Source organism: Geotrypetes seraphini, chromosome 7, assembly GCF_902459505.1.
Source record: "Geotrypetes seraphini chromosome 7, aGeoSer1.1, whole genome shotgun sequence".
NCBI lineage: Eukaryota > Metazoa > Chordata > Amphibia > Gymnophiona > Dermophiidae > Geotrypetes > Geotrypetes seraphini.
Genome location: NC_047090.1, coordinates 54,753,930 through 55,330,645, shown reverse-complemented (window position 1 = coordinate 55,330,645; position 576,716 = coordinate 54,753,930). Strand labels below are relative to the sequence as shown.

At 43.8% G+C, this 576,716-nt stretch overlaps 2 protein-coding genes across 5 annotated transcripts; one reads left to right on the top strand and one right to left on the bottom strand.

Moving 5' to 3' along the window:
* Positions 1-71,199: 71,199 nt before the first annotated feature.
* Positions 71,200-263,387, bottom strand: ATXN10 (ataxin 10). Of its 2 annotated transcripts, none has more exons than XM_033952744.1 (11): positions 263,273-263,387; positions 259,620-259,805; positions 231,686-231,765; positions 224,266-224,362; positions 212,900-213,064; positions 176,069-176,149; positions 165,686-165,851; positions 164,654-164,762; positions 143,554-143,723; positions 123,904-123,967; positions 71,200-72,616 (listed from the first exon to the last, which is right to left on the bottom strand). In XM_033952744.1, exons 2-11 carry the CDS (start codon positions 259,622-259,624, stop codon positions 72,438-72,440), a joined length of 1,116 nt encoding a protein of 371 aa, XP_033808635.1. In that variant the 5' UTR covers positions 259,625-259,805; positions 263,273-263,387; the 3' UTR covers positions 71,200-72,437. The 2 variants fall into 2 exon arrangements, with proteins under 2 accessions (XP_033808635.1, XP_033808634.1); XM_033952743.1 differs by lacking the exon at positions 263,273-263,387 and adding an exon at positions 262,659-263,184.
* Positions 263,388-281,716: 18,329 nt separating this feature from the next.
* BICD1 (BICD cargo adaptor 1) lies at positions 281,717-561,568 on the top strand. Of its 3 annotated transcripts, XM_033950662.1 has the most exons (10): positions 281,717-281,858; positions 282,478-283,011; positions 321,962-322,174; positions 334,322-334,474; positions 338,236-338,673; positions 394,064-395,158; positions 412,379-412,530; positions 439,257-439,464; positions 534,894-534,969; positions 560,985-561,568. In XM_033950662.1, exons 2-9 carry the CDS (start codon positions 282,799-282,801, stop codon positions 534,939-534,941), a joined length of 2,520 nt encoding a protein of 839 aa, XP_033806553.1. In that variant the 5' UTR covers positions 281,717-281,858; positions 282,478-282,798; the 3' UTR covers positions 534,942-534,969; positions 560,985-561,568. The 3 variants fall into 3 exon arrangements, with proteins under 3 accessions (XP_033806553.1, XP_033806552.1, XP_033806554.1); XM_033950661.1 differs by lacking the exons at positions 534,894-534,969; positions 560,985-561,568 and adding an exon at positions 509,979-511,670; XM_033950663.1 differs by lacking the exons at positions 534,894-534,969; positions 560,985-561,568 and adding an exon at positions 470,561-470,685.
* Positions 561,569-576,716: the final 15,148 nt, after the last annotated feature.

Genomic DNA, 576,716 nt, shown 5'->3' with positions numbered 1-576,716 from the left:
CTTTGGGAAGTTCTGGTGGCTCTACTGACTAACCTTTTCAATTCTTCTGTAGAGTCAGGAGTGGTACCGGAGGACTGGAGAAGGATGGCTGTGGTCCCTTTATACAAAAGTGGAAGTAAGGAAGAAGTAGGGAATTACAGGCCAGTAAGTCTGAATTCTGTGATAAGCAAATTAATGGAAACGCTTCTAAAACAGAGAATGAAGTTTCTGGAATCATGTGGATTACAAGACCAGAAGCAACATGGATTCACTAGAGGTAGGCTTGTCAGACAAATCTGATCAATTTCTTTGACTGGGTGACCAGAGAATTGGATATAAGTGTACTAGATGTGATGTATTTAGATTTTAGCAAAGCCTTTGACGGTACCTTCCTCTGAACAGACTCCATCCTTTTTATATCTTTTTGAAGATGCAGTCTCCAGAATTGTACACAATATTCTAAATGAGATCTCACCAGAGTCTTATACAGGGACATCAATAACTCCTTTTTTCTACTGGCCATACCTCTTCCTATGCACCCTAGCTTTCGCCATCACCTTTTAAACCTGTTTGACCACCTTAAGATCATCACACCCAAGTCCCGCTCTTCTGTCGTGCACATGAGTTCTTCACCCCCCTAAACCAGGGGTGTCAAAGTCACTCCTCAAAAGCCGCAATCCAGTCGGGTTTTCAGGATTTCACCAATGAATATGCATGAGATATATTAGCATACAATGAAAGCAGTGGATGCAAATAGATCTCATGCATATTCATTGGGGAAATCCTGAAAACCCAACTGGATTGCGGCCCTCGAGGAGGGACTTTGACACCCCTGCCCTAAACTGTACTGTTCCTTCAGGTTTTTGCAGCCCAAATGCATGACCTTGCATTTCTTAGCATTAACTGCCAAATTTCAGACCATTCTTTAAGCTTCGCTGGGTCTTTCTTCATGTTATTCACACTATCTGGGGTGTCTACTCTATTTCAGATTTTGGTATCATCAGCTTGGATGGGTCTGTGACGGTGCTTGGGTGGGTATGGAGTGGAGCTTGGGTAGGGTATGGGTGGAGCTTTTGGGCCCCCCAAAACAAAAAAGTGTTATGCTTGTGTCATTTGTTTCTGAGGCTGATAAAATTAGGGTGCTGAGGAATTAAGGGCCCTATTACTAACCCACAGTAAATTCCAGTTACCCTGGCTTAATACAGGACTATGCCCCATGGTAGTTGCAAATTTAATACAACTACTGGGGGGCTTTCCCAGTATTTTCTATTGCAGGTTGCGTGGTACCTGCTCCCATGTAATGCAGAAGCACTAGGCACCTCCTATTTAGGAGACAGAGTGGACCTGCTTTAACTTTGCATTACTCAGTGCTTGGTAAGCACAGCATAATAATTCCCAAATGCCCTCCACACCCACTCTCTGCACTAGCAGTTAGCATGCGGTAAACCATGCATTAAATTTTTAATGAAGTTTAGTGAGTCTTTATTTGGTTCAAACATCTTTGAAGTTTTGTGGCCAAGTGATTTATGCATATCTTGAGGTCTCCAAGACCACCCAAGTTCATAGGAGAGCTTTTCTACAAGTGAAACTTAATGTTTCTGCAACTGGGGGCAACATTTTTTTCTTCACTTTCCCTTTAAAGTCCTAAGAGTTCTTTTACTAAGCTGTGCTACTAGGTTACCATTGAAGAAAAGCTCTTCTGAGTAGTCTTGGAAACATCAAGACATGCGCAGATCACTTGCCCATAAAACTTCACAAATTTGTTGGTAAAATAAAGGGCCTTTTTATTAAACTGAAAAACAGAGCACTGATGACATAAAAGTGTGAGTACCTACATGTTAGGTTCTATATACTGTGGAACCTTGGTTTACGAGCATAATTCGTTCCAGAAGCTTGCTCGTAAACTAAATTACTCGTATATCAAAGCGAATTTCCCCATAGGAAGTAAGGAAAACTCGCTTGATTGGTTCCACCTCCCCTCTCCCCCGGCCACTGGCGCTGCTCCACCCCACCACATTCCCAAAAGACCCCCCTACCCCCGAGGCCACTGGTGCGCTTCCACATCCCCCCCGTGAACTGGCATTGCCCCCCCTTGCGAGCCGGCATCCCCCGCCCGCCCAAACTGAAGACTTACCCCCAGTCTGGCACCAGCACGCAGAACCAACCCACAGGAGGTGCCGGTGCCCAAAGATCGTACTGCTTGCCGGTCTGGGCCATCAGCATCTGTGCATGCTCAAGGCCTTCTGGCTCTCGTTCTCTCCGAGAATCTCAGAGAGAGGCGGGAGCCAGAAGGTCTTGAGCATACACAGATGTTCAAGGCCCAGTCCAGCAAGCAGTACGATCTTTGTGCACCGGCACTGGCACCTCCTGCGGGTTGGTGCTGCGTGCTGGTGCCAGACTGGGGGTAAGCCTTCAGTTTGGGTGGGCGGGGGATGCCAGTTTCCACAGGGGGGGGCGAGCGTTCGAAAGGGGGGCAATGCCAGTTCATGGGGGGGCGGCATTGGCGGGCGGGGCGATGCCAGTTCATGGGCGGGGGGACTCGCAAATCGAGTCAATGCTCGGTTTGAAAGTCACGATTTATGAAAATGTTTTGCTTGTCTTGCAAAACACTCGCAAACCATGGTACTCGCAAACCAAGGTTTGACTGTATTATATTTGTGATGGTTCTATATATTGTAGTGTGGCCGTCCCTTAGGGCAAGGCAGGAACCGGCACACCACTACTAGCTTGCCCTGGCGTGCTTCCCCAAGAGGGAGGAAGTACTTGTGGTGGAGAGCTTACCTTGTGGATAAAAGTCAGAATGGCCCCACACAGGTAAGTAGTCAAAGTAATGAAAACAAATTTATTAATCATCCAAACTTGGCAAAAAGAATCCCAAAAATATCAGCAATCCTTAGTGAAACAAAACAATAATGCAGTCCTCACCAGCCTGGTCTGGTAAACTTCTAAGCGCTCAGCTTATGTCCCAGGTAAGTCCTATCAAACACTGGCCTCAACAGAATAAAGCACAAGTCCAGTCACAGATAGTCTGTGGGCCAAACACAAAACTATATCTTTGAACGCTGTGGTTCTTCTCTCCTTTGCAGGGATTAAGGAGCAGAAGGTTGGTGAATTTACCAAGATAATACCTCGCCAAAGCAAAGTACAAAATAAACCCTCAAAAACCCACCACATAGATGTCGGGCAAATCCTGCCCCCAACCTTCAGGGTTTTTATAACTCCAGGAAGGACATTACTAGTGCTGCCTAACTGCAGCTAAGCTTCTACTTGCAGCGGCCATTTTGGATCAAAAAAACAACTTTCAAACCAAAAAATAAATTGTTAGCACCTTTCCTTCCTCAGCAACACAGTCCATTCACTTTCTCAGCTACTAAAACATTTCTGCAGCTGAATAATTCTCCCAGCAGTAAGACAGCCCAAAACCCAAAAATCAAGAAAAAAAACCCTTTTCAAAGCAAACACACAGTTCATTCAGCTTACTTCCATCTCCTCTGGAAGAGTAAGCTCTGGAAGAGCATTCCAGTCCATATCTTCTGGTTTCTGGTTCCTCTGGGTTTCTTCCTCTGCCTCTGGGCTTAGCATTTCAACATCTGCTGGTTCCTGAGAAGGTGGAGGCTCCTTCAACATGGGAGCTTCCCTGGGCTGCCACTTCCTCTGAGACAGCCAGCTCTCTAAATGTTGAAGAGCTGTAGTGCCACACCCAGCCCTGCACGGGAAGGGTTTTCTGCAGCTCAGGCTGCCTTCCAACCTGTTTGGTCAGCAATTTCAAGCAGGGAGTTCTTAAAGGGACCAAACCTGTTTTCTCAGGGCTATGTTCTAAGTTCTGCCTGAACTCAGCCTGAGCTTTATAATCCTTTTCCTAACTGTAGGGACATAATGGTTAGCCCTAACTCGTTTCACAGGGTGGTTTCTAGGGTTCCTGATTGGCACAAGACCGGAACGGGAGTCGGGCTTGTGACAATATTATATATGTGATGGTTCTATATATTATATTTAATTGATAGGTAACCATCAGGTTCTGATTCTATAACACAAGTGTTCTCAATCCAGTCCTCAGAGTGGACTCAGCCAGGTTTTCAAGATACCCATATTGAATATGTATGAGCAGTATTTGCATACAATGGAGGCAGTGCATACACATTTATCTTAGGCATATTCATTGTGGATATCCTGAAATCCTGGCTTGCTATATGTGTCAAGGTCTGTGTAGAGAACCCTGGCTATAATGGAGCATAGATGTCATGGTTCCATTATAGAATAAGCTCCTACTGTGCAGCCTTTATTGAGGCACTACAAGATAAGTTTCAAATTTTATTAAAATTTCTGTTTAAATTCTTTATTGATTTTCAAACTTTGACAGTGAAATATAATTAATTTAAACATAAATACAACACAGAACGCACTTTAAATATACCATTAATACATAAAATAATCATTTTCTTCCCTTCCTCCTTTCCATAACTAATACAAGAAAATGTACTAATTTAATTCCAATATTTATATAAGTAAATTTAGGAAACCAGAATATATATCCCTCCTCTCACCTACCCCCCTGGATGTGTAAGGAAAACCAATAAAAGGAAAGATGCATGACCTTTATTGTGACTCAATAAATGCTGTCATCGGACTCCACACCATACTAAAAGTATTACTATAACCCAAACACTCCACATTCATTCATTCATACTTATAGATAGAACATAGGTTTGCCCACCAAAAAAGCGTAATTCAATCGATCATAACATTTCCAGTTATGTGTAACCACTTGTATTGCTACTCCCGACATTATTAAGAAAAGGCGACTCTTATTACAATCCAAAGATGGTTTAATGTGTAATAGAGTACCGCAAATAACAGCTTCATATGTCAATGGTAGCAATGATCCAAGCACATCATTAATTTGTCCCCAAATCGACTTCTAAAAATTAAGTATCAAAGGACAATAGAATAACAGATGATCCAAAGTCCCTATATCAGAATGACAATGCCAGCATCTATTTGAATTAGAACTGTTTACCGTATTCAAATGAACTGGGGTCCAAAAAATCCTATGCAATAAGAAAAACCACGTTTGTCTCATCGATGCTGATGCTGTACATGTCAACCTCCAAGTCCAAATACGTGGCCATAGAGAAGCAGAAATATACTGCTTAATCTCAATGCTCCAAGGCCCTGATTCTCCAAAGTGTGTCCCGATTTTAGGCAGCTGTAGGCGTCCTACAGCTGTCTAATCAGCCAATCGGGATGCACATTTTTTAAAAAAATGCTCCCCAGGCAGGCCGCCTATATTGAAGGCGCCTCCGGGAGCCTAGGGAGACCCGCAAGACGCCTAAGCTCGCCTAAGGGCCTTAGGCAAACCTAGGCGGCCCTACGCATCTCCCTAGTAGAGGAAGAGACGCTTACAATGTAGGCCAACAAAATGCTGGTCTACATTGTAAGTAGATGCGGCTGCTATACTTATTGCGGTAAGGGATCTCTCTGCCGCAATAAGTATAGCGGGCCACGGCCGCCTGTCCGATCGCTGGCAGGAGGGTGCCCAAACCCTCCTGCCAGAAGATGCCCTCCCCCCCGACAATACCAATCGCTGGCAGGAGGGTGCCCAATCCCTCCTGCCCGAAGACGCACCCCCCCGCGCTAACAGCCCCCAAGCCTCCCTCCCCACCAAACTAACCTTTTCTTTTGGCCAGATGGGTCTTGCCCGTCCAGCCGGCAGGCCCGCCTCGTCGAAATGAGGCGGGCCCGCCCCTTCCCGGCCCATCCCGCTGAAGCCTAAGGCCTGATTGGCCCAGGCTCTAGAAGCCTGGACCAATCAGGCCTTAGACATAGCAGGTCCGCCCATCCCCACTTAATCTAAGGCCTGATTGGCCCAGGCTCTAGGCGCCTGGGCCAATCAAGCCTTAGACTTCGGCGGGATGGGCCGGGAAGGGGCAGGCCCACCTCATTTCGACGAGGTGGGCCTGCAGGCTGGACGGGCAAGACCCGTCTGGCCAAAAGAAAAGGTTAGTTTGGTGGGGTGGAGGTTTGGGGGCTGTTAGCGCGGGGTGGAGGGTGCGTCTTCGGGAAGGAGGGATTGGGCACTCTCCTGCCAGCGATCGATATTGTCGGGGGGGGCATCTTCTGGCAGGAGGGTTTGGGCACCCTCCTGCCAGATTGGTAGTGTCGGGGTGGGAGGGAGATCGGTAATGGCGGGGGGGGGGGGGTCGGTAGTGTCAGGGGGGCAGTCGGTAGTGTCGGGGGAAGCATCTATCAGCATGAGGTTTTGGGCACCCTCCTGCCTGCAATCGGACAGGGGGCCGCGGCCCGCTATACTTATAGTGGCAGAGAGATCCCTTGCCGCGATAAGTGTAGCGGGCCGAGTCTAATCTAACCCGATTCTCTAACCAGCGTCTGTAACATGGACACCGGTTACAGAATCGGGGTTTAGTGTAGGCCCGATTCTGAATAGGACACCTCTCCCGGGCGTCCTATACAGAATCAGGGCCCAAATGTCTCTATGACTATTTTTTGGTTTCTTATTCAGAAATTCAGAAATTAATTTATACCACTGAGGGGCCTGATGCCCTAATAAATCTGTCTGGTAGCATAGGATCTGCAAGCTACAATAAATTTTCAAATTTTGCCATTCAAGGAACCCACTCTGAATGGCCTGCTTCAATTGCAACCACCTATAATTTTGAGACTTTAAAATACCAAATGAATGTTGCAGTCGTGTAGAATCCAGCAGTTTCCCATTAGATATAACATCATCTACGGTTCAAATATCTGCCTGCATCCAATTCTTCCAGGAGATTCTAGCTCCGCCTATTTGAATCTTGGAGTTTAACCATAAGGACTGAAAAGTAGATTTTATTATAGGAACATCTGTTAATTTATCAATAAATTTCAATGTTTTCCATGTATCCAAAAGAATACAATTGTCCTTAGCATATCTAGGTAATTTGATATTTAACACGTGAGAAAGTTGCATTGGGAACATAATTTTCCATTCTAGATGTAACCAATCTGGGAGATGTTCCATAAGCTCTGGGAGGATCCAATACATTCCCTGACGCATTATATAGGCTTGATGGTACCTATAAAAATTAGGAAAATTTACCCCACCCTCATTAATCATTTTTTGTAAAGATACTAGAACAATTCATGCCTTTTTACTCAGCCAAATAAATTTAGTTACAATACTATTTAATTTCTTATAAAAAGACCCCTTAAAATAAACTGGTAACATTCCCATTTGGTAAACTACAAGCAAAATCATCATCTTAACTGTTTGGACTCTCCCCCATCAACACAAATGTAAGGGGTTCCATTGCTCACCCATTTCTGTGACCTTCTGCAATAAGGATCTTTCATTTACCTTCATCGTCTCTTCCAACGTTTTTTTAATCAAAATGCCTAAATATTTTATACCTTCCTCTTTCCAAAGAAAAGGGAATGTATCAAGTAATCCTTTTGGACAGTGAACGTTTAGCGGAAGGACCTCTGATTTACTCCAATTTATTTTGTAACCAGAGAATTTACCAAATCTATCTATCAAATCCAGTAAATGTGGAATGGTAGATTCAGGATTCCTCAAATGAAGCAATATGTCATCTGCATAAGCAGAGACCTTGTTTTCCCAACCTGCATAAAGAATACCCTGTATCGCCTCCGCTTGTTGAATTTCCAATAATAGAGGTTCCAATACAATATCAAAAAGCAAAGGAGATAATGGACATCCTTGTCTAACTCCCCTCTCCAAATAAAAACGTTCTGAAAAAGTATTATTAATATAATCTGGTAGAAGGGGAGCTGTACAAGGTTTGAATCATTTGTATAAATCCAGAACCAATGCCAAACCAATCCATTGCTTGATACATGAAGGTCCATTCCACACGATCAAAGGCCTTCTCCGTATCCAAAGACACAGAGAAGGCTGGATCTTCCATGGTTTATGTTAAATTTAACATGTGGAAAGCCAGCCTGGTGTTATTTGAAGAATGTCTATGAGCAACAAACCCCGTTTGGTTCATACCAATAATAAAAGGGAGAGCCTTGGCCAAGCACAATGCCAATAACTTGGCCAGCAATTTACCATCTACATTAATCAATGATATAGGCCTGTAATTCGAAACCAACATAGGATCTTTATTTGGCTTTGGTAAAATAATAGTTAAAGATTCTGCTATAGTACCCATAATATAACCTTTATTCAGTTGAGCCTGATATAAATTTAATAGATGAGGTAATAGGGTAACTTGAAATGATTTATAAAACTCTACAGTGAAACCATCACCACCTGGAGTGGATCCAACTCTAAGGGACTTCAACGCTGCTTGTATTTCTTTCAATGAAATGGGCGCCTCCAGATTACCTTTGATATGATCGGGAATTTATGGTCCCATAATAGAACTTAAAAACTCTGAATAAGGCGCGGAAGAATACAAAGCTTTATAAAAACTCAAAAATTATTTTAAAATATCTCCAATTTGAGAATGAGTTTTACCCTTCTCATCTTTAATAGCTACAATCTTTACTTTTCTCTTTTTAGTTTAAGATAATTTGCCAGTACTCTTCCTGCCTTATTTGAGTTTCCATAATAGAGAGCTTGTTTAGAAAATAAATTTTTCCTAGCCATTTGAGAAGAAATCTCATTGTATTTAAATTTAGCTTTTAAGAGGGCCTGCAAAGTATATTGTTCCCATTTTGAAGCCAATTGTAACTCTAAATCTTTAATATTTTGTTCCAAATCAGTAAATTCCTTTTTAAGTTTTTTCCTAATATGCACAGAATATGAGATTATTTGCCCCCTCGTGGTAGCTTTAAAAGCATCCCACAATGTCTCTAGTGAGATTTCCTCCAAGGCATTAATTTGAAAATATTCATTCATTTTTAATTGACATTCTTCAAGAAAATTTGTATCCGCAAGCAATGTATTATTAAATCTCCACACAGGTCTATTAGAATTTTTATCAGCAAACTTAAATTCAGTCCAGACTCCACCATGATCTGACAAAATGATTGGATCAATGATGGCTTTTGTTACCTGTTGTACTAATTTATCTGATGCAAAAACATAATCTATGCACGAAAATGATTTGTGAACCTGGGAACAAAAAGAAAATTCACGATCATTAAAATGGAGAATCCACCATATATCCTTAAGTGCACAGGATTGTACCAAATTATCTAACCCTAATGATTTTATTATTCTACTAGGCTTCTTGTCCAATAATGGATCCATCACAGTGTTAAAATCCCCCTCTACACTTACATTAGAAGCAGCAAGTGATAGTATCAACTGTTGAAGAGTCTTAAAAAATTCAGCTTGATGTGAATTAGGGGCATTAACATTAAAAAGCACCATCGTGTTTTCCCCCAAGCTCATGTCTACATGGACCCATCTACCTAAGGGATCTGCAGAAATCAATTTAAATGTAGCTAAATATTTACTACTAACTAAAATAGCCACCCCAGCCTTTTTACCTACAGCAAGGGCAAACAAACATTTACTAATCCACCCACCCTCCAGTTTCTTTGATTCCATAGCATTTAAATGTGTCTCTTGAATATAGTAAATAGCATTTTGTTATTTATAAAAATTATGTGTTTTCTTCCTCTTAATTGGGTGGTTGAGGCCATTGACATTTAATGAGAATATTTTTAAAGACATCCTAGATAATTCACATTAACATACAAATCAGTACCTTCCCTACCATAATATGCCCCATAAATAAATTTCCATACACATCCAGAACCTTAACCCACCCACTATGCTCCCAAACCCGTATCCCTACCCCTCCCACTCCCCTCCTACCCTCACAAAGACAAATTGATATGGTGAACTTGGTTCGAGACAACAGACAAACAACCCACCCTTCCCCCTCTCATGCCCTATATAAACTTAATACATATAAAACATATTATCTATCCCATACGGAAATCTATTTATTAGAAAACCCAATTCCAATTCCTTTTTCCCAAATAAATTTAAATCCTATTTTATAATTTATCGTTTATCAATATTACAGTATTAATAAATTGTCCCTACTACTAAAAGATCATTTTATCATGTTAAAGGAAATGCATTCCATTCAAATAATAAATAAAGCTTATATTCATTTATATTAATCTTCTATATTCAATATTAATATCAAATTCCTGTAATAAATACTCTTAGAATATTTATAACCTCACGTGTTCAAAAATTCAATGAAGACAATTAATATATATTTAGAGAAAGAAAGAACTAAATGAACATTAAATAGTTTCAATACCTGATTTACAATCCAGAATAAATCATTAATAAATGTTTCCTCCCAAAAATTTTCCCCTTAATTTAGATATCCCAAACCCTATAAGTATCATAAACTCCTGAATCTGTTAGATTAATTGATAGAAATAAACATGAACTAGCATTAATATAACCTCATTTCTAACAAAATGCAAAGCATACATAACAATGTAAGAAACTAAACATTGAATGAAAATACTATAAAGTATAATATACATATGGAAATTGATATAAACTTAATAATAGTAACACAAAAAAAGACCCCAAAACCTCAATTTATGCATTTCCTTTATACCCATACTTTAAAAGAAATAAAACAGTATCTTATTTATCATAAAAAAACAATTACATAAATAATATAAAATCAACAGAAACTATTCTATCCTTTAAAACTTCCCCCTACTCCAGCATATAACTAGATATCTCAATAATTCATAAATATCTTACTATCTTCCTATTTAAGTGTATTAAAATATTTTATAATATATATAAGTTAGTAATCCATAAAACATTATGGTCAAAAAGAAATTCATTTCACAAATAGCTACAGACTACTGCCATAGAAACATCAAAATCCCGAATTAGTCAGCCTACATATTTCCTCCAATTAAACCACCTCAAACCTTCTAACGCATATTCTTTCCCGCTGACTTCACCAATCCATACAGAACCTTTGTCCATTTCAAACGGCATCTCCTGCTGCTGTCCAACTCCATACTGCCTTTCTGTACTCCCAACCACTGAACTCCCTTTCACATAAATAAGCCCACGCCGCCATTCAGTAACCATGCCGTAAGTTCCCCTCTCTTCCTGGTCCCGGCAGCACATTACCTCCAAATCTGTCTGTGCTGTCTGTCCACCAATCAAACAGTGAATTCAGTTCCCAATAACATCAAACACCTCCGATAGTCACCTGCAGACGCCGAATGTAGAACAGACTGTATAAAACAGCTGACAACTCTTTCCGCAGAGAGGATCACTTCCAGCGTCGGCATTTTAATGAAGGTTATTTCTCCCAGCAACCACATCTCACTGTCACACTGTCCCATGATGTAATCTCTTCATTCAATAAATCTTTCTATTTCTCCTCTCCATGTCAGATCCATGAAGAAAAAAAATCAATCCATTCTTCTCCCAGCAAAGGAATTAAACTGCCACCTGAACTTGTAAATCCTGTCATTACCAGCTATCCTTCCAATGAAACTTATGTTGATGAAAATGAGAAATCTTTATAATATTAAAAAACCATTAATCCCAACTGTCAATGACACTCAAAATTAACTCTTTGTATTCCAAAACATGAACTAAGTCATTTTATTCAATTATTTTTCAATAAAATCCTCCAAATTAACAGGATCTTGGTATTGTTGCGTTTTATTCATAAAAGTAATTTTCATTACAGCAAGGTATATTAACCCATATCTCACTCCTAGCTCCCTTAGCTTCAGCCTCAATTGTAAAAACTGCTTCCTCAGCATGGCTGTTTGCTTGGCAAAATCGGGAAGAAATGTCAGACGAGAATCCTTCCATTGTACCTGGTTCTGTTGTTTTGCTGCAGATAAAATTTCTAATACCTGTTGAACATAAGAACATAAGAAGTTGCCTCCACTGGGTCAGATCAGAGGTCCATCCTGCCCAGCGGTCCGCTCCCGCGGCGGCCCATCAGGTCCGCGACCTGTGAAGTGGTTACTGACCACTTCCATAACCTACCTCAAGTTCTATCTGTACCCCTCTATCCCCTTATCCTCCAGGAACCTATCCAAACCTTCCTTGAACCCCTGTACAGAGTTCTGGCTTATCACCTCCTCCGGAAGCTTGTTCCATGTGTCCACCACCCTCTGGGTAAAAAAGAACTTCCTAGCATTTGTTATAAACCTGTCCCCTTTCAATTTCTCTGAGTGACCCCTAGTGCTTGTGGCTCCCCACAGTTTGAAGAATCTGTTCTTATTCACTTTCTCTATGCCCTTTAGGATTTTGAAGGTTTCTATCATGTCCCCTCTAAGTCTCCTCTTCTCCAGAGAGAACAGCCCCAGCGTTTTTAACCTGTCAGCGTAAGAGAAATTTTCCATACCTTTTATCAGTTTAGTCGCCCTCCTCTGCACTCCCTCGAGTACCGCCATGTCCTTTCTGAGGTACGGCGACCAGTATTGAACACAGTACTCCAGGTAGATAGAACATAGGTTTGCCCACCAAAAAAGCGTAATTCAATCGATCATAACATTTCCAGTTATGTGTAACCACTTGTATTGCTTGTACACTTGTATTGCTGTATCGCACCATTGCGCGATACAGCGGCATGATGACTTCCTTCGTCCTGGTTGTGATACCCTTTTTGATGATGCCCAGCATTCTGTTTGCTTTCTTTGAGGCTGTCGCACATTGCGCCGATGATTTCAGTGATGTGTCAACCATCACCCCCAGATCCCTTTCAAGGTTACTCACCCCTAGCAGTGTTCCCCCCATTTTGTAGCTGAACATCGGGTTCTTTTTCCCTACATGCATGACTTTGCATTTCTCTACGTTAAAACTCATTTGCCACTTATTTGCCCAGTCTTTCAGTCTCGTTAGGTCCCTTTGCAGGTTTTCACAGTCTTCCGTGTTCTTAACCCTGCTGCAGAGTTTAGTGTCATCAGCAAATTTGATAACCTCACATTTTGTCCCCGTCTCCAGATCGTCAATAAATATATTGAACAATAGAGGTCCTAGCACCAACCCCTGTGGAACTCCGCTCGTAAAACCATAGCACTTTTATGATTACCGGTCTTGGGCTTGACTGAGAGGCTTTGAAAAGAAGGCGGTGAGCCCTTTCAATTTCAAATGGGTGCTTGAACTGTAGTGAAAGCACCTCCGGGATTAATTTAGTTAAAAAATCAATCATATTTCCCCCTTCCAAACCCTCCGATAAACCAAGAATTATAATATTATTTCTTTGGTTCCTATTTTCTTGATCCTCAATTGTCTGCATTAGCCTGTTTATTTTGCCTTGATCCATTTTACACTGTAGAATTGTATCTTCAGCTCCTGACAAACAGTTTTTCATCTGATCCATCCATCCATCCATGCATTGCAGACAGCCATTTGGTCTTTTAATTCTGCCAATTCCTCTTTTACTCCACTAATCTGCGCTGTTGTCCCTTTTATTAGCTCTTTAATTGTGTTCAAATCTTCACACACTTGTTCAATCAGTTCATTCGAATCTCTAGGCAGTGAAACTTTAGACGGTGTAAGAATATCATGTTTCACTCATTTAGCTGAGCCTGCAGCTTCTGAATGATTCTGCTTACTTGAAGACATGTTCAATCAGGTAAGATCAGTAATCCACAAGTTCTTTCCAAAAAAGCCCTAACAGAAATAATAATTTTAAATCAATCTAGACAAAGAAAATAGGCATAGAGAGCGAGAGCAACTGAATTAGTCGTCCATTATCCAATGAGCCAAGCTCCGCCCCCCCCCCCCAAGTTTTATTAAAATTTGTTATACTGCCTATAGTAACTTCTAGGTGGTGTACAATAATAAAATTATTTTAAAAAAAAGAGAACAAATATTAACACTTACAGATCGGACAGATACACATAACAGTGCAAGGCCAGCCGAAGGGAGACTGTAGGAGCTGTGCCTAGTCCTGAGCACATGGTGGAAGAGTCCTGAGCACATGGAAGAACAGTGAGCGGAGAGTGTGCTAGCGGGAAGAAGCAGAGAAAGGAGCAGAGAAGGCGGTGCTAGCAGGGGAAGAGGCGAGAGCTAACTCCGCCCACCCCTGACGTCACCAGCCAAACTCCCCCCATAAAAGGGGACGAGCCAACAGCAGAGAGTCCACAGTGCAAGGCCAGCCGAAGGGAGACTGTAGGAGCTGTGCCTAGTCCTGAGCACATGGTGGAAGAGTCCTGAGCACATGGCAGAACAGTGAGCGGAAAGTGTGCTAGCAGGAAGAAGCAGAGAGAGGAGCAGAGAAGACGGTGCTAGCAGGGGAAGAGGCGAGAGCTAACTCCGCCCACCCCTGATGTCACCAGCCAAACTCCCCCCATAAAAGGGGACGAGCCAACGGACGAGCGCCTTTGCGAAGAGCCTTGAGAAGGGCCTTGTACAAGGCCTAATCTAAACTTTTCATTCTCATATACAACCAAACACACTCACAAACTCTCTAGTATCTCTATCTTCCTCTTTCTCCTTGCATACTCTCTGACATCTCAACCTTTCTCTATACAGAAATAAATCTCTCTAACTTGCATACTCTCTGACATCTAAACCTTTCTCTTTACAGAAATAAATCCCTCTAACTTGGAAATGGCAGGGAGGACACGGAGTACCAAAGCTACTATCAAGATCGACACTCCAGCATCTGGAGAGACCCAGGGGATGGTCAAGGTCTGTACACAAAAGGCAGAGGGCGACATGGATCAGAGGGCAGAGGTCTCAGTGCAGACCGAGACCTTCCCCCCCCTCCCAAAGTGCACTACAGTCTCTACGCAGACAGAGGAGCTAGGAAACTTAGGCGAGGATATCTTGCAGGAACTACTGAGCCTCAGGGAGGAGGTAAAGCGCCTGAGGAGCATCAGGGATGACGAGGCCTTCATCGACGATGCCATCCTGGAACTGTCACACATCACAGAGAGAACCCACGACAGGTCCACCCTCGACATGCCCAAACCTACAGCACTAAACACAATGATTGGAGTAAAGGAGATGATTGGAAATGCTGGCCCCTGGCAACTAGTAACATCCTCTACGGGCAAGCGAAGTAAACCCACCTCATTCTCACTCTCTTCTTCTTCTTTTTCTCTTCAACAGGATAGCCGTTCATCAATACCACAGCTAACTCTCAGAAATAGATTTCAGATCTTACAGGATGGAACCACCGAGGAAATAGCAGAAGGGACTCATGAGGATACCCAGCTCACAACGTCAAATCCAGAGCACGGAGACCGGCCCCCTCAGAAGGAACGAAGAGTGGTAGTCATTGGTGACTCCATGCTAAGGGGCACCAAGGGACCAATTTGCAGGCCTAATTTGCAGTCAAGAGAGGTCTGCTGTCTCCCTGGAGCCAGGATCCAGGATATTACCACTAGCCTAGACAAAATTCTAAAACCTAATGATCATTTTCCCATGTTTCTCATCCATGTAGGCACAAACGACACTGCTAGGAATGCCACAGAGAACATCCCCAGAGATTTTGGAGCGCTGGGAAAGAAGTTGAAACAGATAGGAGCACAGGTGGTCTTTTCATCAATTCTTCCAGTAAGAAACAAAGGCAGAGCTAGAGAAGAGCGTATTCAACGGACTAACGAATGGCTCCGAGAATGGTGCATAGAAATGAACTTTGGATTCCTAAACCACGGCGAGACGCTCCAGGGACTACAAGGACCAGACGGACTCCACCTAACCAGAAGAGGTAATAGAAACATAGAAACATAGAAATAGACGGCAGATAAGGGCCCACGGCCCATCTAGTCTGCCCACCTTAATGTCCCTCCCCTACCTTTGCCCTGTGAATAGATCCCATGTGCCGATCCCATTTGGCCTTAAAATCAGGCACGCTGCTGGCCTCAATCACCTGTAGTGGAAGACTATTCCAGCGATCAACCACTCTTTCAGTGAAAAAGAATTTCCTGGTGTCACCTCGTAGTTTCCCGCCCCTGATTTTCAACGGATGCCCTCTTGTTGTCGTGGGACCCTTGAAAAAGAAGATATCTTCCTCCGCCTCGATGCGGCCCGTAAGATACTTGAACATCTCGATCATGTCCCCCCTCTCTCTGCGCTCCTCGAGCGAGTATAGCTGTAATTTGTCAAGCCGTTTTTCGTATGGTAGATCCTTGAGTCCCGAGACCATCCGGGTGGCCATTCTTTGCACCGACTCCAGTCTCAGCACATCCTTGCGATAATGCGGCCTCCAGAATTGCACACAGTATTCCAGGTGGGGCCTCACCATGGATCTATACAATGGCATAATGACTTCATCCTTACGACTGACGAAACCCCTTCGTATGCAGCCCATGATTTGTCTTGCCTTGGATGAAGCCTGCTCCACTTGATTGGCAGACTTCATGTCCTCACTGACGATTACCTCCAAGTCTCGTTCTGCTACCGTTTTTGCTAGGATCTCGCCATTAAGGGTATAAGACTTGCATGGATTCTGGCTGCCCAGGTGCATAACTTTGCATTTTTTGGCATTGAAGTTGAGTTGCCATGTCCTAGACCATCGCTCCAGTAGGAGTAGGTCGTGCATCATGTTGTCGGGCACTGAATCTTCGTCTGTTGTGCATTTGCCCACTACATTACTCAGTTTGGCGTCATCGGCGAATAATGTTATTTTACCTCGAAGCCCTTCTGCCAAGTCTCTTATAAAGATGTTGAATAGGATTGGGCCCAAGACTGAGCCCTGTGGTACTCCACAGGTAGAAACGTATTTGGACATCGATTGGCCCGCCTACTCCATAGGGCTTTAAACTAGGTAAGTTGGGGGAGGGTACATACTTATATCCTAGAGCAGTAAGAAACCACCCTGAGGAGGCAAGTCGCACTCACACTACCAAGTCTAAGGTAAGTACCAATGATATCCACAATAATTCAGGGAGAAATATCACTGATAATTTAGGAGCCACACTAGCTCGTAAAGGAATCTCTTCACAGATATGGAGGGCTATGTATGTTAATGCACACAGCTTGGGCAATAAAATTCTAGCATTAGAGACTGCGATAACAAACGCCGATCTTGACGTGATAGCGATATCCGAAACCTGGTTCACGGAATCGCATGGGTGGGATATGGGTGGGATATACCAGGGTACAACCTACTTCGTTGCGACCGAGAGGGTAAATTGGGAGGAGGAGTAGCGCTATACACTAAGGAAAGCATCAAAACCACCAGAATCACAGATGTTAGATATACCAGGGAATCCCTCTGGGTGAACCTGGCCAGAGGGAATGAAAAATGCCTATACCTTGGGGTGATATATAGACCTCCCAGGCAACAGGAGGACAAAGACATGGAATTAATCGAGGACATAGAGAACATCACACTGCGCGGGGACACAGTAATGCTAGGAGACTTCAACATGCCAGATGCAGATTGGAACACACTCTCCGCGACTACGGGTAGCAGCAAAAGAATATTAACCTCCATAAAGGGTGCACGTCTCAAGCAATTGGTATTGGAGCCCACCAGGGACCAGGCGTTACTAGACCTAGTTCTCACCAACGGAGATAGCGTCACGGAAGTCTCAGTAGGAGACACACTGGCCTCCAGCGACCATAATATGGTATGGCTCAACATCAAGAAAGGTTTCCCTAAGACAAACACAGCAACAAGGGTTCTCAACTTTAGAGGCACAGACTTCAACCACATGGGAGATTTTGTCCATCAAGAGCTACATAAAAAAGCAATATCTGACAATGTGGAGGATATGTGGTCGTCTCTGAAGTCCATCCTACACGAAGCAACAGACCGATACATAAAGACAGTAAGTAAACGCAGGAGAAACAAAAGACCCCAATGGTTCAGTAAAGAAATTTCAGACCTAGTTAAACAGAAAAAAGACGCATTTATCACCTACAAACATTTAGGCAGAGATGGGGCGAAAGAGGACTATCTAGACAGATCTAAAGCTGTCAAAACAGCAGTCAGAGAAGCCAAACTCCGAATGGAGGAAGAGCTAGCACGGAAAATTAAGAAAGGGGATAAATCTTTCTTCAGCTATATTAGTGACAGGAAAAGAAACAAAGATGGGATAGTACGTCTGAAGCAATCGGACGGTAACTTTGCGGAATCAGATTCTGAGAAGGCAGAACTACTAAACAAATACTTCTGTTCAGTGTTCACCCGCGAAGCGCCGGGAGCTGGTCCACAGCTGCAGACGGGAGATAACCAGAAAGACCCGTTTCAAGATTTTGAATTTACGCCCAGTAGCGTCTATGACGAACTATCAAGACTCAAGGTAAACAAAGCCATGGGACCGGATAACCTACACCCCAGAATGCTCAGGGAGTTAAGGGAAGTCCTGGCAGAACCATTATCTGTTCTTTTCAATCTTTCCCTAAGCACAGGAACGGTCCCCTTGGACTGGAAAACCGCCAACGTAATCCCACTCCACAAAAAGGGCTGCAGGACAGAGACAGCAAACTACAGACCAGTGAGTCTCACGTCTATAGTGTGTAAACTCATGGAAACACTGATCAAACAGAATCTTGACACAATCCTAGATGAAGAAAAACTGCGTGATCCACACCAAGACGGGTTCACCTAGGGCAGATCCTGCCAATCTAATCTGATTAGCTTTTTTGACTGGGTTACTAGACAACTGGATGCCGGAGAGTCACTGGATGTGGTATATTTGGACTTCAGTAAAGCATTTGATAGCGTCCCTCATCGAAGATTACTGAACAAGCTGAAATCGATAGGATTAGGAGACACTCTAACTACATGGGTTGGGGATTGGCTGAGCGGTAGACTTCAGAAGGTGGTGGTGAACGGTACCCCATCCGAAGCATCGGACGTGATCAGTGGAGTGCCGCAGGGCTCGGTCCTGGGCCCGATTCTATTTAACTTATTCATAAGAGATATGACGCAAGGACTTAGAGGAAGGGTATCACTGTTCGCCGACGACGCCAAACTTTGCAACATAGTAGGCAAAAGCTTATTACCTGATAATATGACACACGACCTACTGTTGCTGGAACAATGGTCAACTACTTGGCAGCTAGGCTTCAATGCTAAAAAATGCAAGATAATGCATCTGGGTAAGAGAAACCCGCGTAGAACTTATGTACTAAATGGTGAGACCTTGGTTAGGACCACGGCGGAACGCGACCTAGGGGTGATCATTAGTGAGGACATGAAGGTTGCCAATCAAGTGGAGAAGGCTTCCTCCAGGGCAAGACAAATGATGGGGTGTATCCGCAGAGGTTTCGTCAGCAGGAGACCTGAAGTTATGATGCCGTTGTACAGAGCCATGGTGAGGCCTCACTTGGAGTACTGTGTTCAATTTTGGAGACCACACTACCGAAAGGACGTGCTGAGGATCGAGTCGGTTCAGCGAACGGCCACCAGGATGGTCTTGGGGCTCAAGGATCTCACGTATGAAGAAAGATTTAAAAAATTGCGGCTGTACTCGCTTGAGGAAAGAAGAGAACGGGGAGATATGATTGAAACATATAAGTACATCACGGGACACATCGAGTCAGAAGATGATATCTTCTGGCTCATGGGACCCTCGACCACCAGAGGGCATCCGCTGAAAATCAGGGGAGGGAAGTTTCATGGCGACTCCAGGAAGTACTTCTTCACCGAAAGAGTAGTGGATCATTGGAACAGACTCCCACTCCAGGTGATAAAGGCCAGCAGCGTGACGGATTTTAAGAGAAAATGGGATACTCACGTGGGATCTTTAAGGGAGTAAATTCAGGGGAGGGGATACTTGGAATGGGCAGACTTGGTGGGCTATAGCCCTTTTCTGCTGCTTTTTTCTATGTTTCTATGTTTCTAACATTATTTAATTACTTTTGATTACAAGGGGTTTGAGGGTAGAACTACAATTTTGTATAGGAAAGAAAAACATTTAAGGTTAAGTCATTAGGGAAGGGAAGAATTCAGTTTGTGCAGGAATCTAGTTTCTGTTATAGAATACTGGTATACCCATTATTTGCATACTTATCATATTGACACCCATACTTAGGCCACCTATAGAGCACGTATAAGGGTGAGCACCCAAATGCAGCAGGGAGGCAAATAACTTACATCAATCTGTCCACTCATGCTAAGCTCCTGTATACACCCATATTGGCATTTTCATGCATATATGCACACATACCTACATATATATCATTACCACTCTTTCCAAGTTTAACATAAAATTTAATCACAGACCTCTGGTGTACTCTCAGACACATCTTTCTCATCTGCTATGACAAAACGTGGAACGTATGAAGTTCTTTCTCTCGCTGTGACCCAACAATGAAGACTATGGCAGTCCAAATGCAGGTTCAGAAACATTGATGTATGAGCTTCCCCAAAACCAGCACAGCATTGCCACATCTTAAAAAGAAAAACAGAGGCAATCTCATTACTTTTCAATCAGCCTTTATACAACCACCAGAACTGGTGTTAGATATGAAGTTCAGGACCCCAAAACCACAAGCTGTGTCTTCAGTTTCAAGCAGGATTGGGCTTTCTTTGGGCAGGAAGTCAAGAGCAATTGCCCTGGTTGCTCCCTTTCTAACACCATGCTTGATGACCACTATCTTTATATTTTACATAGCACAGAGGAAAATTAATCTCTCTTTATTTCTCTGGTGTTGTGCTACATGCAAAATTTAGCTTCTTGGGGGCTTTAGTTTAATTTCTATTTACATATTTCAACTGTGCTCCTATTTTTAGTTTGTGGTCAGTTATTCTGTTTTTGGTATATGTATGCGAGGGGATCTGATCGAGACTTTCAAAATACTGAAAGGATTCGACAAAATGGAGCAGGGAAAGCAGTTATTTACAATGTCCAGTGTGTCACGGACAAGAGGACATAGACTGAAGCTGAGGTGGGACAGGTCCAGGACGAATATCAGGAAGTTCTGTTTCACGTAGCAAGTGGTGGACACCTGGAATGCTCTCCCAGAGGAAGTAATTGCAGAATCCACCGTTCTAGGATTTAAGGGTAAACTAGATGCGCATCTCCTTAAGAGTGACATAGAGTGATACGGGTAAGGGTAAATTAGATGCACATCTCCCTTGAGAAACATACAGTGATATGGGGACTAAAACTATGCCAGGGTACACCTGGCGGGGCCTCCGCGTGTGCAGATCACCGGACTTGATGGACCCAGGGTTTGATCCGAGATGGCAATTCTTATGTTCTTATTATGTGTGTATGACCAATACCAGGTTTTCTTTTAGCATGAAATTTTCTATTTAGCAATCTGTAGTAATTTGGCTTGTTCAATTTTCACCAGTAGATGTACTAAAAATCTATGGCCTATTGAAATATTTAGGACACCGCTGGCTTCTGGTGACATCAACTGGCTAAATGGCTGGTTAGAGCTTGAGTTCCGACCCGAACTAATAGAAAAACCCCTTCCAATAGCTATTATTTCACTTTTTACAGGTATACTGTTTGCCGAATGCTCAATTCCTATTGCGAGCAAATATGCCAACGAAAAAGGAGATTGCTGACCCTAAACTCCAGAACCATGGAGCGGAGAAAAGTGCCCTGCATCACGTGGAAGAGGCCTCAATGATGGCTGCCTGAGATTCAGACGAGAGTGATTCTGAGACTGATTCGATGCAGGACATGTTGCATGGCTCTCCTAATTCGGCAACATCAGCTTCAATTATTAAAGCAGATATACAACAGTGGTTTGCCAAAATTTAGAAGTTAGTGGCGGGAGTTAAGGGGAAAATCAAGAATGCCTTGTGCGAGATCAAACAAAATCTGGCAGATTTTTTTTACTGTGTGGAGAAGACTAAGCAGAAGATTGGGGACCAAGGAGGACATGGTGCAAGATTTGCAAACCCTAATCACTGACATACAGATCTTTTGGATTGCATGAAAAGGGTTGAAGATCTAGAGAATAGATCTCAACAAAGAATATTCGAATTCGGGGTATCCCTGATAACGAAGAACATAAGGATGTGGAGCAGGTGGTGAAAGCAATTTATAAACAAACAATCGAACAGTGGAGATGTCCAGAAAACCACAGGTGTGCTGGCCTGTTCCAAAAAAACTGCTTTATTCATTCAGTGACTCAACAGGTACGTGTTTCAGCTCAAACTGCCTACATCAGGAGTCTTTTGATTAATGCATCCTATTTTGCAGAGTGACAATTAGAACTTATCAACACGTCAACATGTCAGACTTTATATAATGAGAATATGTCAAGATATCCAGCACTCATGAAAACTCAAGAATCAGCGTTCTCCATGGTAAATCAATTTACCATGGAAAATGCTAGTTCTTGAGTTTTCATATGAGCGCTGGATGTCTTTAGAAGTGGTCTGACTACCGTGGATTTCTAACTCTGTGGAATCACGCCCGATAGTAAGGATTCATATATTAATGTCAGGATGCATTCTAGGAAGACTTCTTTGACTGATAGAAGAATGGAAGAGGGGCATGGGTCTAGGATGGAGGTTGTGGAGTTTAGAGAATCTACTATAGTTTTTAAGTTATCATAGACCACTACTTTGAAGTGATCACGAGTTTCTGGTCTATGTGCTGTGTTGGGCTCTAGGGTCTTGGCCTCTGAGTCTAGGGCTGCACGTATGTTATATATTTTCTCATGGAAGAAAGTGGAGAGGGTTTCATTGTCCAATTTTGTTTGTGGGGACTGATTATTCACTTGTGAGGGAGGGAACAGGTTTTTATGTTAGTGTGAAGATGGCCTTTGATCTGTTTGGGTTCTTCGAAAGTAGTTTGGAGAAATGGGCCTTTTTAGACTCGTGTTGCTAGTTTGTAGTTTGTAATCTGTTATAAGGGAAACACCCTCCAGGGTTTCAAGACAAAGTTGGACAAGTTCCTGCTAAACTGAAATGTACGCAGGTGAAGCTGGACTCATTTAGAGCACTGGTCTTTGACCTGAGGGCCACTGCGTGAGCGGACTGCTGGGCAGGATGGACCACTGGTTTGAGCCAGCAGCGGCAATTCTTATGTTCTTCAAGGGAGAGCATGGTCAAGGCATGGTGTTGATGGAAGCTCCAGTAGTTGGGAAATAAGAACAATGTTGGGCAGATTTTTACACTCTGTGCTCCATAGATGGCAAGGACAGATCAATGAGGAGACAGCTTGTGGATGGCAAGGGGTTATTATAGGGTGCTTCCATTTAAGCTGTACCCTGGCTCTCTTAAAAACTTGTTTGTACACAGGCCAATTTCTGACTTATAATTAAGTTCTTTAACACTTTAAGAACATAAGAACATAAGCAGTGCCTCCGCCGGGTCAGACCATAGGTCCATCCTGCCCGGCAGTCCGCTCCCGCGGCGGCCCAAACAGGTCACGACCTGTCAGAATCACCAGAAGGGGCTCCCTTGCCACCTTGGTTTCTCATTGAAGTCCTATCTTCCCATCGAAGTCCTAACCCTCCGGTCTTGCACATGCACGACCTGGTTGGGTTTCTATACTTATTACCTGGTTAGCTTTCTATACTTGTGTTACATCCCAGCTCCTCCCTCAGTATCCCACGATCCCTTTATCCCTCAGGAATCCATCCAATCCCTGTTTGAATCCCTGTACCGTACTCTGCCTAAGATACGTGCAAGTTGAATGTTACAAATGTGTGGAATTTGTAATTTCCGGTAGTAAGAATATTCTGGATACTATCATGTTGCACAAACATGACATCCAAATGATTCAATTGTTGTTTTCTTATTTAGTAGCAATTTATGCCAGATAAAGCAATAGAAACTGGGCGATTTGTTCCTTTCACAGGTCTGTTCTTATGTTTATAAAATCCTCTCTTGTGGGCTGTTTCTGCAGGGCCATAGTAAGCACTAGTCTTTCAAAAGATAGCACAAACAACTTGTTTCTGGCCTGAGGTCCCAGAGTTAAAATTCTGTTTTTCAAAATGCAGCACAATTAGTTACAATTTCAGCAGAGTTCCAAGATAAACTTGGCATACCTGAGTTGAGCTTCTACACTTCTGTGGTACAGGCATAAGGTGAAGGGCTTCTCTTTTCTCCTTTGGGCAACTCTGACTAATCTGTGCTGAGGGTTTTAACCATGCCTTGACCATGCTCTCCCTGTTCTGCTTCTGTTGAGTTAACTCTTTCCTGCACTGCAGCCTGCCTTTTAAGGTGGTTCTGTGATTATGAGGGAATGTTGTTAAGGGGGAGCAGTAACTTCCTATAGACTCCCTCACATTGGAGATTATGTCTAGATCAGGCATCTCAAAGTCCCTCCTTGAGGGCCGTAATCCAGTCGGGTTTTCAGGATTTCCCCAATGAATATGCATGAGATCTATTTGCATGCACTGCTTTCAATGCATATTCATTGGGGAAATCCTGAAAACCCGACTGGATTGCGACCTTAAGGAGGGACTTTGAGATCCCTGATGATGGATCTGGGTGGGCTGGAGTAGGATTTTGATGGAAGCTCCAGTAGTTGGGAAATAACAATGCTGGAAGGAGAAGAGTCTTGTCTCAAAATTGAATAGCAACACAAAGAAAGGAGACAAGCAAGATGTCAAAAGCCAACCAAACAGTTACTTTATTATTGTGCAGAGTCTTAAAAACAAAAGGTCCCAACTAGGATCCCTATTACAGCATCCATGGATACCTTTCTCAGGGGACTAATAATAAACAAAATAGAAGAAAATGTGAGAATAAATAGGATAAAATTGAATGTCAACAAAAACATAAAAATAACTAAACATATAAACATTTTGAAACACATGAAGAAATGTAACCAAATGAATGCATCTTAAACATATCAAGGCCATACAAAAATGAATAAATATATCATGAAAATTTCAAGAGCATCTAAAAAAATACATCAAAGAAATATATGAAACCATGTGATAAAAATGGACTGAACACCATAATTAATTTAGAAAAAGTGTCCATCAAAAAAGAAGTCTAATAATTATAAGCCTAAGCAACAAGAACCATAAGAACCCTATAAATAAAACAAAGGAGATAAATGTATACAATAAATATTAATATAAATACATAAACATTTTAAACCATCGAAACAAAATGTTTAAAAAACAGATATTGTATTTTTTGCTCCATAAGACACACTTTTTTCCCCCAAAAAAGTGGGTGGAAAAAAGGGTGTGTCCTATGGAGCAAATACCCAACTCCCTGTTACCTTATTTAGACCGCTGCCCGCTCCTCTACTGCTGCTATTGGTCGCTCGCTGCCGCCACAAATAGAGGAAGGGAAAGGCCAGGCGAGTGCAGCGATTGCACACTGCTGGCCCAGAAGCCTTACCTCTGATATCAGAATTGATGTCAAGGGTAAGGCTTCTGGGCCAGCAGTGTGCAATCGCTGCACCCACCTGGCCTTTCCCAGCAATTCGTTCCATTCGTCCCTCACTCTTGGGCTACCGCGAGGCCATGGCTTGCGGTGCCGCGCTGAATTCGACCCACTGCTGAGTTAGGAGTTCCTCCCTGCCACTGCTGCTTCATCGACATGTTCTCACAGTGGCAGCATTGAGAGGTAATTAAATCCAGCGGGCAGGCAGGCTTGGGGGGGGGGTTGGAAGAGGACAGAGGCTGGAAGGCAGTGAGGGGGATATAGGAAGGAGGGAGGGAGGAAGGGGCAATTGTTGGGCCCGAGGAAGGCAAGAAAGAAATCACCAGACAACAAAGGTAGGAAAAATGATTTTATTTTCAATTTAGTGATCAGAATGTGTCCGTTTTGAGAATTTATATCTGCTGTCTATATTTTGCACTATATTTGTTTATTTTTCTATAGTTGTTACTGAGGTGACATTGTATATTTTAAAAAGTCATCTGCCTTGACATCTGCGCCCTGTCTCTGCCTGCCCTGTGCTCTGTCCCTGCCCACCCTGTGCCCTGTCCCGGCCTACCATTATACCACTAGAGGGGGGACAGGGTACAGAGCCTGGCAGGGAGGGGGGACAGGGTGCAGAGCCGGGCAAGGAGTGTAGGGTTGGTTGCAGAGCCTGGTAGGGAGAATTTGGTTCAGAATGTTTTTTTTCTTGTTTTCCTCCTCTAAATCTAGGGTGTTTTCCTCCTCTAAATCTTATGGAGCAAAAAATATGGGTAATTATAGCAATGTAAGAATGAGTGCTTCATAAAAGAACTATGTAGCATGATAAATAGAAGCATATGAGAGCCAAACAAACTAGAGCTATAAAGGTGAATACAGTATGAAATGAGACGTAAAACTAGCATACATTATAAATAGTACAGAATACATAGCAAAGAAAGCAAGGTAAACAAAGCAATGAACTACAATCTTTAGAGATATATAGTTTGAAAGAGTGTCGGGCCAGAACAAACAATGCCAATGTATGTAAAGGAGGGTACCAAAGACTTGCGGTAAAAGGTTATTGTAAAATAACAAATAGGATTAAACGGACATGCTAATCCAGACTAAGCAAAGAATTGATAAAGCCCATACATAGAAGGAGCAACGTATATGCACTATAAGGCTGGGGTAATCATTCATATGAAATACATGGAGACGGTCAGAACACAGGCAGACTAAATTAAAGCGAAAAGGTAAAACATTAAAAAAAAAAATTACAATGCTGGGCATATTTTTATAGTCTGTGCTCCAAAGATGACAAGGACAGAGCAATAAAAAGGGGACAACTTGTGGGTGGTAGGGGGTGCTCCCATTTAAGCTGTACCCTGGCTCTCTTAAACACTTGTATGTACCAAGGCCAATTCTGACTTATAATTCAGTTAACACTGTCCTAAGATACGTACAAGTTGAATGTTACAAATGTATGGAATTTATAACTTCCGGTAGTAAGAATATTTTGGATACTATCATGTTGCACAAACATGACATCCAAATGATTCAATTATTTTTTATTGAGTAGCAATTCATGCCAGCTAACCATATCAATGGCAATCTCTTATACAGTGCTGTATATTTAATAATAAATATTAAAACATTGACATAAATTTAGGAGGAACTTTCAAGCTTAGAAGTAGCCTATCAGAGAAGCATGGTCCAAATCCCACTGCTGTTCCTCGTGATCTTATAAAATCATTTAACCTTCCATTACTTCAGCTACAAACATAAAAGGCAATTCTATAACTTGATGCAAGTATAGTTGTGCCTTGCATGCTTAAATGCACTATCTTAAGTTAGTGTGTAAATACTATAGTAATTGCAAGGGGGCGTATTCTTGGATGGTATATGGGCATGTCTCCAACTTATGCTCACACCTTATACAAAACTATCTGATCTCCTTACTTCCATTGCTTTCAGTGGAAGGAAGAAAAACCCAGATGCCTCAATCCATCTTCCTTTTTCTAGAGCCTGCCTTCTACTACCAGCAGCCCATTATGAAACCTTTACAATTCAACCACACTAACAATTTTACCTTCCTCATATAGGCTGGACCCAGGAGTGGCTTACTTTGCATATCATATGCTTGACTGCATACCAGTGTAGCTCGGATCCATCTCATCTAGCTGAAGTTGCATTATGCTACACTTGCATGCTGCTTTCCTGGACTGTGCAATGATTCTAGATTTGAGTGTCTAGGAAGAAATGGCATTACCCTGATGCCAACCATGCTGGGGAGCCTGCTGGCTCTTCTTCCCCAGACTCTTCCATCTTGGCCTCTTCCCCTTTGCGTCTGGCTCCATCCTCTTCAGGGGGTGCTTGCTCTGCTGCTTCAGCTAGACAAGAAGGAAACAGGATACAGTCAAGCTACATACCTATAAATTACAATACTGGTGCTAGCATCTTTTCATACATATAATTTTAATGTAAAACAGCACAACATTGCCATACTACAAAAAACAAAAAACAAAACCCCAAACAGTGAGGTTATCAACTGATATAAACAGCAGTATTTGATTCAATGTCACATTTATTAGACCATACTTAAGATTTTAACCCCTGAGTTTTGGGACAATGAAAACAGCACTTTAAGCCATTGAGCCAGCACTGCTTTCTTTCAGGTGACTGCATATCATAGTAACATAGTAGATGACGGCAGATAAAGACCCGAATGGTCCATCCAGTCTGCCCAACCTAATTCAATTAAAAAATTTTTTTAATTTTTTCTTCTTAGCTATTTCTGGGCAAGAATCCAAAGCTTTACCCGGTACTGTGCTTGGGTTCCAACTGCCGAAATCTCTGTTAAGACTTACTCCAGCACATCTACACCCTCCTAGCCATTGAAGCCCTCTCTGTTACAAATCTTGGTATCATCTGCAAAAAGGCATGCTTTTCTTTCTAACCCTTCAGCAATATCACTCACAAACATATTGAACAGGATCGGCCCTAGCACCGAACTCTGAGGGACTCCACTATTCACCTTTCCTTCCTCCAAGCGACTTCCATTAACCACCACCCTCTGGTGTCTGTCCGACAGCCAGTTTCTAACCCAGTTCACCACTTTGGGTCCTAACTTCAGCCCTTCAAGTTTGTTCAACAGCCTTCTATGAGGAACCGTATCAAAGGCTTTGCTGAAATCTAAGTAAATTACATCAAGCATATGTCCTCGATCCAGCTCTCTGGTCACCCAATCAAAAAATTCAATCAGGTTCGTTTGGCACGATTTACCTTTTGTAAAGCAATGTTGCCTCGGATCCTGTAACCCATTAGATTCAAGGAAGTACACTATCCTTTCTTTCAGCAACGCTTCTATTATTTTTCCAACAACCGAAGTGAGGCTCACCGGCCTGTAGTTTCCTGCTTCATCCCTGTGACCACTTTTGTGAATAGGGGCCACATCCGCTCTCCTCCAATCCCCAGGAACCACTCCTGTCTCCAGAGATTTGTTGAACAAGTCTTTAATAGGACTCGCCAGAACCTCTCTGAGCTCCCTTAGTATTCTGGGATGGATCCCGTCTGGTCCCATCGCTTTGTCCACCTTCAGTTTTTCAAGTTGCTTATAAACATTCTCCTCTGTGAACAGCACAGAATCTACTCCATTTTCTCATGTAACTTTGCCAGACAATCTCGGTCCTTCTCCAGGATTTTCTTCTGTGAACACAGAACAGAAGTATTTGTTTAGCACATTTGCTTTTTCCTCATCACTCTCCACATATCGGTTCCCAGCATCTTTTAGTTTAGCTATTCCATTTCATCTTCCTCCTTTCACTAATATATCTGAAAAAATTTTTGTCTCCCTTTTTTACATTTTTTGCCATTTGTTCTTCCGCCTGTGCTTTTGCCAGACGTATCTCTCTCTTGGCTTCTTTCAGTTTCACTCTGTAGTCCTTTCTGCTCTCCTCTTCTTGTTTTTTTTTATATGTCACGAACGCCAACTCTTTTGCCTTTATTTTCTCCGCCACTAGCTTGGAGAACCATATCGGCTTCCTTTTTCTCTTGTTTTTATTTTTTTTCTTCACATAAAGGTTCGTAGCCATTTTTATCGCTCCTTTCAGCTTAGACCACTGTCTAAGTTTCCAATAGTGCTAGTCAGGCCTCAGGGTTCCCCACAAGAGGTCCACCCAAACCAGCATATGATCTGACCAGGATAATAGCCTTAATATTTAGGACTTCCATAAAACTGCACAACTTCTACCTCTCATATTTCAACCTCTTAGCCCCCTCTCCCGTGGAGTCCATACTAGGGTCCAGCATTAAATTGAAGTCTCCACCCACTATAAGTTGACCAATCTTAACTTCCAAAATTTTAGGAAGGAGTAGTTCCTCAAAGAAATGACTCTGTTTGAAATTAGGACCATGGCTAGGCAGGTCCAAGATGGCTGCGGCAGCTTGCTGTTGAGAAAGATGCTGCTAAATCTTTTCTCTATTAGCGAGAATTTCCTATAGTTATGCCAAAAAGGAGGGGTAAGAGTGTCGGTAGTGCCTCCTGACGCTCAGTAGTACCTTCAATCGGCACTATCGATGAAATTATGTGGCGTCTGCAACGTGAATCAGTTTTGCCAGGGCTTCACCCGGTAGAGACGCCGGCGGGGAGTGATGCCATGGTTGATCTCCCAGGGCTTGATGCAACTTTGAGCCCCGACATCAGAGCACTACCCCCGCAGCCTCAGAGAACAAGCTCTCTGCCTGAGCTCGACATGTCCAAGGCGGCAGTGTTAGAGCAGCGGGAGGCCGGTGAGGGGTTGTTAATGGACTCCAAGGGGATTCTGCTAACCCCTGAGAGATTGCCTGAGGAAGGGACATCAACGGAAGCGGACCAAGGCAGACAAGAGGTACGGCTGGAAACTGAGAAAGTTTCTTTGGCATTTGATACTTTTTCAACAACTTTGGATGCCTTGTGGGATCGTGTTGTTAACTTGGGAAAATCGATTGAACATCAAGTTAATGAATTAGGGGAGAAGTTGAAAGTACAGGCAAAAGAACTTTCTACTTTAAAACAAGATACTTTAACAATTAAAAATGATTTACAAAAAATTTCTACGGAGGTGACTTCAGTTAAGAAAATTCAGGAAGCATTGGTAACAGATAATATTTTCCTAAGGAAGAAATTAGAAGTACTGGAAAATCAAAGTAGAGCTAATAATTTACGTATATTAAATTTCCCAAAGATTCCTATTGTTACTCCATTAGAAATGTTAAGAGGTACTTTAAAGAGATTTTAAATGTACCGGAGCAATCTATACCTCCTTTTGTTCGGGTCTATTATCTTCCGAAGAAAAAAAGATCAACAACAACTTGAAAGTGAAAATCAACAAGAGACCCCGCTAGATGTTTCAAATCCATTGGAAGCATCTTTTACCTTGATAAAGAATGGATTTTAAGGATGTTTTTTTCAGAACAGATCTAAGGAGTTTTCGGGACACAAAATCCAAATGTTTCCAGACGTCTCCAGGGAGACACAAAAAGGAGACAACAGTTTTTGATTTTGAGGCCAGCAGTAACTGAGAAAGTAGGTGTTTTCCACCTAAGATTTCCTTGCAAGTGTGTAATTAAACATCAGTCTTTAAAGTACGATTTCCTGGAACCATCTCAGTTATCCAGTTTTCTATCTCTTAAACGCTTTGGGAGAGAAGAGCAATAACAGCATATCTGAATGAGTAAGAATCCCACTCAACAGTAAACTGCAGATTACTTGATAGGCTTATTATTTCCTGTTGTTTGTTTTATCACTCTGATTTAAAGAAATGCAAAGAAATGCAGAGTAATGCATTTGGGGATTAATAATCAGAAGGAACCGTATATGCTGGGAGGTGAGAAGCTGATATGCACGGATGGGGAGAGGGACCTTGGGGTGATAGTGTCCGAAGATCTAAAGGCAAAAAAACAGTGTGACAAGGTGGTGGCTGCTGCCAGAAGGATGCTGGGCTGTATAAAGAGAGGCATAGCCAGTAGAAGGAAGAAGGTGTTGATGCCCCTGTTCAGGTCATTGGTAAGGCCCCACTTGGAGTATTGTGTTCAGTTTTGGACACCATATCTGGCGAAGGATGTATGAAGACTTGAAGCGGTCCAGAGGAGGGCGACAAAAATGATAGGAGGCTTGTACCAGAAGACATATGAGGAGAGACTGGAAGCCCTGAATATTGTGACAAACCCAGTACCAGCACTAGTTCTGTCCCTAATAGGATCCGGTGCAGAAGAGCTGACCAGATTGATTCTGGCAGTCAACTTGAGGCTGACCTCCCTTGCCCCTATGATCAGAGCAGTAGTGATCTGGAGCAGAGGCGGGCAGACTGGCAACAGCAGCCTCCAGTCTATAATGTAGCTAGAAAAGCCACAGAGAAACTGGCTGCACCTAGAAAACCCAGGCAGGGAAAGGCTGCCTTAGAACCAAAGCCCATCCCCCACTACAGGCTGAAGGGGATTGGCTCTGGAGCTGAGACAGGAAGGAGGAGGAGGAGTGAGTGACCAGGGTGAGTCACTCCCACAGCCCAAGGCAGGTGAGGAGCCGTGGAGCCAAGCAGCAGAGACAACAGTCCCAGATTGGCCCATGCAGAAGGTGGAAGAAATCCTCTCCACCTCAAACTTCCAGATTCCGGATTGTGTGGAAAGCATGGAGGTACAAGTTGCTGGTCTTATGTTAGAGAGCCAGACAGAATGTATGGACATTGAATGAGGGAAGGAGTAACTGGGAAACAATTAGTGTTTTGTGTTTTTTTTTTCTCTCTTTTTCTTGTGCTTTCCTTCTGTGCAAGACAAGCCTGAAGAATGTGCTATGTGTTTGGGCTTTATAATGATTTTTGGTTTAAGGATTATACTTACCTGAATTCTAACTATTGGATTTACTTAAAGCCAAGTTTGAGAACAAGAAACTAAAGGTGGAATATTTAAGTTTATGTTTGAACTTTGGAAATCCTGCTGTGGCTCCCGTTCCTGAGAAGCTAATTAGCTTATCTCTCTCAGCTGTTTGTTTTTGCCTTCACGAGGTAGCTGAAGAAAAGCTGAGCTGTTTGCAAAGCTGTGCTGTAGCTATATTGCCAAAGGAGGTATTCAATATTGTTTATAGCAAGGGTTGGTTCTAAACTTTACATGACTGCTGAAATCTTCTGTTGCATGCCTCTAACAATTAGTGCTGGGAGAAAATTTGAATTGTGTGTGAACACCAGTATAAAGCAATTCTGAATCAGAGTACAAGATCTCAGGAAAAACCAACTACATGAGATTGCTGTTTTGTTATATCTTTATTTTTGCAAATGACTTTATTTTGGAATGAAAATGCAAAAGTGATTTTGTTTTATGTTGCACCTTTTTGACCACTGGGTCAGAATAAACATCCTATTCTTACTTGAAGAACTTGGTTTGACTGGTGGTATTTTTAAACCCTTACTTACCTTGTCTCTCCCAGGCCTAGGCAGTTGCCTAGGGCCAACTGAAAAGTCCTGAAGGTACCCCTGGTTAGAGGGGACACGCCAGAATCCCGGAGTTTGTCACACGATAGCTCTGTGCTGAGGAATGTTTGTGACAATATGTATACCCTAGAGGAAATATGGGGAGATATGATTCAGACGTTCAAATACTTGAAGGGCATTAACGTATAACAAAATCTTTTCCAGAGAAAGGAAAATGGTAAAACCAGAGGACATAATTTGAAGTTGAGGGGTGGTAGATTCAAGAGCAATGTTAGGAAATTCTACTTTACGGTGGATGCCTGGAATGCGCTCCCGAGAGAGGTGATGGAGAGGAAAACGGTGACTGAGTTCAAAGACATGTGGGATGAACACAGAGGATCTAGAATCAGAAAATAATATTAAATATTGAACTAAGGCCAATACTGGGCAGACTTGCACGGTCTGTGTCTGTATATGGCCGTTTGGGGGAGGATGGGATGGAGAGGGCTTCAATGGCTGAGAGGGTTTAGATGGGCTGGAGTAGGCTTTAACATAGATTTCGGCAGTTGGCACAGTACCGGATAGAGCTTTGGATTCTTGCCCAGAAATAGCTAAGAAGAAAAAATTAAAAAATTTAAATTGAATCAGGTTGGGCAGTCTGGATTGGCCACTCGAGTCTTTATCTGCCGTCATCTACTATGTTACTTAATGATAGTCTTCGCAGTGATTCCCTTATCATTTGCAAAATTGAAGCCTCTATTCTCGATTTCTTGGAGCACAATACTGTAGCTGAATATTCTCCCTCTACCATATGAGAGTCTTACAACAGTCCGAGGAGATCTTCTCTATTGCATCTCATAAAAAGAGGAGTAAAGAAGCTGAGAAACGGACTTTAAGGAAAGAATTGGCGAGTCAAGTAGCTTTACATAAGAGGGGTTTTGGTAGTGAGAGGGTCCATCTTAGGATTCAGGAGCTAAGATCAGCCTTGGGTAAATTAAATTTCGTTTGGAGAGACTTCGCCTCAAATTTTTTGAGTCAGGAAATAGAGTAGAGAAATTATTATTGCACCAACTGAAAATTCAGCAAACCCAATCTAATATGTCTATTAGAGATAAACAGGGTATATTGCTTTCAGATGATGAGCAAATTCAGTTGAGGTTTGGGGAATTTTATCAAGAACTTTATACTTCTGACATGCCTGTCACTTCTTGGTTCATTGGAACTTTTCTAGGTTTGGTAATAGCAGGGTTTTTTCTATTTTTGGAAAGCGTAAGGATTCTGATATTTCTTAGATATCTGTGATTTTCAGTTTTTTTCCTCTAGCTCAGCAAAAAAAGCACCATTTCTTTCTTTACCCTTTATATGCCTGTGTTTCTACCTGAGTGGATCAATTTCTCACCATTACCTCTGTAGATTAAAGTGAAAGTGAGTTTAGTTACTGTTCTGCTTTTCGGCCTATGGCTAATATAGAGGAGGTAGAACAGACACTTTGGCCCTGATTCTGCAAAGTGTGGGTGTAGTTTGGACATCCTCGCTAGACACACTTTATAGAATCGCGCTTAAGAACACTGAGCGGTGCTCAACGTTAGTTGGATGTCCACCGTTTTAGACATCCTTTACAGAATCGGGGGTTTTTTAGGCAGGAGTTAGACGTCCAACTAATGCCTTAATATTATAATTCTGACATTATTAGAATGGTGAATTTATGCCATTTTCATTATAATATGTTGGCACCATACAGGGCTTGGTTCTTGGGTCTATCTTGTTCAATATTTTTATAAATGACCTGGAAGAGGAAACAACATGCAATATAATCAAGTTTGCAGATGATACAAAATTATGTCGGGCGGTTGGCACTCTAAGAGACTGCGAGAATCTGCAGAAGGATCTCAACCAGCTGGAGGCGTGGGCGAAAAAGTGGCAGATGAATTTTAACTTAGACAAATGCGTTCTTCCGATCAAAATTTACTAATTGTGCCCTCTTTGAAAATCATTGGAACGAGAAGAGCAGATATGTTTACTGTTGCAGGCCCACAATTCCCTTCCCCAGTGGAATTCCCTTCCCCAGTATATTAGATTAGAACGTGACATTTCAGCATTTAAAAAAGCTTTTAAAAACTTACTTGTTTAGGGATGCTTTTGATCTCTAAAATTCTAAATTTTTCAATTCTGTTTTAATTGATATTTACGAAGTGTGCTTTGAATAATTTTTACCCTACCTTTTGTACTTCCCTTTTTTTCTATACCCTTATTGTAACTCTACCCCCTTTCCTATCTCTCATGTTAGTCATTATTGGATTTTACTGTTATTATGCTAAAGTTTTTTTATTATATTATGTACATCGCCTAGAAATTTGAAATAGGCGATTCATCAAAAGTGAAATAAACTTGAAACTTGAAACTTGATGCATTTGGGAAAGAAAAACAAAGAACATGAATATAGGATGTGTGGGGTGACTTTAACCAAATGCGAACAAGAAAAGGATCTGGGGGTAGTGATTGATAGAACCCTTAAACCTTCAGCTCAATGTGCAGTGGCGGTGAAAAAAGCAAACAGGATGTTGGGTATGATTAAGAAGGGGATCACGAGTAGATTGGAAGAAGTTATAATAACACTTTATAGAGCTATGGTTAGACCACACTTAGAATACTGTGTCCAACACTGGTCTCCATACCTTAAGAAGGATATAACTCTGCTGGAGAGGGTGCAGAGGCGAGCCACGAAACTAGTCAAAGGTATGGAGAATTTGAGCTACAGAGAACGCCTCAAGAAACTGGGACTGTTCACCCTCGAGAAGAGAAGACTGCGAGGAGATATGATAGAGACTTTTAAAATATTAAAAGGATTTGACAAAATAGATCAGGAACCCTCATTACTAACATTTTCAGATGTGACACGGACAAGAGGTCATAGCCTGAAACTGAGCGGCTGCAGGTTCAGGACTAACATCGGAAAGTTCTGTTTCGTACAACGAGTGGTGGGCACTTGGAATGCTCTCCCGGAAAAGGTTGTGATGGAGACTACTGTTCTGGGTTTCAAACGCAAGTTGGATGCATACCTTCTTGCTAATCATATTGAGGGTTACGGGAAAACTGGGTCTCCATAAAGGAGTACCTAAATGGGCCTCCGCATGTGCGGATCGCCGGACTAGATGGACCTAGGTCTGATCCGGAGAAGGCATTTCTTATGTTCTTATTTATTTTCTGTCACAGATACTGAGTTGGATTTGAACTAGGAACATCAGTATAGAAGGCTGTAATTTTAACCAGTGTGCTACAGAGCAAGCTAACAAGCTGCATAGCAATTGTAAAACTAGGTCTTATAGGCATTGTAAAGAAGTATACTTTTGAGCATAGTTTGGGCTTTAGATAGACGTTAGTTGATAGACGTAAGTTCTGTGGACGGAACTTAAGCGGACTTTGGACATTCCCAATGCGATCTTCTAAATAGGGTTCAGAGATTTTATTTTTGTTTTATTTAGCTTAAAATATATTTAATAAACCACCACATAAACAGGACACTGATTCATTTAAATTTTATGATTTTACATTGGACTAGGAACACTGCCAAGTAAAAATTAAGTGGGTAACGTTCCCTAACCTCTTGTTTCATTACCTATCCCTTTTTATTTGTTTTTGAATTGTATGTAGGCCACTTTTTTTTCGCCTCCCTTTCTCAAACGTATAATTTTATTATATTTAATACTAATTGTCCTGGTTTTTTAAAAATTATTTTTTTAACTAAATGTAAATTGCATTGGATTTGGATTTTGCGATTAAATCAAATATTTTAAATAAACTTGAAACTTGACACATGAATGCCAAACCTACTAGTTTTCTGGCCAAACAGCAATGTTATTTGCTAATTAGAGCACATGAAAAACCACAGTTTTAGGTTTCTTGCTCAAAAACAACCCTTTTTTTCTCACTAACAGTACTCCAATGAAGTCATTCTTCAAAGGATGCAGCTACATAACATAGATATAGAGATTGCACAGAGAACTTCATTTGCTAAAGGGTAAAAACTGAAAAAACTGATACAGACCTTAGTATGGCTTCTACTTCATTGCAAATGGGGGTGTGCAACTGCACAATGCTGACCTCATTGTGAGATCATCAAGGTGCACCTGTAAGGTAGGATGCCACAATTAAAATATGCGCTGGGTGAGTTCTTTTGGATTTAAACCCATGACCTCTTGAAGATGAGCATAGGGCTTATACCCATTGAGTCACAGCAGCTTCCAGGCAGGTGTCTCTTGACTGCCCTGTGATACCATAGCTTAGTGATATGCTAAGGTATCATTTGCTTAGCTATGATATGCAGTGCTGGCTCAATGGCTTAAAGTGCTGTTTTCATTGTCCCAAAAGTCAGGGGTTTGAATCTTAAGTATGGTCTAATAAATGTGACATTGAATCAGATACTGCTGTTTATATCAATTGATAACCTCACCGTTTTGTGTTTTGTTTTTTTTTTGTAGTATGGCAATGTTGTGCTGTTTTACATTAAAATTATTACATTACATTAGTGATTTTTATTCCTCTTGTACCTTGCGGTTCAAAGCGGATTACATAAGAAGAGAGCTGGACATTTCCAGGAGGGTACATGACATTGGAGAATACAGATTGAGGGTATAGACTTAATAACAGAATGAGTGTGTAGACATAATAACATTGGAAGATAAATCAGGTTACATTAAATTACATAGCAAATAGTCTGTTTCCATACGTTGGTAGGTAATCGGTTTCGGTAGGATGAATTGGGTTCCAGGTATTTTTTTTTCTTTTTTGGTCGATTGAGGGTATGGTGCCAGGGAGTGTGCAGAACCTGGTTGGTGTAAGTGGAAGAGGAGAGGGAGATTAGGAAGATTGTAGTGGTATAGAACTGTAGTGATTTTATTTCTAGGGGAAGAGGAGAGGGAGATTAGGTAGATTGTATATACTTTTTGAAAAGCAGCGTTTTGATTTCTTTACGGAATGCTTTGAAGTCAGATGTTGAGGTTAACAATCTGGTGATGGAGGGTTCGAGTTTTGCTGCATGCGTTGCTATGAGGTTGTCATAAAGCTTTTTACGATGAGTGCCATTGAGTGGTGGGTATGAGAATGGTGTCAGTGTTCTTCTTATTCTGGGTGGAAGGTTACGGTTTAGGCGATCGTTTAGATAGGCAGGTGCAGTACCGTTGAATACTTTGAAGATTAGACAGTATAGTTTGAATTGAATTTTGGCTCTAATCGGTAGCCAATGTGAGTCTAGGTAGGTGTTGGTGATGTGGTCATATTTTCTGAGGGAGTAGATTAGTCTGAGAGCTGTGTTCTGAACGGTCTGTAGTTTTTTGATCATGTTTGTAGGGCATGGTAGATATAGGATATTGCAGTAGTCCACAAGATCTAGTACCAGGGATTGTACAATGATCCTGTAGTGTTCTTTGTCAAAGAATTTCCTTATTTTTCTTAAGTTGCGCATTGTGAAGAATGCTTTTTGGGTAGTTTTGTTGATTTGAGTCTGCATAGTGCAGCATCTGTCTATCAGCACTTCGAGGATTTTGAGGGAGGTTTGGATTGGGTATTTGATTGCTTTAATTTCCAGGTCTGTTATGGATGGGTTTTTGTCCGTTTCAAGCATTAAGAATTTGGTTTTGTCCGAGTTTAGTTTTAATTTGTGGTTTGTCATCCATTTTTCTACTTCGTCCAGTATTGTTTCCAGGTGTCCTGTTGAGGTGTGGTCTTGGGTTTCGAAGGGGAGGAGAATAGTTATGTCATCTGCGTAGCTGAATGATGTTACATTTAGGTTGTCTAGAGTGGTACCAAGGGAGGAGATGTAGAGATTGAATAGAATGGGTGAAAGTGGAGATCCCTGCGGGACTCCGCATGGATTTGACCATGGGTTAGATTTCGTATCGTTTATCTTAACTCTGTACGTTCTTGTTTTAAGGAATCCTTGGAACCAGTTGTAAACCACCCTTGAGATCCCTATTGCATCAAGTATCTGGAGTAGTATGGTATGATCAACTAGATCGAAGGCGGCGGAAAGATCTAGTTGGATAATTAGGATCCTGTGTCCTTTACTGAGGTATTGTCGGACTATGTTCAGTAGTGTTGCTAGTAGTGTTTCCGTGCTGTGGTAAGATCTAAATCCTGATTGAGATGAGTGAAATATATTGTGGTCAGCTAGGTAGTTTGTGAGGTATTGAGCCACAAGTCCTTCAATCAGCTTGACATATAATGGGATCGAAGCGATAGGTCTATAGTTGGTAGGTGTGTCTACAGGACCTTTTTGGTCTTTCAGTATGGGTGTGATTATGATCTCTCCAAGATCTTGTGGGAATTGGCCTTCTATGAGAGTGCTTTATATGTATGAAAAGATGCTAGCACCAGTATTGTATTTTATAGGTATGTAGCTTGACTGTATCCTGTTTCCTTCTTGTCTAGCTGAAGCAGCAGAGCAAGCACCCCCTGAAGAGGATGGAGTCGGACGCAAAGGGGAAGAGGCCAAGATGGAAGAGTCTGGGGAGAAAGAGCCAGTAGGCTCCCCAGCATGGTTGGCATCAGGGTAATGCCATTTCTTCCTAGACACTCAAATCTAGAATCATTGCACAGTCCAGGAAAGCAGCATGCAAGTGTAGCATAATGCAACTGCAGCTAGATGAGATGGATCCGAGCTACACTGGTATGCAGTCAAGCATATGATATGCAAAGTAAGCCACTCCTGGGTCCAGCCTATATGAGGAAGGTAAAATTGTTAGTGTGGTTGAATTGTAAAGGTTTCATAATGGGCTGCTGGTAGTAGAAGGCAGGCTCTAGAAAAAGGAAGATGGATTGAGGCATCTGGGTTTTTCTTCCTTCCACTGAAAGCAATGGAAGTAAGGAGATCAGATAGTTTTGTATAAGGTGTGAGCATAAGTTGGAGACATGCCCATATACCATCCAAGAATACGCCCCCTTGCAATTACTATAGTATTTACACACTAACTTAAGATAGTGCATTTAAGCATGCAAGGCACAACTATACTTGCATCAAGTTATAGAATTGCCTTTTATGTTTGTAGCTGAAGTAATGGAAGGTTAAATGATTTTATAAGATCACGAGGAACAGCAGTGGGATTTGGACCATGCTTCTCTGATAGGCTACTTCTAAGCTTGAAAGTTCCTCCTAAATTTATGTCAATGTTTTAATATTTATTATTAAGTATACAGCACTGTATAAGAGATTGCCATTGATATGGTTAGCTGGCATGAATTGCTACTCAATAAAAAATAATTGAATCATTTGGATGTCATGTTTGTGCAACATGATAGTATCCAAAATATTCTTACTACCGGAAGTTATAAATTCCATACATTTGTAACATTCAACTTGTACGTATCTTAGGACAGTGTTAACTGAATTATAAGTCAGAATTGGCCTTGGTACATACAAGTGTTTAAGAGAGCCAGGGTACAGCTTAAATGGGAGCACCCCCTACCACCCACAAGTTGTCCCCTTTTTATTGCTCTGTCCTTGTCATCTTTGGAGCACAGACTATAAAAATATGCCCAGCATTGTAATTTTTTTTTTTAATGTTTTACCTTTTCACTTTAATTTAGTCTGCCTGTGTTCTGACCGTCTCCATGTATTTCATATGAATGATTACCCCAGCCTTATAGTGCATATACGTTGCTCCTTCTATGTATGGGCTTTATCAATTCTTTGCTTAGTCTGGATTAGCATGTCCGTTTAATCCTATTTGTTATTTTACAATAACCTTTTATCGCAAGTCTTTGGTACCCTCCTTTACATACATTGGCATTGTTTGTTCTGGCCCGACACTCTTTCAAACTATATATCTCTAAAGATTGTAGTTCATTGCTTTGTTTACCTTGCTTTCTTTGCTATGTATTCTGTACTATTTATAACGTATGCTAGTTTTACATCTCATTTCATACTGTATTCACCTTTATAGCTCTAGTTTGTTTGGCTCTCATATGCTTCTATTTATCATGCTACATAGTTCTTTTATGAAGCACTCATTCTTACATTGCTATAATTACCCATATTTTTTGCTCCATAAGATTTAGAGGAGGAAAACACCCTAGATTTAGAGGAGGAAAACAAGAAAAAAAACATTCTGAACCAAATTCTCCCTACCAGGCTCTGCAACCAACCCTACACTCCTTGCCTGGCTCTGCACCCTGTCCCCCCTCCCTGCCAGGCTCTGTACCCTGTCCCCCCTCTAGTGGTATAATGGTAGGCCGGGACAGGGCACAGGGTGGGCAGGGACAGAGCACAGGGCAGGCAATTTAGTGATCAGAATGTGTCAGTTTTGAGAATTTATATCTGCTGTCTATATTTTGCACTATATTTGTTTATTTTTCTATAGTTGTTACTGAGGTGACATTGTATATTTTAAAAAGTCATCTGCCTTGACATCTTTGAAAATGGTCCAATTTGTAATGCGAAACTCCAAGGAGTACTAAAATTAAGAAATATTAAAGATTTATGACAGACAATATTATAAAATATGCTTTTCATGTAATATGGGGTTTTAATATTTTAACTTTCCTAATTGTAAAGATTCTTAATGAGTCAGTTTTATTATCTTGGCAGCAAGACATAACCCTCTGAGACGTTGCAGGAGGACTACTAGTGACTTCATTCAGATTGGGCACACCCAATCAGTTCTTCAAAGGGCAATGGCTATCCCTCCCCAGCAAGATGAATCACCATCTTTCTGCTAAGAGGACAGAAGGTAGTGTGTGCTTATTTTGTTTTGTTTGTTTTAAGAAAGAAAAGAGAATTTTCACTTAAGGAAGTTAACTTTGCTTTGGTGCTTTCAAGACTACAAACAGTACAATCAATGGAGTTCGATTTACCCTCATGGCACCCCTCTGCACGAAGGGAAGAGTGGGGAAGAGCGTAGTAAACCCAGAGAAAGATAATAAAATATATGAATAACATCCAGAAGGTATTCTAGGACATTTGTTTTATTCTAAATTAAATTACTTCTATAGTCAAGTCACAAGGTCATACCAATTATTGATCAAATCAGAAAGTATGCACATATTTCAAACTTTGTATTGGCAATATTTGTATACTTAAAAAAATCTAGAGGTTGGAATGATCACTGCTCCAGTGTCAGCTAATTTGCACAAATGACTGAGGAGGCAATCATGCGACCCCCCCTTAGGGGTTTAAACCCATCTCAAAAAATTTAAATATGGTTTAAAATAATTTTTAGCTTGGCCTCTTAATCAGTTCTTCCTGGATGTCCAATTTTGTAAAATCTATGCATGCAAATGCTGGCGTTTACACATATAGATTGTAGGTTATAAAACTGGCACTTAGGTATTCAAAACCCTGAATGATGCCACTCCATCTTTTTTCTTTGGAACATAGTCCTTTGTAAAATTGTCCATGTAGTAAACTTGGAATAGGGTAGAATGGGGTTAAATAGGTAATTTCACTCTCTTATTTCATTACTTTTCTTATTTAACAAAGACAATTTACTGTATAGTTTAACATTTAAATAGCTAAGGTTTGATAAAACCAGTTAGCAGTTTAAATCATCATAGCAGTTTAAAAAGTCTCTGTTTAGAGTTTGATTCCCAATCCCCTTTTCCTAAACACCCAAGCCTTCATCTTTGTTTTATATGGTTTTTAAGTCAATTAGGGGATCAAATGTTTAATTAGGACACCTCAGTGAACTAGTACATAGCTTTTGGCAACACAGACATAACTAGCAAGCTTGCCTTAGTAACCTCAGTTAGCAGAGCACCAATAGTAAGATGGCAGTCAATTTCAGTGGCTCAGTATGTAGTGGGAGTAGGAATGTTGTTTGGTGGTTTACAGTTGCAGAGCATGACCAGGGGGCATTTTCAGCCAGAGAGTGGTTCGGTATTTATGGAGGAAGCTTAGCCTTCACAAAGCCGGTGCCATGTCGTGCAAGGATTTGAATGCTAGAATCAGGTCCTTGAAGACACAATGTTTAGCTATGGGCAGCCAGTGACCCGATGCTAGAGCCTGGGAGACAGGGTTGTGGGCATGGGGTTTTTTAGAAGCCTTATCACTGCATTTTAAACACACTGAAGACAATGTACTTCTTTTCCATGAGACCGTTGATTAGCGCATTGCAGTAATCCATGCGGGAGAGTACTAAGGCATAGAGTAGTTGGGCAAAGTCAGACTCTGAAAAGTAGTTCCTTATTTTTTGGAGTTGTTGTAGGTAGTAATATGAGGAAGATACCACCTGGGAGATATGGTTGGAAAGCGACAGGTTGCCGTCAAGGTGTATTCCTAGGCTGCACACTTAGTCTTTCGCAGTTATAGTAGTCAAGTTCCAGCATTCTTTGGGGATCCAAAGGAGTTCCGTCTTGGAGGCATTTAGTTGTAGTTTGTTGACGGACATCCAGTTTTTGATTTCCGAGAGCAGTTTAGGAGTTTTGCAATCTGGGCGTCATGGGCTTCTCCTAGCGGTAGTTATAGTTGGATGTCATCCGTGAAGGAGTGAATCTGTATTTGATATTTGCGGGCTATGTCTAAGACAGGTCTAACTTAGAGATTGAATATTAGGGGGGATAGTAGAGCCTGCTGCAGAACACCATATTTGATCAGTTTTGGTTTTGATAGCACGTCATTGAGCAGAATGCTATGAGGTCTGTTATTCAGAAAAAAGGTGAACTATTGTAGCGCATTGTCTCAGATTCCAATTTCAGAGAGCTGTTCAATGAGATGAGGTTGGTCAATAGTGTTGAACGCTGCGCTGAGATCCAGCAGCACCAGAAGGACATCATTTCTCTTATCCATGAGTTTCCAGCAGTCGTCAGTTTCAGTACTGTAGAATTTGCTTAATCCAGATTGGAAGGCTGATAGGGCTCCTTGTTTGTCGATAAAGGAGTGCATTTGGTTTAATACTGTTTTTCCCAGGATCTTAGAGATGAAGGGTAGGTTAGAGACAGGTCTAAGTTGCCGGGCACGTTAGGGTTGAGTGTGGATTTCTTCAGGATCGGTCTGATGATAGCCGACTTCCAGTTTGTGGGCACTATGCCTGTTTTTAGAGAGGTGTTGATGAGATGAAAGATGGAGTCTACAAAGGCGTCTTTCACTGTCACCAAGAGGTGAGGCAGACCAGGTTGGAGCCAGAGGGGCAAATAGCATCTAGTATCTTAGCAATGTCATCATGTGAGATAGTTTTAAAGTGTGTTAGGTTCCTAGTTGTAGTTTTAATTACAATGCTCCCCCGCGAATTCGCGGTCTGTGGTTCACAGTCCCGGTCATTCACAGTATTTTCTGACCACGAAGGGGAGGAATGAAAGGACAGCCGGAGCGCCGGCAAGTGAAGGAAATCACTCGCGGTATGCTCCGACCACCTCTTCCTGTACTAAATTTGGGCCTCACCAATCAGGAGCTGCGTGCCAAAGCAATCCTGGATTGTTCTTTATTCAAAAATATCCTCTCCTCTCATCCAAGATTAATACTGTAATAAGGAAACACTGGCATGTAGCTAAAATGGCACTATATAAATTTCCTGAGATGCCACTGTTTTCTTATAAATGCACTAAACATATTGGCAAAATGGTGAAAAATGATAATCATGCCATGACTACCACCAGAGGCACACACAATGTATGTGGAAGGTGTCAGTGGTGTATGTTCAGTATGTCAGGTGATTGCTGGAGACACCTGAACACAGGAAGGAATTATTTCACCTATATTTCTACACATGTGACTCTACATATGTAATCTATCTTATACAGTGCCCCTGTGACAAAATATATGTGGGGCAAACTATTTGCTCTATAAAAGTTTGCCTAAATGAACACAAATCAAGGGTGCGGACAGACCGAGATACGGCTCCGTTAGTGAAACACTGGCAACTGATGGGCCATAAATGGTCGGACATTAGATGGAGGATTATTGATTCAGTAATAATTGGGTTGGAGGGTGGCAATGTTCAAAAAGCCTTAACAATCAAGGAGCAAAAATGGATATTTAGACTGAAGTCACTCGAGCCAGAGGGACTCAATGAGGAAAAAGAGTGACTATAATTTGAATCACTCTAGGAAAATGTGTTAAACCCTCTTAACAACGGGTAAACTGAATAACAGAATATAGCTTTGGCTGTTTCTGTTGCTTGGAAACGAAAGGATCAGCTGGTTCAATACGTGTTCTTTTGTTATTGGAGTGAAAAAGGTTCAACGGGTCACACTGAACGTAAGAACGTGGTGAGCCCAGCTGAGTTAAAAACAAGCTGATTTCAAACCACAGCCATGTTTGCAACTGATGACTGCTCCCTCAATTGGTAAGAGATGAAATTTCCAACTTTTTCCAACTCTATACAAGATGAGCTGCTTTTATTATAATGTGGGTCTGCTTCCCCTATGCTTGAGATATTGGGTGTTTATATCTATTAAATGATAAGATAGCTTTTACCCCCTCTGGGACCGTCTGAATCTTTAGCGTTTTGATTTTTTTGCATTTTTATGTAGTAGCATATGGATGATAAGAGACTTTGAAATAATGAAAATTTGCAATTTATATCATGTTTTTTCAGTTCCCCTCGACCCTGAAGAAAATTTCTGTTTGAAACATGCATGTCGGGAGAGGTGGCATTGATGAAATTTAGACACAAATGTAGCCGGTGACATCACGGAAATCAACGATAAACTCTCAAAAATTACTCGATGGCTACAGGACAATAAGCTAGCACTTAAAACTGAAATTATACTTTTTCCTTGTAGAGAGGTGCTAGAACTAGGAACCGATATTATTATGAATAAAACAATCCTTAAAGCAGTTACAAAAGTGAAAATTCTGGGAATTATGTTAGATCAAAAATTGAACTACCATGAACAAATTAACACACTAGTAAGAGCCTGTTTTTATAGGCTAAGAATGATTAGATCACTATCAGCTTTTCTCGATGAATCAGCGCTAAATATTTTAATACATTCACTAGTAATATCAAAAATTGATTATTGCAATGCCCTATATAAAGGAGCCTCTTTAAAAGAAATACGTAGAATCCAGATCATTCAAAATACCGCAATAAAAATAATTATGAAAAAGAAAAAATTTGATCACGTAACACCACTTTTAAAGGAAAAACACTAGCTACCAGTAATCCATAGAATCACTTATAAGATAGCTCTTCTTATAAAATACTCATAAATAAAGCCCCGGCATTTCTAGAAAGATGTTTAATACCATACACCCCATTAAAATCTTTAAGATCAGAAGGCAAAGCCCTATTAACAGTTCCTTCTTTAAAAGTTATATACTCTAGGAGAGACATGATTTTTTTCTGTTTCGGCCCCCCAAATCTGGAACTTACTTCCACTTAATTTAAGAGAAGAAAAACTATTGAACAAATTTAAAAGTCTCCTAAAGAGCTGGCTTTTTAAAGACACCTTTTAATAGATTAGTCTCACTATATTTTAGGGTAGGATGAGGTTACTGAAATATGTGGGTATGTGTCTCCCATCCCATGTGTACTAAACCTATACCCGATTTTATTTCTTGTTTTATTTTTTTAATATTGTAATTTAAGTTGCCCTTTTCCCTAATGTTTTAATGTCAATTAGCAGTATATGTGATATATGTGGATTTTATTATTTTATCTGATGTAAATCGCATTGAAATGAGATTTTGCGATCTAATCAAATAATTTATTATTATTAAACTTGAAACTTGTCATTATTAAGACAATGAATTGAAAGAAAATGTAAATGAAATTAACAATGAACTATTGAAGCTAAGAGCTGGTTTTAAAACACATTAGAAATAATAAAAAAGTGGACCAATGAAGACTTTTTGCAGCTAGTATCAAATTAATGTCTAGCTACATTCCGAAGGTCCATACAAAAATATAAAAACATACATAAAGAAGTAATCTCTTATCTGAACATGAGTGGGCATCACATAGCTTTACATTAAGAATTGACATAATAAGATTTCTGGAACAACAGTTAGTGCTAGTTATATGTGGTGAAATTGTTAAGCACTACGTTTTGGCATTATTACCTTGCTGTAATCCAACAAAACACACATTTCTCAATACTCAGTACTAGTTTATGGTCAGCTAACCATTGGGCAATTACTATGAGTAATTACTATGAGTAATTACTTTTAGGGGATTCAAATCTAAATGAATTTGATCAGTTTTAGCAACCAATAAAATATCGTCAGCATAACAGTATACTCTAAAACCCATCTCCTGAATCAAAGAAATAAGCGGCGCTAAAAGGATATTAAAAAATATAGGAGATAGAGCAGATCCTTGGGGAACTCCACAAGATAGCTGATATTTTTTAGAAGTAGATGTTTTTCCTTTTCCTGAATATGTCCTATTATGTAAAAAAAATTCAGACCAATTCAAAACAGTGGATGACAACCCTATTGATTTCAACCTTTTTACCATTAAATCATGGTCCACAAGATCAAAATCAGCAGCCAAATCCAATGAGATAGCAAAGGGATAATATCCATTATCTAACATTTCCAATGTTTCACTAAGGAAACAACAGACTAAAGTTTCAGTACTATGTCCTGCACAAAATCCCGCTTGCCTTGGATGAAGCACATTTGTTTCTTATATAAATTCTACAAGTTGATGCAAAACAAATTGCTCCATTATTTTACCAGGGAGACATAAGTTTGAGATTGGTTGAAATTTTTTTTAGATTTGTTGGCTCTAATTTTATTAGTTATAAAAGAATGTTTCCAACTCTGGATAGATCCCTGTATCCAAACTTTTGTTAATCATAATCAATATAAGTAATAGAAGCCCATGTCTGTCCATTTTCACCCATGAAAGTGGTATTGGTTCATGAAGTTTACATGTCTTTTTAATTTTCAAAGTGAGTTTAGAAATAGCTGTTAATGAACAGCTAGCTATTAAATGATCCGAATCTAGAACCTAGTGTATTAGAAATCTCCTCCACTCCCAAGTTTTGGCTATTTTAAGAGTGGTGGAGTCAGTGATTATCTCAAATCCATAATTTTCTTTTCAAAAAATCCATGTCTCTGTTGTGGCCCACCAAGAAGTGAGGCACTCTACTGCGCCTAGTGTGATGACGTCAATCAGGCTTGGGTTGAGGTTGGACTTAATGATGGCAGCTTGGTACCCTGGTGGGCAAAGAATACCCAAGGTGGCTCCATCATTGTTTTTGAGCCAGGTTTCAGAAATTAGGAAGAAGTCCCAGTTATTGTCTGTTTGAAGGTCATTTAGTATAGATTCTTTGTTGTTTACAGACCTTGCATTTGCCAGTGCTATTTTGAGGTTATTGGGTGTGGGTGAGGTGGTGGTGGTGGGGATAGGACTAAGGTATCGGGGTTTGTGTAGTAAGGATTTCCTATGGGTAAGGTGACAGAGGTCACCATTAGAGAATGACATGGGGAAAAAAGTTGTCCCCATCACCGCCCCATACCTGCGACCACTGACCCTGCCCCATTCTCGTGACCGCTGTCCTTGCCCCATCCCTGCAACCACTGTCCCCAAAGCATCCATACAAGCCTCAGTACTGAAATATTTAGTGTATTCCTTCCTTATAAATCAAAGTTCAGGCTGCTGAACTAGAGAAGGAGATGTTCAGCTGGCAGGGCTTTGTTTATACATTTTTATAAACACAACTAATATACTACTTTATCCTAAAGAAAAAAGAAAATTTTTTTTCTACCGTTGTTGTCTGGTTTCTACTTTCCTCATTCAATTCCTTCCATCCACTGTCTGCCTTCTCTCTGCATCTTCCATTTGCTCTGTTACTGTGCTTCTCCCTAACATCTCTCCCTCCACCCCCCAATTGGTCTGGCACCCATCTTCTTCCCCCCACTCCCCCCATAGTCTGGCATCTCTGTCTTCTCTTCCAGCCTCTTCTCCCCACTCTCTGTTCCCCATTTCCTCTCAGCATCCTCTCCCCACTCTCTCTTCCCTATTTCACTTCAGTGGCTCTTCCCCATTTCCCTTCAGCAGCTCTTCCCACTTTCTCTTCAGTGGCTCTTCCCCTCTCTCTCTCCCCCATTTCCCTACAGCATCTGTTCCTCTCCATCCCCCTTCAGCGTCTGTTCCTCTTCACTACCACCCTTCCCTCTCTCCACCCCTTCAGTGTCTGTTCCTCTCCATCCCCCTTCAGCGTCTGTTCCTTTCCACCACCCTTCAGCACCCCTTGCGGTCTGACCATCTCCCTCCCCCTTACCTTCATGGCACGTTTTACTTTACAGTGTAATTTGTTCAAGCCGTCGGAGCATGCCTGAAGTCGCGTATGTCTGTGGGTGGAAGCTTCTCCTCTGATGCAACTTCCAGTAATTTATATGAGATAGAACACAGATTGTGGTATTGGTATTATGAGGTAGTGTAATTTTGAATGACTGTGGTGGCTAGGTTGCAAGATACAGCTTTTGTAGGATTTGGTTGGGTAACAGGTAGAGTGTGTTGGGGATGATTGGCGGGAGGGTCTATATATGTAATGTGAGCCTAGAGGTGGAGTGTGCAGGGAGACTATAGAAACTATCTCAAAAAGGTTCCTAGTAGTTAGTATTTCCTTTGTCAAAGAAATATTTCTCAAAAGTAATCAGAATTTATACAGTTCACAGAATAATCTGCTACCTACTTTGTAGAAGTTAGTCCCAAAAAAGAGGAGCTAGAGGGAAAGAGGGTTCAAGCAGAAGAGGCTGTGACTGCAGTTAAAGAGAAGCCCAGGAGCAAATAGCAGGGGGGGACGAGCACAAGGTGGGGAGGCTCCGGGGGACTAGGACAGAATGGGAGGAAAAGGGGCTAGGCAGGGATAGGTGGAGGGGAGAGGCAGCGAGAGGTTTGAAAAGTGGACTCTCCCAGCGCAGTCATTCTTTTGCGGCACGCCTGAGAGAAAACTCCTGCCCACCAATACCCAAACTTGAGGTAGGAGGGTAGTCGCAGTTGGCAGGGATAGTGCTTAAGAAAATGGGGGGAACCCAACACAAGCGGGGAGGGGGAACAGTTGGGTGGGGAATGGGATTTGCCACTCTAAAGTGAGGGCTCCTACTCCCTCATGGATGAGACCCCTCTTGGACGGAGAGGCAAGCAGAGAATGGACCATCACTACCCCCAATTGCTTGGACAGCGATCGGGGGAGGGGACAGCCAACAGAGCCCGGGACGCTTGGACAGTGGCTCGGGCCAAGTGGGAGTAGAGCATTTGCTTGAACGGCGGTGCCTACTTATATGCAGTGCTGATGGACCCTCCCCAGCTTGGACCCCACTTGGTAGGATGGTAGACCCCTCCCCCGAGGGTGAGGTTAATAGAAGTTAGAATGAGTTGAAGTACAGTATTTGACAAGTTATTGTTATTTCAATATGTTATTTATAAACATAAATGTTGATTATGATTGTTATTGCGTTGTAACCATGCTGCGGCCATAAATAAAAAACTTCCTTAGTGGAAATGTAACCATGGTGTCTGACTCTGACTGGGGGGGAGAGGGTAGACAGAGCCCCCCCCCCCAGTGAGGCCTCCCCAATCTTGTGGCTAGATGCAGCTACTTTGTCCATTTTGTGCTACAGTGAGAATCAACCTATAATAATGCTTTCAATTTCACAGCACCATTCCTAAGGAATTTATAATTTACCTCTACCCCTTTGCTCAGAACGCTTAGGATACTTAAATTGTTACTGGTTCTCCTAGAGGATCCCAGTCTGCATAAACTCAATGAATGTGTAATCTCATAACTATCAGACTGGATTCTGAATTCCTTAAATAAATCTTCAATACAAAACTCAAAACAAAATTAATGAACTTACAATTCACTTGCTTTTAAGGAATCTTGCTTTCTGCAAACAGTCCAACACCACCAACACATCCCAGGGATTGGGGTAGCTAGGAGTTTATTCAACACTTCTTGAAGATAATGTTGTACTTCAGAATTTAGTACTACTAAACTATACTCAAAGACTAGCAGCTCCAAAGATAATACTAAGGGGAGAACAATATTTTTCCTATGGCCATGTGGCTGCCTAAATTAGAACCTCCCCCTTGAGCTCAGGTAGAACAGGATAGCAAACAGAAAGGAGCTGGGTGGGGGCAATGAATACTGGGAGCTTGCCTTAAAGATACCGACATTATTTATATTCTTCAATATAAGCAACCTGCTCCCAGGAATATAGAGGCGCATACACTTCCTGCCCAATATCTGTAGATATCATTATTACTTCTCAAGCCTATTAATACCACAAAGTCCTTTCAAAGTCCATGAATAACTGGAGCTTGAAGGCTTGATGGCTTCTGGCTTGTCTTGATATCTTTGACATACAGATGACTCCTCTTTTGCAGTCTTGCAGTAGCTGAAACAAGATCCTGACAACAACACAAACAAACAACATAAAACAGAGAAAAAAAGAGTCTCTGGAGTGAACAATGGTCCACCATGTTCTCATCTTGTTTCTCTTCTAGGTATGTAGATCACTGGGTCAGTGATGGCTCTGTTGAAGAAGTGTGTTGTCTTCTGTAGGTGTCTGGTGTCCAGATTACATTATATTACATTAGGGATTTCTATTCCGTCATTACCTTGCGGTTCAAGGCAGCTTACAAAAGATTTATAAATGGGGGTTACAATGGGAGAACAATTGGTTTATTAGAGTAGTGAAGAGTAGATCTTTTGACATTTCTCGGGTTGTTAAGATTAAGGCAGCTTACAAAAGATTTATAAAAGGGGGTTACAATGGTAGCAAAATTGTCATTACTAGGGTAGTAAAGAGTAGATCCTTTGTCAATTTTTGCGTTGTTAAGAGTAAGTGAAGTTAGGGTTGTTTCAGGAATTTCTTGAAAAGTATTGTTTTTATTTCTTTTTTGAATGTCTTGTAATCTGGGGTGGTCATCAGAAGGTTGGAGATCTGGTTGTCTAGCCTTGCGGCTTGAGTGGCTAGGAGGCCGTCGTGTAGTTTAGATCGTTTTATTTCTTTGATCGGAGGTATGAATGGGGAATGCGTTTTTCTGTGTCTGGTTGTGGGTGCTTGGATGAGGCGGTTGTTCAGGTAGGATGGACTGTCTCCGTTTAAGGTTTTAAATAACATGCAGTAGAATTTAAATTGTATTCTTTCTTGGATTGGTAGCCAATGTGAGTTGATGTAAGCTTCTGTGATATGGTCATGTTTTCTTAATGAGTAGATGAGTCTCAGAGCTGTATTTTGGATTGTTTATAGTTGTTTAGTCATAGTAGCAGGGCATGGAAGGAAGAGGATGTTGCAGTAGTCCAGCAGTCCTAGGATTAGGGATTGTACTATAAGTTGGAATTGTGTTCTTTCAAAGAATTTCCGGACTAGTCTCAGGTTTCTCATGATTGCGAAGGATTTTTGTATTGTTTTATTTATTTGCGGTTGCATGGTACAGCATCTGTCTATGGTCATTCCTAATAGTTTTATGGTGGTTTGGATGGGGTAGTTAATTGAGTTTAGTTCTAAGTTGGTTATGGTTTGAACTTTGTCATTTTTGAGGAGGATGAATTTGGTTTTGTCTGGGTTGAGTTTAAGTTTGTGATCTTTCATCCAGGTTGTATCTGTTTCTAGTGTTCTATGTAGTATATTTGTGGCCTTTGGCTGATCGTATGGTATGAGAATGGTGATGTCATCCACGTAACTATAGGTGGTTATGCCTAGATTGTCCAGATGTGTTCCGAGGGAGGCGGTGTATAGGTTAAAGAGGATAGGGGATAGTGGGGATCCCTGTGGTACTCCGCAGGGGTTTGACCAAGGTTCTGATTTTTCTTTGTTTGATTTTACACTGTAGGTTCTGGATTTTAGGAAGCCTTCAAACCAAGAGTATACTTTGTCTGAGATACCTATTGCATCCAAGATTTGCAGGAGGATATTATGGTCAACTAGGTCGAATGCTGCAGTCAGGTCCAGTTGTATGAGAAGCATTTTTTCCCTGTGCTGAGGTGTTGTCTGATTGTGTCCATGAGGGAACCTAGTAGTGTCTCTGTGCTGAAGTTGGTTCTGAATCCAGATTGCATGGGGTGGAGTAGGTTATGGTCATCCAGATAATTGGTGAGGAGTTTGGCTACTAGGCCTTCTATAAGTTTGACGTATAGCTGTATTGAGGCAATAAGTCTGAAGTTGGATGGTTGGTCTGGTGGTTGTTTTGGGTCTTTTTGGATTGGGGTGATGATTTTGCTGAGGACAGTAGGGAAAATGCCGTCCATGAGCGTGGTTTGAATCCATTGTAGAAGTAGAGTACGGAATTTTACACTGGAGATAGTAAGGAGATATGAAGAGCAGTGGTTGAGGTCACAGAAGGCGTGGCTGTATTTCTTGTAGAGCGTGTAGAGGTGGTGCCAAGTTGTTCTTGGTGATCTGAAGCTCTGCCCCACAGATGGTAAGACTGGCCATCTCTAGATGAATTTGTGTCAGCATCAGGGTCTACGTGAGCGCAAAGAGTTCTCTGTTGCTGAAGGCATATAATCAGGTTTTAAGAGGAAATCAGTGGTTTCCATTAAACAGGACGCTGGCAGACCTTGGGTTGCACAATCTGCTAGATTCTAATACATAATGTCAATGCTCTGGTTGTGTTGACTATCTCATAAACTTAATTCTGTTGCTGATGTACACATAAAAGCTCCTGGTTTGGCTGTAAATATAGCCCAGGATGAATTTGCTGTCAGTATTGATGGCATCTACTTGAATGTCAAGTTCTTTGAGTATCATTTTTGCTATGTCTACTGTTGCACTGCTCCACACAATGCCAAGTGTGGAATGGTATGATTGGGTTGAGGTGAAACTTGGTTTTTGCCAAAAATGAATCATACTTGGGAGACTCCATCTACATCTGTAGTTTTCAAGTACGCTTCTGCTGCTATGGCTTTTACAGAAGCGTCTGAGAAGATGTAGATTTCTCTGTGACATGTAGTACTAAGTGCTGTTTTATTACTTGGGATCTAGCTGGATACTTGAGACGGGTTGGCCACTGTTGGAAAAAAGATACTGGGCTTAATGGACCTTCAGTCTGTCCCAGTATGGCTATTCTTATGTTCTTATGATGTAAGTGCATGGGAGATGCAGTCATTCAAGAATCTTTAGAGAATCTTTCCATTTCTCCCATTCTTGTCGCATTTCTGGTGGCAATGGAATATCCCACTCATTAATTATTTGGGTAAGCTTTCTTAGTACAGATCTCCCTTGAACAGTTACTGGAGCCACAAACCCCAGTGGATCAGACTATTGTCTGTAGATAAGACACCTCTGCGTGTGTAGGATTTTTCTTGAATGGACACTTGAAAAGGGAAAAACCTCGGCAGCGTTTTTGTTTTTGTTCTTTTTTGTATTGCAGGAGCAGAGAGGCAGAGGGGAAGGCAGGAGGAAACAGCCAGAGCAGGCTGTTAGACCGGGTCGCGGCGAGAGTTAGCTCCGCCCACCCCCACCCGCGTCAGAGGTTACATCGGGCCTGGGCTCCCCCTATAAGAAGAAGGGAGCCAGGGCACGAGGTAAACCTCGGCAGCGTTTTTGTTTTTGTTCTTTTTTGTATTGCAGGAGCAGAGAGGCAGAGGGGAAGGCAGGAGGAAACAGCCAGAGCAGGCTGTTAGACTGGGGTTGCGGCGAGAGTTAGCTCCGCCCACCCCCACCCGCGTCAGAGGTTACATCGGGCCCGGGCTCCCCCTATAAGAAGAAGGGAGCCAGGGCACGAGGTAAACCTCGGCAGCGTTTTTGTTTTTGTTCTTTTTTGTATTGCAGGAGCAGAGAGGCAGAGGGGAAGGCAGGAGGAAACAGCCAGAGCAGGCTGTTAGACCGGGGTCGCGGCGAGAGTTAGCTCCGCCCACCCCCACCCGCGTCAGAGGTTACATCGGGCCCGGGCTCCCCCCATAAGAAGAAGGGAGCCAGGGCACGAGGTAAACCTCGGCAGCGTTTTTGTTTTTGTTCTTTTTTGTATTGCAGGAGCAGAGAGGCAGAGGGGAAGGCAGGAGGAAACAGCCAGAGCAGGCTGTTAGACCGGGGTCGCGGCGAGAGTTAGCTCCGCCCACCCCCACCCGCATCAGAGGTTACATCGGGCCCGGGCTCCCCCTATAAGAAGAAGGGAGCCAGGGCACGAGGTAAACCTCGGCAGCGTTTTTGTTTTTGTTCTTTTTTGTATTGCAGGAGCAGAGAGGCAGAGGGGAAGGCAGGAGGAAACAGCCAGAGCAGGCTGTTAGACCGGGGTCGCGGCGAGAGTTAGCTCCGCCCACCCCCACCCGCGTCAGAGGTTACATCGGGCCCGGGCTCCCCCTATAAGAAGAAGGGAGCCAGGGCACGAGGTAAACCTCGGCAGCATTTTTGTTTTTGTTCTTTTCTGTATTGCAGGAGCAGAGAGGCAGAGGGGAAGGCAGGAGGAAACAGCCAGAGCAGGCTGTTAGACCGGGGTCGCGGCGAGAGTTAGCTCCGCCCACCCCCACCCGCGTCAGAGGTTACATCGGGCCCGGGCTCCCCCTATAAGAAGAAGGGAGCCAACAGCGCCCAGCCGTTCGGCGCACGGCGCCTTTGCGAAGGAGCCTTGAGAAGGAGCCCAGACAGCAGCAGCAGCAAAAATCTTTTTTCTCTCTCATTACTCTCTTCTCTCTCTACCCTTTCAGCTAGCTGCACGCCGGACACCACTCATACACACCGAGGAACCAAAGGAGCAGGGAAAAAGAAATGGAGGCTGCAGGAACCCAGCGCAGCTACCCAGTGTACTGCATCGAGTGTCATATGTATGACTACCTCCCCTCCGGGAGGCAGGCGTACATATGCGGTCGATGTCAGGAACTGGATAGCCTGAGGAAGGAGATCGGGAGACTGCAGACCAGGGTCCAGGAGCTGGAAGGACTGTGCACCTTAGAGGAACCATGCTGGACAACGGAGGATACCACCGGAGAGAGTCACGTCACGGAGCAAGTAAGAGAGCTCGAGAAATTCATCGAGGAGGCCTCCAGGATGTTGGCGGCTCAGGACAAACAGCACATCGGAATGGAACCAACAATTGGACAGAATCCACCAGACGCCATGAGAGTAGGACCTTGCGGAGGAGCTGGACAGACAGAGGAGATAGTGACCCAACCGAACCCAGAGGAAATTCTAACAGATCGCGACACGGACCTGAGACCAGAGAGACAGGGGAAGTCTGCAATTGTAGTGGGAGACTCAATCCTGAGAGAAGTGGACAGTCACATAGCAGGAGGGAGAGAGGACCGACTAGTGACATGTCTCCCGGGGGCGAGAACGAAGGACGTCATTGACAGAATAGAGAGAATCCTGGACGGAGCTGAAACAGAGGAGACAGCGGTGATAATCCACGTTGGAACCAACGACATCAGCAGGAGGAGCTACAACAGGACTACACTAACTGAGCAGTTCAGGATCCTGGGGAGGAAACTAAAGCTGAGGACAAGGAGGATAGCCTTCTCGGAGATCCTGCCAGTACCGAGGGCAGATGCTAAGAGACAGACCGAGCTGCAAACAGTAAACGGTTGGCTGAGGAGATGGTGCGAAGAGGAGGGTTTCCACTTTGTACGGAACTGGACAACTTTTTGGGGGAAGAACAAGCTCTACAGGAGGGACGGACTGCACCTGAGCACGGCTGGGACGAGGTTGCTGGCACGCAACGTCCAGAGCAGCATAGACTTGGCTTTAAACTGAGGAGAAGGGGAAAGCCGACAGTCGACCTGACCTCGACACATCGGACCAAAGTATCAAACAAGGATACTGAACCAGAAATTTGTAAAAGAGGGCTCGGGACTGAGAGGGAACTTTTGGGAAAAGGACACAAGGACGCAATGCAGGGAGCCAATGCACAAACGAACCTAGCAAGCAGAATTAAGAGAGAGCAACAGGAGCCAGAGGGTCATCCAAACATGGGGGGGCAGGCTGAGGACAACATAGACACACCGCAGGATGGGGATGAACACAACAAAGCTACGGGGCTGGCAACCCATGAGGAGGTTGGCAGGGGCGCCAAACCACGAGGAAAACCAGCGGAAAAGGCAAACAACCAGGACTTAAATTGCCTATACACTAATGCTAGGAGCCTAAGAGCCAAAATGGGAGAACTAGAAGTCATAGCCAGTACAAAGGACCTGGACATAATAGGAGTCACAGAAACGTGGTGGACTGACGACAACAAATGGGATGTGGCCATACCAGGGTACAAACTCTACAGGAGGGACAGGACACACAAGAAGGGTGGAGGAATAGCGCTTTATATAAAGGACTCCATACCTTCAACCAGGATAGAAACAACAGTAAGGGCGGACGACTTGGAATCACTATGGATTAAGCTACCTGGAGGAGCTGGAGCAGACATAAAATTGGGCCTGTACTATCGCCCACCTGGACAAACGGAAGCACTCGACCAGGACCTGGAGGCTGAGCTGAGGCAGATATGCAAAAGCGGAAGCGTGATGGTGATGGGAGACTTCAACTACCCTGGGATAGACTGGAGTATTGGACACTCAAACTGCATAAGGGAGACCAAATTCCTGGAAACCACGAGGGACTGTTTCATGGAACAGCTGGTCACGGAACCAACACGGGGGGATGCAACTCTCGACCTAATCCTCAATGGGCTAGGGGGACCTGCAAAGGAGGTGGCGGTGCTAGAACCCCTAGGAAATAGCGATCACAACATGATCCAGTGCAAGCTGGAAATTGGACCATCAAAGGTGAAAAGATCTTCTTTCTTACTATGAATTCCTCCACTCTGATCCAGACAAACAATTCAACTTCACTGAGGCCACTATAGTAGTCATTCCCAAACCTGACAGAGACCCTACCTTGGTTAAAAACTTTCGCCCCATTTCTCTTCTTAATTTAGACTACAAGATCATGGCAAAACTTATTGCACTGAGACTCAACAATGTGATCCCCTCTCTTATTCACAAAGATCAAACGGGGTTTATTAAACAAAGGTTTATAGGAGACAATATACGCCTCTTTCATCATATTAATGCCCATGCTAAAACACTCTCAGATCCCGTAATCGGCTTGGCCATAGATGCCGAAAAGGCCTTTGACCGAGTTGAATGGCCTTTTTTATTCCAAATTTTAAAGTGGTACAACTTTGGCCCGTTCTATACAGATTGGATTAAAACTTTATATCATCAACCTACAGCTCGCATTTTAATTAATAATTCTCTCTCCAACAAATTCTCCCTACATAGAGGCACTCGCCAGGGCTGCCCTCTGTCGCCGCTGCTATTTAACTTAGCGTTGGAACCTCTCCTCTCTGCTATCCGACAATGCCCAACAATAACAGGAATTGAAACCACTTATTGTCATATCAAATTAGCAGCATACGCTGATGATGTCCTTCTCTTTATCCGAGATCCTGTTGCTTCCCTTCCCTCACTCGTTAATATTGTCTCTCATTACTCCAAGCTTTCTGGATACTCAGTTAACTGGGAAAAATCAGAAATTTTCCCTCTTAATGACCTCATTTACCCCTCAGATCTCGCCCAATTTCCCTTCACGTGGTCACACGGAGCTGTAAAATACTTGGGAGTGTTAATACATAAAGATCCGATTCAAACTCAAGATCTAAACATATCTAAAATTAAAAGTTTAGTTCTTAACACCCTGTCTCGTTGGTCTCCACTCTTCCTTTCATGGTGGGGCAGAATAGCTTCCATCAAAATGACCCTTACTCCTCAGATAAACTATACCCTCTCAATGCTTCCCTCCTTATGCAAGAAGAAATTTTTTCATTGGTTGAATAAGAAAATATCTGACTTTGTGTGGAATAACAAAAAACCTCGTATTGCTCTCGACAAGCTGAAAGCCTCTAAAATTAATGGAGGTTTGAATGTACCAGATTTTCATTTTTATTATATCGCATCATTGGCCAAATATGGAGCCTATTGGATTATTAACCCTAGTACCCAAGACTCACCAACCTGGTTTGACCTGGAACGGTTTTTATGTGCACCATTACATGTTTCATGCTTGTTGACGGTGCCAGTGCCCAAACTTTTGAGAAAATATTCCTTATTGAGTGCAACGCAGCATGCCCTTCATATACTAGACGCAATCGCAGAGATTTCAATTAAAGACAGTCCACTCTTGTCCATTTGGAATAACCCCAAAATCCAAATCAATAGTAAATCTCTTTCATGGAAAAGGTGGCAGCGGGCTGGTTTGTGGTCTCTCCATCAGATAACCACTCTCACTTCGTTTGTTCCCTTTGTCACAATTTGCTCTACTTACTCATTGTCTCCTTCTGCCTACTCACAGTGGCTTTCTCTTACTAAGACGTTATCTTCTATGTCTATACGCTTTGATTATATGACATCCATTCACACTTTGTATCACTGGTCCACATTGGCTATATCAAAAGGTAAAGCGATATCTCTCTTTTATAGTATTCTAAGAGATCACTCTTTCACATTTTCCTCTCATTCCATGAAACATTGGGAATCTATGCTGACAACCTCACTTATTGATGTTGACTGGGAACTCTTCTGGTCCTCGACAAACCGACCTCTATTATCATCCAGAGTCTCACAATCAATGTTCTTCATTATGTGGAATGCGGTATGGACACCCTTTCGGATGTGGAAAGCTAACCTAAAACAAGACTCTATATGTTGGAATTGTATGAAAGAAGCTGGGACTCTTGATCACATGCTTTTCCACTGTGCTAAAGTTCGTTCCTTTTGGACGTGCATTTGGGACACCATAAAGTCTATTACCAATTGTTCAGAAGAAATTTCCTTTGACATTATAATTCTCCGATCTCAACACCCTTGTTTTACACAGTCTAACTGTCCTCCTAAACTCATTGATGCAATGTTTGTGACTGCCCTTATGCACATCTTGAAAAATTGGAAGTCCTCTTCATTACTAAACTATACCTTTTGGTGGAATTCTTTGAGCATGTATCATAAATTTGAATCATATGCTTATGAAAAGAAAAATATAATTCGACTTTCCAAAAGTTTGATACAATGTAAATCACCCTGGAAATTCCTAGACTCATATGTTCAATCTATTTCATAGACACTCCTCTCTTCTTCTTCCTCTTCCTCTTCTTTTTCTTTACCTTCATCTTTTTCCTCATTTTATTCTTTTTCTTTCTTCCTTCAATTTCTCTTTCCTCTTATCTTTTCTTTTATTATTTTTTCATGAACAGTCCTAGTACTTTAGATCTTTTAAAACGATTCAATTCTACATTGTACAATGTAACTGAATATTTGTTATACTAAATGTTTTGTTTTATTTTTTGATACCCTGTACTTGAACTGTTTCTTATATTTTTTCAAAAAACTCAATAAAAAATATTGAACTGGAAAGGTGAAAAGATCCACAGCGACAGCACTCAACTTCAAAAAAGGGAATTATGATGGCATGAGGAAACTGGTGGGAAAGAAACTCAATGGTAGCGAAAGGAAGATGGAGTCTGTAGAAAAAGCCTGGTCCCTACTCAAGGGCACGGTGCAAGAGGCACAGAACCTGTACATCCCCAGATTCAGGAAGGGGTGCAAAAAAAACCGAACAAAAAACCCAGCGTGGATAACAACTGCAGTGAAAAAGGCGATAAGTGACAAGAAAGCATCGTTCAAAAAATGGAAAAAGGACCAAACAAAGGACAACCAAAAGGAACACAAAGAACACCAAAGGAAGTGTCACCGTGTGGTTAAAAAAGCTAAAAGGGAATATGAGGAGAGACTGGCGGGGGAAGCAACAAACTTCAAATCGTTCTTCAGATATGTGAAGGGGAAGCAACCGGCAAGGGAAGAAGTGGGGCCATTGGATGATGGAGACAAAAAAGGAGTGGTAAAAGAGGAAAAAGAGATAGCAGACAGGTTAAATAAGTTCTTCATGTCAGTCTTCACGAGGGAGGATACATCCAATATTCTGGAACCGGAGGACATCGTAAATGGGGATCGGGATGAAAAGCTGGTCCAGCTAGAGGTAAGCCAAGAGGATGTCCTCAGGCAGATAGACAGACTAAAGAGCGACAAATCGCCAGGTCCGGACGGCATTCACCCAAGGGTACTCAAGGAACTAAGGAACGTAATAGCAGAGCCACTTCGCCAAATATGTAACCTATCCTTAAAAACTGGAGAGATCCCGGAGGATTGGAAAATTGCAAATGTCACACCCATCTTCAAGAAGGGTTCAAGGGGGGACCCAGGGAACTACAGGCCGGTGAGCTTGACCTCGGTCCCGGGAAAAATGATGGAAGCACTGATTAAGGACAGTATCTGTGAACACATAAAAAACAATGGACAGCTAAAGTCGAGCCAGCACGGCTTCTGCAAGGGTAGGTCATGCCTCACAAACTTATTGTACTTCTTTGAGGGGGTAAACAGACAGGTGGATAAAGGGGAATCCATTGACATCATTTACCTTGACTTTCAAAAAGCCTTTGACAAGGTACCCCACGAAAGACTGCTTAAAAAGCTGTGGAGACACGGGGTGCAAGGGGAGGTCCACCGATGGATCAAAAACTGGCTGGCAGACAGGAAACAGAGGGTTGGAGTGAAGGGCCATTACTCAGACTGGCATGGGGTCACGAGCGGAGTTCCGCAGGGGTCGGTGCTGGGACCGATCCTGTTCAATATATTTATTAATGACCTGGAGGCGGGAACAAATTGCGAAGTTATTAAATTTGCGGATGACACCAAACTCTACCGCAGGGTTGAAACCATGGAAGACTGCGAAGATCTGCAAAGGGACCTAACGACGCTAGAAAAATGGGCCAAAAAATGGCAAATGAACTTTAATGTAGGGAAATGCAAGGTCATGCATGTAGGGAAAAAGAACCCGATGTTCAGCTACAAAATGGGAGGATCACTGCTAGGGGTAAGTAACCTTGAAAGAGACCTGGGAGTGATGGTGGACACGTCTTTAAAGGCGTCGGCACAGTGCGCCACAGCCTCAAGAAAAGCAAACAGAATGTTGGGTATCATTAAGAAGGGTATCACGACCAGGACAAAGGAGGTCATCCTGCCACTGCAATGGTGCGACCACATCTGGAGTACTGTGTCCAATGTTGGTCGCCGTACCTCAAAAAGGACATGGCGGTACTTGAGGGAGTCCAGAGAAGAGCAACTAAACTGATAAGAGGTATGGAAAACCTCTCATATACTGACAGACTGAAAAAGCTGGGGCTGTTCTCCCTGGAAAAGCGGAGACTTAGAGGAGACATGATAGAAACCTTCAAGATCCTGAAGGGTATAGAAAAAGTAGACAGGGACAGATTTTTCAGATTACGGGGAACCACAAGTACAAGGGGGCACTCGGAAAAATTAAAAGGAGACAGGTTTAAAACAAATGCCAGAAAGTTCTTTTTCACCCAGAGGGTGGTGGACACATGGAACGCGCTTCCGGAGGCTGTGATAGGCCGGAGCACGTTACAAGGCTTCAAAGAAGGTTTGGATAGGTTCCTAGAGGATAAAGGAATTGAAGGGTACAGATAAGAGTAGCGGTAGGTTATAGGGATAGTCTGGGACCATTGCTCAGGCAATGGGCCTGGTGGGCCGCCACGGGAGCGGACCGCTGGGCGAGATGGACCTCTGGTCTGCCTCAGCGGAGGCAACTTCTTATGTTCTTATGTTCTTTAGATACCAATGTAGATGAAGACTTCTCTAAAGCAGTAGAGTGTCTACTCTTAGATCTAGATCTTTTAAATCATAAAAACATAAAATTTGCCATACTGGGGCAGACCAAAGGTCCATCAAGCCCAGTATCCTGTTTCCAACAGTGGCCAACCCAGGTCCCAAGTACCTAGCTAGCGCCCCCCCCCCCCCCCTTTTACTAAACAATAGTGGTTATTAGCACAGGAAGCCATGCTGAATGCTCCGCACTGCTCCCGATGCTCATAGAGTTCCTATGAGCATTGGGAGAAGCACAGAGCATTCAGCGCAGCTCCCTGCGCTAATAACTGCTATCACAATTTAGTAAAAGGGGAGGTAGATCCCAAGTACTAAAACAGATTTTATGCTGCTTACTCTAGGAATAAGCAGTGGATTTTCCTAAGCCATCTCAATAATGGCCTAAGGACTTTTTTAGGAAATTATCCATACCTTTTTTAAAACCCTGCTAAGCCAACTGATTTCACCACATTCTCCAGCAATGAATTGCAGTTTAATTACACATTGTGTGAAGAAATATTTTCTCTAATTTGTTTTAAATCTACTACTTAGTAGATTCATTGCATACCCCCTAGTCCTAGTATTTTTAGAAAGTGAACATGTGATTCATATCTACTCTTTCCACTCCACTCAGTATTGTTTAGACCTCTATCATATCACCCGAGATGTTCTCCAAGCTGAAGAGCCCTACCCGCTTTAGCCTTTCCTCAAAGAGAAGGCGTCCTATCCCTTTTATCATTTTTGTTCTCCTCGGTACCTTTTCTAATTCTAGTTTGTTTGGATTTTTTTTTTAAGATAATGGCTACCAGAATTGCACATAATGAGACGACTTCAGGGATGGCCCTGAGCTCTAGAGAAACTATGCAGACTGGCCAACAGGTACCCAAAAGGGATCAGCCTGTCAGCTACAGACTAGAGCAGGGATTTCAAAGTTCCTCCTTGAGGGCCGCAATCCAGTCGGGTTTTCAGGATTTCCCCAATGAATATGCATTGAAAGCAGTGCATGCAAATAGACCTCATGCATATTCATTGGGGAAATCCTGAAAACCCGACTGGATTGCAGCCCTCAAGGAGGGACTTTGAGACCCCTGGACTAGAGTCTATGAATATTCAGGCAGGTAGAGCTTCAAAATCGCTCCAAGCCGTGAACTACCCAAAAAGGGAATGGAATTACATTGAATTAAAAATAAGAAAACCATGCATGCAGAAGGAAAAAAAAAACTGTAGAGGGCGCTAAACTGTTGTGTAGTCCAGAGGCAGAGTGAAAAATCCAGAGTGGATTGCTCCTGCCGTCACGCGGCTGAAGGGAAATAACACTGCTGTCTAGAATGTCTCACTTATTGTACTGGAACAGATTTTATACTACTTATCCCCACAGGTTGTAGCAGGTATGCAGCTGGCATGATGTTCCAGTCTATGCAAAAAGAATGATTATGAAGGAGTGGGATCATTCCAGTGCAGTGTTCCAAAGACACACATTGTAAAAGCTGATAAATTATTTAAAAAAAAGTCTACAAACTTCAAAATGGAGGATTAAAAACTCCCCAATAATGGCACACCTTACAATCCAAATTTAATTGTTTTATTAATATACTAGTGTTTAAGCCCGTTACAATAACGGGTGCTAGAGTAGATGTCTTTATGTCTGTTTTTTGTTTTTTATTTCTCTCTCTCTCTCCCTGGACGCTGTCTGCCTGTCATTCTGTGTCTGTGTCTCTCCCTGGTCCCCTGTCTGTGTCTTTCTTTCTATGTCTCCCTGGCCCCCATGCTTGCCAAAGCAGCCTCCTTTCCCTCTCCCCCTGTTGTGCAATGCCTGCCTGCTTCTTGACCCCCTTCTGTTCCCCCCCCCCCCATGATTGCTGTCTGCCCCCAGAACAAACATCCCCCCAAAGAAGCTCCCTTTCCCTCCCCCCCAGCCCCCAGTTGTGCCATGCCTGCCTGCTCTGTGGCCCCCTTATGTCCCCCCCCCCATGATTGCTTTCTGCCCCCAGAACAACCATCCCCCCAAAGCATCCCCCTTTCTCTCTCTCCCAGTTGTGCAATACCTGCCTGCTCCGTGGCCCCCTTCTGTTCTCCCCCATAATTGCTGTCTGCCCACAGCACAACTCTGCTCCCAAAGCAGCCCCCTATCCCCCTGTTGTGCAATGGCTGCCTGCTCCATGGCCCCCTTCTATTCCTCCCCCCCATGATTGCTTTCTGCCCCCATAACAACCATCCCCCCAAATCAGCCCCCTTTGCCTCTCCCCCTGTTGTGCAATGCCTGCCTGCTTCATGGCCCCCCTTCTGTTCCTCCCCCCTCCCTGATTGCTGTCTGCCCCCAGCATACCCCTCCCCCCAAAGCAGCCCCCTTTTGCTCTCCCTCTGGCCCCATTGTGCCATGCCTGCCTGCTCCGTGGCCCTCTTCTGTTCCCCCCATGATTGCTGTCGGCCCCCAGCACAACTATCCCCCCAAAGCAGCCTCCTTTGCCTCTCCCCCTGTTGTGCAATGGCTGCCTGCCTGCTTCGTGCACTCAGCACAACCCTCCCACCAAAACAGCTCCCTTTTCTGGCTGCTCCAGGGCCCTTCTTTTTTGGCTTCCCCTCCCGTTCTTACCTTCCTCCATGCATCCATGTTTCCAGCCGCCGCTGCCGCTCCTGTTCCTGTTCAAAGCGGCCTGCTTAGGTTCATGGGCGGCTGTATTGAATCTTGCAGGCCGCTCTCCATATGATAGCATGTTCCTTCTGACGCGATCGCGTCAGAGGGAACGTGCTTCATGTGGAGAGAGGCCTGCGAGGTTCGCTACAGCCAGCTGTGAACCTCATCAGGCCGCTTCAAACAGGAGCGGCAGCGGTTGGTGCGGGAAGGGGGAGTCGTCGACTTGTTCCCTACTGCTGCGGCGCGAAAGTTGCAGAGCTCCTCGGTGGGGGCGCTGATTGACCGCGATCCCTCTCCTCCCAGACCCCCCCTCCCCCGGAGGAATGGAGATCGGCGGTGTCTTCTATCCACTGCTGAGTTACCGAAGAGCAGGGAGTCCAGCAATGATGTAGGTAGGAGCTGGGGACTCGCGCATGCGCACTCCTGCTTGGCCGCGGACCTACAGCACATGGAACAGGGATTACAGATCACAAAAGTTGGAGTGCGCATGCGCGGCTTACCGTTTTATTATATTAGATATGGAAATCAAAGCTGATATTTTGCTATGTCTAGAGTGAAATCCAAATTGTTTTGAATGCAGAACATGAGTTATATTCATGAGATCAACTAGTTGAGAGAATAAAGTCTATAATTAAGAACCAAATCCTCACCTTTTTCCACTGATCTGGGACATAGTACTCAATGAAACTGGAAATGGTCATGAACAGGATATATGGCTAATGTTCTGCTTGAATGTTCATAATCATGCTAACTCTAATTTTTACCATTGTCATTTAAGACATGGCATATTGCATATGATGATTTCCATTTTCCAAGATTTCACCTGAAAGCTATTTTTGTTTATTGTGAAAAACTGTTGAGAAAGTAAACAAGTACATAATAGAGACTCAGAATTAAGGAGACATCCATGGAGAAAATCAGTACATCTTTGAAAATTTGGAGCAGCTACGCTTATATTAGGGGTGGGTTATGCTTTTTTTTGTAAATCTTTATTCATTTTTATAGGTACAATAAGTGTGATAATACATAAACACATTTGCACATTGAGAATATCACTTAATATTCAGCAATAATACCAATCATAAAATCTTATCTCCCTCCCTTCCCACCCCTTCATAATAAGTAATTAAATTACTTTATGTAAGATGTTAAACTTAAAATTCCCCCCCTCCCTGAAAAATGAACTTTAAGAATTAAGGGAAAAGTAACAACTAATCATTACAAAATTTTGTTAATGGCTCCCACACATCTTGAAATTTCCTAATATGTCCTCGCTGTGTTGCTATTACTCTTTCCATGACATAATGAATTCCACCAAAAATTATAATCTAGTCTACTTCAGTTCTTCCAGTTATAAGTAATTTGTTGAATGGCAACCACCATCATTATGATTAATAGCTTGTTATTATTTGATATCTGACTCTACTTCATACCAAATAATACAGTATCATATGACAATGCCACTGGATTTTCTAATAAACAATTAATTTGGTCCCAAATTGATTTTCAAAAAGTTATAATAAATGGACAATAGAATAATATATGATCTAAAGTCTCTGCTTCGAGATGACAGTACCATTTATTAGACTTTGAGCTATCCAATTTTTGTAACCTAACAGGGGTCCATAATGCTCTAACAGAAAAAAAAACATGTTTGCCTCATAGATGCTGACATTGTACATCTCATCCTCCAAGTCCAAATTTGTGGCCATTGAGATACAGATATTTGATGCTTGATCTCAATGCTCCAACTGTCTCTCAGACCAGTATTTGGTTTCTTTTTAATAAATCCAGTCAGCAATTTATACCACTGGGCAGCCTGGTGACCCAGAAAGTCCGCCTGAAAGCATAAGAACTCCATACTATATTGATTATTAAGGTTTTTCCACTCAGGGAACCCTGCCTGAATGGCTTGCTTCAGTTGCAACCATCTAAAACTTTCTGATTTATTGAGGCCATATTTATGTTGCAACCATGAAAACTCAAGCAGTTTACCATTAGAGATAACATCATCCAATAAACATATTCCTGCTATCATCCAATGCTTCCAGACGAGCTTTTCTCCACCAATTTGAATCTTGGAGTGAACTCCATATAGATTGATTTGTAGATTTGTGAACTGGAGTAGTTGTTAAATTACTTACATATCGCAATGTTTTCCATGTATCAACTAATATTCTGTTATCTTTACAGTACGCATTTTGATACTGAAAACATGGCATAGATGTACAGGACAAAAAATATACAGGTTCCACATGCAATTGACTTGATATTAAACAAGAGGGAAAGACCTCAGAAGCCTGCACCATATAGAATAATAAATTCCAACAATGGTTTCTCAGCAGGACAGGTTCTCTATCATTGGTCTCGAAACCCTCTCATATGACCGATTAACAAAAAACTTTTCAATGGTGTATTCAACACATTTACGTTTTAATCGGTAATAATTGAAAATGTAATGCACTTATCTGAATTAGCTGGCTGTCGGACAGACGCTAGAGGGTGGTGGTTAATGGAAGTCGCTCGGAGGAAGAAAAGGTGAGTAGTGGAGTCTCTCAAGGATCGGTGCTGGGGCCGATCCTGTTCAATATGCTTGTGAGTGACATTGCTGAAGGGTTAGAAGGAAAAGCTTGCCTTTTTACGGATGATACCAAGATTTGTAACAGAGTAGACACTGAGGAGGGAGTGGAAAACATGAAAAAGAATCTACAAAGGTTAGACGAATAGTCTAAAATCTAGCAACTAAAATTCAATGCAAAGAAATGCAGAGTAATGCATTTGGGGATTAATAATTGGAAGGCAGCGTATATGCTGGGAGGGGAGAGGCTGATATGCACGTATGGGGAGAGGGACCTTGGGTTGATAGTGTCCAAAGATGTAAAGGTGAAAAAGCAGTGCAACAAGGCAGTGGCTGCTGCCAGAAGGATGCTGGGCTGTATAAAGAGAGGTGTAACCAGTAGAACGAAGGTGTTGATGTCCCTTGTACAGGTTGTTGGTGAGGCCCCATTTGTTCAGTTTTGGAGACTATATCTGGCGAAGGACACAAAAGGGCTTAAAGCGGTCCAGAGGAGGGTGACGAAAATGATAGGTTTGCGACAAAAGACGTATGAGGAGAGACTGGAAGCCCTGAATATGTATACCTTAGAGTACTGGTCTCAAACTCAAAACCTTTGCAGGGCCACATTTTGGATTTGTAGGTACTTGGAGGGCCTCAGAAAAAATAATATCTTATTAAAGAAATGACAATTTTGCATGAGGTAAAACTCTTTATAGTTATAAATCTTTCCTTTTGGCTAAGTCTTAATAATAATATTGTAATTTATAGGTAGAGACAAATGATCAAGAAACTGTTTTATTTTACTTTTGTGATTATAATAAACATACCAAGGGCCACAAAATAGTACCTGGTGGGCCACATGTGACTCCCAGGCCACGAGTTTGAGACCACTGCCTTAGAGGAAAGGAGGGACAGGGGAGATATGATTCAGATGTTCAAATACTTGAAAGGTATTAATGTAGAACAAAATCTTTTCCAGAGAAAGGAAAATGATAAAACCAGAGGACATAATTTGAGGTTGAGGGATGGGAGACTCAAGAGCAATGTAAGGAAATTCTTCTTTATGGAGAGGGTGGTGGATGCCTGGAATGCACTCTTGAGAAAGGTGGTGAAGAGGAAAACGGTGATGGAGTTCAAAAAACCGTGGGATGAACACAAAAGGATCTAGAATCAAAAAATAATAGTAAATATTGAAGAACTAAGGCCAGTACTGGGCAGACTTGCACGGTCTGTGTCTATATATGGCTGTTTGGGGGAGGATGGACTGGGGAGGGCTTCAATGGCTGGGAGGGTGCACATGGACTGGAGTGAGCTTTGACAGAGACTTCAGTAGTTGGAACCTAAGAAAAGTACCAGGCAGAGCTTTCTTGCCCAGAAATAGCTAAGTAGAAGAAAGAACCCCATCCCCCCCCAACAAATTTTTAGATTAAATCAGGTCGGGCAGTCTAGATGGACCATTTGGGTCTTTATCTGATGTCATCTACTATGTTACTATTCAGGAGACTCCCCTGCTCCGTAGAGCTTACAATCTATCTCCCAAAGGTAAAATTATAGCCAGTCTTTTTTTTTTTAATGTCACTATTCTTTAATTCATTTTCAAAGTACAGACAAAATACAGTGGTGCCTCGCATAACGGACGCCTCGCACAGCGAACGCTGCGCACAACGAACTTTATGTCTTGATTCGTACAACGAACTTCGTTTCACACAACGAAGTCGCCCGAGCTGCATCCTTCCGCGCAGGCACTGCGCTTAACTGCCCTCTCTCCGCCTGGCTCCCTCTTGCCCCCCCCGACTCCCCGACACGATCGGGGCAAGAGGGAGCCCAAGCCCTCTTGCCCCCCCGACTCCCCGACACGATCGGGGCAAGAGGGAGCCCAAGCCCTCTTGCCCCCCCGACTCCCCGACACGATCGGGGCAAGAGGGAGCTCAAGCCCTCTTGCCCCCCCGACTCCCCGACACGATCGGGGCAAGAGGGAGCTCAAGCCCTCTTGCCCCCCCGACTCCCCGACACGATCGGGGCAAGAGGGAGCCCAAGCCCTCTTGCCCCCCCGACTCCCCGACACGATCGGGGCAAGAGGGAGCTCAAGCCCTCTTGCCCCCCCGACTCCCCGACACGATCGGGGCAAGAGGGAGCCCAAGCCCTCTTGCCCCCCCGACTCCCCGACACGATCGGGCCAGGAGGGAGCCCAAGTCCTCCTGGCCACGGCGACCCCCTAACCCCACCCTGCACTACATTACGGGCAGGAGGGATCCCAGGCCCTCCTGCCCTCGACGCAAACCCCCCTCCCCCCAACGACCGCCCCCCCCAAGAACCTCCGACCGCCCCCCAGCCGACCCGCGACCCCCCTGGCCGACCCCCACGACACCCCCAACCCCCTTCCCCGTACCTTTCTGTAGTTGGCCGGACAGACAGGAGCCAAACCCGCCTGTCCGGCAGGCAGCCAACGACGGAATGAGGCCGGATTGGCCCATCCGTCCCAAAGCTCCGCCTACTGGTGGGGCCTAAGGCGCCTGGGCCAATCAGAATAGGCCCGGGAGCCTTAGGTCCCTCCTGGGGGCGGGGCCTGAGGCACATGGGCCCAACCCGACCATGTGCCTCAGGCCCTGCCCCCAGGAGGGACCTAAGGCTCCCGGGCCTATTCTGATTGGCCCAGGCGCCTTAGGCCCCACCAGTAGGCGGAGCTTTGGGACGGATGGGCCAATCCGGCCTCATTCCGTCGTTGGCTGCCTGCCGGACAGGCGGGTTTGGCTCCCGTCTGTCCGGCCAACTACAGAAAGGTACGGGGAAGGGGGTTGGGGGTGTCGTGGGGGTCGGCCAGGGGGGTCGCGGGTCGGCTGGGGGGGCGGTCGGAGGTTCTTGGGGGGGGCGGTCGTTGGGGGGAGGGGGGGTTTGCGTCGAGGGCAGGAGGGCCTGGGATCCCTCCTGCCCGTAATGTAGTGCAGGGTGGGGTTAGGGGGTCGCCGTGGCCAGGAGGACTTGGGCTCCCTCCTGGCCCGATATTGTCGGGGAGTTGGGGAATCGGCGGGGCAAGAGGGCTTGGGCTCCCTCTTGCCACGATCGTGTCGGGGAGTCGGGGGGGCAAGAGGGCTTGGGCTCCCTCTTGCCCCGATCGTGTCGGGGAGTCGGGGGGGCAAGAGGGCTTGGGCTCCCTCTTGCCCCGATCGTGTCGGGGAGTCGGGGGGGCAAGAGGGCTTGGGCTCCCTCTTGCCCCGATCGTGTCGGGTAGTCGGGGGGCAAGAGGGCTTGGGCTCCCTCTTGCCCCGATCGTGTCGGGGAGTCGGGGGGCAAGAGGGCTTGGGCTCCCTCTTGCCCCGATCGTGTCGGGGAGTCGGGGGGCAAGAGGGCTTGGGCTCCCTCTTGCCCCGATCGTGTCGGGGAGTCGGGGGGGCAAGAGGGCTTGAGCTCCCTCTTGCCCCGATCGTGTCGGGGAGTCGGGGGGGCAAGAGGGCTTGAGCTCCCTCTTGCCCCGATCGTGTCGGGGGTGCCAGGGACCACACGGAGTCACCCACCGTACCACCCGATTCGGGTAAGCGCAGGTATCGGTGGGTGGCTTATTTGCGGGGGGGTGCCTTATTTTACATTTTTTTCTAAAAAGGGGGGGCTGTCTTATTTGATGGCCCTGCCTTATCATCGGGGAAACACGGTAGAAAAAAAAAAAAAATGAACAGTTAAGTCCCAGTTTTTGCCGCTGAGACTCTGCCCTCTCTCACTGTAAAATTAGACTCTACTTAGTCTGTCTTTAAATTTAAAAAATGTGTGTTGTTTTAAAAAACAATTATGTTTTTAGATGTATCTAAATAAAAATAATAACCAAAAATTTATCTTTTTTTATGTCATCTTAGCATATTTTATGCTGCAGAACGAATTATTTTTTTTTACATGTATTCTTATGGGAAAACGCGTTTCACATAACGAACGTTTCGCATAACAAACTTGCTCCTGGAACCAATTAAGTTCGTTGTGTGAGGCACCACTGTACAACCAGATAAGATAGATAAATACAAAATTGGATTATAAACAAACATTCCTTAACATTTGAATTTAAATATAATCAAGCCAATGATTTTCCTTTAAATTTACTTTAACAAATTTTCAGCACCATTCATTACTAAAGCATGGTAGTGTAGCAAACATTTTATATGAAAGGCACTGCATATATTTTATAGGGCATTCTCAGGGAAGAAAGGTTCTCAATGTTCACCAGATATTTCAGCCATTCTGCTCCCATTCACATTTCTAAAACAAAAACCCCCCAAAAAGTTGAGCAGGAAGGGTTAATTGTATAGGTTCTCTCCCACCCATTCTCATTCATTGCAGCATTCCACATTAAAAGGATTCAATAACAACATAGGATGGTATCTGAAATGAAGAGGTAGAGTCTTCTATTCTTCTCGCTCTCAAATTAATTAACTGGAATTGAGATTTGTCAATGTTTTAAAAAGGCAGAGGGGTGAAAAGAAACTGATGGAATTAATCACAGTGAGAAACTGCCTCTTCCTGGCAAAGTTCTCAAAAAACATAAAAAAAAATAAAAAGGTGGCTGACTTGCTGTGCAAATGTGTAAAGAAAATATCAATAAACACTGAAATCTAGTTTGTATCAATACATAAAAACAAGCTCAGAGAGGAGCTAACAATATTTCTCACTGTCAAGTTAAATTTTAGAGAAACCACTGGTAGATAAACATATGGTAAAAAAAATATACTATTTCCAGTTTTTAAACAATGATGAATGAAGTAGATGAATTATAGGGCGTGAGAGGACAATACCACTGTACATAATTTAAAGAAAAAAAGGTGCAACTCTTATGACTGAAGCTACATTTTTTATAACATATCATGCACCAAAAAGGAACACTATTAGCAATGTTTTGACACATTTAAAACACTTACATAGTTCTCTTTTCATGCATTTTATGTTCAATTGCTTTAGCTCTTATAGATGAGACAAAACTATTATGAACAGTTGTTTCAGTATTTTCTTACATCAGATGAGTTAAACCAAAGAAAATAGGTAAACATAGGTAAATGACCCTTCAGACTAGAAATGCCATTAAATTGTTCATATTAAAAGTCCTGTTCACTGAAGACCACTTCCCATTGCTAAAATTATTTCTTGAGAGATTTTAAGAGTAGTTTCCCATCACGTTCTTCAACCTGCAAACCCATACTCTTTAGGACTGAATAATCTGCAAGGCCCTGACGCTCCATCTTTGCTATGACTTCTTGGTTCTTTTCATTTTGCTTGGTGAGGTTCCGAATAGCATACACTGCCCACTGATTCAGAACTGTACAGACAGGTTAAGGAATGCCAACGCTTACTATGGCATAACACATAAAGTAAAGCTATAAGAAAAATGTCAAGATTAATATACATTTCTAAAAATAAAATATAGTGGAAAAATTAATTCTCTTTTTTTTTAGGGAGAATATTGTATTATTCTATCTCAGAGATTCTCAACCCTGTCCTTGGGACACAGCTAGCCAGTCTGGTTTTTAGGATATCCGCAATGAATATGCATGAGTTAGATTTGCATGAACAGCTTTCATTATAAGCAAATAAAGGTCATTCATAGTTATTGTGGTTATCTTGAAAACCAGACTGGCTAGCTATGACTGGGTTGAGAACCTTTATTGCAGACGACACCAAACTATTTAGTCGAGCTCGGACTAAAGAGGACTGCGAAGAATTGCAAAGAGATTTGAACAAACTAGGAGAATGGGCGACGAGATGGCAGATGAAGTTCAATGTTGAGAAATGCAAAGTATTACATGTGGGAACTAGAAATCCGAGGTACAACTATACGATGGGAGGGATGTTAGTGAAAGAGAGTACCCAAGAAAGGGACTTGGGGGTAATGGTAGACATGACAATGAAGCCAACGGCACAGTGCGCAGCGGCCGCTAAGAGAGCGAATAGAATGCTAGGTATAATCAAGAAGGGTATTACTACCAGAACGAAACAAGTTATTCTGCCGTTGTATCGGGCGATGGTGCGCCCGCATCTGGAGTACTGCGTCCAATATTGGTCGCCGTACCTTAAGAAAGACATGGCATTACTAGAGAGGGTTCAGAGGAGGGCGACACGTCTGATAAAAAGGATGGAAAATCTTTCATACGCTGAAAGATTGGAGAAACTGGGACTCTTTTCCCTGGAGAAGAGGAGACTTAGAGGGGATATGATAGAGACTTACAAGATCTTGAAGGGCATAGAGAGAGTATAGAGGGACAGATTCTTCAAACTTTCGAAAAATAAAAGAACAAGAGGGCATTCAGAGAAGTTGAAAGGGGACAGATTCAAAACAAATGCTAGGAAGTTCTTCTTTACTCAACGTGTGGTAGACACCTGGAATGCACTTCCAGAGGACGTAATAGGGCAGAGTACGGTATTGGGGTTTAAGAAAGGATTGGACAATTTCCTACTAGAAAAGGGGATAGAAGGGTATAGATAGAAGAGTACTATGCAGGTCCTGGACCTGTTGGGCTGCCGCGTGAGCGGACTGCTGGGCGCGATGGACCTCGGGTCTGACCCAGCGGAGGCAATGCTTATGTTCTTATGTTCTTATATTCTAGCTTGTTAGAACAGTAGTCTGAGAAGCAGGGAAGCCCAGTTCAAATCTCACTGCACTGAGCAATTCATTTAACTCTCCACTGACTCAGCTACAAACAGACTGTGAGCCCTCTATGGACAGATACCTTGTACCTGAATTCATGAGTAACTCATCTTGAACTACAACTGAGAAAGATGTGAAACAAAATCCAAATACATTCTCATGGGATCAAGTGAAGAAATTTCATTACTTGAAATCAAGTTAGTTACTACTGCAAAGAAAGCAATGCATTTTTAAATGTCTTTCCCAGCAGCACCTGTAAAAAGCTCATAACTCTAGTCAGTTTATTGCTACAGACATGCATCTGAAAATCAAGTTTTTCTAAATGTTTAAGTTTTCAAAACTTTTTAAAACCATACTGCAAGAGTGTGAATGTTTTGGAGGGAGGGAGTTAAACAATAGGAAAAGATTATAGCACTTGCAATACTCTGAAAAGGAAATAGAAAATGTGAGATGGGGCCCACCTAGATTTAGTGCATGTGCTTACCATAGCTTAAAAGGGTTTACTGGAATTTAATAAAAATATTTAAACATAAAAGGGTTTACTGTGTGATGCACACAAGCATCCTACAATAAGATCCCAATCTGTGCATGCAAACCGCGTGCAACAAAATGTTTTTACAGTATTTTGTTTGTAGAGGGTACTTGTCTGGGGGTGGAGAGTAGGTGTTTCTGTGCTAATCAATTAGTGTATCTACATTATGCATGCTAACCAATTAGCACAGATTAGTGCATGAGCCCTTACCACCTAAAACATACATAGGTTTTAAATGCTTTCCTACTTCTTTTTGTAAGTGGCAACATTAATGCATGGCCATTAATTGAAATAATGGACAATTGGCCATTTTATTTCTGCAGTGCACACGAAGGACTCACGTAAGTGCATGCTAAGACACTTTTACAATAACTTAATAAAAGATCCCCATGGTTTAGAACACTGTTCTTCAACCACCGGTCCGTGGATCAGTGCCGGTCCACAGAAATTTCCTGCCGGTCCACAGGGCCACCATGTGCATCAGGCCGAAAACAGTGTTCTTCAATCACCGGTCCACAGTGTGATCGATGCAGCGTTATCTTTGAGCCAGCTTCCTCTTCCTCACTGATGCAGCGCACAAAGCCACGGGCAATGGCTCCTATGCACGTCCTGTGCCTGAACCAGAAGCCTTCTCTCTGACGTTGCAACATCGGAGGGAAGGCTTCCAGATGAGGCACGGGACGCACTGCATCAGTGAGGAAGAGGGAGCCGTCCTGAAGATAACACCGGGGTGGCATAAAATGGGCAAGCGGGAGCAGGCCAGAAGGTAAGGCATAGCATGGAGATGGGCGGGGTCTGGCCTACAACTTAGCTCAATGTTCTTCAACTGCTGGTCCACGGACCGATGCCGGTCCACAAAATAATTATTTTATTTCTGCCAGTCCATAGCTGTAAAAAGGTTGAAGAATACTGGTTTAGAACATTTAGATAGAATTCATTGTATTATATTGGTTATTTCTTGCTGGTGTATATTTACCTTTTATATTTTAGATTTTATAGTGTTTTATGTACTATTGTTAATGTGTGCTGATCCATCACAGAAGATAAGATGCTTTTGTTACTATCTTGTTGGTTATTACTATACTGCATTGCACAGAGCTTAATTTCATTTATAGAGGAGGGTTTTTAGGTCAGTGAGGTGAGTTACCCTTTATGCCTTTAGCCATTTTTCAGGGTTGTAAGGGTTGATTTCTGAGGCTTTTTCCTCCAAGTTTTTTGAAAGAGCATGTGCTGGCAGTGTATGCTGTGCATTTAATGTTTAACACTCATCATTAAATAGTTTGTGTCTTAGTACCCAGCATGTCTTGAGGTGGATGAGTTGTGAATAGAGAGCTGAACGGGGACGACGGGAATCCCGTGGGGAGCCTCCGAGGGTCGCGGGGTTCCTGCGGGGTTGGATGCGAGGCTCGTCATCTCCCTACCTGCCCTGCCGCAGCACACACACAGCCGATCGGAACGGAAGTCTTCCCGATGTCAGCGCTGATGTCGGAGGGAGGGAGGGCTTTGCTTAAGACAGAGGGGGGAGAAGGACGCTGAAAGCACGTGGGGAAGACAAAGGGATGGAGAAGGATGCTGAAAGGGCATGGGGAAGACGGGGGGGGGGAGAAGGATGCTGAAAGGACATGGGGAAGACGAAGGGGGAGAAGAATACTGAAAGGACATGGAGAAGACGTAGGGGGAGAAGGACGCTGAAAGGACATGGGGAAGACAGAGGGGGGAGAAGGACACTGAGAGCACATGGGGAAGACAGAGGGGGGAGAAGGACGCTTACAGGACATGGGGAAGATGGGGGGAGAAGGATGCTGAAAGGAAATGGGGAAAAGAGAGTGAGGAGAAGATGCTGGCAGGGAAGAAGACAGAGATGCCAGACTATGGGGGGAGCGGAGGGAAGAAGATGGGTGCCAGACCAATTTGGAAGGGGGGAGAAAGGGAGAGGCACAGTAACAGAGCAAATGGAAGACTCAGAGAGAAGAGAGATAGTGGATGGAAGGAATTGAATGAGAACATGAGGAAAGCAGAAACCAGGCAACAAAGGTAGGAAAAAAATTCTATTTCTTTTTTTTTTTTCTTTTTGCTTTAGGATAAAGTAGTATATTAGTTGTGTTGATAAAAATTTATAAACATTAGAGGCTCTGGTAGAAACCCGTTTACAAAGTATGTATTCTTCCCAATTAATATTTCCAAATTAATAAAGTCTTTTTGCTTATTTGTAAATGGGTTTCTACCAGAGCCTTTAATTCAGTAGCATAATTAAATGAAATAACTATTTCTGTAGTTTATAGTTTACTAATGCAATATGCCCCCTCTTCCATTGTACTTTTACTCATTCATGAAAGTCAATACAAAACAAAGCCCTGCCATACCTATAAGGCACAAACATTTATTTGTGGTTTTAAATCTCCACCTACTTGAAAAATATATGCAGATAGATCAGCGGATCTTGCCAACTATCGCAGAAGAGATGAAATTAGAGCCTAGAATTCCTTGAGTACCCTGTTGGAGATTTTAACAGTTTAAATAGAAATAATGGTTTGTTTATATAGTACATCAAGACTAGGGAGGTGATGGTGCTATTCAAGATGATATTGCCAAGTTTCCACAGAACTGCCATATTCTGCCATTTAAAAACTGCTAATTCCAGTCAAGGGCTCACACTGTCTCATATGGTCATACGAAATTTGCACGGCATATATTATTCAATGTGGCTGCTATCTGGTCATTATAGTGTTACTCAAATCAAAGTGACTATCAAAAAGAATGGCTCATTTTTACCAAACATAAAATATGTACGCTAGCAAATTACCCAAACCCGTAATTTGTATGAGCTTCTGCTATTACCCTATTCATGAATATACATGAGTCTTGTTAGTATGCTATGTAACTCTGGGACCTCTGGGTAACTGTGCATAGACCAAGAAAGACTTAAGTATCACAAGAGATTAAAGTGAATCCTGGCTTATAGTCGCATTACCCTCTTGTTCCCTCTTTTGAGAGAGAAAATGAGAGAGAAAGAAAATTAAACATGTTCTAAAGTCTCTAATCCTTCCAACACTTTAAGCACATTTATTGTAAACTCAGCTTTAGAAAAAGAGCTTCAAAAGTTTCCATGGATACTAAAATAGGAGCATGAGCCTGTCTGTAGTAAAATGACACAAAAGGAAAAATGCAGTGATCGCGACAGATCTGATTTGATAAGGTTGTCTAGACTCTTAGAATAGTAAGTTTTAAAGTGTCAAATCAATTAATGCTATACAATGAACTGAAGATTCCAATGTCATACCCAGGAAAAACTGAAAGAATGGATCCCTGTTCTGCTCTCATTATACTTTATGTAGTACAAGTCTATCTTTTAAACCCAGCCACAATATACACATTTTATTTGCACGTGATTGCATATTAGCCACAAAGGAAGTTTTCCTTGAAATCATGAAAAGCAGTGTTTTGAATTCATATACAGTAAGTATTCATATAAGTATATATTGCCCAGCTATCTAAAGCTAGATAATTCCAATAGCTAAGTACAATTAGAAAGATATGTTATTACTAAAGCTGGTTTTCTTCTCTAAGAAAGTATAGGAACAAGCACTATTTGGAAATAAAGTTTCAACAGTGGAGAAAAAAAAAATCTCTTCCACTACTACAGCAATAATCCACAGCAAAGTAAATACAAATAGACCAAGTGAAAAATCAATTGTGTTAAATTAGCCACCAAAATTCAGTTTAACACAAAATCATTTTATATTAATCTTCACAAAGTTCTCATAACTTACAGTAGAAAATGCACACAAGATTGCCAACTGCTAGATACTGTACCTGAATGATTTATAGACAAACAAATGTCATTACACACTCTACACATGTAATATTCACTTTCCTTTAAAAGGGTGTACAATTTGCACATAGTGCAAACTCTTTCTTGAGGGATACATATGCGCAAACATTCATACAAAGTGCCATCTCAGGAAAGAGTGCATCCTATGTTAAAATAATGTGCACTATGGCCCTGATTCTCCAAAGTGCCGTCCCGATTTTAGGCAGCTGTAGGCGTCCTACAGCTGTCTAATCAGCCAATTGGGATGCACGTTTAAAAAAAAAAAAAAAATGCTCCCCAGGCAGGCCTGAAGGCACCTCCAGGAGCCTTGGGAGATCCGCAAGATGCCTAAGCTTGCCTAAGGGCCTTAGGCGAACCTAGGCGTCCCTACGCGTCTCCCTAGTAGAGGAGAAGCTTAAAATGTAGGCCAGCAAAATGCTGGTCTACATTGTAAGTAGACGCGGCCGCTATACTTATCGCGGCAAGGGATCTCTCTGCCGCTATAAGTACAGCGGGCCACGGCCTGTCCGATTGCTGGCAGGAGGGTGCCCAATCCCTCCTGCCCGAAGACGCACCCCCTCGACACTACCGACGCCCCCCCCGACATTACCAATCTCCCCCCCCCCCCCCGACAATATCGATCGCTGGCAGGAGGGTGCCCAATCCCTCCTGCCCGAAGACGCACCCCTCCCCCCCCCGGTGCTAACAACCCCCAAACCTCCACTCCACCAAACCTGTTCTTACGGCCAGATGGGTCTTGCACGTCCAGCAGGCAGGCACGCCTCGTCGAAATGAGGCGGGCCCGCCCCTTCCCGACCCATCCCGCCGAAGCCTATGGCCTGATTGGCCCAGGCTCTAGAAGCCTGGACCAATCAGGCCTTAGGCATAGCGGGTCCGCCCATCCCCACTAAGTCTAAGGTCTGATTGGCCAATACTATACTTGTGCTCCTTATTTTTTCTGCCCAAGTGCATCACTTTGCATTTTTCCACATTAAACTTCATCTTCTTATATACTGTTAAATGGCCATGTGACATCATTTCTCAGGCTCACCACCATTGGTCAAAAGCATTTCCATTCTACTGCACAGGGCATTCTTGCAGTTTGATATAATACAATTAAGTTTAAATAACAGCGTTTCTTGTTTAACTAATTTTAAAACCTTAAGGGGCTCATAACTGAAACAGAAATATGCCTAAAAACCCGCCCAAATCGGCACTTGGACAACCTAAAAGACAGGTCGTCCAAATGCCAATCGGTTTTTAGATATATCCAGAGACTTTTTAGGCCTATGAATCCTGCTGTGCGCCCAAAGCTGAAAGGGATGTTTTTGAAGAAGTGGTTAATGCGGGATGTGGGCTGACCTAGATTTAGTCATACTGCAGGGATAATTAATCAAAAATTTTACAAGGCTGCCTGGACGGAACTTATACATTGTGACTTAGGCGATCTAAAAACAGGTCTAAGTGCCCAGAAGGTATCTAAAGTGACCAGATAACCACTGCAGACACAAAGTACAGACCACTACAAACTCCCCCAATGATCACTGCGCCCCCCCATAAAAATCATAATAAAAACGTACATACCTGCTTCCAGCACCTAGCATAGGAAAGCCTAGTAGAGCTGTACAGAGGTAGCTTAAGTAGTCGGGGGGAGGTGGCTAGTGAACCATAGAGAGGAGGACCCAGCCCATAAGCCACTCTAACCACTGCAATCATGGTGGAAAATGCGAGTCCACCAAAAAAAAGCCAAAACTGTACTCTACTGCCATATAGGTGGCACCTGCAGCCATAAAGGCTATTGGGGTTGTAGACAGGTGGGTATAATAGGTTTTGGGGGCTCACCAGGACCTGCAAGGGCGTTGCAGAGAGACGTTTATGTGTAAACTTTTTGTGAAGTTTACAGCAGTGCCCTTTAAGGTGCCCCACTACTCTGTTGCCATGTCTGGGTGGCCAATCCATTACTTTGCTAGCCCCTCCCACATGCAAAAGGACTTGTTCTAGGCGTTTGGGACTTGGACGATTTATTGCATGAGAATGTAGTATAAAGATAAACGATAAGAGGAGACGCAATCCTGGACTTGGTCATAAATGGCATAACTGGAAGGACAGCGGATGTAGAAGTTACGGCCCCGCTGGGGACAAGTGATCACAATATGATCAATTTTACCATTGGCATCGGAAAGGAGAAACCAATCAAGACTCAAGCTACAACCTTTAACTTCAAAAAAGGGAATTATGACAGCATGAGAACTATGGTTAGTAAACGGCTCAAAAGGGGGAAAGCCGGAATCAAGTTGATCAAGCATGGTCCCTACTGAAAAACACTATCACAGAAGCACAGAATCCAAAGGAAGGCGAAACAAGAACAAGGGAGAACCAGCTTGGCTATCTAAAGAGGTGAAGGATGCGGTGAGGGAAAAGAGGAACTCGTTTAAAAAATGGAAAAGGGAAAAAACAACGGAGGCCTGGAACTGTCACAGAATCGACCAGAAAAAGTGTCATAAAGCGGTAAGAGAAGCCAAAAAGGTCTATGAGGAAAAGATAGCACAAGAAGCCGAAAACTTCAAGCCCTTTTTTAGATATATGAAAGGGAAGAAACCAGCAAGAGAGGCAGTGGGCCCTCTCGATGACCAAGGAAGAAAAGGGTGCATTAAGGAGGACAAACAGATTGCTGATAGGTTAAATTCATTCTTTGCCTCTGTCTTCACCAATGAGGACACTACAACAATGCCAGAAACAGGGAGGGTATTCAACGGAGACATAGAGGAAAATCTCGCCACAGTAAATGTGGATTTGGACAAGATATACTATCAGATTGACAAACTAAAATGTGATAAATCCCCTGGACCGGATGGAATCCACCCGAGAGTAATAAAGGAGCTTAAGGTTGAAATTGAAGAACTATTACAAACCTTAGCTAACATGTCAATTAGAACCGGGCAAATACCAGATGACTGGAAGATAGCGAATGTCATCCCAATCTTCAAAAAAGGATCAAGAAGAGAACCGGGTAACTACAGACCTGTGAGTCTTACGTCGGTTCCTGGGAAGATGGTTGAATCAATAATTAAAGATAGCATTGTGCAGCACCTGGAAAATCAGGACCTAATGGGAGCTAGTCAACACGGCTTCAGGAAGGGGAAATCATGTTTGACGAATTTACTTCAATTTTTTGAGCAGGTGAACAAACAAATTGATAGCGGAGACCCGGTGGACATAATTTACTTGGACTTCCAGAAAGCGTTCGACAAGGCTTATTACATTACATTACAGATTTCTATTCCACCATTACCTTTCGGTTCAAAGCGGATTACAAAAAGAGTTATGGAAGAAGGGTTACAACGTTAGATCAGAGAAGGTTTCCAAGAGAGGGAAAAGTAGGATCTGGGGTTAGGGAGGGGATGGTAAGAGGGGGGTTAAGCTTTATCATGGTATTAAGCTTTATTAAGGGATTTCTTGAAGAGTATAGTTTTTATTTCCTTTCTGAACATCTTGTAGTCTGGAGTTGTCAATAGGTTGGAGACTTGGTTGTCTATCTTCGCTGCCTGAGTGGCCAGTAGTCCGTTGTATAGTTTTTTCCGTTTTACTTCTTTGATTGGGGGGTAAGTGAATGGGGTGTGTGTTTTTCTACTAAGTCATGGAATACAAGGAGACGTACTCAGATGGATCGGCAAGTGGCTAGAAAACAGAATGCAGAGGGTAAGCGTAAATGGGAAATTCTCGGACTGGGCTACGGTAACTAGCGGCGTACCCCGGGGCTCGGTTCTTGGGCCCATCTTGTTCAATATTTTTATAAATGACCTGGAAGAAGATACAACGAGCAATATAATCAAGTTTGCAGATGACACAAAACTATGTCGGGCAGTTGGCTCTCAAAGGGACTGCGAGGATCTCCAGAAGGATCTGAACCAGCTGGAGCAATGGGCAGAAAAGTGGCAGATGAATTTTAACATAGACAAATGCAAGGTGATGCATCAGGATAGGAAAAATAAGGAACATGAATATAAAATGTTAGGTGTAGCCTTGGCCAAATGCGAGCAAGAAAGGGACTTGGGGGTACTGATAGACAGGACCCTGAAGCCATCGGCTCAATGCGCGGTGGCGGCAAAGAAAGCAAATAGGATGTTGGGCATGATAAAGAAGGGGATCACAAGTAGATCGGAGGACGTCATAATGCCGCTTTATAGAGCAATGGTCAGACCACACTGGAATACTGTGTCCAACACTGGTCTCCATACCTTAAGAAAGATATAGCCCTGCTGGAGAAGGTGCAGAGGTGAGCCATGAAACTAGTCAAAGGTATGGAAAAATTGAGCTACAAAGAACGCCTCGGAAAACTAGGACTGTTCACCCTTGAAAAGAGGAGACTGCGAGGGGATATGATAGAGACTTTTAAAATATTAAAAGGATTTGACAAAATAGACCAAGAAACATCATTGTTCACTTTTTCAGATGTGACACGGACAAGAGGTCATAGACTGAAACTGAGGGGCAGCAGGTCCAGGACAAATGTCAGAAAGTTCTGTTTCGCACAGAGAGTGGTGGACGCTTGGAATGCTCTCCCGGAGGAGGTTGTGGCGGAGATTACCGTTCTGGGATTCAAGCGCAAGTTGGATGTACACTTTCTTGCAAATCACATCGAGGGATACAGGAAATCAGGGTTCGAACAGGAAGCACCTAGCTTGGCCTCTGCGTGTGCGGGTCGCCGGACTAGATGGACCAAGGGTCTGATCCAGTGAAGGCGTTTCTTATGTTCTTATGTTAGTAGTCTGGCGAACAAACGGATAGACATAGACAATTTTTGAAAACAATAAAACTGGGGTCGTATTTTTCGAGAATGGACTTTGGACTCTGCCAACTTTGGGTGACTAGCGCCCTAGACCCAAAATGGACTTAGACGTTTGTTTTGATTATGCCCCTCTAAATGTATGATGTTACAATAATAACCCTATAAAATATAACATCAAACTTAATCCTGCATTTTTTCCAGTTGTGTCCTAGTACAGCATACAGGGCACATAGGACCCCTTTTGCAAGTCATACCTGTGTAATAATAATAAAACAGGCCTTCTGTCAAACTTCTTATGTACACCCTTTTAAATTCTATGAACAGGAAAACATATTTTTTATAACACTGTTTAAATGTTGCACATATTTCCAATTTATACATACATGCATGCATTCTTTCTGGGCCTAGACATACATACTTCATACAACACAATCTTAGCAAATAAGGAAAGGACTGGTTGCTATAACATCTAGTGTGTGTCCTATCTCATGAATAAGGTCTGATAATTTTAGATCAAGTTGGCTGGCTTCAAGGAACTTTTTAAATTTGGAGACATTAATATTGTCATGAGATTCTAGTAGTATGTTTATATCACCTAAAACAATGAATCTTGTGTATTAGCACATTAAGATTCAATATAATTTCTTGCAGTTCTGTTGTCACTTGACTGAGTTCTAGGATGACGATAAACCAAGAGAATGCCATTGCTAGAGCATACATTGGATTTATCTTCTAATTTGCATGTCATCTATTCAAAATCAGGAAAAGCTGAAGTGTCTTACGGTGATTTTAGGAAAAAAAAATGTATATCCTGGCAGACAGAGGTGGGATAGTTCTAAACAGGTCTAGTCATTGGTGGTAATCAGCATACTTAAAAATAGTTTGTTGGCTACTGATCTGGTGTTGATGTAAGCGCAATGCACAGGCTTTGTTGTACTTTGTTTTTCATGATAAGTAATGTAGATGTAATATCTTAGGTTAGAATCTAACACAGGGATGTCTAGGTTGCTTTTGTTTATAGATTGGTTGGTGGTGATGGTAGGGATGGAGTTGTGGATTAACACAGAGTAGTTCATCATATGCAGAATTGCTTGCTGGGAGGGTGTACGTGAACCAAAACTGTGATATGTAGGGTACCATGTGAGAAAAGATTTGTTAATGACTTGGGTGGTTTTAATGTCAGCTAACCTTAATAATATGTAAAGTTACTCCTGGCAGAATTCTGTGCAACTGCGCAGCACAGAATTTGTGCAGACTTCCCCATCCACGCACAATTCTGAGAAGGAAACCAGGTCAGAAAGGGGGGCGAGATGGAAGAGATGCTTGACCATAGAGCAGTGGTAGGCAAACTCATTAGTCGAAAGAGCCAAAGATCAGCAGTACAACGATTTAGATTTCTTTTGAGAGCCAAATTTCTTTTCAAGAACCATGTTTTTAGGAGTTGGGTTAAACTAACTACTAACATTAAATAAAACCAGATATCATAATAATAATAATCTTATTTATTGACAAAAAAAATCCTTTTTCTACCTTTTGTCGTTTCTGCTTTAATCATCTTGTCTTCACTCACTTCTTTCTAGCCAGCATCTGTCCTCTCTCTGTCTTCCATGCAGCATCAGCCCCTTCCATGTCTACCCTCTCTCTCTGCCCTTGCCCCTGCCCTCTCCCCGTTCCATATGGCATCTTCCTTCTTTCTATAAACTCCTTCCATAAACTATTTTGTGCCCCTTTTCTCCTTTGTACATGATTCATTTCAGCTCTGCCACCTCTCCATTTTTCTCTGTCACCACCCCCTCCCCTATGCTCTGGCATCTCTCACCTTTCCTTCCCACCTCACAGTCTGGCATTTGTCTCCCTCCCTTCCCTGATTCCCTGGCATCTCTCTCCTTTCCTTTCATCTCTCCCTCCCCATCCATGCTCTGATATCATCTCCTTCCTTTTCCCTTGGTCTGGCATACCTTCCTCCTTCCCTCCATGTCTCGGCATATCTCCCTCCCTCTCTTCCCCCATGCCCTGGCATCTCTTCCTCCCTCCATTTCTTCCATCCATGTCATGGCGTCTCTTACCTCCATGCCCTGGCATCTCTTCCTCCGTCCCTCCCTTCCCTCCATGACCTGACATCTCTTCCTCCCTCCCTCTTTTCCCTCCATGACCTGGCATCTCTTCCTCCCTTCCTTCCCTCCAAGCCCTGGCATCTCCTTTCATTCCTTCCTTTCCCTCCAGTTGGGTGCAGCAATTCTCCCCCCCCCCCACTCTGCTCCCTTTCCTCCTTCTGTCACCCAGTCCCCAGTAAGCAGTGCAGCCCCTAAGCGAGTGCTCCAAGGCCTGGCGTCATGAACTTCTTCAGGCAGCTGCAGCAACATTAACAATTTTCTGCTGTTGCCGGCTTCCAGCCTTCTTCTCTGTTGGGTCCTGCCTTCATGGAAACAGGAAATAGGCAGGACTCGGCAGAGAGGAAGGCCCGAAGCCAGCAACAGCAGCTAATTGTAAATGTTGTTGCTGCCTGAAGAAGTTAAAGATGCCAGGCCTTGGAACACCCAGGGCAGACCGCTTCTCTCCCTGTAGTCAGGGCCCCACTGAAAAGAAACATTTAGCTCTCCCTCCCATGCGAACCCTGCCAACCCACTGCACTCCCTCCAGCACTCGTCGGCAGCCGCAGCACTCTAAACAGGCTGCTTTGCATTTCGTGGCCTTCTATAAATGATTCCCTCTGCCGCATCACTGATGATGTCTTCAGTGACAAAGCAAAGGGAATCACCAGAAGGCTGCAAACTGCGAAGCAGCCTGTTTAGAGTGCTGCGGCTGCTGACGAGTGATGGAGGGAGGTTTGTTGGTCTTCTCGCGGTAGGAGGGTCGACGGGGAGGGCCTGGGACAATGATGCTGGGGGGCGTGGCCCAGGATGATGATGCTGGGGGGGGGGGGATGACTGTTGCAAATCCAGCAAGGATGAGGGAGATGCCCAAACGGCCCTAAAGCACCGCTTTGGGGTTTGGGGAGGTGGGGGACCTTAACCTCACCCTCAGAAACTCTCAGAAATGGGTTTTAAAGACCACCTACAAAGCTGCCAGCTCTGTACACTGCAGCTGAATGGAGGAAAAGGAGTTTCTGCCTCAGAACTACTGCAAAATGACCAGACTTGAAGATCTTCGGACTGCCAGTTGGATGGACTCTGACTGTACCCTCCACCCATGGAACTTCTTCACATGACTGGGGGCAGGAAACGCAGCCTGCACCCTGAAACCTATAGGGACTTTTACACAAGACACATAATGCCTGCGCTAATGGTCAGAGAGCAAACAAGCTCCTAGGGGAATGGACCATTTCTGCAGATCTGCCCTCTCTCACTCTGATGGCCTCCCCATGGCATCTCCCTACCATTATGCTCCTGACCCGACAACACACACCTTTTGCCTCCCCTGTGGGGGTCTGGCCTCTGACCGACCTTTCTCGCTTTGTGGAGCCGGTATCTTTTACTATGGGTCCTCCCAAAGCAGCAGTGGTGATCAGCAAAGGCAGTGCAGTAAACAGGCTGCTTATGGCCAGTCCAGCCAGGGCCTTTCCTCTGCCGTATCGGAAGTGACATGGCGGGGCCAACTGCAAGCAGCCTGTTTACAATACTTCTTCTGGCTGACCGCCACTGCTGCTTTGGGAGTGCCCGCGGGTAAGAGAAACAGGCTCCACAAGGGGAGGGGGTCCGATTGGAGGCCAGATCCGCATGGGGAAAGGGAAGGAGGATGTCAGGTCAGGAACAGGACCAGGAGTGCGGGAAACAATAAATCTGTGCAAAATTTTGTGCGGGTGACTACTGCACAAATTCTGCACTGTACAGTAGCACAGAATTCCAGCAGGAGCAGTGTGTATACCACTCATCCCCCAAAAGCCCCCTTGCATTTACACACCAAAGCAGTTGTATATGTAAATGATAGAATATCCCAAGTTTGTGACTAGCACTTATGCGCTTAACTGTAATAGTCTGATGGTAAATGGTAACAACTTACATGTACAATTACATGTACAATTTTAAGTGACTTATTATCCGAGAATGGTAGAATGGTGAAGCAAGATTATTATAGATCTGTATGAGATAGATTCTAAAAACAGATCATTTTTTAAAGGCATCAAGGTTTACTATGCCTCTATAACTTTACAACACCTGTATGTAAAAGCATGTAACCTATAGTATCCAAATAAATCTAGTCATTATTTCTAGCATCCAGTTATAAAGAAATTTGGAAAAATAACTATGATGAACAGAGTACCAATCATATACTTTGGGATGTAGCTCAAGTTCATTTTTTAGTTCCACATGAAAGTTATTTAGTGGTCTCATTCTAGTCCCAAGTCAATACAGCCACATTACAAAATACCACACATAATTTGGTAAACCTGGCAACCTCCTTTCAGAATAAGCCTAAGATTTAGTTGCATGTAAACAGAATAATGTGCAACTTTACTAAAAATGTTCCTTTCAGGTTCAAAGTGGACATTTTTAAAACTTGTGGGAATGTTCTGGCTGTGCTACAAATGGAAAAAATATTGTATAAAAAAAGGCATTAAATACAAACTTTACAGCCTGTTAACCCACTTTAAGGGATCATATTGACTCAGTGATTTTGAGTCTTTTTCATAACTTCTGTAGAATTCCAAGACATGGCCATTACTTTTAAACAATAGTATGTCTTGGCTGTGACTCTCAAAGACATTTATAAATATTTTGTAAACCTAAAAATGTTAATAAAATATTACAATAATCAGTATAAAAACAAAACAACCCCCCTCCACACACACACACACAGTATACATTTCAAAGCTGATCAAGGAAGCAGTGAAAAACTTTGTTCAAGATCATTTAAAAAGTGATTATTTTTTTTTTTTTTTAATATTCAGTACTTGTCAGCACAGGTCAAAAAATTTGAAAATGCCTTGAGTCATGATTTGCATGGGTAGTCATGATTTTCACCTTCTTCCTCTCAACGCATGGACTAAGGACCACAAAAAAAGTACAAATTAATATGTATACTCTAAGACTATATATGCACATTTTATAACATATGTACATACATCACAAATCTAACTCCATTTCTGTATTCTGGGAAAATGGGAATATGTAAGTAGGCCTCTGTCAAATTCATTGAGGCTAGGAATTTCCCCATTGCCATCAAGGCTAGCACCAAACATAGGGTCTCCATTCAGAATCTGCGCACCTGTAGTGCTGTACTGACAGGACCTCCAATGGTCCGAGTATTTCTTGGGCACGATAAAGTACATTGAATATCTTCCCAAGCCCGATTCTGCTTCTGGTACTGACTCCATGGCCGGGAGCTCCAGAAGTTGTTTTACTGTCGCTTTGATTTTGTTGTCTTCTGCCTTCCTGCTGGAGAATGTACAAGGAAGTCCAGAAGAGGGCAAAAAATTATAGCTTGTAGCTCTCTTGATGTCCAGCAACCATTTGTCTGAACAGATCCTTGCCCAGGTCTCCTTGTACTCTGAAAGTCTTCCTCCTATTTGGGTAAACAGGCTCTTGGCTGCCATTATTGGGACTTCTTGGTAATCGTTGCCTGAGGTCATCTGGAGTCCTCGAATCTCTGCCTAGATCTCTGAGCAGAGGAGCCCATTGCTGCATGGCAAGACCACCTGTAGCCATGAAATGAACCATGATTTGACCTCATTGGAGCACATGGTCTACTGTCCGACAATGGCTTAGGACTGCAATTTGATCAAAGCAAAAAAGAGGAACACTGTGTAGTCACTCCAAAATAACTACCAAAAATTAAACACAGTAATACTGATATCAATATGCACAATAGGGAGAAAAGACCTCAACTTCCCCTTTGTCAAAAAAACAGAGTTTTTGCAATGACAATCTGATGGAGTTAGGGTTCTGACACCAGTATATGAAAAAATATTATACTTATTTTTATAATAATTCTGTTGCCCTATTTATGTATATTTCAAAAAAACTTCATTGAAAAGTTTATATCCAAATCACAGTGATCTTGCTGTCTTAAATGGCTGAATATAAAAAAAAGCCACAATGCTATCAATAGGCTAAGAAGTTGTAAATGAATCAAAATAACAGCCAAGGAATGGAAGAACACTTATCTTAAATGGCCTGACGGAGGCCTGGCCATTTCGCTTAGAGCTTCTTCAGGGGATGTGTCCTCCACCTCAACCGAAGTGGGTAATATTGTCAGCAAGTCACATGAAAATATTCAACAGCCAATGGCTGTATCACTGTGATCGGGAAATTGTGCACCACTCTAGCCCGTGCAGTCGCTCCACATCTGATCCGAGGTTGCGCGATTTAGGCTTCTCATCCAGCCAGACTATTTCACAGTATCTCTGGAGGTTTCTTCCCTGAGCCCTTTCTCACTCTAGGGCTTCTCTCCCACAAGAGAATAAAGGTGTTGGCTAAGTGTACTCATTGGAAGGAAAGGAAGGGAATCTTGAAGCATTGGGCCTCGCACGCGTTGAAGAAGGATAAGATGATGTTGATAAAAGAGTGCCTTTTATGTTGATGTTCCATTTTGTGACACATTTTACTCTGCAATATACATTGCGTTTGCAATAAGACTCCTGAGGCAGGCCATCTGGGAAGAAACACGTGCGTGTCGAGTCACTGTATAAATAAAGCAAAGTGTTTTAATAATCAAGCACACCTGGACATCTCCACTGTTTGTCTGTTATTGACCTGTGGAGGCGACTCTCCTGGTTTCATTTGCTGCGACTCCAAAACATAAATCCACAGATAAGTCTAGTTTCTTAGCCAAACAAAAGATAATAAGTAGAACACCCCATGGCATCATTCTTTGTGCAGTTGTAAGCATGTACCAATCTGCTTACATGTTGACTCTACTGTTGATTCTGCTTTGGGTCCAAAGTATCTAACATGTTTAACAAAATTCTATTGAATCTTTCTGGTTATGTATCTCCATATGGGTGGTATGGTATAGTATGTGACTTTTTGATGCCACAGACTTTGCACATTTCTCTGATTAATCGACTTCCAAAATCTCTACCTTAGTCAGAGTGGATTCTGTTGGGAAATCCATGGTATACAAAATATTTCTCCCTTAACACCTTTGCAACTGTATCTGCTCATTGATTTTTAGTAGAGTAGGCTTGGGCATATCAGGTAAAATGATCAGTGACTACCAAAACTTTATAAATGTTTCGGTTGTCATTTTCTAGACACAGGAAATGGATGCACACTAGGTCTAGAGGACCATTGCTAGTAATGTATGTTAAAGGTGCAGCTCGAATAGGCAATGTCTTTCTCAAAATATACTTCACACGTCTTAACATGCTGTTCAACGTCAGCAGATAATCTGGTCCAGAAGAATCTGACCTTGATCAGCTCAGTGGTACAATCCACACCCATATGGCCTGTTTCATCATGTAAACTTCTTAATACAGAACCACAAAATTTCTGTGGCAGCACCATCTGTTTTTAGGGGCAGCCAGTGGCACCTTGGGTAGTTTGATATAACAAATCATCTGACAATAACCAGACTGTCCAATTCACTAAGTAGAAAAGGTACTTCTGGTGATTTGACTTCATAGACTCAATAGGTTTGCAGTACTTCTTTGCTTTCCACACTGGCTCTAAACCTGGATCATTTCTCTGGGCCTTCTGCAGGTCAGATTTACTTAAGGAAGGTAAACCATCTTCACTTAGGCTGGTGACATTGTTAGAAGCCACAGGAAGGATGGTGGCAGACACTCCCAGTGAAGTAACTGCTTCATCCTCACTAGTAGGCTGGCATAAGAATTTGACCCCAATCTTCTGGTACTTCCAACCATGGGTCAGAAGAATTACTGTTGTACATTCTCCTTGATAGTGCATCAGCATCAATGTTTATTTTTCCTGGTGGTACAGTAAAACCTTGGCTTCGAGCATAATTGGTTCCAGAAACATGCTTGTAATCCAAAACACTCGTATATCAAAGTGAATTTCCCCATAAGAAATAATGGAAACTCAGATGATTCATTCCACAACCCAAAAACTTTAATACAACATACAGGACTTTACTTATATTGCAAGACCTCGCTCATTTAGAACAGTAACTACACACGTGTATACTGTATGTACTTGTCAAGACCTCGCTCGTTTCGAACAGCCACTACACTCCTGCAGCAGAGACAGAAGAATCATCGGCTCAGTTGTGATAACGTGATGTGCATATATTGTACATACTCGTATTGCAAGATCTCACTTGTTTATCAAGTTAAAATTTAATAAAATGTTTTGCTTTCAATCCTCACTTGTTTATCAAGTTAAAATTTAATAAAATGTTTTGCTCGCAATCCAAGATTTTACTGCATTTCAAACTGAAATAATATGTAGCTAGTGCAGCATGTCACCTGTGATCAGTAGCATTTAGCTTAGCCGTAGTTAGCACATTTGTAAGTGGATTGCTGTTGGTGCACATGTGAATCTGGCACAATATAGATAGTCGTGGAATTTGCCTACTACAGCTAACTTCAATGCCAGGAATTTCAGCTGGTGAACTGGATACTTCTTTTCAGGTTTAGATAATTTTCAGCTGACAGAAAGCAACAGGCCACATACCCTCTGGATACTCCTGGCACAATACTGCACCTAACTCTTCTTGGCTAGCATTTATATGCAGAATGTAGGGCAGTTGACTGCCAGTGAAAGCCAATACTGGTTTCCCTTCTATTTTCACAGAGACTACTGGTGTGGTAGTGTAGCAGTCTGAAATGTGGGTCCCCAGGTGCTCCTTCACTGGGTCCCTCTGAAGTTTCCCTGTGGTTTAGTGGGCTTAGTTTCATGGGGGCTCTACATTGCCCTATATGGCCTGTGTAGTTGCTGTTTTGTCACTAGTTTCCAGTGAGAAGTAGGCCTAACCCTTTCCTTAAGGTTGGGATAGTGTGTACAGTAAATCCTGCACCCATGGGGATTAGTAGATGCCAGATAATTGTAGTTTCTGGTTACTTCAGAGTTACTGTACAAATATTTTTGTCTCTCTTCCCACTTTACTCTATCATCCCCCCACCCCCCACATCTACTTGTAGGTCCAGCATCTGTTCGTCCCTTCTTTCTGGGTCACTTCTCTCCCATTTTTTCTCCCCCAACTTATGGGTCCAGCATCCATCCAACTCCCCTCCCCTGCTGGACTCTCCCCCCACACTTCTGGTCCACCTCCCCCCCCCCCATCTGCCCTCTCTCCTTCAACACAGGTCTGGCCACCTGGAACCCCCTGCTACTCACGCCAGCCCCGGCAGGGTCTTTCTTCTGTTATGCTGGAAGTGACGCATCAGAGGACAGTTGGCTCAGGACTGCTGATGGCCCATCACTTCCCAGAGTTGCGGCGGGGGTTAATTAAATGGAGGTGGCGGGGGCGGAAGAGGACCATGGGGGAGGAGAAATCGACAATGAGTCAGCTTAGGGGCAGGCAGGCTTCGACACGAGTCGGCTTCGGGGGAGGGAGAAACGGGGTGGGACAAAGGCTGGAAGGCAGTGAGGGGGAGGGGGCATGAACTTGGGACACAAAAGGAAGGGAGGAAGCATTAATAGGACAAAAGGGAGGGGGCATTAATAGGAAAAACAGTGCCCACTTCCTCCCTTCCTTGTATAAAATGGCCACATTTACTAACTTGGGGCTTAGGAAGGAAGGAGGGAGGAAAGAAGGGGGCACTAACTTGGGACATAGGAGGAGGGAGGGAATAGAAAGGGAGAATTGTTGGGCCTGAGTGTATGAGTGAGAGGGAAAGAGATGGTGCACATGGGAAGAGGAATATTGTGCATAGAGAGGAATGAGGTAGAGATGCATGGGGAACAGAAGGATGAGAGGGAGAAATGTTGGATATGGTGGTGAAAAGGGAACAGAGGGATAGATTGAAGAGGATGCAAGGGGGAAGAATGTTGGGCATGGTGATGGAGGGAGAGATGTGGCATGGTGTTGGAGAAGGGTGATAGAAGGAGAAATTGGCATGAGGCTGGTGGACAGTGGTGAAAAATGCTGCACATGATCAGGGGGATGAGAGAGGAAGAAAAGTTGGACTCCTGGAGGGACAGAGAGAGATGTTGGTTGGGGAATGGAATGAGGTCTAGAGGAGAGGAAGCATGCAGGAGAAAGAAAGAAAAGGAAACATTGGATGCATAGTCAGAAGGAAGTGCAACCAGAGACTCATGAAATAAGGTAGGTAAAATGATTTTATTTTCAATTTAGTGATCAAAATGTGTCAGTTTTGAGAATTTATATCTGCTGTTTATATTTTGCACTATGTTTGTCTATTTTTCTATAGTTATTACTGAGGTGACAATGCATATTTTAAAGTCATCTGTCTTAACATCTTTGAAACCCCCCCAAATATAAATGATAATTAACATTTTCTGTGCATACAGTGTGCTTTGTGCTTTTTTTAAATAAATCTTTATTGATTTCTAAGACCAACAAAAGTGCAGAACCGTGTTTATACAATAATCATCAGATTAAACACTTATATTCATAATCAATAACAATGCATAAAGAATAAACCCTCTGTCCCTTCCAATACATTTTCATCAAGGAATAAAACAAAGCAATGATATAACCACCACCCCACCCTCCCCCAATGTGAGTGAAAATAAACAAAAAGAGATAAAAGGCAACTATAATGAAGTAATAAAAGACATCAATGGGCCCCAAACCAATTTAAATGAATTACTATGCCCCAACATATCTGCGTTCTGTAACATAGGCATAAATTCGCACACCAAAAAGGAAAATTGAGGCGATCATAATTTTTCCAATTACGAGTAACCATTTGCATGGCAATCACGGTCATAATCAGGAAAAGTCGGCCTTTATAACGGTCTAATGGGGGCTTAAGATGCAATAACGTCCCACATATGACAACCTCATATGTCAATGGAACTGATGACTCCAAAATGATATTAATTTGTCCCCAAATTGACCTCCAAAAATTAAGTATCAAGGGATAATAGAACAACATATGATCCAGAGTACCTATGTCAAGAAGACAGTGCCAGCATCTATTAGACTTAGAACTATTTAACTTCTGTAAACGAACTGGAGTTTTTTAATTTTGTGGTTACCATTATGCATTAATAAGATTATATTGTGTGTATATTTTTTTGTTCTTTGAGCCTAAGCAACTGATAGAATTTGTTGAGTCAAAGGAAAAGTTGGCAACCATGTCAGATGATATTTGACCTTCCATACAGCTGTAGGTTAGGTAGTCCATTGCCGTTGCTCTAATTGTAAGTTTATTTTCTCTCCAAGTTTTGACGTTTTATTTCTTTTCTTGATCTTTTATGATTATGTTGTGGGCTAAATAAGAGTTTAATATTTTCCTTTGTATGTTATTGTATATATATTTTCTTGATCTGTATCAAGTGGTGACATGCTTGTAAGAAAAATTTAAAATATAAATTTTAAATTTTTTTTTTTAAATTATGTATATATGAAAAATGGATGGAAGAAATTGCATTACAATTAGTATTATTATTATGGGGTAGAGTCTGGGGAGGAATTTGGGCAGGTCTGGGATGGAGTTTGGGCGGGGGTACTCGGTTGGTATTTGTTAGGCTTAGGAGGTACTTGGCTTGAAAAGGTTGAGAAACACTAACACTTAAACCCCCCATTGCCTCAGATACATTAAATAGATTGTGAGCCCACCGGGACAGACAAGGAAAATGCTTCAGTACCTGAATAAACTCATATAAACCGTTCTGAGCTCTCCTGGGAGAATGGTATAGAAAATTAAATAAATAAATAAATAATTTAGGCCACCATGTAGTCTTCTATGCTGGATTTCTCAAAGAAAAATTACAAATTACTAATAGCTCTGCAAGTTTATTTTTCAATTCTATCAGCACTCTGAGATATATACCATCCAGTCCAGGTGATTTGCTACTGTTCAATTGGTCAAATTTACACATTACATCATCCAGTGTTACAGAGATTTGTATGATTTTCTCTGATTCATCAGAATTAAATACTATTTCTGGCACTGGTAACTCTCCCACATCTTCCTTAGTGAAGACTGAAGCAAAGAATTCATTTAATTTCTCCACTATGGTCTTGTCTTCCCTGAGAGCCCCTTTTATCCCTCAGTCATCTAGCGGTCCAACCAATTCTCTTCCCAGCTTCTTCCTTTTAATATACCTAAAAAGGTTTTTACTGTGTGATTTTGCTTCCAGCGCAACCTTAATTCAAGGGCTCTTCACCTTCTGTATTAGCACCTTGCATATGACTTGACATTCCTTGTGCTGTTTACAATTATTTTCAGTTGGATTTTTTTTTAAAAATTATTTTATTTATGCATTTTCAAATAATTTCACAAGAATCCACTTGTTACAGCAAATCAGAGTATATAGAAAAAAGAAAAAGATCCCAAAACTAAGAAGAAATTTAAACAAATAATCTACCTTAAAATAAGTAACATATAGAAAATTTTTAGTTTTACTTTCAAACATTTTTTAAACTCTTAAATAGTCCTCAATAATAGGGGAGACACAATAAGGAAAAAAACAGGGAGGTTTTAAAGGCAATTAGTATTTACCAAATAGGCTTAACGTATATAAACTGACCATAAATTTTTAACTACCCTACAGCATTTTCTTAGTGTCCAGAAAGCTGCGAAGCTGCTCAGGGGCAAAAAAGACATATTTAATCCCAGTATATTTTATTAAACATTTACAGGGATAACTAAGCAGGAAACAACTTCCTCCGGTCTTGATTGGACTTGTGACGTCAGGGAAAATCCAAATTCTCTGACCTATAAAACAAACTTTGATTATGCCAGAAGAATATTCTCATTATTGCATTAAGATCTTGTTCAAAGACAAAGGATATTATCATTGTACCCCGATATTCTATTTCTTCTTGGGAGTTTTCCAGTATAGTTGTTAAATCTTGTAAATCAATAGGTTGTGATCTCTCAGGCTGATTATCAGATAAAGGAATCTCAACTTTCTTTGGAAGATGATAAATCCTATTAATAGGAATTAAATCCATAGGAAATTTTAGATTTTCAATCAGGTATTTTTTGAACACCTCAATAGGCGTTAAAAGTAGGAGATTTAGGAAAATTCAGTACTCTAAGATTAAGTCTTCTGTTATAGTTCTCCAACTGTTCAATTTTCTTCTGAAGAAAAAGCTTATCTTTAACAAAAGTTCCCGAAAGACTCTGAATTGATGCAATTTCAGTTGGATTCTTCTTCCACTTTCTGAAAGAGTCTTTTAGCTCTAATAGCTTCCTTCACTTCACTCGCTAACACACTGGCTGCCATTTGGTCTTTTTTCCTTCTTTTTTAATACATGGAATATATCTAGTCTGGACTTCCTGGATGGTATTTTTAAATAACATCCATGCCTGGTGTATATTTTTGACTTTTGTACCTGCACCTGTAAGTTTCTGTTTTACCATTCTACCATTCTCCTCATGTTATCCTAGTCTCCTTTTTAAAGTTAAATGCTGTTGTTTTAGATTGCCTGTGTAAACTTATTTCAGGGATTATATCAAATCTAATTATGTTATGATCATTCTTATCAAGTAGCCCAAGTACCATTACCTCCATTACCAATTCATGTGCTCCACTAAGAACTAGATCTAGAATTGATTCAAACTAGAGCTAGTATGCAGAGAAAACAGAAGAGGTGGAGATCTAGCAATCATTGTAAAAAACAACCTCAACATTAAAGTCCTTACCAAGCACTCCAACCCTCACCTAGACCTTCTAGCATGCCAACTCTCTGATAACACTCTCACAGGAACTCTGAACTGCCTTCTATGCTATGTCACACCAGGAAAATGTAATACCTCTAAACAAGAACTTGAAGAATTTATCTTCCAGAATTCCCTCTTGTCCACACACAACCTGATCCTAGGAGACATTAATCTCCACTTAGAAGATAATACCTCCAACCAGGTAGTGGATATTCTTACATTCCTCAACACCCTATCATACCAAATACTCAATCCCGAACCCACGCATGAAAAGGTCCATCAACTAGATATTGCCGCTTACACATCTCCCAACCTGAACACACAAAATATCCATATCACCAACGGCTCATGGCATCCTACCTTATGGTCTGACCACTACAAGTACACCTTCACCATCAACTGGGAGCATAATAGCATCAAACCTACCCCACACAAATCAAGCTTCAAGTCCAGACAGAAAATCGAACCTAATACATTCTGGGACACAGTAGATCCAGCAATAGACTTAAACAACCCCAAAGAATTCATAAACACCTGGCGTTCCACAAGTGAATCCACTTTGAACAAACTAGCACCACTAAAAACAAAAAACAAAGTATGCAGACCATCAGACAAATGGTTTGACGCCGAACTCCTACACCTAAAAAGGCAATGCAGACAATTAGAAAGGACATGGAAAAAACAGAAACAAGACCACAATAAAACAGAATGGAGATCCCAAATCAAACAATACAAAATCAAACTGAAGGATAAACGCAAAGACTACTACTCCAAACTCATTGGCACCGAAAAACCGGACACCAAAAAACTTTTCAGCATTGTAAAAAACCTCACTGATACCAAACCCTTCCTCGCCACCTAAGGAACCCAGACACCAACAGCTTCTCAACTAGCGGACCACTTCAAAAATAAAATCACCACAATCAGATCCACATTCAACAACTCTCAAAACATCATAGAAGAGATACTAATAAATCCCACAATAGACGAAGCCATCTCAGCAGATAGGACCTGGAACAACTTCCCAACGACACAATGGTCAGACCTTGACCGGCTGTACAAAAAATACAGCAAATCTTCTTGTGATCTGAACAACTGTCCTCCCTATCTACTAGCCACAGCGTCCACTAAATTCATAGCATGTCTCATGATATGGCTGCAAACCACCCTCAGGGAAGGTCAGTTCCCTCAGTATCTTGGCGAAATCATAATCACTCCCATACTAAAAGATCCCAAAGGCCCTATAGACAACCCAACAAACTATAGACCAATCGCTTCTATCCCACTATATGTCAAACTCATAGAGGGTATAGTAGCACAATATCTCACCAATTACCTAGAAGACCACCACATTCTGCATCCAACTCAATCTGGTTTCAGAGCTAACCACAGCACAGAAACACTACTGGTATCTTTACTAGATATAGCCAGACAGCACCTCAGCAAAGGAAACAAGTTACTAGTCATCCAATTCGATCTTTCAGCAGCATTCGACTTAGTTGACCATCCAATACTACTCCAGATACTAGATGCCATAGGAATATCAGGTAAAGTCCACAACTGGTTCCAAGGATTCCTTAAAACAAGATCATACAGAGTTAAGACAAAAGATCTTCTATCCGACCCCTGGACAAACCCATGTGGAGTACCACAAGGATCCCCTCTTTCGCCCATACTTTTCAACCTCTTCATAGCTTCCTTAGGCACTGCCCTAGATGCCCTAAATATAACATCTTTCAGCTACGCGGATGACATAACCATCCTCCTCTCCTTCGACATCCAAGACCCCATCTCCAACAGACGCCTGAAAACAACACTGGAAACTGTAGAAAAATGGATGAAGAACCATAAGCTGAAACTGAATGCAGAGAAAACCAAATTCCTACTACTAGAAAATGAACAAAAACCATCCCTAACAGAACTGGAAGTAAACGCAACCAAATATCCAATACAGAGCACTCTCAAAATTCTAGGAATACAATTAGACAGATGCTGCACAATGCAAACACAAATCCACAAAATCGTACAAAAAGCATTCTTCACCATGCGAAACCTAAGAAAAATAAGAAAATTCCTTACCAAAGAACACTACAAGCTCATTGTACAATCCCTCATACTTAGTACCTTAGATTACTGCAACCTTGCCCAAACAACATGATAAAACAACTACAGACTGTTCAAAATACTGCCATCAGACTCATCTACTCACTTAGCAAATTTGACCACATCACTCCCGCCTATGTAGACGCGCACTGGCTTCCGATAAAAGCAAGAACTCAGTTCAAATTCTATTGTCTACTATTTAAAGTAACCCATGGCACTGCCCCCAGCTACCTAAACAACCGCCTACACCGCTATCACTCACCCAGATCAAGGAGAACTCAGAACCTATTCACCTTACCCCCTCATAATGGTACCCGACGTAAGAAACTTTACGACAGCCTCCTGGCGACACAGGCAGCGAAAATTGACCCCACCATCACCAAACTGATGATCAAAACAACAGACATCAAAGTGTTTCGAAAAGAAATCAAAACAGTTCTATTCAAAAAACACGTCCTTACTTACTAATCTCCTCCCACTCGTACATGCTTTCTCCCCTGTGAATAACACACCAGTCAATTCCTCGAATCATACCAACCAAAAAATATCCAGACCGCTAAATAAACATCTACCACATGTATCCAATAAACTTATCCCTTCAATGTTAAGTTATCCTCCTCAGCTACCCGAATATATTGTTATTCTCCACTGTTTCCTGTAAGTACTTGAATCTTTACTATGTAATACTATGTTTCCTGTAAGTACTTGAATCTTTACTATGTAATTCCATCGGATAAATACAGATATCCTCTAATTTGTAACTATCAACTGTATCATGTAATGTACATGAATCTTTGTTATACAATTCTCTGGGTAATGTCCAGATATCTTCTAATTTGTAATCCGCTTAGAACCGCAAGGCACAAGCGGAATAGAAATCACTAATGTAATGTAATGTAATGTAATTCACCAGTTTGTTAGCCTCCCTAATTTCTGACAACATCGCAGCATGTCCATTTATCCTGGTCAGACGGACGGTAGTACACTCCTATCACTATCCTTTTCCCCCTTACACATGGAATTTCTACCCATAGGGATTCCAAGGTGTGTTTCTGCTCCTGTACAATTTTCAGACTATCTGATTCAAGGCCCTCCTTATCATATAACACTACACTTCCACCGATTCGATCCACCCTATCACTACAATATAATTTGTACCCTGGTATGACAGTGTCCCATTGGTTATCTTCATTCCACCAGGTTTCAGAGATGCCTATTACATCTATCTTTTCATTTAGTGCAATGTATTCTAACTCTCCCATCTTGTTTCTTAGGCCTCCAGCATTTGTATACAGACACTTCAAACAATGTTTGTCATATCTATTTACAATTTGCTCAGCAGTTGGCATAGATAATTTACAATCTTTAAAATCAGCCTACTCTGTATTTAAGGAAACCTGGTCTACTATGACCTGGATTGCAATCTCACTGTCAGGATGCTCTGTCTTCCCTTTTGTGATGATATCTTTTAAAGATACCTTGTCATGAACCATGCTCTTTTGAGTGACTGACAACCTCCCCCCAGTTTCAAGTTTAAAAGCTGCTCTCCTTTTTAAATGCTGGCGCCAGCAGCCTGGTTCCACCCTGCTAGAAGGACCCGCAAAGGAAGTGGTGGTAATAGCACCATTAGGGAACAGTGATCACAACATGATCCAGTACAAATTAAACATGGGAACATCAAAGGTGAAAAGAACCAAAACGACAGCACTCAACTTCAGAAAGGGAAACTATAAGGACATGAGGAAAATGGTAGGAAAAAAGCTCAACAGCAACTCAGGGAAGGTGAATACCGTAAAGGAAGCCTGGACACTGCTTAAAGGCACAGTGCTCGAGGCACAAGACCTGTGCGTCCCAAGGTTTAGGAAAGGGTGCAAAAAAAATCGAACTAGAAACCCAGCATGGATAACATCTGCAGTTAAAAAGGCGATAAGTGACAAGAAATCATCCTTCAAGAAATGGAAAAAGGATCCAACAAAAGAAAACCAGGAAGAGCACAAAAGACACCAGAAAGAATGTCATCGAGAGGTCAGGAAGGCAAAGAGAGAATATGAGGAAAGACTGGCAGGAGAAGCAAGAAACTTCAAACCCTTCTTCAGGTATGTGAAAGGGAAACAACCAGCCAGAGAGGAAGTGGGACCACTGGACGACGGAGACAGGAAAGGAGCGATAAAGGAGGAAAAAGAGATAGCTGAAAGGTTAAACAAATTCTTCTCGTCAGTCTTCACCAGAGAGGACACATCCAATATCCCAGAACCCGAGGTGATTATAAACGGAGAACATGACGAAAGGCTGGTACAACTAGAGGTAAGCAAAGAGGATGTCCTCAGACAGATAGACAGACTAAAGAGCGACAAATCACCAGGCCCGGACGGCATCCACCCAAGGGTACTAAAAGAACTGAGAAACGAAATAGCAGAGACACTTCGCCAAATATGTAACCTCTCCCTAAAAACTGGGGAGATCCCAGAGGACTGGAAAATAGCAAATGTCACGCCCATCTTTAAGAAGGGATCAAGGGGTGACCCGGGAAACTACAGGCCTGTGAGCTTGACCTCGGTTCCTGGAAAGATGCTGGAAGCAATGGTAAAGGACACAATCTGCGAACACATAGAAAACAATGGACAACTGAAGGCGAGCCAGCATGGCTTCTGCAAGGGAAGGTCATGCCTCACGAACTTGCTGTACTTCTTTGAGGGAATAAACAGTCAGATGGATAAGGGTGAATCCATAGACATCATTTACCTTGACTTCCAAAAAGCCTTCGACAAGGTACCACATGAACGGCTACTTAAAAAACTGTGGACCCACGGGGTGCAAGGGGATATCTACCGATGGATCAAACACTGGCTAGCGGGCAGGAAACAGAAGGTTGGAGTCAAGGGCCAATACTCAGATTGGCAATGGGTCACGAGCGGAGTTCCGCAGGGGTCGGTGCTGGGACCTCTACTATTCAATATATTTATTAACGATCTGGAAACGGGGACAAAATGTGAGGTTATCAAATTTGCTGATGACACCAAACTCTGCAGCAGGGTTAGAAACACGGAAGACTGTGAAGACCTACAAAAGGACCTAACGAGACTGGAAGACTGGGCAAAAAAGTGGCAAATGAGTTTTAACGTGGAGAAATGCAAGGTCATGCATGTAGGGAAAAAGAACCCGATGTTCAACTACAAAATGGGGGGAACACTGCTAGGGGTGAGTAACCTGGAAAGGGACTTGGGGGTGATGGTCGACTCATCACTGAAACCATCGGTGCAATGTGCGACAGCCTCAAAGAAAGCAAACAGAATGCTGGGCATCATCAAAAAGGGTATCACAACCCGGACGAAGGAAGTCATCATGCCGCTGTATCGCGCAATGGTGCGCCCGCACCTGGAGTACTGTGTTCAATACTGGTCGCCGTACCTCAAGAAGGACATGGCGGTACTCGAGGGAGTGCAGAGGAGGGCGACTAAGCTGATAAAAGGTATGGAAAATTTTCCATACGCTGACAGGTTAAAAATGCTGGGGCTGTTCTCCCTGGAGAAGAGGAGACTTAGAGGGGACATGATAGAAACCTTCAAAATCCTTAAGGGCATAGAGAGAGTAAATAAGGACAGATTCTTCAAACTGAGGGGAGCCACAAGCACTAGGGGTCACTCAGAGAAATTGAAAGGGGACAGGTTTAGAACAAATGCTAGAAAGTTCTTTTTTACGTAGAGGGTGGTGGACACATGGAACGCGCTTCCGGAGGAAGTGATAGGCCAGAACTCTGTACAGGGGTTCAAGAAGGGTTTGGATAGGTTCCTGGAGGATAAAGGGAAAGAGGGGTACAGATAGAACTTGAGGTAGGTTATAAAAGTGGTCAGAAACCACTTCACAGGTCGCAGACCGGATGGGCCGCCGCGGGAGCGGACCGCTGGGCGAGATGGACCTCGGTCTGACCCAGTGGAGGCAACTTCTTATGTTCTTATGGTTAAGATGAAGCTCATCTTTGCAGAATAGGCTCTCTCTCAGTATGTCGCCCAGTTCCTAACAAATCTAAAACCCTCCCCCCTGCACCATCGCCTCATCTACGCATTGAGACACTGGAGCTCTGCCTGTCTTTCGGGTCTTGCGCATGAAACAGGGAGCACTTCTGAAAATGCTGCCCTGGAGGTTCTGGATTTTAACTTCCAACCTAAGAGCCTAAATTTGGCTTCCAGAACCTCTCTACCGCTTTTGGTAGTGGGAGGAGTCCACACAGTGTGCTTTATAGCCTCCCTGTTGCTTTGACATCAGAGGCCTGTTTGCTGAATTTTTGCACTTAGACAGATTCAGTGAACACAGAGATATTTAGGGAACACAGGAATCCCCTTCCTCACTGCACTTTCACCACTTGATACAGATCAAGAAAATATATATACAATAACATACAAAGGAAAATATTAAAAACTCTTATTTAGCCCACAACATAATCATAAAAGATCAAGAAAAGAAATAAAACATGCAAACTTGGAGAGAAAATAAATTTACAATTAGAGCAACGGCAATGGACTACCTAACCTACAGCTATATGGAAAGTCAAATATCATCTGTCAATCCCACCCCTCTTCTCACATCTGTCTGTCACATCTACATGCTACTATCTACAGTACATAATTAAAACAGTGCATTTTCTGAAAGCAATACACCTAAGAACATAAGAAGTTGCCTCCGCTGAGGCAGACCATAGGTCCATCCTGCCCAGCGGTCCGCTCCCGCGGCGGCCCATCAGGCCCATTGCCTGAGTAGTGGTCTATACCTATCTATACCCTTCAATCCCTTTTTCTTCTAGGAATCTATCCAAACCTTCTTTGAAACCATTTAATGTTTTCTTGTCTACAACAGCCTCTGGAAGCGCGTTCCATGTATCCACCACCCTCTGAGTGAAAAAGAACTTCCTAGCGTTTGTTCTAAACCTGTCCCCTTTCAATTTCTCTGAGTGCCCCCTTGTACTTGTGGTGCCCCACAATTTGAAAAATCTGTCCCTGTCTACTTTTTCTATGCCCTTCAGGATCTTGAAGGTTTCTATCATGTCTCCTCTAAGTCTCCGCTTTTCCAGGGAGAAAAGTCCCAACTGCTTCAATCTGTCGGTATATGGGAGATTTTCCATTCCCTTTATCAGTTTAGTTGCTCTTCTCTGTACTCCCTCAAGTACTGCCATGTCCTTCTTGAGGTACGGCGACCAGTACTGGACACAGTACTCCAGATGCGGCCGCACCATTGCACGATACAGCGGCATGATGACTTCCTTCGTCCTGGTCGTAATACCCTTCTTAATGATACCCAACATTCTGTTTGCTTTCTTTGAGGCTGTGGCGCACTGCGCCGATGCCTTCAGTGTTGCGTCTAACATCACTCCCAGGTCTCTCTCCAGGTTGCTGACCCCTAGTGGTGTTCCCCCCATTTTGTATGTGAACATCGGGTTCTTTTTTCCCACGTGCATGACCTACATGTTCATGCCAATTTACATTTATAAAATTCAAATTTATACATGTAAATAGTGCCAAAAGCTTCTAAAATTAATTCCAAAATATTTAATATGAGATAATCCTAGCATGGTTCTACTTGCTACTATTTTTGTTTGGAACAAAACTAACTTATGCAAGTTTAACTTTCTTTAACCTTCTGCTACCACCAAACTGCCTAAGTACATGAAAAACTCAGCTATATAGTCTTTCCTTTAAAAATAATAGCACTCCTATTTTTGCTTTCTACTGGCTTCTGTTCAGCAGTGAGGCTTTTTCATAGTATGTGGCCTGTTTTAGGCTGCTCTCTGTAGATCTGAAAGAGAGGTCTGTCAAATCTCCAAACAGCCCTTCCTGGCATCTCTAAAAAACAAACTGCCATTGTTGTAGACCATAGTAACTTGATTTCTACTAGTTTTAGCCAGGAGTTTCATGAACCACAATTATACTGACTGCTGCCATGAAGTCAGAAATATTTTGAATCTACCTCTTAAACAACTTTCAGAGGAACTATAATACTGGAGGTTGAAAAAAAATCTGAAAATTAGCTCTTTGATTTATACTTTCTATATTTTTACCCATTATCTAAACTAAGAGCTTCATACTTGAACACACACCAACCACTGGAAAAAAGGAGGCCGAGATAACCACAGGCTTCCCTTGAGCAGATGTTGCGAATTCATGTTCTTTGCAAACAGCCTGTTGCATAGTTATCATAGGAACAGAGAACACGATGACAGATAAAGACCAAATGACCCATCCAGTCTGCCCATCCTCAGCATCCACTATCTCCAACAAAAAGAGATTATGTCCTTACCTTGATAATATCTTTTCCAGTAGATAGGTGAGGCATTCTAGACAAGTAGGTTATCTTCCAATGGCCGCATGCCAGATGCAGAAAGAATCCACTCCAGATGTTTTCTGTGACTTTCCTCTACTTTACACAATGGCTTGAAACGCTGCTCAGGACAGCGCCCACTCGTCCCAAATCCAAGGTCTGTCTGATGATGAAGTCTGCCTGAACATTGTCGACTCTCACCAAAAGGGCCTGGAGATGATGCTCCGCCAGAGCAGGCGGGCTTCCAGAGCCAGAGAAGCACTCTTGGTCACTCCCTGATGATTGACATATGCCACCACTGTCGCACTGTCAGAGAATACTTGGATCTCTTGGTCTTCCAGAGTCGTCTGCAATTTCACCAGAGCCAAGTAAATGGCCTACAGTTGACTGACCATTTCCTTTGAGAGGGCGTTCAACACCCCTAAATGGGACGATAGTTGCAATGGGCTTCTCAGCCACAGAGACTGGCATCTGTCATCACAACCACCCAAAACATATTCCGCAGTGGCATGCCCCTGGATTGCGAAGGAGCCACCAATTCATGCTGGCCCAGGCCTCCAGAGTCCAAGGAAAGCTGCCTGCAACACTTCCGTCTGCTGAGCCCAGCAAGAGAGCAATGCATACTGCAGAGGATGCATATGCTCAAGGGATCACATCTATGGGGGCCACCATGGACCCCAGAACCTGGATACAGTCCCACACAGATGGAGCTGCTTTGTCCAGAAGAGAAGAAATCTGAGAGCATGGCTTCTGTCTGCATGCCTCTGGAAGATAAACCCAGCCAGCTGCCATGTTGAACAAGATCCCCAGATATTGCAGGGACCGCGACAGGGTCAAATTGCTTTTCCTGTAATTCACCATCCAACCCAGGCCTTCCAGGACCTGAACCACCTGATCCCACTGTGCACTGACCCTTGGCCAATGAGGGAGCTCTGATCAGCCAATCATCCAAGTACGGGTGCACAAGCAACTCCATCTTCCTCGAGTGAGCAGCCACGACCACAATCACCTTGAAGAAGGTACAAGGTGCCGTAGCCGGGCCAAAAGGCAGAGCTGAAAACGTAATGATTTTCCAGAACATGAAACTGGAACAATTTCTGGTTTCCCTGATAAATGAGAATATGCCTCTGTGAGATCCAGAGAGGTAAGGAACTCTCCCAGGGCCACCGCCACTACGACAGACCTCCCTATCTCCATATGAAAGTGCCAAACTTTGAGCGCTGCATTGACGTGTGTAAGATCCAGGATTGGTCTTCAATCGTCTGAGCCTTTCTTTGGTATGATAAAGTATATGGGTGTATCTGCCCGAGCCCAAGTCTTTGGACAGTATCTGTTCTATGGCCTGAAAATCCAATAATCTTTGTACAATGGCCTGCACCTTGACTGCCTTGTCCGGGCACCCCGCTGGAGAGTCTACAAACCAATCTGTCAGAGGCTGGGCAAATTCCAGCTTGTAGATAGACTGAATAACATCCAAAACCTACTGGTTGGATGAGATGCGCACCCAAGCCTGCAGGAACGCTGAGAGTCTGCCCCCGATATGTAGAGAAACCTCCCTCAGACTGGCATCATTGCGCCTTTTGGCAGAGGGAGCTGAATGAGAGGCTGGTTATGCCTGGAGCCTGAGAACCTCTGCCTGTAGCTCTTGGAAAATCTTTGAGATGTGGAGCTTGAATGAGGTGGGGGGGGGGGGGAGGAAAAATGCCTGAAGCCACAAAAATTAGACCATCCCAAAACTCTACAGGTTCTGGGTCTGGCATCAGGCAGGGTCTTAGGGCGACAGTCCACCACAGAATTCATGAGATCATCCAAGCCCTTGCTAAATAACAATTGCCCCTTAAAAAGAAGCCTAGCAAGAGTAGCCTTGGAGATGGAATACGGCAAGCAGAAATGGAATACACAGACACCTTACCCAGGACCTGCATAAAGTCATACAGGACGTCAGCAACATAATCTACTCCAGCCAAAAGAAGCTGAGAAAGAGGCTCCACAGCCTCACTTTCCAGAGTATGCAGCCTGAACAAGCGAGTGTGACAAAGGACACTTCCAAAGCAGCTTTGACTCCCAAAGCCATTGCCTCAAAATGTCTTTAGAGAACCACATCCACATGGTGGTACTGCATGTCCTTAAGCACACCACCCTCACTGGAAAGGAAGGTGCAGAGTCACCTGCGCAACCAAAGAATCCACTTTAGACTGACCAAGAAGCTACTGCCAATCTTGCTCCATAGTGTACAAATGGGACATAGCCCTCGCCACCTTGAGAGTGCCTTCCTGAGAATCCCATTGCTCCAAGATCAGAATGCTCATATCAGGATGCCAGGGAAAAGCAGAAGATTGAGCTTATACTCCATAAAGGAGAGAGGAGGAGGTAGAAGGAGCCGGCTGAGTGACTAAATTCAACTACTGCAGAGACTCCGAAATGAGATCAAGCAAAGCAGCAGTCAAACTCAGAACCATGGGATCATCCCCAGTTTCTAAAGCCAGAGAAGGATCTGAAGATCCGGAATACAGTCCCAAGTTCCCCACCATGGGGACAGCGTCTTTGGAAAACAAGGGGTTCACAAGCTCATCATCATCATAAGCATCACCCAGATCACAGTCAGTGAACTGAGGAACAGCAGCAGACTGAGAAGAGGATGTGACTAAAGAGGCAAAACTGCTGAGAGACAAGTCTGAGGCGGAGCAGGACTGGGCAGGGGAAGCATGGCTATTCTGAAATGTATTCCACAAATGTTTCATAAATTCTGCAAATGCCTCTGGTCCCTGGGGTATAGAGTCACCCCGTGATGACTTCACCTTGTGCCTCTTGGGCTGCAGCCTTGTAAATGGAACTTGCAGGTGTGCCGAGCCCTGAAAATAAGGAAGGCTGTCCCAAAGGACTAGCCAAGTATTTTAACATTTGCTTAAAATAGATTTTGTGCTGCTGTCTCTCCTGGATGCGCCATGTGGTGCAAGGACGCTCCTGAGGTGCTAAATTTGCACAATCCTGGCAAGAATTCACAGTAGGAGAGCCCAAAGACCCCATCCCAACAAGTTGTGAGGCACCATTTTCAGATTTGGGAGAGCAGGAATATTTTGAAAAAAGATAGTTAAAAAGCCAAGATGGCCACCACTATGAAAGTCACATCAAAATTGCAAATTTTTTTTCACACTTAGTAAAGTTCAAAAATGGTGATTTGGGGATTCTTAAGGTAAGGGAACACAGGGGGAAATGCAGAAACCAGCAAAACTTTAAAATTCAGACCCCCCCCCAAATCACCTCACAGGCTGTGACAGTCTTACTCAATATGTCCTGTGCTGGAAATGTGCTGCAGCCTACCTCAGGTTTCTTACAGTAGCTGGATTAGAAGAAATCACTGCCTCATGCTGGAAATGCCTCCTCAACTCAAATCTATGGGCTGTCAGTCAGACACGGTGCCTGACCGTACCTCCACCCCTGAAGACCGACGGATGTGCTAAGGGATGGGTGGAGGCAAAAATGCAGTTGACATCCTGCAAGATACCACTGAGCCTCCAAAGGACGCCTAACAAGCCTGCACTTGAACCCCTGCTAAACAGGACGTGAAGAAAAAGCAGGGATGGCCCTGAGCTCCAAAGAAACAAATGCAGGCTGGCTAATAGGTACCACCAGTATCGGCTTGTCAGCTAAAATGGATGAATGCAGGAAGCATGAGTGTGTTGCTCTAAGGGGGAATTCCTTGAAAAAGTCCTCACAGGCGAAACATAGTTCTATGTCGGAGTGCCTGCCCCCACCCGCGTAGACGAAGATGAGTATTTCATTACTTTAAAAATCTAATTAACGCTATAAGATATTAATAATATTTACTAGTGTTTAAGCCCGTTACATTAATGGGTGCTAGAGTAGATGTCTGTATGTCTAGATTTTTTTTCTTTGTCTCTCTCTCTCTTCTTGGACGCTGTCTGTCTGTCATTCTTTCTGTCTGTGTCTCTCTCTGGCCCCCTGTCTGTCTGTCTTTCTTTCTGTGTCTGTCTCTCTTGCCCCCTGCCTGTGGCCCCCTTCCTATGTCCATAGTGTCCCATCCTATATCCTTAGTGCCCCCAGTTCCACCTTTCTATGTCCTTAGTGTCCCATCCTATGTCCTTAGTGCCACCTTCCTATGTCCTTAGTGCCCTCAGTGCCTCCTATGTCCTTAGTGCCCCTTCCCATGTCCTTAGTGCCTCCTTCCCATGTCCTTAGTATCCCTTCCTATGTCCTTAGTGGCCCCAGTGTCTCCTTCCCATGTCCTTATTGCCCCCAGTGCCTCCGTCCTGTGTCCTTAGTGTCCCTGTCCTGTGTCCTTAGTGCCCTCAGTGCCTATGTCTTTAGTACCCTCAGTGTCCCTTCCTATGTCCTTAGCGCGCCCCAGTGCCTCCTTCCTATGTCCCCCTCACTGCCTTCCAGACTTTGTCTCACCCCCACCCTCCGAAGCCAGCCTACCTCCCTCCCATCCCCCTTTGCAGTATAACCCTTGAGAAGCATGTTTCCATCTTCCCCCCCACTACCACCACCGTGCAGCCGACCCAACTGACCCTCCCATTGCGAGTCGACCAATGGGCCTCCCGGCTCTGGCAGCGTCCGCAGCGCTCTGGGCGCGCTGCTTCGCAGCCTTCTACTGCCCTAATTTCCTCTGCCGTGTCTTTGATGAAATCGGGGCGGTGAAGGGCCGCGAGGCAGCGTGTTTGTAGTGCTGCGGACGCTGCTGGAGGCTGGTTTGTGGTCGTCTTGCGGTGGGAGGGTCGTGTGGGTCAATGGAGGTTCGGGTGCGAGGGGGGGGGGCACGAAGACGAACTGGCTTACTGGAAAATGCGGCCGGGATCGCGAGCAATGCCGATGTTCTTTTGTCGACCGTTACAATTGGGGCCTCTGAAGCCATGACTCTCTTAGTTCTTTGTCGAGGTATTTTTAAAATTTAAAGCTGCCGCGGCGGCTCCTCTCACAATCCCCGCCTGCGTCGGAAGCCTTCTTCGACGCAGGTGCGGCTCGTGAGAGGAGCCGTGGCGGCGGCATTGAACTTAAAAATAACTTCGGCCAGAACATTACCTTGGGGTCCATTGAACTTAAAAATAACTTTTGTGAGAACATTACCTTGGGGTCTGCGAGTATAATGCTGTTTTTCCTCCCAAGTTAATAGAACCCTTAGCGTGCATGCGCACTCCTGCCTGCCACGGACATATGGATCACGGAACACAGAGATAGGAGTGCGCATGCGCGCTTAGCATTTTATTATAGTAGATTTAGGTCCAATGACGATTTGGGTGCTGCTACTCTGTATGTTTTAAAAATTTGGATTCATACAGAAGGTACCGCTGAGGTCTATAAGATTCTACCTATGAATTTCTATTTACAAGTTTGTATCTATAAGACTCTGTTGTACCGAGTTTGAATAGTTTGTCTTTAGATTTTCATAAATATCGAGCTGGTTTAAATTTCTTCTTTATGCAGGCAAAGCTGAAGAATTGCTCCAAGCACAAAGAAATCCTGAAAAAGGGATGATAACACGGAAGAAAAAAGAAAAAAAAGAGAGAGAGCAGAACAAACATTCCTTCAGGCACGGGTGCAGAAGGGAAAAACTGCAGGTGGTGCTAGAGCTTCCAGTGAAGTAGAGGAAAGTCACAGAAAAAATCTGGAGTGGATTCCTTCTGCATAAGCAGCCAGCCAGATTGGGCCGGCGTGGGAGCCCTGCTCCGCCCCCCCGATCCAGCCGGAGGACATCTTACATTAAAAACGACCCAGCGCCAACGGCGCACCGCCGTTCGGCGTGCCGACGAAGGCACACGACAAAGGCGCCTGCGCCTTAGTGAGCGCCTTCGTGGAGCACCTGCGGACCTTGGAACTAGGAACACCTACGCCCCAAATACCACTCCACAGGACCTCCTGCCGACTTCCAACATAAGGTAAGGAGCGTGAGTTCCCCGCTCCTCCCCCTCCTCCCAACACGAAAAAACCAGCCACTCCCGATCCAGCCGGGACTCAAAGGGAGAACCATTCCTTCTATCTAACACTCCGAACCAGACATCAAAAATGAAGCTCTCCCTGCATACACACACTCTAGCCACCCTTTTGATAATCCTTCTCATTTCTAGTTGGAAAGCAGCAGCAAACAACTTATCCACCACAACCACATCCTCCAGTACAACCAACTTCCAACTTCCAAACAGAAGAATACTCACATCAAGAAACTCGAACCACCACGCCAGCACTCAACACCCCATCACTGTTACCTGGAGAAGAAGATCAACACTTCCGAAAACAAAATCTCATCCATCTCCCACAACACTCATATACCCGGAAACAACTCACATTCCCCAGACTGACACGACCTCCCTTACATGTGCCTATGTTAACATCAGAGCACTAGGACCCAAAACAGAAAACATAAAAAATTGGATAAAAACAGAAAAACTTGACTGCCTATTCCTCACTGAAACCTGGTTAACCTCAGACACAGACCCTAGAATAAAAGAAGTATGCCCGCCGGGATACAAAATAACAGTAACCTGCAGAGAAAAAAAAAAGAGGAGGAGGACTAGCAATAATATTCAAGAACTCCCTAACTCTAAACATACTGGAAAAAACATCCACTCCGCAAATGGACTTCCTAGCGTGTCATCTCACAAACCCAACACTAAAAAACTCACTAAACTGCTTACTCTGCTACATAACACCTGGAAACTGGACCACAGTAAGACCTGAATTTGAAAACTTCATCTACCAAAACTCATTAACAGCAGAATATAACCTCATCCTAGGAGACCTAAACCTGCACCTAGAAGACACAACCTCCACACCAGCAAATAACTGTCTATCCTTCCTCAATGCCTTATCCTTCCAGATCCTAAACCCACAAACCACCCATGAAAAAGGTCATCAACTGGACATTGCTGCATTCATGACTCACCAACCATCCAATCCAGCAATCCAAACTCCTAACGGAACATGGTCCCCATCCCTATGGTCAGACCACTACACATACAATTTCAACATCAACTGGACCAAGACCAAACACACACCTCAATCTAAAAAAACCACATATACCACACGCAAACATATCGACCCAACCATTTTTTGGTCAAATGTAGACGAAACTATCCAAGACTGCGACCCAAAAAACTTCATCTCCCACTGGAAAAATGTGTCCACCAACATCCTTGATGATCTGGCCCCCCTACAAACCAAAACCAGAACCAACAGGAAATCAGACCAATGGTTTGATAATGAATTGCTCCAACTCAAAAGACAGTGTAGAAGATTAGAAAGAAAATGGAGAAAAAAGAACCAAGATCAAACAAAAACCGACTGGAAAAAAAATCAACAAACAATACAAAAATCTACTAAGGGATAAGAGGAAAAGCTACTATACTAATCTCATAGGCACGGAAACCCAAGATTCCAAAAAAATATTCCAAATCCTGAAAGAATTAACAGACACCAAACCATACACAACCACCACGAAGTCCACTGTTCCCTCTAAGCTGAGCAGGAGTCCTCCACCCACAGTCTCACCAATAGAGGGTGCTGTTTCACTGACACATTTTTCAATTGTGAGGGACAGGCAAGTTCTGCAGGACTCCAGGGAACATACCTGTCCTTAGCGACTGAAAATATTCCACCCCCTAGTGGTAGCAATGCAGCTGGAGGACACCTGCTCAGCTTAGAGGGAACAGTGCCACGAACACCCCTCCACCATCACCCACCCTCTTAGCAGAACACTTCAAAAACAAAATTACAAATACCAGAGCCACTCTCATCATTAACCCATCCCATCAAAACACAATCACAATCCACCATTCAGGAAAAGAGGCAACCGCAGCAGACAGAATTTGGACTCAATTCCCCAACATACAATGGTCAGAATTCAACAAACTCTACAAAAAATACAGTCACGCCTCCTGTGACCTCAACCATTGCCCCTCATATCTCCTTACCACCTCTAGTGTAAAATTCCGCACCATAATTCTACAATGGATTCAATTCACGCTCACAGAAGGCACATTCCCTGCTGACCTCAGCGAAATCATCATCACCCCAATCCAAAAAGACCCAAAAGCACCACAAAACCACCCATCTAACTTTAGACCTATAGCCTCAATTCCGCTATATGTCAAAATTATAGAAGGCCTAGTAGCCAAACTCCTCACCAATTACATAGATGACCACAACCTACTCCACCCCATGCAATCAGGATTCAGAACAAACTTCAGTACAGAGACACTATTAGGCTCCCTTATGGATACCGTCAGACAACATCTTAGTACAGGGAAAAAAATGCTTCTCATACAACTGGACCTAACTGCGGCATTCGACTTAGTGGACCACAACATCCTTCTACAGATCTTAGACGCAATAGGCATCTCAGACAAAGTATACTCTTGGTTTGAAGGATTCCTAAAACTCAGAACCTACAGTGTAAAATCAAACAAAGAAAAGTCAGAATCCTGGTCAAACCCCTGCGGCGTACCACAAGGATCTCCACTATCCCCTACCCTCTTCAATCTCTACACAGCTTCTCTAGGAACGCATCTGGACAATCTAGGCATAACCACCTATAGCTATGCTGATGACATCACCATCCTCATCCCATACGATCATTCTAAACCTACCATGACAGACAAACTTCACCAAACACTTGAAACAGTCACAACCTGGATGAAAAATCACAAACTTAAACTCAACCAAGACAAAACCAAATTCATCCTTCTCGAAAATGACAAGGTCCAAACCACAACCAACCTAGATATAAACGCAATCAAATATCCCATCCAAACCACCATAAAACTACTTGGCATGACCATAGACAGATGCTGCACTATGCAACCGCAAATAAATAAAACAATTCAGAAATCTTTCGCAATCATGAGAAATCTGAGACAAGTCCGAAAATTCTTTGAAATAACACAATTCCAACTTATAGTACAATCCCTAATACTAGGTATATTGGACTACTGCAACATCCTCTTCCTTCCGTGCCCTGTAACGACGATTAGACAACTCCAAACAATCCAAAATACAGCTTTGAGACTCATCTACTCATTGAGAAAACATGACCACATTACTGAAGCCTTCATCAACTCACATTGGCTTCCAATCCAAGAAAGAATCCAATTCAAATTCTACTGCATATTATTTAAAACCCTACACGGAGACAGCCCATCATACTTGAACAATCGCCTCATCCAAGCACCCACTACCAGACACAGAAAAACGCACTCCCCATTCATACCCCCCCCAATCAAGGAAGTAAAAAGAACAAAACTACACGACGGCCTCCTAGCCACTCGAGCCGCAAGGCTGGACAACCAGATCTCCAACCTTCTGATGACCACTCCAGACTATAGGACGTTCAGAAAAGAAATAAAAACCATACTTTTCAAGAAATTCCTGAAGCAGCAATAACATCACGACCTCTTAGTAACTCTAAAACTGACACTTGATCTACCCATTACCGCACTAATAATAACAAAAGAACCTCCACTATGACCACCTATTAATTCTTTTACAAACCACCTCACCCTCAACAACCCGTTAAATGTTTATAAGATCTACAACTTACCTCTCTTGCTAATCATTGTAACTCTGTTTTTTTTTAAATTAACCTTTTGTAATCCGCCTTGAACCGCAAGGTAATGGCGGAATAGAAATCCCTAATGTAATGTAATGTAATGTAATAAGGCACACAGCCATTGGGAGATAACCCACTTTTCTGGAATGTCTCACCTATTGCACTGGAAAAAGCATTAGCAGCATTGTTCCTGGGTTAAGAACAAGAATTAAAAACTATAACAAAAAGTTTCCAACAACTGCCATCTCTCTAGACACGATAGCTCTGCTACGTTAATTATTTTTTATTTTTTATTATTTATTTATAAATTTCAAATTAACAAATCAAGATAAATCTTGTACAGAAAGTGATTACATCAAAAGAACAAATAAAACCTCATAAATTTACATAGAAATCAAGTTTTTGTATAATCTCTCAAGTCCACAATTATGATCCATGATGTAAATTAAACGGAATTAAACATAGAACTATTATTAAAGATAAGTGGTACGTGGTTAACTGAAATTCAGGCGCCTTATATCTTGAAGCCCTCATTCTTTCCCCTTTTCCAGGCGGGACAAGGAGAGAAGGGCCGTCAACTGGTTTGGTTCAAAGAAAACATATTTCTGAGAATTATATTGAACTATGCACTTGCAAGGATGACGAAGATAGAAGGTTCCCCCAAGAGCCAAAACTCCAGGATTTAATAGTAGAAACTCCTTTCTACGTCTTTGTGTATCTCTTTCCAAATCTGGGAACATCTGTATCTTAAGATCAAGAAACTTTTTTTCCTTATTTTTGAAGAATAGTCTCAAAAGCCAATTCTTATCTAGCGTAATAGCCAGGGTCACAATCAATGTAGCAGGTATTGCAATTTCTTTATCAGATAGTTCAAGTAAAGCAGAGACATCAATTGGTCCCTGAGTTTTTTCTTGAAGATCCTGATTTTTATTAGGCAAATAATAAACCTGGGTGAAAGGAGGTAATGAATCTTCCGGTACTTCCAATATCTCCAGCAAATACCTTTTTAACATTTCTCTTGGAGTCACTGTTGAAATTCGTGGAAAGTTAATCAATCTTAAATTATTATTCCTAGAGAAATTTTCAAATGTCTCTATCTTCCTTCTTAAACTTATGTTGTCCTTAATTAAAGTGTCCTGAAGCAGCTTGGAAGATTTAAGTTGATCTTTAATACACTGGATATCTAGTTTCGATTTTCCCAAATCTTGTTTTATCTGCAGAACTTCTCTCTCTTGAATTTTTATCTTCCCCTCTATTTGAAGATGATTACTATTTACTGTTCTAGTCAAATTGGCAATCAAATCCCACAAAGCCTCCAGTGTGACTTCTTGGGGCTTTACAAGATTTAAAGTTTGCAAGTTTAATAGTGGTAAATTAGGCTCACCATCTACAGGAACCTCTCCTCTCCGTTCCTCCTGTATCGGGGTTAACCCCAGCGTTGTCACATCCTCATACACACTCAGGCTCCGCTGCAATCCATGTGAGCCTGAGTCGATGTTCATCTCGCCGTTCCCTGCAGCCTCTGGGAGGGAGCTCACGCCGACTTCCGGCTGTCTCCCCACTCCCGGGGAACTGGCGGCTCGAGGGTTGGGAGGAGGGATTCTCACGTCGGGGCTCAACGAGATCTCATGAGCCCGAAGAGACGCCTCGAGTCCGTTGCTAGGAAGCGTCTCAGCCGGGGGCGACACCGACGCTCCAATGACGCCCTGCATCCGTCGCAGCAAATCTTCAATATTGCCAGAGGAGGCTAATCCGGGACGCTGCGAGGCCGAAGAAGCTCCCTTTCCCCTCCTTTTTGGCATGGCAAAAGTTCCACAGCGCTAAAACGCCCAAAGAAAAACTTCTCAAAGGTAAAGATTTGCGGGCGGTTGCTCAGTGCTCCACCACCGCGGCCATCTTGGATCAGTCCCATCGCGGCCATTCTGCTACGTTAATTATATTAATAATTGATTTACCTTTATATGGGGCATGCTTTACGTGACCATTTATTTTTTTCCTCAAAATGGGACAGGACCCCCAAATCCATTCCTTCCCCCCCCCCCCCGGTCCTTCCCGGATCCTCTGGATCCCATTAAATATAGTGCAAAATATAGACAGCAAATATAAAATTCTCAAAAGTGACACATTATGATCACTAAATTACCTCTATCTGGTGATTTCATGACTCTCTGGTTGCACTTCCTTCTGATTGTGCATCCTCTCTTTCATTTCTTTTTTGTCTCCCTGCCCCCCCAAAGCCACCCTGCCTCCCTGACGCAGCCTGCTTCCCCTGCTCCCCAACAAGCCAAGCCACCCTGCTTCCCCAACGCACCCTAGCCAAGCCACCCTGCTTCCCCTGCCCCTGACAAGCCAAGCCACCCTTCTTCCCCTGCCCCCACACACCCTGCTTCTCTGACCCAGCAACATCAAGGCGCGTGCAGCGACTGCACTGCACAAGCGCCAGGCCTACAAGTCTTCTCTCTGCGCCCCCCCTCCCCCAACGTCAATTCTGATGTCGGAGAGGAAGTTCCAGGCCAGCCAATCGCTGCCTGGCTGGCCCGAAACTTCCTCTCCGTCATCAGAATTGACAACGGGAAGAAGGCTTCTGGGTGGCAAGCAGCAACGGCGGCGGACCAGGGGGTGGTGGTGGTTTGAATCGGCACAGGAGGGAGGCTGGTAAGCAATGGCAGACCGGGAAGGGGTTGAATTGGGCGCTGGTGGGAGGCTAGCTTTGGTGCGGCAGGGAGGGAGGGGAAGCGATCACCTGTCCCATTGTCCCTGCACACAGCTTAGGGACGCTGTCCATGAAAACGGGATATTTTGGCGTCCCAAAACTGTGTGTGGGGACAATGGGACAGGGGATCAAAAAACGAGATAGCCCCATTCAAAACAGGACATATGGTCACCTTAGGCATGCTTGCTGTTGAAAAGTATTGCCTATCTGGCTAAAAGGTTTTTGTAAAAAGGTGTGTTATAAAAAGCGAATACATGGCAACAGCACTGCACACATTTTATATTTAATACAACATACTAGAACTATACCATATATATTAAGCTGCTTCCTTGTATTACTGCAGATGTGCTCATGAAATATGATTTGAATGGAAAAAAATGATTCCAGAATGTTGGTGAGCCTAGCAGGATGTATCTGAGTTGGGCTCCTATCCCCCAGGCCTCAACTGCACTTAATACTGCAAATTAATCTTTTGGATCTTAACAACTGGGGACAAGTGATCACAATATGATCAATTTTAACATTGGCATCGGAAAGGGGAAACCAATCAAGACCCTAGCAAAAAACCTTTAACTTTAAAAAAGGAAATTATGACAGCATGAGAACCATGGTTAGTAAACAGCTCAAGAAGGGGAAAGACAAAATCCATACGGTTGATCAAGCATGGTCCTTACTGAAAAACACCATCACAGAAGCACAGAACCTTTACATACCGCAGATATCCAAAGGAAGGCGAAAAAAGAACAAAGGAGAACCAGCTTGGCTATCTAAAGAGGTGAAGGATGCGGTGAGGGAAAAGAGGAACTCGTTTAAAAAATGGAAACGGGAAAAAACAACGGAGGCCTGGAACTGTCACAAAATCGACCAGAAAAAGTGTCATAAAGCAGTAAGAGACGCCAAAAAGGTCTATGAGGAAAAGATAGCACAAGAAGCCGAAAACTTCAAGCCCTTTTTTAGATATATAAAAGGGAAGAAACCAGCAAGAGAGGCAGTAGGCCCTCTCAACGACCAAGGAAGAAAAGGGTGCATTAAAGAAGACAAATAGATTGCGGACAGGCTAAATTCATTCTTTGCCTCTGTCTTCACCAATGAGGACACTACAACAATGCCAGAAACAGAGAGGGTTTTCAACGGAGACATAGAGGAAAGCCTCGCCACAGTAAATGTGGATTTGGACAAAATATACTATCAGATTGACAAACTAAAAAGTGACAAATCCCCTGGACCAGATGGAATTCACCCGAGAGTATTGAAGGAACTTAAGGTTGAAATTGGAGAATTACTACAAACCTTAGCTAACGTCAATTAGAACCGGGCAAATAACGGATGACTGGAAGATAGCGAATGTCATCCCAATCTTCAAAAAAGGATCAAGAGGAGAACCTGGTAACTACAGACCTGCGAGTTTTACGTCGGTTCCTGGGAAGATGGTTGAAGCACTAATTAAAGATAGCATTGTGCAACACCTGGAAAATCACGGCCTAATGAGAGCTAGTCAACACGGCTTCAGGAAGGGGAAGTCATGTTTGACGAATTTACTTCAAGTTTTTGGGCAGGTGAACAAACAAATTGATAGCGAAGACCCGGTGGATATAATATACTTGGACTTCCAGAAAGCGTTCGACAAGGTCCCGCACGCAAGGCTTATGAGGAAACTACTAAGTCATGGAATAGAAGGAGACGTACTCAGATGGATCGACAAATGGCTAGAGAACAGAATGCAGAGGGTAAGCATAAATGGGAAATTCTCGGACTGGGAGAAGTTGACTAGCGGCGTGCCCCAGGGCACAGTTCTTGGTCCCATCTTTTCCAATATTTTTATAAATGACCTGGAAGAAGAAACGACAAGCAATATAATCAAGTTTGCAGACGACACAAAACTATGTCGGACAGTTGGCTCTCAAAGGGACTGCGAGGAACTTCAGAAGGATCTGAACCAGCTGGAGAAGTGGGCAGAAAAGTGGCAGATGAAATTTAACATAGACAAATGCAAGGTGATGCATCTGGGTAGGAAAACAAGGAACACTAATATAGAATATTGGGTGTTACATTGGGCAAATGTGAACAAGAAAGGGACTTGGGGGTACTGATAGACAGGACCCTGAAGCCTTCGGCTCAATGTGCGGCGGCGGCAAAGAAAGCAAACAGGATGTTGGGCATGATAAAGAAGGGGATCACGAGTAGATCAGAGAACGTCATAATGCCGCTTTACAGAGCAATGGTCAGACCACACTTGGAATACTGTGTCCAACACTGGTCTCCATACCTTAAGAAAGATATAGCTCTGCTGGAGAAGGTGCAGAGGCGAGCCACGAAACTAGTCAAAGGTATGGATAATTTGAGCTACAAAGAATGCCTCGGAAAACTAGGACTGTTCACCCTTGAAAAGAGAAAACTGCGAGGGGATATGATAGAGACTTTTAAAATATTAAAAGGGTTTGACAAAATAGACCAGGAGACAGCATTACTCACTTTTTCAGAAGTGACACGGACAAGGGGTCATAGACTGATACTGAGGGGCAGCAGGTCCAGGACAAATGTCAGGAAGTTCTATTTCACACAGAGAGTGGTGGACGCTTGGAATGCGGTCCCGGAGAAGGTTGTGACGAAGACTACCATTCTGGGTTTCAAGCGCAAGTTGGATGCACATCTTCTTGCAAATCACATCGAGGGATACGGGAAATCAGGGTCTCCAACATGGAGCACCTAGCTTGGCCTCCGCGTGTGCGGGTCGCCGGACTAGATGGACCTAGGGTCTGATCCGGTGAAGGCGCTTCTTATGTTCTTATTAATGAGCTCAAAGTACCTTATGAGGGGAAAAAATAGTGAGAAAACTCAATCACAGACTGGTCAATTTTCAGAATTTTCAGTGCAAGAAGTAACAGCAGCAGTTGTTCAGGCCTGTGGTGAAAGCTTTGGAGCCAATATTTACCCAGCTGTCTGACCAAATAACAGGAGTGGAGTCTCTCCTATCAGAAATTACCCGCCGCACTGGTGAGCTGGAGGTCCGTGTGGCAGAAGTAGAGGATATAACAACGACTACTTCAGGGTCAATAGTAAACCTGCAGGAGCAGCTTCGTTTGCAAGAAGCTAGACTTGAAGACTAGAAAATCGCTCCTGCAGGCAGTGGCGTACCTAGCATATGTGACACCCGGGGCCCATCATTTCTTGACACCACCCCTCCATCTATATGAAAAATATGATTTTTAGTAACAATCTACATAGCGCACAAAAAGAGTGTACCTAAGAAAAGGCAGCATCTTAAACACTTAAACAATAAAATTTTAAAAACACAAAGCACATTATACGCAGAGAAAATGTTAATTATCATTTATATAAAGCAACAGAACAAAAGGAAGAGGGGTCCAACCTTGTCTGCAGTGAAAAAAGCAACCAGGAACAAACAAACCAAAACTGCAGATATGTACAACGATGTAGGCAAAATTTATTGTGACAACCAAAGTATATTAAAACCTTTTTATCAAACAAGGGACCCTTGCTTGGTAAAAAGGTTTTAATATACTTTGGTTGTCACAATAAATTTTGCCTACATCGTTGTACATATCTGCAATTATCATTTATATTCCACGGGTTTTCAAAGAGGTCAAGGCAGATGGCTTTATGCAATGTCACCTCAGTAACAACTATACAAAAATAGACAAATATACCCTCCCTTTTTATTAAACCGCGATAGCATTTTTTAGCGCAGGGAGCTGCGCTGAATGCCCCACGCTGCTCTCGACGCTCCCTGCGCTAAAAACTGCTATTGCAGTTTAGTAAAAGGGGCCCATAGTGCAAAATATAGACAGCATATATAAATTCTCAAAACGGACACATTTTGATCACTAAATTGAAAATAAAATCATTTTTCCTACCTTTGTTTGGTAATTTCATCAGTCTCTAGTTGCACTTTATTCTTCTGACTGTGCATCCAATATTTCTTCCCTTCTTTCAGCCTCCTGTATGCTTCCTCTCCTCCAGACTTCATTCCTTCCCCCAACTTTTTCTTTGTTTCATCCTGTCCCCTTCTTTCTTTCTCTCTCCATGCCCCCTTTCTTTCTCTATGTCTGTCTCTCTCTCTCTCTTTCCCCATGCCCCATTTTTTTCTTTCTTTCACCCTGCCCCCTTTCTTTCTTTCTTTCTGGATCCCTGTCCCCCCCCCTTGCTTTCTTTCTGGCTTCCTGGCTCCCCCCCCCCTTTCTTTCTTTCTCCCTTCCCTCCCCCATGCCACCGCCGCTACCACAACCATGCTGCCACCACTGCCGGGGAAAGGCTGCCACTGGCCATCGGAAACAGGCCGGCGCTGAATTCGCCCTCCTTCTTTTCCCGCCAGCCAACCAACTCTGGCTGCCTGACGTCAATTCTAACGTCGGAGAGGACGTTCCGGGCCAGCCAGGCAGCGATTGGCTGGCCCAGAACGTCCTCTCCGACGTCAGAATTGACGTCGGACGGCTAGAGTTGCTCGGCTCGGGGAAGAGAAGCAACAGGGAGGGAGAATTTGGCTCCGGCTTCTTTCTGATGACGGTAATGGCAGCCTTTCCCCAGCGGCAGCCTATTCCCCGGTAAGTTGCCAGCTGTACACCCCCTCGGACCTTGCATCCGGGGCGGACCCCCTCCCCTTGGTACGCTACTGCCTGCAGGTACAATATTTGATTTGTTGGTCTCCCTGAAACTATATTAGATTCTCATCTAATGTCTCAACTTGAAAACTGGCTGCATAAAGAATTATCGCTTCCCCCTAGCATTGGCTCTATCTGGCTTGAAAGAGTATATCGTCTGGGACGCAAGCTTGAAAAACGATAAAGATCTCAGGTGGTAATCGCGAAAGTTCCTAATTATGCACACAAAGTAGCCCTATTTCAAAAATATCGACAACACCAAGATTTACTTACATTTGAGGGGAATCGGATCCGTTTATTTCAGGATTACTCCTCTTCTCTGTCTGACAAGCGCTGGCAGTTTTCATTGATTTGTGCAGATCTAGTACAGTGTAAGATGCGCTTCAAGCTGGTGTACCCTGGATGGCGGGCTTTGAAACTGCCTCAACTGCTGGGGAATTTTTGAGACCTCTGCCTTCAACCCACAAAACTATGGGTCCTTAAAGCTACAAGTCCACTATGAGGGCCAAGGTCAATTCTTCTAGACATCACGTCAGGCGCAGGATTTTTTTAATACTCTGGGGCCTACGATGACTTCGCCTTGAACTTTGATCTATTTCTAGGTGCTGTGCTTGTCATGTGTTGCATTTGAGCAAGCAAACATTGAACTTGGGGATTCTCATTTTCTCCCTTGGAAATCCAGTACCTTTTGATTACTATTGTTATTGATGAGCCTTATTGGTTTGCTCTTTGGTTACGATGCTCTTTTGGGGGAACGGAGACACTTTGGTGACTGTTAGAGTTTGGTTAGCTCACGAAGAAGTATAGGGGAGGAGGGATGGGAGAGTAGACCTTATGGTTTTTGGGGAGGGGTTTGGGGTGGATTTGTGGGAGGCGGTTGGGGGGGAAGTTGGAGGTGGGGGAGGGAAAGGGGGGAATTGGTTGTTGCAGTGGAAGGGCTTGGATTGGTTGTATGTCTATGTGTGGAGGAGGGGTGTGTGTGTGTTGCATGAGTTGGGGGGGGGCTGGGGTGTCCTACTTGCCTTAGTTTTCTGTGAGCTTGGCTTGAAACTAGGTAGAATGGTTGATGTCCCTTAAGATTTTTTCTTGTAATGTGGGGGGTGTCTGTCTTTTTTTCTTTGTCTCTCTCTCTTTGGCCACTGTTTGTCTGTCTTTCTATCTGTCTCTCTGGCCCCTTGTCTGGCTGTAATTCTTTCTGTCTGTGTCTCTCCCTGGCCCCTTGTCTGTCTGTCTCTCTCCCTGGCCCCCTGCCTATCTCTCTCTGGCTCCCCGAGCAAACCAAGATTGCTGCCTGCCCCCGGCACACCCCTCCCCCCAAAGCAGCCCCTTTTCCCTCTCCCCTTCACTTCTTTCTATCTGTTTCTCTGTCTCTCACCCTGGCCCCCTGCCTATCTCTCTCTGGCCCCCCGAGCAAACCAAGATTGCTGCCTGCCCCCTGCACATCCCTCCCCCCAAAGCAGCCCCTTTTCCCTCTCCCCCTCCACTTCCCTGTAAAACAGTAGCAGCCGGACGCCTCGCAGCACTCGCACCCTGTCCGCTTCGTCCAGGCCGAAGGACACCCTCCTGCCGTTGCTCTCACCGCCGCTCAAACCGCTGCACACAACGCAAATTGAACACGGCCATGGAGTCACACATCACGCTGTCAGGGATCACGGTGTTGTAAGTGTGCATGCGTGCTTAGGGTTTTATTAAAGAGGATACTGTAACAATTAAAGGGGGAAAATACATTAAGTGCCATATTCTGGGATACCTTCTTATAGATAAAAAAACCCAAAAACAAACATGTCAAAGCATTTCAAAATCAGACCATAAACAGGATACATGGATTGTTGTCATCAATACTGCAGTTGTCCAGGATTAATGGTATACCATCTAAATGGAAAACCTGAAACACATAAGCAAGATGTGGCTATTTATTTTACAAACATTTTTTCAGTGGTGCAGTTTCAGTTTTTATATATGCATTGGATATTTAGAGGGGAATTCATCAAGCAGCATTAGAGATTTAACTCACGGTAAAGCAAAGATGTAGCAGGTGTTCTCCAAAGACAGCAGATATATATTTTCACATGTGTGTGACATTATCCACGCAATCCAGTACAGACATAGGATCCAAACATCAAAAATAACATAACACTCCACATTATTCAAAGCAAAAAGCTACATGGGGATAGGATCTCTGAGGACAAGCAGTTATAATATTCTCACATGTTAAGACTTCCAAGCTGCCAGGATCAGGACTCCAGAAGAGGTTTAACATTGAATATACATAAGCCTGGTGAAACTCAAAAGAGTTGGAGGGAAACTTGATGCTGAGGAAATAAACAATTTTTGCAGAACTGCTTGCTCTAAACAGTAGTGTGAGGTATGAATTGAGGTCCAAGTGGCCGCTTTGCAAATGCCTTCAATAAAAGTAGAGCAGATATGGGCTTCTAAAGGTGCCTCTTAGTCTGTATATTATGAGCTGTAACACAGCCCTGTAGTATCAGCCCAGGCTGAGTATATGCAAAGGAGATGCAGTCCATTAGCCAAGTGGAAATGGTTTTGTTGCTCACAGGAATTCCAAGTCTGTTAGGGTTGACACCCACAAAGAGCTGGGAGTAAGTTCTATGAGGTTTGGTCCAATCCAAATAGTATGCTAGAGCGTGTTTGCAGTCCAAAGTGCAGAGGGCTGTTTCACCTGGATGAGAATGTAGTTTTGGGAAGACAGGCAGAACTTTTGAAACGACTTTTCAAAGAAATTTTGGATGAGTCAGAATAGAAGATTAGGTTTATACCGTCAATAATCTTCTTTCTGTTAGTCCCTGGAGGATTCCATATGCTAGGGGGCTCATTTTAAAAAAGTCAAAAAACCGGCCTAAGTCGGTACTTGGACGATCAAAAAGACAGGTCCGTCCAAGTACCAATAATCAAAACTGGTTTTACACATATCTAAAACCAGTTTAGGCCTTTTCACTGTGAAAAGGGGTGTTTTTGGAGGAGGGGATAGGGCGGGAGGTGGGCGGGATGTGGGCCAACCTAGACTTAGTCATCTGGCAGCCATAATCAAAAACGTTTGACAGGTTGTCAGACGGAACTTATACGTTTTTACTTAGACCAAGTCAAAAAAGGTATAACTTCCGAATCGGGCTGCTGAGTTGATCGTGGCTGCCGTGATCAGCTCAGCAGCACAGGCAACCCTTCCCCCTGCACACGTAATGATTGTGGCAGGAGAGATGCCCAATCTCTCCTGCTGCCACCCCCCGAACCCCCTGTTTGATCGCGCTCTTCACCGGTAGGAGAAATGTCCAATTGCTCGTGCTGGACACCCCCCTCAGAACCTCTGCCGGACACCCCCCCAGAACCCCTGCTTTAGGCACTTAGGTTGGCCATGTGCCTAAGTTGCAAAAATGGCCATTCAAATCCATCAAGCAATCGAGGACTTGGATGGCGGCCTAAAACCTTGAGGTGCAGCAGTTAGAACAAAAAGGTGATCAGACAGCCTTGAACTTATTAGTCCTCTCCAAATAATGGAGCAAAACCCTCCAGATATCAAATGTGTTTAAGATCTGATCTTTGCACTCTGAACCTGTTGGATGAAATACAGGCAACCTAACCTCCTGGTTGACATGGAAAGCCGAGACCACTTTCGGAAAGAAGGAAGGTAAAGTACGGAGGAAAACACCCGTGTCTGAAATATGGAGAAAGGGTTCCCTGCACGAAAAAGCTTGAAGCTCCAAAATAAGCTGTGCCGAGACAATGGTGACCAGAAAGACAATCTTAATCATTAGGTCCAGAAGAGAAGCATTCTTCAGTGGTTCAAAAGGGAGCTCTCCAATGCCCTGCAAAACGATGTTAAGATTCCACGAAGGGAAAGAAAGACGCAAGGGAGGACGCAGTCAAAGCACCCCCTTCATAAACCTGGTCACATCTGAACGAGCAGTAAGCGAACTAGTGCCTTTGCGTGCTCGAAGACACGAAAGGCCTGTAACCTGAACTTTCAGGGAGGCCACTGCCAACCCTTTGTCTAAACCCTCCTGAAGGAAAGCCAGGACTATGGAAATGGGAGCCTTCTCAGACTCCACCTGATCCATAGCACACCACTGTTGGAAAGCCTTCCAAGCTTTGGCATAAGAAACCATAGTAGAGGGTTTCTTCCAGTGCAAAAATAGTTGAGATAATTACCTCCAAATAACCACGCTTCATCAAAGCTGAGCGCTGAAGAGCCATGCCATAAGACCAAAGCGCCACGGGTTCTCCAAAGACACTGGTCCCTAACTGACAAGATATCGATGAAGAGGGAGCTGAAGATATATGAGATCTGCATGCAATGGGAAGCAAGGTCAATATGGAGCCACTACAATCACCATAAGAACATAAGAACTGCCATCTGCGGATCAGACCTTCGGTCCATCAAGTCCGGCGATCCGCACACGCGGAGGCCCTGCCAGGTGTACACCTGGCATAATTTATAGTCCACCATATCTTTATATGCCTCTCTTAAGGAGATATGCATCTAGTTTGCTCTTGAAGCCTAGGACGGTCGATTCCGCAATAATCTCCTCTGGGAGGGCATTCCAGGTGTCAACCACTCTCTGAGTGAAGCAGAACTTCCTGACATTAGTCCTGAACCTGTCCCCCCCTTAGCTTCATTACATGTCCTCTAGTCCGTGTCAAATTGGACAATGTAAATAATCTTCTCTGCTCTATTTTGTCAATTCCTTTCAGTATTTTGAAGGTCTCGATCATATCCCCACGCAGTCTCCTTTTCTCAAGGGGGAACAATCCTAGTGTTATAAGTCTATCCTCGTATTCCAGTTTCTCCATACCCTTCACCAGTTTTGTTGCTCGTCTCTGCACCCTCTCCAGTAGTTTTATATCCTTCTTTAGGTAGGGAGACCAATGTTGGACGCAGTATTCCAAGTGTGGTCTGACCATTGCCCTATAAAGCAGCATTATAACTTTCTCCGATCTACTCGAGATTCCTTTCTTTATCATGCCCAACATTCTATTTGCCTTCTTTGCCGCTGCCGCGCATTGTGCCGACGGCTTCAGGGTCCTATCTATCAGTACACCCAGGTCCTTTTCTTGTTCACTCTTCCCCAGAGTTGCACCTGACATTGTATACTCGTATTCCTTATTCTTATTGCCTAAATGCATTACCTTGCATTTCTCCACATTGAACTTCATCTGCCATTTCTCCGCCCATGTTTCTAACCGACACAAGTCGCTCTGGAGTTCCTCTCTATCCTCCTGCGATCTGATTGCCCGGCATAGTTTTGTATCGTCTGCAAACTTGATGATCTCACTGGATGTTCCTTCCTCCAGGTCATTGATATAAATATTAAAAAGGATCGGCCCAAGTACCGAGCCCTGGGGTACACCACTAGTCACTTTCTCCCAGTCGGAGAACTTCCCATTTATGCCCACTCTCTGCTTTCGGTTTTCCAGCCATTTGCCTATCCATCTTTGTATATCTCCCTCTATGCCATGGCTTTGTAGTTTCCTGAGAAGTCTTTCGTGTGGAACTTTGTCGAACGCTTTCTGGAAGTCCAAGTATATTATGTCCACCGGCTTCCCACTATCAATTTGCTCGTTCACGGTCTCAAAAAATTGGAGTAAATTCGTCAAACATGATTTCCCTTTCCTGAATCCATGTTGACTGGGTTTCATTAAGTCGTGTGCGTCCAAGTGCCGGACTATGCTATCCTTGATCAGTGCTTCAATCATCTTGCCAGGGACAGACGTAAGACTCACAGGCCTATAGTTGCCCGGTTCCCCTCTCGATCCTTTTTTGAAAATTGGCGTGACGTTCGCTATCCTCCAGTCGTCCGGTATCTGTCCAGTTCCGATTGTCAGGTTTGCAAGTTTTTGCAATAACTCTCCGATTTCAACCTTCAATTCCTTTAAGACTCTCGGGTGAATTCCATCCGGTCCAGGGGATTTGTCACTTTTAAGTTTGTCGATCTGATAGTATATCTGGTCTAAGTCCACTTCAACTGTGGTGAGGCTGTCTTCTATTTCTCCTGCAAACACTTTCTCCGCTTCAGGTATTGTTGAGGTGTCCTCCTTCGTAAAGACGGACGCAAAGAATGAATTTAGTTTGTCTGCGATTTGTTTATCTTCCTTGATGTACCCTTTTCTTCCCTGGTCGTCCAGGGGTCCCACTGCCTCTTTTGCAGGTTTTTTCCCTTTCACGTATCTAAAGAAGGGTTTGAAGTTTTTGGCCTCCTGGGCTATTTTTTCATCATATTCCTGTTTGGCATCCCTCACCGCCTTGTGACATTTCTTCTGATCATCTTTATGTTTGTTCCAGGCTTCGGTTGTCTTTATGCATTTCCATTTTTTGAAAGAGTCCTTCTTTTCTTTTATGGCTTCCTTCACCTGTATGGTAAGCCATGCCGGTTCTCTTTTGCTCTTTGTTCTCCGATCTTTGGAAATCCTCGGAATGTAGAGATCTTGTGCTTCGGTAATAGTATTTTTCAGTAGGGACCATGCCTGATCTACCGTTTCAAGTTTGTCCACCATCTTCTCGAGTCGTTTTTCTACCATGGCTCTCATGCAATCGTATTTACCCTTTTTAAAGTTTAAGGTGGTGGTTAAGGTTTTGGCATGTTTCCCTTTCCCGATGTCAAGTTTAAAGTTGATTACATTGTGATCACTCGTTCCCAGTGGAACCATGACTTCCACTTCTGTTATCGGTCCCGTGAGGCCATTTAGGACCAAGTCCAAGATGGCGTTGCCTCTTGTCGGCTCTTTTACCATTTGTTCCAGGAAGCAATCCCCTAGCACCTCCAGGAACTTGGCCTCCTTGCCGCAGTTGGAGGTTGCTAGTTTCCAGTCTATCCCTGGGAAATTGAAGTCTCCCAATATAATTACATTGCCTGTCTTACATTCTTGTTTGATTTCCTCCATCATTTCTGAGTCAGTTTCCTCCGCCTGTCCTGGGGGACGATAGTAAAGGCCAATTTTCGTATCTGCGCCATATTGACCAGGAATTTTGATCCAGAGTGACTCAAGCTTCTCTTTCATTTCTGTTGTAACCATTTCAACAGAATCTATTCCCTCCTTAACATATAGAGCAATACCTCCACCTTTCTGCCCTACTCGATCTCTTCTATACAGTTTGTATCCCTGTAGTACTGTGTCCCATTTGTTTTCTTCATTCCACCATGTTTCTGTTATGCCAATGATATCCAATATGTCATGTCTTGCTATTGTCTCTAGTTCCCCCATTTTGTTACCCAGACTTCTAGCATTCGTATATATACATCTAAGTTCCCTTCGTGTTACCTTTTTGGACCTTCTACTCTTGGCTGTCCCTGTAGTTTCAATTACGGTATCATTTACTGCTCCTGTGTTATCACCCTTGTTTGCTGTGTGGTCGTCCCCTCCTGTGTCTGAGTTGTCCCTTCCTGCTTTTTCTCCCTTATTGGCTGTGAGGTCGTCTTCTCTTGTGTAGGAGTAGTAGTCCTTGGCTTCTTCGTCGGGGCATCCTGCTATCCGTGCCATCGATCGGTGGTCGACTGTCGGCTTTCCCCTATCTTTCAGTTTAAAGCCTTCTCGATTGCCTTCTTCATGTTGCCTGCCAAAACTCTTGCTCCTTCCTTGTTGAGGTGTAGTCCATCCCTTCTGTAGTACTTGCTTTTTCCCCAGAACGCCGTCCAGTTGCGCACGAAGTCGAAGCCTTCTTCTTCGCACCATCGTCTCATCCAGGCGTTGATTGCTTGCAATTCCCCTTGTCTCTTTCCATCCGCTCTTGGTACTGGGAGGATCTCAGAGAAGGCCACCTTCACCTCCCTGATCTTCAGTTGTCTTCCGAGTGAGCGGAGCTGGCCCTTCAGCTCTTCCCTGTCATACTTCTGCCCGCTCACATCATTTGTTCCCACGTGGATAAGCACAGCGGTGTCCTCTCCACCTGCGCCATCTATGATCCTGGAGATCCTGTTGGTCACATCCTTCACTCTTGCTCCAGGCAGACAGGTGACGACTCTGTCCTCTCTTCCTCCTGCGGTGTGGCTGTCCACATGTCGTATAATGGAGTCGCCTACGATGATCCCCATCTTCTTTATTCGGGAGTTCCTTGGGGGGCGTAGGTCCACGTCCTTGGAGTAGGGCTAGTCTTCTTCCTCCAATGATACTCTTGAAATTGTTTCCTGTTCTTTGGGTGGGGCGATGTCTTCCTGTGCTTTCACTATTCCTCCTGGTGTGCGGTTGTCTCCTACCTCGTCTTCGGTTTCTTCTGTGTTTGCATGGGTGTCTTCTCTCCTCACATGGGTTTCCTGAGTACAGTTTTCCAGCCCTGGGATCTCTACGTGGTACTGATGAGCTTCCTCTATGAACATTTCTAGTTCCTTGACCTCGTCGTTTGGGCTGTACTCCACTAGAATCTTCTCCTGTGCTCGGATTCTGTCTTCGAGTTCCATCACTGTTCCTTCCAATAGTCTTACCTGACATTTCAAGCTATCCATCTCCATGCATCGATTGCAAATGTATACCTGGATCCCCGAAGGGAGGTAGTCATACATATTGCAGCTGATACAGAAGACCGGAAAGCTCACCTTCTGACTTCCTTGGGCTTCCATTTCTTGCTTCCCTCGTGTGTGCTTGTGTCCCTTGCCTGCTGCTTCCTTATGTTGCTTGCCTTGCTGTCTCTTTTGTGTGTGCTGTCTCCGCTCTACCTCACCTTGATTATATGTGTGGGTTTGTTCCCTTGGCGTCTGTCTCTTCCTTACCTTCTGTGTTTGTCGCTTCCTTACCGTTCAGTCCTCCTCGGTGTTCTTGATAGTAGATAATCGTCCCTTGCAAGGCCCTTCGCAAAGGCGCTCTCGCTAAGGCGAGCGCCTTTACCGCGCGCCGAACGGCTGGGCGCCGTTGGCTCCTCCCCTTTTAAGGGGGAGCTTCGGATCGGTGCCTGGCTGACGTCAGAGGGGTGGGCGGAGCTAGCTCTCGCCTCTGCCCCTCACTCTCGCCTGCCCTGCTTCTCCGATTCCTTCCTTCTTCCTCCCTTTCTCCTCTCTCAGCTCCTCTTCGCCTGCCTCCCGACTTGCTCCTGCCTGCCCTGTTCACTGGGCTCTGATGTTATCACGCCATTGGCTCCTCCCCTTTTAAGGGGGAGCTTCGGATCGGTGCCTGGCTGACGTCAGAGGGGTGGGCGGAGCTAGCTCTCACCTCTGCCCCTCACTCTCGCCTGCCCTGCTTCTCCGATTCTTTCCTTCTTCCTCCTTTTCTCCTCTCTCAGCTCCTCTTCGCCTGCCTCCCAACTTGCTCCTGCCTGCCCTGTTCACTGGGCTCTGATGTTATCGCGCCATTGGCTCCTCCCCTTTTAAGGGGGAGCTTCGGATCGGTGCCTGGCTGACGTCAGAGGGGTGGGCGGAGCTAGCTGGCCAGGATGCGTCACTATCTGGTGAATGACCTGACCAACCAGAGGCCACGGAGGGAACACATACAGGAGCTTGCGAACTGGCCAGGGCTGCACCAAAGAGTCCAGCCCTAGGCTTCCACACTATGTTCTTTGACTGAAAAAGCACCTGGCCTTCGAGTTCTCTGCTGAAGCCATTAAGTACAGCTGAACAATCAAGACTAAATGCCTTCTGCGAGATGGACCATTACACAGTAACATAGTAAATGATGGCAGATAAAGACCTGAACAGTCCATCTAGTCTGCCCATAAGTTATGCCTATTAAAAAATATATGATTAGATTAACTTGTCTCTTCTTTGATATTTCTGGGCTGGAGACTGTAAAGTCTGGTATTGTCCTAGGTTCCAAATGCTGAAGTTGCTGTCAAAGCTCACTCCAGCTTATCCAACCATCCCTTTGTTTGCAGGATATCTACCGTAAAAGTCTGGCCAGTAACATCCTCATGTTCCATGTTAGTGGAGTTCAGCCCAACCTATACCGAATCACCATATATGGGACACAAACCGTACAAGTCTGTCCAATACCGGCCTTAGTTCTTTAACTTATATCCTTTATTTTCTAATTAAAGATCCTCTATTTTTATCCCATGCCTTTCTGAATTCCATCACTGTTTTCCTCTCTACCACATCCCTCGGGAGGGCATTCCAGGCATCTACCATCCTCTCCGTGAAGAAGAATTTCCTAACATTGCTCCTAAGTCTTCCTCCCTGTAACCTCAAATTATGCCCTCTAGTTTACCATCATGCCCAGTATCCTGTTTCTAATAGTGGCCAACCCAGGTGCCAAGTACCTAACTTTCATGAATCTGGAAACCAAGGGATTAAGAAAAAGTTACTTCTTATCTAATGGCAATGAACTCAAACCATGTTAGTCTTTAGGCCTGAATTAGAGAGATGAAAAAGAAAGTCCAGAATGGAAGGTAGTGGACAAGTATCGGGCTCCAGAGAATGGAGTCCACACCAGACGAATCAAATTAATTTAAAATGGTAACACTTTTGCGGGGAGGTTTTTCTGGATGCTTCAATGATAGCCAAAACTGGAGCAGAAAGTGTACCATATTTTTTGCTCCATAAGACACATCTGACCATAAGACGCACCCTAGATTTAGAGGAGGAAAACAAGAAAAAAATCATTCTGAATCAAATTCTCCTTGCCAGGCTCTGCACCCAATCCCACACTCCTTGCCAGGCTCTGCACCCTGTCCCCCCTCTGGTGGTCTAGTGGTAAGCCGAGAGAGGTACAGGGCATGTAGGCCTAGTCGCTGGCATGCAGGTAGGGACAGGGCACAGGGCAGGCCTAGTGGCAGACAGGCAGCGTCAGAGTGGCGCAAAAGGCAGGCACAAGCTTTTCATGCGCCTGCCTTGTCCCATGCCACTCTGTGAATGGCTGCTCCAGAATTGTGATAATCCAATAAAACAAAGTCACCTTATCTTCCAATTTTTTGTTTACTGCATTAATCATTGAACAGCCCGCCACCTGGTTTAGTTGCCAGTTTTCCCAACTTCATGCCTGCTTTGGCAGGCTGCTACTGTTTCGCCTCTATCCCAGGACTGTAAATACACCCAGTTGCAATGTCCCATCCCCAACCCAGCTAATGAACCTCCTCTGCCCCCCAATCGGCTATTCAGACTGATTTAGCAGTGCCCAACTCCCCTGTTCCGTGACTCTTTAGTTACCTGCTGTACACCAGGCAGTCCATGTGCTTGATTTCATGGTTAGAGCAGTACCTGTGATAGTCCACCCAGACATCCTTAATGGCGTTGACGGCCAGGATGAAGAGCATGGGGGCCAGCACCAGCTCGGGCTTGAAGGTGTTCACAGAGGGCACAAAATTGAGGAGGGCGATGAAGACGAAGTAGATATTAGCGAGCCGTGAAACTACTCAAAGAGGTTTTGGGGCAAGAAGGACAGTGCCGTGTATTTGGTGGTTTTGATCTTATTGCTGGCAGTGGGCACAGTGCCTTCGGCTGGCAGAGGCAGCAGTCGCGATCGCACCATCCTCGTCTTGCTGTCCTTGCTCTTCACCTTCTTCTCATCCCCTCCCTTCCCCCCCCCCCCCCCCGGTTCTCCTCTCAGCTCCCACATCATTCTTTCTTTTTGCAGTTCGCAATGGTTGCAAAAAAAAATAAAAAATCCAAAGTAACAGTATTGCTCAAATAGTGGCACTTCAAAGCCAGCTTCCTCTGGAAACCGTTCTTTTGCAAAAGATGTTGCCAAAAAAGTTCAAAAGAAAATGAAACAGAGGAGGTGAAGCTGAAACAGAGGAGCAGAAAGTTTCTGCTCTTAAAGGCTAGCGACTCTGGCCATGCTCCTGCACCTCAGTCTCAAAGATGGAAGAAACTTGTCATGATAACTTTTTCTGAAGCAATCAGGCAAGCACAGCAGAACAATTGTGTTGAGAGAAGAAAAAGGGGACAATTAAGACAGCAGGAAGTCTAGCTCAGTAAAGTAAATAGTAAGCATTAAAAAAATAAACTTTTTCTCTCGTTTCCTGAAAGGCTCTGGCTACAGCTGGAGATAGAAACCGAGTCGTACGTCACTCTTGCAAGCCCAGATCCACCGTGCATCGACCCTCAGCCATCAAGAGAGCTCTAACTAGCCAGTCAACCAAGACAGGGTGTACTTGCAGACCCATGGTACATAAGTAAGCCACTACGACTACCATCACCTTGGCGAAGGCATGAGGAATTGGCTTTTTTCAAGTTTTATTTGAAATTTGATATACCACTTTAAAAAATGTCTAAACCAGGGGTGCCCACACTTTATGGGCTTGCGAGCTACTTTTATAATGACTAAGTCAAAATGATCTACCAACAATAAAATTAAAAAAACCCACAAAGCACACTGAAAGGCAGAGAAAATGTTAATTATTCATATTCTGGGTTTTTTCAAAGAGGTCACGGCAGATGACTATGCAATGTCACCTCAGTAACAAAATACAAAAATAGACAAATACACCCCCTCCCTTTTTACTAAACCACAATAGTAGGTTTTAGCACAGGGAGTTACGCTGAATGCCTCATGCTGCTCTCAATGCTCATAGGCTCCCTGCGCTAAAAAACGCTATTGCGGTTTAGTAAAAGGGAGCCATAGTGCAAAATATAGACAGCAGATATAAATTCTCAAAACCGATACATTTTGATCACTAAATTGAAAATAAAATCATTTTTCCTACCTTTGCTGTTTGGTGATTTCATGAGTCTCTGGTTGCACTTTCTTCTTCTGACTGTGCATCCAATCTTTCTTCCTTTCTTTCAGCCTCCTGTATGTTTCCTCTCCTCCAGACCTCATTCTCTCCCCCAACTTTTTCTTTCTGTCTCCCTGTTCCCCCTTCTTTCTATCTCCCTGTCTGCCCCCTTTTTTTCTTTCTCCGTGCCCTCCCCCAAGCCACTCGGTTTGCTGCCACCGCCATTGGGGAACAGCCCCCAAGCCACCGCCGTCCCAAGCTTTCCCTGCAGAAGTGTCGCGCTGACCAGTATTCTGCTCCCTGACGTCAATTCTGACGTAGGAGAGGAAGTTCCGGGCCAACAAGGCATTTCTCCTCATTCCATCCAGCCCGAGCCCCATCTCTCCTTGATCCAGCATTTCCCTCTGTGTCTGTCAGAATTACCATTCCACCTATTTTCCAGCATCACCCTTCTTTGTGTCCATTTCACCTATATCCCTATCTCACCACTTTTTCAGAATCTTCGTTTATCTCTGTTCTTGTATTTACCCCATGTTCACCATTTGCCCTTTCAATGTCTTTATCTCCCCCCCCCCACACTTTTTCAGCATTACTTCTATGTCACTATTTCACCTCCTCTTCATGTCCCCTCTGTATCTCTATCCTTATTCAGTAGGTCCTGCTTACTCTTTCTCTTCTTTGTGTCACTATCTCCATTTTCATCTTTCCCCCCTTTTCCTTTGTTACTGCACCCTGTAGCCAGAATCTTTCCACCCTCCCTCCACTCCGGCCCAGCCCAGTATGAAATATTTCCTTTTGTTTCCCTTCCCTCTCTCTTTCTCTCTCTCTTCTGCTCCCTCAACCACGAGTCCTGCATCTGGCCCTCTCCCTTCTATCTGCACCTGGCAAAACCCCCCTGCTCCGCGGCTCTCTTAAGCAACTCGTCAGCAGCGGTGATCAAGACAAACTGCCGACATCGAGGCCTTCCCTCTACGAGTCCCGCCTTTGTGGAAAAAGGAAGTTGAAACAAGCGGGACTCGCAGAGGGTAGGCCCCGACGTCAGAAGCTTGTGTCGATCGCTGCTGCTGAGTTGCCGCAGAGAGCCGCGGAGCAGGGGATGTGGCCGGAAGCAGGTAGAAGGGAGAGGGCTGCTGGAAGAGGTAGAAGTTCCGGAGTATGACACCGACCCGGGCCAAGATGATTTCTTTTTCAGGCTGTTGCTGCTGCCGCCACCACACCCCCCCCCCCCCCGAAATGACAAAAACAGCCTAATGGCCGGCGTCGGCGTCTTTGACGTCGGGGAGAGGAAGGCTGATAGGCCCGGTAGATCGGGACGGCAACACGAGTCATCACAGAGTCCGGGATGGGCTCTGCGATCAACTCACGTTGCCTTCCTGAGCTACCGGTCGATCGCGATCGACGCGTTGGGCACCCCTGGTCTAAACGGTTCACAGAATCATAGTCATTAAAATCAAGAGGAAGATATTAAACAATTAGTCCAAAGGGCAGAGCCAAAAACTGGCAATATTTTTGCAAGACATGAGACCGCAAGTAACTGCGGTGGGCTGGAAAGATGAGAATGGGCAAGCATGCTCCCATGAACCCAGAGAGGCAAAGGACTCTCCCGGGGCCACCACTGCTATAAGAGATTGCACTGTTTCCATGCGAGTGCGCGGAATCTTGAGAGCCTCACGTACTTGCTGCAGCTCCAGAATAGGCCTCCAGCCATCGGAGTCATTCAGTGGCACGATAAAGCATATGGAGTATCTGCTGGAACCCAACAGATCAGGCGGCACCTGCTCTAGAACTTGAATATCCAGCAAGCGCTGTCCAGTGGCCTGCATTTGGAGCATCTTGTCTGGGTGCCCTCGGGAGATTCCATGAACCAATGAGTCAGAGGACAGGCAAATTCCAATTGCAGGCTGACCAAATAAAGACCAGAACCCACAGGTCAGATACAAACACAAGCTGGCAGGAATGCTGTGTAATCAAAGAATACACTCCAGTCTGATCCAGAACCTTCAGGCACTTCAGTGCCAGAGGGTACCAGCTAGATGTGGTCTTTGCTAACAAAAGAACACCTTCCAGATAGTCATATTGCACTGACATTAAATTGGGAAAAAACAGTGTTAACCCAATTACACTACTTCATCAATGAACAAGGTGCCCTATCCTACTTCCAGTTGGGATTCAGGAAATTTCACAAGACTGAAACTATCCTTCTCAATATCATTGATGACTGCTGGAAACTCATGGACAAGGGTAATGATGTCCTTCTGGAGCTGCTGGATTTCAGCGCGGCCTTCGACACTATTGACCACCCCCTCCTCATTGAGTGAATCTCTGAAATTGGAATCCAAGACACTGCACTTTGATGGCTCTCCTCTTTCCTGAATAGCAGATCCCAAAGCATTTTGCTCAATGATGTGCTATCGAAAATGATCAAATATGGTGTTCTGCAGGGGGCTCTGCTATGCCCCCTATTATTCAATCTCTATGTTAGATCTGTCTTAAGACATAGCTCGCAAATACCAAATACAGATTTACTCCTTTGCAGATGACATCCAACTGTACTTACTGCTAAGAGAAGCTCGTGATGCTCAGATTGTGAAAACACCTAACCTGCCTCTCAGAAATCAAAAACTGGATGTCTGTCAACAAATTACAACTAAATGCCTCCAAGATGGAACTCCTTTAGATCTGCAAAGAACACTGATTCTTGCATGTCCCTCGCTGCGCAGGGACTAGACTACTCTAAATGCAAAAGACCAAGTGCGCAGCCTATGAATACTCCTTGGTTGCAACCTGTCACTTTCTGACTATATCTCGTAGGTGGTATCTTCCTCATTTTACTACTTGCGACAACTTCCTTTTCTATTCTTGATTGGAGTTCTTTTCTTAACTGATATGAAATATATATTGTAAATCGCTCGGATCCTTTGTTGGCTGGTATGCAGTATATAAAGTTTTTAATAAACATACTTTTCAGAGTCTGACTTTGCCCAATTACTCTATGCTTTAGTACACTCCAGCATGGATTACTGCAATGCACAATTCAATGGTCTCATGGCAAAGAATGTACAATGTCTCCAGCATATTCAAAACGCAATGATCAGGCTTCTAAAAAACCTCAGTGTCTGCAACCCTGTCTCCCAGGTTCTAGCATCGGCTCATTGGCTACCCGTAGCCAAACGTTGTGTCTTCAAGGGCCTGATGTTAGCGTTCAAATCCTTGCATGACATGGTACCAGCCTATGTGATGGCTAAGCTTCTATCTTATGTGCCGAACCGGACCCTCTGCTTCTGGGATAAAATACTTTTCAAAATGCCCCCCCAGTCGTGCCCTTAATGACTGCAAACTGCCAACTTACGGTCCTACTCCCACTTCGTACCGAGCCACTGGAATCAACTGCCCCTGCAGATCATATCACTTGAAGGATGACTCAGCTTTGTAAAAGAAATAAAAACATTATATACCGCTTCACCTAAACCCCTGCCTTGACCGATGGACTACAAAGAAATGTATATTGTCACCAACTGGCTCAGGACAATGGGCCCTGAGCGGCTGGGACACGGGAGTTGTGCTCTTGTGAGCCGCGGTGAGCTGCACAAGGAAAATAATAGCGGAAGAAAAATACTGCCACACCAGGTAAGGGTAGTTACTTAAATCAAACTCAGGATTTATTCTTGCACTGGTAGTAAACATAAACCTTGTCAGGATATTTCTGCGATTAGCAAATAGTCCCAAAACAGTAAAAAGAAAAAAAAAAACACAAAACAGCAAACTGTCCAAAAAGTGGAAATGTCCCAGTTCAAGTCTTTTTCTAAGATTCAGGCTATTGGCTTCAGCCCCTACTCATTTCCCAGCAATGAAAAACAAAATATTCAAAATACAAACAGTCTTTGAATTGACTACCACAGCACTAGTCAGAGCTACGGCTATGACTTACCCAGCTGCTAGAATACTGGGCAGGTAGTGCGCTTCACGTGGTGATAAACTGCCAAACAGGCCCACTATCCCACCACAAAACACGTGAGGCGAACCCCCACTACCTGGGCTGGATACAGTCCTTTTTCTAATGAAAGAGAAACCAAAAAAAAACCACCTTCACAAGAGTCTTTTAAATCTTCTGGAGCTCTTGGTTTCTAAAGCTCCTACAAGGCATAACATACCCTTGGAAGTCCTTCATACAATAAGGTCACAGCTACTCACTTTTATTCCCCGAGCAGCTTGCCTTCCATGAAGCAAACTTTCCATTGGCAGAATCTCACTCACTGGAGCAGCAGATGAATCCGGGTCAATTTCCATGGCCTGAGGTTCTTCATTCTCCTTCAAAGCAGATTCTTCTCCGGCTTCCATCAGCTCCATAGATTCCAGTGGAGAACTGCCATCTATATCTCCCAGCCCTGAGCTCTGCTGCTTGTCCTGTGCCTCTCCTCCTTTTAACTGACTTCCCAGGAGCTTTCCTCTCTGGGCAACTAGTTTGCAGCCCTACCCCCAACCCTCAGGTGGGAAGTATTTCCTATCAGCAGCCCTGGGCCTGAGAGGGGGATGGGCGCTCTGCACTCGTGCTCTCTGACTCCCTCTAGAGAGCAAGGGAGAAATAGCATCAGGAGAATCAAGAAAAGGTTTATCTGTAACACTGGGGGGAAGGGTTGGCCTTTAAACTGGGCTCTGCACTAGGGACACACCTAGCAGGCATAGGCTGCGTACCACAATATTGGTATCAGAACCAGTATGTGTCATATAAAGAAAACTTGTATTGTAAAATCTTGCACTTTAACTATGGCAAATCTAACATGTAAACTATCTGTGTGGCAAACTAGGATAAAATTTGTACTGAAAACCTTGCACTGTAAGAATAACTATGGCAAACTGTAACCAGTAAACTGTATATTACGTATTTATATTACTATCAGACACCTAGTATTTGTCAAGTAAGGATAAAAACTTGTAGCATAAACTTGTACTGAAATTATGTATGTTTAACCTGTAACCCATTCTGAGCTCTTTGGGGACAGCGGGATAGAAAATGAAATAAATAAATCAGGGTGACAGGGAAAAGTACAAGAGTGCACCAGAAAGCAAGGATGAAGAAAAGGATAGAGCTGGCAGAATGTAATTCCTGCAAAGACTCAGAAATAAGATTCGGCAAAACCGCAGACTGAAACAAGTGTAGAACTGTGGGATCATCCCCAGGTCCTAGAGTCCCTGAAGAATCAAGTATACAGTCCCTGGTCCCTTGTCCTTGGAAGCGCTGCACCTTGAAAGAAGGGATCAGTAAGATGGACATCAGCATAAAGACCAGGATCAGGCAGATCAGAAACAACGGCCGACTGAGACAAGGACAAGCCAAAAGAAGCAACGATACTAGGAGATGCAACGGATGTAGAGCAGGACTCCACAGGGAAAGAACGCCTGCTGTGAAAAATTGTATGTTTGGTTTTTTTTACAACTGTTCCAGAAACTCTGAGAAAGTTTCTGGCTCCTTGAGCGCATAGTCATCCTCTGATGACTGAACCATGCGTATCAGAGGCTTCAGATGGACTGCAGATGTGCGCATGTAACCATAAGCCGTGCAGAGTCTCAAAAATATAGAAGACTACCCTACCAGGCTAGCCGAGCATTTTGTCACCTGCTTGAACAGGGAGAGGCTAAGCTTTGTGCTGCTACCCTTCTTGGCTGTGCAACGCAGTACATGGCACATGAATGCTCCTGAAGCACCTAATTTGTGCAATCCTAAGAACATAAGAATAGCCTTACTGGGTCAGACTAATAATCCATCAAGCCCAGTAGCTCGTTCTTACGGTGGTCAATCCAAGTCCCTAGTACCTGGCAAAACCCAAGGAGTAGCAACATTCCATGCTCCTGATCCAGGGCAAGCAGTAGCTTCCCCCATATCTTTCTTAATAACCAACTATGGACTTTTCCTCCAGAAAATTGTCCAAACCTTTCTTAAAACCAGCTATGCATTCTGCTCTTACCACAACCTCTGGCAATGCATTCCGGAGCTTAACTATTCTCTAAGTGACAAAATATTTCATCCTATTGGTTTTTAAAAGTATTTCCCTGTAACTTCATCGAGTGTCCCCTAGTCTTTGTAATCCTGGCAAGAATTCACATTAGGAGAGCCTAATGACTCCACCCCAATAAGATTTGATACAAAAATTGCAGTTTTGGAGAAGCAGGGAGCTTTTGAAAAAAAGGTCGCTAAAAATCTAAGATGCTTGCTATTGTGAAAATCATGCCAAAATCATGATATTTTCCATACTTAGGAAAGTAAAAAAAACTGTGATTTTAGGATTTTTGAGGTGGAGAGAAACAGTGGGACATGCAGAAACCTTGAAAACCCCATTTTTCAGACCGCCCCAATCCATCTCACAGGCTCAGCCTGCCTCAGCTCTCTTACAGTAGCTGAATTAGAAAATCACTGCCTCATGCTAGAAATGGTTCTGCAAAGCTGATCTTCAGGCTGCCAGTCAACCCCATCCATGTCTGACTGCACCTCCACTCCTACAGACTGACAGAAAATGTAGCCGGCACCCTGCAGAGACACCGCCAAGCCTCCTAAGAGCGCCTAAAAGCCTGTGCTCAACCCCTGCTTAACAGTAGGTGAGATCACAACAGGGACGGACCTGAGTTTCACAGAAACTAAGCAGGCTGGCTAACAGGTACCCACCGGGCTTAGCCTGTCAGCTAAAGACAGAAGTCTGTGTGTTCTCCATGCAGGCAAAGTGAAAGAAATGCACCGAGGACAGAATCCCGAAGAAAAAAAGAACTAAAACACTTAATAAAATAATAAAATGTGGAGAGCAGAAAGAACACACTCCTATAGGCACGCATGCAGAAGGAACAAAATGTAGGTGGAGCTAAGGAGCTCAGTGAAGTACAGAAAAGGCATACAGAAAAATCCGAACTGGATTCCTTCTGCAGATGGCACGCGACAATGGAAACACTACCCACTGGTCTAGAACAGTGTTTTTCAACCTTTTTACACCCGTGGATCGGCAGAAATAAAATAATTATTTTGTGGACCGGCAAACTACTAGGACTAAAATTTAAAACCCCATTTCCGCCCCATCTCCATGAGCTCGGTCCCTGCAAATCATCTGATCCCATCCGCACAAGCCTCAGTTATAATTTTACATTGAATGTATTTTATTAAAGTATAAAAAGAAACAATATTCTGTACAATTGTCATTTTATAAATACAAATAATACAGGGCAAGGATCAACAAAACCCCTGTCTCCTCTCCCTTTCACATATATCCCCTCTACTATCAAGAAAACTGAACAAGCCAAATTATTACAGAATGCTACACAGAAATATCATGCTAACAGAATACTGCAGTCACACATGACAGGAATAGTGTTAGGGGAATGCAACTAGGGCAACTGCCCCCTGGTCAGAGAGCACCCTAAGCCAGCTGGAAGCTAAAGAAGCACTGCCTGGGCTTTGCAGTCCCCAGTTATGTCTAACACCAGCTCTAGCAGGATATATATTTCAAATCTGATATATTCTAATAGAAATAAAATTATTTTTTCTACCTTTTGTCGTCTCTGGTTTCTGTTTTCATCTTCTTTTCACTCTCTTCCCTCCAGCGTCTGCCCTCTCTGTCTCTTCAATCCAGCATCTGCCCCTTCCATCCACTGTCTGCCCTCTCCCCCTTCCAAATGGTATCTGTCTTCTTTCTATGCCCCTCTCCCCTTTCCATTCAGCCTGTGCCCCCTCTCTCCTTTTTACATGATTCATTCCAGCTTCACTGCTCTCTTCATTTTTATCTCTCCTACACCAGATCTAGCATCGTTGTCCCTCTCTGCTTATTTCTCTGCTGACTCCTTCCCATCATCAATTTCTCTACTTTCTCATGCCTGTCTCTCCCCTTCCCCTCCTCTAATCTCCCTACCAGCTGTTTCCTTCCTTTTTTCCTTCTCCCTTCCCTCCTCCTCCTGTCCAGCAGTAACTCTCTTCCCTTCCTCCCCTCCCAGCAGCATCTCTCCTTCCCTCCAGATCCAGTAGCAGCTGTCCCTTTTCTTCCTTTGTCCAGAAGCTTCCCAGACTCCTTTCCCTCCTCCCCTCCCAGCAGCATCTCTCCTTATCCTTCCCTCCAGGTCCAGTAGCAGCTGTCCCTTTTTTCCCCTTGTCCAGCAGTTTCCTAGATTCCTTTCCCTCCTCCCCTCCCAGCAGCATCTCTCCTTCTCCCTCTCTCCAGGTCCAGTAGCAGCTGTCCCTTTTTTCCCATTGCCCAGCAGCTTCCAAGCTTCCTTTCCCTCCTCCCCTCAAAGCAGCATCTGGCCTTCTCCCTCTCCAGGTCCAATAGCAGCTGTCCCTTTTTCCCCTTGCCCAGCAGCTTCCCAGCCTCCAACAGTAGCTTTCTCCCCTCCCAGCAGCTCTCCTTACTTGCCAGCGCAGTGATTCAGGAAGGCAGCCTCGGGTCCTTTGTTGGGTCACGTCGCTTCTGAGGAAGTTGCATCGTCAGAGGCGGCCGCGACTCATCAAAAGCCCCAAGGCTGCCTTCCTGAATCACTGCGCTGGTAAGAAGGGGGGGCTGCAGAGAGGGGAGAAAGCCACTGTCGGAGGCGCCCCATGATCTCTCCAGCCCAGCTGAAAATAACTCGTCGATCTTGCCGGCCCTGCGCAGACTGGCAGAAATTTCCTGCGGACCGGCACCAGTCTGCAGACCAGCGGTTGAAGAACAGTGGTCTAGAATGTCTCACCTATTGTACTGGAAACAGTGATGCTAAATGCCAATGGGAGGGAGAGAACACACAGGGAGTAGTTATGGGGATTTGCAAATACTGACTTTGCAGTCTGCCGGCAAGCATGATTATTAAGAAAAGCATGGGGTTTTCTGTCTGCAAGCTGCAAAGCACTGCTTTAGACATTAAAAAGCAAATCATACCTTTTCTTGGTTATCCTTATGTTCATAACACAAATTTGCAATCAAACGAATGAGATGAGCCTTAAACCCCACAGCTGGATGCGACACCTCTTCCATTTTAGATACAGAGTGAGAAGCTGTGAAGACATTCTTATTCTGCTTCCCAGCAAAGTGAGCTAGCTGCAAGATATCTAAATAAAAAGGAAAATATACTCAAATCAGAGAAATGCATTCCACTTTTACATTTATCACACACACAAAAATAACAGAAATTATTTGTCAATAAAAAGTTGAAAAATGCTTAAAGAAAATCAAATAAGACAATTTTTTTCACAGAGGTATTTGCAAAATGTTTCCATTTATAAAAAAAAGTGGGGAAAGCATGCAGAGTATGGGTCATATTGTTTTTTCCAATCATTTTGCATGCATCTGGATGCCTGTATGTGTTAGGGTGTATCAATTTTAGGTGCAGTTTTTTATTTTTTTCAAATTGTACAAACTACTAGTGACCAAAGAATGTAGTTTTGCATGCTGAATCTAAAGTTGTCTTCAGAAATTGCTTAAAGTGAGTTTTACCCACATCAAATCACAGTTCAAATATATAGAAACTAGTCTTTAAGCCCATTATATTAACGGGTGCTAGAATAGATGTGTTTGTCAGTCTTTCTTTCTGTCTCTCTCCTTGGCCGCTTTCTGTCTGTCTCTCTCTCTCCTTGGCCCATGTCTGTCTTTTTTTCTTTGTCTCTCTCTCTTTGGCCGCTGGCTATCTGTCTGTCTGTCTTTCTGTCTGTCTGTCTCTCTGGCCCCCTGTCTGTCTGTAATTCTTTCTGTCTGTGTCTCTCCCTGGCCCCCTGTCTGTCTGTCATTCTTTCTGTCTGTGTCTCTCCCTGGCCCCCTGTCTGTCTGTCATTCTTTCTGTCTGTGTCTCTCCCTGGCCCCCTGTCTGTCTGTCATTCTTTCTGTCTGTGTCTCTCCCTGGCCCCCAGTCTGTCTGTCTGTCATTCTTTCTGTCTGTGTCTCTCCCTGGCCCCCAGTCTGTCTGTCTGTCTTTCTTTCTTGCTCCTTGGCCTCTGTCTGTCTGTCTCTCTGACCCCTGAACAAACCAAGATTGCTGCCTACCCCCCAGAACACCCCTCCCCCAAAGCAGCCCCTTTTCCCTCTGCCCTCCACTTTTTTCTCTATCTCTCTCTGGCTCCCCGAGCAAACCAAGATTGCTGCCTGCTCCCCAGCACACCCCTCCCCCCAAAGGAGCTCCTTTTCCCTCTCCCCCTCTATTTCTTTCTATCTGTCTCTCTCTCTGGCCCCCTGCCTATCTCTCTCTGGCCTCCCCCGAGCATACCAAGATTGCTGCCTGCCCTCCAGCACACCCCTCCCTCGAAAAGAGCTCCTTTTCCCTCTCCCCCTCCACTTCCCTGTGCAGCAGTAGCAGCTGGACGCCTCGCAGCACCTCGAAGGACACCCTCCTGCTGCTCTCACTGCCGCAAGCCACTGCACACCGCACATGCTGCTGCGCGCCACAAATCGAACATGGCCACAGAGTCACAAATCATGCTATCAAGAATCACAGCGTTGTAAGTGTGCATGCGCGCTAAGGGCTTTATTATAGAGGATTAAGATATATTTATTTGAACATACAAATTGTAGAAACTACGGGCTCCTTTTATCAAGGTGCGCTACGGGGGTTAGCGCGTCGGACATTTCATCACGCACTAACCCCTGCGGCAAGCCAAAATACTAACGCCTTGTCAATGGAGGCGTTAGCGGCTAGCGCGGCAGGTGGTTTAACGCGCGGTATTCCACGCGTTAAACCCCTACCGCACCTTGATAAAAGGAGCCCTACATCTTTAGCCACTTTAGCCACTTATGTCATTTATGCAGTTAATTTAAAGTTAACAAAATCCAGCAGAGGCAATATCTTTTTACTTTTGTTTCAGTTCAACCTTGCAGGACAGAGTTTTCTGTTAGGACAGAGTTACTAATCTAATCTTCTCTATTGTCTAATCTTTTACAGACAGGCAGCCCCCACGCGGCACAACTTGAACATGACGGGGAGGACGAGAAACACCAAGACAACTATCAAACCCAGCATTCCAGCCACCGAGAGGACTCAGGAGGTGGTTACGACCAGCGCGCTGCAGGACGAGGACCCAAGACGGTGGACAGAGGCCTCTGTGCAGACCGAGGCCATCCCCCAGCAGTACACTTCAGTCTCCACTCAGGTCTTGCAGGAGGAGACTACCGACGTGGAGCAAGACCAGGAACAACATATATCTGCTTCTCTGGGGACAATGGATCGACACACCCAAAAAAAGCGTAGAGTCATAACCATTGGGGACTCCATGTTGAGGGGCACCGAGGGACCAATATGCAGACCGGATATGCAGTCGAGGGAAGTCTGCTGCCTTCCTGGAGCCAGAATACGAGATGTGACCACCTGTCTTGATAGACTTCTCAAGCCCCAGGACCACTTCCCCATGCTGCTCATCCACTTCGGAACGAATGACACTGCCAAGAACACCCTGGAGGACATAGCCAGAGACTTCGGAGCTCTGAGAAAGAGGCTGAAGCAGACAGGAGCACAGGTAGTATTCTCTTCAATTCTTCCTGTTAGGGGCAGAGGAAGGGACAGGGACGAACGTATCCTGAAGACGAATGAGTGGCTACAACGATGGTGCCGGGAGATGAACTTCGGATTCCTGAATCACGGAGAGACACTACAGGGACTACAGGGACCAGACGGACTCCACTTGACTAACAGAGGTAAGAACGTCTTCGGACACCGACTAGCCCACCGAAAGGCTTTAAACTAGGTAAGTCGGGGGTGGGTACCCACTTTTACACCAGAGCAGTAAGTAACAATCCTGATGTGGCGAACCAAAACTCCGCTTCTAAGTCTAAGGTAAGTACCCTTACTGCAAAAGAATTGCTAGGAGTCACTTTAACTCAAATGGGTGGCTCTCTGCATGAGCTTAGTAAACAAAAAGAGTGGAGAGCTATGTATGTTAACGCACACAGCCTAGGGAATAAATTTCTAGAACTGGAAACAGAAATAGTTAATGCAGACCTAGACGTAGTAGCAATTTCAGAGACATGGTTCACAGACTCTCATGGGTGGGATATAACTATACCAGGATACAACCTGCTTCGCCAAGACAGAGAGGGTAAGTTAGGAGGAGGGGTAGCACTTTACATCAAAGAAAACATCAAGACAACCAGAATCACGGATATCAAGTATACTGGGGAATCCATCTGGGTAAACCTGGCCAGAGGCGGAGAAAAATGCCTGTATCTTGGTGTGGTGTACAGACCTCCAAGACAATCGGAGCACAAGGACATTGAATTAATTGAAGACATTGAGAATATCACCTTACGGGGAGACGTTGTTCTGTTAGGAGACTTTAACATGCCTGATGTAGATTGGAACACACTCTCAGCGACTACTTGTGATAGCAGGAGGATATTAACGTCCATGAAGGGAGTACGGCTCAAACAATTGGTATTAGAACCCACTAGGGCCCAGGCCATCCTGGACCTGGTACTTACGAATGGGGAAAGTGTCTCAGAGATCTCGGTGGGAGAACCGCTAGCCACCAGTGACCATAACATGGTATGGTTCAACCTTAGGAAAGGCTTCCCTAGATCACAAACAAAAACAAGGGTACTCAATTTCCGGGGTACTGACTTCACACGCATGGGAGACTTCGTCCATCAGACGCTTCAGGTTCAAGAAGTAACGGATAACGTGGAGGTTATGTGGTCAACCTTGAAATCGACCCTTCATGAGGCAACTATCCGCTACATAAAATCAGTAACTAAACAACAAAGAAAAAAGAAACCCCAATGGTTCACTGATGAGGTCTCGTACCTCGTCAAGGATAAGAAAAGAGCGTTTCTCTTGTACAAACGCACGGGGGAAAAAGAAGCAAACATTGAATACAGAACAAAGTCTGCAGCGGTCAAAACAGCAGTCAGGGAGGCCAAACTTCGAATGGAAGAAACTCTAGCGAAGAACATTAAAAAAGGGGACAAATCCTTCTTCAGGTACATTAGCGACAGGAAAAAGAACGCAGACGGGATAGTACGCCTTAGAACGCCAGATGGGAATTATGTGGAAACAGATTCTGAAAAAGCCAAACTACTGAACGATTACTTCTGCTCAGTCTTTACCTGCGAGGCACCAGGGCACGGGCCACGGCTGGAAGCAAAAGAAAGCAAGGAAGACCCATTTCTGAATTTTGAGTTTACACCAGCTGATGTTTACAGAGAACTTTCAAGACTCAAGGTGAACAAAGCCATGGGACCGGACAATTTGCACCCAAGAGTGCTCAGAGAGCTGTGCGATGTTCTGGCAGAACCGTTAGCCATGCTCTTCAATCTCTCCCTAAGTACGGGGAGAGTCCCCCTGGACTGGAAAACAGCCAACGTCGTTCCTCTGCACAAAAAGGGTTGCAGAGCAGAGGCTGCAAATTATAGACCAGTGATCAATAGTGTGTAAACTCATGGAAACTCTACTTAAAGGTAAATTAGACACGATAATGGATGAAGAGAATCTAAGGGATCCCTGTCAACATGGATTCACCAGAGGCAGGTCATGCCAATCCAATCTTATAAGCTTCTTCGACTGGGTGACAGGAAAGCTAGACTCGGGAGAGTCTCTGGACATAGTGTACTTGGATTTCAGTAAAGCTTTCGACAGTGTCCCACACCGTAGACTATTAAACAAGATGAAATCGCTGGGTTTGGGTGAGAAACTAACTGCATGGGTCAGTAATTGGCTGAGTGGAAGACTTCAGAGGGTGGTGGTCAACGGCACCCTCTCTGAGACATCGGAGGTGACTAGCGGAGTGCCGCAGGGCTCAGTCCTGGGACCATCCCTTTTCAACATATTCATAGGGGACTTGACCCGGGGGCTTCAGGGTAAAGTAGCACTGTTCGCCGACGATGCCAAACTGTGTAACATAGTAAGTGAAAGCAACCTCCAGGATAGTATGACACAAGATCTGATCACGTTGGAAAACTGGTCCTCGACGTGGCAGCTAGGCTTCAACGCAAAAAATGTAAGGTCATGCATCTCGGCAGCGGAAATCCATGCAGAACATACTCCTTGAATGGAGAAACACTAGCTAGGACTTCAGAGGAACGGGACTTGGGGGTAATCATCAGTGCAGACATGAAGGCTGCCAAACAAGTAGAGAAGGCCTCATCAAAGGCAAGGCAAATGATGGGATGTATCAATAGAAGCTTCGTCAGCCGTAAACCTGAAGTCATAATGCCACTCTACAGAACCATGGTGAGACCTCATCTAGAATACTGTGTGCAATTCTGGAGGCCACACTACCGGAAAGATGTGCTTCGAGCTGAGTCGGTCCAGCGGATGGCCACTAGGATGGTCGCGGGGCTCAAAGGTCTCTCATACGAAGAAAGACTGGGCAAACTGCAGCTCTATACCCTAGAGGAGCGCAGGGAAAGGGGTGACATGATTGAGACATTTAAGTACGTCACGGGTCGTGTCGAGGTGGAAAACGATATATTCTTTCCCAGGGGACCCTCGGTCACAAGAGGGCACCCGCTCAAACTTAGAGGAGGGAAATTTAGTGGTGACACCAGGAAGTATTTCTTCACAGAAAGGGTGGTAGATCACTGGAACAGACTTCCGGTGCAGGTGATAAAGGCCACCAGCGTGCTCGACTTTAAGATTAAATGGGACATCCACGTGGGATCCCTACGAGGGTCGAGTTAAGGAACTAGGTCATTAGCATTCAGACTTAATGGGGTGGGTCAATAGAGTGGGCAGACTTGATGGGCTGTAGCCCTTTTCTGCCGTCATCTTTCTATGTTTCTATGACAGATGGAGAGGACATGCCGGACGGAGACATTTTCCAGGAATTAAGGAACCTAAGGGAGGAGGTAAAACGCTTGAGGAGCATCCGTGAGGACGAGACCTTCATAGACGGAGTCATCCAGGAGCTATCCCTCATCACCGAGCAGACACAGGACATATCTACCCTAGAAACGCCTGAACCTTCAGCTGCAAAACCAACATTTGGGGTACAGGAAATGGCTGTGGACACCGATTCCTGGCAGCTGGTCACCTCCTCCACAGGTAAACGCAGGCGACCCCTCCCCATTTTCTCAAATTCTTCACCTTCTTCTCTTTCTCACCAACAGGGCAGCTTTACAACAACTCCTCATCTCACCCTGAAGAACAGATTCCAAATCCTACAGGAAGAGACTGCCGACGAGGAGGAGAATGAGGTCCAACCCACGGCTCCAGCCCCAGGGACAGCTGATCGACTCCCTCCACTGAGGCGAAGGGTAGTGGTCATTGGGGATTCCATGCTGAGGGGCACCGAGGGACCAATCTGCAGACCAGACATGCAGTCAAGGGAAGTTTGCTGCCTACCTGGAGCCAGAATCCGTGATGTCACCGCCTGTCTAGATAGACTCCTCAAGCCCCAGGACCACTTCCCTATGCTTCTCATCCACATCGGAACAAACGACACTGCCAAGAACACCTCGGAGAACATACTTAGGGACTTTGGAGACCTGGGTGAGAAGCTGAAGTGTGCCGGAGCTCAGGTGGTCTTCTCCTCGATCCTCCCAGTCAGAGGCAAGGGGAGATCCAGGGATAAGCGTATCCAGAGGACCAACGAGTGGCTACGCAGCTGGTGCAGGGAGATGAACTTCGGATTCCTAAACCACGGAGAGTCACTTCAGGGACTTCAGGGATCAGACGGACTCCATCTAACCAGCAGAGGTAAGAACGTCTTCGGACACCGATTGGCTCGACTGCTAAGCAGGGCTTTAAACTAGGTAAGTTAGGGGAGGGTACCAGTATAGTAAGTAACTATCCAGAGGAGGGGAGACACTACTCCAATTCCACACCCAAGGTATGTAGTCACCTTGCAAACAATTCTTTAGGTACCACATTAGTTCAGTTGGGAAACTCCCCTCGGGAGCCTAGCAAACACAGGGCATGGAAGGCTATGTATGTTAATGCACACAGTCTAGGCAACAAAATTCTGGAATTAGAGACTGAAATAATGTCTGCTGACCTGGATGTGGTAGCAATTTCTGAGACTTGGTTCACGGACTCTCATGGGTGGGATATGGCTATACCGGGTTACAACTTGCTTCGTCAAGAGAGAGAGGGAAAGGTAGGGGGAGGGGTAGCACTATACACCAGAGAAGGCATCAAACTTACGAGAATCACAGATGTCAAGTACACCGGGGAATCCCTCTGGGTTAACCTAGCCAGAGGCAACGAAAAATCCCTATACCTTGGTGTAATATACAGACCTCCAAGACAGCTGGAAGACAAAGACACAGAACTAATCAAGGACATTGAGAATATCACTTTACGGGGGGATACGGTACTACTAGGGGACTTCAATATGCCCGATGAAGACTGGAACACACTTTCAGCATCTACCAGCGGAAGTAAAAGGCTATTGTCCTCCATAAGGGGAGCACAACTCAAACAATTGGTGTTGGAGCCTACCAGGGCCCAGGCGATACTAGATCTGGTACTCACCAACGGAGGAAGTGTCTCGGAGGTATCAGTGGGCGACAAGCTAGCCTCCAGCGACCACAACATGATATGGTTCGACCTCAAGAAAGGGTTCAATAGATCTAACACGACAACAAAAGTTCTCAGCTTTCGAGGTACTGACTTTAAAGGCATGGGAGATTTTGTCCATCAAGCACTGCGTCACAAAGCAGTGACCAACGATGTGGAGGCTATGTGGTCAACCTTGAAATCAACCCTACACGCAGCAACAGACCGTTACATAAAATCCGTGAGTAAACGGCGAAGAAAAAACAGACCTCAATGGTTCACCTCAGAGATATCTGACCTCGTTAAAGACAAGAAACGAGCATTCATTCACTACAAATGCACGAAGGGTAAAGAGGCTAAAAAGCACAGTTACTTACCGTAACAGGTGTTATCCAGGGACAGCAGGCATATATTCTCACATGTGGGTGACGTCATCTACGGAGCCCCGGCGCGGACAGCTTTTCAAGCAAACTTGATTGAAGTTTCAAGTTTGCACACTGCACCACGCATGTGCGTGCCTTCTCGCCCACTAGAGGGCGCATCCCACCTCGTGGTCCTCAGTTCCATAACTAGCAAGGAAGCCATCCCCGGGGAGGCGGGCGGGTTGTGAGAATATATGCCTGCTGTCCCTGGATAACACCTGTTACGGTAAGTAACTGTGCTTTATCCCAGGACAAGCAGGCATGATATTCTCACATGTGGGTGACCTCCAAGCTAACCAAAAAAGGGCAGGTGGGAGGATGGCAATTTAGGAAAACAGATTTTGCAAAACTGACTGGCCAAACCGGCCGTCACTCCTGGATAAAGTGTCCAGACAGTAATGAGAGGTGAATGTATGAACCGAAGACCAAGTGGCAGCCTTACATATGTCCTCCATCGGAGTGGATCGGAGGAAAGCTATCGAAGCTGCCATCGCTCGGACCTTGTGCCCCGTGACTCGACCCGGGGGAGGAAGGCCAGCCTGAGCGTAGCAAAAGGAAATGCAAGCGGCCAACCAGTTAGACAGAGTGCGCTTGGAAACTGGATGCCCTAATCGATTGGGATCGAAGGACAAAAACAATTGAGGAACCTTCCGATGAGGCCTGGTGCGTTGAAGATAAAATGCCAACGCCCTCTTACAGTCAAGCGTGTGAAGCGCCGTCTCGCCAGGATGGGAGTGGGGCTTCGGGAAGAACACAGGAAGGACAATGGACTGATTGAGGTGGAAGTCAGAAACAACTTTAGGTAAAAACTTAGGGTGGGTGCGGAGAACCACCTTGTCGTGATGAAAGACAGTGAAAGGGGGGTCCGCAACCAAGGCTTGCAACTCCCCGATCCGCCTGGCGGAGGTGAGGGCAATTAGAAACACCGCCTTCCAAGTCAGAAATTTCAAGAGGGACTTGTTGAGTGGCTCAAACGGGGGTTTCATCAGTTGAGCCAGAACCACATTCAAATTCCACACGACAGACGGAGGCTTAAGAGGGGGACAAACCCTGAGTAACCCTTTCATGAAGCGTGTCACCAAGGGATGGAGTGACAGAGGGCGTCCCTCCAGAGGTTGGTGGAAAGCAGAAATCGCACTGAGATGAACCCGCACCGAAGAGGTTTTCAAGCCGGAGCGCGACAAATGAAACAAATATTCTAAAACCGAGGATACCGGAACTGATACCGGATCCAGGTGAAAAGACGAGCACCAGGTGGAAAACCTGGTCCATTTCTGCGCATAGCAAAGCCTCGTCGAGATCTTGCGGGAGGCTTCCAACACCTCCTTCACCGATTGAGACAGGTCCGGAGGAGTCAGGGAACAAGAAACCAGGCTGTCAGGTGCAATGACTGCAGATTGGGATGTAACATGGATCCTTGACTCTGAGACAGCAGAGAAGGAGAGACAGGCAGGGGAAGAGGCTCTCTGGCACTGAGCTGGAGCAGCAGGGAGAACCAGTGCTGACGCGGCCACCGAGGTGCTATGAGAATCATCGTGGCCGTGGACGATTTTAGGTGTACCAACGTTCGCATGATCAGAGGGAACGGAGGGAATGCATACAGGAACCTCCCTTCCCAGTCGAGTAGGAAGGCATCCGCTTCCAGACGGTCCTGCGAGTACATCCGAGAACAATATAGTGGTAGTTTGTGTGTCTCCGGAGAGGCGAACAGATCCACCTGTGGCGTTCCCCAGCGAGCGAAGACTTCGCGTAGAACTGCTGAGTGTAGAGTCCACTCGTGCGGTTGCAGAAGTCGACTCAGTTTGTCCGCCAGGCAATTCCGTTCTCCTTGGATGTAGACTGCCCGGAGGAAGATGTTCCGGGAGGCCGCCCACTCCCCGAGGCGAAGAGCTTCGGAGCAGAGGGGCCATGACCCTGTTCCTCCCTGCTTGTTCACATAATACATTGCCACCTGATTGTCCGTGCGGACGAGGACCACCTGGTCCTGCAATATGTGAACGAAGGCTCGAAGTGCTAGGAAGATGGCTCGCAGTTCTAGCACGTTGATATGACACTGACGGTCTTCTGACGACCACAGGCCCTGCGTGCGAAGACCGTCGAGATGGGCTCCCCACGCGTACTCCGAGGAGTCCGTGGTCAGGACCTTGCGAAAAGGCGGAGTGCGAAACAATAGCCCCATGGACAGATTTGAAGAGTCTGTCCACCAACGCAGCGATTTCCGCAAGGGCGGAGTTACCGAAATGAGGCGAGACACCGGGTCGCACTCCTGGCGCCACTGGGACGCGAGGGTCCACTGAGGGATCCTCAGGTGTAGCCTCGCAAACGGCGTGACATGTACCGTCGAGGCCATATGGCCCAGCAGCATCATCATGCGCTTGGCCGACACCCTCGATAGTTGGGAGACCTGGCGGCTCATCCGTACCAAGGTTTCCACCCGCTGGGTCGGCAGGTAGGAGCGTAGGCGCACCGTGTCCAGCACCGCACCTATGAATTGAAGAGACTGCGACGGTCTCAACTGAGACTTTGGAAAGTTTATCTCGAACCCGAGAGTTTGCAGGAAGGCAATAGACTGTCGGGTCGCTGAGATAACCCCCTCCCTGGTCGGGGCTTTGATGAGCCAATCGTCCAGGTAAGGGAACACATGGAGTCCACGTGACCTGAGGGCTGCTGCCACCACCACCATGCACTTCGTGAAAACTCGTGGGGACGCGGCCAGGCCGAAGGGCAGTACCCTGTACTGGAGGTGGAGGTCCCCCACCTGGAATCGTAAGAATCTTCGACAGGCGGGGTGCACCGGAACATGGGTGTATGCTTCCTTCAGGTCGAGGGAGCACATCCAGTCCCCTTCCCCCAAGAGGGGGTACAAAACCGGGAGAGATAGCATTCGAAACTTCTCCCGGGCCAGGAATTTGTTGAGCTTCCTGAGGTCCAGTATGGGGCGCAGGTCCCCGGTCTTTTTTGGGACCAAAAAGTAGCGGGAGTAAAACCCCGTACCCCACTGGTCCTTGGGGACCGGCTCGACCGCCCGAAGCTTCAAGAGGGCTTTGGCTTCGGTTATAAGGGTCGGTAGCTGCGAACGGTTGCAGGGGACTAAACTTGGGGGACTGTCCGGCGGCGAGGACACAAAGTTGAGCGAGTAGCCCTCGGAGACGATCCGGAGCACCCAAGCGTCTGAGGTAATCCCGGTCCATGCCTCCCGGAAGAACCGAAGACGGCCCCCGATAGGAAGGGGTTCCTGAGAAAGTGCGGAGGGGAACCCGCCCCGTCCGCTCATCCCGTCAAAAGGAAGGCGCTGGCTTAGAAGGGCCCTGCGCCGGGGCTTGGGGTTGTCCCCCTCTGCCTCGCTGAGACGGACGTCTCGGAGGCGGTCTCGAGAAAGCCGGGGTCGACTTCTGAGGGTATCGGCGCGGCGGAGGCCGAAAGGGTTTCTGCGGCGGGGGCCTAGGTTTGGGGCGGACCAGGGATGCTAGAGAGCGCTCCTGTTCCGACAAGCGCTTGGTCGCCGCATCCAATGACTCGTCGAATAACTCGGACCCCACACAAGGCAAGTCTGCCAGGCGTTCCTGCAGGTTTGGGTCCATGTCGAGGGTGCGAAGCCAGGCCAAGCGGCGCATGGCCACCGCGAGGGCCGACACCCTCGAAACCAGCTCAAAGGCGTCGTACACTGCATGGAATAGGTACAACCGCAATTGAGACAGGTTGGACATAAACTTGTCGAATCCTGCTCTTTGGGAGTCCGGTAACGAGTTTCGATATTGAGGAAGGTCCTTCACCATACCACGCAAAAAGGAGGAAAAGGTGAAGGCGTAGTTTAGAACCCTGGTGGCCATCAGGGAATTTGAATAGAGGCGGCGGCCAAACTTGTCCAGGGTCCGCCCCTCCCTGCCTGGTGGAACCGCCGCAGAAACCCGTGAGGGCTGTGATTTTTTAAGAGCAGACTCCACCAGAAGAGACTGGTGTGAGAGCTGCGCCTTATCGAACCCTTTAGGGGGAATCGTCCTATACTTCGATTCCATTTTTGAAGGCACAGACGTGACTGTAAGAGGGTTTGACAAGTTCTTCAGCCAGGTTTGCAGAAGGACACTGTTGAGAGGGAGTCTAGGCACCTCCCTAGGAAGAATGGGGAGGTCCTGTTCCTCCAAAAAATCTTTGGAATACCGAGAGCCTACCATCAGGTCAATCCCCAGGGCTTGGGCCATGTCCTGAACGAAGGATGAAAATGAGGACGGCCTAGCCTGGGGAGAGGGGGTTCTCGACCGCCCCACCGAGGAGAGGGGGGAGGCCTCATGGGAATAATGAGGATCCCTAACCGATCCCGAATCCCAGGATCCCCTCTCGAGGGCCCTCGAGGGGGAAGGGGAAGTTGTCCTCCTCGCAGAACCCTTGGGTGAGGACCCCGGGGTTCGTGGGACACTCTCCCGTTTCCTCGGCGAGGCGGCCCGGGAAGACTTCCCATGGGGTGAGCGGAGGAGCCTCGGGTTGTCGAGGCGCAACTCCGACACCTGCAACGCCTCGCCCCCGAACGACAAGGAACGGTCGCGCCGAGGCGAGCCTCGGGGCCGCTTAGACTTCCTCGATCGACGCCCCGTCCGAGGTCGCGTCGAGGGCGAGGCGTGTCTGGAAGACCCGGAGGAAGAGGAGGAAAGACGGCGCACTCTGCGCAACTTTTCTTTGGGCCTTATACTCCGCTCAGGGGGTTCCCCCGAGGTCGAGGTCCGGGGCGGGGCCGAGACCGAGGTGAACGGGGTCCCAGTACCCGAGACCGAGGTCGCCGAGGCCGGGGCTCCCGAGGGAGCCGAGGCCGGGGCCTCCGAGACCGAAGGCGTCCAGGCCGAGGTCGAGGCCGCCGGAACCGCAGCACGCTGCAACACTTCCAGGGCTCCCGACAGCTCCGATGAGATCATAGCTCGGAGGAGATCCTGGAAGGCCGGAATCCCCACGAAGGTGGGGAGTTCCGAGTCCGGGGCACACTCCCTGGAGGGCGACCTCGGTCTCGAGTATTCCCTCGGGGTGTGCGGAGTCGAGGTCCGATGCGGGGCCGGGGTCGACCCACCCGCCTTGGCCTGACTCGAGGATGGCTTCTTTGCTGAAGGGGATGGAACAGAGGACTTACCCGAAGCTTGCTTCACTGACGACGCCTTCGAGGAAGAGGGCCGAGGCGAGGCCGAGGCCCCCGAGGACGCCGAGGCCGAGGTCAAGGCCGGGGCCGAAGCCGAGGCCGACGTCGAGGCCTTAGGCGGCGCGTCGACGGCGAACAATTCGGCCATTCTTGCCTTACGGCGACGGAGGGCCCTGTTTTGGAAGGTAGCACAGCGATCACACGAGTCTGTCGGATGTTCGGGCCCAAGACAGACAATGCACCACCGGTGAGGGTCAGTGATGGAAAGCAACCTCTCACACCGGCTGCACTTTTTGAATCCCGTAACAGGACGGGACATCCACGAAGAAAAAGAAGAAGAAGAAGGCCGGGAACGTACCGACGTCCCGCGGCCACGGCTTCCGGGAGCCCCCGGAACCCGACGAAAAACGAAAGACTTTTTTTTTTTTTTTTTTTTTGAAAAGAAACGAAAGGAAAAGAGTACCGCGAACTAATTCGAAGGGAAAAAACAAACTAAACGCGGCAGCTAGAAGGCAAAAACACTGGAGCTCAGATCCACAGGGCTTTCTTGCTCCGCGGAAAAATTTGAACTGAGGACCACGAGGTGGGATGCGCCCTCTAGTGGGCGAGAAGGCACGCACATGCGTGGTGCAGTGTGCAAACTTGAAACTTCAATCAAGTTTGCTTGAAAAGCTGTCCGCGCCGGGGCTCCGTAGATGACGTCACCCACATGTGAGAATATCATGCCTGCTTGTCCTGGGATAATAAAATATATGACTAAGTCGTCAGCGGTCAAACTGGCAGTCAAAGAAGCCAAGCTCCGAATAGAAGAAAACTTAGCGAATAACATTAAAAAGGGGGACAAATCTTTCTTCAGGTATATTAGTGATAGAAAAAGAAACACAGATGGAATAGTACGCCTCAGAAAACCTGACGGAAATTATGCAGAATCGAACACAGATAAAGCCGAACTACTAAATAAGTACTTCTGCTCAGTCTTCACCTGCGAGGCGCCAGGGTCAGGTCCAAAGTTAAAGGTGAAGCATAACTCGGGAGACCCATTTCAGAACCACGAGTTTACACCCAGTGACGTATACGACGAACTATCGAAACCCAAGGTGAACAAAGCCATGGGACCGGACAATCTGCACCCAAGGGTGCTCAGAGAGTTGTGTGATGTCCTGGCGGAACCGTTAGCCGTACTCTTCAATCTCTCTCTCAGTACGGGAAAAGTCCCATTGGACTGGAAAACAGCTAACGTCGTTCCTCTGCACAAAAAGGGTTGCAAGGCAGAAGCTGCAAATTACAGACCGGTGAGTCTCACTTCAATTGTGAGTAAGCTCATGGAAACACTAGTCAAACACAAACTATACACGATCCTTGATGAGGAAAACTTACGCAACCCCCACCAACACGGTTTCACCAAGGGTAGGTCATGCCAATCCAATCTTATCAGCTTCTTTGACTGGGTAACTAGGAGGCTGGACCTGGGAGAGTCCCTAGACGTCGTGTACTTGGACTTCAGCAAAGCTTTTGACAGCGTCCCCCACCGTAGATTACTGAGCAAGATGAAATCAATGGGATTAGGTGATACACTAACTGCATGGGTCAGCGACTGGCTAAGCGGGAGACTTCAGAGGGTGTTGGTTAACGGTACCCTCTCTGAAACGTCGAGGGTGACTAGTGGAGTGCCACAGGGATCAGTCTTGGGCCCGATCCTTTTCAACATATTTATAGGAGACATGACTCAGGGGCTTCAAGGTAAAATAGCATTATTCGCTGACGATGCCAAATTATGTAACTGTGAGTGACACCGCAAGTAAAAATGATTTGTCCGACAGCATGAGGCAGGACCTGCTTTTACTGGAACATTGGTCCACAACCTGGCAGCTGGGCTTTAATGCGAAAAAATGCAAGGTCATGCACATTGGTAACAATAATCCGTGTAAGACATACACACTGAATGGTGAAACCTTGTCCAGGACTACAGCAGAGCGGGATTTGGGGGTAATCATTAGTGGAGACATGAAATCAGCCAATCAAGTGGAGAAGGCTTCATCTAAGGCTAGACAAATGCTGGGATGTATCCGTAGAGGCTTTGTTAGCCGGAAGCCAGAGGTCATTATGCCGTTGTACAGAAGCATGGTGAGACCTCATCTGGAGTACTGTGTGCAATTCTGGAGGCTGCACTACTGTAAGGATGTGCTGAGAGTTGAGTCGGTTCAGCGAATGGCCACCAGGATGATCCTGATGAAGACAGGCTGCACAAGTTGCGGCTATACTCTCTCGAGGAACGTAGGGAGAGAGGAGATATGATAGAGACGTTTAAGTACATCACTGGTCGAATAGAGGTGGAAGATGACATTTTCCTTCTAAAAGGACCCTCGTCCACAAGGGGACATCCGTTGAAAATCAGGGGGGGGAAATTTCATGGGGATACCAGGAAGTACTTCTTCACTGAAAGAGTGGTGGACCATTGGAACGAGCTTCGGGAGCAGGTGATCATGGCCAGCAGCATACAAGATTTTAAGAATAAATGGGATGCCCACGTCGTATCCCTACGAGGGTAGCACAGAGGAGGGCAGCTTGGGGACGGGTGATAGAGTGTAGATTAGGGGAGGGTTGCAGTCCAATATTCAAATCGATTATCCTATCACAAATATATCGTATTCAACATGTTCCCATTTTAGTCTGCCTAGTCTTCATGAATTAGAATCTATACTTAAATCTATTAATGCAAAGAGTTCGGTAGTAGACGCAATTCCTCCATTCTTTCTAAAAAAATATTTTGAACACTTTGGTCCGTTTATATTAAAATTAATAACTGAAAGTTTAACACAAAGCACTATGCCCAAATGCTGGAAAGCCTCTGTTATTCGTCCTATTATAAAAGACCATAAGATCAGTTCGGAAAAAATCTCAAACTATAGGCCAATAGCTAATCTTCCTTTTATGGCTAAACTGACGGAAAAGATTGTTTTCAACCAAATTTCCGAATTTGCTGAAAAAACAAACGTGCTTCATCCGAACCAAACAGGATTCCGGCCACACCATAGTACTGAGCATTCATTAATAGGAATGACCTCCTCAATACACTATTACTTAGATCATCACCAATCGGTCTTATTAATATCCATCGATCTTTCTGCGGCTTTCGACACCATAGACCACCATCTTTTATTAGACAGACTACCATCTTTTATTAGACAGACTTTCTTCAATCGGTATTACTGATCAAGTATTGTCTTGGTTCAAATCTTATTTTACCGAGCGTACTTCTACAGTTCTATTTAATAATTCAAATTCTAAAAGTTCTTTAACCTCCCATGGTATTCCCCAAGGTTCTATTCTGTCCCCCTTGCTCTTCAATATTTTTCTTGCACCACTGATGACCGTTTGTCAATCTATAGGTTTTCACGTATTTGCATATGCTGATGATATTCAACTTTTGCACCCGTTAGATCCTAGCAACCCTTTGGATATCACAGCTATTAATAATAAACTAGAACAAATCCATTATTGGTTAGACACAAATAGGTTAGCTCTTAATATTGAAAAAACAAAAACGGTGCTTTTTCCCTGGAAAGAAAATCCTAAACTTATCACTTCTATTAATATAAAAAATATTCCTTTGCAATTAGTTGATTCAATTAAAATTCTAGGAGTCATATTTGATAGTAAACTCACTTTTCATGAACATATAGGTAGTATCGTAAAATCATCATTCTATAGACTCCGTCAAATTCGCTCTCTGTCACAATATCTTTGTACCAAATCTCTAAATATCCTGATCCACTCTTTAGTAATCTCTAGAATCGATTACTGCAATGCCCTCTATAAAGGAATTGCACAGAATGAAATAAGACGACTTCAAATAATACAAAATACTTCAATTAAATTAATAACAAGGACAAAAAAATTTGATCACGTAACACCACTCCTCAAGAAAGCTCATTGGCTGCCAGTGTCCCATAGAATAACATATAAACTAAGCCTACTCACTTTTAAAGCAATGTTTTTTAAAACACCTGCATTTATTTTTAATACACTAATTCCCTACTCTATAAATAGAACATTACGATCCAACGAACAGCATTTATTAACAATTCCATCTCTTAAAATCATTAACACTAGAAGACAATTTATCTTCTCAGTTACTGCTCCACAAATTTGGAATTCTCTGCCAATATATTTAAGGAAAGAAAATGATATTGAGAAATTTAAAATTAACTTAAAAACATTTCTTTTTAAAGATGCATTTGATTAACAAGATCTTCCCTTGAATTTAATAATGCTGCTTTCGACAATTCTTTGAACTCCCATCCTTATGTTTTTCCCTACCTACTTTTCTATTATAAATTGTATTTCATTTCCCCTTTTTCCCCTCGTTCATGTTTGTTTTTATTTAATGGTTATATATTAATTAATGTTTTATTGTTAATTTTAAAAATGTAATTTTATCTTATAGTTGTAATTTAAATATTTTCTTTTATGTATGTACATCGCTTTGAAGCAAGATTAAGCGATTAATCAAAAATTTTAATAAACTTGAAACTTGAAACTTGAGTGGGCAGACTTGATGGGCTATGGCCCTTTTCTGCCGTCATTTTCTATGTTTCTATGTAATATAAGGTTCGTTTCTCTATTATCGCATACATAACCTCAATTGTCAATTTATTTTTTTTGAGACAGATATTTTGCATGTGTAATACACGCAAAATATCTGTGCCATTAAAAAAAAAAAAATAAATGAACCCCCCCTCCCCCAGCAGAAGCCCTGACAGCAGTGACAGGAGGCTGCTTCTCCTGTCAGGGATCTGCATCAACTCAATCGCTGAGTTTGCATGCAAATATGTTGCACCTCCATGCAAATCATTTGAATGCAAACTTGATAGTGAATCAATCACTGTTTGAAAATTGGCCAGAGAATCGGACAATAGCGATTGAGTCGTTATCTTTAGTGAATCTGGGCCATAGAAATGTGGAGTATCCCACCAGGACGTCCATTAGCTGTAAAAAGCAGCATGGTTATTATTATACCCATAAATGCTCACCAAAATAAATGTAGTGGTGTATGGACTACATTTTAAAAATACTGTAATGTACATGCCTTCTGGGTACGTGCCTTGTGCGGATCTTGCACAAGTGAACAAGTTCTGCGGGAAAAGTCCATAAACATCTGCATCCCCAACACTATATGTCATGCCTGTTTGTCCAAGTTAGACTGTTGCTCTTCCAAGCAGGGACCATCTATAAATGTCAAAATGTATGGCATTTCGTACGCCTTTCAGTGCTATATAAGTGATAAGTAATAGTAGTAGCCAAGTAGGCTTGGGAGAGTGATAGTTTGTCCTAGGAAATTAACTATGAACTACTGCCCTCCTCAGGAACTGGTAGAAATCCAAATTCCAAACCTTTTGAGATTTTGCAAGGTACTTAATAAGCCAGAACAGCCATGGTCAGAGACAGAAGACAAGGCTCGATAGACTTTAGTCTGATCCTGCATAACCTATATTTTTATGTTCTTACTTAACACACATATCTACAGTATCTCAACCTTAACAGTTGTAGAATTCAGCATATACTTGATTGATCCAACCCCTATACAATTTCTTGTGTTTTAACTAAATGCATTTCTTGTAGGAGAAGCAAGTGAGCAACACAAGAAAGAAAAGTCAAATTCCCCACGACGAAGTAAAAAAACAAAACCCAAAAACCCACAAAGGAGTGGTGATGACAAGATGCTTCCACTTGGATATGAAAGGTTTTAGAATTTATTTGTCAAACTCAACCAGTCTCATATAAATCCACTTGATACTGTTCCATATAGGTTCACATGACTTTACCCGGCCAGTGTTTCAACACCAAAACAGGTATCTTCATCAAATGTCTTAGACACCGAGTCAGCAACCATCTCACTTGACAGTCTCTCTCTCATTCTCTTCCTTACTACTACTATTAATTATTTATATAGCGCTACCAGATGTACACAGCGCTGCACACAATCACAAAGAAGACAGTCCCTGTTCCATCGTCTGGCCGGCTCACTCCTCCTCACTGCTGCAGTATGCACAAAGTCGCGGGTGGCGGCCGCGGTGGCTCCTACGCACATCCCGTGACTGAACAAGAAGCCTTCTCTGACGTCGCAACATCAGAGGGAATGCTTTGGGATGAGGTACAGGACGCGCAAAGAACTACCGCTTGCAGCTTTCTGCACACTGCAGCAGAGATGAGGAGGGAGCCAGCCAGACGATAACACCTGGGACGGCAGTTAAAACGGCGCATCGCACCGCGGGCTGCATAAAACAGCCAGGTGAGAACCGGGCAGAAGGTAAGACACCCGCCTGAGGGAGGCACCTAGTTGAGGCACAGCATGGAGGGAGGGAAACAACAAAGGTAGGGGGAATGACTTTATTTTCAATTTAGTGATTGAATTGTGTCAATTTTGTGGATTTATATCTGCTGTTTATATTTTGCACTGTTCAGGAAGAAATGCATTTCTTTCTATTTTTCTGGGGTTGTATTGCATGCAGAATCTTGAATCTTAGGGTTTCCGTTGTATATATTAGTACTGTTAGGGCTCCTTTTACAAAGGTACGCTAGCATTTTTAGCGCCCGCACAAGATTAGCGCACGCTAGCCAAAAAACTATCGCCTGCTTAAGAGGAGGCGGTAGCGGCTAGCGTGCGCTAAAACTGCTAGCACACCTTTGTAAAAGGAGCCCTTAGGTTTTGGTCCTATATATGAGAAGCATACAGTGTACTTTGTGTAGTTTGTGTGGTTAACCATTATGTATTGTTAATAAGATTATATTGTGTGTGTATATATGAAAAGTGAATGGAAAAAATGGTGTTACAATTAGTACTATTATGGGGTGGGGTCTGGGCGGAGATTGGACGGGATCTGGCCCGTGACTTAGCCTGTGTTTTGGATTTTGGCCCCTTAAAGTTTGACACACCTGCCTTAGGAAGTCAGATACCAAGCATCAAAAGCCAGACCAGCATTAGTTCCACTTTACACTCCCAGAGGTTCTCCGCAGATACCAAAATATCAGACTTCTAAGCAGGGAAGCCTCTTCTCAGAAAAAGTATGCAAACACAATAAGTAAAGTAAGACGCGTCACTATGACATTTTAACCAGGCTATCTTATGTAAAACTGAAAGATTTTATGTTATGTCCTGCTAGCTCCATTTATTTATTTCAAAAATCCTTCGTACTGCCCATACCCCACAGCCAAACAATGCAATGAAGGCAGTTTACAAATAATCAAGATTCATCATCAAAATATCAATCCAATGAATTTAAAATTTAATGGGTAACGTACTACCTATTTAGGAAGCAGACCGGAACATAGTGATCAATCCAGCTCCAAAGATAAATTAACCCTAATAATCACTTATGTGGTTAAAGCACAGAATGCTGCTGCCGAAGCTATTTTTCAGCTGTTTATCACGGTCATCTGCCTCAAGCAATATTCCTAATACTCAACGGCAGGTATTGTTAATGCCAGTTGTGAACATCAGTAAAGAGAGGCAGCCAGTCAGAAACTGAATACTAGAACCCATGACTTGCTTCAACAACCTGTTACAACCAGTGAGGAGGGTAGTAATGGCCCCACAACTATGGAACATTCAGCCTCAGTATCTAAGAGAGGAAAGCGATCTGAAACATTTTAAAGGCATTCTGAAGAGCTTCCTTTTTAAAGACGCTTTTAATTTATAATCATATTTAATGATTACCATTTTTTTTCCAGCTATAATCCTCTTTTTTATATTTTTACCTTACCTGCTGTTTTTACCATTTATGTTTTCTTTAATACATACAATTGTAGTTCTGCCCTTTCTTCCCTCATGTATCTGTTAGTTTGTATGATAGTATGACAAATTTATGTAATCTTTTATAAATAATTTAATCTGTACACTTTTGTTCTTTTATTTGTAAATCGCTTAGCAAATTAAATTAAGCGATTCAATAAGTTAAAAATAAACTTGAAACTTGATACACACAAAATGCTACACAAAACCTTATTATGCATATTACTTACCAATGACCGTCTCAAGCAACAATGGGCAATTTTGAAGCCATTCAAGGTGTTTAGCATTACATGTCATTTCACAAAGGACATCAAGAAGTCGTATCACAATCAAGGATTCCTACAAGAAAATATATACCATATATTGCATGTAGAACATTCAGTATTTACCTAAAACCTGAAGAATATTTTGACACACAAATGGTATGAAGTAGAAAAATAGTTTTTTAACAGCTGAAGTAAGATATTCATTTACTGCAGGACCAGTGCTTCCATTATACAAACTATGCAATTGCCTAGAGCAGTGATTCCCAACCCTGTCCTGGAGGAACACCAGGCCAATCGGGTTTTCAGGCTAGCCCTAATGAATATGCATGAGAGAGATTTGCATATGATGGAAGTGATAGGCATGCAAATTTGCTTCATGCATATTCATTAGGGCTAGCCTGAAAACCCAATTGTCCTGGTGTTCCTCCAGGACAGGGTTGGGAACCACTGGCCTAGAGCACCTAAATCTGGTAAGTGGGGTAGTAAAGGAGAAATTAGGTTCTTATCTGCTAATTTTCTCTCTTTTAGACTCTCCAGACCGGTACAGCTTCATTGAATAGCTCATCATGACCAGCAGGTGGTGCCTCACCTAACGCTAACGCAGATGTAAAATCGGCACTTATCTGATTTCTTAAGGGGATGATATCTTCCACTTCAATCCAATGCAGCTCTATGGCAGGATGCTGATTTCCCCTTCACTCTTGTTCTCTTAACAAACTCCAATGTGTTTCCATATCAAATTTTGATACTCCCCTACTTAGACCCAAATTTGGCCAATTAGAGGCTTCCTCGGGAGGAGTAAAATTCCACACTATAGCGATACCGATGCCAAGCGTGCTGGGCTATTCCTTATTTCCGCTGAAACCAGAGTTTTCCATTTGGTTTGGTTCAGCAGAAATAAGGAATAGCCCAGCACGCCTGGCATCGGTATCGCTATAGTGTGGATGGACACTCACTCCAATCGCTGCATTCCAATAGATTAGACTGCATTCTTACCTCATCATCAGTACTGGTGCCAGAGGCTAATTTAAGCACATCTTTACATGTCTCCTTGAAACAGGATGCAAGAAACTCTACCAGCTTCAACGGGATTAATGTTTCCTCACTGTTAACTGGGTCTCTCTCACTTATTTTGGCCAGGATAACATCCAATAAAGTAATCCTGAATTAAAAATGCAATAATTAATAAATAACAGATATAAATATATATCAATAACCCCCCCCTTTTTTTTTACAAAACCTTAGCACAGTTTGTAGCGCCGGCCATGGCAGTAACAGCTCCGATGCTCATAGGAATTCTATGAGCAGCAGAGCTGTTACCGTTGCGACTGACCCTAAAAAGGCTAGTGTAGTTTTGTAAAAGGGGAGGTAAAACAAGAAATAATTTTTTTCCCTCAAAAATGCAAAACTTAATATACCTTTATATACTCGAATATAAATCAACCTGAATATAAACCAAGGTAACCTTTTTTCCCCCAAAAAAGGAGGAAAAAAGGTTGACTCGAATTTAAACTGGGGTAGGAGGGTGTTTTAATATTCAAGTGCAGTTACTTGCCTTGTCCTGCCAGGCTCTGCACCCTGTTGCTCCTCTCTCGCTGCTCTGCATCCAGCCCCCTCACTCACTCCCTCCCCAGCCCTGCCAGTCTCTGCATCCAGCTCCCCTCCTTCCCTGCCAGGTTCTGTACCCTTTCCCCCCTCTCTTCCAATGCCTGCATGCCTCCACCAGGCCTGCTGTGAAACCTAATGGTCCAATAGTGGCTGGGACAGGAGGGATCCCTCCCACCTCCTGTCCCAGCCGATTCTAATTATTTTAATCGCCCTCCCGCCTCCCCCATATACCTTAAGTATCCCTGGTGGTCCAGTAGTGAACTGCGGCAGGAGTGACCTTCCTTTGCGCTTGCCCGTGCAGAACTGCTAGCTAATTGGTGACTGCGAGAACTCATAACAGCTAATCAGCTAGCAGCTCTGCATGGGCAGGAGTGAAGGAAGGTCGCTCCTGCCCATGCAAAGCCACTAGCTGATTGGCTTCCGTGCGTTCTCGCAGTCCCAGGTCTCATGGCAGGTCCTGCAGAGGCCTGCAAACAGGTTCAGGAGGGGGCAGGTCAGTGCTGACCCGAATATAAACTGAGACCCCCATTTTAGGGCTTTTTTTGGCCGAAAAATCTTAGTTTATATTCGAGTATATTCGGAACTCTTCTCACTCTCTTGGAATAATACAGAAACAGAAAAATATGTAAATTAGTCAGATGAGTTATCCTCACAGATATGAAATGTGAAAAAGCTACAGATAAATTGATCCCTACACAATGTAAGCTCTACAAAAAAAAAAAGCTAGGAGTATATGGAATAATGTACCTTTCTAGGAAAGATGGGGCTTTAGTTGTTAATATTTTGAATGTTAATGCATAATTCTATTTTAAAGGAGATTCTATGGGCAATTGGTAGCCAAGGCCAAGGCTGCAGTTTTAATCCCTAAGGCTAGAGCATCAAACTGCCTCCTGAGGACCATATCCACTCCGTTGATCCTTTAAAACTATGCCTCCCTTACTTGGTGGACAAGTGAATTTGGTCACCTGGGCTACCAGGGAATCCACCTTTGGCATAGTAAACATTTGCTGGAATTTCTTCAGGGGTCTCCTAGGGCTCTATGACTAGGATCCTCATGCCGGGTACCATGGAAAAGAAGTGGGTTGAGCCCAGAGTCTGCTCAGAAGAGAACACTGAGCAGACAGAGTTTGCAGAGGGTCTATCTTCAGTTCTTGAAGACTCTAATGATCTCAAGCAATGCAGAGAAAAGAGTCAGCAATAGGAGGGTCTATGGTCGATATTGCCTCCTTGTCCTCCATATGAGAGTCTGCCTCTCCCACCAGGAAACTCACTTTGAGACAACAAAGGGATTAAATCTGACCCATCATCCTCCAAGTCTCTGTCTGAGGGGCCATCAGAGTCCAGAATAGCCTCCGCTCTCAGAAAAGAAGTGCTTGAGTGTCTAGAGGGATCTGCAAACTGATTTGCTTGCCTGTGGACCTAATAGGTGGAGTTTTGCCTTGTATATAAGCCTGCCAGAGGAGATTAATGAACTCCAGGGTAAAGGCCAGAGAAGATAACATAGTAACATAATAGATGACAGCAGATAAAGACCCGAATGGTCCATCCAGTCTGCCCAACCTGATTCAATCTAAAAATTTGTTGGGGTTTTTTTTTTTTTTCTTCTTCTTAGCAATTTCTTGAGACCCGTCAGAGACGCCTGCTCCAAATGCTCATATGGGGGGAAGAGAAAGAGAGCGAAGAACCATATTAAGGTTCCAGGTCGGACAGGGAAGACGCAGTGGCGTACCAAGGGAGGGGAAGCGGAGGGGATGGTCCACCCTGAGTGCAGCCTTAGGGGGGGTGCACAGCCGGCCAGGTCCGGAAAATTCTACTGGGCCGATCAGTCTGCCTCTCCCCGACGTCAATTCTGCCATCGGAGAGGAAGTTTGGGCCAGCCAATCGCTGCCTAGCTGGGCGGAACTTCCTCTCTGACGGCAGAATTGATGTCAGGGAGAGGAATGCTGGTCGGCCCGACGCAGGGAAGGAGAGCTTGGGGCAGCAGCGGCTTTGCAGCATGTTACCCAATGGCGGTGACTTGGGGGGCTGTTCCCCGATGGCAGCGGCAATGGCTTAGGGGAGGGCAGGGAGAATGAAAGAAAGGGGGCAGGCAAGGAGACAGAAGGAAAGAAGGGAAACAGAGAAAAAGAAAGGGGGCATGAAGAGAGAAAAAAGAAAGGGAGGCAGGGAGAAAGAAAGGGCAGGGAGAGAGGAAGAAAAAGTTGGGGGAGGGAATGAGGTCTGGAGGAGAGGAAGCATACAGGCTGAAAGAAGGGAAGAAAGATTGGATGCACAGTCAAAAGAAAGTGCAACCAGAGACTCATGAAATCACCAGACAACAAGGTAGAAAAAATGATTTTATTTTAAATTTAATGATCAAAATGTGTCTGAATTTATATCTGCTGTCTATATTTTGCACTATGGCCTCCCTTTTACTAAACCATAATAGCGGTTTGAGCGTTGAGAGCAGCCCTGGGCATTCAGCACAGCTCCCTGCGCTAAAAACTGCTATTGTGCTTTAGTAAAAAAGGGAGGGGGGTATTTGTCTATTTTTGTATGGTTGTTACTGAGGTGACAATGCATAGAGTCATCTGCCTTGACCTCTTTGAAAAAACCCCAGAATAGGAATGATAATTAACATTTTCTCAGCGTACAGTGTGCTTTGTGTTTTTTTTTTTAATTTTATTGTTGATAGATCATTTTGACTTGGTCATTTTAAAAGTAGCTCGCAAGCCCAAACAGTGTGGGCACCCCTGAGCTAGAGCATTGAAGCTGCGTGTTTCTGCCGTACAGGTCATCTCTGACGCAATCGGAAGTTGCATCAGAGACGACCTTTACGGCAGCCATATGCAACTACAATGCTCCGGCTGCTGTAAGAAAGCAGTTTAGACATCACCGGCCACAGGGCAGGGAGGTTCGTCGGACCGGGCATGTTGTCTGGGTCTGGGGGGGGGACAAAGCGCCACGAAGGTAAGGGGCAGGGAGGGAGAAAGGGAGAAAAGGTGGGGTGGAGAGGAAAACAAGGTAAAACAGAGGGGGGAGAAGGACGCTGAAAGCACATGGGGAAGACAGAGGGGGGAGAAGGACGCTGAAAGTACATGGGGAAGACAGAGTGGGAAGAAGATGCTGAATGGAAATGAGGAACAGAGAGTGGGGAGAAGATGATGCAGGAAAATGGGGAAGAGAGAGTGGGGGGAAGACGCTGAAGGGAATTGGGGAAGAGAGAGTTGGGAGAAGACGCTGGCAGGGAAGAAGGCAGAGATTCCAGACTATGGGAGGAGCGGAGGGAAGAAGATGGGTGCCAGACCAATTTGGAAGGAGTGAGAAAGGGAGAGGCACAGTAACAGAGCAAATGGAAGATGCAGAGAGAAGAGAGACAGTGGATGGAAGGAACAGAGTAACAAGAAGATGAGGAAAGCAGGAAAGCAGAAACCAGAGAAGACAAAGGTTGAACAAAAATTTTCTATTTATTTATTGCTTTAGGAGACATGCGTCACTGTTTCTGTGGTGTTGCATTATATGCAGAGTCCAGCTTCTTGCTGGTTCAATTTAACCTTTGTCTATGTATTTCTATTTTATCTCCCCTTTTACAAAACTGTGGAGCATTTTTTAGAGCCTGCTGTGATGGTAGCAGCTCTGATGCTCAGAATTCTATGAGCACCAGAGCTGTTACCACCGTGGCTAAAATCCACACTACAGTTTTGTAAAAGGGGGAGGAGTTAGTTTGTGATGACATATTCCATACTAGGCGAAGGTGTTTTTTGTGTTCTGTGTGTTCGAAAGACATGGTTTTCTGTTAGGATTGATCTTTACTAGTCTGGCTTGTTTAGTTTTACAATGGGTGTATTGATGTTGTACTGCTCACTGCAGTATGTAAGATGCTGCCTTTTCCTAGGTACTCATGTGTGACATGTGGCTCGTTACTAAAAATCATGTTTTTCATACAGATGGGGGGTGCCAAAAAATGATGTCACATATGCTAGGTATGCACTGGGAAGACGCAAGAGAGGCCTCAAGAACTAACTCAACAGTAACGTGCCCTGCAGAAAACGAACCACATTCAGTTGAACTGCCAAGGAGCCCCTCAGGGAAGGAGGGCCCATAAACGAAAGACCGCAATCTGAACCTGGAGCGAAGCCACTGCAAGACCCTTCTTCAGGCCATCCTGAAGAAACTCCAGGACCCGAGGAATCGATTGAAGAGAAGGGTCCACCTATCTCCAAGCGCACCAAGCCTGCTAACACCTCCAAGCCTTCGCATAGGCCGCTACTGCGGACTTCCATTTACTGTGAAGCAACGTGGCAATCACCGCAAAAAAATAGGCCCAGCCAGTCAAGGCCGCGCACTCAAGAGCCATGCCGTAAGACCATAGCAGTCCAGATCCTTCATCACAATCATACCCTGTGTGAGGAGGCAAGAATGACAAGGTAACTGGAGCCCCTGATCCTGCTGGAGCCAAACCAGGTCGGCATACCACGACCACCTCAGCCAATTTGGAGCCACCAAAATCACCAAATATCTGCAAGAATGTGAACGTCAGAATGATCATGAAAAGAGACAAATTGTGGCCTCTGGTCACTCATGAGGGAACATTCAGCTGTGGCCGGCTGTTCTAACTGCAGCTTCAATTCCTGCAGAGATTCAGAGATTAAATCCGTATGAAGCACGGACTTGAAGAATCTGCACACTGTGGGTTCCTCCCCCAAATCACAGGCTCCACACGGGTCCAGATTCTGCAGATCCATCAGATTCACCACATCCATGGCTGCCGCAGTGCTGCCCGGCGAAAGCAGAGGAATGGAAAGAGTGTCTGGTGGGCATAGCTGACTTACTCCCTGGTACCCCTGTAGGAAGGCAAGAAAAAAGACCCTAGTCCCTTGGAGCAGGGATCCCTTTGACCAGTACAGAGGCCGGTGGATGGGAGACAGGCAGAAATATTTTAACTAAGTATACCTGATAAAGCATATTCACATATTCCGGGAGAAAACCATCCTCCATGGCGGAAGCCAATTTCTGCGCCTCAGATTTGGAATGCTTTGAAGATTTTTCAGATTTTTTGCTGGATCCGTGCTTGTGTTTCGCCAAAATGTCACCAAAACATTCACCAGGGCCCCCTGACGCTAATTTCATGGGATTTGGGGCAGAAGGCACTTGAACCTCCCCAGAGGTCGAAGGCACTGCATCTTGGCAAATCTAAACCCCCTCGCGGGCCACAGCATATGTAAAACATGACTATGTATCCGACAGCAGTCACACACTCTCAGTCACAGAGTCAGCAATAATATATGGTGCAGTTTTATAATAATTTTTATCAGAGGTCCTTGGGGATATCAGATTGCCTTACAAACAACATAGTTTGAAAGGGTTATTTCCTCATATTACTCCGTGGTACGGAGGTACCACGGAGTAATATGAGGAAATAATTAACCCCTTCAAACTATGTTGTTTGTAAGGCAATCTGATATCCCCAAGGACCTCTGATAAAAATTATTATAAAACTGCACCATATATTATTGCTGACAAACAACATAGTTTGAAAGGGTTATTTCCTCATATTACTCCGTGGTACCTCCTCCTCGAGGAGGTACCACGGGGTAATATGAGGAATTAACCCTTTCAAACTATGTTGTTTGTAAGGCAATCTGATATCCCCAAGGACCTCTGATAAAAATTATTATAAAACTGCACCATATATTATTGCTGACTCTGTGACTGAGAGTGTGTGACTGCTGTTTGAGTAATCACGGATAGGAAGATTGTTACAGATGTGTATCCGAAAGCCATCCACCACAAATGAGGCATGAATCCATTCAATCCTGCCCTGGGGAGGCCATCTACGATGTTTTCTTGCAAAAACAAAGCTCAGAAATATGAAAAATATACTTTAATTGAAATTGGGAAAATTCCAAGATGGCCACCATGGGTGACGATTTTGAAGAAAAAGAGCCCTGGAATATTTCAGGAACCCTCAGAAAATGGTGATTTGGGGATTTTAGAGATGGGGAAGGGTAGGGCATGCAGGAAAATCACCCCAAAACCCCTTTTCAAGACCCCCCAAAATCGCTGATTTAGGCTGTGTCAGCCTCTTACTAACTGTGACATGTGCTGAATGAAACTGCAAGCAGAGCTGTAATACCTCACCAGGAGATTATGTGCCTCAGGGAACTTGGAAAAGTGGATTTCAAGTCTTCGGACTGCCCTACCAGCCTAACCACCACATCCTGAGACCTCCACCACCAGTGCCCACATCAGGCAAACACCTGGCAGAGGAACGCAGTCTGGCTCCGATCATGGTTGCGCCTCCACAGAATCGCTTAGCCTATGCTTACATAACTAGTGGACAAACCTAGGCTGCAGAGCATGAAACCCCCTAGAAGCAGACATTCTCCAACAGTCTGCGATCTCCTGCAGTCAAGGATATCCCCGCAGGGAACCTTCGCAGCATGAGGGCAAAAACAACAACCGAAAATTACTGAAAGGTACTGAAATATAATGAAATGAAACACTAGCAGAAAAGATAAACTCCTACAGCCTGGCTTGTAGGAAGAAGACTGCTGTGGACAGGAGCATGCTCAGTGATGAGGTGTAAGAGGGAGGGGGTAAGTGTCTAAAGTTTTGAGGCTTCCTATAGATACCTGGCAGGAGGAGGAAATGACCTTCTGGTCTCGGAATAAAGTGGGATTGTATAAGAATTGTATTTAAGGCTAGGATTGGACTATTTTCTGCTGTTTTTGATTCTACTATGCATGCCTATCACTCATCTCAGTTTTTTTAGATCAAATAATCAAAGATTGATGGTGGCTCTTTCTAAACTGTTAATATGCTTGGAGCAATATAGTAAGTCGATTTTTTATAAGTCCACAACTTTGGAACACATTACTTCAGAAAGAACTTAAGACCCTGCTTTTTTCAACAGGCTTTTGCAGTGTACTGAATATGTAAGTGACATTGGGCCTGATGGGGCAGATGCATATTTTTGTGGATCTACTTTGAGATTCTTTTTATATTATGTGTACGTTTTGTATTGTATTGCTTGTTTGAATTTTTAATTATATATGTACAGACTTGAGCCACGTAGACCTTTGTGATGGCACGGTATTAAAGTTCTTAAATAAATCAAATATTCAAGACCATCAACACCCTTATTGTAATTCCTAAGAATCATGATGGCAAAAAAAAAAAAAAAATGAATGCATCACAGATACAGCTGTAAAATGAAGTAGGGCGTGATGCTCTCATGAAATCAATGCAGAAGTATGATAATTTGCTATAACATTTTATTTTGTAATTAATATTTCTCCATTGAGTAAAGGCACCAACTTGTATTCTGCAACCCTAGATAAATCATTGCCAGTTGTGGATGAGCTGTAATGTTGGTGTCAGGTCAAAACCGCGGAAGACAAAGACGCGCGCCGACAACTGAGCGCAGCGTGGAGGCGCGCGCCGAAGAAAATAACTGTTTTTAGGGGCTCCGACAGGGAGGTGTGGGGGGGAACCCCCTCACTTTACTTTATACAGATCGCGCCACATTGTGGGGGCGTTGTGGGGGGTTGTAACCCCCCACATTTTATTGAAAACTTCACTTTTTCCCTAAAAACAGGGAAAAAGTTAAGTTTACAGTATAATGAGGGGGGTTACAACCAGTGTTCCCTCTAAGCGGGCGGGTGTTGTGAGCAAACTTTTTTCACTGTGAGCTAAAAATATCGGGCGCCAGCAAGTTATGAGCCAAATAAATATGTTGCTTTCTACCACAGAACTTCCTTACGTTTGTATGGAATCTATCCCCTTTCAACTTTAGAGAGTGCCCTCTCGTTCTCCCTGCCTTAGCTACTAAGTCTATTCCCTTCAGTACCTTGAATGTTTCTATCATGTCCCCTCTCAATCTCCTCTGCTCAAGGGAGAAGAGGCCCAGTTTCTCTAATCTTTCGCTGTACGGCAACTCCTCCAGCCCCTTAACCATTTTAGTTGCTCTTCTCTGGATCCTTTCGAGTAGTACCGTGTCCTTCTTAAAGTACCAGTGCTGGACGCAGTACTCCAGGTGAGGGCGTACCATGGCCCGGTACAGCAGCATGATAACCTTCTCTGTCTCTTCAGTCCAGCATCTGCCCCTTCCATTCACTGTCTGTCTTTCCCTGCCATCTCTCCTCCTGCCCCCCCCCACCCCCCAATTTGGTCTAGCATCCATCATCTTCCTTCTGTTCCCCTCATGGTCTGGCATCTCTATCCTTCCCTCCCCCCTGTGGTTTTTAGCATATCTCTCTTCTCATTTCCTCCACTCAGATCTGATCATTCTCTGCTCTCTCTTCCCTTTTCTTCTCTGGTCTTCCTTCTCTATTTTCTGCCTCCATCTAAATTAAATTCTTTCTTACTATTTAGTCCCGTTTCCCTCTTTTCACTGTGTCTACACACAGCTTGTCACCCCTTTCCCTCACCCCTCCATTATCTTACTATTTTCTTCCCCCTTTATTTATCTCCTCCTTCCATCCAGTATGTGTTCTTTCCCCACTTCCATTCAGCATCTGCTCTCCCTTCTCAACTGACATCCATCTGCCTTCTGCTCTCTCTCCCTTCTTCTCACTTCCATCATCTGTCCCCTTCTCTCTCTCTCTCATCTCCTCCATTCCATCATCTGCCCCTTCTCTCTCTCTCTCTCTCTCCCCCCCCCCCAACTTCCATCATCTGCCCCCCTTCCCCTCACCTTTGTGGGTCACTTTCTTTCCCCTGAGGGTGGCTCATGTCACAGGGGAAGCTTTGGCCGAGCAGAACCGCTTGATTGACAGTGGAACTTACTTGATTGATGTCGATGCTGGGGCCCGTTGCCGTTTGAAGGAAAAAAAAAAAGGTGGAAAAAAGGAACCTGTAAAGGCGAGAGGAAGGGAAACCTCCAGGACAGCTGCTTTTTGCCCTCCTTCAGCGGCCCAAGAGTTCAGACCAGCAGCGGCAGCTCTGTATGCTTTTAACTTCGGCACAGAGCTGCCCCTAATCAATAGTTTAGCGCGGTTTCATGAGGCAGCCTCGGGGCCTTTGATAGCCGGCCCGCTTCGATGATGCGATGTGGGCCGGCCTAGCAAAGGCCCCAAGGCTGCCTTATGAAACCGCGCTAAACTATTGATTAGGGGCAGCTCTGTGCCGAAGTTAAAAGCATACACAGCTGCCGCTGCTGGTCTGGAGGTGCGGAGACAAGGCAGGAGGCAAACGCGGTGGAAGGCAGGAGTCCCGGCGAAGGCAGGAGTCCCGGCACAGCGACTGCAACAGGAAGTTGCAAGTCAGCTGACGCCGGCCTTTCGTTGCGGCGGGGACCGAATCCTTCGCGGACCGGCAAGATTTTGTTTGCTGACCGGCGGTTGAAGAACTGTGCTCTACACTGTGTGCGCTGTGACGAGAAACATGTGCGCTGCGAGGTAATATTTTGTGCGCCAGCGCACCCCAGCGCAGCTTAGCGGGAACACTGGTTACAACCCCCCAAACCACCCACAATGCCGCCGCGATCTGTATTAAGTAAAGTGGGGGGGGCTCCCCAACAAAACCCCCCGTCGGAGCCCCTAAAAACTGTCATTTTCTTCGGCGTGCACCTCTGTCTTGTGCTCAGTTGTCGGCGTGCACCTTTGTCTTCCGCGGTTTTGTTTATGAACCGTAATGTTAACCAACCAATTTAAAAGTATTATAGACATAAAAACATGTATTCACAGATTTTGTGTCAACTACTAAACCACACAGTTTTTCAGTTATATGAACAGGATAATCTAAAAGGAATTCTAAATACTAAAGAGCCATACTGGCTTTCGAGATTACCTTTCTTGATTGCTCAGTTTGGCATAAATGTCTTCCACCAACTCTGGGCACTTGAGGAAATGATCGGTTATAGTTAGGAAGCTGAAAAAAAATTATTATATATAAGAAACACATATATATGTTACTGTGCACTTAATATGGTCTTACTTTACCTCCCACCACTACTGTACATTAATATAAATTGATTCATGCAGTAAAAAGGTTAAACAACCCAATTGCCAATTTATCCTTTACCAATATATAAATCATCTGCTTCAATGACATACAGTATCAATTTTTGCTGAATTTTAACTAAATTCCTGAACCACACAAATTATCTAATTAGTCCAAGTCCATTTTTCATCTTATAGAAAAATTTACAATGACTTGTAGCACCTTTTCCCCTATACCATAGACTAATTCCTGGGCAAGATTTATTGCACACCTTTTAATTTCAGAGCTATGATAAGATTAATATTTCAGTCAGCAGTGAAAATTTCATTTAAATCTCTAAAGACTTAATTGCTTGTAAGACTGTATCATCAGCTTAGAAAACAGGATTCAGCAAACCACAATTGCAAAATAATGGCATTAGTTGTATGTTGCTTTAATACTCTACCACCACCACAAAATGTCTTGTGAATTAGAAAAGGGAAGGAAAAGAAAATTTAATCATTACATTAAACAGCCTAAATTAATGTATTTTCACCTCCAGAAACATGAGCATCTTGAATAATAGGAATATCTATCTATTTTATTTGGATTTGATTCATACCTTTTTCAGTTGTAGTTCAAGGTAAGTTACATTGGAATGCAGTAACTTCTTACACAGAAAAATATACTAAAAGTATGCATGTACTAAAATGAGAAGTAATGCCAGCTCCTTCTCAACTTTTAGGTCCACCGATGACCTGGATATTACTGTACATACTCAAATATAAACCAAGATTTTGGGATCAAAAAATGGTATAAAATGGTGATCTCAATTTATATTCAAGTCTCTGAGTCTTTCTTGCTTGATGCCTTTCTCTCAATCCCCTCAAAGGTTACATCCCAACCCTGATAACCTCCCCCCGGTACTGGTCTTTTGAAGCTGACACCAATGCTGCCGGGCATCTCACTCAGCTGTCATCAGCCCTGCTGCCTTCAGCACTGGTCCCCACTAAAACGGATGGCAATAATGAAGACGCAGAACTTTCCGTCTTGTTTTGCTGCCCCCCTCTGGTCGCTTCCTATTTTCTCAATACCAGCAGAGCCTATAATGACATTATTGCAGTCCAGTTTAGTGGGACTGGGGTCGAAGGCAGGGATGATGGCACTTGAGTGCTGGAAGAAACAAAGAGTAAAAGGATGTGAATCGGTCAGCTAGCCAAGGGAGAAATCAGAGATGCTGGGTTGTGAGGAAAAGGAAAAATAGGATATGCTTGATATGGAAAGTGAAGAGAGGAAGGGGGATGGTAGAGACAGGGAAGATTGGATCAGCTTGGGGAAGACAATTTCTGGAACTGGGTGAGAGTGGGAAGAATAGGGACACAAATACAGATGCTAGACCGAGCAGGGAGCAGGATGACATGGAAATGTTAAACACAAGAGGGTTGAGTATGAAGACAGAAGGGATATGCTGGACATGGTAGAGGAGTGAAGGGAGACAAGCAGAAGATGATGTATGGAGGGGGACATATGCTGAGTAAGGGATGGAATGAAAAGAGATATGCCTGCTTGGGGTTAGAGGGGAGATGGTGATCATGGAGGGAGTAGGGTAATAGAAAGGAGATGCTGGATTAAGATGGGGAAAAGAGGGGAGGTACTAGAATGGGATAGGAGAGGATGGTGGGCTAGTTAGGAAGGGGGGATAAAGGAATTGCTAGATCAGATGAAAAAAGGGACATGGATGCAGGACTTGGGAGTGTAGGGTAAAGGAAAAATCCAGGCAAGAGGTAAGTAGGGAGATGCTGGACATAGTGTGGTGGCAGTAAGAAAGGAGGTTCTGAACATTGGAGGAATAAGCAGATGGAGGAGATGCTGACACAGAAGGAGGGAGCAAGGAAAACAGAGGGATGTTGCATATGAGACAGGAGTAAAGTGATGGGGAGAGATCTTGGATGGATATGGAGAGAGAGTTGAGGTGTTAGAGGAAAGAGATGAGAGGATATGCTAGTCAGAAGAGTGAAAATAGAGGGGGAAGAGAAAGAGAAGATGCTGGAAGGAGGAAAATTAGGAAGAGTTAGCAAAAAAACTAGAGAATAATAGGATGAGGGAGATGGAAAGCTATAAGTAAAAGGAGATAGAGATGCAGAAAATTAAATGGAGGAAAACCAAAAAGAAAAGGTTAAAGCCAGAGATGGATTTAGGAGAAAAAGTAAAAGAGACAGGAAGGGAGAGAAGTGGCGGACTGGAAACACTGGAAAGAAAATTAAGAAAAAAGATAGAAGAAATCAGAAACTGGGATAAACATGAATAAAATGGCCAGGAAAACAGGTAAAAAAATTATTTTTAATTTCATGAACAAAAAATGCAGTTTTACAGTAAATTTACACCATTATCTTTTTATTTTCTAAAGTGTAGAGTGGTGTGTCTATTTCTCTTTCCCTAGTGGTGCATTGCATGCAGAGTATGGCTTCTTGAGGTTTACGTTTAATTTTTGTCTAAATATTTTAAGTTTGTAGTTGTGTTTTCTTATGTAGGGTTCTTGTTGTGAATATGTTAGCTTTGGGATATATGCATCACAGTTCCAGGGAGGGATGCACTTGCAGCCCCATTTTTCACAGATGGGCTGCTATACCACCATTACTTTGGTGAAAGTGTGGGGAGCTGTCACCAGGCCAAAGGGCAGAGCTGATAACTGGTAATGCAGCTTCAGGACATGAAACCTTTAGATCTATTGAAAAAACAACAACATAGTAACACAGTAGATGACAGCAGATAAAGACCCGAATGCTCCATCCAGTCTGATCAATCTGATAAATCTAAAAACCTACTTGCATATTTCCCAGGCCTCAGGAAGTTCTTAAGAGGTCAAGAATTCCTCCGGCATCACCGCCGCTATGAAAGAATAAACCATCTCCATGCGAAAACACAGGACCCTGAGCACTGCAGTTATGTAAGGTCCAGAATGGGTCTCCAATCATCAGAACCTTTCTGTGGCACAATGAAGAATATGGGCCGAATGTCTAACAACCTTCTCATGGTGGCTTGTACTTGGGTCACTTTTCCAGACACCTTACAGGAGAGTCCACATATCAATCTGTTAGAAGCCTAGCCGCTCTGGATGATTTCCAGAACCCAGCAGTCCGAAGTAATTTAAATCCAGGCCTGTACCTGAGAGGAACCACCCCCAACCAGGCATCATTGCGACTTCTTGGCAGAGGGTGCAGCATGGGGTGTTGAAATCTGGTTGTATCCGGATACAGAATACCTCTGCCTATAATTCTGGGAGAAACTAAGAAGCAGAGCTAGAATACTGCCGTAACCACTGGAGCCACAAAAACTAGAGTTCCCTGAGCCTCTAAAGGCTTTGAGTCTGCTGTCAACCAGGGTCTTGTCCAGACCCTTTTCTAATAACCAATGACCCTTTAAAGGGAGTCTGCTGAGATTAGCTTTGGAAATGGAGTCCCCAGCCCATTGTCTGGTCCAGAGTAGAGAATGACACGGTGGCGGTTTACCCGCGGCCACCGCATTTTAGCCGCGGGTCACCCGCCGAAAACGGGGAAGAAAACTAGCAGTCGCTGCGGCGACGGGGACAAGGCCATTCACCGCCCGCGGGGCGGTGAATGGTCTTGTCCCCCGCAGTGAGGCATGAAGGATCGCGCGGTCCCCGCAGCTCACACCCGCCCGCCCAATCGATTCCAGTGTCCAGCCAGCTCTCTCCCCTCTCCTCACCCCAGTCCGCAGATCCTCCTCCTCGGCGACCTGCACGCTACCAGAGAGCCGCGCACACCCGCCGCTGCTCAGCCTCGATCTTCTGCTCTGACGCAACCGGAAACAGGAAGTTGCAGCAGAGCAGAAGATCGAACACTGAGCAGCCGCGCGTGTGCGGCTCCCTGGGAAAGCGCGCAGGTTGCCGAAAAAGAAAACCCACAAACCAAGGTGAGGAGAAGGGAGAGAGCCGGCCAAACACCAGGATCGACCGGGCAGGCAGGTAGTGGCCGCGGGGACCGTGCGATCGCTAGTGTTCCCGGCTCAAATTGGAAGGAGGGAGTGAAAGGAAAAAGGCTTATATGGATGCAGCGGGGACGGTGACGGGGCGGTGAATGGGATGGCAGTGGCGGTGACGGGGCGGTGAAAGGGATGGCGGTGACGGTGACGGGGCGGTGAAGGGATCGGCGGTGACGGGGCGGTGCAGAGGATGGTGGGCCGGTGACGGGGCGGTGACGGGGACAGATTTTTTCCCCGTGTCATTCTCTAGTCCAGAGCATTCTGTGGGCAGAGATCAAATAAACTGAATCTGTACTCATGGCATGAATGCTATGGAGAGCAGCTGCCACATAATCAAGTTCAGATAAGAGGAGCTGAGATACGGGCTCTTCGCCCTCACACTCCAGAATTCATAGCCTGGAAAGATAGGCACGTGTCACAAAGGATGCTGCCGAGGTTGCTTTGACTCCCACAGTCAATGCTTCAAAAAGCACTTGCGAACTACATCCACTTGGCAATCCTGCATATCCTTGAGCACCACACCATCCTCACTCAGAAGAGATGTGCGCTGAGTAACCAGTGCAACCAAGGAATCCACCTGAGGCTGCGTACACAGCTGCTGGAATTCCTATGCCATAGGATACAACCAAGACATGGCACTCACTACCTTGAAAGACTCCTCTGGAGAATCCCACAACTCCATGACTAAGACATTAAAGTCAGAATGCCAGGGAAATGTAGAAGACTGAAGCCTCATTCCACTCATAAGGGAGGAGGAAGTAGAGGGGACCAGCTGGGAGTCCAAAATTTAGCTATTGGAGGAACTCTGAAATGAGATCCAGTAGAGCCGAGGGTTTGAATAAGTGCTGAACCATGGTTATCCCCAGAATCCAGAGCCACCTCATGATCCCAAGCACCAGATTGTGGCCCTGCATACTCCGACAGGGAGGGCGCATCTTGAGACAGTAAGGGAACAGTGAGAGCCCGTCTTCTGTACCCCCTTCAGATAGATCTCCCAAGCCCTGGTCAGAAGTAGATGACAAGGCAAAAGCACCCTGGGAGGCCGTACCCCATGTACGGTGTCAGAAGCGCCCACTAGCCTTCACTTTGTTAGGATGGCTTTCGTGAAAAGCTTTACACATCAGATTGAGGACTTCAGGGGAAAAGGCTGTACCAGGCAGCATGGAGTCACTGGCAGATGACTTTAATTTGCATCTCTCGGGCTCAGTGGCATCCACGCCATTCCATGTAGAATAGCCACTGTTTTGGGGTCAAAAAAAGAAAAAAGACCCGAACCATTGGGCTAGCCACCCATTCCTTGGCCCAAGAGTGCAAAAGGGGAGGCTAAGCCGGATGCTACCACCCCTCCTTCCCATGTGGTACACACATAACATAAGAACATAAGAACATAAGAAGCGCCATCTCCGGATCAGACCTTCGGTCCATCAAGTCCGGCGATCCGCACACGCGGAGGCCCTGCCAGGTATACACCTGGTTTATTTTATAGCCAACCATACTTTATATGCCTCTCTCAAGGAGATATGCATCTAGTTTGCTTTTGAAGCCTAGGACTGTCGATTCTGCAATAATCTCCCCTGGGAGAGTATTCCAGATGCCAACCACTCTCTGTGTGAAGCAGAACTTTCTGACATTAGTCCTGAACTTGTCCCCCCTTAGCTTCATTTCATGTCCTCTTGTCCGTGTCAAATTGGACAATGTAAATAATCTTCTCTGCTCTATTTTGTCGATTCCTTTCAGTATTTTGAAGGTTTCGATCATATCCCCACGCAGTCTCCTTTTCTCAAGGGAGAACAATCCCAGTGTTTTAAGTCGATCCTCATATACCAGTTTCTCCATACCCTTCACTAGTTTGGTTGCTCGTCTCTGCACCCTCTCCAGCAGTTTTATATCCTTCTTTAGATAGGGAGACCAATGTTGGACACAGTATTCCAAGTGGGGTCTGACCATTGCCCTATAAAGCGGCATTATAACTTTCTCCGATCTACTCGAGATTCCTTTCTTTATCATACCCAACATTCTATTTGCCTTCTTTGCCGCTGCCGCGCATTGTGCTGACGGCTTCAGGGTCCTATCTATCAGTACACCCAGATCCCTTTCTTGTACACTTTTTCCCAGACTTGCACCTGACATTCTGTACTCGTATTCCTTATTCTTACTGCCTAAATGCATTACCTTGCATTTCTCCACGTTGAACTTCATCTGCCATTTCTCCGCCCATTTTTCTAACCGACACAAATCGCTCTGGAGTTCCTCACTATCCTCCTGCGATCTGATTGCCCGGCAGAGTTTTGTGTCATCTGCAAACTTGATGATCTCACTGGATGTTCCGTTTTCCAAGTCATTGATATAAATATTAAAAAGGATCGGTCCAAGTACTGAGCCCTGGGGTACACCACTAGTCACTATCTCCCAGTCGGAGAACTTCCCATTTATGCCCACTCTCTGCTTCCTGTTATCCAGCCATTTGCCTATCCATCTTTGTATATCTCCCTCTATGCCATGGCTTTGTAATTTCCTGAGAAGTCTTTCGTGTGGAACTTTGTCGAACGCTTTCTGGAAGTCCAAGTATATTATGTCCACCGGCTTTCCACTATCAATTTGCTCGTTCACGGTCTCAAAGAATTGGAGTAAATTCGTCAAACACGATTTCCCTTTCCTGAATCCATGTTGACTGGGTTTCATCAAGTCGTGTGTGTCCAAGTGCTGAACTATGCTATCCTTGATCAGTGATTCAATCATCTTGCCTGGGACAGACGTAAGACTCACAGGTCTATAATTGCCCGGTTCTCCTCTCGATCCTTTTTTGAAAATTGGCGTGACGTTCGCTTTCTTCCAGTCGTCTGGTATCTGACCAGTTCTGATTGACAGGTTTGCAAGTTTTTGCAATAACTCTCCGATTTCAACCTTCAATTCCTTCAAGACTCTCGGGTGAATTTCATCCGGTCCAGGGGATTTGTCACTTTTAAGTTTGTCGATCTGGTAGTATATCTGATCTAAGTTCACTTCAACTGTGGTGAGGCTGTCCTCTATTTCTCCTGTAAACAGTTTCTCCGCTTCAGGTATTGTTGAGGTGTCCTCCTTCGTAAAGACGGACGCAAAGAAGGAATTTAGTTTGTCTGCGATTTGTTTATCTTCCTTGATGTACCCTTTTCTTCCCTGGTCATCCAGGGGTCCCACTGTCTCTCTTGCAGGTTTTTTCCCTTTCACGTATCTAAAGAAGGGCTTGAAGTTTTTGGCCTCCTGGGCTATTTTTTCCTCATAATCCTGTTTGGCATCCCTCACCGCCTTGTGACATTTCTTCTGATCATCTTTATGTTTGTTCCAGGCTTCGGTTGTCTTTATGCATTTCCATTTTTTGAAAGAGTCCTTCTTTTCTTTTATGGCTTCCTTCACCTGTATGGTAAGCCATGCCGGTTTTCCTTTGCCTTTAGTTCTCCGATCTTTAGAAATCCTCGGAATGTAGAGATCTTGCGCTTCTGCAATAGTATTTTTCAATAGGCACCATGCCTGATCTACTGTTTCAAGTTTGTCCACCATCTTCTCGAGTCGTTTTGTTACCATGGCTCTCATGCAATCGTATTTACCCTTTTTAAAGTTTAAGGTGGTGGTTAAGGTTTTGGCATGTTTCCCTTTCCCGATGTCCAGTTTAAAGTTGATTACATTGTGATCACTCGTTCCCAGTGGAGCCATGACTTCTACTTCTGTTATCGGTCCCGTGAGACCATTTAGGACCAAGTCCAAGGTGGCGTCGCCTCTTGTCGGCTCTTTTACCATTTGCTCCAGGAAGCAATCCCCTAGCACCTCCAGGAACTTGGCCTCCTTGCCGCAGTTGGAGGCTCCTAGTTTCCAGTCTATTCCTGGGAGATTGAAGTCTCCCAATATAACTACATTGCCTGTCTTGCATACTTGTTTGATTTCCTCCATCATTTCTGAGTCAGTGTCTTCCGCCTGTCCTGGGGGACGATAGTAAAGGCCAATTTTTGTATCTGCGCCATTTTGACCTGGTATTTTGATCCAGAGGGACTCCAGCTTCTCTTTCCTGTCTGTACTCCTTCTGTACACAATATGCACATTCCTGGCATTAATTAGGGGTAAAAGAGCCATAGGACTCACCAGGAATGTGCAAATTGTGCACAGGAGGAATGTGCTTGCGCCATGTGTGTGCCACACGGGAAGGAGGGGTGGTAGCATCCGTCTTAGCCTCCCCCTTTGCACTCTCAGGCCAAGGAATGGTTTTGAGGCAAAATGAGAAGTTTTGGAGCTGCAGGAAACGTTTGGAAAAAAAGATTGCTAAAATCCAAGATTGCTGCCAGCAGGATTTTGCCATCAAAAAACGCTAAAATATGGTAGAATAAAATGTACATAAACTAGTAAATTTAGGATTTTAGGGATGGGGGAATAAGTACAAATCACCAAATCTTGAATTTCATATACACACATACCCCAACACACCTCAGAGGGAGGGTTACATTAAAAATCCAGAGTGGATTCCTTCTGCAAAGGCTTGCAGCCATGGGGAGATTGCCTGCTTGTCCAGAATGACACACCTATTACACTAGAAACTGAGGTTGTGTGGAGGAAGGCTTAAGAGTAATGTTAGGAAATCCTTTTACATGGAGAGGGTAGTGCAAGATGAGTTGAATCAGGGTTGATTGTTAGATACTGGTTTTTAAGTTGTTTGGTTTGTTATTGGTGGATTAAGTAAGATTTGAAAATGAGGAGGCTTTTTGGTCTATATGTTTTTTATTAGTAGGTTTTGGGGAAGGGAATTCCTAATACAGTGTTTTTTTAATGCATGGTCAGTTTGCAATAAGGCATTATTAGTTTGAGATTTAATTGCAGATTCTCAAATAGGCTTTACATTTATAGTTGAGACATGGATTACAGATCAAAATTCCCCAATAGTGCTAGAAATTTGTCCTTTAGGTTACAAAATGAATCATAGTCCAAGACAAGATAAGAAGGGTGGAGGTTTGGCTTTAATCTATAAAGAATTTTATTCAGTTACATTACTAGAGACAATAATGGAATCACAATTAGAAATAATGATTTGTCGACTTGGCAATATAAACTTCTCCAGCAATTTGGGTCTAATTCTGATCTACAGGCCACCAGGCACTTGGTCAACTGTTTCTCAGAAATTATACGATTTAACATATTATTCTACAATTTTTAATAATTTGACTTTATTGGGAGATTTAAATTTGCATTTAGAGAAAATAGATGAGATGAGCTCATTAAAAGCTATACAGTTTTTAGAGTCTTTAAATTTTAGAATGGGACCTATTTCATTTAGCCCTAATTAAGGGTTATGCTTTAGATTTTGTGGGATATAAGTCTAATGAAAAGGGAAATCCATTGATAGACCAAAAGTGTTGGGAGCAAATGGCATGAACAGACCATTATTAGACTTCTTCCTAAAAGCACCTAAATTGCTGAAAAATAAAATCAGTTTGAAAATAAAATGTTGGGTCATGAGAAAATTGACAAAAAAGATGGCCGCGGCGTTTGTTCAGAGCGTTATATACAGCCCTCCCCCCACGTCATCAAAGGTATCCTAGCAACCATATCAACACAACGAATCATACATTCAAAACATCGAGCGCACTCTAAATCTGAGGGAACTGCGCTGGATGTTTCAGTTACAAACTATGGCCCCATCTGGGCTTAATGAAGCCTCGGATTGGATGCCTCTTAGTTCTTCTGTTTTGAATGTATGATTCGTTGTGTTGATATGGTTGCTAGGATACCTTTGATGACGTGGGGGGAGAGCTGTATATAACGCTCTGAACAAACGCCGCGGCCATCTTTTTTGATAGCCAGCGGCAGTAAGACTATGGTTTAGGAAAACCCTTATCTCTTGGTGAGTGAAGTATTATATATACTCGTTTGATTGGGTGATTTTGTATGTAGTTATGAAAAGAGAGTAGAATAATTTATTGTGTGTGTGTTGCTTTTCAATTCCCCCGACCTTGAAAAAGAGTTCCGAAATGCGTCGGGAAGGGGAACCGATAAGGATTTAAGATAAGTGATGCACCTTTAAATCCATATTTAATTACAAATAAGCTACATATAAGTTATAAATTTTTGATAAAGTTATTTATATAAGAAAAAGAGAAATAATCAAAAAATATAAATTTAACATTTTCCAATTGTGGGGAATAATGAAGAATCCCAACACCGCTGACTCGTATTGAGGAAGTGGAATCAGAATTCCCTTTGGATTGTGGAGTATGTTCTGAGCGGAAACTGTCTGTTCAGGTTAAATTTTGACAGTTATAAATGAGTCAAATTATTTTGTTAGAGAGCATTGGCCACATAATATACACCTGCTAGAGTAAAGACTCGTCCTGTTCCAGTGTAAGCCCACACAACCTGGAAAGACAAGATTGTGCAAAAAAAGAGGCCACTGCATCCACTTTGATTTCCAAGGCCAGCGCGTCTATCTTTTAAGGACCACATCCACTCTGCGATCCTATATAGCCTTTAATACCACATCTCACTCTCTTGGCAGAGAAGTGCATTTAGTTACCTGCACTACTATGGAATCCACCTTAGGATAAGTGAACATCTGCTGAAACATCTGTGCCAAGGATACAGCTTAGCCCCTATCTTGGCTATCTTTAATGAGTCTTAGCCACTGTCTTGGCTATCTTTAATGAGTTTTCAGGAGCAGCCCAATGCTCTGTGAGTAAAAAGCACAGTTACTTACCATAACAGGTGCTATCTGGGGACAGCAGGCAGATTTCTCACATGTGGGTGACATCATCCATGGAACCCGGTACAGACAGTGGTAAAAGTGTACTTGCACTTTAAGTTTTCAGAAACTTTTCAACTGAATGTGCGAGTGCCTTCCTGCCCAATGCCAGCTCACAATACCTCAGTTCTACAAACAAACTAAGAAGCCAACCAGGGGTGGTGGGAGGGATGTGAGAATATCTGCCTGCTGTCCCAGTATAACACCTCTTACAGCAAGTAACTGTGCTTTATCCTAGGACAAGGAAGTAGCATATTCTCACATGTGGGACTCCCTAGATTTCTGTAATGGGATGGAGGGAGAGCTGTCCATTAAGAAGAAAATAAATTCTGAAATACTGCTTGGCTAAAACGACCATCTTGTCTGGAATAGGATTCTAGACAGTAGTGAGATGTAAATGTGTGAATTCATGACCAAGTAGCTGCTTTGCAAGTTTCAACAATGGGAGTGGAACGTAAGAAAGCTGCCACAACTCGGACCTTGTGTGCTATAACACGTCCCTTGAGCTGCAGCCTAGCCTGAGCATAGTAGAAGGAAATACAGGCTGCTAGCCATATGGAAATAGTTCTCTTGGTTACAGGCAGGCCCAATCTGTTAGGATCAAAAGATGAACAGATGAGGTGAAGTCCTGTGTGGCTTAGTCCTTTGTATGTAGTAAGCCAAGGCACGCTTACAGTCCAATTCATGAAGAGCTGTTTCCCAGGATGAGAAAGGCTTTGGGGGGGACAAGACAAAGAAGGCCCCTGGAAAGATTTGGTGGATCCATCCACCACTGAAGGGCTTGACGAAGTGGTGAGGTGACTGGGAGCCTTCGAGTTAAGGGATCGAAAGCTTGAGACCATTAAGATGCTAGGGTCCACTGAGCTGATCTGAGATAAAGTCATGCAAAGGGAGTAATATGAAATGTAGATGCCATATGAAATATGAGTCGCATCATATGTCTTGCTGAAATGGTTACTAGAGTAGAGACCTGATTGCAAAGATGAAGTAAGGTGTCTTGTCTTTGTTCAGGCAGAAATGCCCGTGGATGAGTGGTGTTGAGTAGGGCTCCCATGAATTGCAGTAGTTGAGAGGGGTGAAGCTGCAACTTGGGGAAACTGACTTTGAACCCTAGAAGATGCAGAAAGGTTATCGTCAACTATGTTGTCAAGTGGATGGCTTGAGGCGATGTAGCTTTTATCAGCCAATTGTCCAGATGTGGAAACACCTGAAACCCTTGAGTACGCAGGGTTGCTACCACGACCACTAGGCACTTGGTGTATACTCTTGGAGAAGAAGCTAGGCCGAATGGCAGAACTTTGTACTGAACATGTCATTGAGCTATTCGAAAACATAGAAACTTTCTGTGATCAGAATGAAGTCTAGATAACACAGCTAATCGTTTTGTTCTAGAAGTGGGTATAGGGTCCCTAAAGATATAATGTGAGACTTTTCTTTGACTAGATATTTGTTTAAGGCTTGGAGGTCGAGAACTGGATGAAGACCTAAACTAAACTAAACCTTAGGTTTATATACCGCGCCATCTCCTGTCTTCTTTGGAATTAGGAAGTATCTGAAGTAGAACCCCTGATTTTTCTGAGAAGGGGGAATTACTTCTATAGCAGGGGTCTCAAAGTCCCTCGTTGAGGGCCGCAATCCAGTCGGGTTTTCAGGATTTCCCCAATGAATATGCATGAGATCTATGTGCATGCACTGCTTTCAATGCATATTCATTGGGGAAATCCTGAAAACCCGACTGGATTGCGGCCCTCAAGAAGGGACTTTGAGATCCCTGTTCTATAGCATTTAGTTGAAGCAGAGCTTTGATTTCCTGAAGAAGAAGGGACATCTGTTGAGATGTGAAAGAGGACTTTGGGAGGGTGGTTTGGGGGAATGGTTAAAAAAATGGAGAGAATAACCCTCCCTTGATTATTTTGAGGATCTAGGAATCCATAGTGATAAGAGTCCAGCATTGATGATACAATTGAATTCAACCTCTGATGGGTTGGGGAAGAGGAAGAGGCTGAGGAGGAGAAATTTTAGCCATGCTCTCCAGAAGCACATCAAAAAGAGTGAGCTGGCTTTTGAGAAGCCGAAGACTTGGGCTTCTGAGATCTCTGTTGCTTTTGTTTCTTCTATGGTGAAGGCTTAGAGGAAGAGGATGTTGTAGCATATCGCTTCTAATAGGAATAAGAAGTAGATTTCTGGGGAGGCTTAGATTGTTGAGTCTTAGAGCACCTTTTACTAAGGTGTACTAGTGGTTTTAGCGCACGCTACACGCTAATGCCTCCATAGAGCTGGCGTTAGTATTTTCCATGTAGCGCGCACTAAAAATACTAGCGTACCTTAGTAAAAGGAGCCCTTAGTTTTTGATCTTGTTAAAGAGTCCCAATTCTGCTCATGCTGAGTAAGTTTTTGAGTAGTAGCTTCTATTCTAATCACCAAAGAGTTCCTCACTGAGACAAGGAATGTTGCTAAACGAGCTTGAAGATTTATATCCATATAAGAAACTCACAGCCAGGCTAGATATCTCATAGCAACAGACATGGCGAATGCTCTGGATGACATTTCAAAAGCATCAAATGCCCTTCTTGCCATGTATTTTCATGCCTGAAGGAGACTATGAGTAGACTGTTGAAAATCGGTCAAGCAGTCAGAAGGAATATGTTGCTCAAAATCAGCCAACTTCTTGATGAGATGTTTTAGATAAAGACATATAGAAGTTATAATTTAAAACTCAGTTGGTCAACTTAGAGTTCTGGTAAAGATAGAAACATAGAAACAGAAACATAGAAGATGACGACAGAAAAGGGCTACAGCCCATCAAGTCTGCCCACTCTGATTACCCACCCCCCTGTCTATGCCCTAATGACCCAATTTCCTTACCTTGACCCTCGTGGGGATCCCACATGGGTATCCCATTTATTCTTAAAGTCTGGCACGCTGTCTGCCTCGATCACCTGCACTGGAAGCTTGTTCCAATGATCAACCACTCTCTCTGTGAAGAAATACTTTCTGGTGTCGCCATGTCACCAAGATGACAACCAAATTTATTCATAGTACACCCCTCATGCTCTGGAGGCTCTTTAAGGGTCGATTCCACAAGCAACGATTGATATGGTAGTTGTGGTTTGTCAAAGCCAGGACAAGATATTATTCTATAGAGGGAATCAATCTTTTTTGGAGCTATAGTGACTGAAAGAGGAATTTCTCAGTTTTTAAATATCGCTTCCTTGAATAGATTGTGTAAAAACAACTTAAGAAGATTTTTTGGAGGTTCATAAAAGTCTAATGCATCCAGGAGTTATGCTCTGGGTTCAGTGTTAGCCTCAAATTTGACAGGTAGAGCTTTCCCTAGCAGTCTAATATGCTTAGTATAGGAGAGTCCTTCAGGAGAACGTCTTATAGAAGGAGGAGGAGATGGTTATGAAGGAATACCGTATGATTCAGGAGAAGACAACGTAGGCTCACATTCAGATTCAGAATGGTGACGGAAAAGGTCAGAATCAACTTCTTGAACTCCAGGTGATTCTCTATATGATGAAAATTTTGGAGAAAACCAGTGAGAACATCAAGAAGAACTGCCTCGATGATGTCAGTACTGCTCCAATGAAGATGGCATCGGTCCTCTTCATAGAAACCTCGATGCTCAACACTGAAACATCGACGATCTACATTAAAGCGTTGACATGTATCACATGCTTCCAGATCCAAAAGATCCTCGTGTCATTCATCCTCATCATCTTCATCGGAGCGGTATCAACGTCATCGAGGCAGTTCTTTGACATTCTCACTCAAGAGACTCGATGCAGTAAAGACCTGCAATGCTTGCTGGGATAAGGTTGGTTTCTTAGCAGACTTGTTTGATGCAGAAATGACATCTGACAATGTCGATGTTGGTACCACAGGATGGGATTTATCACCAGAGTCCATACTTGAGCCAAACAGCTTCTCCTACTGGATGCGATGAGTACAGCTGTCCACTCAGTACTCAGGACCCAAACACTGCAAACAACAACTATGCAGGTCAGTGATCGAGATAGGGTGCTGGCACTGACAGCACTTCTTGAAACCGCTTGAAGGTTTCAATGTGGACGGGAAAATCTCGGCAGCAAGGTTAAACTCAATGATTTCAATGAGGAGGAAAAAACCCCGCCAAGGACGAAAAGAGAGGGACAAAAGGCCCAACTGAGGCCCAACAAAAAAGAAGAATAGCTGAAATGCTCAAAAGGAAAAAACATTGTTGATAAGGCAATACACAATGAAGAGTCCAGAAATATAGTACTTCTTTGCTCTGCGGAAAATGAAGAACTGAGGAACCATGAGCTGACGTTGGGCAGGAAGGACTCGTGCATGCGTGGTACAGGCAGTTGCAAAATTCCTAAAAACTTAAAGTGCAAGTACACTTTTACCACTGTCCATACCGAGCTCCGTTGATGATTCCAGCCACATGTGAGAATATGCTGCCTGCTTGTCCTAGAATAACTTCATTTCAGGATGCCAGGGAAAAGAAAAGGATTGAGCACTCACTCTGCTGAGGATAGAGCATGGAGTGCACAGAGCCTGCTTGGAGTCCAGCTGTAACTTCCATAGGGAGTCAGTAAGAAGCTCCACAAGAGCTGAGATCAAAAAGGACTCCAACATATTTGCTCCTGCTTGTGACCCAGTTTCTCCCAGCAGAGAGAGCTCACTCAGCGACAGCATAGGCATACAGATAGATCCTTTGTCCTCCGAGTCCTTGCCCGAAAGGTCCACTGGATCCTGACTAGTCTCTGATACTGAGACATACAGGAACATCCTGGAAGCCCAAGCCCCTTCACACACCTCCAGGTTCCCTCATGGGAATCCCAGCCATCCAAACAAGCTCTCCATATCAGATTGACAAATTCAGGAGAGAATGCTATAATAGGCAGTACTGAGTCCCCTCTAGGTCTTATGTCTCTTGGGCTCCGTGGCTTCCATGCTCCTACTTTTAGGTTCCAGAGCCTTGGAAGGGCTTTTCTCCCAGCAGACAGGCCCTCCTATGTCTCCTTGGCCTTTAGATACCCAAGGGGAGGCTAAGCACAACATTCCCACCCCCTTCACCCACTGTGTAGCACAAGGATGCTCTTCTGGCCTCCATCCAGCACAAATTTTGCATAAGTTAGGTGTAAAAGAGGCTGGGGACTCCTTCCCTACCAATTTTGAGGCAAAACTAGGTAATTTGAAGGTTCTGGAGCAAACAAAAAAAAAAAAAGTTGTGAAATTCAAGATGGCCACCACGGCAGCGTTTTGATACCAAAAAACAGCCCTAAAATGGCTTATAAGAAAATTAAAAACACAGAAAATAGGATTTTAAATGTGGGGGACCCTGTAAGAAGTGGCAGAAACCTGAAAAACAGGATTTACAGACACACCCCCTCCCCAATTTTGCCCATAGGCTGCAACAGTCTTACTGTGATCTGTGCTGTGTATGTACTGCAGTCTGCTTCAGCTCTCTATAAAAGTAGCTGGATCTAGAAAAGAATCAATGTCTCACTGGAACTGTCCTCCAACGCTGAAATCTTCAGGTTGCCAGTCGGACAGAAGTCTGCTGATCCTTGACCCCCACAGAAAGGGTGGAGGCAAAACACAGTTGGCACTCTGAAGAGCTCCGCTGAGCTCCTTGCAGTTGCCTAACAGCCTGCGCTCAAGTCCCTGCGATCCAGTAGGCGAACAAAGCTTCCAGGGGTCTAGACTTCGAGCTTCTGCAGGCTGGCCAAAATGTACCACAGAGCACCTGTCAGCTGCAGATCTCAAATCTGCTTCTTCTGCATGCAGGCAGAGCTTACCCCTCAACCTAGGGAGCTCTGGAACACTGAAAACCGCAAAAAAATGCACAAAACAAGGAAAATAAGAAAAATAGAGCAGATCAGAAAGACTCCTTCAAGCTTGGGTGCTTAAGGAAAAACTGAAGGGGGCAGCAAAACCCTCTGGTGAAGGTGAAGGAATTGAAAACCTGGAGTGGATTCCTTTTCTATGGCTCATGAACATGGAGAGAATACCCTGTGTACTACCACTACTATTTACTAGTTATAAAGTGCTACTAGACTCACACTGTATAACAAACATGCAAGAGATGGTCCCTGCTCAAAAGAGCTTACAGTCTATTTAAAATGGACATATAGGACAAAGGCTTATACATACTACATAGGTGAGGAAATATAAGGGACAAGATGTAAGGGAGTAAAGAGGGAATGGCAACAGATATGAGTGATTTACAAGTTGGGAGGGTAGGGCATAAACACAGTTTCAAAAATGTGGGTTTTCAGTCTGGATTTGAATATCATGAGAAATGAGGCCCAACGCACAGTGTCAGGCAGGATGTTCCAGGTATAAGGCACAGCAAGGCAGAAGGGATGGAATTGGGAGTTGGCAGTAGAGGAGAAGGGCTTCAACAAGAGAGACTTACCTGACAAACGGAGCTTCTGGAGTGAAGTATAAGGAGAGACAAGGGAGGAGAGATACTGAGCAGCTGCAGAATGAATACACTTGTAGGTCAATAAAATGAGTTTGAACTGTATGTGGAGATGGACAGGGACCCAGTGAAGTGATTTCAGGAGTGGGATAGCTAAGAAGAAAAAAATTAAATTTAAATTGAATCAGGTTGGATTGGATGGATTGGATGAATCAGGTTGGGCAGATTGGATGGACCATTCGGGTCTTTATCTGCCGTCATCTACTATGTTACTATGAGGCACAAAATCTATATATACCGCATATCAACAAGGGATCCAAGAAGAAAAAGAACAAAGAACCGGCATGGCTCACTGTAGCGGTGAAGGAAGCGATCAGAGACAAGAAAACTTTGTTTAAGGAATGGAAAAGGTCAAAAACAGAAGAAAACTGGAAAAATCATAAACAACATCAAAACAGGTGCCATAAGGCAGTAAGAGGGTCCAAAAGAGACTACGAGGAAAAAATAGCCAAGGAGGCAAAAAACTTCAAGTTGTTCTTTTGATATATTAAAGGGAAACGACCCACGAAGGAAGTGGTGTGGTCGTGGGATGACCATGGAATAAAGGGAGTGCTAAAGGAGGACAAAGTCATTGCCAGCACTGGTTGCCATAGATGAAGAAGGACATGGCACTACTCGAAAGGGTCCAGAGAACAGCGACTAAAATGGTTAAGGGGCTGGAGGAGTTGCCATACAGTGTGAGATTAGAGAAACTGGACCTCTTCTCCCTTGAAAAGAAGAGACAGATGGGGACATGATCGAAACATTCAAGATAATGAAGGGAATAGACTAAGTAGATAAAGACCGGTTGTTCACCCTCTCCAAGGTAGAGAGAATGAGAGGGCACTCTCTAAAGTTAAAAGGGGATAGATTCTGTACAAACGTAAGGAAGTTCTTCTTCACCCAGAGAGTGGTAGAAAACTGGAAAGCACTTCTGGAGTCTGTTATAGAGGAAAACACCCTCCAGGGATTCAAGACAGTTAGACAAGTTCCTGCTGAACCAGAACGTACGCAGGTGAGGCTAGACTCATTTAGAGCACTGGTCTTTGACCTGGGGGCCGCCGCGTGAGCAGACTGCTGGGCACGATGGACCACTGGTCTGACCCAGCAGCGGCAATTCTTATGTTCATATGAGGCACGCAGCAGAATTCTGAACAGACTGAAGAGGAGAGAAATGGCTTAACAGAAGACCTCTGAGAAGCATACAGTAGCACTCCAGGTGAAAGGTGACAAAAGCGTGCATGAGGGTTTTGGCAGAAAGAAGAGGTCAGATTTTCGCAGTGTTGTAGAATAAAATATCAAGTTTCAAGTTTATTAATTCTTTTGATTAATCGCTTAATCATAGTTCTAAGCGATGAACAAATTAATTAAAATACATTTAAGGGGAACATTACAAAACAATACAATACAAACTTCAGACAATACAATTGGTTAAAAATTAATTCATCAAATTCATAACATAAGGGGTAATGAAATACAATTTAATATAGGAAAGTAGAACAAAAAAAGGAAAGGTACATAAGGGAACAAAAAAATAAAAGCATATTAATAAAATAAAATCAATGATCTGGGTATTAAAAAAATTAAATATCAAAAGCATCTTTAAAAAGGAAAGTTTTTAAATTACTTTTGAATTTTCCCAGGTCCTACTCCCTTCGTAAGTAAATTGGAAGGGCGTTCCAGGTCTGTGGCGCGGTCACTGAAAAAATAAATTGGCGTCTTGTATTTATGATCTTAAGTGAAGGGATAGTTAATAAGTTTTGTTCATTTGATCTTAAAGTTCTCACAGGATTATATGGTATTAGGCACTTATATATGAATGCTGGTGTTTTATTGAGAAGGGATTTGAAGGTAAGCAAACAGAGTTTATATGTTATCCTGTGGATAACCGGAAGCCAGTGTGCATCTTTTAAAAGGGGTGTAACATGGTCAAACTTTCGAGAATTGGTATTGCACTAGAAATTTATTTATTTACCATCTGCTCTATCCACAGACTCAATAGTTCTGTACTTTAAAGGAAGTGTGCTGCAGTGGGGAGTCCTGAGTATTCATGCAATGTTGACAGTGTGTGCATGTATTGCACCCCTACCCATTTGCTGATAGACAACACTGCTGACTACGCACATAAAGTTATATAGGTATCTTTCAGTTGATATTCTATTTTTCTTAATCTGGTACACAGAAATTGCCTGACGGAACTTCAAGAGCATTGAGTACTGCCATGAGGAATACAATATACTGATTCATATCCAACCCAGATTTGAACTACCGGTAGTAATCTAGTTAATCTATTTAATAGTCCCTGTGCTAATCTTCTGAGCCACCCAGGCCTACACTGATTAAGTGCATATCAAACATAGCATATTAAAACATTTTTATACTATTGTTACTAGTAACAAAGCATAGAGAAATATATGTAAAATGTATACTAGGTACATGCCAAGATAACTCATTTAACTTCTGTTTTAAGTTTAACTTTTTACTACAGTGTAAATTCTGACTTCAGAGATGATATGTATACTTTACCCAAGATTATAACTAGTAATTAACCTGGAAAACAGAACTCTACTCTAATCTCACCCTCCAATGTAATAACATTAAATTATTTTAAAAGATAGTTAATCCCTCTTTTCAACACTTTGTATTAATATTTTCACTTCAAAGGTTAGTTCAGTCAACACCATGCTGCTCCAAATCATCTCTCAGTTTGTAACACAGAATATAACATTTAATAAAGCAAAATTTGTCAGCATTTCTTTTCCCTCTTTTTACAGCATGTACCTAATGCATACTGTTCCTGCTGACATGACATATCATCAGACTTTGATGGAAGGTTAAGTTCACAGCTAATTAGATGGCACATTATAAAGGCTGATTCAATCAAAAGATCCAAAAATTGGAGAAACCCATTGCAAAAGAATTCCACTGTGCCAGTTCATAAGCTTTGCTGAGAAAGTTTATAGAAGCTGTACAAACAAATATCATGCTTTCTAAAAATAATTCAAACATTCATCCTTCAAAATAAGTATATTATGGAGTAATATTTAGAAACTCTAGATGCCATTTATACATGCACAAAGGCAGATTTAAATCTACAAAAATATAAAAATAACTACTTCCACCGCTATATAAAAACAGTAAGTAAACGGCAGAGAAACAATAAACCTCAGTGGTTCTCTGCAGAGATCTTGGACCTTGTAAAAAAGAAGAAAAGAGCATTTATCTCCTGCAAACAATCAGGAAAACAAGAGACTAAGGAGGACTATCTGGCCAAGTCTAAAGCTGTCAAAACAGCAGTCAGAGAGGCCAAACTCTGTATGGAAGAGAATCTGGCAAAGAACATTAAAAAGGGGGATAAATCCTTCTTCAGGTATATTAGTGACAGAAAAAGAGACACAGATGGGATAGTATGCCTTAGGAAACCAGACGGGAATTATGTAGAATCGGATCCCAATAAAACCGAACTACTAAATGAATACCCTCAGTCTTTATCTGCGAGGCGCCGGGGTCCAGTCCACAGTTGCAGTCAAGGGAAAGCTCGGAAGACCTGTTTCGAAATTTCGAGTTTACGCCCAGCAGCGTCTACTGTGAACTATCTAGACTCAAAGTGAACAAAGCCATGGGACCAGACAATCTACACCCCAGGGTGCTTAGGGAGTTGAGTGATGTCCTGGCGGAACCGTTATCCGCACTCTTCAATCTTTCCCTAAGTACAGGAAGAGTTCCGTTGGACTGGAAAACAGCCAACGTCATTCCACTCCACAAAAAGGGATTCAGGACGGAGGCTGCGAATTATAGACCGGTGAGTCTCACCTCGATAGTGAGTAAACTTATGGAAACACTAATCAAACACAAGTTAGATACGAACCTGAACGAGGAGAATCTACGAGATCCCCATCAACATGGATTTACAAAGGGAAGGTCCTGCCAATCCAATCTAATCAGCTTCTTTGACTGGGTAACAAGAAAGCTGGATATGGGGGGAGTCCCTGGACGTTGTGTACTTGGACTTCAATAAAGCTTTTGATAGCGTCCCACACCGCAGGTTATTGAGCAAGATGAGTTCGATGGGATTAGGTGAAACATTAACTGCATGGGTTAAAGACTGGCTAAGAGGTAGACTTCAGAGGGTGGTGGTGAATGGTACCCTCTCCAAAACGTCGGAGGTGATCAGTGGAGTGAGGCAGGGCTCGGTCTTGGGCCTGATCCTATTTAACATCTTCGTAATCAACTTGGCTCAGGGGCTTCAAGGTAAAATTACATTATTCGCCGATGACGCCAAACTATGCAACATAGGGCAATAGCACAGTGCCAGACAGTATGACGCAGGACCTACTCTTACTGGAACATTGGTCCATGACTTGGCAACTAAGTTTCAATGCCAAAAAGTGTAAGGTCATGCACCTTGGCAGCAGAAATCCATGCAGATCTTACACCCTAAATGGTGAGACCTTAGCAAGGACTACAGTAGAACGAGACTTGGGGGTAATCATTAGTGAAGACATGAAGACAGCCAATCAAGTGGAGAAAGCTTCATCCAAGGCTAGACAAATGATGGGTTGTATCCGTAGAAGTTTCGTCAGCCGAAAGCTGGAAGTCATAATGCCATTGTACAGATCCATAGTGAGACCTCATCTGGAATATTGTGTACAATCCTGGAGGCCACATTACCAAAAAGATGTGCTGAGAGTTGAGTCGGTTCAGCGAATGGCCACAAGGATGGTCTCGAGACTCAAGGATCTCCCGTATGAGGAACGGCTGGGTAAGTTGCAGCTCGAGGAGCGCAGACAGAGGGGAGACATGATTGAGACATTCAAATATGTCACGGGCCATATCGAGGTGGAACAAGATATCTTTTTTCTTAAAGGACCCATGGCAACATGAGAGGGCATCCGTTGAAAATCAGGGGTGGGAAACTTCATGGCGACACCTTAAGGTTTAGATTAGATTAGATTAGGAAGTATTTCTTCACCGAAAGGGTGGTTGATCATTGGAATGATCTTCCACTGCAGGTAATCGAGGCCAGCAGTGTACCAGATTTTATGAAAAAATGGGATAAGCACTTGCTCTCCAAGGGCAACCACCAGCCCTGTACCAGGGCAGATATACAGATTGCTCCCCAACCGGAAAGACTCGCATCTGTGGAGAGAATCACCCAGACCAAATTCCAAAGTGGAATGCCCTTGGACAGAGTCAGAGAACTCAGCCACCACTGCATGCTGCTGCACACCGCCGCCGTCGGGGAAGTGGAACATGCCATGAGTCCTGTTGTGGGTTCCATCAGGACAATAATGACTCTTAAAGGGGATGCAGACAAGTCCTGGCCCATGGCACCATGAGCCCCAGATCCCGGAGATATTGCCGGGCCATCGGAGCTGCAATGGCAAACATGATTCAAATGGTATGTTGAAAATTTCTCTCTCCGGGATAGGGGAAGAAACACCTTGTTCTGAACCATGTGGAACTAGACCCCCAGATACTACAGATCACCCATCCTAGGCATTGCAAGAATTGTGCCACTTTTTGCCATGCCCGTGTCCCTTCCACCAAGGAGGGAGCTCTGATGCCAGTCTTCTAGATAGATTTGATATCATAGCCTATTTCTGACCTCAGGTCTGTAATTATCATCCCTGAATCTTATAGTAAAGTCTTCTAGATAGGGCTGGACCAGGATACCCTGAAAGTGCAGGCGAGCTGATACTACTACCATTAACTTGGAAAAGGTCCTAAGCACCGTTGCCAGGCTGAACAGAAGAGCAGCAAACTGAAAGGGGTGACCTAAAACATAGATCCGTAGAAATCTCCTGTGACCCATAAAGATGGGAACAAGAAGATATGCCTTCTTGAGAACCAAGAAGGCCAGGAACTCCCCCGGCGCCATTGCCGCAAAGACTCTGTTCTGAAATGTGGTATCTTCAGTGCCGCAATGACCATCTTGAGGTCTAGAATTGGTCTCCAACCGTCGGATCCTTTCTTTGGAACAATGAAGAATATGGAGTATCTCCCCCGAGCTCAAGTCGTCCTTTGGAATGGGCTCGATGGTCAAAAGATCCAGCAGCCAGTGAACCGTGGACTGCACTCTGAGTGCCTTTTCAGAACGTCCCTCAGGAGAGTCCAGAAAGAAATCTGACAGAGGTCGGCAAAATTCCAACTTGAGGCCATCGCGTAGGACCTCCAGGACCCATCGGTCCGAGGGAACTGTCTCCCACTCTGCCAGACAGCTCGAGAGGTGCCCTCCAAGCGTGGTAGACAGGCTAGAACTGCTTCTTCGTAGAAGCAGGTGGATATCTGTTTGAGGACTGCTGACTGAAAGGGCCTCCAAAACGTGGCTCTGAAGAATTGAATCTTTGATCCGTGGCCAGAGGATCGTTGTATTGACATGGGTGCCGGAAAAGATGAAAATGAGGACGCCCTGAATTCCTAGAACCACTGCAGGTTCAATTTCCGAGGGACTCTGAGATGAGATCCTCAAGATGATTAGGCTTGAAGAATCTGCGAACGGAGGAACCGTCCGCTAGATCTCAGAAGCCACACACAGCTAAGTTAGCCACATCAGTGGAAACCCCCAAGGCACCCTGAAAAGTAGAGGGATGGAAAGAGATACCAACTCAATAGCAGGCATCATCAGTCTCTGTTCCAAGGTCCCTGTCTAAGAACACAGGGACAGACTAGCGTCTGGCGGTGGAAAAAGAGTAGGTTGCGTTGGCTTCTGAGGGGGACTCACAAGCATGGATTTTTTTTTTCAACCAAGCATGCCTGATACATCATATCCACAAATTCCAGGGGGGGGGGAATATCCCCCTGGCAACGGCCACTCCGTGCACCACAGATTTGGAGTGCTTAAAAGATTTATGAGACTTTCCTACAGAATTGCGCTTGCGTTTCACCAAAACACCGCCATCACCCTTCAGAGGGTCTCCAGGTGCGATTTTTGTGTCGAATGCAGCAGTAAATCCAAGAAGGACCTCTTAAGAGGTGGAAGGCATCATATCTGTGCACACCTCACCCCCTTGGGGGCTGCACAGCATATGGAACACGGCTGCAAATCGGACAGCCATCGACCGCAAACAAGGCATGAATCCATGCCATCATGTCCTGAGGCAATCTGAGAAGTTTGAAGCAAAAACGAAGCTTCTAAGTATAAAAAATATATTTTTTAAAAGTTTAGAAAAAAAATCCAAGATGGCTACCGCAGGTGCCAATTTTGCCTTAAAATAGCTCAGGAAAAACACAGGGAACCCTAGAAAATGGCAATTTTGCAATTTTAGAGGGGGGGGTAGAACATGCAGGGAAACCACCCAGAAAACCCTTTTCAGGACTCCCCAAAATCGCTACAGCTACTCACTGTGCTGTGTGCTGTAAGGGAGAAATGGCAGGCAAGATGAACATAGCATGCATGGAGAGCTCTAACCTCAGGAAGCTGGAAAACTGGTTTTCAAGTCTGCCTCACCTGCCTGGTCACTCTAGTCAGTGACTTCCGAGACCTCCGGATTACACAGAGAAGGTACGCAGTCCGGCCCCAATCCCGGGCATGCTTCCATGGAACTGTGCAGTCTGTGCGCCACCCACTAGCGGACGAACCCTGGGTGAGCTAGGACCCCGGAGTCCCGATCTGACATGCAGGCTGTCCGGGGGGCTTACTGCAGTGGCAGGTAACCCGCCCCCCAGAGGTAGACTTTACTCCAAAGTCTGTGATCTCCCACCGAAAGGATGTTCCCGCCGGGTATTTCCACAGCACAAGGGCAAACCCACAAAAAGTATTAAAATACACTAAATTTCAAGAACTGAAACACGAGCAGAAGAGAAGAGCTCCTACAGCTTGGTTTGTAGGAAAAAACAAAACTGGGATCCAGAGAGCATGCCCCAGGAGATAAGCACAGTGGGAGGGGCTCAATTCTATTGACTGAAGTTTCCTACAGCCCCTGGCAATAGGGGATAACTACTTCCCCACCAGGACCCAGCATAAAGGGAGATTGTACAAGAATTGTCAGCTTTTTTAATGGGACAGATGGTACATTTTAAATTGCGCAGAACATCTATCCCATTAAAAAAAAAAAAAAGCAGAAGCTCTGACAGTAGTGTCAGGAGGCTGCTTCTCCTGTCACTTCTGTCAGGGCTTTGCACATGTCTCAATCGCTCACTGAGTGATTGAGTCGATGGGTTTGCATGCAAACTTGATAGTGAATCAATCGCTGTTTGAAAATCAGCTAACAGCGATTGAGTCGCTATCTTTAGTGAATCTAGCCCAGGGGTAGGCAACTCCGGTCCTTGAGGGCCAGAATTCAGGATTTCCCCAATGAATATGCATTGAAAGCAGTGCATGAAAATAGATCTCATGCATATTCATTGGGGAAATCCTGAAAACCTGATTGGATTCTGGCCCTCGAGGAGCGCCCATATCTAATCTAGCCCAAAGTCATCCTTTATATAACTACTAAAAGGTTGATAAGGACACAAAAAAATTAGGTTTCCATCTCTTTCCTGGTCTCTCATATTTTGCAAGAAAAATATTACTACAATAAGAAGGCACCTGCTGTTAGAGGGAAAACTAAAATTAGCCACCAAACTTGTACATGTAAATAATGTTGGAAACCAACTTGAGCTAAAATTTAAAAAGATGACCTGGAATACAAAGTAAAGTTACTCGGCAGGACACATTACCATAATTGGGTGATGTCACAGGAGAGCCCTGATGTGGATGGTACCTAGCATTCTATACTTCTATAGAAGGCTTTGGCAGCCCTGACCACACATGCACATGTGCCTTCCTATCTGTCACAGTCATGCAGCAGTTGAGTTCAAAAAGTTTACAAAATATAACTGTTCAAGGAGGTGCTACAGGTGAGTAGTATTGTTTTCTCTGAGGACAAGCAGGACATGAATATTACCAGATAGGAATTCCCAGCCAACAGGCTCATTGAAAACAATGATCAAAAGGGACATGAAACAGGAAAGACCAACCAGAAACCAGTTAAAATGAACTGTAATTAAAACCCTATTGTATAGTGCAGCCTGGAAGAAAACAGAACGGGCCTAGTATAGCGGCATTGGATTCAAGACTCCAAATTTGTTCTGCAGAACTCTTAACCAGTGTTCTTCAACCACTGGTCTGTAAACTGATGCCAGTCTGCAGAAATTTCCTGCCGGTCCACAGGACCAGCACGTGCATCGGGCCCAAGACAGTGTTCTTCAGCCGCCGGTCCGTGGGGCGATTGATGCAGCGTTATCTTCAGGCTGGCTCCCTCATCCTCACTGCTGCAGTGCACAAACCCATGGGCAGCGGCTCCTACATGCGTCCTACGCCTGAACCGGAAGCCTTCTCTCCGACATCGAAACATCGGAGGGAAGGCTTCCAGATGAGGTGTGGGACGCGCGAGGAGCCGCTGTCCGCGGCTTTGTGCACTGCAGTAGTGAGGAAGAGGGAGCCGGCTTGAAGATAACACTGGGAGCGGCATAAAACGGCCAGGAGTGAGCAGGCCAGAAGGTAAAGCACATCATGGAGGGAGGGAGACAAAGGTAGTGGGAATGATTTTATTTTTAAATTTAGTGATTTAATTATGTCAATTTTGAGAATTTACATCTGTTGTCTGTATTTTGCACTGTTCAGGAAGAAATGCATTTGTTTCTTTTTCTCTAGGGTTGTCTAGAGTCTTACATCTTAGGGTTTGTTTGTATATATATTAATACTTTTAGTTTTTGGTCCCATATCTGTTTTCTGGTAGGAATGAATGTTGAGAAGCAGTATTTTGCAGTATTTTCCCGAGACAAAACAACAGTTCATGCAATGGCAGCACTCAGGTTCTCCAAGGCCAAGGACATTCAAGACCCAAACGTCAGCAAGAAAGGTCATAGCCAAAGCGGAAGGTGTTGTAATGACTGACTGTCTTCCAAGAGGCCAAACAGTTAGTGCAGAATACTATTGTCATTTGCTGTGCTGCTTCAAGGAAGCATTGAAAGAAAAAAAAGGAGGGAAGCTGTGAAAAGGAGTTCTCTTTTTTGCAAGACAATGCACCTGCTCACAAGGGTTCATAGACAACAGCGCGAAAGACAAAAGCGCGCGCCGACAATTGAGCACAGTGCAGAGGCGTGCACTGCACAAAATTACAGTTTTTAGGGGCTCCGATGGGGGGTTTTGTTGGGGAACCCCCCCCAGTTTACTTAATAGACATCACGCCGGCATTATGGGGGGTTTGGGGGGTTGTAACCCTCCACATTTTACTGTAAACTGAACTTTTTCCCTAAAAACAGGGAAAAAGTTAAGTTTTCAGTAAAATATGGGGGGTTACAACCCCCCACATCCCCCACAACGCCCCCACAACACGGCGCGATGTCTATTAAGTAAAGTGGGGGGGTTCCCCTCCCATGCCCCCCCATCGGAGCCCTAAAAACAGTAATTTAGAGCGCGCGCGCCTCCGCGCTGCGCTCAATTGTCTGGGCGCGCCTTTGTTGCGGCGCGCTTTTGACTGGACACCGCTCACAAGGCTGGCAAAACGATGGATGTTTTGATGCAGTTGGGGTTTTAGCGCATAGATCATCCATCTTATTCATCAGATCTTGCTCCATCTAAATATTTTCTGTTTCCAAACCTTAAAAAGAATTTAAAAGGACAACCATTTTTGAGCAATTCAGAGGTAATTGCAGCAGTGGAGAAGAATTTCAGTGACCAGACATCAGAAAGGTTACAGAAATTTCAGACACAATATGCAGAGTGTGTTGAACTTAGGGGTGAATATGTGGAATAACTTGTAAGTTTCATGGCTCCGTGGCATTCCCTTCTTGGATGGGCTGAGAACTTTTCAGCACCACCTCGTACAATGCCCAGATTTATCAAGATTGCAGGGCTGTAGATTAGGTAGATAAATCCTTCAACTCTGTCTCCTCAGTTTCTGGTACCCACGACTCCGACTCCGAACTTCACACTAGTAGAAATACAACTATGCACTGGGCTGTATTCTTACATTAGAGAAGTTAATACATTGTTAGCGGGAAACGAGTAAACATTTTTTTTTGCATAGCTTGGTCCCTTTTTAAGGACACAGTCACCGAGGCGCAAAATCTATATATACCACGAATCAACAAGAGATCCAAGAGGAAAAAGAACAAAGAACCGGCGTGGCTCACTGTAGAGGTAAAGGAAGCGATCAGAGACAAGAAAACTAGAGAGCGGGAGCTGACAAAACTTGGTTTCTAGAAATTAGCGCTGGGGTGCGTCAGAAGTGTAAACACAGCCATTTGGCAAATTAAAAATTATGCATTATGTATCGTTAGATGTTAAGCAGTGAAGAGATACCTGGCAATTCATGGAATTAGGGTCGGAAAGGAGATCAAAATCGTAAATAAAATAGAGGTAAATTCAGTTGTCTTTCCTTAAATTTCTTCAGTATAAAAGAGTAGTTTTTTTTAAATTTTGAAATTAATCTTGAATGTTGTAATTGTTTATAACAAAATAAGTAAAATATGTGTTTAAATTATAATAAAGAATTCAATATAAGAAAAGAAACTGAAAGGAGCCTTAGAAATATGATGGGTGAATTAGAAGCCATGGCACAAAAAGATAAATTGACATCATAGGCATCATGGAAACATGATGGACTGAGGAAAACGTCTGGGACACAGTGCTACCAGGATACAAACTATACCGCAGAGACAGAGTGGCTCAAAAAGGTGGGGGCGTTGCCATATACATCAAAGAGGAAATTGACTCTAATGGAGAGAACACGCCATAACTGACGGATAAGTTAGAGTCTCTATGGGTCAAAATTCCAGGAACAAATGGCCTGGAAACGAAGATCGTCATACTATCGACCCCCAGGGCAGTCCAAAGAAATTGACAGAGAAATAACAGACAAGATTAAACACAACTGCAAGGGAGGCAACACAGTTATCATGGGTGACTTCAATTATCCAGGAATAGACTGGAACCTAGGCACCTCCGGCTGCATTACAGAGACCAAGTTCTTGGATGCTGTAGGCGATTGCTTCCAGGAACAACTTGTCAAGGAAAATGCTAGAGGAAATGCAATTCTGGACTTAATTCTAAATGGCCTGCGAGGACCGGCACAAGATGTAGAAGTAGAAGGGTCGCTGGGAAGCAGCGAACATAATATGATCCGCTTTGATCTGGACGCAGGGGAGAAACATCGGTCCAAAACGACAGCCACGGCATTGAACTTCCGAAAAGGGAATTACGAAGGGATGAGACTCTTAGTAGGGAAGAAGATTAAGAAGAGGATAAGAACTGTAAAAACGCTAGAACAAGCTTGGTCCCTTTTTAAGGACACAGTCACCGAGGCGCAAAATCTATATATACTGCAAATCAACAAGGGATCCAAGAGGAAAAAGAACAAAGAACCGGCGTGGCTCACTGTAGAGGTAAAGGAAGCGATCAGAGACAAGAAAACTTCATTTAAGGAATGGAAAAGGTCAAAAATGGACGAAAACTGGAACAAGCACAAACATCAATGCAGGTGCCATAAAGCGGTAAAAGGGGCCAAAAGAGACTATGAGGAAAAAATAGCTAAGGAGGCGAAGAACTTCAAGCCGTTCTTTCGATATATTAAGGGGAAATGACCTGCGAAGGAAGCGGTGGGACCGCTGGATGACCATGGAATAAAGGGAGCGCTAAAAGAGGACAAAGCAATTGCCGACAAACTGAACACATTTTTTGCGTCTGTATTTACCGAAGAAGATGTACACAGCATACCGGAACCCATCAGGCTATATGCTGGAAATGAAGACGGAAAGCTGATAGGATTGACAGTCAGTCTAGAGGAGGTGTGTAGGCAGATTGATAGGCTTAAGAGCGATAAATCCCCGAGACCGGATGGCATCCATCCGAGGGTCATCAAGGAACTGAAATGGACCATAGCAGAACTGCTTCAACTAATAGCCAATCTGTTGATCAAATTGGGAAGATTGCAGAAGACTGGAAGATGGTGAATGTTACACCAATCTTCAAGAATGGTTCAAGAGGAGATCCAGGAAACTACAGACCTGCAAGTCTGACCTTGGTACTGGGAAAGATGGTAGAGTCACTGATAAAGGACAGAATCATTGATCACCTTGACGGACACGGGCTGATGAGGACCAGTCAGCACAGTTTTAGCAAAGGCAGATCATGTTAGACGAATTTGCTTCTTTGAGGGAGTAAACAGACATATAGACAAGGGCGATCCGGTCGACATTGTATATCTGGATTTTCAGAAGGCGTTCGACAGGGTTCCGCATGATCGACTACTTCGGAAAATTGTGAGCCATGGAATCAAGAGTGAAATACTCACGTGGATTAAAAACTGGCTGAAGCATAGGAAACAGAGAGTGGGGGTAAATGGACAATACTCTGATTGGAAGAGCATCACCAGTGGGGTGACGCAGGGCTCGTTGCTTGGACCCATGCTCTTTAACATCTTTATAAATGATCTGGACATAGGTACGACGAGCGAGGTAATTAAATTTGCAGACGATATGAAGTTATTCAGAGAAGTGAAGACGCAGGGGTATTGCGAAGATCTGCAACGTGACATAATCAGGCTCGAGGAATGGGCATCGACATGGCAGATGAGGTTCAACATGGATAAATGTAAAGTGATGCATGTCGGTAACAAAAATCCCATGCATGAATACAAGATATTTGGGGCGGTACTTGGAGAGACCTCCCAGGAAAAGGACTTGGGAGTTCTGATCGACAAGTCGATGAAGCCGTCCACTCAATGTGCGTCGGCAGCAAAAAGGGCAAACAGAATGCTAGGAATGATAAAGAAGGGGATCACGAACAGATCAGAGAAGGTTATCATGCCGCTGTACTGGGCCATGGTGCGCCCTCACCTGGAGTACTGCATCCAGCACTGGTCGCCGTACATGAAGAAGAACACAGTACTACTCGAAAGGGTCCAGAGAAGAGCGACTAAGATGGTTAAGGGGTTGGAGGAGCTGCCGTACAGCAAAAGATTAGAGAAACTGGGCCTCTTCTTCCTCGAACAGAGGAGATTGAAAGGGGACATGATCGAAACATTCAAGGTACTGAAGGGGATAGACTTAGTAGATAAGGAAAGGTTGTTCACCCTCTCCAAGGTAGGGAGAACAAGAGGGCACTTTCTAAAGTTGAAAGGGGATAGATTCCGTACAAACGTAAGGAAGTTACATAAGATACATAAGCAATGCCTCTGCCGGGTCAGACCTGAGGTCCATCGTGCCCAGCAGTCCGCTCACGCGGCGGCCCAACAGGTCCAGGACCTGCATAATAATCCTCTATCTATACCCCTCTATCCCCTTTTCCAACAGGAAATTGTCCAATCCTTTCTTAAACCCCAGTACCGTACTCTGCCCTATTACATCCTCTGGAAGCGCATTCCAAGTCTCCACCACCTGCTGAGTAAAGAAAAACTTCCTAGCATTTGTTTTGAATCTATCCCCTTCCAATTTTTCCGAATGCCCTCTTGTTCTTTTATGTTTTGAAAGTTTGAAGAATCTGTCTCTCTCCACTCTCTCTATGCCCTTCATGATCTTGTAGGTCTCTATAATGTCTCCTCTGAGTCTCCGCTTTTCCAGGGAGAAGAGCTCCAGCTTCTCCAGTCTTTCTGTGTATGAAAGGTTTTTCATGCCCTTAATCATTCGTGTCGCTCTCCTCTGGACCCTCTCAAGTATTGCCATATCCTTCTTAAGGTGCGGTGACCAATACTGAACACAGTACTCCAGGTGCGGGCGCACCATTGCCCGATACAACGGCAGGATGACTTCTTTTTTTCTGGTCGTAATACCATTTTTAATAATACCCAACATTCTGTTTGCCTTCTTCGCGGCTGCTGCGCATTGCGCCGTTGACTTCATTGTTGTATCCACCAGTACACCCAAATCTCTTTCAAGGTTACTTCCCTCTAATACTAATCCCCCCATTTGGTAGCTGAACATCAGGTTCTTTCTCCCTATATGCATGACCTTGCATTTCCCTACATTGAATTTCATCTGCCATTTATTCGCCCACTCCTCCAGTTTGCTTAGGTCCCTTTGTAGGTCCTCACACTCTTCCGTAGTTCTGACCCTTCTACAGAGTTTAGTGTCATCCGCAAATTTTATAACTTCACATTTCGTCCCCGTTTCCAGGTCATTAATAAATACATTGAACAGCAGCGGTCCAAGTACAGACCCCTGCGGAACTCTGCTCGTGACTTTCCTCCAGCCCGAGTAGTGACCCTTCACTCCAACCCTCTGTCTCCTGCCTGCCAACCAGTGTTTGACCCATCTGTGTACGTCCCCTTCCACCCCGTGGTTCCACAGCTTCCTAAGTAACCGCTCATGGGGTACCTTGTCAAAGGCCTTTTGGAAGTCAAGGTAAATGATGTCTACAGGTTCCCCTTTGTCCAACTGGCTGTTTACCCCCTCAAAGAAGTGCAGTAAGTTTGTTTGGCACGATCTTCCCTTGCAGAAGCCATGTTGGCTCGCTTTCATCAGCCCATTTTTTTCAATGTGCTCACAGATGCTGTCCTTTATCAGTGCTTCTACCATCTTGCCTGGAACCGATGTCAAACTTACCGGCCTATAGTTTCCCGGGTCTCCTCTTGACCCCTTTTTAAAGATAGGTGTAACATTTGCTATCTTCCAGTCCTCCGGAATCTCTCCAGTTTTCAAGGATAGGTTGCAAACTCGTTGGAGTATTCCCGCTATCTCATTTCTTAGTTCTTTTAGTACCCTAGGGTGGATTTCGTCTGGGCCTTCTTCACCCAGAGAGTGGTAGAAAGCTGGAACACTCTTCCGGAGGGTGTTATAGAGGAAAATACCCTTCAGGGATTCAAGACAAAGTTAGACAAGTTTCTGCTGGACAAAAATGGGTGCTGGTAGGGTAGTCTCGGTTAGAGTGCTGGTCCGCATGAGCGGACTTCTGAACATGATGGACCACTGGTCTGACCCAGCAGCGGCAATTCTTATGTTCTTATGTTCTATTCAAAAATAAGCAATGGTTAAGAAATTACAGCTATTTTATGCAAAATGTAATTGCCCGTGCAACATTTTAAAAAATTTGCCCACTTTTCAGTGTAGATCAGCAAAAAAATGCCTGCAAACAATGTGTTAATTATGACTATTGTTTGTGAAATGGGACATTTGAATTTGCTGTATTTTTTTTAATTATAATTTAAATTTATCAGGAGTCAGAGTCGGTACATTTTTTATTGACTCCGACTCCAGGTACCCAAAATTGTCTCTGACTCCTCGACTCCGACTCCACAGCCCTGTAAGATTGACGTTAAATCCAAAGTCTAAGGGATTACTACTGAACAAGCAGAGGAAGACGTACTCGAACAATCATTTCTGTTTAAATGGACTTCCTCTCATCTGGGGATGCAAATAACTAGAGATTTACAAAAGGTATACTCTCAAAATTATGATCTGATATGTTATATTCACTCTGATTTATTTAGAAGGCAGAACTTATGGTTGCCCTGGTGGGCCAGAGTGGCAGCACTTAAAATGAATGTTTTACCATGTTTGTTATTTTTATTTCAACCTTTTCCTATTTCGGTACCAAGGAATGTTATCGTGGCTTTATAGCGGGATTTTCATAGAGTCGAGAAGGAAAATTCCCATGTTTGGTAACTGTGGCAGGGAGTTGAGTGGGGTGGGGGTGTCCCCACTTTGTTGTGGTATTACTAGGCAGCTCAAATTAAGCAATTGTTAAATTGGGAGTTTATCCCCCTTAAGGCAGGGGTTCTGCATGAGCAAACATATTCCCCTATAATACTACTTTGTTACTGTTATGGCTATCACATACAAACAAGCATAAAGCAAATGTACTTTCTAACTCATATATGTGACCCATTTATTGAGTGTATGGGAAAAGATGAAAAACAAGTATGGTAGATCATCCAGAGTTTCCTCTATGTCCTCCTTTAGGTTTGAGCCAAACTTTCAGGTGGATAGAGAGGGAGGGGTCTTTTTACAATGGGAGCAGCTGGGGTTAATAAAATTTTGTCAGTTCTTGGATGTTGGAGAAATGATCCCTTTTGAAGAGCTACAAGAACTTTACCATCTTCTACCCCTATCATCTTCCCTTATTTACAAGTGAAGCATTTCATCTCCAGTCAGGCTTGGCTCAGGGAGGATCCTGATGATTCAGAGCATTTTGAAAATCTTATGTCTGGCCCTGGGAAAGTTAAAAGGCCCCTTTTCTATTCTATATTGGTTTCTTAGTAAAAGGTAATTTAGAAAATATAATTTTATGTCTTCCTGGGAAACTGATGTGGGGACTGAATTAACTTGCAATGAATGGAAAAGGGTGTTCCATGACATACAAAAATCCTATTTGTGTATTAAAGAAAATGCATATAAGGTTCTTTCATGCTGGTATTATACTCCACAAATAATTAAAACTATCTCCGCTATTGTAGTCACTGATGGATGTTGGAGATGTTTGCAAGAGAAAGTTTCATACTATCACATTTGATGGCCTTGTGAAAAAAATCCAAGCATTTTGGTCTACAATTGAACATCATATAGGAGTGGGTCTGGTTTCCTCATTTCCCTTGAACAAAGTTTGTCTTCTTGGTTTGTACAATAAAAGAGGCTGCATATGTCAAGTGCATCTTAAATGTGTCTGGCTGCTGCCAAGTGTGCCACAGCAGCCAAGTGGAAACATTCCAGCAGGTCTACATTTTAGGATTGGATTAATAGACTATAGCTTCTTGAATAACTTGAAAAGTTAACTGATAAATATCATGATAATTATAATTCCACACAGGAAATATGGATTCAACTTGACTTGATCTTACAGGTTGGCCACAGTGGGAATGTATGTTAATATCAGATTGAATGGGGGTTAGTTTAATACCTACTGTGAAATAGGTTATTGTTTTGCAATCTATACTCTGGTAATGTTATAGGATGGGAGGGTTATAGGTGGGTATGGGGTGAGCATGGGGGGCATTTCTTCAGCTCTTTGTTGATATTTTGCTTGTCCCTGTATTGTTTTTGGTGTTATAGAGAAATGTAAAATTTACTGATTAAAAAAAAAATATACAGAGTTGAGAAAAAGACCTTAGCCCCATTGTTCCTTTTCAAATCAATGTACAAAGAAAGTTTGGCCCACTCCTCAATGCAGAATTATTTCAGCTGTGAGATGTTTGAGGGATTTCTTGCATGTACAGCCCATTTCAAATCACCCTACAGCATCTCAATGGGATTAAGATCATCTGTGCTCTTAACTCTGTTTCCAAGGTCTCCTTATGCATTTGCTGTTTCTTTCCTCTCCTTCACCTCTTGCACTACGTCCATTTTTTACACAGATTTTCATATTAAGTTTTCTTCCATCTCAAATCTTTCTTTCCAACTTTCCCTTCATCCATGTGGCCCATCTTGTCCCCTTCCCTCCATTCATGTGTCACCATCTCATTCTTCGCCCCTCCATCCATGTGCTCCCGTTCCTCTTCTCTCTGCCCCTCCCATTCAGCATCTCTCCCTTCTTCATCCCCCCCTCAATGTTCTCCCTACCTGGTTTCAAAGCCCACCTCACCCAAAAAACTACAAATAGGTTGCTGGCACGGGAATGATTCTCTTGCGCTGCTAGTAGTTTTCTCTGCACAGTTCCTTTGCTGCAATCCCACCCAAGCAGACTGCTTCACAGGTGGGTGGACCGCAGCAAAAGTAACGTACAGAGGAGGCACCGGCAGCGCTGGAAAATCAAAGAACAGTGGTTTAGGCACTCCTATCCTCCACTACCCGCTCCCCCCTGTCCCAGACCCAACATCGCACTTACAATCCCGATGCTCTGGAAGCCAATGGCAACATTTTGTGCTGAGCTAAAGGGCCTTGAGCATCCTTGAGAATCCTTTCAGCTCTGCACAGAGTGCCAGCATGGGCTTCCAGAGCATCAGGACTGTAAGTGTGATGATGTCGGTCTGGAGCAGGGGGGAGCAGGTAGTAGAGAATAGGAGCATGGTTCGTCGGGGAGGGGGAGGGGGTGAGAGAAAACAATGTCAGTCATTGGGGGGATAACAGTGCTGGTCATTGGAGGGTAGGGAAGATAGCAATGCCGGTCATCGGGAGGGGTGGAAAATAGCAGCATTGGTCATCGGGTGGGGAGGGGAGGAAAATAGCACCATTCATCAAAAGGAGGCTAAATATAAACTGAGACCCCCATATTTGCGCTATTTTTATGGCCCAGAAATCTTGGTTTATATTTGAGTACATACAGTACTGGATGTATTTTTGGAGGACCCAAAAACAGATAGGCAGGCAATCTGCAAAATCTGTAAGATCCAGTCCAAAAACAAAACCAGAAGACCAGCATAAAAATATACTGTATATATAAATAAATTGTTTTATTACAACGAACACTGACAATTCTCAATTGTCCAACATGGCCATGTTTCGTACCCTCTGGGGCTGCATCAGGGACTGAGTCAAAAATAAGTCAGTGACAATCTAACTGTAAACACAACACACTGTTCAAGTCAGTAGCTGTTCAAGTTCAGTTAGCTATGAATACAAAGATACCTACAGCCACTCCGACTCTGGCAGTTTCCTGTAGGTACTGACAACACTTTGAGCAACAGGCAAATTCTTGACTTGCTGTAGTTCTATCACTTTCTCAACATCAAGGCAGGTAAAGAACAACATAGCTCCATAGGTAATCACTTTTCCATCCAAATGATTTAGACAAGTCCTTCAAAAATATAAAAACATAAAACAGCACAATTATACTGTAAACTTGCATGCATCTGAGAAATAAATGGTCTGATAATTAAACTAAGGGCCCCTTTTACAAAGCCATAGTAGCGATTCCTGCACAGCAAATGTGATGCAGCACCTTCAATTCCTATGGGATGCATAGCATTTGCCACACCAGGATTCCCTACCATGGCTTTGTGAAAAGGGCCTCAAGTTAAACATTCAACAGTGGCTAGTAAATTTACTATAGATCCTGCATGTAAATGTTTTTGGTTTTTTTAATTTTACAGAATAGTGTCTGGCCAAAAATATAACTGAATGGTCCAATGCTATCTGTAGGAGGTAATTGCGGAATCCATCATTCTAGGATTTAAGGGTAAGTTAGATGTACATCTCCTTATGAGTGGCATGAAGTGACATGGGTAGGGGTAGGCTAGATGCACTTCTCTTTACGAGAAGCTTGGAGCGATATGGGGACCAAAACTATGCCAGGGTACACCTGGCGGGGCCTCCGCGTGTGCGGATTGCCGGACTTGATGGACCTAGGGTCTGTTCCAGAGATGGCGCTTCTTATGTTCTTAATATGAAGCACGGTTTAGGACAAAGTGAAAGTAAGCTTTAAAATTATACACATAATAATATTTAGCCTCTATTTAGTTACCTTATCTTACCTGTTAAGCACTAGCTGAATACTAATCCCAAAGAATTTGAAAAATAATTAATTCTAATTTAATTTTGGCATTTTTAGTTTGCTTAACCCTCATGGAGCTCAAGGATGATTACAAAAGCTAAAAAAAAATACAGTCAGTACACAAATGAGAAAAACAAACCACAGAAAACAAGTTAATTGCAACAGAACAAATTTATAAATGATATCAGATAAGCTTTCAAAAGCAAATAAAGGAAAATATCAACATCAAAAGTCAAACAGTGGGAAACCAGGCAGATGAACAATAATTCCCAATCAGATAGATCTTTATTATGAAATTGTTTTCAAATTTGGACCCAACACAGACCATTTTGATGAAAATGCCTTCCTCAGGAATCCATATAACACTAAAGCAATATTGTGCTATTTGCCTACTTTGTTCTGTCATAGTAACATAGTAATGACAGCAGATAAAGACCCGAATGGTTCATTCAGTCTGCCCAAACTTACCCTCTCTTTAAATTACTGATTTAATTTAAATTTTCTTCTTCTTACAGTATCTATTTCTGGGCCAGAACCCAAAGCTCTGCCCAGTACTGTGTTTAGGTTCCATCCACTGAATTCTCAATCAAAGCTCTCTCCAGCCCATCTAAACCATCTAGAACCTCTCTTTGTTGCTTCAGTATCCTGGGATGCTACTACAACCATCACCTTGGCCAATCCAAATAGAAGTGCTGCTCCAGAATGTGTAACCTCAAGAACTTCCTGTGATCTGGAAAAGCACAGTTACTTACCATAACAGGGACAGAAGGCAGATATTCTCACATTTGGGTAACGTCATCAATGGAGCTCCAGTACGGACAGCTTTAAAAGTGCATCGCCACTAAGTTTTTAGAAATTTCGCGACTGCCCACACCGCGTATGCACAAGTACCTTCCTGCCCGAGGTAGGCTTGCAGTACCTCAGTTCCATAAGCAAGCTAAGAAGCCAATCAGGGGAGGTGGGTGGGTTGTGAGAATATCTGCCTGCTGTCCCTGGATAACACCTATTATGGTAAGTAATTGTGCTTTACCCCAGGATAAGCAAGCAGCATATTCTCACATGTGGGACTCCCTAGCTTAATAAAATGGGATGGAGGGAGTGATGGCCATTAAGAAAATAAATTTTGTAATACTACTTGGCTGAAGTGACCATCCTGTCTGGAAAAAGATTCCAGATAGTAGTGAGATGTGAATGTATGAACTGAGGACCAAGTAGCAGCTTTACAGATCTCATCAATAGGAGTGGAATGTAAAAAAGTCACCGAGGCTGCCATAGCTCGAACTTTGTGTGCTGTAACATGATCCTTCAGTTGCAGCCCAGCCTGAGCATAACAGAAAGCGATACAAACTGCCAACCATGTAGAAATAGTTCTGTTAGATAAAGGTTGTCCCAACTTGTTGGGATCAAAGGAGATGAACAGTTGAGGAGATGTCCTATGTGGCTGAGTTCGCTGTAAGTAATAAGCCAAGGCTCGTTTACAGTCCAAAGTGTGAAGAGCCGCTTCTCCAGGATGAGAATGAGGCTTGGGAAAGAACACTGGAAGCACAATTTATTAAATGAGATGAAATTCAGTGACTACTTTTGGAAGGAACTTTAAATGGATGTGATGCACTACTTTGTCATGGTGGAACACTGTAAAAGGCTGGTCTGCCACCAGCACTTGAAACTCACTCACTCAACGAGCAGAAGTAAGGGAGATGAGAAAGACCACTTTCCAAGTGAGATATTTGAGATTAGCCGAAGACATTGGTTCAAAAGGAGGCTTCATAAATCTAGAGAGAGCCATATACCTTCTTTAAAATTGATTAATACATTGCGCTCCAACAATTTTGCCGTCACTGCCCCTACTCTCTGGAATTCGCTGTCCAACCATTTGTGCAATGAGTCCGATTTAAAACAATTTAAAGCAAAACTAAAAACATTCTTGTTCCAGGACGCTTTTGGATAACAACTGTCCTCTTAAGGACAAATTAGATCAAATTGTTACTTTTTACTCTAACCTATTGTACTTTCCCTTTATGTTGCACTCTTCTTTAATGATTGTAGTTCTTCCCCACTTTCCTATTGTTTGAAGTAAGTCCACACGTCTTATCATTGCTTTATTATGACACTTGGATTTTATCCAGTATCCCCTGTTTTAATTTTTTTATGTAATTTTATATTGTACACTGCTTAGAAAACTGATTAAGCGTTTTAAATTTTTTTTTAATAAACTTGAAACTATTAAGATCCCAAACCACTGGAGGGGGTTTAATAGGTGGTTTGACATTGAAAAGTCTTTTCATGAATCTGGATTCAAGAGGGTGAGCAGTCAGAGGTTTATCATTGACTGGTCCATGAAAAGCACTGATACTGCTGAGATGGACTTTAATTAAGTACACTCCTCCCTCCTTATTCGCGGTTTCGGCACCTGCGGTTTCGACTATTCACGGTTTTCAGCGTTCTGGCTCCCCCTCCCCCCAAATTACGTCATCCATGGCCAATTTATACAACTGCCACTAACACCTATTTTTTTCTGTATAAGTAAATCAAGTAAAGGGGTGCAAAGAGGGCAGGGAATAACCTTGCATACCTACCATTGCAAAGGGATGGGCTAAAGCCTGGCCAAGTGCAACAGCGGCTCATCTCCGCCAGAACCATCGCACACCAGGCAGCCACCGCCGCAACCCCCCTTGAGCTCCTGTTGCCATGGCCTGGACTGCAGCGCCGCCCAGCCATTGGCCGAGACCGTCACGTGAGCACCGCTGGAATTTGGGTCCATGGCTTTGAGAAGAGGAGACGGGCCAGGCGCGAGGGGACACGGACATAAGAGCGGTGGCTTGGTGAGGTGGGAGAGGTTGGAGTGACGTGACAGTGGGGCGGTGGATTTTTCTCTCTCCCCCTGCTCTGTAGACAGGGCCAGGGTTAAAGGAGAGACCCAGGCAGGTGGGGGGAGGAGGCGAATAACTTTCTCATATGTTATTCACGGTTTTATGATATTCTTGAGGGTTTTTAAAAGAAAACCGCGAACATATGAGAAAGTTATTTGCGTTTTTTCCGTATTCGCAGCTATGTTGCGCCCGTAACCACCGTGAATACAGAAGGAGGAATGTAGTTTTAAGACTTGAGTTTGATAAATGTAGAAGATAATCCAATACTAAAGATATAGATGATGATGAAGAGTACATCACACAGAAAACCATGTCTACTTCTTTTGGTAGCACTGCTGTGTAGACAGTTTTCTGGATGCTTCTAAAATAAGCCGGACAGGATCAGAAAGGTAGCAAGCTATCAGGTGCAAAGACTGAAGACGGGGGTATAAAAGAGATCCTTGATGCTGCGTGAGAAGAGATGGAAAGATCTGCAGGGGCACTGGCTCTTTGATATTGAGCTGAAGTAGTAGGGAGAACCATGGTCATCTGGGCCACCAAGGAGCTATGAGGATAGTGGTGGCCGATTCTTGATTGAGCTTGATGAGTGTCTTGAGAATGAGAGGAATTGGTGGAAACGCATAGAGGAACTTGTGAATCCAATCTATGAGAAAAGCATCTGCTTCCAGAAGCTGGGGAGAGTACCGACCAGAGCAAAATTGGGGCAGCTTGTTATTGTGGGGGGATACAAATAGGTCTATCTGAGGAGTCTCCCAGCAAGAGAATATCTGGTGCAAGACTGCAGAGTTGAGCATCCACTCGTGCAGCCAGAGAAATATGCTGAGTTGTCAGCAAGAGAATTCTTTTCCCCTTGAATATAGACTGCTTTGAGGAATATGTTGTGAGCAATCATCCAGTGCCAAATCCTCTGGGCTTCCTGAATCTGATCCTCCTTGCTTGTTTATGAAATACATTGCCACCTGATTGTCCGTGCAAATTAGGAGGATGTGATTTGCTACAATGTGTTGAAAAGTCTTGAGAGCATTGCAAATGGTCCCGATTTCCAACAAATTGATGTGGAATTGCTGTCCTGGACTGACCAGTGACCCTGTGTACAAAAAACATCCAGATGAGCTCCCCAAGCATACTTGGACAAGTCTGTGGTCAGAACTTTCTGATGTGGAGGGCTTTGGAATAAAAGTCCTCTGGAGAGATCATCCATCACTGCAGAGATTGACAAAGTGAAGATGTGATTGTAATCTATTGTGAGAGAGGATTGAGAGCTTGAGACCATTGAGATGCTAGAGACCACTGGGGTGTCCTGAGATGCCTGGCCAATATGGATGGAAGGCAAGAAACCTGTGTGCAAAATTGAATCAAATTGTCTTGCCTTTGCTGAGGAAGAAACGCCCTGAGTAGAATGGTATCGAGGAGGGTTTCTATGAATTGCAGAATTTGAGAGAGATGAAGTTGAGATTTGAGAAAATTGACTTCAAATCCCAACTGCTGAAGCAAGAGAATTGTGGACTGTGTAGCTGCAAGCACCCCTTGAGGAGTGGCATCCTTTATGAGCCAATCATCAAGATAAGGAAAAACCTGAAGACCTTGAGCCTGCAGAGCTGCAGCCACTACCACTAAACACTTGGTGAATACTCTGGGTGAGGATGCGAGGCCAAAGGGCAGAACCTTGTATTGAAAATGCTGATGGGCCACTTGAAATCTGAGGAATTTCCTGAGAGCCGGATGAATAGGGATATGCGTAAAACCTTCTTTTACATCCAGAGAGCATAGCCAATTGTTCTGATTCAAGACTGGAGATAAAGTTGCCAAGGACAACATGTAAAACATTTCCTTTTCTAAGAACTTGTTCAGGTCTCTGAGATCCAAAATTGGATGCAGACCTCCGGTCTTCTTCAGGATAAGAAAATACAGAGAGTAAAACTCCCAGTTCCTTTGAGCAGGAGGGACGTTTCTACTGTATTTGGAATAGATTCTATTTCTAGAAGCAGAAGGGACGTCTGCTGAGGGTTGAAAGAAGACTCTCTTGGAGGGTGGTCTGGAGGTATAGTGATGAAATGAAGAGAGTAACCCTCTTGAATGACCTTTAGAACCCAGAGGTCTGATCAACTGCCAACGTTGATGGTAAAGTTGGAGCCAACCTCCGAATGGCTGAGGAAGAGGCAGAGAAAGGGAAACATCAGCTATGTTCTCCATGAGTCTGTCAAAAAGACTGTGCTGGCTTTTGAGGAGCTGCTGGTTGAGTCTTCTGGGGTTGCTGTGTTTTTGGATTTTTTTTGCTGAGCTGGACAAGAGACCACAGGTTTGGCAGAATAATGCTTTTGCTATAATGAGGGTTTAAATGACTGAGAAGTCGAAAGAGGTTTAGACTTGGTTTTAACCAAAGCATTCCAATTCTTTTCATGGTCAGAGAGTTTTTATTTGGCTATTTCAATGGAATTGTATATAAACAAGACAATAAAAAGAGAGAACAATATACTAAAGAATAGGGGTACAAAAAGTTTTTTGTTATATCTTAATCAGTGTAATAGTAATATACAGTTTACTATGGCTCATAATCTGAATGTCATTAGTTTCTTGGATGTCCTACTGAGTTATGCTGAGGGCCAATTTAAAACTTCTATTTTCCGTAAACAAACAGACACTAATACTGTTCTTCACTATCGCAGTTACCATCCCAAAGCCTTGCGTAACAGTATTCCTACGGGTCAAATGCTTAGGTTGAAACATTTATGTTCCTCTAAGGATGATTTTAAGATCTAGTGTGGCAACATGGCCCAGAGATTTCAACAACGTGGCTATCCTACATCTGTTATCAAACAAGCCGCTAAAGTGCTATGAATGCTGAACGCCAATGGCTCTTATTTCCTAGGGCTGATGATGATGATACCCCTGATTGTAGAATGACTTGCGTTCTGCCTTTCTCTCCTCTGTCCATTCAGCTACAAAGTGTCATTGGTCAGCATTGGCATTTGTTGGGCTTTCACCCTGAATTTAAAGAACGTCCCAGATTTGCCTTTAAGCGTGGCAAAAATTTGGGGCAACGTTTGAAACATCGTACAAATGCCATAACAACCAATGGCACCTTGGGGCAAACCCCTTGTGGCCAGTGCAGATACTGTCAATATTCTTTGAATACCGATAAAGTGCTTATTCCTAACTCACATAAATATTTCTTTTTGCATCATCATACTGACTGTAACTCTATTCAGGTCGTTTATAGCATTTTCTGTCCGTGCCATAAAGTTTATATTGGCCAGACTAAGAGAGCGGTTAAGTCCTGTATTGCCGAACATTTGAGTTGTATCAGAACTGGTAAGACTGATGCCCCGCTGGTAGATCATTGGGCTTAGCATAATCATCTATTATCTGATCTTCGTTTCTGTGTTCTTAAACAATTTACTTCATTATCGGGTGGTGATATCGCCCACCTGCTTACATACCATGAGCAGAGATTAATTTTTGCTTGGCAGACGGTGATGCCTAACGGCCTGAACAGGGAAATAGAGTGGTTGATTCCATACTGAAGAATACTTAGTAGCATCAGCTGAGTTTGGTTTGGTTTTGACTATTTAATCTCATTCTCTGCCCTCTGTCATCATGACATTTGTGTGGCCACGGTGAATCTTGTGATTGATGAGCCGTGCTTTGACTTCCTGCCTGGTAGGTTTGCCTTTTGTTTGTTTTCTTGCTATGCTTATGTTACCTTTAGCCTTTCAGGCACGCTGATATGTTTATATATTCTTTTGGTTTTAGCGATATTTCTTCCTTTTGAGAAAGAAAACTTGAAACACAGCCTGTGTTAAGGAGGAAGAAGTTAAGAAGAACGATTGTAAATTGTACTCTACTGACTGTTGGATTTCATGATTGTGTGGACATTTGGTTCTTCGTCAAGCATTGATTTCCTTTATATTTATCTGATCTACATTTGATTTCACTTTCTGTGATCTGCTCTTTTGAATCTCTTTTTGCACTAATGATTGTCATCGTGATTTTTTTAACTGTTGCAGCTGCTTTCACGTTCGATTTTCACTTGAGAGATTGCCTACACCAGCACTATTCTCTGGATTTTTTCTTGAATTGTTTTCAGTTTTTTTGAATGGAATTTCTTCTTTTTTGTTCACGTATTTTTGAGCCATATATGCTCTTTCTGTGAGATTATTTACACTATTATTGTCATTTTTTGGATTATCTTTTGGACTATCTTTATTATGTACTTTTTTGAGTGGAATTTCTTTGGATTTTGTTTCCCATGATCATGAAGTTATTCTCTTTGTTGTTTGTCTTGTCTTATATGTTTATATGTTGATGGTCATTGACTACTGGTTGATGGCTATTGATTTTACACAACTCTAAATCATTATATTATACTATAAGATTGTGATATGAATAAAAATTTTGACAACTGTTATTAAATTTACTTTGTTATTTCTGTTTCTTGCTTATTATTAACGTTTGCTATATCTATATTTTAATGCGATTGATTGTGAAGTTATTCTCTTTGTTGTTTGTCTTGTCTTATATGTTTATATGTTGATGGTCATTGACTACTGGTTGATGGCTATTGATTTTACACAACTCTAAATCATTATATTATAGTATAAGATTGTGATATGAATAAAAATTTTGACAACTGTTATTAAATTTACTTTGTTATTTCTGTTTAAGAACATAAGAACATAAGAAATGCCTCTACTGGGTCAGACCTGAGGTCCATCGTGCCCAGAAGTCCGCTCACGCGGTGGCCCAACAGGTCCAGGACCTGTGCAGTAATCCTCTATCTATACCCCTCTATTCCCTTTTCCAGCAGAAAGTTGTCCAATTCCCTCTTGAACCCCAGTACCGTACTCTGCCCTATCACGCCCTCTGGAAGCGCATTCCAGGTGTCCACCACACGCTGGGTAAAGAAGAACTTCCTAGCATTCGTTCTGAATCTGTCCCCTTTCAACTTTTCTGAATGCCCTCTTGTTCTTTTATTTTTTGAAAGTGTGAAGAATCTGTCCCTCTCTACTCTCTCTATGCCCTTCATGATCTTGTAAGTCTCTATCATATCCCCTCTAAGTCTTCTCTTCTCCAGGGAAAAAAGTCCCAGTTTTTCCAATCTCTCAGCGTATGAAAGGTTTTCCATCCCTTTTATCAGACGTGTCGCTCTCCTCTGAACCCTCTCGAGTATCGCCATATCCTTCTTAAGGTACGGCGACCAATATTGGACGCAGTACTCCAGATGCGGACGCACCATCGCTCGATACAATGGCAAGATAACTTCTTTCGTTCTGGTTGTAATACCCTTTTTGATGATGCCTAGCATTCTATTTGCCTTCTTAGCAGCCGCTGCGCACTGTGCTGACGGCTTCATTGTCAAGTCCACCATCACCCCCAGGTCCCTTTCTTGGGTACTCTCATTTAAAAACATCCCTCCCATCGTATAGTTGTACCTCGGGTTTCTGTTTCCCACATGTAATACTTTACATTTCTCAACATTGAACTTCATCTGCCATCTTGTTGCCCATTCCCCTAGTTTGTTCAAGTCCCTTTGCAGTTTTTCACAGTCTTCTTTAGTCCGAGCTCTACTAAATAGTTTAGTGTCATCTGCAAATTTTATTATCTCACACTTCGTCCCTGTTTCCAGATCATTTATGAATACATTAAATAGCAGCGGCCCTAGTACTGAGCCCTGCGGGACCCCACTCGTGACCTTCCTCCAGTCCGAGTAGTGGCCCTTCACTCCCACCCTCTGTCTCCTACCCGCCAACCAGCTTCTGATCCATCTTGCTTATTATTAACGTTTGCTATATCTATATTTTAATGCGATTGATTGTGAGGGGTCTTCAGCTTGTTACTTCAATGGAATTACCAAAAAGCTCTTCCCCCAAGCAGGGAATATTAGCTAATCTGTCTTGAAGATTAATATCGCACATGGTTCTGAGTCTCAGATATGGACATCTCATTGACACTGACATGGCTTGGAGAGAGTCAGTAATAATCTCAAAAAAAGCTGTGGGCTTAAACAACCTGCGCACAGTTGGGTCCTTTCAGACCCAGGGCTGCTACCTGGTTGGGACCTGGTGCGATGCAGAATCTCCTAGTACTGAGGACCCAAACTGGGATAGGAAAGACAGATACAGAATCCACTTCATCCCAGTCCTCTTCTGACTGTACCCTCTTATCTTGTGTATGGCTATGTTATGGGGGAACTGTGTTCTTAAGAGAGTGGGGGGGGGGGGGGCGGATTCCTGGCCCTACCACCATCTCAACCCCTAAGGAGGAGGCACTGCGACCACTGTAATTTAAGTATGCTTTGTATATCATACTTATAAATTTTGGAGCAAAAGCCATACTAGGACACTAAGGGTCCTTGCAGGCGCTCCTGTGTTCCACTCTGGGATTTAATGGCAGATGCCCTTTACTGGGGACACATTTTCACCACTTTTCAGCTCCAGCCAGGATTTTTGACATGGAACTCGAGTCATCTAGGACCCCATATCACCAGAAGGAGTATAGGAAGTTAAGCCAGTGGCTCCCCCTCTCCCCCCTAATGTGGCACTTGGGATACGGATGGTCCTTGGTCGGCCAGCCAGATAGCGCAAATCTGGCATGAATCCTGGGTATCCTGGCCTGAGGAATCGATTTAGACCGATTTTGAGCCAAACTGAGGTGTTTTGAGGTAGATAGAAAGAAACTTTTATTCCAAAACTGGGTAATCCAAGATGACCACCGCATCAGCAATTGCAGCACCACAAATGACCTGTGAGAGCTAAATAAGGGGTCAAAAAATTTGGGGAATAGAATTTTAGAGGTGGGGGCCCCAGAAACCTTCAAAAACTACTTTTACAGACCCCCACCACATCGATTTCTCTTATAGGCTATTATAGCCTCCACTCATTGTACCATGCAAGTGCTGGAAGCTGCTTAGGTTAAAACCGTCTCAGACAAGCCTAGAAACCTGGATAGCTTGCTTCTTCAGACTGCTCCTCAGTCCTATTGGCTGGACTGAGATCTCAAACTTCCACCAGAACTCATGCACGAAGTCAGGGGAAGGAAACGTAGTCAGCATCCGATCCTGGTGAAAAACTACAACAGAGCTACTTAGCCTATGCTCAAGCTCTCTGCGGACAAAACCTGGAGCGAGCCTTGCTCCGAAGAGAATGGCCCTGAGCTCTCAAACTGTAGTGCAGGCTGGCCAAGCAGGCAGCCTCTTGATTACAGACTATTGCCCTCAGAGTTCGTGTTATCTTGCAGCACCAAAATGCCTCACGATCAGATTTTTAAAAAACTGAAATTAAAAGAAAAAGAAAAATAAATATGAGCAGAACAGACAGGCTCCTACCATCTCATATATAGAGAGTAAAACTGGGGCATTACAGGGCAGCCCAGAGTGATGGTAGGAGGATCAGAAAATGTAAACAAGGCTCTCTATACCAGATATCATAGTCAGAGGTACACAACCCACAGGTTCAAGAATGGTGTGCCTATCGCACTAGAAATGAGTCTTGACTAAAAGTATTTTTTTTTCACCTAGATTATCCCTCATACTTTTCAAGAAAGAACTGTGGTGCTAGAAGAATTGGAAATATTATCTAGAAATCAGTAACAAACCACAAGAAGTTAATGTTAAGAAAGATGCATGTAGATGCTTACAAGAAAAAATCTGGAAAAGTACACTTCCAAATCCTATTCCGGGAATCTCTGTTTCCTGCAGCCATATTGCCAAGATACTGAAGGCCACAACGAAAAGCTGAAAACATTAGGAAAACAAAAATATTAAGCATCGTTTTAAAACACACACTTCAAATTTAATAAGTTTGATGTCTGATTTGTGTCCTACCAACAGAGCACTTATTATAAAAAGGAAGATAAGTATTAACAACAATAAGTTTTATCAAGACAAAAGAAAGAGGTAACTGATGACTGTGGATGAGTCCAGAATTATATTTATTGCCAATTAAAACATACTTTTGAAGATTAGCACTATTTCTTTATGTAATAGCTCTTGTGCAAGCAAAACTCTGTATATTGAAAATGTGAAACGGATGTCACTTCCAGGGGTGTGAAAGTGACATCCGTTTCACAACCCCACTATATATTGAAGTGTTATTGCCATTATCAGTAGGGTGCTCATTTTCAAATCAGATGGATGTCTTAAAGTGCCTAAAAAAAAAAGTCCAGCTGCTATAAACATCCAAATCCTGATTTTGGAAAATCAGAATTTGGATTCACACTGCAGTTTGTCCCAAAAGCAAGGGGGTGTTTTGGGTGGGACTAGGAGGGTCCAAAAGTAGGACATCCAACAAGGATTTTTGAATACAGAGAAATGTCCATGTCTAAAATGAAGGACTTTTTTTTATCTAGACCTATTTCAGTCTTATCCAAGTTACAAAACGTTTCTCTGATTAGGCAGCTAACCACTGGAGGGATTAAGACATGACCTTTCATGAATCCTCCAGTGGCTGCTGTCCCCCTATCCCCTGAAACTGAAAAGGAAAATCAGGCTCAGCTGCAGGTATTGCAGCCATTCAGAAAAAGGCAGCAAAAGAGGTCAGAGCAGTACCCTAGTGATTAGTGCAGTGAACCAAGGGACCCAGGTTCAAGTCTCACTTCAGCTCTTTTTTTGTTTGTTCGTTTATAATTCTGACCCTATCAGAAACAGAAAGATACCTACTGTACCCCAAATATATAAAAGACATCTTCAAGTCTGAAAGCTATTCAGGAGCAGTAGGTATTTTTCAGGTCTAGGAAGGATCACATTTATTACTACTACTTATTTCTAGTATTATCTTAACCTATGTCCCTTGGTTTACAATCCCCTGCACTAATCACTAGGCTACTTCGCTGCTCTGCAGGGACATCTGTGTGGCCCTATTTTTGAAAAATGATGCCAGAAAGATGTTCATATCCCTTGTTTTTTGTCATTTAAAAGTTGGATGTTTCACCTTGGAAAATGGTTGTTCATTTTGGACGTTTCAGTATAAAAATGTACAGTATATCTCACTGCCATAATCAAACAGGAAATCTAGACTGTTTCCTGTTTGATTATGATTGTTAGATAGACCAGTGTTCTTCAACCACCGGTCCGGTCCACAGAAATTTCCTACCGGTCCATAGGGCCAGCACGTGCAATAGGCCCAAAACAGTGTTCTTCAACCACCGGTCCACGGTGCGATCAATGCGGCGTTATCTTCAAGCCAGCTCCCTCTTCCTGATTTGGTGCATAAAGCCACGGGCAATGGCTCCTACGGGCGTCCTGCACCTGAACCGGAAGCCTTCTCTCTGACGTCGCAACGTCAGAGGGAAGGCTTCCAGATTAGGCACGGAACGTGCAAGGTGCAATTAGTACTATTATAGGGGTGGGGTCTGGGGTGGAGATTGGGTAGAGATGGGCGGGGTCTGGCCCAAGACTTAGCCTCGTGTTCTTCAACCGCAGGTCCACGGACCAATGCCGGTCCACAGAATAATTCTTTTATTTCTGCCGGTCCATAGGTGTAAAAAGGTTGAAAAACACTAAGATAGACCCTTTATTTGGATGTTATGAGCAGGACTTTTCTTCATGACTCTCCATATCTCTCAAATACCAATCAGCCTAATTTTTTGTCTTATACTTCTGCTTGTAGTCATTTGTATGCTTTTTTCACTAGTAACATAGTAAATGGTGGCAGATACAGACCAGAATGGTCCTTCCATTCTTCCCTGTAATCACATACATTACAATGTCATGATTAAATTAAAATTACAGAATGACACGGTGACAAAATTCATCACCGTTCCCGTCCCCGCAGATAACCGCGGGAAATAATTCCATGTCATTTTCTAGTGTCTATTTCAACCTCGGTCCTTCTACACCAGCATTCTTCAAAGCAAAGCTTGCAGGTCAGTGGTTGTGCCCAATTATACTCTGATTATTTCCTCTCTCCTTAAAGAATGACATGAAGATGGTTTCCCGTGGTTATCCACGGGGACGAGAACGGTGATGAATTTTGTCACCATGTCATTCTCTAATTAAAATGTATTTTTCTTTATTATTTCTGGACCATAGACCTTAGAAGTCTACCCAGTACAGTCCTTAGGTTCCAACTACTGGAGTTGACACTGAAGCTCACTCCAGCCTATCCAAACATAAGAACATAAGCGCACGCGGCGGCCCAACAGGTCCAGGACCTGTACAGTAATCCTCTATCTATACCCCTCTATCCCCTTTTCCAGCAGGAAGTTTCCAATCCTTTCTTAAACCCTAGTACCGTGCTCTGCCCTATTACGTCCTCTGGAAGCACATTCCAGGTGTCCACCACACGTTGGGTAAAGAAGAACTTCCTGGCATTTGTTTTGAATCTGTCCCCTTTCAACTTTTCCGAATGCCCTCTTGTTCTTTTATTCTTTGAAAGTTTGAAGAATCGGTCCTTCTCTACTCTCTCTATGGCCTTCATGATCTTGTAAGTTTCTGTCTAAGTCTCCTCTTCTCCAGGAAAAAGAGACCCAGTTTCTCCAATCTCTCAGCGTATGAAAGGTTTTCCATCCCTTTTATCAGACGCGTCGCTCTCCTCTGAACCCTTTTGAGTAATGCCATATCCTTCTTAAGGTACGGCGACCAATATTGGATGCAGTACTCCAGATGCGGACGCACCATCGCCTGATACAATGGCAGGATAACTTCTTTCGTTCTGGTTGTAATACCCTTCTTGATTATGCCTAGCATTCTATTTGTCTTCTTAGCGGCCGCTGCGCACTGTGCCGTCAGCTTCATTGTCATGTCCACCATTACCCCCAAGTCCCTTTCTTGGGTCTCTCATTCAATAATATCCAGATGCACACAACCTGAGTTAAAGAAGGGTTGAACACAACAGGCTGGCTCCATAGATCCACCAGAGTTTCTCTGTGAAGCAGCAGTCCGGCTCTGCAGGACTGCATTCTTTCTTCCGACAGATGACCACCAGAAGGGGTATCAAGGTACTGAAGCCACTGAACCAAACGAACTTTAAGCAAAAACAAAAAAAAAAAAATAGAAGCAGAGCAACTGCAAAAGACTTCTGCACGGATTGCTTGCAGAAATTTTAACTGGATATGTTTGCTAGCTCTCAGGCTTGTGCAGCAGCACTGGGGGTAATGCTGCAATGTATGTAATGAGACTTTATTTTATAAGCACAGGCATATATAACCTGTGCAAAGCTAGGAAATTTAATACTACTACTACTACTACTATTAATTATTTCTATAGTGCTACAAGATGCACGCAGCGCTGCACAGAGTCACAAAGAGAAAGAAAATAGTCCCTGCTTGAAAGAGCTTACAATCTAAACAGGCAAGACAGACAAACAGGATGTCATGGATACAGTTAAGGGGAACGGTTAATCAGCAGGTTAGGTTGGAGGGCAGAAGAGTAGGGTTAAGGATTGAAAGCTATATCAAAAAGGTGGGTTTTCAGTCTGCTTTTAAACAAGGGAAGGGAAGGGGCTTGACGGACAAACTTGGGTAATTTATTCCAGGCATACGGGGCAGCTAGATGAAAGGAACGAAGTCTGGAATTGGCAGTGGAGGAGAAGGGTAATGCTAATAGATGAATGTTTGTAGATTTTAACAAACTATAATAAATTGGCATTAGTCAAAGATGAGATTTTCAGATTCCGCTTACAAGGTACAGCCTTACTAAAAAGGTTTCATTTAACCAACCCTTCCGCCCTATTATTAAGTTTTTCCTTTGTGGCTGAAAGTTCAATAAACTTGTGGTCATACAAAACCAACTTGCTTCTTCAGAACTATGAATCATCCACAAAAATATTCATGAAAATGTAGTTTTCTTGGAAAACTTTGTCTAGACTATGAAGTTCAGTGCATATACTGGCCCACCCTTTCTGTTGCATGTGTGCTTCATTGTAATATACCGTATTTTTCGCTCCATAAGACGCACTTTTTTCCCCCAAAAAAGTGGGTGGAAAAATGGGTGCATCTTATGGAGCAAATACACTTTTTTAAATACCCCCCACCGGTACCTTTTTTAAAATGCTGCTTCTTTGTGCTCAACCCCGCTCCTTCTTCAGCCAAGATCCACAGAGCCCCGCCTCTTTGATCATTCTGTTGGGTCAGAGCAGCACCGGCCAAGGTAGGTCCCTAGTACCTGGCAGCATCTGATAGCCCCGCCGTAGCCAATTACAATGCGCTTCGGGATAGTGCAGCTGGCCCCATCCCCACTAGACATTTATGTTCCTTATTTGGGGTCGCTCTCTTCTCTAAGCCCCATGGCACGCACCTCCCCCTGCCTTTCCACTGGAGCAGAGCTCCACCCCTACTGCGGGTTAAGGTTGCTCCTAGAGCCTGGCCTCTTCCCGCAAGCTCCCGCTCTCCGTTGCCGACTCGTTGCTCCTCCGCCGGCTCCATGGTGTACAGTCAAGGCGGAGGGAAGAATATCTGCTATGACGGTGAGTGACAGGGATGCCGCGCCCTCCAGACTCTGCAGCAGTAAGGGAGATGGGCTGCTCCACTGGGCCCAGTGAGAGTAGGGGGAGTGTCATGGCGTTCATAGCGCTTGAGAGGAAAGGGAGGGGGAGGAGAGGAGGTCTGAGGCCCTGAAGCACTGGGACTGTCTTCTTTATGGAGGGAAGCCAGAGAGGAAAGGGAGAGAAGAGAGGAGGGGAGGTCTGAGGCCCTGAAGGCCCTTTTTTATGGAGGGAAGCCAGCAGCAAGTAACAAAGGCTGCAAAATGCCCTTCGCTCTCTCTTGATACTCAGCTCCACAGCCACAAACACTGCCTTGATGCATGCTCCTGCATCACCCACATGTCCCTAAAGCATCCTCAGACCACCAGACACACCCATGTGCAGAGGGGGAAAAAACCAAGAAAAAAAAATTTCTGAACCAAATTTTTTTTTCTTGGTTTTTCCTCTACACATGGGTGCGTCTTATGGTCAGGTGCGTCTTATGGAGCGAAAAATACGGTATTTAATAAGAACAGAAGGAAGATGCAAAATGTGGCAGTATTAGTGACACACTGAAAAATATAGGACTGCATAAGACAAAATATTTGTCAACAAACTTTTATGTGTAAAATGAGAATAAAGATACAACTTCCTATCTACAACTGGAAAACACCTTGATGGACTACAAGAAGGAACTGAAAAATAAATGAAACCAATAAAAAGGTAAGAAAGAATGGAATGCATTTTGGAGGTAATAACAGAAAACCTATATAAAGAAGTCCAAAAATTTACCCATTTTAAGTTCTAAAGACTCTTTAAAACCATAGGGATCCAACACTAATCACCAATATAATCCACATCAGTCATATCAAAAAATATCAGATATCATTGTACATTGTCAAACTGGCCAGCATCTATGTTATGGACCATCATATATGTATCCAAGGTGTAAACTCAACTTTGATTCAGATCCTCTCACTTTCAACACACACAAACACACACCATTCAGGTTTCCACATGAATTTTAACAATTACATTCATTAGAAATTGCATTATGATACATTATTGCAATTCCTAGGTATGTTATATGATATTACATCATGTCTGTCATTTTCTTTTATTTACTAATCATTTCTTATTTTTTAAATTGTTTTTAAAAGATACATTCATATCTTTGATGAATATATACATAAACATAAGACCATACTGGGTATCTTGACTCCATGATTTATTTATAGTCTTCATCTGTTGTTTTCTAGATCCTCTATTCATCTACCATGAGCTTTAAAGACCACATTCTTCAGATAGCACTTATGTTGTTGAGAATAACATTCAATTTAAACAATTCTTATGTTGTAAAATAATCATTTTTCTATTACACTCCTCTCTCCATATTCACGGGGGTTAGGGGTAAAGCCAGCCCGTGAATATGGAAACTTCGCAAATAACTTTTTGGGCCGACTCTGACCCACCCCACCTCCCTCCTGTGTCCCAGACCTCCCAAGACCTTACCTGGTGATCTAGCAGTGACGCGGGGCAGGAGCATTCTTCCTAAGCTCCTGCCCCATGCAGAACCGTCCTCAAAAATGGCTGCCGTGAATTTCCGTTGTAGTCTCGTGAGACCACGGGAACTCATGGTAGCCATTTTTGATGATGGCTCTGCACAGGGCAGGAGCATAGGAAGACTGCACCTGCCCCACGTCACCGCTAGATCACCAGGTAAGGTCTGGGGAGGTCCGAGCAACCTTTAAAACATCTGGCGGAGGAAAAAAATTGCGAATAACCGAATTCAAATTTGGAGGGAGAAGTATAGAAATCTAGCCAAATAGCTGAATACCATTCTAGCAGTAGAAAACACAAAGGTCCAGATTCTATAAACGGTGCTTAAGCACGCTAAATTGTAGGCACCACTCAGTACAGTTGTCAATTAACCGCTCAGTGCCGCTTATAGAATCCTGCCGAGCTGTGCTTAGGCATCACTAGGCATCATAGAGGTAGGCACCAGTAGGTGCTACCAGCACCTAACACAGACACCTAGTGAGGCCTAAGTCAACCATGCCTAATTTTCAGGTAAGCATAGTTAGGCGTTGGAAAGTGCCTCCACTTTGGCGTCACTAGGTGTCCTGGGAATTCAGTACCCAACCTTTAATTGGTTATTTTAATTTTTTTAATGGCTGAAAACTGACAATGACAGTACCACGTTCATTAAGTCAATTAAAAAAAAGTTGAGCGTGGATTATGAAATTGGGCGCCTAGCAGTGCTTAATGCAGAATCAGGACCAAAATAACTTGATTTCTATCAACTTAGAAAGTACAGAGTTTCAAAAAATCTATTTTTACTTGGTACTTTTTATGAATTTAAGTATTTCACATTTTTTTATTTGTTCATAATATGCTGCTTCCTAAAAGTAAATATAAATGATTATATTTTTTCCCTACTGTTGCTTTCTCAAGATCTCATTTGTTTCAGGAGGTATCACTTTAAACATGAACACATATGCAAATAAAATAAATCATATTTCCAAGAGAGACTGTCAATTATCAGTCTCGCAATGGCCTAAAGGCACACCTTTAAAACATTCAGCGTACATGTAACTTTAGATTGGTATGACATGAAGATTAAGCATCCAGAATATAAAGATTTCGTAGTTGCTTACCTGCCAAAGAGGACTGCTGATCATTTATTCCATGAAGAATCCAGATTACACAAACAGAGACCTCGATTAGACCCAGGTTCCTGTCACAAAGAATATTCTGGTTATCAGATTTTTAAGAATGACAATGTATTACCACAGAAATCACCATAAAATTTTGAGATCTATTATGAAAGCTGCCAACTAAAACAATGACATAGTAATAGCTTGAACATGCTATATAAATCACGTAATATACCATCTCATATCTCCTGGGAAGCTATCCTTAATTTATATACACATATTGGCCTTCTCCAAGTTTTGTTGTTGTTTATATTCAAATTTAAAACCCTAAATATAAATATGTACCTTTCCACATGTGCGTAACAAATCATAGGGTTGTCCAGAAAAACCTAAAGTTGGAAAAAACATGTGAATTGAAGCTTTTCCCATGAATTTGATTGTGCTTGATCAGAAACAGTTTTTTTATTTTTTAAAGCCCATCCTGGGGTCACTCAAAGTCACTAATTACATAAAGCTCCATTTTTCTTAAAATTTGCTATTATTTTTGTTTAATGGAGCAAATTCTTGGTATTATACCTATAGCTTTTATGTTTTCACACTTAGCAATGATACATTGATCAAAAGACATTTTATGCAATAAATCTCACAATATTTTATTAAATGAACCTTCAATATCTGCACTTTTACTGTGGAAAATATCAGAAATTTAACATACTTCGTTAATAGCTAAACACATACACTTTGGTGTAGTCATCTACCAATGGCGCTCCAAACACTCAAGCATTCAATGTCTTCTTGAGATAGTCAGGATAAAAAACCTACGATGCTGTCCAACTCCTTGCAACAAGGCCTCACGCTGCACACATTATTTCATCTAAGTCCCATGACTGTTGAAGACTGTACACATTAAGAGGTAAATTCTATATATGTCACCTAAAAAAAAATTGGTGCCAAAAAAGGTTGGCTTAGCACAATTCTATAAACCACCTCCAGAGTTAGGCACAGTTTATAGAACCATGCGTAGCACCTGTCCGGACGACTAATATTTAGATACAGACATTTAAGCCAATGAAAAACCAGGCCTCAAATGCCTGCACCTAAGTTGTGCATGTATATTCTTTTAACAGTGATCCTAATTTTTACTAATACCCATGATCACCCATGCTTCTCACCTGGCAATGCCCCCTTTTGAGATCCACACACTAGAATTTATGTGCACAACTTTATAGAATACGCTTAGAAAGTTATGCATATAAATTCTAATTAGTGCTAATAGTGATTTGCTCGTTAAGCAATTACATTGCACAAGCAAATCAGAAAAGTACATAGATTTGTGTGCACAACTTTGGCCACAGAATACAGAATCCAGGATAAGCAGATAATTTAACAGACATACTGCACAATTAGTTACCATAAAGCACAGTTACTTACCGTAACAGGTGTTATCCAGGGACAGCAGGCAGATATTCTTGACTGATGGGTGACGGCACCGACGGAGCCCCGGTACGGACACTTTTAGAGTGATTGCACTCTAAGAACTTGGAAAGTTCTAGAGGCCGCATCGCGCATGCGTGAGTGCCTTCCCGCCCGACACAGGCGCGTGGTCCCCAGTTATGATAAGCCAGCTAAGAAGCCAACCCGGGGAGGTGGGTGGGACGCAAGAATATCTGCCTGCTGTCCCTGGATAACACCTGTTACGGTAAGTAACTGTGCTTTATCCCAGGACAAGCAGGCAGCATATTCTTGACTGATGGGTGACCTCCAAGCTAACAAAAAGAGGGATGGAGGGAAGGTTGGCCATTAGGAAAACAAATTTTGCAAAACAGATTGGCCGAAGTGTCCATCTCGTCTGGAGAATGCATCCAGACAATAATGAGATGTAAAAGTATAAACTGAGAACCAAGTGGCAGCTTTGCAGATTTCCTCAATAGGAGTGGAACGGAGGAAAGCTACAGATGCTGCCATAGCTCGGACCCTATGGGCCGTGACAGAACCTTCCAGTGTCAGTCCGGTCTGAGCATAACAGAATGAAATGCACGCTGCCAGCCAATTAGACAACGTACGTTTAGAAACAGGATGTCCCAATTTATTCAGATCACAGGACAGAAAGAGTTGGGGAGATGATCTGTGGGGCTTAGTACGGTCTAAATAGTAAGCCAGAGCCCGCTTACAGTCCAAAGTATGCAGAGCCTGTTCTCCAGAATGCGAGTGAGGTTTCAGAAAGAAGACAGGCAGAACAATGGATTGGTTGAGATGGAATTCAGAGACAACCTTAGGGAGAAACTTTGGATGTGTACGCAGAACCACCTTGTCATGATGGAAGACTGTAAAAGGTGGATCCGCAACTAGTGCATGTAGCTCACTGACCCTCCTGGCAGAGGTGAGAGCAATAAGGAAAAGTACCTTCCAAGTGAGAAACTTGAAAGAAGCGGTAGCCAAGGGTTCAAATGGAGGCTTCATTAAGGTGGAAAGAACCACATTGAGATCCCAGATAACAGGAGGGGCTTTAAGAGGTGGTTTCACATTAAAAAGACCTCGCATGAACCTGGACACCAAGGGATGAGCTGAGAGGAGTTTTCCATGGACTGGCTCATGAAAAGCCACAATAGCACTAAGGTGGACTCTGATAGAGGTAGACTTGAGACCAGAGTCAGATAAAGAAAGAAGATAATCCAACAAGGTCTCCACTGAAAGGGAAGTGGGATCATGATGATGGAGAAGACACCAGGAAGAAAAACGTGTCCACTTCTGATGGTAACAGTGCAGAGTGGCCGGTTTCCTGGAGGCATCCAGAATTGAACGAACAGGCTGGGACAAAAGAGTATCATGAGAAGTCAGGCCGAGAGAAACCAAGCTGTCAGGTGCAGAGACTGGAGGTTGGGATGTAGAAGGGTCTCCTGATGCTGTGTAAGCAGAGAAGGAAACAGTGGAAGAAGAAAAGGTTCTCTGGAACTGAGTTGAAGTAGAAGGGAGAACCAATGTTGCCTGGGCCACCTCGGAGCAATCAGAATCATGGTGGCTCGTTCCCTCTTGAGCTTGAACAAGGTTCTTAACATGAGAGGCAGAGGAGGGAAAGCGTACAGGAACCGATTGGACCAATCGAGGAGAAATGCATCTGCTGCCAGACGGTGAGGAGAGTAGAGTCTGGAGCAGAATAGGGGCAGCTGGTGATTGAGAGGAGCTGCAAAAAGGTCTATCTGAGGAGTGCCCCACTGAGCGAAGATGGACTGCAAAGTGAAAGGATCGAGTGTCCACTCGTGAGGCTGGAAAACTCTGCTGAGCTTGTCCGCCAAGGAATTCTGTTCTCCCTGAATGTAGATAGCTTTCAGGAATAGATGGTGATCTGTGGCCCAAGCCCAAATCTTCTGGGCTTCCTGGCACAAGCTGCGAGAGCCCGTCCCTCCCTGCTTGTTGATGTAGTACATTGCAACTTGATTGTCTGTGCATAGCAGGAGGACTTGAGGAAAGAGAAGATGTTGGAAGGCCTTGAGGGCATAAAACATCGCTCTGAGTTCGAGGAAATTGATGTGATGTTTCATCTCCTGGGCCGTCCAAAGTCCTTGAGTTTGGAACTCGTTCAAATGAGCTCCCCAGGCATAAGGGGAGGCGTCGGTGGTGATGACAAGTTGATGAGGAGGTAGATGGAACAGAAGACCTCTGGATAGATTTGAGGATGTCAACCACCATTGTAGAGACTGACGAAGAGATGATGTTACAGATATGTGACGTGAGCAAGGATCCATTGCTTGGGACCACTGGGTAGCTAGGGTCCATTGAGGAGTGCGCAGGTGCAGACGAGCAAGTGGTGTGACATGGACTGTGGAGGCCATGTGACCCAAGAGTATCATCATTTGCTTGGCAGAGATGGAACGTTGTGGAAGCACCTGCTGACATAGAGATTGAAGCGTTTGAAGACGGTTGGATGGCAGAAACGCTCTCATGAGGACTGTGTCTAAGACTGCTCCAATGAATTGAAGTCTCTGCGTGGGGATGAGATGAGATTTGGGTAGATTGATCTCGAACCCCAGCAAACGTAGAAATAGGATGGTCTGGTTGGTGGCCTGAAGAACTGTTTGAGATGAATTGGCCTTTATCAACCAATCGTCCAGGTAAGGAAACACCTGAAGGTAGTGGGAACGTAGAAAAGCAGCCACCACAATCAGACATTTGGTGAACACTCTCGGCGAGGAGGCTAGACCGAAGGGTAGCACCTTGTACTGGTAATGACAATGATTGATCATGAAGCGTAGGTACTGTCTGGAGGCCAGATTGATTGGTATGTGAGTGTATGCTTCTTTGAGATCGAGGGAACATAGCCAGTCGCCTTGATTGAGAAGAGGGTAAAGAGTGGCTAAAGAGAGCATCCTGAACTTCTCTTTGACTAAGCATTTGTTGAGATCGCGAAGATCTAGGATAGGTCTGAGATCTCCTGTTTTTTTGGGGACTAGGAAATAACGGGAGTAGAAACCCTGCCCCTTTTGCTCCGGAGGAACTTCCTCTATGGCGTTCAGAAGGAGGAGGGATTGAACTTCCTGAAGGAGGAGGGAAGACTGGGGAGTGTGCAAAGCAGACTCTTTTGGTAGACTTGTGCCTGGGAGGGTTTGAAAGTTGAGAGAGTAGCCGTGGTGGATGATGTTGAGGACCCATTGGTCCGAAGTGATAACTTCCCACCGGCTGAGGAACAAAGAAAGACGATCTCCTATGGGTTGAGGCAGGAGTGGTGAAGGTTGGATGCTGGCTATGCCCTGGAGAATCAAGTCAAAAGGGCTGAGTCGGTTTTTGTTGCGGAGGCTGCTTGACAGGTTGCTGCTGCTGCTGTCTAGGTGTTTGCCTCTGCTGCTGACGCTGACGCCTAGGTTGTTGAGGGGCAGACTGTAAGGGACGAGCCACATAACGGCGTTGGTAAGCCGATTGCTGTCTGAAAGGACGTGCTGGTGGAGGCTTCTTCTTGGTTTTAAGGAGAGTATCCCATCGTGTTTCATGAGCGGAGAGCTTTTGGGTAGTTGAGTCCATGGATTCTCCAAACAGCTCATCCCCTAAACATGGTGCATTAGCTAACCGGTCTTGATGGTTAACATCAAGTTCGGATACCCTCAACCAGGCTAAGCGGCGCATGGCCACAAACATAGCCGTTGCTCTAGAGGTAAGTTCAAAGGTATCGTATATAGATCTTACCATAAATTTTCTGAGCTGAAAAAGAGAAGAAGAGCATTGGTGAAAAGCCAAACGTTTCCTCTCAGGCAGGTACTGCTCAAAGGAAGCCATGGTGGTAAGGAGATGCTTTAAATAAAAAGAGAAATGAAAAGCATAGTTGCCAGATCGATTAGCAAGCATCGCATTCTGATAGAGACGCTTGCCAAATTTGTCCATGGCTTTGCCTTCTCTGCCAGGTGGGACAGAAGCATACACACTAGCTCCTGAGGACTTTTAAAGTATGGATTCCACCAGGAGAGACTCATGTGGGAGATGGGGTTTATCGAATCCTGGAATGGGGATAACCTTATACATAAGAACATAAGAAGTTGCCTCCACTGGGTCAGACCAGAGGTCCCTCATGCCCAGCGGTCCGCTCCCGCAGCGGCCCATCAGGTCCACGTCCTGTGACGTGGTTTCTGACTACTCCTGTAACCTACCTCCCCCTCTATCTGTACCCCTCAATCCCTTTTTCTTTTAGGAACCTATCTAGACCCTCCTTGAACCCCTGTAGCGTCCTCTGGCTTATCACAGCCTCCGGGAGCGCGTTCCACGTGTCTACCACCCTCTGAGTGAAAAAGAACTTCCTAGCATTTGTTCTAAACCTGTCCTTTTTCAATTTCTCCGAGTGCCCCCTTGTACTTGTGGCTCCCCAAAGCCTGAAGAATTTGTCCCTGTCTACCCTCTCTATGCCCTTCATGATTTTGAAGGTTTCTATCATGTCTCCTCAAAGTCTCCGCTTCTCCAGGGAGAACAGCCCCAGCATTTCCAATCTGTCAACGTATGAGAAGTTTTCCATACCTTTTATCAGTTTTGTCGCTCTTCTCTGGACTCCCTCAAGTACCACCATGTCTTTTTTGAGGTACGGTGACCAGTACTGGACACAGTACTCCAGATGCGGGCGCACCATTGCCCGATACAGCGGCAAAATGACTTCCTTCGTCCTGGTCGTGATACCCTTTTTGATGATACCCAACATTCTGTTCGCTTTCTTTGAGGCTGTCGCACACTGTGCTGATGCTTTCAATGTTGCGTCCACCATCACCCCCAGGTCTCTTTCAAGGTTGCTCACCCCCAGCAATGATCCCCCCATTTTATAGTTGAACATCAGGTTCTTTTTCCCTACATGCATGACTTTGCATTTCTCAGTGTTAAAACTCATTTGCCATTTTCTCGCCCAGTCTTCCAGTCTCGTTAAGTCCCTTTGCAGGTCTTCACAATCTTCCTTGGTTCTAACCCTGCTGTAGAGTTTGGTGTCGTCCGCAAATTTAATAACCTCACAGTTCGTCCCTGTCTCCAAGTCGTTAATAAATATATTGAACAGGAGCGGTCCCAGAACCGATCCCTGTGGGACTCCACTCGTGACCCTTTGCCATTCTGAGTAATGGCCCTTTACTCCAACCCTTTGTTTCCTGCTTGCCAGCCAGTGTTTGATCCATCGGTGGATATCCTCTTACATCCCGTGGTTCCACAGTTTCTTTAGCAGCCGTTCGTGGGGTACCTTGTCGAAGGCTTTTTGGAAGTCCAGGTAAATGATGTCTATGGATTCCCCTTTATCCATCTGGCTGTTTATTCCCTCAAAGAAGTACAGCAAGTTCGTGAGGCATAGTGAGCACCTTGAAATTAACTCCTCTCCCCCTTTCACAAAATCACAAAAGCAGGGAATCCAATTTGCGGGGAGCTCCCGGGACAGTGAGAGGAGTCTCTAAATTTTTGTAAAATGTCTCCCTCAAGATGTCATGAAGAGGGAGTTTTAGAAATTCCTTTGGAGGCTGGTCAAAATCAAGAGCATCTAGAAAGGCTTTAGACTTCTTAGACTCAGCCTCCAAAGGAATGGACAGAGATTCACACATGTCTTTTAAAAAGGAAGAAAAAGACGTGGAATCATGTTTGGAGGAAGGGTCAGGAACAGTGTTCCCTCTAAGCGGGCGGGTGTTGTGAGCAAACTTTTTTCACTGTGAGCTAAAAATATCGGGCGCCAGCAAATTATGAGCCAAATAAATATGTTGTCAAACTTGCTGATACATGAGGACGAGGTATTCAAAGGAATTTTAGGCCTACACGCTAAATTAAATAACGTTAAATAATATTTTTAAGAACACAAAACAACGCATTAATTCTTGAAAGTACAAAATTCTTTATTTTTTTTTATTTTTTTTTTTTTTTTTTACCAGAAAAACTCAAATTTATTTTAAAACAGTCTACAGAAATTGTAGGGATGAAATGATATCTTAATAAATGTTTTACAACAAATGTAGTTATGTCTGTTACATCCATATGTGTAAAATGTAAATTAAAAACAGTCCAGAAGACAATACGTTTGATGCTTTCAATTTCTAGACAATCTATCAATTCCAGCTTCTACACAAAAGTATAAATACATTAAAACAAAATATTGAAAACCAAATGTGTCCGTTTCATTGATTTTAGCATGTTCTGGAAGTTCTTCATAGGCTTTTAGGCTCCAAAATTCTTTATTAAGATTGTTCTCTTCTGCCTTTTTCTGATTTCCAAAAATTGTAAACACTGTCTATGTTTACATTATTTCCTGTGTCTAAATAAAGTTTGATTCTAATTAGGCATTCCAAATGTTCTACTCTTAACTTATTACGAGTCTTTGTCTTTATAGCATTCATCAAGCTAAATCCTCTCTCACAATCGGCACTTGAAGCCTGAAAGGTGCAACACACGTCTAATAGAGCATTTAGTCCACTGAACTGTTTATGCTGCTGAGCAAAATTGTACATTTCCTGAAGCGTATGTATAGCTCCTGCTTTTACTTTTTCAGCAATAATATATTTGAACTCCGAATATTCTGAAATAAGCTGCCTTTTGAAACAATGTTCATCATCTTTGTTCATTAACAGAAAATAACGGTTAGATAATCGTGAAAATTGTTCGTTTCCAAATGTAAATTCCTCTAAGTTGGACGGATTTGAGATACAGTCTTTGTCGAAAACACGCCAGTCCTCTAATTCATTGTCAGGAAATCTTTTGTCCATATGATCACAAGTTTGTGTAATAAATGTAAGAATATGATCTGTTTTAATTACAGAATTACAAGATGAAATGAGAGTTTCAACATTTTCATTGAAATGTGGTTTTTTTCCCAGATATTGAGATCTGAGTTTCCTTAATTTGGCTTTAGTGAACTGGAATGCATCCAAAGGTGCCAAACAACTCTTCTGAAGAAGCTTACACAGTGATCCAAGCTCCTCAAGAACATCGCAGAGAATAAATAGCGCAACTTTAAATTCCAGATTACTCAATTTAGTCAGGCAGTATTTGTGCACGGGATCATTGTCTTCTTCCACCTGTTCTTGACAATATTCTAACAGGATGTCATAATTTCTAACCACTGCACTTACAGCAAAGTGCCGAGACAGCCACCTAACATCATGTATAGCTTTAAATGAAATGACATCTGAGTCTGCAGCATTAGCAATATCCTCCAGTTTGGCTTTTCGTACGCTCGATCTACTGAAAATCGTATACACGGTGCGTATTAGAGTTTCGATCTCTTTCATGAATGGGATCGTTTTCCATGCATCATCTATGCCTAGATCTTCGCGGTGAGCTACACAGTGTTGCTCTAGAAGATGAGGAACTGATTGACGTAACTTTGCAGCTACACCATTATGCTTCCCAAGCATGACTGATGCTCCATCGGACGTGAACATGACCATACGACTGAAATCTAAATCGTTCTCACTATAAAACTGCTTTATAGCATCAACTATAGCTGTGCTGTCACAAGCAGTTAGATGTTTGATGCCAGCAAAAAGTGTCTCATGAATGTTGCTGCCACTTCTTCTAAATTTAATGTATATTATGAGCATTTTCGAAACAGAAATATCAGTACTTTCATCAATTATTAGGGTATGAAAAGGAGACCTCAGGATTTCTGTAAATGTTTCCCGTTTAACAATGGCATTTATGCAGTCAAGGAACTCGAAAGCATAGTTTTTGCTTCTCCAGCTATCAGGTATTTTTACGTATTTAGCCATGTGATTGTTAAATTCCTGGACGGATAGCATGGACATATTCAACTTTACCGCTAGCAATATATTATCAATTAAAATGTTAACTTCCTCTGGACTTGATTTATATCTCTGTGCGTATTCGATTCTGTTGTTCCGACTATCGGGAGTTTCTTTCAATAAATTCATTAGAAAACCTCGGCTTTGATTGTGAATCTTTTGAACCGCTTCTAAATGAGAATTATGATTCAGATGACGCTTTAAATAATCAATTTTCCAATCAGACCAAGTCTTCCCTGTGCTCCATTCTCCGTTAACACCTGCTTTTCGGCATAGGGAGCAAATTAATGCGTTGTCCGTGTCGCTATATTCGAATATTTCTTTCATCGCCACTGTTTTCCGTCCACTCGCGTGCGGCAACGTGGTGTCAACCAAAAACTCGGTCAGCCATTCCTTCTTAAATTGGTTGCGCTTTTTCTTTGTGCTGCTACCAAACTCTTCATTCTCTTTACGCTTCGACATTTTCGAATGGATGTAAAAATTATTTGACTGAATCTATGGAAGATCACAAAAGAAAGTTTATGCACACGCTTCAAACGATCTAAACTTGAAAAGAACTTGCTTCATGCATGTATAGATAAACAATGGCTCTCGTGCGGCCTCAGTTTTGTAGCACCCCCACCCCGACGTCCGATTCCTCCCCCAGCCTCCCCTTACCTTTGCGACGCGTGTAATATAAAGCTGTTTGAGGATGCGGTTAAAATGAACAATTTCTCTTACACAAGGAGGTTTCCAGATCTCACCCAATGACTATATCCCCAAACTCTCAACATGCTTCATTTCTTGCAGCTGGCTCCTTTGTTTTAACACTAACAAGTCCCGCCCTCCCATGTTTGGTCCTTCTCTCTCTCTGTTTTCATCTGATTTTTACGAAGTCAATATTTAAACACTGCAGTTGGCGTTTGTTGTTGCATCTCCCAGACACCCAAGAACCGGCACAATGTCTTTCGACCCTGGGGCGCTCTCAGTCCCACACCAACAGGGCCAATGAGAACCTCCAGGGCCAAAGAACAAACCCTCTCCCCCAGGGTCATCCAGACCCCACAAAAGAACCATCCATGATCAGGGACATAGCACAGAATGTCTTCCCCTTTGGGTCTTCCCTGCAAATGCCCCTGGAGTGGTGACCTCCCGGGCAAGCCACAGCCCAACTCCACAACCGCTACCTCCCCCCACAGATATAACAAGCTCCGCCGGGGGCGAAGGCACGCCGCGACCAGGGCACGCGGCGACCAGGGCGGGCCGCACCCCCCCCCCCAATTGGAAAGCGGACGGAGGGACGGAGCGAGAGGGGCGGGACGAGGCAGCCAGGGCCGCAGAACACCACCGGGGCCGAACCGGCCGCCGCAGCGCAGAAACCGGGGCAGCCCGCGGCCGCCCCACCCGACAACGGAGACCATCCAAATCCCTCCCCACCACCAGCAGGAGGGCGGCGGCGGAGCTCTGGAGGCAGACACGCCGAATCGGCAACGGAGGAGGACGAAACTCCCGCCAACCCCCCCCCCCCCCCTGCAGCTGCAGATTTTGTTTTTGCAGTCCTAAGTTTATCTGGGATATTTATCCAGATAGTGGGACCTCGCGGCCCACCTCCAAACCCTTACCTCCAGCGGACACCGGCACCGGTTGAGGTTTGAATGTTGGCAGCGTGGTGGTGTGTGCGCTGTGACGAGAAACTTGTGCGCTGCGATGTATTATTTTGTGCGTCAACGCACGTCAACGCAGCTTAGCGGGAACACTGGTCAGGAATATCAGGCTCATCCTCCCCCGAAGAACACTCACCTTCTGAAAGAAAAGGCTCTTTGGAATCACCCCACAGATCAGGGTCTCGAATATGGGAACTACGGTCCCGAGACTCAGGGGTGGATGGTTCCAGGTGTCGGGACTTGCGTACCGACTTACCTGACCTCATCGAAGCGGTACCGGGAGATGTTACCGGTTGCATCGGAGCCGAGGTCTGTACCGACTGGTGTTGAGTTGTCGGCTCCGGTGCAAGGATTGGCATCGACACCGATGAGGCCGAGTGTAGCGGTACCGAAAGAGAGGAAGTAGATAATATAGGTCATTCCACTCTCGGTACCGGCGGCTCAGTCGAGACCAGCACCGGAAGGTTCGGTGTCAGGATAGCTGGAAGGAGTTGTTGAAGCTGCTCCTTAAGCTGTACCTGTAAGATGGCCGCAATGCGATCATCAAGGGAGGGCACCGGTACCGCCTTTTTCTTTTGCGGTACCTGCGGTGCCGCTCTACACCCCGGAGATGAGGAGCCCGATGTCGAGGGATTCACCTCAATAGGGGCGGAGCGCTTCCGCTGGCGCCTCACAGTCGGCAGGACTGGACTCGCTGCAATGGAGACCGGAGGGCGTTCCAGCGGGGAAGGCTTCTTAGCCGGCTTACCTGAGTGCTGCGACGCCGGCGCGGTGTCGCGCGACGTCGACGAGGAGGGTGCCGACTGGGTAGGAGCCGATGCCGGTGCCGATGTCGCGGGGTCGGACATCTCTGTACCAAAAAGTAAGCGCTGTTGTATCTGGCGATTTTTCAATGTTCTTTTTTTCAGTGTGGCACAGCGGGTGCAGGTGGAAGCCTGATGCTCCGGACCCAGGCACTGTAAGCACCAGTTGTGTGGGTCCGTAAGGGAGATAGGCCGTGCACATTGCTGGTACTTCTTGAACCCTGGCTGAGGGGGCATGAACGGAAAGACGGCTTCTGCCAAATCGAAGGCCGAGACCTCGATGGTGGCAGTAGGCCCCGCCGGGGCTGACCGAAAAACAAAAAATAACTCGATGAAGAGTAATTTTTTTTATTTTTTTTTTTTAACAACAGAAAAGAAAAGAATAAAAGGGCAAAAAGACCCGAAAAAGTATTCGCGAGCGGGAAGGCGTAAGAAAAAATTTTCAACAGCCGTTGAAACTGCGACTTCTTAGCTCCGCGGAAACTAAGAAACTGGGGACCGCGCGCCTGTGTCGGGCGGGAAGGCACTCGCGCATGCGCGGTGCGGCCTCTAGAACTTTCCAAGTTCTTAGAGTGCAATCACTCTAAAAGTGTCCGTACCGGGGCTCCGTCGGTGCCGTCACCCATCAGTCAAGAATATGCTGCCTGCTTGTCCTGGGATAACAGGTGTTATCCGGGGACAGCAGGCAGATATTCTCACATGTGGGTGATATCATCCACGGAGGCCAGTACGGATTAGTGCTGCCCAATTAAGGAAAAAAAATTTCAATTTGATTCAGCCTATTGAATCAATTTTTCGATTCAATTCAATTTTCCTGCCCAAGTGGGTGTTTTTTTCAAACATCCTGGTGGGTTTATTTTATAGCCTCTTCATCCCCTTTGCCCTCTCCTACCCACACTGGCGCTGTGGTATAAACAAAAATAAATAAACAAAAAAGACTTTTCCTCTCTCTTTTAAATCCTAGCTCATGTTTGCGGTCTAACACCACCTCTGGCAGGATACACATTTCAAATCTGACATATTGTAATCACAAAATAGAAAATAAAATTATTTTTTCTACCTTTTGTTGTCTGGTCATTATTCAAATTATTTTGGTCCCAGACTCTGGTTGTCTTCTGATAACTCGCTTGCCAGGGTCTCCTGCCCATTTGTCGTTTTCTTCTTTTTCCGTGCTAACTATCCATCATCCATCCTCCCCTTCCGTTTCCCTTCCCTCCCCCGGAGGTTTGGCATCTTTCCTTTTTTTCATCCATCCATAGATCCACCTTTTCTCAACTACCCTTTCATCCTTCATCTCTCCCTTCCAGGGTCCATCTTCTCTCCCTTTCTTTTTCCAACTACCCTCCTATCCAGTATCTCTATCCCCCTCCACACCACCCCTTGTTTCCAACTTTTCTCCCTTTCTGTTCCTTCCCTCCCTAAATCCCATTTTCCACCATCTCTCTCCCTTTCCTCTGTTTTTAGACCCATTATTTCTTCCTCCAAAGTCCGGCATATGCACATCTCTTTGAACCCCCTTCCCTCCAACCGTCCCTCTGTGTACTGAAGGCCTGCTTCATTCTCCCTGAAGGCCTGCACCCCATCCCTGAAGGCCTGCACTACCCCCCTGAAGGCCTGTTACCACTGAAGGCTTGTCCCCCACCCCGAAGGCCTGCACCACCCCCCCCCTGAAGGCCTGCGTGTTGCCCCCTGACCTCCCGCATATCCATTTACCTAATGACAGCAGAGGAGCAGCCTGCAGAGAGGATTGCCGGTACTTTAGCGATCCTTGGAGGTTGCCATAGGCCCCTGGAGCTGTCTCCCTCTGCCACGGTCTCGCCCCTCCTCTGACGTCAGAGGCAGGATCGCGGCAGAGGGAAGACAGCTCCTAAGGCCTATGGTAACCTGCAAGGATCGCTAAAGTACCAGCGAGCCTCTCTGCAGGCTGCTCCGCTGCTGGCATTAGGTAAATGGATGCGCGGAAGGCCAAGGGGGACACCGCAGCACTTCCCGACTGTCCCTCCCACCTCGCCCTCTAAAGCAGGAGCGGCACTGGCCGGCCAGCAAGAGACAACGCTGCCGATCCTGCCTTAGAGGGCGAGGGGGGCAGGTCAGTCATCGAATTGAGAGGCTGATTTTTTTGTTTTTAAATCGATTTGAAATCGATACACCACAAGTGAATCGGTGAATCGATTTAAATCGTGAGTCGAGCAGCACTAGTACAGATAGTGCTAAAGTGTACTGTCATTTTAAGCTTTTAGCAAAGCTTCAAGACTGCATACACTGCACTCACGTGAGTGCCTTCCCACCTGACATTGGCTCGCGGTTCCTCAGTTCAATAATCAAGCTAAGAAGCCAAGAAGACAACCAGGGGAGGTGGGAGGGATGTGAGAATATCTGCCTGCTGTCCCTGGAATACACCTGTTATGGTAAGTAACTGTGCTTTATCCTAGGACAAGCAGGCAGCATATTCTGATATGAGACTCCCTAGCTTAACTGAAAAGGGAAGCAGGGAGAGTTGGTCTTCAAGAAGAAAATTAATTCTGTAGCACTGCTTGACCAAACCAGTCATCTCATCTGGAATAGCGATATGTAAACGTGTGAATTGAGGTCCAAGTAGTTGCTATGCAAATATCTTCAATGGAAGTAGACCACAAAAAAGCTACCGATGCTGCCATTGCTCAGACTTTGTGTGCTGTAACACGTCCCTCAAGCGGCAGCCCAATCTGAACATAGCAAAAGGAGATTCAGGCCACCAACCAAGTAGAGATAGTCCATTTAGAAACAGGAACTCCCAATATGTTAGGATCAAAAGAAATGAACAGTTGAGGTGAAGTTCTGTGTGACTTAGTGAATTCTAAATAGTAAGCCAAGGCACGTTTACAATCCTGTGTGTGAAGAGCCATTTCACAAGCATGAAAATGAAGCTTTGAGAAGAAAACAGGTAGAACGATGGATTGATTAAGGTAAAATTCCACTACTACTTTTGGAAGACATTTAGGATGAGTCTTAAGGACCACCTTGTCATGGTGAAAAACAGCTGAAGTGACACAGATCAAGAAGACTACTTTCCAAGTAAGATATTTAAGGTGAGTAGTTGCAAGTGACACAGATCAAGAAGACTACTTTCCAAGTAAGATATTTAAGGTGAGTAGTTGCAAGAGGTTCAAATGGAGGCTTCATCAGGATAGTGAGGACTACATTGAGATCCTAGACAACTGGAGGCAGTTTGAGTGGAGTTTCTGAATTCATGAGTCCTTTCATAAACCTGGATTCTAGTGGATGAGTAGCTAGAGGTTTATTATTGAAAAGGACATGAAAGGCACTTATAGCACTGAGGTGAACTCTGACAGAAGTGGTTTTAAGCCCAGAGTTAGAAAGGTGGAGAAGGTAGTCCAACACTGAAGGAATGGAGGATGTTGCAGGATCTAATTGATGAAGATTACACCATGTGGAAAAGCATATCCACTTAAAGCAGTAGCATTGTTGAGTAGAAGGTTTCCTGGAAGCAGCAATAATAGCTTCAACTGGCACAGAGAGATCAAAATCCGTCAAGGTCAGGTGGAGAGGTACCAAGCTGTGAGATGTAGAGACTGCAAGTTGGGATGTAGAAGAGAACCATGACTCTAGAGTTAGCAGAGATGGAAAGATCTGCAGTGGAATGGGATCCTTGATGCTCAGCTGAAGCAAAAGGGAGCTATGAGTATATGGTGGCTGGTTCCCATTGATTTTGAACAATGTCTTCATAAGAAGAGGGTTTGGTGAAAACGCATACAAGAACTTGTGGGACCAATCAAGAAGAAAGTCATCTGCCTTCAGGTGATGTGGGTAGAACTGTTTGGAGCAGAATTGAGGCAACTTGTGATTGTTGGGAGATGCAAACAGGTCTATCTGAGGAGTCCCCTAAATCGAGTAGAAATCGAGATGTGACGCAAGACCTTGAAATTAAGAATCTGCTCATGTGGTCAAAGAAATCTGCTGTCAACCACAGCATTCTGCTTTCCTTAGACATATATTGCTTTGCAGAAAATATTGCGAGAGATTTCCCATTTCCAAATGCGAAGGGCTTCCTGACACAGAAAAGAGCCCGTACCTCCCTATTTGTTGATGTAGTACATTGCTACTGATTGTCCATTCTGACAAGGAGGACTTGATTGAGAAGTTGATCCTGAAAAGTTTTGAGAGCGTTGTATATTACTCAAAGCTCCAGGAGGCTGATGTGTAGTGGGCCAGACTCCTTGAGTTTGCAGACCGTTAAGGTGAGCTCCCCACGCATACACGAAAGCGTCTGTTGTGAGCACTCATTGGTTTGGAGTACATGAAACAGCAAACCCCTGGATAGATTTGCTAGCTGTAACCACCACCGGAGAGATTGACGTAGGGGTGAGGAGACCCTGATCTGCTTAAATAGTGTATCTGTGGCTTGAGACCATTGGAATAAAAGACTCTATTAAGCTGGACTGAGATGGAGACGAGCGAAAGGGGTCACATAAGAACATAAGAATTGCCACTGCTGGGTCAGACCAGTGGTCCATCGTGTCCAGCAGTCCGTCCCGCGGTGGCCCCCAGGTCAAAGACCAGTGCCCTAACTGAGACCAGCCCTACCTGCGTATGTTCTAGTTCCGCAGGAACTTGTCTTTGTCTTGAATCCCTGGAGGGTGGATGCCATGTGACCCATGAGACACATCATGAATCTGGTTGAAATTTTCTGAAGAGTTAGCACATGGAGGCAAATTTGAAGCAATGTGTCTTGTCTCTGCTGGGGCAAGAATGCTCATAAGAGAGAATGGTTTCGAGTTCAGCTCCTATAAACTCCAATACCTGCATTGGTTGAAGATGAGACTTCTGGTAATTGACTTTGAATCCTAGTAACTCTAGGTTTATGGTCGCTTGTGTGGCTAATTGGACTGCTTGAGGCGATGCAACTTTGATTAGCCAATCATCCAGGTAAGGAAACACTTGAAATCCATGTGTCCAAAGAGTTGCCACTACTATGACTAGGCATTTTGTGAACACTCTGGGAGAAGATAGCTCGAAGGTAAGCACTTTGTATTGAAGATTATGATGTACAACATGAAAGCAAAAGTACTTTCTGTGAACTGGATGTATGGGGGATGTGTGTATAGGCCTTTTGAGGTCTAGAGAGCACAGCCAGTAATTTCTTTCTAAAAGAGGATACAGATTTGCTAGAGACAGCATGCAAAACTTCTCTTTGACCAAATATTTGTTGAGAGCTTGGCGGTTGAGAATAAGACGAAGACCTCTTCCAATTAAACAGAAAACCTCCTCACATTCCTCAAAACCCTTTCCTACAGAATCCTGGACCCACAAACCACACATGAAAAGGGCCACGAACTCGACATAGCTGCCTTCATGTCCCAAACACCCACCACACAAAAAATACACACCACAAACAGAACATGATCTCGCACCTTCTGGTCAGATCACTACAGGTACACCTTCAAAATAACTGGAAACAGGGCAAAACCAAACAAAATAACCAAAGCTTAACATACGAAACACACAAAAAGTTCGACCCACTTAAATTCTGGAACAAAGTAGACACCATGATCCAAGATGGCAACCCCAAGGATTTCCTAAACCACTGGTGCACTCTAAGCACATCCATCCTTGAAGACACGACACAACCGCAAATAAAAAACAGAATCTGCAGATGCTCAGACAAATGGTTTGACAACGAATTACTACAACTCAAACGACAATGCAGACATCTTGAAAGAGAATGGAGAAAAGACAATCAAGAACACACAAAAACAACCTGGAGAATACTGAACAAACAATACAAGCAAAAGCTAAAAGAAAATCATACTACGCCAGTCAAAAAGGCACAGAAATCCAAGACAACAAAAAACTTTTCAAACTACTAAAGGAACTCACAGACACCAAACCCTACCTAGCCACCAAAAATGCCCCTCCCCACACAGCAAACCAACTGGCTGAATTCTTCAGAAACAAAAACTCAACAGCCAGAAACACTTTCACCGGGACCCCAAGCTATCTCGATGAAATCTCCCTACCATCCATAGAAAAAGAGGCCTACGCAGAAGACAGAAACTGGGCAGACTTCCCAAACTTACAATGGCCCGACCTAGAAAGACTCTACAACAAATACAATCATGCAGCCTGCAACCTCAACCACTGCCCCCCATATCTGTTAAAAGCAGCCAGCACTAAATTCCGCACCTACTTCATGCAGTGGATCAGTTACATGCTCACAGAGGGCCAATTTCCACAAGACCTATCCGAAATCATTATAACTCCTATCCAGAAAGACCCAAAGGGAGCTACAGATTAGCCATCCAACAGACCCAAAGGGAGCTACAGATTAGCCATCCAATTACAGACTCAGTGTTCTCCCTAGCGACTTTTAGCCGGGCACTCCGCCCGGCTAATTTAAGTGAGCGCCTGGCTGTGAATTTGAGGAACGGCACTTGTTAAATAGTGAAACCGCAACTACCCTTCAAAATCTAGTTGACGAGAGTACAGCGGTTCTCATTACAGGAGCTCACAAATCTCTCCGCATTTTTGGGCTACTTTTTGGCCGGTTCTGGACCGCCTATTGCTGAGGGTTTTTTTTCATTGGTTCAGCTGCAGCACAACAGGCCAATCATAAATGACCTTAGAACTCTGAGGTCGTTTGCAATTGATCCATTGTGCCCTAGCTGAGCCAATGAAAATTCTGGAGCCGCAGCAAGAGCTTCAACTTTGAGAAAGAGCCATGCCGCCAGGAAGAGCGCAAACACTAGCGAGTCCGCCATGGCCAAAGAGGAGAGCAAAAAACCTTTGGACAAACCTGTGCCGACTGGAAGCAGTTCATTTACAACCCGCGGAGTGGAGAGGTCCTAGGGCGGACGGCAAACAGCTGGGGTAGGAGCCTGGAGAGTGAGGGAGGAGGTTTGGAGGTGAACCGATGGGTTATTTATTTATTTATTTTACCAGTAGCTTTCATCAGTGTGAGAGGTGTGCGCGCGCTGCCGCTGACTGTACTGTCTATGTTCCCTTCCCTGAGCGGTGACAGCCTTCGTGTAATGAGAGAATGTACTCCCACCAGTTTTGTTAAAAAAAAAAAAAAAGCCGAAATTTACAGCATAGGGAAGCTAAAAAGAAAGTTGTAAGGGAGGGGGAGAGGCAGATGAGCTGAAGACGGAATGCAGGCCTCCTAAGACAGACTGATGAGCCGCTGACTTCTAAGTCCGATCCTACTTTTATTTAATTCTGTTCATCCCCCGCCTCCTTTTTATTATTTTGTATGTAGAGGGGTCGAATGGAAGGTCAAATTGGGGAAGGTAATTGAGGAAGAGCTATGGTAGTGAAACTGTCAGCCACCCCCTTTATTTGATCCTGCAGGACAGCCTCAGCGGTTCGGTGGGTTTTGTAAAGTTCTCTAGAGTTGAACCTGCTGATCCATGTAAGTTATCCTCTCACTGTGCAGATAACCTCTTTTCGCCTACCCCATGAGCTCCTCTTTTTTGGGTGTATATGTGTGTGTGTGGGGGGGGGAGTTATGTTTTGCTTTGATTGGAAGTATACTATACTTTATTCTTTTCCCAAATGGGGGATGCTGTGTGTATACCCCAAGTCTTTTTGAATTGCATAAAAACAAAAGAATAGCTTGTTTGGGATATGTGCAGTATATAAATAAACAGTTTGTATTTGGCAACCCTGACTCAAATCGAAAAGAAGTTGGACACTACAGCGCACGAGTTAAGAGCTCAGAGGAGCGTCTGTTGCTCAGTATAGGATGATTTTGTGGTACGGTTGATTATATCTCTGCGCTCGGGGATTTTTAAAAAGAAGAATGTGAGCGAGTTTAGGGGGGGTTATGGTTGATATTACAGGGAAAAGGGCGTATGAATTTGTCAGTAACTTTAAAAAAATTTTCAGAGATGCTGGATCTGGACATGGGGTGGAGGAGAGGAGGAGGAGACAGAGATATAGAAAAGGACCTTGAGGAGGGGTGGGAAAGTAGACTTAAACCAAAAGGGAGGGGGAAGACAGGGCAAATGCTGGACTAGAGGGTTATTGAGGGAGAGAAAGAGACTGAAGAGAAGGGAAACACCATGGACTGAGGAGAGAGTTATGCATATGCCAGGTCCTGGGGAGGTGGTAAACAGTGAGAATGAGAGATATAGAAAGACCTGAAAGAAAGGTGGGAGGACTCGAAATGTTAGCAGAAGGAAGATAGAGGGAGAAACCTGAAACAAAGGGAAGGCAGAAGAGAGGGGGGGCAGATGCTGAACTTGGGGGTGTATAGAGGGAAGAGAGAAAGAGACTGCAGAGAGGTGGAAAGATTCTGGACCAATGAGGGAGGGAGGGAGGAAGGAAGGAAGGAGAGAGAGAGAGGCAGAGAAATACCTGGAAGAAAGGAGAACAAATGCTGGACATGGGGGGGTGTTTGTAAGCAACAGAGAGACAGAGGCCTGGACCAAAGGGGCAGACTGGATGGGACATTTGGTCTTTATCTGCCATCATCTTTCTATGACATGAGGCAGATGCTGGACTATGGAAGGTGCAGACAGAAGAGACAGGGGGGGTAGACCCTGAGGAAGAACAGAGAGATGCAAGATCATAACAGAGGAGGGAGAGAAAGGGAGACATGTTGTCAAAAGGAGTGGAGGAGAGAGGAAGGAAAGTTGGACTCATGGAGGGACAGAGAGAGATGTTGGTTGGGGATGGGAATGAGGTCCAGGGGAGAGGAAGAGTGCAGAAAGAAAGAAATATTAGATGCACAGTCAGAAGGAAGTGCAACCAGAGACTTGTGAAATCACCAGATAACAAAGGTAAGAAAAATGATTTTATTTTCAATTTAGTGATCAAAATGTGTCAGTTTTGAGAATTATAATCTGCTATCTATATTTTGCACTATAGTTGTTACTGAGGTGACATTGAATATTTTAGTCATCTGCCTTGACCTCTTTGAAAAATAAAACAAATATAAATTATCATTTTCTCTGCATACATTGTGCATTGTGGTTACCATTGTGAATTAATAAGATTATATTGTGTGTACATGAAAAATGAATGGAAGAAATTGCATTACAATTAGTACTATTATAAATGGGGGAGGGGTAAGGGGCAGAGCTTGGGCTGGGGTACTTGGTTGTTTTTTGTTAGACTTGGGGGTACTTGACTTGAAAAAATTGAGAAACACTGGTCTAGGTGACTATGGAGTTCAAGCAGTAAGGGCACAGTAGTGATTCTCCCATGGCAAATGCACCATAGTCCATTCAATTCCTTTGGGCTTCAGTGCATTTGCTGTGGCAGAATTACTATTGCAGCTTTGTAAAGGAGCCCTAAGACAGGAACTACTGTCTCTGTGCTATGTCTTAAACAAAAACCAGATTGCCGGGGGTGCAAAACATTAACTGATTCAACATGAGTTTGAAGTTGGTTGAATACCACTCTCTCAAGTACAGTAGTTTTGTAAGAAATGGAAGGTTCGATACTGGCCAGTAGTTATTCAGAATAAGAGGATCTGCATTATTTTTTTTACAAGGTTGGCTTAAATGCTACTGGAAGTGTCAACCCTTAAAAAAGGGAGTCATATTGAGCATTGGAAAATAATAATAATAATAATTACTAAAACTAGTGCACATTTAATTTTTCCCACCACCAAATTTCCCCATCCCGCCCCACCTGGCAACTTTTTCATACCACCCAGATGGAAAAAATTTCTGGAGAGAACACTGCAGACCTTTAGCCTCCATACCCCTATACGTCAAGCTAATGGAAGGCCTCGTAGCAAAACTTCTCACTGAATACTTAGAAAACCACAACATACTCCACCCTTCACAATCAGGCTTCAGAGGCAACTACAGCACAGAAACACTACTAGTCTCCCACCTAGACACAGCCAAACAACAACTAAGTAAAGGCAAAAAAATGCTACTCATACAACTCGATCTCACAGCGGCATTTGACCTAGTAGATCACAACATCCTACTACTGGAGGCAATAGAAATCACAGGCGATGTCTACAATTGGTTTGAAGGATTCCTCCGCTCAAGAAAATAGAGAGTTAAAGCAAACAAGGAACAGTCAGAATCCTGGAACAACCCCTACGGAGTCCCCCAAGGCTCCCTACTATCTCCAACACTCTTCAACCTTTACATAGCCACACTTGGCACACGCTTAGACGAAATAGGCATAACTTCATACAGCTATGCAGATGACATCACCATCCTCCTGCCTTTTGACCAAACCAACACCAACACAACGAACTATACACTGCACTAGAAACAGTGTCAAAATGGATGAGACCCCAAAAATTAAAGCTGACTCAAGACAAAAACCAAATTCTTACTTCTAGAAAAAAACAAAACCTCAACCATAACAAGACTCCATCACATACCCCATGCAACCCAACCTAAAACTGCTGGGAATAATGATAGACAAAGGCTGCACCATGCAACATCAAATCATCATTCGCAACCATGCGCAATCTAAGGCAAATCTGAAAATACTTCAACAACGAACAATTCAAACTCTTGGTACAAGCGCTAATCCTAGGACTCCTGGACTACTGTAACATCCTATACCTGTCATACCTAACCCACATGCTAAAACAATTACAAACAGTCCAAAATACAGCTCTTAGACTGATTTACTCACTGAAAAAAATATGACCACATTACTACTGCTTCCAAGATTCACACTGGCTCCCAGTACAAGCACGCATACAATACAAATTCTACTGCACCCTATTCAAAGCCCTTTATGGAAACGGACCAAGCTATCTGAGCAACCGCCTAATCAGGAAAAACACATCCAGATCAAGGAGAACTCATGCACACTTTACTCACCCCCCAATCAAAGGTATACAAAGCAAAAAAATATTCAACGGACTATTAGCCACTAGAGCAGTGAAACTAGACCGTCACCTTTCCAACCTGCTGACTATGGTGCCCAACTACAAAACATTCAGGAAAGAACTTAAAACTTTTCTATTTGTCAAATGATCTAACTAAACCTAATTGACCCTCTGCAGATCCTGACGCATACAACATCTATTAACCATGTATTCTCCCTGGAAATGCCCAGGACAACTCTTGTTGTAAACTGCCTAGAACTGAAAGGTATTGGCGGGATAGAATCCACCAATGTAATGAAATGTAATTTTACTTGGGATTAGGAAGTACTTTGAGTAGAACCCCTGGTTTTTCTGACAAAGGGGAACTGGCTCTATTGCACTAAGTTGCAGAAGAGCTTCAATTTCCTGAAGAAGAGAAGTCTGTTGAGAATTGAAAGAAGACTCTCTTGGAGGGTTGTTTGAAAGGATTTGAGTATAACACAAGGAATAACCCTCTTGTATGACTTTTAGGATCCAAGCCTCTGTTGTAACAAGAATCCAACATTGATGGTACAAGAAAAGATGATCCCTGATAGGTTGTGGAGGGGGCAAAATGGGATGAATTGTGGCTATGCTCTCTATAAAGCTGTCAAAACAACTGAATTGAATTTTGTGGAGCAGATGTCTGAGCAATCTCCCCTCAGCCTTCTCTTTTCTAAGATGAAGAGCTCTAACCTTTTTAGTCTTTTCTTATATAAAAGGAGTTCCATTCCCTTTATCATCTTGGTCACTCTTCTTTGAACCTTTTCTAGTGCCACTATATATTTCTTGAGATAAGAAGAATACAATTGAACGCACCATGGAGCGATACAGGGACATTATAACATTCGTAGTCTTGTTAACCATCCCTTTTTAAATAATTCCTACCATCCTGATTGCTCTTTTTGGCCGCCACACATTGGACGGAAGGATTCATCGTATTGTCTAAGATGACACCCAGATCCTTTTCTTAGACACTAAGCCCCAAGGTGGTTCCTAGCATCCAGTAACTGTGATTCGGGTTATTCTTCCCAATGTGCATCACTTTGCATTTGTCCACATTAAATTTCATCTACCACTTGGACACCCAGTCTTCCAATTTCCTAAGGTCTGCCTGAAATTTTTCATAATTCGCATGCGTTTTAACCACTTTGAACAGTTTAATGTCATCTGCAAATTTAATCACCTCACTTGTCATTCCAATTTCCAGATCATTTATAAATAAGTTAAATAGCACCAGTCCCATTACAGATCCCTGTGGCATTCAACTGTTTACTCTCCTCCATTAAAAAAATGATTATTTAACCTACCCTCTATTTTCTGTCCAATAACCAATTCCTAATCCACAACTGGACTTTGCCACCTATCCCATGACTCTTTAATTTTCTCAGGAGCCTCTCATGAGGAACTTTGTCAAAAGCTTTCTGAAAATCTAGATACACTACTCCAACCAGCTCCACATGTTTATTCACACCTTCAAAGAAGTCAAGCAAGATCTCCCTCAGCTGAACCCATCCTGTCAGACTCATTAAATCATGTTTGTCTATGTGTTCCACAATTTTATTTTTTATTTATTGTTTCCACCATTTTTCCCGGCACTGAAGTCAGGTTTACCTGTCTGTAATTTCCCAGATCTCCCCAGGAATCCTTTTTCAAAATTGGCATAACATTGGCCACCTTCCAATCTTCAGGTACTACAGACGATTTCGGCGATAGGTAACAGATCACTAACAGGAGGTCAGCAAGTTCACATTTGAGTTCTTTTAGTACTCTGGGATGTATACCATCCGGTCCAGGCGATTTATCACCTTTTATTTTGTCGATGTGGCTTAGTACATCTTCCAGATTCAGAGAGATTTCTTTCAGTTCCTCCGCACCATCACCCTTGAAAACAATTTCCGGTTCAGGTAGATAGATCTCTTACATCACGGTTGTCCAAACTTTTGGCTTCCCTGGGCCACATTGGCCGAAAAAAAAATGTTTCTGGGGCCACACAAACGTGCAAACACTGCAGCAAGACAGAGGAGGGAGGCGGCAAGATGGTAAACACCCGGGGACAGCAGAGAAAAAACACTGCATCGCCCTCGACCGGGGCCACACAAAATACTTCACGGGGCTGCATGCTGCCCTTGGGCCGCAGGTTGGACACCCCTGTCTTACATCTTTTTCAATAAAGACCAAAGCAAAAAATTCATTCAGTCTCTCTGCTATACCCTGTTTCCCCGATGGTAAGACACTGTCTTATTTTTTTTGGAAGGCCAAAATATGCTCTAGGGCTTATTTTCGGGGGGATGCCTTATTTACCCATAAAGAAGACTACAGTACACAGTTATTGTTGAAAAAAAACAGAATTTTATTACCTGTATTGGATGTTCTGGCCGTGAACAAACTCCTGCAGTCTCCGTTAGGGAGGGATGAGGGAAGCTGCCTGTGTTTCCTTGCGCGGAGTCACGTGCGCGCGCTGCAGTCCTGTCACTTCCTCCTCTTCACTTCATGACGAGGCGCGGCACGCAGCCATGGAGGCAAATACGATAGACGGAGGGACCACACGGAGTCACCCACCGTACCACCCGATTCGGGTAAGCGCAGGTATCGGTGGGTGGCTTATTTGCGGGGGGGGTGCCTTATTTTACATTTTTTTCTAAAAAGGGGGGGCTGTCTTATTTGATGGCCCTGCCTTATCATCGGGGAAACACGGTAGCCTTATCCTCCCTGAGAACCCCTTTTGCTCCTTGATCATCCAATGGTCCCACGGATTCCCTCACAGATTTTCAGCTTCTGATGTACCTAAAAAAAATTGTTATGAGTTTTTGCCTCTTTTGCACAATTCTCTTCATATTCTTTCTTTGCTTGCATCTGTTCTTAGTTTGTGTCTATTTTTATTTTCTTCATTCGAATCCTTTTTCCATTCTTTAAACTTTAAAGGATGTTTTTTTGGCTCCAATAGCCTCTTTCACTTTATCTTTTAACCATGCAGGCTCTCTTTTCCTCTTATTTCCACCTTGCAGCTTATCAAAGCCTAGGCACAACTGTATGCTGTACAAGGAGTCAATTTTCCTAGGAGCTATGGGAAGCAGGGAATGACTGAAGGACCAGTTCCAGATGCTAGGAAGGAAGCTGAAGACCAGAACGCTGAGGATAGCATTCTCAGAGATCCTGCCGGTACCCAGGGCTGATGAGAAGAGGCAGATAGAGCTGCAAGCAGTCAACGCGTGGATGAGGCGCTGGTGTGAGGAAGAAGGATTCTACTTCATGCGCAAATGGACGACGTTCTTGGGGAAGAGCAAGCTATACAGGAAGGATGGACTCCACCTCAGCAGAGATGGAATGAGGCTACTTGCAAGCAACATCAAGCAAGAAATTGAGAAGTTTTTAAACTAGGAAGAAGGGGAAAGCCGACAGTCAACCAAGAGTTGATGGTTCGGGAAACGGTATACCCAGAGAAAGATTGCGGGGAAGACTCACTGGATCATAGGCAAGGCAGAAATCCTGACGGATCGAAAGGGACACAAGAGAGGAGGAAAAGCAAGAAAGTAACAGGCTGCAAACTCAAGTGTATGTACATGAACGCAAGAAGCCTAAGGAATAAGATGGGAGAATTGGAAGCTATGGCACAAAAAGATAACCTTGACATCATCAGCATCACGGAAACATGGTGGAACAAGGAAAATGTCTGGACACTGTGCTACCGGAATACAAGCTATACTGTAGACACAGAGTGGGTCAAAAGGTGGGGGTATTGCCCTATACGTCAAAGAGGGAATTGAGTCTACCGGAGAGAACATGCCGGAAATGAAAAATAAGGTAGAGTCTCTATGGGCCAAAATTCCAGGAACAAATGGAACGGAAACAAAGATCGGCATCTACTACCTACCCCCAGGGCAGTCTGAAGAAATGGATGGAGAAATGATAGACGAGATTAAACGCAACTGCAAGGGAGGCAACGCAGTTATCATGGGCGACTTCAATTATCCGGGGATAGACTGGAACCTAGGCACCTCCGGCTGTGGTAGGTAGACCAAGTCTGACCCAGTATGTTCTTACATAGGTACCACTAGGTACAATTATGTAAATGGCACCCAACCATGAATTACATGCAGTTGGCACCATTTTTGTAAGCGCCACCCAATGTAGCCACCATTTACAGAATTCAGGCTCGAGTGTTCCACGTGCTACTCAGTTGGTGAGAGGTCCTATGTGTGTATTCAATGCAAAGAGCTCCTAGCACTCAAAGAATGGGCCTGATCTCTTAAGGTTAGAGGACTTGGAGAAGCTGAGGGAGACAGAGAGGTACATAGAGACCAACAGAGACATTATAGAGAAGTCCCACCTCCAGTCTGGCAGCCCCAGTGCTGCCTTGGAAAAGGAATGTCTTCTTATAGGAGAGCATCTCCCTGATGAACTAGGAAATGAACCTGTAGCCAGGACCTGCCCATCAGGAGATGCAATATCCTCTTGCATTAGGGATGTGTCTCCAGGGGCTTCAGCTCAGGAGGGAAGGGTTTGGATGACTGTTGTAGTTGGAGATTCCATTAGACACGTTGATACTAGGTGATTGGTGGATGTGAGGATCACTTCATCACTTGTCAGCCTGGTGCGAAGGTGGCAGACCTCATGCATCACCTAGGTAAGATTTTAGACAGTGTAATGTAATGTAATGTAATTTATTTCTTATATACCGCTACATCCGTTAGGTTCTAAGCGGTTTGTAGAAAATATACATTAAGATTATAAATGAGAAGTAAGAAGGTACAGTGCTGTGGAGGAGCCCAATGTCTTGGTACATGTAGGTATCAATGAAATAAGGAAATGTGGAAGAGAGGTTCAGGAAGCCAAATTTAGGCTCTTAGGTATATGGTTCAAATACCTCTTATTGACCTACAAGTGCACTCACTCTGCAGATCCTCAGTCTCTCTCCCTATACTCCTCCCCGGGAATTCCAATCATCGGGTAAGCCTCTCTTCACTGTATCCTTATCCTCTACTGCCAACTTCAGACTTCATCCCTTCTGTCTTGCTGCACCGTATGCCTGGAACAGACTACCTGAATCAATGTGTCAAGCTCCGTCTCTGGCAGTGTTCAAATCTAGACTATAATCCCACTTTTTCATGGATACTTTTAACTCCTAATTCTGACCCATTTGTAAAAGTACTCATGTCTATTTTGTCACTTCTTCTGTAATTCCCTACCCCAGTTGTCCTGTTTGTCTGATTAAATTGTAAGCTTTTTCAAGCAGAGATTGTCCCATACATGGTTAATGCAATGTACAGCGTTGTGTGGGTCTGGCAGCGCTAGAGAAATAAGTACTGTAGTAGCAGCAGCATTTGGCAACATCAAATTTTTTCACATACCCTTTATATACTGGCATCTATTTCTTGACAGTGTTTCCTTTTGTGTCATATATACACCAATAATAAATATGCTTACCTCATGATACACTGGTTCTTGCTACAATTCACACATGCATTCCGTTGACATCTGAAACATTCAGCAGTCAACTGCAGCCATGCATCCAGAAGTTTGCAAGAACTCTTGCTGGCCAGCTCAATTTCATGGATAGCTTTTGAGAGGAATTGTAAGAGACACTGAAATATATTTTCTTCTGCCACTTCTCTGAAATATTAAAATATATACATCAAGGATTACAACAGAACTCTGAATTCAGAGACAGCACTATGAAAGGCACAAAAGAACATGCCAGTTTTGGGTTAGATTTCAATTTACCAAGGCACTTAAATCTTCAATACAGTATTTCTAACTTTCTGAGAAACTAACTAGTCAACAAATAATAAGCAACTGTTTATAAGTTAAAACAGTGTTCGTTATGTCCCTCAATATTATCCAGTAACAGTCAGCGGCACCACCAGGGACTCAATACTTTCATAGTCCATGGCTTTAAGTGTCATTTCTTCATTGGACCCATTTAAACTTTACTTTTTACTTTATTAATTTTATAATTTATTTTAAATTATTCAACTATAATTAAGATATAGACGTACTTAGCTTAGTGGTCAGAAAACAGGGATATTAGGCCAACATGTTTCACCTATTATGGTTTTCTCAAGGCAATTTTTTTTTTTTTTTGCCGGTTGGTTGAGTACTTCTGGTTAACCGAGATTCTACTGTATACATAAATCTGTTAACTAAAACATGTTCTTTCCCTAAAGTAACAAGCAGCAATGAAAGTTATTGAAATTACTCCATCATGTCACATCCCCAATTCCCTTTTCAGTCCTTAAATTACAAAACCATAACCTCTCTGCAGTTCAGGATGATAAAACTTCCCAAAACAAGGGTGGACAGGATTTCTCCAATTAATATGCATAAACAGAATACACAAACAAGAGCTGTACCACACACTGCCTTTTATGCTTATAAATAGTTAATCACTTATTATAATTACATAGCACCATCAGAACCTTTAAAACATATCATTATTTCATACAATACATACAAATAATCATGCTCCCAAAAAGTGAAACCCTCCCTATCTACCCCACACATTCAATAAGTTAAAATCCATGAAAAGTTCATCCCTTCAATAAAACACTGTTTTCAGTGCACAATCTTCTTATCTGTATCAGTTCTCAATTGTTTATCTTCTAACTCGGTTGTTCACTGGATTTGCCTCCACATTCATTCAGTCAAACTTGATCATTGGAAACGTTTTAGCTCGACACAATAAATATGCATGAGATTTATTTACACAGTGGAAACAATGCATACAAAGATTTATTTACACAGTGGAAACAATGCATACAAAGATTTATTTACACAGTGGAAACAATGCATACAAAAAAGAGATTATGTACTTACCCTGGTAAGCTCTTTTCCAGTAGATAGGTGAGACATTCTAACCTAGACAGTAGGGTTATTTCCCTTTAACCGCATGGCTGCAGAAGAAATCCACCCAGATTTTTCATTCTGCCTCTGGATAACTTCACTGAACAGTTTAGCACCCTCTACAGCAGGGCTGCCCAAGTCCGGTCCTCGAGATCTACTGGCAGGCCAGGTTTTCAGGATATCCACAATGAATATGCATGAGAGAGATTTGCATACCAAGAAGGCAGTGCAGGCAAATCTTTCTCATGCATATTCATTGTGGATATCCTGAAAACCTGGCCTGCCAGTAGATCTCACGGACCGGACTTGGGCAGCCCTGCTCTACAGTTAGTACCCAAGCAGAGCAAGACATCCAATCCACGTGAAAAAGAGGCACCTGTAGGAAGAGGCTTAAACAATGGTTCTGCTCAAACGTAAGTAAATAGTACCGTTAACTGCCAACACAGGCTTCAATGAAGCTCAGAACTACTCCCCAATAAATTGAAATACGTATATACAAATTCTTCCCAGACCACAAGGGCAAACAAACATCCAAGAATCAGCTTGGAGAAGTATAAACAGAATGAAAACTGTAAGCAGGCGCAGTAAAGACAGGGCAGGGAGTCTAGAATGTCTCACCTATCTACTGGAAAAGAGCTTACCAGGGTAAGTAGATAATCTTTCTCCAGTGCAATAGATGAGACATCCAAGATGGCTCCAGCACCATATTTGCATTATTTTCTACCTTTCACAAAGTCTAAAACTGGCAATTTTAGGATTTTTTTTAGGAGGAAGACTAGAGGGAATAGTCAGACACCTCCAAAACCCCATGTTTTAGACCTCTCCCGCACCTCCAATGTTTCTCACAGGCTGTCAGCCTGGTTTATTTACTCACTGTGACCTGAGAAGTGCTGCAAGCCTGCTTCCAGCTCTCACAAAACAGCCAGATAATACAAATAACTGCCACAAAGCTGGGAATGCTTCACCAAGTTGATCTTTGGGCTGCCAACCAACTCCCTTGTCTGACCACACCTCCACCCCTATAGACCACTGAATGCGCACCAGGACAGGTGAAGGTGTGAGACACTGCTGAGCCTCCTAAGGGTGCCCAACAGCCTGCGCTCAACCCCTACTTAACAGAAGGTGAGACCACTTCAGGGATGACTCTGCGCTCCAGAGAAAACTATGGAGGCTGGCTAACAGATACTCAGTAGGATCAGCCTGTCAGCTAGGCTAAAATCTGTGAATGTATAAGCAGGAGCTTCAAAATCACTCCAAGCACTGAACTATCCTAAAAAGGAACAGAATTACATTCAAAAATAAGAAAATGGGGAGAGAAGAACACACACAATTTGCAACCATGTTTGCAAAAGGAAAAACACTAGAGGGCACTAAACTTCAATTAAGTAGTCCAGAGGCAGAATGAAAAATCCTAAGTGGTTTCTTTCTGCAGCTACGTCTAGAATGTCTCACCTATTGCACTGGAATATTCATTGGGGAAATCCTAAAAACCCGAGTTGTGGCCTTCCCCGGTTCCAAAACAATCGGAGTTTAAAGTTCAAAAGGGGCCACCTTCATCCCAGAGATAACATTCCTTTAGCTTCTCCCCTCTCCGGGAAGTTGAAGTTGGACCTAGACCCGTACCTGTACAGCTGCTTCCGGAACAAACTGGTTATACTCTGCACTATCTGCAGTAACTCTGGGTCAGGTTCTCCACTTTGCTGCCGACTTTTAACATAACATTCCAGCTTCTGAGCAAACACATCCAAGCCCTCGCTGGGGCTGGCCATCTTCTTACTATAGTGACAAGTCCTTCTTCCGCATTGCAACTCAGGGAAAAAAAACACAAACGGGGCGGAGACCACATGAAAACACTCTGCTATTGGCTTAAGGAACAAGAGGTATGAGTTAGTGAGCTGCTATTGGCTAAAACGAAGTGGGATTTCACAAAGCTCTAGTTAAAATTCGGACTAGAGCACGTGACACTGTTTAGGGTTGGATTCATAGCCGGTGAAAACATGGAGCGTGTGTGCGTGGAGCGCTAACCAGGGCAGGACTCAGGCACTTGGTATACCGTGCCATCCCCTGGCGCTATCACTAAAGCGCGGAGGGGGGTGGGGGGAGGATTGTGATAAGCGACTGTGCGATGCAAGAAAGTGACAGCTCTCTTTATACACGTCTCATTTACAGATATACAGCGGCTGATGTATTCGTCTGCTTGCTTGAACAACTCTCTTTATCCAAACTGTGTTGCTGACCTGGAACTTCTGAACTTTTCTTCATGTTTCCATTTCTCCAGGATCTAGGGGTAGACCACCTTAACAATGGAATGCTGGCTGCGGTCTTTCAGTAGGAAATCCCCAAGCTCTTTAACCCTTCTCTGTAAAGTCCCGCCCCCTATGATGCAGTACTTTTCTTCTGTGGGTGGGATTGGCAGAGAAGGCCCAATGATGTCAGCAAAAGAGGAGGGGAATTTCTGCAGAATGACAGAAGGGCAGTCAAAACTGTTGTTACAAGTGGCAGAGCTAAAGGGTAAGAAGATATTGGAAGCTGCTGCAGGGAATGATTGTGGGGGACTGAAAGGCATAAATACAATCAATATGTTCCAGAACGGAGCAAAATAAATAGTAGATGAAGTGAAGGGGTGGGTTCGGGAGGGAGGGGGACAGTGGCAGGAAACATCCATATCCTGTACTCCTTCCCCATCAAAAGCACTGGATCTGTCAGTATCCAACAGGATCTCCCAGGATCCTGCAATTCTGATCCCAAGAAGGGCTATATACATCTGGATTCTGCATTTTTCACAACCTATAAGTAAGGAAACATCCATTCCCAGCACTCCTCCCTCATCAAAGCATAGCATCTGCCAGGATCTTGCAGAATCTGCCACAAAATTAAACTACACAAAGCACACTGTATGTTTCTCAACATTCATTCCTACCAGAACACCTGGCCTTGGTCATACATGCAGATAACCCCTATGCAAACACAAGACCACAAACAAAATCCTAAGATGCAAGACTCTGCATGCAGTACAACCTCCAGAGAAATAGAAACAAATGCATTTCTTCCTGAACAGTGCAAAATATAGACAGCAGATGTAATTTCTCAAAACGGACACAATTCAATCACTAAATTGAAAATAAAATCATTTCCCCTACCTTTGTTGCCTGGTGATTTTGGTTTTCAAACAATCCCAGTCTCTTGCTGTACTTCCTTCTGTCTATGCTCTTAACTGTATCCAGGGCCACCTTATCCATTTGATGTTTTTCTCTCCTTCACTTTCTTCCATACATCCATCTTTAGCATTCACTTTTAACATTCAATTTTATTCCATTTTTCTGCTTTCTTCTCAAAATCTACTTTTCCATGCCTTCCCTTCTATCCATGTGTACTATCTCCTCCATCTTTCTTCTCCCCTATTCCCATCTATCCATAAGGAGCATTTCTTCTTATCTCTTCCCTGTCGCACCCATTGCTGTGCACCATCTCCTCCCTCTGTCTCCCCTTCCCCTCCATCCCTATCACCATCTCATCCCTCTCCCATGGCCAGACATCTCTGTCTTCCCCCTTCCCCCCCCCCCTTATATGGTCTGGCATCTTTATCCTCTCCTTCCCATAGCCTGGAATCTCTCTCCTCTCCCATGGTCTGGCATCTCTCTCTCCTTCCCACCCTCTTCCTGAGGTCTAACATCTCTCTCCTCTTCTTTCTGCAGTCTGGCATCTCTCTCTCCCCTCCTTCCCTTCCATTCTGTATTCTGACATCTTTCTCTCTCTCCTTCCCATTCCAGTGCTCTGACATCTCTCCCTTCTTTGGGTCATCTGTTCTCCCTCCCAGTGTAACATTTCTCCCTTCCTCCTCCCCACCATTATCATGTCCAACAATTCTCCCTCTTTCTTCCTTTCCCCATATACATCATCTCTCTTTCCCTCTCACGCCACACACCTATGTCCAACAATTCTCCGTTCCTTTTCCCTCCCCCATCGGCAGCATTTCTTTCTCTCCCTTCCCATTACTCCACCTGTGCAGCATCTCTCTTTTTCTACCCCCCCCCCCCAGCTCGTGCATTTGTCCTTCCCAACCCTCTCCCAGTAAGTGCAGTATCTGACTTTCCCAACCCTCTGAGCATCTGTCCTCCCTGCCTTCCCAACTCCCTACCCCCTGCTCAGCCTCTCCCTGCCAAACTCTGCACCCAGCCCCCTTCCCTCCCTCTCCATCAGGCACTGCACTCAGCCCCCATCCCTCCTCCCTGTCAGGTTCTGCACCCAGCCCCCCTCCCTCCCACCTGGCAGGTTCTGCACCCAGCCCCCCTCCCTCCCTCCCCCTGTCAGACTCTGCACCCAGCCCCCTTCTCTTCCCCATCAGACTGCACCCAGGCCCTCCCTGTCAGACTGCACCCAGCCGCCACCCCGTCAGACTCTTCACCCAGCAACCCACTCCCGTCAGACTCTGCAGCCAGCCCCCTTCTCTTCCCCATCAGACTGCACCCAGGCCCTCCCTGTCAGACTGCACCCAGCCGCCCCCCCCCCCCCGTCAGACTCTTCACCCAGCAACCCACCCCCGTCAGACTCTGCAGCCAGCCTTCCCCTGTCAGGCTCTGCACCCAGCCTCCTTCCCTCCCTCCCTCCCTTGCTTGCTCTGCATCCTGCCCCTTCCTCCTACCTCCTCTGGCCTTGTGGTCCAGATGCGCAGCGGGCAGGAGCGAACTTTCCGCACTCCTACCCGGTCGCAGCATCTAAAGGGGGAAAACTCAGCTGAGATCACCAAGAAATTATGGACTCCCGTCAATGGCACATGGGTGCTCTGGCCCAGGGGATCGCCTCCAAGGAGGCTGCCTGAGACCCCAGAACCCGCATAAAGAGTATACGCCTAAGCCTCCATTCGTAGACTGGAAAAGGGGCCAGCATCTCGGAAACTAAGGGGGGCTACAGAATATTGCAGACCCTAGAATCTGTTGCTGTCGACTTGCCGGGAGTCCAGAAACCAAGCCGGAGGCAGGGAAAGAAGGGTCTGATGAAAGTCGAGTATGCTCCTGATAAAACGGTAGAAGGCAGCCTGCGAGTGAGGAAACCATGCCCGCTCCAGGTGACATCAGTGCTTTCCTCTTTTTTTTGTGAGGCGTAGCCAATGCACAGGAAGCTGAGAACACATGGAATTGGAACCGTGATAACATGGTCGTAGCACTGAGAATGACTCTAGAAGAAAAACCTGAGGATCCCTGATGACACCTGCAGGAGGAATGAAGAGAACTTCGATCCCCTCCCAATGTTCAGTGAAACTGGTGCACATGGAACAACATAGGGCAGCATTTACAACCCTCGAGTAGAGGCCAGCGAGCCCCATATCAGCAAGAACCCAGCCCTTGAAAATTGGCCGCTGAAAGTGATCCATGAGGCACCATCCAAAGGCAGTCCAAAGAGTTCGGCTCTCAGACTTTGCACCAGCAGAATATGTACTAAGAACCCAAAAGAGATCATAAAGGGTACCTGGCATAACGGTAACACCAACCAGCACCAGCAGAGGATAGGCATGCATCTCCACAGAGGATGCATTGCGCAGGCCGGAATGACAGGCATTCACCATAAAGGAAGTGGCCACCACCACTTGGCTACCTGAGGATGCTAGAAAATAAAATTTTGTATCATGACAGCCTCCTGCAATCCTGAGAATCCTGAACTTCACTCCCCCATCACAAGGGAGGGCTGCGCGCTGGAAAACCAGCGCCATGGCAGAATCCACTTCAGGCTGTTCAAATCTGCCAAAAAGCAGGATTCAGGTGATAAAGCTTAGACATAGCTTTAGCAGATCGGAAAAACCCGTCCAGAGATCACATTGTTCTGAAACCAAACCCAGGAGCTGTGGACGCAATGAAAAAGGCACAGGAGAATGGTCCAGGACAGAAGCCTGGAAGGTGGACAATTCAAATGGAGTTCTATCAAAATATTAGCTATAAAGAGGCAGACAGAAGTCTGCTAAAAATGTGAAGAAGGATCAGCACCTTCAAATCGCTCAGAGCAGCCGAGGAGACCAATCTCAGCAAAGGAAGCAGCCAGATCCAACTTAAATACAGTGGCAGAAGACAGAAGAAACATAAAATCTGCATGGCAACTACTGCAATTGAGGTCTGGCATGGCCAGACAAAAGAACTACCGAACAGGAAGCTTCGCCACAGAATCCACATACCCCAAAAAAACCCGCTGTATCCACCTGCTGCATCCAACGAACAGAGTCTGAGGATATGCCGTTCCAAGGAGCCGAATAAAATCTGGTGAAAAGGCCCACTCCGCAACCATGGCAGGGATCTGTTGAGATACATGCTTTGCGGCAGAAGAATCCCCAGATTCGGAACGCAGGTGTACTGCGCACAACACAAGGTAGATTATGGTCACAACACAAGGTAGATTAAGGGAGAATGCACACTGAAATTCTGTTAGAAGGGGAAGACCCTCCACCACAAAAACAATACCCAGTACCTTATCAGGCTGTAGAGCTAGGGTTACCATATTTTTATCTGGAGAAACCCAGACACCTGACCCCACCCCGTTCCGCTCCTAGCCATGCCCCATTCTGCCTCCAGCCTCGCTCCCCGCAAAGCCTCTTCTATGTTTTATAACCTCTGGGCTACTTCTGGAGGGTCTCCGAGCATGCGCAGATGAGTGTGACATAATCCGCGCATGCTCAGAGGCCCTCCAGACGTGGCCGGGACTACCGGGTTTTAGAAAGTCCATCCAGGCACCTAGACATGCCTCTAAAAAGAGGCACTCCAGCCCTGGGCCAAAGAGACAAGGTTTGTGTGGGGCTGGGTTTGGGAGGCGGAATGGGGCCATGCGTCATCTTTTACCAGATGGAAAATTTGGTAACCCTAGTCTAAGAGAAAACCTTACATTTGGGGTTTAATTTAGAAATCATTTCAGAGTAAGAGGCTACCACCAGTGCCACAAATTTAGAAACTTGACTTAAGGCTCAAAAGTAAATAGTGAGTCTGAAGAAGCCCCCTGGTTTGGCAACTGGCTAGACTGGAGAGTTGCATGTTGAAGAGAGAGATCTAATCAAACCCCTCATCTCCAGGGCCTGAACAATCTTAGTTTGATGCACTCCAGCACCGGCGCCAATCTCACCAGCTTTTCAAACCCCAGACAAAGTGCCAGGTTTTGAAAAGCCATCCGGACTTGTCCAGGTTACCAGTCGCCTGTATTTCCCCAATCTTAGACATACCTAATGGTTTTGGAGTTTGCCCCTGGCCCCTAAATGCCAGTACAAGACAGCTTTTCCAGTGGCTAAATAAACTATGTGTATGGAATGTCTTGCCTCAGGGCTATAAAGATTCACCAGTTATTTTTCATAAATATATAAATGTCCTGGCACATTTATCCTGCAGAGAAAATGTGATACAATATGTTGATGACATTTTAATTCAGTCTGAGAATGAGTCTGCACACTGGACACATGTAAGAGACATTTAAACAGCTTTTAGAAGCTGGTCTTAAGGTTAATTCTGTCAAAGCTTAGCTGTGTAAATTAGAGAATGACACGGTGACAAAATTAATCACCGCGGATAACCACGGGAAATAATCCCATGTCATTTTCTAGTGTCTATTTCAAGCTCAGTCCTTTTACACCAGCATTCTTCAAAGCAAAGCTTGTGGGTCAATGGTTGTGGCCATTCATACTCTGATTCTTCCCTCTTTCCTTAAAGAATGACATGAAGATGGTTTCCCGCGGTTATCCACGGGGACGGGACGGTGATGAATTTTGTCACCGAGTCATTTTCTAGTGTAAATCACAGGTCTGCTTTCTAGGAGTTACCATTGGTCAGAATGTAGATTCTCAGAGGACAGAGCTGATACAGACCTTAACATTCCCTATAGATTAGAAATCACTGCAATCATTTCTAGGGCTCACATGGTTTTTCCATAAATTTATGCACGACTATGCTGAGGTAGCAGCCCCACTCTAGTCACTGCTGAAAAGTAAAGATTATGTTTGGGAGGAAGAACATACAGATGCTGACACCAAGCTGAAGCACATTTTAACCTTGGCTCCTGTCCTTGCCAACCCAGAACACACACAATTTTTTTCTTTTATCCTGTTGTTGGGGAAAATAGTGTAGGTTCAGCATTAACACAGCGTCTTGGAGAGTTGATTGTCCAATTACTTTTGTTTCCAGAGTTCTCACTTCTCCTGAACTAAAAATGGGCACGAGCTGCCTATTCGGCCATGCAGAAGTTTACATACATCATTGGTGCTCAAATCACATGCATATGTAGCCACCATATCCCACTTACATTCATTGTGGAGGATAAGTTAGCATGCAGCAAGATTAGGACTGAGAGAATAGCCCAGTGGACCCTGATGTTGCAGGCACAAAATGTATTGCTGAAACAGCCTAACATACAGGTTGCAGGAATCCTACTGGAGGGGCAACTTCATGGGTGTCAGTACTCCCCCCCAGTGCCCTTAATCACATAATTTTTAAAGAGCTAGTGAAGGAGTCTGGGACTGGTTTTCCTGAGTGTTGAACTAAGTTTTCTCTTTAATAAAATGCTGAATTAAGTTTAGCTGCAGACCTAACTTATCTCATGTTCTAGCCTGCCTGCACTGGGTGTTTTAGCTTGGGCATTTTAGCTTCTTATGGTTATCTCAGCATACACGATATTGTATTCCGCCCTCCTGGACATGTAACAGAAAGACTGCAGGGCTTAGATAAGTGACCTGCTAGTGTGAGCTTAGGACCAATGATTGTTAAGAAAAGTAACACGTGACAATTTTTTTCTAGAATTCAGTTGTATAGCCAGAAAAATGAATAAATATCTCTGTAACTTCCTGGTTTTGGGACTTCTGAAGCTGCCAACTTGGTACTCGGGAGTCGCATATATGCTAAATAGACCCTGTTGCTTTCTTCAAGCCTCTGATTATTGTGTCTGAGTGACCTTTTGCTAGTATTGGAAAAAGTAGCCCTTTTTCTTTCTACAGTATATACTGATGGCAATAGCCAGTATAAAGGAGGCAAGTAACTAGCAGGTTTTGCAATTGTACAACTAGGACCAAATAACCAAGTGATTCTGAAGAGACAGTATTCCTATGGTTCTTTATCAGCACAGTATTGTGAGCTGGCAGCTTTTGTAGCCTGTCTACAGCAATACCAAGAATCAGACCCAGAAATACTGATCATTTTAGATTCTGATTATGTTTTTAGAAGTGCCATTGCATTGCTGTCTTGGTGATTAGCTGTGTTAGGTGGTATCGACTCCTAGCAACTTCATGAATTACAGATCTAAAAAGAAATCAGCTTGTGCTAGTCCAATAAGGTCCTCCAGCATCATCCCCATAGTTGTTTTCAATGTGTCCAGCCATCTGATTGCAGGTTGCCTTCTTTGCCTAGTTCCTTCGATCTTCCCAAACATGATGTCCTTTTCCAATGATCTTTCTCGTCTGACAATGTGACCAAATAAGACAATTGTAACATCATCATTTGGACTTTGAGTGTTATAGCTGATTTGATCTCTTCCAGAATTGATTTGTTAGTTCTTCTAGCAATCCATGGCACGCATAAAATTCTTCTCCAGCACCAAAGCTCAAATGAGTCAGTCGTAGTGTCCAGCTTTCGCATCCATAATTGACCACCGAGAAAATGAGTGTGTGGACAAGTCTGATCTTTGTTTTTGGAGTGTTATTTCCTTGCCTTTGAATACTTTATTGAGAGTCTTTATTGAAAAGCAACCAAGTGCAGAGTATTTCTTCCCTGTTAGTTGTTTGTTTACGAAAGAACCCAGGAGATTGAAATCCTTTACAACTTCTATTCTAACGTCTTCAAGTTCAAAATCTTCAGCATTTTCCATGTTCATGATCTTCATTTTGTTTATGTTCAGTTCTAATCCCATGTTATGACTTTTGCCCTTGACTTTTCTCAGTAGATACAACATGTCTTCTTTGCTGCTGATAATAAGTGTTGTATCATCTGAATAGCGCAGGTTGTTTATATTTCAGACACCAACTTTGAAACCAGCACTCTCTTCTTCCAAATTTGCTTTCCTGAAGTTGGCTTGCTTTATTTATTTAATTATTTTCCTATCCTGTTGTCCCTAAAATGCTCAGAATGGGCTACAGGTTCAACATACATAATTTCAGTACAAGTTTTAATCCTAACTTGACACATACTAGGGGTCTAATATCAATATACATAGAGGAGCATAATCAAAACAAATGTCTAAGTCCATTTTGGGCCTAGGGTGCTAGTCGCCCAAAGATGGCAGCATGTAAAGTCCATTCTCGAGAAATATGTCCCCAAAATTTTTTTTTCAAAAATCGTCTACTTCTTCGTCCAGCCGTTTGATCATCTAGAACGCTAGTACATTTATCTTTATACTACATTCTCGTCCAAAAAATTGTCCAAGTCTGAAACACCTAGAACAAGACCTTTTGGACATGGGAAGGGCTAGCAAAATGATAGACTGGCCACTCAGAAATGGCAAGAGTAGTGATGTACCTTACAGGGCACTGCTATGAACTTCACAAAAAGGGTGCCACATATACATTTCACCACAACTCCCTTGCAGGTCATGGTGAGCCTCCCAAATCACCCCCAAAACCTCCTATGCCTACCTGTCTACATCCCCAATAGCCCTTATGGCTACAGGTGTCACTTATATGGCAGTAGAGTAGGGTTTTGGGGGAGGAGGTTGGTGGACTCACATTTTCCGTTATGAATGTACTGGTTAGAGTGACTTATGGGCCTGGGTCCTCCAGACTAAGCCCACCTCTGTGCAGCTCTACTAGGCTTTCCTATTGAGGAGTAGTGGCTCGTGGCCAGTAGGGGGTGATGTCTATGGGACAGTAATGGAATGGACGTCAGGACAGGATAGTGCAGTATTTTGTAGAGTTTTTCTACAAAAGAGCCTGTTTTTCGTATGATTCTGGGTAACTCTAGTCAGATACAAGCATATGTGTTAGTTAAGGCCACACCCAATAGAAGCATATGAAAAATTGGTGAATAAAAATCTGAATATGGATGTAGCCAGGGCCAGAAAAAGCATAATAATATTCTTTTAATGTACTTTGCTATTAGGCTAGATCATAAAGGAAATCAGGATATACCTGACCTCCATCTTGAGATAGTGACTCCATTTTGTTCTCTGTCTTTCTGTATCTTCTGCTTGGTTTTTACTCCATTTTGTGTTCAGCCTTTGTTCAGGTTTCCCGCTTCTAGCCTCATGGTTCTAATTAATACCAGATGTGCCTTAGGCTGGTTAGGAAGAGCATATTAGATTATGTATCCCAACCTGAGATACATATAATATGTGAAACTGTGAATGAAATACATACATAGTATGAATGAAATTATGAATGTATGGATATGGGGCCCCTGAATGTGTGGTATGGATGGATAAAAGAATTTGTACTTAAAGTGAACTGTTTTATAAAAAGAACACTAAGGAAAAATCCTGAGCACAACATCTGGAAATAATTAGTCAGAGACTGCTGTTCTAGTCTCCAGCATAGGAAAGCTTCTGTGTGAGTATCAGTGAAATTTGAAGCTGTTAGGTTTCAGGGAGAGGGGGAAACAGCCCCTCCTTCTTCTTCTCCTTTATCTCTAGGGCTGACAGGGAAGACTGAGAATATTTCAGCACCTTTTAACAAATGCAGGATTCTCTTAATATACCTTTTTTGAAAAGAATATTGGATATGTAATAAAATGTTAATGTATATTCAGAAATGAATGTAAACAAAACAAATATGATTTCTGAAACTTTTAAACATGTAGAGGAATTTTCTTTGTCTAACTTTGAAGACCACCTTTGTTAGTTTTGATTGGCCCACACGGCCAATGATGTCATACTGAACTAAAGGTATATAATGGAGAGCTTCGAAGTATCGAGTTGAGTTCGTTATCAGAAGGCCAGCATTTTGGCAACTATAACGACCTCCTGCTAACGCAACTAGCTTTTGAGATCCATAATGAAAAAATACAAGCAATAAAATTATATTTTGGTGAAACTTGCATTTGTGTCATTTTCCATATTTTTGTTATTTTGCACACCTTGAGTGAAAGCTAGCAGCTTAATTGGCAACTGCAGCTTTATGAGTGCGCTGGCGTCTAATGCCCATGCTCACTATGCCAGGTGCTGATGTTCTGGAGGCAGGTATTTATGTTTTTATTCCGATTTTTATGGCAGTGTGGTGGGTTCAGTGATCACTGAGGGAGTATGGAGGGGTCTGTACTTTGTGTCTGCAGTGGTTATCTGGTCACTTTGGATATCTTCTGGGCATTTAGACCTGTTTTTAGATTGCCTAAGTCACAACGTATAAGTTCCGTCCAGGCAGCCTCGTCAAACTTTCGATTATCCCTACAGTGCGACTAAGTCTAGGTCAGCCCACATTGCCCTAACCACGCCTTCAAAAATGCCCCTTTCAGCTCTGGGCACAAAGCAGGATTCAGAGGCCTAAAAAGTCTCTGGATACATCTAAAAACCCGTTTTGATTGTTGGCACTTGGACGATTTGTCTTTTAGGTCGTCTAAGTACCGATTTGGGTGGGTTTTTAGATGTATTTCTGTTTCGATTATGAGCTCCATAATATACAGTTTACCAGTTACAATTTGCTATAGTTAACTTTACAGTGCAAGGTTTTCAGTACAAATTTTATCCTAATTTGACAAACTGACAGTTTACAGATTAGATTTGCCATAGTGCAAGATTTTACAATACAAGTTTTCCTTATGTGACACATACAGGTTTTGATACCAATATACATTTCTTTATAGTTTATAGGTTAAGGGCAGGGGAGTTAGGTAAAGAAGTATATTTTTATTGCTTTTCTAAAGTTGAGGAGTCCTTCAAGGGATCTGATCTGCAGGGGAAGTTGATTCCAGTGGCTCAGTATGAAGTGGGAGTAGAACAGTCTTTTGACAGTTTGCAGTTGAAGAGCACAAACATGGGATGTTTTGAGGCGTATTTCATCCTGTGAGTGGAGGGACCGGTTCGGCACATATGGAGGAAGTTTAGCCATCACGTAGCCCAGTGCCATGTTATGCCAGTATTTAAACACTAGCATCACGCCCTTGAAGACACACTGTTTGGCTATGGGCAACCTGTGAGTCGACGCTAGAGCCTGGTAGACAGGGTCACGGGCATGGAGGTTTTATAGAAGCCTAATTGCTGCATTTTGAACACACTGGAGATTTTGTACATTCTTCGCCGTGAGACCGTTGAATAGCGCATTGCAGTAATCCATGCGGGAGACTACTAAGGCATAGAGTAGTTGGGTGAAGTCAGAATCTGAAAAGTAGTTCCTTATTTTTTTGAGTTGTCGCAGGTAGTAATATGAGGAAGATACCACCTGAGAGATATGGTTGGAAAGTGACAGGTTGCAGTCATGGAGTATTACTAGGCTGCACACTTGGTCTTTTGCAGTTATAGCAGTTGAGTCCCAGTGCAGCAAGTGACGGGTGCAATTGCAATGTTCTTTGTGGATCCAAAGGAGTTCCATCTTGGAGGTGTTTAGTTGTAATTTGATGGCGGGCATCCATTTTTTTTTTTTTTTTTTTTTCTGAGAGGCAGTTTAGGAGTTCCACAATCTGGGTGTCACGAGCTTCTCCTAGCAGTGGGTACAGTCGGATATCATCCATAAAGGAGTGAATCTGTATTTGATATTTGTGGGCTATGTCTACGACAGGTCTAACTTAGAGGTTGATAGCAGTGCTCTCTGCGGAACACTGTATTTGATCAGTTTCGATTTGATAGCGCGACCTTGAGCAGAATGCTTTGGGATCTATTATTCAGGAAAGAGGAGAACTGTAAAGGTTGAACAAGTAAGATGACAAGATGAATCCTTGCCTGACACCACATTTTATTGGAAACCAGTGTTGCCATATTTTCTCACTGCAGTTTCTTGATTTTCGTAGAGGATCTTTATCAGCTGAGTTAAGTGTTTGAGTATTCCCATTTGTGCTAGAGTTCTCCATAGTTTGTTGTGATCCACACAGTCAAAAGCTTTGCTGTAGTTTCTGAAGCAAAGGTATAAGAGCTTTTGGTATTCTTTGCTCTTCTCCAATATCCATCTAACATTGGTAATAATGTCTCTTGTTTATTCAGTTTTTTTTTATACCATTCTTCCAGGGGAGCGCAGAACAGTTTACATGAATTTATTCAGGTACTGAAGCATTTTTTCTTGTCTGTTCCGGTGGGCTCGCAATCTATCTAATGTACCTGGGCAATTGGGGGATTAAGTGACTTGCCCAAGGTTCCTTGACCTTTTCTGAAACTATCCTGAACTTCGGGTAGTTCTTGTTCAACTTATGATTGTAGCCTTCGTTGTACTATTTTCAGAAATATTTTGCTGGTGTGTGAAATTAATGCAATCGTTCTGTAGTTGTTACAGTTATTGGCATCACCTTTCCTCAGTTTAGATATGAAAAGTAATCTTCTCCAATTGGTTGTCTGTTTTTTTCCTTCCAAATCTGTTGACACAGTCAAGTGAGGGTCATGAAAGCACCTTCTGAGATTTTTATTAATTCAGTTGGCATACCGTCAATACAAGGTGACTTGTTTTTCAATAAAGCTTTAATTAAGAATATAAGAACATAAGCATTGCCTCTTCCGGGTCAGACCAGGGGGTCCATCGTGCCCAGCAGTCCGCTCCCGCGGCGGCCCCCCAGGTCCATGACCTGTAAGTGATCCTTTACCTAAATCGTGTATTCCCTATTCATTTAGTGTCCTATATAGTTACCCTCTATCTGTATCCTTCAATCCCCTTCACCTTCAGGAAGTCATCCAATCCCTTTTTGAAACCCATATTGTACTCTGTCCTATCACCTCTTCTGGGATCGCATTCCAGGTATCCACCACCCTCTGAGTGAAGAAGAACTTCCTAGCATTCATTTTGAAACTGTCTCCTTTCGATTTTTCTGAATGCCCTCTTGTTTTTGTTGTTCCCGCTAGTCTGAAGAATCTGTCCCTGTCCCTCTCCACCTTCTCTATTCCTTTCATGATCTTATAAGTCTCTATCATGTCCCCTCTAAGTCTCCGCTTTTCCAGGGTATAGAGCCCCAGCTTCTCCAGCCTTTCAGCATACGAAAGGTTTTCCATGCCCTTTATCGTCCTAGTTGCTCTTCTCTGGACCCTCTCGAGTATCGCCATATCCTTCTTAAGGTACGGCAACCAGTATTGGACGCAGTACTCCAGATGCGGGCGTACCATCGCTCGATACAGTGGTAGGATAACTTCCTTTGTTCTGGTAGTGACACCCTTTTTGATAATGCCCAACATTCTGTTCACTTTCTTTGAGGCAGCTGCATAATGCGCCGCCGGCTTCATTGTTTTATCCACCAATACCCCCAAGTCTTTTTCTAGGTTGCCTTCCCCCAGTACCCTCCCTCCCATCGTATAGCTGTACATCGGGCTTCCTTTCCCTATATGCAAGACTTTACATTTCTCTACATTGAAGTTCATCTGCCATCTTTCTGCCCACTCGCTCAGTTTGTTCAGGTCTCTTTGTAGATCTTTGCATTCCTCAACAGTTCTGACCCTACTGGAGAGTTTTGTGTCATCCGCAAATTTTATAACTTCGCACTTCATCCCTGTTTCCAGATCATTTATGAATATATTGAACAGCAGCGGTCCCAACACTGACCCCTGTGGGACACCACTTGTGATCCCTTTCCAGTCAGAGTAGTGTCCCTTTACTCCTACCCTCTGTTTCCTGTCCGCCAGCCAATTCCTGATCCATCTGTTCACGTCCCCTACCATCCCGCGGCTCCACAGTTTTCTTAGTAGGAGCTCATGAGGTACCTTGTCGAAGGCTTTTTGGAAATCCAGATATACGATGTCTATGGGGTCACCCTTGTCCAATTGTTCGCTTATCTCCTCAAAGAAATGAAGTAGGTTCGTTTGTTATGATCTTCCTTTGCAGAAACCATGCTGGCTTGTTCTCATCAGATTATTTTTTTCTAAATGCTCATGATACTTTCCTTGATTAATGATTCGGCCATCTTCCCCGGAACTGAGGTTAAGCTCACCGGTCTGTAGTTCCCTGGGTCGCATCTCGATCCTTTTTTGAAGATAGGTGTAACATTTGCTATCCTCCAGTCCTCCGGGATTACCCCTGTTCTCAAGGATAGGTTACAAATCTGCCTTAGTAACTCCGCTGTTTCATCCCTGAGCTCTTTCAGTATTCTCAGGTGGATTCTGTCTGGGCCCGGAGATTTGTCAGTTTTTAATCTATCCTTGAGTACGTCTTCGAGGCTTACCTCCATGCATGATAATTTTCCCTCTTGTTCCCCCATGAAGATATTTTCCAGTTCCGGCACGTTGGATGTGTCTTCTCTTGTAAAGACCGACGAGAAGAACATGTTTAGTCTGTCAGCCACCTCTTTTTCCTCCTACACCACTCCCTTCCTGTCTCCCTCATCCAGAGGTCCCACCTCCTCCCTCGCCAGCTGCTTTCCTATGACATCTTCTTTTAAAATATCTGGTTCTTCTTCAACATCAGTTTCCAGTTCAATGTCATCCTCATTGCCTTTTTTAAATAAATTTTCCATATATTCTTTCCATCTCTTTTTAATGCTTTCTGGATCATTTAATATCTTTCCATTGGCATCTTTAAGCTCCCCAATCAAGGCTGGAATTTCTGCCGCAATCTCTTAACTTCCTGATACACTAATCTGTTTTTTGCCATTTACATGTTCCGATTCCATTTTCAGACAAATATTCTTTAGATACCGTTCTTTGTCTTACCGAACTTGACATTGAAACACTCAGTTCATTTATGATACTTTTTCTCTACCACCAAAAAGTTTTGCTTGTCCTTGTTCTGCTACTTTTTGATTTGTTCCGAAATCCAAAGTGATTTCTTGGTTTACTTTCTTTTCTGGAGTGTTTTTTTAGCTTCATCACTAATTATGGTTTTGATGTCATTCCATAAACCTTTGGGCTCTCTATCTCCTGTATTAACATGGAAACATAATGGAAGATAAAAGTCAAATGGCACATCCAGTCTGCTGATCCGCAGTGATCATTATCTCTTCCTCTCTCTCTAAGAGATCCCACATGCCTATCCCAGGCTTTCTTGAATTCTGACACAGTCTCCGTCTCCACCACCTCTTCCAGGAGACTGTTCCACGTATCTACTACCCTTTCTGTAAAAAAGTACTTCCTTAGATTACTCCTGAGCCTATCACCTCTTTACTTCATCCTATACTCTCATTCCAGAGCTTCCTGTTGTCTTGTTTTATCCAATAGTCTGATAGACTATTTTCAATGTTATATTTTGGGAGTTTTTAGTGATCTTTTTCTTGTGAAGCTTTACTTTGATCTTGCATGTCAAAAGCTCATGGCCACTTCCACAATCAGCTCCTGGCTTAGTCCTTCCAGTTAGAACTGAACATGTCCATCTCTTTCCTGTACAGTTGTAGACAATTTAATTTCGATACATACCATTTGGAGAGGTCCATATGTACTGGCAATGTTTGTGGTATTGGAAATGCGTATTCATGATTGACAGTTTGTTTTGTAAAACTGTACTAAGTTATCACCAGCTTAATTTCTTTCTCCTATGCTGTGCTTTCCAACTATTGCATCTTCAGGTGTACTTCCTTCTTTTGCACTGAAGTTCTCCATGATGATCAGTAGATCTTGTTTCTGCATTTGATCTATTTCAATTTGAAGTTGTTCGTAGAACAAATTCTACATCCTCATCTTCCGCATCTTGAATCAAAGTGACATTGATTGACTTTCCCTGTAAATGGATTGACATGACTATCACTGATAATATTGTACTTTAGTACTGTCTTTGAAAGCTTATTGTTGAGGATGAATGCCAAGCCATTTTTCCTGTATGTTTCATGACCAGAGTAGCAGATCCAATGCTTGTTTGATTGAAAATGGCCCTTTCCTGTTCATTTGAGTTCACTGATCCCTAGCAAATCAATTTTGTTGTTTTCCATTTGATCTTTCCAAATTTCCAATTTTCCTTGATTCATGCTTTTAAAGTTCCATGTTCCTATGTTGAGAATATCTTTACAACTTCTGATCTCCTTGTTCTGTCCAGTGAAGCTGGCAGCTTTGATTTGTCAGCATCACAAACACTGGGCATACTCTGGGTGACAATCAGCTCTTCCCTAGTAGCATGATGAATGCCTTCCGACCTAGGAGACCATCTTCCAGCATTATACTTAGATTCATGTCTCATCATCATCAAGTTGTCTTGGCAGAATACAGAAGTAGATTGTCAGGCCTTCTGCACAGTATAAATTCAATGTTATTGCCGTTGTTGCATCAAGCACAATCCTCCGCCTCCAACTTTGCCCATCTGCTGCTGCCTAGATGGTGCATCATTAGTCTGACATTTTCACTGAAACCTGTTCGCCATGGGAAGCCCTGCTGGTAGTGAAACTACCAACAGCATAGCTTTCAGCTTCTCGATGTGCGCAAGCCCCAGTGCCACAAGCCCATGTACCATGACTGGAGTCAACACTATCCGAGATATAACACACCTCCTGTCACCACACAATTTTTCATGGTTATTCTACTCAAGATAATAATAATCTGAATTTATAATCTGATTATACCTCATAGTTCAGAGTGATTAACAATATATAAAAAGAAGCTGGTCATATCTAGGAATTACAACATCAAACATATATTATGTAAAAGCTTGTCATAGAGAAAACTGTTCCTTAAATAAATACTTCTTAAACAAATAAGTTTGAATATGTCAACGAAAAAGATGCTATAAAGTTGAAGACCTAAGCATAATTGAAATTTCTCTTCCTACTTTACCAGCAGCTCCATGACATTATCTTTCAATTGTAGGTGATAAGAGGGGTTCAGCGACCCCACATATCACCTTTCACCTCCAGAGAAGACAGCAAGAGGGGCTCCTGGACCCCACATATCACCTCTCAATCCCATAGAAGACAGCCAGAGGGGCATCTCCATGACATCATTTGTCAATGGGAGGTGGTAAGATGGGCTTGGTGACCCCATATATCACCTATCTTCCCCAGAGAAGACAGCAAAAGGGGCTCGGTGACCCCCACATATCATCTCTAACCCCCTGAGAAGCCAGCAGGAGGGGCATCTCCATGATATCATCTATCAATGGGAGGTGATAAGAGGGGCTTGGCGACCCATATATCACCTATCTTCCCCAGAGAAGACAGCAAGAGGGGGTTGGTGACCCCACATCACTTCTTACCTTCAGAGAAGACAGCAAGAGAGGCAGCCCCATGACATAATTTCTCAATTGGAAATAAGAGGAGCTTGGCAACCCCACATATCACCTCTCAGCCCCAGAGACGACAGCAAGAGGGGCTCAGAAACCCCACATAGCACCTCTAACTCCCAGAGAAGCTAGAGGTTTTTAGCACAGGCCGGCAAGGTTAGTGCTCTGATGCTCATAGGAATTCCATGAGCATCATACTATTTAGTGCACAGGTGTCGAAGTCGGTCCTCGAGGGCCGCAATCCAGTCGGGTTTTCAGAATTTCCCCAATGAATATGCATTGAAAGCAGTGCATGCACATAGATCTCATGCATATTCATTGGGGAAATCTTGAAAACCCGACTGGATTGCGGCCCTCGAGGACCGACTTCGACACCCCTGATTTAGTGTATCAGCTCATGCTAAAAACCTCTAGCGCCGCTTGACAAAAGGGACCCTAAGTTAGGCATTCCAAATTATATCTGTGTAGTCTCCTTGCTAGGTTACCAGATTTTAGTTAAATAAAATCTGGACCCATAGCCCCGCCCCCAGGCATGCTCAGTTCCGCTCCATTACATCCACATCACACCCCAGCCCTGCCCTCTCAACCTGTTCTCGTCGGTTGGGAGGACATCTGGGTTTGAAAAGCCATCTGGATACCTGAACATGCCCTCTAAAAAGAGGACATGTCCGAGTAAATCTGGATGTCTGGTAACCCTACTCCTTGCCATATAATGTATAAGGACAGATATTGTCAGATCAGTGTTCTTCAACCTATTGACACCTATGGACCGGCAGAAATAAAATAATTATTATGTGGACTGGCACCGGTCCTTGGACCGGCAGTTAAAGAACACTGGGCTAAGTTGTACCCATCTCCACCCAATCTCAACCCCAGACCTCGCCCCCCCAATAGTACTAATTGTAACACCATTTTTTCCATTCATTTTTCATATATACATACACACAATATAATCATATTAACAACACATAATGGTTAACCACAAAATTAAAATACACAAAGCATACTGTATGCTTTTCAACATTCATTCCTACCAGAAAACAGATAACCCCATGCAAATGCAAGACCAAAAACTAAAAGTACTAATATTTACAAACAAACCCTAAGATGCAAGACTCTGCAAGCAATACAACTCCAGAGGAAAAGAAACAAATGCATTTCTTCCTGAACAGACAAATCAATCACTAAATTAAAAAAATAAAATAAAAGTATTCCCCCTACCGTTGTTGGCTCTCTCCCTCCATGCTGTGCCTTGCCTTCTGGCCTGCCTCCCCCCCCCCCCCCGGGTTATCTTCAGGCCGGCTGCTTAAGTGCTGCAGTGCACAAAGCTGTGGGCAGCATCTCCTCGGGCACATCCCATGCCTCATCTGACGTTGTGACGTCAGAGAGAAGGCTTCCGGTTCAGGCACAGGACGCACGTTGGAGCCTTTTCCCGTGGCTTTGTGCACTGCAGCACTCAGGAAGCCAGCCCGAAGACGCCGCGTTGATTGCACTGTGGACTGGCGGCTGAAGAGCACTGTCTTGGCAGAAAATTTCTGCGGACCGACACCGGTCCACGGACTGGCAGTTGAAGAACACCGACTTAGATAATACATTAGACATCTAAGTGGTGCTTCTTCTGGAATGTAAAATTTCTTAAAAGATTTTTTAAACCACTTAATCAGACAATTTATATGTTCAAAATGATCCATTCAAGTTGTCCAGATTTTTTTAAAAGTACTTTACAGTCTGCTTCACTGCCAACCACTACTTTGGGTGGCTAATAATGCATTATGTAATAAAACAGAGAAACTGAAGCCTCTAAAAACTTAGAAAATTGGGAGTTTGGGCCCTTCACTAACGTCACTTGCATTTCTTCCCTCCTCTAATGTTTGGCCTATTTCTACTGGCAGTAATATGGTAACAAACACGATAATCCATAAAGTTCAGTTGTAAACGGTGGAAGCTTGTCGGTAGAGGGTGGTGTAATTGGGGAATTTTCATTCTAATGATTTAGCGCCATCAATTTTATTCTAGTAGAATAAGTAGATGAAAGAAACCTGAAGTACCATTTGGCGAAAAGAGGGCCGAAGGCCACTGTATAAAAAGGAAGTTTAAATGGCTCTTTGAAAAGTTGCTAAAACCATATTCTGGATGATCTTTGATTTATTATCTTAGGGCTACACCTTCTCCCTGTTGTTGTAAATATTCTATAAATGTTTAGTTTCGGTTATTTTATCGTTTGTGTTTCTGTTTTTCTGGCAGACTGCATCATTTCACAGGCTGCAGCAGGGGGAGCAGGTGGAAGGTTTAGTCTGCGGTGACGCTGCCCTGGAGAGATGGCGAATCCTTCACTATGAATAAGCAGAAAAAAAAAATCCTTCCCAGAGCTGTGCACTTTTGCAGACTGGCCCTGAAGAAGAAGAAAGAGGATAATGATATAAAGGCTGCGTTAGCTATGAGCTACTTTCATTCTCGATCCTAGTTATTTTCTGTTATTTCATGGTAGCTGCTGGCAGGGTGAGAATCCAGAGAAGCTGCCCCCATTCATCCAGCCCTCATACCCTCCATCAATCCGACTGAGCTATGGCTGAGAAAGAAATCTCGCCGAATGTGGACCACTATAAGGCTGAGATTGAGAGACTGACAAAGGAGCTCGCTGAAACAACCCATGAAAAGATTCAGGCGGCCGAATATGGGTTGGTGGTGCTGGAGGAAAAGCTGACACTAAAACAGCAGTATGATGAACTGGAGGCGGAATACGACGCCCTGAGACAGGAGTTAGAACAGCTGAAAGAGGTGAGCCTGTTTATACTATTCACAATGAAGGATAGATGCCTCGGTGATCCCTGCCTGCTGTATCTTGCTTTATTTGGTGTCATTTAGTCATGTAAGTACATGGAAGCTAAATGATCTGCAGTAAATTAATCTGTCATGTATGAATTATTAGCATGTACATTCTAGATTCCTATCCTTGTTCAAAAGATTAACAATGCATGCGTTTATTTCTAAATACTATTTTTTCAAGATTTGAAAGGCGAAGTTTATTTTTAGCGGGTACTGCTGATTGTTAACTGGGGCTCATTTATTTGAATTGCCTCATGCTGATAACACTGGGAAAGTAAAATAAACGTCAAATTCTGCAAAATAGATCATGTTATCCTAGTGCATATGATAATGTCTCTGCTTATAATTGAATATCACTTAATGATGTTTCATTATTATTATTTTTTTTTAAAATCATGTTTATTAAGGAAAAATTGTTTCAATATTTAAAAGGCAATTCTATAACTGGGTGCCTGAAGTTAGGCGCCATGTGTGGAGGTATATTAATTAAAGAATACTAGCACAAATATTGTAATTAAGTTCTAGCAGAGTGCTCAGCAATATTCTATAACTATTTACAGAAATAGTTTAGCATGTAATTGAAAGAGAGGATAAATATAGGTGGAACATGGGAGCTTAGCTATGTCTCCAACTTACATGTGTAACTTATAGATTACCATCAGTTGCAGGTCAAGGTTGCCTCTCTAAGTGTGCCTATTTATGCCTGCTATTGTCATCAGAAGTGGGCATGCCTAAATGTAGGTACAACAATGCCAACTTTTTGTACAATCCCACTTTATTCCGGGACCAGCGGGTTATTTCCCTCTACCCGCCAGGAGTTTGTAAGAAGCCTCAGAATTTCATAGACTTAAACCCCACCCCCTTTTACCTCATCACTGTGCCAGTAACCCACCTTCTCAGACTTCCTTCTTATAAGCCAGGCTGTAGGAGTCTGTCTTTCCTCCATGGCTGATGATAGGGCGTCTGTTGAGACGGATAGCGGCCCACAAAGGTCAGATGATTCTAGTTGGACACCCTATTGGCCACGGCGGCTATGGTATGCCAATTTGGTTCGGCTTCAGCTCTTGACTACCTTGTCATGCTCACCTTCTCTCACAGTGTCTTATTGTGATGCAGGATCTGGACCGCTTTGGTCTTATGACATGGCTCTTGAGGGCGCAGCCTTACCTAGCTGGGGCTATACTTCAGCTGTGACTGCCACGTTGCTTCACAGCAGTGGCGTACTAAGGGCGGGGTGGGAGGGGGGTGGACCGGTAGCCGCAGTCATTGTGGGACCTTGCCGCAACTCCCTGCGCCTGCCAGCCCACACCCTCCAATGTCACTCCACCGTCATCGCGGGACCTTGCTGGTTTAGAAGGAGAGAGGAGTATAGAAGGGTGGAGGAGGGAGGGAAAGGGGGTCAGGGTGGTATGGAAGGGTGGTGGAGGAAGAGAAAGGGGGTCAGGGTGGTATGGAAGGGTGGTGGAAGGAGAGAAAGGGGGCAGATTCTGATGAAATTAGTGTGCAGGGAAAGGGGAGAGAGACATAAGGGGGAAGGATACTAGAAGGAATTGGATTGGAGGAAAAGAAAAGGGACAGATGCTGATGGAATTGGTGTGCGGGGAAAGATACTGGAGGAAATTGGGTTGGAGGGAAAGAAAGGGGGCAGGTGCTCATGGAATTGGTGTGCAGAGAAAGGGGAGAGAGACATAAGGGGGAAGGATATTGGATGGAATTGGGTTGGAGGGAAAGAAAGGGGGCAGATGCTCATGGAATCAGTGTGCAGGGAAAGGATAGTAGATAGAATTGGGTTGGAGGGAAAGAAAGGGGGGCAGATGCTGATGGAAGTGGGGGAAAGGGAGAGGAGAGAGTGAAATGCCAGACCATGGGGGTGTGGGAGAGGGAAGGGGAGGAGAGGAGAGATGCCAGACCATTGGAGGAGGGAAGGGAAGAAGATGGATGCCAGACCAATGGGGGTGAAGGGCAAAATGGAAGGGGGAGGCATAAAGTTTCTGGAAGGGGAATAGAAGGAGAGAAGATGCCATATAGAAGGGACAGAGAGAGGGTAGACAGTGGATGAAAGGAAGAGAATGACAAGAAGATGAGGAAAGCAAAAACCAGAAAAGACAAGGTAGAAAAAAATTATATTTATTTATTTTTTGCTTCAGGGGAGATGCATTGCTATTTCTGTGGTGTTGCATTGTATGCAGAGTCCAGCTTCTTGGTGGTTCAATTTAACCTTTGTCTACGTATTTATATTTTATCCCCCCTTTTACAAAACTGTAGAGCGTTTTTTATCGCCAGCTGTGGTGGTAACAGCTCTGATGCTGAGAATTCTAGGAGTGTCTGAGCTGTTACCACCATGGCTAAAAACCACACTACATTTTTGTGCAAAGGGGAGGGGTTAGATTGTGATTAGATATTCCATACTAGCCGAAGGTGTTGTCTGTGTTCTGTGTGTTTGAAAGACATGGTTTTCTGTTAGGATTGATCTGTACTAGTCTGGCTTGTTTAGTTTTACAATGGGTGTATTGATGTTGTACTGCTCACTGCAGTATGTAAGATGCTGCCTTTTCCTAGGTACACTCTTGTGTGATGTGTGGATTGTTACTAAAAATCATGTTTTTCATACAGACGAGGAGGGGGGGGGGATCAAAAAATGATGGGCCCCAAGTGTCACATAGGCTAGGTATGCCACTACTTCACAGCAAAAGGAAGTCCACAGTGGCGGCCTATCAGAAGGCTTGGAGATGTTACCAGGCCTGGTGTGCTCTGATAAAGGTGGATCCGTATCTCCCTTCAATTCCTTGGGTCCTGGAGTTTCTGCAGGATGGTCTGAAGAAGAGTGTAGCGGTAACTTTGCTCCGTGTACAGATAGTCGGTTGTTCATGTATGGGCCCTCCTTCTTTTAGGGGCTCATTGGCAGCTCATCCCGGATATAGCTCATTTTCTGCAGGGTGCTCTATGGCTTTGACTTTCGTTGTGCCTTCTCTGTTCGACCTGGAATTTTAATCTGGTTCTTCGTTATCTGGTTCGTCCACAGTATGAGCTTCTGGAGCAGGCATCTCTGATGAATCTCATGATCAAGATCAGGGGTGCCCACACTTTATGGGCTTGCGAGCTACTTTTAAAATGACCAAGTCAAAATGATCTACCAACAATAAAATTAAAAAAACAACACAAAGCACACTGTACGCAGAGAAAATGTTTATTATCATTTATATTCTGCGGGTTTTCAAAGAGGTCAAAGCAGATGACTTTATGCAATGTCACCTCAGGAACAACTATACAAAAATAGACAAATATACCCCCTCCCTTTTTACTAAACCGCGATAGCGGTTTTTAGCGCAGGGAGCTGCGCTGAATGCCCTGCACTGCCCTTGATGTTCACAGGCTCCCTGCGCTAAAAAACACTATTGCGGTTTAGTAAAAGGGGGCCAAAGTGCAAAATATAGACAGCAGATGTAAATTTTCAAAACGGACATATTTTGATCACTAAATTGAAAATAAAATCATTTTTCGTACCTTTGTTGTCTGGTGATTTCATGAGTCTCTGGTTGCACTTTATTCTTCTGACTGTGCATCCAATATTTTTTCCCTTCTTTCAGCCTGCTATATGCTTCCAACCTCATTCCCTTAGCCAACTTTTTCTTCCTTTCTCCCTGCCCCCTCCTCTTTCTTTCTTTCTTTCTGTCTTCCTGCCCCCTTTCTTTCTGTCATTCTTTCTCTCCATGCCCCCTTTCTTTCTGTCTTCCTGTCCCCCTCTTTCTTTCTTTCTTTCTGTCTCCCTGCCCCTCTTTCTTTCTGACTGTCTTTCTCTCTCCATGCCCTTTCTTTCTATCTTTCTGTCCCACCTTTCTTTCTTTCTTTTTTCCTTCTTTCTTTCTGTCTCCCTGCTCCCCCTTCTTTCTGTCTCCCTGCCTGATCCCAAGCCACTGCTGCCGCCTTCAGGGAACAGGTCTCAAAACCACTGCCACCCCAAGCTCTCCCTGCTTCCCCACACAGAAGCGTCGGATCCTCTCCCTGACGTCATTTCTGAAGTCAGAGAGGAAGTTCCGGGCCAGCCAGCAATTGGCTGGCCCAGAACTTCCTCTCCAAAGTCAGAATTGACGTCGGGTGGGGAAGTTGTTCGGCTCGGCACCTCTGAGTCGGGAAGCAAGTAGAACACGAAGGCAACGCGATCGACCCTGATCAAGATGGTATTTCTGGTGACTATTACCACAGCCTGAACGGTCTCGGAACTCCAGGCTCTTTCCTGCAGGGATCCCTTTCTGCATATTATGGTGTGATGATGCGTAGTTTTCCTTCCTTTCTTCTGAAAGTGGTTTCCACCTTTCATGTGAATAAGGAAGTGCAGCTTCCTGCTTTTGCTTCCTCTGGTCCGAGGGAGCAGGACTGGGTGTTACGGTCCTTGGATGTGCACAGACTTTTTTTGTGGTATCTGGAAGTCACTAATGCATTTCGCCTCACTGAGCACCTGTTTGTTCTGGTGAGTCCTACCTGCAAAGATAGGCGGGCTTCTAAGGCTATCATTTAGGATTCGCATGGCTATTTCCGCGGCTTACGTGGCAACTGAAAAGAAGCCCCCCCCTCTCGTGGTGCGGGCTCATTGAACCAGAGGTGTTTCGTCCCCTTGGCTGTTTCTCTGGATGAGGTTTGCAGGGCTGTTACCTGGTTCTCCTTAGATACATTAATCAAGTTCTACAGTGTCGATATGGCGGTCAAGCAGGATGCTTCTTTTGGTGCCTCTGTTTTGGCAGCGGGCTCATCAATCCCACCCTGTATTTTCAGGACTGCTCAGTTATGTCCCACTGGTCCCAGAATAAAGTGGGATTGTTCAAGAATGAAAGATTAGTTTCTTATCTTTGCTAATCTTCTTTCTTGTAAATTCACACTTTATTCCGGGAACCTGCTCTATGCTTTGCTGATTCACCGATTATCAGCCTTTCCAAGTACTTGGAAGCTGGATTTCTATTTTCTGACTAGCCTTTATAAGTGTGTCATCAGAATGGGTTTAACACTTAGTTTAGGGGGGGTCCCTGGTTCAGGCGCCCCTTTCTGACAGTGTAGGCTGTGTTTCCCTTTTAGCACTGTTTTGTTTCCTAACCTGTTCTCTTGTTGCTGTTTTGCATTTGTTGGTATAAGCAGAATTGATTTACTTGTTAGGGAGTTCTCCCTGTTCCCCTCTCTCGTTGTCTTCTACAGATGGTTCCTGGCTGCTTTTATACTGACTGAGAAGCTGGGTTACAGGCACAGTGATGAGGTATGAGGGGGAGTCTCTGAAATTCTGAGGCTTCCTACAAAGTCCTGGCGGGTAGAGGGAAATAATCCATTGGTCCCGGAATAAAGTGTGGCTTTACAAGAAAGAAGATTAGCAAAGGTAAGAACCTAATTTTTCATTATGCTAGTATAGAAATGGCATTCAGGCCTGAATTCTCAACCCAGTGCCAGTCTTTATAGGCACTGTTGGACACCCAATCTCTGTTAAAAATTATGTTTTTGACTGAGTTTTAAGGCATCTACAGGCACCTAAAAATTCGGCACCAGAATCGCTCCTACATAGGTGCTTTAAGTCGCCGAATGCTCCTGTGGGCATGGCTAATGCCAGTTGTGTTAGGTGGTCTAAAGTGCCTACGGAGCTGTAATTCACATCATAGACAGATGCTGGAAATGTAGGCCAGGAAAACCCTGGCCTAAATTTCTGGTGCCTATCTTTGCTGGAGGTGCGATTCTGTACTTGACAGCATCACATGATTGACATGCGATCGGCAACCGCTTTTAATGCGGCTTCTGACAACAGCACTGGTTCTAGAATCCGGGCCTTAGTGTGCAGTATTGAGGTGCTTAGATTGTGGTACCTAGTTATGGAATTACCCCCTTAGTTCTCCATGAATATCAAGCTAATATGAATTAACATGCATGGTTTTGCAATGCATCAGTACATAAGAACATAAGAAAGTGGGTTAGACTAATGGTCCATCAAGCCCAGTAGCCTGTCCTCAGGATGGCCAATCCAGGTCACCAGTACCTGGCAAAAACCCAAAGAGTAGCAACATTCCATGCTACCGATTCAGGGCAAGCAGTGGCTGCCCCCATGTCTTTCTCAATAACAGATTATGGACTTTTCCTTCAGGAAATTGCCAAACCTTTCTTAAAACCAGCTACACTATTCACTCTTACCACAACCTCTGACAATGTGTTTCAGAGCTTAACTGTTCTCTGAGTGAAAAAATATTTCCTCCTATTGGTTTTAAAAGTATTTATTTCCCTGTAATGTCACTGAGCGTCCCCTAGTCCTTGTAATTTTTGATGGAGTGAAAAATCAATCCACTTATACCTGTTATACTTCACTCAGGATTTTGTAGATTTCAATAATATCTCCCCTCAGCTGTCTCCTTTTTAGTCTTTCCATCTTGGTCGCTCGTCTATGAATGTTTTCTAGTGCCACTATATCTTTCTTGAGATAGGGAGACCAGAATTGAACGCAATACTCTAGGTGAGGCCACACCATGGAGCGATATAGAGGCATTATAACATTCTTACTCTTGTTAACCATCCCTTTTTAAAATGACGCCTAGCTCTTGTTTTCTTTTTTGGCCACCGCCACACATTGGGCGGAAGGTTTTATTGTATTGTCTACAATGACACCCAGATCTTTTTCTTGGGTGCTAACTCCCAAGGTGGACCCTAGCATCCGGTAATTGTGATCTGGTTTATTCCTACCAATGTGCATCACTTTGCATTTGTCCACATTAAATTTCATCTGCTACTTGGACACCCAGTCTTCCAATTTCATAAGGTCTGCCTGCAATTTTTCACAATCTGCATGCGTTTTAACAACTTTGAACAGTTTAATGTCATCTGCAAATTTAATCACCGCACTCGTCGTTCTAATTTCCAGATTATTTATAAATAAGTTAAATAGCACCAGTCCCAGTACAGATCGTTGCAGCACTCCACTGTTTACTCTCCTCAACTGAGAAAAATGGCTATTTAACCCTACCCTCTGTTTTCTATCCGATAACCAATTCTGAACTTTGCCACCTATCCCATGATTCTTTAATTTGCTCAGGAGCCTCTCAAGAGGAACTTTGCCAAAAGCTTTTTGAAAATCAGGATACACTACATCAACTGCCTCACCTTTATCCACATGTTTATTCACACCTTTCAAAGAAGTCAAGCAAATTGGTGAGGCAAGATCTCCCTTGGCGGAACCCATCCTTACTCTGTCCCATTAAATCATGTTGTTTATGTGTTCCACAATTTTACTTTTTATAACCATTTTGCCCGGCACTGAAGTCAGACTTACTGGTTTGTAATTTCCAGGCCTCTCCTGGAATCCTTTTAAAAAAAATTGGTGTAACTTTGGCCACACTCCAATCTTCAGATACTAAGGATGATTTTTAGTGACAAATTATAGATCACTAACAGCAGGTCAGCAATTTCATGTTTGAGTTCTTTTAGTACCCTGGGATGTATACTATCCGGTCCAGGTGATTTATCACTTTTTAACTTGTTGATTTGACTTAGTACATCTTCCAGATTCACCGAGATTTATTTCAGTTCCTCCGCATCATCACCCTTGAAAACCATTTTCGGTTTAGGTAGATCTTTTATATCTTCTTCCGAAAAGACCGAAGCAAAGAATTCATTCAGTATCTCTGCTATGGCCTTATCCTCCCTGAGTACCCCTTTTTCTCCTTGATCATCTAACGGTCTCACAGATTCCCTCACAGGTTTTCTGTTTCTGATGTACCTAAAAAAATTATGAGGTTTTTTGCCTCTTTGGCGAACAACACAACGCTCCCAAAAGAAGTCATTCCGATACTCGCTCAAGAAAACTCAATCGTAACACCACCAGAAGAGCAGAAAGGTAAGGAGACAACTTATGCTCATCCCCTTTCAAGTCCTAATCTCAAAACTAAAACCTACCTCAGGATCAACACTGCCAATCCTCCCCCACATTTGCACTCAGACTCATCTTGAAGAAGACCGACCCCCACATACAATCAAAAATGACACTCTATACAACTAAACTCCTGCTCTCCCTCCTACTACTCTTCCTGCTCCTAATAAATTGGAAAACATCTCCCCCATCCCAATTCTATCAGAGTCCAACAGACACTTCCAACCTTCAAGAAAACCCCAACCATCCAGAAATCTGATAGACTGTTCAACGATCACCTATAAAAGCATTCCACCCAGTTGGGGAAAAAGACCACCCCCCAAGCCAAGAACAATATCCCACACCCATCCACAACCAAGAAACCTCCTCCATCCAATATACACCCAAAATCCCAATACAACCTACACCTCAATAGCCTGTGCATATATGAACATAAGATCGATAAGCCCAAAGGCAGACCTAATAAAGGACTGGATAATTAAAGAACAACTAGGCTGCCTATTCCTAGCTGAACCTGGTTAACATCTGACTCAGATCCTTGCATAACAGAATTCTGCCCTAAGGGATATAAAGTAGAGCTAGTCTGCGGGGAAAAAAAGCGAGGGGGAGGATTAGCAATTCTAGCTAAAAACAATCTCAACATAAAAGTCCTAGACAAACACACTACACCCGATCTAGATCAAGTTCAAGTTCACGTTTATTTGATAAATCGCCTATATGAGACATTCTAAGCGATGTACAATTAAAAACAAATTATGGGGAGACTAACAATTTTAATAGTAAAAAGCTAAAAACAAAAAATGTTAACAACTTATAAAAAAACAAAAAACAAATTAAAAAAGAACACATAACTCATTAACAGCAAATATAAAGCAAAAATAACCAGAAATTTAGTGATTTCTCTGTACATATTGATTAATGACAAACATGACAAAGAGGAAAGGAGGGAAAAGTTACAAATAATTCTCATAATAGGAGTGAAAAACATGTAATAGGAAATAACAGAAGGAGGGGGAAAAGAAGAGAGGAAAAAAAAATATCAGGGGACTGACTAATTAGTCAGTAAAGGCGTCAATGAATAAAAAAGTCTTTAATAGTTTTTTAAAGGAGATAAGGTCTTTGTCTTTTCTAATAAAAAGAGGCAGAGTGTTCCAGAGTTGGGGAGCTAAAACAGAGAACATATCATTTCTCCTTGTTCCCACAGTTTTTAGAGAGGGGACCGATAATAATTCTTGATGAGAAGATCGAAGGGGTCGAGTTGAATGATATGGAGTAATCTTTCTAGATATGAATTGAGGCGTGTTGAATAACAATACCTTGAAGACTAAAAGAGCTATTTTGAAAGTTATTCGGTGGTTAATAGGTAGCCAGTGTGATTTGATGAATAGGGGTGTTACGTGGTCGTATTTTTTTGCTTTATGTATAAGTTTTATGGCAGTATTTTGGATCTACTAGCCTGCCAACTATCTGGCGATACAATCAAAGACACCATAACCTGTATTCTCTGCTATATGGCACCAGGAAAATGGAGCGCTACAAAATATACACTTGAAGACTTCATCTTCCAGAACTCACTAACATCAACCTATAACCTGCTACTAGGAGACATCAATCTCCACCTTGAAGACCATACCTTCACTCAAACTGAAAGCCTTCTCGCCTACCTCAAAACACTATCCTACCAAATACTCAACCCCCAACCCACACACGAAAAAGGTCACCAACTAGATATTGCAGCATTCATGACACAACAACCTCACACACCTGAAATACACATCTCAAACGGATCCTGGAACCCCTCTCTCTGGTCAGATCATTATAAATACACCTTCAATATCAACTGGGCTCAATGCAATTACAAACACAAACCCCACAAATCCCCCATCAAAACCCACCCCAAAATTGAACCAACCACATTCTGGGATAAAGCAGATCCCGAAATCGAATTCATAGACCCCAAAGAATTCATACCGCAATGGCAAACATTAAGCGAAACAATCCTAAATGAGCTAGCTCCAATAAAATCAAAACACAAAATCTACAGACAATCAGACAAATGGTTGGATGCCGAACTTCTCCAACTCAAAAGGCACTGCAGACAATCAGACAAATGGTTCGATGCCGAACTTCTCCAACTCAAAAGGCACTGCAGACAAATGGAAAGAAACTGGAAAAAAAAGAACCAACATCAATCCAAAATAGCATGGAGAAGTCTTATCAAACAATACAAGACCAAGCTCAAGGAAAAAAAGAAAAGATTACTACTCCAAGCTGGTAGGCACGGAGTCTATAGACTCAAAAAAACTTTTCAACCTAGTAAAAAAACCTCACCGACACCAAACCTTACCTAGCAGCTCAAGGAAAGCACCCACCAACAGCCACCCAACTCGCAGACCACTTCAAAAACAAGATCACAACAATCAGGACTATCTTCAATAACACACGACCCCCACCTAGTCGAGATAACAACAAATCCCCCAGTAGGAGAAGCCATTGCAGCAGACAGGATCTGGACCGAAATCCCTGCAGTAAACTAGACAGATATGAATCGACTCTACAAAAAATACAGTCAAGCCTCATGCGACCTGAACCACTGCCCCTCATATCTGATAACTAACGCCACCCCCAAATTTAGGGCCAGCCTCATGCAATGGATCCAAATTACTCTCACTGAAGGTCAATTCCCGCAGCACCTAGGAGAAATCATAATCACTCCAATTGTGAAGGATCACAAAGGCCTAATAGATAACCCCGCTAACTATAGACCCATCGCCTCAATACCAATATATGTCAAAATTATAGAAGGATTTGTTGCCCAATACCTCACAAATTACCTGGAAGACCACAATCTTCTCCACCCCTCTCAATCGGGGTTCAGAAACACTGATCAAACAGAAACTTGATACAATCCTGGATGAGGAAGATCTACGTGATCCACATCAACACGGATTTACCAAGGGCAGGTCCTGCCAATCAAATCTGATTAGCTTCTTCGACTGGGTAACAAGGCAACTAGATGCCGGGGAGTCCCTAGACTTAGTGTATTTGGACTTCAGCAAAGCCTTTGATAGCGTCCCACACCACAGATTGTTGAACAAGCTGAAATCGCTGGGATTAGGGGAAACACTAACTGCATGGGTTAAGGATTGGCTGAACGGTAGACTTCAGAGGGTGATAGTAAATGGTATCCCATCCAAAACATCAGATGTGACCAGCGGAGTGCCACAAGGCTCGGTCTTGGGCCCAATCCTATTCAACATATTCATAAGTGATATGACCCAAGTTGCTTAGAGGAAAAATATCATTGTTTGCCAACGACGCCAAACTGTGCAACATAGTAGGTAAAAGCACTTTGCCTGACAGTATGATGCAGGACCTACTACTATTGGAACAATGGTCATCGACTTGGCAGCTCAACTTCAATGCTAAAAAATGTAAAGTGATGCACTTGGGTAAAAGAAATCTGTGTAGAACTTATACGCTAAATGGTGAGACCTTAGCTAGGACCACGGCAGAACGGGATTTAGGAGTAATCATTAGTGATGACATGAAAACTGCCAATCAAGTGGAAAAGGCTTCCTTCAAGGCAAGGCAAATGATGGGTTGTATCTGTAGAGGTTTTGTCAGTAGGAAGTCAGAAGTCATAATGCCACTGTACAGATCCATGGTGAGACCTCATTTGGAATATTGTGTTCAATTCTGGAGACCACATTACCGGAAAGATGTGCTGAGAATTGAATTGGTACAGCGGATGGCCACCAGGATGGTCTCGGGGCTCAAGGATCTCCCGTATGAAGTAAGGCTGAATAAATTGCAGCTGTACTCGCTTGAGGAACGAAGAGAGAGAGAGGGGACATGATTGAGACATTTAAATATATCACGGGCCGTATCGAGGTGGAAGAGGATATCTTCCGTCTTATAGGACCCTCATCCACCAGAGGACATCCGCTGAAAATCAGGGGAGGGAAATTTCATGGTGACTCCAGAAAGTATTTCTTCACCGAAAGGGTGGTCGATCATCGGAACGAACTCCCACTGCAGGTGATTGAGGCAAACAGCGTGGCAGATTTTAAAAATAAATGGGATATTCACGTGGGATCTCTAATGATGTAAAGGAGGGGGTGGGTCGGCAAAATCTGGGCGAAGGGTCACTGGAGTGGGCAGACTTGATGGGCTGTGGCCCTTTTCTGCCGTCATTTTTCTATGTTTCTATGTTTCTATCCAACCACAGCACGGAGACCCTACTAGTAACCCTACTAGACACAGCCTGACAGCACCACAGCAAAGGCAGAAGGATGTGATAATTCAACTTGATCTATCCGCAGCATTCGATCTGGTTGACCACACCATCCTACTACAGACACTAGAAGCCATAGGAATTTCAGGCAGGGTATATAACTGGTTCCAAGGATTCCTTAAAACCAGATCTTATAGAGTTAAATCAAACAATCTTAAATCAGATCCATGGTCCAACCCCTGCGGGATACCTCAAGGATCACCACTCTCACCTACTCTCTTCAACCTCTTTTTATCCTCTCTGGGTTCCACCCTAGACAACCTAAATGTAACCTCTTTCAGCTACTCTGATGATATCACCATACTTCTACCCTTCGATTCTCCTGACCCCACTTCTACAGAAAAATTGGAAAAAATCCTACAAGCAGTGGAAAAATGGATGAGAGACCACAAACTGAAACTGAACACGGACAAAACAAAATTTCTACTCCTCGAAAAGGATAAGAACCCCTCCACTACAGAACTAGAAATTAACTCCACCAAATACCATATACAACCCACCCTTAAACTCCTGGGAGTAACAATAGACAGATGCTGCACAATGCAAGCCCATATCAACAAGACTAACCAGAGAGCATTTCTAGCCATGCGCAATTTACGTAAAATCAGAAAATTCTTCGACAAAGAGCAATATAGGCTCGTAGTCCAATCCTTAGTACTAGGTCTACTGGACTACTGCAACATCTTCTACCTGCCTTGCCCTGCAACAATGATAAAACAATTACAGACAATCCAAAACACTGCACTCAGACTGATCTACTTGCTAAGAAAATTTGACCACGTCACCACTGCCTACCTAGACTCACACTGGTTACCAATACAAGCGCAAATCCAATTCAAATTATACTGTCTATTATTCAAAGCAATAAATAGCTCAGCCCCCAATTACCTAAACAACCGCCTGAACCAAAATCTCGCCGCTAGACAAAGAAGATCTAAGACTCCATTTACCTACCCCCCACTCAAAGGCACCCAGCATAAGAAGATGTTTGACAGTCTGCTAGCGACGCAAGCAGCGAAATTGGACCATGCCATCTCCAACCTGCTGATGACAACAAGCGATTTCAAATCTTTTCGCAAAGAAATCAAAACCCATCTATTCAAAAAATTTATACAGATGTCATAACTCCAACCTGGATTCCCCTCAGTGTGACTCCCCCATCCTCCCTTCTTCACCAGTTACCCTTCCCCTCAAAGCCCAAGCTTGTCAACTGCTTCCCTAACTGCATATATACTGAAACTGCACTATATCCTATCTGTACAGCATCCCAAATTGTATATCCACTGGAATAGCCCAATCCTCCTTGCCGTATCCCATTCCCTAAACTATACTACACCATTCTTCTTGTAACTCCTCTGGAAATGTTCTTCTTCTTGTAACTCTTCTGGAAAAGTCCAGAAGTCTCTTTGTAATCATCCTGGAAATGTCCAAATGTCTCTTTTGTAATCCGCCCAGAACTGCAAGGTTGAGGCGGAATAGAAATCAGTAATGTAATGTAATGTAAGTTTGTTTTCATATTCTTTCTTAGCTGTCTTATTAATGCTTTGCATCTAACTTGCCAGTGCTTGTGTCTCTTCTTATTTTTTTCATTTGGATCCTTTTTCCATTCTTTAAAAGATGTTTTTTTGGCTCTACTAGCCTCTTTCACTTCACCTTTTAGCCATGTCAGCTCTCATGTCCTCTTCTTTTCACCTTTGTTAATACGTGGAATGCATCTGCTCTGAGCTTCCACACTGGTATGTTTAAATAACATCTATGCATGGTTTACAGTCCTAACCTTTGCAACTGATCCTTATAGCTTCTTTTTAACCATTTTCCTCATTTTATCATAGTCACCCTTTCAAAGATTAAATGCCTCTACAGTAGATTTCTTTTGTGATGTCACTCCAAGTATCAGCTCAAATTTGATCACGTTATGATCAGTGTTTCCCAGTGAATATAACACAATTAACTCCTTTACTATGCCTTGCATTCCACTAAGGACCAAATCTAAAATAGCTCCCCCTCTTGTCGGTTCCTGGACCAGTTACTCCAAGAAGCAGTCATTTATGATATGTCTAGGAATTTTACCTCCCTTTCACTCTGATGTAACATTTAACTAGTAATCAGTCAATGTTGGGGTAATTTAAATCATACTATGTTAGACGAAAAGTACAATACAAAAACCACAAAAAAATATTGAAAATTTATATTTACAGGTTTATTTCATACTTGATATACTATCTATCAATGGTTACCGAGACGGTTTCCAATTTTAAAATTTAAATTTAATAAAAGGGGGCATTTCATAGTTAAAACATCGAGGATAAAACAGACAGAGACATATGGCAACAAAAGGGTCCATTGTTAAGGAGAAGTAAAGTACATCAAGATAAAATAAATTAAAAGGGAGGTAAGAGGGGGTGGAGTGAACAATAGGGTGGGGATATCGCTTCGTAAAAATGGTTCTTATTTATTACTCTGTTAGATCACGTGTACTGAAGGCATATTCCTTTTTTCTCAAATTTGGAAGGCATCCCTAAATAGAAAGGTCTTTGGTTTGCATTTGAATTTGTCAATGGATTCTTCTAGTCTGATATCCGATGGTAGGGCATTCCATAGAGAAGGGGCTGTGACAGAGAATATAGTATTGCGTGTGTAGAATAGTTCTCTTATGGATGAGATATTAAGTAAATTTTGATTACTGGATCATAAGGCTCGTGATGAAGCAAAAGGAATGAGGAGTTTGTGAAGAAAGACTGGAGAATGTTTGTTTAATCTTAAAAACAAGCAGAAGAATTTTGTATGTTGTTCTATGTGATATGGGGAGCCAGTGTGCTTCGTGGAGTAAAGGGGTGACACAGTCATATTTCCTTGCCCTATATATGAGTTTGATAGCCGTTTTTTGAATGAGCTGAAGTCTACAGGTTTCCTTTTGTGTGATGCCTGTAGGGGTGTTTCCTTATTCACACCTGAAGGTTAGGCCTCTCTGACGTCATGAAGGTTGAACCAATATCTGCAAGAAATCATTCTAGCCTGAACCATGCAAGAAGAGAGAGAAGAAATCATCTTTGCTGTTCTGCCTGATGCATTCTGGGTATGTACCAGAACTGTATTCTAGTCAAGGATATCCAGCTATGTCTACATGCTCAGCCTGTGTGAATCTTGGGGGAGGCATTGCTCCTGTGTTGTTCTTATCTAACGAAGGCGCCTCTGTTACACAGCCTGTGCGAGACTCTATACAGAAAGGCTATTCATTCAAGTTCTGTTTCTGGATTGGTCCTGAGAGGTCATCTGACGAGAACCAAGTAGAAGGTGCCTAATTATTGATTAATAATAATAATAATAATTTTATTTCTTATATACCGCTATACCCTAAGTTCGAAGCGGTTTAGTCTATGTTAGGGTGTGAATGAACTTGCATCTTATCATAGGTTTCTCTGCACATCTTCTATAATAATTAAGACTTGAAAAGTTACCTCTTGTGACTCTCTGCCTGAGAGAGAGAAACCGGACTTTTATACAGATCTGAATTCCATCACATAAAGGAAACCTTTGCTCTCAACCTAATTTACAGCTGTTCAGTGACTAACGGATGCTTGTTCCTGTACCAAGAGAATTCATATCTGCCGTGCTGAGTAGAAGTCGATTCCCCTTCTCCCTGAAAACAGGCATCATACCTGAGGATTGGAAGATAGCTAATATCACACCCATCTTTAAAAAAGGATTGAAAGGTGACCCAGGGAACTACAGACCGGTGAGTTTGACTTAAGTTCCGGGGAAGATGGCAGAAGTGCTGATAAAAGACAGCATCGATGAGCATCTAGAAAGGAATAAATTGTTGAAAACAAGCCAACATGGCTTCTGCAAGGGAAGATCGTGCCTAACGAACTTATTGCACTTCTTCGAAGGAATAAACAAACAAATGGACAAAGGGGACCCCATAGACATCATATACTTAGATTTCCAAAAAGCCTTTGACAAGTTACCTCATGAACGCCTACTATGGAAACTGAAGAACCATGGGGTGGAAGGAGATGTACATAGATGGATCAAAAATTGGTTGGCGGGTAGGAAGCAAAGGGTAGGAGTGAAGGGCCACTACTCGGACTGGAGGAGGGTCACGAGTGGTGTTCCGCAGGGGTCGGTACTCGGACCGCTGCTGTTCAATGTATTTATAAATGATATAGAAACAGGGCCGAAGTTCGAAATAATAAAATTTGTGGATGACACCAAACTATTTAGTGGAGTTAGGACTAAAGAGGACTGTGAAGATTTACAAAGGGACCTGAACAAACTAGGGGAGTGGGCGACAAGATGGCAGATGAAATTTAATGGGGAGAAATGTAAAGTCTTGCATGTAGGAAACAGAAACTCGAAGTACAGCTATACGATGGGAGGGCTGGAAATGGGTGAAAGTACCCAAGAAAAGGACTTGGGGGTATTTAGTGGACAACACAATGAAGCTGTCGGCATAGTGCGCAGCAGCCACTAAGAAGGCGAATAGAATGCTAGGTATAATCAAGAAAGGTATTACAACCAGAACGAAAGAAGTTATCCTGCCGCTGTATCGGGTGATGATGCGCCCGCATCTGGAGTACTACGTCCAGTATTGGTCACCGTACCTTAAGAAGGATATGGCGATACTCGAGAGGGTTCAGAAAAGAGCGACGCGATTGATAAAATGGATGGAAAACCTTTCATATGCTGAAAGGTTAGAGAAACTGGGGCTCTTTTCTCTGGAAAAGCAGAGACTTAGAGGGGACATGATAGAAACTTACAAGATCATGAAGGGCATAGAGAAAGTGGAGAGGGACAGATTCTTCAAACTTTTGAAAACTACAAGAACGAGAGGGCACTCAGAAAAATTAAGAGGAGACAGATTCAGAACCAATGCTAGGAAGTTCTTCTTCACCCAAAGGGTGGTGGACACCTGGAATGCGCTTCCAGAGGGAGTGATAGGACAAAGTACGGTATTGGGGTTCAAGAAGGGATTAGATAATTTCCTGAAAGAAAAAGGGATAGAAGGGTATAGATAGAGGGTTACTATACAGGTCCTGGACTTGTTGGGCCACCGCGTGAGCGGACTGCTGGGCGTGATGGACCTCTGGTCTGACCCAGCAGAGGCACTTCTTATGTTCTTATGTCCCTGATTCTGTGCGAAGGCCTAATTGGATGGTGAGAAAAGGAAATTTATCTATCTTATCAGCTGGGGTTAGGTAGAAGAATTCTATTGTGGTACAGGACAAAGAAGTGAAGTTCCTGGGGTGATAAACTGTAATAGATTGCTGCTAATTAGGAATTATTATTATAAGGAATTATTAGTGTGTAAGAATTAGTATATTCACTCATTTACTTAGGGATTATTGTGTAATAATTATGTAAAAAATATAAATAAACTAATTATGTAATAAACTATGTAATAAATTATGTAATAAACTAATTAATGTAAATAATATAAATAATAAACTAATTATTTGTTCACAATGTCTCTGAATACATTATATATACATTATATTTCTAATATATATATAATGTATTCAGAGTATTCTGAATACATTATATATACATTATATTTCTAATATATATATAATGTATTCAGAGACATTGTGAACAAATAATTAGTTTATTATTTACTGCTGACTTGTGAATTATATTTTTATATTTCTAATAAAATACTTCATATAGCCTTGGTCTCTATTCTTAGTATAAACTGGCAAGATAACGAACCTTGGGTAAGGAGTTTATGGTTTGCCCTAGAAAACTAAGAAATACGTATCTTGTTTATATAACTGATTAGTCATCTATAAATCTACCTACATGCCATGATATAGAACATAAGCAGTGCCTCTGCTGGGTCAGATCTGAGGTCCATCGTGCCCAGTAGTCCGCTCACACGGCGGCCCAACATGTCCAGGACCTGTGCAGTAATCCTCTATCTATACCCCTCTATCTGCTTTACCAGCAGGAAATTGTCCAATCCTTTCTTGAACCCCAGTACCGTACTTTGCCCTATTACGCTCTCTGGAAGCGCATTCCAGGTGTCCATCACACGTTGGGTAAAGAAGAACTTCCTAGCATTCGTTTTTATCTGTCCCCTTTCAACTTTTCTGAATGCCCTCTTGTTCTTTTATTATTCGAAAGTTTGAAGAATCTGTCCCTGTCTACTCTCTCTATGCCCTTCATGATCTTATAAGTCTCTATCATATCCCCTCTAAGTCTCCTCTTCTCCAGGGAAAAGAGACCCAGTTTCTCCAATCTCTCAGCGTATGAAAGGTTTTCCATCCTCTTTATCAGACTCGTCGCTCTCCTCTGAACCCTCTCGAGTAGCGCCATGTCCTTCTTAAGGTACGGCGACCAATATTGGACGCAGTACTCCAGATGCGGACACACCTTCGCCCGATACAATGGCAGGAAAACTTATTTCATTCTGGTTGCAATACCCTTCTTGATTATGCCTAGCATTCTGTTTGCCTTCGTAGCGGCCGCTTCGCACTGTGCCGTCATAAGACTTGCAGTACTCGATGTGGGAAATGACCAGTCAGTGAATTAGAATTTGAATTGAGGATGAGCCTAGAAGTGATGTAATTGAGTGAATTAATCTGTTTATAGCAGCATCATTGAGTTATTGCACTAATTTGATCATGATAATTGAGGTCTTTGTCCAGGATGACCCCTAAGAGTTTGATTTTAGTATCAGTCTGAATTGGGCTGAAGTCTACGCATATAGGTTCTTTCAGATTTTCTTTGTCAGAGGCTAGGAATAAGATACCCCTTATTTTTGTTAAATTTAGAGGTAGTTTATTGTGAATCAGCCAATAATTAATTTTGTCGAGTTTTGTGTTTCCTGGATATCATCTGCGTTTGTTGGATTAATGGGTGGAGTAATTAGATGTAGTCAGCATATGCATAGACGGTAAATCTAATTGATTGTGCCAGAGTTAGTAGGGGGATTAAAAATGTTAAATAACAGGGGGGAAAGAATAGAACCCTGTGGGATTCTTAATGTTTGTGGGATGGGAGTGGAAGTTGAATAATTGAAATTGACTATGAAGATAGTCAATCAGAGAAGTAAGAGGAGAACCAGTTTAGTATAGAACCTGTGATTCCGTTACTTTGAAGATGGTTAAGGAGAAGAGTGTGATCAATCGTGCCAAACGCTGCTGTAAGGTGAAGGGATATTACCAGGGCAGACTTACAGTGGTCACGAAAATAGAGGATAGTGATGGTGAGGCCAATTAGAGATAGTTCTATGGAGTGGTTAGCATGAAAGCCTGTTTGATTAGGATGGAAGGCGTTGGTTTTCTCTAGAAAGTCAGAAAGTTTTTTTCTGTGAGTTTGGCAATGAATAGAAGATAAGGAGATAAGACCCCTCAGGAGAAACATTGTGCTAACGGGACCAGGCCAAGCATATAAATGAACTATGAACTGTGCAGAGCATGCAAGTATTCTCTGCAAAAATAACACTTCTACAGAAGGACTTCACCTTTGCCCTAGAAGCTGACAATTATCTGCTGATGCTGACATTTAATATTTATTCTATTAAGGGAATTTCCATGAAGTACATGGATCACAAGATAAAGCCACAATTTCCCACAATATGAAAATTGAGCCAAACCCATCGTCAACCAATAAATCTAATTGAACCAAACTTGCAATCACGGTAGTTGTTGCACTGATCTTCTGGTAGATGTATGCTTTTTAATTTGGGAAATAGTAAGGCAGATTTCCATGTTTTTGGTATTTGTATTTATTTATTTATATCCCGCCTTTCCCAAGGCGGGTCATAATAAAGTACATACACAAACATAATCATATACATTACAACAAATAGAACATCAATAAAACATAATAATGATAATGTAAAGCCTCCTAAAATTACAAAGAGGCTACTAGCGCCTCACATCAAAAAACTATAGATCAAGATCCATATTTCATCTTACAGAAGAGGTGTTTATTCAACATTTTCTTAAAACTACTCAAACTTGTTTGCTGTCGTAAATATCCCGGAAGCTTAGTCCACTCCCAAGGACCCACACATGAAAACAAGTATGGTACTTGTTGAGAGGCTTTTGTTTATCATTTCAAGAAGGAATGGTCTGAGTATAGTAAAGTGTTTTTTAAGAGCAGAGGGGGGTATTGTCTCAATGGGATTAGTTGAAGCATTCATAATCTGTATGATTTTGTGACTGTCATCTAGTATTGGTAGTCAGAATTCAGAGAGTGAGCTGAAGGAGAGGTGACATTCTTGGTTGAGACATTCATCGGGTCCAGGTGAAGGGGGCTTCCAAAGTTGGCTTGAACGGTTTTGATTTTATTGTCGAAATAGATAGCTAGGTCTGATGTTGACAATCTAGAAGTTGGTTTATTTTTTGCAGATGGTGAAAGAGAGTGAATGTTAGCTTAGAGAGCAGAGGAGTTATGGGCATTGGTTATATCTTTTGAATAGTAATTTTTCTTAACGGTTTGTATCGTTAGTTTGTAGTGAGTGGCTTGTTCTTTATATTGGAGAAGATTTGAAGTGTTGAATGATGTTGTCGTCATTTATGCCGTTTGCTTGACACTTTGATAAGAATTCACACTGTTACATCTAAATCAAAATGTCAACTTGAAAATTAGCATCCACAATACAAAAATCCTTAAATCAACAATAACATTTGTAGAGAAAAAAAGACTTCCATTAAAGCTTCATGGGTCTTACAAAAAAATTCCACAAATCACTGGTACTTGCACTTGATGCAAAAAACATATAAGGTAATGAAGAAAATCCATCACAGTCTATACATTCTGAAATGTAAAGTCTCAGTTGGCCTCCATAACAACCACCCACATTATGGTGTGACTGTAAACAGCACTGTATTTATTGCAAAGAGTACTTAACTGTGCTCCTAGGGTCCAGCGTTGTCTTCCTCATTCGCTGAACTCCCTGGTCACGCTACCTCTAATGTGCAGATACCCAATAGGGAATCCCCGTTTCACCGGTCAAGGCTGCGTAAGGGGAATGAAACAGATAAACAGTGCTACCTCATGCTCTTGCACACTGGAACTCCAAACAGCGTTTCAAAAAAAATGGCACTAGGAAACACAGACGCCGAGGCAGGATTTTTCTTGATGTCACTGACTCCACCCCTACTTGTGTCCTAAGCTAATTGGGAACATGTCCAATTATCCTTACACCAGGCCCTACTAATAGAATGCCATCGTTCCCCTGCTCGCCGGCCCTGAGTTTCGGCCCGCCTCCTCCCCACAGCCAGCCGGGAGAGGAGACTTTTTCTTCAAGCCACTGCAGGGAAAGCAGCCATTGTTCCCCTGCTCGCCGGTCCCGAGTTTCGGCCCACCTCCTCCCCACAGCCAGCCGGGAGAGGAGACTTTTCGTCATAATCGGCAGCGTCGGGGCTCTCTCCAGCAGCGAAGCATGAGAGCACAGCCCTGCCCCTCCCCCCGAACCAGCAGGGAATCGCCACTTAAGATCCACAGCGCTTCGATTACCCAACATATCCGTACCGATACTGGCTGGTAATCGGCAGCATCGGGGCCCTCTCCAGCAGCAATGCGTGGGAGCACACCTCTCTGCAAAACGGCTGAACCCTGCAAATCTATCTCCTAACTTGGAGGACTTGCCTCCCAACCCTGGATGCTCTTTCCACGGACCCACTGACAAAATTGATAAGTATTTGCATGTTCCTCTATTCTGCATGTCTATCCAGCTGACTGAAAATCTAATAAGTACTTGCATAATCAGGTAACCTTGCATGCTTAGCCTACCATACCGACTCCTGCACCGAAGAGGTGAGCGTGCGAGCCCCGCTCCGCCCCTCCCCTGAGACAGGGAAAACATAATCACCAGCAGCTGACTCTCCGACCCACACACTACCCTCAAGTGAGCAATACTACAGTTCCAATTCAATAAGAACGAGTGGTAAGGAACCTCCCTCACACAAACGAACCAACCCAAGAACAAAAGGTAAAGAACCACCTCTCATACAAACGCCACCTACATAATAGCAATGGCAACCAGCACAGCTAGGCTCATACTGGTCCTTTTACCGCTCTCCCTGCTCCTAACAAACTGGAAAATAGCAGGTTACCACATATCTCCAATCCCAACGGTGACAGCAGCTTACAGACAAATCCAACCATCCAAGAAACCTCTCTCCCCCAGAAATCTGATATCCTGCCCATCTTCTACCCACGAAAGCATCTCCCCCATCTGGGGAAATAGGCCACCTCCAAAGCCCAAGACAACAATTCACCGTGTAGATGCCTTGAATGGAGCAGGACATGTCCACCTGGCACTGCCTGGAGACATGTCCTGCTCCATTCAAGGCATCACATGGTCTCTTTCATTCTGTCTTTTAATAGCATGCATCCTTACCATATGAAAAGTAACATCCCTTTTGCACAGTTTTTGCGCTACCAACAGATATGTGGTTCGAAAGAGATGTACTTGGAGAAATCTGCTGCCCCGTTCCTCAAACGCTTTAAAATCATGTGTTTGAGGCTTGTGCGGTTAAGGCAGAGCTTACAGGAATGGGACAGTGACAGTGACAAAACTCATGGGGATGGGACAGGGAAATTGAGTTCTGCGGGGATGGGGAGGGGGACAAATTTGTCCCCGTGTCATTCTTTAGTTACATCCATAGTCACCAGATAGGTTACATCACCAATGAACTCCTTTGTGATAATAGTTGTAAGAAATGGGTGAAGAATTTGCAGAACCCACTTGGACATCCTCTAGTTTCAGCTAGGGATTCAATGTTGGAGAAGGTCTGCAAATATGTTGATTATCATCTTCAGGAATGCCTCAAGTCTGTGAAATCCTTACTGAGAGACACCACCCATTTATTTATATTCCTTCCTTTCACACATGTCATTTCTATCCATATTGATTCCACACTGCTATCTATGTCATGCAGAATGGTTATTTTATTTGATTCAATTCCCTCTTTAACATATAGCGCAACCCCCCTCTCCAATTCAATCTATTCTATCCTTGCAATATAATTTGTACCCAGGTAACACAGTGTCCCATTGATTGTCCTCCTTCCACCAGATCTCTGAGATGCCTATTATATCTACCTCATCATTCAGTGCTATATTCTCTAACTCTCCCATTTTATTTTTTAGGCTTCTAGCATTTGTATACAGACACTTCAAATTGTATTTTTTCCTTGTAATTACAGACTGCTGTGAGGACAGGGAAAATTTTAGTCCTATACTCTGCCTTTCTCTTAAACACTACTGGCTTTCTTTTACCATTATTGAAACATCTCTACTGGGACTCCCTAAATATCATGTTTCAGTAGTATCCTTCAAGGATACCTCATACCGAACCATCCGCTCCTGGACGACTGTAGGCTTTCCCCCACATCTCAGTTTAAAAGCTGCTCTATCTCCTTTTTAAACGTTAGCGCCAGCAGCCTGGTTCCATCCCGGTTAAGGTGGAGTCCATCCTTTCAGAACAAGCTCCCCTCTTTTCCTGAAGGTTGCTCAGTTCCTAACAAATCTAAATCCCTCATCCCTGCACCATCATCTCAACCACCCTTTGAGACTTTGGAGCTCTGCCTTCCTCTTGGGTCCTGTGTGCGGAACTGGGAGCATTTCGGAAACTGCCACCCTGGAGGATCTGGATTTCAACTTTCTACCTAAGAGCCTAAATTTAGCTTCCAGAACCTTCCATCCACATTTTCCAAGGTCATTGGTACCTACATGTACCAAGACAGCTGGTTCCGCCCTAGCACAATCTAAAACCCTATCTAAGTCAGTGTTCTTCAACCACTGGTCCATAGAGATTTCCTGCTGATCCACAGGGCCGGCACATGCATCAGGCCCAAAACAGTGTTCTTCAACCGCTGGTCCACGGTGCGATCGATTCGGCATTATCTTCAAACCAGCTCCCTCTTCCTTAGCCCAGTGTTCTTCAACCACCGGTCCACAGACCGATGCCGGTCCACAGAATAATTATTTTATTTCTGCCGGTCCAAAGCTGTAAAAAGGTTGAAAAACACAAATCTAAGTGATGTGTGAGGTCTGTCACCATCGCACCAGACAGGCAAGTGACTAGGCGATACTCACGCCCACCATCCACCCAGCTATCTACATGCCTAATGATCAATAGACATTGTGGCGGTCTGACCAATTAAATGCCTGCACGTACAGGTAGACGATTTTTGATAAAAGATATTTTAGATGTACCTTTCAGGAATAGACATTCCTTAGCAAAGCAGCAGATGAATCCAGAGACAAGTGGGATAGCTCACATCGACCAGCAGGTGGAGATAGAGAAACTGATTAACAGTTGGTCTTATAGACTGGTGTTCCTCCTGCTCATTCAGTTTTGCTCTATCTCCCAGCAGGGGTTGGAGCTATCTCTCTGGCTCCTGGATTCTGGCTGTGCCGGGTGCATTGGTGTTCAGTTCTGTTCCTCTGTTGAGACTCGCTCTCTTCAGTAGGACAGGGGTGCCTGGCTGAGCGGTGCCGGCTTTGGGAGCTACACCTGGGCCCTCCCAGGTCCCTACTCCACCCTCCCCTCCGGTTGATTGAGGGGTTTCCTAGGACTCTGTGGTGTTTTCTTCATTCCAGTTTGAAAAAAAAAAAAAAACATCCTGCCTGGGCTGAGCTGTGCCTTTTTTTCAGTCAGCTTTCAGGACAATTCCCAGCCATTACCTTCCTTCCTAGGGGCGGTCTGAGTGTGTGCTGGTGAGTAAGACTTATGCTTTCTGTGGTTGCAATTTGTTCGTTCCCGAGTGCCGGTTTGGTTGTTCAGGGCGGCGGCGGCGGTTTGGCGGCTTTCTCCGTTTAAAAAAAACTTTTTTTTTGCCAAACCCGAATTATGGCGACAGAGTCTGTTCGCGCTGTGGAAAGCGCAAAAACACTGTCGGGATTCTGCTCTGCCGGTTGCACGGACACACCGGCAGATGATTCATTTTTACAGGCCTGTAATTTAGCCATTTCCCGAGTTGGGGAAGCGCGCTCAACGTCCCCTTCTCTTGCGGTCGACTCGATCGGGCTGCAGGGCTCTTCCGCGGCGAAAGGGAGTTCGGAGGCCGTCCGGGAGTCGGGCGCGCCGGGAGGAGCCGCGGTAGCTCTTTACGGCGCAGAACAGGCAAGTTCAGAGGCATCTGGGCTGGGCGCTTTTTCACCTGAGTTTATCATGCTTATGCACCGGGCTTTCGTATTGCACAGCTCTCAGCCTGCTCAGCCGGTGCCTGGGACCTTTCCATCTATTCCTGTTCCTTCTACCTCTTCTATTTTTCCTAGTACTAAGGCTGGTGCGTCTGCAGGTCAGGTTGTTTCCCCAGTGCAGTCGCAGGTAGCGAAAAAGCGCAGACTCGCGGCCGCGGACGATGGGGATCCTATTCCAGTCTCCCCTTTATCTCTTCCGGAGTCTCTAGAGGAAGGTGAGGTCTTGGATTGGGAAGCGGAGGATCCCCCGGGTAGGGAAGTGGATGATCCTTCCGCTCTCCGTCTTTTTCATAGAGAAGGGCTTTCTTCCTTGATTTCAAAGGCCTTGCAGGGTTTAAACATCTCTCAAGAGGATACTAAGATGTCTGGAAACCCCCTTATGGCGGGAACACGTAAGCCGCCTAGGTCATTTCCGGTGCATGAAGCCATGCAGGAGTTTATCATGGCGCAATGGGACACGCCGGAGGCCAGTCTAAGGGTGGCGAAAGCCATGCGGCTCTTGTATCCGGTTGACCCGGCCGAACTCGAGAAATTTAAGTTGCCCAGGGTGGACGCTCTGGTGGCCGTGGTTACCAAGAAGACTACCTTGCCGGTGGAAGGGGGAGTTACGCTGAAGGATGCCCAGGACAGGAAGATTGAGTCTTCCCTGAAAATGTCCTTTGAAGTGGCTGCGGTTACCTTACAGGCCGCGATTGTAGTTCATATGCGGCACGGGCGTGTCTGCAGTGGTCTCAGGTGATGGCTGATAATTTGATGGAGTCCGGGGGTTCTGTCCCTTCGGAACTGGCTGATTTGGAGTCGGGTTTGGCTTATTTGGCAGATTCCTTATATGATATTATTCGTGCTTCTGCTAAGCAGATGTCTCTGTCGGTTGTTTCTCGCAGATCTTTATGGCTCCGTAATTGGGCGGCAGATGCGGCGTCCAAACTTCGGCTCGTGAAACTCCCTTTTAAAGGGGGTTTTTTGTTTGGAGAAGATTTAGATAGATTGGTGAAGGATTTTGGTGACACCAAAACTCAGCGTTTACCGGAAGACAGACCTAGACCTTCTTTGAAGTCCTCGTCGAGACCGCGTTTCAGGGATGTTAAGAGGTCCAGGGCCGGTAGACCATTCTTCAGGTCAGCATATGGTTCTTTCTCTGCTTCGAGACCTAGGTTTCAGCAGAAAAGTTCCTTTCGTACGGCGAAACTTCCTTCAACTCAGCCAGCCCGTACCCCAGCAAGTCGCACTCCACAATGACGGAGTCTTGGCTCCCTCCGCCATTCCCTTAGGGGGACGGCTGTCGGCCTTTTTGGCGGAGTGGGCCAAAATCACGTCAGATCGGTGGGTGTTGGACATTATTCAAGGAGGTTACAAGTTAGAGTTCGCCTCTCCCGTCGCCGATTCTTTCTTGGTGTCCCCGTGCAATGGGGCGGCCAAGGGAAACTCGGTCCGCATGACTCTTCAGGTGCTTCTGGATCTGGGGGCGGTGGTGCCGGTGCCACCGGGAGAGGTGGGCCTCGGCATTTATTCCCTTTATTTCATTGTGCCCAAAAAGGGGGGGTCGTTCAGGCCGGTGCTGGATCTCAAAGGGGTCAACAAGTTTCTCAGTGTTCGTCATTTCCGTATGGAGACGGTTCGCTCAGTTATTGCGGCAGTAAGGCCGGGAGAGTTCCTCACGTCCCTCGATCTCAAAGAGGCGTACCTTCATATTCCGATATGGCCTCCGCATCAGAGGTTTCTGCGGTTTGCGATCCTCGGCCAGCATTTTCAATTTCGGGCGATGCCCTTTGGCCTTGCAACAGCTCCCCGCACCTTTTCGAAGGTGATGGTGGTAGTGGCAGCTTTTCTGCGCAAGGAAGGGATTCGGGTACACCCTTACTTAGACGACTGGTTGATCCGCGCCTCTTCCAAGCAGGAGAGTTTGTCGGTGACTCAGAGAGTAATCGCTCTCCTACAGTCATTGGGGTGGATCGTCAACTTTCCCAAGAGTTCTTTGTCCCCGTCCCAGTCGTTGGTGCATCTGGGGGTCAGGTTCGACACTTGTCTGGGGAAGGTGTTTCTACCCCGAGACCGGGGAGAGAAGTTGCAGGCTCAGATTCAGTTACTTCTCGGGTCGCCCAGACCTCGGGTTTGGGATTATGTTCAGGTTCTGGGCTCGATGGTGGCGACTCTGGAGGTGGTTCCCTGGGCTCGGTTTCACATGAGGCCATTACAGCAGTCTCTTCTTTCTCGATGGTCCCCAGCGTCTCAGGAATACAATCAACGTCTCCAGTGGAGTCCGCGGGCGGCTCTCAGCATGCAGTGGTGGCTAAAGGAGTCCCATCTTTTCCGGGGCATGCCGCTAGCAACGCCGGAATGGGTCGTAGTTACGACAGATGCCAGTCTTCTGGGCTGGGGGGCTCAGTGCCTGCAAGCTTCAGTGCAGGGGGTGTGGTCCTCGGTGGAGGCCCAGTGTTCAATCAATCTGCTGGAGTTGAGAGCTATCAGGCTTGCGCTTCGGGAATTTCAGGCCCTGATTCAGGACCGTCCGACCAGGGTCTTTTCGGACAGTGTCACGGCGGTGGCATATATCAACCGTCAGGGGGGTACCCGGAGTCCTCAGTTAGCCAAAGAAGCAATGGTGCTGTTTCGGTGGGCGGAGGTGCATGTTCCTCTTCTCTCACACATTGCGGGTCACGAAAACGTTCAAGCGGACTTCCTAAGCAGAAATCTTCTCGATCCAGGCGAATGGGAACTGTCTGCTCGGGCGTTCGATCAACTGGTCCGGCGGTGGGGGCTTCCAGAGATGGATCTCATGGCCTCGTCCAGCAATGCAAAGCTTCCTCGGTTCTTCAGCAGGCGCAAGGAGAAGGGCTCAGAAGGGGTAGACGCGTTAGCTCTCCCGTGGCCTCCGAATTCCCTTCTGTATGTATTTCCTCCTTGGCCAATGATAGGTCGTGTGTTGCAACGCATCTCTCTCTTTCAGGGCAGGGTGATCCTGGTGGCTCCGGATTGGCCGCGTCGGCCATGGTACGCGGATCTGATTCAACTTTCAGCCGGCGATCGGTTACAGTTCCAAGTGACTCCGGACTTACTCACTCAGGGTCCAATCTCCATGGAAAATCCGGCCCAGTTTGGTCTTACGGCCTGGCTATTGAACGGTCGCGGCTGAGAAATAAGGGCTATTCAGAACAGGTGATTGCCACTCTTCTTCAAGCTAAGAAGATTTCTACCTCTGCCGCTTATGCTAGAGTCTGGAGAATTTTTGAGTCATGGTGCGGGAGGTAGGGTATTGCGCCCTTCCAAGCACCTCTGTTGGCTATTCTTTCTTTTTTGCAAGAGGGCGTTACTAAAGGGTTAGCCTATAATTCTCTGAAGGTTCAGGTGGCGGCCATTGCCTGTTACAGGGGACGGGTGTCTCGCTCGACGCTCGCATCACAGCCCGATGTGGTCCAATTTCTCAAGGGGGTTCACCATATCCGGCCTCCGGTAAAGCGACCCTGTCCAGTGTGGAGCCTTAAACTTGTCCTTGGGAAGTTGCGAGTGGCACCTTTCGAGCCTTTGTCTGCAGCTACTTTGAAAGATGTCACGTTGAAAACAGTGTTTTTGGTGGCTATGGCCTCTGCAAGACGGGTGTCGGAGCTGCAGGCGCTTTCTTGCAGAGAACCCTTTTTGCGTATTTCGGATGCTGGAGTATCGGTGCGGACAGTGCCGTCCTTTCTGCCTAAGGTGGTTTCTTCCTTCCACATGAACCAGAGTTTATTCCTCCCGGCCTTTCGGAGGGAGGATTGGGGAAAGCGGTTCTCGTCTTTGCGTCTACTAGATGTACGCCGGATAGTGCTACATTATTTAGAGGTGACTAACAACTTTCGTCGGTTAGATCACCTGTTCGTATTATTCGCGGGCAAAAACAAGGGTATGGCTGCGTCTAAAGCTTCCATTGCTCGTTGGGACAAAGAGACTATTGCTTCGGCTTATTTGTTGACGGGGAAGCAAATACCGGAGCGACTTCGTGCTCATTCGACTCGGGCATTAGCTACGTCTTGGGCGGAGTCCGGTGGTCTTTCGTTAGAGGAAATTTGCCGGGCGGCTACTTGGTCGTCTGGAAATACATTTTCAAAGCATTACCGTTTGGATGTGGCTGCCCGTGCAGAGGCTAGTTTTGGCACGTCGGTGATTGCGGAGGCGACATTGGCTTCCCACCCAGTTTGAGTTTTGCTTTGCTACATCCCACTTGTCTCTGGATTCATCTGCTGCTTTGCTAAGGAAGGTAAAATTATGTCTTACCTATTAATTTTCTTTCCTTTAGAAGCAGCAGATGATATCCATCATAGACTGTGGACTAACCCCTGTGGACTATCTCGATGGATGTTAGAGGGAATTTTTCAGTTGGGGGTATGGTTGGTAATGGTGTTCTTACATTTCTGATTTAAACATTAGCTACTGGAATGAAGTTTTTTGGATGCTTCTTCTCCTATCTCGGAATGCTTGGGCAAAGAGCATAACTGAATGAGCAGGAGGAACACCAGTCTATAAGACCAACTGTTAATCAGTTTCTCTATCTCCACCTGCTGGTCGATGTGAGCTATCCCACTTGTCTCTGGATTCATCTGCTGCTTCTAAAGGAAAGAAAATTAACAGGTAAGACATAATTTTACCTTTTGCTTCTGCCGACTTTGAGCAACTAGTACCCTATGTCCAAATTGGACTTTGACATTTATTTTGATTATGCCCCTCCATGTCTACATTTGTATTGAGCTCAGAAATTCAAGCTCCCTCCAATCCTTCCGCAAACTCTTGAAAACTTGGCTCTTTTCAAAAATCTAATCACCTCCCGTTCTCTGGTACCCTTGTCCCTCTCTATCTTCTTAGTTCCTCTCCTATAACCCTTCATTGTAGTTCCTTTCTATCCTAACTCTGTAAACCGTGCCAAGCTCTACGCTCGCGGAGATGGCGCGGTATACAAACCTAAGGTTTAGTTTAGTTTAGCTTCCCTGGCTGGTGAATGACTTTAAAATGAAAAGTTTGCATGGCTAAGTACCAGTGCGTTAGCTTAGCATTGTTATTGTGCATGGTGTTGAGCCATCTAAGAGCTGCATGATCAGTTATCAGGGTGAACTCGCGTTCATCTGGATAATGTTGTAACTTCGGCACAGCCCATCTGGCTGCCAGGCACTCCAGCTCCACCGTTGCTTAATTTCGTTCATTGGAGTATAGGTGCTGGCTCAAATATAACCCCTGATTCTCTTGGCTGAGAACTGCTCCCAAACCACTACTGGAAGCATCCATTTGGAGAATTAACAGTTTTTCAAAGTCTATGGCTACCAAAACTGGTTGAGCACATGAGGTTATTCCATGCCTTTTCCCCCAGCACTTTCCACTGCAATGTTTCAGGTATTTCATGCCTGTTTCATGTCTGTTAGGTGAGGTTTCTTATGCCTTTTGTCATTCACTTCACCTCTTTGTATTATTCAAGGGACATGCCGGAGGTATAATGGCAGCCAAAACTTCCAGCGCTCGAGGGGTTATGGAGGACTTTCTTTCCACTTGATGGCGGGGAAGCGCTTGGTGGATGACCTTCATCTCCATTCTGGCAGAGCGATGGCTACTTGGACTCCGTCCAGAGGTTTTTTCCTTGGAGGTGATTTGTCATGGGGCTACTTGGTCTTCTAGCCTTATAGATTCTCTGAGCATTACAGGTTGGCTGTGGTTGCGCACCTGGAGGCTGTGTTTGGTGTTTCGGTTATTGCGGAGGCGGCGTTTGCTTCCCACCTAGATTGAGGATTGCTTTGCTACATCCCACTAGTCTCTGGATTCATCTGCTGCCGTTGCTAAGGAAGGAAAAATTATGTTCTTACCTGTTAATTTTCTTTCCTTTAGACGCAGCAGATGAATCCAAAGCCCCACCCTTTCTGGCTGTTTCTGTCAGTTTCTGTTTTGAGATTCCGGAAGTTTTCTTATGGTTGGTGGTTGTGTTCAGTATTTTTTATCTTTGAAATGTGTTATGGGAAAGAAGTTTTTTACATGATAACCATATTACTAGTTCTGGATGCTTGGGCAAGACGCTATACTGGAGATACAGGAGGAGTGCCAGCCAATAGGACCACCTGTTACTCAGTTTCTCTATCTTCACCTGCTGGTAGATGTGTGCTATCCCACTAGTCTCTGGATTCATCTGCTGCATCTTGTCACCTACCGGGGTCTCTAGAAGCTTGTGAAAGACCACCGACAGGTGGCAGCACGACCCTGGCGTGGCTCCCAAAGAGGAAGACCTCACTGGTGTCCCAATACTTTGGGCTTCGCTCCAATAAAGCACAGCGAGCCAAGTCAAATCAAAAACAATGTCCAAAGTTTTATTTGTCTCCAAAACACAATGATTAGAAAACCCAAAAATCATATAAAGAAGCACTAGCGCACAAGCTTCCTTTTTCCCAAAGAAGAGAAAAAAAAACAGATTTTTATCATCCAAACAGTTCAATGAAAGAACAGCAGTTCTTAGGTTAGGTAAGTACACAGTCCAGGTTCTAGGGGCTCCACCCCGCACTGAACCACAGTCTCAGCAAGAGAACACAAAATTAGTCCCAAAAAGTAAAAGTCCTTAAGAATACTCTTGAGTCCTGGACTTTTAATCATATAATCTGGTTTCTTCACCAGGCACTTAAATTTCACATTGTAAAACAAACTTCAATCATGAAAAGAAAAAATAAAACATTACTGCAGGCTCTAGTCATTCCAGCAACAATCCGTTTCCAGTCTTTCCCACTGTTGGGCAACAGAATTGCTGGTTCCCCTTTTTATTACATAGCTTTAACAAGCTCCCTCTGAATCCCACCCTTAGGTCTTCGGGGCTCCAACCCCAATTCTGTAAGTCCTTTGAACTTAAATAGGTAACTGGGAAACTGCTTCACAAGCCAGCAAACTTCCTTCAGTTTCTCTGGGCTTTTGGCACAGCTGGAGTGCAGCAACGTAATCAGTGCTGGTGCAGCACTGCTCTGAGCTTGGCTTTGCACACCAAACAAAAATAATTTTTATCAATTTTCACAACTATATTCTTATACACCCCCGTACCTCTAGTACTTAGTGAGAAGCTGCCCAGCTCACATCCATGGCTTTCTCGTTGTCAGCTTCAGGCATGGACCATTCAGCCGTGTCCATGTTTTCTGACATATCCAGCTGCTCTGCTGGCTCCTGAGGAATGGAATCCTCACACTCCATGGGTTCCTGAGCGAGGTCTGGCCTTTGCCTGGCCCGGAGAACCTTCTCTGCCAGGTCCTCGTGTGCAGCCTGTCTTACTGCCTTGGAGAGCTGCTTAAGAGTCTTTGGGCCACAACCTGTACTAGGTGTCTGTGTGCCTAGCTTTCGTGCTCTTGGGCTCCCCCCCAGGTTGCTGGGCAGAATACCACTGGGAGCCTGATTAAACCTCTTAATGTAACTGGGGTTTTTACTGGGCCGTGGAGCTAACTTGTATTCTGGCTCCTGATCAGGTTCAGATGGCTCAGAATAGGTAGCTCTGCTTTCAGGATCTCCTGCCTGATCATTCTCGGTCAGTCTCTGTTCTCGGGCAAAGGATTTAGTCTGGGGTTTCACTCTGACATGACCGTCTCGGGGAGCGGAAATGTCACAATCTAAAGAAAAGAAAATTAACAGGTAAGAACATAATTTTTCCATATCCAGTTAGCACCATAGAATAAACATTACATAAAACCTTTCCTTAATATAACATAGCCTAATCTACACTCGGGCCAAGTAAACTATAACTAAAAGGATATTGCGCAATTGGACTAGTAAAAAATGGGAAAAGAGCTCTAGAAATGGCCAAGGTCATGTATCCTGGGATACCCCTTAAACTGAAACAAATAGACAAAACTGAGACCACATGGCACAGACAAAACAGGAAACACAAAGTTTTAGGCTTGAAACTGTTCTTCCATCTGCAGATAAACACACAGTTATATAAAAACAAACAAACATGTAGCACTAGACATATTTGTGTGTACACATCAGCAAAGTATATTTCTATATAACACATAGCATAATAATCAGAAAAGGCATAATCAAATGGTGTGGTGTCTAAAGGTCTGCTGGAAGTTCTGAAAAAGAGAACTAAGAATTTAATCACTCGGCTCCGATGCCCTGCCTATTTCATTCATATGACATGAGAGATAATGTAGACAGGGACACAAACTGCTAGGTTGTGCTCCAGTCCTTAAAAATAAGCATATCCTACTAATTAAAGCAAGATACAGTATACAGTGTTAGGTACAGAGGTATTGCAGTGTCAATACTAAGAGGAAAAAGAAACATGTTAAATCTTAAAATGCAAGGTCATTTCAAGATTACTTGAAGCATAATTTTTTCTTCCTTCTTTCGGTTCAGCAAAAGTTTCTTTGTGCCAAAAACGGGTCCAGAATAACTTTGTATGTATGCCAAATGATTGCCAAGAAAAAGAAGAAGCATTTCAAATCAACACCACCCTCAAGGTCACTTAGAGCAAGCTTCGTCCATGTTCCATTCAGGCTGACCTGGACCACCTGTCTGCCATCTGGGTCCCACTACACTGAGGAGTGGGCACTGCTGTGCAGAGGTCAGGTGCAGGCTAAATGTGTCTTCTTTTGTCTGCACTGTATTGTCCTGGCCCATTTACATAATAACTATCATCATTGTCATCCTTTAAACTTTATCCCTTTCCTCTACTACCAAGTTTATTTTAAGTTTATTTCTTTTTTCCAATTGTATTTAAAATTTGATTGATTGCTTAATCATATATTCAGGACAATACCCAATTCTAACAACACTTTATACAAACGTGCAGGGGACTGGACAGACAGACCTAATAAAGAACACTGGGATAGAGACACAATACTGGAAAGCAGGGAGACCATTATTTTTATAATTCTCCATTCTGTGCCTCTCTTCCACCCTTGCTAATCCACAGACTCCATTATACATCATGTGGACAGCTATACCGCAGGAGGGAGAGAGGATAGAATTGTCACCTGCCTGCCTGGAACAAGAGTGAAGGATGTGGCCAACAGGATCTCCAGGATCATAAACAGCGCAGGGGGAGAGGACACTGCTGTGCTTATCCAAGTGGGAACTAACGATGTGAGCGGACGGAAGTATAACAGGGAAGAAATGAAGGGACAGCTCCACTCACCCAGAAGAAAACTGAAGATCAGGGAGGTGAAGGTGGCTTTCTCCGAGATCCTCCCGGTACCAAGAGCGGATGGACAGAGACAAGCGGAATTGCAAGCGATCAACTCCTGGATGAGACGATGGTGCCTAGAGGAAGGCTTTGACTTCGTGCGCAACTGGACAGTGTTCTGGGGAAAAAGCAAGTACTACAGAAAGGACGGACTACACCTCAACAAGGAAGGAGCAAGAGTATTGGCAGGCAACATGAAGAGGGCCATCGAGAAGGCTTTAAACTAAAGGAATGGGGAAAGTCGACAGTCGACCACCAGTCGATGGCCCGGGCAACAGGATGCCTTGAAGAAGGAACTACGGACAACTACTCAGACACTAGGATCTTGCTCTCTTCTGACAGCTGGTAGGGCTTTCCCCTTGCTATCCTTCCTGGCTGGTAACTATATTCTGAGCTACCATCTCGGTATGTCTTCGTACTACAGAAAATACATCATTAAAGTTGTTGACTAAAGCTTTCAGCTGGCTAGGGTCTAGTTCTATACCTATGTTATCCTCTTCCTTCTGACCTAGGTCTGCTACCTAAGGGCCTAAGTTATCTTCTTGCACCTCTGCACCATCAAGCTAAGACCTTGCGGTCCTTCCAAGGTTTCAGAAGGTTAACTTCTACCTTTCATCTCAAACTCTATAGTTAACTCCGCCCAATTTTTCCACAACAGTAGTGGGGCCTTTCCACTGTGTAAGGAATTTTGGGGGGGTCAGAAGGCACAAGAATCAACACTTGATCCCCCACCTGTAGATGTCTGTCCTTGGCTTTATGATCATAATAAGCCTTGTGCTTCCACTGATTCCATTCAAGATTCTCCTTACCTAGCTTGGCTACCTGGCTCAGCCTATGCCTTAACTGGTCATGGTATGAGATTATATTGCTCTCATCCTCCGGGCAATCCCATTTTCCCCTTACCATATCTAGGATTCCCCTTGGTCTCCTCCCATATAGCATCTCCAAGGGACTAACTCCTAAGGAGTCCTGGACCTTTTCTCTGTCCGCAAACAGTACAGCAGGAATAAAAAGGTCCCAGTCTTTCACTTCCCCCTGGAGCATTTTCTTCAACATGTGCTTTAAGGTTGGTTGAAGTGCTCTACCAGCCCATTCATCTTGCGATGGTAGGCCAAAATTTTGATATGTCTTATCCCAAACCCCTGCAAAACCTCTCCATGTCCCTCAATAAGAAATTAATCCCATGGTCAGTTAAGACCTCCCGTGGGAGCAAAACAAGCTCATTAATTCTCTCATGATCATGGAGGAAATGCCCATGGTGGCTATATCTATAACCATTAACATAAAGCTATACCCCTTGGAGTTCTTTCTAGGGGCCCTACTCTATCCATAGCAAGTCTTGTTAATGGACCCTCCACACTCGGGAGAGGGATGAGAGATGCCGGAGGAGGCTTACCCAAAGATAACTTTTGGCATGTGGGCCAGGACTGACAGAAGTTAAGTTACATCCTGTTGGACACCTGGTCAAAAAAACCTCTGTAATACTTGTATCCAGGTACCTTCAGCTCTTTTATGACCTGAGAGTGGATGATCATGGGCCACTTGTAGGATCATTCTCCTGAACCCCTGGGGAACCATTAGTTGTTCCTTCTTCCCATTAGGACCTTCTCCTGGGCCTTCCCAAAACAGCAATCCCTTCTTAACTCTCCAGATAACCTCTCCTGCTTTGGGTTCCAAAGCCTGATGCCAGGCTTCCTATAGTGAAGGACCTTTGATCCACCTGTAAGGTCGGGAAAGTTTCTGTTACCTAGGGCAGCCAGGGTACCTCTTGGGACTGGGTCACTTGTTTCATGGCTTAACCCTTCTGCTGCTGCTGTTTCATTGTTTGGATCCTAGAGCTATGGGCCCTCTTTTGAGCATACTTCTGAGAGGTCTCCCTGCTAAATGGAAAGATCTTCCTTAGCTCCTCCTCAGGTTCCTCCACAGGCAGGCCCTGTGAGCGCGTATTAACTAAGCCCAGCCTTGATCTCAATTACTCTCCCAAATCAGTCCAATCCCCACCTAGTATGAGATCAAAGGGGCTTTCTGGGACAATAGTTAGAGGAACCTAGTACACTTTGTCCCTATGCAAGATAGTGGTGGGCCTAAGGGGATACCAGACACTATCCCTGTGTATACACCTAATGGCTACCATGGTACTATCCTCTCTCCCTTCCTTCCTTCCTGGGGAAGCGCTCTTTTCCAAAAGTGGGAAGCAATCATTGATTGCTCTGCCCTGGTATCTATCAGGGCAGGGGTTGCCTGACCCCTCATTGAGACTAGGGTTGTGTATGCTCCTGCAATTACGCTATCAGAGTCCCGGGATACTACAAAATCTTTTTTTTTTCCTTGCAGTATCACTGTGTATGTCCCTTTCTACCACACCTATAATGCTGGGGCTGCGACAGATGCCTGAAATATAGGCCAGCAAAATACCTACATTTTAAATAGACGTGGCCATTGAGCTGCTTATGGCAAGGAAATCCCCCTGCCTTGATCAGCTGAGCAGTCAGGGCAGGGACCTCCCCGTGACATTGGCTGGCAGGAGAAATGCTCACTCTCTCCTACCCCTGAACTTCCGAACCCCTCCTATAGCAGCAGGGCAAGAGGGATGCCCATTGTCTCCTGCCCTAAACCCCCAAAAGTACCCTGGCAGGAGGGATGCCCACTATCTCCTGCCGCTACTTCCCCCACACACCCCCCAAAGACGATCTAGCTAGAGGGATGCATACACAGGCAAGCTGACCCACTACTCCAAAATGGCAGTCTTCCCTTTCCTGGTGCATTCTGGGATGCACTAGGGAGGGGCCTAAGGCCCTGATTGGCTCTGCTGCCTAAGGTCTCTCCATTTTGAGCGGCCTTAGGCACCTGGGCCACTCCGATTGTTCCAGGTGCTTAAAGCCCATCCTATGGGGGAGGCCTTAGGCACAGGAGCAAATCAGGGCCTTAGGCCCCTTCCTGGTGCATTTCATAATGCATCAGGAAGGGGCAGGCCCATCATTTTAGAACACTACAGTGAACTCTAAATATTTTAAGGGTTTATTAGAACATTTAAGAAATGATGTGTATAGAAAACAACCTGAGGAATGGGCAAACGGTTTCATCCTGCATCACAACGCTCCATATCACACATTGCTATGGGAGAGGGCTTAGGTGCCTGGGCCAATCGGAGCCTTAGGCCCCTCCCTGGTGTATCCCAGGAAGCACCAGGAATGGGAAGGCCCAACATTTTGAAGAGGTGGGCCTGCAGACTGGAGGGAGTTAGTCAAAACAAATACTGGGGAAACCAAAAATGTTTGATCAAATCTCACTGGGGGTGATTAAAGCAGTCATGAAGGCAGTTTGAATCTTTGAAGAAGCTGTTTAAAGTTTTTTGAGTCAGACACCACCTTTTAAATGTTTGAATCTTGCATATCGGTTCCCTGATGCAGGAACGAAACGGGCCATGTCAGAACCTTCAGTAAAGATAAGTTCCTTCTACTACTTTTCAGCCATTAATCATTTAGACTGCTTATGCAGTGAAGAAAGTATATTTTTTGAGCGAGTCCAACTATATGCAATGATTGGGTAGTGAGGCTTTTTTCTTCAGGTTTGCCCCTTGTTTTAGCCGCATCGATCACACCGCGGACCGGCAGCTGAAGAACACTATATTGGGCCCGATGCACGTACCGGCCCGGCAGGAAATTTCTGCGAACCAGCACCGGTCCAGTCTGCGGACCGGCAGTTGAAGAACACTGAACTAAATCACTGAAACAGCAGGCCTTTGATTTTCTAAATAAGCTCATACAGATAACTTTAACCAGATATATTCAGATACTAAAATATGCTATTCAGTATAGCTCTATTTGGTCAAATACAAATAATGAAATAAATTATTTAGCTGAATAAATTTACCAAATACAGATATTAAGCATTGAACTTTAACATAAGAAATAATAATGAAAGAAGCAACATGAAATTAGAGATCAGGTGTTTATTTCAGTAGGGTTAGCACAGTAAAGCCCCAGATTATTCATTTTCAAATCTAAATCACTATTTGGCCAAATACGAATAATGCAATCAGGGCATTATTTGAGTCTGAATCGATTTGAATATGAATATTTGGTACAGCTCTAATTCATCTAAATAAATCCTGCTGAATATTTGCTTAAAGTTATCACTTGCTTGCTTGCTGAATATTGTTCTTGCAGAGAATAAAACCAGTATAATTGTGAAAAATGGGCAAAAGCAGTTGATTACATTTTTTATTACATTTAAATGCAAAATGATGGGACCATTAATGTCCCTTATTTAGACAAAGTCCCTAAAGTTGTGCCTTAAAATATCCATTAGTTTAATAATGATATCCTGCTTTCTTGCTATTTTCAGTAAGCACAGTGCATTGCGCTAACGCATTTTTATATTCACACAGGCTTTTGGACAATCATTTTCTATCCACCGCAAAGTGGCTGAAGATGGTGAAACTCGGGAAGAGACTCTCCTACAGGAGTCTGCATCTAAGGAGGCCTACTACCTGGGGAAGATACTTGAAATGCAGAATGAGGTAAAACAGAACAGGATTGTGGTGACCAACATCCAAGGAGAGAATGAGAGGCTCATTACAGTTGTGCAAGACCTGAAAGAGGTAATTTAAAGCATGGCACAGGTTTTAAAGCAGGTGACCTTTAAAGGTGAAAACTGGACTATGATGGAATATTTTCCTATCTTATTGCTGATTTCAAAGCAAGATTCTCAAATGAAAAGTTTATTTACCCCTCTTTTACGAAACTGCAATAGCAGTTTCTAGTGCAGGGAGCCGCGCTGAATGGCCCGGGCTGCTCCCGACGCTCATAGGAACTGAATGAGTATCAGAAGCAGTGCGGGCCATTCAGCACGGCTCCTCGCACTAGAAACTGCTATTGCAGTTTCGTAAAAGGAAGCCTTAGTATCTGTTTTTCTTCTTTTAAATTTTTTGTTAATGATAGTTCACTGTGGCTTTCTGGATGGAGTGTTGACAACATAGATAGGTAAACAGCACCCTTAAAGGTTAAGTATACAAGTCTATAGTGAATAAGTCTAAAATGTAATTTATAAATAAAATGAATATATTAATCATATCCAAAATACTTGCTTCGTAAGCAGATAGAAGGCTGAAAAAGAAATTTATTTTAGTAATGATGTCATTTTTACATAACTCTGCAATCTAGGTGATTTACCCCTTCCTTTACAAAGCAGCCTGGGCGCTCATAGGAATTCTATGAGCGTCAGAGCTGTTACTGCATCGGCTGGCACTAAAAACACTAGCGCGGCTTTGTAAAGGAGGGGGTTATTTTCCTGTGATAGTCTTTCATCACCTTCAGTTTTTCTATTGAGATATCTATGGAAAAACAAGGACTTCTGTCATCAGAAGAAATAACTATATATGTATGAGGCGTGAGCCAAAAGTTCCTGGAAAGATACTCTCCCGCCACAATGGAACATGCTATGCTGCTATACCACTATATGTTACCTCTGGTATCACTAAGGAACTAGTGTACAAGTTATCGTTGCCATGGAAAGTAGTGTTTGCTTACACTGTGTGTTTTTGTGAAGTTGTGTGGAAGCTGTTTTGTGATCAGCATTATGATTGACTTGAACAAAGAATTTGCATGAAAAACATTTGAGACGGTAGGTGAGAGTAAGAGGATAACGTAGGATACACTGAAGGAAATGACAGAAAATGACTTCTAGAGGTGCTTCCAAACATTACAATCGCGCTGGGACCAGGGCTGCAAATAATGCCTTCCAATAAAACATTCTCTTACACAAGATATAAACCCACACTCCTCTAGTCACCAATGACCGGTGAACTGGCCCCTTTTACCACTACCTCGACCCTTATCTCAAACCTTGTCTCCCTACCCTACCCTCTTCTCCTCATTCCCAATAATAAAAAGACACCAAACCCACCCAAACTATCCACATTCTGCTTCTACCCCTTCCTCTTCAACCCTTCACCCTTCTGGCCTATTCCCTGTGTTTTATTTCTCATATACGCTTTCTTCCATCTGACCAATCCCCCACTGTTATCCTTCCCTATTTTTTTAACCCCCTCCTCTCCAACATCTAGAATCTTTCTTCCTCTCCCTTTTATCTTTACCCTATCCAAGCCTGCTTTTCATGGCCTCGGCTAAGGTTAAATGCCCACCGCTCCAGCTAGTGGGTCTTCCTTATATTAATGTATTTTCAAAGGTCAAGAGATAGGCAGATATAGATAGATAGATATACTGTATACAATCAGTGAAGCCGCTGCTAGAAATCATGGCAATTATTTTAGGGACCAAAGAGAGAAAGAGAAGTGACTTGCCCTTAATAAGAGTCCAAAACCAAAAAAGGCAAGTATGAAGTCCAAACCAACTGGTGGACAAAACAATGAAGCCTTCGGCACAGTGCGCAGCGGCCTCTAAGAAGGCGAACAGAATGCTAGGTATTATCAAGAAAGGTATTACAACCAGAACGAAGGACATTATCCTGCCGTTGTATCGGGCGATGGTGCGCCTGCATTGAAGGGTACAGATAGAGCAGTGGTTCCCAACCCTGTCCTGGAGGAACACCAGGCCAATTGGGTTTTCAGGCTAGCCCTAATGAATATGCATGAAGCAAATTTGCATGCCTATCACTTCCATCATATGCAAATCTCTCTCATGCATATTCATTAGGGCTAGCCTGAAAACCCGATTGGCCTGGTGTTCCTCCAGGACAGGGTTGGGAATCACTGAGATAGAGGATTACTATACAGGTCCTGGACCTGATGGGCCGCCACGTGAGCGGACTGCTGGGCGTGATGGGCCTCTGATCTGACCCATCAGAGGCACTGCTTATGTTCTTAACAGTATCAGTTTTATTATTTGAGATAAATAACATCTCAACAAGGATCCTAGTTTCGGCATATAAACATACCTTCCTCAGGAGACATTAAAAGCAAAAAACATATTAAAACACAAAAACAGAATAAAATATAAATAAAAGTCCAAAGTAACATAAAATGAACCATCTTGGACTAAATACAATAAAATGGATAAAAAGATCTATAATATATAAACTCAAAATATTAATAAAAACAAATGAAAGAAATATATGAATGTACACTGAATAATAACTAATGATCATTGAATGGAATACATAATCAATACATTGACAGACATAAACCCCCTCTTTTACAAAGCCGCACTAGCATTTTTAGTACCAGCCGCCGCAGTAACAGCTCCGACACTCACAAAATTCCTATGAGCATCCAGGCTGTCACCACCACGGCCAGCGCTAAAAATACTAGTGCGGCTTTGTAAGGAGGGGAAAAATGATTTAAGCCTCATAAATTATACATAAATAAATATTGTAAGGATAAAAACATAAGAATTGCCATACTGGGACAGACTGCAGGTCCATTAAGCCCAGTATCCTGTTTCCAACAGTGGCCAATAATAAAAGTAGAAAAGTGGAGAAGAAGCTGTACACATCAACCAGAGAAAAATCAATTGAAATTTATTCCAACAAATCAAACAATTTGTGTGCTATTTGGGAACTTAAAACTAGAGAATGGCAGGGGGACAAATTTGTCCCCGTTCCCGCAGGAACTCAATTTCCCACGCCCCGTCCCCACGAGTTTTATCGCTGTCCCTGTCCCATTCCTATAAGCTCTGCCTTAACTTCACAACCCTTGAACACTTAAGATTTTAAAGTGTTTGAGGCTGAAAATTTCAATAAAAATTTCAATATGGAAAAAAAGTGTTTGAGGCTTGTGCAGATGAGGACAAAGCTTGCAGCAATGGGGCAGGAACAGGAAAAGAACTCGCCAGGACGGGGAAAAATTTGTCTACGTGTCATTCTCTACTTAAAACATAAGAACATAAGCAGTGCCTCTGCCGGGTCAGACCAGAGGTCCATCCCGCCCAGCAGTCCGCCCCCGCGGCGGCCCAACAGGTCATGACCTGCCTTAATCACCAGAAGGGGCCCCCTTGCCCCCTAGGTTTCTCATCGAAGTCCTATCTTCCCATCAATGTCCTAACCCTCCGGCCTTGCACCTGCATGACCTGGTGAGCTGTCTATACTTATGCAACACCCCAGCACTTCCCTCAGTACCCCACGATCCTCTTTTCCCTCAGGATCTATCCAATCCCTGTTTGAATCCCTGTACTGTACTCTGCCGGATCACTTCCTCCGGGAGCGCATTCCATTTGTCCACGACCCTTTGGGTGAAGAAAAACTTCCTTGCATTTGATTTGAACCTATCTCCCTTCAGTTTCTCTGAGTGCCCCCTCGTACCTGTCGTCCCTTTTAGTCTGAAGAACCTGTCGCTGTCCACCCTCTCTATGCCCCTAAGTATTTTGAAGGTCTCTATCATATCCCCCCTGAGCCTCCTCTTTTCCAGAGAGAAGAGCCCCAGTTTATCCAGCCTCTCAGCATATGGGCAGTTTTCCAGCCCTCTTACCAGTTTCGTTGCCCTCCTTTGGACTCTCTCAAGAACTGCCATGTCCTTCTTGAGGTGCGGCGACCAATATTGAACGCAGTATTCCAGATGTGGGCGCACCATCGCTCGATACAGCGGCATGATGACTTCCCGCGTCCTGGTTGATATGCCCCTCTTGATGATGCCCAGCATCCTGTTGGCTTTCTTCGAGGCTGCTGCACACTGTGCGGATGGTTTCATGGATGGATCCACTAGCACACCCAAGTCTCTCTCAAGTCCGGTGTCTTCCAGCAATCTCCCCCCCATTTTATACTCGAACAACGGGTTCTTTTTCCCTATGTGCATGACCTTGCATTTATCTACGTTAAAGCGCATTTGCCATTTGTTTGCCCAGTCCTCCAGCTTATCGAGGTCCCTTTGCAGTTCCTCACACTCCTCCCTGGTCCTAACTCTGGCGCAGAGCTTGGTATCGTCTGCAAATTTTATAACCTCACACTTTGCCTCCGTTTCCAGGTCATTGATAAATATGTTGAAGAGTAGCGGCCCCAGCACCGATCCCTGCGGCACACCGCTCGTGACTCCCCGCCAGTCAGAATATTGGCCCTTTACTCCGACCCTCTGTAGTCTACCTGACAGCCAGTGCTTGATCCATCTGTGTACATCCCCGCCCACCCCGTGGTTCCACAGCTTCCTAAGCAGCCTTTCATGTGGCACCTTGTCAAAGGCCTTTTGAAAATCGAGGTAAATGATGTCTATGGGTTCCCCTTTGTCCACCTGACTGCTTATTTCCTCAAAGAAGTACAGAAGGTTTGTCAGGCACGACCTTCCCTTACAGAATCCGTGCTGGCTTGTCCGCAGTAGGCCATTTTTCTCGATGTGCTCGCAAATGCTGTCCTTGATCATTGCTTCCACCATCTTCCCTATAACTGAAGTCAGGCTCACCGGCCTGTAGTTCCCGGGGTCACCTCTCGATCCCTTCTTAAAGATAGGTGTGACATTCGCCAGTTTCCAGTCCTCTGGTACCTCTCCAGTTTTCAAGGATAGGTTGCAAACATGCTGGATTGCGCCCGCTATTTCCTGACTTAGTTCCTTTAGAACCCTTGGGTGGATCCCGTCCGGTCCCGGTGATTTGCCGCTTTTCAGTCTGTCAATCTGCTTGAAGACATCCTCCCAACTTACCTCTATATGCCCCAATCTTTTGGCCTGCTCCCCACTCATGAGCTCCTCTGAGTCCGGTATATTGGACGTGTCCTCGCTCGTGAAGACCGACGAGAAGAACGTGTTCAACCTCTCAGCTACCTCTTTATTCTCCTTAATCACTCCCTTCCTATCCCCATCGTCCAATGGCCCCACCTCCTCTCTCACTGGTTGCTTCCCCTTTATGTAACTGAAGAATGCCTTGAAGTTTTTCGCCTCCCTGGCCAGCCCCTCCTCGTATTTCCCTTTTGCTTTTCTAATCTCTCAGTGGCATTCCTTTTGGCATTTCCTGTGCTCCTGGTGATTTTCCTCCGTTGGATCCCTTTTCCATTTCCAGAAGGACACTTTCTTGTCACCGATTACCCTCTTTACTTCAGGTGTCATCCAAACCGGGTCTTTTGACCGCTTGTTCTTGCGGCCTTTCCTGAAACTGGGGATGTACAGTTTTTGCGCTTCCTGCAGTGTGTCCCTGAGAAGGGTCCAGGCGCTCCCTACAGTCTCCATCCTAAAGCCGTTCCTGAGCTTCCTCCCCACCATTTTCCTCATAGCAACATAGTTCCCTTTCCTGAAGTTGAGCGCAGTCGTTGCGGTCCTCCCCACTATGGGTGACCCCCTTTCTAATGTGAATCTGATCACGTTGTGATCACTGTTGCCTAGTGTTCCTCCCACTTCTACCCCTCTTGCAGGCCCCCCTAATCCGTTAAGGATGAGGTCAAGAGTAGCATCCCCTCGCGTCGGTTCCTTGACTAGTTGCTCCATGAAGCAGTCTCTCACAGCTTCTACGAATCCTGCTTCCCTCGTGGAGTTGGAGTGTCCCGTACTCCAGTCTATCCCCGGGTAGTTGAAGTCCCCCATCACTGTTACACTTCCAGTCCTGCATTCCTGTCTCAGTTCTGCTTCCAAGTCTTGTCCTATTGTTTCTGACGCACCAGGCGGGCGATAATACAGCCCCAGCTTTATGTCTGCACTCTTCTTTCCCGGCAATTTGACCCATAGCGATTCTAGCTCCTCTGCCTTTGTTGCCGTATCGATCCCAATCGAGTAGATCTAGTCCTTTATATACAGCGCTATGCCTCCCCCCTTCTTGTGGGTCCTGTCCCTCCTGTAGAGCTTGTACCCTGGCAGCGCCACATCCCATTGATTTTCCTCTGTCCACCAGGTTTCTGTAATTCCTATTGTATCCAGGTCCTGTAATTCCTATTGTATCCAAAACCTCAAAACAATCTGTGTTGCAGACCTGACACAGTCCATGTTTTGAAAAGCCTCAGGGGTAACAACTGACATCTAAAGAACAAACAATCAAGATTTGCATCAAAGATAAAAGCATAACAATTAAAAACATAAGATTAAAATTGAAATTAAAAGCATAATTAATATTTACATAAGAGACAAAAGCACAATTAAAATTGAAATTAAGAACTTATGTATGAAATTATAAGTTCAGAAAAGACCAATAACAATATATTAGTTAAAAGAACCAATGATAATACCAAATATAACAGCATATTTGTTATGGCAATCAAAAAAGATGATGATATTTTAATTCTTATGTCATACATATAAGTTAAATGAATGAAATGTTTAGTTGAAAATATTTTGTATTTATGAAGGAATATATTGCTCCAAATGTTTGGATATATAGTACAGTATGAATTAACTAAGAGTAAGATGTTTGTATTGCAAAACATACCCAGTAGATGGCACTCTTGTGATATCAAAGGGTATTAAAAAACAAACAAACAAAATAAATAAAATAGCTGCAAATTCAAAAGGAGATCAAACTAAGGGCTCCTTTTACGAAGCCACGGTAGTAGTTTAACGCGTGTAATAGCGCACGCTAAACCTCCAGCCGCGCTAACCGCTACCGCCTCTTCTTGGGCAGGTGGTAGTTTTTTGGCTAGCGTGAGGGTTAGCGCATGATGAAAAGTCGCGTGCGCTGAAGCCACTACTGCGACTTCGTAAAAGGAGCCCTAAAACATGATAATTAGGCCAAAACCAAAAGCTTATTGCAACTTGAAAACCATATTGAAATGTGGCGAATCATCCTAAGTCAAGAAAAAGTATTACCATTGACAAACCAAGAGCTCTAGCATTTTCACAATTTATATAGACGCTGCATCTAAGCCATAGTATTTTTTTAATAAAAGGGTTATTATAAAAAGAAGAGTGTATTTAAGAAAAGCATAAATTAAAAATGCTGACAGATTATTATAAAGAATAAAAATGATGCCACACAGCCACTGTCATGGTGAAATAAAATAAGTCACCAAACATCGAACGCTGCCACAATATAGTGAAAGTGAAAACAGAAAATAATGCTACCTCATAGTGAAAAACAACATAGAAAACATATTGGGAATTAAAAAGTTCCGTTGAACTTATACTGTCGGACTTGCTGAATGACCAGAAACGCTCCATATGGAGATTTAACAATTCCCTTCTGCAAGATACTGATTTTATTGGGCTGGTATGTAAGGCCATACAGGAGTATTTTCTGTTCAACAAGCATGAAGATACTGGCTGGACATGTCTCTGGGATGCTTTCAAAGCACATATTATGGGAGTCATTATTTCATACCAGGCTTGCAAAAGGAAATAATTAGATTAAAAAACTGGCAGAATGTGAAACCATTATCAAAAATTTGGAAGCCAGTCATCAAATTAACCCCTCTGACATGGACATGCTCAAGTGATTAATCATTCCAGACTTGACTATAACTTGTTGTTAAGTTGCAGAGCTGGCAGCGCTATTTTTTATGTAATTGGCTGCCTACTACAGTGATTCTAATAAATGCAGCTGCACTCTTGCCAACTACTTGAAAATAAAAGGACGACTTAACATCCATACAATACTTGATCAGGAGGGGTGCACAGTGAATGATCTTAACAAGATTCCATCATGTTTTCAAAAATTCTATGAACAACTATACACATCTGAATGTGCCAACTCCGAGGATATTTAGTTTCTAAGTGATAACCTCCAGCATCCTACTCTCATGAAGGAGGATAATACCCAACTGTCTGCTCCCATCACAACTGCTGACATATCTCTAAATTAAAAATAAAATAATTTTTCCTACCTTTGCTGTCTGGTGATTTCATGAGTCTCTGGTTGCGTTTCCTTGTGTCTGTGTATCCTTTCTTTCTTTCTGCACTCAGGCCCAAGAATTGTCCCTTTCTATTCCCTCCCTCTTTCCTTCCTATGTCCTTAGTGCCCCCGGTGCCTCCTTCCCATATCCTTAGTGCCCCCAGTGCCTCCTTCCCATGTCTTTAGTGCCCCCAGTGCCTCCTTCCCATGTCTTTAGTGCCCCCAGTGCCTCCTTCCCATGTCCTTAGTGCCCCTTCCTGTCTTTAGTGCCCCCAGTGCCTTCTTCTCATGTCCTTAGTGCCCCTTCCTGTCTTTAGTGTCCCCAGTGCCTCCTTCCCATGTCCTTAGTTCCCCTTCCTGTCTTTAGTGCCCCCAGTGCCTCCTTCCCATGTCTGTAGTGCCCCCAGTGTCTCCTTCCTATGTCTCTCTCACTGCCTTCCACATTTTGTCCCACCCCCACCCCCGAAGCCAGCCTGCCTGCCTGTCTACCTCTCTCCCTCCCTCCCTGGCCAAGGCCAGCCTGCTTGCCTTCCTACCTCCTTCCCTCCCTTTGTGCAAAAATAATAAAAGTCTCCCTCCTTCCTTTCCCGTGCTCTTACTGCCCTGCCGCTGCGGCTAAAGCCGACAGGAAGTCTTCTTTCCGACATCAATTCTGACGTCGGAGAGGATGTTCTGGGCCAGCCAGGCAGCGATTGGATGGGCCAGAATGTCCTCTCCAATGTCAAAATTGATGTCAGAAAGAAAACTTCCTGTCAGCTTTAGCAGCAGCGGCAGGGCGGTAAGAGAAGGGGACCCGGGGAAAGGAAGGAGGGAGGCTTTTTTTTTTTTGCGTGGCAGCGAGGAAATGATTGCCTGTCCCGTTGTCCCCGAGCACAGCTTCGGGACGCTGTCCCAAAGCTGTGTGTGGGGACAACAGGACAGGAGGTCTGAAAACAGACCTATGGTTACCTTAATCTTGCCGGCCCTGTGCGGACCGGCAGAAATTTCCTGCAGACCGGCATCAGTCCGCGGACCGGCAATTGAAGAACAGTGCTTTAGAACATCTTTTACCCCCCCCCCTCTTTTACTAAGGTGCGCTAGCGTTTTTAGCACGCGCTTCATTGCCGCACGCGCTAACCCCACGCTACGCACCAAGAACTAACGTCAGCTCAATGCTGGCATTAGCATTTAGCGCGCACGCTAAAACCGCGAGCGCAGCTTAGTAAAAGGAGCCCTTAGTGTTCTGGTTTTGCAATCATTTCGTGCCATACCAATATTTTGATGAGTTTTGTTCTTGATGTTGCTGATATGGTTGTTCATTGATTGAATGTTATTTCAAGCTGACCTAAATAGAGTTTTTAAAAAATGCAACTCTGGATATAACGGACTCTGGATATAACGAACCTTTTTTTCAGGTCCCTTGAAGTCCGTTATAACGAGATTATACTGTATGTGACATGGTGGAACATGGTATGTCTCATAGCCAAATATGAACATATTGCAGCCAACAGATTACATTCCTTAGAGAAATTTGAGAGAATTTGGGCTCCATTACTTGATATGTCTATTTTCTCCTATGAAAATAAGGGTTAAACTCCATATATTTTGACTCATCTTGAAAATGGGTTGCTTAATCTTTGCTTACATAATGTACATAAGTCACATGCATGGTTATTGTCAACACTCCACTCCTATTTTTATTTTCTTTTGACTGACATCCAGGACTTCTTTATGTTTTTGTAATGTTTCTAATCTAATCTAATCTAAACCTTAAGTTTATATACCGCATCATCTCCATGAGAATGGAGCTCGACACGGTTTACAAGAACTTAAAACGAATGATTCACTATTGTTATTTTCTTTTTTTTATATATTTGCATTGGGTTTTTTTTCTTATTATCTCTTCAGATAGACCACATCATTCAGATACTGTTAATCTGCCATGTTCCATTTTGTACTCATGGTTTATACTGTACATGTTTGATTTCTTGTTTTTGACAAACTTCAATAAAATTTATTGAACTTAAAAAAAATAAAAAGTTCCCCAGCAATTAAAAAAAGTTTGTTCTTGAAAACAGTAATAACGTAAGATGTACAAAGCGGCATCAGAGACAATCTGTGAAGGATAGAAGTACATATATAAAAATGTAAAACTTATGTAGCAACATCAAAGACAATCCATGAAGGTTAAAACTGCAGATATTAAAAAAAACAACCCTTACAGACAAGACGTGAGCAAACTAATCTCTGTGGAAGAGTTTTGAAAAATGGCAAACCCGTGGAGAGAGCTCATAAAAAGTGTGCGTGAAAGACACAGATTAAAGATCTGTGTTTCAGAGCATATAATTTGATCAATATGGGACTTCAAAAAACAGAGCTACAATATAAGTGAGAAGACAACATGAATTGAATTTAAATAGTGAAACAACGCTCTGATATGGAAAAAATTGATTGAAAACGTGTGTGGTAAATTAAAAGAAAAAAAATAATGGTCTTACAGTACATATAAAATGAGAGTACTTTTGAACCAAACTGATGTATATATTGCAAATAAAGGACACGTCTGAGTTATTTAAATGAAATGAAGAATCATCATCTTGCTCTTACTTGGATAGGAACTTGTCTTTCTAACCATCAGATAAAGTTCTTAGTTTCACTGAAGAACATTTATAGAAACATCTACAAGAACCACTGATATTAAAGACTCTAATATCAATCAGACCTCCATGGAAGAATGTTGGGCAGAAATTATACAACTCAAGAAGGATAGTGTCCATTATGAACAACATTTCATTGGACTTATTAATTACTGCTGTTCTAAAAAGATACCTAGAGGTCTTAGAATCAAAAAAACACCTAATATGTTTTTAGACAATCGGATTTTTCACAATAAAAAGTATATGATAGGTATCTAGACCAGTGGTTCCCAACCCTATCCTGGAGGAACACCAGGCCAATTGGGTTTTCAGGCTAGCCCTAATGAATATGCATGAAGCAAATTTGCATGCCTATCACTTCCATCATATGCAAATCTCTCTCATGCATATTCATTAGGGCTAGCCTGAAAACCCGATTGGCCTGGTGTTCCTCCAGGACAGGGTTGGGAATCACTGATCTAGACAATAAAAAGTATTAAGCCACTCCCACTGCATCCCTGGATTCACTGAGAAGGAGGCCTAAGACTCCAGTTGGCCCAGGTGCCTAAGGCCCCTCCTATGGCAGGGCTTTATGCACCTGGGCCAATTGGAGCCTTAGGCCCCTCCCCGGTGCATCCCAGGGAAGGGGAAGGCTTGCCATTTTGTAGTGGCAGGCCTACTGGTATAGGGTGGGAGAGGGGGGTCTACTGGTTTGGGAGGTGCTGGGGGTATACAAGTGGAGGGGAGCTCTGAAGGGGGGTGTCACCGGGTGGGAAGTTCTGGGGGGGTGGAGGCAAGAGGGAGTAGGCATCCCTTCTGTCAGGGGATTTGTCGGGGGGGGGGTAGGGAGTAGCAGAGGGAGGGAGTGGGCATCCCTCCTACCATGGACATTTGCAGGGAATTCAGGGATTGTGGCAGGAAAAAGAGGGCATTCTTCCTACTGGCCGACTTTGTGGCAGGGGGGTCCCTGCTGTGGCCACTCAACTGATCGTGTCAGGGAGATTTCCTTACCATAATCAGCTCAGTGGGACCATCTATTTGACATGTAGGCCAGCATTTTGCTGGTCTACATTTCAGGCATTTATTGTGGCCCTAGGGAGACACCTAGGGCCACTTAAGCTCACCCAAGGCCATGTCCAGGTGAAACCACGCCTTCTGTGAGCTCAAGTGTCCCGATGTGTCTCCCTGCACCCACAACACAGATGCCTAGGAGTTTTGTTTTGTTTTTTTTAGAAAACATTTGTCTCAATTGGCTGGTTAGACAGCGGTAGGACGCCGTTTATAAAATTTGCCTTTTAGTGTCTCTGATGGCAGAGGATATCTCTGCTTGTATAAATAAAGCAGAAACACCATAATTTTCCTACACAAATGATATGCTGGTTTTTTTCATTACTGAGTGTTTGTTTTCCAATAATGAAATAGGAAATTATTTTTCTTTTTCTTCAGAATAATGAAATCTTGGAACTCCAGAGAATACGAATGAAGGATGAAATTCGAGAATACAAATTTCGTGAGGCCAGACTCCTCCAGGACTACTCTGAACTTGAAGAAGAGAATATCACCTTGCAGAAGCTGGTCTCCACGTTAAAACAAAATCAGGTAAGAACTGAAAATATATATCAGAAAAGAGGAAAACAAAGGTGTATAGACAGGCATATTTATGCATGCCACAATGCTAAAATTTTACTACTTTAGTCCAGTGTTTCTCAACCTTTTCAAGCCAAGTCCCCTTAAGCCTAACAAATACCAATCGAGTACCCCCACCCAAACTCCACTCCTGACTCCACCTCCATAATAATAATACTAATTGTAATGCAATTTCTTCCATCCATTTGTCATATGCATACAATATCTTATTAATACATAATGGTAACTACAAAATTATAAAGCAGAGAAAATGTTAATTATAATTTATATTTGGGGTTTTTTCAAAGAGGTCAAGGCAGATGACTTTAAAATATGCAATGTTACCTCAATAACAACTATAGAAAAATAGACAAATATAGGGCTCCTTTTACAAAGGCATGCTAGGGCCTTAACGCGCGGAATAGCGCATGCTAAAATGCCATGTGCACTAGCCGCTACCGCCTCCTTTTGAGCAGGTGGTAGATTTTTGGCTAGCGCGCACTAATCCGGTGCATGTGGTAAAACACGTGGCACACCTACGTAAAAGGAGCCCATAGTGTAAAATATAGACAGCACTTCCTTCTTCTGACTGTAAATCAAATATCTATATCTATCCATCCATCCATCCATCCATAGATAGACTTCGGAACGGGGTGGGCCATGACCTCCCTAAAAATTACCGGTTATACTGTCCAGTGTGCCTGCTGGTCGGCACTCTCGGCTGCGGCCCATCGCTAACTTCCCACCAAGTGTATACCTTTAATGTGCAGCGCCGTCCTGATGTCTGCCTTGGTGTCTTCCATCCACTGTGGCCCACCTTAGCGGAAACAGGACATTGTCAGAGAGGGCGAGCCGCAGTGGAGGCAAGACCCTGGGGCACTTTTAGGAGAAATTAGAAGTATACGCGTGGTGGGAAGGAGTAGAAGTCAGTGAGGGGCCAAAGCTGCGAGTGCCGACCAGCAAGCATGCTTGCCGGTAGAAAGGTGACATTTCAGATTTGGGGGAGTGAGGGGAGAGATGTTTGGACTCAAATGAGGGAGGGAGGGAGGTGCATTGGGTCACAGGAGGGAGGGAGAGGGGCGCATTGAGACAGAAGAAAGGAAAGGAGCATGAACTGGGGAAGAAGGAAGGAGGGAGGGGCATGAATTTGGGACACAGAAGGAAGAAATGGGGCACAGACTTGGGACAAAGGCTGGAAGGAAGGAGAAAGGGGGTACTAATTTGGGACACAGGATGGAGGGAGGGAGAAAGAGATTCTGAGGTGGGGAAGGGAATAGAAAGGGAGAATTGAGCATGGGTGAGGGAAAGGAGGAAAAAGAAGAATTGTTGGGCGTAGTAAGGGAGAGAATTGTTGGATATGGTGAAGTGAGAAGTAGAGAGAGATGAGAGGGAGAAATGTTGGATGTGGTGCTTGAGAGGGAACAGTGGGACAGATGAAAGGAATGCAAGAGGGAGGAATGTTGGACATATTGGTGGAGGGAATGGAGGAAGAGATGTGGCATGAAGCTGGAGAGGGGTGATAGAAGGAGGAATGTTGGGCATGAGGCTGGTGGGCAGGGGTGAAAGATGCACACAATTTAGGGGATAAGAGAGGGAGAAATGTTGGATGTGGCAATAGAGGGGGTGGAAGAGATGTACTCCCCCTCACCACCCGACAGCTCCATTCAATCATCCCCTGCTGCCGCCGCAACTCCGGGCAAGGAAGGGCCAGGCGCGTGCAGCGAATACCGTATTTTCACGCAAATAACGCGCACCCGTATAAAACGCGCACACGGGTATAGCGCGCAGAAATCACGATGATATGTACAAAAACTTTGGTATACCGCGCTCACGGGTATACCGCGCATGCTGCCCGACGCTCCTTTCGCCCGCCCTGACTTTCCGTGCGCTGTCCCGACTCTCCGTTCACCCCCCCTGACTTCCGTGCACTGTCCCCCCTTGAAGGTCTGTCCCCATCCTGAAAGCCTGATGCCCCCCCCCCCGACGTTCGATACATCCCTCCCCCCGAAGGACCGCCGACTCCCCAACAATATCGGGCCAGGAGGGAGCCCAAATCCTCCTGGCCACGGCGACCCCCTAACCCCACCCCGCACTACATTACGGGCAGGAGGGATCCCAGGCCCTCCTGCCCTCGACGCAAACCCCCCTCCCCCCCAACGACCGCCCCCCCCAAGAACCTCCGACCGCCCCCCCAGCCGACCCGCGACCCCCCTGGCGACCCCCACGACCCCCCCACCCCCCTTCCCCGTACCTTTGGTAGTTGGCCGGACAGACGGGAGCCAAACCCGCCTGTCCGGCAGGCAGCCAACGAAGGAATGAGGCCGGATTGGCCCATCCATCCTAAAGCTCCGCCTACTGGTGGGGCCTAAGGCGTGTGGGCCAATCAGAATAGGCCCTGGAGCCTTAGGTCCCACCTGGGGGCGCGGCCTGAGGCACATGGTCGGGTTGGGCCCATGTGCCTCAGGCCACGCCCCCAGGTGGGACCTAAGGCTCCAGGGCCTATTCTGATTGGCCCACGCGCCTTAGGCCCCACCAGTAGGCGGAGCTTTAGGATGGATGGGCCAATCCGGCCTCATTCCTTCGTTGGCTGCCTGCCGGACAGGCGGGTTTGGCTCCCGTCTGTCCGGCCAACTACCAAAGGTACGGGGAAGGGGGTTGGGGGGGTCGTGGGGGTCGCCAGGGGATCGCGGGTCGGCTGGGGGTCGGTCGGAGGTTCTTGGGGGGGGCGGTCGTTGGGGGGGAGGGGGGTTTGCGTCGAGGGCAGGAGGGCCTGGGATCCCTCCTGCCCGTAATGTAGTGCGGGGGGGGGTTAGGGGGTCGCCGTGGCCAGGAGGGTTTGGGCTCCCTTCTGGCCCGATATTGTCGGGAAGTCGGCGGTCCTGCCGGGTGGGGGGGGATGTATCGGACGTCGGGGAGTCGACCGGGCAAGAGGGCTTGGGCTCCCTCTTGCTCCGATCGTGGATGCGGGTGCGGGTGGGAGCGCGTGCGAGCGGTCGTTCGGGGTGGGGGTGCGAGCGGTCCTGCTGGGGGGGTGAATCGGGCGTCGGGCGGGGTGGGAACTATGTTTTAAAACTTTTGTATACCGCGCTCACGCATATAACGCGCGAGGGGTATGCGCGGTAGGTAAAAACGCGTATAACGCGCGCGTTATATGCGTGAAAATACGGTACACGCCTCCGGGCCATCCAAGCATGTCATAATGTCATACTGTGTATGTCATAATGTGTACTGTTATTTGATTTTGGTGATGTAGTTTTCCGTTTCCTATGTCTGGCTTATTCTTGTATATTGCCTTGGGTGAATTTCTTCATAAAGGCAGCAAATAAATCCTAATGAATAAAAATAATTGATGCAGTATATCAGCTTTCAGGCCAATTAGTCCTTTCTTCAAATTGGAATTTTGTCAACACTGACAACTTAAATCTTAAGGATTCACTAACAGAACAGGTAAAATTATTATTTACATCATTGGTGAAACTTTGCATAAGTTTACCTTTTTACTATTGCTCATAAAGAGGATGCAAACTTTGTGCTCCAAAGCTGCCTTGTATCTTAATACCAAATCCTTCAATAAGTGTCTTTAGAAGAAAAATGCATAAACGAGCAGAATGCTTATAACATAATTCAATCATCAATGCCTTCCTTTGCATTTTTCAATGTTTATTGCATGGTGTAACAAGGCTAATGAATGACAGTTTTTGTTTTACAAATATTCTTTGTCTTTTCTAATACAGGTTGAATATGAGGGGCTAAAGCATGAGATTAAACGGTTTGAAGAAGATGCTGTTTTGCTCAATAGCCAACTGGAAGATGCTATCCGGCTGAAAGAAATTGCAGAGCATCAACTAGAGGAAGCCCTGGAAACTTTAAAGAACGAGCGAGAGCAAAAAAATAACTTGAGAAAGGAACTTTCCCAGTATATCAACTTAAACGATAGTGTGTACAATAACCACATTAATATATCGGTAGATGGGTTGAAATTTGTAGATGATGGCGGCGAGCCGAACAATGAAGACAGAATGAATGGGCACATCCATGGGTCGCATGTGAAAATGAATGGAGACTATCGGACACCTGCAGTAAGGAAAGGAGAATGCTTACACCCCGTCTCTGACCTTTTCAGTGAGCTCAATATATCAGAAATACAGAAACTGAGGCAGCAGCTTGTACAGGTGGGAACATTTGCTCGTGAGCATAGACAGATAGCTTTCCTTAAATACCAGTAGTAAAATATATGTTTCAGATTTCCGTGAAACGTATCCTGTTTTAATTTTTGCTAGTATATTGAAAAAACTGAATTCAGTGTTATAATATATTATTCCTAATATAAGGCTTCTGCATCAGAGTAACAGTATAATTTCTCCCATTGCAAAACTTATTTTTGAAGCACCCCAAGAATTGCATTAGGTTATATACTGTGTAATTTTATTCTGCTATAAGTCATGATTTATGTATTAATCACTTCCTTTAAAAAAACCTACAGTGATTTACAATACAAAATACCTCTCACCCCACCTATGCAAAATCATGAAAGGAGCAACATTCTAATATCCATATACTCTTAACTAACTCATGGATAACAATTTCAACCCATCAGCACCTAGCTCCCTCCCTTCACAGCAATTTTGTCAGTGTCTTCTTCAGTGGCCCCAACCAAGACTTCACCAAGGCTAATATCCTCTGGGACGAAGAGGGTCCCAGAATCAGAAAAGCATCAAGGACATTGAACAATAAGAAAATGGTTCTCTACCTGGACCTCAAGGACACCATAATCAGTCCAGTTTCAGGCTATCCAAATGAATATGCCTGGGATAATGTAGCTTACAGTTGAGGCAGCACATGCAATTATTATATCATTTTGAGCAGCCTCAAAACCAAACTGGTTAGGCAGTTCCTTGAGAGCTAGGTTGAAAGTAATTTCAGTAAGGCTTTGCTGCTTTTATATGATCAAATCCCAGATTATGTACCATACTTTAAGCAGAGTTAAACCCTTCCATGCTGATTCAAAAGCAGATACTCTTCCTGTTTTCTGAGATATACTTTATTGAGTAAATATAACATAAATACTCAGTAGTAGATTTTTCTCAGAGGATAGATAGATAGATTCCCTCTGGCTACAGCTTCTTTATTCCAGTATGATATAAAGGTGATGCGGTTTGAAGAGCAGGGGGAAGGGGCAAAGGCACATATTGAAAAATCCAAGAGCCAGAGAGGATAACAGGATGATTCTTGCGTGAGGTCAGATGGAAAAGGTGAAAATGATCGTCCTCTAATCAAAGAGAGACATCAGGGTGGCCTAAATTGCCATGCGGTCATAAACCATATGGCCAGACCTTGTAGTCAGAGGTGAGTGCCAGCAGAGAGTTCCAGCAAGACTGCCAAGGCACACAGGAACTGCAGGGAACCCACCCAGGTAAGAGGAGGGGGGCAGTAGAAGCCAGTCAGAGCTGAGATTAGTTCTCTAGGTGGCCGAGGAAAGGAAGCACCTTGAATGACCTTATCAGGCAGAGGTCAGAGATGGCCAAAGGAATCCAAGTTTAGCTGAGAGAGAAAGAGGAGAGGTCTAGCAGAATAAAGACCAATAGAAGTACAGTTTATACAATCTCTCAGACTACATTGCCCATAATACTTATCTCGCATGTCCTGGTAGGAAATAACTATAGTAGTAAGATCCTAAAACAATACTGAATTACATAAAGCATATTTTACAGCCCTGTTACAACCAGGGCAAGGCTACAGGAGGCATAACAAAGGCTCTTCTGTGATGATGAGAGGAGGCAGGAGACTAAGGGGATCGGCGAGAGTTAGCTCCGCCCACCCCTGACATCAGCCATCGAAACTCCCCCTTAAAAGGGGAGGGGCCAATCTCCGGAGCACATTGCAAGATAAGAAGGCAAGCAGGAGAAAGCAGAGGAGAGAGACAGAGGATTTAGGACAAAAGCAGAAGGAAGGAAGGCAAACCGAAGCTGAGAAGGGGAGAGAGGAGGCAGGAGACTAAGGGGATCGGCGAGAGTTAGCTCCGCCCACCCCTGACATCAGCCACCGAAACTCCCCCTTAAAAGGGGAGGGGCCAATCTCCGGAGCACATTGCAAGATAAGAAGGCAAGCAGGAGAAAGCAGAGGAGAGAGACAGAGGATTTAGGACAAAAGCAGAAGGAAGGAAGGCAAACCGAAGCTGAGAAGGGGAGAGAGGAGGCAGGAGACTAAGGGGATCGGCGAGAGTTAGCTCCGCCCACCCCTGACATCAGCTACTGAAACTCCCCCTTAAAAGGGGAGGGGCCAATCTCCGGAGCACATTGCAAGATAAGAAGGCAAGCAGGAGAAAGCAGAGGAGAGAGACAGAGGATTTAGGACAAAAGCAGAAGGAAGGAAGGCAAACCGAAGCTGAGAAGGGGAGAAAGGAGGCAGGAGCCAGGCTACTGAGCAGCAACTTCAATTTTCAACCTTCAATCTTCCAAATTAAATTAAAAAAAAAAAAAAATTATCTATCCTTTCTTCTATACTCACCTTCTTCTATACTCACTTTTTTTCTTCTCTCTCTACTTCTCCATCTAGCTACACGTCGGGCACACTCCAGCTCACCAACTTTAGATCACATGGAAGGAATTATGGAGGCAGCAGAAGGCAAGCGAAGCTTTCCAGTATACTGCATTGACTGTCACATGTATGACTACCTCCCTTCCGGGAGGCAGGCCTACATATGCAGTCGATGTCAGGAACTGGCTAGCCTAAAGAAGGAGATCGGGAGACTACAGGTCAAAGTACAGGAGCTAGAGGGACTCTGCTCCATAGAGGAACCAAGGGAATTTGAACCAACCGAGGACACCAGCAGAGATAACCACATCCACGAACAGGTCAGAGAGCTCGAAAGATTCATCGAGGAGGCCTGCAAGATGGTAGAAATACAGGATCACCCGCTCTTCAGAAGGGAACAAACGGATGGAGGACAGGACCCGCCAGGAGCCACCAGGACCCACCAGGAGCCGAGGGAGAGGAACCTTGCGGAGGAATCAACCAGGAGAAGGAAGGATTGGAGGATCCAATCATCGACACAGACCTGAGACCCAGGAGGAAGCTGAGGAGAGGAAAATCTGCTATCGTGGTGGGAGATTCAATCCTGAGAGAGGTGGACAGTCACATAGCAGGAGGCAGAGCTGATCGCCTAGTGACATGTCTCCCAGGGGCGAGGACAAAGGACATCTCCGACAGAATCGAGAGTATCATGGAGGGAGCTGAGACAGAGGACACAGCAGTGATAATCCACGTCGGAACAAATGACGTCAGCAGAAGGAATTTCAACATGACTACACTGACCGAGCAGTTTAAGATCCTGGGGAGGAAGCTGAAGCTGAGAACAGGGAAGATAGCCTTTTCAGAGATCCTGCCAGTACCAAGAGCAGATGCGAAGAGGCAGACCGAGCTGCAAGCAACAAATGGATGGCTGAGGCGATGGTGTGACGAGGAGGGTTTCCTCTTTGTACGGAACTGGTCAACCTTCCTGGGGAAAAACAAGCTCTATAGGAGAGACGGACTGCATTTGAGCACGGCTGGGACGAGGATGCTGGCACGTAACATCCAGACCTGCATAGACATGAATTTAAACTGATAACAAGGGGAAAGCCGATAGTCGATCTGACCTCGACACATCGGACCACAGTATCAAGCAAGGATACTGAAACAGAAAATGGCGATAGTGGACTAGAGACAAAATGGACACTTTATGGACATAAACCCAAAGATGCAGCACAGGGACCCGAGAGGCAACTAGAAATAAAGAGTAAGACAAGGAGGAAACAGCAGGACCCAGAGGGCTATCAAAGAACAAAAAAGCGGGCAGAGGACGGGATAGACACACCACAGGAGGCAACACGTGAGGAGACCAGCAGGAGCAACAAATCAAGAGTAGATCCAAAAGAAAAGGTAACAAACTGGGACTTAAATTGCCTATATACAAATGCTAGGAGCCTAAGGACTAAAATGGGGGAGCTAGAAGTTATAGCCGGAAATAAGGACATAGACATAATAGGAATCACAGAGACATGGTGGACAGAGGACAACAAATGGGATGTGGCCCTTCCAGGGTATAAACTCTACAGGAAGGACAGAGCACACAAAAAGGGGGGAGGAATAGCACTGTATATAAAGGACTCCATTCCCTCATCCAGAACAGAAACAACAATAAGGGCGGACAGTCTGGAGTCACTATGGGTTAAGCTGACAGGAGGGGAAGGAGCTGACATCAAATTGGGATTGTACTATCGCCCACCAGGACAGTCAGAAGCAAACGACCTGGAACTGGAGGCCGAACTGAGGCAGGAGTGCAAAAGTGGAAGGGTGGTGGTTATGGGGGATTTCAACTATCCGGGAATAGACTGGGACATTGGCCACTCAAATTGCACGAGAAAAACTAAATTCCTAGAGGCGATAAGGGACTGTTTCATGGAGCAGCTGGTCACGGAACCAACGCGAGGGGATGCCACGCTAGACCTAATCCTCAACGGGCTAGAAGGACCCGCAAAGGAAGTGGTGGTAATAGCACCATTAGGGAACAGTGATCACAACATGATCCAGTACAAATTAAACATGGGAACATCAAAGGTGAAAAGAACCAAAACGACAGCACTCAACTTCAGAAAGGGAAACTACAAGGACATGAGGAAAATGGTAGGAAAAAAGCTCAACAGCAACTCAGGGAAGGTGAAGACCGTAAAGGAAGCCTGGACACTGCTTAAAGGCACAGTGCTCGAGGCACAAGACCTGTGCGTCCCAAGGTTTAGGAAAGGGTGCAAAAAAAATCGAACTAGAAACCCAGCATGGATAACATCTGCAGTTAAAAAGGCGATAAGTGACAAGAAATCATCCTTCAAGAAATGGAAAAAGGATCCAACAAAAGAAAACCAGGAAGAGCACAAAAGACACCAGAAAGAATGTCATCGAGAGGTCAGGAAGGCAAAGAGAGAATATGAGGAAAGACTGGCAGGAGAAGCAAGAAACTTCAAACCCTTCTTCAGGTATGTGAAAGGGAAACAACCAGCCAGAGAGGAAGTGGGACCACTGGACGACGGAGACAGGAAAGGAGCGATAAAGGAGGAAAAAGAGATAGCTGAAAGGTTAAACAAATTCTTCTCGTCAGTCTTCACCAGAGAGGACACATCCAATATCCCAGAACCCGAGGTGATTATAAACGGAGAACACGACGAAAGGCTGGTACAACTAGAGGTAAGCAAAGAGGATGTCCTCAGACAGATAGACAGACTAAAGAGCGACAAATCACCAGGCCCGGACGGCATCCACCCAAGGGTACTAAAAGAACTCAGAAACGAAATAGCAGAGACACTTCGCCAAATATGTAACCTCTCCCTAAAAACTGGGGAGATCCCAGAGGACTGGAAAATAGCAAATGTCACGCCCATCTTTAAGAAGGGATCAAGGGGTGACCCGGGAAACTACAGTCCTGTGAGCTTGACCTCGGTTTCTGGAAAGATGCTGGAAGCAATGGTAAAGGACACAATCTGCGAACACATAGAAAACAATGGACAACTGAAGGCGAGCCAGCATGGCTTCTGCAAGGGAAGGTCATGCCTCACGAACTTGCTGTACTTCTTTGAGGGAATAAACAGTCAGATGGATAAGGGTGAATCCATAGACATCATTTACCTTGACTTCCAAAAAGCCTTCGACAAGGTACCACATGAACGGCTACTTAAAAAACTGTGGAACCACGGGGTGCAAGGGGATATCTACCGATGGATCAAACACTGGCTAGCGGGCAGGAAACAGAGGGTTGGAGTCAAGGGCCAATACTCAGATTGGCAATGGGTCACGAGCGGAGTTCCGCAGGGGTCGGTGCTGGGACCTCTACTATTCAATATATTTATTAACGATCTGGAAACGGGGACAAAATGTGAGGTTATCAAATTTGCTGATGACACCAAACTCTGCAGCAGGGTTAGAAACACGGAAGACTGTGAAGACCTACAAAAGGACCTAACGAGACTGGAAGACTGGGCAAAAAAGTGGCAAATGAGTTTTAACGTGGAGAAATGCAAGGTCATGCATGTAGGGAAAAAGAACCCGATGTTCAACTACAAAATGGGGGGAACACTGCTAGGGGTGAGTAACCTGGAAAGGGACTTGGGGGTGATGGTCGACTCATCACTGAAACCATCGGCGCAATGTGCGACAGCCTCAAAGAAAGCAAACAGAATGCTGGGCATCATCAAAAAGGGTATCACAACCCGGACGAAGGAAGTCATCATGCCGCTGTATCGCGCAATGATGCGCCCGCACCTGGAGTACTGTGTTCAATACTGGTCGCCGTACCTCAAGAAGGACATGGCGGTACTCGAGGGAGTGCAGAGGAGGGCGACTAAGCTGATAAAAGGTATGGAAAATTTTCCATATGCTGACAGGTTAAAAATGCTGGGGCTGTTCTCCCTGGAGAAGAGGAGACTTAGAGGGGACATGATAGAAACCTTCAAAATCCTTAAGGGCATAGAGAGAGTAAATAAGGACAGATTCTTCAAACTGAGGGGAGCCACAAGCACTAGGGGTCACTCAGAGAAATTGAAAGGGGACAGGTTTAGAACAAATGCTAGAAAGTTCTTTTTTACGCAGAGGGTGGTGGACACATGGAACGCGCTTCCGGAGGAAGTGATAGGCCAGAACTCTGTACAGGGGTTCAAGAAGGGTTTGGATAGGTTCCTAGAGGATAAAGGGATAGAGGGGTACAGATAGAACTTGAGGTAGGTTATAAAAGTGGTCAGAAACCACTTCACAGGTCGCAGACCTGATGGGCCGCCGCGGGAGCGGACCGCTGGGCGAGATGGACCTCGGTCTGACCCAGTGGAGGCAACTTCTTATGTTCTTATGTTCTTATGATGTGAATGGGATCTTTTTTGAGTAAAAAATGACATCGCAAAAAGAGATCAGTTCTGGAGAAAAACATGGTTTCTTCTCTTTTTTTTCTTGGCCAGGAAGTTTTTCCTGGCACCTCTGCACCTCTAGCTCATTTAAAACTAGCTGCCTGTGTGTGCAATGACACAACTACCTAGAGTTATTTTCCCACTCATTTTGCCCACTCATTGCAACAACACCTGAGTTGCTGTATTCTGGTTCTACTACTACTATTAATTATTTCTAGATTGCTACCAGATGTATGCAGCGCTGTACAGAGTCATGAAGGAGACATTCCCTGCTCTAAAGATCTAAATAGTCAAGACAGACAAACAGGATGCCGGGGTGGGGGATACAGTTAGGGGGAATGGTTAATCGGCTGCCTAGGGTGGCGAGCAATGGGCAGTTGGGAATAGGGTTATGAATTGAGGGGCATATCAAAAAGGTGGGTTTTCAGTCTACTTTTTTTTTTTTTTTTAATCAATAAATGTTTATTGAAAAGTTTTGGAAATATACAAACCATACCATGAATATCATGGACAACAGAACATACAGCCATCAGTCAGAGAGCACAACAATAAATCTACAAATCACAGAAGTACCCCCAAAAATACAATCAAGCCCCTAATACCCAGCAGCAACCAGAACTCCACAAATCCCTCCCCCCCACCCCCAAGCTCCACCTCCAGCAAAGAGGGCCCCCAGTTGGTTCTTCAGGAGAGCCCCCTCAGTCCTCAACCCCCCCCCCCACAGAAATAAGCTCAAGACAAAGATGTAATTTTATCAAGGATTCGTGTCCAAGTCCGGGTATAAGTATAATAATAGCCATGACGCTTTGCTATAGACAGTTCCATATTACAAATAAACTGAAATTTAACAGTCCATTCCAATTGGGTGGGCGCCTGCCCCTGCTTCCAATGAGCTGCTATCAAGCATTTAGCCGCCGCCAGGCCCCAACGTCGGATCTTAGTTTGCCAGGAATATAAACATACATTGTAAAGGCCTAGCAAGCACCCCTGCGGAGAAAAAGGCAATAATATTTATAACAATTGTGATAAACACCCCACCACCTGTCTCCAGAAAGGCTGTAGGATGGGGCAGGCCCACCAGATATGCAAAAATGTCCCCAAGGCCATCCCACATCTCCAACACAAAGCTGAAACACTAGGATACATACGGTGCAGACGTTCCGGCGTATAATACCACCTCAGTACCACTTTGTAGGCATTTTCCTTAATGAGTGCACACGAGGTGGCCTTACCGACTTCAGTAGTAATCAGAGCCCACTCCTGAACAGAAAATGTACAGTTTAAATCCATCTCCCAAGCTCGCTGATAAAGAGACGGAAAGGAATAGGAGCCCCGAATATATTGGTAAAGAACAGAGATAGGCTTAGGAAGGCTCTTAAGAGTGAACCACATGTGAGCAAAGGGATCATTAGACTGAAAGGACCCCCGATCCCACTCCCGAGAATGAAGAAAATGACGTATTTGAGAATAGGCTAGAAAATCTCCTCTGGGCAAGGCAGCACTAAGCCGGAAGGTCTCAAAAGATATCAGGACCCCCTTTTGAAGCACATCCCGAAAAGTATGCAACCCTAATTGTGCCCACCGCACAAATGCAGAACTCTCCCCTCCAGCGGGGAACAGGGGCTCCTCCCGCACCGCCCCCAAAATCGACGGAACCACCCCCCACCCCCCAACAGCGACGGGTATCACACCACACTTTCAAAAGATGTTCCAGAAACGGATTTCCCGGAACCACGAACCTCCTAGTACCAATGGAAGAAGACCAAAGCAAATACTTCAAACAGGGGTGCCCCACAAAGTGTTGTTCCAGACGGACCGCCAACTTATACTCTGCAATCTCCCAATCCAATAAAAGTCGCAATTGAGCTGCTCGAAAATACCAAAATAAATTCGGTACCGCACGCCCCCCACTGGCCCTGGCCGCCCACAGAGCGGCCCTAGAAATACGAGAAGGCCTCCCCTGCCAAATAAAGCGAAAAAACAGAGTATGCAACTGTTTCAAAACTAGAGTAGGGACCGAAATCGGTAATGTTTGGAAAAGAAAAAGCAAGCGGGGTAAAACATTCATTTTAAGAACTGCTATGCGACCCCACCATGACAACCAAAACCCATTCCAGCGTTGAATATCATTCCTGATCTGTTGAATAAACCGCGCATAGTTAACAGTAAACAATTGGGATAAGTCCACAGGTAAACGAATCCCCAAGTAACGGATAACCCCAGGCGCCCAACGGAAAGGAAACCGGACAGCCAAATGACGTTGGTCTTCGTCTCCCAAGGTAACACTCAACAGTTCAGATTTATCCATATTCACCGTAAATCCCGAAACCCTCCCATACTCCAAAAAAAGGTCAACAAGAATCGGCAATGAAACCTCCGGGTCCCGAACATACAACAACACATCATCGGCGAACAGTGCTAAACGATGTTCAAAATCCCCCACCTTCACCCCCAATAAATCCCCATGTTCCCGAATACGAATGGCTACAGTCTACTTTTTTTTAAGTTTATTTTTCTTTATTTTGATAAATTACAGCATTGAGAAACATTACTTTACATTGCTTCCAAAATTGTCAGCATATTTGCTCTAAACACAGCTGTACTGTTGTTCTGTGGTACAGTGCTCACATAAATATAGAACATAAATTCAGCTAACAATCCTTCCCCCACCCCCACCCCCACCATATAAGACTTAAGAAACGGTGTGCAGAGTATCCACCCAGAAATGCGCTAGAGGTCTCAACCCAGATGGCTGCACCACTGTATATATGCATTTCAGATCCTTAAAAAGTGCCGCAGCGCTGTAAGTTTTGATATTCAACAAACATAATCAACTTTAATCCACACCTGCTGTCTGGTGAGAGGTTCAGGCTGTTTCCAGGTTGCTGCCAAAGACAGTCTGGCCGATGTTACCACAAGGGCAGCAAGTTTATGGTATTTAGCCAGAACTCCCTCTAGTGGAAGGTTCAGAAGGCCACATCCCAAATACAGACCACCTGTATTTTCATTGAATGATAAGCTCTCCGGTTGTGAAATGGCCTCTCCATATCTGTAGATGGTCTGAGTGCTACATGGGTGCAGTCGATAGCTCCCAGGACAGAAGGGAAGTGTGCCAGTTCATAAAAGCCCCTCATTGTGCGTTGCTGGTCTGCCTCATTCATGGGGAAATTAATATATATTGCAATACGCCTTAGAAAGACATCCAAAAAGGGACTTACCGTATAGTGCGCGAGACAGACAGCTGACTAATGCCAGCCCCAGCTCCCTGAGGCCTTTGGAAAGTTCCAATGGCCAAAAAAGCAAGGGCGGTAGTTACTTGTACATAAACTGGAAGGGTCTGTCCCCTCAGAGTGGTGTACTCGAGAACATCCTGCAGTTGCTCACACAGATGAAGTTTGGTCTCATAATTAAATCGAAAGAGACCAATACACCGGTCATCTGTCATATCAAGGAAGTTCACCCTGGGCCTATATACCCTGGGGGCCTGTCATCTGTGTTGGCCTAGGCCTTTGCATCGGACCTGGCCATGCCCCTGGGCTTCCTCTGCTCAACTACCTATTACCCTCCACATTCAACACCAACGCAAAGAACTCAGCCATTACTCACACCAAATACAGCCAACCAGATACAGCTCCACACAGCCAACCAGAAACATAGAACAAACATGCAAAGTTGGGAGTCCAAAAGGGAGAAGGTAAGGCAAAGGGACAAAGCAGAAACAGCAAATATAGTAGGACAAGGTCACAACAAAGTCTCACAATAACGCCCCAAAACACCAGAAGCACAAACACATGCTGGAAGCTCTGCCCGAGCCATTTTTATAATAAGGACACCTAAGTAACGTCTGATGCCAGAAGCATCCGTTAGGTATTCCCGCCACAAAACTTTCAAACTGATTGGATGTCCTTTGGGTGGTTTCACCAAACACACCTGGATCATACCTGGACACACCTGGACCACATCTGGATTAATAATCTGCACCAATATTCAGAGTTTTTACAGTCATTTCTCACATGCTTGCTTTCTAAAGCAGCCAGTTATCTCGTTATCTCATCCTGCCCCCCCACCTCAGGCAATAAACCACACCCCCAATTCTAAAGCCAAGGTTGATTCACAAGTAGTAATTGCTCTAGAATACATATCAAAACATGAACATTCAACACTTGTCCAGTTCCTCTGGTGTTTTCATAAAACTGTTATACATTTTGCACTCTGTGTATATTGCATAAAAAGATATAAATTCCTAACACAGTGGCTTGTAGTTCAGAGCAAATGGATTTATCTGATGCACAATCTTGACCTCATGTGAATCATCAAGATGCATCTAGATCAGGGGTGTCCAACCTGTGGCCCCATTAAGTATTTTGTGCGGCCCCGGTCGAGGGTGATGCAGTGTTTTCTTCTGCTGCCCCCGGGTGTTTACCGTCTTGCTGGCTCCCTCCTCTGCCTTGCTGCGGCGTTTGCGCGTTTGTGTGGCCCCAGAAATATTTTTTTTTTGGCCAATGCGGCCCAGGGAAGCCAAAAGGTTGGACACTCCTGACCTAGAAGGTAGATTGTTACAAAAAAGGAACAAGTGTTGGAGTATCTGACCATCCTTGAGATTTGAACCCATGGCCTTCAGAAGATGGAAGAAGTGCCTTTACCTGCAGAACCACAGGTTCTTCCTGTGAGTCAGGTGTTCCTACCATGAGAGCTTAGGAGATTCTACCCAAGTCAAAATAAGTTTGCCTGTAAAGGGCAGAGTGCTGATAAAAATGGCAAAGTTTACCATCCATACTCTCTTATGAAAGCAAATGAGAAGCTGTAAAGGTACTGGAGATGACAAGGGGGGGGGGAAGATTTGAACCCATGAATTTTGGACAATGACAGCAGTGCTTTAAACCACTGAGTTAGAGCTGCTTTCTTTTAGGTGACTGTGCTATGATAACTCAGGAGATCATAACATAGCAAATCCCTAACGTATCATATCACATGCGAAGAAGAAGCACCTGACTGGAAGCTGCTATGGCTCAATGGGTAAAAGTCATCTTCCAAAGTCATGGATTTGAATCCCAAGAATAGTCAGCTCCTTATTTTAATTGTGGCATTCTACCTTCCAGGTGCACCTTGATGATCTCACAATGAGGCCACCATTGTGCAGCTGGAGACGTCCATTTGCAATGAACTAAAAGCCATGCTGAGGTCTGTATCTCTTTTTTCTGTTAAAACCTTTTGCAAAAGAAGTTACCTCTGCAATATATATATTTTTTTTCATAAGCCTTTCTTGCTTAATGTACCTCTTTCAAGAATGAGCTCATTGCAGCACTCTGTACTTAGAAAATAAGGGTAGTTTTTTTTTTGCAAGAAATATAAAGCTATCTTTGTCAGTTAATGGATCTTTTCCTACAATTAGCAATTACCATTGCTGTTTGCCCACAAAAATGGAAGGTTTTGCATGCAATATCTTTGTATTCATGTGCCCTGTTTATGTGCTGCATTATTAAATGTAGCTTGAGCTTATTAAAGTAAAAATAAGAACCAAGAAAACTATTTAGCAGATCGCATTAGAGACGTCCAAAGCCTACCTAAGTCCCGTCAACAGAACTCATGTCTATCTGCAGCCCAAATCCCGCTCAAAAGTAGACCTGCTTTTCATTAACTTACAATGTAGGCACTAGATGGATGCACTAGGGTGCTCAGTGATATCTAAATCAATCAACAGATGTCCACACTGAAACCTCTTCCATGGCATGCCTATACCATGTACCAGCACAAAAATAGACTCACTTAATAAGATCAGTGCATATCTATTTTTTTATTTTTTTCCCAAAAATTATTTTTAAAGATTTTTTCACTAATTCAGGAAAAGGCCTCAGAAAAGGAGCCTACGCACTGTCTTATCATAGACCACAATATTCTGCGTAGTTTTTTTAATGCTCTACGCTCCAGTCATAGGCCAGAAAAACTTGAATGTATTTATTCAAAATTCTTCATATATATAATTCTTTTTATTCTTTTTATACTTTTCATTTAAAATTATTACTTCAATATTACTCTCACTTCTAAATTGTTATTCAGTTATTTCCAACCAAACAAGCAAAATTTGAAATGCACTTCTCTTTAATTTTGAGAAAATTGATAGTTTTACTTATCTTAATTTTCACTTCTTAAGTAGCTGTTATTTCTCATGTTTATGTCATCTTTAAAAATAATTTTTGGGAAAAAAAGAAAAAAAAGATATGCACTGATCTTATTAAGTGAGTCTATTTTTGTGCTGGTATATTATATACATTAACCACTTAGGTTGAGATTTTTTTGTATTTTTATGCCTATACCATGCCCATGCCTAATTTCTTAGGCGCAGCTTTTCCCGAAGGGCGTCCACAAAATTGTGGATGTATCTCGGAACTCGCGTCCATATCCTTTGGATGTCCAAGTGCCAATTATCGCTTGTTAAGACCCTTAAATTGCTTAGTAACTATTTAATTTGGATGCCTAAGTCCCGCCTAACTTTAGGCGGGACTTAGGCGTCCTTTATAGAATCAGGGCCTTAGTGTACAAAAACACTCTGATTCTCCAAGTCCATAGTTGGCCAGCATTTCACCAGTCTTCATCAGGGTCTCACAGAGCTAATTACAAAAATAAAAATAAACAGTACAATATATCAAATCATGTGATCATCAAAAGGTTTTTTTAAACTTATATTTTAATGTAGAACTAACCTTCATTTTTTGGTGTTCATAACAATGGCTATCGGCAGCAATAATCATAAACATGGCAGTTCTCTATTTAAATTCAATAAAGGATATTTCTTATCATTTAATGTACCCAGAAAAATTCTCTTAAATTTCCATTAATCATGTTTTCATTTATTTTATAACAGCCAGGTGTGAGAAAAGACCTCAGACTGGTTACTAGACTTCACAAGCCAGCAAAATAGCTGTTCAGTTAAATTGAACCATTTTATAATCGTAGGTCTCTCTCCACCTCCATAGGTCTGCTATTTATGACCTCAAAAAGCACTTTGACATAAATGGCGTACTGACAAGAGTCATATATGTCAAGGTGCTTTTTGAGGTCGTACATGGTGACTTTCTTCACATTAGCATTTATGGTGAGGATTGGAATAAAGTACGCAGACCAGAATATTTCCAATTCTGACCTTTTGGACTGATTTTCTGATGAAGGAGTGGGCAAAACGGGCCCGTTAGAATCAGCATTCAGAATCAATATTTCTTCAACCATGAGATAAGTTGTTTAGATGATTTGAATTATTTATAAATTTTAAGCGCATATCCAGAGTTTACACATTTGATGAGCTATGGAGGTGGAGGGAGACCTATGATTACAACATGGTTCAATTTAGCTGAACAGCTATTTTGCTGGCTTATAAAGTCTAGTAACCAGTCTGAGGTCTTTTCTCCCACCTGACTGTTATAAAATAAGTGAAAACATGATTAATGGAAATTTAAGAGAATTTTTCTGGGTACATTAAATAGTAAGAAATATCCTTTATTGAATTTAAGAATTCCACTTCTGGTTCTAATTTGGTATTTTGTATTGTGGAATTTTAAATCCAAGTTTTTGGAAGTTCTCTATTTAAAACATCCTACCTTCAAATTTTCCCCAAACCTACCAAATCAAAAAACTGATGAACAGCTTAAAACCCCAATCAGGGACTTTACAACTTTTTCAACAACCAGAAGAACCAATAGGGGAATTCCACTCCTCTGTTATTAGTTGTAATATTATTTTGACCAAAGAATATCAATAGAGATATGGAAGAAGCAAGTAATTATGGACCCATAGCTTCTATTCTGCTTTTTATTAAAATGATGGAGAACTTTGTTATTAAGAAAACTGTCTAAATAAATTTGATTATTACCCTTCCTCAGTCTGGTTTCTGGATAAATGTTAATACAGAAACTGCCATAAGCTCAGTTGTTGTCTCAGAAAAAACTTTTGTTGACTTAGTGGATCATGAGAACTTGTTATAAATTTTAAGTGGTTTTAGTATCCAGGGAGTAATATTCTGATGACATCAGTTTTGTTTCCTATTTCTGATGATTAGTTGCTGCTCAACTTAATTGCCTCAATTTAATTAAAAATTGGATTTCATGTCATAGGCCTAAATTAAACAGGAAGAAAACAAAGTGTCTATGGTTAGGTCCTGAAGACTATGCATTGAGATCTCAAAAATTTATTGTTGGCAAAGATAAATTTTTTAAAAAAATGTCTTCAAGAATTCTTAGAGTAGGGCTAGATAGTGCCCTTATAATGAAAAATTATGTATTTTATGTGGTTAAGAAATCTTTATTTACATAAAAATACTTCATAGTTTGATAAACCCGCATTCAGACTTATAATCCAAGCTCTAATTTTGTCCAGAATGGATTATTGCAATATAGTTCTGTTGAGATGCAACAAAGTTTCTATAAGAACATAAGAATAGCCTTACTGGATCAGACCAATGGTCTATCTAGCCCAGTATCCCATCATCACGGAGGCCAATCCAGGTCACAAGTTCCTGGCAAAAACCCAAACAGTAACAGCATTCCATGCTACCAATCCAGGGCAAGCAGTGGCTTCTCCTATATCTGTCTCAACAGCAGTTTAAGGACTTTTCCTCCAGGAACTTATCCAAACCTTTTTTTAAAACCAGCTCATTAATCACTCTTACCACATCCTCTGGCAACACATTCCAGAGCATAGCTATTCTCAGAGTGAAAAAATATTTCCTTCTATTGGTTTTAAAGTATTACTGTATAACTTCATTGAGTGTCCCCTAGTGTTTTGTAAATCTTGATGCAGTAAAAAATCGATCTATTTGTACTCGTTCTATACCACTCAGGATTTTGTTTACTTTGATCATAGCCTTCTTTTTTCCAAGCTGAAGATCCCTAACCTCTCTAGTCTTTCCTCATACAAGAGGAGTTCCATCCTCTTTATCAACTTGGTTAATCTTCTTTGGACCTTTTCTAGTGCCGCTATATAATTTTTTAGATAAGGAGACCAGAACTGAATGCAATACTCGAGGTTGCAGCATTGAGCGATATAGAGGCTAGGAGCTTTGCAAGACTGCTGCTGGAAGTCCTGGTGACCATTTATATTGTGGAGGAAGAATGGGCAGGAGTGAGTGGGAATTGCTCCTGCCCCAACATGCTGATAGACCACCAGGAGATCACAGTAGGCCTGGTGGGATGTCAGTCTTGCTCGCTAGGGAGGTAAGGAGCACTAGCAGACATTCAATGGTGTACAGAAGGGGGTAAGAGTGTTCTCTGGCTTGGGAGGGAGCATTAGCTGATGTTCTGGTGGGGGTTGGGGCAAGGGTGGGGATGGGGGTGAGGGTGGGGGTGCATGCATTGTGAGGGAGGGAGGGTGCACTAGCTGACGTTCCAGTGGGGGCATGGGTGGGGGCATGCACTAATCGCAGCAGCAAAACTCTGCTGTTCAGAGGGGTTGCTGTAGTGGTGGAGGGGAAAGACTAATATAAACCGAGACCCCCATTTTATGACCATTTTTATGGTCCAAAAATCTCAGGTTTTATTCGAGTATATACGGTATCACTTTTCCACATTGTCCCTAAGCAAGACGATGCATTTGTTGTATCATTCAACTATCTTCTGCATTTCCGCAGAGAAGTTTTTCAGCTGCTCCCGAAGACAGAAGAGCACCTTTCCCTTTACTTCATCATGCTTTGACTTTTGCTCTCTGGGTCGCAGTGATACCCCTTGTCTCGTCGCCAGTGACAATTCTCTCCAGAATACTTAGTTCTTCTTCATACCATCTCAGGAACTGGGTAGCAACCTCCACATGCTGTTGCTTGTGCTGATCAGTAAGCTGTTAGGGAACCCATTGTATGCAGACTTTCCTGTATCCCAAATCATCATTCATTATGGCAAATGCAGATCCATAGCTGATTTCCAAATTTGCAGCTAATTGAGGCACCATTATTCATCAGTCTTCTCTAATCAAGGCATCTGCCCTGTCAATATGCTATTCTGCGCACAATGTTGATGGGCCACCAGAATGACCTATGTCGGTGACACCCGTTCTTCCCGCTTTAAACCTTTTTATCCACTCATAAACCTTTCATTGATTCATGGTACTATGGCCATACTGAGTCAATATCTGATGGTGAATTTCTATAGATTTCACTCCCTCTGCCCAAAGAAAGTGCTCTACTGCACGTTGTTCTTCGATCATGTAATCTTGCAATGGAACGTCCATGTTTCTGACCTCATGGCTGCCATAAAACTAAAGGCCAAGTGTTGCACTGTGCGTGCACGAACTATCCAACAGCCAATGTATAAGTACATATGTTGCATTTCACTAGCTCTGTTCCGATTATCGTGTAATTTAAAAATTGCATTTAATTTTTGATTTGCTCCTGTATTACATAATAGGTCAAATCCAATTAAGGGAGCACATATTGGACTATCTTACTATGAAAAATGTTAAATATATAAAATTTCAGTCTTCCGCATTCTCTTTATCAAGCTGCTTTTTAAAATTCTTTGCCATTAGAAATAAGAAGAATTGGGAACTATTGAGATTTTAGAAGGATTGTTAAGACTTTTGTATTTTGATAATTAGCACCTGTACACAGGCTCCATGCACTGCTTCTGCTACAGTTCTCAATGCAGAGCAGCAAAATTTTTTTTAAAAAAATACCTCAAAGTAATGTCCCTTATATCTGGCTTGTGTAGGTTCTGTTGCTCCAACTTCAGGCACTATGACTTCAGAAACCGCCATGCTTTTCTCTGGGTCGCCAAACTCTGCTGGACTCAGCTGCTTCAGTTCCTGCCATTCTATAGGCTCTGCTTCTTGTCCTTGCCTGGCTCTGAGAGCTATCCATGCTATCTCTTCCTGTGCTGCCTGACTCTGTGTTTGTTTGCTTAAATTTAGAGCAGGGGTGTCAAAGTCCCTCCTCAAGGGCCGCAATCCAGTTGGGTTTTCAGGAGTTCCCCAAAGAATATGCATGAGATCTATTTGCATTCATTGTATGCCAGTAGATCTCATGCATATTCATTGGGGAAATCCTGAAAACCTGACTGAATTGCGGCCCTCGAGAGGGACTTTGACGCCCCTGGTTTAGAAGAACCACATCCAAACCTGTGTGGCTGAGGAACAGGTTTGAGAGCTCTCTGGCTCCCTCTCTGTTCATTCGGTAAATTACACACTGAGAACTGCCTGAACTTTCTTGGTGAGGATGTGTAACTATCAGGTTCCTGTATAAGAGTGTGTTCTGTGTCTCGCTGAGGGTGTCTAAGGATCTTGTACTGGGTCTCTCTCCCTAGGATAGGCAGCCCTGGCTTCTGCATTCTCTGAGGTTCTGTGCTCAAGTGCTTTTGGGAAACACTTTAGCAGAGGTTTTAAACATAACAGGTCCAGCATTAGGGCTGGAAACGTCACAGTGGTTCCATTCATTTTTGTATTATATCCTACAATGAACTAATTTTTGGTTTTTGCAGGCTATAAGCTCTGTATAATAATAATAATAATAATAAATGGGCCCATTTAATCTTAGTATGCATAGGAGGCACATGGTAAATGGCAAAATATCAGAGACAAAAAGTCATGATTTTCTTGAATGCAACTCATGGCTAGAGGAGCTTCTTCCCATTGTAAGTTCACACAGTACTGCAATTCTCATTAATCCATACCCAAATGGGTCTTGAAGTTTGTCCAACATATACTTTGTTTCAGAGACAAATAATGGTTTCCAAGTTTATTTAAAATTTGATAAAAATTGCTTTTTCAGACTTTCTTTTTTTTTTTAACTTGAAAATCTTTATTAAAAGTTTTGTATTATACAAGCAAAATATGGATATCAAGGCTCAAGCACTCCATAGTATTTAACAGAAGACAACAGACTCAGAAGTCACAATACAGCAAAAAGAAAACCTCATTGCCAAACAGATATCCCCTGCAATGAATCACAAATCCCCCCACCCCTCCCAAGTAAACTGAAATATTCAAAGTGGACACCTCCCTGTTGTTCCTTCAGGCAGTTGTCCCCACATCAACAATCCCCCCAAACCCCCCAGCCCCAGTAAACTTAAACCAAAGTATCAATCTTATCCATAATAACAGTCCAAGTTCGGATAGATGAAAAATAGTGCCCATGTCGTTTAGCAATGGAAAGTTCCATGGTACACAATTGATGAAACTTCAAATACCATTCCAACATAACAGGTGCCTCTGATCTTTTCCAGGATTTAGCAATTAAACATTTAGCTGCAGCCAATCCCCACCGTCGGAGTTTAATTTGCCAAGTGTGTTCACACACATTATGGAAGCCCAGTAAACATTCTACTGGCACCAACGGGAGCACAATTTGTAACAATTGGGATAAACAGCCAACAACATGTTTCCAAAAGATTTGTAAAGGAAGGCAATCCCACCAAATATGCAAAAAGGTGCCAACGGCCCCCACACCTCCAACACATTGCAGAAGATCCCGGAAACATTTTATGTAACCTAGCAGGGGTATAATACCACCTGGTCAACACCTTGTAGGCATTCTCCTGTATAAGAACACAAGAGGATGCCTTTCCCACCTCAAGACAAAGTTGGGTCCACTCCCTCTCTGAGAAAAAACACCCCAAGTCCCGTTCCCAAAGACCTTTGTATTTAGGGTAAAAGACAACTGAGCCCCTGAAATATTGATAGAGAACTGAAATGGGTTTGGGCAGGTTACGAAGTGTAAGCCATAGATGTTCCCAGGGAGCCCTCGTCTTGATCGATTCCCCAGTCCAGCCCTGTGATTGAATAAAATGTCGGGTTTGGGAGTAAGCTAAAAAATCCCCCTTAGGCAAAGCTGCACTCTTTTGAAAAGCCTCAAAGGACACCAGGATCCCCTTATGAAGGACATCCGAGAACATCCGGAGTCCCTGATGCTCCCAGCACTGAAAAACCGAGCTCTCCCTACCCGCCGGAAAAAATGGTTCATCCCCCAACGCCCCCAACAGCGAAGGCACCATCCCTGCTCCCCATTTCTTCCGCGTCTCCCACCATATCCGCAAAAGGTGAGTCAAAATAAGGTTTCTCAAAGTTCTAAAAACCACCCGTTCAGATAAAGAGGACCAAATCAAGGTTCGTAAAACCCGGTTACCCATTAATTTCTGTTCCAATTGCACTACACATTTTTGCTCCGCTATATCCCAATCCAACAAAATTCGCAATTGCGCAGCTCTATAATACCAGAACAGATTGGGAAGCGCTCGTCCCCCAGATTCACGAGGCAACCACAAACACTGACGAGAGATCCGAGGCGGTTTCCCCTTCCAGATAAACCGGAAGAAGAGAGCATGAAGTTCTTTTAACACCACAGTCGGGAGCGGTATAGGCAGTGTTTGAAAAAGAAATAATAAACGAGGCAAAATATTCATTTTAATAACCGCTATCCGTCCCCACCAAGACAACCACAGTCCAGACCACCGCTGCAAGTCCACCTTGACTTGCCTAATAATGGGGGTATAATTTAAAGCGTACAGTTGAGACAGATCCCGAGAGATATAAATCCCCAAATATTTCAGCGCCCCAGAAGCCCAACGAAACGGAAATCTCCCCGACAATCCCCTTTCTTCATCGGCAGTCAAGGTGATTCCCAACAATTCCGACTTATCCGGATTAACCGTAAAACCGGACACCAGACCAAATTCAGCAAAAATGTCTAATAAGATAGGGAGGGAAAGTTCAGGATCACGCACATATAACAAAACGTCATCAGCAAATAACGCAAGCCGATGTTCCTGAGCCCCAATCCATAAACCCCTCAAGTCTGGATGATCCCGTATGTGGATAGCTAAGGGTTCAATATACAGTGCAAACAGAAGCGGAGAGAGAGGGCACCCCTGACGTGTACCCTGTTCAATTGAAAAAAACTCTGTGTAGTCCCCATTCACCCTAATAGTCGCCCTCGGTGACCGGTAGAATACTCGCACCCAAGCCAGAAAGAAATCCCCACATCCCGTCCGCTCCATGACCTGCCATAAAAAGTCCCAACCCACCTGATCAAAAGCTTTCTCCGCATCAACTGCTAAGAGAGCTACTTTATCCAAAGTGTGCTGCGCCTCCCAGAGAAGATGCAGCGTTCTTCGAATATTGTCGTCAACCTGGCGTCGTTGAATAAACCCCGATTGGTCCATATGGATCAGGTTAGGCAAGCATTTCCCCAGCCTGAGGGCCAAAACTTTAGCCAAAATTTTTGCATCGGTGTTCAATAATGAAATGGGCCGATACGCACCACAACTATCGGAATCTCTCCCCGGTTTAAGCAATATCGAAATACCCGCGTCTCCCATCGATGGCGGTATTGAATTCCCTTCCCTCACCCCATTAATAACCCGTACCAATAGAAGAGCTAGATTAACCCGATACTGTTTGTAAAAACTATTAGTGTACCCATCTAAACCTGGGGACTTTCCCAATTTCAACCTGGTGATAACCCCCATTACCTCCCCCAAGGAAACAGGACTATTAAGATATATTATATCAGAGTCTCCCAGGTGTGGCAACGTCACTTTATCTAAATACGCCGTGATAGAGTCCAATTGTACCCTTTCCAATTTCCCATATAATTTGGTGTAGTAGGATAGAAAAACCTTCTTAATGGTCCCATCAGTACACTGCATTTTCCCCTCCATATCCCTAATTCGGGTAATAGCAGTTCGGGCTTGTTTCAATTTAATGTATCGAGCAAGTCGCGAGCCCGCTTTATTGCTATATTCATATATCGTCTGGCGCAATCTCAGTCTATAAAAGTCAATCTCTTCCATCTGTAGAAGAGAAAGTTCATGTCGCGCTCTCAGAAGCTGTGCAAACACTCCTGGGTCAGGAGTGCACTGGTGTTGCCTCCCCAAAGATATCAAAGTCTCCCGAAGGGATATAGTTCTTTGCTCCCGCTGTCGCTTAAGGCGCGCCCCCCATTTAATAAAGACCCCACGAATCACAGCCTTAAGGGCATCCCACAATATGGAGTCACCCACCGTGCCATTATCATTGTCATGGAGATAATTGGTAATAGCCTCTCCCACCTCCCTGTCCACCTCCGTATGCTTTAACAGTGATTCATTAAGCCTCCAAAAGGTCCGATGATGCCCCACATCCCAATAGCCTTCACAAGCTATCCAGACAGGTGCATGATCAGAGATATGTATAGCTTCAATTTCAGCAGTTCTGATTCCCCCCCACTGATTACGATGAGTCCAAATACTGTCAATCCTAGCATAAGAACCATGCACAGATGAATAATGGGTATACGTCCTTTGGGAAGGGTGGTGTAAGCGCCAACTGTCGATCAAGCCCAAGGAGGACATCAGGGCAAGAAAAGCCTTGCGAGAAGCTCGGGACGATGATCGAAGCCCTCCCTGAGAGTGATCAAGCAGCACATCAGGAGTGACATTAAAATCCCCCCCCAAATATACAGACCCTCCAACAAAGTTGACTAAATCATCTGTAAGAGAACCATAGAAGGCCGCCTGACCCCCGCTAGGACCATAAATGTTAATAACAGTGATAGGACGGCCCTGTATTGTACCCTGCAATGCCAGACATCTTCCCCCAGAATCTCTATATATCTTCTGAACAGTAAAACCCAAGCCCTTGCGGATAAGAATTGCCAGTCTTCCCACCTTCTTAACAGACTGGGCACTTTGATGCGTCCATACATTCTCAAAGTGAGAGGACCGCAAGACCCCCACATGCCTGGGTCTCAAATGGGTTTCCTGCAGCATACATATATCCCAGTTTAATCTATTCAATTCACGATATACTATACTACGTTTACCCGGACTGTTTAGACCGTTTACATTCCATGATCCAATAGTAAGAAGTTTACTCGTACTCCCTCCCAACCCCCCCTCCCCCCTTACCCAAAACTGACCCCCTCAGTAAAGGTGTAGCCAACCCTTAGAAAGTGAAAAGTACCCCAGGCGACTAGCCCAAGCAGCTTCCCATGACAACAACACAAAACCAAAAACTGCAGCAAAACAAGCCGCTAACAAAGCTAAAGCGAAACATCAGAAAGTGCAGAGTAGAGAATGACACGGGGAAAAAATCTGTCCCCGTCACCGGCCCACCATCCTCTGCACCGCCCCGTCACCGCCGTTCCCTTCACCGCTCCGTCACCGTCACCGCCATCCCTTTCACCGCCCCGTCACCGCCACTGCCATCCCATTCACCGCCCCGTCACCGTCCCCGCTGCATCCATATAAGCCTTAGTACTGTAATATTTAGCTTATTCCTTTCTTATAAATCAAAGTTCCTGCTGCTGAACTAGAGAAAGAGATGTTCAGCTGGCAGGGCTTTGTTTATAAATTTTTATCAACACAACTAATATATTATTTTATCCTAAAGCAAAAAATAAATAAATAAATATAATTTTTTTTTCTACCTTTGTTGTCTGGTTTCTGCTTTCCACATCTTCTCATTGAATTCCTTCCATCCACTGTGTGTCTTCTCTCTGCGTCTTCCATTTGCTGTTACTGTGCCTCTCCCTTAACCCCCCCCCCCCCAATTGGTCTAGCACCCATCTTCTTCCCTCCGCTCCCGCATAGTCTGGCATCTGTCTTCTTCCCACTCTGTCTTCCACATTTCCCTTGGGGGTCTGTTCCTCTCCACCCTCCTTCAATGTCTGGTCTGTTCTATTCCTTTCCACCACCACCCTTCCCTCCCTCCTTTACCATCTGTTCCTTTCTACTACCCTTCAGCTCCTCTCACGTGGCTTATCTATCTACCTTCCTCCCTCTTATTTTCATGGCACGTTACAATGTAATTTGTGCAAGCCACTGGAGCCTGCAAGCTCAGTCCCTGTCCCATCCCCACAAACCATCTCGCTTCTGTGCTCCTATTTTCTCCATTTCTAATATCTCCCCTATGTATCTGTCATTGCCCCCCCCTGTGTCCATATACCACCCCCATGGCATGTCCCCTTTATGTCTCTGTCCCTATGCCCCATGCACATAATTTCCCCTCTTTCTGTTACCTTCCTGTGTCCAGATTTCCCCTATCTTCCTCTTCCATACCAGTGTGTCTCTTCTTTTCAACCCCATCTAGCTTTTTTCCCTCTTTCTTCCTCCCCCCACCCCCCTCTGCTTCTAGCATCTGGCTCACCTGCCTGTCCTTCCCTTTCTTTCCTGCTGTGGGTTTTTCTTTCCATCTTCATCCCAGAATCCTTTTCCCTTTCACTCCCTCCTTCCAATTTGAGCCGGGAACACTAGCGATCGCACGGTCCCCGCAGCCACTACCTGCCTGCCCAATCGATCCTAGTGTTTAGCCAGCTCTCTCCCTTCTCACCTTAGTTTATAGGTTTTCTTTTTCGGCGACCTGCACTCTTTCCCAAAGAGCCGCGCACGCGCGGCTGCTCAGTGTTCAATCTTCTGCTCTGCTGCAACTTCCTGTTTCCGGTTGCGTCAGAGCAGAAGATTGAAACTGAGCAGCAGCGGGTGCGCGGCTCTCTGATAGTGTGCGGGTCGCCGAAAAAGAAAATCTACAAAGTAAGGTGAGGAGAAGGGAGAGAGCTGGCTAAACACTAGAATCGATTGGGCAGGCGGGTGTGAGCTGCGGGGACCGCGCGATCCTTCATGCCTCACTGCGGGGGACAAGACCATTCACCGCCCCGCGGGCGGTGAATGGCCTTGTCCCCGTCGCCGCAGCGACTGCTAGTTTTCTTCCCCGTTTTCGGCGGGTGACCCGCGGCTAAAATGCGGTGGCCGTGGGTAAACCGCCACCGTGTCATTCTCTAGTGCAGAGTCTCTTTCCAAGAGCCAGACCGGAGACGGCACACCACTCAGCACCTCTCCCAGTCCATGCCAATCAAAGTGGCCCTGTCAAAGAGTAGTCTAGATAGTAAGTCTTCTTTATCATCAGGTCCCCTGTTTAGCTGCTCGCTTGCCAGAGCGCAGAACTGTAGACCAAGCGCCAGGTACTCCCGAAGTGCTAGCTGTAGCAGGTACTGGCACCGTCTCAGGAACATTCACACAACCCAACTCTTTCATAGCTAACCAGGCTTCCGTGACCGTAGCCACCTTTCGAGACCTCCCATTGACAGTAAGCCAGACCCCAAAGGGGAACAGCCAGCGGTACTTGTGGCCACCATCTCTCAGCACTTGCGTGACCTCTTTGAACGCCCTGCGCTTCTGTAGTGTAGACCATGCTAGGTCCTGATAGACACCCACTTCCAACTCTTTCCAACGAAACCGGGGGTGTCGCCGTGCCAACTGCAAAATCTTCTCTTTAAGGGAATAATCCGCAAAGCAAGCAATGATATCTTTAAATCCAGGACCTCTCACAGGACCCAAGCTCCGATGCGCTCTCTGTAGTTTAATCTCCTCAGGCATCTCAGCTCCATCCACACCTAGGAGGCTCTGACAGAACTCTCGCACCACTGCCTTGCAATCACGATATGACTCCCCCTCCGGGATTCCCTTAAAGCGCAGGTTACACCGGCGTGACCTATTCTCAAGATCTTCCACCTGCGCCTGTAGTTCCTGTAGCTCAGATGTTAAATGGTCTGTGGATTCCTTGACCCCAGTAACTGTGGCAGACAGGGCCTCCACGTGCTCCTCAGAGGCTAACACTCTGGCTCCCAGCTCCCCCACATCCGCACGGAGCTCCGCCAGGACAGCTTTCACATCCACTCGCACTCCTACCATTTCATCCTTCAGGTCCTGGAACCACGTTTGGAAAGATTTGTGCACCGTCTCACTGAGCTCCCCCGAGATCGCCATAGTCCCGGTTTCAATCAGCTCTGCCGGCGCTGACGGCCCCGCGGCCATTTTAAGCGCGTCTCCCGCACTCCCCTGTGTCTCGCTCGCTGTTTTCTCTCCTCCATCGCCAAAATATTTAAATTTAAATTTATCTAATTTCTTCCGCGTCGCCATGGCTTCACCCGCGAAATGCGATCCTAATAAGAAGCGGGTTTTAGCGCTAGAAGCTGAAAAAGCTCTTTTTCTCAACGGCCCCTACGGAGCTCCCAATTCAGGCAGCCATGCGCTGGGATGACGTCACTTCCTTCCCTTTTTCAGACTTTCAAAGCGATGTACATTTAAAAATGGAGGGGGACAAACAATTTGTTGGGGGAGGCTCTGACTTACTTCAAATGAAAGGAAAAATGAGGAGGAACTACAATCGGTATAGGATAGAAACAGAGAAAAGGAAAAACAAAAGGGAGTTACATTGATCGTTGCTTGCCTGCTTTTAATGTCACTGTCATGTAAGCACTAAGATGGGTTAACCAAAAACATCCCTAAATAGGTAACTTTTTAGTTTCCCTTTAAACTTGTCATGGGATTTTTCTTCCTGTAATACAGTACATTACAAAAGCGGTACAATATGTAGTAGAATATCTCAGACTATAAACTTTTTTTTTTCAACTGGATTCTCAAATTCTAACAGAGTCAGAGATAAAGGTCTGGCATCTGTTGCATGGACTGTGTCCATTAACAGATAATTAATCCAAATACACGTACTTCAAAGTCCTCCTCATCATAGACTCATTGAGTGGAATATAACAGTTCTTTAAAATTTGTACCTCTCCTATATGCAGTCTGTAAATATAATGCTAAAATCATCTGTAATACCTAAAGATTGGAGGGTAGTCAATGTTATGCCAATTTTTATGATGGGTTCCAGGGGGTGATCCAGGAAATTACAGACTGCTGCTAAGCCTGATTGCAGTGCCGGTCAAAATAGTGGAAATTATCTTAAAAAATAAATTACAGAACACATAGATAAACATGGTTTAATAGGACAGAGTCAGCATGGGTTCATCCAAGGGAAGTCTTGCCTCACCAATTTGCTGCATTTTTTTGAAGGTGTCAATAAACATGTGACTAACCGGTTAGCGTAGTGTATCTAGACTTTCAGGAAGCTTTTGGCAAAGTTCATCATGAGAAACTCCTGAGAAAATTAAAGTGTCATGGAATAGGAGAAAATGTTCTATTGTGGATTAGGAATTGGTTATTGGAGTGTGTCGCAGTGGTTAAAGCTACAGCCTCAGCACCCTGAGGGTGTGGGTTCAAACCCACGCTGCTCCTTGTGGCCCTGGACAAGTCATTTAATCCCCCCCATTGCCCCAGGTAGAGTAAATAGATGGTGAGCCCACTGGGAAAAATGCTTGAGTACCTCAATAAATTCATGTAAACCGTTCTGAGCTCCCCTGGGAGAACGGTATAGAAAATTAAATAAATAAATAAAATAGAGGGTAGGGTTAAATGGCCATTTTTCTCAATGGAATAGGGTGAATAGTGGAGTGCAGCAGGTATCTGTATTGAGACTGATGCTATTTACGGTAACATATTTATAAATGATCCGGAAATTGAAATAACAAGTGAGGTGATTAAATTTGCAGACAACACTAAGGGGGGAATTCAAGAAGGGGCGCTAAGTGAGTTAGGGCTAGATTCACTAAGCCCACCGATCAACTTCCGACCACTTAGCGACCCCTTTACGACCCAGTTTCCCTCTGACCCGATTCACTAACCTCTGTCCCAGTCGTCCTCCGATCTGCTCATGCAAATGAGAGGGAACAGCATTCAAATGCAGGCAGGAAGCGATTCACTAAAATAAAAAAGCAACACCGACTGGGCTGGCCAATCCAAAAATAAGCAACTGCTGAGGACCAGTCGCTGAGGTCCTTTCCAACTGCCCTGCCTTCTGCCGCCCAGCTCTCTGCCCTGCTTCTCTGCTTTCAGCCCTGATCTGCTCTCTCCTGCCTACCCCAAATCTCTCCTGCTGACCTGACTCACCGCTCTGCTCTCGCCCCGACTCTCCTGCCTATCCCCCGCACTACAAGCCCGTGGTTTTAACCCACAGATTAAAACCATGGGCTCGCGAAGAAAAAGTAAAAACAGCTAGATTAAAAATAAAGTTTAAAAAAAAGTCGCTGCTCTTAAGCATGCGCAGACCATCTACAGATGATCTGTGCATGTGTCAGGATCCTAGCGATCCCGAAAGTTGGATGGGGGCGTGATTCCGATTGCCCTCATTTGCATGAAGGCAATTTGTGAATCAGCCCCTCGGACACGGATCGGATCCAATCCGATCCGTGCCCTTTGTGAATCTAGCCCTTAGTGTGCACAATCGTATTAGCGTATGCTAACCGCTAAAGTTGCCCATTATATTCCTATGGGTGTCTTTAGTGGTTAGCATGCGCTAACGTGCTTAGCACCCTTTTTTGAATTCCCCCTAAAATGTTAAAAGTTGTTAAAACTTTATGTGGACTGTGAAAAATTGCATGAAGACTTTAGGAGATTGGAAGACTGGGCATCCAAATGGCAGATGAATTTTAAGATGGACAGATGAATTTTATATTCAATGATTTTTATTGAATTATAATAATAATAATAAAAAAACCAAAACATAATCTTATAAAAAAATATTATATCAACATAGTTAATATATATGCACAGAAAGAAACATACATCAGAAATCATAGAAAAATTGAGTATAGTATAGATATATACTAAAATAAATTTATCAGTATTCTTTCTTTTCATGTTTCAATCTATTTGTTTAAATTAACAATAAAAGACAATAATAATTTGAACATAAGAAAAGAGACGTAAAATAAAAGTAATATAATTAAACCAATATCTGTAGTCTTATAACCCCATCTCCACAAATTCAAAATTTAATATTAACTACCCAACTAATTATATGTCCTACATACCCTTCCACCATCTATCCCACATCCCATCCTCCCAACCCTTCCCCCATCACTCCCACCCCCTTCCCATCTCTCCATTCCCCCTCCCCTCCACCCATCTTACACCCAAATATTACTAAGAAAATGTGCTTCACTTCCTAATTACAAATGTAATGAGCTCAAACCAAAACTACATGCTCTGGCCGATATCTGCTGGATATAGGGTTCCCAGGTCATCCAAAATCTACGCTGTTGTTTATAGAATGGGGATGTTACCTAGCTTCCATAAGCATAAGAGCATGAAATGCTGCCCTCCATTGCTAAAAAGAGGGTGGACTATCCTCCAACCAATTTTGCAAGATACATTTCTGAAGAAAAAAAAAAAAAAATTTAAATTGAATCAGGTTGGGCAGACTGGATGGACCATTCGGGTCTTTATCTGCCGTCATCTACTATGTTACTATGTTACTATGTAATCCCTTTCCTAAAAGACTTCCCATTGAAGAAACAACACTATCTGGGGGAAAGAAGGCACTATCCAGAAAAGAACAGTTCCAAGAAAATCACATATAACACCCCAAAAACTGTGAATTTGGGGACACATCCAAAAAGCATGACCCAAATTATTATCCATTTGATGACATTGTGGGCATATTCTTGAATCTACACAACCAAAGTGAAAAGCCTGAACTTGAGATACATAAGCTCTCATAACCAATCGAAAAAGACTCTCTATAATAGGTGCTAGAAATTGACAGATGAATTTTAATAAGGACAAATGCAGAGTGCTGCACATTGAGAAAAATAATCCAAATTAGAGTTACCAAATGCTAGGGCCCACTTTAGGGGTCAGCACCCAAGAAAAAAATCTAGATATCATCATAGACAATACTCTGAAACCTTCTGTTAAATATTTGTTTGGTGGCAGCTAAAAAAGCAAACAGGATGCTAAGAATTATTAGAAAAGGGATAGTAAATAAGAATATTATGATTACATTAGGGATTTCTATTCCGCCTGTGCCTTGCGGTTCTAGGCGGATTACAATATAGAAGATATCTGGGCATTTCCAGTAGAATTACATTACAGGATAAGAGTAAGTTACAGGAACCGTAAAGAATTATGATACTTCAATTTCACGGAAGATAATACATATCACCGTAGATAATACATATCACAGAAGATAATATATATCACCGTAGATAATACATATCACAGAAGGTAATACATATCACAGAAGATAATATATATCACCGTAGATAATACATATCACAGAAGATAATATATATCACCGTAGATAATACATATCACAGAAGGTAATACATATCACAGAAGATAATATATATCACCGAAGATAATACATATCACAGAAGGTAATACATATCACATAAGATAATACATATCAACTGAAACAAGTTAAGTCAGGTGGGGTGTAAAAGAGTTACAGTAATTCTAGATCACAGACAAAGAGATACTATAGGTGGGTGTTTCCAAAGGCGTTGATTGGGAACTCATTGGATGGTGGTTAGAGTGATGGGAGATATTTTTTGAACAGTAGTGTTTTTATTTCTTTACGGAACTCTTTTATGTCTGTTGTTTTGGTCAGTAGTTTTGAGATGTCAGAGTCAATTTTAGCTGCCTGTGTCCTCAGAAGGTTGTCGTAAAGTTTCTTACGACGAGTACCGTTGAGAGGTGGGTAGGTGAAAAGGTTCTGAGTTCTCCTTCTTCTGGGTGAGAGGTAGTAGTGAAAACGGTTGTTTAGGAGACAGTAGAGTTTGAATTGTGTTCGTGCTTTTATTGGTAGCCAGTGAGATTCTAAGTATGCATTGGTAATGTGGTCGTGTTTGTTGAGTGAGTATATGAGTCTGAGGGCTGTGTTCTGGATGGTCTGTAGTTTTTTTATTGTGTTGGTAGGGCAAGGTAAGTAGAGGCTGTTGCAGTAGTCTACAATACTTAGCACAAGGGATTGGACAATGATCCTGAATTGGTCTTTATTAAAGAATTTTCTGATTTTTCTTAGATTTCGCATTGTGAGGAATGCTTTTTGGGTGATTTTATGGATTTGTGTTTGCATTGTGCAGCATCTGTCTAAATGTATACCTAGGATTTTGAGGGAGCTCTGTATTGGGTACTTGATTGAGTTTACTTCCAGTTCTGTTAGGGATGGTTTTTTGTCCTTCTCTAGTAGTAGGAGTTTAGTTTTGTCTGGGTTCAGCTTCAGCTTATGATTTGTCATCCATTTTTCTACTGTTTCCAATGTGGTTTTCAGGCATCCTGTGGAGATTGGGTTATGGATGTCGAATGGAAGGATGATGGTTATGTCGTCCACATAGCTGAAAGAAGTAATGTTTAGGGCGTCCAGGGTGGTGCCTAGGGAAGCTATGAATAGGTTGAAAAGTGTGGGAGAGAGGGGAGAACCTTGTGGCACTCCGCATGGGTTGGACCATGGTTCAGATAGAGTGTCTTTTGACTTGACTCTATATGTTCTTGTTTTAAGGAAGCCTTGGAACCAGTTGTGAACTTTACCTGAGATTCCTATTGCGTCTAGTGTCTGGAGAAGTATGGAGTGGTCCACTAGATCGAAAGCAGCTGAGAGATCAAATTGGATGATTAGCAGTCTGTTTCCTTGGCTGAGGTGTCTTCGAGCTATGTCTATGATGCCTCTATATTGCTCTGTGATACAATGTCACCTTGAATACTGCATTTAGTTCTGGTCACCATTTCTCAGAAAAAAGATATAGCAGAATTAGAAAAGGTTCAAAGAAGAATGACCAAGTTGATAAATGGGATGGAACTCCTTTTGTTTGAAAAAAGTCTAAGGAGGTTAGAGCTCTTCAGCTTGAAATAGATACAGCTGAGGGGAGATATGATTGAGGTCTACAAAATCCTGAGTGGTGCAGAACGGGTACAAGTGAATTGATTTTTTACTCTTTCAAAAAGTACAAAGGTGATGGGGCACTCAGTGAAGTTATAGGGAAATGCTTTTAAAACCAATAGGAAGAAATATTTTTTTCACTCAAAGAATAGTTAAATCCTGGAACTTGTTGCCAGAGGATGTGGTAACATATGGATTTTAAAAAGGTTTGGATAAGATTCTGGAGGAAGCCACTGTTTGCCCTGGGATCGGTAGCATGGAATATTGCTACTGTTTGGGTTTCTGCCCAGTACTTATGAATTGGATTGGCCACTGTGGAAACAGGATTGATCTGGCCCAGTATGGCTGTTCTTATGTTCTTAAAAACTGATAAATTTTCACAACATGCCAGTAATTCTGTATCATTCTGCTGATTAAATTAGTCTCATTCATATATGTCAAAACACTTTTTAAATTTAGCTCATCTGACTGAAGCAAAAGATCTCTGTTATAATTAACACATTTCAATGCTGATGTTAGTATCCTCTCAGAGTAGCCTCTACTAATAAGAAGTAACTTTAAATTAGCAAACTGTGTTTAAGACTCCTTTAAATCTGAACAAATTCTGTGGTATCTCCAAAACTGGGAAAAAGGTAAACTACCTTTACACCCATTCATCATTTGGCTTAGAATAAATTGTAGTCTGAAATACCATCATTGTTTCAAAATCCAAAGATCCAAAAAATTAATTTTATCTTTATCAAACTGCATTGGAAATTTTAATTTTATTGCATTTGATTCAACCATATGGAAAAACGTTGCAAATCTACTACTGTACCTTTCCATAAGAAAAAATGTCTTCTTTGAAATATAAAACAATGCAAACAAAAACAAAATCCAACTGGTCTGCAGTAAACAACAATGAAAGCAAAACAAGAAAAACTGCAGACAGGGGTACAAGATGCATCCTGTCTGCATTTTTTCTTTGTTTTGCTTTCATCTTTGAAATGTAGCCAAAATACCACTTTACTGTACCATTCAGAAAGGTACACAGCATCTGCTGTTCAAAAAATACTACAAGCAAATTAGCTACTGCAGGAGCCATGATGGATCCTATGGCTACCCCAGAGATTTGTTGGAAAAAATATTTACTGAACTGAAAAATGGGTTTTGACATAGCCAAATCTGCCAGCTTCAATAGGTACAAAATCAAAATCCATCATTCCTTTGATTCAAAAAGGTGCTATAACATCTCTAAAGCCTCTTGCTGTGGAATGACAGTATAAAGAGATGTGATATCCATTGTCACCATCACTACTTGTTGAAATACACATTATATCTGTGTTAATTTTAACATAAAATCCATGGAATCTCTAAGGTATGATTTAGTAGTTTTACTAGCAGATGCGGGAAAATATCCAGAAATATACTCCCTCTTCTATGAAACTGCGCTAGCAGTTTCTAGCGCAGGGAGCTGCGCTGAATGGCCTCTGCTGCTCCCGACACTCATAGGAACTCTATGAGCATCAGGAGCAGTGCGGCTCCCCACACTAGAAACTGCTTGCGCAGTTTCGTAGAAGAGGGGGGACAGATAAAGGCTCCAACACCGAGCCTCCGCTGGACACAACTGGTCTCCCAGGGAGTCTTTTGATTTTAGAAATGTACAGTATATAAAATTAGACACACTAAATTTAATGGAGTCAAAAATTTATATCCTTGTTTAATAAGAAAACCTTTATTATAACCATCCAAAATAACATCTTTGATGACTTGCTGGAGAGAATTAGTCAGATTGCCCAGCAGCTTAATGTAATCAGTCTATATAGACAATTGCCTATTAATTTAATCCTCATAGAATGATCAGTTTTGAAGCACTATTGCCCCTTCTTTGTCTGCTCTCCAGATTATCACTTCCTTATGAGATTGGGTAGCACTGTTCCCTCTGTGATGAGTGGGAGTCCTCAACTGCATTGCTACCAGTAGGAGTTGGTGCTTCAATATTGTGTTTTCAGTTGCTAAGGACTAGTAGATTCTCTGTTCTGCAGAGCTTGTCAATCCCTCATTATTGAAAATGTGATAGTGAAGGTAAATAAAGAAAAACCCATAAGTTCTGCAATAAAATGGTGAAGCCAAAACGAAAAAGGTACTGTGGAGATGTTCCTGATTTAGTCTTTGTTCAGTCAATAAAATTTTGTAATGATACATTCAGAACACACAGAATCCACATATGTATAAAGTGGTGCAGATCCAACACAATCCATGTTTCGATTAAACCGCCTTCTTCAGGGGTCCAAAGTGAGAAAATGTGGATATAGCCTAAATAGATGGAACCAACTTGTCCAAAAGTAACACAGGTAAAATCCTCAGGCAGCCACAGTGGCAAAAAAAGGTGATAGTGAAACAGCACCCCCAATTGGCAGGACTATACAGTAGTTGAAGGACTCCTGCTTAGCTTAGAGGGAACAGTGTAGGGGAGTTCTTAAATTTCTGTTCCATTCATGTCACTTCTTTTAAAATCAACTCACAAAATGGAGACAAAGCTGGATCCAAAGGCCCAGGAGGTAATCACCGGGACTTTACCCGCACAACTGACACACTTCCCTTGGTTATCTTCTTATTGGCAAAGAAAGTCATTTGTAAAACTCTGATAAATTACTCAATATGTACTCTAAATTAAAAAGGGTCATGTTACAGGTGGGAGCAAACATCAATCCTTTAGCCAAGAGATTTTCTTCTTCAGTAGTCAAATTGTAGTTGAACAAATTAACAGTCACTGCTTCCTCCCTCGGTACGTGTCTGTGGTCGAGAATGTTGTGGTCTATCCCTTTGATCAGATTGCTACTTCCCTCTTCTTCAGCCACGTCAATTTCCTAAAAATGCCTGATTCTCAGAACTTGAACTTTCACCATTTGAGAAATCAGAGGCAGCATGAAGGGCTACTTTCTTTTCTTTAGATTATCAAGCCAAGAATAGATCTTTTCTGTTACATAATCATGTTCATCATATTGCAACTTCTGAATCTTTGTTCTCTGTAGCTGACTTCTAAAGGAGTTCATCTTTCCCTTTAATTCCTTAGGTAGTTTGACAAACTTTTCAGCACTGTGTTATTTTATTTCATCTAATTTACTCTTCATTTTTTTATGCAGCTCCAGTGTCACTGTCCTAGTTTTCTCAATGATTAAGACTGTTAGGTCTAGTGAACATTTATTAAGTAGTCCTATCCATTGCTTGACAAAATCTTCATCTTCAATAAACTATTTTGACTCTATTTATCCTAAGTCCTCTCGGAATATATTCGTTCTTGAGCAGCTTTAGCAACCCAGGGGCTGGATACTATGAATGGGTCCACTTTTTGTAACAGAAGAGTGAAATTTCCTTATTGGTTCTTCTGATTGAAACATTCAAGGTACTGAAGGGAATAGACTTAGTAGATAAGGACAGGTTGTTCACCCTCTCCAAGGTAGGGAGAGCAAGAGGGCACTCTCTAAAACTGAAAGGGGATAGATTCCATACGGACGTAAGGAAGTTTTTCTTCACCCAGAGAGTGGTAGAAAACTGGTACGCTCTACCGGAGTCTGTCATAGGGGAAAACACCCTCCAGGGATTCAAGACAAAGTTAGACAAGTTCCTGCTGAACCGGAACATACACAGGTAGGGATAGTCTCATTTGGCGCTGGTCTTTGATCAGAGGGCCGCCGTGTGAGCGGACTGCTGGGCACAATGGACCACTGTTCTGACCCAGCAGCGACAATTCTTATGTTCTTATGCTTGTAGCTGTCCATGTGTGTTTTCATTGGGGAGTTCTGTAGTGAACTCTACTTCTTTTAGGTGAATTTGAAAGTAGGTTGTTAACAGAGAACTACTATGTATGTGATTACTGCTGCCAGTAGCCATTGTTAAGAGGACTGAAAAATTTAAGATAGGTTAGTTCTGCGTTAAAAAATAAATTAAAAAAACGAACCCTTTTTCATGATTATGTGATTTGATATACTGTGCTGTTTAATTTTTATTTTTGTTATCAGATCTGTGAGTCCCTGAAGCAGATTGACAAAATGCTGGCTAATGATGGACTTGGAGAATTGGAACATTTTTGTACACTAAGATAAGTGTGTGTTTTGATAGCAAATTATGTTTTGAAGCGCTGATTATGATGGACAATGAATAAGGATTGCCATTTCTGATTGTTTTGTGACACAACAGGCTAAAAATTAAAGCCTGGGTTTTCTGAGGTTCTTCCTTCTAGATTTAGTTTAATTTCATTCCATTGTGAAGTTAGTTGTGGTATGATGTTCTGGTATGGTATTTGTACTTTATTTATACCCCCTTTCATTAAGGATATATAGTACACCTAGAAACTCAATGCATAACATATAGTATTCTGTAAGTTTTATGCATAAGTTGGAAATACATACATGCTCTTCTCAATCTCTGTCCACATATATGGCTCCTTCCAGTTATGCATTATAGCACTTATATGCTAATTTATAAAATAATACTTAGTGCACTTATATGCATAAATGCCTTAATTAATCTTTCCCATTACATCCTGATAATCAGAATTCTTAATATTTATCCCATTTTTCATGAATCCCATGGCTAATTCTTATCTGTAGCTTTGTCCATGGACAGTCATCATTCATCCTCTATAAGTTATTATAGTAGGTTCTAATTATTATCTTTAGTTTATTATAATCTGCTTTTTGAGTTAAATTTTTATTTAAGGCTGTATATAATATAACATAATGATAATTTGAGATATACTATAGAATTGCATTTTATAATGTACATCCAACTCAGAATATAGACATCCAAGTTGGTATATCACATATGGACATCCATTTCTCATGTATAGTCAAACCTCAGTTTGCGAGTAACGTGGTTTGCGAGTGTTTTGCAAGACGAGCAAAACACTCGAGCAAACTTTAACTCACAAAACGAGCATTGACTCAATCAACGAGTGCATCCATCCTGCTACTTAGCCTGCAGGAGAGGGAGGTGTGGGTCTGGGGGCTGGTTCTGTGGGTCTCCTTCCATTTCTGGGAGGCGGGTACATGCAGAGGATAGAGAGAGAAAAAGCCCAGGCAAAGCTGGATAATCCTAAAAGCTTCTCCCCCCTCTCTCTCTCTCTCTCGAGAAACTCCTACAAGCAGCTGAACCGGTCGGTTCGAGGCGGGATCTGCTGCTCTCCCTGCCCCCGGGGCACAGTTCCCTCCCCTCATTCCCCTTTCCCAGTTCAAACATGACTTTTCCCAGCCAAGGACAAGGCGCCTAACTGAGCTCCTGCTGTGGCTTGTCCTCTGTGGTGTCGTGCTCTAAGAGTGCACGTCGGGTGCTCTCTCTCGTTGAATTCGGGTGCAAGAGGGGGGAATCTGCCGCACCTCCTCCTCCATGCCGTCCACCACTAATTAAGAAGCTACAGCAGGAGGGGAGGGGGTGAAGCCGCAGCAGACCTGGCTTGGGATGGCCATGGACCATAGACACCAGGATGCGCCCCCAGAGAACGGTTTGGTGCTGCCTGTTGCACCCAACCCCCGCCTCCCCCTCCGCCGCCCACCCGCTCCCGCTCGACTACAACGGCCGTGTGCTGCTTGCACTGGGGGGCTCGGCAGGACCTGGCAGCGGCACCTGCTCCTGCTCACCTGGCTGCCAGCGCTCTTCATTGGCTTCACCCAATTCTCAGACAATTTTCTGCTCAATTTGCCCGACTATACGTGCCGGGAGACAACAGCAGCTACCCTCGGCACCCCTCACGGATGTGAGAAAGAAAAGGGGGGAATGGGGGAAAGCGAAGAAACAAAGATGATGGATGGGGGAATAAGAAAAGGGTCTGTGGGGATGGAAAGAGAGGGGAGCAGAGGGGAGAGGAGAATAGGGAGAAATGCCAAAACAGGGAGTGGGAGAAATATTGGACCAGAAGAAGACATAGGCCTGTTTTTGGGATGTGTAACGAATCATCTGAATTTCCATTACTTCCTATGGGGAAACTCACTTTGATATACGAGCACTTTGGATTACGAGCATGCTTCTGGAACGAATTATGCTCGCAAACCAAGGTACCACTGTATTTTAGAATAGTATCTGACGATATACAGCCTATTCTAAAATACATGAGAAATGGACATCCATGTGCTGGTGAAGTTCAGTATGAACATCCATTTTACAAATTGAAATGTCCAAGATATGAAAGGCAAAACTAACTCCACTAGTAACAAAAAAGCTGCACATGATACTAAATAGAAGCCACAGACAGCAGCAAAAAAAGGTCTAATGGACCTTCAAAGTAACTAACTTTTTCCAGCACTGGACTAACAATCATATACAATAAGATATGTATAAATAATTGAAGAAGGGGGAAGGAAGTCTCCGTGTGAAGGAATAGCGAAGGGAGAAAAAATCTCCAGCACTCACATACTCTGGTGAAGGTCTAATAACCTCCACCTGCAAACCATCATCGAGTCCCTCCTGTGTGCACCCACCAACCAAATCACAAAATAAAGTGAAAACATGAAATTCAACAGTGATAATAATCAATCACCATATTCACAGTGCTGAAACAGAGAAAAATACTTTGAAGGTCCCCCCAGCTGACTCCCAGGATCAAAAAGGAAAAACTTAGCTTGCAGGCATAGTCCGAAGATGAAAATAGCAGCAAGGCAACACAGTCAACTGCCAAGTCAGATGAAATTCAGGATAAGGTTTAACCAGCCCGGTTTCGGGGACACTAGGTCCCTTCCTCAGGATATGAAAGAGGCAAAACAAGAAGCATGGATATCTTTGTAGAACATATGAACATCCATGTTATAAAGCAGCCACACAGACTTATATTATGCAATTACAGTCATAAACAGACTTTTATAACAACCTGAAACTAGCTTTTATAAGGCTACTTCCTTCCTTCCCTTTGTTTTTTGCCTTCAGTGTTACTTTTCTATCAAAATTATAATTCCAATCCCCTTTCCTATATTTCTAGTAAGTATCTGTCTCAATACTGTGTATGTGTTTTTATACCCTAACTTTTAATGTAAATTGCTTAGAATAGTGTTCTTCAACCACCGGTCCGTGGACCAATGCCGGTCCACAGAAATTTCCTGCCGGTCCACAGGGCCAGCACATGCATCAGGCCCAAAACAGTGTTCTTCAACCACCGGTTCACGGTGCGATCAATGCGGTGTTATCTTCAAGCCAGCTCTCTCTTCCTCACTGATTCAATGCACAAAGCCACAGGCATCGTCTCCTCTGCGCGTCCTGCGCCTGAACCGGAAGCCTTCTCTCTGACGTTGCAACGTCAGAGGGAAGGCTTTCAGATGAGGCACGGGACGCGCAAGGAGCTGCTGACCGCAGCAGCATCAGTGAGGAAGAGGGAGCCGGTATGAAGATAATACCAGGGGTGGCATAAAATGGCCAGGCGGGAGCAGGCCACAAGGTAAGGCATAGCATGGATGGGGGGAGACAACAAAGGTAGGGGGGAATGATTTTATTTTTGAATTTAGTGATTGAATTATGTCAATTTTGAGAATTTACATCTGCTGTCAGTGTGCTTTGTGTAATTTAATTTTGTGGTTAACCATTATGTGTTGTTAAAAAGATTATATTGTGTATCTGTGAAAAATGAATGGAAAAAATAGAGTTACAATTAGTACTATTATGGGGGCAGGGTCTGGAGTGGAGACTGGGTAGAGATGGAAGGGGTCTGGCCCACGACTTAGCCCAGTGTTCTTCAACCCGCTGGTCCACGGACCGATGCCGGTCCACAGAATAATTCTTTTTTTTATGTCGGTCCATAGGTTTAAAAAGGTTGTAAAACACTGGCTTAGAAATACTTATAAGCATTTTATCAAATTTTGAATAAAACTTCAAACTTCCATGTGAAGCAGAGGAGATGCACTGAGGTTGAGGTTGAGAATCAGAGGACCAAGGTTCAGATCCTACTTTAGCTATTTGTGTGTATGGAGCTGAAGTGAGATTTGACTGTGGGTCCCTTGATTCTCAGCCTACTGCTCTGTCCATTGGCCTCCACAGTTCTACATGAAAATTATATGAAGAGAGAAAGACAGCAACCACTGGAGGATTAATAGCTCAAGTAGAGAAAGAGAGACTGTTCACCCTCTCCAAGGTGAAGAGAATGAGAGGGCACTTACTAAAGTTGGAAGGGAAAAGATTCAGTACAAACGTAAGGAAGTTCATCTTCACCCAGAGTGGTAGAAATCTCGAACGCTCTTCCGGAGGCTTTTATAAGGGAAAGCACCTTTCTGGGATTCAAGACAAGGTTGGAAAAGTTCCTAGACTCAAATAGGGGACTGGTCTTTGACGAAAGGGCTGCCACGTGAGCGGACTGCTGGGCACTATGGACCACTGATCTGACTCAGCAGCGACAAATCTTATGTTCTTATGTAAGTTCAATCGGAGCACTTTTCTCTATCTTGGATGTGTCAAGTACCAAGTCTAAATAACAATGTCAAAGTGTAAAGGGTGATGGATTTAATACTGCCTTTCTGTGATGGAACTAAAGTAGTTTTTTAAAAATTATTATATGCAGGTACTTTCGTTATCCTTAATGGGCTGTTTTGTACCTGGGGCAATAGAGGGCTTAATTAATTTGCCTATGTTCACAAGGAGTCTGGGTCATCTTTTTGAACAAAGACGTCCCTTCCTCTTCTGAAATCAAAGTTGGATGCCCATATTGTGGCCTCTCCCTAATCTTACCCAAAACACACCCAGACCATGCCCTTTCCATAAGGACATACTGTAATTTTAGACATTTATATTGTGGCTTTATAAAATCAGAATTTGGACATCCATGCAATATGGATATCTAAATGCAGGTTTGCAGCCATTAAAAACACAAATAGAACTTCTAAAATAAGGATCATATTAAATTAAAGGTTCCCTATTGTGTGCATTTATTTTATACAGTACTTAATAACACTTCATTCATAGAGTTTAAGGACTTCAATCCTAACTTCAAAAGTCAAATGAAAGTACAGTATTAAAAAAGGCATTCCAAAACTGAGTGCATTGATTCTGCTGTTTTAAAACTATTAGCCACAATGCTGTTATTCAAACAGATGTGAAGACTCATTTTAGACAAAACATAGGCTACAATGTGTACAATTCCAGTAGTACTGTAGAAAAGGATTTAAGCTTTAAAAAATATATATATATGCAGAAATGCATATTGTGGCCGGGCCAGTTCCTGAGTAGGTGGGAAGCCTGGCTCGGACCGCAGGTAGATTTATTGTAGCGCCTTTTATATGGCTGGCAGAAAGGAAAACCCAGATTCTGGATTTCTGGTCCAAGTCCTCCAAGTTTATTACCACATTCAAAATAAAGAAAAAAACCCAAAAATGGTTAAACTGTGCAATGGTTTCCAATGTCCCTTTGGTGCAATGTCCAGCAACCCAGTTCAATATTCTTGCACCCAGTTATGAGGACCATGAACACCCTTGTTCTTGTCCCCCAAAGAAAAAAAAACCCAAAAATCAAAATCCAGTAGCAAACTTTCCCAAAGTCTCTGTTTCTTCTACTGGCCTTTATTTTCCCTTGAACCCCCTCCCTTAATTAGGTCTTCAGACACCCCCCCCCCCCAAATCATGCCCTCCAAGTCCCCTCTGTGTTTAGCTTTTATATGGCAAGGCAACATAAACTTGAACCAAATAGTTTCCTTCAGCAACAGGACTGCCTTTGGCCCTGCTCCCAGCCTTAATCCTGAATTCCCTAATAACCTGAACTGGATTCTCCTTGGGCTGGTGGAGACACTTCACACATCAGTTCCCCCTAGTTCCATGCCCTCCTCATATTCAGTCTCCTCAGGGATACTACTCATCTCCCATTCATTCGGTAGGGACTCAAGGCTATTTCTCCATTCCCCTATCTGAGGCTGTTCCTCCCATCCCCCTCCTTGCCTGCTTGTCAGTTCTCTGGCAATGTTTCTTCTCTGAGCCAAAACTCCCGGGGCTCCCTCCCAAGGCTTGTTGGGCAAGGCATTGTACCTCCCAGGGATTACTCTCTCCCTCCTGCTGCGCTGGCCTCCGGAAAACATTCTGGGCTGGGGAATAGGAACTCCCTGGAAGCTGCAGTCCGACTGGTTGCTGGCCTCTCTGGATTAGAGCCACCTAAGCTTCCTTGATTGACCTCCTTGCTTCTTACTTGAAGCAATTTGTTTGACAAACTCAGGGTCTGACTCCACCCTCTCCTGGGTTGGCTTTCAGTTTCTGGGCTAGAGGAAAGGATTGATAGGGGAGATACTTAGTTTTCAGTGCCCTCCCCACCTGGCTTTTGGGCTGTGCTACAACCTGCTTATGCACTTTCCCTCCTGGCAGAGCCGACTGTCCTTGCTCCAGGCCAGGTTTTACAGAGCCCAGTGCTGCAGGCTGGGGAGGTTTAGTAGTCCTTTTCATTGGGACAGGAGCTTCCCTGTCACAATATGAATGTGGTGGCACATGTGACAGAAGTATGCATTTTAAACATAAATGTGGAAAACATGCCTCTTTATCAAAATTTAAAAACATTTCTGCCATAACACCTTAAAAGAAGCCATCAACCACACCTGGAAACATTGCTCAGAGGTACTAGAAACTACACTTCCATTCTGTTCTCAGAAAACTTTCATCCCTCTAGCCTCTACTTTGGGAACATGCCTCTTTGACAAAATATATGCTAAGTTTTAGGAGGCCTTTTAAGATAGTCTCTACATCCACATATGAACCTAGCCTAGGCCTCCCCACCTATATATACTCCCCACATATATATACTCACCCACAGATCACCTTCCTCAACACACTCCACCTGTTAGCCAACCAAATCTTACCAAGGCTCTTTAACCCTGACCTAGCCACCACAATCACTCAAAATTACACTGCCTTCATAATAACAATGCCAAAATCTCTGCTCCCCTATTTTATGCCAATTACTCTCCTTGGCAACATGTATTCCTCCATCCCAGGCCAGGGTAGATATGGTGACCTGAGCCACCTTCACAAATCCAAAACTCCATCTCACTTCATTTAGAGAAGGAGATATGTGGCGAATCTCGCAATAAAGAACAGCCACCTCCAATATATTGTACAGTAAATATTTAGGATAAACAATCCTTTTCCAGTGTTGTTAAATATAAAACAAACCAGATGTATAGGATAATTCCTTCATTTATTCATTTATTTATGTTCCATACAGCAGAAGTACTAGCATGCCCCCTGACGGGACCTGTTTCACCCAAACAGGGCTTTTTCAAGGGTTCACAGTGGGCGCTCTAACTTCAGCGTCCTCACTTCACAAGTGCTAGCTCTGCCGGATTGGAGGTTTAGCCTCCATCATTAAGTCCAGCCTCAGTCCAAGACTGCTAGACACCATCACACTAGACATGCTAGAGTGCCTCACCCTCTCGGTGGGTCACAACAGAGATGGGGTTGAGAACCACTGACATAGAATATTTAGATTTTCAGAAAGCTTTTGACAAAATTCCTTATGAGAGGCTCCTGAGAAAATTGGAGTCTTGGGACTGGAGACAGTGTTTTGTTGTGGATTAGGAATTAGTTATTGAACAGAAAATAGAGGGTAGGGCAGTAGTTTCTGGGCCTGTCCTGGGGGCACACCAGCCAGTCAGGTTTTTGGGGTATCCACAATGAATGTACATGAGAGACATCTGCATGCAAATCTCTCCCATGAGTGTTCATTGTGGATATCTTGGGGGCATGGCTTGCTGGGGGGCCCCCAGAACAGGATTGGAAACCACTGGTAGTTAAATGACCATTGGGGTTAAATGACCATTTTTTTTTTCAATGGGAGGAAGTTAAAAGTGGAGTGCCATAGGAATCTGTACTGGGACAAGTCCTATTTAACATATTTATAAATGATCTGGAAATTGGAACGATGAGTGAAGTGATTAAATTTGCAGATGACACAGAACTGATCAAAGTTGTTAAAATACATGTGGACTGTGAAAAAAATGCAGGCAGACTTTGGGAAATTGAAAGATTGGGCGTCCAAATAGCGTATGAAATTTAATGTGGATAAATATAAAGTGATGCACATTGGGAAGAATAATCCAAATCATAGTTACCAGATGCTAGGGTCTACCTTGCCTTCCCTCCTTTTTCTGCTTAGCTCTGTTATTAGAGGGGATAAACTCTTCTAACTCTTGTCTTTCATGCTCAGGCAAGAATTATTTTACATAGTCAATCAGAACAAAAAACAGTTTTAAGGTTTAATCTGTAGTTGGAGATTATAGCACAGAAACTGCTAGCTAGATTTATTGGAAATATTTAGAATGCAAAAAAAAAGGAAACAAGGTAGATTCCAGCAGAATTTTTATCATAGTATCTCAATTGCTAGGCCCTCCTATAGAACTGCTGATAGAGATCTTGGTGACTCACTGGGACTTTAGTCCGTCCCATCCTCCTGACACCCCACTCATCCAAGGGTTTGCAACTCATAGATAGACAGCCCAATAATTAAGAAGTCTCAGTCAATCCCAATTCCAACCAAATCAAGATAAATTTCATTCAGTGCAATCATTGTGGTGCTTTAGTTCCCAGGCATATCATCAGGAGACTCAAGGCTTGCCCCATCTGTCTCCAACTTGCTAGTATCAAAGAGAAGCTCTGTAAACTTAAACAAGAATTGGAGGCAATTAAAGCAGCTACAATCACCCCACACAAATATACCAATTTATCCCAGGACAAGCAGGCAGCATATTCTTGACTGATGGGTGACGGCACCGACGGAGCCCCGGTACGGACAATTTTAGAGTGATTGTACTCTAAGAACTTGGAAAGTTCTGGCATGCCGCACCGCGCACGCGCGAGTGCCTTCTCGCCCGACAGAGGCGCGCGGTCCCCAGTTTCTTAGTTTCCGCGGAGCTAAGAAGACGCGTTTTTCAACGGCTTTTGAAACTTTTTTTGACTTGCCTTCCCACTCGCGTAAACCTTTTTGGCTTTTTGCCTGTTTCCTTCGGCACCGGTTCAGTCGGCACCCTCTTCTTCGACGCCGCGCAACACTGCACCGGCGTCCCAGCATTCAGGTAAGCCGGCTAAGAAGCCTTCCCCGCTGGAGCGTCCTCCGGTCTCGAGTGCAGTGAGCCCAATCCTGCCGACTGTGAGGCGCCAGCGGAAGCACTCCGCCCCTATCGAGGTGAGTCCCTCGACATCGGGCTCCTCATCTCCGGGGCGTCGAGCGGCACCGCAGGTACCGCAGAAGAAAAAAGCGGTACCAGTGCCAACTCTTGATGACCGTATTGCGGCCATTCTCCAGGTGCAGCTCAAGGAGCAATTACAACAGCTCCTTCCAGCTATCCTGGCACCGAACCTTCCGGTGCCGGTCCGCACTGAGCCGGTACCGATAGTGGAACAGCCTGTGCTGTCTACATCCACTCCTTCGGTACTGCTTCACTCGACCTCATCGGTATCGATGCCAGTCCTCGCATCGGAGCCGAGAGCTCAACATCAGTCGGTGCAGACTTCGGCACCGGTGCCACCTATTACATCGCCTGGCTCGGTATCGATGAGGTCGGGTAAGTCAGTGCGCAAAACCCGACATGTAGATCCATCTACTCCAGAGTCTCGGGACCGTATTTCCCATGTCAGGGATCCTGATCTGTGGGGAGATTCAGAGGAACCCTTTCTTTCTGAAGGGGAATGTTCTTCAGATGAGGAGGATTCTGCTGTACCTGACCCGTCCTCTAGACATGACACTTCATCTTTCTCGAGTTTTTTGAAAGATATGTGTGAATCTTTATCTATTCCTTTGGAGGCTGAGTCCAAAAAGTCTAAAGCTTTTTTGGATGCCCTTGACTTTGACCAACCTCCAAAGGAATTTTTGAAGCTCCCTCTTCACGACATCTTAAGGGAGACTTTCTACAAGAATTTGGAGACTCCCTTAACGGTTCCAGGGGCCCCACGTAAATTAGACTCTTTATACAAGGTAATTCCCATTCCTGGGTTCGACAAACCTCAACTTCCACACGAATCCTTACTTGTCGAATCTACCCTTAAAAAATCTTCAGGAGCCAGTGTATATGCTTCTGTACCTCCTGGCAGAGAAGGTAAAGCCATGGATAAATTTGGTAAGAGGCTCTACCAAAATGCAATGTTGGCAAATAGAGCTGGTAATTATGCCTTTCATTTTTCTTTCTACCTTAAACATCTCCTTACCACCATGGCTTCATTTGAGAAGTACCTTCCCCAACGAAAACAACAATCCTTTCACCATTGCTTGTCGTCTCTGTTTCAACTGCGTAAGTTCATGGTTAGATCCATTTACGACACCTTCGAACTTACATCCAGAGCGACAGCAATGTCTGTGGCAATGCGTAGCCTGGCCTGGCTTCGGGTATCCGAACTTGATGTTAATCATCAAGATCGGTTAGCCAACGCCCCGTGCCTAGGGGATGAGCTTTTTGGGGAATCCATGGACTCGACTACTCAAAAGCTCTCTGCTCATGAGACACGCTGGGATACCCTGCTTAAGAATAAGAAAAAGCCTACCCCAGCAAGGCCTTTTAGACAACAGTCAGCCTATCAACGCCGTTTCACAGCTCGCCCATTGCCAGCAACAGCTCAGCAACCCAGGCGTCAGCGGCAGCAACAACGTCAGCCTCCCAGACAACAGCAGCAACAGCAGCCTGTGAAGCCACCTCCACAGCAGAAGACACAGCCCTTTTGACTTAATTCTCCAAAGTATAGCCAGTACCCCTATATCTGCTCTCCTGCCTCAACCTATAGGAGGTCGTCTTTCTCTGTTCCTCAGCCGGTGGGAAGTTATCACTTCGGACCAATGGGTCCTCAACATCATCCGCCACGGCTACTCTCTCAACTTTCAGACTCTTCCGCCCCAAAACCTGCCAAAAGAGTCTGCTTTGAACAGTCCTCAATCTGCCCTCCTTATTCAAGAAGTTCAATCCCTCCTCCTTCTGAACGCTATAGAGGAAGTTCCTCTGGATCAAAAGGGGCAGGGATTCTACTCCCGTTATTTTCTAGTCCCCAAAAAAACAGGAGATCTCAGACCAATCCTAGATCTTCGCGATCTCAACAAATGTCTGGTAAAGGAAAAATTCAAGATGCTTTCCTTAGCCATTCTTTATCCTCTTCTCAATCAAGACGACTGGCTATGCTCCCTCGATCTCAAAGAGGCATACACTCACATACCGATCAATATAACCTCCAGACAGTATCTCCGCTTCATGATAAATCATTGTCATTACCAATACAAGGTGTTGCCCTTCAGTCTTGCTTCCTCTCCAAGGGTGTTCACCAAATGTCTTATTGTGGTAGCTGCTTTTCTACGCTCTCACCACCTTCAGGTATTCCCTTACCTGGACGACTGGTTAATCAAGGCCTCATCTGCTCAAGCAGTTCTCCTGGCCACCAACCAAACCATCCTGTTTCTACGAATACTGGGATTCGAGATCAATCTACCCAAGTCTCATCTCATCCCCACTCAGAGACTTCAATTCATTGGAGCGATACTGGACACACTCCTCATGAGAGCATTCCTACCATCCAACCGTTTTCAGACCCTTCAGTCTCTATGTCAGCAGGTGCTTCCACAACATTCCATCTCTGCCAAACAAATGATGATACTCTTGGGTCACATGGCATCCACAGTCCATGTCACACCCCTCGCACGTCTTCACCTGCGCACTCCTCAATGGACCCTTGCTACTCAGTGGTCCCAAGCGACGGATCCTTGCTCACGACACATATCTGTGACATCATCTCTTCGTCAGTCTCTACAATGGTGGTTGGTATCCTCAAATCTCTCCAGAGGTTTTCTGTTCCATCAACCTCCTCATCAACTAGTCATCACCACCGACGCCTCTCCTTATGCTTGGGGAGCTCATTTGAACGAGTTCCAGACTCAAGGTCTTTGGACAGCCCAGGAAAAGAAGCATCACATCAATTTCCTGGAACTCAGAGCGATGTTTTATGCTCTCAAAGCCTTCCAACATCTTCTCTTTCCTCAGGTCCTTCTACTGTGCACAGACAATCAAGTGGCCATGTACTACATCAACAAGCAAGGGGGGACAGGCTCTCGCCTCTTGTGCCAGGAAGCCCAGAAGATCTGGACTTGGGCCATAGATCACCATCTCTTCCTGAAAGCTATCTACATTCAGGGAGAACAAAATTCCTTAGCGGACAAGCTCAGCAGAATTCTCCAGCCTCACGAGTGGACACTCAATCCTGTAACTCTACAGTCTATCTTCGCTCAATGGGGCACTCCTCAGATAGACATCTTTGCAGCTCCTCACAATCACCAGCTGCCCCTATTCTGCTCCAGACTCTACTCTCCTCACCGTCTGGCAGCGGATGCATTTCTCCTCGACTGGTCCAATCTGTTCCTGTACGCTTTCCCTCCTCTGCCTCTCATGTTGAGAACCTTGTTCAAGCTCCAGAGGGAACGAGCCACCATGATTCTGATTGCTCCGAGGTGGCCCAAGCAACATTGGTTCTCCCTTCTACTTCAACTCAGTTCCAGGGAACCTTTTCTTCTTCCTCTGTTTCCTTCTCTGCTTACACAGCATCAGGAGACCCTTCTACATCCCAACCTCCAGTCTCTGCACCTGACAGCTTGGTATCTCTCGGGCTGACCTCTCATGATACTCTTTTGTCTCACCCTGTTCGTTCCATTCTAGATGCCTCCAGGAAACCAGCCACTCTGCAATGTTACCATCAGAAGTGGACAAGATTTTCTTCCTGGTGTCTTCTTCATCATCTTGATCCCACTTCACTGGCAGTGGAAACGTTGTTGGATTATTTGCTTTCTTTGTCTGACTCTGGCCTTAAGTCTTCTTCCATCAGAGTCCACCTCAGTGCCATTGCTGCTTTTCATGAGCCGGTCCATGGAAAACTTCTCTCAGCTCATCCCCTGGTGTCCAGGTTCATGCGGGGTCTTTTCAATGTGAAACCGCCTCTTAAAGCCCCTCCTGTTATCTGGGATCTCAATGTGGTTCTTTCCGCCTTAATGAAGCCTCCATTTGAACCTTTGGCTACCACTCCTTTCAAGTTTCTCACTTGGAAGGTACTTTTCCTTATTGCTCTTACCTCTGCCAGGAGGGTCAGTGAGCTTCATGCACTGGTTGCAGATCCACCTTTTACGGTCTTTCACCATGACAAGGTGGTTCTGCGTACACATCCAAAGTTTCTCCCTAAGGTTGTCTCTGAATTCCATCTCAACCAATCCATTGTTCTGCCTGTTTTCTTTCCAAAACCTCATTCTCATTCTGGGGAACAAGCTCTTCATACTTTGGATTGTAAAAGGGCTCTAGCTTACTATCTAGAGCGTACGAAACCCCACAGATCAGTTCCCCAACTCTTTCTGTCCTTTGATCCGAACAAATTGGGACGTCCTGTTTCTAAACGTACGTTGTCTAATTGGCTTGCAGCGTGCATTTCATTCTGTTATGCTCAGACCGGACTGACACTGGAAGGTTCTGTCACGGCCCATAGAGTCCGAGCAATCCGTTCCACTCCTATTGAGGAAATCTGCAAGGCTGCTACTTGGTCCTCAGTTCATACTTTTACATCTCATTATTGTCTGGATGCATTCTCCAGACGGGATGGGCACTTCGGCCAATCTGTTTTGCAAAATTTGTTTTCCTAATGGCCAACCTTCCCTCCATCCCTCTTTTTGTTAGCTTGGAGGTCACCCATCAGTCAAGAATATGCTGCCTGCTTGTCCTGGGATAAAGCACAGTTACTTACCGTAACAGGTGTTATCCAGGGACAGCAGGCAGATATTCTTGCGTCCCTCCCTCCTCCCCGGGTTGGCTTCTTAGCTGGCTTATCATAACTGGGGACCGCGCGCCTCTGTCGGGCGGGAAGGCACTCGCGCGTGCGCGGTGCGGCATGCCAGAACTTTCCAAGTTCTTAGAGTGCAATCACTCTAAAATTGTCCGTACCGGGGCTCCGTCGGTGCCGTCACCCATCAGTCAAGAATATCTGCCTGCTGTCCCTGGATAACACCTGTTACGGTAAGTAACTGTGCTTTACCACTACTCCCCCAAAGATTAAAACAACCCAGGAATAAATGGATCACAATAGGCTCAGGTAAACTGCGGCATATGACACAGAAATATCCACCTTCACAATTGTGATGCTAAAGATAAAAGAACTGAGGAGGAATTAGAACCAGTGAAGATAACTCATGAAGGAAAGCACTGCAAAAGCACATATAAAAAAGTTCAAACCAGAAAAGTATTACTGCTAGAGGATTCCATCATCAGAGGACTTAACCTTGGAACACAGGACAAGGAACTCAAAATAGTGAAATGCCTTCCAGGATCCTCAGCTACCAGGAATGCCAGACAAATACTGACTTAATTAGGGAAGAAACAAAGAATTTAAACCCTGATATTGTTATCCACCTTGGAACAAATGACCTAGCCAACAATAACTTACCTGCAGCACAGAAAGCTTTTCAGGAGCTGGGGGACAGGTTGAAACCTTTTGTAAAGACTGGAGCTTTTTCAGAAGTAATGCCTACTTATGGAAAGGGTGAAGAAAGAGTACAAAACACTGAGAACTTCAATAGATGGCTCGAAGCCTTGTGTCATCAAGAAGGATTTAGGTACATAGAACGATGGGGCAATACATGGAAGAAAAAGAGACTGTATTGTAATAAGAACATAAGAATAGCCTTACTGGGTCAGACCAATGGTCCATCAAGCCCAGTAGCCCGTTCTCACGGTGGCCGATGCAGGTCCCTAGTACCTGGCCAAAACCCATGGAGTATCAGTATTCCACGCTACTGATCCAGGGCAAGCAGTGGCTTCCCCCATGTCTTTCTCAATAACAGACTATGGACTTTTCCTCCAGAAACTTGTCCAAACCTTTCTTAAAACCAGCTACGCTATATGCTCTTACCACATCTTCTGGCAACGCGTTCCAGAGCTTAACGATTCTCTGAGTGAAAAAAAATTTCCTCCTATTGATTTTAAGAGTATTTTCCTGTAACTTCATTGAGTGTCCCCTAGTCTTTGTAATTTTTAACAGAGTAAAAAATCGATCCACTTGTACCTGTTCTATTCCATTCAGGATTTTGTAGACTTCAGTCATATCTCCCCTCAGCTGTCTCTTTTCCAAGCTGAAGAGCCCTAACCATTTTAGTCTTTCCTCATACGAGAGGAGTTCCATCCCCTTTACCATCTTGGTCGCTCTTCTTTGAACCTTTTCTAGTGCCACTATATATTTCTTGAGATAAGGAGACCAGAATTAAATGCAATACTCCAAATGAGGTCGCACCATGGAGCGATATAGGGGCATTATGACATTTTTAGTCTTGTTAACCGTCCCTTTTTTAATAATTCCCAGCATCCTGTTTGCTTTTGTGGCCGTCGCCACACATTAGGCAGAAGGTTTCATCGTATTGTCTACAATGATACCCAGATCCTTTTCACGGGTGCTAACGCCCAAGGTGGACCCTAGCATCCGGTAACTGTGATTCAAGTTATTCTTCCCAATGTGCATCACTTTGCATTTGTCCACATTAAATTTAATCTGCCACTTGGACGCCCAATCTTCCAATTTTCTAAGCACTTTCCTCCTGCACTTTTTCACAATATGCATGTGTTTTAACAACTTTGAACAGCTTAGGGCTCTCTCTCTGACCAGGGGGCAGTTGCCCTAGTTGCACTCCTAACACTATTCCTGTCATGTGTGACTGTGGTATTCTGTTAGCATGATATTTCTGTATAGCATTCTGTAATAATTTGGCTTATTCAGTTTTCTTGTTAGTAGAGGGGATATATGTGGAGGGGAGACAGGGGTTTTGTTGATCCTTGCTCTGTATTATTTGTATTTATAAAATGACAATTGTACAGAATATTGTTTCTTTTTATACTTTATTAAAATGCATTCAATATAAAATCATAACTGAGGCTTGTGCGGATGGAATCAGATGGTTTGCGGGGACCGAGCTCACAGAGATGGGGCGGAAACGGGGTTTTTAAATTTCAGTCCTAGTAGTTTGCCGGTCCACAAAATTATTATTTTATTTCCGCCGGTCCATGGGTGTAAAAGGGTTGAAGAACACTGACATAGATAATAACAATTTGAAATCCTCATTCCAAAGTGCTGCCTGATATGAAAGTGTACAATCATGATACCTTTTAAATTTACAACTCCTCACCCATGGAAAAACTAAAAGTGCTTTAGAACTTCGAAAACACCCTGAGGATGAAAAACAGAATGAATCAATTAAGTAAGAGGGGACTAAGCCTGCAGTAGTGTACCAAGGGGGTGGGCCAGGGGGGGGCGATCCGCCCCGGGTATACGTCTTGGGGGGGGGGGGGTGCACAGCTGGCTGTTCTCACTGCCTCTAACGCCGGCCCTGCAGCTCCGGACTTCCCCACACCTGCTCCCTCCCCCTCCCCCCCGATCGCTATTATTTTAAACTTTATGGCAGCCGCGGCGCTGTATTAATCGAAGGAGACTTCTAACCTCGGCCTGCCCCGGAACTCTTCCTGCAACAGCAACTTCCTGCCTAGGCGGGAACAGGAAGTTGCTGTTGCAGGAAGAGTTCCGGGGCAGGCCGAGGTTAGAAGTCTCCTTCGATTAATACAGCGCTGCGGCTGCCATAAAGGTTAAAATAATAGCGATCGGGGGGGAGGGGGAGGGAGCAGGTGTGGGGAAGTCCGGAGCTGCAGGGCCGGCGTTAGAAAGACTAAGAGCTGATGGTGCCGCAGGGTCCCGCGTGGAGGGGAGGGAGGAAGAAAGAAGACTAACCGAAGAACTGACAATTTGGGGCGAGCAGGTGTGGGGAAGTCCAGAGCTGCAGGGGAGAGTGTTGCTGTACCCAGCTGGAGTGAGAAGGAAGATGAGGGAGGGAATGAAAGGAGATTCCAGGGCTTGGAGGGAAGGAGGAAGGTATGCCAGACTAAGGGAAAAGGAAGGGGGAGATCTCAGAGCATGGAGGGGGAGGGAAAGATGGAAGGAAAGGAGAGAAATGCCAGAGAATCAGGGAAGGACAGATACCAGACTATAGGGTGCGAAGGAAAGAAAGGAGAAGAGAGAGATGCCTGAGCATAGGAGCTGAAATCAATTATGTACAAAGGAGAGAAGGGGCACAGGATAGATAGTTATGAAAGGAGCATAGAAAGAAGGAAGATGTTGTATGGAAGAGAGAGAAGGCAGACATTGGATGGAAAGGGCAGAGAGGGCAGTGACTGGAAGGGGCAAGACAGAAGGTGAATAGTAGATGGAAGGGGTAGAGAGAGGGAAAGACACTGAATGGAAGTGTGAGGGAGAGGGGGAGCAGACGCTGGAAGGAAGTGGGGAGGAGAAAGAAAAAAGGGCACATGCTGGATTGAGGGACGAGGATAGAGTTAGATACTGAAAGGGGTGAGGAAAAGAGGTGGCAAGCTTTAGGTAGACAGTAAAAAAGGACATTGATGAGAGGGTAGTAAAAACATAATCTAGAAAGATGCAGAAAATAAATTGAAAAGGAAAATGAGGGGAAAAAGGGAAAGGGATTGCAGAGGAGAGGTGTGGGAGAGGGAAGGAGAGGAGAGAGATGCCAGACCAATGGGGGTGAAAGGAGAGATGGAAGGGGCATAGAAGGAGAGAAGATGCCATATAGGGGAAGAGAGACGGCAGACATTGGATGGAAGGAAGAGAGTTACAAGAAGATGAGCAAAGCAGAAACCACAGAAGACAAAGATAGAAAAAAATTTTCTATTTATTTATTGCTTTAGGAGACGTGTCACTGTTTCTGTGGTGTTGCATTGTATGCAGAGTCCAGCATCTTACTGGTTCAATTTAACCTTTGTCTATGTATTTCTATTTTATCCCCCCTTTTACAAAACTGTGGAGCGTTTTTTAGCGCCAGCCATGGTGGTAGCAGCTCTAATGCTCAGAATTCTATGAGCGTCAGAGCTGTTACCACTATGGCTAAAATCCACACTACAGTTTTGTAAAAGAGGGAGGGGTTAGTTTGTGATGACATATTCCATACTAGGCGAATGTGTTTTCTGTGTTCTGTGTGTTGGAAAGACATGGTTTTTTTGTTAGGCTTGACTGCAGGATTGATCTGTACTAGTCTGGCTTATTTAGTTTTACAATGGGTGTATTGATGTACTGCTCACTGCAGTATGTAAGATGCTGCCTTTTCCTAGGTACTCATGTGTGACGTGTGGCTTGTTACTAAAAATCATGTTTTCTGTACAGATGGGGGGGGGTCAAAAAACGATGGGCCCTGGGTGTCACATGTGCTAGGTACGTCACTGTAAGCCTGCAGCAACTTTGTAATAAAAACAGCCCAGCTAAAAGATAATCCGTGCCCCTACCGGCAACCAATGCAATTTACAATAGAAGCACATTATATGATTGAATTTCTTCAGACCATATATGAGTTTCACTGCAGTGTTCTGAATTATACGCAATCTAGCACAATTCTTCTTGATACCTGCCAAGTAAATTATGTACTATGTTTAACCTGTAACCCGTTCTGAGCTTTTGGGGGAAAATGGGATAGAAAATGAAATAAATAAACAGAAGAAATGTGACAGCTTACACATGTAAGTGTCAATCTTTATACATATAAAGTGGTAGTTTTATATTAATAGGGTTGGAATTTACACACATTTTTCTGTCAGTTTGGAAACCTTTACATGTAAATATTCCTAATTAGAGAGGAAGAAAATAAAAAGAAGGATTAAGAGGGAGACTTCTCTTAATCTCTACTGTAATGGGCTGGCTATAATAAGCTTTTTAAAAACTTACAGTATATGTGCCAGGCAGCAGCTCTAAATCCTGAAGCTGATATTGAGGCATATACCGTATTTTCATGTAGATAATGCGCACCCGTGTAAAACGCGCACACGGGTATAGCGCGCAGGAAACACAAATCTATGTAAAGAAAATTTTATATACCGCGCTCACGGGTATACCGCGCATGCCGCCCCGACTCTCCTCTGGCTGCCCTGACTCTCCTCTGGCTGCCCTGACTCTCCTTTCACCCGCCCCGACTTTCCTTTCGCTGCCCCGACTCTCCATTCGCTGCCCCGACTCTCCTCTGGCTGCCCCCCCTTGAAGTCCTGTCCCCCCTTGAAGGTCTGCCTGTCCCCCCTTGAAGTCCTGTCCCCATCCTGAAAGCCTGATGCCCCCCCGACGCCCGATTCATCATCCGGAAGGACCGCTCGCACCCCCACAAACCATGCATAACCTTGCGCGGTATACGCGTGAGCGCGCTATATAAAATTTTTTTTACATAGTTCCCACCCCGCCCGACGCCCGATTCATCATCCGGAAGGACCGCTCGCACCCTCACCGCTTGCACTCCCACCCTGATGGACCGCTCGCACTCCCACCCAAAGAACCGCTCGCACCCCCACAGCCTCCCCTTCCCCCCATGGAGAAGCTGTCTACCTTGTTTCTGGATGCCAGTGAGCCCAGCTGCTTCCTCTGCCGGCGGTCCTGCCCCTTCTCTGAGCCCTGCTGCGCTGCTTCCTCTGCCGGCGGTCCCACCCTTTCTCTGACGTCAGAGAAAGGGCGGGACCGCCGGAAGAGGAAGCAGCGTAGCGCAGGGCTCAGAGAAGGGGGCAGGACCGCCGGCAGAGGAAGCAGCTGGGCTCACTGGCATCCGGAAACAAGGTAGACAGCTTCTCCATGGGGAGGGGGGGGAGGCTGTGGGGGTGTGAGCGGTTCTTCGGGTGGGAGTGCGAGTGGTCCATCGGGGTGGGGGTGCAAGCGGTCCTTCCGGATGATGAATCGGGCGTCGGGCGGGGTGGGAACTATGTAAAAAAAATTTTATATAGCGCGCTCACGCGTATACCGCGCAAGGTTATGCACGGTTTGTAAAAACACGTATAACGCGCGCGTTATATGCGTGAAAATACGGTATATGTATTCCCTTTTTGAAATACAGAATATACATATGTATTTTTTGACACCACCCAAGCCCTGCCCCTTGTAATCTATACATATTGCAGATTTCCAAGTGTATATATTGGCTGTCTAAAATCAGGTTTTACATACTATATGTTTAATATTCACATGTAAATTCTGGTATTTACACATGTAAATTGTAACTAGGGCTTCTAAAATAGAGGCCATACTTTACAGGGGTGTTTGATTATTTTGCCTCACAAAAGGTGGCAATAAGTTGTATTTTGGTTTATTGCTTTACTTTGGTTTTGCAATTAATATTCTTGTATGTGTTGCAGGTAGAGAGAGAGAGAGCCATTCTTATGACTAATCTTCAGGCATCTGAGATCCAGCTCGAACACACAAAAGGAGCCCTGACTGAGCAACATGAAAGGGTTCACAGACTTACAGAGCATGTTAATGCCATGAGGAGACAGCAAAGTAACAAGGAGTCAAAAACAGAGCTGGATTGCGAGAGAGGACGTGACTCGAGGGAAGAAGCCCATGATTATGAAGTAGATATAAATGGTGTAGAGATTCTCGAATGTAAATACAAAGGAGCTGTTACAGAGATGATAGATCTTAAAGCTGAGCTCAAAGCTTTAAAAGAGAAATATAATAAATATGTAGAAACCTATATAGAGGAAAAGACAAAGTTTGAGACTAGAATTCAGATATATGATGAGCAGGTGAGTAATCTGGAAAAGCAAAGCAAAGAAAACAGTGAAAGACTCATTAATATGGAAAAAGACTTGCAAACAATGACAAGCCTAGCAAATGAAAACCATAATACACTCAATACAGCCCAGGATGAACTAGTGACATTTAGTGAGGAGCTAGCTCAGCTTTATCATCATGTATGTCTGTGTAATAATGAAACACCAAATAGGGTTATGTTGGACTATTACAGGCAAAGCAGAGTCACACGCAGTGGAAATTTAAAGGGGCCTGATGATACCAAAGGGCTTCTGTCGCCACGGCTTACCAGGAGAGGCATAGCATCCCCAGCAGAGTCAAGAAGCCTATCTGATCAGGTTTTAAAAGACAGCACTGACTCTAGCAAAGAACAAAGTTCAGCAAAGGCCCCTACAGTTTCTCCTGTCATCACCGCCCCTCCTTCATCTCCAGTCTCTGACAGCAGTGACATTCGCAAGGAGCCCATGAATATCTACAATCTAAATGCCATCATAAGAGACCAAATTAAGCACCTTCAGAAAGCTGTGGATCGATCTTTGCAGCTGTCACGTCAACGGACAGCAGCACAAGAACTGGTGCCCATGATAGATAAAGACAAGGAGACCTTAATGGAAGAGATTTTGAAACTGAAGTCCCTGTTGAGTACAAAACGAGAGCAAATAGCAACGCTGAGAGCAGTACTGAAAGCCAACAAGCAGGTAAAGTACTAAAATCCAGAAATAATAAAAATAAGTAACTTCATCTGTAGGTGAAGGTCCTTTGACCTTCCTTCTCCTTTTTGCTTTCTTTAAGAAACAGAACTCACAATTTCAGTCCACCTCAGGTATTTTCATAAAAACATAGCAACATATAGAAAATGATTGCAGATAAAAATTATACAGTCTATCCAGTCTGCCCACCTGCACAAAAAACTCATCTCTATAGTCTTCCTCTCCTTCAGAGGTCCTCTATGCTTGTCCCATCCTTTCTTAAATTCAGGTATCACTAGGCGCTGTGTGGTATTCCAAGTGCAACCCTAATTAACTAATTTTTTAATTTTTTAAAATTGGTTTTTAATAGTATGATAATTTAACATGCCAATTAAGCCAATTAAAAATAATTGTGTACAAATTTTAATTAGGCATTGCTAGGTATCCGTGATTAGGGTATTGTTTATAGAATCAGGCCCAAAATGCCTAGCAGTAGTTGTATTATCATTATGCACAGGGCCAATCTTAGATAGGTGTGACAAGGGCATCTGCATAGGGCCTTGCACTCCCAGGGGCCCTATATTGGTGGCCTCGGCATATTCCTCTTCCTCCCCCTCCTAAGTCCAGACAGTGTTTCTCTCCTTCTCCTTACTCAAATCCAGCGTCTCTCCCTCCTTCCTGGATCTCTAAACTTGCCTCATCCCCTGAGCTGGCAGCAACTAAGACACACTGTTTTGGCCAGTGTTGGGGACTTCCCTCTGCCTGTTCCCACTTTCTGTGATGTAATTTCCTGCTTCCATACAGGCAGGACCTGGTAGAAGGAAGGCCATTCACAGCAGGGTGCCTGAATTACCGCTGAGAAAGAGGCAAGTTTAGAGGATTTAGGAGGGAGGGAGAGATATTGGATTCGAGGATGGAAGAAGAGAGAAAGAGTTGGTGGGACCTGTTGGGGGGGAGGGAGAGAAGAAGAGAGAGAGATGGGAATATGCTGGAATATGGGGGAGGGGACTGAAAGATGAAGATATGCTAAACCCAGAACTGGAGGGAGATTGAGATGGGCTGGGTCAGGGAGATTGAAATGTGCTGTGCTAGGGAGATGGAGGAAGAGGGAGATGTTTTGGACCTATCGGAAATGAGAGCATAGTCCATCCAGTCTGCCCAACAAGATAAACTCAAAGCACAAGGTGTGATGTGATACTCAGTGTTATGCCAATTACTCATCAAAAGTAATTAATTACATCTAATTTGACTTCTCTGCTTAAAGTAATTAGTTATGGTAATTAAATTATCCCTCTAGGAAAGTAGTTAATTACTGACTACAGTTACCAGTTTAGATTAGCTGCTATAGGTGTGTCATTATGGACAAGCGGGTTGCCATATGCAAAAAAATCTATTTCTTCCTACTTCACTGGGAACTCTACTTCCACCTGCAGTGTTTCCCTTCTGCACATGAGCTGTAAGGAGTGTTTCTGTTCTGCTCTATCTTTTTCTTATTTTATTTGGTGTTTTCAACCTTTATTCGGTGTTTTCAATGCTTGGAGCTTTCACGTTGGTTTCAGCTCTGCCAGCGTAGAGAAGAAGCAGACTGAAGTCTGCAGCTGATAGGCCGATCCCTGGTGGTACCTGTTAGTCAACCTGCACAAGTATTTTTGGAGCTCGGAGTCATCTCTGCTATTCATCCTCATCTACTACTTAGCAGGGGTTCAAGCACAAACTGTTAGGCATCTGTAAGAGGCTCTGCAGTGTCTTGAAGTATGCTGGCTGCATTTTTTGACTCCCTCCTTCTGTTAGTGTGTCTGTTGGTCCGCAGGGGTAGGGGTATGGTCAGACACCATGTTTGACTAGCAGCTCAAAGATCAGCGTTGAAGAGGCATTTCCAGCATGAGGCAGTGATTCTTCTCATATCCAGCTACTGTAAAGAACTGAGGCAGGCTGTAGCACATTGCCAGCACAGGTCACAGTGAGTAAGGCTGTTACAGCCTGTGAGGTGAATCAGGGGGGAGGAGAGGGAGGTGTCTGAAAAACAGGTTTTAAGGTATCTGAATGTTTCCCTGTGTTCTCCTATCTGAAAAATCCTAAATTTGCCATTTTATGAGTTTAGTAAGTTTGGGATTTTTTAAAAAGTGATTTTGGGTGCAAAAAGCTTGATGGTGGCCATCTTGGATGTGTAGTGATATTTTTTCAAAAGTTCCCTGCACTTCCCAAATTTCATTTTGTGCCTCAAAACAAGTTGGGATGGAGTCCTTGGGCTCTTCTACCCCAAATTCATGCCAGGATTGCACAAACTTTGGACCTCATGAGCATCCTTGTGCCATGTGCTGCACAGTGCAGACTGGAAATTCGGGAGCGACCAGCTTAATCTCTCCTCTGCGTACTAAGGTGACAAAAAGGGCAGCTATGCTGTTGGGGTGGCTATCTTTATTTTCAAGGCCTGGAAATAGTGACCGTTCTGTGCGTAACAATTCAGACACCCTATAGCCCAAGAAATGAAAAGTAGAGCTGTTTGGTCTAAATAACTATATGAACATGCTACATAGCCCCTCAGTTCTTATCTCTATCTCTTGAAGAGACCAAGGAAAAAACTATCAGACACAAAAGTATAGTTTAAACATTCAGGGCCTTGGGACTGTTTTGGTATCCTACTAAACTGGTAGGTTAACAACCAAAAGTCTCACCCAAATACAATAAGTAGTTGGTACATCTTCCAATTAGATTACAAGTGCTTCACTAGGATCCAATTACAAATTGCATACTTCAGCAATATTCTATTGGTTAGTTTTAAGTCACATGGTTTCCCTAGAAACAATAATGATTCAGTTATCACATGCTACCAAATCACAAGACATCCCAGTGTGTAAAATATGTTACTGAGTCAATGTGACCTTGTGATAGAGTTGGGCAGCGTGCTCAGGAGAAGGGTTGCACACACAGACAGACAGACCACACTCTGGGCATTCAAGAGAAACCTCTTTAATTCGACAGTAGTGAGAGCCTGTTTCTTCACAGGCTCCTATAAGTTTGTGTTCTTCAAACAAAACAGTTAGGCTTTTCCCCAGTCTTTTCCCAAACACAAGTCCCATTCTTCATAGGGCGTGACACGTCTCAAACAGTTTTTACTCTATGTGCAGGAAACAGTTAGGTAGCACTTGGTCCCAGGTCTTAGCAGGCACTAGAGCAAATGCAGGTTTTTAAAAGTAGTAGAGTCTTACCTCCTAGAAACTTTGTCAGTGCCAGGCCCTTCAACCAGCTTCTCCAGCTCCTAGGTTCCCTCTAGCAGACCCCTCCTCCTGGGGCTGGCTCGGCTTTGTAAGTTCCCCTGAGTCACTTCCTGGTTTCCTGCTTTTCTCCCCTCTCTTTCTCAGTGCTGCTGTGGTTGTGAGACAGTTTAGCTAGGAGGGGGAGTGCTGGTTTTCCTGAACCAGAACGTATGCAGGTAAGGCTAGACTCGGGGCATTTGTCTTTGACCTAATGACCACCGCGGGAGCGGATTTCTGGGCACGATGGACTACTGGTCTGATCCGGCAGCGGCAATTCTTATGTTCTTATTCCGAGTCTGAACAGCAGTGTCAAGCAGGGGAAGTGGCAGGTTTCATACACTCTGTCACATACCCTCCCCCTCAGCTCAGCCATGTCTGGGTGAGCATCTACTCCATGGGTCTCCACCGCTTGAGACAAAAATTCTGCATTTATGTGTTCTCGGCCTGGCCGGTGTCTTATGTCAAAGTTAAAGGCTTGTAGCCGTAGAAACCATCTAATTATCCTGATATTGGAGTCTTTATGGCAGGCTAGCCATTGTAGAGGTGCATGGTCAGTGACCAACAGGAAATGCCTTCCCAGGTGATAGTATTATAATGTCTCTAAGGTCCATTTAATGACCAAGGCTTCTTTCTCATAGTTCTTTTCCTTCAGAAAGAGTTTTCGGCTGATGAAGGCGACTGGATGCTCTTCCCCATTTATTTCTTGTGAGAGCACTGCTCCCAGGCCAATTTCAGAGGCATCAGTTTGGGCTACAAAGGGTCAGGTAAAGTCAGAGTTGATGAGGATGGGTTCTGAGCAAATATCCACCTCAAGTATCTGGAATGCTTCTTCCAGCTCACGGGTCCACTGGACAATATCAGGAGTTCTTTTCTGCAGCAGCCTTGTCAGGGGGTTTGGCCTTTTCCGCAAAGTCGGGTATAAAACTGCTCTAGTACCCTACTAAGCTTAAAAAGGCATGGATCTGTTTCTTTGTTTGGGTTTTTGAAGTATGGTTGATGGCATCCACTTTTTTTCAGTTGGGGTTTGACCTGGCCTCGGCCTACTACATATCCTAAGTATTGGACTTCTTGGCCCCCTAGGAAGCACTTTTTGGGGTTGGCGGTTAGATCAGCTTTTCTTAAGCTGTCCAGAACAGCTTCAACTTGAATCAAATGTGACCTCCAGCTGACACTATAGATTACAATGTCATCAAGGTAGGCTGCTGCGTATCCTTGTGTTGAAATGTACTTGGGGCCCCATGAAGGCCGAAAGGGAGGACCATAAATTGGAACAGGCCCTGAGGGGTAGGAAAAGCAGTCTTCTCTTTGGCATCAGGTGAAAGGGGTACCTACTAGTACCCCTTAGTTAGATCCAATGTGGAAATCAACTGAGCCTTTCCTAGTCGTTCGATCAGTTCATCTACCCTAGGCATAGGGTAGGTATCAAATCTGGACACTGCATTTACCCTTCGGAAGTCAATGCAGAATCATATACTGCTGTCGGGCTTAGGTACCAGCACTATTGGAGAGGACCAATTACTCGTAGACTCTTCAGTGACTCCCAGTTGTAACATCTCTGCAACCTCCTTCGCCACTGCCTGTTGTTGTGACTCGGGGATCTGGTAGGTATGTTGTCGTACTACCACCCCGGGTTTGTGACGAATTCGTGAGTGGCCAAATGTGTTTGACCAGGTGTGGTGGAGAATACATCTTGGTTCTGATACACCAGTTGTTCCAGATCCTTCCTCTGGGTCAGGGTGAAGTTGATTTGCAAATGGTACTTGGGCAGAGTCGGGTAGTACCTGGGCCAAAATTGTCCAGTTGGACTAATGCTGATGTAACCAGGATCCATTTTTTTATTTTATTTTTTATTTATTCAGTTTTCAATTAAATACAAAGCATAACGCTTAACAGGAAATAAAGACAATGTACAACCAAAGTACATTGGTATTCAAATTTAAACAATAAAGAAACAACTATTTCTTACATATAGTCCTCAAACTCAAGACAGGAAACAAGAAAGAAAACTCTTCCAGGATAAGAGATTAAATACAACACTTTCAAAGAAACAGAGAAGTCTACTTCGACTTAATTAATCAGACTTGAATTACATTAGCTTCCCTATGGTGCAAATGAAATCCCCTTTCCTTTCAAGAAAAAATGAAGCTGGCTGGGCTCATAGAAAATATACTTATTTTGTTGATACAAAATAATACACTTGCAAAGAATCTTAACTGATAAGATGCACCCAAAGAAATAACCTTATCCCTGGTATGTTAGAAATTCTTTTCTTCTAGCTTGGGTCCATCTAGATACATCAGAAAAATATTTTTTTTCACCAAGATAAGAAACCTGCTTCAGACCATAATATAGCCTTAAAATTGAGTCCCTATCCTAATGAAAAAAAACAACAACAAACAATTAACATTGCTCGGCCCATTAGTTCTATATCTGATGACTCCAATAACACTGATATCTCTTGTTGTGTATCTTCATTTGTTTCTTTTAATGTCTTTTTTAGATAGTAAATCTTCTGAAGCAGGGATACATTCACTTATGAAACTTTTAAAGTGGAAATCAGAAACTCTAAAGATTTCTCTTGCAGTCTTATATTTAGGAATGGGAAAATTCAAAACTCTTAAGTTCAAATATCTATTTTGGTTTTCAAGATTTTCTATTTTAAGGAGAAAGAAGGCTTTATCCATTGATTGTTGTTTAATAGTATTTTTAATTTCCAGAGAATTTTGTTGAATTTCCTCAATCTTCACCTGATGGTCTTGTACCTCTGTCTCTAATTTTTTAACTTTTTCTGAGACCCCAGTCATCAATGAAATAAAGTTAATACATACAATTTGAAGACTATCAATTGCTGACCAGAGGGTATCCAATGTAACCACTTGGGGTTTAGTTAACGACTTGAGGTCGGGTAATTGGAATAGTTCTTGTTCAGGCCGTAACTCTCCAGCCTGGTTCATGCCTTCTCCGAACTCCCCACCGTTAGCCCCCAGTGCTCCTCTCCTATTCAGTTGAGATGACCCAGAAGATATCGACGCTTCCCCTTTCAGGGTCACAAACAGTAGTTGCTCCATCATATTCAGCAAATCCTGAGGTTCCTCCACCCGACGGTCCTCCACTGGTGTAACTCCTGGAGCTGGGGGAGGGTCAGGTCCAGACGGGCTAAGCGAAGTCTCGCCCTCCAAGCTGAGTGACTCCTGAAGCTCAGCAGTGGTAACGCCTGACGCTTGACGCCAAAGGAACGGTGAAAGCTGTAATAACCCTCTGGCGCAGCGTTGATATTTCCGGCAGAAGTGGAGGAAAAGTCCTCTACCTACCTCTTCTTTTCGGCATGAAAAGTGGATGTAAGTAATAAGTTTACTCTAAAAAGTTACTGCTGCTATTGGAGCTCAGGCTTACGCACCCTACTCGATCACCATCTTGTTTTCCGGGATCCATTTTTTAAACAAATTGACATGGAATAGTTTGGTCTTGTCCCGTCTGTTCAGCTGAGCTACTTTATAATTCACTGGACCTGTCTGGGATACAACTTCGTACGGGCCTTGCCTTTTACACAGGAGTCTACAGCGGTCAAAATGGCAGTTAGGGAGGCAAAACTTCGAGTGGAAGAAATTCTGGCAAAAAACATTAAAAAGGGGGACAAATCCTTCTTCAGGTATATTAGTAACAGAAAAAGGAACACAGGCAGGATAGTACGCCTTAGAAGACTGGACGGAAGTTACGTGGAAGCAGATTCCGATAAAGCCGAACTACTGAATGAATACTTCTGCTCAGTCTTTACCTGTGAGGCACCGGGACATGGTCCGCAGTTGAAGGCAACACAAAGCACAGAAGACCCGTTTCAGAATTTTGAGTTCACACCAGGTGAAGTTTACAATGAACTGGCAAGACTCAAGGTGAACAAAGCCATTGGACCAGACAATTTGCACCCAAGAGTGCTCAGAGAATTGAGGGATGTCCTGGCGAAACCATTGGCTGAGCTATTCAATCTCTCCCTAAGTAAGGGGAAAGTTCCCCTGGACTGGAAATTAGCTAATGTCGTTCCTCTGCATTAAAAGGGTTGCAGGGCAGAGGCTGCGAATTATAGACCGGTGAGTCTCACATCAGTAGTGTACAAACTCATGGAAACACTAATTAAAAGCAAATTGGACACGATCTTGAATGAAGGGAATCTTCGGGATCCCAGTCAGCATGGATTCACCAAGGGTAGGTCCTGCCAATCCAATCTCATCAGCTTCTTTGACTGGGTAACAAGAAAGTTGGACTTGGGAGAGTCTTTGGACGTCGTGTACCTGGACTTCAGTAAAGCTTTTGACAGTGTCCCACACCGCAGGCTGCTAAGCAAGATGGAATCGATGGGGTTAGGAGAGACACTAACTGCATGGGTCAATGATTGGCTGAGTGGCAGACTTCAGAGGTGGTGGTTAATGGTACCCTCTCTAAAACATCGGAGGTGACCAGTGGAGTGCCGCAGGGCTCGGTCCTGGGTCCACTCCTTTTCAACATATTCATAGGGGATCTGACTCAAGGGCTTCAAAGTAAAATAACACTATTCGCCGATGACGCCAAACTATGTAATATAGTAAGTGAATGCAGTTTACAGAATTATATGGCGCAGGACCTGCTTACATTGGAAAGTTGGTCCTCAACCTGGCAGCTAGGCTTCAATGCTAAGAAATGTAAGTTCATGCACCTTGGAAGCGGTAATCCATGCAGGACGTACTTCTTGAACGGAGAAACTTTAACTAGGACTTCAGCAGAACGAGATTTAGGAGTAATCATCAGTGCAGACATGAAAACTGCCAATCAAGTGGAGAAGGCTTCATCTAAGGCAAGGCAGATATTGGGTTGTATCAATAGAAGTTTCGTCAGCCAAAAGCCTGAAGTCATAATGCCGTTGTACAGGGCCATGGTGAGACCTCATCTGGAGTACTGTGTGCAGTTCTGGAGACCACATTACAGTAAAGATGTGCGCAGAATTGAATCGGTTCAGCGGATGGCCACCAGGATGATCTCGGGGCTCAAGGGTCTCTCGTACGAAGAGAGACTGAACAAATTGCAGCTCTACACTCTTGAGGAACGTAGGGAGAAGGGAGACATGATCGAAACATTTAAGTACCTCACGGGACGTGTCGAAATGATATTTTCTTTCTCAAGGGACCCTCGGCCACAAGAGGGCACCCGCTCAAACTCAGGGGCAGAAAAATTTCATGGCGACACCAGAAATTATTTCTTCACAGAGAGAGTGGTTGATCATTGGAACAAGCTTCCAGTGCAGGTGATCGAGGCAGACAGCGTGCCAGACTTTAAGAATAAATGGGATACCCAGTGGGATTCCTACGAGGGTCAAGATAAGGAAATTGGGTCATTAGGGCATAGACAGGGGGTGGGTAAGCAGAGTGGGCAGACTTGATGGGCTGTAGCCCTTTTCTGCCATAATCTTCTATGTTTCTATGAGTTTACTCTCTGAAGAGGGCAGGAGGACTAAAACTTTATCCCCAGCTTGGAAGACTCTCGGCATAGCCCTGGTATTATAGGCCCATGCTTGTCTCTACTGGGCTTCCTCTAAACATAGTTTAGCAGCTTTCCCTACTTTCCTCAACTGCTCTTGCATCATGAGTATAAATTCAGCCAAATTCCTTTCTTGAATTGGCTCTTCCTCCCAGGACTCCCGGACCACATCCAGAATTCCTGAGGGTCTCCTTCCATATAGCAGCTCAAATGGGTAGAACCTTGTCGAACTCTGGGGTACCTCCTGGACATCAAACATCACATAGGGGAGTAGGGAGTCCCAGTTCTTTCCATCCTCTGAAACAAACTTCTGTTTGAGGGTTTTGTTAAACCTCTCCACTAGGCCATCGGTTTGGGCATCCCCAAAGAAACACTAACGGACCAAGGCACATCTTTCATGTCTAGGACAATGAACCAGTTATGCGCCCTTTTGAAAGTGAACACCATGTGAACCTCAGTCTATCATCCCCAAACCTATGGCTTAGTGGAGAGGTTTAACAAAACCCTCAAACAAATGCTCAAGAAGTTTGTTTTAGAGGATGAAAAAAACTGGAACTCCCTACTCCTCTATATGATGTTCAGTGTCTAGGAGGTACCCCAGAGTTCGACAGGATTCTCCCCGTTTGAGCTGCTATATGGAAGGAGACCCTGAGGAATTCCGGATGTGGTCCGGGAGACATTACAATATTATCTCCTGAAAAGGCATTTCCTGTTGGTCACCGACCATGCACCTCTTCAATGGCTAGCCCGCCATAAAAACTCCAATACCAGGATAATGAGGTGGTTTCTACAGATACAAGCCTTTAACTTTGACATAAGACACCGGCCAGGCCAAGAACACATAAATGCAGAATTTTTGTCTGAAGCTTGAAAAATCTCTCAATGGCTTCCAAGGAAAGGGAGCCATTGAGAGATTTTTCAAGCGAATCAGTTTCACGGACATCTTAAACAGCATTTCAGTTCTATCTTTTGAGTGAGAAACTTTTCAACTTTACAGCTGGATCTCCTGAAGCAGATAACGAAACGTGGCCGCGTTGGGACCCTACAGAACTTTTTCCTCATAAGATAAGTGAGATTGTAACAATGCTCCAGTGACATGTTTCAAACAAAGGTGCAAAACAAGAAAAGAAACGTTTTTTGAACTTAAAATTTTGAAAAATAGATATAAACCAGCGTTTACCATTTCTCAGAGAGTGATTTATCAAATATGCAATAACTGGATGGTAAACTCTTGCCCAAGAGGGGTTGTCTCTCTCTTCAGAGTTTTATTTCTCTGAGCGTACTTCAAAGTAATTTCACTCTCTTGGAATTGGTGTTCATTATAGTCAGTTTGTTTCTATCATAATTAGACTTTACTGACGTTCTATAAAAGCATATTATCCCTGTTTTTTGCTACATTCATCTTTGGCATTAACTTTTAATATTCAACTTTTTCCAATTTTTCTGCTTACTTCTCAAATCTATCCACTGTTCCATGTCTTCCCTTCCCATCTATCCATATGCACCATCTCCTCCCTCTCTCTGCCCTTCCCCTCTCCTCCCCTCGATCCATGTGTACCATATCTTCCCTCTTTCTTCTACCCTTAAACAGCATTTCTTGCATCTCTTTTCCCTTCCCTTCCCTACCCCTCCCATCCCTGCGCACCATCTCCTCCCTCTTTTTCCCCTTCCTGTGCAGCACCTCCTCCCTCTCTTTCACCCTCTGGTGGTCTGACATCTTTCTCCTCTCCTTCCCATGGTCTGGCATCTCTCTCCCTTCCTTCCTCCCCCTTTGTGGTCTTGCATCTCCCTGTCCTTCTCTTCCCCCTTTCACCTACCTCTCTCTCCCCTTTCCTTCCCTGGTCTGGCATCTCTCTCTCCTTCCCTCTCCCTCTCCTTCCCTTTCTCCCTTCTTGTGGTCTGTTATCTCTTCTTCTCTGCTTCCTTCCTCCACCTCCCTATCATGGTCTGGCATTTCTGTTCTCTCCTTCCGTTTTCCTTCCCTTTCCTGAAAGTCTGGCATCTCTTTCTTTTTTTTATCTCTCCATCCCCACGGTACAGCATTTCTCTAATGACTATCCCCTCTGACCCCCCCCCCCCCCTGCGATCCTCCTCTCCATGCAGTCTGGTAAGGCAGCTACTCTTGCACTCTTCGAACCACCAGTAGTGTGAGTCAAGTAAATACTCTGCCTTTGGTAGCCTGGAAGCTTTCTTTCTGCTATTGCTTTACGTCTAAGTGGGAACAGGAAGTAGTAGCTGAGGGAAAGCTTCCAGACTGCAGAAGGCAGCGTTTTTACTTCACTCACACTACTGGTGGCCCGAAGAGTGAAAGAGCGGCTGTATTAATGGATCACTTGGGCAGGGGGGAAATGGAACATCAGACTGCTGCTGAGCCGCCCAAAAGGTCTCCCTGGGCCTTGCGATGAAAACCACTTTGTACTGCATCTGCAGTCAAGTGAGGTCCCAAAAATATTGGGGATGCTTGGGCTCCCACAGTGCCCACAGAGCTGGTGCCTATGCATGTGAGGCCACACAGATTATGTATAAATTTAATAGAAAACATCAATGGATCTTGAACAGGAAAAACAGCATGCCATTCAGATTCTTACATACAGTATGTTCTATTATCCCAGGACAAGCAGGCAGCATATTCTCACATGTGGGTGACATCATCCACGGAGCCCCGACGCGGACAGCTTTTCAAGCAAACTTGATTGAAGATTTCAAGTTTGCTAGTGCTGCACCACGCATGTGTGTGCCTTCCTGATCCACTAGAGGGCGCATATCCTCCTCATGGTCCTCAGTTCTTAGTTTTCCGCTGAGCCAGAAAGCCCTGTCTCTCTTCTCTGCGTTCTTCTAAGTGCCTTTCTGGCACCGCGGCTTCTTTATTTTGTTAGGGAGTCGCTGTGCGTTTGTTAATTGATCGTGTATTTTCTTTGTTTCAAAAAAAATAAAAAATAAAAAAGGATTTTTTATTGTGTTTCTGCTGGTTCCATCGGCAGGCCCTTCTTGGGCCTCAGCCATGCTGCTAGGCCTCATTTTGCTGCAGCTGTATTTTCTTCTTCCCTGGCCTCTCTCTGGGCTCACCTCGTATGAGCAGGATGGCCAGGACCATTTTTCCTTCGTTGGAATCGGACTGAGTAGCTTCGATCCCCGGTAAGTTTTTCTTTCTTTCTTTCTTCTAGGTGCGTTACCTTGGTAACGCCACCGGCTGAGTCTCAGGCATTCCAGGCATCGAGTGCAATCGTGCCCGCCTCTACGAGACCTTCGATGCGTGCCTCCTTTCATGGGAATACTCATCTCGAGGTTGCCCTTTATGGAGCGTACTGCTGCACCTTTATTACCAGTTTCATTGGTACGGTGCCGACTTCTGAGCCTCGACGGACTTCGGTGTGCCTCGACGTCGACTGGGGCTTCGTGCCTCGACGTTGACTGAGGCTTCGTACGCCGACTGAGGCTTCGTGCCTCGACGTCGGCTGAGGTTTCGTGCCTCGACGTCCCTGAGGTTTTGTGCCTCGACGTCGCCTGAGGTTTTGTGCCTCGACGTCGACTGAGGCTTCGTGCCTCGACGTCGACTGAGGCTTTGTGCCTCGCCGTCGGCTGGGGCTTGGTGCCTGGACGTCGGCTGGGGCTTGGTGCCTCACCGCCGCCTGAGGCCTTGTGCCTCGACGTAGAATGCGGCCTTGTGCCTCGACGTTGTCTGAGGCTTTGTGCTTCGACTTTCTGCCTCGACGTCGACTGGGGTTTGGTGTCACGATGTCGACTGAGGCTTGGTGTCTCGACATCGACGGATGCTTTGTACCTTCGACATCGGCTGAGCCGTGTGCTCCGCGTCGCCTGATGCTTGTGCTTCGACGTCGACTGAGGCTGGGGGCCTCATCGTCGGCTGGAGCTCTGTGCCTTGTCGTCGACCCAGGCTTCGTGCCTCGCCGTTGACTGGAGCTTTGTGACTTGACGTCGCTTGGGGCTTTGTGCCCTTTGGTTGACTGTGGCCTTGTGCCTCGAAGTTGACTGTGGCTTGGTGCCGCAACGTCGCTAGGGGCTATAGTGTCCGAAGATCTAAAGGCGAAAAAACAGTGTGACAAGGCAGTGGCTGCTGCCAGAAGGATTCTGGGCTGTATAAAGAGAGGCGTAGTCAGTAGAAGGAAGAAGGTGTTGATGCCCCTGTACAGGTCATTGGTGAGGCCCCACCTGGAGTATTGTGTTCAGTTTTGGAGACCGTATCTGGCGAAAGACGTAAGAAGACTTGAGGCGGTCCAAAGGAGGGCGACGAAAATGATAGGAGGCTTGCACCAGAAGACGTATGAGGAGAGACTGGAAACCCTGAATATGTATACCCTAGAGGAAAGGAGAGACAGGGGAGATATGATTCAGACGTTCAAATACTTAAAGGGTATTAACGTAGAACAAAATCTTTTCCAGAGAAAGGAAAATGGTAAAACCAGAGGACATAATTTGAGGTTGAGGGGTGGTAGATTCAGGGGCAATGTTAGGAAATTCTACTTTACGGAGAGGGTGGTGGATGCCTGGAATGCGCTCCCGAGAGAGGTGGTGGAGAGTAAAACTGTGACTGAGTTCAAAGAAGCGTGGGATGAACACAGAAGATTTAGAATCAGAAAATAATATTAAAGATTGAACTAGGCCAGTTACTGGGCAGACTTGTACGGTCTGTGTCTGTGCATGGCCGTTTGGAGGAGGATGGGCAGGGGAGGGCTTCAATGGCTGGGAGGGTGTAGATGGGCTGGAGTAAGTCTTAAGAGATTTCGGCAGTTGGAACCCAAGCACAGTACCGGGTAAAGCTTTGGATTCTCGCCCAGAAATAGCTAAGAAGAAAAAAAAAATAATAATAATTTAAATTGAATCAGATTGGGCAGACTGGATGGACCATTCGGGTCTTTATCTGCCGTCATCTACTATGTTACTATATGTTTATATCTCGCCATCGGCTGAGGCTTTAGGCCTCGGCGTCGACTGCGGGTTTGCGCCCCGGTTTCGACGGGGGCTTCGTGCCTCGACTTCGTCTGTGGCTCTGTGCCTCGGCGTCTCCGGCTCCTATTCGAGAGGGTTCCCCGTTTTCTCTTCGGTTCATTCCGGGCAGCCGTGACGGATTCTTGTAGTGCGGAGTTTGGTTTCCTGGAGGAGACTCTCTCCCTGCTCCGGCTCTATTGCTCCCGCCATGCGTCATCTCGCTTGGCGCAGAGTGTGGCTGAGGATCCGAACCTCCAGGATCGTCTCGCCACTTTTACTTGCGTGAGTACTGAGTTTCTTGAGGCCTCTCTTGCGGAGGCCACTAACCGCCTTTCAGAACGCGACCGGTCCTTCGCCTATCGGGAAGCCTTCAGCTGAATCCCTTCTGCCTTGGTGGTTTGGACTCCTTCTCCGGAGGGGCCCTCCGGATACCTTTCTTGTGTTATCTCGGCCTCCTTCGCAGCAGCCGCAATAGCTGCAGCAGTGCCGGGTTATGGTCCAGCCGCCGGCTTCGGCGACTCCTGGCTGTCTTTTTGACTATTCTCGCATAGCCTCCGGGCTGCTCTCTTTCTGGGGATTCCTCCCCTCCCTTCGGGAGGGGTGTCACCGTGTCTACGTACTGGGAGTATAGCCTCGCCTCTGCGTCTGGTCCTGGCCCTTCGTGACCTGCACTAGTTTCTAGTCTGGGAGCGGTTCAGACTCTTTCCGCCCCAGTCTCGGGAGTCCGTCGGGGCGGATCTGGACCCAGTTTGTCTGCGCTCCTTCTTGTCTCGGCCTCAGGAGGAGGGCCTTGTTTGTTTATACCGGATGATGGCCCCTCTGTCCTCAGTCCGCCTCCAGTCTTTTCTGCCTCGGCAGGCCGCCTGTCTGCGCCTGAGTCAGCTGGTGTCTCAGCGGTCTTCGGCCTCGACCGAGCTGATGCTGATGCTTTGGGATCATGGGTCTCCACGGTTCATGTCCCGATGTTCGCCTGGTTTCCTCTTCGTGTTCCCCGCTGGACCCGAGCATCTCAGTGATGGCAGGATCGGGATCCCGCTTCCCAGCGCTTTTGTGGTGCGCTGGTTTCGTTGGTGGGCCACCTCTTCGTATCCCCGCATCAGAAGGTTCTGCCGATGGACTCCTCGGCATCGGCTTAGGGGCACAACACGACGGCCTTCGGACTCGGGGTCTTTGGTCGGGTGCGGACCATCGCAGCCGCATCAATCTGCTGAAGCTCCGGGCCATTTACAATGCCGTGGTGGATTTTCGTTATTGGTTGCTGGATTGCGGGGTCCTGGTGCGTCCCGACATTCCGGTTGCGATGTATTCTGTGACCAAGCCAGGGTGTACAGGTTCCCTGTTACTTTGCAGGGAAGCCCTTCGTCATTGGAGGGGGAGTTACACCACTACTTCTTTCTTTGGGCGGTGTATTTCCGGGGCGAGCAGCATTGTCTGGTGGACACGTTGAGTCGCCCTTTTCGGCCGCATGAATGGTCGCTCCATTCTCAGACTCTGCGGCATGTGGTTGTTTGGTGGGGAACCCCACAGGTAGTTCTGTTCGCTTTGCCCCTCACTCACTGGTTGCCTCGATATTGCTCGAGGATGTTCTCCCGGGTTCGCATCGAGGTGGATGCTTTCCTTCTCGATTGGATGGGCAGGTTCCTCTCTGTGTTCCCTCCCTTTACTCTGATTCTCAGGTCTTTGATACACCTCCTGTCGGTCTGCGCCACCATGATCTTGATGGCTCCTCTGTGGCCCTGGCAGCTGTGGTTCTCCCTGCTCCTCCAGCATGTCAGGGAGCCTCTGTTCCTACCTATGCTCCCTTCTCTGCTGTCTCAGTGTTGAGGTTTCTGTTGCATTCCAATCTGCAGTCTCTACACTTATCAGCTTAGTTCCTCGCAACGTGCCTCCCTCCTTCTGTTTCTCTCAAGTCGGTGGGGGTGTTTTCGAGGCCTCTCGAAAGATCTCCACTCGGCAATGCTATTCCCAGATATGGTCCTGATTTGCTGCGTGGTGTGCTGAGCACCGCATGGATCCGCTCTCTGCCTCCTTGCCTTCAGTGCTGGTTTATCTGTTTCACTTGTCTCGGTCTGGTCTCAAATCGACATCTATTCGAGCCCACCTCTGTGCTTTTGCTGCCTTTCATCGGCCGCTTGATGGGACGCTGCTCTCCGTCCATCCGACGGTTTCCCGCTTTATGAGGGATCTCTTCAATGTACATCCTCCGCTCAAAGCCCCTCCGGTGGTTTGGGATCTTTGTGTGGTCCTGACTCAATTGGTGATACCTCCATTTGATTCCATTGATAAGGCTCTTTTGAATTACTTCACCTGGCAGGTGGTATTCCTGGTTGCTCTCACGTCTGCTCGCAGAGTCAGTGAGCTGCAAGCTCTGGTTGCGGACCCGTCTTTTCCTGTATTGCTTCATGACACGGTGGTCCTGCGTACTCAACCCCAGTTCTTGCCCAAGGTGGTTTCGGACTTTCCTCTCAATCATTCCATTGTTCTTCTGGTCTCTTTTCCGAAGCCCCACTCGTCTCCTGGCGAGGTGGCGCTTTACACACTTGACTGTAAGAGGGCGTTGGCTTTTTATCTTCAACGCACTCAGTCTCCTCAGATGGTTCCTCAATTGTTTTTGTCCCTCGACCCTAGTCGGTTAGGACGCCCAGTTTCCAAGCGCAACTTGTCCAACTGGTTGGCTGCTTGTATTTCCTTTTGCTACGCTCAGGCTGGTCTCGCGCTGCATGGTCGAGTCGCGGGACATAAGTCCGAGCGATGGCGGCTTCTGTAGCTTTCCTCAGGTCGACGCCTATCGAGGAGATTTGCAAGGCTGCCACTTGGTCTTCGGTTCATACTTTCACCTCCCACTACTGCCTGGATACTCTGTCCAGGAGCGACAGCCGGTTGGGCCAGTCGGTTTTGCGTAATCTGTTTTCTTGAATTGCCAACTTCCCTCCGTCCCTTTTTTGGTTAGCTTGGAGGTCACCCACATGTGAGAATATGCTGCCTGCTTGTCCTGGGATAAAGCACAGTTACTTACCATAATGGGTGTTATCCAGGGACAGCAGGCAGATATTCTCACAACCCGCCCGCCTCCCCGAGGTTGGCTTCTTTGCTAGCTATCTGAACTGAGGACCATGAGGAGGGTATGCGCCCTCTAGTGGATCAGGAAGGCACACACATGCGTGGTGCAGCACTAGCAAACTTGAAATCTTCAATCAAGTTTGCTTGAAAAGCTGTCCGCGTCGGGGCTCCGTGGATGATGTCACCCACATGTGAGAATATCTGCTTGCTGTCCCTGGATAACACCTGTTACGGTAAGTAACTGTGCTTTACATTTGGTCCATTTCGGGTTTTGTTTGGGTTTTTTTTATTTTTGCTGGACTGGATCTTACAGATTATTTGCCTATTTGTTTTTTTGGGACATTCTTAATTTGTCTTCTATAAATCTTATACAAGTTTTATTATGTTTGGTCTGCTTCATTTTTTTTGCTGCCATTCAGATTTTACATGTTCTATTCTGATTTGATACTTTTTACTGCAGACAGCGGAAATTGCACTGGCAAATCTGAAAAACAAATATGAGAATGAGAAGACGATGGTAACGGAAACAATGACAAAACTGAGGAATGAGTTAAAGGCATTGAAAGAAGATGCAGCCACCTTCTCTTCCTTGAGAGCAATGTTTGCAACCAGGTACTGTAAGAAGACAAAAGAGACGTGGGGTCTATTTTACAAATATGTGCTCAGCAGTTGGTATGTGAATTACAGTAACATAGTAACATAGTAGATGACGGCAGATAAAGACCCGAATGGTCCATCCAGTCTGCCCAACCTGATTCAATTTTAATTTTTTTTTTTTTTTTCTTCTTAGCTATTTCTGGGCAAGAATCCAAAGCTTTACCCGGTACTAGGCTTGGGTTCCAACTGCCGAAATCTCTGCTCATCTACACCCTCCCAGCCATTGAAGCCCTCCCCAGCCATTGAAGCCCTCCCCTGCCCATCCTCCACCAAACGGCCATACACAGACACAGACCGTGCAAGTCTGCCCAGTAACTGGCCTTAGTTCAATATTTAATATTATTTTCTGATTCTAAATCTTCTGTGTTCATCCCACGCTTCTTTGAACTCAGTCACAGTTTTACTCTCCACCACCTCTCTCGGGAGCGCATTCCAGGCATCCACCACCCTCTCCGTAAAGTAGAATTTCCTAACATTGCCCCTGAATCTACCACCCCTCAACCTCAAATTATGTCCTCTGGTTTTACCATTTTCCTTTCTCAGGAAAAGATTTTGTTCTACGTTAATACCCTTTAAGTATTTGAACAGTGCATGACCTCAGTACAATGACATAGCTAGAACATTGGGGAAAAATATTGAAGGGTCCCATATAATACCACGGAAAAGAAATATACGAGTAAGGACTTCAAGAAAAAAAAAATTAATAAAATGTAGATATATTTAATTGAATATAGAGTTCCTTTGTGATACCATTTTTCTATGCTCTACCAAGGATACCATAACATAAAATTAATTAAATATTTAATTTATTGATTTCTTTAATTCAATTCATATCCTAAAAACTAACAAAATTTATTTCATCTACATTTAAAATCTACAATAACATGCAATACAAAGTGCAAAGTGCTACTAATAACAAAATCAAAGGCTGGGAATAGCTACAGGTACTATCTAAAGATTTAAAGTAGAGTCCATCAATCAATCTTCAAGGTTCTTAATGATGTTAAGTTTTGAAGCCATTCAGGCCCAATGAAGCTCACTAAACTTGATGATGAGTCAATTAAAGTCCCAATATCTCCTTGAGTAGTAATCTGTAGGCTTGACCAGGCCAATTGTTCCTTATATTAATGATACAATTAGAAATGCTTAATCAGTTCTGAGGTTCTCTCTTCTTAATCCTTAAAGTTTTCCAGTTTTAATTACTTATATTGTTCAATCAGCATATGCCTCAACAGCAGCGGAAATAGGGGTTCTTTAAGTTTCATGCAGCAGATGAGTCCACTACAAGTTTCTGCCAGGTATTTGTGACCTGGATTAGCCACTCTGGAAACAGGATACTGGGCTAGATGGACCATTGATCTGACTGTATGGTTATTCTTACGTCCTAACATGGACCGATTTCTCAACTGGAGGAGTTTGCAGTAGAGGATGCGGAAAAATTTGCAGCTTTCCTTCTGTATGAGGGTTCTCTTCTGTCAGTGTCCTGCCCTGTTTCAAGCTGTCTCCCAGTCGAGATGCAAGAGGTGCAGCACGACTCCAAATTGGGCAGTGGTGAATCAGGGTAAAGAAGATCCAGGTAGGTAGTGAGAGAGCTGCAGAAGCTTGCTACAGTCATATTGAATGCTCTTTGGGATGCCATCCAAATACTGAACACTTCCTTAAATCAACTATCCTCTAAGTTTGTAGGTGATGTTGAGACTATCAGGCAGAATGCAGAAGCTCAGACTTCCAAGATGGAACGACAAACTGATATTTTGAGCTTTTGGAGATTAAGGTTATGAATATGTCTCTTGTAGTTACAGGCCCTGATTAAAGATAAGAATTTTGTAAATAAAAGACTGGAAAATATGGAGGATCAACTGAGGAAGAACCCATTGAGATTCCTAGATGTCCTAAGTTATTAATAGTATCTCCTTTGGATATGGTCAAAAGAAATATTTAATGGAAATATTAAAGTTACAAGTAGAGTCTTTGTCACTTATAATCAGGACTCAATATTTATCATTGATGATGCATCCTGATTCTAAGGGTGAGGGAAATGATAATTTTTCAGTGACAAACCTTACATACCTTTAAGAGTCATCTTTGGAAGTTATAACTCAGAGAACTTTTGTATTGGTGACCTTTGCATATGAGAGTGATAGGAATTCCATGTTATGTTATGTTATATTTATATTTCCATACAATTCCCTGTTTTTTGGATCTGTGGGTTAGAATGTTTCCATATTTATCCAAATTGCTCAAAAAAGTGAGTTCTTGGCCCTAGCCCTTGGAGCTACTTTTTCCTGAGATTTCCATACTTTTTCCTGAGATCCCAAGCAGTTATAAGAATTTCTTATGGCTAAGGAGGAACTCGTATCTGTATGATGTGTTAAGTCCACTGTATTGACTGGCTAGAGATTATGAATCGTAGTGGTTGTTTATTTTTTCTTTCCTTGTTTTTTTAATATGACCAGGAGCTGCCTGACCTGGTCAGTGGGACAGAAGGGAAATTTCCAGGATGAGCCTCCTCTCCTAAGTGAAAGGATTCTTAGCCTGCAGTTACAAACGAATTAGACACAAAAACCATAATATAATGATTCAGTATCCAATTATTAATAAAAGATAGTAAATAAAAAGACGGAGTTTGTGCCTGGGTGTTGTGAGCTTGCCAGTGCCGGGTTTTGTAACAGGCCACCGGTCAATGCTCACCAACGCCGAACTCGCCGTGCCTTCAAAGGATGTTGAAGGTCCTGCTGGCTCTCATCACAATAATAAGCAAAATAAATGTCAGGAACAATCAAGATTTAGAGTAACTTGTGTCTGACTTTATTCTTAAAGTAGCAATTGCTACAGTCATAGTCTTTGAATTAAATCAATACAAAGAAAAATCCAGGCTTGCAAAAACATAGCCTATACACCTTCTGGCAGGTAAGTTTAAACAAAAAAAATACTGTTGTAGCCTTGCCCTCACAGTCACACAGTCCACCAAGGGCACAGAGCAATATGGCTACTGGAACACCCAGTGTTTCTGCTAGTTGTTCCCAAATGTCTTGCACACTCAAATGAATGTATTGCCTAAGCCTGGCTTAACAGGCCTCCCCAGCCAACCTAACAAACAGTTGGTGGGGGAGGGGAGTAGCTGAATCCACTTTAGCTTAAAAGCTTGCCAACAAAATTGGCCCCACAATCCCTCCCTGAGGATATTCTGTGGATTCTCCCCACTACTTCCTTGTCCATACATTCATACCCCCAAGATTAGGGGAAGAAAAAACAAAAGGAGAAAATATACAAAAAAAACTCCACACTTTTTCCTCTGTCACCAGCCTAAGATACAGCTGCAGCAGTTAGCTCAGCACTGCTCAGGCTGTCAGCACTTGACTGGTGCTAACAAACAAACTCAGAGCCAACAAGATTCCAAAAGCACACAATCAAAACGGTGATTTAACTTAGCTCTGGTCCATCTGAGTTTCCTCTGGTTCTTGAATAGTATCCATAAATTCCATGGCTTCCTGGCAAGCTGGCTGGTTCACCCCAGGGACAGTGGAAACCTCTGCCATTTCAACATCCTCATTCATAGGAAAGTCAGGAGCCCAGTCCCTGGAGACTGCTTCCTGGGCTGACCCAGGGAAGACTGATTTGTTCTTCCTCAGCACAGCCTCTAATGCTCTGAGATGGCCACGCCCTGACCTGGAAGGGGGAGGGCTAACCTGCTGTTTCTGCTGGCCTCTCAGTTTAGCCTTAATTGGCCCCAGCAGAGGCTCCTTAGATGTTCTCTGACACTGACTCCTGGGCTGTCCTTCTGAATAAGTCTCCTCCCTCTGCAACAGGCTGTTCTCCCACTCCTCTTCTACTCCCTGGGATTCTGTAGACTGCTGTTTCAAAGGAAACAGAGACCCTGTTTGTTTATCAGAACTTAGCCTGCTGCAGTGATCAGCCCTTTTCAATAGAAGGGAAGGATTTGGAGGAGATTTGACTGTAACAAGCCTAGCCTTAAGACTAGGGTTGTTACAGTGTATAGTTGCCCTTTTCTCCTGTCCCCATACTCCTATTCTAGACTATTACATTTATAGCTTCTTTTACATCATATCCGCTATTTAATAATGTTAGATAACACAAAAGCAAGATTGATCACTTGACTGTTGGAAAACAACTTAAACAACACTTTCAATACTTCCCCTTCTAATTCCATGCATATATTTGTTAATATAAGCTTTTAATTATCTTATACCTTATTTCATCTTACCCTGACTATTACTATAGGCTCCTTTTACTAAGGTGCACTAGCGTTTTTAGCGCACACTGCATTGCCACGTGCGCTAATCCCGCACTACCCGCCAAGAATTAACATCAGCTCAATGCTGGCATTAGCATCTAGTGTGCGCAGCAATGCTGCGCGCGCTAAGCGCGTGCTAAAACCGCTAGCGCAGCTTAGTAAAAGGAGCCCTATATCTTAATACTTCCATAGCATTATAACCTTGTACATTATCATATATCTTTGTTAAAATATTTCATGTACACTCTTATAATTCCTATACTTAATTCTAATCTAATCTAATCTTTGGTTTATATACCAGGTCATCTCCCAGTGGAGCTCGACGCGGTTCACATATAATTGAGACTAGAGTACATAGCAGAAAACATAGGAGAAGGAAGAACTAATTAAAAACTAAAGTACATAAGAAAAACATAAGAAAAATAACTATAATATTATCATTTCATTGAGGCTGTAGTTAAACCATTTAAAAATTGCAAGAACAACAAAGTTTTCAGGAATTTATGAAATAATTGCAGCTGGCCTAAAAGCCTAATGGACTCAGGAAGTTCATTCCAGATCTCTACAAACTTGAAAACAAAAGATCGACTAAGCTTCCCAACAGATTTAATTCCCTTAAAGGAAGGGAAGGCTAACATATCTTTGTGTGTTTCTCAAATGGCAAAGTCTAAGGGTATTCCAACATAAGGGGACAAAAGGATCAAATATTCCATAGAGAAGCTTGAAGATTATGCATGCACATTTAAACTGGATCCTAAAGCGAACTGGGAGCCAGTGAAGCTTTATCAACAAAGGGGAAACATGATCATACTTTTGTTTCCCAAAAATGAGCTTAGCTGCAGTATTCTGTATTAACTGAAGTCGTTTCTGCTTAATGCCCAGATAAACTGAGTTAAAATAATCTAGCTGAGAAAGCACAGTAAGTTTTCTTTCTACCTTAACTCTTAATCTATCACTTATTAGTAATATCTCTTTACTAAATTTAAATCTTGCTTCCAATTTTAATATGATTCTCCCTGCATATAGCTGTACAATATACTTAAAAACATTTAACTCAAGATGGCAGAAGTGAGCTTCACAATGTTTTTATTCTCTCTGCTATTGTGAACTTATGTTTATCCTAGTTGGTTATTTTTTAAGGGAATGTCTAAGGGAAACATCTAGGCTTTACTTTCCCTTTTTGATGCACTATCCCAGGGGCATCTAGACTAGTGGGTTGTAGTAGACTAGTAGAATGTCTCACCTATTGCACTAGAAAGGCTGTTATGCAGCTGCCAAGTGAAGAAAGAGTGAAATGGAGGAAGAACTGAATTGCGGTTTTGAGAAAAAAAAAAAAAATTCTAAGGAACTAAACTGAATAGCTGACAGGAAGAATTTCACAATAGACAGTTAGGATAGTGCAGGGGTGTCCAATGTCGGTCCTCGAGGGCCGCAATCCAGTCGGGTTTTCAGGATTTCCCCAATGAATATGCATGAGATCTATTAGCATACAATGAAAGCAGTGCATGCAAATAGACCTCATGTATATTCTTTGGGGAAATCCTGAAAATCCGACTGGACTGCGGCCCTCGAGGACCGACATTGGACACCCCTGCACTATCCTAACCGTCTATTGTGAAATTCTTCCTGTCAGCTATTCAGTTTAGTTCCTTAGAATTTGGTTTTTTTTTTCTCAAAACCGCAATTCAGTTCTTCCTCCATTTCACTCTTTCTTCACTTGGCAGCTGCATAACAGCCTTTCTAGTGCAATAGGTGAGACATTCTACTAGTCTACTACAACCCACTAGTCTAGATTGTCTTATCTATCTACTGGAAAAGATATATCTGGGTAAGGACATAATCTTTTTTTCTATTGCAGTAGGTGAGACCTTCTAGACAAGTATCCTAATGACCGCGTGCCAAATGCAGAAGGAATGCACTCTGGATTTTTTCTATGACTCTCCTGTACTTCACCAGGAGCTATAGTACCACCTGCAGTTTTTCCCTTCTGCACGCATGCCTGAAAGAGTGTTTCTTTTCTGTTCTCCCTTTTTATTCCTATTTTATTCAGTGCTTTCATCCCTTTTGGGGGATTCTATTGTGCTTGGAGTGTTTCTTCAGCTCTGCCTGCGTAGAAAAGAAGCAGATTCCGGTCTGCAGCTGACAGACCTATCTCTGGTGTTACCTGTTAGCCAGCCTGCATTAGTTTCTTTGGAGCTCAGGGCTGTCCCTGCTGTTTCCTCACCCTCCGTTAAGTAGGTGTTGAGTGCATGCTGTTAGGCATCCTTTTAGGGGCTTGGCGGTATCTCACAGGGTGCCGGCTGCATTTTTACCTACACCTATTCTAGTAGTGCGTCTGTTCATCCGCTTGGGTAGAGAAATGATCAGATGCCATGTCTGACTTGCAGCCCTAAGATCAGTATCGAGGAAGTATTCCAAGAATGAGGCAGTGATTTCTTCTTATCCAGCTACTTTGAGAGAGCTGAGTCAGGCTGCAGCACATTTCCAGCATAGGTCACAGTGAGTAAGGCAGTCACAGCCTGTGAGGTGAATCAGGAGGTTCTGAATTTCAGTTTTCAATGTTTCTGCATGTCTTCCGTTGTTCCCTCACCTGAAAAATCCAAAAATTGTCATTTTTGGACTTTGATAAGTATGAAAAAATCGTGATTTTGGCACAAATTTCTTATCGCTAGCCATCTTGGATTTTTAGCTATCTTTTTTTCAAAAGCTCCCTGCACTTCAAAACTGTACTTTTTGCCTCAAAACTTGTTGGGATGGAGTCCTTTGGCTCTCCTAACGTGAATTCTTGCCAGGTTTGCACAAATTTAGCACATCAGGAATGTTCTTGTGGCACATGCTACATGGCGCAGCCAAGAGATGCAGCAGTGCAAAGCTTAACCTTTCCCCTGACTAAGCAGGTGTTGAAACACTCGGCTAGCTCTTTGGAGCAGCCTTCTTTGTTTTCAGAGCTCAGACCGTCCTCAGCCCAAAAAGCGCAAGTGAAATCATCAAAGGGTGACTCTAAGCCCCTGGGTCCAGAGGCCCTCAGATATTCTGAAACTTTTATGGAATACGTTTCAGACAAGTCGTTCTTCCCCTGCACAGTCCCGCGCCGCCTCGGATGTATCTCTCAGTGGTGTTGCTTCTTTAGGTGTTTCCTCTTCTCCATCAGCTTCTGTTCCTCTAGCTGACCTTGTTCAGGGAGATCCATCTGATGCTGACCACCTTTATGACCCTTTGTTTTCCAATGAATTAGGTCACTCACCCGACTCCATCCACCTCCTCTTCTTGGCTATGTGGTATGCACTTTGTCTCATAATAACATAGTAACATAGTAGATGACGGCAGATAAAGACCCGAATGGTCCATCCAGTCTGCCCAACCTGATTCAATTTTAATTTTTTTTTTTTTTTTCTTCTTAGCTATTTCTGGGCAAGAATCCAAAGCTTTACCCTGTACTGTGCTTGGGTTCCAACTGCCGAAATCTCTGTTAAGACTTACTCCAGCCCATCGACACCCTCCCAGCCATTGAAGCCCTCCCCAGCCCATCCTCCACCAAACGGCCATACACAGACACAGACCATGCAAGTCTGCCCAGTACTGGCCTAGTTCAATATTTAATATTATTTTCTGATTCTAAATCTTCTATGTGGCCCCAGCACCGAACCCTGAGGGACTCCACTAGTCACCTTTCCTTCATTCAAGTGACTTCCATTAACCACCACCCTCTAGCGTCTGTCCGACAGCCAGTTTCTGACCCAGTTCACCACTTTGGGTCCTAACTTCAGCCCTTCAAATTTGTTCAACAGCCTCCTATGAGGAACTGTATCAAAGGCTTTGCTGAAATCCAAGTAAATTACATCTAGCATATGTCCTCGATCCAGCTCTCTGGTCACCCAATCAAAAAATTCAATCAGGTTCATTTGGCATGATTTACCTTTTGTAAAGCCATATTGCCTCGGATCTTGTAACCCATTAGATTCAAGGAAGTACACTATCCTTTCTTTCAGCAACACTTCCATTATTTTTCCAACAACTGAAGTGAGGCTCACCGGCCTGTAGTTTCCTGCTTCATCCCTCCTTTCCCTGGCATCCTTTCCCTGGCATCCTGATATGAGCATTCTGATCTTGGAGCAATGGGATTCTCCAGAGGGAGCTCTTTAAGATTGTGAGAGCTATGTCTCGTCTGTATCCTATGGCACATGAGTGCCAGCAGCTTCTTGGTCAGCCTAAGGTGGATTTTTTGGTGGTGCAGCGCCTTCCTAGTGAGAGTAGTATATTGCTCAAGGACATACAGGACCACTGGATGGATGAGGTCCTCAAAAGGCTCTTTGAGGCAGCAGCTATGGGCATAAAGACTGCTTTGGCAGTGTTTTCTGTCACACGTGCCTGTCTCTCTCAGCTGCACACTCTGGAGAATGAGGTTGTGCAGCCTCCTCATCTTCTTTTGGCTGGAGGAGATTATATGGCTGACGCCTTATATTTCACAATATACTCACTGGCTAAAAATTTCACTATAAATCATTCAACAATATAACACCAGAGCACTGAGTCACTCATTAGCTAGCAGCCTCATATGCATCTCCCCTCACTGTTAACAACAAAGCTAAGTGTAAAAGATTTCACTTATTTGATATAAGAGATTATAAAAATGCCATAAAATAACAAAACAAAAAAAGCTGCCAGGATCGATGAAGATTGTAGCCACGTAGAGTTAACACTATTCTTGTGGTAGTCTCTGAGGATCCTAGGTATAGTCGTAAGATGGTATATACTGTATATATGACATTATGTAAATCTGAGGAAGGAATTGGTGTATTCAATTTCTGCAGGCAGAATTCTCTGGATCAGGCAGTGTGCCGGTGATTCTACCTCTAAAGCTACTCTTGCAAGGCTCCCTTTTAAGGGGCAGTTGCTATTTGATAAAGGCCTAAACAACCTGAATTCTGTGATGCCCAGGGTTACAGAATGAGATTCTCTGGCTTCAGGCGTAGTCAGCCCTATACCTCCTGTGCATCTCTCTCTGCTAAAAAGATGCAGTGCCACCAGGCTGAGGAAGGCCCCTCGTATATAGGGGGCAAGCTCACAGCATTCCTACAGGCCTGTGTGCACATCACGTCTGACCAGTGGGTTCTGGACATTATTCAGTCTGGCTACAAGTTGGAATTTGTCCAGCTTCTGACAGGTTGGTTTATGGACTCTCCCACGGTGTGCCCAGACAGGGAGCTCAAAGTGCAAATCACTGTGCAAAGTTGTTAGATATTCAGACCATAGAACTGGTGCCACCTAAAGTCTCAGATTCGGGCTCAAGCAGATACTCCATATACTTTATCATGCCAAAGAAAGGCTCGAACAATTGAAGACCAATCCTGGATCTTACGCACGTCAATGCAGCACTCAGGGTCTATGTTTTTGCATGGAAACAGTGCGATTTGTCATAGCAGCAGTTGCCCTGGGAGAGGTCCTTGCCTTGCTGGATCTCACAAAAGCTTTCTTGTTTGTTCCTATTTACCCGGTACACCTGACGTTCCCCCGGTTTCATAATCTGGAAAATTATTACCAGTTTTCAGCTCTGTCTTTTGGCCTGGCGACTGTACCTTGTACCTTTACCAAGGTGATGGTGGTTGTAGCAACTCATTTAAGGCAGATGGGACTGCAGGTGCACCAGTATTTGGATGATTGGCTGATCAGAGCCCCCTCGTTGGCCAAGAGTCGGCACACAGTAGATCGGGAAGTCCAGATTTTGGAAGGCCTGGGCTGGATTGTGCATTACAGGACAAGCAACTTGACCCCGATGCAGTCCCTCGAATATCTAGGGGTTTTATTCGACACGGCAGCTGACAGACTTTATCTTCCAGAGGTGCACAGAAAGAAGCTGTGCTCTCAGATTTCTTGTCTTCTGGACAATCCATCTTGGCTGCGCAAGACTATCTCCAGGACCTGGGGTTCATGGCAGCTTCCATAGCTGTGGTCCTATGGGCAAGGGCGCATATGCGTCCTCTGCAGCATGCATTGCTCTCCCACATGAATTGGTGACTCTTTCTGCAGTCCCTATTCAGGAGCATGCCACTGCGGATTGCATCTTGGGAAGTTGTGAAGACAGTCTCTGTGGGGGCAATCATTGTCCCATTCAGGGGTGTTGAGCGCCCTCTCAAAAGAACTGTGGGCCCTTCGCTTGGCTCTGGTGATATTGCTGTAGACTCTGGAGGGCCAAATGGTCTGAGTCTTCTCCAACAATACAACAGTAGTGGCATATGTCAATCACCATAGAGGAACCAAGAATGCTTCTCTGGCTCAGGAAGCTTGCTTGCACTTTCTCTGAGTCATCTCCTGGCCCTTTCGGCAGTGCATGTGGTGGGAGTTGACAATGTTCAAGCAGACTTCATCAACAGACAGACCTTGGATCTGAGTGAGTGGGAGCTGTCCTCGACAATGTTTCAGGCCATTGTCCGGTGCTGGGGTTGGCCTCACTTCAACCTCATGGCCATGGCGAAGAACTTGAAAGTTGACCGATTCTTCAGTCGAAGATCAGAGCCCAGAAGTGAGGGCTTAGATGCTCTAGTATAGCTGTGGCCACAGGGAGTCCTGCTGTACTTTCTACCTTTCTGGCCCATGATTGGCCAGGTCCTCCATTGGATTGCGACTCATCAGGGAATGGTCATTCTGGAGACTCCAGACTGGCCTCACAGACTGTGGTACGCAGATCTGATGCATCTCTGCAGAGGTCATAAGAACATAAGAATTGCCGCTGCTGGAACAGACCAGCGATCCATCATGCCCAGCAGTCCACTCATGTCCTAACTGAGACTAGCCATACCTGTATACGTTCTGGTTCAGCAGGAACTTGTCTAACTTTGTCTTGAATCCCTGGAGGGTGTTTTCCCCTATAACAGCCTCCAGAAGAGCGTTCCAGTTTTCTACCACTCTCTGGGTGAAGAAGAACTTCCTTACATTTGTACAGAATCTATCCCCTTTTAACTTTAGATAGTGCCCTCTCGTTCTCTCTACCTTGGAAAGGGTGAACAACCTGTCTTTATCTACTAAGTCTATTCCCTTCATTATCTTGAATGTTTCGATCATGTCCCCTCTCAGTCTCCTCTTTTCAAGGGAGAAGAGGCCCAGTTTCTCTAATCTCTCACTGTACGGCAACTCCTCCAGCCCCTTAACCATTTTAGTCGCTCTTCTCTGGATCCTTTCGAGTAGTACTGTGTCCTTCTTCATGTACAGCGACCAGTGCTGGATGCAGTATTCCAGGTGAGGGGGTACCATGGCCCAGTACAGTGGCATGATAACCTTCTCCGATCTGTTTGTGATCTCTTTTTTAATCATTCCTAGCATTCTGTTTGCCCTTTTTGCCGCCGCCACACATTGCACGGATGGCTTCATTGACTTGTCGACCAGTACTCCCAAGTCTCTTTCCTGGGTGGTCTCTCCAAGTACTGCACCAGACATCCTGTATTTGTATATAAGATTTTTGTTATCGAGGAGAAAATAACGCAGGAGGCCAAAAACTTCAAGCCCTTCTTCAGGTACGTGAAAGGGAGAAAACCCGCAAAAGAGGCAGTGGGACCGCTGGACGACCAGGGAAGGAAAGGTTACATCAAGAAAGACAAACGAATCGCAGACAGACTAAATTCCTTCTTTGCGTCTGTCTTTACAAAGGAAGACACTGCAATAATTGCAGAAGCAGTGAAAGTGTTCAGAGGAGTAATAGAGGACAGCCTTACCACAGTAGAAGTAGACTTGGACCAGATTTACCACCAGATCGACAAACTCAAAAGTGACAAACCTCCTGGACCGGACGGAATTCATCCGAGAGTCTTGAAAGAGCTAAAAGTGGAAATCGGAGAACTATTGCAAAAACTTGCCAACCTGTCAATCAAAACAGGACAGATACCAGACGACTGGAAGATAGCGAACGTCACGCCGATATTTAAAAAAGGATCAAGAGGAGTACTGGGCAACTATAGACCTGTGAGTCTCACGTCGGTCCCTGGGAAGATGTTTGAGGCGCTGATCAAGGATAGCATAACCCAGCACTTAGACACACACGACCTGATGAGAGCCAGCCAACATGGATTCAGGAAAGGGAAGTCATGTTTGACGAACCTACTTTTGAGACAGTGAACAGACAAATTGATAATGGAGAACCAGTGGATATTATATACTTGGATTTTCAGAAAGCATTCGACATGGTTCCACATGTAAGACTCCTCAGGAAACTGCAAGGCCATGCAATAGAAGGAGACATACTAAGATGGTAGGCAAATGGCTGGAGAACAGAAGGCAGAGAATGGGCATAAATGGGAAATTCTCAGACTGGGAGGCTGTGACTAGCGGTGTGCCCCAGGGCTCGATACTTGGGCCCATCTTATTTAATATCTTCATAAATGACCTGGAGGATGGAACATCCGGTGAGATCATCAAGTTTTCAGATGCCGGGCAATCAAATCACAGAAGGACAGTGAGGAACTCCAGAGCGACTTGAGCCGATTGGAGAATTGGGCAGATCAATGGCAGATGAAGTTTAATGTGGAAAAATGCAAAGTGATGCACTTAGGCAGAAAAAAATAAGGAACACAAGTATAGTATGTCAGGTGCAACTTTGGGAAAAACCGAACAGGAAAGGGACCTGGGCGTATTAATCGATAGGATCCTGAAGCCGTCGGCGCAATGCACAGTGGCAGCGAAGAACGTGAATAGAATGCTAGGCGTGATAAAGAAGGGAATCACGAGTAGATCGGAGAAAGTAATACTGCCGCTTTATAGAGCGATGGTCAGACCACACTTGGAATACTGCTTCCAACATTGGTTTCCATACCTAAAGAAGGATATAAAAATACTCGAGAGGGTGCAGAGATTAGCAACGAAGCTAATAAAGGGCATAGAGAACTTGGAATATGAGGAACGACTTAAGAGACAGATTGTTCTCCCTTGAGAAGAGGAGACTGCGAGGGGATATGATCGAGACTTTCAAAATACTGAAAGGAATAGACAAAATAGAGCAGGATAAAAAATTATTTACAATGTCCATGGACTGAAGCTAAGGGGGGACAACTTCAGGACAAATATCAGGAAGTTCTGCTTCATGGATTGAGTGGTGGACACCTGGAATGCTCTCCCAGAAGAGGTAATTGCGGAATCCACTGTTCTAGGATTTAAGAGTAAGTTAGATGTAAGGTGACATAGGTAAGGGTAAGCTAGATGCACATCTCCTTATGAGAAGCTTAGAGTGATATGGGGACTAAAACTATGCCAGGGTACACCTGGCGGGGCCTCCGCGTGTGTAGATCGCCGGACTAGATGGACCTACGGTCTGTTCTGGAGATGGCACTTCTTATGCTCTTATGTTCTTATGACATACATCACCTTACACTTATCCACATTAAACCTCATTTGCCATGTCACGGCCCATTTCTCGAGCGTATTTATGTCACTTTGCAGGTCTTCGCAATCCTCCTGCGTCTTCACTACTCTGAATAACTTGGTATCATCTGCAAATTTAATCATCTCACTCGTCATACCAATTTCCAGGTCGTTTATAAATATGTTGAAGAGCACCAAACCCTGCAGCACTCCATTCGTGACGCTTTTCCATTCCGAGTATTGTCCATTTACCCCCACTCTCTGTTTCTTATCCGCCAGCCAGTTTTTAATCCACGTGAGTATTTCACCCTCGATTCCATAGCTCGCAATTTTTCGAAGTAGTCGGTTGCAGGTTCTTCCAAATCATCTCTCTCGAGGTCCAGTCTATATGGAGAATCCTGATCGTTTTGATGTTCCAGCATGGCTATTGAGCACGAAACGTTAGAGCACAAAGGATATTCTGATGTTGTCATTTATATCTTCTGAAATATAAGAAGTCAACTACTGTGTCTGCCTGCCTACACTAAGGTGGGGAAGATTTTCCAACATTGGTGTGACTAGGAAGGTGTGGAACCATATTCAGCTCCTGTTTCTGTGGTGCTAGCCTTTCTATAGGCAGACCTCAACAACGGTCTCACTTGGCTTCCCTTCGGGTCCAAGTTGCTGGGCTCACTTATGTCTCACTCTGACATGGTCAGCTTTGTGAAAGGTGCTTTTTGCATTCGACCTCCAATCACACCACCATTCCCTTCTTGGGATCTTAACTTGGATTTGTCTGTCCTCACCAAAGCCTCTGACAGACGCTTCTCTCTTGGACCTGACGCTAAAGGAGCTTTTTCTGGTCACTGTTACCTCATTAAGACGTGTCTCAGAACTCCAGGATCTGACTTGTAGAGAACCTTTCCTGAGGATTTCGGAGACCGAGATCTCTCTCTGCATGGTTCCTTCATTTCTACCAAAGATGGTGTTGGCATTCCATGTTAATCAGGAAGTGCATTTGTCTATTTTTCAGCCTACTGGTTCTAAGAAGCAGAACTGCATTTTGTGTAAATCGGATGTCCACAAAGTTCTGCGCTATCTAGAGGTCACAAATTAGTTTCACCTCTCTGACCATCTTTTGTGCTGACTCATTCTTCTAAGGGGAGCACTCCTACTTCAGAGGCCACTATTTCCAGATGGATCCGTAAGGCCATTTCGTCAGCCTATATTCTATGCCAGGGGTAGGGAACTCCGGTCCTCAAGAGCCGTATTCCAGTCGGGTTTTCAGGATTTCCTCAATGAATATGCATGAGATCTATTTGCATGCACTGCTTTCAATACATATTCATTGGGGAAATCCTGAAAACCTGACTGAAATACGGCTCTCGAGGACTGGAGTTCCCTACCCCTGTTCTATGTGTTAAACAGTCTCCTGTTTCTGTTAAGACATATTCTACCAGGAACATGGCCTCATTATGGGCTGAGGCTAAGACAATCTCCACTGTGGAGATTTGTAGGGCAGCTACTTGGTTCACTCTTTACACCAGGGGTAGGGAACTCCGGTCCTCGAGAGCCATATTCCAGTCGGGTTTTCAGGATTTCCCCAATGAATATGCATGAGATCTATTTGCATGCACTGCTTTCAATACATATTCATTGGGGAAATCCTGAAAACCTGACTGAAATACGGCTCTCGAGGACTGGAGTTCCCTACCCCTGTTCTATGTGTTAAACAGTCTCCTGTTTCTGTTAAGACATATTCTACCAGGAACATGGCCTCATTATGGGCTGAGGCTAAGACAATCTCCACTGTGGAGATTTGTAGGGCAGCTACTTGGTTCACTCTTTACACCAGGGGTAGGGAACTCCGGTCCTCGAGAGCCATATTCCAGTCGGGTTTTCAGGATTTCCCCAATGAATATGCATGAGATCTATTTGCATGCACTGCTTCAATGCATATTCATTGGGGAAAACCTGACTGGAATACGGCTCTCGAGGACCGGAGTTCCCTACCCCTGCTTTACACGTTTGCAAAATTCTACAGAGTAGATGTGGCAGCAAGACAGGACTCTGCCTTTGGGTCCTTGGTCTTGAGGGTCAGTGCAGACAGCCTGCCTTAGTTTTTGGGGACTGCTTTTGTACACCCCACTTGTCTAGAATGTCTCACTTATTGCACTGGAAAAAGAAATTATGCCCTTACCCTGATAAGCTTTTCCAGTAGATAGGTGAGACATTCTATACTCCCGCCCTGTCCTTCCTGTGTCTGCTTACTGTCTCTTTCTGTTTATGCTTCTCCAAGTTGATTCTTGGTTGCTAGTCAACCCTTTGGGCTGAGAAGAATTCTGTATATATGTTTCTGATGGAAGCAGTGGTCTTTCCTGAGCTCCTTTGATGCTTGTGTTCGCTGTTTCAATTTGAGTTTACTTGTTGAGCAGAACAGTTGTTTTGTGGAATTTTCCCTTTGTTGTTTCTATTTCACGTTGAATGTGGGAGCTCTTGGTGCTTGAGTACTAACTGCAGGTGATGCTAGAGCTCCCAGTGAAGTACAGAAGAGTCACAGAAAAAAATACAGGGTGGATTCCTTCTGCATATGGCACATGGCCATTGGAATACAACCCACTTGTCTAGAATGTCTCACCTATTGCACTTATACATATGTGCACTAGCATTTTTCTGTCACGGCCCCTACCATCTGGAATTCAGCACCTAATTATATAAGAATAATTACATCCCTTGATAAATTTAAAAGTAACTTAAAGGCTTTTCTTTTTAGGTGAAATCTGTTTTTTTATTAAGAAACAAACCATACAGCAACAAATTCAAACAGCAGACAAGAATTCAAGTAAAGAAGACAAGGCTCCCCCCCCCAAGAGGACTGGACTCTGATGTCCTCTCGGGTTACAAAAGAGCCCCTAACCCCTATAGCCCCCCCCAAAACAGACCCCCCCCCTAGAATATCCCACTCCCCAACCCCCCAGCCCCCTCCCCCCCAGATCAGACAGGCGGAATGGAATACAACTGCAGTCTGTTCAAGATACTACTACGAACCCGGGGAGACAAACTGTCTAAATAGGGAGACCAGATATGAATAAAGTCTCTGCTCCGTCGACGAGAGGAAGAAGCCAGGGTGGCCTCCCAGCCCAGAAGGTCATGCAATTTATTCCTCCAGTACCAGAAGGAGGGAGGAGTATCAGCCAACGAGAAATTCAGTATATACTTTTTCCCCAGAATATAACATTTGCTCAAAAACAATTTTTCAGCAGAGGTATACACAGAAAACAAAGAAAAATGAGCGAACAACATATGATATGCAGAGACAGGAACAGAAACTCGTAAAAGACCCTGAAGAAAGGAAGCAAAGGCCCCCCAAAAGCTCTGAATACTCTCACAACCCCAAAAGCCATGAAAGTAAGAGTTCACCTCCGTGTGACAGGTGAGACAATATTGAAGGCTTTTCTTTTTAAAGACGCATATGGTGTATAATAGTCCTTTTAAGCTTATTTTACATAATTCTAGACTTTTTATATTTTGTTCCCCTTCCTTTTGTCTTGATCCCTCTTCCCTTCTCTTTCTCTTCATACAAATTGTATTCTGCCCTTCTCCATCTTATATCGGTAAGTTTATGTTCGTCAGTGCGTTTGATTGTCTATAGCATTGTTTGTAATTTGTTTTTATTATACCGTACTCTGTTTTTATATTATGTAAAACCGCTTTGAATTTTTAATAAGGTGGTATGTCAAATTTTTAATAAACCTGATACATATCTTGTCTCTTGATTCATTAACTGACAAGATTTTCACCCAACCAGGCTTTACACAACCCTATGACCAACGCATTCCCTGCCAAAGTCCCTCCTCCAGGCACAATGGAGCAGTACTTTTAAAAGTCTATATAGCTCCATTTACTCATTCAGATTCTGTGGGGATTTCATTTGATCTAATATACACATCTTGTCTCTTTTGGTAATATACTCTGTGCCTAATTGCATTTGAAATTCTGTCTCTTTCTTATAAAACTGCTCCTGTACCTTAAAATAGCATTTGAAATTTTGACTATTTCTGTTAATTCTATATTTTGAAATGCATATACATATGGGGGGGGGGGGGGAAAGAAGCATGAGTATATGCAGGGAAGTTAAAGATGAAGGGGCACAGATATAGATGCAACGGTTAAGGTGGAAGAAATACAGGGCAATGGATGCTAAGGAAGTAGAGAAGGAACTGGGCTAGATTCACTAAGCAAACCGATCATGTACCGATTGGTTTGCGAGCCCTTTAAGACCAGATTTCCCTCCTACACTATTTACTAACGCCTGTAGCAATATGATCCCGAATGTCCCAAGCAAATTAGTAAAACCCCATGCAAAATAGCCAAGCGATGGATTCACTAACTGAGTTAGCAATCAAGAAAAAAGGGGGTATAAAGGATAATTAATATAAAATAAGAACATAAGCAATGCCTCCACTGGGTCAGACCCGAGGTCTATCGCGCCCAGCAGTCCGCTCACGTGGCAGCCCAAACAGGTCCAGGACCTGTGCAGTAATCTTCTATCTATACCCCTCTATCCCTTTTTCCAGCAGGAAATTGTCCAATCCTTTCTTAAACCCCAGTACCGTACTCTGCCCTATTACGTCATCTGGAAGTGCATTCCAGGTGTCCACCACACGTTGGGTAAAGAAGAGCTTCCTAGAATTCGTTTTTAATCTGTCCCTTTTCAACTTTTCCGAATGCCCTCTTGTTCTTTTATTTTTTTGAAAGTTTGAAGAATCTGTCTCTCTCTACTCTCTCTATGCCCTTCATGATCTTGTAAGTCTCTATCATATCCCCTCTAAGTCTCCTCTTCTCCAGGGAAAAGAGACCCAGTTTCTCCAATCTCTCAGCGTATGAAAGGTTTTCCATCCCTCTTATCAGATGTGTTGCTTTCCTCTGAACTCTCTCAAGTAACGCCATATCCTTCTTAAGGTACGGCGACCAATATTGGACGCAGTACTCCAGATGCGGACGCACCATCGCCCGATACAACGGCAGGATAACTTCTTTCGTTCTGGTTGTAATACCCTTCTTGATTATACCTAGTATTCTATTCGCTCTCTTAGCGGCCGCTCCGCACTGTGCCGTCGGCTTCATTGTCATGTCCACCATTACCCCTAAGTCCTTTTCTTGGGTACTCTCATTCAATAATATCCCTTCCATCGTATAGTTGTACCTCGAGTTTCTGCTTCCCACATGTAATACTTTACATTTCTCAACTTTGAACTTCATCTGCCATCTCGTCGTCCATTCCCTAGTTTGTTCAAGTCCCTTTGCAATTTTTCGCAGTCCTCTTTAGTCCGAGCTCAACTAAATAGTTTGGTGTCGTCTGCAAATTTTATTATCTCACACTTCGTCCCTGTTTCTAGATCATTTATGAATATATTAAATAACAGCGGCCCGAGCACCGAGCCCTGTGGTACACCACTCATGACCCTCCTCCAGTCCAAGTAGTGGCCCTTCACTCCTACCCTCTGTTTCCTACCTTCCAACCAGTTTCTGGTCCATCTATGTACGTCTCCTTCCACTCCATGGTTCTTCAGTTTCTGCAGTAGACGTTCATGGGGCACCTTGTCAAAGGCTTTTTGGAAATCTAGATATATGATGTCTATGGGGTCTCCTCTGTCCATCCGTTTGTTAATTCCTTCGAAGAAGTGCAATAAGTTCGTTAGGCACGATCTCCCCTTGCAGAAACCATGTTGGCTGGTTATCAAAAGTTTGTTTCTTTCAAAATGTTCATCAATGTTTTCTTTTATCAGTGCTTCTGCCATTTTCCCCGGAACCGAGGTCAGACTCACCAGTCTGTAGTTTCCCGGGTCACCCCTTGATCCCTTTTTAAAGATGAGCGTAACGTTAGCTATCCTTTATACCCCCTTTTTTCTTGATTGATGAAAATTTTTGTGGGTTGGATAATTTGGGAATGATCCGCTTGTTTGCTAGATAGTCTTTTTTTTTTTTTTTTTGCTTAGTGATGGCTTGTGTTTTCATTGTGTAAGAGGGATGAGGAATTCAGTTGATATGTAGGTTGTATAGGAATCTGTAGTGATCTGTCTTCACCCCTATGCTTAATAAAAGACATAAACCATAGATCCCTGGAGGTGTGCTGGTGTTCTAGAACAGTGTTTCTCAAATCAGTCCTGGAGTACCCCCATGTTTTCAGGATATCCACAATGAATACGCATGAAAGAAATTTGCATATAATGTATGCAAATCAAGTGTAAGCATATTCATTGTGGATATCCTGAAAACTTGAATGGCAAGGGGGTACTCCAGGACCGTGTTGAGAAACACTATTCTAGAATGTTTGCAAAGCTAACTTTTCATAGGTAGGGGTTAGCGCAGTTTATGTTCTTAACTTGGTGCTGGTATGTTTCTGAAGGCCTATTTGCAAGGTTTTGTCTTTCATCACACAGTGTTTGGTAGTAGAGAGAGTTTGTGTTGCTATCATTGAATTGACACCAGAGTTCATATGTTGAGCTCTAAAGTGTTCTGAACCGGCAGGAGCTGGCCTGTAGCCCAGATAAGCGTTGCAAAAAGACTCTTCCCTGATGCAGCGGAGATGTAATTTGATCCCGCGAAACGTAAGCCACATTGGACTGAGAGTAGCAAGCAACAGTCCTGGTTCTTAAAGAGCATAAGAACAAAGCTAAGTACTTTAAGCTCTATGAGGTTTAAAAGTTTACAGCACATATGCACTTTTTGGAATGGCATTTTAAGCACTAGTACGGTACACTTTAACACTAGTGCACTTTCTGTCGGTCCAGAGTCTCTGAAATGAACTGTGAGGTTTAAGTAGTTTTTATTATGAATGAAGTATACAGTTCCTCCAGTAGTGAATAGTATTAAGCAGTAATCTTAATGAAAAGCAGTGAAGAAATAAAATTATATTTAATGTTAGAAAGATGGTAGGGAGGATGGGTTCAAGCCAGTGATGTGAATGTGAGTAAGAGAAAAGAAATGTCTTTCTCTTTGAAAGAACCCTGAATGAGTGAAAATCTAATACTCAATATTCTGAGGCTTGTTCCCGTCTATAAATAGAGAAAAAAAGAAATTATCTCCAGTGTCATTTTGGTGGTTCTATATATTATATTTAATCGATAGGTAACCATCAGGTTTTTTCTACTTTTGAGCTCTAAAGTGAAACATTCTACTCAGGGATGGCCTTATGATTAGACCAACTGAGGTGGAGATCTCAGGGAGCAGCATTGTGACAAAAGAACAGCTCTAAATGAGTGGTGAGTAGAGAGAAGAAGCTAGAGACAACATGTGCTGTATATGCATCACTTTGTTGCTCTCTGCTCTCTCCTTGGAGCCGGCCAGCCTTCTAACCTCTCAATGCTCATTTTGGCTGCATCAGAGCATACTGCCTTCAAAGAAAGGGGAGTCTCATTTATTATTCATTCCCAGGTTAATTTATCCAATCACTTAGTCCTGAAAATATTATATATGTTCAAAAAATCAATATTGAAACTTTCAACTCTTCACTTTACATTCATAACAAGATATTTATTCTAGTGATAGGGCTCAGAAATTGCTACTAAAGTAGCCCCACGTGCTCATTTCTTTCCACACAGTGAAAACAGCACCATTTCCAGTCATCATACTACTCATATTAATACATCAATGAATGAGAGAAACAGTTTTCCAATCCTCTTCTAATCATGGACAGATATTCAAATGCTTTCCCAACATTATTAGGATTTATTAGGATTTTTATATACCGCCTATCAAGGTTATATAAGCGGTTTTTACAATCAGGTACTCAAGCATTTTCCCTCTCTGTCCCGGTGGGCTCACAATCTATCTAACGTACCTGGGGCTATGGAGGATTAAGTGACTTGCCCAGGGTCACAAGGAGCAGCACGGGGTTTGAACCCACAACCCCAGGGTGCTGAGGCTGTAGATCCAACCATTGCGCCACACACTCCTTATTCAATTTTCAGTTCAATTCTTGTTCAAAAATTGTTTTATATATGTATAAAGGAAGCAGACTTATCTCTCTCGTTCCTTGGCAATGTTGTTCTCTGGTGTTGATTAACTTCAGTGCAATTTAAAATCTCATATTAAACTATTGTGCCCAACAGGGATCCAAGTTTCACCGAAAACTGACTGCTTCAGGAGAAACTACAAACAAAATAAAGGCAAATCAAACTATATTCTTCAGCTATAGTATGAGCTCATGATTTTTCCTCTAGTATAAGCAAACATTGATCATTTACTTTTCATGGTACACTAGCGGGAACTCCTCGCCATTTCCCAGTAACTGTCAAAAGACGCTGCCGATAGAACCCATTCTTATTGGTGCTCTCCAACTGATCAAGTGACTTCTATTAAGAACATAAGAATAGCTTTACTGGGTCAGACCAATGGTCCATCAAGCCCAGAGCCCGTTCTCACAGTGGCCAATCCAGGTCACTAGTACCTGGCCAAAACCCAAGGTGTAACAATATTCCATGCTACCAATACAGGGCAAGCAGTAGCTCCCCCATGACTTTCTCAATAACAGACTATGGACTTTTCCTCCAGGAACTTGGCCAAACCTTTCTTAAAACCAGCTACGCTATCTGCTCATACCACATCCTCTGGCTATGTGTTCCAGAGGTTAACTATTCTCTGAGTGAAAAAAAAATTTCCTCCTATTGGTTTTAAGATTATCTCCCTATAACTTCATGAGTGTCCCCTAATCTTTGTAATTTTTGACAGAGTGAAAAATCGATCCACTTGTACCTGTTCTACTCCACTCAGGATTTTGTAGGCTTCAATCATATCTCCCCTCAACCGTCTCTTTTCCAAACTGAAGAGTCCTAATCATTTTAGTCTTTTCTCATACAAGAGAAGTTCCATCCCCTTTATCATCTTGGTCGCTCTTCTTTGAACCTTTTCTAGCACCACTATATCTTTCTTGAGATAAGAAGACCAGAATTGAACGCAATACTCCAGATGAAGCCGCACCATGGAGCGATACAGGGGCATTATAACATTCTTAGTCTTGTTAACCATCCCTTTTTTAATAATTCCTAGCATTCTGTTTACTTTTTTGGCCGCTGCCACACTTTGTCTACGATGATATCCTTTTCTTGGGTGCTAATCCCCAAGGTGGATCCTAGCATCTAGTTACTGTGATTCAGGTTATTCTTCCCAATGTGCATCACTTTGCATTTGTCCACATTAAATTTCATCTGACATTCGGACGTCCAGTCTTCCAATTTCCTAAGGTCCGCTGCAATTTTTCACAATCCGCATGCGTTTTAACAACTTTGAACAGTTTAGTGTCATCTGCAAATTTAATCACCTCACTCGTTGTTCCAATTTCCAGATAATTTATAAATAAGTTAAATAGCACCGGTCCTAGAATAGACCCCTTCGGCACTCCACTGTTTACTCTCCTCCATTGAGAAAAATGACCATTTAAACCTACACTCTGTTTTCTATCCAATAACCAATTCCTAATCCACAACTGAACTTTGCCACCTAATCCATGACACTTTAATTTTCTCAGGAGCCTCTCATGAGGAACTTTATCAAAAGCTTTCTGAAAATCTAGGTACACTAACTATATCAACCGGCTCACATTTATCCACATGTTTATTCACACCTTCAAAGAAGTCAAGCAAATTTGTGAGGCAAGATCTCCCTCAGTTGAACCCATGCTGACTCCGTCTCATTAAATCATGTTTCTCTACGTGTTCCACAATTTTATTTTTTATAATTGTTTCTACCTTTTGGCCCGGCAGGATCTCATTCATTCTCTCCCTATACTGACAGGCCTTTAAACTCATTACATTCATCCAATCTAATCTGTTTACAAGTTAGTCCATTCAATTTCTTTATTGGTATATCAATCTCTGTTCACACTTACTGCCTATATCCCCTCCTCTCAGATTCTTTAATTGCTTTAATACTGCAAACTTTAAATCACGTAATTGATGTTGTGAAGATGTCCAATGCTCCACTAAGGGAACTTCATTCTTCTGGACCCTGATGTTACTTAAATTTTCCCCTATTCTAAGTTTAATTTTTCTCTGTGTACATCCAAATGAGTATAGATGACAAGGACATCTTATGCAATATACGGTACAACTTGTTTGGAGGTGCAGTTTATGTTATCCCATAATATGTACATATGACTTCCTGGGTTTCCCAACAATACATACAACAGCTTGTTTATCAAATCCACAATTTCACAAAGAACTAAATTTGTGCCTAGGGCGATATTACAACATTGACCCATATTAGGGTATCATAAGATTTTTCATCAGCATTCACAGTTCGCCTATAAGAAAGGGCGCAGTTTAACTGACCACCTTGTGCACTCTCAGTTACGGGAGATATCGAAATGAAAGGGAGATATTAGAGGCCATAGAACATAAGAACTGCCATCTCCGGATCAGACCCATGGTCCATCGAGTCCGGCGATCCGCACACGCAGAGGCCCAGTCAGGTATACACCTGATGTAGTTTTAATCACCCATATCCCTCTATGCCTCTCGTAAGGAGATGTGCATCTAATTTGCCTTTGAATCCTAGCACAGTGGATTCCTTAATAACCTTCTGTGGAAGAGCATTCCAGGCGTCCACCACTCGCTGCGTGAAGCAGAACTTCCTGACATTTGTCCTGGACTTGTCCCCCCTTAGCTTCAAACCATGTCCTCTTGTCTGTGTCACGTTGGACAATGTAAATAATTTGTTTTTCTGCTCTATTTTATCGATGTCTTTCAGTATTTTGAACGTCTCTATCATGTCCCCTCGCAGCCTCCTCTTCTCAAGGGAGAACAGTCCCAGTTTCTTGAGTCGTTCCTCATATTCCAAGTTCTCCATACCTCTTATTAGCTTTGTTGCTCGTCTCTGCACCTTCTCCAGCAGTTTTATATCCTTCTTTAGGTTGGGAGACCAATGTTGGACACAGTATTCCAAGTGTGGTCTGACCATTGCTCTATAAAGCGGCATTATGACTTTCTTCGATCTACTCGTGATTCCTTTCTTTATCATGCCTAACATTCTGTTTGCTTTCTTTGCCGCTGCCGCGCATTGTGCCGATGGCTTCAGGGTCCTATCTATCAGTACACCCAGGTCCTTTTCTTGTTCGCTCTTACCCAGAGTTGCGCCTGACATTCTATACTCATGTTCCTTATGATGCAAAAACTGTTCCTATTGTATATATTGTTGGGAAAAAACAGGAAGTCCCAATCCCTCTCATTCGTTGATGTATTAATGTGAGTAGTGTGATGACTGGAAATGTTGCTGTTTGCACTGTGTGGAAAAAATGAGCATGTAGGGCTACTTTAGAAGAAATGGCCAAAAGAAACCAAGATACAAATATAAATACCAATACTGACAATAATGTAAATACAAAAAAATTGGTATTAATGGTGATGATCTATCCTTGAGTGACCCTGGAGGTGATAAAGAAAAGTGTGCTTCCCCAAATTAGAATTAAAGAAAACAAGTAAAATAATTAGGATAAATAAAAGGATCAATCAGTACGGGCCCAATACCCTCGTTTCAACCATTGGCCCCGGGCAGGTGTTTATGCAGTGTCAAGCACTTTAGAAATCAATCTAAATAAACCCTGCCCCGTACATCATATTATCCCTATTAGTATATAATTTATATGAAAGAATATAAATATATATTGTCAAATGAATGGAAGCACAATCATCTCCAGAGTAAAATAACAAGAAAGAAAATCACCCCAAAGAAAATCTCCCTGAAACCTAATGTAAAAAGCACTCAAAATGTGAAAAGTGAAAAAACCAAAATATAAAAACTGACAAAAAAACTGAGGATATTGTATTGTTATACATATTTGTTTCTTGGTTTTTTGACGATTTTTTGTCAGTTTTTATATTTTGGTTTTTTCACTTTTCACATTTTGAGTGCTTTTTACATTAGGTTTCAGGGAGATTTTCTTTGGGGTGATTTTCTTTCTTGTTATTTTACTCTGGAGATGATTGTGCTTCCATTCATTTGACAATATATATTTATATTCTTTCATATAAATTATATACTAATAGGGATAATATGATGTACGGGGCAGGGTTTATTTAGATTGATTTCTAAAGTGCTTGACACTGCATAAACACCTGCCCGGGGCCAATGGTTGAAACGAGGGTATTGGGCCCGTACTGATTGATCCTTTTATTTATCCTAATTATTTTACTTGTTTTCTTTAATTCTAATTTGGGGAAGCACACTTTTCTTTATCACCTCCAGGGTCACTCAGGGCTACTTTAGAAGCCATTTCTAAGCACTATCACTAGAATAAATATTGTGTTATGAATGTAAAGTGAGGAGTTGAAAGTTTCAATATTGATTCTTAAACATATATAATATTTTCAGGACTGATTGCATCAGAGCATACCCTGTTCCTCTCCCCCATCTGCTGCATCAGAGCATGGTCTGACAGTAGTGACAGGAGAAACAGCCTCCTATCACTGCTGTCAGGGCTTCTCCCTCCTACCATGAAGGCCCTCCCCCAGCCACTCTGAAGAAAAAAGCAGAAGGGATGCCCACTCCCTCTTGCACGCAAATACCTCCCCTCCCTTGAAAAAAATGGCATCCCACCTACCTTTTTCTTTGGGGGGGAGGGGGGATGGCCTTCTTGGCAGGAGGGAGTGGGCATCCCTCCTGTCATCTTTTTGGGGTTTGGGTGGGTTGCCGCAATTGTCGGGGGGGGGGAGCATTCGATTGTCAGCAGGTCATTAGGGGGTGCCACTGGTGGCAGTGGGAGATTTTTTTCATTTTGGGGAGGAGACAAATATTTTACGTGTGTAATAGTGCCATAAAAAAAAATGAAAAAATCCCCCAGCAGACCTGACGGTAGCAGTTGTGTTTTAGTATCGTAAAACCTGATGCAAAATAGCCAAGCAAATGTTAGTGAATCAGTCGCTTGGCTATTTTGCATGGGGTTTTACAAATTTGCATGGCCGGATCGGAAAATGGGTGATCAAGGTGGAAAACACGCGGTGGGCCATTTGTGAATTGGTTGGTTGATCATAGCTGACTTTAGTGAATTTGGGCCTTATTTAGAATTTAAGTCTTGGGTTTTGTGTTGTTGTTTTTTTTAATGCAGGTGTGATGAGTATGTCACACAGCTGGATGAGATGCAAAGGCAGTTAGCAGCAGCAGAGGATGAGAAGAAGACACTGAATTCCCTTCTGCGGATGGCTATCCAGCAAAAACTTGCACTCACTCAGCGATTGGAGGATTTGGAGTTTGACCATGAGCAGTCTCGACGCAGCAAAGGCAAACTCAGCAAGAGCAAGACTGGCAGCCCTAAAGTAAGTGAAGAAGCATCTGTCCTATTTCCCACTATAGACACCACCCCCCTTCAAAGCCAGGATCTGTGGCAGCCAAACTCCATGGTCAGCAGTGGCACTCAAAGGAAAACGTATTCATTCACTAGTTTTTACAACACAGAGAAGTTCCAGAAGAACAGTCCATTGAACTGATTTGGTGGTTATACAACAGTGTACAAAGACAGCATGTTACAACTACCAGTCATGCTGCAAATATTTGCCATTGACTTCAGTGGTTAAATGCTGAAATTCCTTAAATTGCCACAGCTATTTGTATGTTACTACAGATTTGATAGTTTTAAAGAGCAGGCACTATATAAATTGATTATGATATTCAGATACTCACATAGATCCATTTCAGATTTGAAGCCTAATGAACTTTGCTTCTCCAGAATTCTCTCTCTCTCTCTCTCTCTCTGCAGCTGTACAAAATATATTCTACCAACAATCTAAGTACCATATATACTCGAATATAAACTGATCCAATTATAAACCAAGATAACCTTTCCCCCCCCCCAAAAGGGGGGGAAAAGGGTTCACTCAAATATAAACTGTGGGGGGTTTATATTCAATTGACCTGCCTTGCCTTGCACCCAGCCCTCCCTCCCTCCTTTCTCCTTCCCTTCCTGCCCAGCTCTGCACCCAGCTTCCAATGCCCACTGCAGGCCTCCATTAAGCCCTGGTGGTCCAGTGGTGAGCCAGGACAGAAGCAATCCTTCCCGCATCCTGTCCCAGCCAACTGTTAACCACCCCGCCTCCCAGACTAGTTGCAAGCCTCCCACAGGCCTGCCTTAAGCCCTGGTAGTCCAGCAGTGAGCTGGGACAGGAGCAATCCTTCCTGTGTCCTGTCCTGACTAGCTGTTAACCACCCTGCTTCCCTCCAACCTCCCGGACCCATTGCAGGCCTATCACGGGCTTGCCTTAAGCCCTGGTGGTCCAGCGGTGAGCCGGAACAGGAGCAATCCTTCCTGCATCTTGTCCCGGCCAACTCTTAACCACCCCGTTTCCCTCCCACCTCCAGGACCCCTCTCCAACAAACCTTTTGAACCCTGGTGATCTAGCAGTGAAGCAGAGAAGAAGCAATTTTTCTTCACTCCTTCCCAGTGCAGAACCACAATCAGAAATGGCTGTACAAGTTCCCGGGGCACTCTCGTGAGTTCTCATGGTCTTATGAGACTGCCCTGGGAACTTACACAGCCATTTCTGATAGCGGCTCCACATGGGGCAGGAGCAAAGAAAAATTGCTCCTGCCTCACTTCACTGCTAGACTACCAAGTTTCAAAAGATATGTTGGAGAGGGGTCCAGGAGGTGGAAGGGAAGCGGGTTGGTTAACAGCTGGCCGGGACAGGATGCTGGAAGGATCACTCATGTCCCAGCTCTCTGCTAGACCACCAGGGCTTAAAGCTGGCCCACTGGAGGCCTGCAATGGGTCTGGGTGGGGGGCAGGGGAGCATGCAGACTTAAGGACCTGAATATAAACCAAAAACCCCAGTTTTAGGCCATTTTTGGCCCCAAACTCTCAGTTTATATTTGAGTAAATATGGTACACTATTGTCCTGAGACACTATGGCCAGTCACCTATGTCGCCAAAACAACCGCCTAAAAGGGTGGTATAACATTGGCCGTTGAGACTTAGCCAGCTAGCCACTGAATATTGCCATAGCTGGCTATATCTCAGTAGACCAAAACTAGACTGGAAATTCTATGCTGGTCACCAGATACGGCACCGGCATTGAATTTCTAATATTGTTGCTGACCACAGAAGATTGCCAGTGATCTTCTGTGGTATGAATATGAGCCTGACTGTAATTATTGATTCATAAGGTCACTTTATTGTGGCGCAGCTCACTATAGTTCGAGTGCCCTTTCTCTTTTGTAATATCTATGCTCCAAATAAGTTTTATTCAAAAGATATTTACACACTTGCCCTTGACAATTGTCTCTACCTACCTTATTCTTGGAGGAGATTTTAATCATGTAGCTGATCCAGATTTAGATTAAAAAATACAACCCTGTAAAGAGAAACTTAATACAGTAGAATCTCAGTTAACCGCTCACAACCAGCAAAACAATCGCCAGTGAAAAACATTGTCCTCCTAAGCACCAGCAGAAGCAGTCCTGAACCAAAAACTCCCCTCCCTTCCTCAAGCCCTGAAGAACTAGAAATGGCCAACCCCACCTCTCTCCCGACCTGAAGCACCAGCGTGGCAGCTTCCTAAGCTGCAAACCCCCCTCCCTCAAGCCCCAAATCAGCTGATACATGAACCCCATACCTCCCAACCCAAAACACCAGCGTGGCAACATCCTGAGCCGAGAGACAAACCCCCTCCCTCCTGCCCTGAAGCACCAGTGCGGCAGTTGTCCTGAGCCGCAAAGCTCTCCTCCCTCCTTCCCTCAAGCTCCCAAGCCCTGAAGCAGCTGAGAGATGAAACCCCTCCCTCCCATCCCAAAGCATCAGTGCAGCAATGGTCCTGAGCTGCAAAGCCCTCCTCCCTCCCTCAAGTCCCAAAGTGGCAGAAGAAGGCAGTGGTCCTGAGCCACGTACCCTCTCTCTCCCTCTTTCACTTCCTTACCCAAAGCACAGCCAGTCAGCAGGAGGCAGCCTCAAAACATGTCAGAGTTAAGGCCCTGCCGGGACTGGCCATGAGCAGCCTGTTTTGAGACTGCCTCCTGTTGACCAGAAGGGAGAGAGGAAAGGATTGAGAGGATTTGCAGCTCAGGACTGCTGCCTTTTGGAGTTTGAAATTGAAAGCATCTTCAAAGAAGTGGACGTTGAGTCTGGATTTGAATACTGCCAGAGACGGAGCCTGATGTATCGAGTCAAGGCAGTTTGTTCAGGCATAAGGTGCAGCAAGGTATGTTATAGAAAATGTATGGGGCAATAAACCAAAAGTGAGCTTTCACCCTGATCTATGCCATGCCCAGAAGTCTGAGAATTGACAGCACACAGAAGCACTAGCTGGAAAGTTTAAATGGTTTATTTTTAAATAATAATTAAGAAGTAATTAATGAATTCAAGGTACAAGTTATTCAAGTTATTGATTATTGTGCATCTATATTACATATAGCTAGTAACAAGCTTGCTAAGGTTTAAGTTCACACACACAAATCAATTCTTTCTTCTCTTAACTCAAAATTATAAATTGTCATGTATTTCAGAAATAACACCAGTTCCTCAGTAACTTTAAACTACAAATTTAATCAGAAAAAGAAGTATATTACCCAAGTGTCTCTCTCAGATTGGCACCCAAGCTTCATGGAAGCCTGCTGAAAAGAAAGGAGGGAAAAAAAAACCATCACCCCATCCCTTAACACAGGGCCTTTTTATATCCAAGACCACACAACTATTTGAATGGAAAGTCCCCAAAATTTCATGTTCTTGTGTCCTAAGGCCAGCTGATGATGCAGTCTTCCTGGAAGGGGGGGAGGGGGGAGAAAACTCTCACACCTGGCCTTTCTCATTGGCCTAGGACAGCTCTACCTCTACAATCCCCCTATTTTTCAGGTACCTTATTGGTCCAGCTCAGCACAGGACATCAGTCCTTTCCCCAGAACTTATTAGCTTAAATACCAGGTCGTATACAGATTAGACCTTAGATACCAGGTTGTAAACAGGGGACAATGTTATGTCGCCTTGTACCATGTGTCTCATGGCTATCCTTGTTTTTTCCTGAACATGTATTGAATGGGGTTCCAAGTCAAATAGTGTGATTTTGAAAAATAAGTGAACGGCAATCAAAGGTGAATGCCATTCTAAAATAAAAATCTGAGCTTCCATGTTAGCCATCTCAGAGGAAGACAACGTCTCTTGTCTTCCATTTTAGAATTAACATCTAACTTACTAATATCCCCTGTTATCCTAAAATTCATAAAGATAAAAAAATATATACTAAAATGTAGTCCTAATTCTCCCCCTCTAGATACATTTGTGCTGAAGTAGAACAACTACTGAGGAACTAATGTATCTCTTAAATGCATGTATATTGTATGAATGTAATTAATCATAATTCAATCAGTTTAGTAGCTACATAATGACATTAAGGGCTCTTTTTACTAAGCTACGATAGCGTTTTTAGCGCACGCAAAATTGTCGCGCATGCTAAACCCGCACTACGCGGCTAGAACTAACACCAGCTCAATACTGGCATTAGCGTCTAGCACGCGCTAAAACCGCTATTGCAGCTTAGTAAAAGGAGTCCTAAGTACCAATGCATATCCTTGTTATACTTTGTAAAATATACATGTATATAAGTCTTTTTCTTACTAATCTTAAACTTTCTATATGTGTAATATAAAGAAAAAACATCAATTATATTTAATTTACCTCTTATTATTATCCATAAATATTTTTATTGCTAGAATAACTATCTAATAAGTATACTTTATTAGAAGCATCTAACAAGGTTCTTTTCTTAATTTCATTTCTGTGGCAAATCTCCTTTCCACAACTTAAACTGTATCTATCTGCATTTGCATCCTATTGAGTTGCTTGTCCAACCTTACTGACAAAACACTTTATTACAATCAGTAAGATGAGAATAATTACGAATACTACTACTTGAAATATTACTGGATGTCCCAGTGTATTTAAAAAGTTGTGTGCTGTTGGTGAGTTTGCAAAAATAGATTCTCACTTTAATAACTGCCCTGCTTCCTTAATATGATTTATTACTTGATAAACTGCATTTTCCATAATGTACTGTAAGTTAATTTTTGCCTTGCAAAATTGTAATGTTGTCGATGCATCCCTAATACTTGTAGTCAGATTTGAAGTAAATGTGGAGAATAAGAAATCTCTGTACTAACTTCATATGACCAAATAGAATATGATGTGATTGGACAAGTCACATTCTGAATTCCTTCTATTTCAAATGTGCCATTGATAGCAGCAATAGATCACTCACAAATGGCACAAATTAAATTTTTAACCCGAGAAAAACAGAGGTACCTATATTAAATCTCAGGAATCCAAACCCCCCAAAATATTTTTTAAAATCCAATTTAATTTCTCTCAAACCATCCTTCAAACAAACTCATACCATTTCAATGAATAACCTTAACTTTATCAAAACTTCAGAGGTGCCACTCTGAGCTCAGTTAACCTCTCATTGCAAGGAGCTTTACACACTAACCTCCTCATTAGTTTTGAGAAAATATCAGTTTTTTAATTTTTTTACTTATTAAACCTTTAAAGTGTAGTTAAATATATAAATATTAATGAAGTATGGCATTTAAACCCTAAACCCCTCTAACTGCCGAATCAGCTGGATGTCCGGAACCTTGGAGCATCCAGTTTATTCGGCAGTTAGAGGGGGAGTCCTTGAAAAAGCCGCTGTTATCAGATGAAATATGTCGGATTCACTCTCCTTGGCTGACAGGCAGAATGCATTTTGAATATGCTAAGATAAGTACATGTCTCTATTTACCCTGATAAAGCTAAATGAGGGGTTTAGGGTTTAAAAGCTATACTTCATTAATATTTATATATTTAACTACACTTTAAAGGTTTAATAAGTAAAAAAAATTAAAAACCTGATATTTTCTCAAAACTAATGAATAGGTTGTTGTGTAAAGCGCCTTGCAATGAGAGGTTAACTGAGCTCAGAGTGGCACCTCTGAGTTTGTTTGAAGGATGGTTTGATAGAAATTAAATTGGGTTTTAAAAAATCTTTTGGGGAGTTTGGATTCCTGAGATTTAATATTGATGGCAGCAAGGCACTGAGACATACAAACAATTGGATCGGTTATCCATGTAATGTTAACAGGTATCATAGAGTTTGCACCACTTAGGTACAGTTACCTAGGTAATAAACTTGGAATTGCGCATTGATAACTCTGATATTAAATGCTTGTATGAATGAATAGTGTTCCATGTCAATACCATTAAAGGTGACTGCATACTAATGTGTGTAAAAGTCTATAATGAATTGTTGCACAAATATAATTCCTGGGTAATGATAGGATATGTTAGAATTTCTCCTAACACCTAACCATGATTCAAAAATAAAGAAAACTTTCTGCATCTTTAGGTCCTGTTACTAATACAGATGTATAATAATTCCGTGTGGGCTATTATTTCAACTTTCCACATATCACCAAACTGAGATGAGGGAAATGTTAAGTTTTCCTTCCAAATATGAATTTAACAAATATGGCCATTTCCCTTCCATGAGATCTTTAAATATGGAGGAATAAAATGTGGCATACATCACCTTTGCTTTAGACACATTCTTTTTAAGGAAATCTGTGTATCCAGATAAACCTAAATATTCTCTTTTAATGTCTCTAAATATTTGTGCAGTGACATCTATTTCTACATATCTGAGTAAATTTAGAAATTGCTCTGGTGACATCTTCTGTAATAGTTGCTAGTGCTCCTGAGTGTTTAGCTAAAGCAGTCAATTTATTAAAATGTGCTTCAAACTGCATGGAGTTTAATCCTCCCATGCCAGTTTCTATAGCTCCCAGTGATACCCCTAACCAACTGGAAAGATCTCAGACCTTTCTCCGTCTCTTATGGTTTTGATATTAAGCCTTTTGACAAAGCTAACATCAGGTCTTCTAATGGCGTGGAAGGGCATAATCGAAAAGGGACGTCTAAGTCCGTTTGCATCTAAGTCGCAAGTCATCCAAACTAAAAAACAGCCTAGGACACATTTTTGAAAAATACATTCACAATTTTTTTTTATTTCGAAAATCGTCTACTTATACGTCCTGCTGAACTGATCGTCCAAGCCACTAAATTGTCCATCTTTATACCCAATTTCCGTCCAGCTTTTTGTCCAAGTCAAAAACGCCTAGAACAAACCCTGTTGGACATGGGAGGGGTCTGTAAAGTGATGGACTGAACACCCAGACATGCCACTTAAATATTGGGGTACTTTACAGGGCACTTCTGTGAACTTCACAAAAAGGGTGCCACATCTTCTCCTCGCTACAGCTCCCTTATAGGTCATGGTGAGCCCCCCAAACCACCTCCAGAATCCCCTAGACCCACTTATCTACCACCCCAATAGCCCTTATATCATTGAAAAAGGGTTTTGGGGGTGTATAGGGGAGTGCACATGTTTCATTATCAATGCAGTGATTACAGGGGCTTATGGGCATAGGTCCTCCTCTCCATGGGTCCCTAACCCACCCCCAAGCGGCTTAAGCCGTCTCTGTGCTGGACGACTAGGCTTTCCTATGTGATGATGGTTTGGAGGCTGAATTTTAAAGGTGTGATTAATATTTTTATGGGGGAGTCGGTGATCACTGGGGTAGTGTGTGGGGGTCTGTTTTATGTGTTTGCAGTGCTTATCTGGTGACTTTAGCTGGGTTTTTGTGACTTAGACCATGTTTTACATGGTCTAAGTCACAATGTCCAAGTTCCGTTGATCCTGGGCTGTATAACTTTCGGTTATACATGCTGTACGACTAAGTCTAAGCCCGCCCACGTCCCACCCAACTCCCGCCCTCAGCATTCCTCCCAAAGCGCCCCATTTAGCTTTGGTCGTTCAGCGGCACTGTGAAAGCCTAGGTCGTTTAGAAATACGTTCAAAACCTGTTTTTATTATCGGCACTTGGACGTTTTGGGGAAATGTTCGTCCAAATGCCGACTTAGGCCGGTTGTTGGACATTTTTCTGTTTCGATTATAAACTCCTTAGTGTATAGACATGGATAAACTATTTAAAATTCAGTCTAATCAACATTGCTTGAGTTGCAGTACTGGTCAATACTGTAAGTCACAGGTATCAAATTCAAAGCCCGTGGGCCAAATCCGGCCCGCCTGGTCGTTTTATGTGAACTGTGGTCCAATGCCCCCAGTTTTATCTTGTGGTCAGCTCCCTCCTCCTAACAGCCGTAATGTGCATGGAGCCGCATATAGCGGCTCCTCGCAAGTCCCACACCTCATCCAGAAGCATTCCCTCTGACGTTATGATGTCAGAGAAAAGGCTTCTGGTTCAGAATGCACGAGGAGCCGCTGCACGCGGTTCCATGCACACTACGGCTGTGAGGAGGAGGGAGCCGGCCACAAGATGACACCGAGAGGCATTGGACCACAGGCCGCATAAAACAGCCAGGTTGGAGCCGGCCAGATGGTTAGACATCCGACGGAGGGAGGCACAGCAGGGAGGGAGGGAGACAACAAAGGTAGGGGGAATAGTTTTATTTTCAAGTTAGTGTTTGAATTGTGTCAATTTTGAGCATTTTAATCTGCTGTTTATCTTTTGCACTGCTCAGGAAGTAATGCATTTGTTTCTTTTTCTCTGGGGGTTGTACTGCATGCAGAATCTTGAATCTTAGGGTATTTTTTTAATATATTAGTACTTTTAGTTTTTTGTCCCATATTTGCATAGTGGTTATCTGTGTTCTGTAGGAATGAATGTTGAGAAGCATACAGTAGGCTAGATTCACTAAGCAAACCGATTGTGTACCGCTCACTTTCCGACTACGGCTCGATTCACTAATCTTCCTCCAGATCCCATCTGCACCCGATCCAATCTGCGCATGCAAATGAGTAAAAAGGCATGTAAATTTCTTAAGGCATTGATTCATGAAATCATTTCGTTCAAACCGACTGGCCTTTCCGATCCAAAAAGTTTTGACTGCTGATGACCAGTCACTTTACATCCTTGCCTAGAAACTGCCGCGTGCATGTTAAGAACTCCATTAAAAATATATATCTACCCCGCAAAAAATCCAAAATATATCTAAACTTTAAATATATGTAAACTTTAATGTATATTATATGACAGAGAAGCTCCTGTCACGGTTAAAAAGACTGCCCTTAAACCTGCAATCCCTAAAATAAAGCCTGTGCCTCCTGCTAAAAGCCCTAATTTAGCACAGACAGAAAGAAGGGAGAAAAGGCAGGTGAGGTCACAGCCAGAAATGCAGGCAGGAAGGGCACAGAAAACAGAGCCTATCCCCTATTACTCCTTTCCCAGAGATAGGGAGAAACATGAGGGGGTGGAGTCAGTCACCGAGCTCTGCAGTCACGCAAGCCTCAAGTAGGAAGACTGCAGGGAAGTCAAGTAGTCTCAGCTGGCCCTGATTGGGGGGAGCCAAGCAGCACACAGGGATAGCAGTTTCCACACTTCTCCTACTCCCCATAAAAGAAGGTTTTCAGGAGGCCAGCCCACAAGGAAGGAAAGTCTAGCTCCAGGGAGGTACTGTAACTTTCCCATTAAGCCTTGGGGTGAAGGGCTGGAGGTTTATCCTAAGGAAGAAAACAGTTTAGGAAAGCTGGCATGCATGCAGGTAAAGCCAGAAGTGGATGACTTGATGAAAAGCCCCAGTTCCCTGGACAGAGAATGGGAAATGTATAGTGAAGGTGACCCAGAAGAAAGTGGCTTTGGAGAGGACATGGACATAGGAGTGAGCAGTGTGTGAGTGTTTCTGTCCTTCCTGTAAGGAGCCCAGTCACTGCTAGGGAGACCTGAGTCAGAGGGAAGCTACAAGCCATGATAAGGCAGCAGTGCCTAATTAAGAAAAGGTTTCTGTGAACCTCATTTTTCCAAGTCTCCCGAAGAACTGAAGATAAAGGATGTTAGGGGCATAATCGTATAGGCCTGAAGACCTTAGGTAAAGGGAGGCTTGCCCCACACAGCCTATAAGGCAGGGCTGTGAACGTCCTTCAAGGGGACAGAGTGTTAAAGGGGGAAAATAGTGAAAAGATATGTGGAAAGAGAGCTGACACCTGCAGTGCTCAGCTATGCTGCAATGAACTGTGGCTTAGAGAAGCCAGTGACCCTGAGAAGGAAAAATATTAGGCATATGAAAGACTGAAAAGTTAAATTGATTTTGGAGTTATCCTTTTTGTTAACAAGGACTGTCCAGTCCCTGAGCTAGAGCACGGATAAAGTGCACTGGACTTAAGAGAAAGAAATCGCATGGTTGATGCCTAGGAAAAACAATTGTTTTATTTTTGGAATTTTTCTTTTTCTCTTTGGTCTTAATAAACCCGGTAAAGTTTTGTAAGAAATCCGGTGTCCGTGTTTTCCTTCAACCAACCATATAAAAGGCGCAAATAAATCTTACCTGAGGTCCGAGCCGGGTTTGCCCACTCACCTGGGTCCTGGCGCGGCCACAATAAGCATTAGAAATCTTTTTTTTATTTTTTTTGGAATGCGGATAGCAAGAGCGGGAGTGAATCTCGGATTTGTAATGCGCATGGCAAGAAAATTGCGGATTAACCCCATGTTCTCCTTGCGCATTGTACATTTCATATATCAATGCCAAATTTAAAAAAAAATCTAAAATAACTTTTAAAGGCCAGCTATCCCTCCCCCCTTCCATCCAGCTAGATTGTTGTGTGCATCTGACATTTAAGGGTCGCCTTTGGTTGCTTTGTGCTTAACGGCAGAAAGAGCCGCATAGCCTCCTGGGATTCATAGGCTGTATATAACAGCGCATGATCCCAGCGCATTCAACTGCTGTTAACTGTTGTACCTTCTAACAACTTAACAGTTCTTTTCCTGAGTTGTTAAGCTGTTTGGAGTTGTTAAGCTGTTTGGAAGCGCGGAATAAACTTTGAGATCAATCCATAAAAATAGGACAAACTCAAAGAATTCCACAAACCTCCGATGCTATTTCTCCTTAAACCTCTCCAACAAATTTTTCAAAAAGCTACGGTCACAGCTTATACAGGCAGCACTTAAGAAAAAAAGAGAGATTGGTGAAAACCACATTTCTTATATTGCAAATTTTACGACAACAATGCTTTGCGGTAGGCGCATTCGGAGCCCTCCAATGACGTCCATTATTAAACCCCGCCCCATTTCTACGCAGTGAAGTCATAAAGAGCTAACGCATGTGCTATGTGCTTCAAAACCAACAAGGAGACAGTGCGCACATGTGTCGATCGATGTTACAGCGAGACGTGTGCACGATTTAATCATTTGCATGGACAAGCTTTACTGAATCGATTGGCCAGAATGACTCGGAAACAGATAGGACACGAATAGGATCAATTTGTGGACTGTAGTAAATCTAGCCAAGTGTGTTTTGTGTAGTTTAATTTTGTGGTTAACCATTACCATTATGTGTTAATAAGATTATATTGTGTGTGTATATATGAAAAATGAATAGAAAAAATGGTGTTATAATTATTATTATGGGGGCGGGGTCTGGGGTGGAGATTGGTTGGGGTATGGCCCGCAACTTAGCCTGTGTTTTGGATTTTGGCCCCTTAATGTGATTTGAGTTTGACACCCCTGCTGTAAGTGGATGCAAAGTAAGCGGTGAAATGTATGTAGTGTAATTCCACAATGTTCCATAAGTATGTTCTGTTGAACTGATCTTAATTTCAATCTAAAGCAACTGAAGCCAACAGTCACCAGAAGGCAATCCTGGAAAATCAGGATTCTGAAAATCTGTGTCCTCATCCTTGTAAACTTTCATTCTTAATGAAATGTTACGGTTGTCAGTCAATAAGATAAAATCACAAGTATTTGCCATCAATATATTTGCAGGAGAATACTGATAAAATATGTTAGTGTTCACTTCATGTAGCCATAATGTCATATCTGCTGTAGGACAACTAAAAGTAATTTCTAAAGTGTCATAATACACTGACTCTAGTAGCGTTATGATGTGGGGTTGCATCTAAGAACATAATAGCCTTACTGGGTCAGACCAATGGTCTATCAAGCCCAGTAGCCTGTTCTCACGGTGGAAATCCAGGACCTAATACCTGGCCAAAACCCAAGGAGTAGCAATATTCCATGTTACCGATCAAGGGCAAGCAGTGGCTTCCCCCATGTTTTTCTCAATAACAGACTATGGACTTTTCCTCCAGGAACTTGTCCAAACCTTTCTTAAAACCAGCTGCGCTATCCGCTCTTACCACAACCTCTAGGAGTGTGTTCTAGAGCAGTGTTGTTCAACCTGTTTACACCTATGGACCAGCAGAAATAAAAGAATTATTTTGTGGACCGATATCGGTCCGCGCACCGGCAATTGAAGAACACTGGGCTAAGTTGTGGGAAAGACCCCGCCCCCATAATAGTACTAATTGTAACACTTTTTTCCATTCATTTTTCATAGATACTCACAATATAATCTTATTAACAACACATAATGGTTAACAACAAAATTAAACTACACAAAGCACACTGACAGCAGATGTAAATTCTTAAAATTCAGTACATGAATGTCAATAATAATTCTTCAAGAGCTCATTCTTCTAACATACTCATTTATATTCACCGAAATCCCTCAGATTACCACACTTGCACTATGAGCTCTTGAAGAATTATTATTGACATTCATGTACTGGATATAGGTGCCAGAATTGTTCTTGATAGTCAAAAATATGGCACATATACAATCAGCAGTTAATCAGAACTCTTAAAATTGACATAATTCAATCACTAATTTCAAAAATAATCATTCTCCCCTTCCTTTGTTGTCTCTCTCCCTCCGTGCTATGCCTTACCTTCTGGCATACTCCCGCCTGGCCATTTTATGCCACCCCCAGCGTTATCTTCAGGCCGGCTCCCCCTTCCTCACTGACGCAGTGCACAAAGCCGCGGGCAGCGGCTCCTTGCATGTCCCGCGCCTCATCTGTAAGCCTTCCCTCTGACGTTGCGACGTTGGAGAGAAGGCTTCCAGTTCAGGAGCAGGACACGCGGTAGGAGCCGCTGCCCGTGGCTTTGTGCACTGAGTCAGTGAGGAAGAGGGAGCCGGCTCAAAGATAACGCCACATCGAACACACCGTGGACCGGCGGTTGAAGAACATTGTTGTGGGCCTGATACACATGCTGGCCCTGTGGACTGGTAGGAAATTTCTGTGGACCGGCACCGGTCCACGGACCGGTGGTTGAAGAACACTGTTCTAGAGCTTAACTATTCTCTGAGTGAAAAAGAATTCTTCCTATTGGTTTTAAAAGTATTTCCCTGTAACTTCAACGAGTGTCCCCTAGTCTTTCTAATTTTTGACAGAGTGAATCGATCCACTTGTACCCTTTCTACATCACTCACGATTTTGAACACTTCAATGATATCTCCCTTCAGCTATCTCTTTTCCAAGCTGAAGAACCCTAACCTTTTTAGTCTTTCCTCATATGAGAATAGTTCCATCCCCTTTATCAGCTTGGTTACTCTTCTTTGAACCTTTTCTAGTGCTACTATGTCTTTGAGATAAGGAGACCAGAATTGAATGCAATACTCCAGGTGAGGTCGCACCATGGAGCAATACAGAGGAATTATAACATTCTTAGACTTGTTAACCATTCCTTTTTTTAATAATTCTTAGCATCTTGTTTGCCTTTTTGGCTATCACTGCACATTGGGCGGAAGGTTTCATCATATTGTCTACAATGACGTCCAGATCTTTTTTTCGGGTGCTAACCTCTAAGGTGGACCCTAGCATCCAGTAACTGTGATTTGGGTTATTCTTCCCAATATGCATCACTTTGCATTTGTCCACATTAAATTTCATCTGCCACTTGGATGCCCAGACTTTCAATTTCCTAAGGTCTGCCTGCAATTTTTCACAATCTGCATACAGTTTAACAACTTTGAACAGATTAGTGTCATCTGCAAATTTAATTACCTCACTCATCATTCCAATTTCCAGATCATTTATAAATAAGTTAAATAGTGCCGGTCCCAGTATAGATCCCTGCAGCATTCCACTGTTTACTCTCCTCCATTGAGAAAAATGACCATTTAACCCTACCCTCTGTTTTCTATTCGATAACCAATTCCTAATCTGCAACTGAACTTTGCCACCTATCCCATGACTCTTTAATTTTCTCAGGAGCCTTTCATGAGAAACTTTGTCAAAAGCTTTCTGAAAATCTAGATACACTACATCAACTGGCTCACCTTTATCCACATGTTTATTCATACCTTCAAAGAAGTCAAGCAAATTGATGAGGCAAGAATCCCTTGGCTGAACCCATGCTGACTCTGTCTCATTAAGCCATGTTTGTCCACATGTTCCACAATTTTATTTTTTATAATTGTTTCCACCATGTTGTCCTGCACTGAAGTCAGGCCTACAGGTCTGTAATTTCCCGGATTTCCCCTGGAACCCTTTTTAAAAATCCATCTCCTTTATCATCTTGGTTGCTATTCTTTGATGAGAGCCCCCAGCCCTCACCTCCAACACTAAAAGATGTGCTAACATTCACATGTACATAGCAGCTATCTCTGAGTTTCTTTGAAGGAATAAGGACCCTTTCTTGCTTATCAATGCTCTTGTTGAGCACTAACATTTATGGTTTCCTGAAGCAGAGAACGAAACTTGTCACGTCGAAACCACTAAATAGATAAATGCTTTTTAAATTATTTTTCAGTTATTTATGAGATTAAGAATTCAACAGCAGATCTTTGGGGACACCAAGATGGCCGCGGCAGACGCTTAATGGGAGAGACGCCTAAGAACTTTTCCCGTTTACATACTTTTTTCGCCTTTCACGATGCCCAAAAGGAAGGGGAAAGGAGTTGGTGGAGCCTCCTGACATCCCGGGATCCCTTCTAGTGGCACGATAGAGGAGATTCTTCAGCGCCTTACAGGAGATTTGGATCAGTCTGGGAATCGCCTGCTGCCAACGCCAGCAAGTAACGCCGCTGCGGATGACTTAGGGCTTGATGCAACTCTGAGCCCAGACCATAGAGTTCCACCTCCTGCCATAGCAGGCAAGCTCTCCGCAGGAACTGAGCATTCCTGGAGATGCAGGGCTCACACCGCGAGAGGCTAGTCCATCTGAGGGCTTGCTATTGGAATCAGCGGGGGAACTTGCGTCCCTGGGCTGACTGAGGCCGGAAGACCACCAGAGGAGCTGGTACAAGGGACATTGGAAGCAAAACCAGCAGCAGGTAAGACTTTGATGCTTTTGGAAGACTTTTCCTTGTTAGTAAAACCACCAGAAGTCACGCTGGAGACCATTTGGGACTTAGTGGTGAATTTAGGAAAAAAAATTTTCCCCAAAAGTTAAGGAAATTGAAGAAAATTTAAAGATAAAGAAAGAAGAAATTTTGCAGTTGAAGTAGGAACTTGAAATAGGGAAAACTGAGACTCAAAAATTGAACACAGAATTGAAAACAATTAAAAACCTCCAGGAAATGCAAGTTAAAGATAATATTAATATGCGGAGAAAAATAGAATCTCTTGAAAACTATAATAGGGCAAACAACTTACAGATTATAAATTTTCCTAAAATCCCTACGACAACTCCTCGAGATATGCTGAAGAGATATTTTTTGGAGGTTCTGAATGTTCCAGAACAATCATTACCCCCCTTTGTTAAAGTGTATTATCTTCCTGACAAGAAACGCCAGGAACAATCAGATCAAGATCAAAATTGTCAGGACAAGCCTCTGGATGTTTCCGAATTATTGAAACTTCTGAGGAAACACTTGTGAAACCAGCAACATTATTAGTAACAGTGCCGTTAGTCAAAATAAGTCACAAAAAATTTCTGGGACAAAAAATATTAATGTTTCCTGATATCTCCAAAGATACTCAGAGAAGGAGAGAATTTCTGTTGATGAGCCCAGCAGTTACTTCTATTGGTGGTGTTTTTTTCCTGCGCTACTCGTGCAAATGCATAATTAGATATAAATCCTATAAATATGTTTTCTTTGATCCATCCCAGCTGACTGGTTTTTTGTCTCTAAAACACCTTGACAGAGAACAAGATATAACATTGTTACCTGTAAATGTAGAATTAATCTCCTACCATTATAGGCTGTCTTTTTCTTCTTTTTAACATAAGTTTCCTATATTATGTTTAGTCACTTAATGAATCTTGGTATCTCTAGATTTTGAGGACTTGAGAATGATAGAATTATTTGATTTCCTGAAATATGATTTGGTGTTTTCCTTAGATTTGTGATTCTATTTCTGTTTCTTTCTGTTCAAAATGATTATGCTTGGAAATGTATTTTGGAAAATTGAATAAATAAATATAAAAATTAAAAAAAAGAATTCAACAGCACTTTAACGTTTAAAATTTGCACAAGCTAAAAAATGTGGAGGATCATGCAGGGTGGTGAGGTGGTTGGGGGTTTCACCTCCTTGAGCCCCTCTAGGTCTCTGAGCACAATCCTACCATGTGTAAAGCTTTTGAAATTTGAGCTATGTATTTGATGATTGAGGAAAGTTTCTCTTTTTGACATCATCCATCCATCTTTAGCATTAATTTTTAACATTCAACTTTATTCCATTTTTCTGCTTTCTTCTCAAAATCTTTCTACTTTTCCTTGTCTTCCCTTCCCATCTATCCATGTGTACCATCTCTTCCCTGCTGCACCTATCGCTGTGCCCCATCTCCTCCCTCTGTCTGCCCTTCCCTTCCATCCCTGTGCACCATATTATCCCTTTCCCATGGTAAGATAACTCTGTCTTCCCCCTCATATGGTCTGGCATTTTTCTCCTTTCCTTCCCATAGCCTGAAATCTCTCCTCTCCCATGGTCTGGCATCTATCTTTCCTTCCCTCTTCCCAGGGTCTAACATCTCTCTCCTCTCCTTTCTGCGATCTGGCATCTCTCCTCCCTGCAATCTGGCATCTCTGTCTCCTCTCCTTCCCTTCCATGGGTCTGGCATCTTTCTCTCTCTCTTTCTCATTCCAATGGTTTGACATTTCTCTCTTCCCTCCATCCATCACCCTTCTCCGGAATCTGACATCTCTCCCTTCTTTGAGTCATTTCTCCTCCCTCCCGGTATAACATTTTGTCCAACAATTCTCCCTCTTCCCCATGTATACCATCTCTTTCCCTCCCACTCCAAACACATATGTCCAAGAATTTTCTTTTTCTCTTCCCTCACCAACCAGCATCATCTCTCTTTTCCTCCCATCCTAACCCCCAGCCCATGCAGCATCTGTCCTTCCCAACCCCCTCCCAGCCCATGCAGCATTTCCTTCCCTCATACCCAACCCCAGCCCTTCCCTCTCAGCTGGATCTTATGGTATGACAGTCCCCAGTTCCTGACTCCCCCATCTACCACCTCCCTGCCCCTGAAATTTAAATTTTTAGGCAGCCGACGTAAAGTCAGCCTCCCTACATTGGCCTACCCAAGAAGAGTTCTTTCTGCAGCACTTCCTCTTCCTGTGTATGTAGAACGCTGCAGAAAGAACACTTCCAGGGCATGCCGACGGCGGGAGGCTGGCTTCGTGTCGGCTGCCCAAAGATTTTAAATTTCAGTGGCAGGGAGCTGGTAGGTGGGGGAGTCAGGACTCAAGGAGGTTCTTGGAGAGTATAGTGTCAGGCACACAGTCACTGCAGGCTGTATAAAATGACCAGGCGGGCCTTGGGCCTTGTGTTTGACACCTGTGCTCTAGGGTATACATATTCAGAGCTTCCAGTCTCTCCTCATATGTCTTTTGGTGCAAACCACCTACCATTTTCGTCAACTTTCTCTGGACCGCTTCAAGTCTTCTTATGGCCTTTGCCAGTTACAGTCTCCAAAACTGAACACAATACTTCAAGTGGGGCCTCATCAATGAACTGTATAGGGCATCAACACCTTCTTTCTTCTACTGGTTATGCCTCTCTCTATATAGCCTAGCATCCTGATAACATCTACCGCCTTGTCACACTGTTTCTTTGCTTTTAGATCTTCGGACACAATCACCCCAGGTCCCTCTCCCCATCTGTGCATATCAGCCTCTCACCTCCCAGCACATATGGCTCCTTCAGATTTCTAATCCCCCAAATGCATTACTCTGCACTTCTTTGCACTGAATTTTAGTTACTTAAATTGGAATTACAGTACTTGTTTAAATTAATGAATAAACCACTAGCTGTTAGTTACTGGTGTAAAACATACTTATTAGGTGAATTTGATGTGCTCATGTATACTGTGAAACATATAGTTCACTAGCATGGGTTATCACGGGACTATCATAGCTTCATCAAGTCCCACCATCTTGTCATGAAATTGATGTTAACTTTCATTTTTAAAGACTTGCACTTATCTTATTGTTGCGTGTGATGTGTTCAAGATGGTCAGATTACTGTTCCCCGTGCTTACTTAAAGTGATTTACTTCATATCAACCACTTGAGCCAGCCGCTCGACTCGAGTTTCACCCAATCACGGCTTCCTCAGGAGGGGATGCTGTAATATAGGTCTGCAGAAAAAACTTTTTTTTTTAAAGCTGTTTTGGTTATTCCACGTAATCTTTATGTTTTTTGGTGCACTGAATCCGAAAATTACCTCTATTTTGTCATAAGACATCACGTTTCCTGACAATTTAGGTAACTATAAGGCAATACCTCAAAATAAATGGAAATAGACTTCTAAAATTAAAGTTTTATTACAATTATTTTCATGAAAATCCTTTTTTGAACTGAAATGAGCTCACCTACACACACTAAACTCAATTTTTCTTCCCTGTGAGGCTCCTCTTGGTGCATTTACACTTGTGAGTAGCATCTGAAATGTTTCTCTGAAGCATCTAACAGTAGTCTGCCATCATTATAATGCTCCATTTTCCCTGGTATCTCCTTTCAATCTTTTTAATGTCTTGATGGAATCGTTCACCTTGTTCCTCACTTAGCTCCCATATTTTCAGGAAAGTAGTCAAGGTGGGATTGGAGGAAATGGACTTTCAAACTCATCAGGCAACCTAAAGCTTGAAATGCTTTCAGCATTCGTCCGACAATCTTTTTGTAGTGAGGATCTTTGTTATTGCCTAAAAATTTCTGTACGACTTCTTTAAATGCAATCCACCTTTCTTTTTGAGGATCTGTCATGGTATTGACATATTCTTGATCAACTATAAGCCTTCTAATGTCTGGTCCGACAAACACACCTTCTTTCAATTTTGCCTCCGACAGGCCTGGAAACTTGGTGGCCAAGTATTTGAAGCATTCTCTATCTCTTGGAAGTGATTTTACAAATTGCTTCATCAATCCCAATTTTATGTGGAGAGGTGGTAGAAGACCTTTATGGGAAGGTACCAAAGTTTCTCGGAGGACATTTTTTTCACCGACTGTTAGCATCCTCGGCTGCCAACTCTTCTTGGTCCAGTGATTTTGACGGTCTCGACTGTCCCACAGACACAGAAAACAAGGGTATTTGGTATACCCAGCTTGTTGCCCGAGCAGCATGCACAAGACCTTCAAGTCCCCACACACTTGCCAACCATGGTCTTCATATTTAAGTTTACGAAGAACTAATTCCAAGTTCTCGTAGGTTTCCTTCAAGTGTACGGAATAACCTACAGGTATGGAAGTGTAAAAACCACTGTTGTGGAGTAAAACTGCTTTGAGACTTCTTTTTGAAGAATCTATAAAAAGACGCCATTGCTTTGAATCATATTGGATTTTAAATTGACCCATCAGACTTTCAACATCGATGCAATAAACCAAATTGTCTTCCTGGATGAAGTAAGGAACAAACTCTTTTTCACGATATCTGAACCATGAAGATGACACTCCTGGCAACAATAAATTCCTGCTTTTCAGCCTTGATCCGGCAAACTTACCAAATCATTCATCTCCTCCCAAGAAAACAATTTTGGTCTTGTATATCTTCAAAGTAAGAACTTAATTCATCATCTGGTTCAGGTATGACTTCACCTTCATCGGAGCTAGGTATCTCTTTCAAAGTAGCAGGGGACTTGGGTACTGGTATATCTGTGCCATGGGGGATGGGACGAATTGCTGAGTGAAGATTGGGGTACGAAATGGAATACTTCCATTTGGAATTAAACCCTTTCACATCGCATGAACAAAAGTAACAGTCATCACTATGGTTCTTTTGCTCTTGCAATACCATAGGAATCCCATAATGGAAAGATTTTTTTTTACCCTTGAACCTCAACACACCATTTTCACACTTTATGAGGCGCCCAAACTTTATCTTGATCAAGTTTTCAAGTTTCAAGTTTTTATTAATATTTGATAAATCGCTTATTCAGTTAACTAAACGATGTACATCTTTAAAAAAAAACATAGGTTGTGAGAACTAACAGGGTAATACACATCTTATAACTCTAGGACAGACATGAAGCGGGGGGAAGTTACAATTTTTAGTTCAAGAGAGAACAAAAAAAGGAAAAAACAAGAGGGGAAGGTAGCAAAATAAAGGCTTGAAGTTTCATGTGGTAAGTCTCATTATTAGATCTTGAACGCATCTTTAAAAAGATAAGTTTTTAACGTTTTTTTAAATGAAGTTATGTGTTTTTCTTCTCTAATGTACTGTGGCAGTGTGTTCCACAGTTGTGGGGCCATCACAGAAAACATATTGTGTCTTCTAATGCCTATAATTTTCAAAGAGGGGACGGTTAAAAGGTTTTGCGACGTTGAGCGGAGAGATCGGGAGATGTTGTGAGGGATAAGCATTCTTGAAATAAATTGAGGTTCGTTAGAGGATAAGGTTTTATATACCAAGAGCAAAATTTTAAAGTTAATCTGATGGCTGATTGGCAGCCAATGAGAATCTATTAGTAAAGGAGTGACATGGTCGTATTTTTTGGCATTATAAATTAATTTGACTGCCGTATTTTGTATAATTTGTAATCTTCGTTTTTCTTTTTGTGTGATGTTAAGTAGAAGAGAATTGCAGTAATCTATTTTGGATAGGACCAGAGAATGAATTAATATGTTGATGGATTTGGGTTCAAGGAATTTTGAAATAGATCGAATCAAACATAGTTTATAAAAACATGTTTTAACTATATTGCTAATATGGTCTTGAAACGATAGTTTGTCGTCAACGATAACACCTAAGATTTTTACGGATGAAACTAATTCAATGGTGATGGAGTTAAGGACGAAAGGGGTTCTTAAGGTTATATCTTTTTTCCAAGAAAAAAGCATCCCTTTGGTTTTTTGAATATTTAAGGCTAATTTATTGGAGGTTAGCCAATTGTTTATGATTTCAAGTTTCTTATTAATTGTAATGATTTCGTCAATATTTTCTGGATCAAGAGGATGGAGAAGCTGAATATCATCCGCTTATGTAAAGGATGTAAAACCTATAGATTGACAAATACTTAGCAGTGGGGAAAGGAAGATATTGAATAGAAGAGGAGACAGAATAGAACCTTGGGGAATACCGTAAGATAAGGAAAAGATTTCAGAGTTTTCATCGTTGTAACTGACAAATGAGGAACGGTTAGACAGAAAAGAATTAAACCATTGTAAGACTTGGTCATCAATACCAATGGATTACGTTTGAGTAATAAATCGTGATCTATTGTATCAAAGGCCGCCGATAAATCTAAAGAAAACAGAATTACAGATTTGTGGTGGTCTAAGTGATAGTGAATGTTATTTATAAGTCCTATCATTGAGTATTCGGTATTGTGGAATTTACGGAAACCAGTTTGATTTGGATGAAGGGCATTAGTGGATTCGATAAAGTCTGAGAGCTGTTCAAACACCAGTCTTTTGGTTAATTTTGCAAGAAAAGGTATGTTGGCTATGGGTCGAAAATTCGAAACTTCATCTGTGCCAATTTTGTGGTCTTTTAATATTGGAGTTATGGTGGCTGTTTTCCAGAGAAGGGGGACTGAGGCGGTAAGTAAACTTTTTTGAACAAGAGAGAAAATATAAGGACCAAAACAAGAGAAGAATTTTTTAAGATAGAACAGGGGAATAATTTCAGATTGAGAACCTTTTATATTGATTTTTTGGAAAAGAAATTCAATATTTTTCAAAGAGGGGATTCTGAAATTAGAGATTTTGGCCATAGGGATAGTTTCTGTTTTATCATAGTCAGTGGGAATTCCTGGGGTGTTAGGAAGGAAGGTATTTCGGATGGTCCTTATTTTTCTGCAAAAGTAATCAGCAAGATCTTTGGCTGAAATAGTACACTTTTGTTTAGTTTTATCTCTTTGGATCAAGGGTGTAATGGATTTTAGAATAGAGTATAGGATGGAAGGATTTTTGGCTTTAGAGATTTTATTAGAATAGAACTTACTTTTTGCAAGATTAATTTTCTTTTTATAGAGGAAAGCCAGTTCTTTGTAAGGATGTAAGTTTCTGTCAGTTTTATTGTGACGCCATTTTCTTTCCAATGCGCGTAGTTGTTTTTTTAGGAGGGATAGTTCTTCTGTGTACCAGGGGTTAGAGAGTTTACGGATGGATAAAGCTTTAGAAATTATTGGAACTTTGCTGTCTAAGAGAGATTGAAAAGAGGAATTCCAGGATAGTAATTGTTCTTCAAGAGTAGTAGGACTGGAACTTAGGCTAGAGGGGTTAAATGAAGGGAGAATATCAGATAATTCTAACTTGGAGAAATCCCGGAATGAAACTTTTTTATGTTCTCTAGGTGTTTAAGATATTGAGGATTTTTGAAAGAGGAGGTTAAGTGATATGAGATTTCACCAGGGCACGGGTGAAATAGATGGGCCTGAGTGAGTGAGAAATTGAGTGTTGGGTATGAGAATTATATCTAAGGTTTGGCGGAATGTGTTGGTGACTGGATAATTGTTTTCAGATTTAGAGTCTTGAGGAAAGTTAATAGATCTATGGTAATTGGATTGGATGAGTCCTCAAAATGGATGTTGAAATCTCCTAGAATCAGAGGGGTAGTTGTAGCAGAACAGAATTCGAAGAAAAGGTTTTGAAGCAGAGTTAGGTGATTTTGGCCAAAGGGGGAAGGGGCGTAAAGTAGTAAAAGGTCAATTTTGGGGTTCAGATTGAGTTTGACATGAAGATGGTTCCTGTTGAAATGTCGCATGAGTTAACTAAAGAGTTGTGGAAGATGATAGCTAACCCACCGCCTTTACGGTTCTGACGGTGGTTCCAGAGATAGTTATAATTTGGGGGGCAACAGAAGGAGAGATAAGCTTCTTCACCGTCAGTGAGCCAAGTTTCGGTAATGCAGAGGATATGTATGCCTTGTTGGAGGATAGTATCTTTTAAAAGGTGGTATTTACTTTTGATAGATCTGGCGTTGATAAGACCTAATTTCAGTTTTGTGTTTTTTAAAGTATAGTTATACTGAGTGGACCCGGAAGTACCTACAGGTGATCGGAATGGGTGCTGTGGTAATAATGGAATATCTAGGAGTGTATGTAATCTGGTATTGGCTCTTTTATTTGTCGGGGGACGATGGCCCCAGAAAACTGGGATATTCATGTGGGGTGTGGACATGGTCAAATCTGAGGAAGCGTTGTTGTGGTATGTCAATAGCCCTAACACTAAAATATAAATGAAAAGAAAAGTTTTAATTCTATATTTGCGGTAAATTAGGGGTGAAGTGTTCAGGGTAGTTTCCAAAATTGAAGCACCCTCGGTTAGCGCACGAAGGAGTGAACTAAGGAGTAGGAACTGCTCCTTTGGTGCGCGCCTCTGCGGCATGTGCCGCAGAGGGCCCAGATAAGTAGGGCATGGGCTGACCTGGATTGTAGGCGGAGTCCTGCGCGACACCACTTCACGGCGGCTGAGAAGGAAGAAGCACAAGGAGCTATAAAATAAAAGGTAATAACAAATAAATAACACTTTTTAAAACAAGAACAGCTAAAACAGGTTCTGTAGTGATTCTGTGGTTGGTTCTGTGGTTAGTTCTGTAGTGATTCTGTGGTTGGTTTAGTCCAAAGTATGCGAAGTATACTTTTTTCACAAAGTCTGTAATATTCTGCTGTTGCTTCAACACTATATTCACCACAGATGAAACAGAAACTGTCTGGCGAATGAATACACTTTCGCAGAGCCATAACATAACGGTTGAAGAATGACGAGCTAACACGAACTGCGATAAAAAAAAAAGTGTGAACAGCCTAGAATCAAGAACCTGATGATGATTTGTGCACACGTGTAAGAACATAACATAAGAACATAAGCAATGTCTCCGCTGGGTCAGACCTGAGGTCCATAGTGCCCAGCAGTCTGCTCACGCGGCGTCCTAACAGGTTCAGGACCTGTGCAGTAATCTTCTATCTATACACCTCTATCCCCTTTTCCAGCAGAAAATTGTCCAATCCTTTCTTAAACCCCAGTATCGTACTCTGCCCTATTACGTCCTCTGGAAGTGCATTCCAGGTGTCCACCACACGTTGGGTAAAGAAGAGCTTCCTAGCATTCGTTTTGAAACTGTCCCCTTTCAACTTTTCCGAATGTCCTCTTGTTCTTTTTATTTTTTGAAAGTTTGAAGAATCTGTCCCTCTCTACTCTCTCTATGCCCTTCATGATCTTGTAAGTCTCTATTATATCCCCTCTAAGTCTTCTCTTCTCCAGGGAAAAGAGACCCAGTTTCTCCAATCTCTCAGCGTATGAAAGGTTTTCCATCCCTTTTATCAGACGTGTCGCTCTCCTGTATGGACTGCAGAAGAGAGTAGCTCTTTGTCTTTATATGAGTCGTCACAGTGCTTGCCACACCCCCCTGCAGTGACTGGAGCTGCTGCTATCTGCCCTGAGTCTCCCTCCCACTGGATTCTTCTGGAAAGATTAACCCCTTCTACCATTAAAAGCACAGATTCAGGGCTGAGGCTTACACATACAGCATGCTGCTGAATATCCCAGTAGTCAGACATGTCACTCAGAGCAGCACTTGTATTCACCCCCTGTGGGGGGGGGGGGGGGGGCAGAGATTGTTTACCTGCAAATAACAACAAAGGGCCAGAAGAGAACTAGAGAAATGAGGAAATAGAATTTTTTCCCTAAAACTTGCTTAGTATTTATTGCTGACTATCAGATTTACAGTGCTATATTTTTTTACCTAACTCAAACAACCCCTTTAAGGTTTTTTTGGCATTTTATATCTTAAATAGCGGTATATAAGAAATAAATTACATTACATTAAATGCACTTATGTGAATTAATTAATATAATTTGGACTTTAAATTTGATTAAAACCCATAATATAAAAAAATTGATAGATTTGAAGACAATTTTGCATTTTGTGGCAAATCATGATGTCTAGGAGTTTTTTCAATATTTTATTTGTTTTCAGCACAACAAAATACATAGAAATTAGATGAAAATAATCAAACAGCTTTTTAGTTGCAGACCTGTGTAATTGAATTTTAGTTGCCAGGTATTAGACCATTCCTCTAACTTTTGCAGATCCTTTTTCATGTTTTCTACTCCTTCCTTGTAGTCTATTCTGTTATACATCTTGGTATCATTCACAAAAAGACAAACCTTTCCTTCTAACCTTAGGCAATGTCGCTCACAAACATATTGAACAATATCGGCCTCAGCACCGATGCATGAGGGACTCCACTACTCACCTTTCCTTTCGAGCGAATTCCATTAACTACCACCCTCTTGCATCTTCTCCTCAACTAGTTTCTAACCCAGTTCACTTTGGGTCTTAACTTCAGCCCATCAAGTTTGTTTAAGAGCCTCTTATGAGGAACTGTGTCAAAGGCTTTGCTGAAATCTAAGTAAATTACATCTAGCATATGTCCTTAATCCAATTCTCTGGTCACCCAATCAAAAAATTCAATCAGATTCATTTGGCACAACCTTTAATAAAACCATGTTGCCTTGGATCCTGTAACCCATTAGATTCTAGGAATTTCACTATCCTTTCTGTCAGCAACCCTTCCATTATTTTTCTAGTAACCGAAATGAGGCTCACCAGCTTGTAGTTTCCCGTTTCATCTCTGTGACCACTTTTGTGAATAAGGACCACATCCGCTCTGCTCCAATCCCCAGAAACCACTCCTGTCTCCAAAGATTTGTTGAACAAATCTTTAATAGGACCCACCAGAATCTCTCTGATCTCCCTCAATATCCTGGGATGGATCCCATCTGGTCCCAACACAGAAGCAGTAGCTTCTCTGTGTGGAATCCATTCCACTCCATGTTACGTCCTGGAATCTCCTGGGCCACAACATTTCACTAGCTGACTATACAGGCAGTAGAAGCTGCAGCTCCTTCACTAGGGGGTGGGTACCCAGAGAGAACAAACTGAGCTGCAGTGACATCAGATAACATACAAAATTCTACTGTTAATATTTAAAACGCGATCTAAACACACACCAACATTCATTGATCGTCTGCTAACACCATACTCCCCAGTTAGATCACGCCACTCAGCAGATCAAAATCTTCTCACGGTTCCATTGGTTTACAACATATTCTACAATACTTCCCAGAAAACAATCTTCTCTGTTACATCCCCCAAGTTATGGAATGCCCTTCCGAATTATCTTAGAAAGGAAAATAACTTGAACAACTTTAAATCTAATCTTAAGTCTTTTTTATTTAAAGATGCTTTCGCTAAAGTGGAGGTCGGCTGCACGATACTTAAAATCCTAGATTTCAAAAGTACAGACTTTAATAAAATGGGAGAGTACCTGAAGAAAGAGCTGTTAAGATGGGAGGACATAAGAGAAGTAGAAAAACAGTGGTCTAAGCTGAAAGGAGCAATAAAAATGGCTACGGACCTTTATGTGAATAAATACAAACAAGAGAAAAAGGAAACTGATATGGTTCTCCAAATTAGTGGCGGGGAAGATAAAGGCAAAAGAGCTGGCGTTCGTGAAATATAAAAAAACCCCAAGAAGAGGAGTGCAGAAAGGACTACCGGGTAAAACTGAAAGAAGCCAAGAGAGAGAGAGATGTCTGTCGAAAGCGCAGGCGGAAGAACAAATGGCTAAAAATGTAAAAAGGGGAGACAAAATTTTTTTCAGATATATTAGTGAAAGGAGGAAGATGAACAATGAAATTCCTAAACTAAAAGATGCTGGGAACCGATATGTGGAGAGTGATGAGGAAAAAGCAAACATGCTAAACAAATTCTTCTGTTCTGTGTTCATGGAAGAAAATCCTGGAGAAGGACAGAGATTGTCTGGCAAAGTAACACAAGAAAATGGAGTAGATTCTGCACTGTTTATGGAGGAAAGTGTTTATGAACAACTTGAAAAACTGAAGGTGGACAAAGCGATGGGACCGGACAGGATCCATCCCAGGATACTGAGGGAGTTCAGAGAGGTTCTGGCAGATCCTATTAAAGACTTATTCAACAAATCTCTGGAGACGGGAGTGGTTCCTGGGGATTGGAGGAGAGCGGGTGTGGTCCCTATTCCCAAAAGTGGTCACAGAGATGAAGCATGAAACTACAGGCCGGTGAGCCTCACTTCGGTTGTTGGAAAAATAATGGAAGTGTTCCTGAAAGAAAGGATAGTGAACTCCCTAGAATCTAATGGGTTACAGGATCCAAGGCAACATGGCTTTACAAAAGGTAAATTGTGCCAAATGAACCTGATTGAATTTTTTGATTGGGTGACCAGAGAACTGGATCAAGGACATATGCTAGATGTAATTTACTTAGATTTCAGCAAAGCCTTTGATACAGTTCCTAATAGGAGGCTCTTGAACAAACTTGAATGGCTGAAGTTAGGACCCAAAGTGGTGAACTGGATTAGAAAACTGGCTGTCAGACAGACGCCAGAGGCTGGTGTTTAATGGAAGTCGCTCGGAGGAAGGAAAGGTGAGTAGTGGAGTCCCTCAGGGTTCAGTGGTCTAGAGGCACGTTGGGTCAGGATTCTCTTTCACTCCTGCCCATTCTTTCTCCACAGTAAAAATGGCTGCCAAGACATCCCGCAGCAGCCTCATGGGGCTCCAACTATAACTGTTCTAACTCTTTCTTCCTGGACAGAGGCCCCTAGAGACACATCCTTAGCACAAGAGGATATTGCACAACTTCAAACTCCATAGCTTTTATCCAGATGTTTTAAACTCATCAAAGTCTTTGCAAAACCTTGATGTTCCTGAGAGAAACAAACATTGAAGTGAGACAAAGAAATACTAGAGCACAGAGGAGTGGAGAAAAATGAATGAAAAGATTTCCAACACCCCAAAGACATTGATGAACTCTGATGGGTCCATAATTATCATCCAGAATGGTTTTTGGATTCTCATTTCAATCAACTTATTAATGGAAAGTCCACAATTTCTGCAAGCCCAGGCTTGCTCTCATACTGAAGTTCAATCAAGCCAACATGCTAAATTATACTCTAAAGAAATCCTAAGTAGTAGAAGGATTGAAGGAAAAAACAGTTTCTGATTTGCAAACAATGCAAAACGCTGTGTTTAAAAGAAATATGGTAACTCAGAAGCTAGAAAAGTTGGAGAACTATGACAAGTAATAATTCCTCCATTTTTTAAACTTCCCTAAATCATCACAGTTATCATCATTGGAAGTGCTGAAGAAATATCTTAATGATGATTTAAAGATCTTTACAGGCACCATGGGGCTCATTCCCCCCCTTAAAAAAAAAATAAAAAAATGACATAACAGGGAGGAGGATAGCTACTTGTCATAAATGTCCAAAGCATATAATCAGAAAACAACCAAAAAAGCATCCCACAATGCTAGTTACTAAAATCAAGACATCTGCAATGTGGGCGTTCCATGGGCATGACATATGTCTGATATGAGCAGCGTCAGGGGATATGCATCTCGACAAAATAACAGATAACAAAAGGATTCATTTGGGTGTCCTGAAACATACCTAGATTTAGACTTACTTTAAAAGTGAATAAGGTGAGCAATAAATTGTCTTTTGACCCACTAGCAATTTGGTTGTGTTGGAGATTGAAAGAGCAATTTGTCTGAACTACTGGAAAGCTGCTGAGTGCTGTATTGCTTGTCTGTCTGGGTCCCTGTCTGAACCCTCACCTTACCAGCTCTGTTCCTCTGCCTGCCACCTCTCTCATCCCACTCCCATATCTTCTAGACACAGCCACACCCTTCCCTACCTGTTTCTTACCCCCATTCCATTCCTTCTCCACTCCCAGTCAGTCACCGTGCTCTGTCACTGTGCTAGGAGCTGGAGAGTGAGTGCTGATTGTGTCACCTGTGTATATATGGAATGTGTGAAGGGGTGGTGTGCCTGAGTACTGCTGTATGTGTTTGAGGAACATATGCCTGAGGTAGAAGAGTGAGTGCCTGGATGTCTGGGGAGGGGATAGTGGGTATAGTGGAGCGCACCTGTGGTGGTGGGCGATAGAAGCACTCAGTACACTGGTGGTAATGGAAGCTTTGCTGCAGGTAGAAGAGAATGGTCAGGGAGGACCCTGCAGCAAAATGTTCAAGCCCCACTCCTGCTTCCTGGACCTCACAGACCAGCAATACATGGACAGATACCACTTTGTTAGAGCAAACATACAGGATCTCAATGAGCAGCTTAAACCACTCCTCCACAATCCCATACACATCCATCTTAAGGTCATCACTTCCCTCGCATTCCTGGACACCGGGACCTTACAGTCAGTCCTAGAAGCCAACACAGGCCTCACCCAGCCTGCCATCTCCAACTGCCTTACCTAGTTTCTGCAAACCTTTCTCACCCACACCCCAGACTATATCACCTTTCTCAGCACCCCCCAAGCCCTATAGAACAATGTTCTTCAACCACCGGTCCACAGAAATTTCCTGCCGGTCCACAGGGCCGGCACGTGCATCAGGCCCAAAACAGTGTTCTTCAACTGCCGGTCCACAGTGTGATCGATGCAGTGTTATCTTTGAGCCAGCTCCCTCTTCCTCACTGATTCAGTGCACATGGCTACGGGCAGTGGCACCTACGTGCGTCCTGTGCCTGAACCGGAAGCCTTCTCTCTGATGTCGCAACGTCAGAGAGAAGGCTTCCAAATGAGGCGCAGGATGCGCAAGGAGCCACTGCCCGCAGCTTTGTGCACTGCATCAGTGAGAAAGAGGGAGCCAGCCTGAAGATAACACCGGGGGCGGCATAAAATGGCCAGGCGGGAGCAGGCCAGAAGGTAAGGCATAGCATAGAGGGAGGGAGACAACAAAGGTAGGGGAATTATTTTATTTTTGAATTTTGTGATTGAATTATGTCAATTTTGAGAATTTACATTTGCTGTCATTGTGCTTTGTGTAGTTTAATTTTGTGGTTAACCATTATGTGTTGTTAATAAGATTATTTGTGTATATCTATGAAAAATTAATGGAAAAAATAGTGTTACAATTAGTATTATTATGGGGGCGGGGTCTGGGGTGGTGATTGGGTAGAGATGGGCGGGGTCTTGCCCACGACTTAGCCCAGTGTTCTTCAACTGCCGGTCTGCAGACTGATGCCGGTCCACAAAATAATTATTTTATTTCTGCCGGTCCATAGGTGTAAAAAGGTTGAAGAACACTGCTATAGAACACCATAGCATAGTTCTACATCATAAGCATTGTCAACTGCACACATGTTGCACTCAGACCCTCCTGGATGGATAAGGCTACCTACTACAACATGAAAGCATTCCACTCTATGAATATGCAGATTGTGTGTGAAGCCCAGGGGTAGGATTACCATATTTTAGGCTGCAAAACCCCGGATACATGGCCCTGCTCTGTTCTGCCCAAGCCCTACCCAGTTCTGCCTTCAGCCCTGCCCCTTTGTGCCACATAAAGTCTCCTCTCTTCTTCACTGATGAGCTCCAGCTGTGTCTGGAGGGCCTGGAGCATGCACGGATTTGTGTGACATCCACACATGCTCATAGGCCCTCCAGATGCAGCCGCAGCTCGTTGGAGCTTTCAAAAACCCGGACAAATGTCCAGGTTTTGGAAAGTCCATCCAGGCTCCTGGACAGTTCTCTGTAAAGAAGACATGTCCGGGTTTTCCGTGTGGGGGGGGATAATGGATATGGGTGCCCAATACCTGGACTCCACCCATGATGTCTATGTCTTACAACACTGGAATCTATAGGCAATTGAACCAAGGGGATATCACTGGCAGACTAGATAAGCCATATGATCTTTATTTGCCTTAATTTTTCTATGTTTCTAGGTAAGCAGCACTGGGACATACCAACTCCAGACCCCTGTCCTCCCTATCAACCCTCAATACACTCTCTCCAAATTTATTAGTTATTTATATACCACTTATCAATGGAAGTTGTCTAAACGGTTTTTACATTCAGGTACTCAAGCATTTTTCCCTATCTGTCCCAGCAGGCTCACAATCTACCTGGAGCAATGGAGGATTAAAGATTTGCCCAGGGTCACAAGCTTGAACCCACAACCTCAGGGTGTTGAGGCTGTATCTTTAACCACTAGGTCCTCCCCACAAGGTGAGCACAAACTCTCTCACCTCCAGGTTAACCAGAACTGACAATACCGACAATTTATTTTAATTGTGTATGTTTGGTTGTAATCCACCTTGTTTAAAGGTGGAATATAAATTATAAACTATACCCCCATCTCTCTGCTTCCCCCCACAGGTGACAGAGGCTATCCTCAGCGAGCCTGGCTCATGATCTTCACATTACACCCCCAAAATGTGGCAGAAGAGAAGTACAGTAGTACAGTAGCTGATGTAAGAGCATTAGAGCCATCATCAACCACAACTTTGGTCAGCTGAAGAACAGACTCCAATGTCTGGATCATTCCGAGGGGGGGGGGTTCCTCTACAGACCTGAGAAGGTAGTGCAGATCTTCATGGCATGCTGCATAACATGGCCCAGAGAATAAGGCAGCCCCTGCCAGACTCCTCAAAGCAACAACAGCAGGAGCCACTAGACCCTGAGGATGAGGACCCCCCCATCACACACACAGAGTTAACCAGGATGCATTTCATAGAAACATGATGACATATAAAGGCCCATCCACAGCATCTGCATCATTTTCTGTGGTCCATGCCAGGCAAAACTTAATACAGACAAGCTTCATGTAGATGTGAGTGAATGGTTTTATTTGTATATGACAACTCTCACAAACCCCACCACCATCCTTTCACCAAGACATAACCGGCATTTCCCCCTCCCTAGGGTTGTCCAGAAAAACCTAAAATTGGAGAAACATTACTAATTGAAATTTTTCCCATGAATTTGTATGTGCTTGATCACAAAATACTTTTTGTACAATTTTTTAAGGCCCATCCTGATAATTTTGCACTAAACAAGGGATATTATCATTATGCTCTGGACATAGATTAAACGTGTATATATAAGTAAATCTGACATTAAACATATGTGAAAGCATGTCACTTGGAGATTTGGTTCCAACTTTTATTAAAATTTGTTGAAACACCTATCATGAATTCTAAGCGTTTTACAATATTAAAAACAAAGGGGAGATTTACAAGGACAAATAGGCAGGACAAACTAAGGACTTAAAATAAAAGCAAAAGGTAAATTTTAGTGAAAAGCAATATTTCCAGGAAAAGCAAACATATAGAGCAGGCGTGTCCAACCTGCGGCCCCAGATTCAATTTTAGTCTTGCCCTCTTTGTCCATTGTTCAATGTGAATTAGTAATTGAGAAATTTGGTTTAGTACCTCCCCTATAAAGGCCATAAGTGAGTTCTATAGGATTGGGCGACACATTGACGAAATGGGTTGGGAACTGGCTTGGAGGTAGGCTTCAGAGGGTAGTGGTGAACGGCACCGCCTCCGAAATGACGGAGGTAATCAGTGGAGTGCCGCAGGGCTCGGTCCTGGGCCCGATCCTATTCAACATCTTTATAAGAGACTTGGCAGAAGGGCTGCGAGGTAAAATAACATTATTCGCCAATGATGCCAAACTAAGCAATGTAGTGGGCAAAAGCACAACAGACATAAATTCAATGTCTGACAACATGATGCATGACCTACTCCTACTGGAGCGCTGGTCTAGGACCTGGCAACTCAGCTTCAATGCCAAAAAATGCAAAGTCATGCACCTGGGCAGCCAAAATCCATGCAAGACTTACACCCTTAATGGCGAGATCCTAACAAGAACTGAAGCAGAACGAGACTTAGGGGTGATCGTCAGTGAGAACATGAAGACTGCCAATCAAGTGGAGCAAGCTTCATCCAAGGCAAGGCAAATCATAGTTGCATACGCAGGAGTTTGGTCAGCCGTAAGCCTGAAGTCATTATGCCATTGTATAGATCCATGGTGAGGCCCCACCTGGAATACTGTCTGCAATTCTGGAGGCCGCATTATCATAAGGATGTGCTGAGACTGGAGTCGGTCCAGAGAATGGCCACCCGGATGGTTTCGGGACTCAAGGATCTCCCGTACGAGGAACGGATGGATAAGTTGCAGCTGTACTCACTCGAGGAATGCAGAGAGAGGAGTGACATGATCGAGACATTCAAGTATCTCACGGGCCGCATCGAGGTGGAAGAAGATATCTTCTTTTTCAAGGGTCCCGCAGCAACAAGGGGGCATCCGTGGAAAATCAGGGGCGGGAAACTGCACGGGGACACCAGGAAATTCTTTTTCACTGAAAGGGTGGTTGATCACTGGAATAGTCTTCCACTTCAGGTTATTGAGGCAAGCAGCGTGCCTGATTTTAAGGCCAAATGGGATAGACACGTGGGATCTATTCACAGAGAAAGGTAGGGGAGGGTCATTGGGGTGGGCAGACTAGATGGGCCGTGGCCCTTATCTGCCGTCTATTTCTATGTTTCTATGTAAATGGGATTGCTATGGTAATATCATCAGCATAGATGAAGAATTTAACCCCCAAACTATGCAGCAATCTACCTAATGGGGCTAAATAGATATTGAATAGAGTAGGTGATAGCAGAGAGCTCTTGGGTACACCACAAGAATTACTCCAGGTAAAACAGTAACTTTCTTCACTGAACACTTGATAACATCTTGTTTTCAAAAATTCCTCGAACCAATTCCAAACTTTTCCTGAGATACCTATTGAATCCAAACTGTCCAGTAATATTTTGTGATCAACTAGATCAAAAGCACTGCTTAGATCCAATTGGATAATCAGAGCACTTGAACCTTTGGTAAATAAACTGTGGAGATAATTTATCAAGGAAGCTAATCCCGTCTCCGTACTATACCCTGATCTGAACCCTGATTGGCAGTCATGAAGAATATCATATTTTTCTAAATGTTTCACCAAAGCGGAGTTAACCGTTCCTTCCATAACTTTTGTGAATAGCGGAATACTGGCTACCGGCCGGTAATTGGAATTTAATGCAATAGATTCCTTGTTGTTTTTCAATATAGGGGTAATTAGAATATGACCTAAGTCTTTTGGAAATTGGCCTTTATTTAGTAAACTTGTCCAATTAAACAGGTCGACTTTGAAGGCGAGTGGGACAGCTTTAAGGATATTTAAAGGACAATTGGCCAACCAACAATTCTTTTTTGCATATTTAGTTAGCAATGTGCAAAAAGAATTCCAATCAAGAGGTTCAAAATGTGACCAAATCATGTCTGCTCTTAAACCTTCTGTTTCATGTTCATTTAGTAAATACTGAGGATCATTTGATGACAAGAAAGTTACTCTAAGGTTGTTGATTTTTAAAAAATCCTGCAAGATCATTAGCAGAAGAAGGACATTCCTTTTTACGACATTTTTTTGATTATATGTCAAATAAATTATTTATCAATTTGAATAGTTTGCTACTATTATTTACTAGTCTGATTTTGTTTGAATAATAATTAGCTCATTTACTCTGTAATTAGTGTTTTATATTGCTTCAATTTGTTTTACAACTCTCCTTGTCCTCGTCTTTTCTTGTTTTTAACCAAATTTTAACCAAATTTCCAATAAAAAGAGCTACTGACCTTTATGTGAGGAAAATAAATAAAAATAAGAGAAAAAGGAAACCAATGTGGTTCTTCAAACTAGTGGTGGAAAAAATAAAGGCAAAAGAATTGGTGTTCATGAAATATAAAAGAAATCAAGAGGAGTTCAGAAAGGAATTAAAAGAAGCCAAGAGAGAGATATGTCTGGCAAAAGCGCAAGCAGAAGATCAAATAGCTAGAAATATAAAACAGGGAGACAAAAATTTTTTCAGGTGTATTAATGAAAGGAGGAATACAAAAAATGGAATTTCGAGACTGAAAGAAGGTATGAACTAGTGCTGCCCGATTCAAGAAAAAAAATTTCAATTCGATTCAGCCTATTCAATCGATTTTTCGATTCGATTTTCCTGCCAAATTGGGTGTGTTTTTTTTTTCAAACAAACTGGTGGGTTTATTTTATAGCCTCTTCATGCCCTTTGCCCTCTCCTACCCACACTGGCACTATAGTGTAAACAAAATAAACAAAAAAGACTTTTCCTTTCTCTTTTAAATCCTAGCTCATGTTCGCAGTCTAACACCAGCTCTGGCAGGATACACATTTCAAATCTGACATATTGTAATCACAAAACAAAAAATAAAATTATTTTTCTACCTTTTGTTGTCTGGTCATTATTCAAATCATGTTGGTCCCAGGCTCTGGTTGTCTTCTGATAACTCACTTGCCAGGATCTCCTACCCATTTGTTGTTTCCTTCTTTCCCCATGCTAACCATCCATCTTCCATTTCTGTCCACCCATTCCATTTCCCTTCCCTCCCCCGGAGGTCTGGCATCTTTCCTTTTTTCATCTCCATCCCCGCAGCTACAGCGATGGGCCCCACCATCCCCAGATCCACCATCTCTCCTTTTCTCAACTACCCTTTCATCCAGCATCTCTCCCTCCTTCCCCACCACCCCAGGGTCCACCAGCTCTCCTTTTCTCTTCCCAACTACCCTCCTATCTAGTATCTCTATCCCCCACCCCCCACTCCCACATCATCTCGTGTTCAACTTCTCTCCCTTTCTGTTCCTTCCCTCCCTAAATCCCATTGTCCAATATCTCTCTCCCTCTCCTCTGTTTTTAGACCCATTATTTCTTCCTCCCCTCCCTCCTCCCCAAGTCCGGTATATGCACATCTCTTTGAACCCCCCCCCCCTTCCCTCCCTCCTTTAAGAAAAACGGAGCTTTATCCAATCAGTTTTCTGATCAAGTACAAAACGATTCATGGGAAAAACTTAAATTCGAATTTTCCAACTTTAGGTTTATCTGGACAACCCTCCCCCAACACACAGAGACCCTGCTTATTTCTCCCTGGACCCTCCCTCTTCCATATCCTCTCTGGGATCTCTCTGACCCCTCCCCCAAAGTCATTGCAGAAGCTGAAGAGGCTGCCTTTTCAGGATCAGAGCCACTGTCGCTGGTCCCAAGAGGGTTGCCCCGCTAAATTTGGACCATCTCATGGCCCCTGCTGATGGATGGCATCACTCTAGCCCCAGATTCGCCCCCACCCCATCTGGTCCCAGTTGCTGCAGTACTGAAGGTAGAAGATGTGGGTGGGCACTTGGTAGGGGTCTAGGTGGCCTTCACAGCTGCAGTTGCATAGTCTCAGCAGCTGGCACAGATGTGTTCACAGGACTCGCACAAACCCTCCCTCATCTGCTCAGTGGCCTGGAAGAGCTGACACTGCAGCTCAGTTTGTTGTCTCCTGGCTTTCACCTCCTGGTACAGAAGCTCCAGGAGTTATTGTAAGGGTGACAAACCTTTTTGTGAGGCAAGTAAGTAAAAGTAAGAGGAAAAGAAGGCTGCTTTGGTTCTCAAACGTAGTAGCTGAGAAAGTAAAGAATAAGTGGTTAACTTTCATAAAGATCGCAGAAAGAGGCAGACAGGCATAAATATCTGGAAAAGTTAAGAGAGGCTGGTCAAAAGCAAAGATACAAATGGAAGAAAAAATAGTTGACACAATAAAATGAGGAGACAAGACTTTTTTAGATATATTAGTGAAAGGAAGAAGTGCAAAAATGGCATTGTGAGACTCAAAAGAGAAGGGGAGAAATATGTAGAAGCAGATAAAGAAAAGACTGAATTACTTTACAAATATTTCTGTTCTGTGCTCAAGGCTGAAGCGCTAGGAGTGGGACTGCACAAGACAAATGCACAAGACAAAGGGTTGGAGGAGTGGTACACCCTGATTGATTTTCAGAGGGTTTTGTTCGTGAGATGCTAATTAAATTAAAGGTAGATGGTGTACATCCGAGGGTGCTGAAGGAACTTAGGGAAGTTCTAGTGGCTCCACTGACTGACCTTTTCAATGCTTCTCTAGAGCTGGGAGTGGTACCGGAGGACTGGAGAAGGGCGGAGGTGGTCCCTCATCACATGTTTTGAACAATATAAAGCAAACAGGATCAATCGAGGAAACTATCTGTTTATTTATCCAACCATAAAATCTTGCCGATATAAGAGATTTATTGACAAACTATTTGCATTTCAGGCAGGCAAAATGAATTCATGGTTATGTACCATTATTTCTCAGGCTTATTCTTGTGTCTTTTAGGAAGCTGTTGAAAACTGATCTGTTTGGTAAATTAATGTTTCAATCTTGATTGGTAAATCGCAAATTGATATTTTAAAATGTTTATTTTAATTTGATCCTAATGTATTTTTAAGTCAATTGTATTTTATACACTGATTGTACAGTTCCTCTAGATGTGAACCGCCTAGAACTATGTGGTTTGGCGGTATATAAAAATAAATTATTATTATTATTAAAAGTGGAAGTAAGGAAGAAGTAGGGAATTACAGGCCAGTAAGTTTTATTTCTGTGGTAAGCAAATTAATGGAAATGCTTTTAAAACAGAGAATGATGAAGTTTCTGGAATCCGGTGGATTACAGGACTGGAGGCAACATGGTTTCACTAGAGGTACGTCTTGTCAAACAAATCTGATCAATTTCTTTGTCTGGGTGACCAGCGATTTGGATAGAGGAAGTGTGCTAGATGTGGTGTATTTAGATTTTAGCAAAGTTTTGACAGTGTTCTACAAAGTTGTCTAATAAATAAATTGAGTGCCCTCAGGATGGACTCCAAAGTGACGGACTGGGTCAGAACTGGTTGAGTGGAAGATAACAGAGAGTTGTGGTCAATGGAGATCGCTCTGAGAAAAGGGATATTAACAGTGGTGTGCCTCAAGATTCTGTTCTTGGGCCTGTTCTTTTTAACATTTTTATAAGCAATATTGCTGAAGGGCTGACAGGTAAGATTTGCCTCTTTGCGGATGATACCAAAATCTGCAATAGAGTAGACACCCCGGATGATGTGAATAACATGAAGAGAGACTTAGTGAAGATTGGTCTGAAATTTGGCAGCTAAAATTTAGTGCTAAAAAAATTCCAGGTCATGCATTTGGGCCGCAAAAGCCTGAAGGAACGGTACAGTTTAGGGGGGTGAAGAACTTATGTGCATGACAGAAGAGCAGGACTTGGGTGTGATTGTATGTGATGATTTTAAGGTGGCTAAACAGGTTGAAAAGGTGACAGCGAAAGCTAGAAGGATGCTAGGGTACATAAGAAGAGATATGGCCAATAGGAAAAAGAAGGTATTAATGCCCCTGTATAAGACTCTGGTGAGACCTCATTTAGAATATTGTGTACAATTCTGGACACCGCACATTCAAAAGATATAAAAAGAATAGAGTTGGTCCAGAGGAAGGCTACTAAAACAGTGCATGGTCTTCATCACAAGACGTATGGGGACAGACTTGAAGATCTCAATATGTATACTTTGGAGGAAAGGCGGGAGAGGGGAGATATAATAGAGATGCTTAAATTCAATAATTTCCAAAATGTTACTCACCAGTAGTGGGTTTCTACTCTGGGGATCCACATTTGTCATAAAGGGTGGAGAAAAAGCCTCAAGTTAAAATCATTTATGGTTGCTGCGTGAATAGTCTAAGCTGTCATTTCTATTCTCATCGGCATAAAAAAACTCACATCCACAAAAATGTCAAGATCAAACAGGGATAATGCCCCACTGCTGTGCACCCAAAGGTATAGTTCCTCTACCTGTTCTGTGGTCGTCTGCTGGACCACTGTTGTGTGTATTTGACTGCATTTTCAATAAAAATTATATTCAAAAAAAAAAAGAAGGAGAATTGCACTTAGCTGTGACATGTGGTGTGAAACACTATAGCTGCCCCCGAATACCGTCATCAGTTCTTTCTTCACTGACGCTGATTTCGCTGAAAACACAGCAGCAACAAAACTTCAATACCAACGCGGGTGCTGCTGTGGACGATTCATCATGGCCGATTCAGCAATGAATCATCCTAGATTCTTGTACATAAATAATAATAATAATAACTTTATTTTTCTATACCGCCATAGTCAGACGACTTCTAGGCGGTTCACATCGAAAGAAGGCTGGACATTCAGCGAATTACAAATGCATGAGGGGAATGTTACAGAAGAAAAGGGTTGAAGGGGAGGGAATGTAAGAGGGGTTATGAGGGAATTCTATAGGCGATTGGAAGTAAGTATCTGTTTATTTATTCAATTTTCTATACCATTCTCCCCAGGGAACTCAGAACGGTTTACATGAAATTATTTAGGTCCTCGAGCATTTTTCCCTGTGTCCCAGCGGGCTCAAAATCTATCTAATGTACCTGGGGGGATTAAAGGGCAAATTCTATAAGAAGCGCCCAAATGTTAGGCGCCTAATTAGGCACTGTTCAGCGCGATTCACTAAACAGCACACAATTTTACTTGAATTGCACTGAGTGGCACCTATTTGGGCACCTATTTTGGAGGCGCCCAATAAATAGGCCAGCTCTAGGCACAACTAAAAGTTAGGCGCCCATGCAAGCACTTACGCACGCTTAAGAGCAGGGATTCTGTAAGAAGGCGCCTAACACGTAGCCACACCTACACCTAACATGCATAGTGCCTATTTTTTGAAGGCCACCTACATTTTTAGAGGCGTCTTCTTACAAAATTGCACTTTCTTGATATGTTTCAATCAGTGCTGATTAAAAAGCTTAATTGAGCTTGTTCTTCAATTTAGATAGGTGCCTATCTAATTGGGTGCCTCCAAAATAGGTACCTAACTTTAGGTGCTGGTTACAAAATTTGGGCCTAAGTGACTTGCCCAGGGTCACAAGGAGCAGTATGGGTTTGAACCCATAACCTCAGGGTGCTGAGGCTGTAGTTTTAACCATTGCGGCATACACAGTAGCAGAGTGATGCAGTTGAACTTGGAACAGTGGTATAATAGACGAAGTGTAGTATTTTGTAAACATTGAAGTTGACAAAGCTGATAATGAGGAAGACCAATTAGGAGAGAATTACAATAGTCGAGCTTGGAGAAAACTAGGGAGTACAGAGGAATCTGAAGAGACTTTCAAATTAAGAGCGAATAATAGAACATAAGCAACAAAGCATAAGAAATGAAGAAGAGACAATTCTAGAAATGTGGGAATGAAATGATAGTGTTGTCCAATGTTACTCCAAGAATTTTAGTAGATGTAGAGTATGGAAGCATGGAGGATTAAGTAAACAAGTTCCTGGAGATAAGATCATAGTTGCAGGGTTTTTATGATGTAATTTTTATTCTATTCAATATCAGCCAGTCAGCCACCTGATCCAGTTTTGCAGAAATGGAAGAGTAGTCGGTGGGAAAATAGGAAATGAAAGGATGAAGAAGTTGGATATCATTAGCATAAATGAAAATAGTGAAACCAAGAGACAGAAATGGTAATGTAAGTGTAACGAGGAAGATATTGAAAAAGATAGGTCCCAAGACTGACTCCTGGGGGACACCTGAGTGAAAAGGTTTTAGGTTTGTAAAAGAATCTGAATTCTGTTCTACTGGGGTGAGGTCTGAAATTTCAGCTGTCAGAAGCCTCTCGTAATCTTGTGGTGGACAGCCCTCTTCCACTGTTTCCATTTGCACTTGCATTCCTCTATGTCCCTCTTGTTATGGTGGACCGCACTCATAAATGATATCACACTCTTTCCCTTTGTGTAGGCACAAAGGCTTTGGCCCTTGAGGGTAAAAAGGCATGTGTGGTGTATTTGTACTTCCTGCACCAGCATCTCAATCTCTGGGTCAAAGAAGTTCACCTTGTGGCTGGGAGCCTAGGCCTTCTTTTGGGGGGGGGGGCATCTCCAGTGAAGCCTAGCAAGGTTTGAAAATCCCTTACAGGGTATTTATCTAGCCTTATCTGGACGTTTCAGCTGAAGGTATTTAGGCGTTTGGGAAATGGACATCTCAGGTTTCATTATGGCTCTTCTACCTTGAAAAGCGAAGACTCAGAGGAGACATGATAGAGACTTTCAAGAGCATGAAAGGCATAGAGAAGGTAGAAAGGGACAGATTCTTCAGACTATTGGGAACCACAAGCACAAGGGGGCACTCGGAGAAACTGAAAGGGGACAATTTTAGAACCAATTCTAGGAAGTTCTTTTTTACTCAGAGGGTGGTGGACACCTGGAATGCGCTTCCGGAGGTTGTGATAGGACAGAGTACACTACGGGGGTTCAAAGAAGGATTGGATAAATTCCTGAAGGATAGGGGGATTGAGGGATACAGATAGAGGTAGAGATAGGTATAGAAAGAGTATAGGTAGAAAGATAAGAGGATTAAAGGGCTTAGAAAAGGATCACCTTACAGGACATGGGCCTGATTGGCTGCCACAGGTGCGGACTGCTGGGCGCGATGGACCTCTGGTCTGACCCAGCGGAGGCAACTTCTTATGTTCTTATGGTAAACTGTCTAGGAGAGACTCTGCTCCTTAGTCACTATTTTTGATTCTTCCGCTCACCTGAACTTTTACACCCTGAGAGAGGTCCTCCTAGTTTACAATCTGTTATACCTAGAACATGAGCTATTCAACCTTCCATTCTGTCTCCACAGACAGCAGTCTGATGCTGGAGAAGCCTTAAGCCTGCTGGACCTCTTTGCTGTTCCTGTCTTCAGGTAAGATACCACCCCTGATCCTACCTGTCCCCTGTTCTTGGAAGAGGAGCTGCTGCTGTTCTGTGCTAACAATGGACTCCTTGCTCTATTGCAGGACCTAGCTGATGGACAGAAGAAACTATAGCAATTAGCCACCAGGGACACAGTGAAAGCTGTGTACTCTGAGACCTGTGCCTCCTCCCTCCCCCTTTGTCTATCTTGTGTCTCTCCTGTTCAGCAGACCCAGAGCAGGAATCTCCCTCTCCTGATCCCAGGGTCATCCCCACAGAACTATGGGGGGGGGGGTTGCTGCACCCCCAGCTGATACAGATTCATCTTGCAGTCTTTGATGTCCTGATTGTTAAGGTGGACAGGGTTGAGTGCTCACATATAACCACCCACTCTTTCCCTATGCTGCAGGGCCATCCTGGCTGCTGACCACTCTATTCCCTGTACTCTGGCCCCCTGAACCCAGAATAAATTCTAGTCTTTCCACTGGCTGGTCTGTGCCTAATGGGTTGCTATGGTGGGACATCAGACATGTATATAAATGTTCCCTGTCCTCCTCATTTATATATTCCCCATCTTTGTCCATCCCCTCCCCTTCCCCACAATACCCCCTTTCATCTGCCCATGTGTATGATGTTTGAGATATATCTGTTAGTGTAATCTTTTAATAACAATGTCACATTGTTCTTAATCTGAATTTATTTATTGAAAGTGTTATCTGCTACATCACCTTTGACATATGATGTAAAGTTAGTTTTGTCCTCTGTATGTAATCTTTCACAGCTGTATATTTCATAATATTTACAACCATGAGTATCATTTCTCTGCTATTGCCAACTTGTAAATCTCACTATGACCTTATCAAGATTTGAGTATTAAACATTAATGAACATCTTCCTTATGTCATATGTCCTTCATTATAACATTGTAAGGGGACCAGGCACATGCTGAACAGAGCAAACGCTAGTCTGTGCTCTTCATTTTCAAATCTGAAGGGCTTGTCCCTCACAGGTTGCTAATAAGAGACCACAGACCTTTTCATTGACCATTTCTACCTCTGTGGGGTGTATGACCGAGGGTGAGGCTTCTGTGTGTGTGGTTTAGTGAGTGAATCTGGACCAGCTCTCTTGATGCTAGTAGTGAAGGTCAGGCAGAGGTACTCATCCAGGGGATGTTGTTCTTTTCTCATTAGACATGTCTGCTGCCTTTGATTTGGTGGACTATTCAATCCTACTAAACCGTTTGATTTAATCATTGCTGATAAAGCTCTTCAGTGGTTTCATTCTTATCTCACTGAATGTTCTTATTCTGTATATTTTTCTGGTTCTTTTTCAAGTTCACAGCAACTTCAAATGGGAGTTCCTCAGGGATCAGTTCTTGGGCCTATATTCGTTAATATTTTTCTTGCTCCACTAACATTATTGTTTCAGATACTTGAATTCACTTTTTTCATTTATGCTGATGATATTCAGATACTTTATCCTTTTAATTCTCAGTGTCCTGATGATTATTCCTTAATTTAGTGGTTGACTGGATATCACTGAATAGGTGAAAATTAATTCTCAGAACATATCTACTATGATTTTTTTTTCTTCTACTAAATGTTTATCAACCCCAAGTTTCATTATGAAAAGTACTGCTTTGCCATAGACAATTCTTTGTCCTTTCATTCCCATATTTCCAGAGCTGTTTCTTTCTCATTCCTAAAACTTGGTCAGCTTTGTTCCATTCGATCACTCCTAAACCATAATTCACTCTGGATTCTGTTACATTCTTTAGTTCTTTCCAAACTTGATTATTGTAAACTCTCATTTAATTGGTCTTCCTCAATATCAACTTTGTCGTCTTCAGCTTGTGCAAAATACTGCACTTTGCTTGCTTTACTGTCAATCTATCATTATATTTCACCTTTACTTAAGTCAGAACATATGCTTCCAATTGCTTATACCAATCTTCTGGTCTCCCTTTATTTTTGGCTAGTTACCTGATTCCTTACTCCACTCAAAGGAATCTCCATTCCTCCCATCAAAATTTGTTGACTGTACCATCATTCAGGCGAATGTTTTTGGATAGTAATAGGGATTCTAGTTTCTCAGTAATGGCCCCTACTTTGTGGAAGTTTCAAGTTTTATTGTATTTAATATACCGACTATCAACATGTATCTGGCTGGTTTACAATGCTAAAAAAATAAAATAAAAGGTAAAATAGTAATTATATATATATGAGGGGGGTGTGAACATTGAAAAGATGATAAACAAGAATTTGAGGGTAATAAGGGAAAGGAAGGGTCAATAAGGGCACCATATTTAAAGGCAAGAAAAATCATTCAAAAACTTTTAAGTCGCAACTAAAAGCTTATTTTAAAATGGCATTTGATACAACCTTTTTAATAGTTTGGCGTGGGGGGGAGATTACATTGGCTAATACTGGGTTTTTCCCCTTTACCTTTTTTTGTTCTCCCCTCCATTTTTCCCTACAATATACTGCAAATCTTTCCTTCCCCTTTTCGCCATCTTGTGCTAGTTTTATGTTTTGATTGTTTACCTTGTTTGTCTTTATTGATTTTAGAAACGTTACCCCAGCTTTTATAATTGTAAACCGCTTTGGTTTAATTTTTTATGTTAATAATTGTGGTATATCAAATAAAGTACTGTAACTAATAAGTGGGAGACAGCCAAATATGTGGGTCCCCATCTGGTCCTAGCAGGCTAACATGATACCTCAGCTACTTGGCGAGCAAAACCCTTGTTTGGACCATAGCTGCAGTCCCTAGCATGGAGTTAGCCTGGGAGAACAGCAGGCCAGCTCTGCAGCACAACTGCTGTCACACACCATGCAGCCTTTTCACTCTAATCTTTCTGTCAATATCTGTTGCCTGCATGGGCAGGGGCCTGATAGCATCAGAGTGCACTGTTTCTATAGGTGGGCACTCTATTCATCACCCTTGCCCAGTGCTATGTCAGTTACCTGTTCTGTAGTGTTAGGTCCATGTCAGTGAAACAACATCAGTGCATATTGTGTTCTGCGACATTCACCCACACACCCTTCCCCTGTTCCTTGGAGGCAGCCTTGAATAGGTTGGTGAAGGGAGCTTAGGCCTTCCAGAGCAGGAGCCAGAGCCTATCTATAGGCTTGCCTTTCAGGATGTGCAGACATTTGATTCACAGTGGAGACATTGGTAGACAGAACACTGACACTTCTATATGTCCCCTGCCACCCTCATTGTCAATAGCATATTAACATGTAAATGAACTCTGATGTCCATTGCCAAAGCATGTTATAGCAGCATTTAGTACAGCAGATATTAAAAGAGGGATATGTATAATGTTCATTCAGGAAATGTCCACGTGTCATGATTTAATAGGGATCTGGGGCAAGCGCCAATCCAGCCTCGAATATGCAGAATACTGTATAATCTCTTGTAGCCTTTGCAATATTGACAGGTACCTGTGAACTGGTAACCTGTAACCTGTACTGTACTGTAACCTGTAACCTGTACTGTAACCTGTGCCACCGTTGGAGACAAGATACTAAGCTGGATGGACGCTCTGCCTGTCCAGGTATGGCCACTCAGTGTTGTTGTAGCAGGCTGACTGTTTGCACCAAGATCTGCTGGTATGTCCTGAGCTCCTGCATCAAGTCCCTGTGCAAGACAGAGACTTACTGCAGGAACTTCAAGAGGGGCTCATGGTGGCTGCCTCTAGCACTAGGGGCTGCCAGAGACACCACTGTGGGGCTGCAATGATCCTCCTCCCTCGTCTTCACCCTCCAGGGCAAACATGTCTATCCAGGGATCATCCCCCTCTTCTTCATCCTCCAGAAAAGGCATGTTTATCCAGAGATCCTCATCCTGCTGGGTATCTGCCCTTGGCACCTGAAGTGGCACCTCCCAGGCTCCGGAGACTACCTCCAACATCTCTTCTAGGCCCCAGCTCTTTCCCTCCTCTGGGATGGCAGGCTGATCCTGGGGCTCCTGGTAGGGGGGGGGGGGGCGAGGCAGGCTGATTCTGGGCCTCCTCCTGCTGCTTTTCAAGTTGGCCTATGTGTGAAAAGTTTACAGTTAGGGTCCAAAAATCATACATGGATTGTATAGTGGTACAGATAAGAGGCAGGGGGCAGGGATGGAGACAGGTGTGTGGCCTGGTTTGGGGACCAGGCAGATGTTTCTGTGGGTTGGCAGCCATGAGATACCAAAGCAGGGAACCCTGGAGAGTCAATAAGTGCACAGGAAGGAGTGTTCCACGGACACTGGATGGGTGAAGCTTATATGGGCAGGACTGTGGGAGGGGTGTATTGCCAAACATTTGTGTCCACTGTGGTATGCAGCCTATGCCTGCTAGGAGTGTCCCTAGAGCAGTGCACAGGTCAAAAGCAGACACTTCTCAGGCTGGTCCATTTAAACCCCAAACTGCCAAGTTGCCTGACTTTCCTTCCCTACCCTGTAGAGGGAGCCAGGGAGCAGAACTGCATAGTTCCCCTCCCCCACACAGTCAAAGGGTAGTTGTTAGGAAATCCTCTGCACCTGAGGGTTGGGGGCATGGCTGCAGACTTCTGAGAACTGAACTGTTAGAGAGGCAGAAGGAGAAACAGAGGGAACAGGAGCGGCTGCAGTTAGCAAACTGGCAGCGACGCTCAGGGCTGAGAGCTCTGAATGGCAGTCAATAGCCTGAATGCATGGAGCTAACTGAGGCTGGAGTAGAACCCTCTCCCTGCCTGTCTGAAGTTCCTCAAGACATGGAGCTGGATCCAGAGCTCACTGCTGAGCTTCAGAATGGAGTCCAACCGATGGAATTTGCTGTTCTAAAAAGCAAGTAGTGAAAACTGCCTAGGTGGGTTATTGAAGCCTTACCTATTTGAACTGTATTGAAGTTGTCCTTTGTTAATCCTGGGATAGTTGGAGGATTGTAAGAGCTCCTTTAAGAACTGAGAAAGACTTATCTTGTTGGTTGGTTTTTTTTTAATTGAATTGTTCCAAGCCCAGGCAGTGGGGTTTGCCCCGCGTTCAAAGTGGTGGGATAGAGGGCCTAGTTTTGGCAACATTTTTACCACGCGGAGCACACTGCTTGGCCCGCACGTCAGCTGCTGGGTGAATCAGTACCATAGTGCTGGTTCAAGCTAAAGTGAACAGCAGAAAGGAAAAGACTGGGGTTTTTTTTTCTCTTTGAAACTGTCCAAGCTGAAACTATGAGGGGCTGTGGAGCCAGTTACAGCTTTAGAAGAGACTTGCCTTTTTGAGGTTTAGAACCGCATGGAAACAGCATTCACCCCAGGGACTGTTTAATTTTGCAGTTTTGGATGTTCTGGGACTGTTTGCTATGTAAAAATCTTGACGAGTTTGTTTTGCTTTGGACTGAGTTATGAGGAAACAAACAGGCCGGCTTGTTCATTTTTGGATTTAAAGATTAAAACCAGTTTTTCATTTGAAAATTACCTCCCTAGTGCGGTGGTGTTTCCTTTTCTTGAACTTTTATTTTTCTTCCTTGTGATGCTTGCAGCGGCACACAAGAGTATTCCTTGTCCCGGTGTCCCAGGACCCATTGCCCTGAGGCTGCCGGTGACACCACATGGTGGTTGGAAGCAACCAGAGGACCTTGTAGTACTGCATGACTCTTCTGGCCAATGGTTCCCCACCATCGGCCAGAAGAGTCATGCAATACTACAAGGTCCCCTGGTGCCTGCCAGCCGGGAAATAACAGACTGATAAGGCCAACTTCAGTGCCGGGCAAAATAGAGGAAACAATTATAAAAAATAAATTGTGGAATGCGTAGACAAACATTTAATGGGACAGAGTCAGCTTGGGTTCAGCCAAGGGAGATCTTGCCTCACCAATTTGCTTGACTTCTTTGAAGGTGTGGATAAAAGTGAGCTGGTTAATGTAGTATATCTAGATTTTCAGAAAGCTTTTGGCAAAGTTCCTCATGAGAGGCTTGTAAGAAAATTAAAGAATCATAGGATAGGTGGCAAAGTTCAGTTGTGGATTAGGAATTGATTGTCGAATAGAAAACAGAGAGTAGTGTTAAATAGCCATTTTTCTCAATGGAGGAGGGTAAATAGAGGATCTGTACTGGGACTGGTGCTATTTAACATATTTATAAATGATCTGGAAATTGGAACGATGATTGAGGTGATTAAATTTGCAGATGACACTAAACTGTTCAAAGTTATTAAAACGCATGCAGATTGTAAAAATTGCAGACAGATCTTAGGAGATTGGAAGACTGGACATCCAAACCGTAGATGAAATTTAATGTGGACAAATACAAAGTGATGCACATTGGGAAGAATAACACACATCATAGTTACCAGATGCTAGGGAATCAATATGCTGAAACATTCCACCTAACATATGATTGAGGTCTACAAAATCCTAAGTGGAGTAGAACAGGTACAATTGGATCGATTTTAAAACCAATAGGAGGAAATATTTTTTCACTCAGAGAATAGTTAAGCTCTGGAACGGGTTGCCAGAGGTTGTGGTAAAAGCAGATAGCGTAGCTGGTTTTGACAAATTCCTGGAGGAAAAGTCCATAGCCTCTGCTTGCCCTGAATCGGTAGCATGGAATGTTGCTATTCTTTGGGCTTTGGCCAGGTACTAGTGACCTGGATTGGCCACCGTGAGAACAAGCTACTGGGCTTGATGGACCATTGGTCTGACCTAGTAAGGCTATTTTTATGTTCTTATGTTCTAACATAGTAGATGACAGCAGATAAAGACGCAAATGGTCCATCTAGTCTGCTCAAACTTACCTACTCTTTAAATTACTGATTTAATTTAAATTTTTCTTCTTGGCCATTTCTGGGCCAGAACCCAAAGATCTGCCCGGTACTGTGCTTAAGTTCCATTTACTGAAGCCTCCTTCAAAGCTCCTCCAGTCCATCTAACTCATCTCAGCCATCTCAGCCCATCTTCAACCAAACAGCGCTATACGGACACAGACGGTGCAAGTGTACCCAGTACTGGTCTTGGTTCTTCAGTATTTACTATCATTTTATAATTTGAGATCCTCTGTGTTCATCCCATGCTTTTTTGAACTCTGTCACCGTTTTCCTCTCCACCACCTCCTTCGGGAACGCATTCCAGGCATCCACCACCCTTTCCGTAAAGAAGAATTTCCTTACATTGCTCTTGAGTCTACCACCCCTCAACCTCAAATTATGTCCTCTGGTTTTACCATTTTCCTTTCTCTGTTGAAGAATTTGTTCTACGTTAATACCTTTTAAGTATGCAGTTTCAGCCAAAAAAGCAAACAAGATGCTAGGAATTATTAAAACAGAGATGGTTAACAAGACTAAGAATGTTATAATGCCACTGTATCAGTGGTGTACCAAGCAAGGGGGCAGTCCACCCCAGGTTCAGACCACAGGGGGGTGCTGCTGGGATCAGAAATGCCTCCTAATGCTGCATCAGTGATGGCAGTGGCCATCCGTTGGAGGCAGTGCTCTGAAAAGGCCTCTTGAGGCCCACCCCACTGGGGCTATCCCTCTGCTGCGTCACTGTGAGAGATGGTAGACAGTGAGACAAGAGCTGTTAGATATGGCATTGGAAGAGAAGGTATAGAGATGGTGAGCACAGAGAAAGAAGAAAACATCAAATGGGCAGGAGACCCTTGTGAGTGATTTAACAGAAGACAAACAGAAACCAGAGTCTGGGATCAACATAATTTGAATAATAAAATGACCGGACAACAAAAAGTTAGAAAAAAATATTTTATTTTATTTTTTATAATTACAATACATCAGATTTGAAATGTGTATCCTGCCAGAGCTGGTGTTAGACAGCAAGCATGAGCTAGGACCTAATAGAGAGAGGAAAAGTCTTTTTATTATACCATAGCACTGGCATGGGGTTGGAGAGGTTGTAATGTTATATTATAACACTGTGAATGTTAAACTGTAACCCATTCTGAGTTCTCTTGGGAGGACGAGATATAAAGCTAAATAAATAAAATTATGGGGTGGGTGTTAAAAAATGATCAATCTCAGGTGTCACATACCCTAGGTACACCACTGCTCTGTATCACTCCATGGTGTGATCTCACCTTGAGTATAGCGTTCAGTTCTGGTCGTCTTATCTCAAGTAAGATATTTCAGATCTAGAAAAGGTTCAAAGAAGAGCAACCAAGATGATAAAGGGGATGGAACGCCTCTCATATGAGGAAAGACTAAAGAAGTTAGGGCCTTCAGCTTGAAAAAAAGACAGCTGAAGGAAGATATGATTGAAGTCTACAAAATCCTGAGTGTTGAACAGATACAAATGGATCAATTTTTTACTCCGTCAAAAATGACAAATAATAGGGAATACTCAAAGAAGTTACAGGGAAATACTTTTACAACCAATAGGAGGAAATTTTTTTTCACTCAGAGAATAGTTACACTCTGGAACATGTTGCCAGAGATTGTGGTAAGAACAGTTAACATTGCTGGTTTTAAGAAAGTTTTAGACAATTTCTTGTAGGAAAAATCCATAGTCTGTTATTGAGACAGACATGGGGGAAGCTACTGCTTGCCCTGGATTGGTAGCATGGAATGTTGCTACTATTTGGTTTTTTGCCAGGTACTAGTGACTTAGATTGGCCACTGTAAAGACAGTGTTCTGACTCAGTAAGGCTATTCTTATGTTTTTATGTTATGATTAGGATTTGAGGGTAGGTTGGCTAGTTATATTCGGGACATGTATGTGTGGGAGATGATGGCCATACTTTAGGAATGTAGGAGGGCAGAGGATATGTAGACATAGGTAGGGGCTCCCAGAGTACAGAGAGAGAGAGATAGAGTGGGTTTGGGGTGGCCCAGTGCTATAGACAGGGGCTTCTGCCCAAGAGGGAACGGTTAGGACAGCCATTATAGTGGGAGATTTGATCATTAGGCATGTAGATAGCTGGGTGACTGATGGACGTGAGGATCGCTTGGTTACTAGCCTGCCTGGTGTGAAGGTGGCAAACCTCACGCGTGCTGGGGAGAAGCCTGCTGTCTTGGTACATGTGGGTACCAAAGACATAGGAAAATGCGGTAGGGAGTTTCTGGAAGCCAAATTTAGGCTCTTGGGTAGGCCACAGTAGACCAGGTTTCCTTAAATTCAGAGCAGGCTGATTTTAAAGGTTGCAAATTATCTATGCCAACTGCAGAGCAAATTGTAAATAGATATGACAAACACTGTTTGAAATGTCTGTATGCAAACGCCAGAAACCTACAAAACAAAATGGGAGAATTAGAATATATTACACTAAATGAAAAGATAGATATAATAAGAACATAACCAGTGCCTCTGCTGGGTCAGACCAGAGGTCCATCACGCCCAGCAGTCCGCTCACGCGGCGGCCCATCAGGTCCAGGACCTGTATAGTAATCCTCTATCTGTATCCTTCAATCCCCTTTTCCTTCAGGACATCATCCAGTCCCTTCTTGAAACCCAGTAGCGTACTCTGTCATATCACACCCTCTGGAAGCGCATTTCAGGTGTCCACCATCCTTTGGTGAAGAAGAACTTCCTAGCATTGGTTCTGAATCTGTCCCCTCTTAATTTTTCCGAATGCCCTCTTATTCTTGTAGTTTTCAAAAGTTTGAAAAATCTGTCCTTCTCTACTTTCTCTATGCCCTTCATGATCTTGTAAGTCTCTATCATGTCCCCTCTAATCCTCCACTTCTCCAGGGAAAAGAGACCCAGTTTCTTTCCGCATATGAAAGGTTTTCCATACCCTTTATCAGGCGCGTCGCTCTCCTCTGAACCCTCTCGAGTATCCCCATATCCTTTTTAAGGTACGGCGACCAATATTGGACGCAGTACTCCAGATGCGGGCGCACCATTACCCGATACAACGGCAAAATAACGTCCTTCGTTCTGGTTGTAATACCCTTCTTGATAATACCTAGCATTCTGTTCGCCTTCTTAGAGGCCGCTGTGCACTGTGCTGATGGATTCATTGTTTTGTCCACCTGTACCCCTAAGTCCTTCTCTAGGCTATTTTCACCCATTACTAGCCCTCCCATCGTATAGCTGTACATCAGGGGGTTTTTTTTCCTACATGCAAGGCTTTACATTTCTCTACATTAAACTTCATCTGCCATTTATTTGCCCACTCTCCCAGTTTGTTCAGGTCCCTTTGTAAATCTTCACAGTCCTCTTTATTCCTAACCTCACTAAAAAGTTTTGTGTCGTCAGCAAATTTTATAACTTCGCACTTCAGCCCTGTTTCTAGGTCATTTATGAATACATTGAACAGCAGCGGTCATAATAGGCATCTCTGAAACCTTATGGAAGGAAGATAACCAATAGGACATTATCATACCAGGGTACAAGTTATATTGTACTAGATGAAATTGGTGGAGACATAGTGTTATATGTTAAGGAGGGCCTTGAATCAAATGGACTGAAAATTCTACAGGCGCAGAAACACACCTTGGAATCCCTATGGGTAGAAAGTCCATGTGTTAGGGGGAAAAGGATAGTGATAGGGAGTGTACTGCTTTCTGCCTGACCAGGATGAATGGACAGATGCTGAAATGTTATCAGAAATTAGGGAGGCTAACAAATTGGGTAACACAGTAATCAAGTTTCAAGTTTAATAAGGTTTTTGATTGATCGCTTAATCATATTTCTAAGCGATGAACATAATAAAATTACAATATTTGGGGAACAATACAATACTTAACAATAATTAAGTCCGACAGGACTATTAACAAACTTAACAAACCCATAAACACAAGGAAGGATATGAGTGATTTCAACTACTATAGAAAAAAAACAAGCCTGCTCCAAAAATAGCATGCAAATAGTGTTCCTAGCAGAAACCGAAACATCCAAAAATGAAAATAAGGGAAAGGAACAATGGGAATCCACATTGGAGTGGAGAAAAACACCTCAGTTATGCTTCATAAGTTTTGGGAAAAATCTCCACTCTCATTCCAGTTCCGAATGATCTAATAATATTCTTTCAAGTCTGTGCCTTTAATAAAAATTTTCATGAATTAAAAAAAAAAAAAAAGTCTGTGCCTTTCAAGTGTTTAACCTGGTGCAAGTTGCTTTTGTGAATCATCTGAAACAGCTTTCTCTTGCATAGACTTAAAAGAATATTATTAAATCATTGGGAACTCAAGTGAGATTGGAGTTTTTCCCCCAAGACCCATGAAGCATAACTGAGGTTTTTTCTCCACTCCGATGTGGATTCCCAATATTCTTTCCCTTATTTTCATTTTCGGATGTTTTGGTTTCTGCTAGGAGCACTATTTGCATGCTATTTTTGGAGCAGGCTTGCTTTTTTCTAGTGACTAACATGCTCCCTCCATCCATTATAGTGATTTCAACTACCCCAATATTGACAGGGTAAATGCATCATCAGAGCATGCTAGGAAGATAAAATTCCTTGATGAAATCAAGGGCTGCTTTATAGAGCATCTAATTCAGGAACTGACAAGAGGTGAAGCAATTCTAGATCTAATTTTTAGTGGAGCACATGAATTGGTGAGGGAGGTAATGGTGCTGGGGCCGCTTGATAATAGTGATAATAACATGATCGGATTTGATATAATCCCTAGAAATCCAATACAACAGGATGGGGGGGGAGGGGGAGCAAGATGCTGGACCACGGGAATGGGGAGAAAAGATGCCCTAGACCTCCAGGGGAAGAAAGGGCAAATAGAAATACCAGACCACGGGAGGAGGGGAAGGGAGAGAGATGTCAGACCAGGGAAATAGATGCCAGACCACAAAATGGGGGGGGGGGGGAGAAGGAAAAGGAAGGAGGGTAGAGAGATGTCAGACTATGGGAAGGAGAGAATAAAGATCCCAGACCATAAGAGGGAAAAAGGGGGAATACAGATGTCAGACCATAGGAGAGGGAAAGAGAGGGAGGAGATGGTACACAGGGATGGAAGGGAAGGGGAGAGACAAAGGAAGGGCATGGTGCACAGGGTTGTGAGGGGTGGGGAAGAAGAAGGGGAGAGTGAGGGAGGAGATGGTGCATAGAGATGGGAGTTGTGGGGAAGGGAAGAAAATGAAAGAAATGCTGTTTACAGATAGATGGGAATAGGGAAGAAGAAAGAGGGAAAAATGATGGATGGGAAGGGAAGACATGGAAAAGTAGATAGATTTGAGGAGGAAGCAGAAAAATGGAAGAAAGTTGAATGTTAAAAGTTAATGCCAAAGATGGATACAGGGCAGAAAATGAAAGAGAGAAAAACAGCAATTGGGTAAGAAGGCCAGACAGAAGGAAGTGAAACCAGAGACTGGGAAAAGATGAGTAGAAAAATTAAATCACCAGACAACAAAGGTAAGTACTTTTTTTTTGGGGGGGAGGGGGTCTTCTAAACTATGTTTTAATGTAAACCGCTTAGGTTATTGTAAGTGGTATATCAAGCACCAATAATCTTGAAACTTGAAAAGTCATCTTATTTGGTCTCCTACTCATATGAGATATCTAGGAATTGACCTATATGCTACCCTATCCGCTACAGTACATAATAATAGTGGAAAATTAATTGATCATATCAAAACTCTTTTACACTCATGGCATCCACTTCATCTTTCATGGTGGGGTAGAATAGAGACAATCAAAATGGTTGTTGCCCCCAAAATAAACTTTGTTCTCAGCATGATCCCACGATTATTCCCAACTTTGTTTTACAAATCAATTGATAAACTTATTTCTACCTTTATATGGAACCGCAAACTACCAAAAATTGCACTCAAGAAACTTAAATCTCCCAAAACTACAGCCGGAATATTGTTACCTGACTTTCTAACCTATCATAAGGCCTTTATACTGCAACAATCTAGCAGATGGTTCTCTCCTGCCTTAGGCTATAGTCCTCTTTGGCTGCGCCTCGAACACACCCTTTGTGTCTTCTCTCCCTCATTAATTGCTTTGCTAACATCTCACACATCCATACATGAGACCAATCCCATCATTTCTCAATCAGTTTCGTGCTTACTTGAATTGGATAAATTGTTAGATGTTTCTATTCGCACCTCCTCTATGATCTCGCTGTGGCATAATCCACAATTTCTAATCGACAAAAAGCCAATATACTGGTCAAACTGGTCTAAATTGGGGATCTGGTCACTAGCTGATCTTTGTACACCAGCAGTACAGATTTTGACCTTTGCGGAACTACGCAACAAATTTGCTCTGCCTACCTCGGCTTTTTATCAATGGTTACAACTTACTACAGTAATTTCAAAATCAAAAATACTACGTTCTCTTGTAAAGGAACCTCCTTCTTTGATCCCTCATTGTTCTAGGCTTCTCGAAGTGGGACATGTAGCATCCCAACTTTATAAATTGCTCATCACACCCTTTATGAATACAGATGCTTCCCTTCGTGCAGTCTGGGAGCTTGATGTGGGACACCCTATCCGTGACAGACAATGGTCAACTCTCTGGTCTAAAATTATTAGAACCATTTCCTCTGCAAATTCGATACAATCAACGTTCCTCTTCCATCATAGGACGACTTGGACACCGCAAAAGCTTCATACAGCTGGTCTACTCCCCACTAATAAATGTTGGAATTGTAAGACCCTCCCTGGCACCTTCCTTCATATGATTTTCGAATGTCCGTCGCTGCAGCACTTTTGGTTAGGCGTCTGGTCTATTTTTGGTTCGATTTTTCATCTTAACTTGGATCTTTCCCCTTCGATTATCTTTTTTTTTATTATTTTATTTATAACATTTTACAATATTACCAAGCATATACATCTTGTACAGAAAAGTGAGATCAAACTACATATTAAACTATAATTCCAAACTTAATATTGCTACAAGGAAATACCAAACTAGCTATTCTCACACTAGTCCTCAATATTATTGAATCCATTATTAAGAGCAGAACTTATATACTTCAAATTAATTAAGCAAGAAAAATCCTTCGATTATCTTACTCAAATCAGAAGCACCGACAGTTAATATCCCTCTTCTTCAACATTCGCTATTTGATACACTTTTTATCATAGCTTTACGACTTATACTTTCTAACTGGAAATCATTTGACGCTCTCTCAGTTCATTTTTGGTTTCAATCAGTACTTCTCCAGCACAAACGTGAAATGTTGATTTCTACTCTCTCACCTCTATCTTCCAAAATTCTCACCAAATGGGCAGTGTTTACAGAGTACTTGAACTCTCTGTAATTTATCACTCTCACTGCATCTCTTATCTCCTTCTTTCTTTCTTACTTACTTGTTGCTTATTCCTATCTTTTTCTTCTTCTTCCTTCCTTTTCTTTTCTTTTTTCCAGGCCTCTGAGGATCTCTTTCCCTCTTCCTTCCTTTTCTTTCTTGCTCCTCTCCTCTTCCTCCCTTTCCTAGATAGCTTATCCTTTCCCTCCTACCGATTCTATCTTGCCTTTCCTCCTTTTTTTCTTTCCTTTCCTCCCCTGTCTACTCATCCTTCTTTTTTCTGTCCCTACCTGTATTAGATATGGGATTATTGAGTATTATATTTTATACCCCTTCCTCACTTACATTGATGTACTTTTCATATGATACCAACACTTTGTCTGTACATTATTGACTATTGTACTTTTCTTGTGTACCACTTTCCCTTTTGCATTTGTATTTTGTAAAACTTTCAATAAATTTTCAAGGGAAAAAAAAAAGAAAAGTGATTGAAATGTATCAGCTTTCAGAATTTACATCTGTTGTCTATATTTTGCACTGCTCAGGAAGACATGTATTTCTTTCTAGTTCTCTGGTGTTGTACTGTATGCAGAGCCTGGCATCTTAGGGTTTCGTTAGTTTATATTAAGACTTTTAGTTTGTGGTCCTGTATTTGCATAGGGTGTATCTGTGTTCTGCATGTGTGACTAAGGCCAGATGTTCTGGTAGGAATGAATGTCGTGAAGCGTTATTGTTGTCATGGCCCCAAGTAGAAAGATATTTGTTGACAGTTTGTCTGCATTTTGGAAAGTCCTGAGCTCAGGACTGCATCTGGAGGGCCTCTGCATATGTACGGATGTCAACATGATGACATCACATGCATGTGTGCATGATTATGATGTCATCGCATCAACGGCTACACATGTACAGAGGCCCTCTAGACACAGCCCAGAGCTTGGGGAAGGAAACACAAGGTTCATGTGGGGGCAGATTAGTTTGGGGCTGGGATGGAATGGGACAGGACGCGGCTGAGATGGAATAGGGTGGGGCCAGGGGCTGACAGGGCAGGGTCAAGTGTCCTCTTTTTTTTGTTTTTCAAAGAAATATTTATTGAAGTTTTGCAAATAGAAAATACAAGCTAACACACTGTTCAGAGTACAATCTGCGAAGACAGAGTACAATCTGCGAAGACAAACATAGGGGTATGAGCGGGTATCTGTTTCAGAGGCCAGGGATGCTATGAGGATTCTGTGTCCAGTGTGCTGTCCTCATCTGTGTCAGATGCTTGTGTGATGTAGGGGTTAGGACTGAGGTTATGCACTACAAGAACTGGGTGATTCAATACCCACTGTTGATGTTTATGTGAATGACTTTTGATTCTTCCCCCAGTTGCTGCAAGGTGCTAGATATGAGTGTGTGGCACGCCATGGTCTTTTGGAATACTGGTTGCTGGCAGGTAAATGCTTTTCCCCCTCTGCCAAGTTGTACTAAGTCATGGATTTCTGTGGGTTGCAGGCGCACTGAGGATTTGATATGGGACAGAGTGGTTGCAGGAGTGCAGTGTGTAGCCCTAAGGCAGTCTCATGCACTGGATGAGTTGGGGGATCCTCCTGGCGCTTATAGCAGCGCCACAATGACTCCAGGTCTCTATGCACCCCATAGCGCCTGTAAGACACAAGTTGTGGGAAAATGGAGTCAGGTGATGGGACTTTTTGGCTTCACATTCATGATTGTTGAGACATGCTGTGCATTGCACCTCACATAGCCTGGGACAGATAGCAAAGAGGTCTAGGGCGAGAATGGCCTCAACCCTGTCCACCTTAATGACCAGGATTTAAGGACAGCAAGATGAAGCTGTGTCAGCTGGGGGCAACAACTCACAACCCCCCCTTCCCCAGGGCTCAGGAAAGGGAGATTCATGCTCTAGCTCTGCTGAACAGGAGAGGCACAAGACAGATAAAGGGAGAGGGAGGAGGCACAGGTCTCAGAGTACACAGCTTTCACTGTGTCCCTGGTGGCTAGTTGCTGTAGCGTCTTCTGTCCATCAGCCAGGTCCTGCAATAGAGCAAGGAGTCCATTGTTAGCATAGAACAGCAGCAGCTCCTCTTCCAAGAACAGGGGACAGGTAGATCAAGAGTGGTAGCTTATCTGAAGACAAGAACAGCAGAGGTCCAGCAAGCTCAAGGTTAATGGTGGGTTGGGCTGGTTATTGGGAACAGGCAGGTGTGGTTTCTAGTGACTCACTGTATATTAATGAGCTGGCTCTAATTTTGCTCTGATTTTGTGGCCAAGGAACAGGAGTGGGGAGTAAAGGGGGCTTACATCTATGGGGCCCTTCATGTTAGTTGCAAATGTAAGTGGGTGAGAGGGGGAACGTATAAGCTTCTAATGGCTTCTTATGTGGATTGTGCTTTGCACAGTGGTGTTTTCTCCTTTGTTGGACATGAGCAGTTAAATGTTTTGGAACTACACCCTGCCTGTGTAGGTGGTTGCACATGAGTGTTTGCTATAGTCCTGGGAGGCACAGTTTCGCACTCATCTGTACAGACTACTGTGGATGGCTCTCCATGCCCTCATAGACACAAGGGGGTGGGGGGCAGGTTATGGTAATTTTTTTTGTTGTTGTTGTTATTTATTCAATTTTCTATACCATTCTCCCAGAGGAACTCAGAAAGACATGGGGGAAGCCACTGCTTGCATTGTATTGGTAGCATGGAATATTACTACACCTTGGGTTTTGGCCAGGTACTAGTGACCTGGATTAGCCACTGTGAGAACAGGCTACTGGGCTTGATGGACCATGGGTCTGACCCAAGGCTATTCTTATGTTCTTATGAATGTATTCAGGTACTTGAGCATTTTTTCTCTATCTGTCCCGGCGGGCTCACAATCTTTCTAATGTACCTGGTGCAATGGGGGGGATTAAGTGACTTGCCCAGGGTCATAAGGAGCAGTGTGGGTTTGAACCCACATCATCAGGGTGCTAAGGCTGTAGCTTTAAATATGTGCCCCCTATAGCAGAGGCACAAGTCTCCCTGGGGAATTAGGATATTTCCTAAGGGACATTTCCCTGTCCAGTCTTGTTTCTTCTTGCTCCTGCCTCTATCTACCCCTCTCCTTCCTCATCTCTATCTATCTAGGGAATGTCCTGGTGCCTGGACGGTTATTCAAAAAAATGGGGAAGTCTGTCCAGGTTTAGCCAGCTCTCCCGATTCCCCCACCTACCTCTTTCTAGGGCATAAGCAATGACGTAAGCCTTCTGCCGGCAGCCTGCCCCAGAAGCCACCTCTCTGCAGCGACTTCCTATTCCAAAGAGGGAGTGGAAAATATGAAAAAAGATTTGCAAAAGTTAGAGGAATGGTCTAATGCCTGGCAACTAAAATTCAATGCAAAGAAATACAGAGTAATGCATTTGGGGATTAATAATCGGAAGGAACCATATATGCTGGGAGGAGAGAAGCTGATATGCACGGACGGGGAGAGGGACCTTGGGGTGATAGTGTCCGAAGATCTAAAGGCGAAAAAACAGTGTGACAAGGCAGTGGCTTCTGCCAGAAGGATGCTGGGCTGTATAAAGAGAGGCGTAGCCAGTAGAAGGAAGAAGGTGTTGATGCCCCTGTACAGGTCATTGGTAAGGCCCCACTTGGAGTATTGTGTTCAGTTTTTGAGACCGTATCTGGTGAAGGACATAAGAAGACTTGAAGCGGTCCAGAGGAGGGCGACGAAAATGATAGGAGGCTTGCGCCAGAAGATGTATGAGGGGAGACTGGAAGCCCTGAATATGTATACCCTAGAGGAAAGGAGAGACAGGGGAGATATGATTCAGACGTTCAAATACTTGAAGGGTATTAACGTAGAACATAATCTTTTCCATAGAAAGGAAAATAGTAAAACCAGAGGACATAATTTGAGGTTGTGGAGTAGTAGATTCAAAAGCAATGTTAGGAAATTCTACTTTACGGAGAGGGTGGTGGATGCCTGGAATGCGCTCCCGAGAGAGGTGGTGGAGAGTAAAACTGTGACTGAGTTCAAAGAAGCGTGGGATGAACACAGAGGATCTAGAATCAGAAAATAATATTAAAAATTGAACTAAGGCCAGTACTGGGCAGACTTGCACGGTCTGTGTCTGTATATGGCCATTTGGTGGAGGATGGGCTGGGGTGGCCATTTGGTCTGTGTCTGTATATGGCCATTTGGTGGAGGATGGGCTGGGGAGGGCTTCAATGGCCGGGAGGGTGTAGATGGGCTGGAGTAGGTTTTAACAGAGATTTCGGCAGTAGGAACCCAAGCACAGTACCGGGTAGAGCTTTGGATTCTTGCCCAGAAATAGCTAAGAAGAAAAAATTAAAAAAATTTAAATTGAATCAGGTTGGGCAGACTGGATGGACCATTCAGGTCTTTATCTGCCGTCATCTACTATGTTCCAGCATAGGTGAGATTTGCAATGGCCAGCGGCAGCAGGCTTACCTCATTGCTTCTGCCTGAAGATTAAATTACAGCAGCCGGCCTAGACAAGAGGTAGATGGGGGAGTAGTGAGCTGGAGAAATGCCATGAAGAAAGGGAGGGAGGGATCATGGCAGGAGAAACAGCATAGTGGGAGAAGAATTATGGAAAGGAGAGAGTGCTAGAGAAAAGAGCATGGAGTAGAGTAGTGCTGGATAGGAGGGGATAGACAGAAGCAACAGGAGAGGGTGGTTGGAAGGAGAGAGAGGGGCATCTATGGGAGGGGGGTTGGAGTGAGAGAAAGAAAATCCGTGGAGGAAGGAAGGGAGAGAGAGTGAAGCACTAAAAGGGTGCAGATGATGAAAGGGGGATCAAGGAAATGGTTGGAGTGTGGGTGGGGGGTCATGTGTCCTCTTTTTTTCTCTTTATAAATACCCTCTATCTATCCCTCTCCATCCCTCTACTACCCCTCTCCATCCCTCTCTCACACTCTGTCTCTCATTCTCACACATACACACTATCTCTCTGTATCACACTCTCTCCTCTCCTTGCTATCTTTCTCTATACTCACCACCTCCACCATCTCTCCCTACGCCTCTTATCTCCTCACTCCCACAAGGAAACATTTCTCCACATGCAGTGCATATTTGCACATTCAGCATATCTCAGAAACATCATATTGCTACTGTGGTGACATATTGTCGTCATTGCTGACATTGACTATGCATTGTACTACTGCAGACTTTTTCTATGGTATACTTTTAATATGCAGCAGCATTTATCAGCTAACAGTGATTTAATTTAAAAAAAAAATTGTATATAACGCCAATCTGCAATTCTAAGCTGTTTACAAAATATACACATACGTAAAATATACAAAATAATGCATAAACTTCTTAAAACATACAAATACAAAATCAGTGGTACACATCATCAAATCTAAAACAACTTACATCACTGGAATGTCTGAGAGAACAAATATGTTTTTAGAGATTTTATAAATCAAAGATTCAAATACTCTTAGATTCTTTGGAAGTGTATTCCATAACTGAAGTCCCACAGCCATAAAGATTGACTCTCTATTGTGGTGAGGAGTAAGGGAAGCATGAGACTTGACCTTAACCCTCACATTGTATCACCCAAGTGGAACTGGAGTGGCCAAATATGATTGCAAACTCAAAATAAAATATGTCTTGCAAGAATAAGTGTGGACTTTATTTATTCCTGCTGGTGTCTTCATTTGCACCCCAAATTTACTGCGACATCCTTGCCAACAACAAATAGTTTCAAGTTTATTGATTTTTAATATACCGACCATCAACGAGTATCTAGCCGGTTTACAATAAAATGCTAAAATAGAGATAGTATTCTCACAGTCTAATCTCTCATGCTGCTTCTTCAGGATAGCAGTTCAAATTAAGCACCAAAACATTTCTTCTTTTTGGCTTTCCAACAGCAAAACACAGGCTCCCATGTTCTGGATTCTTTGATTAAATAGGGTGTACAGCACAGTCAAGTGTTGGCTTCCCATTCAGCCCCTCAGGGTTCCAGCTTGGCTTTAGCTTGGCCTGGTTTACAAGTGGCTTCAGTTCCCTTTTATTTCTCCTGGGTTAACTGCCCACTATGCAAACCTACAATGCATTCTCCTGCTCTCTCTTAACAGTGTGCATTTATTCTCACCTTATTTATTGTTAGAAACAGTCATTCACTGAGCTCTTATTATCTCTTAACTCAGTGAGGTAGGGGCATTCCTCCCTTGGATGCAATTCACCCCCGGACCCTGGAAATAAGGTTTAACTAAAGCACTCTGTTGGCTCGAAACATTAGAACTCTTATCACTTCTATTACTATCACTGGCAAGGCAGGGTTAAGTACTCCCTTCCTCCACTGGGCATTTTCTCAACAACAAAAATACTGTGACAATGTGTTAGCCTTACTTCCAGCTTGGCTTAACACTAATAAACACTACACTCGTACTGAAACCACTCATACATTAAGTCTGAACTTCTGGCTCCTACTGTATTTCTCTGTCACCATCTGAGCTAATAGAAATACCTTTCTCAAAGTCCATACTTTCATCTAACCATGGCTCATTCCTACCTTCCCCAGACAGTGAAAGCATTTCTATCTCCTGCTCATGTGGTATTCGTTCTATACACTAAAGGAATGGTGATGAGGAAGTGGGGCAAATTGGAAATCACTACAACGAATGAAAACCTCACTCATTAGGGTTCAGTTGCAGAATGGCACACGAGCCCTGTGTCAACCAATGTGACTGTTCTACTTGGGCTCATATCGTAGCCTTCTGATTAAATGTAGCTCATTTGCTTACTGCTGTTTAACTTTCTATCATTTTCAGAAAAAAATAAATACAGACTAAAAACAGCATACAATTCTTTTGTTACTTATCCTTTTAATGAAGTGTCCCTAGCATGCCCCAACAGGACCCGTTTCGCCCAAAAGGGCTTTTTCAAGGGTTCATAGAGGAGCTCTTTTTTTCAGCGTCCTCTCTGCTTTGGTTGACACTCTGAGGGCTCGTGTGCCATTCTGCAACTGAACCTTAATGAGTGAGGTTTTCATTCGTTGTATTAGTTCTAAACCCTGGAAAAACTTATCTGCTTGGCTGGGTTCTAATGGTTTTTTAGCTTGGTTCCTTTTGTCGGCCTCTCTCCCTTTATCCCAGGACAAGCAGGCAGCATATTCTTAACGTATGGGTGACGTCACCGACGAAGCCCCGGTACGGACCTTTTTAACTAGAAAGTTCTAGTTGGACGCACTGCGCATGCGCGAGTGCCTTCCCGCCCGACGGAGGAGTGCGTGGTCCCCAGTTTCTTCGTTTCCGCGGAGCGAAGAAGTCGCATGTTTTTCAACGGCCGTTGAAATCATTAGTTTGCCTTCCCGCTCGTGTATTTTTTCCTAATTTCTTCTTTTTTTCCCTTTGGATTACTTTATTTTTCCTTAAAAAAAAAAAAAAAAAAACTCGTCGAGTTTTCTTTATTTTTTCGAGCCGGCCCCGGCGGGGCCTGTTGTCACCATACAGGCCTCCGGCTTTGATTTTGCGGAGGCCGTGTTTCCCTTCATGCCCCCTCAACCGGGTTTTAAGAAGTGCCAGCGGTGTGCACGCCCGATCTCTCTCACAGACCCGCACAATTGGTGCCTCCAGTGCCTGGGTTCAGAGCATCGGGCTGACACCTGCACCCGCTGTGCTACGCTTAAAAAGCGCACTTTGAAAAATAGGCAGATCCAGCAAAATATTTTGTTTGGTACCGGATCTGCCATGGAACCTGCCGCGATGTCGACGGCACCCCAAAAGTCGGCACCGACGACGTCGACACCACTGGACCCTTCCTCGGGGTCGTTGGGCCCAGGTAAGCCGGCTAAGAAGCCTTCCACTTCCCTCGAGCGCCCTCCTGCCACGGTTGCGACACCGGCCATTCCAGCGCCGCACCGGCCCCGCAAACGCTCTGCTCCGAACTCGGTGAGTGCCTCATCATCGGCCTCCTCATCGCCGGAGCGTAGAGCGGCACCTATGGTACCGAAGAAGAAAAAAGCGGTACCGGTGCCTCCCCTGGATGACCGCATCGCAGCCATACTCCAAACACAGTTACAGGAGCAGCTGCAACAACAACTCCAACAACTGTTGCCGGCGTTGCTGGCACCGCACCTTCCGGTACAGGACCGGTCCGAGCCTCGCACTGTCCCATCGGTGTCGACCCCCTCGGTACCGACTAATACCTCCATGCCGGTGCTCTTGGCCGAAACACCTACGGTGCATACCCGTGCTACTTCCGACCCTGTCCGGTCCCAGGAACGACATCGGTCTTCCTCACCCCGGTACCGCCTTGGTGCGCTCAGGCAAATCTCTCTCAAAGACCTGCCATGCCGAGCCCTCCACGCCGATGTCCAAACGTACGCACCCCGACGTTAGGGACCCAGACTTGTGGGAAGACTCCCCTCACGGTACCGAAGAGGACGCTTCGTCAACCGACGAAGAACCCTCCATGACCGACACCGCCTCCAAACCAGAGCAATCCTCTTTCTCTAAATTCCTTAGGGAAATGTCAGCAGCTCTTTCCATCCCCTTAGAGTCCGACTCTAAGAAGTCTCAGGCTTTCCTCGATGCCCTAGACTTTGAGCAACCTCCCAAGGAATTTCTAAAGTTGCCCGTCCACGACATCTTACGGGAAACTTTCTATAAGAACTGGGAGACTCCCCTCACTGTTCCCGGAGCCCCTCGTAAATTGGATAGCTTGTACTGGGTTATCCCAATCCCAGGGTTTGACAAACCTCAATTGCCCCACGAGTCCCTCCTGGTGGAATCTACTTTGAAAAAATCTCAGGGTTCCAGTGTATATGCCTCCACCCCTCCTGGCAGAGAGGGAAAAACCATGGATAAATTTGGTAAGCGCCTTTTCCAAAATTCCATGCTAGCCAATAGAGCCAACAACTACACCTTCCACTTCTCCTTCTACATGAAGCATCTGGTGCAACAGCTCTCCTCCTTACAGAAATATCTTCCTGAACGTAAGGTCCCTCTGTTCCAGCAACAAATTTCCAGCCTCCTCCAACTCAGGAAATTTATGGTTCGCTCCATCTACGACTCATTTGAGCTGACCTCTCACGCCTCTGCCATGGCGGTGGCCATGCGCCGTTTGGCATGGCTGAGAGTCTCTGACCTAGACATTAACCACCAGGACCGCCTGGCTAACGCACCTTGTCTGAGCGATGAACTCTTCGGAGAGTCCCTGGACTCAACAACCCAGAAACTCTCAGCACATGAGACCAGGTGGGACACTCACATCAAACCTAAAAAGAAGACTCCACCTGCTCGTCCCTACAGACAACAGTCTTCTTACCAGCGTAGGTTCTCGGCCAGACCTCTCAATCCGCCTCAACAACAGTCTCGCCGTCCTCGCCACCAACATCAGACTCAGGCTCGCCCACAGACTCAACCTGCCAAACCTCCTTCATCTAAGCCGTCTCAACCCTTTTGACTCTTTTCTCCAGAGCATAGCCATTCTCCCACCATCGCTGCCTCTCCCTCAACCTATCGGAGGACGTCTTCAGCTTTTCCTCAGCCGTTGGGAGGTCATCACTTCGGACCAGTGGGTCCTCAACATCATTCGCCACGGCTACTCTCTCAACTTCCAGACTCTTCCACCAGACCATCCTCCCGTAGAGTCTGCTTCTCACTCCTCCCAAACCCCCCTCCTCCTGAGGGAGGTCCAATCCCTCCTTCTCCTCAATGCCATCGAAGAGGTACCTCCGGACCAAAGGGGTCAGGGATTCTACTCCCGCTACTTCCTGGTCCCCAAAAAAAACAGGAGACCTTCGTCCCATCCTCGATCTCAGGGACCTCAACAAGTGTCTAGTCAAAGAGAAGTTCAGAATGCTCTCCCTAGCCACGCTTTACCCTCTTCTCTCCCACCACGACTGGCTATGCTCCCTAGACCTCAAGGAGGCCTACACTCACATTCCAATCCATCCGACTTCACGTCGCTACCTACAGTTCCAGATACAGCACCATCACTATCAGTACAAAGTGCTACCCTCTGGCCTCGCATCATCGCCCAGAGTGTTCACCAAGTGCCTTATTGTGGTGGCGGCCTTCCTCAGGTCTCACGACCTTCAGGTGTTCCCCTACTTGGACGATTGGCTGGTGAAAGCACCTACGTCTCCGCTTGTACTTCAAGCCACTCATCACACCATCTCGTTCCTCCATCTCTTGGGTTTCGAGATCAACTACCCCAAGTCGCATCTGCTTCCCACACAGCGACTTCAGTTCATTGGAGCAGTTCTTGACACCACTCTAATGAGGGCATTTCTCCCCTCCAACCGCCATCGAACTCTGCTCCACCTCTGCCGTCAGGTGCTCCTTCATCACTCCATTCCAGCTCGGCAGATGATGATCCTCCTGGGCCACATGGCCTCGATGGTCCATGTACTTCCTCTGGCGCGACTCCACCTCAGGACACCTCAGTGGACTCTAGCCAACCAATGGTCACAGACCACCGATCCTCTTTCTCATCCCATCTCTGTGACATTGTCTCTTCGGCAATCTCTTCAATGGTGGTTGAACTCCTCCAATCTTTCCAGGGGTCTACTCTTTCATCTACCCCCTCACTCCATGATCATAACCACAGATGCCTCCCCCTATGCATGGGGCGCTCACCTGGGAGATCTTCGCACCCAGGGACTCTGGACCCCTCAGGAGCGTCAACATCACATCAACTTCCTCGAACTCAGGGCCATGTTCTATGCTCTCAAGGCCTTCCAGCACCTTCTCTACCCTCAGGTTCTTCTCCTGTGCACAGACAACCAAGTCGCCATGTACTACATAAACAAGCAAGGCGGCACCGGATCTCCCCTCCTCTGTCAGGAGCCATCCGCATCTGGACCTGGGCCACGGCCCACAGTCTCTTCCTCAAGGCTGTCTATATCCAGGGCGAACAGAACTCCCTGGCCGACAATCTCAGCCGCATCCTTCAACCTCACGAGTGGACCCTGGATCCTCCCACACTCCACTCCATCTTTGCTCTCTGGGGCACTCCTCAGGTGGACCTCTTTGCAGCTCCTCACAACCATCAGCTGCCCCAGTTCTGTTCCAGACTCTTCTCTCCTCATCGTCTGGCCCCGGATGCATTCCTGCTCGACTGGACGGATCGGTTCCTCTATGCCTTTCCTCCCCTACCTCTGATGTTGCGGACGCTCTTCAAACTCCGCAGGGACAGAGCCACCATGATCCTCATCGCCCCTCGGTGGCCTCGCCAACACTGGTTCTCCCTCCTGCTTCAGCTCAACTCCAGGGAGCCCATTCCTCTTCCTGTGTTTCCTACTCTACTTACACAGCAGCATCAGTCTCTACTACATCCCAATCTGTCCTCGCTCCACCTGACAGCTTGGTTTCTCTCGGGCTGACCTCTCCAGAGAATCTGTCTCAGCCTGTCCGTCGTATTTTGGATGCTTCCAGGAAACCGGCCACCCTCCAATGTTACCATCAGAAGTGGACCCGGTTCTCCTCTTGGTGTCTCCTTCATCATCACAATCCCACCTCACTGGCGATGGAAACTGTACTGGACTATTTGCTCTCTCTCTCCGACGCTGGCCTCAAGTCGACCTCAATCAGAGTCCACCTCAGTGCCATCACTGCGTTTCATGAGCCTATCCTCGGAAAACCTCTTACGGCTCATCCCCTGGTTTCCCGGTTCATGAGAGGCCTCTTCAATGTCAAACCACCTCTGAAGCCTCCTCCAGTCGTCTGGGACCTGAATGTGGTTCTATCAGCCATCATGAAACCTCCATTTGAGCCTCTTGCCACAACTTCACTCAAATTTCTTACGTGGAAGGTGCTTTTCCTCATTGCCATCACCTCTGCCAGGAGGGTTAGTGAGCTGCATGCACTGGTTGCCGACCCACCTTTCACTGTTTTTCACCATGACAAGGTGGTTCTGCGTACCCATCCTAAATTTCTGCCTAAGGTGGTCTCGGACTTCCACCTCAACCAGTCCATTGTATTGCCTGTTTTCTTCCCTAAGCCCCATTCCCATCCTGGGGAACAGGCGTTACACTCGCTGGATTGTAAGCGTGCCCTTGCATACTACCTTGATCGTACCAGGGCTCACCGCTCGTCTCCTCAGCTCTTTCTGACCTTCGATCCTAACCGTCTAGGTCGTCCTGTCTCTAAATGGACGCTTTCCAACTGGCTTGCTGCCTGCATTGCGTTCTGTTATGCTCGGGCCGGTCTCTCACTGGAAGGTGCTGTCACGGCCCACAGGGTCAGAGCTATGGCTGCTTCTGTGGCTTTCCTCCGCTCCACACCTATCGAGGAAATCTGCAAGGCTGCCACTTGGTCCTCAGTTCACACGTTCACTACTCACTACTGTCTGGATGCCTTCTCCAGACGGGATGGACTCTTCGGCCAATCTGTGTTACAAAATTTATTTTCCTAATGGCCAACCATCCCTCCTCCCTCTCTGTTAGCTTGGAGGTCACCCATACGTTAAGAATATGCTGCCTGCTTGTCCTGGGATAAAGCACAGTTACTTACCGTAACAGGTGTTATCCAGGGACAGCAGGCAGATATTCTTACGTCCCACCCTCCTCCCCGGGTTGGCTTCTTAGCTGGCTTATCTTAACTGGGGACCACGCACTCCTCCGTCGGGCGGGAAGGCACTCGCGCATGCGCGGTGCGGCCAACTAGAACTTTCTAGTTAAAAAGGTCCGTACCGGGGCTCCGTCGGTGACATCACCCATACGTTAAGAATATCTGCATGCTGTCCCTGGATAACACCTGTTACGGTAAGTAACTGTGCTTTAGTGGCTGTGATAGTTGGGCATCTGCAATTACCCTGCTGTTTCAAAGCATTCTGGTTTTAGCTGCCTGCTGTGGTTGAGGCTCTCTCTCTGTCCCGTGACAGATTCCTTGCCTGCTTAACTACCTCCAAAGGTGAATCTGAGACTCTAATTAGCTACTGCTTAAGCAGCCGACTTGTGTGCCCTAGAGCAATGGTCCCCAACACTGTCCTGGAGGACCACCAGGCCAATTGGGTTTTCTGCATAGCCCTAATGAATATGCAAGGAGCAGATTTGCATGCCTGTCGCTTCCATTATATGCAAATCTCTCTCATGCATATTCATTAGGGCAAGCCTGAAAACCCAATTGGCCTAGAGGTCCTCCAGGACAGGGTTGGGAACTACTGCCCTAGAGTTTTCTCCTGTGTTTTCTTTGCTCCTGTTTGTTCCCCCCCCCCCCACACTTCTCTTGTCTTTACCTCAGGGATCTCCAAAGTCCCTCCTCAAGGGCCGAATCCAGTCAGGTTTTTGGGATTTCCCCAATGAATATGCATGAGATCTATGTGCATGTACTGCTTTCAATGCATATTCATTGGGGAAATCCCGAAAACCTGACTGGATTCGGCCCTTGAGGAGGGACTTTGGAGACCCCTGCTTTACCTGGTGTGGAAAATGTGGGACTAGATTCTTATTCACAGGACCTTTATTATGCAAGGGCAAATAAGCCTTTGGACAGGGAATATCTTTAATTCCTAGTGCCTTTTGCTGTCCTTGATTAACCTCACTTTTGGGCTTATTCTCAGTGACAGGGCTGGTTTCATGGCTTGCAGGCTGAAACCTAGGGGTTTTAGGGATTTACTACTAATAATTATTTCTATAGCACTACCAGGATTTCTGCCTTTTCCCTGTCACACTATATATCTCAAGTCTTATTTGCTGGGCCATCAAGTAGCACCTGGTTACCTGAGCGCAAAGGTAGACGCTGATTTCCTAGAAGTTTATCGCACCGATTTTTGAAGCATGCCATGTGTTTTTTTATTATAGCTGTTGACGTTTGGCATTTGGCTGTGTTCCAGGAGATGTGTATATTCTCGTACTTGGACGTCATATTGAAAATGTCCCTCCATGCCACTTGTTATACAAGCTTACTATGTTGGTAGACACTAACAATATGATGTTTAAACAAAGGCAGGCAATCGCTTAATCAACTAAACTAAGGATTTTCTTATTAAACATATCAGCACCTTTATCCCTCTGATGTCTTTGAATCTGGTATGATATCAAAGACTATGTCCTCATTAGTGATATGATTAGAGAGAAAAGGAATAGTTGGGTCCTACAGTCATGAAGTGCATGTTTATAATACTCGTATCTAGACAATGGGCACCACTGCTTCTTTAGCCTGGATCTGTGAATAGAGGTTAGATCTTCTCTACAGGATAAAAATGAAAATGTTGAGCGTGGATTATCTTATGCTGAAGTCACTGCCTTATCCAAAGCTAGACTTGTATATTAGGTAATCAGGTTTCTGTAATATAGGTTAGACATGTGCCAGTCACAAAAATATATTTATTAATGCCAGCGGATTTAATAAGTCTGCTATTAACCATATTTCATTGTATATTGCTATTTTAGCCTAAACCTTTCACTGAATTCTATGCACTATATAAGCCACTGAGTTCCTGGTCTCAGTTCAATTCAGCGTGCTACCAAAATTCCTGCCCCTGGCTTTTCTGCTCCAAATGCTGCCCTTTTGCCACCTACCCACCCACCTTAACCATATGTCCTTAGATTGATCAGTGTTAGGCAATGCCTACAATACAGATTTACACACCCGTTCATTGTATAATAATTTTCACTGCTGCACAAGCTTTTAATAGAAGATAGTAAATAAAAATAATAATGTGTGATAGACAGACTAACAATATTCATACTTGTTAGAATATTACTAGCAGTCAGTGCCATTTAATTCTGACCTGTAGTTATACCAAAAGCAAACATAATAATATAGGATTTCAGGATCAAGATACAAATTAGCAGGCAGTCACTTTTAACCAAGCTACAGACAAGGAAAGAAGGCAGGACAGCGTGACACACTTATGGCAGGCACACCTGTAAATTTGGTTGTGATTTTCTCAGTACTATAGTATATTATCTCCCAAACCCAGACATCAGAAAGCAGATACACTTTCACTGCAGCATCTCTCAGTCCCAGGAAATGAGACAAAGCTTTACTCTAAAATTTCAACAAATCCCCAGTTCCCCAAATATCACGTTTATCACTGCAACGTCTCCAGCTCCAGCCACCAGGTAACAACTTTGCTGTCTTTGCAGCAGTTCCCAGCTCCAGTTCCCAGACACCAGCTTCACTCCTATTGCAACTCCACGTTCCAAACAGGACAGGAGAGCAACCTTCTCAAGTCAGCAGCAGTTGCACCCAGGTCAAGTCCTTCAGAAGCATCTCTACCTCTCCTGCACCAGCTTCCAAGTACAAGCAACACGGGACAGCTTGGTTCTCATTACAGCAGCCCTCAAATCCAGACACTGGATCAGAACTACTCTCACAGTGCAACCACTCCCAGATCTGGGCAGCAGAAAACATTCTTCAATTTCACCGTAGCACCTCTCAAGACCAAGGACCCAGTTTCTCTCACTGCAGCACCTCTCAGGACCAGAGACCCAGTACCTGTCACGGCAACACTTCTCTGCTCCAGACCAAAAGGTAACTGCTATACCCCTGCTGCAACAACTTCTAGGTCTGTGCAGCAGCAAACCAAGTTCACTCTGAGTGCAGCAGCTCCCAGATCCATGTACCAGGTAAAACATGCACTTCATTTAATCCCAGAACAAACTCACATGGACAGCGTCAGTCTCAATTGCACAAATCCCTGTTCTGAAAATACCACAATTTTTAATAGCTATTATGAATATCCCGCAGACTCTATAGGTTTCTTGGGTGCAGGTATCCACACAAGAAGCCACATTGCTGAAAGATTCAAACTTCCAGCAGAATGTGGGCCTGCTGCAAATAATCCACAAAGAGAAAAGCTCTAAGATAGCTAATGTAGGATCAGCAGATAGAAACCCACAAAACATAATCCTACAGCGCTTGTATGGTTATTTTAATAAACATAAAGTAGTTTCAGAAACGTACATCCCAAAATATTAGTTGACCAAACAGAAGTGTCATCTCTGCCACATAGTGATTTTGGGGTTGGTGGTGTTTTTTAAATTTTTAAATAAATTATAAATCTCAAAAATTATTTAAAAGGGTGAATTTTCAAAATATGCCCACATTGATGCAAATTCCAAAAGTACTTTTATCTACAGGCTTTACACTAGTTTTCAAAAGAAAAATATAAGCATAACGTTCCTTTGAAAATTGCCCTGGGAAAAAGCATCCCAAGTCATTTGAACTTGCTTGTTCTCTGGATACTTTTCCATAGAAAATAATAATAGATTTATAAATTTAAGGTGTATGCATTATTTCCTTCTCCCATTCAAGCCTTTAGAGCCCAATAAATAATTTAAGAGAGTTATACAAAATTTGTCTTCAATAAACACAGTAACTGGTATACTGTCACAGAATTTAAAGTTTTATTATATGAGCAAATTACTCCAAGCTCTATAGCATGTAAGCACGCACAAAGGAAATTCTTCTAGAAGATAAGAACTACTATAGTAAGAAATCAGGGAGGCAAGAACATGGTTCCCAAAATAATTATAGCCTGGCCATAAAATTTGTCAGCTGTGACCAAACTGCCCCCTTCCAATGTCCTCTTATCTAAGTACAGAGATAAAAGGATTTCTTCACAAAACAATTTCCTACAACCTAGCATTTGTTTATACAGGCAGTCCCCGGGTAAAGAACAAGTTACATTTTTAAAGCTGTTCTTAAGTCATATTTGTATGCAACTCAGACATGTGAGAATCTGTGTTTTTTGTGTATTCATGTACAGTTAATTTGTATTAGACAATTTGTAAATGGCATATAAAGACAGCAGCACTACCATATAAGGGCAATAAGATGAGTTCCACCCTCCTTAATCATTCTGGTCGCCCTTCTTTGAGCTTCTTCTAATTCCACTATATGGAATGAAAAGAGAAGAGGGCAGGAAGGTGGTGAGGGGAGTATATGTGGGTAGCTGGTGTCAGGTGCTGGCTGTCTGGGTTGTGTGTCCATAGTTAACATTGGAAGGATTTAATGGAGAAAAACTGAGAATTGACAGAAGTTGAAATAGAAAAATATGAGGCTCTAGTTGATGAACAACCAAATTAAAATTCTTGCAAGAGAAGAGTCATCCAAAAAACACACCATAGATAGTGGAAGAAAGAGAAATTGTGTCCCGAAATGAGCTAGAGGAAAATACAGATTTTGAAGAGGAAACAAAATGAGTTATCTAGATGTTGGAAGAGAATGAAGAAATTCCCTGATAATACAGAAAAGAAGTAGATACAGAGACAAGTCTTCAAAAATTAGACAGCATTTCAGTGTAAAGAAAAAGGAAGACAAGTTGAAATGAAAATAGTATCACTTGGAGCATTTGAAGAGGCCATTGTCTATTCTTCCCCTCTCCACGGCCCTCCCAAAAAGACAACGGCTGGCCGGCAGGGGCATCTCTGTTCCTCCCCTCTCCGCAGCCTTCAGTGGCCGGCTGGCAAGAGCAGCGTTGCAAACAGGACGCCCGAGGTCAGCCCCATTGGGTCCTTTCCTCTGCTGTGTCCTCCTAAAGGAAGTAACATCATAGGAAGCAGTCATGACAGAGGAAAGGGCCCAATAAGGCTGACTTCGGATGTCCTGTTTACAGGGCTGCTTCTGCCGGACAGCCCCTGAAGGCTGCAGGGAAGAGAGGAATGGAGATGCTGGACCGCATTAAGTATGAGTCTGACGAAAGTTGGATGTTTGGAATCCGGGGACTGCCTATACAGTACATTAAGGGATCAGCTAAAAAACATTTTTAAAAAAATCTTTCCTATGTAGAATTTAAAGTTTAGGGTATAAAGTTTTTTTTAAAAAATCTTTCTTATGTAGAATCTTTCCTATGTACATATTCTATGTAGAATTTTATACATGTATTTAAGTGGATGTTTTCAGGGACAGAATTTGAGGATTACATCTACTGTATACTTTGCAAAATCCAAATGCATAAATATATACGTGTACCTGTTGCATATATAATTGATGATTTTAGAAAGGAAAGCATTTCTAAAATCACCACTTTTTATACATATACTAGCTCCATTTATTTATATGTCTGGTTCTAAAATTCACTTCATAATGTAGTGAGCAAATTATACTGTATGCTCCTGATCTAATAATTGTGCAACACTATCCTGCCTTCTTTCCTGGGGGCAAAAATGAAAGAGTCTATATTCTCTCTGTAGTCCGACAAGCTACTATAATTTTCAAAGGGAAGCTCCTTATGGAGTTTTCCTTTGAAAATTCAAAGCAGCCAGGGAAAAGTGGGTATTCTGTATCTGCATTCTTTGCAGAAGTACCTGTGGGAAAGAGCTTGCAAGGCTTTCAAAATTAAATTCCTAGGTGTATGTCCCCTTTTGGTATATGGGTAATCATGCATACTCATGGACAGCATTTTATTCACATTGCAGAGGAATATTTACAATAATCCAATTTCTGTGGGTAAAATGCTACTTTACCTGCAAAGAGGATCTCGAAAATTGTACCCACAGTTTGTTGACCAATTTGGTATAAGCAAGACATTGTATAACAAACAAATCATTATTTTGCAATGCAAAAATGTTGAGTTGCACAAATGTCTGAAGGTCTGGTCCAAAAGAAACAGAACTACAAAAGAAGAGGCACAGGAGTTATCAAAACCAGCGTTCAGTTACATATACTTTATTGGCGATTAGTCCAAAGTCCAAAAACAAGTCCTTGACATACAATGTGAATATGGTCCCAACTAGGATCCAAGTTTCGGCGACTACATTGCCTTCCTCAGTGGACTACAAGGAACTTGTGATGCTCTGCCAATTTTTCGCGGTAACGCTCCGGCATCTATGATCAAACTAGAGACGCCAGAGCGTGACTGCAAAAAATTGGCAGAGCATCACAAGACATCTCCTGTGCCTCTTCTTTTGTTCTGTTTTACTTTGAGGCTTGGTGTCTTCTTTCTCTGTTCTTTGACTGTCTGGTCCCAGAGATACAGTCCTTACATAATTTCCATGTAGAGTTTTCTGCATATATATTTTGGAGAATAAAAGCCTACATGAATTTCTATGCCTTTTAAATACTGTATATTTCAAGCATTCTGTAAGTTTTTATACTAATCTAATCTAATCCTTAGGTTTGTATACCGCATCTTCTCCATGTCTGTATTTAGAAGACCTTTTACTAGATCACAATAAGCTCAATTTACGCCTCGTTAACTGTTAGTACACAGCTATGTTAAAGGACTTTTTTGTATTTTGCTGTTAGTGCTCCATACACCAGATATTAAGTGCTTTTTGTGTTGGGGTGTGGCATGGGCGGAGAGTGGGCATGGAAGCTGTTTGGCAGTTAATGTGTCACACTTACTGTATTCTAACTACCTAACACAGGAATTGGATGCAATCAAAGCAGCTTCCCTCACTCCACAGAATCATACCAACTGTCTTCAGCTTTCTAGTATTAAGGAAGAGCTCTGTAATATCAAGCAGGAATTGAATGCAATCAAAGCAACTTCCCTCACTCCACAGAATCATACCAAATTACAAACACTGCCTCAAAGAGAAATGTAATCAAGGAATAAATGCATCATAGTAGGGTCAGGCAAACTGCAACATGTGACTAAAACATCCACCCTCACAGTTGCACCTACAGAATTCTTTTGCTCCATTAGAGCATTGCAGTACTCAAGAAAGAACTGAAATGGAACTGGAACCAGTGAAGGTAACTTATGAAGAAAAAAACTCACAAAGAGTAAGAAAGCTCAATCCAATAAATTATTGCCTTTAGGGGATTCCATCATCAGAGGCATTAACATTGAAACACAAGTCAAGGAGTCTAAAATAGTAAAGTATCTCCCAGGATCCTCGGCTACTAGGAGTACCCAACAAATATTGTCTATAATTAAGGAAGAAACTAAGAATTCTAAAGCTGATGTTGTTATCCATTTGGGAACAAATGACCTGGCCAACAACTCCCCACTTGCAGCTCAGAAAGCCTTTCAGGAGCTAGCGGAGGGCTTAAAACCTTTTGTTAAAAACACAGAGGACTTCAATAGGTAACTGAAAGCCTGGTGTCATCAAGAAGGCTTTAGATACATAGGAGGATGGGGAAATACATAGAAGGACAAGAAACTATATTGTACTGATGGGCTACATATTACTACAGCAGGAAAAAGAATCATTGTGGAGAAATTTAGACAATATATTTCTAGGCGTTTAAACAAGAAGGTGGAAGTGGCGTATGTATACCCTAGAGCAGGGATCTCAGTCCCTCCTTGAGGGCCGCAATCCAGTTGGGTTTTCAGGATTTCCCCAATGAATATGCATTGAAAGCAGTGCATGCACATACATCTCATATATATTCATTGGGGAAATCCTGAAAACCCGACGATTGTGGCCCTCAAGGAGGGACTTTGAGACCCCTGCTCTAGAGGAAAGGAGGGAGAGGGGAGATATGATTCAGACATTCAAGTACTTGAAAGGTATTAATGTAGAACAAAATATTTTCCAGAGAAAGAAAAATGGTAAAACCAGAGGGTATAATTTGAGGCTGAGGGGCCGAGCATTGCTGCAAAAAGTAAAGTGTCTCAAGGAAGCTTTACTTTTTGCAGCAATCCTCGGCGAACACAATATACAGGCACTTTGTTACTTATCTTCATTTTTTATGGTATGTCCCAACCTTTTTCACCATGGACCCTTGATGAAGGTTTGTCCGAAACACGGACCGTGTCGGGTCCCTTGATTGGTAAAAGGGTTTTATTTTACTTATTTGCATTTTAATTTTGGTACAATAAATTTTTGCCTGCATCTTGTACACAGTCTGCAGTTTTGTTTGTTTCTCCTGTATCTTATATAGTGCATATTTTACAGGTAAGCATGTACAAGCCTCATGTGCACCATATATTTAGCCTATTCTATATCAACAGATATTCTCGAGTGAAGCTATTAACTTGATTCACCAAATAATGCAACACTCATCATAACTCATGGTATTCAATTCTATTTTACAGCTTTACTCTTCTTATGACATGCTTCAATTAATAAACTTCATCATACACTTATAGATTAAGGATGTATTCAAAACCTTCCTTTCTTCAAAAGACCTTGAATTCTCTATTTCATGTAAAATTCAAGTTAATAGTAGCAAGCCTCCTCATCGGTCTATTTTAAATCTTAATCCTGCATCTTATAAGATTAATAATATGCCAGTGGCACTTATCTTAGTTAGCAGCAGGGAGGGACTCCGACGAGAATTTGTGTTTCGCTAGAAGCTGTTTCAAAGAAAGTCCCCTATAATAAATATGAAGCGCCATTAGAAACTGATTAACAAAATTAAATTAACCAGCAAACATGCATCAAAATATATACATATATTTATTTAAATTATTCTCACCATTTAGATCAGACCACCAAACTCTCCATGCTGTTCTAATATGGCGGCGACATCTTAATACAGCAGTTAAATTCAGTTAAATTCAGCTCTCATTCATCCAGGGCAGATGAGAAGAGGCAGATGGAGCTGCAAGCAGTCAACGCGTGGATGCGGCGCTGGTGGGAGGAAGAAGGATTCCACTTCGTGCGCAATTGGACAACGTTCTGGGGGAAGAGCAAGCTCTACAGGAAGGATGGACTCCACCTCAGCAGAGACGGAATGAGGCTACTTGCAAGCAACATCAAGAGAGAAGTGGACAAGTTTTTAAACTAGGAAGAAGGAAAAAGCCGACAGTCGACAGAGAGAGAGAGTCGATGGTTCGGGAAGCAGTATACCCAGAGGATACCGTGCAAGAAGATAGAGGGAAAGACTCACCGGATTACAGGCAAGAGAGATCGAAAAGGACACAAGAGGGAAGGAAATGCAAGAAAGGAAAAAGCTGCAAACTCAAGTGTATGTACACAAACGCAAGGAGCCTTACAAATAAGATGGGTGAATTAGAAGCCATAGCACAAAAAGATAACGTTGACATCATAGGCATCACGGAAACATGGACTGAGGAAAACGTCTGGGACACTGTGCTACCGGGATACAAACTATACCGCAGAGACAGAGTGGCTCAAAAAGGTGGGGGCATTGCCATATACGTCAAAGAGAAAATTGAATCTGCTGGAGAGAACACGCCACAACTGACGGATAAGTTAGAGTCTCTATGGGTCAAAATTCCAGGAACAAATGGCCTGGAAACGAAGATCGGCATCTACTACCGACCCCCAGGGCAGTCCAAAGAAATTGATGGAGAAATGACAGACGAGATTAAATGCAACTGCAAGGGAGGCAACACAGTTATCATGGGTGATTTCAACTATCTGGGAATAGACTGGAACCTAGGCATCTCCGGCTGCATTAGAGAGACCAAGTTCTTGGATGCTGTAGGCGATTGCTTCCTGGAACAACTTGTCAAGGAAAATACTAGAGGAAATGCAATTATGGACTTAATTCTAAATGGCCTGCGAGGACCAGCACAAGATGTAGAAGTAGAAGGGATGCTGGGAAGCAGTGATCACAATATGATCCGCTTTGATCTGGATGCAGGGGAGAAACATCGGTCCAAAACGACAGCCACGGCACTGAACTTCCGAAAAGGGAATTACGAAGGGATGAGACTCATGGTAAGGAAGAAGATTAAGAAGAGAATAAGCACTGTAAAAACGCTAGAGCAAGCTTGGTCCCTTTTTAAAGACACAGTCACCGAGACGCAAAATATATATATACCACGTATCAACAAGGGATCCAAGAGGAAAAAGAACAAAGAACCGGCGTGGCTCACTGTAGAGGTGAAGGAAGCGATCAGAGACAAGAAAACTTCATTTAAGGAATGGAAAAGGTCAAAAACGGATGAAAACTGGAACAAGCACAAACAACATCAATGCAGGTGCCATAAGGCGGTAAAAGGGGCCAAAAGAGACTATGAGGAAAAAATAGCCAAGGAGGCGAAGAACTTCAAGCCGTTCTTTCGATATATTAAGGGGAAACGACCCGCAAAGGAAGTGGTGGGACCGTGGAATAAAGGAAGCAGTAAAGGAGGACAAAGCAATCGCTGACAAACTGAACACATTTTTTGCATCTGTATTTACCGAAGAAGATGTACACAGCATACCGGAACCCATCAGGCTATATGCTGGAAATGAAGACGGAAAGCTGACAGGATTGATGGTCAGTCTAGAGGAGGTATGTAGGCAGATTGATAGGCCTAAGAGCGATAAATCCCCGGGACAGGATGGCATCCATCCGAGGGTCATCAAGGAACTGAAAGGGACCATAGCTGAACTGCTTCAACTAATAGCCAATCTGTCGATCAAATCGGGAAAGATTCCGGAAGACTGGAAGGTAGCGAATGTTACACCTATATTCAAGAAATGTTCGAGGGGAGATCCGGGGAACTACAGACCGGTAAGTCAGATCTCTGTACCGGGAAAGATTGTAGAGTCACTGATAAAGGACAGCATCATTAATCACCTTGACGGAAACGGGCTGATGAGGACCAGTCAGCACGGTTTTAGCAAAGGCAGATCGTGTTTGACGAACTTGCTGCACTTCTTTGAGGGAGTAAACAGACAGATAGACAAGGGCGATCCAGTCGACATTGTATATCTGGATTTTCAGAAGGCGTTCGACAAGGTTCTGCATGAACGACTACTTCGGAAAATTGCAAGCCATGGAATTGAGGGTAAAATACTCATGTGGATTAAAAACTGGCTGGAGCATAGGAAACAGAGAGTGGGGGTAAATGGATAATATTCGGACTGGAAGAGTGTCACCAGTGGGGTGCCGCAGGGCTCGGTGCTTGTACCCGTGCTCTTAAACATCTTTATAAATGATCTGGACATAGGTATGACGAGCGAGGTGATTAAATTTGCGGATGATACGAAGTTATTCAGAGTAGTAAAGAAGCAGGGGGATTGCGAAGATCTGCAATGTGACATAATCAAGCTCGAGGAATGGGCATCGACATGGCAGATGAGGTTCAACGTGGATAAGTGTAAAGTGATGCATGTCGGTAACAAAAATCTCATGCACAAATACAGGATGTCCGGGGCGGTACTTGGAGAGACCTCCCAGGAAAGAGACTTGGGAGTTCTGATCGACAAGTCGATGAAGCTGTCCACACAATGTGCAGCGGCAGCAAAAAGGGCAAACAGAATGCTAGGAATGATAAAGAGGGGGATCATGAACAGATCAGAGAAGGTTATCATGCCGCTGTACCGGGCCATGGTACGCCCTCACCTGGAGTACTGCGTCCAGCACTGGTCACCGTACCTGAAGAAGGACTCGGTACTACTCAAAAGGGTCCAGAGAAGAGCGACTAAGATGGTTAAGGGGCTGGAGGAGCTGCCGTACAGCGAAAGATTAGAGAAACTGGGCCTCTTCTCTCTCGAACAGAGGAGATTTAGAGGGGACATGATCGAAACATTCAAGGTACTGAAGGGGATAGACTTAGTAGATAAGGACAGGTTGTTCACAGGTAGGGAGAATGAGAGGGCACTCTCTAAAGTTGAAAGGGGATAGATTCCGTACAAACGTAAGGAAGTTCTTCTTCACCCAGAGAGTGGTAGAAAACTGGAACGCCCTTTCCAGAGGGGAAAACACCCTCCAAGGATTCAAGACAAAGTTAGACAAGTTTCTGTTGAACAAGAACATGTGCTGGTAGGGCTAGTCTCAGTTAGGGTGCTGGTCTTAGACCAGAGGGCCGCCGCGTGAGCGGACTGCTGGGCATGATGGACCACTGGTCTGACTCAGCAGTGGCAATTCTTATGTTCTTAGAACTCTCCATACAAATCCCTCCCACTTTCACAACAACGTCATCCACTCTATCTCAGCATTCAGCCCCATAGGGCTCACTGCATTTAATTAAAAAATCCATTTCTGCACGCAGTAATTCAGAAATCTTTCTATGTCTCCACCCTACTATAACCTGATCAATCACATGCCATCTAAGATCGGTTGTACTGTGACTCTTTTCCAACCAGTGTGTCACTATAGGAGCTTGTTCAGACTTAATTACAATCCTAGATTTGTGTTCCGTCAGGTGAACCTTAATCTGCCTGCTACTTCTCCCTATGTATACCAGATTGCAAGGACATACCAGCACATACACTACATGGCTACTATTACAGTCAGTATTAGTTTTAGATATTATCCTTCTCCCCGTACAGGGGTCCTGCCAGCTGGATCTTTGAATACTGAGTTCACACCATTGGCAATTTCCGCAACAACTATGCCTGTTTTGCTGATCGCTAAAACTATTACTCTCCAGTTTAACATGCCGAAGCATTTCACCCAAGTTCTTAGATCTTTTATATGCAAAAATAGGGGGCTCATGGAATACTGGATGCAACTGAACTACATGCCAGTGTCTTCTGATAATAGAAATAAATCCAGACGACAGAGTGAAAAAAGGAATCACACAAACTAATCTATCACTCTCCTCTTCATTCTGATACTGTAAGGGCAGATCTATTTGAGCATAATATGCCCTCGGGTATGCTTTCCTAACAGCCCCTTTAGGATATCCTCGGGATAAAAATCTATTCTCTAAAATCTTGGATTGATCTTTAAAGTCTTGAACAAAAGTACAGATATGCCGGAGCCTTAAAATTTGCTCACCGGGAGATTGTACTTTAAATGAAAAGGATGAAAACACAGTAAAGTATTTCGCTCGATAGGCTTCCGATACAGAGTGGTACATAATTTATGATCATATTTAAAAATCATCAGATCTAAAAATTCTATTGTCATATGATGACTTTTAATTTCAAACTTAAGATTCTGATTGGCCACTTCCATTGGGGGGTTGCCTAAGGGATCTAGCCAATCAGAATCTTAGGCCACTCCCAGTGCATCCCAGAATGCACTGCAAATTGAGCCTAAGATTCCAATTGGCCCAGGTGCCTAAGGTCCCTCCTACAGGAGGGGCCTTAAATGCCTGGGCCAATCAGGGCGTAAGACTCCTCCCTGGTGTATCCCACAATGCACCAGGAAGGGGCAGGCCCATCATTCATGAGAAGGTGGCCAGCTGGCTGGATGAAGGAAGGATAATAATAATAATAACTTTATTCTTCTATATTGCCATAATCGAAGGACTTCTAGGCGGTTCACACCGAAGAGAGCTGGACAATCAGCGAATTACAATATGCAGATTATTAAAATACATTATACGCAAGAGTGGACATGTTAGAAGTAATAGATTTAGATTTAGTGTAACTTCTGTTTAGGAGATAAATCTATCAAACAATGCAGTTTTTATTTCTTTCCTAAAGGCGCTGTAGGTCAGTCTAGCTCCATTAATGTAGTTGTCTAACCAAGATTACTGTTTGCTTGCTTGGTACATAAGAGTCCTATCCAGAAAGGATTTGTATTTACAGCCAGTAATGCTTGGATATGCAAATAGATTGCAGTTTCTGGTTATTCTTGTGGGATTGTATAGTACGAAATGAGATAGCAGGTAGGTAGGAGCTAGTCCCCAAACCAGCTTGAAACATATGCAAGAAAACTTGAATATTATTCGTGCCTCCACTGGCAACCAGTGCAGCAGATGCCTCTGGCTGGCCAACATTTTAAGTGGAGGTTCCGGGGGGACTGGGGATATCCAACAAGGGATACCTGCAATGTTTGGGGGGTGGGGGGTTCAGCAGGAGGGACTGAGCATCCCTCCTGCCATCAATGGGGGGGTTTCCAGCAGGAGGGAATGGGTAACCCACCTGCCGGCGATGTATGGGTGGTTTCTGGCAGTTGCCAGCAATTTTGGGGGGGAAGGTCTGGCAGGAGGTACTGGGCGTCCTTCCTGCCGGCGATGTTCAGGGGGGGTTCTGGCAGTTGCCAGTGATGTTTGGGGAGGGTAGGGGGTTCTGACAGGAGGGACTGGACATCCCTCCTGCTGGTGATGTTCATGGAGATGGGTGGCTGCGACTGCAGCCACTAAACTTATTGCAGCAGGGAGATCCCTTGCTGCGAAAAGGTCAGTGGCCGCGTCTGCTTATATTTTGCTGGCCTACATTGTAGGTGTCTATTGCGAGCCTAGGGAGGCACATAGGGCCACCTAGTCCCGCCTAAAGCTACTTCCCGGCCAAGTCACACACATGCTTAGCCTTAGGCAAAGTTAGGCGGGCCTACGCACCTCCCTAGGCTCCCGGAGGTGCCTACAATTTAGGCAGCCTGCCTCAGGAGGTTTATTTATAAAAACATAGCTGGTTAGGCAGCAGTTGGCTGCCTATAATCGGGACCCCGTTTATAGAATTTGGCCCTTAGTAACCAGCGTAGGATCCTGTCCTGAAGAGCTAAAATAGGTGTGACCTCTGCCCTTGTAAATTCCAGTGTCTCATATGCACACTTCTTCACATTCCTTAAGGTTGAATGGCCAAACATAAAAGGCAAGCAGGAAAAAAACAACCTACAGAACAATCTTTCTGAATAAATGCTCTCCCCCTTTATTATGACTGCATTCTAACCAATTTTTCAATTAGGTCAGGAATACTCTGGCTTCAGCGGTCCAAATTCTCTTCCTCTATAGGAAAATCCTCAATCAGTTCCTTTGCTCTGGTGACCACCTCACTGCTGTTCAACCTGTGTTCACACCAGGCTCCACCCCCCCCCTGCCTGGCTGAGGAAAAAGGATCTGCTCTTGCTCACCCCTCACCCCTGATTATACCAGGTGAATTCTTAAAGGGCCCCTCTCCTCCCAGCCAGGGCACTTCCCTCTGGTTTCTTAAAGGGACAGACTTAAAGAGGACAGCATTATTGTGCTTCTCTTTTCTTCTCTGCACTGTCTTAGCTTTAGTACTGATTATAGGGGTAGGGCAAGGGCAATCTGGATCATAAAATTCATGGAGGTGCAGCGCAGGGTCCCTTTCCTCAGTATCTGAGGCCTTTTGTTGTGGGGAAGTTCAACAGGAGCTTTCTGGTCAGAGAGGACCATGAGGAAGTGAATCTCTATGTAGGATGTGGAAGATTATACACGAGATTTTGAGGTTTATTGAGTAGTAACAGGTAGCCAGTGTAACTGTTTGAGATATGCAGAGATTGGGTCATATTTTTTTTAGCTTAAAAATAAATCTAATTGTGTTTTTTGGATTAGTTTTATTTTGTGGGTCAGTGTTGTGTTGATGCCCGCATACATGGAGTTTCAGTAGTCAAACTGTGACAAAATTAGCATTTGTACTAGCATGGCAAAGTGTCTTTTGTGGAACTATGGTTTTATGAGTCTTGGCTGTTTCATGGAGAAGGTTTATTTTCCAGAGGTTTGAGATTTGTGGTTCAAGTGATAAGGTGGAGTACCTTAGATAGATTGTGAGCTTGCCAGGACAGATAGGGAAAATGCTTGAGTACCTGATTGTAAACCGTTTAGATAACCTTGATAGGCGATATATAAATACCTAAAATTAAATAAATAAATAAAATAACACCCAGTTCTTTGGAGGATTCATCAATATCTATTTTAACTTCTGATGGCAGCACAATGCTAATGGGAGCTGTTTGCAGGGGGGTGCAGAACCAGAGGATTTTGGGTTTGATTGCATTCAATTTGAGTTTGTTAATTTTGGCCCATTATTGTATCATGTTGATGTTATCGATTTTTTTTTTTTTAATGCATCTAGTCAGTCATCTGTAATGGGAACGAGAAGGAGAATGTCATCTATGCATTCATTGTTCACAAAAGTAATGGTGCCGAGAGAGTTCATGAATAGGTTGAACAGTATTTTACCCTGCTTAAATTTTTTCAAAAGGTTCCTCAATATATCTCATAGCATAACACAAAAGGGTGTTTTGGGTTTTCTAGGAAGTACATAGTGCTGTGTTACCCTACAAAATCTCAGCATCAGAGAAAAGCTTCTGGGTCAGCTGTGGTCAGCATGTAGGAACCACTGCAGGGGGCCTTTTGAATACTGCGAGTTCGGCTGCACTGAATAATGAAGAAGGAAGGAGACATCTGGACCTGGGTCCGGAAGCAGGTACACTGACATCGTCGGAGCAAGTAGCATTCCAGGCCCCCCTGATCTCTTTGGGCATGAGGCACGTGCCTACTTAGCCTACACTTTAATTCTGTCCTAGTCACAGGGCAGCTGAAGAAGCAAGCACCATACTGATAGACCTAGCAGGGCATTGGCACAGCCATGAGGGAGATTCTCTAAGCCGCCAATTTATTACCTCAGAAGTAAAGATGTTATAAATTTAGTATCATGAAAGAATAATGTGGAAATGCCAGTCTCAAGTTTATGAGCAATGCTGTAACCATTCAAAAAACCTACTGAATGGTCATCTAAGAAAAAAAAAAAAAATTCTTCAGTTTTTAAACTATGCTTTACATTGTTTTCAAACACAGACTAGAGTGTCTAAACTCTAAAGCGGCTGCCAAACATTATCTGGATACCACCGATGCTCAGTGCTGGCACCCAGATAACTATCTCATCAAGTTAGGATATCTACATGTATTTTGTTAGTGAACCAGCTATTTTGCTGTCTGAATCCTAGTGCTGAATATTGGTAGTTCCTAGATAATTTCTAGCTCTGCCTGTTCTCCTATACCACCTCAACACTATCCAGAGAGTGCTGGGATGGTCAGTAAAGATTTTAACTGCCGTTTTGGGCCTTTATGTCCAAAATACATAAAAGCCCAAAAGGAAAGTTGTTAAACATCAGGGAAAAAGTTAATGTTGAGGAGCTTTGATCCTCCCAGACTCCCCAACAGAGCATGAAACTGATGGCATATTGAATTTGTGGATGAAGGAATCAACAAAAATGTTTAACTATGAGGCTTATAATCGAAAGAGAAAAACGTCCCAAAAACTGGCCTAAGTCGGCACTTGGACAAACATTTCCCAAATACGTCCAAGTGCCGATAATAAAAACGGGTTTTGGACGTATTTCTAAACGACCTAGGCCTTCAAAGTACAGCTGAACGACCAAAGCTAAATGGGGCATTTCAGGAGGAGTGTTGAGGGCGGGAGTTGGACAGGACATGGGCCAGCTTAGACTTAGTCGTACAGCATGTATAACCGAAAGTTATACAGCCCAGGATCAACGGAACTTGGACGTTGTGACTTAGACTATGTAAAACATGGTCTAAGTTACAAAAACCCACCTAAAGTCACCAGATAAGCACCACAAACACATAAAACAGACCCCCACACACTACCCCAGTGATCACCGACCCCCCTACCCCCTTAAAAATATTAATCACACCTTTAAAATTCAACCTCCAGATCATCATCACCTGGCTGCCTGGCATAGGAAAGCCTAGTCGTCCAGCACAGAGGCGGCTTAAGCCGTCTTGAGAGTGGGTTAGGGACTCATGGAGAGGAGGACCCATGCCCATAAGACCCTGTAATCACTGCATTGATACTTAAACATGTGCACTCTCCTATACACCCCCAAAACACTTTTTTACTGGCATATAAGTGGCTCCTGCAGACATAAGGGGTTTTAGATAAGTGGGTCTAGGGAATTTGTGGAGGTGGTTTGGGGAGCTCACCATGACCTATAAGGGAGCTGTAGTGAGATGAAGACATGGCACAGCAGTGCCCTGTAAGGTAGCTCACTATTTAGGTGGCATGTCTAGGTGTTCAGTCCATCACTTTGCAGACCCCTCCCATGTCCAGCAGGGCTTGTTCTAGACGTTTATGACTTGGACGAAAAGATAGACGAAAATGTGGTATAAAGATGGACAATTTAGTGACTTGGACATTCAGATCGGCAGGACGTATAGTTAGACGATTTTCGAAACAAAAAAATTTTGGATGTATTTTTTGAAAATGTGTCCTAGGCTGTTTTTTACTTTGGACAACTTGTGACTTAGACGAAAACGGACTTAGACATCCCTTTCGATTATGCCCCTCCTCATGTCTCCTTCAAAGTCCAAATCAGGCCCCTTGGTATACTGCTAGCTATCGTAAGCTTAAGCGTGACTGTAGGAAATTATTACAAAAGTGAAAAAAAACGTAAAACAGAAGTGAACAAACTGAATTGATGGATAAAAATCACAGCATATAAATCGGAATTTAAAAAAGCTCGGAAATTATATTATGGATATAGGCTTGGTAAATCTAAAGACCAGAGTAAATCTTTATTTAAATTTTGGCGATCCCTCACTACTACTAATGAAGACAAGTCATGAGAATAGGGTACCAAATGCAGGTGAACTTGCAAAGTTCTTTGATGATAAGATTAAAACTATAAGAGCCCCCATTCTTAACCGGGATCAGAAGGATATACCATTTAATTTAGAAATAACAGCTGGTATCCCAGTAGATAGATACTGGAGAGAATTAGTACCGGCTACCGAATTACAGGTTAGAATGTTATGCAACAGACTAGAATGAAGTTAATGTCCTTTGGACCCGTTTCCATCGTATTACATCTTCCAAGAAATTTCCAATCAAGCTGTTTCCTGGTTAACCATTATGATTTTGTTGCCTTTTCAACATGGGTTCCATTCTAACTTTAGCACAGAAACCTTATTACTATCACTGATTTCCAATATCCAAAGCTTATTATCCTAGAATTGCTACACCATACTATTACAATTTGATCTTTCAGCAGTCTTTGACATAGTAAATCATCATGTTCTAGTTAAATTGCTTTTAGATATAGGCACGGAGGGTAAAGTTTAGACCTTGTTTAAGGGATTTCTTTCATTGCAGTCTTATTTAGTGAACTTTAGAGGGACAACATCATCTGCATGGTCCCCAGGATTCACAGTTATCTCCTATCCTTTTTAACATTTATATGACTTCATTAAAATCTTATAAAATAAGTTCTATCGAATCATTATTCACCTATGTGGATGATATTTTTACCTTGCTTGAAGTTGACCCTAATTTGAGTAATCTTACAGCCAACATAAATTCTTGCTTATCCAAATTATAGTCATGGTCATCTTTAGTTCAAATTAAATTGAATACAATGAAAACAAGACTACTCTGGTTCAGTCCAGAAACAGCAAATCTTCCGAGTTCAATTACCCTCAATTCTGGTAATGTTCTACCAATTGAGCTTTCCTCTAGGGCAGGGGTCTCAAAGTCCCTCCTTGAGGGCCGCAATCCAGTCGGGTTTGTAGGATTTCCCTAATGAATATGCATGAGATCTATGTGCATGCACTGCTTTCAATGCATATTCATTGGGGGAAATCCTGAAAACCCGACTGTATTGCGACCCTCAAGGAGGGACTTTGAGGTCCCTGCTCTAGAGTGTTGGGAATCTTTTTAGACTCCTCCCCACTTTCCATTGTTAGGTAAATCATCTGATCAAGAAATGTTTATTCATTCTGCATACACTGAAGTGTCCATCACCTGTTTTATCAACATCATTTTTCAATTATGATCCAATCCATCAGTTTGGCACAATTGGACCATTGTAATTCCATTTATGTGGGTTTGAGTAAAGTAAATGGAAAAAAAAGGCTCCAGCTAATTCAAAATACTGTAGCAAGATTCATTTTTTGGTAAAACGAAGTATGATCATGTATCACCTCTATTAAGGAGTTTACATTGGCTTCCTTTTCAATTGAGAGTTCAGTGTAAATGTGCCTGCATAGTTTCTAAAATCTTACATGGTATCTCTGATTCAGTGATTCCTCTAGCTTTAAATTCTTTGAGATCTTCAAGAAGTAGAAATATCCATATATTTTAACTCTCTTTTCCCACTGTAAAAGGCACTAGATCGATTGTTCATTCCTTCCCTTACCTATTATTAGAAATTTGGAATCATCTACCATCTCAAACAAGATCCTGTTTATCTCCTCAAGTTTTCTGAAAAATTCAGAAAAGTGCTTTGTTCAGCGTTTTAGACAAGTTTCCATGATGTCAATTCTATCTTTAACTACAACTATTGTTATCCGAGTCGAGCCTTGTTTCTCAGGGATGATTCAGTATATAAATCCTAGATTTAGATTAGATTAGATTAGGTTATCCAAATAATGCTGATGCAAACCAGTGGCTGGTCCTAGTAAATATTCTCAAGGCATGATCATTTGTACAAAACATTTGGGTCAGTTCTGCTCTTTGCATTTGAATGATGGAAGTATGGCCTACTGAAGCACTTTGGAATGTTTAAGCCCTATAGTGTGGTGTTTTCAAAGTATCTTATTGATAAAATACTAACTTGAATAGCTTTGTAATGGTTTGGGGGGTTTTCCCCCCAATTTAACAACTCATAAGCTTGTTTTATAGATATTATAATTCATTTTTCTATAATGGCTCTTAAATTGCCAATAAATTCTTAATTAAAGTATAATTGACTATTCTTCTTGAGTAAGTGGAATATTTCTTTTTTTTTTTTTTACCAAACTTATTGAAATATTTTTCCCCAAACACAGAGAGGGTGAAAGTATACCAAACAGTTGAATATCAGAAAAGCACAAAGGGCCTCAATGAATGGAGACAAATCTTTATTGACCCAACAAGAGTTATGTTTCAGCAAACAGCCCCAGAAGTAGGGATCTACAAATAAATAAAACCAAACATATATATAGTAGCATATGTTATGCAATCAATTATGTCAGATCTAAAATGTCTCATAAATACAGAGGTGGAATGATAAGAACATAAGAATAGCCTTACTGGTCAGACCAATGGTGCATCTAGCCCAGTATCCCATCTTCATGGAGGCCAATCCAAGTCACAAGTACCTAGCAAAAACCCAACTATTGTGTTTCCCCCAAAATAAGACACTGTCTTATATTAATTTTGGGCCCAAAAAAGGCACTAGATCTTATTTTTGGGGTACAATAATCATATCTCCCTTCCTCTCCTCCACCCCAATTCTTCCTATTTCCTTTCTCTCCTCCACATATGCCTCATCTTTCCTCCCCTCTCACCCATCCCCTTGTGCAGTATCTTTCTATCCCTCCCATCCCCTCGGGCGCCGCCGCCGCTGCGCACCCCGCACACACCCCTGCTGACCCTTTCATCGCTCTCTCCCATTCGAATCCCAACCGCGAGCCGCAATATGTGGAAACAAACGGCAGCACAGGCTGCATTGCAGCCTGCCCTTCTCATGTCCGAGCATTCCTCTGCCGCATCACTGATGATGTCATCAGCAACCCAGCACAGAACGGCCGGGCATGAGAAGGGCAAGCCATGATGCAGCTTGTGCTGCTGGCACTGCCATTTGTTTCCAGGTATTTCGGTCTCGCGGTCGGGGTTCGGATGGGAGGGAGAGATGGAAGGGGAGGCGGGGGGAAGCGCTGCTGCTGGCAACTAGGGCTTATTTTCAGGGGTAGGGCATATATTAAGACCTACCCCGAAAATCATGCTAGGGCTTATTTTCGGGTTAGGGCTTATTTTCAGGAAAACACTGTAGCAGCAGCATTCTGTGCCACCGATCCAGGGCAAGCAGTGGCTTCCCCCATGTGTTATGCAATCAATTATGTCAGATCTAAAATATGTCATAAATACTGAGGTGGAATGAATCATATCACACACAGTAGTCATTCTATCTCTGTATTTATGACCACTGTGTGTGATATAATGAATCCAAAACATGTATGTGTGTGCAGAATCTCAAAAAGTAGTGTAGGTGAAAGTATGAATGTGAATAGTGGTGAACAATGGTGACAAGTAACTGTGAAATAAAAATGGCAATTAATGAGTGAAAAGTGACTAGTTGACCAGAAAGATTGTATTACACACTTTACCAACAAAAATTCTTATGGATGAATATAGCCTGAAGAATAGTGTGCTTTACAATCAAATGATTCTTCTCATTAAAAGATATGATGTTAATCAGGTTTTCGATTCCGCCTTTACCTATTCAATTCAAGGTCAGACCACATTGCAAGAGATTTGGTCAATTACCCAGGAAATTACAATGGACAGTTTGAATCGAACATTCAATAGAGTTGCTAGTACAGGTAGAGCAATACAGTTAGGTCATAGTTACAAATACAGTGTGGCGGGGTCCCATGTCCGTCAGGTATGATATGACCGGACCCCTGCCACTGGAGTTAAGCGAATATCTGCAACATATTATTTATCTTAGTCGTATATCAGTCCTGAGCAACAGCAAAAAAAAACCCCAACTTTTATTCTCTTTGTATTTCCTTCAGTCAGAGAATTCCAAAGCAACAGCTTATTAGCCTCCAAATACAGTCCTCTTCAAACATGCAGTTTTCCATTGAAACATATCAACAATAGTTCATTACTATAATCCCAATTATGTTAAACCACTTTTAAGCAGTGCACAACGTAGCTACCACTCAGTAAAGTCCTTGCAGCCACCTCTATGGGCACCAGGCTCTGCTGGTCTGCCAGCCAGCATAAACAGTCAGCCACCTGCTTTACATTTTCTTGGCAGGCGCTGTAGAACTTCAGGAACCAGGCTTTCTTTGCAGCACTGAAATATTTTTACCACACTGACCCTTTTCTCAAGCTAGGGCTAGGTGAGGAACTGCCGCACTCATAGTAAACAGGTGACCCTATACCCACCCAATGTTCCCTTATGTTTCAGTGTACCTGGGGTAGCATAGCTTTGCACTTTAAATGCTAACTTCAGCATGTTTCCTAATATCTGTCACCTGCTAGGGCCACAAGAAGACTGCGGGGACAGCCGGCAGGTGGCAGTACGGATCCTGGCGTGACTCCTAGACGGGGAAGACCCTACAATATAGCCAGTACAGTATCCTCTGGCTCAAGTTAGAGAAGGAAAAACCAAAAAGACCTTCAGAACATTACATTCCTTTTAATTTCAGTTCAGGCAAAAATAAAAAACATCAGAGGCTTCCTTCACTGACTGCTAACAAGTTTTGAACAGTCCATCAGTGAGTGAGAAAAAAAACACAATTTTCTGGCTTTTACTCCGGTAACAAAACCAGGCACTTCTTTCAGGTAAGTATCTCTGACTTCACTATTGAGCTTATAGTGTCCTGGTGATGGCTTCATATAGTTTTAAACATATTAAGTGAAACAAATTCCACCTCTTTAAAGGGACCTGAACTTCAGTCAGCACAGTGCCTATCTTCACCAGGCCTTATAGTTTCAAAACTTCCCCAAAACAGTTCTATCCTTTTCTCATCAAGTTTATCACAGTTCACTATAGTTGCCTACTACATGTGCTAAGGCAACTCCTCAGTTCCTGGGAACTAGGAGGCAGAATTGCTGGGTTCATTTCATTCAACAAAAGCTTTCAACAACCACCCTCAGTAAATCCTACCCAAGATCTTTAGTGAACCCTGCCCCACAATTCTGGAATTCACTTAATGAATAATGTTGCCATAAGCCATCTCAGTCACAAGGCAAACAGAAAGGAAAAGAAACCCCACCACCAACTTTCTTTTCACCACAGTTCAGTCCCAGCTGGTGCACAGCTAAGCAATCCGTGCTGTGCACAACTGCAGCACTGCTTACAGCCCAGCCCCCACTGCAGTGCAACAAACAAACAAACAAAACTTCACAAAAATAGTTCCTTTGTAACTACCGTGTATCCCCAAAAATAAGACACTGTCATATTAATTTTGGGCCCAAAAAAGGCACTAGGTCTTAATTTCGGGGTAGGTCTTATTTTTTCCATTTACAATGATCATCTCTCCCTCTCATTCACCCCAATTCTTCCTCTTTCCTTTCACTCCCCCACATGTGCAGCATCTTTCCTCCCCTCTAACCCATCCCCTTGTGCAGTATCTTTCTATCCCTCCCTCCCATCCCTTGTGCAGCAGAACCCTTGCAGCTTCTATCCCTCCCATCCCTTGTGCAGCAGAATCCTTGCAGCTTCTATCCCTCCCTCCCATCCCCCCGCCACGTGCTGTCTCTTCCATTTCTCCCCCGCCAACCGTGAGACCAAAATACCTTGTAACAAACGGCAACGTTGGCAGCAATTTAGACAGGCTGCTTCACGGCTTTCTCCTGTCCGGGCGTTCCTCTGCCACATCACTGATGATGTCATCAGCAATGCAGCACATGGAACGCCCGAGAGAAGGCCACAAAGCAGCCTGTCTAGATTACTACCGATGTTGCCGTTTGTTAAGTTTCAAGTTTCAAGTTTATTGGTTTTTGATATCCCGATCATAAAACAAATATCTGACCGGTTAACAATTAGAATAAAAAAAATCGTAATTTTAAAATAAGGGAATAAGAACTAGTTATAGATGTGTTAGAAATAGATTAACGGAACATATTAGACATGTACAGACAAACGTGACTGTGAGGTAAAAAAAAAAGAAAGGGAGGGAAAAGTTACATAAAATAAAAGAAAGTGAGGTAGGGAGGAAGGGTAAAACATAAGGACGGGGAGCTTGGTATAAGAAATATGCTGAAGAATAACTGGGATGTAAAAATAGGTGGTTAGAGAAGATTAAGATTTATTAAAAGCATCTTGGAATAAATAAGTTTTGAGATTCGTTTTGAATTTAGCTAAATGGATTTCATCCCGTAAGAATTGAGGGAGGGAGTTCCATAACGTAGTTACAAAGTATTTTGGTCTTGCTGTTGTCGGGGGAGAGATGGAAGGGTCAGTGGGAGGATGTACGCGGCAGAGGGAATGCGCAGTGGGGGGAGGTGGGGAGGGGCAGGGGAAGCGCTGCTTATTTTCTGGGGTAGGGCTTGTATTAAGACCTACCCCGAAAATAATGCTAGGACTTATTTTTGGGGTAGGTCTTATTTTTGAGGAAAATAGTAGCTTTCTTATTCAGTAAATTGTCCAAAAGGAGCAAAATAAATCACTGACAAGTAATTGCCAAACTCACGTCCATCTGTTCCAAAGACTCATTTCTGGGCACATCAACCTTTGCCACATCCATGAATTCCTCTGGGACTTCCAGCTCTGGAACATTCAGAGAATCAGGGCATTGCCAATCCATGGATTCCTGCTCTGTGCCTTGTCCTTGCCTGGCCAGAAGAGTTCTGTCTGCTAGGTCCTCCTGACCTGCCTGCCTTACAGTATTTGAGAGCTGTTTAAGTCCCCGATTCACTAAAGTCAATGATCTTTGATGATCGCTGCTAACTGCCCCGATTCACAAAATGGCCCACCGCCTGTTTTTCCCCTCGAATGCCCATTTTCTGATCCAGCCATGCAAATTTGTAAAACCCCATGCAAAATAGCTAAGCGATTGATTCACTAACATTTTCTTGGCTATTTTGCATCGGGTTTTACAATCCTAAAACCTGACTGCTGTATACCTGTCGGTAACTGTGTTATCAACAGGTCTGCCAGTTTTTGACAGGTCTGCCTGGGGGAGTCATTTTTTTTTCCATGGCACAGATATTTTGCATGTATTACACACCCAAAATATCTGCCCCATAAAAAAATTAAAGAAAAAAAAATCCAGGCAGACCTGTCAAAAAACCGGTTCCCTCCCCACCACCCGACAAACACGTGCGCATCCCCCCGGTGACCCACAAAATGGCAGAAGGGATGCCCATTCCCTCTCATTGGCCCCTCCTCCCTCCGCCCACTCGCCCAAAAACACCCCCATGCTGAAATGGCAGGAGGGATGCCCACTCCCTCCTGCCATTGGGCCCCTCGGATCATTTCTGATAAGTCCCCCCCAGGTCAGGTCTCATCTTATTGCCATCCCCCTCCCCTTACCTTTAAGTTGGGAGCAGAAGGGGTGCTTAGTCCCTCCTGCTCCGCTAGTCACCTGTCAGCAATGTGGGCCGATGCACAGGGTTAGGCCTAAGGCCCTGATTGGCTCAGGTGCCTTGGGTTCCTCCCTTGGGATGGGCCTGAGGCACCTGAGCCAATCAGGGCCTTAGGCCCCTCCCCGTGCATCAAATGATGCACTATGGCGGGGCCTAAGGCCCGCATTGCTTCAGAGGAGGCCTACAGAGCAGGAGGGACTGAGCACCTGCCGTTTTCTTCGGGGCGGGCAGGGGCACTTGTTGGGGGGGGCTTTTTTTGTTGTTGTTCATTTTTTAAAAAATTGGCCAATTATTTTGTGTGTGTAATACACGCAAAATAGTGCCATTAAAAAAAAATGAACCAAAAACAGGCAGACCTGTCAGTAACTGTTTAACAACAGGTCTGCAGCAGTCAGGTTTTAGGACAGTAAAACCTGATTCAAAATAACCAAGCAATTGTTAGTGAATCAATCGCTTGGCTATTTTGTATGGGGTTTAGCTCATTTGCATGAGTGTTTCGGATCGGATGGGAGATTGATAGGACAGCAGTTTAGTGAATCGGGTTGGGGAACAGGAACGATTGCAAAACCAGTAAAACTGGTTTTGCGATCATCATTACAGGATCGGTAGGCTTAGTGAATCTAGGCCTTAATCTGATCATTGCAGCAATGATTCTCCCAGTGTTTGTCTGTCTTATTAGATAGCAAACTTCAAAAAGCAGAAACTTCCTAGTTCTACAAATTTGCATGGCTGGATCAGAAAATGGGCATTCGAGGGGAAAAACGGGCGGTGGGCCATTTTGTGAATCGGGGCGGTTAGCAGCGATCGTCAAAGATCATTGACTTTAGTGAATCGAGGACTTAAACAGCTCTCAAATAAAGTATTGCATATACCTGACAGCGTTCTACAAATGATGATAATCCTACATTCATCGGCTCTGTGGCCAGTCACAATGATCATAAATCCTTCAGAGGCTGTGAACTTTGCCTTGATAGCCCTAGCCGACCCTGGAAAACTGGGCTCAGCTGCTTACTGGTTTTATGGTAAAAAGTATTACTGCATTAAGAGCAGTAATGTGTTAAGCGCAATAATGCGGCAGCAAGTTGTAAATGCACTGAAAGTATACATATTTATAAAAAGAATATGATCATTCTCCTTTGATGAACATCAGTCCTTGCCGCCATGGATTCTTTTACCACATCATTGTTTCTCACACTAGAATGTTAGGGATGAGATGTACCAAGGAATCCTTAATATATCGAGCCCATAAAACTCAGAATGTAGGCAAGCACAAGACACTTGGTATTGTTGTTGGATATCATCCTAAACAAATCCAAATAACCAAACTAATGTGCTAGTTTAAATTAATGTGCCACACTGCATTTTTTTCTGCCCTTAATTAGAACTCTCTGCTACTCTGCTTACATATTGTTCCATATGTTCTGCTAAGATTCTTCATTTAACTGCTTAACACATGCACTCACTACTAATCTTTTGCTCTGTCACCTCTGTATATTTGCCTAATCTGTCAGTTTTTTGTAGATTGTCAGCAGCCTGCTGCCTCCATATCATCACGCTGCTCACAACTAACCAGGGGGCCAGACCGTCAGACTATCAGGTAATATTCCACTAATTCTTCTCTACCTGCATGCCATACCTGTGATCCCACTCTACACTTTCTTCTCATACTTGTTTGTTGAGCTCCTCTGGATGTGGTGATGAAGGAACTACAGATGCACTTTAACAGCAGTCTCAAACTCAAACCCTTTGCAGGGCCACATTTCGGATTTGTAGGTACTTGGAGGGCTGCAGAAAAAATAGTTACTGTCTTGTTAAAGAAATGACAACTTTGCATGAGATAAAACTCGCTATAGTTTATAAATCTTTCCTGATAATTTCAGCTATACACAGCTGAAAGCAGTGCAACATGCAGAAAGTGAAGTTTAGATAGTTTTTCACTTTCTGCATGTTACGCTGCTTTCAGCTGTATATAGCTGATATTATCAGAAGCAATTAAGGAAAGATTTATAAACTATAAAGAGTTTTACCTCATGCAAAATTGTGATTTAGATTCTAAAGTATCAACTGCAAGAAACAAGAATTTGGTGTAGTCCTTTAGGCTTTTTTTGTATAGGGGAGAATCAATATCCGACTTGTGTCTGGAAAGCTTGTGCCTTAAGTGTCCGCAACCGCCTTCAGCTCTCACCTCCTCCAGCACCGGACACAACCGCCATCTTACATCAAGCAGTCACCGCCAGGAGAGGTGCTGAATTTCATGATATTACATGCACACGCAGAAGCTGTACTGCCTCCAATGGTTACCTTACATTCTGGAACCTTGCCTGCCTCACTGCTGTAACCCCACGCAAGCGCTTTCCTGCATCTGTACGCAATTATCCTCTCCACTCCACCTCACAATCGTGTGCCGGTGCAGGAAAGCGCTTGCATGAGGTTACAGCAGTGAGGTGGGCAACATTCCAGAACAATGGGAACATACCGAGGGCCTCAAAATAGTACCTGGAAGGCCACATGTGGCCCCCGAGCAAAGATTTTTAGACCACTGCACAATAAACAATAAGCAAGTGACTTATTTCACCTACAGTAAATATGTCCATGTTAAATGTGTTTAAAATGTCTATCAACAGCATTATAAGAGAATTAATAACCACAGGGGTTGGGGTTTGTTGTTAATGTTAAAAAAAATATCACTCACTTTTCACTGTGTACTTTTTCAGAAGTTCTTATGTTATGTCACATGTTCCCTGCTCATCAAAAGCATTGTTTTGGCTATTTCAATGGAAATTATTTTAATAGACTTCTTGCAATGTCTCTGAATATTTGAGGTCAATCAGGATGAGGGTCATAACCAGAGTAACTGGGCAAATGTTCAAATTCTGACCTGTATACAAGTAACCAAACTACAGCCCAGAAGCAACCAAAAGTCTTTATTAGTTTGGGTTCAAACACAAAATAATTCTGTCCTTCTCAGGTTGTATATGAAGATTATTACTTATAAGATAAGAGGTTTCCTGGTTTCCTTACAGTCCTACCAAATTAGTCTCAAAATTGTTCTCTAAGCCAGTGTTTTTCAACCTTTTTTGGGCAAAGGCACACTTGTTTCATGAAAAAAATCACGAGGCACACCACCATTAGAAAATGTTAAAAAATTTAACTCTGTGCCTATATTGACTATATATAAAGTAATTCTCTTGAATAGGAATCAAATAAACACAAAGAAAGTATTTTATAATTACTTTATTATGAAATATTAAGTAAACAGAATAGTGAAAAATTATAAAATACTTTATTCAGTGCGAAACCTGGGCCTGTTTGGCTGAACACAAAGCTGATATTCTGGCTGGAATCGAAGAAAGACACACACGTAGCTCTTCGTCAACAGCCGTTCCCTTCACCGCCCCGTCACCGTCACTGCCATCCCTTTCACCGCCCCGTCACCGCCACTGCCATCCCATTCACCGCCCCGTCACCGTCCCCGCTGCATCCATATAAACCTTAGTACTGTAATATTTAGCTTATTCCTTTCTTATAAATCAAAGTTCCTGCTGCTGAACTAGAGAAAGAGATGTTCAGCTGGCAGGGCTTTGTTTATAAATTTTTATCAACACAACTAATATACTATTTTATCCTAAAGCAAAAAATAAATAAATAAATATAATTTTTTTTTCTACCTTTGTTGTCTGGTTTCTGCTTTCCACATCTTCTCATTCAATTCCTTCCATCCGCTGTGTGTCTTCTCTCTACGTCTTCCATTTGCTGTTACTGTGCCTCTCCCTTCACCCCCACCTCCAATTGGTCTAGCACCCATCTTCTTCCCTCCGCTCCCCCATAGTCTGGCATCTGTCTTCTTCCCACTCTGTCTTCCACATTTCCCTTCGGGGTCTGTTCCTCTCCACCCTCCTTCAATGTCTGTCCTATTCCTTTCCACCACCACCCTTCCCTCCCTCCTTTACCATCTGTTCCTTTCTACTACCCTTCAGCTCCTCTCACGTGGCTTATCTATCTACCTTCCTCCCTCTTATTTTCATGGCACGTTACAATGTAATTTGTGCAAGCCACTGGAGCCTGCGAGCTCGGTCCCTGTCCCATCCCCACAAACCATCTCGCTTCTGTGCTCCTATTTTCTCCATTTCTAATATCTCCCCTATGTATCTGTCATTGCCCCCCCCTGTGTCCATATACCATCCCCATGGCATGTCCCCTTTATGTCTCTGTCCCTATGCCCCATGCACATAATTTCCCCTCTTTCTGTTACCTTCCTGTGTCCAGATTTCCCCTATCTTCCTCTTCCATACCAGTGTGTCTCTTCTTTTCAACCCCATCTAGCTTTTTTCCCTCTTTCTTCCCCCCCCCTGCTTCTAGCATCTGGCTCACCTGCCTGTCCTTCCCTTTCTTTCCTGCTGTGGGTTTTTCTTTCCGTCTTCATCCCCTTGGCCCAGAATCCTTTTCCCTTTCACTCCCTCCTTCCAATTTGAGCCGGGAACACGAGCGATCGCATGGTCCCCGCAGCCACCACTCGCCTGCCCAATCGATCCTACTGTTTAGCCAGCTCTCTCCCTTCACCTCACCTTAGTTTGTAGGTTTTGTTTTTCGGCGACATGCACGCTTTCCCAAAGAGCTGCGCACGCGCGGCTGCTCAGTGTTCAATCTTCTGCTCTGCTGCAACTTCCTGTTTCCGGTTGCGTCAGAGCAGAAGATCGAAACTGAACAGCAGCGGGGACCGGGGGAGTCTCATGGGAGCGCGTGCGGGACCCAGCCTGAGGCCTAATCAGTGTCTGCACCGTACGGCACACCAGGCAACATCTCGCGGCACACTAGTGTGCCGCGGAACAGCGGTTGAAAAACACTGCTCTAAGCAGTCTCTGGCACCATTTAAAGAAGTCTGCCCTACCTTGCAAGATGTAATGCTTCAATCTTCTTCGCAGTCCCAGAGTCTGTTCTGGAAGCTCCTTCCTGTTTCCTGTGGGCAGTGGCATAGTAAAGGGGGAGGAGGCAGACTGCCCCAGCTGCTATCTTGGTGAGGGCACCAGTACCTCTCCTTCTCTCCCTCCCCTGCCGCTTGTGCGCTTTTCCTTCCTTCCTTGTGCCTCAGTCTTCACCGACTCAAGTAGCAGCTCCAAACTGCTGCTCACGCCAGTCTCGGCTCTCCCTCTGAAGTTACTTTCTGGTTGCAGGACCAGGAAATGACATCAGAGGGAGAGCCGAGGCCGGCGCGGGCAGTAAGTTGGAGGTGCTGCTCATGCTAGCCAAGTTAAAGAGGTATGGGGGAAGGGTTGTAGGGCGGAGAAGAGAGCGGGAGGTGCCACTGCCCCTGGCACCTCTCACCTTCACTTTGCCACTGCTTGTGGGCCTCTGACTTTCCCTTATACCAGACATAATGCTCAATGGGTATCTGCAGGAATGGGCTTCCTTTTAGGTAGTGCCTTCTCTAAGGAAATTGATTGGAAAACAGAAAAGAGCATTCTGTTATGCTGGACATAACTTGTGGAATAAGCTGCCAATTGAATTGCAATTGATGGAAAGTTACTTAGGTTTTCATAAGCTATTGGCTTTTAACTGAAAACTTGTATTGTGGAATGAACATTATAACATAGATAGTAAGGAGAGTCAGAATGCTAGGGGTAGCAGCTATTTATTAAGGTCTTTTATATAGTTATTGAGTGGATTTGATAATGAAGGTTGCAATTAGATGATCAATATGTTTGGGTGAGTCCTAAGGATGTGATGGTATAATTAGTATACTAATTGTTTTAAGCTTGTAATTTGTTATAATGAGCTGGGTTTAGAACTGTAAACCACTATAGTTCTTCAGTTTTTACAAAATTCTAGAGCCATCAGTTACATTAATAAATTTAGTAATGCACCTTTATAATTGGTCTTATACATACATTTTCCTAAATACAATTAACCCTAGTTTCAACAAAATGCCTGGACAAAATTATATGTCTTCAATAGCTTCTTAAAACCAAATGCATTCTCACATAAGTGCAACTTTCCAGGAATACCATTCCGTAAAACTAGGCCAGCAATAGAAACACTGCTATCTGTGCTATTTAAATCAAAAGATCAGCCTTGGGATGAGTGGGAACTGAGGTGGGTAGGAGGGAATTAAACACAATTTTACGTATTTTATTTAAAACATTTCTTAACTGCCTAAAATCTAGGCGGTTTACAATAAAAATATCCACAGTCAACAACAGACATATACAAAATTCTAGAGCCATCAGTTACATCAATAAATTTAGTAATGCACCTTTATAATTGGTCTTATACATACATTTTCCTAAATACAATTAACCCTAGTTTCAACAAAATGCCTGGACAAAATTATATGTCTTCAATAGCTTCTTAAAACCAAATGCATTCTCACATAAGTGCAACTTTCCAGGAATACCATTCCGTAAAACTAGGCCAGCAATAGAAACACTGCTATCTGTGCTCTAAACCGATGTTATCGTATTCTCTAAAATGTAACCTAAAATGCTAACAGAATCTTTAAGGGATACACTGTTGTCTAAACTGACTTTGCTAAATAAACAGAGTAATTAATTAAAAAAAAGAAAAAGATGAAATTACCTATTGAAGCCCATGTTTACCTTTCCCCAAGTTTGAATGCCAGCAGGTAAGATATTCCAATGACATTTTTCTTCTCCTTAGCCATTGTCCTTGCCATTTTCAGGGCACAAACCATAGAAATCTGCTCAGCTCTGGCCTTGCAGAAGCTGTAATTTAAACCCTAAATAAGACCTTGAGTATTGCACAAAGTTCTGGTCACCATAGCTAAAAAAAAATACAGTATAGTAAAATTAGAAAAGGTTCAAAGAAGAGCAACCAAAATAATAAAGGAGATGGAACTCCTCTTGTATGAGAAAATTCTAAAGTGGTTGGAGCTCTTTAACCTTGGAAAAGAGACAGCTAAGGGGAGATATGATTGAGGACCATAAAATCCTGAACCAGCAGCAATAGCACCTTTCTGCACCTCCCCACATCTCCTGGTTCACCCCTCTGACATCACTTCCTTGTTCCGCACAAGAGCCGGCAACCATAGGGAGGTTCAGGAAGGTCCTAAGATGGCTGCATTTAAGTATACAGCTGTTGCTGCTAGTTTGAGAAGTATACAGCAGCGGTGGGGAGGTGAGAGGGCAGGATACTGGATGACATTGGGGTGGAGAGAGAGAGAAAGGAGCAGGATACTGGTGTGGAAGGGTGGTGGAGGGAGAGAGAGGGGCAGATGCTCATGGAATTGAAGTACAGGGAGAGGGAGAAAGACAGAAGGGGGAAGGATACTGGATGGAATTGGGTTGGAGGTAGAAACAGGGGGCAGATGCTGATGGAAATGGGGTGAAGGGAGATAAAAGGGAAGATGCTGATAGATGTGGGGTAGATGGAGAGAGAGAGAAGGGAGCAGACATTGGATGTTAGTGAGGAGGGGAGGAGGGAGCAGATGTTGGACAGAAGTGAGGATGGGAAAGAGAGAGGGGAACAGACACTAGATGGAAGATGGGAGGAAAGATGAGGAAAGAAAGAGGGGAGCAGATGCAGCAAGGAAGTAGGGAAGAGAGAGGGCAGCAGACACTGAATGGAAGTGGAGAGAAGGGGAACTCGCTGGATGGAAGTGGAGAGGACAGAGAGAGAGAGAAGAAGTGGATGGAAGAGGTAGAGAAAGAGGGAATAAATAAAAAAGGGCACATACTGGATGGAGGGAAAATGATAGAGTTAGTGAAATACTGGACGTGGTGAGAGAAAGAGATGGCAAGCTGTGGGTAGACAGTGAAAAGAGAGAAATTGAGGAGTGGATAGTAAGAAAGAATTTAGACATGCAGAAAATAAATTGAGAAGGAAGAGGAGGGAATGGAAGGGAGAGGAGAGAGAGAAATGCCAGACCAGGGGGGGGGAGGAAAGAAGGGGAGGAGAGGAGAGAAATGCCAGACCATTGGGCGAGGGGAGAGAAGGGAAGAATATGGATGCCAGACCAAAGGGGGTGGAGGGAGAGATGGAAGGGAGAGGTAGACAGTTTCTGGAAGGGAAAAAAGATGCCATATTAAAGCAGCAGAGAGAGGGCAGACAGTGGATGGAAGGAAGAGAATGATGAGAAGATGAGGAAAGCAGAAACCAGAGACAACAAAGATAGAAATACATTTTCTATTTATTTTATTTATTTTTTTTCTTTTAGGATAAAATAGCTGTGTTGATAAATGTTTATAAATAGAAAATGGAAATAAGATGACCTTTTATTGGACTAATTTTGATACATTTTTTTACTAATTAAGAGACCAAAATCCTCTTCCTCAGGTCAGGACAGCAGTATACTGACCTAAGGAAAGAGGTTTTTGGCCTCTGAAAGCTAATTGAAAAATGTATTAATCCAATAAAATGGTATTATCTTAGTTTCCATTTTTTGTTTTATTTTTATTTGTTAATTTGTAAAGTGATGATTATTATTTCTCAGTTTTTTCAAATTTATATCTGCTATCTTTATATTTTGCCCAATATTAGGAGACATGCATCACTGTTTCTGTGTTGCATTGTATGCAAAGTCTGGTTTCTTTGTGGTTCAGTTTAACTTTTGTCTGAAGTGCCAGGAGCGCGATTGCAGAAGACAAACATGAATAGGAATAGAGGAGTAATACACCCTGATCAATTTTCAGACGGTTGTGTTCTTGAGGAGCTAGCTAAAATAAAGGTAGACAAAGTAATGGGGCCAGATGGTGTACATCCAAGGGTGCTGAAGGAACTTGGAGAAGTTCTGGTGGCTCAGTTGACTGAACTTTTCAATGAGTCTCTAGAGTCAGGAGTGGTACTGGAGAACTGAAGAAGGGCAGATGTCTCTCTCCACAAAAGTGGAAGCAAGGAAGAGGTAGGGAATTACAGGCCGGTAAGTCTGACTTCTGTGGTAAGTAAATTAATGGAAATGCTTTTAAAACAGAGAATGGTGAAGTTTTTGGAATCCTGTGGATTACAGGACCGGAGGCAACATGGATTCACTACAGGTAGGTCTTGTCAGCCAAATCTGATCAATTTCTTTGACTGGATGACCAGAGAATTGGATAGAGGGTGTTCGCTAGATGTGGTATATTTAGATTTTAGCAAAGCTTTTGACAGTGTTCCACACAGATGTCTAATAAGAACATAAGATTTGCCGCTACTGGGTCCATCATACTCAGCAGTCCGCTCACGCGGCGGCCCTTAGGTCAAAGACCAGTGCCCTATTTGAGTCTAGCCTTACCTGGGTATGTTCTATTCCAGCAAGAACTTATCCAATCTTTTCTTGAATCCCTAAAGGGTGCTTTCCCCTATAACAGCCTCTGGAAGAGTGTTCCAGTTTTCCACAACTCTCTGGGTGAAGAAGAACTTCCTTACATTTGTACGGAGTCTATCCCCTTTTAACTTTAGAGAGTGCCCTCTCATTCTCCCTACCTTGGAGAGGGTGAACAATCTCTCTTTCTCCCTTCAACATCTTGAATGTTTCGATCATGTCCTCTCTCCATCTCCTCTTTTCAAGGGAGAAGAGGCTCAGTTTCTCTATCCTCTAATTGTACAGCAACTCCTCCAGTCCCTTAACCATTTTTATCGCTCTCCTCTGGACCCTTTTCAGTAGTACTAAGTCCTTTTTCATGTATGGCAACTAGTGCTGGATGCAGTATTCCAGGTGGGGGCGCACTATGGCCCAGTACAGCGGCATGATAACCTTCTCCGATCTGTTTGTGATCCCCTTCTTAATCATTCTGTTTGCCCTTTTCGCTGCCGCCGCACATTGCACAGACGGTTTCATTGACTTATCTACAAGTACTCCCGAGTCTCTTTCCTGGGGGCTCTCTCCGAGTATAGCGCCGGACATCCTGTATTCGTGCATATGATTTTTGTTACCGACATGCATCATCTTGCTCTTATCCATGTTGAACCTCATTTGCCATTTTGCAGCCCATTTCTCAAGTGTGTTTATGTCTCATTGTAGGTCTTCGCAATCCTTCTGTGTCCCCACTACTCTGAATAACTTCGTATCATCCGCAAATTTAATCACCTCAATCGCCAATTTCTAGGTCGTTTATAAATACAGTGGTGCCTCATACAACGAACTTAATCCGTTCCAGGAGCAAGTTTGTTATGTGAAACGTTCGTTGTGTGAAACGCGTTTTCCCATAAGAATACATGTAAAACAAAATAATTCGTTCTGCAGCCCTGTTTTCCCATAAGAATACATGTAAAACAAAATAATTCGTTCTGCAGCCCTACATTTCCCTCCCTCCACCTCACCTTATATGCAGAGTTTGCCAGCTTTCTTTTTCACCCAGCCGCACGCTTTCAAAAAGCTGTGCACGCGCAGCTGCTGAAGTTGATCAATGTTCTCCTCTCCTGCAACTTCCGGTTTCCGGTTGCGTCAGAGGAGAAGATTGAACAACAGAGCATGCGCGCATGTGCTGCTCTTTGAAAGTGTGTGGCTGGCCGAAAAAGAAAGCCGGAAAACTCGGCATCTAAGGTAAGGTGGAGGGAGATGATGGAACACTGCATTCAGACAGGAAGGTGCTGCTGTTCCCGGCTCACATTAGGAAGCGGCGAGAGTAGTTCCGCCCCTCCCCCGGGCCCCTCGGGCGACTTCGTTGTGTGAAACGAAGTTCGTTATAGGGAGCAAGACAAAAAGTTCGTTATGCGCAGCGTTCGCTGTGCGAGGCGTCCGTTATGCGAGGCACCACTGTATGTTGAAGAGCACAGGCCCAAGTACCGAACTCTGCAGCACTCTATTCGTGATGCTTTTCCAGTCCGAGTATTGTCCATTTACCCCCCACTCTCTGTTTCCTATTCACCAACCAGTTTTTAATCCACGTGAGTTTATCACTCTCGATTCCATGGCTCGCAATTTTTCGAAGTAGATGTTCATGCGAGACCTTGTCAAATGCCTTCTGAAAATCTAGATATACGATGTCGACTGGGTTACCCTTGTCAATATACCTATTTACTCCCTCGAAGAAGTGCAGTAAGTTTATCAAGCAAGATCTTCTTTTGCTGAAGCCATGCTGGCTGGTCCTCATCAGTTTGTGTCCGTCGAGGTGATCAATGATGCGGTCCTTTATCACCTTGACAGACACAAACTAATGGGTCCCAAAGTGATGGGCTGGGTCAAGAACTGGTGTGACAGAGGGTAGTAATCAATGGAGATTGCTCTGAGGAAAGGGATGTTATCAGTGGTGTGCCTCAAGGTTCTGTTCTTGGGCATGTTCTTTTTAACATTTTTATTAACAATATTGCTGAAGGGTTGTCGGGTAAGATTTGCCTCTTTGTGGATGATTTCAAAATCTGCAATAGAGTAAACATGCTGGATGGTGTGAATAACATGAAGAAAGACCTGGAAAAGCTTGAAGAATGGTTTGAAATTTGGCAGCTAAAATTTAATGCAGAGAAATGCAAGGTCATTCATTTGGGCTGCAAAAACCCAAGGGAAAGGTACAGTTTATGGGGTGAAGAACTTATATGCACGACAGAAGAGTGGGACTTGAGTGTGTTTGTATGTGATGATCTTAAGATAGACAAATGGTTGAAAAGGTGTCAGTGAAAGCTAGAAGGATGCTAGAGTGCATATGGAGAGGTATGGCCAGTAGGAAAAAGGAGGTATTGATGCCCCTGTATAAGACTCTGGTGAGACCTCATTTAGAATATTGTGTGCAATTCTGGAGGCCGCACCTTCAAAAAGATATAAAAAGGATGGAGTCAGTCCAGAGGAAGGCTACTAAAATGGTGTGTGGTCTTTGTGATAAGGTGTATGGGGACAGACTTAAAGATCTCAATCTGTATACTTTGGAGGAAAGGTGGAAAAGGAGAGATATGATAGAGACGTTTAAATACCTACGTAATATAAATATTCATGAGTCGAGTCACATTCATTTGAAAGGAAACTCTGTAATGAAAGAGCATAGGATGAAGTTAAGAGGTGATAGGCTCCTGAGTAATCTAAGGAAATACTTTTTTTTACCGAAATGGTGGTAGATGCGTGGAACAGTCTCCCGGAAGAGGTGGTGGAAACAGAGACTGTGTCTGAATTCAAGAGGGCTTGGGATATGCATGTGGGATCTCTCGGAGAGAGAAAGAGATAATGGTTACTACAGATGAGCAGACTAGATGGGTCATTTGGCCTTTATCTGCCATCATGTTTCTATATTTCTATTTTTAGTTGTGATTACATATCCCATACTGGGCAAGGGTATTTCTGTGTTCTGTGTGTACGAAAGACTTGGTTTTCTGTTAGCATTCACTGTGCAGGATTGATCTGTACCAGTCTGGCTTGCTTAGTTTTACAATGTATATATTGATGTTCTGCTGCTCACTGCAGCTCAATGAGGCCTTTTCCTAGATACACTCTTGTGTGACAGGTAGATTATGAATAAAAAATCATGTTTTTCATATACAGTGCAGAAGGGGGGGTGTTAAGAAATGATGGGCCCCCAGTGTCACATATGCTAGGTACGTCACTGCATGCCCTGGCCTTGTTCTCAATCTATTGCAGCTGAATCTGTCCAACCATGATCAGGACACAGACTACAGAAATCAGCCCTGCAGACTGGTTTTGCTTTTCATTTACTAGTGTTGCCATCTAATCACCACTAAGCTTGTCTAAAGCTTTTCTTCTATTCTCTGTCTCTGCTTATTCTCAATCTTTTGTTTCTGGTCTGCCTTTATATTCCTGCTTTATTATGAATTCTTCAATCATCTTCTTATTTCTTTCATTTCTCTTTCCTCCAGTGTTTTGTTTTGTTTTTCTAGAAAACATAATGCTGGTACTCCCAGGCAAAGTCAACAAGCGGGTTGCCTGTCCCCACCATAGCCATTCTCTCTGCAGTTGGCCACAGAGCCTATGAAAGGCAGCATTACAAATATCATGTCAGTCACCTGAACACCAAATCAGAAATAAAAATAGAGTAATTCCATGTCAACTGGTCCAGTTTCAAGGAGAGTCCCCTTTCAATATCTTCTATGAATACAAAAGCATGTCCCAAATAAAGGGGCCCCTAACTCTGGACCTAGTTGAGACAAGTGCTGCCCGATTCGATGATTCGAATCGATTTGTTTTCCCAAAGAATTGGACTCATTGATTCAGTGAACAGCCCTCCCAGATGAGGCCTGACATACCTCCAAGGCTTCCTAAAGCAGCAGTGGTAGCGGTGGATGGCTAGCAGATGCAGGTTTTAAACAGGCTGCTCGTGGTCTGCACCACCGGGGTCTTCCCTCGGCCATGTCACTGATGAAATGGAAGAGGGAAGCCCTGGCAGGCAGGCCGTGAACAGCGTGTTCAGAGCCTGCAACTGGTAGCTGTCTACCACTCCCACTGCTGCATTAGGAGACCCAATGGTATATCAGATCTCAGAGGGGGAGGGAGAGGACAGTCGGGAAGTGCCGCACATGGGGATTGGAGCAGGGCCGGATTAAAGGGTAGGCCCAATAGGCACATGCCTAGAGTCTGAAATTGTCAGGGGGCCTGCTGAAGGAGGGCAAACAGAACAGCTGCCAAGGGGGTCTCCTTTCCCCTCACCTTCATGAGTCACCACTCACCTTTCTGTATGATTTTTTTTTTCAAAGGGTGACGGACCCTGGCATCGACGGCAAATAAGATCGGCAACGGCAGCCGTTATCTGACAAGCGGTGCTCAACCCAAAGCTTCCCCTATGATACAGATTCCTGTTTCCGCCTTGGTGGTTCACGTTAGAAGGAGGCTTTGGCTGAGCAGCATCACTTGCAAGATAACGGTTGCCATTGCCGAACTTACTTGCTGTCAATGCCGACTCCCATCACTGTTTGAAAAAAAAAAAAACGGAAAGAAAGGTAATTGGTGACCCGCAAAGGTGAGGTGAAAGGAGGGAGATGGGTTTGGGGTGGGGGGAGAGAGAGAGAGAGAGAGAGAGAAGGGGGCAGATGATGGAAGTGGGGAGAACTTGTGCTGTCAGCGTCAGGAGCATGTGGGAAAGCAGCAGCAGCAGCACCGTTGAAGAGGTGAGGAGGCAGGATAATGCGATGGAATTGCCTGGGGTGGAGGGAGTGAGAGAAAGAAAGAGAGAGGGCAGGTGATGGAAGTGGGGGGAGAGAGAGAAGGGGGCAGATTATGGAAGTGGGGAGAAGGGAGAAAGAGAAGAAGGCTGACGGATGTCAGTTGAGAAGGGAGAGCAGATACTGAATGGAAGTGGAGAAAGAGAACACATACTGGATGGAAGGCGGGGATAAAGAAAAGGGCATTTGCTGGATTGGGAGAAGAAGTTAGAGTTAGTGAGACAGTGGAGGGGTAAAGGAAAGGAGTGGCAAGCTGTGGGTAGACACAGTGAAAAGAGGGAAACAGGACTGAATAGTAAGAAAGAATTTAATTTAGATGGAGGCAGAAAATAGAGAAGGAAGACCAGAGAAGAAAAGGAAAGGGAAGTGAGAGGAGAGAGAGATGCCAGAGAACGGGGAGGAGACAGAGATATCAGTTCTGAGTGAAGGAAATGAGAAGAGAGAGATGCTAAAAACCACAGGGGGGGAAGAACATAAGAATTGCCGCTGCTGGGTCAGACCAGTGGTCCATCTTGCCCAGCAGTCCGGCCTCGCGGCGGCCCTTAGGTCAAAGACCAGTGCCCTAACTGAGACAAGCCTTACCTGTGTACTTGTCTGACTTTGTCTTGAATCCCTGGAGGGTGTTTTCCCCTATAAGAGCCTCCAGAAGAGCGTTCCAGTTTTTCACCACTCTCTGGGTGAAGAAGAACTTCCTTACGTTTGTACGGAATCTATCCCCTTTTAATTTTAGAGTGAACATAAGAACATAAGCAATGCATCTGCTGGGTCAGACCTGAGGTCCATCATGCCCAGCAGTCCGCTCATGCGGCGGCCCAACAGGTCCAGGACCTGTGCAGAAATCCTCTATTTATACCCTTCTATCCTCTTTTCCAGCAGGAAACTGTCCAATCCTTTCTTAAATCCCAGTACCGTAATCTGCCCTATTACATTCTCTGGAAGCGCATTCCAGGTGTCCACCACACGTTGGGTAAAGAAGAACTTCCTAGCATTTGTTTTGAATCTGTTCCCTTTCAACTTTTCCAGATGCCCTCTTGTTCTTTTATTTTTTGAAAGTGTGAAGAATCTGTCCCTCTCTACTCTGTCTATGCCCTTCATGATCTTATAAGTCTCTATCATATCCCCTCTAAGTCTCCTCTTCTCCAGGGAAAAGAGACCCAGTTTCTCCAATCTCTCAGCATATGGAAGGTTTTCCATCCCTTTTATCAGACGTGTCGCTCTCCTCTGAACCCTCTCGAGTATCGCCATATCCTTCTTAAGGTACGGCGACCAATATTGGACGCAGTATTCCAGATGCGGGCGCACCATCGCCCGATACAACGTCAGGATAACTTCTTTCGTCCTGGTTGTGATACCCTTCTTGATTATACCTAGCATTCTATTTGCTCTCTTAGCGGCCGCTGCGCACTGTGCCGTCGGCTTCATTGTCATGTCCACCATTACCCCTAAGTCCCTTTCCTGGGTACTCTCATTCAATAACATCCCTCCCATCGTATAGTTGTACCTCAGGTTTCTGCTTCCCACATGCAGTACTTTACATTTCTCAACGTTGAACTTCATCTGCCATCTCGTCGCCCATTCCCCTAGTTTATTCAGGTCCCTTTGCAATTCTTCGCAGTCCTCTTTAGTCCGAGCTCCACTGAATAGTTTGGTGTCGTCTGCAAATTTTATTATCTCACACGTCGTCCCTATTTCTAGATCATTTATGAATATATTAAATAGTAGTGGCCCGAGCACCGAGCCCTGCGGAACACCACTTGTGACCCTCTTCCAGTCCGAGTAGTGGCCCTTCACCCCTACCCTCTGTTTCCTACCCGCCAACCAGTTTCTGATCCATCTATGCACATCTCCGTCCACCCCATGGTTCTTCAGTTTCCGGAGTAGACGCTCGTGAGGCACCTTGTCAAAGGCTTTTTGGAAATCTAGGTATACGATGTCTATGGGGTCTCCTTTGTCCGTCCGTTTGTTGATTCCTTCGAAGAAGTGCAATAAGTTAGTTAAGCACGATCTCCCCCTGCAGAAACCATGTTGGCTTGGTATCAGAAGTTTGTTTCTTTCCAAATGTTCATCGATGTTTTCTTTTATCAGCGCTTCTGCCATTTTCCCCGGAACCGAGGTCAGACTCACCGGTCTGTAGTTTCCCGGGTCACCTCTTGATCCCTTTTTGAAGATGGGCGTGACGTTGGCTATCTTCCAATCCTCTGGTATCACACCTGTTTTCAGGGATAGGTTGCAAACTTGCTGCAGTAGTTCCGCTATCTCCTCCTTTAATTCCTTCAGAACCCTTGGATGGATTCCGTCTGGATCCGGGGATTTGTCAGTTTTTAGTTTTTCTATCTGCCTGCGCACATCTTCAAGGCTCACTTCCATGGATGTTAATTTTTCTGCTTGATTTCCATTGAAGAATTGCTCAGGTTCCGGTAAGTTGGTTGTGTCTTCGTTCGTAAATACAGACGAAAAGAACATGTTAAGTCTTTCTGCGACTTCTTTCTCCTCCTTCACTACCCCCTTCCTGTCTCCATCATCCAGCGGTCCCACCTCCTCCCTAGATGGCTGTTTCCCTTTAACATATCTGAAGAATGGTTTGAAATTTCGTGCCTCCCTGGCTAGCCTCTCTTCATACTCTCTTTTGGCTTTTCGAACCACTCGGTGACATTCTTTTTGATACTTCCTGTGCTCCTTCCAGTTCCCCTCAGTTTTGTTCTTTTTCCATTTCCTGAATGAATTTTTCTTATTGCCTATCGCTTCCTTCACTATTTTAGTCAGCCATACCGGGTCTTTTGTTCGACTCTTTTTGCTCCCCTTTCTGAATCTGGGTATGTACAAATTTTGCGCCTCGCTCACCGTATCCCTGAAAAAAAGCCAGGCATGTTCTACCGTTTGCCATTTCTTGGAAGTGTTCCTAAGTTTCTTCCTTACCATTTCCCTCATTGCTTCATAGTTTCCTTTCCTGAAGTTGAAAGTTGTTGCTATGGTTCTCTTTCCTTTCGGTATTCCTACTTCAACTTTGAACTTGATCATATTATGATCGCTGTTTCCCAACGGTCCCACTACTTCCACTTCCTTTGCAGGGCCCATTAACCCATTTAGGATTAGATCCAGAGTGGCATTTCCTCTCGTCGGTTCTCTAACAAGCTGCTCCATGAAGCAATCTTGTGTAGCCTCCAGAAATTCTGTCTCTCTAGCACATCTGGAGCTTCCAAGTTTCCAGTCTATCCCGGGGTAGTTGAAGTCTCCCATAATAACTGTGTAACCACTTTTGCATTCTCGCTTCATCTCGGTTTCCATTTCTCTGTCGATATCTCCGGTTTGCCCGGGTGGACGATAGTATAGGCCCATCTTTATTTCATGTCCTTTCCTATCCGGTATTTTAACCCATAGCGATTCCAGCTTGTTGGTCATCTCCACTGTGTCCATTCTTGTCGATTGTATGCTTTCTTTTATGTATAGGGCTATTCCACCTCCTTTCTGTCCTGACCTGTCCTGGCGATAGAGCTTGTACCCCAGTAGTGCTGTATCCCATTTGCTTTCCTCATTCCACCATGTTTCAGAGATTCCAATGATGTCTATGTCCTCTGCATTGGCCAAAGCCTCTAGTTCCCCCATTTTGTTGCTTAGGCTCCTTGCATTAGTATATATGCAATTTAGGTCCTGGCATTTTGTTGTCTTCACTACCTTTCCCTGTGCTTCGATCCTTGGTGTCTTCTCTTTTGCTGCACTCTTTCTAACCTCCTCTTCTGGGTTAGTCGACTCCTGTAATTTGTCCCTTGCTTCTTCCCAGCCTTTTTTCCCCTTAGTATCTTCATGGGATACCTTCTTCCGAATCGTCGACGCTAGGTCGACTGTCGGCTTTCCCCTTCCTTTTAGTTTAAAGCCTGTTCTATTCCTCTCATGACGTTGCTTGCTAGAAGTCTTGTTCCCGCTGCGCTCAGGTGCAGTCCATCTCTCCTGTAGAGCTTGTTCTTGCCCCAGAACGTTGTCCAGTTCCTCACGAAGTGGAAACCTTCTTCCTCACACCATTTCCTCATCCACGCATTTATTGATTGTAGTTCCTCCTGCCTTTTCACATCTGCCCTCGGTACCGGTAGGATCTCTGAGAATGCCCTCTCATTCTCTCTACCTTGGAGACGATGAACAACCTGTCTTTATCTACTAAGTCTATTCCCTTCATTATCTTGAATGTTTCGATCATGTCCCCTCTCAGTCTCCTCTTTTCAATGGAGAAGAGGCCCAGTTTCTCTAATCTCTCACTGTACGGCAGCTCCTCCAGCCTTTTAACCATTTTAATCGCTCTTCTCTGGACCCTTTTGAGTAGTATCGTGTCCTTCTTCATGTACGGTGACCAGTGCTGGATGCAGTATTCCAGGTGGGGGCGTACCATAGCCCGGTACAGTGGCATGATAACCTTCTCCGATCTGCTTGTGATCCCCTTCTTAATCATTCCTAGCATTCAGTTTGCCCTTTTCGCCGCTGCCGTGCATTGCGCTGAAGGCTTCATCGACTTGTTGAGCAGTACTCCCAGGTCTCTTTCCTAGGGGGGGTCTCTCCGAGTACCACACCAGAAATCCTGTGTATTCATAAATAAGATTTTTGTTACTGACATGCATCACCTTACACTTATCTATGTTAAACCTCATTTGCCATGTGTCGGCCCATTTCTCGAGAGAGAGACGCCAGACCATGAAGGGAACAGAAGGAAGATGATGGATGCCCGACCAAGGTGGAGAGGGCAGGAGGAGAAATGTAAAGATGGAAGGTTGTTGGCAGACAGTTTCTAGAAGGGGCAGACAGTGGATGGAAGGAAGAAAATGACAAGAAGATGAGGAAAGCAGAAACCAGGCAACAAAAGTTGTTAGGTGCCATCAACTCGTGCTCGAATCCCAGTCCAATGTTAGATGAATATTGGAGAAGAACAAAGAATACCAAAAACCCCTATACCTGTGCTACAGCAAAGCTTTTGACTGTGTGGATTACAATAAACTATGGAGAACTCTAGTGCAAATAGGAATACCCAAAAAGCATAATTCAGCTGGTAGAAAGCCTATGAAAATCAATATGACAAAGGTAGAAAAAAAATTATATTTTTTAATTTTTTTGCTTTAGGATAAAGTAGTTTTGTAGCTGTGTTGATAAATGCTTATAAATAGAAAATGGAAAGTCAGTGATCATTTTATTGGACTAATTTTAATACATTTTTGACTAACTTTCAGAGACCAAATTCTCCTTCCTCTGATCAGGACAGGATACTGTAACAACAGTATACTTTACTGACCTAAGGAAATAGATTTTGACCTCTGAAAGCTAAAAAATGTATTAGTCCAATAAAATTGTATTATCTTATTTTCCATTTTCCATTTTTTGTTTTATTTTTATTTGTTAATTTGTAAAGTGATTTGCTATTTCTCTTTTTTTCAAATTTACATTTGCTATCTTTAGATTTTGTACAGTATTTGGGGGATAAGCACCACTGTTTCTGTGGTGTTGCATTATATGAAGAGCTTGGCTTCTTTATGATTCAGTTTTGTATACATGTTTCTATTCCCCCCTCCACCCCCCACCTTTACTTAGAAACATGATGGCAGATAAAGGCAAATGGCCCATCCAGCCTGCCCATCCGCTGTAACCATTATTTCTTCCTCTCTCTAAGCGATCCCATGTCTTTAGACAATCTTTTGTCTCCACCACCTCCGGGAGACCATTCCACGCATCCACCACCCTTTCTGTAAAAATATATTTCCTTCGATTTATTCCTGAGCCTATCATCTCTGAACTTTGTTACAAATAAACGTACATAGAGTGGAACGTACTAGAGGAGTTACAGATTTGGTTGTTTATACATACATATGGGTTACAGTTGGACTTATGTGCCTAGGGGCCCTCGAAGAATTGATCCTGCCTTAGATGGGAGAGAAGGAAAGCTGCTACACATGGGGATAGGAGGGAGGGATGGAAAGCTGCAACACAGGGGACAAGAGAAAGAAATGTTGGACATGGGGTGGAGGAGAGAAAGGGAATGCAACAAAGAGCTAGAAAAGGGTGAGAGGGAGAAATTCTGCATATGGTGGAGGGGAGGGAGACATGCAGGAGAGTTCAGAATGGTTTACATGAGTTTATTCAGGTACTCAAGTATTTTTCCCTGTCTGTCCCGGTGGGCTCAAAATCTGTCTAGTGTACCTGGGGCAATGGGGGGATAAGTGACTTGCCCAGGGTCACAAGGTGCAGCGTGGGTTTGAACCCACAACCCCAGGGAGCTGTGGCTGTAGCTTTAACCACTTCTCCACACTCCCCTATGTTGGGCATAAGGTAGACAGCAGAGAGATGGTGCATTGCAAGAGAAAAATAAATATTTTACATGATAATGGAGGGGAGGAAGGGAGAGATGCTGCATGGAGGAGAATAGAAAGGTTTGACCCAGGGCACAAAGCAGGGAGAGAGCGAGAGAGATGGTAGACAGTGGGAAAGAAATGTTGGATATGGCAGGTGCAGAGATAGATGTTGGATATGGAAGGAAAGGTGCAGAGATAGAAGATGGATGGTGAGCACAGAGAAAGAAGAAAACATTAAATGGGCAGGAGACACAAGAAGACAAATAGAAACCAGAGCCTGGGACCAACATGATTTGAATAATAAAATGACCAGACAACAAAAGATAGAAAAAAATAAAATTGTATTTTCTATTTTGTGATTACAATATGTCAGATTTGAAATGTGTATCCTGCCAGAGCTGGTGTTAGACAGCTAGCATAAGCTAAGACCTAACAGAGAAATCAATTTTTTTTCTCTAGATCACCCAAAACTTTGGATATCTTCATTAGAGGTCTCATTCAATTTCTGGGATAGTTGAGTGGGAAGCTCTGGACCACTTGATAAAGAATGACCTGAACAGGAAACTCCAAGACACCAGACTCTACATGCAATGGTGTAGCGAGGGTGAGAGGCACTCGGGGCGGTGGTGCCCCTTCCCGCCCTCATCTCTGCTCCCCTCCTTCCCCAATCCTGCCTGCTGCACACGCTCCTTCCCCGATCCCACATGCTGTGTGTGTCCCCCCCCCCCTTGTTCCTCTAGTTGAAGTTGTTGCTCGCGGCAGTCAACAACATGCTCCTCGCAACTCCGTTGGCCCTCGCTCTGATGTCACTTCCTATGTGCAGCACCCAGAAGTTACATCAGCAGGAGAGCCTACAGGGTCACGAACAGTACGTTGTTGACCACCGCAAACAAAAACTTCAACTAGAGGTATGGGGGAAGGGAAAGGGGGCACGTGCATGGAAGGGAGGAATGGGAAGAGGAGGAGGGGTGGCGATATCCCCACCAACATGGTGCCCAGGGCGAATTGCCCCGCCCCCTTTATTATGTCACTGTCTACATGCGATGCTACACTTAAGAAATAGAAACAGAAATGTATTGCTTTCTGTACACTATTTTGTACAAAGATTTAAGAGCTCTGCATATTCACATTCCCAAAGCTGGCATATTTGAAATAAGTCAACATAAACATAATGGGGGCTCAGCCTCCATATAAAATTCCTCCCATGCACACATACAAATTAGTCAGGAGTTCAGTGGCACAAACCTAAGGCAATAGGTACCAGCTCTATGAGTGTTGTGTTTGCCAAGGCACCCCAGTATGCTATACTATACTTTATTGAATTTGGAGCAGAGAGATCCAAGCTGTAGAGCAGATAAAGGCAGAAAGGAAGTACCTCTATATCCCAATTACTGCCTCTTCCTTTTTTTTTAATAAATCTTTATTTAATTTTATAATTTGACATAATAAACAGTCAATTCAAAGAAATATTCCAATACCAGTCTCAACCATTGTTAACATTATAATAAAAAAGATAAATAAAATAGCAAAAGGAAAATAAACAATTCAATAGTATAGTACAATAGGAAAAATTTTCCTTAAAATTCTAATTATACTGAATTGGAAAAATTAGACCTCAATAAAGGGGGAGAAAGCTAATTTGCTGAGTTTCAATCAAACATTACTAAGAAAATACAGATGGTATTGAGTAAAGGCAAGGAACCTAATTAAACTAAGCAGGTTGTAACTACAATTCTCACAGGAATATTAAATTTGCTCTTTTGCAGAAATAAATTTTATCAACTGCTGAGGTTCAAAATATACATGCTAATTCCCCTGATAGACCATCACACATTTACAGGGGTATCTGAGTACAAACGTAGCACCCAGCTGTATGACCCTTGGTCTCAAAATGAGAAACTGTTTTCTTCTCTTTTGGGTCAACCTTGACACATCAGGATACATTCTCACAGTTTTTGTCATAAATGGTATATCCTTAAACTTAAAAAACATCTTAAGCATCCATTCTCTGTCAGAGTCTATAGCAAATTGTACCAGCAGCATCGCAGTTGCCGGTGGCTCATTATCCGACCTCTCAAGGAAATTTGTTAGGTCCAAACTATCAGCAGACAAATTCTGCTGGCCTGGTTCCTGACCCAAAGTCCTAGTTGGCAAGTAATATATTTTAGTGAGAGGTGGGTAAGAAGTTTCGGGCACTTTCAAAATCTCTTTCATGTATTTCTTAAACATATCTTGTGGAGACATAGTTGAAAGTTTTGGAAAATTTATAATCCGAAGATTACATCTTCTGGTCATGTTTTCCAACATTTCAACTTTAAAATTAAGATTTCCACTATCCCTGACCCACACCGAGGCCTGGGATTCCAAAAATTTTATTCTGGTCTCATGTCCATCCACTTTTGTTTCCACATTAGATAGTCTATTTTTCAATTCCATATTTTCAGAAACAACAGTTGTATATCTTGTAGTAAGTTGCTGCATTTGGGATCCTAAAGAGAGTTGCAAAGTGGATATTGCTTCCCATAATGTTTCCATAGTGAAAACTTTGGGCCTCTGCATGGGAGTTAGTTCAGACCCATGACTCTCTGTTGCAAACAAGTTACCTGTTACCTCTGCTGAAGATGCATTCAGTTCCAAGAAATCCTGGGGAATTTGTAGATTCAATTTCTCTAAGTGCACAGATGATTCACTTGGCTTCCCCTCACCGCTCTCCGAGACGTTCCCCGCTCTCAGTAGCGCTGGTGAGGAAACACCCTGGGGCGCTCCGACCTCTATCTGCTGGTCTAATGCCCCCGGGCGACTCGGAGGACTCCGCTCTTCCGGAGACAGCGATGTTGCTTCGAGGGAGAGATCAGACGCCTCAGCCAGCGCGTCTCTCCTTGCCGAAGAAATCTCCGGTCGACTCGTTCCAGCCCCACGCTGGAGGAAAGCATCCATCGGGCCCGCAGCTGCCATCAAAGATTCCTCCGGGAAAACCCGGAGCTTAGACTTCCGTTTGACCATTATGCGGTCCGGGTAAGAAAAACTAACAGCGCTGAGCCTTCATGAATGCTCAACACCAGCTACTCGCAGCCATCTTGTCCAGCACACGCCCCCCAGCCATTTATTACTGCCTCTTCCTGCAGCTTTTTTTGCTGGCTGTGCCTGACCAATGGACTGCAGGAGAAGTGATCTGCTGCGGTCTATTGATTGGCTATGTTTTTAGGCAATAACTGCTGTAGCCTAGGATAAAATGCACAAAAAAAGAAGCACAAGGGGCCTTCGAGTTCTAAACAATCAAAAATCTATTTATTAAAGGACCTGACACGGTCTGTGTTTCAGGGTGTCTACCTAACTCAGGGATCATTTAATGCAATCCACATAAGACTAGCCAAACAAGCAACACCTAATATTGACATGCTGCACAAGGGGATGGGAGGGACGGCACAGCGAAAATGAAAGTGCACACATGCGTGACTACCGAGTGCACGTACGCATGTGTGTACTTTTCATTTTCACTGAAAGTTGAGAAATGCCTTGGAGGCCAAGTCTGCCACCCAGTGGTGGAGCCAAAGCCATCTGCAAGCTACCACAACTGAAACAACCATCTGAGAGGAGATGCATATCAGATCATAAAGAAGGCAGCACCAAAATCTAAGCATGCAAACTACTCTGAAGCCATTTAAGAACTAGTTAATAATAGAGTTTACAACCCTTTCCAATAGTTTTAGAAGGTAGAACCTCAATTGAAACACTTAGAAGATTTAAAGTTAGGAGCAGAGCTCAAACTCTCTGTTTAAAACAGTTAGGCCTAGATTCACTAACCTTCCTTTCCATGTCTGATTTGTGGGCGATGGCAGGCAGGCCGACGAATTCACTAAAGGCCAGCATGCAAATGGGGGCGATTGGAGGAATGCCCTCCACCAACCACACGGATCGCTAGTGAGCGATTCTGAAGCATACGCAGACCATTCCGGAACTTGGAGGCGAGGAGGATGGCAGTTTGAATGCAGAGCTCCTCTCCCTGGGACATTCTCACTAAAGATTTTATAAACTATTTAATCCCTTCAGTTTAACTAAAGTGATTTTCAGATGGCTTCAAGAAAAACAACTTACATTGGATACTGTATTTGCTACAGATGGGAAAAGTAAAAGACCAAAACCAAACACTGTAACACCATCTAACACCATTCCAGCAGGGGAGAGCCGACGGAGGAGGGCTGCAGGCCAGCCATCGGACCAACGGTCGGCTCGGGGGCCCATTCCAGCGGGGCACCCGACACTGTCTTCACTCCTCCCCCATTCCAGCAGGGGAGAGCCGACAGAGGATGGCTGCAGTCTGGCCATCGGACCAACGGTTGGCTCGGGGGCCCGTTCCAGCGGGGCACATCCTTTGTGCGCTTAGGGCCTTAGGCCAAAGGGGACTTAGACATTATTTTTGATTATGCCCCTCCACACTTCTGGCACGCATATTTTAGGATAGTCTTGATCCTGATCAAGTTGGCTTATAGGAGAGAGGCAGGCTGTTGATGGTATCCGTAGAATTCTTAACCTGGTATGAGAGCCAAATGGGAGGGATCATCCTTGGTGGCGGTGGCAGTCGATGCAGAGAAGGGGTTTGACCATGTTGATTGGAAGTTCATGACTCATGTCCTTAGTAAAATAGGTTTGGGGAAATGCTTTGTTTCTTGGATACATTTTTTGTACCACAATCCTTTGGTTTGTGTTAAAGTCAATGGGGTATACTCTACCACTTTTGAATTGGGGAGGGGAACAAGACAGGGATGCCCATTGTCCCCCTTGTTGTTTGCACTTGTGATTGAACCTCTTACGCAGAAGATTTGGCAAACTGAGAATATTAGAGGCTTGCTTATTAACGGGGAAGAATATAAATTATCTTTGTTTGCAGATGATATTTTAGCTGTTGTGGAGGGGTTCCAAATGTTTGTTGGTGGTGCTGCAGGCTCAAATGGGGCTCTCTCTGGATTTAAGGTGAATCTATCAAAGACAGAGATTTTAAATATTTAAGTTCCGGATGGTGAAGCTGCAAAAGCGATTGCCATTTAGATGAGTTAAATGACCTATTAAATATTTAGGTATCCCCCTAGGGGTAGACCGGACAACTAAGTACTCCAGTGCTCATAGAATTCCTATGAGCGTTAGAGTAGTGTTGGAGCATTTAGCACTCCGGGCCGTGGTAGAAACCTCTACCACAGCTTTATAAAAGAGGACCTTAATTTGTAAACTGTGATCCATTGGATTTTCAAATACTTTGATGTATGCAGTAATGTCGCAAATCATATAAGACCCACATTTATAATGTCCCAACATGTCTATCTTCTGTTGTCTTCTGGGAATCATCGTTGGACACAACAGATCTTTTAAATGTTGTCCATGTGAAAAAGTGATCCTTAACTGATGATTCATAAACACTGAAGCTGCAGCGGTAAAATCTCCTATATTCATAGGAATTCTATGAGCATCAGAGCTTTTACCATCACGGCCAGCGATAAAAAACCCTTAAGCAGCTTTATAAAAGGAGGGGGGGGAATATTTCCTATATGTGATCCAAGTACAGAAATTTTCAAATTGGTTGTAGAAATGATATTCTTATATTCTTTAGAATTACCTGGTGACAGTAAGCAATCCCTATCACTATGTTTCACCCTTTTAAAAGCTTTATTAAAAACATAATCTGGATATCCACTGTCTTGTAATTTTCTCATTAAATCTCTTTGTTGCACATTAAGAACATAAGAAGTTGCCTCCGCTGGGGCGGCAGACCAGAGGTCCATCCTGCCCAGCAGTCCGCTCCCGCGGCGGCCCATCAGGCCCACTGTCTGAACAGTGGTCTCTGACTAATTTTGTAATTTACCTCTAATCCTGTCCCTATAACCTTACCTCTACTCCTATCTGTACCCCTCAATCCCTTTGTCCTCCAGGTACCTGTCCAGACCTTCTTTGAAGCCCTGTAGCATACTTCTGCCTATCACATCCTCCGGCAGCGCGTTCCATGTATCCACCACCCTCTGGGTGAAAAAGAACTTCCTGGCATTTGTTCTAAACCTTTCCCCTTTCAATTTCTCCGAGTGCCCCCTTGTACCTGTGGTTCCCCTTAGTTTGAAAAATCTGTCCCTATCCACTTTTTCTATGCCCTTCATGATCTTGAAGGTTTCTATCATGTCTCCCCTGAGTTGTCGCTTTTCCAGGGAGAAAAGCCCCAGCTTTTTCAGTCTGTCGGTATATGAGAGGTCCCCCATACCTTTTATTAGCTTAGTTGCTCTTCTCTGGACTCTCTCAAGTACCACCATGTCCTTCTTGAGGTACGGCGACCAGTACTGGACACAGTACTCCAGGTGCGGGCGCACCATTGCACGATACAGTGGCAGGATGACTTCCTTCGTCCTGGTTGTGATACCTTTCTTAATGATACCCAACATTTTGTCTCGCTTATCAAGCCGCGCTAGTGGGTTAACGCGCGTGACTTTAATCACGCGCTGGCCAAAAACTAACCGCCTGCTCAAGAGGAGGCGGTAGCGGCCAGCGCAGTTGTAGCGCATGCACCAGATTAGCGTGCTCTAGCTGAAAATCTACCGCCTGCATCAAAAGGAGGCGGGTAGCGGCTAGCGCACATGGCAATTATAGCACGTGCTATTCCGCGCGTTAAGACCCTAGCAGCGGCTTTGTAAAAGGAGCCCTAAAATTCCATTTTTAGATATTGAGATCCTGCAAGAGAACAATACATTTGATATCAAAGTGTGTGTTAAACCCACTGATAGAAATTCTTTGTTGGATTATTGTAGTTGTCACCCTACTCATCTGAAAAATAGCTTACCATATTCTCAAATAATACAAACTGTTCCAAGATGGTTTGAATTTAAACATCAGGCATATGTGATTAATAATAATGGACTAATATTTACACTTGAGGGCTGCTGAAAATTTCTCAGCCCAACCAAGAAGAGAATGATGTGGAGCCACGAAACTTGCAAATTATTCCACACTTTTCTTGACACTTTTCATGAAATGAAATAAACTTTATATGAAATGAAATAAAAAGTATCAAGAAAAGTGTGGAATAATTTGTATGTTTCGTGGCTCTACATCATTCTCTTCTTGGTTGAGCTGAGAACTTTTTCAGCAGCCCCTCATATGTAGCAGAATGTGAGGTATTATGCCAAAAATTGTTTTCATTACTGTTTTAGTTTTCTTTTAATAATGTTTTTTAAAAGATTTATTATCTCATATGTCTTATGGTTTTGCTTTTCTTTTGAATTTTCAGTCCTAATGTAGTTCTTCAGGAAGAGCAAGCATATTCCAGCTCTCAGTGTGCCCATCTCAAGTGTCTCTCTAAGCCTCCTACTTGTCTTTAATCTTCATGAAGCAACCAGGCAAGGAAACAAAACTGCACAGAGCTCACACAACAAAATCATTGTACAGTCTGCAAGTGAGGATTCAAGAAGCACTCCCAACTTGTGGCTCCATTAATCAGTCCAGATTCGCTGACCAAAGGAGAAAGTGCTGAGAAGAACACAGTGCAACCTGTCATGAGTGTACTCCTTTCACAACTCATCTGATTCGGTTGAAAACTGGATACCACCCTCATCATACTTCTGTGTAAATACTGGACAAATATTTTACCTCTGACAAACTGTATTGAAGCTGACTTAAGCTAATATAAAAGTTTCTGGTGATGAAAAATAATCATTATCCCAGGACAAGCAGGCAGCAATATTCTCCACATGTGGGTGACGTCATCCACGGAGCCCCGGTAAGGACAGGTTTAAAAGTGCATCGCCACGTTAAGAACCTGAGAAATTTCGAGGACTGCCTGCACCGCGCATGCGTGAGTGCCTTCTTGCCCAACGTAGGTTCATGGCTTCTCAGTTCCATAAGCAAGCTAAGAAGCCAACCAGGGGAGGGTTTGTGGGTTGTGGATTACTAGAATGGGATGGAGGGAATGTTGGCCTTAAGAATATCTGCCTGCTGTCCCTGGATAACACCTATTACGGTAAGCAACTGTGCTTTACCACACTTTCAAAGGTCATTCATAGGAACTGATAGAGATCTCTCTCCACCCTTATCAGTAGGATTAATTATTACAGGTCATTTTGCAGTGTAATTTGTGTTCCTAAAATGCAGTTCTTTTATGTAATAATAATTGTTTTTAACTGACTTATTTTAATCATGCTATGTAATTAAGAATGATTTTTGATTTAGTATTAAATCAAGCATTGTTTAGCTGGCTACTCGTATATGGCCACTTCTATTGCACAAAACGATTGAAAGAAGAGAGATGAGTTGAAATGCTGATGATGCCTCTGTGTTTAGTTTTTGCACTGATTAATGGGTTATGCATTGATGTGGAGTAGTATTCTTGGTTTTGTTGGTTTTGCAGATGAACACTAAAGTACGAATATATTCATTTTTTTGGCAGTAAGTACTTACACATTTTTGTAAATCAGACTAGTAAAATAAACCGGTGCTGTTCTTTATTTTCCCTTTTGGTACATAAGAAAGAAAATGGCTATAGCACTTCTTAAGTAAGACATTTTTATGGAACGACTTCAGTGCTCAGGTAGATATTTTTTTCTTCTTTTTCCAGTTCCTATTGACTAGTGTGAGGCCTTACTTGTGACAACGAACATACAGAACAAAACATGCAATGATCAAATGTATGGTAAGATGTTCTGTGGTGACATAACTTACCCAAGTAGGCTTCAGGGCTTGAATTGAAATATGGTAGCTGGTAGACTTCCTCATAATGCATTTTTCTTGTCAAATCCAACAAAAAATCTGAACCTTAGCTCATTGTTGGTGTAAGACAAATACTCAGGTATTGTAAAGTACCTTGGTTTACTTGTAATGGTGCATAGAGTTTCTCTCATATCAAAATTCCACTAATAAAAAAGGTGCTAGTAGAACGATAGTAAATGCTGGAAAGACACAAGGGGGTGCTGAAAAGTTCCTAGCCCAACCAACCAGGCTTCCTAAATTCTGAGCATATTTTGCCACTGTAGCTGAAATAGTGGTTATCATATTTTCATTAAGTGCCAATTTGCAGAAATGAAAATTCTATATTTTGACATTTTTTCAGATTATTGATTGAACCATATCTACTGTGCCTGAATTCAAAAGGGCCTGGGAAGGCACATGGATCTCTCGGAGAGAGAAAGAGATAATGGTTACTGTGGAGGGGCAAGACTAGATGGGCCATTTGACTTTTATCTGCCATCATGTTTTCTACATCATTCTCTTCTTGTTTGGGATGAGAACTTTTCAGTACCCCTTCATAGGTTTAGTTTTTCTCAAAACTTTAGAAAAGTTATGTCATCAATGGGTCATACTGGGTTGTATTGCATTTACTGACAAATTATCCAGTCACCGAGATACAAGATAAAAACAAATTATTAAGAGTACAGAGAAACTGTTCCAATATGGTTGAATTTAATATCATAATGACTAGGGGGAGTGTGTGACACAGTGATTAAAGCTATAGTCTTAGCACCCTGAGGTTGTGGGTTCAAACCCACACTGCTCCTTGTGACCCTGGGCAAGTCACTTAATCCCCCCATTGCCCCAGGTACATTAGATAGATTGTGAGCCCACCAGGACAGACAGGGACAAATGCTTGAGTACCTGAACAAATTCATGTAAACCGTTCTGAGCTCCCTTGGAAGAACGGTATAGAAAATTGAATAAATAAAATAAAAAATATTATACCTATGAGGTGCTGCTGGAAAGTTCTCAGACCAACCAAGAAGAGAATGATTTGGAGCCATAAAACTTACAAGTTACACTGTATTCCTTCTTCTCATTTAGATGGCCTTACCTTGCTTTTAAGGAAGGACACTTTGGCATGAGTGTTCTTATTCCTAAATGACTTTGTATCTCTTCAGTTCTATGCAATGTTTCTGTTGTTACAGTAGAAGCAGTATCCAACTACGAGGGGCCACTGATAAGTTCTCAATTCAACAAACAAAGTTGGGGCAGTCTCCATCAAGGGCTATACACTTCAGCGATTTTTCCACTTATTTTCATTTCGTATTTTTCCGACAGATCAAAAAAAAAAGTGGAAAATCACTTGTTCAATATATAGCCCTCGATGGAAACTGCCCTAATCTTGTTGGTTGGGCTGAGAACTTTGCAGCGGCCCCTTGTAGTTGTCACAGCCCTGCACCTGAATTTAAAACTGAAAATTGTTAAGATAAAAATATTTCCCAAATGCTGTAGTATTCATCTTTACAGAGAAATTTAGACCTTTTCTTCAGTATTGTATGTCAAGCACAGAATCAGTCATTTCGGATAACCAGCTGAAAATTTTACAATGTGTAAAGCTCCATTACATGGAAAATGTTTGTTCAATCAAGCTTTAACAGTGTTCTAGTCTTGCGAGTTTATGCATTACATCCTGAAGACCTGGTTCTAAAATTTTCTCCAATTACATACTGGCAGCCTAAAAGGGTTTTACACATTAGAAAAATCCTAAATTAGCCAGCAGACCGCTGGACAAAAAAAATGAGTTAGCTTCAAAGGTAGGTAGATTTTTGGTCTTAAATTACCAACAAGATATGTTTCATGGGTTTCTGCACTGATTTCTTTTATGCAAGGTAATGCTGCAATATACTATTTACGAGTCACAGTTGGAAACAGAAATGGCAAAAATCCATGTTTCGATTTAGTTATGCTAGTTTTAAACTCTGCACTGTTCCAAATCACTTCCATACCCCAAACAGAATACTTATGAAGTATCTCATCAACACTGCTGTCTACTCAGAGCCTGGCTTGTGGCCCCTTTTACTTAGGTCCTAAAAAAGTGAGGTCCATTTTCAGAGGCACTTATTCAGAGAGATTTTCCAAGGAAACATTCACAAAACAGGAATTTTTAACCACAGTGGAAAGAAGTGTTCCTGGGGGAATGAAGGATGTTTAGGTTAGGAGTAAACAACATGTATATCTGGATCGTCTAATTTGCACATGCTGTGTTATCCCCCCCCCCCCTCATATGTTTCCCCACACAAACAGCAGATGCAAACATATATCAGGATTTGTACACATTTCTTGTATGCATTTTCGAAAGGAAAATTAGCTAGTTACATTTGCTACAAGATACATGGGCACCAAAATGCACAGGTATCTTGTCAACATTTTGGGTAATTCAAAAGAGTTCCCCATAATGGATGAAAATGTTTACTATGAAAAAATTTGTTCTACTGTATATTCATTTTAATTGTAGTTAACAGTCATAGAGAAGTTGAATTGTTGCACTAGTATACATACCCATCCTGTACACATATTAGGAGTGTAAAAACAATGTATACTGAATTAAAAATGTGTTGATGTTATTCAATATATGTTTTTTCATATATTACACCCTTTTCTGAAACATCAAATTCCTAAAATCATTTTTTTTTATTCTAAAAAAATAAAACAGATATAGTAAAAATGGTCTGGTGTATTTTTTTTTTTCTTAGAAAATAGCTTTTCCATGGAGATAAAATGGGATGCTCTCATCAAATCAGACCACAATATTTTAAATGACAAATGCAACTGGTACATTTTCAGGCTCGTTTTCAAATCAGACTTACAAAATTCCACATGGAACTTGTCCAAACCTTTCTTAAACCTAGTTTTTCTAACCGCTGTAACCACCTCCTCTGGCAACAATTCCAGAGCTTAATTCTTTCAGTAAAAAAATTCTTCCTATTTGCTTTAAAAGTATTCCTATGTAATTTAATTGAGTGTCCTCTGGTATTTGTACTTTTGGAAAGGGTGAAAGACCAATTCACTCTTACCTGTTCTACACCACTCAGGATTATGTAGACCTCAATCATATCTCCCCTTAACTGTCTCTTCTCCATGTTGAAGAGCCCCAACCTCTTCAGCTTTTCCTCATACAAGAGGAGTTCCATCCCCTTTATCGCTCCCCTTTATCCCCTTTGGTCGCTCTTCTTTGAACATTTCTAATTCCACTATATCTTTTTTTAAATACAATGACCAAAACTGCATAATACTCAAGGTGAGGATGTACCATGAAGCGATACAGTAGCATTATAATATTCTTGGTCTTATTTACCATCCCTTTTCCTAATTATTCCTACAATCCTGATTGCTTTTTATGCTGCAGCCACATACTAGGCAGTAGATTTCAGCATAATGTCTACAGTGACACCCAAGGATACTGACTCTGAAGGTTGCCCCTAGGATCAGGTAACTATGATTTGGATTATTCTTCCCAATATGCATTACTTTGCATTTATCCAATTTAAATTTTATCTGCCATTTGGATGCGCAGTCTTCCTGTAATTTTTCACAGTCCTCATCTATTTTGACAACAAATAGTTTTATGTCATCTGCAAATTTAATCACCTCACTTGTCGTTTCAATTTTCAGATCATCTATAAATATGTTAAATAGCTCCGGTCTCAGTACAGATCTCTGTGGCACTTCACTATTTACTCTCCTCCATTGAGAAAAATGGCCATTTAACTCTACCCTCTATTTTCTGTCCAATAATCAATTCCTAATCTACAACTGAACATTGCCTCCTATCCTTTCAAGTTTCAAGTTTATTAATTTTTAATATACCGACCATCTACGGGAATCTAGCCGGTTTACAATAAATATTAAAAGAAGAATAAAAATAATACTATTAGGGAACAAATTTAAAGAGAGGAAGGGAAATGTACATTGAGGACATTGACAAGACGAACTGGAGAGTGGTGATAAAGAGGAAAAGGGAGGGGGGGGGTAAAGTTACATTATTAGAGATTAAAAACTAAAAAAAAAGGTGAAGGGAAGAGTATAAAACATTGGGGATGGGATCACTTCTTGAAAACGGTTGGCTAAAATGAAGATGAGAAGGACTTTAATTTTCTCTGGAAACTTTCTGAAAATAGACTATAGGTACACTATATCAACCAATTCAACTTTATCTGCATGTTAATCCACATATTCAAAGAAGGTCAAGTACTTGGTGAGGCAAGACCTCCCTTGGCTGAACCCATGCTGACTGTCCCATTAAATCATGTTTTTCTATATGTTCCATAGTTTTATCTTTATAATTGCTTCCACTATTTTGTCCAGCACTGAAGTCAGGATTACAGGTCTGTAATTTCCCAGACCTTCCCTGAAATCCTTTTTAAAATGCAGCATAACATTAGTCTTCTAATCTTCAGATACTACAGATGATTTTAGCAAGAGGTTACAGATCACTAACAGCAGATCAGTAATTAAGTTCTTTCAGTACCCTTGGATGTATACCATCTAGTCCAGGTGATTTATCACTCTTTAACTTCTCAGTTTGGCTTAATGTCTTCCAGATTCACCAAGATTTCTTTCAGTTCTTCTACATCATCACCTTTGAAAACCATTTCCCATTCAGGTAGATAACTTACATCTTCTTCCATAAAGACCAAAGCAAAAAATTCCATCTTTCCACTAATGCCTTATCCTCCTTGAATGCTTCATTGGCTTCTTGATCATTGACAATGGTCCCACAGATTTTCTCCCAGGTTTTATGCTTCTGATGTACCTGAAAAAATTGTTACTATGAATTTTTGCCTCTTTAGCAAGTATCTCTTCATATTCCTTTCTTTATTAATGCTTTGCATCTAACTTGCCAGTGTTTAAGTTGCTTCTTAATTTGGATCCTTTTTCCATTCTTTAAAGGGTGTTCTTTTGGCTCTAATAGCCTCTTTCACTTCACCTTTTAACCATGCTGGCTCTTGTTTGCTCTTCTTTCACCTTTGTTACTACAGTACATGGATTACATCTGGTGTGGGCTTCCACCATGGTATTTTTAAATAACGTCCCTGTCCGATTTAAAGTTCTAACCTGTGCTGACAATCCTTTTATCTTCTTTTTAATAATTTTCCTAATTTTATTGTAGTTGCCCTTTCAAAAATCAAGTGCTATTACAGTAGATATCTTTAGTGATGTGACTCCAGATATCAGCTCAAATTTCATCACATTATGATCACTGTTTGTTACTATGTTAATATGACCCAACACAGTTACCTCTTATACTATGCCCTGCATTCCATGAAGGACCAGTTCTTAAATAGATGCTCCTCTAGTCAGTTCCTGGACACAGTCATTTATTATATCTAGGAATTTTACCTCCCTAGTGCTCCCTGATGTAATATTTATCCAGTTAATATGGGGTCATTGAAATCACAAAAAAGAAAAATGTGCTGGCACTAGTATGAGAAGACTGATTGCTGACCCTCATAGGAACTCTATGAGTGTCGGGAGCAGTATGGGCTATTCATCGCGGCTCCCTGTGCTAGAAATTGCTAGCGCAGTTTAATAGAAGAGGCCCTTAATTTGCAGCATAACCATAGAGCATCAGTCTATCTATATTCAAATGAAACAGTAAATTTTTGTTAAACTGACTTTAGCTGCTTTATGTGAGAAGATTGTCTACAAACAATGAGCACGCTTACTGCATTGCAGCCCAACATAGGGTACCTTATGCCAATAACTCACACACAGACATGTGTTTTCATAAAAATAATTTTTATTAAATTTATATCAAAATTGAACTTGAGGTTAAAATTAGAATTAAAATGCAATTAATTATGTGTACTACATGCATTCTGTGTGTGGGAGACTTGTTACACATGAGACAAAGTTGTCTATGCATGTGGAGAAAAGTTCTCCACAAATCAGATCTTTGTAGTTGCTTATATGCTACAAGTGTTTATGCCTGTTACAGTAACGGGTGCTAGAGTAGATGTGTCTGTCTATCTTTCTTTCTCCGTCTCTCTTTTTCTGCTGTCTGTCTGTCTTTCTGTCTCTCTTCTTGGCCGCTTTCTACACTCAGGCCCAACAATTGTGCCTTTCTATTCCCTCCCTCCTTCCTTCCTATGTCCTTAGTGCCCCCGTGCCTCCTTCCCATGTCTTTAGTGCCCCTTCCCATGTCCTTAGTGCCCCAGTGCCTCTTTTCTATGTCCTTAGTGTCCCTTCCTATGTCCTTGGTGCTCCCAGTGCCTCCTTCCCATGGCCTTAGTGCCCCCAGTGCCTCCTTCCTATGTCCTTAGTGCCCTTCCTATGTCCTTAGTGTCCCCAGTGCCTCCTTCCTATGTCCTTAGTGCCCTTTCCCATGTCCTTAGTGTCCCTAGTGTTCCTTCCTATGTCCCCTCTCACTGCCTTCCAGCCTTTGTCCCACCCCCTCTCCCGAAGCTAGCTAGCCAGCCTACCTCCCTCCCTATCTGCCGCGCTAAAGCCAGCCTGCCTCCAGTACCGAAGCTGAATCCTGCCCCCCCTCGTACTGGCCCCCACTGCTGCTACCTACCATCTGGCCTACCGACGCTTCAAACACGCCCCTCTCCCCCCCCCGGTTCGCCGCTGCTGCTGCTGCCCGCCACAACTAAAGCAAAGGGAAAAGGGTCCACCGCACACAAACCGCCACAGGCTGCAGCTGAACGTGTCAAACACTGCTACAGAGCTACAGATCACAGAGGCAGGTATCATGAAGTTGTAAGTGCACATGCGCGCTTAGGGTTTTATTATGATAGATTACAATGACTGGTGACGTGACACTTCAGCTTCTAACACATTCTCTTAGAAGGTGGGACTATTTCAGACAAAGAAATTCCTTAGGTTTTGAACAGGATTAAAGAAAAAGTTTACAAGATATAAAAGTATATTTCTTTTACAACAATTTCTAAAATATTCCAAACTAGTCTTATAGCCCGTTATATTAATGGTGCTAGAATATATGTGTGTGTGTCTCTCTTTATTTCTTTCTCTCTCTCTCTCTCCTTAGCCGCTTTCTTTCTTTCTGTCTTTCTTTTTTCCTTGGCTGTCCATCACCACCCCTTGCCTGCTCCCCCTGTCCATTCTCCCTTACTTTTACCTCCCCTTCACAGCTCTCCTTATGCAGCAGCAGCCCTTCTCCCTTTGTTTTACCTCCCCCCTGTCCAGCAGCACCTTCCTTCTCCCCCTGTCCAACATTAGGCCTCTGTTCCTTTTTCTTCACCCCCCCTGTCCATCAGCACCTCTTTCCTTCCCCCCTGTCCAGCAGTAGGCGTCCCTTCCTTTTTCTCCCCCCTCCTCCTTCTTATCCCTATGATACACTTACCTTGCTCTGCCCCTGATCAGAGGCTCCCGACAGCCGCCCAGTTGCACCCATTGGAAAAGTTCCCTCTGCGGCATCCCGCACTCCTCCTGACACGACTCCCACTGTCTTTCTTTCTGTCTGTCTCTGTCCCTGGCTCCCTTTGTCTGTTTGTCTTTCTGTATATCTCCCTGCCCCTGTGTCTTTCTTCTTTTTTTCTGTCTCCCTTCCTCCCTCTGTCTGTTCGAAGCAGCATTCCCTCCTTCTCCATTTCCCTCCCCCCACACCAGTTCCCTGTGCACCTGCCCCTGTGTCTTTCTTCTTGTCTTTCTGTCTCCCTTCCTCCCTCTGTCTGTCTGTCCAAAGCAGCATTCTCTCCCCCTCCATTTCCCTCCCCCATACCAGTTCCCTGTGCACCTGCCCCTGTGTCTTTCTGTCTCCCTTCCTCCCTCTGTCTGTGCAAAGCAGCATTCCCTCCCCCTTCCATTTCCCTCCTCCCACACCAGTTCCCTGTGCAGCAGCATTAGCGTTTCCTCTACCCCCTTTCCCTTCCCACAGTCGCTGATTCGTTCCTCAGAGGATTTGTTCCACTGACTTAATAGGTACATCTCTCCCCCCTCCCCCCCTCGACCTGACCCGACACATATAACTTCTTCTGTCTTCTCCCACTGCTGTCTACCACTTTGACACCCCACCCCACCCTGGGAAATGGCACTGCTCCCTCCCTTCGTGACTGAGATCACCTCCCCCCCTCCCCCCACTGACCGGCCATGTGCTTACCTTACCATCTGTGCGCCGGTGCTGAAAGTGCCTGCTGCTGGTTCTATGCTGGGTTGCTGCGGGGCCTTGAGCATCTGCACAAGGCCCCGCAGCAGATACAAGGCCTTCTGACTCTCACCCTCTCCGAGATTCTCATGAGAATGCTTCAGTGTGCCTTATAATTACTTCTAAACAGTAACTTTGAAACTTCTAAACAGAATCAAATGCATGTGAAAGAGAGCTAAAAAACAAGAAAAGGCAACATTTTTTTGATTTACATAGTGAATGTTTAAATGTATTTAACAAGAAAACTGGAACTCTGTGGTAGTTAAACCATATTCCAAAGTACTGAAACTCCTGTATTTTCTCTGCTGCATACTTTAGAGTTGTTATCACCTTTTGTTCTCTTGATAGCCCTGGCCAGAGGAAAGTCAGCCCCATTGCTAACAGACAAATTGCTCTAAAGTGCTTGATCTCTTAGCAGTTTGCTCAAGGGGGTGGGTAGCTATCGCTGCCTGGCTGGCCCGGAACTTCCTCTCCAATGTTAGAATTGATGTCGAGTGGCGAGAGTTGGTCGGCCCCATGGGGAAGGGAAGCAGGGAGAGCTCAGAACTCAGTGACGGCCTATTCCCCGATGGCGGCAGTGGCAGCCTATTCCCCTGCGGTGGTGGCAGCATGTTCCCCATTGGCGGTGGCTTGGGGGAGGGCAGGGAGAAAGAAAGAAAGAAGGGGGGACAGGGAGACAGAAAAGAAAGAAGAGAGACGGGAGACGGACAGAAAGGGGGCATGGAGAGAGAAAGACAGAAAGAAAGAAAGAAAGAAAGAAATGGGGCACCGAGAGAGAAAGACAGACATACAGAAAGAAAAAGGGGGCATGGAGAGAGAAAGAAAGAAGGGGGCAGGGTGAAATAAATAAAAAGTTGGGGGAGGGAATGAGGTCTGGAGGAGAGGAAGCATACAGTAGGTTAAAAGAAGGGAAGAAATATTGGATGCCCCCCCCCGACGTCCGATACATCCCTCCCCCCGAAGGACCGCCGACTCCCCAACAATATTTGGGCCAGGAGGGAGCCCAAATCCTCCTGGCCACGGCGACCCCCTAACCCCACCCCGCACTACATTACGGGCAGGAGGGATCCCAGGCCCTCCTGCCCTCGACGCAAACCCCCCCCCCCCCAACGACCGCCCCCCCCCCCAGCTTCAAAATGATGCCTGAAGTTACCTTGGGGGTTCTGAGCACTATTAATTTTAATTTATAACAGCACTCCAGAAATATTTTTCTAATGGTTTTAACTTGGAAAAGTGAACCAGGATTGTCTTAATGAAAGGCTTATGTTCTGCACTGCAGCCCTCCTGCCCTCGACACAAACCCCCCTCCCCCCAACGACCGCCCCCCCCAGCCGACCCGCGACCCCCCTGGCGACCCCCACGACCCCCCCCCCCCCCCTCCCCCGTACCTTTGGTAGTTGGCCGGACAGACGGGAGCCAAACCCGCCTGTCCGGCAGGCAGCCAACGAAGGAATGAGGCCGGATTGGCCCACGCGCCTTAGGCCCCACCAGTAGGCGGAGCTTTAGGATGGATGGGCCAATCCGGCCTCATTCCTTCGTTGGCTGCCTGCCGGACAGGCGGGTTTGGCTCCCGTCTGTCCGGCCAACTACCAAAGGTACGGGGAAGGGGGGGGGGGGGTCGTGGGGGTCGCCAGGGGGGTCGCGGGTCGGCTGGGGGGCGGGCGGAGGTTCTTGGGGGGGGGCGTGGTTGGGGGGGGGGGGGGGTTTTGCGTCGAGGGCAGGAGGGCCTGGGATCCCTCCTGCCCGTAATGTAGTGCGGGGTGGGGGTTAGTGGGGTCGCCGTGGCCAGGAGGGTTGGGCTCCCTTCTGGCCCGATATTGTCGGGAAGTCGGCGGTCCTTCGGGGTGGGGGTGCGAGTGGTCCTGCCGGGGGGGGGGATGTATCGGACGTCGGGGAGTCGGCCTGGGCAAGAGGGCTTGGGCTCCATGCACAGTCAGAAGAATAAAGTGCAACCAGAGACTGATTAAATTACCAAACAAAGGTAGAAAAAATGATTTTATTTTCAATTTAGTGATCAAAATGTGTCCATTTTGAGAATTTATATCTGCTGTCTATATTTTGCACTATGGCCCCCTTTTACTAAATCGCAATAGTGGTTTTTAGTGCAAGGAGCCTATGAGCATCGAGAGCAGCACAGGGCATTCAGCGCAGCTCCCTGTGCTAAAAACCGTTATCGCAGTTTAGTAAAAAGTGAGGGGGTATATTTGTCTATTTTTGTATAGTTGTTACTGAGGTGACATTGCATAAAGTCATCTGCCTTGACCTCTTTGAAAACCCGCGGAATATAAATGATAATTAACATTTTGTCTGTGTACAGTGTGCTTTGTGTTTTTTTAAATTTTATTGTTGGTAGATCATTTTGACTTGGCCAGGAAGGTAAGGGGAAGGAAGGGAGGGAGGGAAGCTGCTGAAAAACATCTAGTAATCTTTGCAGGCTTGTAAAATCATGTTTTGTTATGTGACTAGCATTATTTAGACTTTAATTTCTATGAATGAATAGAATGAAAATTATATAAAATTGCTTGCTTGTTTTTATGTGCATGCGCTGAAGGGAAGTGGAGAGAGAGTGGGCTGAGGACACTGAAGGGAAATGGGGAAGAAAGAGTGGGGAGAAGACGCTCATTTAGAAATTGACAATTGTACAGAATATTGTTTCTTTTTATACTTTAATATAATAAGTTCAGTATAAAACTATTCGAGGCTTGTGTGGATGGGATCAGGTGGTTTGCAGGGATGGGGACCGAGCTCACGGGGACGGGGTGGGGATGGAGACAAATTTTCTCCCCGTGTCATTCTCTAGGCTCTGCCATGAATTGATTTCAACTATGTGCGGGCGAGTGGGGTGTCAGTCGAGTTGACGTAGCTGTCATAGCGCAAGTGGGCACGGGGTATGGCTCTCAAAAAATCTTATTCATTGTACTGCTGATTTTGGCTCTTTTGACTAATGAGTTTGCCTACCACTGCCCTATCCTCCCCCTTTTCCCCTGAATAAAGGGATGGCCACTCCCTCCTGCCACCAGAAGTCCCCTGCCATCCCCCACCACTCCGCCTCCCGTAGGTTTTTAGACATGTTGGAGCAGGATGAAAGCTCAGCCCATCCTGCTCATAGGCCCACCGCTCCAAAATGGCGGGCCTTTCCCTCCCTAGTGTATAATGTGATGCACGGGGAGAGGCCTAAGGCCCTGATTGGCTCAGACGCCTAAGGCTCCATCTATTCAGAGGGGCCCATGATACAAGGTGGAGGAGCCTAAGGCCCAGAATGCACCAGGAAGGGGCAAGCTTGCCACTTTGAAGAAGCGGGCCTGCTGGCCGGAGGGAATAAGCATCCCTCTGGCCAGACTTTCATCTACAAAAGTACGGGGGTTATCAGGGAGGCTTTGGGTGCAGGCTCAGGCATCTAGAGGCTTGGGGGGAGTGTCGTGGGAAGTCTGGGGGGGTTATTGCTGGTTGTAGGGGGTTGTAAGTTCCAGGGGATTGGAACTTCGTGATGGTGGGGGTTGGGGGTTCCGGCAGGAGGGAGTGGGCATCCCTCCTGATGGGGAACTTCACGTCGGGTTTGGGGGTTCCAGCAGGAGGGAGTTGGCATCCCTCCTGCCGGGGGAGGGGGTTTTGAAAGGTGGGAGTGGGCATCCCTCCTGCTAGGGGACTTCATAGGGTCCCCTACCACGCCTGTTAGAGAATGGGGGGGGGGGGGGGGTGTTGTTAAGAGACTGTCCACTAGGGCAGACGTAATTCAGTATAGGACACCCATGTGCAATTCTCAGCCGCTTCTTAAGCCCTTAAGTAAACATGAATCTGCTTAGATATATAAATTTACGTAAATGAATCAAGACATTTGCTATTCAGATTACAAGCACTCCCATTATACCACAAACAAATAGCAACAGTAAACCATTAATTCTCTTACATTCCCAACAAAGCATTTTCTATCAACACACAGATAGTGAAAGAGAGTAGGGATGAAATAAGTAGCTGATGTATCAAAAAAGCATGTGTAAATGTAAGCATCCAGAGTTTTCTGTGAAATAAAAGTTCGAAATACTGAAGGGGGTGAGGGAAAGAGGTGGTGAGCTGTAGGTAGACAGTAAAAAAGGAAATTGATGAGAGTGTAGTAAGAACGTAATCTAGATGGATGCAGAAAATAAACTGAAAAGGAAAATGAGGGAAGAAAGGGATTGCAGAAGAGAGGTGTGGGAGAGGGAAGGAGAGGAGAGAGATGCCAGACCAATGGGAGTGAAAGGAGAGATGGAAGGGGGAGGCATACAATTTCTGGAAGGAGCATATAAGGAGAGAAGATGCCATATAGGGGCAGAGAGATGGCAGACAGTGGATGGAAGGAAGAGAGTAACAAGAAGATGAGGAAAGCAGAAACCAGAGAAGACAAAGGTAGAAAAAAAATGTATATTTATTTATTGCTTTAGGAGACATGTGTCACTGTTTCTGTGGTGTTGTATTGTATGCAGAGTCCAGCTTCTTGCTGGTTCAATTTAACCTTTGTCTATGTATTTCTATTTTATCCCCCTTTTACAAAACTGTGGAGCGTTTTTTAGCGCAAGCCATGGTGGTAGCAGCTCTGATGCTCAGAATTCTATGAGCGTCAGAGCTGTTACCACCTGTGGCTAAAATCCACACTACAGTTTTGTAAAAGGGGGAGGGGTTAGTTTGTGATGACATACTAGGCAAAGGTGTTTTCTGTGTTCTGTGTGTTCAAAAGACATGGTTTTCTGTTAGGATTGACGGTGTAGGATTGATCAGTACTAGTCTGGCTTGTTTAGTTTTACAATGGGTGTATTGATGTTGTACTGCTCACTGCATATGTACGATGCTGCTTTTTCCTAGGTACTCATGTGTGACTTGGTATTAAAAATCATGTTTTTCGTACAGATGGTGTGTGTGTGTGGGGGGGGAGGGGGGTTGCCAAAAAATGATGGGCCCCGGGTGTCACATATGCTAGGTACGGAGATAAACACTTTCAATAATGATTACTGTGATGTCCTCGAGTATAATAAAATAAAATATGAGAACAGCATAGGCTATAAACTCATTCAAAAAAGAAGGAAAAAAGCCTCAGAAAGGGCCCTCCCACCTCTACCAAAAGGTTTTAAAGAAGTGGTTGAGCGGTCACCTCATTGGCAAAAACCTTCAATGTGTGTTGAAGCCTTTTGCCAGTGGTCTCAAACTTGCGGTCCGGGGGCCACATGCGGCCTGCCAGGTACTATTTTGCGGCCCGTGGTCTGTACTAGTGCTGCCCGCTCTTTGCAGCGTCCTCCGGCTTCCCCCCTGACCTCCAGCTCTTACCTTCAGATAATTACAGTAGCATGCAGAGAGGATTGCTAGTGCTGTAGCGATCCTCAGCATCATGTTCCCTCTGCTGCGATCCAGCCCCTGACGTTAGAGGAGGAGCAAGACCACGGCAGAGGGAACATGCGGAGGCTGATGGCAGCCTGCAAGGAATGTTACAACACTGGCGATCCTCTCTGCAGGCATGGTAATTAGCTGAAACTAAAACCGGGAGGCCAGGGGAGAAGCTGGAGGACGCTGCAAAGAAGGGGGGGAACATGCAGGCCTTGGGAGGGGGAGGGGAGATTTATAAACTATAAAGAGTTTTACCTCATGCAAAATTCTCATTTAAGACATTAACTTTTTTTTTTCCTGCGGCCCTCCAAGTACCTACAAATCCAAAATGTGGCCCTGCAAAGGATTTGAGTTTGAGACCACTGCCTTATGCTCCACCATAAAGAGTCAATCGAAAGTCAATGATAGAAGAAAAAACTTTTCACTGATCGGTACACTGACGATGGCCAGCGTTTCCACTAATAAAGCTGCATCAGGGTGTATCCAGATCGTTTCGGCGTCCCCTTTTGGAAAGAAGTTTGATCGGTCTGGATACACCCTGATGCAGCTTTATTAGTGAAACGCTGGCCATCGTCGGTGTACCGATTAGTGAAGATAAGTAGAAAAGTTTTTTTCTTCTATCATTGCCTTTCGATTGACTCTTTATGGTGGAGCACAGCATAAGGCTTCAACACACATTGAAGATTTTTGCCAATGAGGTGACCGCTCAACCACTTCTTTAAAACCTTTTGGTGGAGGTGGGAGGGCCCTTTCTGAGGCTTTTTTCCTTCT

Bases quoted from the DNA above. Each gene is read 5' to 3' on its own strand.
- ATXN10 (XM_033952743.1), bottom strand. From the start codon at position 262,804: ATGGCCAGCCCCAGCGAGGGCTTGGATGTGTTTGCTCAGAAGCTGGAA. The intron at 176,150-212,899 runs GTAGGTATCTTT...ATTTTTTTTCAG, and splicing joins CTGCCAGAGTCGGAGTGGCT to CTTCCTAACTATAACCGATC. The intron at 123,968-143,553 runs GTATGATTTGCT...TATGTGTTTCAG, and splicing joins ATAAGGATAACCAAGAAAAG to GTTTTCCATTTAGATGGTAT.
- BICD1 (XM_033950661.1), top strand. From the start codon at position 282,799: ATGGCTGAGAAAGAAATCTCGCCGAATGTGGACCACTATAAGGCTGAG. The intron at 283,012-321,961 runs GTGAGCCTGTTT...ATATTCACACAG, and splicing joins AGTTAGAACAGCTGAAAGAG to GCTTTTGGACAATCATTTTC. The intron at 439,465-509,978 runs GTAAGTGAAGAA...CTGTCTTTGCAG, and splicing joins GCAAGACTGGCAGCCCTAAA to CAGTTCCCAGCTCCAGTTCC.